Source organism: Vombatus ursinus, unplaced genomic scaffold, assembly GCF_900497805.2.
Source record: "Vombatus ursinus unplaced genomic scaffold, bare-nosed wombat genome assembly UNPS02014797.1, whole genome shotgun sequence".
Taxonomy (NCBI): domain Eukaryota; kingdom Metazoa; phylum Chordata; class Mammalia; order Diprotodontia; family Vombatidae; genus Vombatus; species Vombatus ursinus.
Genome location: NW_020954575.1, coordinates 3,201,280 through 3,774,400, shown reverse-complemented (window position 1 = coordinate 3,774,400; position 573,121 = coordinate 3,201,280). Strand labels below are relative to the sequence as shown.

The 573,121-nt window shown below is 37.3% G+C and overlaps 3 protein-coding genes and 1 pseudogene across 5 annotated transcripts; all 4 read left to right on the top strand.

Moving 5' to 3' along the window:
• Positions 1–54,840: 54,840 nt before the first annotated feature.
• Positions 54,841–55,593, top strand: LOC114049110 (annotated as a pseudogene).
• Positions 55,594–93,717: 38,124 nt separating this feature from the next.
• On the top strand, positions 93,718–186,678 carry MED13 (mediator complex subunit 13). The gene is made up of 30 exons (XM_027870309.1): positions 93,718–93,869; positions 95,890–96,124; positions 106,059–106,227; positions 121,410–121,555; positions 122,137–122,334; positions 125,644–125,838; positions 127,430–127,592; positions 127,762–127,872; positions 131,950–132,630; positions 144,411–144,627; positions 145,921–146,002; positions 149,061–149,182; positions 158,539–158,629; positions 158,745–158,959; positions 159,266–159,462; positions 160,284–161,200; positions 165,486–165,653; positions 165,882–166,105; positions 168,805–168,994; positions 170,220–170,682; positions 173,222–173,438; positions 174,713–174,904; positions 175,130–175,353; positions 177,586–177,728; positions 178,323–178,481; positions 178,674–178,859; positions 179,630–179,778; positions 181,137–181,310; positions 183,553–183,653; positions 184,003–186,678. Exons 1-30 carry the CDS (start codon positions 93,804–93,806, stop codon positions 184,133–184,135), a joined length of 6,528 nt encoding a protein of 2,175 aa, XP_027726110.1. The 5' UTR covers positions 93,718–93,803; the 3' UTR covers positions 184,136–186,678.
• A 22,983-nt stretch (positions 186,679–209,661) lies between these two features.
• Positions 209,662–254,895, top strand: INTS2 (integrator complex subunit 2). 2 transcript variants are annotated; one of them, XM_027870527.1, is made up of 25 exons: positions 209,662–209,771; positions 211,337–211,643; positions 212,196–212,334; positions 213,820–213,922; positions 214,186–214,299; positions 222,146–222,276; positions 222,525–222,698; positions 224,849–225,075; positions 226,366–226,491; positions 227,791–227,862; positions 227,951–228,065; positions 228,367–228,435; positions 229,121–229,255; positions 230,627–230,803; positions 233,150–233,270; positions 239,113–239,217; positions 240,909–241,073; positions 243,170–243,371; positions 243,986–244,111; positions 246,499–246,700; positions 248,437–248,655; positions 249,162–249,269; positions 251,315–251,420; positions 252,519–252,695; positions 252,920–254,895. In XM_027870527.1, exons 1-25 carry the CDS (start codon positions 209,741–209,743, stop codon positions 253,087–253,089), a joined length of 3,621 nt encoding a protein of 1,206 aa, XP_027726328.1. In that variant the 5' UTR covers positions 209,662–209,740; the 3' UTR covers positions 253,090–254,895. The 2 variants fall into 2 exon arrangements, with proteins under 2 accessions (XP_027726328.1, XP_027726329.1); XM_027870528.1 differs by lacking the exon at positions 209,662–209,771 and adding an exon at positions 209,912–210,000.
• A 1,226-nt stretch (positions 254,896–256,121) lies between these two features.
• On the top strand, positions 256,122–473,851 carry BRIP1 (BRCA1 interacting protein C-terminal helicase 1). Of its 2 annotated transcripts, XM_027870564.1 has the most exons (20): positions 256,122–256,160; positions 260,722–260,848; positions 261,558–261,669; positions 263,623–263,802; positions 271,928–272,058; positions 274,861–274,980; positions 333,034–333,324; positions 341,190–341,411; positions 342,909–343,108; positions 348,174–348,306; positions 348,827–348,981; positions 353,746–353,911; positions 354,032–354,172; positions 356,657–356,818; positions 428,916–429,075; positions 433,251–433,372; positions 460,571–460,683; positions 462,852–462,934; positions 469,129–469,452; positions 471,570–473,851. In XM_027870564.1, exons 2-20 carry the CDS (start codon positions 260,756–260,758, stop codon positions 472,367–472,369), a joined length of 3,708 nt encoding a protein of 1,235 aa, XP_027726365.1. In that variant the 5' UTR covers positions 256,122–256,160; positions 260,722–260,755; the 3' UTR covers positions 472,370–473,851. The 2 variants fall into 2 exon arrangements, with proteins under 2 accessions (XP_027726365.1, XP_027726366.1); XM_027870565.1 differs by lacking the exon at positions 341,190–341,411.
• The last annotated feature ends 99,270 nt before the right edge of the window (positions 473,852–573,121 follow it).

Sequence of the window (573,121 nt, the reverse complement as noted above, 5' to 3'; positions counted from 1 at the left end):
AGAGAGAGAGAGAGAGAGAGAGAGAGAGAGAGAGAGAGAGAGAGAGAAGGCACAACACTGACAGCACTCTTTGAAACTTTAATGCCTTTCCTACTTGGTATAAGGCCCACAACATTTGACCGAGGCACAACCAAGAGAACGTTAGAGAGTGGTGAGCTGTTGTCAAGGATGCTACTGTTGATGAACCTGGGAAACACAATCATCTTCACTTGGCCCTTGAGCACCATCTGTGCTCAAAACCTCAGGGAATTTGCTGCAAAGCCCAGTACATAAGACTTCCCTAGGAATGTACATAACACAGGGAAAGACATATATACAGAGAAAGTGAAGAAGGAACAGCTCCCCCAGCCCTAGAGCCTCACAAGCTTTGTGGCTCTCTTGTTTTCTCTCCTTTCAAAGCAGAAAATCACGTAAGGAGTATCATTAAACAGTCATATAGAGCACTGAAAGATTCCAAGAGGCAGAGGTAAGGAGGGAGTGCATTCCAGGAATATGCAACATGGAAGCAGGAGATGAAATGGTGAGTGGGTGGAACACTAAGCAAAATAGTTTGCCTCAAATGTAGTGAATAAAGGGCAGTAATGTGAAATGTCTGGAAAGATATGCTAGAACCAAAGTGTAAATGCCTTTAAATGCCAAACTGAAGAATTTGTATTTGATCCTAGAGGCAATAGAGAATCAAGGAAGATTCTCAGGTCCAGGAGTGAAGTGACCTGTACTTTGGCAGCTGTGTGGAGGACAGGTTGGACTGGGGAGAGACTGGAAACAGAGAGATTAAATAGGAGGCTATGGTCATCGTGTAAGTGAAATAAAGGGGCCAAACATGAAATGTTGTGAAGATAAAATTGAGAAGACTTTTCCACTGACTGGATATGGAGTTGGGAGTAAAGGAAAATGAAAAATCTCTCCCCTCTGCGCTAAATATTGCAAGAGACATCTTTCCTCACAGTACTTGGTACAAAGCCTTGCATAGAGGAGGTACTCAATAAATGTTTTTCATAAATTGATGTGCATCTAGTAGGCATTTAATACTTGTTGAATAAATGAATAAATTAATGAAATATTTGTTGAGTGGGTTGAGATAAATTATCTTATTGAAAAAACAGATAACTGCAGAAACTTGTTTTGGCCAGGGTTGTTGTCAGATCCTTGGCCCTTGTGGAGCAACCCTATGGGGGAATACAGGAATAGTCTCAGATGATGGAATTAGATACACAGCCATTTTCTGAAGCAGAGACACAGAAACATCGTGGACCACTCTCTAGGGTTCAAAAATGCCTGCTACCAAAGGGCACCGAAAACAACACGGTCACAGATTGACAAGATACCCAGGACCTAGACACAATAATCCATTCCCTAATGATTACCAGCTAGTTGCAGAGTATGAGGTAATCAGTGGAACATCACACAAACAAAATGAACATGCCCAGGACCTCCAACCACTGTCATTATACTCCTCGACTCATCCTGAGCATCATGCCTCACTCCTCTTTCCCTCTCTTCTAGTGCATAATCCTTCTGCATAAGCAGAATCATGCCAGCCAGTTGTCTCAAAATATACCTGCGATGTTCACATTTCTTCCTTTCTTTAAATAGCCAGAGGAAAATGCTGGTGCAACCACACAGTGTCTTATCCCAGCTGCTCTCCTCCCACCTGGATGCTCATTCATTCATTCATTCATTTATTTGTTGGCTGCCAGAGGGCAGAGAGGACCAGGACTTTTCCCACACCCCAGTCCATTCCCCACCCAAATTCCATCAGGATTTCCCTTTCCCCTCAACTTTCCTGACAGTATCTCCTTCTCTTTTTCCCCTTTGCAGGGGTAACCAATCTTCTTATACCCACTTCTGAGAGAGGGAACCAGGCTCATCAGAGTCACTCTAACCCTGGACCACTCCATCTCCCCCACTCACCCCTATCCAAGTTGTTGGGCAGATATAATCACTGCTTATACTGCTTTGATGAGCAAGGTGTCACCAATGACCAGACCACGAGGCCCCATTTACTATCTGCCTTGCCACACTGCACCCCTAAGGATCACTGAAGTCTTTTCATCAGCTCTGCAGCTGAAGTTTCTTATCTGTGTTGTCTCCCTTACATAGAATGTGACCTCCTACGAAGCAAGAATTCTAATTTTTCTCGGCTTTATCCCTAGCTTTTAGCATGATGCTTGGCACATAAGTGTTTAACGAAGATTTAATTTATTCCACAATCATTTATTAAATGACTTATTATGTAGCAGGTACTGTGCTAGATGTGGAGAATACAGAGACAAAAATGAATTCCTTAAGGAGCCTATATTACCTTGGGGTGGGGAATGATATGAACACAGATAATTAAATATAAAATATACACAAAGTAAATAAATAAATTTCCAGTAGGGTAGGAACTAACTGAGAGGATCAGGATAGTTTCCTTGAGAAAGGTGATAAACTATGCTCTGAAGGAAGCTAGGAAATCTGCAAGGCAAACGTGAGGAGGGGTTACACACTAGGTATAGAGCACAGCCTGTTCAAAGGCATGGAGAAAGGACACGTACAGTAATATGTTGAACCGTAAGAAGACCAATTTGACTGGACTGTAGAGTATGGGAGGGGGAGTAAAGTTCAGAAAGCCTAGAAAGGTAGGCTAGAACCAGATTGTGAAGGACTTTAAATGCCAAGCAGAGGAGTATGTATTTTATTCCAGAGGTAAGTGAGAGTCACTTGAGTAGGAGAATGATATGGTCAGATATGTTCTTAAAGATGGCTCACCTAATTTATTGACTGTAATAAGGTTGAATTTGAGAGGGGGTTTGAAGCAGGGAGACCAGTTAGGAGGCTATTATAATATTCCCAGGGAGAGGTGGATAACATGTTTCACTGTGAGTTCTTTGGAATTTGTAGTTGGTCATTGTGTTGATCAAAGTTACTAAGTCTTGCAAAGTTGATCATCTTTATCATATTGCTGTTTTGGTTTAAATTATTCTCCTAGTTCTGCTTACTTCACTCTGCATCAGTTCAAACAAGTCTTCCCGGGTTTTTCTGAAACCATCCCTTTTATCATTTCTTACAGCATAATAGTATTCCATCACCTTCATACACTAAAAACTCGATCAACCAATCCTTAACTGATCAGCATCCCCTCAAGTTTCAAATTCTTTTCCACCACAAAAAGAGCTGCTTTATGAATATATTTTTGTACATATGGGGTCTTTTCCCTCTTTCTTTGCTGTCTCTGGGGCATAGCCTAGTAGTAGTATTGCTGAATCAAAGGATATGTATAGTTTAATAGCTTTTTGTATCTAGTTCCAAATTGTTTTCCAGAATGTTTGGACTAATTAACAATTCCATCAACAATGCATTAGTGTTCCTGTTTTTTCCATAGCCCCTCAAGGAGCTTAAATTCTAATAGAGAGAAACAACATATATAAAGGACAACATATATAGAAGGGAGTATTAGTCTGTGGCATCACAGTCTCAGTGAATTGACTTGCCCTTTCAAAAGCCATGATACTGTTGATTCGATTACTAAGCCCAGAACAAGAGGTGGAAAATCAATCAAATGATAAACATTTAATAAGCTAACTTTCCCTCTTGTTATAGAGGGTAATACCATCCTCCGGATCTAATCTCCCAGGCTGGCAATCTAGGTGTCATTCTGGATTCTTCACTATCTCTCGCCCTCATATCCAAGCTGTTGACAGCATCTGTGGATTTCACCTTTGCAACAACTCTCAAATATTTCCCCTTCTCTCCTCTGACACTGCCACCACTCTAATGCAGGTTCTCATCACCTCACACCTGGATTATTGAAACAGCCTGATGGCGGGGTCTGCCTGCCTCGAGTCTCTCCCACTCCAAATCCATCCTCCATTCAGCCATTAAAGTGATTTTCCTAAAACACAGGCCAGATCACATCACACACAAACCCCCACCCCCACCCCACCCCCAACTTAATAAATCTCAGTGGCTTCCTATTGCCTCTAAGAGCAAATACAAAATGCTCTGTTTGGCATTCAAATCTTTCATAACCTAACTCCCTCCTACCTTCCCAGTCTTTTTATACCTTACTCCCCAGCACATACTTTTCTGTCTAGTGATACTGGTCTCCTGGCAATTCCATGAAGATACTACATCCCTTAGCTCCATTTTCTCTGGCTTTCACCCATGCCTAAAACCCTCTCCCTCCTGTACTCCCTCCTGTACTGTAAGCTTACCTGGCTTCCTTTAAGTCCCAAATAAAATCCCACCTTCTACAAGAAGCCTCCCCTAACCCCTCTTAATTCTAGTGCCTTCCCTCTGTTAATTATTTCCTATTTATCTTACATATAGCTTGTTTTGTATATATTTGTTTGCTTGTTGTCTCCGCCATCAGATTGTAAACTCCTTGAGGGCAGAGGCTGTCTTTTGTATCCCCAGCATTTAGCATAATGCCTAGCTCTTAATAAATGTTTGTTGATTGATTGATTGATCACCAAAGTGGTATAGTCAAAAGAACACTGGATTTCAAGTCAGAGAACATAGGTTCAAATGCCAGTTCTTCTTCTCCAGCTCTAGACTAATAATATGTCAATGTTTAGGTTCCAATAATAGGCCCTGTTGTAGAAAAGAGGGTTCAAAGCCTGGTTGGCTCTGCCAATTACCTGTTGGGACCTCATTTCATCTCTCTGGGTCTCATTTTCTCAATTATAAAATGAGAGCATTGACCTAGATGACCTCTGAGGCCCCTATGATCTATCTATGATCCTTTGGTTTGTCAAGGACACCCAGCCCAAAATCAAGAATTCCAAAACTAAGTAGATTAATTTCCCCAGAGTCTGGGATCATGGATTCTAGGGACCCTTAAAAAAGTTGGTTTTCATTTTACTTAAACCATTTTAATGAAAATCCTTCTAAAATATATTTCACAGCCTCCTACCTTATTAACATATACTAGATATGATATGTATCTTTTTCTTGGTAACTGTCTTGGTAACTTGGTAATTTTGATAAGACTATTTTAAAAAATCTGTTTGAAAACACTGAGTCTTGTTTAAATGTGTTTTTTAAAAGTTTATGCTCAGTTACTCTTTAGATTATAACTAGAAAATGATATGGTCCCTTTAAAAGAATGCTTTCTGGATAAGAATAGCTAATTTGTAAAAGAGCATTTGGGTGGGGGCAGGGTTCCAAACCTGTGAATTCATCAGTGTGGGAACTAATGGTATATAGAGACTTCTTTACCCTATGCAGGCTGGCAGCTTGCCTGCAGCTTCCAGCCTCAGAGTCGCCTGAGAACATTAATAGGTTAAGGGATTTGCTCATGTTCACAGAGCCAGTACAACAATAATGACAATGAGCTAACATTTATCTTTACGCGGTGTTGTAATTGTAACCTGAGCCCCAAAGCCCATTGGTGCGGGATCCTCTCCTCATTGGTGGAGATCAATGCCCACACCTGCATGAAGGGCAGGGTGGAGATTTCCAGGGAACCAATCTGTCCGTCTCTTCTGGTTCTGCAGTTGCTCCAGGCACTTCTGGCTTCCAGCTTTGACGCAAACAACGGAGGATGCCAACCCTACTTCACTTGCTGAAGGAAGAATGAGTTGGGGAAGAAGTCAACATGCGGTCTTCAGTCCCAATAAGCTGGGATAGCCCCAGCTTAGCACATTAGAGACTTCAGGGCATTTTCCCCTTTGGGTGAGATCTGGGCCTCTCTCTTGGTTGAACTGAGTTATTTTACTCCCAATGAGAGAGCTCTTTCACATGTTATTGTCTGGCATATGCACTCCTACATAGGCTTTCTCTGATTTCTGTTATTGATTTGGATAAAAAGATTTCTTTACTATTTGCTATGTGTGTGTTCATTGTGGAGCTAGTATTTTGTGGGAAGGGAGTCATGCCTTGGATGTAAAACTTGGAGTCCTCTTTTCCCCATTAAGAAATAGTGACCAGAGGTTTAGCTTGAACCTAAAAGTCTTATCCACTAATCTAATGATATTTAAGCGAGCAGATAGATAAAATTCTATCTTGATATCCCTTTTCTCTGAGGAGAGCAGAATGGTCAGCCTCTGCCCTCTACCTCTTGCTTCCCCTCCTGACTGGAATTAAAGTCTCCCTTGGAGAAGGCTCAGGGGAAAAGAGGCTAGAGATATCTATCATTGTTTCCCTGGGAACCATACATGATGCCCTATGCTACATGTGGGAGATAGCTTTGCTGGTTTATAAAGTGTTTTTCACATTATCTCATTCTATCTTTACAACAACCATGTGAGGCAAATGCTATAATTATCTCAATTTTACAAATGAGAAAACTGAGGCAGACAGAGGCTAAATGACTTGCCCAGGGTCACACAGCTAGTGAGTATCTGAGGTCAGATTTGAACTCATGTCTTCCTGAATCCAAATTGAGCACTCTATCCACTGTGCCACCTAGCTGCCTTAAATTAGCACTTTGAGATTTACTAAGCTCTTTATATACATCATTTCATTTGAGCCTTAAAACAACTCTTTGAGTTAAGTATATGTCAGAATCAAGTATCAAGTCGGAACTTGAACCCTAGTCTTGACTCTCGGGCCATCCCTCTCTCCACTACATCACGGGTCCTCTCAAAAAGAGTATACAAATACTGTACACAATCACTTGAAAAAAAGTTGTCTCACTAATTATCAGAGAAATGCAAATTAGGACAACTTTGTGGCATCACATTGCACTCATCAAAAGTGGCAAAAATAATTAAAAAGGACAAGACTTCCTGCTGAGAGAGTTGCAGCGAAATGGGAACACATACATTGCTGGCAGAATTGCAAATTGGTTGAATCTATCTGGAAAGCAATATGGCAGTACACAAAAGTCACAAAAATAGTCATATCCTTTGACTCAATAATCTCTTCATTATTAGTAATGATAAGTTAGCATTTATATAGAATTTACAAAGCACTTTCCATGTGCTATCTTATTTGATCCTCATAACAACCCTGTGAGGTAAATGCTATCATTTCCAGTTGACAGATGAGGAAACTGAGGTAGACATATGTTAAAGGACTTGCCCAGGGCCATACAGCTGGTTAATGTCTGAGGGAGTTATAGGTTTTGCTCACTTCAAGTCCTACTCACTATGCCACCTACCTTCCCAAATAATTATACTAGGGTACAGTTATTTAAAATATACCAAGTGTCATCAAAAAGGGCTATTTATTCATTTGTTTTATTCATTTATATTAACATTATGTGTCACTGAAAAGAACTAGAAACTTCTGAGTGAGCAAATACACCAAAGCATAGCAATGTAATAGAATGTTATGGTGTCATCAAAATTTATAAATATTTGGATTTAAAGAAATGTAGAAAGATTTCTGTGAAATAATACAAAGAAAAGAAACCAGAGCCAGAGGAAGAGAGTGCATAACAAATTCCACTGTACAAAAGGAACAAAGGATGCACACACACACTCACAAACACACCCACACACAGATGAGTGAACCAATAGAACAAAAGGAGATATAGAGGGCGTAGCTAATAAGCTATTATAGAAAAGGTAAATGTCTTAACAGGGCAGCTAAATGACACAGTGGTCAGAGCACTGGGCCTGGAGTCAGGAGGACCTGAGTTCATATCCAACCTCAGACACTTAATAGCTGTGTGACTCTAGTCACTGACTTTCCCTCAGTTTCCTCATCTGTAAAATGAGCTGGAGAAGGAAATGGCAAACCACTCCAGTATCTTTGCCAAGAAAACCCCAGATGGGGTCATGAAGAGTCAGAAATGACTGAAATGGCTAAACAAGAAATGTCTTAATCCCCGTGGCAATAGCCTCCTAATTGATCTCCTGGCCTCAAGCCTTTCCCCTTTCCTGTTTATCCTCCGTACTCCTGCCAAAGCGATCTTGTTAAGCACAGGTTTGATCATGTCACTCACCAGACCAATAAATTCTAGTTCCTCCTTATTACCTCTAGAACCAAATCCAAACTGTTGGGCATTTAAATCCCTGCACTAACTGGCTCCAACCTACCTTTCCAGTCTTACACTCTCTACAATCTGGCCGCACTGACCTCCTGCCTGTTCCTCACACAAAATAGTCCATTTCCTCTCTCCACGCCTTTGCACAGTCTACCCCTCCCCCTAGGATGCCCTCCCAACTCACCTCCATCTCTTAGAATCCCTAGCTACCTATAAAGCCCTGCTCAGGTGCCATTTTCTACAAGAGATTTTTTCCTAACGTCCTTAGTTAGTAGTAACTTCTTCCCCAAATTACCTTGTGTTTACTTTGTATATCTTTTTTGATATACTCATGGTGTTCAGTAGTTCTTCAGCCATTTCCAACTCCTCATGAGAATTCTCTGTGACCCCATTTGGAGTTTCCTTGGCAAAGATACTGGAGTGGTTTGCCATTTCCTTCTCCAGCTCATTTTACAGTTGAGGAAACTGAGGCAAACAGGGTTAAATGACTTGCCCAGTTCACACAGTTAGTAAATATCTGAGGCTGGATTTGAACTCAGGTCTTCCTGACTTCCAACACAGTGCTTTATCCACTGTGCCACCTAGTCACCCTGATATACTCTACATATTTCTGTTGTTTCTCTCAATATTATTGTTTACTTGAGGGCAGGGATTGTTACATATTTGTATATAACCCCAGGGCCTACCACAGAGCTTGGAACACAGTCAGAGTTTACTAAATGTGTCTTGATTGTTTGATTAACTCTATCCAAATCATTCCTTTGACAGCTAAGTGTACTACAGAAGTTGTTGACTTGTCCAGGGTCACACAGACAGTAAATTTTGTTGTTGTCGAGTCATTCCAGCTGTGTCCAATTCTCCATGACCACATTTTGGGGTTTTCTTGGAAAAGATACTAGAGTACTTCGCCATTTCCTTCTCCAGCTCATTTTACAGATGAGGAAACTGAGACAACAGGGTTAAGAGACTTGCCCAGGGTCACACTGCCAGTAACTGTCTAAGGCTGGATTCGAACTTAGGTTCTCCTGACTCCAGGGACGGCACTCTATCCAGTCTGCCACTTACCTGCCTTGGGCAGTAAATAGCAGAACCAAAATTCAAACCCAGGTCATCTGACTCTAAATCCAGTGCTCTTTCCACCACAATAATATAAAGTAAAGCTAAATGGAAGGAGAGAGATTGGTTTTGGTGGAGGTATAGGAGATTAGTGTGAATTTTGTGGGCCAAATGCTTTCTGAAAGCCATATGCCAGGCTATATATAAACATAGGGTATTGGAATCATGCCATACTAGAAGCAGTTGAAAGGAATTGGGGAGATTTAGCGGAGAAAATAAGACTTGAGGGAAGTGATAACTGTCTTCATGTATCTGAAAAGCTCTCAGATGGACAAGGAATTAGACTTTTTTATTGCTTTGCCCCAGAGGACAAAACTAGTAGCAATGGGTGGGAGTTGCTAAGAAGCTGGTTTTGACTCTATTTAAGAGAAACATCCTGGAAAAATGAGAACTATTCCAAAGTACAATGGGATTCCTCAGGAGGTAGTGAGTTCTCTGTCATTGCAGATAATCAAGGTGAGACTGGAAGACTACTTGTGGATAATTTAAAGAGAATTACTATTTAGGTACATGTAGTACTAGATTAGTAGTTCTTAACCTTTTTTGTGTCATAGACTCCATTGGAAGTCTGGTGAAGCCTATGATTATTCTTGTTGAGTCATTTTTCAGTCATGTCTGTCTCTCTGTGACCCCATTTAGGATTTTCTTGGCCAACATACTGGAGTGGTTTGCCATTTGCTTCTCCAGCTCATTTTATAGATGAGGAAACTGGTGCAAGCAGAGTTAAATGACTTGCCCAGGGTCACATAGCTAGGAAGTGTCTGAGCCCAGAATTGAACTCAGTTCTTCCTGACTCCAGGCCCAGAGCTCTGTCCACTATGCTCTGCCCACTATGCTCTGCCCGGTAATCTATGGACCCCATCTCAAAAATAATTGAGACTATTTGGACTGGAATGGACTATTGTAATAGCCTGCTGGGTAAGTCTGCCTGACTGAAATCTCTCCCCATTTCAATCCATCTTCCATCACCAAAGTGATTTTCCTAAAGTGCAGGTTCAACCATGTCATACACACAACCTCAATAAACTACAGTGGTTCCCTGTTGTTTCCAGGATCAAATACAAAATGCTCTGTTTGGCATTCAAAGCCCTTCATAACCTAATTTCCTACCACCTTTCTAGTCTTCTTGCACCTCATTCCCTGACACATACTCTTCGATCCAATGACATTGGCCTCCTGGCTGTTCCATACACAAGACACTCTATCTCTCATTTCTGAGCATTTTCTCTGGCTGTCCCCATACCCAGAGTGCTCTCCCTACTAATTTCTTCCTCCTAATTTCTTCCTCCCAGCTTCCCCGGCTTCCTTCAAGTCCAAACTAAAATCCTATATCCTACAGGAAGCTTTTTCCAACCCCAATTAATTCTAATGCCCTCCCTCTCTTAATTATTTCCTATTTGTCCTGCATACAGCTTGTTGGTATACATTTGTTTGCTTGTTGCCTCCTCTATTAGATTGTGAGCTCCTTGAGAACTGTCTTTTGCCTCTTTTTGTATCCCCAGTGCTTAGCACAGTGCCTGGCATATATTAGGTACTTGATAAACATTTATTGATTTATTGTTTATTCTTACATGGAAAGGCAAGCTAACCATGGAAGAATCACAGCGGATAGTAACAGAATTCATAGGATTGACAGGATTCTGTAATTTAACTTATAGCTAAAGTCATAATTGGCTGTGAGACTAGTATTTAAACCTCATCATAAAGTAGTTTTTCAAGACTGACATTCAAGCATTTTGTATTCTACCTCAGCACCACAATGTCTAACCATTCTCAGTATTTATCTGCTGGTAACACCAGCCAGGCTTGGATCAATCCTTTTCGTCTTCTCTGACGAAGAAGCTTCCTCTGCAGTCAGCCGGGGCCTCTCTGGGGCCATTGCAGCTGCCACCTCCCGGGCCTCCAAGGACTTCAGATCTTTTCACATGGTCATCTACTCAAGGAAAGGAAATACAAAAGCATCAGGGGCAACCTGGAACCCAGATGTGAGCTTGAGCATTTGCAGCACCTGGAACTAGCTGCCATGTTAAGTGGGATTGCCGTAATATCAGAGCAGAGAAGGACGTTGTCCTTTCCCACCACTCACTGGAGTCACATCTTGCCATCTGGAGAGTCATAGCCAATGGGCCTATTTTTTTCCTTTAAGGAATCCAGGGAAGCCAGTTGGGGAAGTTGAGGAAGAAGAGCATTCCAGAGAAAATGGCTGGAGTTGAGAGATGGAGTATCTTGTTTGTAAAATAGCAAGGAGGCCAGTATCACTGGATCAAGGAATGAGGTGTAAGAAGATTGGAAAGGTAGGAGGGGGCTAGGTTATGAGGGGCTTTGAATGACAAACAGAGCATTTTGCATTTGATCCTGGAGGCAATGGGAAGTCACTGGAGTTTATTGAGTGTGCATCTATGTGGGGGTCTGTGATATGGTCAGGCCTGCAGTTTAAGAATATCACTTTGGTGGCTAATATCACTTTTGGTGGATTGGAGTGGGGAAAAACTTGAAGCAGGAGGAACCACCAGCAGGCTACTGTAGTCGTCTAGAAATGAGGTGATGGGGGCCTGTACTAGAGTGGAAGCAGTGTCAGAGGACAGAAGGGGGTATATTTGAGAGATGTTATAAAGGTGAAATCCACAGGGGAAACTACATGGCCCGTATCTGAGTCACTTTTCTTCATTAAGTGCCTTTGCTACTTTCCCATTTGGGGTGTGGGGACCCCAGACTTGTAAGTCATAACTTTTATTACAATTAGCATCATTCCAAGGATGCCTGGATTGATGAGGGCTGTTAAGCCAATGCATAAGAGAAAAGGTAGCCCCCTTTCCCTCGAAGTCAAGCCTTCCCTCAAGACTGAACCTGATCCACAAAACTTAGTGCTGGATAGGAGACAGATCCTTCAGTTTCAGCTGAGTGGTGAATGTCTATGTTGGAAGAGGAAGAACCCAGCTCCAGAGAGGAAATGGCTTTTCATCCTTTCCTTAGTTGGAAGTGGGGAGAATTTCTTTAACTACACCATATGCAACTACACCATTGTATAGTGGAGAAACTCAACCAGTAGGAGATGCTGCACCCAGCAGAGAGCAGGACCCAAGGAGACCAGCTGTTGTTGAGTTGAGTTGAGTTGAGGGGAAGAGAGCAGGCCCGGCCCAGTTGATTCCTTGTATTCAGGAAAGCTAATGAGGACGCAATGAGAAAAGATTTCGGAGACTTGCAGTTCCAGAGGTGCGAGTTACTTTGATCACACACATTCCTCTATCTGTGCATTTTATGCATGTTCTTTCTCTTTCCAGTGCCATTCTGTGTATTAGTGGGAGACTGTAACCCAGGTTATAGAAGAAATGTTGTATAGCTACTGTTCTTACTATTTCATTTCATTAAATGCCTTTGATTTAAGCTAATTGCGCTTTCTGGCTCACCATCAAAGGTGGGCTTCTGAACTATAGTTTTAGTTGTAAAGACCCACAGAGTATCTTGAAAGAGGGATGGTTGTTCCTTCAGGACTTAATCTACAAGTTTGAGTTGAGGGGGATAATGGGAAAGGGGTGACTACTATAAATGAGGAAACTTGGGCCCAGAGAAGTTGAGTGACTTGTATGAAGTCTCGTAGCACTACTGGGATTTGAACTCAAATATTCAGATTCCAACTCAAGAATTCTTTCCACTGAACCACACATGCTGAAAACTGGCATAGCATTAATGAAATTTAAATAACAAACAAGTGTTGTGGGTTGTTGTTTTTTAACAAAGTCTTAATTTGGCATTCGTCAACTGTTCTAGACTAATGAGAACAACGTAATATATCAGGAGATGCAGAAAACTTCACTCTCACTAGAATTTTAATGAGTTCCCCCTTCATATCTTGTACATTCCCTCATTATTGTTGATCAGGAAGGTAAAGGTCGGGGAACAAAAGAAAAAATAAGCAAACAAATAAAAACCAATAAGGAAACCCAAGTGATAACCTTAAAAATACAATTAAAGAGAAATTTCATTGAAACATTCACCCTTGCATAGTAACAATCAAAAATCTCAAAGAATTGTTTCCCTTAAACATGGTACATTCCTTATTTACCTGATGTTTCTCACCTGCTGTACTGAGCGGATATAAAAAGAGTATTCAGCCTGATGTGTTAACCACAGTAGCAACAAAGAAGGGTTGAGGATGAGGCAGAGATACAGACAGATGGACACTCAGAGACAGACAGGCAGGGAAAGGGGAGAGACAGAGACAAAGACAGAAAGAGACAGAGAAAAAGACAGAGAGAGACAGAGACAGACAGACAGAGACAGAGAGAGAATGAATACAGAGAGCTCTTTTTAAATACCTACTCTCCTTCACTATTTAATTCAATAAAACTTCAGTTTTGGCTGCAGAATACAACAGACATTGTAGCTAGATAGTTACAATAGATAGAACACTGGGTCTGGAGTCAAAAGACCTGAGTTTACATTTGGCCTCAGCCACTAGCTATATGATCCTGGGCAAGTTACTTGCTTTAATCCACTGGAGAAGGAAATGGCAAACCACTCCAGTATATTTGCCAAAAACAAAAAACAAAAAAAACAAAACTTTGGACAGTATAGTCCACAGGGTCATAAAGCGTTGCACACAACTGAATAACTGAACAACAACATAGTGGAAAGAACTGGATTTGGAACCAAAGGCCCTAGGTTCGAATTCCAGTCCTGCTATGTATCTCTCTGGACCTGTTTCCTCCTCCATAAAACGTGAGTGTTAGACTTTTTGTTGGACAGTCGTGCCTGACTCTTTGTGACCTCATGGACCATACTGTCCATGGAGTTTTCTTGGCCAAGATACTGGGGTGGTTTGCCATTTGCTTCTCCAGCTCATTTTACAGATGAGGAAACTAAGGCAAACAGAGTTAAGTGACTAGCCCAGGGTCACACACTAGTATATGTCTGAGGCTGCATTTTAACTCAGATCATCCTGACTTCCATGCCAAGCTCTATCCACTGAGCCATCCAGCTGTCTCCAAGAGGGTTGATCTCTAAAATGTCTTCTAGCTCTCAACCTATGTTCCTACAATCTGGAGGAGGATTATCCTTTTAAACTGGCAAATTGTATCTAAATTGAAAACAAAATATACCATTCCTTGCAATCCAGAAATAAATCCCAGTCCCATTTCATTATATAATGATTTGAAAAAGAAGTGTCTATTCTTGGTGCTTGCCCCTTTCAGAACCAACAAGTTCAGTTAGATACATTTAAGGGGGACGAGGACCTTTGCCATAACTCTAGGGCAACAGTTGCCAGTTCTATCCTACCCCATATAGAGTTTCCAAGTGTCTCCTTGAGGCTTATCAAAGTTTCATGGCCAGGTGCTAGCTTCCAGGGACACAGTAGGGATTGAAAGAGAAATGTAAATTGGTGCATATGTTTACGCATAACCTCAGGAAAACTCAGCAGACTGTATGAGTATTGTATAGTGTACATGGCGGACTGGGAAAAACATAAAAGGAATTCATTAGACCTAACCTGGCTATAAATTAAGACTAGGGGCTTTATTGAGAGATCTTGATTCTTTCAGCGGCAGCTAGGTGGCACAGTAGATAGAGCGCTGGGCCTGGAGTCAGGAAGACTGAGTTCAAATCCAGCCTTAGACACTAGCTGGGTAACCCTAAGCAAGTCACTTACCCCTGTTTGCCTCAGTTTCTTCATCTGTAAAATGAGTTGAAAAAGGAAATAGCAAACCACTCTAGCATCTTTGCCAAGAAAACCTCAAAAAGAGTGATAAAGAGCTGGACAAGACTTAATAACTGAACTTAATTCTTTTATATGTCTACCATCAGTCCTTTGAGAAAGAAGTCAATGCAGACAGCTTCTGCGGATGGCAGCAACAACTCTATGGAGAAACAATGAATAGCATGGCTCTAGAACGTTAGAGCAGTAGTAGCAGCTGAAGCTTTAGTGGATGAAGGCTGAGCAGGTGACAGTGGGTTAGCAACATCAGAGGAACTCCAGGACCACACCAGGGTGCTATGGAAGGTAGAGTCGAGAAACAGGAAGGTTAGTGAACTAAATTTCCAGGAGATAGAACTCAGTCCACACAGGTGTTCTAACCATGATACAACCTTCCTCGCCTTATTTTAGAGGCAATGAGGTGGTGAAATGGATAGAGTACAGGGCCTGGAATCAGGAAGAATTGAGTTCAAGTTCAGTTACAGATGCTTACTAGCTGTGTGACCCTGGGCAAGTCACTTAACCTCTATTTGTCTCAGTTTTGTTAACTGTAAAATGGAGCACTGTTCACTGTAAAACAGCACCTACCTTGAGGGAGTTGTGAAGATCAAAAGAGATAATATCTGTAAGTGCATAGTAAAATACCTGGCAGGAATGCTTATTCCACTTCCCGTTTTTCCTTCTACTGTTAGCAAAAACAGGATTTGAACCCAGGTCTTCTCAACTCCAAGAACAGCATATATTCAACACATGAAGATGCCTCTCTAAAAAGCTACAGTTCCTCTTGGTATGAACTTTTGATAACTTCCCAATGTGAAGTTAACAAATATCTAGCCAAGGGACCCCAAGGTATTATTTGTGCAGCTGGGGAGCTTGAGTCCACTCTCTCTGTCTTCTTTTAAACTCCCTCAGCCTCAGTGTTTATAACTCAGTAAACCACAAATTATTTCCTGTCACCCACTGGACCAAGTTGTCCCCATTCACTGTTTCTCCTACACAAGTTAATAAAATGAAAGGCTCTCTCAAGGCCTGGAGTCTAATTCTGAGGCTGGAAAAATCTGAATTCAAATCTGGCCTCATACTAGCTGTGTGGCCCTGGGCAAGTCACTTAACCTTTGTCTGTCTCAGTTTCCTCAACTGTAAAATGGGGATAATAACAGCATCTACCTCCCCAAGGTTTTGCAAGGATCAGAGATAACAATTGCAAAGCGCTGAGCACAGTGCCTGCATATAGTAAATGCTATATAAATGCTAGCTATTATTACTACCTGTTCCCTTCCCCCCTAGCATGGAAGTTTGTGAGAAATTGATACCGTTCATGTATGATAAGGTGCTAAGAAATATTATTTTGTTTGCTTTTTTCTTTTATTTATACTTTGCTGTTCTGTCTTAGTTAAGTGCTTTGCTATTTGCTGTATGGTTCTTCCCTAGTCTGTTAGTAAAGAACTCAAGGTAAGTATTAGTCCCCAGATTGGACAGAACATTTTATATTTTGTAGGGGCTCATCTAATAAGTTTATGAATTTGTGTGTGTGGGTGGTACTGGTTTATGCTAAAACTATATTCACTAGCTTTTTGGTGATTCATTAAAAGTCTTTGGTTGCGTTTATAGGGAAATCTAGGCTATGCTATTATTTTAAGGTACAAATTGTTTACACCAGTAGGCTTGAACCAGTAAATCGCATTGCTTAAATTGCTTATCCTCGTAGCAAAATCAATTTTTCTTACTTCCCCCTCCCCTTTCCTTCAAGTCCTAGGCTATAATTTAGCAAGTTTTTTTAAAAAATAATCCACCACTGTCACCTCATGCAGACCCTATTAACAATCTGGAATCTTTCATTCAAAGAACTAATTTGTTGTTAGCATCAAATGAGGTAATATTTAGAAAAGTACTTAGTATACTGCCTGGCACATAGTAGGCTGTATAAATGCTTATTTCTCTCCAATGTAACTATGTTTTTAGTTAAATTTTAATTTCTTCAGTCAATGAAAGTTCTTCTCTCCTACTGACCTCTTCCCCTTCCTTCTTCCCACTGAGAAAAAAAAAAGAAAAGACAAAACCCCTGTTACAAACATGTGTAGTCAAGTAAAATACGGCTATATTTTAAAAAAATTTGTCTCAGTCTACATTCTGAGTTCATCACCTTTCTGTCAGGTGGGTAGCATGTTTCATCATGAGTCCTCTAGAATTGTGGTTGGTAATGAGTTAATTAGAGTTTTAAAGTTCTTTCAAACTTGTTTGTCTTTACAATAATGTTATTGTGTAAACCAGTCTCCTGGTTCTACTCACTTTATTCTTCATTAGTTCATACAAGTCTCTTCAGGTTTCTCTGAAGTTGTTGTTTTTATCATTTATTACAGCATGATAGTACTCCATTGTATCTTATACTATAACTCATTCAGCCATCCTTCAATTGATGTGAACCCCCTCAGTTTCTAGTTCTTTGCCAACACAGAAATAGTTGTTATAAATATTTTTGTACATGTACATACAAAGGGTATGCACAGTTTAATAACTTTGGGGGCATAGTTCCAAATTGCTTTCTAGAATGGCTGGACTAGTTCACAGTTACACCAACAGTGCTTCAAATGTATCTGTTTTCCCACAGCCCCTCCAGCATTTGTCATTATGCTTTTTTGTCAATGTGCTCAATCTGATGGCTATGAAGTAGAATCTCAGAGTTGTTTTAATTTGCATTTCTCAAATTATTAGTGTCTTAGAGCATTTTTCATATGGCTACTGATAGTTTGGATTTCTTCCTTTTAAAAGTTCCTTTTCATTGTGTATAATTATGTTAAAGTATCTTTGCATACTTTGTGGAAGTGCCATCGAGTACAATGTTGAAATATATTGTTTATTTTGTTAAACTAACACTGTTAACTGTCATTGTACATTGGATATTTGTGTGCAGAAGCATTCAGCTACCCAAGTACTAGGCAAATGATGCTGAGTGGTAGGGCTGGACCTTCATTGAGTACTATCAGCTTTGAGAATACCTATTAACTGTAATAATGGTGATATTGAAGGTACTTTATACAATGCTATAGCCAGGGGTGGGAAACCTGCCACCTCCAGGGAACGTGTGGCCCTCTAGGTCCTCAAGTGCGGCCCTTTGACTAAATCTGAACTTCACAGAACAAATTCCCTTAATGAAAGGATTTGTTTGGATTTAGTCAAAGGGCCGCACTTGAGGACCTAGTGGGCCACGTGCACCCTCGAGGCTGCAGGTTCCCCACCCTTGGACAAGGGTTATATGTATAGATCTTGGAATCATGGATGCTGAGATCAACAAGTAAGATAGTATGGAGTGAAAAGAAATGAAAAGAGAAGGGAACCCAAGATGAACCTAAGGGAACCTTGGTAACACCCATGGTTAGTAGACATGATAATGGAGATGAAGATCAAGCAAAGGAGACCAAAAAGGAGATCAGACAGGTAGGAAGAGAACCAGAAGACAGCAGTGTCACAAAAACCTAGAGGAGAATGAAGTATCTGGGAAAAGAAGATGATAAACATCCACCAGGAGAAATGCATCCCAGATAAGTGTGGCCAAACTTTCAAAAACTGATCCACCAAAGCAGAAGTATTCTATGTCATGTTTTAGCTTAGGGTCTAGAAGAAGCTGGCTTGTCCTACTATGCTACTTTGCTCCTTGGAGATAAATCTACAGACTAAAGGTGTCAGCTGTAAAGGGGTATAGTTCCTCGAGCTCCTGAAGAAATCCCTCCACATTGATCAATGTGGGATTTTTCAATAAGATAAGGGGTTGACCCAGTAGGCAGCCTCCCCAACAAGGAGGGATATCATGAATGCTTCTTTGGCCTAGGCTATGGAGAATCTTTGGGAGTTGCTATTGTTGTTTATTCATGTCCTACTCTTGGTGACCCCATTTGGGGTTTTCTTGGCGATGATACTACAGTGGTTTGCCATTTCCTTCTCCAGCTCATTTTACAGAAGAGGAACTGAGGCAAATATTAAGAAACTTGCCCATGGTCACACAGCTAGTAAGTGTCTGAGGCCAGATTTGAACTCAGGAAATGAGTCTTCCCTGACTCCAGTCCTAGCACTCTATCCACTGTGCCACTTAGCTGCCCTTCTTTTGTTCCCCACTTAATAATATTTTATTTTTTCCAATTACATGTAAACATAATTTTTGACATTGATTTTTTTATAAGATTTTGAGTTCCAAATTTTTCTCCTTTCCTGCCTCCTCTCTCCCTTCCCTCTCCCTGAGAAAGCTAGCAATCTGATATGGGTTATACATGTATAATCACGTTCAACATATTTCCACATTAGTCATATTGTGAAAGAAGAATCAGAACAAAAGAGAAAAACCATGAGAAAGAAAAAACAAAAAAAAAAACAAAAAAAGTTAAAATAGTGTGCTTCAGTCTGCATTCAGACTCCATAGTTCTTTCTCTGGATGTGGATAGCATTTTCCATCATGAGTCTTTTGGAATTGTTTCATATCATCGTATCATTGAAATGTAACCGCTCTTCTTTGGGGGTAAAGCTCCATAAATAGGGCCAGGAACAATAGGAGTTTCTCTGCTCACTTGCAAAAAACATCCTGGGGGATATAGATGCTGTCTTGGACTATCTAATCCAGGAGTTTGCTTTCTTCTGAATCTCAACTGCCCCTGGAAGCTTTACTATGTGCTCAGAGATCTGAGGCAACTGTTAACAACCCTCTGTGGTTTCTGGTGGGCCTTGTTGTTGGGCTTGTTGCATTTCAGACAGCTGTGCTCTTATCAGCCACACATTTATTTCAATCAATTAATCAACCAAGTAATCAACAAGTACTTTATTAAGCCCTTCCCATATGCTGGCATTTTGCTGAGTGCCAAAGACACAAAATGAGGCAAAAGCACAGTTCTTGGCCTCAAGGAACTCACATTCTAAAAGGAGAGACAACATGTAAATAACTAAGTATATAATAGATACATAAATACCTAAATGGCGAAATAATCTCAGAGGAAAGGCACTTAGTAGTGGGAAGAGGATGGGGAAAGGAATCTCCTTTTGCAGAAAGTAACATTTGAGCTGAACTTTGAAGGGAAGCCACAATACACAGACAAGGAGGGAAAGCATTCCAGTCATTGGGAGACAACTAGAGAAAAAGCACTAAATGGAGAGATGGAGTGTTTTGTAGACAGATCATCAAAGAGGTCAGTGTCATGCTGGGTTCTAGAGTAGGTAGAGAGAAATGAAATGTGTAGCCTAGACTTCTCTGGGTATTTTCTGAGCAAGATCAGTTTGTATAGCATGGAGCCCACTTCATCCCCTACCACCTATCTGCTTCGGGTCTTTAAGTGTTTGAAGACTGGAAAGATAGGGATAAGCCAGGGTATGAAGGGCTTTAAAAGCTCAACAGAGGATCCTAGAAGTAATAGGGAGTCATTGAATAAAAAGGTGCCACGGTCAGACCATACTCTTGCACCAGATAGGCAGTCCTTTATCTAGGGGTCGAAAGGGCAGAACCTAGCTTGGGAGGTTGACAATCATTTTTTTTTTTTGACTACTCAATGGGGTTAAGTGATTTGCCCAGGGTCACATAGCTAGTAAGTGTTATGTGTCTGAGGCCAGATTTGAACTCAGGTCCTCCTGAATCCAGGGCCGGTGCTCTATCACTGTGCCTCCTAGCTGCCCCAGAGATTGACAATCTTAAAAGGCTGAATTGATACCAAACCATCTTCAGAGTACAAATATCCAAGGGATTAAAACAAGTAGGAAAACTAGGTGCAGCAGAGGTTCAGGGCAGGAGGTCAATACAAAATCAGAAGCTAAAATGTAAGGAGTTCAGGGGAGTCGAGCATTTGTCTGGCTCATCTTACTGCCCCAAGCTCCAGCCTTTATAGCAGCTGCTTCTGTTTCCTGTGCTGCCATGCCAATATGGAAAGGAGATAGGTCTACCCTGGCTCCTTCTCATTCAACTATGTCCATCAGGCTATGGGCTCAAATACATATGATATGGATCTGTGAAAAACCAGGGTTAGACTAAGCAGTAGTTATAACAGTAAAGGATTAGTAAAAGGGTTAGATTAACCATTAAGATTAAGTTAAGCTGGCAAACAAATCATGGTACATGAATGTAATGGAATAGTGCTATGCTGTAAGAAATGATGAGCATGATAAATGCAATGAAACATGAAGATTTATAGGAACTGAAGCACAGTGGAGTAAGCAGAGCCACGGGAAAAAAAATACATGTAGTGACTACAACAAAGTACATGGAAAGAACAGCCAGCAAAGAACCAAAACTAAATGTTGTGAAATTATGAAGAACAAACATGGCCCTGAAGAAGAACTATGAGAAGATAACTCCCCCTTCTCACCCCACCCCCACTCCTTTGCACAGCTCTGAGTCCACAGGACATTGTACACGATCTCAGATTTTTTCAATATGTTGATTGTTTTTACTATTCTATTTCTTATTCCTCCTTTTCTTTCCTTTTTTAAAAAATTGTTAGATATGCTAGATATGATCATTCTACGTCAGTTACTGAATGAGAATAGAAAGGAATACACATATTTGTCAGCTATTCACATTTACAAAAAACTGATCATGTGTTAGTATGTGTTAGGTATAGCATACAAATCTCATAAATAAGTTCAGAAAAGCAGAAATGTTTACAACATCTTTTATTGACTACAATGCACTGAAAATTATAATTAGTTTGGTGCATTTGAAGAAATAATTCAAACTTAAATGTAGACTAAATAATTCAGTCCTAAAGAACTGGGGGCTCAAAAAAATCATAAAAGCAATAAATAATTTCATCAAATAAAATGATAATGAAACAACATGTCAAAACTTTGAGATGCAGCCAGAGCAGTCCATGGAGGACCTTTATAACTCTAAACACTTTTATCAACAAAAGAGTATAATAATATAATAAAGAATTGGTCATACAACAAAAACACACAGCAACACAGCAAATGAAAACTCTTAAATAAATACAAAAATTGAAAGTCTAAAAGTTGGAGAACAAAATTAAAAATAAAAAGCTCATTGATTTGATAAATATAGGAACTAAAAAATACTAATAAAAAAAGAGGTAAGCCATTAATTAATCTGATTTTTAATGTGAGGAAAACCAAAATGCTAATATTAAAAGGGAAAAAGGGAAATTCATAACAAATGAAGAAGAAATAAAGAAAGTTATTATGAACTCTTTGATCCAATTATATGCCAACAAAATTGATAACAAATTAAATAGATAAATATTTACCAAGGGTGAAAAACACTCATTAACAGAATAAGAAATAGAGAATTTAAATAATTCAATTTCAGGAAAGAAACTCATCAAGTTACTCATAAAAGGAAAAAAAATCTATAACCATGTATTTATAAATCCGTGGTATATTTATAACTTAATTCTATCAAAGAGGCAAAGAACAATAACTCCCATATTATATAAATTATTTGCAAAAAATAGGGAAAGAAGGACTTCTATCAAATCCCTTCTATGAAAGAAATAAAGTACTGATGCCTAAACTAGGGAGAGATAAAGCAGAGAATGAAAACTATAACATACTATCTCTAATGAATACCAATACAAAAATACTGAATAAGATAATAGCAAAGATGCTACAATAACATATTAGAAGTCTTGTACAATATGACTAGGTTGTATTTATATCAGGAATTCAGGATTGATTCAATATTAAGAAAAATTGATCATATTAATAACAAAATCAATAAAAAACATGACTGTGTCAATGAATGCAGAAAAAGCTTTTTGACAAAATACAATTAATAGGAACAAATAGACCATTCTTTAATGTTAGCAAATCATATCTATCTGAAACCAAGAGCCTTATTTGTAATGGATAAAAACTAGAGACCGTTCCAATAAGAACATGGTAAAGTAAAGATACCCATTGTCACCACTATTATTTGATCTAGTTCTAGAAATGCTATCTACAGCAATAAGATAAAGAAACTGAAGCAATAAACATTGGCAAAAATGGCATACATTAATCACTTTTTACAGATGGTATAGTGTTTTAGTGAGACAATTTTAATGATTCAATCAAAATTAATTGCAATAATAACTTCAACAAAATAGCAAGATATAAAATAAGCCCACAAAAATAATCAGCCTTTTCATATATTATAAACAAAACTAAGTAGGAAGAGAGAGAAAAAGAAATTCCTTTCAAAATAACTAGAGACTGCACAGAGTATCTGGAAATTTACCTACTGAAGTATACACAGGAAATATATGACCACAACTTTAAAATATTCTTTACAGAAATAAAGAAAAACAAATAATTAGAGAGATATTAATTTCCTGTCTCTGGTTCATCCCAATATAATAGAAATGTCAATACTACCTAAACCAACCTACTTATCCAATGCTATACCAATCAAACTACCAAAGTTACTTTATAGAAGTGGGAAAAATAATTTTAAAATAGATTTAGAAGAACAATAGGTCAAGGAACTTAAAGGAAATAATGAAAAAAAAAGTGAGAAGAGACTTCCAAAATCTCACATTCTATCACAAAGTAGTAATTATAAAAACTAATTGGTACTAATTAAAAAAATAGGAAAGTTGATCACTGAAACAGATTAGATACACAAGACCCAGAAGCAATCAAATATAGAAACATAATCTTCAAGAAATACAAGGATTCCAACTACTATGATAAGGACTTTGACAAAAACTGCTGGGAAAATTGTGTAGAGTGGGGTTGAGTGTGGCAGAAATCAGATGCTCTGAAAAACAACATCTTACACCACATATCACAAGCTCCAAATAGATATCTGAACTTAATATCAAAGGTCCTATCATAAACAAATTAGTGGAGCAGGAAAGGAGGCACCTTTCATAACTATGGAGAGGTGAAGAGTCTTTGACTAAACAAGATACATAGAGAATCACAGGAAATAAAATGGACAATTTTGACTGCATAAAGTTGAAAAGGTTTTGCACAAGCAAAGTCAATCCTAGAATTAGAAACAAAATAATCAACTGGGGAAAGGAATCTCAGCATCAAATTTCTTTGATAAAGGTCTTGTAGACACAAATGTAAAAAAAGCTATTCCCTAAGAGATAAATTTATCTGGTCAAAGGATATGAATAGAAAGCTTTCAAAAGAAAATACAAGCTTTTAGCAATCATTTGAAATAATGCTTTGAATCAGCAATAATAAGAAAAATGCAGGGATTAAAGAAACCCCAATATTCTACTTCACTCCTGTCAGATTGGCAAAGTTGATAACAAAGAAAAATGAGATTTTGTTGGAGGGGCTATGGAAAAAACAGACACACTAATGCATTGTCATGGAATTGGTCCAGTTCTTCTGGAAAATAATTTAGAAGTATACCCCAAAGTCACTAAACTGTGCGTATTCTTTGATCCACCAATATCACTACTAGGTACGGACCTCCAAAAAAAGTGAAGAAAGAGCTCATGTGCACAAAAATATTTATAGAACTTTTATTGTAGCAAAGCACTGCAAACAAAATAGATGTCAATTAATCAGAGAAAAGATGAACCAATTATGATATATAAATGTAATGAAATATTATTGTGACAGAAAAAATTATAAAAGGGATAGATTTAGAGAAATTTCTCTGACTTGAAGCAGAATGAAATGAGAGGAACCAGGAGACCAATTTACACAATGACTACAACGTTGTAAAGGAAAACAGTTATGAAAGACTTAAGAACTCTAATTAATGCAATGCCCAACCATGACTCTGAAAAACTGATGATGAAGCATACTTTCTCCCTCTTGGCAGAGAGATGATAGTAGACATGCAGAATGAGATGTTCTTTTTCCAACACGTCCAGCGCATGGTTTTGTTTTGCTTAGCTATATTTATTTCTTATAAGGAAGGGCTTTTAGGGGAGGCAATTATGGAGAAGTGAGGAGATTAGTGATATTGAGGGGAAAGAAGAAGAAAACAATGTGGACACAATGTTAAAAATAAACACGGAAGAAAACAGAAGAAAGTTCAGAAGGGTACACAGACAAGGAGGGCAATGTAAGAAATGCCAAGTTAAATGTAATATACACTTTAAAAAAGAAGAAAAAAATATCCAAACTGTATACTGAATGGCATAGGGAATAGTGTTGTACTTCTCTCTCCCTGCCTCTGACATGTACTAGCTATATGACACTAGCAAGTCACTTAATATCTCTGAACCTCAGTTTCCTCATCTGTAAAATGAGGGGTAGGATTGTATCACATCTAGGGTCCCTTCAGCTCTCAGTCTATAAACCTATGATCCAACAATGTAACAGAGATTCATGTTTTTATATACGTCCAAAAAAAAATCATTGGCTATCTTTAACATATTGTTGTTGTTGAGTTGTTTCAGTCTTGTCCAACTCTCCCTGACCCCATTTGGATTTTTCTTGGCAGATACTGCAGTGGTTTGCCATTTCCTTCTCTAGGTGATGAACGCAACTCCCTAAGGTCACACAACTAGTAAGTGTCTGAGGCTGGATTTGAACTCAGGTCCTCCATACTTCAGGCCCAGCACTCTATCCACTGTGTCACCTAGCTGCCTGAACCTAGTATCACCAGTTCTTTACACTTCATTATTTTCATGGTTACATTTCTTCAGAAGAGAAAGATGCTAATTTCCCTTTATGCCTAGAACACCAAAGTCAGGAATTTGCTACTCACATTCCAATACTGTGTCCTAATGGGAGAAGAAGCAAATCAACAGCCTTTAGAATTCTGCCTTTGAAAATTCAAACCTCTAAAGTGACATCACAATGAACATTGATTACTGTATTGTGCTGTGATAGGTTGATGACCTCACGGGCTATTGAGGCATGTAAAGTTACTTGTCTCCACATTAAATGACTTCTAGCCAGTTTTTGCTTTTGCTCAAGTTGGAGACCGTGTCGCTCCGCTTTGAATTCCAGTTGCTAGTTTCCTATATTTCATACCCTCGGTTTCCCAACATGCTGGGTGTCTGGCATCTCCTATTAAATATTTCTAATGCTATCCTCCTGCTTCCATGGGTCTCCACTGCTTGCCCATTGTTTGGAATTTTACCAATTTCGTGCCCTGACCCCTGCCTAGATTGATGTCCTGGACTTGGTACTCATGCTTTGACTTTGGTTTATAGTTATTTCCTGATGGAGACTTTGTACTTTAGGGATCTGTCAAATCCTTTGAAGTTTAATGTTTTCTCTCCAGAGTGTGAGCTCAGAGTGTGAGTTGTTGCCTGAACTAATGCTGCATTTTGAGATATTTTGATATGAGAATTGAAATTTTAATCAGGCCTTTCTCTTAATGGAATTCAGTGAGAAAGCTTAGATTTACATATCTTTTGAGAGACACCTTTTTTTTCATAACCACTGCCTGGAACACACTGGCCTTAAAATCCAGATATTTTGCTTGATATTTATCCTGTAGGGAAAAAAGCTTTACTGGGGAAAGGAAACAGTCAAGACAAACTGGAATTCTAACAAGGGCAGAGCACTTACTACCTACAAAAATGACAGAAAAGCCTATCTTGCTCTGAAAGGTTATTGTTCTTTGTCCTTTGTTCTCAAAAAGGACCATGATGTCAGGAAGGTGATGCCATGAATTGCAAGTGAACTGGATTTAAGTGAAGGAGGTCTGAACAAAGTCACCAACCCGGAGCCATCTCGGCCCAGTGGCAAATACAGATCAGGATGACTGGAGATGGCCCCAGATACAGTGGAAGACCTTGGCCTTTTTTTAAGTTAAGATCTTTCCCAGGTTAATAATTTCTTTCTGAGACTTGAAAGATGAAATTCTGAAGACCATTGTCCTTGACAGAGAAGATAGAAGTAAAAAGCTGCTGAGTATTTCGAGTAGGAAGAAGTGTACTTGATGTACTGTGTACCAATGAGACAATATCTAAAGTATTATGTCCATTTGTAGTTAACATTTTAAGAGGGACATTAAAAATTGAACCATATCCAGGAGAGGGCAATCAGAATATCGAAGGGGCTTAAAACCATGTCATTCAGAAAATATTTCAAAGAATTAGGGTGTTATCCTAGAGGAGATTTGGTAAAGGGCAAAAGACAGAGTTAGAGAAGGAATACAACTGTGCTGTGGAAGAGGGAAAGAACTAGGATGAATGAATGAGGCAGCATGGTATATTGGATTTTGAGTCAGAGTATGTGGGTTAAAATCCTGGCTCTGAAGAAAAATAATGAAAAAAAGGTATGAATGAAGGGGGAATAGCACTTCCTGACTTCAAACTTCATTACAAAGCAGTTATCATCAAAACTACTTGGTCTTAGTTTAAAATTTTTAAAGTTGATGTATGCAACAGACTAGACAAGGAAGAATCAGAAAAAAATTAATTCAATAACCCAGTGTTTGATAAACTCCAAAACATAAATTGCTTGTGAAAGAACTCCTTATTTGACAGAAATTGTTGGGAAAACTGTAAAACAGTTTGGCAGAAATTAGGTTTAGACCAAAAACTTACACCATATGCCACAATAAATTCAAAATGGATACATGACCTGAATATTAAAGATCAGACAATAACAAATTAGAAGAAAAGCAGATTATTTATGTTTCACAGATATGGCCGGGGGAAATTCTTAACCATTTATAAAAAGTAGAAAAGATCATTTCAGTTACAGAAAACTAAAAAGCTTTTTCATGAACAAAATTAATGCAATGAAGATAAGAATGGAAGTGACGACTGGGAGAAATCTTTGTATAGACAAGTAACATAAATATGTGATCAAAAGCCATTCCTCAATGGGTAAGTAGTCAAAATTATAAACAAAAAGTTCTCAAAAGAATTACATGCTATTAACAACCATATGAAAGAATGTTCCAGATGACTAATAAAAGAAAAACAAAACTGAAGTTTTACTTCAGCTCCGGCATATTGACAAAGAGAGCAAGTGGTGGGAGTAGTCAATTGAGGGCAGCTAGGTAGCATAGCGGATAGAGGCATCAGACCTGGAGTCAGAAAAACCTGAGTTCAAATATGACCTCAGACACTAGCTATGTGACCCTGTGTAACCTAAGGGTCACTTAACCCTGTTGCCTCAGTTCCTCATCTAAAAAATGAACTCAAGAATGAAACAGCAAACCACTTCAATATCTTTGCCAAGAAAATCCCACATGGAGCCACAAAGAGTACAGAATGACTGAAACGACTGAACAGCAACAATAACAAAAGTCAATGTTGAAGGCAATGAAGATAGGCATACTAATGCACTGTTAGTAAAGCTATAAATTTGTTTAATTACTCTGGCAAGCAATTTGGAATTTTGTGAAGAGAGTGATTAAAATGTCTATACTCTTTGACCCACAGATTACTGCTAGGCATTTACCCCAAAGAGGTCAATGACAAAAATTAAAAAACAAAAAAAATAAGACCCCACATACACTCAAATATTTATAGCAGTACTTTTTATGGCAGCAAAGAATTAGAAACAAAGTAGATGCCTCGCAGTTGCAGAATAGGTACCAAATTGTGATACATGAATGTCACAAAACATTTTTGTGCCATAAAAAATAATATATGTGATAAATACAAAGAAGCATGGGAAGTCTTAAGTGAACTGATTCAAAGCACTGCAGAACCAGGAAAACAATATACCCAGTGACCACAACAATGCAAATGGAAAGAACAGCTAAAGAATAAAACTGAATGCTGTGATTATAATAACTGATCTTTGCCCCCACAGAAGAGATATGAGAATGGACCTCCCCTAACTTCTTTGAGAAGGTGAGGAATCATAGATGTAGAACACTATACCTAACATCAATTTTTTTTTCCAGGGTGTTAGTATTATTGGAATTTTTTTATTCCTCTTATTTTTGTTTTTCATGAGGGATGATTTTCTGGGAGGGGTGGAAGAGAGAAAAATAGTGGGATATACAGGTGAGGAAAACAAAAATACTAATACAAACATATTTTTTTTAAATCCCAGCTTCACTACTTAATTGTGTGAACGTGGGCAAGTCACAGGTTTCTTCTTTTGTAAAATGATGGGGTTGGATTGGATGATTTCTAAGGTCTCATCTAGCTTATTTGAGCTCAGCATAAGTGCAATAGGTACACATTCCAGTGTGGTTAATGGGACCTCTTGGCACAACCTCAAGTATCCATATTGATTATGGCAAAGGAACTTCATTGAAAGAAAGTTAATTTGGAAGAAATGAGGCAGCCAGGTGGCAAAGAGGATAGAGTGTTAGAGTTGGCGTCAGGAAGGCCTGAGCTCACATCCTGCCTCAGACACACACATACTAGCCGTGTGACCCTGGACAAGTCATTTCATCTCTCTCAGTCTTAATTCCCTCTTCTGTAAAATGGGGGTAATAATAGTACCCACCTCACAGGGTTGTTGTAATGATTAAATGAAATAGCATATTCCAAGTGCTTTGCCAAGTCTTAAAGTGCAGTACAAATGCTGGCTATAATAGCTATTAAGGGAGCTCCAGGAAATGGGGTTATACTTCAGCAGGTTCAGCAAACGGTCCCTTACTGTGACCTTCAGTCTTGTACACTGTAGGTGCTTTGTAAATGTTCATTTAATTGATTGGAATTCCCAACAGTTCAAAGACTGAATTCTGTAACAGTTATAATGTTCTGTACCAGGACCAGACGTCCCAGAACCCACTAATCAAGTAAAACTAGCAGCTCAGGCTCACTGATTTGAAGCTTGGCTTGAGCCTTTGGCATCTTCATTCAATATTGCTTGTGTAGTGGGTACTCTTCTGCCCTCTCCCCTTGGGGTATACCCAGTCACATTACTAGTTCCAAACGATCATATAGAAGCTTGTTGTTGTTTTGTAATTTCAGTCATGTCCAACTCTTTGTGACTATTTTGGGGGTTTTCTTGGCAAATATACTGGGGTGGTTCGCCATTGCCTTCTCTAGCTCATTTTACAGATGAGGAAACTGAAGCAAATAGGGTTAAGCGACTTGCCCAGGGTCACATAGCTAGTAATCATCTGAGGCTGGATTTGAATTCAGGAAGATGAGTCAGTCTTCCTGAATGCAGGCCCAGCTCTCTATCCACTGTGCCAACTAGTTGCCTCTTGATGTAGTCTACCCTTGAGCAATTAATATTTCTCCAATTATTTAAGTCTTTATTTCTGTAAAGACTTTTGTAGTGTATTCTTTTTGTTGTTGTTGTTGTTATTGTTTATTTTTTTTTTTTGTGGTTGTATTCTTATAGTTCCTCTGTGTGTTAGTGGTCAACTCCCAGATATTTTATACATTCTATAATTATTTTTAATGGGAGTTCTTGTTTTGTCCTCTGAACAGAACAAGCCCAATCCCTTTTCTCCAAGACAAACATTCAGACACTTGAAGACTGCTATGATTTTCTCCCTGAGTCTTCTTCTTTCCAGCATAAATACATCCAGTTCCTTTGACCAATATGTTCTTGACTCCAACCAACTAATAAACATTTATTAAGTACTTATTATGTGCCAGACACTGTTGTAGATGCTGGAGATACAAATGCAAAAGTAAAACCTTGATTGCCCTTAGGGAGCTTCCATTCTACTGGGAGGATACCACCTGTACTAAGGGGTAGAGGCCAAGGAAGAGAGCTTTGGTCTTGGCAGTTACATGGATTGGAAGTGAAGCCACAGAGCAATTGATTGTCACATGCTTTCTAATAGCAACAGTAGCAATAGTAGGCTTGATTATGGTTCACTGGACAAAAGGTGGAAAATATAAGGGTAGCATGCAAGATGCCTGTAGCGACTAGGTGCTAGTGTCCTGGTATCCTAGTGGGTGACTCAATGGGATAACCCATGGATTGGGAATGGCTATTTATAGGTGACTTAGATAAAGATGGACTTACTCTAATACAGGGAACCTCTGGTGCCAACCAAATGAATTAACTCCTTCATGGAATTGGGGGATATAGGGTTCAGCATCTCTAGAAGTGTTGTGGATTCCCACTTATAGGTCCCTAGAACTTGTTCTGAACTTAGCCCATTCTCTTCCTACTGACCAGGTTGCCCCTCCCCTGGGGCCTTACATGATGGGACAAAGGAAATTGTTAGTCCCTAAGAGCTAGGGAGTTTGGGGACCCCTTGACCCATCTTCCCTGACCATTCCTCTATTGGAGAAGGGTTATAGTATGAGGAAATTGCTTCAGCCCCAGCCCTGCTGTTTAAGCCAAATGTTTTGATTTTGTCTTTTGTGAGGTGGGGCTAGGATAAAAGATACATGCCAGCCAGAGCTTCTACCCCTTTTCCTGTTCCCCTCCCCCATTTGCATGGATTTTATTTAATTTCACACATTGGCTCCTTTCCCACAAAGAGATGAAAAGCTGGAATATGACACATCTTTGTCTGAAGACTTTGAACAAAATTTAAAAACTAGGTCAAAAACCTTTTAAGTATCAGCTACGTGAGCAATTTTATAAAAAATAAAGCAATGGGAAATATTCTTTGTTATGTAACCTTTGGAGGGCATAACCCCGTGGTAAGAAAATAAGCATTAAACATTATTTTAACATTAATTGTAAACACATGTAATATCATTTGTAAAGATGCATCCTAGAGAAAGTCCTTGGAACTTGTTGCCTTCACTTTCTCACCTCTGACTCACTTTTCAAACCTCTTGAGATCTGGCTTGTGGTCCCCACCACATCACTGAAATGTTCCTTTTCAGAGTTGCTAAATACAATTATTTTCTCTCAGTGCTGATACTTTTTACCTCTCTGAAGCTTTTGACTCCATTGCCCCTCCTTCCCTCCCTCTTCTCCCTAGCTTTTCATGACACTGATTTTCCCTAGTTCTCCTCCTACCTGCTGGACTGCTTCATCTCAGTCTCCTCTGCATGATCTTCATACCTGTCCTGCCCCTTAAGCAGGAATGTACCCCCAAGACTTTCTCCTGGACCCTCTCCTGTCCTCCCTCAGATGTTCTTAACTTGCTATGCATGAATTTCTTACTATTTTTATATCTTGATGACTATTTCAATATATTTGATTTCTTTGTAATCCTATGTATTTCATTTTATGTGTCTAAATAACATTATTCTGAAGAGTCCATAGACTTCACCAGACTGCCAAAAGGGCCCATGACTCAAAAAAGGTTGATAACTTTTCCACTACATTCTGTGTCTTGATAATCTTTGGTGCAATTATCATCTCTGAAGATGACTCCCAAATCTAGATAACCAGCATTTGTCTCTTTCCTGAACTCCAATTCCCCATCTCTAAATTCCTGCTAATTATTTCAACCTAGTTGACCCATAGGCACCTCAAAGTCACCACAAACAAAACAAAACTCATTATCTTTCCCCCTGAACCTACCTCTCCTTCTAAATTCCCTACTGATATCAAGGGCACCACTCATCCATGTTCATAAGCTCATTCATCTTACTACCTACCCTTGTTCAGGCCCTCCTCACCCTCACCTAAACTATTAAATAACCTCCTGGCTCATCTCCCTTCATCCATTCTTCCCTCTCTCAAATCTATTCTTCATGCAGCTGCCAAATTAATATTCCTAAAGTGTAGGTTTGACCACGGCACCCTACCATCACTAATTAGTATTTTTCCTTACTTCTGCTCATGAATTCTGTGTTCCAGATAAACTGACTGCTCCCTGTTCATGACATTACATGACCAGCCTCCATCCTTTTGTGTAAGTGGTCCCCCATGCCCGTCATGTTCTCCCTCTTCACCTCCAGCTCTTAGAATCCTTAGCTTCCTTTAAAAGTCATCTCAAGGGCCATTTCTCACACAAGGCCATTCCTAATGACCCAGGTTGTTAGTGATTTCCTCTCCCCTTCCCCCAGTTTTTTTTTTGTTTTGTATTTAGTTGTCTGTATATTTTTGCCTTTCCCCCAACTAGAATGTAAACTACTTGAGGGCAGGAACTTTTTTGTCTTTGACTTTGTGTCCCTAGAATCCAGTACAGATTTGCACATGCATAGAAGGCACTTAATTAATGTTTGTTAATTGAATGGAATTATTTTTATATTGAATTTTATTAATGTTTCTCATTCTCTTTATATGATATTCCCTAATATTCTTTGTAAAAATAAGATGCACCACCCTTAGCTGAGAGGGTAGGGGGTGATGGAGGTGTGGGAAACTTGAGGAGAGAAGAAGGTTTGGAACAACTTGTATGGGGAGTGAGATAGGAAATCAGTTCACAAGGAATAAGAAGATTGCCTTGCTTCAGTGAGGACCCATTTGAGATTAGATCTCTAAGTCTGTAGTGTAAACAGTCAGCTAGGTTATGTGACTAATAGCTCTTTGACTTATAATTTCAACATTCAAAAGGTGAAGGAATCAACAAGCAGAAATTTTATTCTGGATCTGATTCTTGTTAAAAGGAACGATTTGGTAGTTCAGTGGAAATGATGGGAGCCCTGAGGAGAGTTTACTCCCTCTAAAGTTTGTGACAGAGGAGAAAAAATCTGGGCAAAATGTGATATTCACACTGGATTTGGGAAAAGCTGATTTCAAAGGATTCAGAGGAAAGATAGGTAGGAATAATGTGCTACAGAGGAAGACAGTCTATGAGGATAAGTAGGTGCTCAAGAATACAATGTAAATACTAAAGATATAAAGTCGGACAATTCCAATGAGGGGGGGAAACGAGGAGAGACTAAGTAGTGCAGTGGTCAGAGCGCCCGCCCTGGAGTCAGAAGGACCTATGTTCAAATCTGGCCTCAGACACTCACTAGCTGTGTAACCCTGGACAAGTCATTTAACCCCATTGCCTACCCCCCCCCAAAGAAAAGAAAAAGTGGAATTTGAATGAAGATTATAAGCCTCTCCATTGGATTGTAAATTCCTTGAGGGCAGGGACTGTCTTTTGCCTCTTTTTGTATCCCCAGCACTTAGCACAGTACCTGGCACATAGTAGGAGCTTAATAAATGTTTACTTAATTAAATTGAAGAGAATGATGTGATTGTATAGAAGACCCATTGGCCCTCTTAAATTTTAAAAAGAAAAATACAGAAGACAGAAATAAAGCCAGATAACAGAGGACAAGTATGAGAACATGGTACAGTCCTGTCATATAGCATTAGGAATACTAAAACTCAAAATGAACTGAAGCTGGTTAGGGAAGCTAAGAATGAACAACAAAATAAGGCTTGGGTTCTTTGGTTTTGGTTTTGTTTTGTTTTTGCTCTATTGGAGAAAATAGGATGGGTTCTTTGCTTGAAGTAGATGGAACTATACTATCTGATAACAGACAGAAGACAGAGATGATCTATTATCTGTTTTCTCTGGCAGGGAGAATGATTTTACACCAAACATTACAGAACAAAAATGACCAACACAGTGTTGGTACCCAAGACAGTAAGAGAGCACCTATTTGCCCCTGATGAATTCAAATGGCTTAGCCAGATGAAATCTATCCTTGAGTACTGAAAAAAAAAAAAAAGCAGATGTGATTACTGAGCTGACATTACTAACAGCGGCAATATTTGACACATCATGGAAAATTAGAAAGGTAGCAAAGATGGGAGAAACCCAAATGCTACCTTGACTAAAAAAAAAAGTCAGAGAATAGTATGCCAAGTATAGGCAAGTAATCTTGACCTGGTAAACTTTTTTGGGAAAAAAAAGAAAAGAAAATTATAGAATAGATTATTAAAGAGATGGTGGGTGAATATCCAAAAAAGGAAACAGTGATTATAAGGAACCCACCTGGCTTCATCAGGAACAAGTTATAAGGCAGAGGCAAGATGGAAGAGTAGAAAGAAGCAATGCAGCTAAGTTCTAGTCCACAACTCCTCCAAACAGATCTATAAAATGTACCAGACTGAATCCTGATAGATAAATCCAGAACAACAATCACAGTGAGTCCTTTGTTTGGCCCAGGTTGGCACAGGGAAACAGAGACATCTATGGACACTGTGGACAAGTTCTGGGCAGAAGCACACAGATATGCAGAACACACCAGCAATCAGAGAGAGGTTGTGCTCCAGAACAAAAGGAGGTGCCATTCTTGGGCCCATACAGGAGCACTGAAATAGGGATAGGTTCAAAGTAGCAGCTTTGTCACCCACTTCCTGAGCCTGGGTCACAGTTCTAGAGTGGAGTGAAAAGGGGATCACCACAAGGCCTTTTCTGGGTAGGAAAGCCCTGGGCAGCAGATTGAGAAAGGAGGAAGTTGAAAAGCCAGAAGCAGTCATAGTGTGGCTCAGACCCACAAGCTCAGAGCAGGGTCTCACTTCCAACATCTAGCCTATCTTCACAGGAATAACTGAGACAGGAAACTCAGATCAAAGGGGAACCTAAAATTCTGCCACTCTGAACGAAGGTTGTTTTCCAACTTGTTGAGAGGGGCAGAGTCTAGCAGAACTTTGCTTGCATAAATCCAAACCCAGATCAGGAACTTGCAATGCTCAGACCAGGGGGCAGCAATCAGACCTTGTCCTCAATCAGACAGACCTTTTTGGAAGTACTGAAAGCTTGCTAAATCCTCAACCTGTCCCTGAGATCCATTCAATACCCCCAAGAAAGCAGCAACAGGACCATCCCAGACCTTCCCTCCAGAAGTGCTGCAGAGCCCAATCCTGACATCATTGAAAAGTCAGGAAACAGGATGAAAGAATGGCCAACTGAAAAAAGAACCATTTCACAATGAATTATGATGGTGGCAGGACACAAATGCAGAAAAAAGAAAATGATTCTGAAATATCTACAAGCAGTGCCTCAGATTAAAACACAGCTTGAGCACAACTCAGAATTCCTGTAAGAGATGAAGCAAGAGTTCAAAAAAGAGTTTAAAATGTTTTTATAAATGGAATGAGAGTGCTTTAGGGAAAAAGTGAAAAGAAATGAGAGTCGTGGAAGAAAGAATTGGAAAGATAAGTAACAGCTTGACACAAGAGGTATCAAACCTTGCCCAAGCAACAGATTCTCTGAAAATTTGAATGGATCAAATAGAAGCCAATGACTTCATGAAGCAACAAGAAATAGTAAAACAAAGTCAAAAGATTGAAAAAATGGAAGAAAATGTTAAATATACCATAGCAAAAACAACTGACCCAAAAAATAGATCAAGGAGGAAAAATTTAAGAATCTTTAGAAGATCTGAACACTTCAACAAAAAAAAAAAGAGCCTAGACATCCTACTTCAAGAAATCTTAAAAGAAAACTGACCAGAGCTTGATAAAATAATAACAAAATTCATTAAAAACAAAAACAAATCTATACTATCAAAGGAAATGATGAATAAAAGGAAAGGTGAAGAGGGAATTAGCACTTCCAGACCTCAAACTATTTTATAAAGCAGCAGCCATCAAACCATATAGTGTTGTTTAAAGAATGGAAACAAATAAACAGAATAGACAAGACAAAGGAGATTAAAAAATAATAGAACTCAATAACCCAGTGTTTGATAAACATTGAGAAAAACACAGGTTACCTAGGGAAAAACTCCCTATTTGATAAAAACTACTGGGAAAACTAGAAAGCAATCTGGTGGAAATTAGGCTTAGACCAACACTTACACCGTACTCTACAATACATTCTAAAATGATATGTAACCTTAATATTAAAGATCATGCTATAAAAAAATTAGAAGAGAAACAGATCATAGACTTCTCATAGCTATGAGTAAAAGACATATTCTTAATGAAACAAGAGATAGAGGCAATTACAAAAGATAAAATAGATAATGATTACTCGAAGCTGAAAAGCTTCTGCACAGACAACATTAATGTATTTAGGATAAGAAGGGAAGTGATTAGATGGAAAAAAATCTTTGTACCAAATTTTTCTCATAAAGGTTTGGTATCCAATATATAGTGAATAATTAATAAGTATGTACAAGACTAATATTCATTCCCCAATAGAAAAATGGTCAAAGGGTATGAACAGTTCTCAAAAGAGCTCCAAGGTATCCACAACCGCATGAAAAAAAATGCTCCAAATCACTAATAATAAGAGAAATGAAAATCAAATCAACCCTGAGGCTTCATTTCACACCTTGCAAATTGGCAAAAATGATGAAAATGGCAATAGCCTGTGTTGGAGGGATGTGAGAAGATAGATACACTACTACATTGTTGGTGGAGTTGTGAAGTGGCACAATAATTTTGGAAAACAATTTGGAATTATGCAAATAAAATGACTAAAATGTCCATACCCTTTGAACTAGAGATTCTATTGCTGGGCTTATATCCCAAAGAAGTTGCTGATAAAAAAAAATTCCCATATACTCCAAAATATTTATAGCAACACTTTGTGATAGCAGTTTCCTCATCTGTGAAATGAACTAGACAAGAAAATGGTAAGCCATTCCAGTATCTTTGCCAAGAAAACTTCAAATGGAGTCACAAAGAGTCAGACATGACTAAAACTACTGAACAACAACAAAGTATTAGAAACTGAGTAGATGCTAATCAATTGTGAAATGGCTAAACAATGAATGTAATAAAATGCTATTGCATTATAGGAAATGATGTGTGTGAACACAGAGAAGCATGGAAAGAACAATATGAACTGATACAGAATGAAGTAAGCAGAGCCAAGAAACCAATATACACGGTAACTACAATAATATAAATGAAAGTGACGACACACCAAAAAATCAAAAGTAAATGAATCAAAATTATAAAGATCATGTGACCCTCAAATGAAGAGGTATGAGAAGACACCTCTAAACTAAACCTTCATGGAGATGGGAGATTCTCAGGTGTTATACATTGCACATATTTTCAGTCTTTTTCAATGTATTGATCAGCTATGCTTACTTTTTTTCCCTCTCTAAAAAAATACTATTTGTCATCTGGGATAGCACTCAAAGAGGGAGAGAGGGAGTGATACATGTGATACTATGGTGATGTGAGAAACAGAAAATATCAATAAAAAATTATTTTTAAAAAAGAACACTGCCCAGATCTCTTAAATCCAGAGAGCAAAGTAGAAATAGAAAGAATCCACTGGTTACCTCCTGAAAAAAAATCCTAAATGAGAACTCCCAGGAATGTGATAGTCAAAATCCTGAACTTCCAGGTCAGAGAAAAATACTGCAAGCAGCCAGAAAAAAAGAATTAAAGCATCAAGGACCCAATCAGGATCACACACATTGTAGCAGCTACCACTGTAAAAGCAGTGCGGAACTTCAAACACAATGTACCAGAAAGCAAAGGATAAGAGCAAGAATAACTTACTCAGCAAAACTGAGCATAATGCTACAGGAAGAAAAAAAAATGGATCCCTAATAAAATAGAAGACTTCCAAGCATTCCTGATTGGGGGGAAAAACTATAGTGACAGAGAAACTTTAAAGTTCAAACACAGGAGTGTAACAATGTTAAAAAAAATAAACAAGGAAAAACTGCTTACATTCAAATATGGGGAGTTGATACATGTGTCCCCTATGAATCCTATCATCATGAGGTTTTATAGAGGATATCCAATTAGACAATGTCTGAGTGGTTCTGTTATATCTTGATGATCTTAAGAAAAGAATGGAAAAGGGGTAGCTAGGTGGTGCAGTGGATAGAGCACTGGCCCTGAAGTCAGGAGGACCTGAGTTCAAATGCAGCCTCAGACCAAACACTTGGCACTTACTAGCTGTGTGACCCTGGGTAAGTCACTTAACCCCAATTGCCTAAAATAATAATAATAATAAAAATTTAAAAAAAGAAAAGAATGGAAGAAAGGGAAGATGAATGCATTAGGGGAGAAAAAGGAAGGTTAGGGGAAATTATCTCATGTAATCAGGACGTATAAGTAGATATTTATACAAACAAGAAGAGGTGGTTGGGGAGCAAATGATATTTGAGCCCCCTCTTATCTGAACTTGTCAAAAGAAGGAAGAATACACACACGCACACACGCACACACGTGGGCGTGCACACAAGATAGATACAAAAATCCATTTCACTCAACAGGAAATACATAAATTTTGCTCATGGGTTGTTTTTTATTTTGTTATGGTCACCATCTTACACTAAAAGAGGCTCAAGTGATGAAGAAGACCAATTAAGGACCTGAAATGCAGTTTAAGTTCCTGGTAGTTTCTGTGTTTATTTCTTAGGAATGTATTTTTAAATATGTCCATATCAATCCCCATCATTGATTTTTTTTTATAGTTTCTATTCAGTCAATCAATCAATAAGCATTTATTAAGTGTACTATGGGTTCGGCATTATGCTAGGCACTAGGGATACAAACTCACAAAAAAAATTTAAATAATTCCTGTTGTCAAGGACCTTATATTTGTGACAGATAAAACTGTCTACTGGGGGAAAGAATGTGTTATATATAAGTACATACAAATAAGTGCAGTATTGATTTCCTTGCCCATGTATTTTTTCATTTGAATTTTTGGTTTATTTAATTATATAAAGTAGTTAATTTGTATTTTGATTCAGTGAATATTGACAGTTTTCTATGTTAGCTAGACCTAACCATGTGTTGTAGCGATCCATCTTCTTGTATAATTTCACCTTAATTTCTGTCAAAATAATTTTAAAAGTTGTCTTTTGTGAATATTTATTGTTTATCTGACAGGTTAATAATGAAATATTTGATATGTTTCATCATTAATATAGATGTTATTTCTCTTTCTATAAGTTTTTCAATATTTTTGTATAAAGAGAAAAATAAAAATGATTTTGTGGGTTTATCTGATATCCTACTCAAATCATTTATTATCTCAATCTTTGTGGAGATACAGGTTTCAAAGATATTAACTCATATCATCTGCAAATAGAAACATTTTTGCTTCTCAGTTGCTAATACATATTCAGCTAATTGTTTTAATGCCTCATCCTTACATTTAACATTTCTTAGCTTATTTCAAATAGAAGTGGTGATGGGAGCAGGCTTGTTTATACATGTAGTTAAAGGAAATTTCTCCAATGTATATAATATTAGCTCTTAGTTTAAAATAGGTACTTTTTATCACAATGAAAAAGATCCTTCAAATACTATATTTTATTAAAGGCCTTTTTTGCATCCAGAGCTATAATCAAATAGTTCTATTATATTTGTTGCTTTCCTAATATTGAAATATCCTTGTATTCTAGGATGGTTTATGTCCTACTTGGCCTTAATAATTTTTGTGTATGTTACTGTATTCACTGTCTTTTAAGAGAAAAAGGCTAGATGACAACTTCTTGGTGATAGAGGGATTTGTGGTCAGATGTGGGTTGGAGTAGATAACCTCTGTCTAAGATCCCTTCCAACCTAAAGTTCCATGATTATGTGATTTGGCAGTTCTTTATTTAATATGTACATTGACATTCACTAATGATATTGGCGTATAATCTCCCCCCCCCCCAGCATCATATTTGTGAGGTATGAGGATCAAAATCATATAAACATCAGAGAAACAATTAGGTCATATGCTTTATTGTTGTCCAGTCATGTCCAACTCTTTGTGATCCTGTGGACCATACTATACATGGAGTTCTCTTGACAGAGATACTGAAGTGATTTGCCATTTCCTTCTCCAGTGGATTAAAGCAAATAGAGGCTGAGTGATTTGCCCAGGGTCATATCGCTAATAAGTGCCTGAGGTGTGGGGGGTGTTAAGGGAGGATTAGCACCTTTGGTGTGAGGGTTTGCCAAGTCTCTTTCAGGGCTGCTCATCGGCCTCTGGTGTTCACCTTCACCCAATTTTCACTAATGGCTCCAAGAAGCTATAGCATGCACAACCACCACACCCCCGTAACACCGTCTCTGCAGATGGGCTAAACCAGTTGAAAGTAACCAAGAGGCCTCAGACCCATTGGTGAGTTAGGGGGACGTCTACTCCAAGCCTGTGAAGACTTCTCCCCACCTCCACCCCACTGTGGAATGAGTGGATGAGAACAATTTGTTCCAATAGTATTGAAGGTGGCTGAACAGGCTCTGTAGAGAGCTTAGAGCTTGGTCAGGCATGGAGGATGCCAAGATCATCCACTGCATGCTGGGTCATCCCAGTCATCCTGACTTTTGTCTTGCCGCTGGACTTCAATGATTCTGGAAGAGGAAGTGAGTCTGATGACTTTGTGCAACTCTGCCTCACTTAAATCCAATTCATGCACAAGTCAAGACATCACCTGGGGATGTCATTGGTCCTCTTCAAAAATGAAGGACAAACAAATATCTGAGGGTGAATTTGAACTCAGGTCTTCCTGATTCCAGACCTAGCACTTTATCCATTAAGCCACCTAGCTGCCTTCTAGGGAAACAGGTTAAGTGACTTATCCAGGGTCACATAGCCAGTAAATGTCTGGGGTCACAGTTGAACTCAGGTCTTCCTGACTCCAGGCCCAGCGTTCTATTCACTGGACCATCTAGCTGCCCCTTGGTCATATTCTGGTTTTACCTATATCTAGAAAAAGTCTATTAAATATAAGAATTATGCATTCTTTTAATGCATGGAAGGAGGCATGTGATTCCATCTTGTTCTAACACCTTTTTGCAACTACAATTGATGCATGGCCTGTTTGATTTCTCCTAAGAGTAGATTAGGTTAGCCACTTCCTGTTTTGTGAGTTTAAACATTTTAGATTTCTGTAGATTCTCATCCATTTCTTTAAAGTTTTACATTTGTTATCACAATGCTGTACATTATAATTTCTGACAATTTTCTTAATTTCTTGTGCACTCATGATCTCTCCTTTCTAATTTAAAATTATAAGTTGAGTTTTCTCTTTCCTTTTTTAAAATTTACTTTATTTGTTCATTTATTGTACTGTTCTTTTTTAAATGATCTCTTGGATTTATAAGCATTTTAATCATTATCTTATTTTCCATTTTATTCATCTCTGCTGTGATCTTGATCATTTTTATGTTCCCATTTTCCTTTTGTTTATTAGTTTGTCTCTTTTGTAAGTTGTTTAAATGTATACTTGATTTAAATGTGTACTTAATTGTTTAAATGTATACTCAATGAACTGAGTCTCTCATTTTCTCTCTTATTGATACAAAAAATAGCTATAAGGGGCAACTGGTGGCACAGTGAATAGAGCTCTAGCCTTGGAGTCAGGAGGACCTGAGGTCAAATTTGACCTCAGACACTTGACACTTATTAACCATGTGACCCTGGGCAAGTCACTTAACCCTTTTGCCTCACCAAAAAGCAAAAACAAAAACAAAAAAAAAAGGCTATAAATCAGGAGCTATAAATTTGTTCCTGAATATTGCTACAGTTACATCTCATAGATTGTTGCCTCTTCCCTTTGGAGAGTTAGAGGGTGAAGCACTAAACTCCCAAAGCCTTCCTTTATCATGGGCTTCCTGGTAACTCCACTCTTCGTCAGCAGCCTGCTTGGCTTCTACTCCATGGAGCAGCATCCTCCCCCACCTCTAAGTATCTCTTCCTGTCCCCTTTTCAGGTTCCTTTTGTATGTTGTCTTCCCCCATTAGATTGTAGGTCTCTCCAGGACAGAAACTGTCATTTTCTCATTCGTATCAGTAACATTCAGCACAGTGCACAGCACATGGTAGGCACTTGAAAGTTTATTGAACTGAATTAAATTATGTAAGATCCATGTATTCTTTATCTGTGTAGAAGTCTGCTAGTTTTAATAATTTTATCTTTCCTTCAGTAAAATAATTTTAAATAGTAAAAAAAATTAATAATTTTGTCATTTCATTCAGCATGCAGTGGATGATCTTGGCATCTCCCATGCCTGACCAAGCTCTAAGCGCTCTACAGAATGAAATAATGTTTCATTAAACTTTGTTTAATATGCCTTTTTTTGTTTCCATTTGGACCTGCATTTTTTGATCACATTACAATTATTTATGTTTAATTTAATTTTATTATCATCTAGTAATATAGCATTCACATTTTTTTGCCTTTCTAAATCTAAACTTCTCTGTGCTCTAACATATGTTTTATTCTTGTGTACTTGGAAAAAATATATAGTCTTTGCTTTCCATGTATCTATGAAATACAAATCTGTAACTCCCTTCTCAATTATCCTTTTAAAAAATGTTCATGCTCTAATAGTAGAATGCTGAAATTCCCTACTATTAGTTTTCTATTTATTTGCTCTTGTAAAACAATAAGCCCTTCTGTTATAAATTTAACTCCCAGATTATATAGTGCACGCATATTTAAAATTGATGTGTTCTAAGTTTGAATGTTACCATTAAACATAATATTTCTTTGTGTATGTAACCTTTAGTTACTATTAGGCTCTTTCATGACTATGAGACAGATTTGTGAAAAATGGTCCAAATCCACAGTAATTCTGCTTTGGGGAATGTAGTTATGAAATGGCTCATGCTTATGCCCTCAGTTAGAAAGCAAAACTACCTAACAATGGGTGGGGGTTGAGAGTCCAGCCCTGCAATTTAGGAAAAATCATTCTCTACTGTGTGGCTCCCAGAGCTGTCCCATCTCCTCATGCCATGAATGAAGGAAAACCAGGCAACGAAAGGACAAGGTCAATCACAGGCATTTATGAGATATAATAGTAAATACATCAAATGTATTAACAGAATTTTTAAAAACCTCAATTAAGTGAAAGCAAGAATGGTGCCAAGTAAGAACCACCCATTCTTTGTATCTGTTTTTCTCTTAGTGCTCTAGTGACTTTAGCAAGCACTCACGATAAAAATAATTACACATATGTCCACTTGTCATTTGGAGATCATCTCTAATTTCTTAAAGACTTGAAAAAGGAAGTTGCAGGTATAATATCCACTGACTACCTTGATTGTGCTTCTATTATGGAACACTCACCACTTCTCCCTTCCCTCCTCCTTTCTCCTCCCCTCCCCTCCCCCTAGCACTTCTTTCTCAGGCTATCACCTCTGTCTGGGCTACATTCTGCTTCCTTCCTCATCTCAATCACTTATAAAACCAGATCCATTGGTTTTAATTAAATTAATTAATTAATTAAACTATCCTCAACACTTTAGTTAGTCTCTTGCTCCTTTATACTACCACATCTCTTGCCCCCTGTATACTAGCACCAATAATTCTTTCCCAAGTTCCAACTGTGGATTACTGCCAGAATCTGCTTCCTTCACTTGAATTCACATGCTACTTGTGATAAACACCATGTTGCTAAATAGAGGTGAAGGAAAATAAATGCACTATGAACTGTGTCCTATACAGATTTACATTACACAACCTCAGCTTCACCTTCAGTGCAGTAAAGCAATCATTTTACGATTCTCTAATCCCAGCTCCAAGGGGCAGCTACAGGGCTCAGTAGATAGACTCTGGGCCTAGAGTCAGGAAGAACTGAGGTCAAATTCAGCCTCAGACACTTACTAGCTATGTGACCCTGTGCAAGTCACTTAACCTCTATTTCCCTTAATCCACTGGAGAAGGAAATGGCAAATCACTCCAGTATCTTTGCCAAGAAAACCCCATGGACAGCATGGTCCAGGAGGTCACTAAGAGTTGGACACAACTGAACAACAACAATCCTGACTCCAGTGCCTCTTCATTGACTGTCCTACCTGCAAGCCACATTTAGACAACCCATGTGGACACATATACACATCTTACATGGGCAACATTTACCTTTGCATGAGTATTGCTCATTCTAGGGGGAAAAAATAATTCTCCAAATACAAAAAATGAGTAATCCACCTTTGTCAGAATTGGTAACAAAGAAGTACTTTCCTTTTTTAATACAGATATAAATAATAGAATTTTAGAGACCGAAGGGACCTGAGAGACTATGTAGTTCAATCCTTTTATCTTAAAAGGATGGAAACTAAATTCCAAAAGGTTAAATGACTCGCCTAAGATCATACATCTAGGGAGGAGCAAAACTGAGACTAGAATGCAAATCTTCTGACTCTCAGGCCAGTGCTTCCTCTACAACGGCAGGGAAAACTCTCATTTTCAATCCTATTAACTAAAGAGCATCATCATGTTGTAAAGGAAAATGATTATCCACATAAAGTGACATCTCCATTTTGTGGCCTTTCAGAGTACTGTTGTTAACGCCTTAGAATTACATTGTATTCTTGCAACCATAGGCACAAACCCTGGACATCTGAAAAATGAGAATGATAGTACTTATAGTACTTACCTCATGGAGTCATCATGAGGTTCAAATGAGATTATGTATGTATACAAAATACTTTGAGAATATTGAGGCATTACATAAATGTCAGCTTTTATCATGATTAAATGATTGTTCCTTGGTATTTAGCCTGAGTCAGATCAACTAACAAGCATTTATTAAGCACCAACTATATGCCAGGTGTTATCCTAGGTATTGATATTGAGTCATTTCAGTTGTATCTGACTCTCCACAACCCCATTTGTGGTTTTCTTGGTAAAGATATGGAAGTGGTTTGCCATTTCCTTTTCCAGCTCATTTTACAGATGAAGAACTAAGGCAAACAGGGTTAAGTGACTTGCCCAGGGTCATATAGCTGGTAAGTGTCTGAGATCAGATTTGAACTGAGGTCCTTCTCCTGATGCTGGGGCTAGTGGCTATCCAGTGAGTCACCTAGCTGCCCCTATTGTGCTAGGTATTGGGAATATAAAGGCAAAAATTAAATAATCCTGACCTTAAGAAGCTTACATTGGATGGGGAGAGAGAATATATGTATATACACACATATGTTTGTATGTATATATAGGCATGCATGTGTGTGTGTGTGTATAAAATAAATACAAGGTAAGTGTGGGGATGGAATTAAAACTAGGACCAACTCTAATCCATCTCCCAGAGTCTTCCTCACCTCTGACTTAAGAGTACAGTACATTCTTTACTTTCAAAATTCTCATGTAGTCTGCATACTCAGCAAATTTGTGTGTATATAAATTTGAATAGATAGAGACAAATATAAACATACATTTTATGTGTGTATATACATCCATCCATCCATCCATACATGTGTATGTTTCCCATTTGCCTTATCCTAATCATAGCTCTGGATTCTAGTTCTAACTTTGTCAATTACTAATAATGAGTGGATAAGTTGTTTAACCTTTCGGTGCCTGTATTTTCCTATCTGCAAAATATATAAGGGGAAAATGCAGATCTTTGGGGGAGCCTTGGTACTGACAGGAGGATCTACAAACTATTACCTTGTATTATTTTGATGCCACAGTATTATGTATTGATATAGACAGTCAATAAGCATCAATTAAGCACCTACTACTTGCCAGGCACTTTGCTAAGTGCTGAAGATACAAAGAAAAGCAAAAGACTTTCCCTGTCCTCAAAAAGCTCTAATGAGAGAGACAACATACAAATACCTATGTACAAACAAGCTGTGTACAGGATAAACAGGAAATAATCAGCAGAAGGAAGGCACTCTAATTAAGAGGGATTGGTAACTTCCTGAAGAAGGTGGGATTTTCACTGGGACTTGGAAGAAGCAAGGGAAGCCAAGAGATCCAAATCTGGTGTCACAAGAAAGCACACACTTGGACCCCAAACCACATGCAGGGCTCCTGTGAATACAAGGGGGACACAGCAATTGAAGTAGATTTAATCACCTCAGTTGGAAATGTAACAAGATCCCAGAGGATTTTTTACTCCCTTTGTGGTGTTTGAGGACTCCAACCTGGTTGGCTCAGGCAATTAAAAGCATAACAATAGATTTTATTTATAGAGGCTTTTACTGTCTCAAAATTCACTGTTCAATAATTATTTTACCCACCCCTTCACCCATCTCCTGTGGTGGAGTTGTGTCTTAAAAAGAGTAGAAAAGTTGTACAAAAACCAAGTGGTTTCTTATACATTCAGTAAACTAAAGAGAAAAAAATAAGAGATCTTTTCCTCAGAGAAGCTACAAGCTATATTTAGAGGCTTCTAACCTGTTAGTAACCATGTTTTCTTTCAACAAGCAGGTTATAAGCGATTTAGAAATGTAATTGGGAGCTATTTCTCTTCTTATTTCAGTTTTCCTAGTGGCTGGTGTCATTGGGGGAAAGGGAATAGGCACTGGGAAGGGATGGGTTCCCCTCCCCCAGGTGGGGTAGTTCCAGTCTAGAGTAATTTGAATATTCCCACCCAGTTGCCTTTGATTCCCTGGAATCTGACCTGCAAGAGAGGAGAAATGGGGGAAGGGGTTACTTTGTCAAGCTCACAGATTAGTGGAAAGTGTTCACTTAAGGGGCTGTGCCTGACTAAGAGAGGACATTGGGCTTTAGACTCAGGGAGTCTGAACCTGGCGTCAGTCAATGACTGAGACCTACTTGGAAAGGATAGGGGACAGGGTGTCACTGATCCCTGGGTAAACTTCTTTGAAGCCAAAGTCCATTAGCAACAGGTAAAACTTTATGAGCAGAAGTGCCTCACAGAGCCCTGTGTTAGAACTATGACACAGGAAGAATTGTGTGTCCTGACAAAACAAGGAAGTTCTGGAGTATTTGCACTCTGTTGGGATGGCACAGTGCCCACAATAATGAAGGATTTCTCTTGCACAGGGACAGTAGCACCTGAAGAGTCATGCCATATACCAATTGTAAGAGGACTTAGGATAATACAATCATATATCTAGGAATAGAAGGGACTTCATAGGCCATCCAACACCCTCATTTTACAGATGAGGAAACTAAGGCCCGGAGATGTTAAGATCACTCAAGAAATAAGTGATAGAGCCTAGGTTCCCTGATGCCAAATCCATTCCTTTTTCCTCTCTACCATACTGATGGGAAATTTTCACATCGTGATTCAGTAGAAAAAAAATGCTACCTCAGGAGTCAGAGGGCCTGGGTTCAAATCTCACCTCTGGTATTTACCACCTTTTTGATTTTGACAAGTCACTACACCTTCCAAGACCTGTTTCATTACCTACTTAAACCAAAGCATTTAGACTGGATGGTCTTTGACTTGGAAGGAGTGGGCTAAAATTTACACTAGCATTTAATCTTAAGATATCCAAGTGTGAATAAGAAAGAGTCTTTCAAGCTGAGGTATAAACATGGCTTCTTGGATGTTAGCTGGAGGAAGGCTATCTCCCAGAAGCCACAGGAATACTAAACTATCAGGGACAAACTGGAGTCACTTGACATACAAACACAATAAAAATATTGCTAAGATGATAGACAGAGGAGTATATTCCCTAAAACTTGAACTGAACATGTATGAGACTATGCCAATATAGGGCAGCTAGGTAGAACAGTGGATAGGGCACCAGGTCTGGAGACAAGAAGACCTGAGTGCAAATCCAGCCTCAGGCACTTACCAGCTGTATAACCCTAAGCAAGTCACTTAACCCTATCTACCTCAGTATCCTCATCTGTAAAATGAGCTGGAGAAGGAAATGGAGAACCACTCTAGTTTCTTTGCCAAGAAAACCCCAAATGGGGTCACAAAGAGTCTGACACAACTGAAATGACTGAACAAATGTCATTGTATCCCAATGATAATATAATGAGGGGTAAATAAGTACAGAGGTAGAACATCTCAGTCTTTTGTTTGAGTGACATTAGGAAAGAGTTAGTAGGAACAAAGCTACAAGCATGATGAGGTTGATAGGAACAAGAAATATGTCTTGTTGATAAGCTCTATGTTTCTGGAAGAAGTTGGAATTTATCTATGCTCCGCACTGAAAACTTTTCCCACATTGCTACTAGCTAGAGCTAGGTGACCCACTCAAGACCCTGCCAGGATCTTGATCACCATTTCCCTGTAGATGCTGATGGAGACAGCCCAAGGCCCTGAGCTCAAGAACCTTGTCCTTGAGGGGAACAACCACTTAGACCTAACATCTTCACTACCTTTTGTACCAACTGTTGACAACTGTCATAAGCTTGAGAGTCACAGGAATAGCAGTTTCCCCATGGACCTGATCACTAGTTCTGTTTCTAGTCCAGCCCCCAAAGCCATAATTAAAGGAATTAATCCTTCTCAAAATGCAACCTGGCAATTTCCTCTGCAGGTGTTACAGCCTCCACTTCCTCAGCAGCCGCAGCTACTAAAGACCCAGAAAAAAAAGTTCTCATCACCAAAGTTCTTGACAGCATCAAATGACTCAATGATGAAAAAAAAAAAAAGATATGGTCTTATCAATGGAAGTGACATTGAAGAAGATGCTTTACCATTTGCTTTGCCACTGCCAACTAAGGACCACTTGGCCTTTCCAACTGCCTGTAGCTGGAATCTCCTATCTGTGTTATCTTCTCTTATTAGAATGTGTGCTCCCTGAGAGTAGGAACTATCTTACTTTTCTGTTTATATTTCTGTCCTTTGCATGGTGCTTTTACATGGCAAGTAATTAAGAAATGCTGTATCATTAATTTCATTCATTCAATAAAGCATTTAGAAAAATTCAGGTTTTTGCAATATTATTACCTTCCTGATCACAACAGAGAGAGAGCACTGGGAACAGCACATTGGAGGAGGACTTACCTCCCCAAGGCTAATAGCTAACATTTAATGGAAGAAACATTCTCTACAGTATATTATTCTTTCATCTGCCATTCAATTTCATTTTTTCTTGAATAATATTTCTTATTATTTCATTTTAGGATACTCTCACTAGGTTATGGTCCTTTGTGTATCATTATTGAGCTGGACAAAGAAGATATATCAAATGGACACAATCAAGTGTTGCTTCATGTTCCCATCTTTGAGACTTAAAAAATAAGACTGCCTACTGCTTTGAAAAGAGTCTTAATTAGTATGGAGATGGGGAAAGCAGACAGAGTTCTGCCACAGGATTCAAGGAATACTTCCTCCCTATGGGATCCTCCATCTCCAAGCCTGGTCTTGAGGTTCTCTACCAATATAACTATGAGATACAGCCGCTACCCTCAGAGGTAGTTCACTCAGGGTTTCTCTCCCAGCCTCATCCCTTTTCACCCTCATCCCTGGGGTTTTGTCCCAGGTAAAAAAAATTATAGTTATGACTCTAGACTAGTGTGTGGAAAAGTAACATATTTTTAGACTGGATTTTTTAAGAGACCTTTTCCTAACAGTGAGCCCATGTATCTTATATGCGAATTTTCAAAATATTATTATTTAACTTTTTTTAACATGTAGATTTTTTTTAAGAAGAAGGAATAAAGCATAAATATATACAAGGCATAAAGCACTGTGATTTTACATTGAAGACTTTCTACTCCATTTACGACTGATTCAGATATGTACATTTTGAGATTCCTGATTATACTTGGTAATTTTCCTCTTTTATCAAGGCTATTCTTCATTTGAATATAAAAGGGCTTTGGGAAGCACTATCTCTTTTTTCTCCTCTTACATCAAGAAATGAGGGGGAAATTTTCTTAACAAAGGTGACTACCCAAGTTCACTCTTTAACTGGACTTCTCAGAAAGGTCCCAAGATCCTAAGTTGTTTTTTTTTTTTTCCTGTCTCTCTAGAGTCCTCAAGGCAGTTTAGAACAAAATGATAACCTAATGACCCTTTTGTCATGCAGCAGTTTCCAGGTCTCTTTGGTTTTTGTTTTGTTTTGGATATTCATTATGTACATGAAAGGGGAAAAGGATCCTTTGGTTTCTATCTCATATTTGAATTCCTAAGTTGATTGGGCCCATTTGCATCCAGCACAAGGTAAAGAGCAAAGGCCTAAACACCCATAAGCTAAATAAATCAGGTTTCTTGGTATTGTTGCTTCTTTTTGTTTACTATTTGAGTCCTGCACGATCAAGTGGGAGCATGAAAGACAGTGTGGTCTAGTCAAGCAATCATTATGCAGCTATTTATTAAGGCCCTACTAAGTGCCAGGCACTGTGTTGGGCACTGGAGATACAAGTACAAAGAATAAAACAATCCCTATGCATAAAGAGTTTAACATTTTAATGAGGGAATCAAAAAGAACATATACATGTTTATATATACATACAGAATAAATATAAAGTGAATAAATGCTAATTAATTATAAGGTATAAGGTTAAATTCAAATTACCTTGGGAGTGCGGACACTAGCAGCTCAGAGTATGAAGAGAGGCTTCATACAGAAGAGAAGGCTGCATCTTAAAGGAACAGAGACAATATTTAAGGGAGGCAAAGAGTTGTAAGATAACTAAATTAGGGGATTCTGGTTTCAGATCCTGCTTTTGACATATATATATATATATGTATGTATGTGTTATGTATGTATGTATGTATGTATATGTATACATATATACGTATAGATAGATAGAAATACATGTGGCTAAATGTCCATAGGCAAGTCACTTAAGTTGACTGTGGCACCAGGCAACTTTCTAAGAATGTAAGTTATGTAAGAATGGTTGATTTTCATCTGTAGAGAGAGTTTCCACAATCAACTTTCCCTATACTGATGAAATCATAGGTCCAGGATAATAAAAACAACAACAACAAAAATGCTGATGTGTTTTAGGATGGTAGAAAGAGCACTGGCAAGGAAACAATATTCACAATGACTACAATATTTTTAAAAGAAAGAACAAAAAAATACAAAGTTAATTATGTATTAATAATATGTAATTATAATTACCAAGCTTGACCTCAAAGAATGAACCTCCCTTCCTTCTTTGTAGAGATAGGGGCCTTTAGGTGTGGAACATTGTATATAATGTCAGACGTGGTTGGTGTGGTGGCTACTTTGGATGAACTATTTTTATTTTTTTTCTCATTTATTCTTTGTCATAAGGGATAGCTCTTTGGCTGGAGAAAGGGGAGAGATATATTGGAAAATGAAGTTGATGTAAATAAATTTTTTTAATTGAAAGAACATTGGATTTGGAGTTAGCTAGTCAGTTGATAAACATTTATTAAGTGTTTCCTGGGCAGCTCAGTGTATCGAGCACTAGGCCTGAAGTCAGGAAGACCTGAGTTCAAATTCGGCCTCAGATACTTATGTAGCCCTGGCCAAGTCACTTAACCTCTGTTTGCTTGGAGCAAATGGAGAAGCAAATAGCAAACCACTCCAATATCTTTGCCAAGAAAACCCTGTGGACAGTATGGTCCATGGAGTCCTATCATGCAATTCAAGACTCGGACGTGAATAACTGAACAAGTGCTTACTATGTGCTAAGTACTGGGTATACAAAGAAAGGCAAAGGATACTGCCTGCCTTCAAGGAGCTCACAATCTAACAGACAAAGACAACACATAAAAAGAAGTGGAAAAGGGAGGAAAGGAAGAGTGAGGTGGGGATGGTGAAGTCCAGAAGACTAAAGCTGAGTAGGAAATGAAGAGGTGCTCTCCTTAAACAGAGGATCTGGGAAGAAGCTTTCTGCTCTCCATCCTTTGCTCTAATTAGAGGAGGGAGGAGCCTCAGGGATGGGGGCGGGTGGTACAGAGGACTTGTGAATTTTAGGGTTGATGCAATATTGCAGGATGATGAGATTCCTATGTAGTCCAGGAGTGCAGTCAGTTGGGAAATGATGATCTCATCATCAGCCATCTGGCTGCCCTGTGCGTCTTCCTGAAGCGGAGTCAGAGGATATGAGGAAAAACTCCCTAATGATAAAGAGTTGCGCAAAAATGCAATGGAAGATCCTGAGAACGACCAAGTATCTAATCATTAGAGATGTTTGAGTAGAAGCTAAATAAGGATTTGATGGTGATGTTATGTAGAGGGTGGGGATTTGAATCTATGTTTCAAGTAGGATTTGGACTAAATGACCTGCAAAGATCCTTCCAAATCTAAAATGAAAGGATTCTGTGGCCTCAACTCAAATCCAATCCCTGACCACTTGCAAGCAGCGTATTTCACCTTCTGGAGTTTTAGTTTCTTCCTCTAAAAATGAAAGGTGTGGGACTAGATGATCTCTAAGTCCCCTGGGAAGCTCTATTATCCAGTTTACAAAGACCCTACTTGCTCTAAGTGGTTTCAATTCCTATGCAACAGCTTACTTTTAAACTAGCCCTGAGCAAGGCATAGGCATTGAGAATCTGCCTCCTCCCAGTTTGAGGCTTTTCTAACGAGCAAGAGGGAATCCACTTTAACAACGATTACTTATCTTACACTTGCCTCAATGCTTTTACTAAATGATACTTAATTAAAGAGGAAAAATGCTTTCCCAATATAAGTAGCTTGGGACTTGTTGAAGAAAAAATACAACCACTGAACTTGAATAGGGTTTTGTTTAAAGAAGGAATGCTTAAAGTGATAGTTTAGGTTTCCTTTCATTGAAGTCAAGCACAAATGAGGTCACTTCTAATACAGGTTTCTTAGCAAGGGAATGGGGGAGGGGCATCAGCTGTTGGATTTCTCTTCAAGAGTGGACTTTGATTTCTCTTCAAGAGTGGACTTTGGTCCCACTGATTAATCTCTGTGAAGCACTCATTCAGGTTGCCAAACATATGCGAATGACTTGCTGGTCAATATGGAAATCTCCCAGCTTTCCTCATTTTTTAATCCTCAGGGAGTTTAACTCTCATGATAACATGGCCCGAACATGCATGGACATGTGATTGACAAGCTCATCCTCAAATCATGAGGAAAAGGATAAGTAGAAGATACAATCCCATGCACCTGACCCAGGAAGCATGGAGTGTTGGTGTATGCTAGATGAGGCAAGGAGACACAAGGCCTGCCCAGGTAGACAGATGGTATTCTCATTGCTGCAATAAGCAGCCTTGTAGAAGAGAAAGCAAGGATGACTCCCTGGGGAGGAGGAGGCAAGTCAATCCACTGCCACCCCACCACACACACCTCCCCCCTCCCGTTCCCTCCCCTACCCCAGGCTCCTGCATCAGGGAAGAGGGGAGCAGGAGAGAAGCTGAGGAGCAGACAAATAATCAATCAATCAATAAACATTAATTAAGCACCTGTTGTGTGCCAGGCACTGTGCCAAGTGCTGGGGAAACAAAGACACTGCTGGAGAGGAACTTCTGCAAAGACACCAAGATAAGGATGGTGTGGCCAGATTATATGCTGGAAGCCCTTGGAGCAGTCTGAGTTGCAGGAATGGTTCAGGCTGCTGAGAACCATTCCTTACTTTCCCAAGCCTTTCCCTTTTACACTCTCCATTCTCTGGAGACACAAATCTTTGCTTTCCAATGTCTATTAAGTATTTGTTTGGTTTCTGTTTTACATCTGTTTTAAAGTCAGTTTTCTAAAATAATGTGGTTGACCATTGCATTACTCCTTTGTATGTGTCCATGCACAAATGCAGCAAAAAGAAAAAGTAATAGAGAGTCTAACACCTCTTTTAAATAGCTTCTCTCTGGGACAGCTAGGTGGTACAGTGGATAGAGCTCTGGCCTTGGAGTCAGGAGGACCTGTGTTCAAATCCAGCCTCAGACACTTGACACTTAACTAGCTGTGTGACCCTGGGCAAATCACTTAATCTTGATTGCCTCACCAAAACAAAAAAAAAAAAACAAAACTAAACAACTTCTCTTGCAAAGATTACAGATACTGTTACTATAGCTTTAAGAGGTAATTGAATCTTGAGAGGACATCAGTTTGATTCTCTTCTCTACAGAAATTGTGAACGTTCATGGCTAAAGAAACATCCTATCCACCTCTAGAGAGCTGAGAACTCAGAGTGAAGATTGAAACATCTTTTCTTTTCCTCTCTCTCTCACTCACTCTCTCCTTCCATTCTTTCCTTCCTTCCTTCCTTCCTTCTTGGCTTCTTGGAATGACTACTGAAGGAATTTGCTTTTTGTGACAATACATACGTATACATATATATGTATATACATACATACACACATATACAGACATATATGTGAAATGGGTTTTGTTTTGCTTGCCTTCTCAATGGATGAAGGAAGGGAAGGGAGAGAATTTGAAACTGAAAATGAAATTAAATAAATTTTTAAAAAGAGAGAGACTGAATGAAGTACACAAAGAGGATGAAAAGAACTTCTTTCCTGAGAGAACTATTTTAACTTTTTTATCTTGCAAAGAAATATCATAAAGAGATTTCTTGAAAGGTTTTTGCTGCTATTTTAAGAAATCTGAATGATAGGACAATATTTCAGAATTGCAGAGAAGTCAGCAATTACTTTAAAGTAATTGCAGCTATGTGGCATAATGGATAAAGTGTTGGATTTAGAGTCAGGAAGACCTGAGTTCAAATTCCTCAGACACTTACTAGTTGTGAAAACCTAGGCAAGTCATTTAACTTTTACATCTAGGTTTTCTCATTTGTAAAATGAAGATAATAATAGAAACTCACTATCTCACGGGGCTATTGGAAGGATCGAATGAAGTAATATATGTACATTTCTGAAGGGAGATAATACATATACAATGCTTTGTAAAATTTAAAGTACCTTATAAATATTAGCTATTTGTTAGGTTGCGGCATAGGCAGGCAGAGACCAGTGCTGGAAGTACTGCAACCTCCACTTTCTCCCCATCTATGAGGGCTGGATCCATCCTATGGCTGGGCCAGGCAATGTTCTTGCAAGTGGATGAGCTCATACCACCAATGTTCACATTATCAGGAGACTCTGGTCTTTCATAGTAAGACCTATAGCAACATCCTGGTGCCAGATAGAGGCTTGCAATACACAGAGGAATAAGTTCTTATATCAGGAGATCATTGCCAACCTGCCCCCTCTTCAGTCATCCTATTCACCTGAAAGGTGATTATCATTGATAGAGGGCACAGGGTGAGTTGAAGATGAAGGGGTAAAACATCTTTCAATGCCGTCAGTGGTCCAATGTGAGATTGATGAGAATGTGATCCACATCTCCAAGAAGTATTTTCTGGGTATAGTAGTAGTGGTAGGCTACTCCACTGCTTGAATGTTCAAAATGGCTTCGAGTTCATGCAGCAGAACAGTTACAATTTAATCATCACCAACTCCTTGGGTTGCATGAATGAATGCCAATACCTAAATCCTAAACTTCTTCATGGAGATGTATCAGTTCTGTTACTCTCTGCTCCCTGTTGTGGAAATTGCCTACTTCACCATTCCCACCTCCCCTAGACATCAGATTAGCTTCATATTATGCAGCAAGATCCTAAGCACTAAGTTCTGAGAGCCAACGCAGGCGTTGATTTAGGAACAAGTTGAGAAGATAAATCTGAAATACTATAGCTCGGATTCCACCATATTTAGCTTTTGTTCTGCCAGAGTTTGCATGCCAGGCATCAAGTGATGTGTGAGGAAGACCAAATGCCCAAAGTAGCCTCTCCTAGGACTTCAAGACACAATGGATGGGGGAAGGGAAGGGAGAGAATTTGAAACTGAAAATAAAATTAAATAAATTTTTAAAAAGAGAGAAACTGTGTGAGGTACACAGAGAAAGAGGATGAAAAGAACTTCTTTCCAGGGTGTTTTTCTCCCCATTTCTGAGGGAATCAAGTGTCAGTCAGCCCTTCTGCTAGCTATTCTGCCCATCAATCAATTGTTACAGAACCCAGGATGTGCTTGAGGTAGAGTTCAGTGTAAGATGTCTATCTCTGTCTTTGTCCAGTCTGTCCAGTAAATATATATTCATGTTGATCATCTGTTTGTGGAAGATACCTTCTCTACTTTAACAGATCTTTCACCAAAGAGTGTATTTATAACTGAAAAAAAAAAGTTAACTAGCATTTTGATTAGAGGCAAGTCTGATCTTTTTCACAGCTAAAACATTGTAATAATTATTTGTCTTTGTTTTATTATTACTATATTAAATTGTATAGCCAGCAATTTTAATGTTTATTAAGCCTGAGTTCAAGGATTTGAATGTAGAAACATGAAGAGCTGCTTGTTGGAAAATAAACTGGAGTGGGGGCTCAGAGCTGATTGAGTAGTTAATGACAGGTCAGTTTGCAAAGGAAAAAACCAAACATATCCCAGCTTACCTAAGAACTTAGGGTAGGGAGAATAAAATACAGTAATGAACCAAATAGCAGGCTGAAAGGTAATCACAAAATAGGCTACATAGGAATGTGCTTGATTCTACAATACAGTAGGGAACACCTGGCAGAAGGGAGAGAGATTTTTACAACTACTGGGATGTTTCTTGGCATATGGACTTAAAACTGATTCATATTTAAAAAAAAAATTAACATTCCAGAGCAAGAATAAGAATATGGACCCAGATGTCTAGACAAGGGTATAAACCATTTGGGTAAGGGGAAAGTGGCAACAAGCTGTAACTGGTATGAAATGGGGGCATCTTGACCACTTTCTCTTCCCATTGTTCTTTCCCACTCCAGTCTTGAAAGGAAAACTAAGTCATGCCCAAGAAGTAGCTAACTAGAACAGTGGTCTCAAAAATGGGAGCCATGGAATCACTGCAGGGAAGGGAGGGGCTGTAGCCTGACCCTCGGAAGTATGTTATCAATCAATTAAATAGCAGGAAAACAGATCACATTCCCTCTTGATATAATAGCTAACTATGGAGCTTGTCTCTAACACAACCATACCTACCAGTATCCCCCAATACTCCCCCACTCTGGTGACTTCCTCTGCTGTAGAAGCTTCTAACCTCCTCCCTTCTAGGCCAAGTGTTGGCTCCTTATAATCTAGACCAGTTTTACCCAAACTAACCACTATCCACAACAGCTGCTCAGGTACCAAAGGGAAAATTCCTCCCCCATCTCCTATCTCTTAGATCACCTCATATGCCTCTCAGAGACTGGGCTCTGTGCTTGGGGGCAGTGACTAGCAAGGGACACCCTCCACCAGTTCAATTCAATAAACATTTATTAAGCACCTATCATGCACCAGGCACTATACTAAGTGCTGGGGATACAAATAAGGTTATTCCATCAGCTGCCAAAATGATTTTCATAACGTACAGTTCTGACCATGTTGCTGTCCTTCTCAATAAACTCTATTAGCTCCTTAATGATTCTAGTATCAAATATTGTGCCTATGGAAGGAGGTATACCACCTATGGAGGCAGTTGCCAAGCCGCATCTGAACAAGAGTTGTTCCTTTGGATGAAGGCTACAGGGGGTCAGGATGATAGCAGGGATAGTGATCTGGGTGACACTACTATTTCCAGGAATCTTTTGCTTACTTACCTACTGGTGGCAGTTGGTTGATGGTGGTGGCAAGGATGGTTGGCCCTTTTTCTACAGGAACTGTTCCCCTTGATGAAGGCTGCAGGAGCCAGGTAGGAAGCAAGTCCAGTGTTCTGGTGGTACACTGCAATTTCTAGGGCTCTGGTACTTGGGCCCTGGGACCTGGGCTATCTCTACTGGGGCCTAAGGAAAGGTGGGTAGTAGTGGTTTGACTGATCTGACACATGCTGCCTCCTATCTGTCCCTCAGGATTCCTTACTACTTCAGTTAAAGTGGTTTTCAAGAAAGTTTAGAGACCATTGGATTAGAGAAAAAAAAATCACACCAGAAGGAAAGAGCTGAAAAAGAGTGACGTAGCACAGCACTGCCCACATGAAGGCAGGGTCCACAAGGAGAGAATGAATAGCCTTCCTCATAAGTACAACACCATTCCTCCCTCACACCACTGCTAGATTTTTTTTTTAACAGAGAAGTCCTCTTCGCTTAACTTTAATGTTAGCAAATGACAATACTGTTTAAAAAAAAAAAGTATGCTCCAATGACTGAACTTCCCCTGGATTTTTAACTTTTGAAAGCTAAGGTAGATAGTTGGGAATATAAAGATAAAAAACCAAAATAGTCTTTCCCTTCACAGAGCTTGCAATGGAGGAGGAGGGATGGGTTCAATTTGTACACAAATAAATAAATAAATACAAAGGCTGCACAAAGTAATCTCACGAATAAAAAAAACCCATGAAGGATTCAAAGCATCAGATAAGGCTTTGTGTTGGACTTAGCCCCTGAGCCTTGCTTTGAATGAAGCTAGAGATTCCAAGACAGAGATGGACAGTGAGTACAGTACAGCCACGAGAGAGCACCAATACAAAAGAAAGCTGGGAAGAATGTACAGCACATCTTATCTATATCCCCAGTGCTTAGCACAGTGCCTGGAACCTCATAGATACTCAATAAATGTTTATTGAATTGAATTGCTGGTTGAACTTTCTTTTCTAGATCTTCAGAAGCTGTGGATTCTAAGGAGGCAGGAACCTATCAATTATGAAGACAGTTGCCAGGTGACATCTCTCCAGTAATGGATGAGATGCCAGGAAAACCAGGTTGATCAGAAAAGAGAGTAGGTAAAGAGACATAATATGAAATAACTGAAAAGGTAGGTAGGAAAAAAATTGTTCAAGGATTTAAATGCCAGGCTGAATATTTTGTTTTTCCTCTGTAAGACAATAGGGAGACACTGAAGATTTTTGAGTAGAGAAATGTTATGCTCAGATTTGTGTTTTAGCATAATCTATTCAGAAAAGTATGGGTATCTGTGGAGATGTTGAATACTTCATCTCTGTAAATTTAATGTTTTACTGGTCAGGATTCAAGGAAATCCACAACCAGTGGTGCAAATGGTTCAGCCTATATTCTGTGACCCCCAGATAAAATTCCAGTGAAATCATTTCTATGTTATTGAAAACTATGCATGTGCAAAATAACTGTCTGAATGGAGGCAGGCTTCCCAGCTCCTCCACACACCTGTTCTAACAAAAACTTGAAATTCACACCAGACCAAAAAAATGAACAAGAAATCCAATGAGAAGCTTCAGTAAATGAATTCTTCCACTCCAGAATTGGGAAAAAAAAAAAAGTCAGCCAGAAACTTATGAATAATAGGAAAGGGAGCCTCCCAGCACGACCAGAAAAAGACCAGAGATACATGTAGCCTACAGGGCTCTGTGTCTGGAGATAATAAGAGCTGAAGGCACCCGGAAGACTCAGGGAGGTCAAAAAGCCCCCTGGTGGGGACCTTGGAAGCCTCAGGGAGTAGCGGTGCTCAGACTGGGATAACCCAGTTTGCCCAGGGGCCCTAAGGTCCCTAGCACTCTGTTTTGAGATGGCACAGAAGGCCTTTGCTTTGAACTCCAAAGATTCAGAAAGGCATAAACCCAGGAAGCGGAGATCAGTGCAGGAAATCAGGACAAGACCAGGCAGGGCCAACCACCGCACCCAAAAGCACGTGGGTAGATTGACTTGGCCATGGCACAAAGCCCCAATTTAGGAACTAAAGCTGAAGAGATAAGTAAACTACAGAAGATAACCAACTAGTATAAAAATATTATTGCAGAAATCTTCAAATTGTTGTTGTTCATTTGTTCCAACGTGTCCTATTCTCCCTGACCCCATGGACCATCGCACACCAGGCCCTTCTCCACTATCTCCCAAAGTCTGCCCAAGCTCATCTTTGTTGCTTCCATGACACTGTCTATCCATCTCATCATCTGCTGTCTCTTTTTTTTTTAAGGCAATTGGGGTTAAGTGACTTGCCGAGGGTCACGCAGCTAGTAAGTATGAAGTGTTTGGTCTGAGGCCAGATTTGAACTCAGGTCCTCCTGACTTCAGGGCCACTGCTCTATCCACTGAGCCACCTAGCTGCACCCACCCCCTGTTTCTTTTTTACTCCTTTTCCTTTTGCCTTCAATCTTTCCCAGTATTAGGGTCTTTTCCAATGAGTCATGTCTTCTCATTATGTGGCCAAAGTATTTAAACTTCAGCTTCAGTGTTTGATCTTCCAGTGAATAATCTGAATTAATTTCTTTTAAGTATTGACTAATTTGATCTCCTTGCTATCCAAGAGACTCTAAAAAGTCTTTTCCAGTACCACAGTTTGAAAGCCTTGATTCTGTAGTGCTCAACTTTGCTTACAAGTTGACTGTCACAACCATACATTGCTACTGGAAAAACCATAATTTTGACTATACATATCTTTGTCAGCAAGATGATGTCTCTGTTTTTTAGTATGCTGTTCAGATTTGCCATAGCTTTCCTTCCAAAGAGCAAGCATCTTTTAATCATGAATACAGTCAAGAGAAACTTTGTAATACTTGCAAGGAGAAACCACAACAAAAAAATATGGATTTTCCACAATACCTAGAAGAAATTAAGCAAGAATTAAAAAGCTATAGAGGAAAAAAAATGGAAGAATAAGTTTAGCTCAGAAAATAGTGGTAAAATTTGCCTAGGTAATGGACTGCCTTAAAACCAGAATAGTGCAAACAGAAATAAATCTATGAGATGTGGAACAAAATCAAAAGATTGAAAAAATAGGAAAAAAACATATCTGCTATATTAAAGAAAAACTGACCTGGAAAACAACTCAAAGAAAGATAACTTAATAATCGTTGGACTTAGGGGCAGCTAGGTGGCGAAGTGGATAGAGCACTGGCCCTGGAGTCAGGAGGACCTGAGTTCAAATCTGGCCTCAGACACTTAACACTAGCTGTGTGACCCTGGGCAAGTTACTTGACCCTTACTAACTGTGTGACCCTGGGCAAGTCACTTAACCCCAATTGCCTAAAAAAAAAAAAGAGTAAGAAGAAGCCTAAACACCATATTTCAAGAAATCACAAATGAAAACTGGGAGAAAATGTGTCCTTCAGAACTTAATGTCTTCCAAGAGTATTGAGAGAGATAAAAAAAAAACAGAGAGCCTGGGGGTGGGAAATGTTGGGGGCTGGGGTCCTGAATTGGTTCTGCTCTGAGGATTTTAACAGGGAAGGGAAGGAAGGATAGAAGGAATACACTATTGTATATTACCTGAGCTTCTTAAACAAACTGGTCGTGCTCAGAGAAGTCTGGATTACATGTAAAAAGAAGTAAGAATAGAGTGGAGCTTGCTATTCTCATATTTGGGGTACACAAGAATAAAAGTATATAAACATGGAAGAAAGGTTGGGCAGAGGGGCATCATATAAATCTTACTCATCTCTGAAACAGATAAAACATCATATAAATCTTACTCATCTCTGAAACAGATAAAAGAGGGTTCCATAGGAAATTCTTCAGATTCAGCAGGACGAGAATATGAAGGGTCAAGAGGGAGGAAAATACTAGGGAGAGAACAGTCAGAAGCAAAACAACCTTCCTGATTCCAAAATGGAGATTAAAAGGGGATTAAAAAGTGGAAGAAAAGAATTGGGATCTAAAGTGATGGCTGAACAAATTGTGGTCTATGAATGTAATAGAATATTTCACTATATGAAATAATGAAAGATGATTTCAGAGAATCCTGGGTAGTTTGAATTGATGCAGAGTGAAATGAGGACCCAGAAAACAATTCTACAAGGATAGCAACAATATAAAGAGAAACAACTCTGAAAAGACTTAGAACTCTAATCAATGGAATGAACAATTTGTACACAAATAAATAAATACAAAGGTTATACAAAATAACACTAAGTAATTTCAAGAAGGAAAAAGCACTAAGGAGTCAAAGTATCAAATAAGGTTTTCTATCGGCCCTAGAAGACTGATAAAGCAGGTTATCCATTTCCTAAAAGAGAGGCAAATGAGCTCCATGTGCAGAAACAGACCTGCATTTTTTGGACATAGCTACTTCTGGATTCCGTTTGTTTAACTGTGCTTATTTGTTACAAGGTCTGTTTGTTTGTTTGTTCTTTCTGGGTTTTTTGGGGGGGATGTTTTTTTTTTTAGGGGCAAGTGGCGATGGGGAAATGGGTAGCAATAGTGATGCCAAAAAAGAAGGCATCTGGGGAGAAAAAAAAAACAAAAAGAAATAAGTGCACTGAAGAGAACAGAAGGAAGAACAGAAAGAGGACAGTTTTGAAAATAATATAGAATTTATCATAGATATTTTAAAAAGCAAATGGGAACTTTCCATTTACTGCGGCAGTGGCAGCGGCAAAGGCGGTAGCAGGAGAGGCAGCTGTGCCTCCAGCTCTGTCTCCTTCAGCACCCCCAGACCAGGTTAATTCAGAGTGGGCTCGAGACCAGCGCTACCGCAGGCCACAGGGCCAGAGACCCAGAGTCTCTCTGCCATAAAAGAAAGAGGCTTGCTGAACGTGACTGACCCTAAGCTTGTGATAGCTGGAGCTGGTGGCATAGGCAAGAGTGCCTTGAAAATACAGCTAATTCAGAATCACTTTGTAGATGAGTGTGATCCTACAATGGGGGATTCCTACAGGGAACAAGTAATAATCAATGAAGAGACCTGTCTCTAGGATAGTCTCTATACAGCGGGTCAAGAGGAATATGGTGCAATAAGGAACCAGTACATCAGGACAGGGGAGGGCTTTCTATGTTTATTTGCCAGATATTTGAAGATATTCACCATCATAGAAAGAGAGTAAAAAGAGTTAAAGATTCTTAAGATGTACACATGGTCCTCATAGGAAATAAATGTGGTTTACCTTCCAGGACAGTAGATACAAAACAACACCAGGAATTAGCAAGAAGTTATGGAATTCCTTTTATTGAAACAGTAGCAAAAATAAGACAGGGTGTCAATGATGACATCTACACATTAGTTTGTGAAATTCAAAAACATAAAGAAAAGATAAAGAGGCTAAAAACAGGAAAAAAGTCAAAGTATATAATTATGTAAATAAAATTTGCACTTTTTTCTCAAAACAAACTTCAGAAAGTTTTTGTGTTATGCTAAATTATTAGGATTTGTTTTACCTTACCTAGTTTTCTTTTTGCTTCTTAGCTTTTATCTGAATGCTTGTTTTAAAATAACAGTGGAAACTCTATTTCTCTAAGTACCAGTTTCCCCTTAGTATTTGGTTCTTTAACTAGCGATACCTGTGAAAAAGAAATTGAATATTTGACATTTTCCCTCTTGGGATTTTTGGTGCTTGCACATTTGCTATAACTTTCTATTTTTTTCTTGCCAGTTATAAACTTAGGTGTTTTAACACATTAATGAATCAATTTATAAATAATCCCTATACTGTATTTTATTTTATCATTTAATGGATTAGGTATTAAACAGTTTAACTTCAGTTGAAACTTAAATAATTTACTTTATTAATTTTGAGGATATAAGAACCTCTTATAGCCTACCCATAGGTTCACTTACAGAAATCAAGTCATGTAGTTTAAGATCATCTTTATTGAAAGTATGTCATTTAGAATTTTTAAAAAATTTCCATTGCTATTACTGTTTGTCACAGTAACTCCTTCAAAAGTATTTTTTTCTATAAAAAGAAATAAAATTTAAAATGTTTGAGGTAGTTGAAAATAGTAGAAAATGTCTTTTTATTTTCTTATTTTAAATTGATTCATTCAGGAAGACTCTCAGGGGCCTTAAAAAATACAATTTATTATTTATTTATTTTTAACATTCTTTTCTTTTTCATTTGAGTTCCAAATTCTCTCCCTCCTTCCTACCCTGCCCACATCCACTCAGAAGGCAGGCAATATGATATCAATTATGCATGTGGAATCATGCAAAACATATTACCATATTAGCTATATTTTTAAAAAAGCTAGAAAAATAGTGAGAAAATTATACTTCAATTTACATGAGTTCATCAGTTCTCTCTCTAGAGATGGATGGCATTAAAAAAAAAATCATGAGTCCTTTGGAATTGCCTTGGATCATTGATGAGAGAAGCCAAGTTTTACAGTTATCATCATTACAACATCGCTGTTACTGTGCACAACAATCTCCCAGTTCTTCTCACTTTGCTTTGCATTGTTTCATATTATAAGTCTTGCCATGTTTTTCTGAAACTATCCCCTTGTTATTTCCCACAGCACAACAGTATTCCATCACAATCATATGCCACAACTTGTTTAGCCATTCCCCAATTGATGAGCATTCCCTCAATTTCCAATTTCTTAGTACTATAAAAAAGTTGGTATATGTCTGTACACATAGGTCTTTTTCTTTTTTCTTTGATCTTTTTGGGATACAGACCTAGCAGTGATATTGCTGAGTCAAGGGGTATGCATAGTTTTATAGACTTTTGAACATAGTTCCAAATTGTTCTCCAGAATGCTTGAACCAGATCACTACTCCCCCAACAGTTCATTAGGGTACCTATTTTTCCCTCATCCCCTCCAGCATTTATCATTTCTGATAGATGTGAGATAGTAACTCAGAATTGTTTTAATTTGCTTTTCTCTAAACAACAATGACTTGGAGCATTTTTTCATTTGATCATAATTAGCTTCTGAAAACTGCCTGTTTATATCCTTTGATCATTTGTTAGTTGGGGAATGGCTCTTGTTTTCATAAATTTGACTCAGTTTTATACTCGATATATTTTTGAGAAATGAGGCCTTTATCAAAGAAACTTGCTGTAGAAAATTTTGATATTACTTCATTGCCTATGGTACCTTTTAATATAATGTAGTTTCCCTAATTATCTCTTTTAATTAGGTCTGTTTTTGCTTTTGCTTTGTCTGAGATCATGATTGCTTTCCCTGCCTTCTTTTATTTCAGCTGAAGTATATTTGATTCTGTTGCAGCCCATTATTTTAACTCTGTGTGTGTCTTTCTGTTTCAGGTATGTCTCTTGTAAACAACATATTGTTGTATTCTGATTTCTAACACATTCTGCTATCTGCTTCAGTTTTATGGGTAAGTTTATCCCATTCACATTCACAGTTATGAATACTGTCTATTTCCCTCCACCACTTTTTTTCTGTTTCTTCCTCTCTCCTTCTCTCTTCCTATCTTGTCCCTCCTCAGAAGTCTATTTTGCTTCTAGCCATTTCCTTCCTTAATTTATCCTCCCTTTTATTATCTCCACCCCCTTCTCTAATCCCTTTCTCCTCCTATTTCCCTACTGGTTAAATTACATTTCTATACACAACTGAATGTGTGTGTGTATCATACATACATACATACATATATTCTTCCATCTTTGAACCAATTCCAATAAGAATGAAGTTCAAGTATTACTTGCCACTCCCCCCTCCATTTTCCCTTCTATTGTAAAATCTCTTCCTTGCATGTCTCTTTTATGTGAGAAAATTTTCTCCATTCTATCTCTCCCTTCTCCTTTCTCCTAATGAATCCCTCTTTCCCACCCCTTCATTTTTTTAGTATCATCCCATCATAGTCAACTCATACCCATGCCCTCTCTCTATGTAAACTCCTTTTAACTACCCCAATAATGATAAAGTTCTTAGGAGTTAAAAGTATCATCTTTCCATATTGGAATGTAAACAGTTTAACTTTATTGAGTCCCTTATGATTACTCTTTCATGTTTACCTTTTTATGATTCTCTTGAGTCTTATGTTTGAAGGTCAAATTTTCTATTCAGCTCTGGTCTTTTCATCAGGAATGCTTGAAATTCCTTTATTTTTATTAAATATCTATTTTTTCCCTTGAAGAATTACACTCAATTTTGCTGGACATATTATTCTTGGATGTAATACAGCTCTTTTGCCTTCTGGAATATCATATTCCAAGCCCTCTGCTCCTTTAACATGGAAGCTGCTAAACCTTTGTATGATCTTGACTGTGGCTCCATGATATTTGAGTTATTTATTTCTGGCTGCTTGAAGTATTTTCTTTTTACCTTAGAACTCTGGAATTTGGCCATAATATTCCTGGGAGTTTTCATTTTCTCTTTCAATCTCTTTCAGGAGGTAATCAGTGGATTCTTTCAATTTCTGTTTTACCTTCTGGATCTAAGATATCAGGATAGTTTTCTTTGATAATTTCTTAAAATATGTTGTCAAGACTCTTTCTTTTATCATGACTTTCAGGTAGTCCAATGATTCTTAATTTATTTCTCCTTGACCTATTTTCCAGGTCAGTTGTTTTTTCAAAGAGATATTTCACATTTTCTTCTATTTTTTTTCCATTTTTTTTATTTTGTTTTGTTTCTTGATCTCTCATGGAATCATTAGCTTCCATCTGCCTGATTCTACATTTCAAGGAATTATTTTCTTCCATGAGATGTTGTATCTCTTCCATTTAGCCAATTCTGCTTTTTTAAGAAGTTCTTTTCTTCAATGGATTTTTGTGCTTTTTTTTTTTTTTACCATTGGGCCAATTTTATTTTTTAAGGTATTCTTTTCTTCAGGATTTTTTGGCATCTCTTTTACTAGGCTGTTAATTCTCTTTTCACAATTTTCTTGCATCACTCTCCTTTCTTTTTCCAATTTTACCTCTATCACTTTTATCTCTTTCTGTAACTCTTCTAGGAATTCTTGTTGACCTTGGGTCCAATTAGCATTTTTCTTTGAAGCTTTTTTTTGGTAGCTGTTTTTACATTGTAGTCTTCTTCTGAGTTTATATCTTGGTCTTCCCTGCCACCATAGTAGCTGGTGAAATTCTTTTTTTGTTGTTGTTGCTGTTTGCTCATTTTTCCAGCCTATTGGTTAAGTTGGCCTCTGCTCACTTGGAAGTGAGAAGGTCCTGTTCCAGGCTTGGGGCTTTTTCATGATGCTATTTTAAGAGCTAGTTCTCAGGGTTGGCAAATTTTTGGTGCTTCCAAGGTGGTGGGATATTGGGAGAGGTATGGTTACTGCTCTCTTGGTCTGTGTTCTGGTCTTTATCCATGAAGGGCCCCTGGTCCCCTGCAGCCAGAAGTAGTAGCCTTCCTCTTTGCTTTGAAACTGTGATCAGGGCCCCTGCTGTTTTGTGACCAATCACCAGTGCTCCTCTCCTTCCTGAAACTGTGACCCAGAATTGTCTATGGGCAATAGAGTTGCCAATCAGCACCAGCTGTATTCAGCGCCAGCAAAAGATACCCTGCAATCTCTTTCTGACCGGTTGTCCAACCCCCTTTCCATCTCTGGGCTGAGACCTTCTGAAGCTGCTGCTGCTGTGGACCCTGTTGCCACTGTAGGGTGGGTGGGCTCACAACAGACTGCACTCTGCCGACATGACTTCTACTGACCTCCTGAACTTTCTTAGGCTGGAAAAATGTCTCACTCTGACTTTTTGTTGGCTCTTCCATGCCAAAATTTGATTTGAGAACTTAATTTAAAGATGTTTGGAGGGGAATGTTGGGAGAGTTCAGCTGGATGGCTACCCCTAATCAACCCCATCTTGGCTCTGGCAGTGGCCCTTACTTTTAAGGCAGACCTAGCATATGGTAGAGCAGAGGTGTCGAACTTGCAGGCCCTGGGCTACTTGTTCCCAAGTGGGACCAGAACTAGACTAAAATGTAATTGGAAATATAAAAATGTAACATAGATAATGCTAATTTGTGATTTTTTTTAAGTCAACAGGACCCATAGGGATCTATTTCTATTTGAGTTTGACACCATTGTGCACTAGAAGGACATTGGAGGTTATATTCAGATACTACTCTTTAGTGATAGAAAAAAATATAAAATGCATACATAGGTCATAATCCTTATTTCTTATTGCCTTTTCTCAGAGTGGCTTTAGATTTTTCATTGAACTTAATTCTTTATAAAGTTTTAACTCAGTTTTCCTTTTGATTCGAATTCATTTGGAATATAGTACAATATTAGCTTTAGTTTAACTGTCAAAAATTAACCAGTAACTAAAAAACATCTCATAGAAATTGAATGTAGCTTGCATTCTGAATAAAATTAAGTATAACTTGTCTCAAAAGTTACTCACTAAATTTAAGATCATGGAGCATTGTCCAGGTTATCAAGATGTATACAGTACTAAGGAAAAGAAATAGCCACTTAAAGAGTTGCAATACATAAAAGAGAGCAGTTAGGTGGAACAATGGATAGAATACCAGGCCTGAAGTCAGGAAGACTCATCTTTGAGTTCAAATCTGTCCTCAGAAACTTACTAGCTGTGTAATCCTGGGCAAATCATTTAATTCTGTTTGCCCCAGTTTCCTCATCTGTAAAATGAGCTAAAGAAGGATCCAGTATCTTTGCTAGGAAAACCCCAAATGAGATCCCAAAGAGTCGGACAATGACTGAATAACAATAATATCTCAGATTTTGTTATGTTGGAAAAAACAAAAAAGTTCACATCTTAAATCACTTTCTATATGAGAGTTCATTATCAATTCTACTTGTCAGAAAGTAATAATGCCTCATGGTAGCTTTATGCAATCTTGATAATCACCTTCTAAAAAAGCAACCAGCAATTAATAATTAAGTTGAATTTTTAGTTTTTAATTAACTGTTAAGTTATAATCTTCGTTGTTAGGAATTCCACGTAGAGAAAATCAAATAGCATGAAACTACTGTGACTAGTTCAGTACAGTAGGGAAAATAATTACAGTTCTGTTTCTCCAAGTAACACACTCAAATTAGTTCCTGGGTTTTGTGTTAATTATGTAGCTTGAGATCTGTGTGTCAGTCTAACAGCTCGAAGTAAGTGCTTATGTGGAATGATGATAGTGAACATACAGATGTACTTAGAGAAATAGAGGTGGCTATCTGGAGAAATGTCAGTTACAGGTTTTTTGGGTAAAGTTTGCTACATAAAGCTACATGGACCACGTGTTCTAAATGTTCCTAATTCCACTGTCTTTTGTTATCATGTTGAAAATAGGTTGGGTTGGTTTTGTTTTTTTTTTTGAGGGCCAACTTCTTACTAGAAACTATTTTTTTTAATGTAACATATTAACCTGGAATGCATTTTTAGCCATTTTGGTATAGTGTAAATGGAAAGATTCACATTTTATACATTGTACTTTTTGTGGGAATGGGGGAAGCATATTCAGTGTGATTCAGTTTTTTCTCCATGCAATAGGAATTTTGGTCATACTAGACATAAAATCTTAAGTTGACCATTACTTTAATTAAAATTAACTTTTAAATTTTTATAGGGTTTTATGTTGTAAAGTGATCTGAAATTGTCATATTTTTGTTATAAACTGTACAGCTCCTAATTATTATAATGTAATAAAGTTTAAAATAATTAAATAACCAAAATCATTGAATAATTAAAATTTTTAAGATGAAAAATTGTCTAATATAATAAAGAAAACAGTAGATTTTTTTTAAAAAGCAAAATTATGTTCTGTGTATATGGAAATATTTTTTCACAGTATTCAGAATAAAAAAAGCAAAAAGAAAAAAAGAAACATGTATATTGGTGGAAGCAGGAGGACCCAAAACTGCATTCTTGTTGGCTTTTGAGGCTACCTCAACACTGTCCTGATCTTCTAAGTTCCCATGAACGTTTCCTTGGGGTAGAGGGGAAAGGGGCACTTAATTGCACTCCGAACAGTTTTATCTCCAGGCAGAAACAATTACCTTTTAAGACTGAAATACTGCTTAAAACTTTTGACTTTCTTTGTTTGCAGACGCCTACCTTGAGCAGTCTGGAGGAGCCGGTTCTGAGCAGGGTTACAAGCCACCTGTCTCTTTCTCCCCCTGCCCCGCCCCGGCCCCAATTTCAGACAGTCTGAAGAAAATCCTCAGCTTCGGACTGTCAGAACCACAGACGTATTTTGCAAAACTGGTTTTCTCTGCTTCCTCACCTTCTACATCGACTTCTTGAAACTGGGAATAGATACCTAACAACAGGGATGTTCTTGAGAGAAGTTCTATTTAGCCAGTGGAAGAAAGTTGGATGGGGGGGGAAAGCATCAGATTTTGATTGTTAAGACTGGCCACCCAGTTTTGGTGTGAGAAAATGCAAAAAGGAAAAATTGAGACATTGAAAACTTGATTTCTAATGCCATGAAAGACTACATATTCAGATGAAAGCTTAGAGTTAATCCTTCCAAAGTGAGGCCAGGTCCACATTAGCATGTAAAATGGAGAACTGAAGCAATTTTCCAGGTAACAGAGGCTTTCATCTGAAATGTGCCTATAATGAAATCAAAAGTGTTTTATGCCCTAAATAATTGCCTCAGTTTTCCATTTTACCATCTTAATTTGCTAATTTACACCTGGTCTTTTTCTTAATGTCCAAAAATTGTAGAGTTCATGCATTCAATAACTGAAAAAGCCTCAAAACTCCTCAACCTTTCAGCTATTAAATTACGTATAGCATTAGACCATTAACAAGGCTTTAAAAATCAATGCCCTATCTAGTCTAACTGCATGCTAAAAGCCACAGTAGTACTCTTGAGGAGTGTAGCTCCTCAAGGGGCCATCATTATAGTTTACCTTACATCTGTATAGTTCTTTTTAGTTTGCAAAGTGTTTAAAAACAAACAAACAACATCCCAAGTGACCTTCACAACAAACCTGTATAGTCAAGGTATTATGATGATGATGACCATTTTGCATATGATTTCCCCAGGGTCACACAGCTAGGAAGTGGTCTAGGCCAAAACTCATCTCAAGTCTTTATTCCTAGTCTAGGTTTGTTGTTGTTGTTATTTTTTTTCTCAGAGACTTTTTCTTGATTTGATACTTCCAACTTCAACCATTTGGGATTTTTCATAAAATCTTAGAATCTCAGAGATGCAAAGCTTATTTCCCTCAAGCCCCTACCTGAAGATTTTTCACTAGAACATCCCCAATAAGTGAGTTATCCAGCCTTGAACTGAAGAGCTCCAGTGATAGGGCTTATTCTTTTCCAAAGAAATCCATTCTACTCTTCCTTCCATTAAGCTAAAATATACCTCTCTGCAACTTCCACCCTAGTTCTACCCTCTAGCACCAAGCATTCTAGTCCATTTTCTATGTAACAGCCCTTCCAAAATTTGAAATTATAACCATGTGCCCCCAAATCTGCTTTTCTCCAAGCTGAACACCTTCATTTCCTTCAGTCTATCTGGCATGTTTTGTAGTTCCATCACTATTTTGATCACCCTTCCCTGGACACACTCCAGCTGGTCAATGTTGTATTAGAATTCAAAAAAATCTATTAAACATAGTATTTCTGATGTGGTCTAATTAGGCAGCTATGTTGTACAGTGGATCGAGCTCTGGGCCTGGAGTCAGAAAGACCTGAGTTCAAATTTGACCTCACTTACTAGCTGCGTGACCCTAGGGAAATCACTTAACTGCTGAATGCCTCAGTTTCCTCAACTATAAAATGAAGATTATACCATCTACTTCTCAGAGTTGTTGTGAGGATCAAATGAAATAATATTTGTAAAGCATTTAGCACAGTGCCTAGCACATAGAAAGTACTTAACCAATGTATGTTTCCCTTCTAACCAAGGCAGAGCACAGCAGAACTCTATCTCTTTTTGGACACTATTAATGCAATCTAAGATCACATGAGAGTTTTTAGCTTCTATATCACACTGTTAACACTTTTTGACTCATAGTCAACTAAAACCCCAGGTCTTATTTACATGAAGTGTTGCTTAGCCATTTTCCCCCTGTCTTATTGAAGTTGATTTTTTGAATCCCAGTGTAAGCATGGTACATTTGTCACCATAAACTTTCATTTCATTTAATTCAATCAATTGTTCCATCCTGTCTAGATCTTTTTGGATATTGATTATCCCACCCAACATATTGGCTGTCACTGTTAGTTCCATGTCATCCAAAAATTTCATAAGTAATCCATCTGTGGTAATGAAAATGTGGATTAGAATAAGGTCAAGGATAAAGCCATATAGTACTCTATCAGAAACCTACATCCAAGATGATATCAATCTCTTAATTACCACCTTTCTGTTTAGTTGTTCCACCAGTTCTGAATGTACCTAACTGTACTATCATTCAAACCTTATCATTTCATCTTGTCCATAAGGATACAGTAAGATTTTATCCAAAAGCCTATCTAAAATTCAGATAGGTCATTTCCCTGATCTACTCATTTGGCAACCCTGTTGAAAAAAAAAATAAGGAAATTAATTGAGTCTGGCATGACTAGGACTTAATGAGTCCTTATAGGTTATAATGATCACCACTTCCTTTTTTTTAACTGCCCACAAATTATACATTTAATAACCTTGTTCTAGAATTTTGCCAAGAATTAATTGTAGTTGAACTCATAGTCTCTTTTTAAAATTTGGACTACATTTTCCTTTCTCCCATCCTATGTCATCTCTTACATTGTCCACAATTTTTTTTCATGATTACCATAGCAATCTTACATTTGCAATGTTTATTTTAGTGCCTTGCAAAGGAATTTATCTGCCCTTAATGACTCATTTAGGGACCCTAGGCGCCCTTCTCACTTATCTTAGACTTTAATTTTTCTCTTAATTATTTTTGTTTCATCCTCCCCATTCTGATGATCATTCTCCTAGACAGAGAAAAAGAAGCAAAATATTACTAAGCCTTTGTGGTTCATATATTCCACCTATACTGAAAAGAGACCTATGGGCTTCATGTTGTCACACAAAGGTTTTTGGGGGTTTTTTTTAAGACCATTTTCTTGTTCTTAGCACTCATTGCAAATCTCATCTAGTTCTAGGCTTTAACATTCCTGATCATCATCTAGCTCTATGCTACTCTTTGGAATTCATACTCAGTCACCTGCCCTTGCTGCTGTCTTTTTGTATGTCTTTTAAAACATTTGAGTTGGTTGGTGAGTTCCCCGTGCAACCACATAGTTCTTTTTAATAGATATTAAGAGATAGCATTTACATAGTGCTTTAAGGTTTGTAAAACATTTTAAAATTATCTTATTTGATCATTTTTGGGCAGTTACTTTCTTTATTCTCATTGAAAACATTTGTGTTTTGCCACGAGAATTTCATTCTGGAGTGTATCATATTTGTCATGACATGCAGTGCACTCAATCAGGCAATTTTCCCTCTGGCTTTTAAGCACTCTATTTCTAAAACAAAAACTAGGAGAAGCTCAGGTGTCCATGATTCATATCCACGATATTGATGGAAATCTGATCTTATAGCCTTCCATCATTGCTCATTCTGATCTGGCATAAGTTGTGGGGAGCAGGAAGCAGGTTAAGGCAACCACGTCAAAGGTCCTAAACTCATGTCACATGAGTGCTCATGATGATGCCCATGCAGGAGGAACAGGGAATGAGCTCCATTGACTGCAAGATTTGGAGCACTGAAGACCCTTCTAAAGTCATACTTACCCACTTACTTTTATCCATTTGGGCACAATCATGCCAAATGCAAAGATGTTGCTGGAGCCAGTTCTGACTGGCTGGGTAGAACCAATTGTTAAATTTCTGTATAAGTATTTACAACTTGGATATTGACAAACACTACAATTCAGGGCTGGGTTTAATGTTTTGTTAATTGTCTAGGCTTAAGAAAGTGATAGAGATAGTTATTAAAGCTTTACCAAAATACTGCTCTACTTGGGCTCTCAAACTAATCCCAAACGTATACTCACAGCACCTACTTTTACTTTGAAAGCCTGTTTTATTCACTCCCTAATCTCACTTGAACATACAAACTCCACATTCACCTTCACCCACTCTGACTTTCTCACAATCTAATCTCATGCATACACACCCAAAACAAGCTTTCACTGAAACTGCTGACTTTTCTTCACAGCTCCCAGACCCAGATCTCCCAAATGACCAATGGATATACACCAGCCCTGAGGCTACTTGTTATATTCTTAAATGTCCACTGTGGGATTACAAACACTTCGCCCCTCCACCTCCACTCCACCCCTACAATAATGGGAGACAGGAAGGAAATCTGTGATAGGACCTGCTTGTATCTCCCTTTTTCTTTCTTTTGCATAGTCAAGTTCCTGACACCATTCCTTTCTAGCTGACTTCCTTTGTTATCCTTCTAAACCATGAATTCCTACCTATCCTTTCTTGGAACTTGTGTGTGTGTGTGTGTGTGTGTGTGTGTGTGTGTGTGAGTCAGGGTTAAGTGACTTGCCTAGGGTCACACAGCTAGGAAGTGTCAAGTGTCTGAGGCCGAATTTGAACTCAGGTCCTCCTGACTCCAATGCCGGTGCTCTATCCACTGTGCCACCTAGCCACCCTTTTTCTTGGAACTTCTTGAAACCCACTCTCTTGAAGTCTGGAGTGTGAGTCAGACTGTGCCTAGATTTTCTTTTTCTTTCTTTCTTTCTATCATGAACTCTAACATGATATAATCACTGTCTTCCAAAGTTACAGTCATTTCTATTTCAATACCCAGTTCCTTCTTATTGGTTAGGAGAAGTTCTAGAATAGCAGTTCCTTTATTAACTACTCTCCTTTCTGATAGAGGAAGTTATTTTTGAGGCAAATCCATAATTTTTCAGCTGCTCTAATTTTAGCAGAAGCCCTTTACGCCTACTTGTGGAACTCATCATACAATTCCTCCATCTAGTCAGGAAGTCTATAGTATACTCCCACCACAATCTCTTCTATCCCCCCTTCCATCTTAACTTCGATGTTCACTAGGTGCTCCCACTATCAACAATGGATTCTACTCATAAATATATTTATTAAAAATAACAATATTCCCTTGTTGGTATTATCTAATCTGTCTCTTCTGAATAAGATACTGCATTCCAATAATGAGTCACATTCTACTAAGTCTCAGTACTTGTGAAGATATAGTTACCTTCTTGCATTAAGATCCTTTATTTATTTCTTATGATCTGTGCATTTCTATATGGATATTCAAAGCTAAGAGTAAGTATCCTCCTTCCCCAACTCATAGGAAAAGTTCCCTAGTGAACAGCTATTCTAGTTTCAAAGTATCAACTATAGGAGTGTGCTGAAGACCCATGAGCCTCCACCGTTGTGCGAACTTTTTAATAGTGAGCCAGAGGACACAATTAGCTCAAAGCAAAGGCATTTGCTGAAATGACATCATGAGAAAAGTGACAACAAAACATCTCCCCCAAAATCAGAGGAATACTCTTCCACAAATATGATTATGAGAGAAAGAGAGAACACTTATAAAGCTCATGAGTACATAAAACATGTGGCCAAGGCATGGGCAAGCAAAGACAATTCAGGTATCTGATGCTGCGGTGCCACTAATATCTGTGCACTGATCTCACTGACCTAAGTTTCTAGTGTCTACTGGAGACTATTCCACTGGTCACTGCCAGATGCTACCCCACTGGATATTGCTTGGTTAGAGTCACTGCTGCCTCTGGCTTATGGTTCAGATAAAATCCTTGACTAGGGTATTTCTATACTCTCTTAGAAAAAAAGAAGGGATTTTAAAATAGTTTTATGCTCTAAGTAGAATGTTTCACAGGAACCATGCAAATGTCCTTTTTCCTTCTCTAAGGAGGAAGCTGCATCAAGAAATCTCTCTCTCTCTCTCTCTCTTTTTTTTGGGGTGAGGCAATTGGGGTTAAATGACTTGTCCAGAGTCACACAGTTAGTAAGTGTTATGTGTCTGAGTTTGTATTTGAACTCAGGTTGTCCTGACTCCAGGGCCAGTGCTCTATCCACGGTACCACCTAGCTGCCCCAAGAAATCTCTTTTTAGAGATCCAGTGCCTGGAAGAACTCTTAAACTCTTGAATTTTAAGTTACTCATGAGACGGCTCTCAAATTTAGGGCTTCCCCATCTTTCTTGTTCTACTAGAAGACTAGATTCTTGGATTATGTTGCCTAGGGAATTCATAACTCCTCCTCTTCTACACAGAAGGTTGGGATTCAGGAAGTAATATTCTTGAATTCCTGACTTGGACCAGAAGCAAGCAAATGACCTCTATGGCTATGTATTCCTTCTACAATTTGCTATTGCTGCTTATTTCTTGAAGGCTTTAGAAGAGAGGTGATCTCCCTTCTTGATGCAGTATGGAAGAGACAGAAGGGAAAAGGGAAAAAGTGAATCCTCAAGAGCTGATAGCACTCTCAAGAGTTAAGTTCCAAAACAGCAAGGCCAGTTTGCCTTTATAAGGCATCAAGGTCATGGTTGATCCTCAACCAGTCAATCACTCAGTTATGTGTATCCCATTAGTCCATTTCATTCAATGACCAGCGTCCTATAGTCTCATAAGGTTGCTTAAGGAAGTTCTTCAATTTCATCAAATATTAACAATGACAAGAACCCTATTGTATTATTAGGTTGTTTAAGAAACTCTGGCACAGTGGACAGAACTAGGGCTCTAGAGTTAGGAGAACCTGATTTCAAATATAGCCTCAGACACTTACTTGCTGTGTGATCCTGGGTAAGTCACTTAACCCTGTTTGCCTCACTTTCCTCATCTGTAAAATGAGCTGGAGAAGGAAATGGCAAACTATTCCAGTAGCTTGCCAAGAAAACCCACAAAATGAGGGAGAGTCAGACTCAACTGAAATGACTCAACAACAAAAAAAAACTAAATTTGATCAGAGATTCCCCAATCTACTACCCCTATGCCATATTATCTGGTTACTTAGGAAAACTCCTAGATTTGATTAGGGACTCCTCTGATCCATTTCTTTTTACAAGTATTATTACTATTCTTCTTCCTAGCTATTGTTTCTTATTAATTAAAAGCAGTGGGTATAACTATTGCTGTTCTTCTGCTCATATAGTACCTGCTACTCTTGGAAGTATCTCACTTAATGGTTATATATGAGCCATTTTCCTTCCCCGTCCACTTTCAGTTTAAAGCCTTCTTTACAAGTATCCAGGCAAATACATTCTTTCTAGCCCTCATTAGATACACTTTATATCTGAACAAGAGTCCATCATTGCTGTATTTTAAAACCTGATCCAAGAATCTAAAACCAATTTCCTGACACCCTCTTCCTAACCAACTAATCACTTTCCATATATTTTTTCTTCTGTGGGCACCATCATCAATTGATAGCAGTAATGAAAATACAACCTGTAGCCCTAAGGTCCTCATTTTCCTACTTAGTACTCTATAATCCCTAGAGATACTTTCTAGGTTTCTTCTGGTAGTATCATTTGTCCCCATATGAATCATCAGAAGTGGGGATTGGTTGTCTGGTCTGGTATGCTTCAGGAGGCTTTTCATCATACCCTGTGTACGGATTATCAAAAAGACAACATGCCTCCAGATTTTTCATTTCAGTTTAATGTATGGCCACCTGCATATGCCTCAGAAAGAGATTACTGAATGCCAGGACTTTTGTTTTCTATTTGTGCCCCAAATTAGATGCCCTCTCTTCTGGCATCTAATGTTCTGCCTATGGAACTTCATCCACCAAGCACAGGAAGCTGCTTCATCCTCAAAGGATCTAGGACCACTCTCCATAGGAAAAGTCTTAACAGATTACATAACTCTAATAATTCAGTAGTCTTTTTTTCTTCTCTTTTTTCTCTGTCACATTCTTTCACTTCCTAACTTTCTGACATAGGTTTGACTCCCTTCTGCCTCCTTGAGTTCTTTTTCTTCCTTGTTTTCTTCTTGAAGCAATGGTAGTAAGGAGGATGTGGTGAACAGTGTCATTCAATCACTTTGATTTGTCCCTCCCTCTTCAGACACTTACTAGCTGTGTGACCCTGGGTAAGTCACTTAACCCTGTTTGCCTCACTTTCCTCATCTGTAAAATGAGCTGGAGAAGGAAATGGATAACCACTCCAATATCTTTGCCAAGAAAACCCCAATGGGGTGCCAAAGAGTCAGACACAACTGAAATGACTGAATGCCATACACCTTACTTCTGACCCTACATAGGTTTCCCTTTGCTCTGAGAAGTTGTATCAAAGGGTCTATAATGCTATTTTTTTTAAGCTCTGAGCCCATAGCCAGAGACAGTGCTTCTGGCACAATTCCACAATGTTAGATCTCTCTCTCTTCTCTGGGGATGATCCCTCTCTTGATTACCTCCTCCCAGATGCATTCCCACTGAGAGCAACCTAGCTAGTGAATGCTTGTGGTTAATGTGATTTATAAAGATGAAGTAAACATTTAAAACAAAGGTTAACAGACTCTCCCCTACCCCCATGCCGTGAAGAAAGCCTTTAGGCTCCCTTGAAGGAGTCCAAGGGAAGGAAGGAGATACAGAATTACCACTGTATCTCTGTAATCTGTAGTGGGGAGGAGAGGTGGGGAGTTATCACTTTAGGACCTGGGAGTTTGGGGTTTGGGAGTGATGTTTCAGAATCCATCCCATATGTATAGCCTATATCAGATTGTGGGCCATCTTGGGGAGGGAGGGGGAGAAAAATTTAAAACTCAAAACCTTATGGAAGTGATTGTTGATAAATCAAAATAAGTTAATAAAAAAAAAAAAGAATCCATCCCAGCACTCCTAGAACATGATCAGCCCAAATAACCTCAGTCCCAGAGTCCTGCCAGGCTCTGTTTGCTTTGGCATGTGCCTCTGCTTGAGCTTCTGCTCTCTCAATTCCATGGGGCTATTGCCCCCCCCCCCCCAATTCCATTCATCCTCTGTGTCTCCTAAAAGCAGAATTCTTCTTTGAGAGTGACTTCTGCCTCAGCTGACTTTTAAAGGTCACCTGGGGGCATAGTCTATCATTATTTGTCTTTTTTTTCATTGCTCCCTTCCTAATTCACTCAAGGGAAACGTCCACGGTGGCTCACCCATTAGATTGTGAGCACCTCCAGGGCAAGGGACTGTCTTTTCCCTTTCTTTATATTCCCAGCCTTAGCACACAATGACTGGCACATAATGGATGCTTAATAAATTTTTATTGACTGGCTACATATTTAGTTTAACACCTTGTTATCAGCTCCTTTTCTATTATTAGCTCCTGGGTTTTGAAGGAACAACTCTTTACATGAAGCATCCTTCTTTCTCTCAGATAAACTAGTCAGAAGAAAGATCCTTTCATCTTTTCCTCTGTCAGGCAGACCAATCTGCATTTTGTACTCACATAGTTGTTATTTGGTTCTGGAAGAAACACAAACAGCACAATCTTTGTCAGTCACTAGAACATTCCCCTTGCTCTCCATACTTGCTGAAACTGAAATTCCTCAGCTCTCCATGGCTCTTGCTGCTAACACATGCTATTAACACATGCTGCTAACTGACACAGCAAACTGTCTGTTCCCCTCACTGAAGGAGAGCTCTGTCATGGGTCCTCCTAAGCCAGGATTTTTTTTATAGCAGATTTTCTCACCTTTTCTCAAGTTATCTGCTTATGCAGGGCATTTGATATGCAATTAGCAGGTTCCTTGCAGCACCCTAACAAAAGCAGTAGCTATATTCTGCAGTTATCTTCAAGACTGACTTTCTGTTCTGTTGAAAGTAAGGTGTGTTGTCTCTTTTTTTTTAAGCTACATTAACAAGTACACAGTTGTTTGCGTATGTTTTTAAGGCTATAAATCATGAAGTAGGGATGAGGATCTTCTAATATGGGGGAAGATCTAATTTTTGATTTGATATCAGCTTACCTACGAGGTGATATTACTCTAGTTACTATCGCTACAGCCCAGGGAATAATTTTCCCTATGGTGAGCTGCTCTGGTTATCCAATTCAGCATGGAACCTCACAAGGTTAGAGTTGAAGATCTATGAACACTAGTTAAGTTAATCATTTGATGTACATTTCAAAGCCTATTTCTAGGCCCTTAGCAGCATAGTAGCAGCTGAGTGAGGAAAAGGTTTGGCTAGCACACCACTGATAAAATGTTATCTCAAGTTGATTGTTTATTGGGCTTCCCCTCGGTGATGTTTCCCTGATTTCTTATTCCTTCTACCTGGTTTTGGATTTTTTTTCCCCTTTCTTCACTTCTTAGACTAGTCTCTTCCTTTAGGTCTGTTAATTGACGCTAATCACCAACACGTATTGGTCACAAATGCATCATTTTCCTTCTTGGGAATTAAGGATCAGACAATCTTGTCTCACATCAAAACAAAAACAAACTCCTACTCCTAATTCAGAAAATTAGAGCCACCAGTTGGTCTAAAGGACATACAGGGGAAAGCTAGGAGGCGCAGTGGATAGAACTCCAGCCTTGGAGTCAGGAGGACCCAACTTCAAATCTGGCCTCAGACACTTGACGCTTACCAGCTGTGTGACCCTGGGCAAGTCACTTAACCCCAATTGCCTCATTAAAAAAAAAAATAAAAATAAAGGGCATACAGCTGGGGCCTCCTAAAGTTCTGGAACACAATGTTCTAACAATTGGGCCAGACCACAGAATTACCTGTGCCCTAGGGGAGTTTTTGAAGTCTTATAAGAAATGACTGCATGGGTCCAGAAATGGGTGGAGTCTGCAGCCCCATCCACCAATAAGCCAACTGAGTCCCCCAAATCAGGTCAGGCAGAGGACCTCCTGGGGTTGTTGGCTCAAAATAATCTATTTATAAACTATCACATATTGGCATTCCCTACATGACAATGTAGTGTCCTTTGCAGTGTTCTTTGTGTCAGAATAGTTTGCAAGCTCAGAGATCATAATAGCCAAATAGGATAGAAGAAGGACTGATGTGGGGAGTAGACCACATTGGTCTACTCCCCACATCAGTCCTTTTTCTATTGCACGACCTGGAGAGGTTCCTTCAGAAGCTTAGGGAGATTTTCTGTGGTCTGAGACTGTCAGATAGATAAAATATTGAGCCATACAAGGGCAAGAGAACAGTTACTTCAGGACTCTAAACCAGGTTTTGTCATATTATACTCCCACTCTGTTCAGTCAATGTTTAAAAGGCATAGTTAGGCCTTTTCATGCTTCATTAGCCCAGGTAGAAGTAGCCACCAACCTACCCACAATAATCTGGCAATGTGCTAGAAAAGAGTTACAGCTTCATTTGTACACAAAGTGGTACCACAGCATCTCTATCATCCTCCCTATCCACCTACCAGTAGAGTGCTACTTAATACAATGGGGCCTATGTAGCTTTGAGGATACCAGATCTCAGCCATCCCCACTATACTAACTTTTGCATGACCAATAAATGAGGTCATTCCCAGACTAACTTAGCCAGTTCCCCGTCCTGAACATTTCTCATGCCAAATGAATCCTATAGCCCTCTCACCTGTCTACTTGCTCCTGACCCTTGAGATCAAACTTCCTAATTAGTGGTGCTGTAGAACCAAGATTTGGTGAATTTGGGGGATATTATGGACATGGTCCTTGCCTTAACAAGAGCAAATGTTCTTAGAACCCCATGTTCCCGCATGATTATCAATGAATGGGTGCTTGTTTCTCTCTAGCCCATTGAGCCAGGAGACTAAGTCCCTAAGGATATGGGAAGGGAGGCACAATGAATTGCTCAACCTGAGTATCAATTCCTACCCTTTCCTTCCCAGGTTCTTGGGGTACACTAATGGGTTTTCATAATCAGGGTATCTCCTAGATCTCAAAGAAAGTTATGTACTACTTCAGATGTTTCAGGAAACATTGGGATTAATGGGGATATGGGAACTGATTGGCATCCTGGGGTTTGTAATTCACAGGGACAAGTATCTCTCTCAGCCTTGAGAGTGATTTGGCTATTATCATCTCTGAGCTTGCAAACTTTAGTCACAGTCTGTGCAGGAACTGTTAAAGGGACATACAGAGTCTTCAAGAAAGCAGACTGAGTGGAAGGAATGGTGACTACATGAGCGGACTAGCGGTATCAGTCTGGAGACATCATTTCTAGTGTTACCTAAATTTTAACAAGCCCAACTGGAAAGAATTGGAAGCACTGGGGCAACAGGCAAAAGGAGAAATTGAAAGGAGGACTGAGCTGTGGCAGAGAAGGGAGAGGTGGACGTGGGCAAACCTGGAACAGAGAAATTCATACTGAATCTGTAAGTTATAAACACCATTTTAAAGACTGAAAGAAGTTGGAAAAAGTCTACTCTTTTCCCCAATCTCCCCTCCCTGTGACTGTTCAATAACAGACACTGTAATATAATCTATTTGCTTCTTTTACCTAAGCACTTCCTATATTCTGACTGTTGCCTCAAATACAAATAAACCAGGGATTAGCTGGAAATTCACACATTTTAAATTAAGGCAGAGACCTAGGCTTCTGTCTGAATATTAGGGATTTTCCTAACTTGGGGGTCTGAGCTATGGTGGAGGTGGAGAAGAGAAGGTAGAGACAAGCAATGCCTCAGTGAGATTCAGCTCCACCCTTTCCAGAAGGGAGGAGGAATCATAAAAGACTGAGTATCTTCCATAGTACCAACCATCGATCTTGTTTCACTTAGATCTCATATATGTCATGTCCAACTCCACTACCTTGACATATGCTAAGTTATGCCCTCATTGGTAAAACTTCCTCCTTAGTACCAGGAATTAGGGATACATTCTGCAGACAAGTAAGACACTATCAACATATTGGCCTTACAACTTAAGTATTAACCTAGTCCCAGAGAAGCAATTCCAGACAGACCAAATACACAAGTATTGGGAGCATCAATTAATGCAAACATTTTTACTTTGGAATAAAAAAATCCATACCACAATCTCTATTTTCTTTGCCTTATGGATAAAAAAAAAATCAGTGTCAATTGATGCAGCTGGTCCTTCAAAGTATTCTTAAATTCTGGTCCTTTTATTAATAAGATTCAATAACCTCAGAAACTCAAATTTGGAAGGGATTCCAGTGGCCATCTATTCCTTCCTTTATTCCCCAAAAGAATCCCCATCACAATGTACCTGATAAGTAGTCATACTTAGCCTCTGAAGATTTCCAAGGAGGAAATTTTATTTTATTTTATTTTATTTTATTTTATTTTATCTATCTATCTATCTATCTATCTATCTATCTATCTATCTATCTATCTATCTGTCTGTCTGTCTATCTATTTTTGCTATTTCCAGAAGCAGTTCATTCCACTTCTGGATAGCACTAATTATCATGAAGTTTTCCTCTTACGTGAAGCCCTAATTTGCCTCATTGTAACTTGTACCATTGCTCCTTATTCTTTTCTCTGGGTCCAAGCTTAATTCTTCTTTCACACAATAACTCTTTACATCCATGAATACTGCTATCAAGTGTCATGACTGTACAGAAAATAATCATCCAAAGGAATTGATCAGTCCTGCTACATCTTCATCTGGGCCCTGGTCTGTTTGTCAAAAGGAAAAAAAAGAGTAGGGAGTTGTGGCTTTACCACGATTTTCTTTACCTGCCCCTGCTCCAATTTTGCCTACTTCTATCAAACAAACAACCATCCTTCCAGTCACCATTTCACAACTCAGTCATCCTTGACCCTTCCCTCTGTCTTACCATCCATATCCAATTAGTTGCCAAGTCATCCAATTCTGCTCCCACAACATCCCTCATATCTTTTCTCTTCACTTTTGCATCCTCTACCCTATGTCAAGCTCTTAACACCTCTTGCCTAGACTTTTAAAACAGCCTCCTAGTTGGTTTCCCTGATTCTAATTTCTTGCTCTTCTCTCCAATCCATTTTCCAAACAAGTGCCCGTGTTTCTAAAACACAAACCTGACCATGTAATTATCATATTCAGATATCTTCAGTGGCCCCTTATTATTGCCTATATAGGATAAAAACATTTTGAAAGAGTGGTAAGGGACAACTGAGAACCTCAGAAGAGGGTAATGGGTACTACCTTCTAGGAATTGTGTGCAATTAAAGGTGTACAATGACTGTACTAATACATATGAACACATACTAGCCTGACTCAACAAATTTAGGGCACGATGATGAACTGTTATCATGATACCTTTAACTGACTCAGACATAGGACCAGTCCTCTGTTTAGTCACAATTGATCAGGTGATCAGGGCAGGGCAAAGCCAGGAACACAAAGTAACTTTCCTCTTCCAAATGGGTCTCCATCCTCAGTACCAGCCTTGGTCAAGAATGAGTTTTACATCACTAGCTGTGTGACTCTGGGCAAGTCACTTAACCCCAATTGCCTCACCAAAAAAAAAAAAGAGTTTTACAGTCTTAAATTCTCTTTTCTCCAGCACCTACATGGCATGCCTCCCTATCATATCACCACCTCTCATGGGTCTAGAGAGTCATGAAAGAGGCTTCATCAAATTCCCACCCCATACCTTAACATGGACATCTGGCCTTACAAATCCTTGTGATGTCTAGTAGGTGGGGTTGTTCAAATGACCATAGTCTACTTCTCATTTTTTTTTAGAAAATTCTTTTTATTTCATTAAATATTTCCCAATTACATGTAAAAAATTTTAACAATAATTTTTTAAAATTTTGAATGGCAAATTTTCTCCCTCTTCCCTGCCTTACCCTCCTCTTTAAGAAGGCAAGCACTTTGATTTTGATTATACATGTGAGGTCATGCAAAACATATTTCCATATTAGTCATGTTACAAAAGAAGACACAAAATAAAATAATAAAAATAAAGAAACAAAAAAAAGGTATGTTTCGATCTGCACTCAGAGTTCAGTTCTTTCTTTGGAGGTGGATAGCATTTTTCATGATAGTCCTTTGGAATTATCTTAGATCATTATTTTTATCAAGGTAGCTAAGTCTTTCACAGTTGATCATCCTTAAAATATTGCTGTTACTATGTACAATGTTCTCCTTGTTTTTTTTTTTGTTCACTTCACTTTGCATGAGTTCATATGTCTTCCCATGTTTCTCTGAAACCATCCTGTTTGTTATTTCTCATAGCACAATAGCATCCCATCACAATCACATACCACAACTTCTTCAGTCATCCTCCAATTGATGGGCATCCCCTCAATCTCCAATTCTTCACCATCACAAAAAGAGCTGTTATAAACATTTTTGTATAAATAGGTCCTTTTCCCTTTCCTTTGATCTCTTTAGGATACAGATCTAGTAGTAATATTGCTGGGTCAAAGAGTTTTATTAGCCCTTTGGGCATAGTTCCAAATTGTTCTCCAGAATAGTTAGACTAGTTCATAACTCCACCAAAAGTGCCTTAATATCCCAATTTTTCCACATCCCCTCCAGTATTTGTCATTTTTCTTTTCTGTCATGTTAGACAATCTGATAGGTAAGAGGTGGGTATCTCAGAGTTGTTTTTATTTCCATTTCTCTAAGCCACAGTCTACTTTCCATGATAGGCAGGTTATGATGCCTATTTGGCTCAAATCTCCCTTAATGATTTCTTAATTGCAAGGAGTGCTGTCCTACCACTAGTGCAAATATAGAATATAGGGTGCATTAATGGACTCCAAATTTGTTTTGCTTGACTATATGCACTTGTTACAAGGGTTTTCTTTTTCTTTTTCTTTTTCTAGTGGGGGAGGGGATGGGGAGTGTAAGAGAGAAAAATAAATGCTTAATAGTTGAAAAAATGAAATTTAATTTTAAAAATCTGCAGAAGTCTGTAGAAGGAAGTTCAGAAGGGAATACAGGCAAGCAGGGCAGTATTGGTATTATCATTCTAACTTTAATAATAGTTTTAAAATAAGCAGAATTTAATGGATTTGTGGTTTTACATACGATCTTTCTGTTCTTCATACATGGAAATATTAATATTTGTTGATGTGTATCAAGATCATACTTTTTTAAAAAAATCTAGTCAGTTAATCTTTATGTCAGAGGCTCTCATGTTACATAAAAGACTCAGGCATATTTTAGGGAATCTCTAGTTCATTTACCTCACTCAAATAATCTGAGTTCTTAGCTATCTGACATGTATTAGTATGTTATCACCAACTCCCCTTACAAATATATGGTTCACAAAACTCTAAGAGGTTTATTTATAGGTCATAGAAAAGCAGCCAACCTCACAAAGGAGACCATGGCAAACAACAATACCTACCTATAAGCCAACTGTCCTTCAAGCATCTGTAGAACTGTAGCCACTTATCATCACACCCTTGCCAATTTTTCTAGCAGTTGTTCCCTCTTCTATGGCTCAGTACCATGTGTTTCCTTCTGAGACTCTGAATCTCCAACAGGTTGAACCTGTGGCTGCTTCTCATCAGTATTCCCCTTTATTGTGTGTCTGGCACCATTCAATGAAACTCTTGCATGCAATGTAGCTGTTCATTCCACCTTGAAGCTCTCTGAAAAGGTTACCCAACATTTACAGCAGCACTCATTCGGGGCTGTCCTCTGCCATTCCTCAGTGGCTCTCCAGGTTTTTCAGAATATGCCAACTGGAGGCCTCTTCTGCAGCTCTTAAATGACTACTTTCCAGTAGTGAAGTACTTCCAGTGAAGCCTCCCATCAGAGGCCTATCCTATAGCTCTGAAGCTGGGGTAGATGTGCAAAAATATTTTGATAAATTATGTATCAAATATTATAAGTAATATCTGATAAATTATTGTTTCCTTTTTTAATCAGATTTATTTTATGCAATCAAAAATATTCAGAGAAGGGGTTCATAGGCTTCACTGCCAAAGGGGGTCCAGGACACAAAAAAGGTAAAGAATTCCTGGTCTAGAAAAATGGAAGAAAGCCACAAATAGAGGCCAAGAACAAAAAAGTACAAAGACAGGGGAAGAGGTCCATATGAAGCACAGTCAGGGAAACACAATGGGGTGTGGGGGGGAAGTATTGGGAATATCCAAGGGAAGGAAGTGAAAAGCATCACTAGTTGACAGTATGTTTTACCTAAGGAGTCAGTCTGAAACATCAACTTTTTACTGGGGTCAGATGGTCACTTTTACCTCAGAGATAGAAGGGAAAGATAAGAGAAGGCGGGAAAGACACAGAAAAGTTTTGAGTCAAGGAGAACTGAGGGATCTCCAAAAGGTTGGATTCCATCTTTTCAATGAAGTAGAAGATGAGGCCATTTCTCATCAGCTATAAATGTGGTAAAATGTTGGTTCAAATAAACAAGCATCTGTTAAGGATCTGCTGTGTGCTAAATGCTGGGAATACAGTGACAAAAAGGAAACAGTTCCTCCCCTAAAGGGGCTTACATTCTCCTGGAAGGATGCACAGGTACACAGAAAAATAAACAAAGGTCTATACAAAGTAATTACAAAGTAATCACTGGTGTTGCTAATCTAATCTAGATAAGACTCTCAGTTCTGAACCTTTAGCTGGAAATATTTCTCTCGGTGGAAAACTATCCATAAGTGTTATGTTAAGAAAATGACTAAAATGTCCATACCCTCAGACCCAGAAATCCCACACTGCTAGGCGAAACCCCCCAGGAGATCAGAGATTGATAGAAAGGTCCTATAGACATTAAAATATTTACAGCAGCAACTTCTGAAGTGGAATCAGGACTAGAAACTAATTTGCAATCTTGGGCAAGTCACTTCACTGCCTGCCTTAGCTCCTCATATGTAAAATAGGCATAATAACAGTCCCTGTCTCTTGTAGTTGTAGGGATAAAATGAGATATTTGTAAAGTGCTCAGAAAATCTTAAAGTGCCATATAAATGTTAGGTATTTGCCAGGTAAAGTAAATAGAACCAGGAAAGCAATATAAACAATGACTACAACAAAGTAAATGGGAAAAAAAATAATAACTAAAAAAGGAACTGAGTGCTGTATAATTGTAATGAACAAGCTTTGGTCCAAAGAAGAGATGAGAAAATGTACTTCCCTCCCTCCTTTGCAGAGGTGGGAGACTATGGGTATGTAATATTGCACACGCTAGCAGACTAAAATGATGTATTGGTTAGTTTTATTGAACCACTTACTTCCTTTTTTCTTTTTCTTTTCTTTTCCTTTTTTTTAGTTGTTGTTGTTGTTGCTGTAAGGAAGGGTTCCCTAGAAAGTAAAAGGGAGTAGGGATGTATTTTTTTTTCTCCAAAATGTTATGTCTTTTCCAACATATTTTCTCCTTATGCCCATTCTCTCACTTATCTTCAATCTCTACTTGTCTACTGGCTGCTTCCCTACTACCTACAACATGCCCAAGTCTCTTCTATCTTGAACAAAACCCTCCATCTATTCATTCTTCCCCAACCCAGCTTTCCGATATGTCTCTTTCCCTTTGTGGTTAAATTCCTTGAGAAGACATCTAGAAGAGTGCCTCCACTTCATTTCCTCTGTGCAGTCTAGTTTCTGACCTCATCATTCAATCAAGACTGCTCTCTCCAAAGTTCCTAAGATCTCTTAGTTGCCAAATCTACTGGCCTTTTCTCACTCCTCATCCTTCTTGACCTCACTGAAGTTTTTGATACTGTGGATCACTCTCTTCTTCTTGATATTCTTTTCTCTCCAGTTTTTTTTTTTTGTGACACTACTCTCTCCTGGTTTTCCTCCCACCTGTCTTACCATTCCTTCTCAGTCTCCTTTGCTGGATCTTCAACCAGGTCATTTCTCCTAACAGGAATGTCCCATAGGGATCTGTCCTGGGTCCTTTTTTCTTTTCCTTCTATACTACTTCACTTGGTGATCTCATCAGTTCCCATGGATTCAACTATCATCCCTTGCTGATGATCCTCAAATCTGCTTATCCAGCTCTGTTAGCTGACCTAAGGCCTCAAATCTCTAAAGGTCTTTCAGACATCTTGAATTGGATATCCTGTAGACATCTGAAACTTAACATGTCCAAAACTGAACTTATTTATCTTTCCTCCCCAAAGCCTCCTCCTTTCCAAACTTCACTATTTCTGTTGAGGGCACTACTATCCTCCTAGTTACCTATGCTCTCAATTTAGGTGCCATCTTTAACTCCTCACTCTTTCACCCTTCATATCCAATCTGTTGCCAAGGCCTCTTAATTCTGCTTTCATAACATCTTTCATATATGTCTCTTTTTCTTCTCTGACACTGCCCACCCCTTTGGTATAGGCTCTCATCGTGTTCTGCTTGGACTACCGAAATAGACTGTTGGTTGTTCTGCTTGCCACAAGTCTCTCTCTATTCCAGTCCATGCTCAACTCAACTATCAGAGTGTGATCTTCATGAAATACAGGTCTTATCATGTCACTCTATCCCTTCTTAACTCAACAAACTCTAGTGACTTCTTATCACTTTAGGATCAATATAAAATCCTTTTTTTTGGTTCAAAACCCTTCATAACCTGGACCCCTCCTATCCTTTCAGTTTTCTTACACCTTACACCTCTGCCCTCCACCCTATAACCTTTAATTCAGTAATACTGATTTCTTTGCAGTTCCTTGAACAAGATACAGGAATACCTTGGAGATATTTCAGGTTCAGTTCCAGACCATTGCAATAAAGTAAATATTAAAATAAAGTGAATTGCACAAATTTTTGGGTTTCCCAGTGCATATAAAAGTTATGTTTATATATGCTATAGTCTATTAAGTGTGTAATAGCATTATGTCTAAAAAATGTACATAACCTTAATTAAAAAATACCTTATTGCTAAAAAAAAAAATGCTAACCATCATCTGATCCTTCAGCAAGTCATAATCTTTTTGCTAGTGGACAATCTTGCCTTAATGTTGATGACTGCTGACTGATCAGGGTGCTTGCTGAAGGTTGGGGTAGCTGTGGCAATTTCTTAAAATAAGACAACAATGAAGTTTGCCTCATTGATTGACTCTTCCTTTCACTTGAACAATTAGAGGCCATTGTAGAGTTATTAATTGAACCAATTTCAATATTGCTGTGTCTCAGAAAATATGGAGACCTGAAAAGAAGGAGAGAGATAGGAATGACAGGTCAATGGAGTTGTCAGAACACCCACAACATTTATTAAGTTTACTGTCTTATATGAGTGGGGTTTCTGGTGCCCCTCAAACAATTACAATAGTAACATCAAAGATCACTGATCCCAGATCACCATAACAGATATGATAATAATTAAAAGCTTGAAATATTGCTAGAATTGCCAAAATGTGACACAGAGACATGATGTGAACACATGCTATTGGAAAAATGGGTGATAGACTTGCTTGATGCAGGGTTGCCACAAATCTTCAAATTGTTAAAAAAAAATTCTGTATCTTTGAAGTGCAATAAAGTGAAACACAATAAAATGAGGTATCTCTGTGCTCCATTTCCTAAGGGCATTTTCATTGACTGTCCCTCATGCCTGGAATGCTCTCTCTCTCTCTCTCTCTCTCCATCTCTGCTTCCTATTTTTCCTGGCTTCCTTTAAGCACCAGTTAAATTCTCATCTACAGGAAGCCTTTCCCGATCTCTCTCAACTCTAGTAACTGCCTTCTGTTGATTATTTCCAGTTTATCCTGTGTGTGTGTGGATATATATATATATAATATATGTATGTATATAGCTTGTTTGCACATAGTTTTTTGCCTATTGTCTTCCCCATTAGATTGTGAGTTCCTCAAGGACAAGGACTGCCTCAGCCTTGACTGTGTTACAAGTTGTATTAGTCAAGTCACTTAACATCTCAACCTCAGTTTTCTTCACCTGTGAAATGAGGATAATAATGGCATCTATGTAAAAGGGTTATTGTGAGAGTCAAATAGATTGCACATCTAGCAATTTGTAAACTTTAAAGCACTATATAAATGCTAGCTACTTTTAGCTGTGTAAAAGAAAAAGATAGAAAAAGAAAAGTTATTTTAAAAAATTCCAACCTTCCAAGCCAATACATATATACATACATATACACACACATACATATATATACACACACATACATATGTATACACATACATATCTATATACACATACACACACACACACACACACACACACACCCCTAAATGTTTAGGATGTCAATGATGAAACTAGTTAGGTTCACCCTCAGAGATCAGAAACAGTTTGTGGCCAGACCAAACTTGAAATACAACCAGCCCAGCTGAACTTCAAGGGACTAAAAACTATTGACAGAACAGGGCCTTTAATAACCCAGGGTTACAACAATCATGGAGATGAAGCATGGAGGGAGGGCTTCTGCATAAGGGTAAGAGTATACATAGTAATTCAATGTATTTGTAGAAAGTCTTTCTTCCAAAGAATTCAAATAGGTCATTGAAACAATTTAACCATTAAGGAAGCTGGGTGGCACAATGCAAAGAGGTCTGTACCTGGAGTCAGGAGAGATCTGCGTTTGAATTCCACCTCTGAACAACCTTATATAAGTCTGGATAAATGACTTCACCTCAAAGGATAGGAATGGTTTTTAGAAGAAGAAAGTCAATTGATCAACAACCAACCATATGAAATAAGTGCTCCAGATATTTAAGTTCATAATAAAAAGAATAAAAATTTAATGACCTCAAAAACACAAATTAAAACAACTTTGAGTTCTCACCTCACAGCCATCAGATTGGCAAAGATGATATAAGACAGAAATTGCCAGTGTTGGTGGAACTGTGAATTGGTCCAACCATTCTGGAAAACAAAGTGCAATGAAGAGAACAGTCACTGAACTGCTCATTCCGTTTGGCCCAACAATCCCAGTTCTGGATTTATACCTTAAGGAAGGCAATGACAGAAAATAAAGTCCCACATAGAACAAAATACTCATAGTAAAGAAAAAAACTGCAAGTAAGCACCCACTTTAATTGAATGAATAAGCTGTAGTATATGAGTGTAATATTATTGTACTGGTAAAAAAAAAAAATTAACAACCACCAAATTTGAGAAATTCAATGGAAAGACCTGCATGTGTTGATGCAAGGAGAGGAAAGAAACCAGAATCTAGAGAACCGTAGACACAATGACTACATTTGCATAACAAAAATGAAAACAACCTTAAAAAGCAGCTGGTCTCAGATCAAATTCAATGAACAGTCCTGGTTCCTGAAAAAGAGAGGATGAAACATATCCTTCTTCTCAGTAGAAAGGTAGGAAAAGTAAGGTGCACAACTGTCTAAAATCTTAAGATGTGCTTGCTGATAGGATCAGAATGTATGTAAAGCCCTTTGCAAGTCTTAAAGCATTTTAAGCTACTACTATTTGTCCATTTGTTTTGCTTAACTGTTTTTCTTTGTTAATCAATCTACCAACAAGCATTTGCCCAATACCTACCGTGTTTTGGGCACTGTTTTAGGTAGGCATTGTGCTAACCACTGAGGATAACAAGCACAAAAATAATATAGTCTGTCCCTGCAAGAAGCTTGCTTTCTATTGGAGAAACCAAGTACACGTACAAGTATATGCAAAATAAATACAAAAAAAATTTTTTTGGGGGGGGCGGGAAGCCATAAGTAGCTGGGTGAGTCTGGAAAGGAAGGCCTCATGTGCCTGAGCTAAGCTTTGAAACTAGGGATTCCAAGAGGTGGAGTTGCTAAGAGAATTCATTCCAGGCGTGGGGAAACAGCTTTTACAAACAGCCTTCATATGGAATTGACAGGTGGAGTACCTGGAATAAGGAATTACAAAAAAGGCAAATTTGATCGACTTTAGAGTGTGTGAAGGGGAGTAATGTATGATGAACCTGAGAAAGCCATTGTGGGGTAGGGTTATGAAGAAGGAGTTTATATTTGCTCCTAGAAATGATAAGCAGTCACTTATTTTATTGAGCATCGGGGAGGCATGATCAGACCTGTGTTACAAAGGACAGTTCAGTAAGCATGAGCGTGGGGGCAAATCAGGAAATGAATGTAATGTTTTTAAAAAAATACTTCAAAGACAGCCTGACATAGCATCAAATTGTTGTTTCTGATACTTATTAGTTGTGTGACTTCACCTCTTCAGACCTCATCTGTAAGATGGGTTGGACTAGACAGATGACCTTTAAGGTCCCTTCTGGTCATTATTCTATGATCAAATTTTTAGAAATTTAGTTTTAAAAAGAAAGTTACTTCATTTCTATGGTCCTCAGTTTCCCCATCTGTAAAATGGGTTTAATAATCATAGCGTTGGTTGAGGAAAGCTATAGAATTCCTAGCTATTTTCCCTTGATCGATTTTCTGCTCAGCGCAATACACAACCCGCAATACTTTGTACACGAAATGAGTTGTAAAGTTAACCTCCAGCTACTGTTGCCATTTTTCGCTTTTTCAGTTCTTCTGCAACTTTCCAGGAAGGTGCCAGACCGGCTAGAAGCGCACTTTCGGTCTCCGACCCAGGGACACTTACTAGGTGGCGCTGTTTCAGCAGCTACCCGCTTCCCAGGCCGCCCCTAGCGGCGAGCAGCCGGGGCTCTCTGGCTTCCCGGCCCCTCAGTCCCTTGGTCCTTTCCTCTCTCTCTCTCCTCCTCCTCCTCCCCCCTCCCCTGGAGCCTGGGCTCACGTGACCTCTCGGCGTCCAATGGGCAGGCGGAGAGGCCGAGCTGGTCCCTGCGGCCGCCATTAAAGCGAAGGGAAAACCCGTGAATTCGGATTAAAGGGGGAAAAACACCGCCCGCCGGGCCCACAAAATGGGGGAGACGACCGCGTCCGGGCGGTGAGGCCGCGGGGGGCGGTGGGGGGGGGAGGAGCGGACGGGCAGGCCGGCCCGGCCCGGTCCGGGGGAGGGAGGGAGAGAAGCGAAACCACCAGCGAAGAATGGTCTCAGCCCGCGGACGCCGCCACCGCCACCACCGCCGCCGCCACCACCACCACCACCACCACCACCACCACCACCGCCGCTGCTGCTGAGGAGACTCCGGGCTTGAGGACGTCGCTGGAGCCGCTGCCGGGCCGGGGTTGGGGCCGGAGCCGCGTCCGCCTGCCCTGCCAGCCCTGCCTGCCCTGCCCCTGCCCTGCCTCCCCGCCCGCCCTTCCCTGCGCCCGAGTCTGGGTCCGGGTGCTGCGGCCTCTGTTTAGATTTTTAATTATTTATTTTGTAATTTATTATTAATTATTCATCTCTTCTCTCGTGCCGCGGGGGTCTGCGTGTGCGTGCCAGTGCGTGTGTGAGTGACTGAGTGTGAGTGAGTGTGAGAAAGAGCGAGCCCCCGTCGGCCTGGGCTGAGCCGGGGGGCGGCGGGTCCCCGGGGCCCGGCAGCGGCGGCGGCAGGTCCCGTCCCCCTCGTCCCCGGGCGGGGCTCGTCTCGAGGCTCGGCCCGGCCTGACCCTCCGCCCCGGGGCCGCGGCCGGGGCAGCCGCCGGGAGTGGGTAGAGAGGGCGGGCGGCTGGCCGGCCCCGCGGCGGCCTCCTCTTCCACCCCCCTTCTCCTGCTCCCTCGCCCGCCCGCTTGCCCGCCTCCCTCCCCGGCGTCTGTGTTTCTCTCTCTGGTCGGAGGCGGCGGTAATGGCGGATGGTGGGTTGTGGCGCCGGCGGCGGCTGTGAGGGACGATGAGTTCCTGCTTCGTGCCGAACGGGGCCAGCCTAGAGGATTGTCACTGTAACCTCTTCTGCCTGGTGAGTGAGCGGGCGAGCGGCGGCCGGAGGGAGCGAGCGAGCGAGCGAGGGAGGGAGGGAGCGAGTGCGTGCCCCCGTCCCGAGGGGCCCCGGTCCCGGCCCCGGCTTAGGCCCTGGCGGCTGGGGCTAGGCCCCCTCCCCGCCCACCGCTGGCGGCCCCGGGCGCCGCCGGCCCTCCCCCCCATCCCAGACTCCAGCCCCCTCCCCGGCTCGTCTTGATTCTTTCCCCCTCCCCAAGATTCCCTCCCCAAACCCTTTTCCTCTCCTCCCCTGCCAGGCCCCGGACCGACCACCCCTTTCTCCTGTTCAGCTTCTGCTTTCTCTCGGTGCCCATCACACTTTTCTACGACTGGCTTGCCCTGCTCTCTTTCACTCCTTACCCTCTTCCCCCCTTTAAATATGCCGTCGTTCAGGGAACCTGACCCAGAACTCCAAACAAAACCCAACAATTGGAGGCCAATTTTAACAGGAAGACTTCTCCCCTCCTTTTATTTTGCTCATCTTTACTTGCTCACCTTTGTAACTAGCACGGAGCGCTCTGAAACATTGCAAGGATGCCATTTCATAGGGTTTTTTTTCTTTTTAATTACTACTTTGAAAACAAAGTTTTTTTTTTTCCCTTTCCATTTTTGACGATTTTCTAGCTATCTTGCTCTCACTGGAACATTGTATGTGAGTAGAGGGCACGAGTGGAGGAGGTGCTGTAGTGTTGCTTCTGAATGTTTCTATATTTGTGTATATTTTGGTATGCATTTTAAAATATTTTGAGCAGACTGCTCCTTGTTTTAACTGGAGTGAGATGCTTGGGAAAGCTAGGCAGCTAAGGAGGAATGCATTGTGCCAGATTGACCAGGCCTGAAAACATCTCAACTGTTGCAAACTTTCTAGTTTCAAATCTGAAACGCTTAGCTTTTGTTTTTATGTGACTAGTTTGACCTTTTTTGTTTGCCTGTGTGTAAGGGAAACATTAAAGGGATATCATAGTCAGAAAAGTGAATTGAGGGGATGAGGACACAACTAGTTGGCAAGTGTAAGCTGCCGGTCATGTATCAGCAGTTTCATTTTTGGCACCTCCAGCTTTGTACCTTGAAGTCAGACTGAAGACATGTTGAAATACCAGCTGTTAATTTTTTCCCCCACATTCCTAAATTTTAAAGTTTAGAGAAATATCTTCTTATAGTTGGGCTACAGTATAGTCATCCTTTTTGAGCACACAGCTTTCTCTTGAAACTAGGTTTTATCTTCTAGTTTTCTCCAACTTCAGTTTATCTTATATTTTAGTTTTTGTTGTTTTTTATGGTGAGTACAGATCTGACAGTTCATTATAAACAAATAATGGAGACTGCCTAAAACTTTGTGAAGAATTGGAAAGATTTTTATTCAGATGCTCATTTTCATAAAATGTTAATAATTTGCAAATATCTAATTACAAGATACTAAAAAAAAAACTCTTAAGGGGTTTGAAGGAGGCAGTGCTGCATTGGCTCTGGAATGGTGGGGGGGCTGGGTTCAGATCCAGTCTGATATATACTTCCTGTGTAACCTTTGGCAAATCACTTAATCTCCTTGTACCTCAGTTTCCTTATCTGTAAAATGAGCAGGATTGGATTAGACAGCTTCTGAGGTCTTTTCAAGTTCTATATCTTCGTATCCTATGACATTTTTTACCCTTGAGTTTTTTCCTCCAACATTTTTGGCTTTATAGGTAGCCATTTATAAATTGGAATATTCATTGAAGAAACATGTGAGTGACTTCTGCTTGCAAGGCATCTTGAGGTTACAAATATAAAGAAGACATGGTCCCTGTCTTTGAGGAGTCAAATACAGCCGAAATGAATTGTTCTCTAAATATGTTAAATGTTGTGACATAAAGTATAATTTGCATGACTCTTTTTCTTATGTCTTATACTTTAAAGCTTTCTTTGGAAAAGCATGACAATCTCTTTAAGAAACTTTAAAAGACATATTTTGGCTCTATAAGTGTAAGATAACGCAATCACACTTTTTTTTTTTACTTTAGGCTGACTTGACGGGGATTAAATGGAAACGATATGTATGGCAAGGCCCAACTTCTGCCCCAATTCTGTTTCCGGTGACTGAAGAAGACCCCATTTTGAGCAGTTTTAGTCGTTGCCTTAAGGCAGATATACTTGGTGTTTGGCGGCGAGATCAGAGACCTGGAAGAAGAGAATTGTGGATATTTTGGTGGGGTGAGGACCCCAACTTTGCTGACCTTATTCACCATGACTTAGCAGGTGAGAATAATTTTCATATATTTGTAACATAATAGAACATTATGAACCTTTTGGACTGCAGTAAAGATGCAGATTTTCTTATATAACACTAAAAAAAGTTATATCTCAAAAAAAGAAAAAAGGGTAAGTGATCCTGGATGAAGCCAGACTAAGTTTTGATAGGATTTCAGTTCTCTGTGAATATTGATCCTGCTGTGCTCCATTTGTTTTTTACATTGTAGAATTTCTGTGGCAAACTGTAGAATCTTGAATATCTTTCTCCCAGTTACTAATCCCTGTAGGCTTCTGCATCTCCACTATTAGTTTATTTCACATCCAGAGAATGCATACTAACCATTAACCTAAACAAAACAATTCAGAATGTAAATCTGGTACAGTACTTCATTGGATGTATTCTGATGACCAATATAAATGACTTGAATTTTATCTTCTACTGCTGTTTTCTATAAAATAATGATTGATTTATAGCTAGCATTTCAGGCTTCTAACCTTATGATAGTTTTTCCTACGCTTAAAATAATTGATAGGCAACATGTGGTATAGATGTCCAGTATGGCTCTGGAGAGGCAGTATGGATAGAAGTCAAGTCTTTCCTCCAACATGTACTGTTGATATGATGTTGGGCTAGTCACTTAACTTCTCAATGCCCCAGGTGACTCTCTAAAAATATAAATAGCAGAAAATTGCTGATATGCATTGGTTGGAGTTTCCTTACTGGGGATTCTCTATATAGGTGAAATCGTAGGTCTGGCTCTCAAAAAAAATTAAGTTTATAGAAAGTGATATAATGTTTCTTTAATTAAAAAAAAAAAAAAGACTATTGTTACTTGATAGTATGTTTTTTCTTACACTCCTGGGGTCAATCTATACTGTATCCACAGGCAATTGCTCCACTGTTAAAAGTAATTGATTACTTACTTATAAGATGGCAATTATTAAATGAGATGTTTTAATATTGGTATATTAGGGTTGAGGAGCAATCCTGAGATATTTGGATAACTGAAGAGCAGACCTCTTCATTTTAAATTTAGATATACAAAGTTTGTTGCTGTAAATTGACTGTTATTTTTATTTATAAAGATAAGTTTATCTTCAGATGAAATGTAATCTAGGTGTGTTATTTTTATCTGAGACTATTGTTTAGTGAAGATCATCATTTATTTATAGGTTATAGTTATCTTACCCAAATAAGCAAGTTACTTTATATTAGGAATTGAGCATGTAATTAGATTTTATTGAAGAATAAGATGTGTCTGTACAGTAGTGAAACTGATTTTTATGTGTGGTGTGTGGAATCTTCATAATGGTACCTTATTTCTAAATGTGTAGGTATCAATTTTGAATAACCAACCTTTCATCAAAACAATTCACTGTTCATTTGGATTAGAGTATCTGTTAACAGCCTAGTGTAGATTATTGTGAAGGCAATCCATTTTTTTTTTATTTCTATGGGCCTTGGATAAGTCACTTCACTTCTGAAGCCCCTTAAAATGGGAATGTTTGCCCTAATTACCTCTTTGGTTTTTTGTAAATGTACTATACAAATAAGGTAGTATTATTACTGTCCTTAGAAACTTAAGGAGTAGTTCTGGTTATGTGAGATGTCCAAATTTAGAATGGTGGAAGTATCGTTTGTCTTAGGTAACTTTTTTTTTTTAAACCTATACTGATAGTTGTTTTTTGTTTTTAATTACTGTTAGAATTATTTCCTGAAAGTAGTTGAGTTGGTTCTAAACCCTCATCATATCCTGTTCAGTGAGTCTGTCAATAAGTCGTAAAATTTATTTTGAGGTTCATGTAAAAAGTAAATTGTGGTGCTTTCTAATGCATAAAGCAAGAAGGTAGAAGTGGTGACTGACTCCTTGTTATTTTTCTGACTGAATATTAATTTGGGTAGATTACTTTAATCATCATTCAAAAGGCTCATCTGCATTTATCACTAAAATAAATTTGAGGTGGAATGCTTTGATGCTAGAACTTGCATTATTCTTAAGAAAACAAGCATTATCTTAACAGACCATTTTCTAGATCTAGACTCATGGTTAATCAGCTGGACAAGCATTTCTCATACCCTCCCTGTGTGTGAGGTACTGTTAATAATCCCTCAGAATACACAGAAAGGTAAAAAATAGCCCCTGAGTTTGGTGTCAGGTATTATCAGAACAGATGAGTAGATAATAGTTTTATTCTACAGTCTAGCACAGTTATAGCATAGATATCTAACTGTATATGAAAAACATGTTCAATAAGTGGATATTGAATGAATTTAGTGTAAAGTAGAATTAGTAGTTAGGAAGTTACATGCCTTAAAGTTAAGCATGCTACTCTTGGGTATGCATTGAAGTTCCTCTGCGGGTATTTTTCTTTTGGTATCAAATTACGTGTTTTTCCCTTGAAGTTTTTAAGGATTGTTGTGTTTTTTCTAGCGTGGTAACTATTTACCCAGGCTTGAGACATTTTCGGAAAAAGGTCAGTTCTTTAATGTAGTTAGCTTTTAGTGTAAATTAAATGAAGATTGAAGTTTTTTTTTAAACTTTAATTTTTCTGAGCTCCATTGTTTTCTACTTGATTCTTTTTTCAGCAGTTAAGATGTCCTTCTGTATTATTATTGCGCCTTGGTTTCCACATCCCACCCTACTTAAAATTAAAGCAGGCATCTTTCTAGTGCTAGATCTTTAGGGTGATTTGGTATGAGTCAATGTATCTCAACAGGTACACATAGCCAGTAGATGTCAGGGGCAGAACTTGAATGAAATTCTTCAGGCTCCTAGGCTCATGATGTTTTACTGCTTCAATAAAGTGAGTCTACTTTAAAAAATATTCCCGATACTGCTTTTAAAGTATCAAAACAAGGAATTTTCCAAGTATACTTTAACAAATAGCAAATAATTTTTGATTTATCAAAGTGGAAATGATTATTGTGAAAGTCTGAAGTACAATTAGTATTAGTGTATGTGTGTACTTGTTTACTCTCGGAAAACTCATGTTTCAGTTAGTGTAGTCTGTGGATTTTATCAAGTATTTCAGTTTATACAGTACCTATTTACCTATAACAAGTTTAAAATGTTTCTTAAATCAGACCCAAATAGAAGAGTAATGGAGCTCTTTTTAGGTAGTCAGTGTCTCCTTTCCCTTCCCCACATCCTTCCCCCTCCCCTCCCCCCAGGCAATCTGCCTCCCTTTTGGAGTAATTAGTCCCTCCTGTCTCTAGCTCAGCTCTCTCTCTCTCTCTCTCTCTCATCTCTTCCCATCTGTGTCACTCCATTGCTTTCTTTTAAGCTCCCCTGAGAAGAGAGCAGCTGGACAGTGGGGGTGGCATCAGCTGCAGGAGGCAATCCAGAGCTCGAGTGGAGGTGTAGCACTGAGGAAAGGGGAACCGGAAGGATCCAGATGGTAGCTGCAAAGCTCCATTAATTTAACCTGAGCCTACTCTGTATGGACAGTATAAGGTGTTTTGGTTTGTTTACTTGTTTTTGGTAGAACATCTGACATCCTGTCACTCAAATATGACTGTGCTTCTACTTTCTCCATTGATTTGGAAGGAACCTTGGCATTCTCCTTTGGAAAAAAAGGGTAGTAATTCTCCACCTTTTTTACTTAGGTCATCATAGTGATTATGTTGTCAGCTTTTCCATTCTTTAAATGATACACATGATATGGAACATATTCACTTCCAGCTGGATAGAACCCATCCTTAATTTTGTAGTACACCCCATTTGATTATTCTGACAATATTTTGCTTTTATATGGTACTTTTAACAGTTTTGTACAAGTGCTTTATTCATGATAAAGCTTAGCTCAAGTATTTTATTCCCATTTTACAGATGAGCCTCAGATTGACTTGACCTAGTCATGTTTCTGATATGTGGTTCTGCTTTGCCTTACATCTTGAAAGAAATATTAAGTTACTGGGAAGAAGCTCTGCTGTCATCCCTTATTGTCATAACTATTTAACAACCACTGAGTCCTAGTTTTAGTGAAGAAGTGCTATAGTTCAAATGGCACCAACATGAGATAGTTAGTTGATTGTATTTTTATAAGAATAGGTTACTGTATACCTTGTATTTTTGAGGCATTCCTGACTTTTCTTTTTTTTTGAATTGTGATATCCCACCATTGTTTAATGATATTCCTTTTCACACAAAATAGAAGACTTACTCTTTGGCTTTTTTTTTTTTTAAGACTTAAAGAATCTATATGTGTATTGATACCCCTTCCAGTAATTTAAATCGTAGCTCTTCTAAAACTTAGACTGGGTGACAGGAAAAACAAAACAAAACAAAAAACTGGTCACTGTATGTCCAAAATGAATATGGAATTTTTTTTAATTAAAATTTTATTTTGAGAATGTTTTATACTTTGAAATAAATTACTCCCCAAGATGTTAAAAGCAGCAGGGTCAGGAATTACTAATTTTTGGTTTCCAACTTCCTTCTGCCTTTTATACAGGATATCCAAAAATTTTGAGATCTGTATTTTTTCATCATACTAAAATTTCATCCTTTCAATTGATTGAAGTTTCTTAACCTGTAAAAGAAAGATTTGGAGGGACATGGTAGCTAACTTTCAGATTTAAAGGGATAATATATTTTGGGTAACCTCTGTAATTTTTAGTCGGTCTCAAGCAATGACTAGGAGGTGAACTTTGTAGAAATGTAGACAAGATTCTGGCATTAGATGGACTAGATTACCTCTAAGGTTCCTTATAATTCTTTGCTTCTGTGAATATTGTTCTAAATGAATGGGTCATGAGTAGGGCTTGATCATCTTTTTATGAAATGTTTTCTCTGGATGGTGTTATAATGTAATAGGATTTGACCTTAAATGGCGTATTTCTTTTTGATTCACAAGTAGGTAAATAGCGGCCAAGAGAAAGGAGTGAGGGATGGTAACATTAAGATTAATCTGAAAATAATTCGTTTATGCCTTTCTTATAATTTGTCATTTCCTTAATTTCTTTTTTCCCCAAAATGTTAACTGGCTACGTAGAATTGGTTTTGTGCTTTTTTCTTTGCTATGCTTTTAATTTTAAGTAGAAATATATTTTTATTGTTAAAACAAAGATAAAGTTCAATATGCTGAGTTTTCTTTGAATCAGATTTTTCCACATTTAGTTGTATATTGCCAACTAAAGCTTTAATACTTAATAAATAAATATTTGTTGAGTGAAAGATTAGATTTCAGTTAGGGAAATTTATTTTCTAAGACAAGTACAGATATGGACAACTTAAACATTTCTCTGTCATCTTAGAAAATTCATGATATTTTCAACAATTTTGAAATTCAGTTTTCACTTTGGCTTTCATTTGCATATCACATTGAATATTTTGACAGCACTGGATAAAATTTTTTTTTCCTTCGTGGCTAGCTAATTACTCTAGAAACAAAAGGAAGATAATCCAAATTAGTAGTCAAAAAATTTAGAGTTATGTGTAATATTAACTTTTTAAGTGGTAAAGTGTTATTATCATGAATCATACTTGAAGGCTCTGTCACCTTGCATACCCATTATTGCTGCGGGCATACTCTGTTTGTGATTTGGTAGATGATCTTTGTGTAGTGCTGTGGCCAAAAACTTCACATTATGGTCAACCTAATAAGGAGGCTCTGTGAAGTGCTAAGGTAGTCTTAGAATGGCAAATGAGTCTGCTAGTTGAACTTTTGTACCATTTGGGCTCTTCAGTACTCAAGTTGTCAAGTTGTAGATTTACAGAATAGTGGAAAATTTATTTCTATCACCACAGCTTTGTGAGGGAGGTATTAGTATTTACTCTTTACAGATAAGAAACTCAGAGAGGTTGTTTGTTAGTGGCAGAGATCCAAGTTTGTATTCTTTCCACAATATTATGTTGCTGCTTAGAATTCTTGTTCTGTCAGGTATTGTAAATACTTGAAAACAGAGAAACTTACCTTTTCTCCTAGAGAGCAAATAAATGGATTTAAGTAGATTTTAAAGAGACATGAAGCTGTTGGATGAGGAAGCTTTTTTTTTAAAGCAAGTCTCTAAAAGAAAGTTATTATGAGCAGTACAAATCAACAAAATTATAGAACCATAAACTCTAAGTTTATTAGCAGTTTGCTAAAAGGAAACCATGGCTGTAAGAAAATTGGATGAAGTAATAGCATCTTACTAGCTCTTTTCCTTTTCTTTTCAGTCTGTATGCTTTACAGATTTTGTTGTAAAGCAAATTCTTTCTCTATGGTTTTTACCATTGAAGTAGAGAAGGCACTGTCTAGTTTGTAATGTGAAATTTTCTGATTTGAATAACACCTTACTTTAAAGCCAGAAAGAAAGGTGATATGAGGGACTGCTTTACAGACAGAAATACAGGGTATCTATGTGGAGATATTGATCTGGGGTACAACTGAATTTGATGTATAGGAAGGCACTTTATATTTCTTTTTGTGGGTTTTTTTTTTTTTTTTTTTTTTGCTGAGGCAGTTGGGGTTAAGTGACTTGTCCAGGGTCACACAGCTAGTAAGGGTCAAGTGTCTGGTCTGAGACCAGATTTGAATTGAGGTCCTCCTGACTCCAGGGTAGGTGCTCTAAGAAAGGCACTTTATAGTGGCTTGTTCTGTGTGTCAGTTTTACATAACAGCACAATGTTTTGGAACTGGGTAGAGTCCCTTAAATGCCCTATTAGAATTTCCAAGATGTTAATTGTTTGGTTCTGGTCTTTTTTTTTTTTCCTCTTCTTTGCAAAGTGGCAGTGCATTTAAGGCATCATTGTGTTTTTAAAAATAGTTTTTAGTGATACATTTTATTGTATCACAACAGGCACTTCCCAACAAAGATACAAACTGACTTAGAAAATACATCTGCCCTCACCAAAAAGGTTAATTTATTATTGATTTTTAACAGGGAAGAATGTATCCTTTAACTTTGTCAGTGTGGACGTAATATTGGGACTAATATTGCCTGTTATAGACATCAATGAATGCAGTTAAGATTTATACTCATTACTTCCTAGAGAAAGTGAATTCACAGTACTTAAGACAATGCCACACTGTAGTTAGTGTTTGCTTAGTCATTACCATGTCCTTGTAGAAATACTTCAGAGACTTGTTGGCCCTCGATTAGCCTAACTGGTGGTCTAGCCTTCCCTTTGTTTTATGCAAAATTCCCATTAGTGTTAATGAGAACTGTGGGCACTTTGGGGCTTAGGGAGACCCCCCACTGAAAGCATCAAGTTCACCTAAAGTCCTTGAGATATAATTAGAATAATGGAAGAGAGATGCTTGGAAATTAATCAAAGATTGGGCGGAAGAGGGGAGAACAAACTTTAAAAAGCAAAACCATAAAAAGGTTCTTTCAGGTAAACTAATTGCATGTAAGATACAAACTATGTAAAAACTTTGGAGTACAGTTTTTACTTAAATCAATAATTATTTTCTATTTACATTTTAACATCAATGTATTTTTCTGATTTGTAATTGGATAGAATAGGGTTTCTTAAGTGGATACATTTCATGGGGTTTCTGAACTTGGAGCTTTTAAAATAGTTTGGCAACTATTTCAATATAATTGGTTTCCTTTGTAATCTTATGTATTTTATGTATTTAAAAACATTGTTCTGAGAATGGGTTCACCAGACTGCCAAAAGGATCCATGACACACACAAAAATGAAAAACCCTTGGCATCGAGTCTAGAATGGCTTAACTATTTTATGTACTGTGGAGTTTAGAATTTTTAATCCTTATTTATATAAATATGTATACATATATTAAAAGCAGTCTTAATTTTAAAAAGTTATCTCTACATTAGAGACATTAAGTATTTGTATAGACAAATAATGAATATAATTAAATAAGTAGTATAGTAGCATGCATCTTCTCAGGAGCTAAGGATTTTTTGAGATAAAGAGAAAGCATGTTAAAAATAGTTTACAATAAGATTAGGAATCGAGAGGTAGTAGGCTAAACACTGGCTAACACTGGCTTATGAGCAAGGAAGAATTTATAAAATTAAGTAGTGTTATAGATAGTTGACGCAGGAATCTGTTAATATGTTTATTCTTAAAATGATCCTGCAGGGAAAATTGGCTGGGCCTCCAAGAATATTGGTATAAATACTTTATTCTTTCAGCTACACCCAAATATGCTTGTAATTTAGATCATTAAATCATTTAGGTAAATTAGTATATACCTTTTTTTATACTGCCTAAGCTAATATTTTTAATTGTGAATGGCTGTCACCATGAGTTTATTTTTAAAATAAAGTGAAACTTAAAAGCATTGTGGTTTTGGATAGAAGGTCATATCCATGTAATTAGTATGGGAAGAAATGTTCCATTTTATGATAAATTTAGACATAAAATATCAGTGGTTAAAAAGAAATGGGGCTCTTAATTTTGACACTCAAGATTTTCAAAATGGTTTTGTTTTTCCATTTGACTTCAAATTCACATTTTAGAGTGACCAGAAATAGTAAGCTTTTAGAAACACCATAGTTGATTTGAAAGACTTCACTGTAATTTAAGGGACATTTTAAAGAACAACATAAAATCAACTGTTTAACCTTTGTAATGGTTCAGAGTTTATAGTGCAGTTAAAGTCCACTATCATTAAGCTTTCTAGTTAATGTTTGTTTTGTTGTATTACCCATGTGTTGTGTAAGCTCTGAATTAGCGAGTGTAAGCTCTGATAGCTGTACCCTTCAATATATACATAGCCAGCTTTATTTTAAAACTTCTTGGGTTTTCCCTTTGTAATAAAAAAAAAATTAGTTATCTGTGTGTAAATAGGTTTTGCAAATTTTAAAGATGCTGGCTATATGCATGTTGCAATCAAAAGATTACTCATACTTAAAATAATTTAAAGGATGTAAATATAAATTCCTGAAGTAGTCTTAAGAGTAACTCTGATAATTTGTAGCAAGATTTAGAGCTTTGCTTTTGATAAGGGGATTGGGGAATGAAAATGTTTGTAATGAATTATACCCAGAATAGTCTCAAGTATTCTTAGGCTTGTATTTATTTTTAACAAGTGGGCAAATACCCTTAGCTCTCAGAATAGTTAATACTGTATTTTAAAAATTAGGATGATTTAATGGAGATAGTTATAAGAATCTATAAATGAATACTTTCTATGAAATTTTATTTTTAAAGATAAGTTTTTGTAAAGATAAATTTTCAATTTAATATTCCTTGGGAATGGGGGATGGGGACTGGACTTATGATTTCATTGGTCTAAGCAGTTCCTGGTTGAAGGAAATTCTTTCTTCTGATGCAGGTTAGCACCTTATCTGCAACTCTTAGGGTTAGAGAGTTGCCTAGAACATTTAAAGATTAAGTGACTTGTTCAGAGTCAGGTCACCCGGCCAATAGTGTCAGAGGTAGGACTTGAACCCAGATCTTCCTGGTACTGATGGGAGTTTTCTATCTGCCATGCTTTTTCTTTATTCCTAAGAATTGCTTAGTTGAAATGGGAACTAATATATTTAAAGATAAAGTTATATATGCTAGTTATGTAGTAGATGAGGATTTTCACCAACTCCCCCAAAAAGTGACTGTTTGAAGTGGAGGGGGGTAGTTTACAGGGGGAACAAGTTGAGTGAGAAAAATTAGGAGAGTAACTAATAAATAAGACAGCTTTTAAAAAACCTGGTATTTTAGGCATAAATATTTCCTTCGGAACTTACACCATCAATTAATGTGATTAAGATACTTAAGGTAGCTTAATGGGACAATCATTTAATAAAGCCACTATTTTATGTTTTAAGTCAAGTTTTCTTGACTTAAGTTTTGCGATCTTATTTGTTAAAAATGTCAGATTATACATGGAAAAATGTAAATGATTATGGTTTTGAGTATCTTGTGGAAGTAGAGCTCATGAATACAGAAATTAGAATGTAACTTTTAGGTTTTTCTGAAAAACCTATTGCATGACTTTTTTTTAAGTAGTGTTTTTTTTTCCTTCTTACTGGCATTGTAGAAGAAGAAGATGGAGTGTGGGAGAATGGACTTTCCTATGAATGCCGTACTCTGCTTTTCAAAGCAGTCCACAATCTTTTGGAGAGGTGTTTAATGAACCGTAACTTTGTACGAATTGGCAAGTGGTTTGTGAAACCTTATGAAAAAGATGAAAAACCTATAAATAAAAGGTAAGACATCTTGCCTTAACTTTCATTTGTTATTTGAGTTTGTTTTTCATTGGGGAAAACAGTTATAAAGAAGATCTGGAATAAGACAAACTCTGAAGTTTAGATTTATGTTCCATTTTACATATTCTAAGAATTTCCCTGTATCCAATGTAATTTTCCCAAAACAGTGGCATAGATTCATTTTGTATAGTATAAATGTAAATTGAAAGGAGTAGTAGGTAAGGAGATTACATCTACTAAAGTGAAATCTTCTTTGATGGTTGGTAATTTAAGAAAATTGGTTTATCAAACTTGTTAGGTACTTGCTGTGTACAAAATACTGAGGATGCAAATATGGAAAAAATTAGTCTTCGCCCTAAAGGAGCTTATAGTCTAATGGGGAATATGACATGTACACAAGTAAGTATGCTATAAGTTGTACTATGACAGGGACAAAAGATACAAAATAGGTTACTTTGTAAGAGATCCAAAGATATTATAAGAAATTGAGAACCGAGAAATAATTTTCAGCTTGGAAGAACATAGTATTTTGTCTGAAAAGGCTTTGTAAAATCATAAATTTAGACATCATTTAGTGTAAGACTCTCATTTTATGGATGAGGAAAATGAGGCCCAGTGAGGTTAAGTAACAGTACCAAGATTACACAAAAGGAATAAGTTGTAAAGCTAGGAAATGAACCCAGGTCCTCTGACTCCAAATCTAACTTTCTGCTGTACCATAATGATCTGAGGTGTAGTACCTGAATTTCGTCAAGAAGGAATAAAAGAATTTCTATAAACAGCTGTGTAGGGAATACGCCCCACATATGGGTAGTTGTGGGCAACTGGGTGGCACAGTGCATAGAGTGCTAGGTCTGGAATCAGGAAGACTCATCTTCCTGGGTGCAAATCCAGCCTAAGACACTTAGTAGCTGTGTGACCCTGAGCAAGTCACTTAACCCTACTTGCCTTGGTTTCTCCATCTATAAAATGAGCTGGAGAAGGAAATGGTAAACCATTCTAGTATCTTTGCCATGGAAACCCCAAATGGGGACACAAGGAATAGGAAATGACTAACAACAAAAAGAACATGGGGAATAGCCTGTGTAAATGAATAGAGGTAGGAGAGCAGAAAATTCAATCAGAGGAAAAAAGCTGCTATTCTAATTTTCCTGGGATGTGTAAAGAGTAGTATGAAATAAGGGTAGGTTGAAGTTCCTAAAACGCATTTAGGACACTGAACTCAATGTTAGGTGGTAGTTGTGGGAATGGTGGGGTGATGTAGCCTGCCTTAAAAAACTTATGGTGATTGGAAAGATTAAGACACATTATACAACTGTAATAGACAGTATTAAGTGCTGTAGGAAGTTATAAATCGAAATACCATGAAATGTTGTCAACATGAAGACCATTGAAAACTTTATGGAAGAGGTGGCATTTGATTTGAACCTTGAAAAATAAAGAAGAAGGAAATAGTATGTGACTTGAGCCTTGAATAATAAGTAGGAATTCACCAGGCAAATAAAGAGTGGCATTCTCCTCACGGGGGAAAGGCAGGAATATGCAATGTGTGCAGTAGAACAGTAGGGGATGAATTGCAAAGGTAGGGCCATACTAGATTGTAGGCTTTGATTGCTAAGTAAAAGATTTGGAATTGTACTCTAAATCACAAAATCTCAACATTGGAAGGGATCTTGGATATCTAGTACAATACATGACTGCTCAAAAATCTCCTTTACAGTATACCAGACAAATAATCTAGCTCCTGCTAGAAGACTTCTAGTGTGTGTTGGGGGAACCCTGTTCCTCTCCAACATAGCTCATTCTTTTGTATAGTTCTGACACATTGGCTTTGTGACCCTAGGAAAGTCGCTTAACCTCTCAGTGCTCTGGGTAGCTCTCTAAAACCTTAAATTGCAGAGAGGCTGCTAAGCTGTAGTGGTAGGAGTTTTTCTTAAACCAGAAGTTTGCAGGGCTAGTCTCTAGTTTTAATTTTTGGAAAGGTTTTCTTTACATTGAAGTAGAATCTGCCCTTATTTGCAACTTTTGATGATCTAGTTTTCCTAAACAGAACAAGTCTAAACTTTCTGCGTAATAGCCCTAATGACCTTAAGCCTCTTCCCTATTCTGATTCTCTTCCTCTGGATTTTCCTTAGCAGGCTCATGTTCAAGTCTGTCAGGAACTTTTTAGGTCTTAATTTTGTCATTCATTATGTTAACTATTCTTCCCAGCTTTGAATCATCTGCAAATTTGATAAGTAGACCAGATTATACCTTAAAAGCATCAGTAAAAAAGTTTGGGGAAAAAAAATAGCAAGAAAAATCCCTGGTGCAGTGTATTAGAGATCTCCTTCCAAGCTGACATTGAGCCATTAATGACAACTTTTTTAGACCTTGGCCATTCAAACTCCAAATCTTGTATTAATTATTATCATCTTACCCACATGTCTGTCTCACATGTCTGTCTCATTGACAAGGGATAGTACATGAGATTTCAGCCATAGGGAGCCATTAAAATTGGTTGAGGAGAAGGGTATGCCAGATCTAAAAACACAATAAGGAAGATTATTCTGACAGTAGAATGAAGGATGGATTGGAGGGCAAAAAGAACAGGAAGGACCTATTGAGAGGCTATTGAGATATTCTAGGCAGGTGTAGTGAAGGTGTATATTATAGTGAAGGCAGTAGGATTAGAAAACCTTTCAGTATTTTATTGTGTAAGTGAAGTTGGACATCTTCATTAGGAAAATTATTCTGGCACTTTGTGAAAGGCATTTTAGAAAATGGAGAGACTAAGGATAGACCAGTTTAGATCATTACAGTAGTCTAGATAATAGATGGGAAGGGCCTGAACCAGTTTGGTAGTTTGGTAGTTTGGAATGTGGAAAGGAAGGGATAGGAAAATTTGGGGAGGTTCAAATAAACAGAACTTGACAACCATTTGACTGAATGTAGTGAAGAAGGAAGAGTCACGAATCCAAGAGAAATAGCAAATTTGGGAGGTGGGTGGATTTTTGTTTTTGGTTGGGGGAGAAGGGGCAGAGAGATGTTCAGTTGTTTAAGCAGGTTTAGGGTTGTGATGGAACTTAACCCGGGGAGATAAAAGTAGACAGTTGTAAATGTGTGACACAGATAAAGGCTGGATGTATAAATTAAATCTTCTGTTCAGGTAAGGCAGTGGGAGTGGATGAGATCTCCAAGAGAGATTGAGAAGAAGGCTGAGGACAGAACCTTGGAGGACATTAATGCTTAGGGTACAAGAAGCAGATGAATAAGCAAAGGGGTAAAAAAGAGCGGTCAGACAAGAGGTGAATTGAGAAAGAACAATATCATGGAAAGAAGAGAAATTATTAATAAATATGGGAATTATCAGTTCTATAGACTAGAAAAAGTCAAAGGGGATGAGAACTGAAGGTTGCTGATTGTGTATGTAGATTGTATATGAAACGGAATCTTATTACATACAACTTGCTTTAAAGTGTATGTGTGTGTATGTATATATATGAATAGAACAAATTCAACAGATGAGTTTCAAAGTTGTCTTGTCCACTGTTTCCTTCTGAACTTCTGTTCTCTTCTTTGCATTTAAAAAAAAAATTGCTTCAAAGACCCCCTCCCTTTGGTTTCACTATTACTTCTCTCTCTCTAAATTTAAAAAAAAAAACAAAAACCAAAAACTTTCCTATATAATAAATAGTCAAGCAAAACGAATATATATGTTATACATGTCTGAAAATGTATGTTTCATTTTGCACCTTAAGTTAGTGGCTGTCATTCTTTCAGCATGGATCCTCTGGAGTTAGTGCTTCAATAATAGTTATTAAATATTTTGAAGTTGGATTTCTTTACAGGATTATAGTCACTGTATAAGTTGTTTTCCTAGTTCTCATTTAACTCTGAATCAAGTATGTAAGTCTTCCCAGGTTTCTCAGAGTCTATCACTTCTGTCATTTCTTACAGTGCCATAATATTCTGTTATATTCATATGCCATAATTTTTTCAGTCATTCCTCAGTTAATGAGTGTCTCCTTAGTTTCCAGTTCTGTATGGCTATTGATAGCGTGGATTTCTTTCTTTGATAATTGTTTGTTCATATCCTTACTTTAAGCCATTTATTCAGAAATGGCTCTTATTTTTACATGTTTGAATCTGTTCCATAGATAACCTAGATAGCAAACCTTTATCTGAGTAGCTTGTTGCAAAGACTTCCTAACTGTTTCCCTTTTAAGTTTAACTGCATTGATTTTTGTCTGTACAGAAGCTTCTGTTTTATGTAATCAGTGTTGTCTATTTTATCTCCTGTTGATCCTCTGTTCCTCCTTTGGTCTAGAAGTCTTTCCCCATCCATGGTTGGAAAAGTTATCTCCATTCTGTGCTTTAATTTATGATGTGACCATAAGGCCTTTGAATTGAGCAATTGTGTGGTCAGTGGAGACCTCATAGGGCATAATTGAAGTAAAAGAGCAGGAAACCAGATTGCTGGAGGTTGACGATTGAGTGGATGGTGAAGTAGAGGCAGCAGGTGTAGATAGTTGAGCACATTTATTGATAATTCATTGTACATGTCTATATGCTTAGCAAGCATCATGGGGAAAACAGTTGAACTTTATTTTTCTGAATAGAAGTAAAACTAACTTGTATCATACTGTACATAGTGTGTTTCTGGGGGCCGTTATTCAACCTAGTGTGTCCAAATTCATGTGAAGAAAAGCTTTTTTATTCTATAAAATTCTTCAGCCTTTAAGGAGTTTATAGTTTTAGTTGAGGTTACAATTTTTTTTTTTAACATTCAGTAGTATTGGGGGCAGCTAGGTGGTGCAGTGGATAAAGCACCAGCCCTGGAGTCAAGAGGACCTGAGTTCAAATCCAGACTCAAGACACTTGACCCTTACTAGCTGTGTGACCCTGGTCAAGTCACTTAACCCCATTGCCTAGCCAAAAAAGAAAAGAAAAAAAAATTCAATTGTATTTTATTTTTTTCCAATTACGTGTAAAGATAGTTTCCAGCATTCATTTTTGTAAGATTTTGAGTTCCACATTCTCCTTCCCTCTCTTCTCTCAAGACAGCAAGCAATCTGATATAGGTTATACATGTACAATCATGTTAAACATTTCTATATTAGTCATGTTGTGAAAGAAGAATCGGAACAAAAGGGAAAAACTACGAGAAAGAAAAAACAAAAAAAAAGAATAGTATGCTTCAATTTACATTCAGACTCAATAGTTCTTTCTCTGGTTGTGGTTAGCATTTATATCATGAGTCTTTTGGAATTGTCTTGGATCATTGTATTGCTAAGAAGATCTAATTCTGTGACAGTCGATCATCACACAATGTTGCTGTTACTATATACAGTGTTTTCTAGTTCTGCTCAGTTCACTCAGCATCAGTTCATGTAAGTCTTTCTAGGTTTTTCTGAAATCTGCCTGCTCATCATTTCTCATAGAACAATAAGAGTACCATTATATTCATGTACCACAACTTGTTCAGCCATTCCCCAATTGATGGGTGTCCCCTCAATTTCCAGTTTTTTGCTAGGTTGTGGTTACAATTAGGTACATTTTACAATACTACTTGGCATGGTAGTTTATGTAGATGGATGTACAGAAAATTTTAAGATAGAAATCCCTTTGGAGTAGCATAGGAAGGATACATGAAGACTTGTTGATATATTTTAACTATGCTATATATTTAACTATTTACTATAGTCATATATCTAACTATATATGCTATATCTTTATATACTACAGTATATAGTGTATATATAGCATGTATTATATATATAATTGTATTCAGCCCATTTTGAGGCAGAAGCATAATGCTCTCTTTTCTAATTTTGACAAAGATTAGTTATTAAAACTGGCTAGGTAGCTTGTGAAAAACTTAATTGACCAAGGAAAAATTATACTCAAAATTATTGGGATTTGAACGTTGTGAGAAGAGAAAAATGTTATACTTTTTGGGTTCCTGTTATTCTTGATGTTGTTGTTCAGTTGTGTCTGACTCTTCATGATCCCATTTGGGGTTTTTTTCTTTTGTTTGTTTTTTGGTGAGGGAATCAGGTTTAAGTGACTTGTCTGTGGTCACATATTAAGTATCATGTGTCTGAGGTCAGATTTGAACTCAGGTCTTCCTGACTCCAAGGCAGGTGCTCTGTCCACTGTACTACCTAGCTGTCCTCTTCTACTCCCTCAAATCCTCTCCCCCCCATTTGGGGTTTTCTTGGCAGTGATAGTGGAATAGTTTGCCATTTGTTTCTCCAGCTCACTTTACAGATGAGGAAACTGAGGCAAACAGGGTTAATTGACTTGCCCAGGATCACACACCTAGTAAGTATCTGAAGCTGGATATGAACTCAGATCTTCCTGACCCTATGCCTGGTGCTGTATTCACTGGATCACCTAGCTGTTCTCATTGGGTTTCCTGTCTCCTACTAATAACTGTCATATGACTAAGTAGGCAGAGAAGTGAGCAGGGGAAAATAGGTTTAAATTTCTGTGACAAATATTTAATGTATACCTTTTTAAAAGATTCAACTTCAGGACATTTAACTTTTAGAATAGCCTACCAAACAGGGTGGTAGAATGCTATCTGAAATGATCTTCAGAAGTCAGTTACAAATAAAAAACAGGCAGCTGGGTGGCGCAGTGGACTAGCCCTGAAGTCAGGAGGACCTGAGTTCAAATCCAGCCTCAGACTAAACACTTGACACTTACTAGTTGTGTGACCCTGGCAAGTCACTTAACCCCAATTGCCTAAAACAAACAAACAAACAAAAAAAGAAATAAAAAACAAATGATAGGTGGCATAGTAGATAAAAGTGCTAGACCTGAAGTCTAAGACTTGCATTCACATCCAACCAGAGACACTATCTTGGGGACTTTGAGTAAATCACTTAACCTTTTGTCTGTCACAGTTTCCTCATCTGTAAAATGGAGTTAAAAACAGCACCTAACTTCAAGGGTTATTGTGAGAGGATAAAAAAAGATATTTGTAAAGTGTTTTGTAAACTTTAAAACACTATATAAATGCTAGCTATTAGTATTATATTTATTATTTTGCCTACTTTTTTAAAGCAAGAGATTAAACAAGATGATAAAGATACTTTTACAATCCACTTAGAACAGTGCCTTGCATATAGTAGGTAATAAATATTCATTGAATTGATTTTCCTGGAGTCTTTGACACTTTTAGTCCAGTGCCTGCAACCATTTTCCTTATTTGCTTACTTCTGACTCCCTGCCCTGCCTTAGGGGTAGATCTCAAAGCATTTCAGTGTCTTCCCACACTGGTCAATTCATGGATCACCAGCCCTAGATCTCTACTCCAACCAACTTTTGGGTGGTCAGGCTTGATGAAATGCTGCACAGCCTTCCATGTGCACAGTGTCCTGTTCTGGTGACCTGTCCCATTCCCTTTTTTCCTTAGTTCTTTGGCCAGGCACAGGCAATTCAGAGCCTGCTCTCCTTGTCACTGGTAGTTCAGAGCATTGGAGCGAGTTTGGTGCTTCCAGGTTGCAGTTCCTAGCAGGCTTTTCTCCAGAAGGACTTTGGTCACACTGTTGTTGAGGCCCAAGGAAACTTCCATATCCTGGAGTCAGGGTGTCTACAGCACTGGAAGGAAGGAGAAGGGACCAGGGTGTAGGAATGGGTTTTGATGTTTGATATAGGCCTGTGTTCTGTCTTTGGTGGCAGAAGTTGGGGGAGAGGGGAGAGTGTTGTGCTGATGTTAGCTCAAGGTAATTGAGCATCAGTTCCTGGATTTTGGGTTGGATTGGGTTTTTTTTGTTTCCAACTTTTTTTGGATTCTTGGTGTCCTAGGCCATGGAAACAACTTTGGTGCATAATTTCTGTTTTGGGGAGGTTTGAGAGGTCACAGGGATTGGAGAAAATGTCTAGTTTGCCATCTTATTGCTCACATGACCCCCATTGAATTAATTTAATAAAGATACATGTTATGTTTGGGAAGGAGGAAGAAACATTAGTAGATGAGGTATTCTTAAGCTATTTTATTAATAACAGTCTTGTTACTTCCAGTGTTATTTTTTAGATGTGGTTCCCATAGAGAATTATTGCAAGTGTTTGTTTAGTTCATTGATATCTATGTGAAACTTATTGCAGAAAAATAGTTGTCTATACTACGTGTTAGCTTGTATACTCATAAATTCCTGATACATCTAGGAAGATATTTATGGTAGAAAAAGATCATTAAGATCAACTTTTAGATACATGCTATCTAGTAGGTTAGTAGTATATATTGATACATGAAGTTTGCATCTTCATCAGCTGTTTAAATTCCCTAGAAGGTATAAAAAACTTTATCTTCTTATGGAAGTTATTTCATTTTACTCTTCTTCCCCAACCAGAGAAGGGAGAATTGTACTCGACTTTTCTACGAAATTAATATAAAAATCTAATGTTCTGTTGTTAAATCTGTTTTTGGAATTTGTACCCTGCAGTAAAAAGCTGTTGATCTTTGACCTCAACTTGAAGAAGCTGTGTAGGTTGGTGACTCATGAAGGATGAGATGAATCCTTGCCAGGTATAAAACAATAGAGACTGGATCAGAGGCACAGTTGCATACAATCTCTAAGTCTGACCCAGGGACTAAGTATCTTTTTAAGAAGGTGACATACTATTCAGTCTAATGAATTATGAGATATTTCAGCATTGTGGGCAAGAGAGAATGGGAACTTCCCCCTCTCCCACTTTTTTTTTTTTAAAGGAGGAAGAGTGTCTCTATGGGATTTTTCCCTACAAAATGAATGTATTATGTTTATGTGTATGAAAACCACTAATTGCCTGGAAAAACTCCTGAAAGCCAGTTACTGAAATGGAGTTTAATTTGCAGACTTTAAGAAATCAAGTTTGACTATAGTCCTAATTATTTCCCCTTTAAATATAGGGCTCTGTTGGAGGTAGCAACACCTGTAGGCAGAATTTCATTCCATTGAACTAACTTGGGTTTTGACGAGTGTAGGGCTATGACAATTACTGCCTTTTGTCGTCCCTTCTCTCATAAGCCAGATGAATCAGTTATTGTGTCTTTTAGACAGCAGTGTGGAGAGGACAGAGTCCCAGCAATGTCCCAGATTGCCTACAAAAGACCTATTTTTATTAGCAATGGACCATTTAGATTGGGATTATAGTTTCTGTAGTTTCTACAGCTTTCTTCTTGCTTCTCGTGTTTATCTGTTCTAGACAAGTAGATCTACTTGTAGCCAGCCCTCTTAGTGCTTGTTATCAAGGGTAGACTTATATGTTAATTTTGTATTCGGTAATTGTTTTTTGATGAACGAAATCTATGCCACAGGAGCATAGTGTCTGGAATTCCAAACTTGGAGTCAGGAATGTTTTACTTCATATTTAGCCTCTATCACTTAATAATTTTATGACCGTGAGCAAATTACTAAGTCGCTCTGAAAAGAGTAGGTCATAAGTTGGTTTGCATTCTTCATCCATAGAATAAGTTCCAACAGTGTCAGAATCACAAATCCTTTTTATATTGACTCAGAATAGCACTCAGTATGTAAATACAGTTTCTAGTTGTCTGTAGTGCTAAATTCTCTAAGATTAGCATGGTTTGAATTCCATGTCTTCAAACTTTCCAGACATTTTCACGAGACAATTTAATTCTTAAAAATTATTCTCCTCTTTCTGATGAGGAAAAAAATGTTTTTGGCTATCCTTTGACAGAACAAAGTTCACTTCTAGTAAATATAAATGAAGTGAGAATGTGTTTAATTTCCCTAAAAACTGAGGTTTACTCATTAATTAAAAAAATAATAAACGGACTATTCAATTAATAGTCTTCAGAATGGGAATTTTTAAGGCATCTAGATAGCTATTACAACACAGGGAATGCTGTAAGGCATGAAAACTTGAAAATAGTTTGCACCCTATCAAAATCACTTGCATTGTGCAGTTTCAAGTGATGGGAGATAATAAAACTCCAGTGCTTGCAATTGTAGGCCAGAATAACAATGTTGTTTCTACATATTCTTCAATGTATTGCTCAGATGTTAAGTTCTAGAAGGTGTACAAAAGGTCCATAGATAATAAAGCTGTTAAGCCTTATCTGGATAGAGGTAGTTTTTATCTTTTCTTGGGAATATATTGCAAATATTTTCATCGAAAAGTGTATTCTTGTTACTTTAATAATAGTATTAGCAATCTGTTCTTGAAAGTTTACAGTAAAGGCAGGGCTGCCTAAGGGAGTAAACCTCCCTTCTCATTCCCCTGCCACCCCAAAAATAGGTTGTAGTTTAGCATTTCTTTAGACTAATTGTGACTTTGAGCACAGAAAAGCTAAGAGGTTTGACGGACTTCCCAGTAGTAATAGGTACTATATAGTATTTTGAGGTTTGCAAAGCACTTTACTATATTATCTCTAGGATAATCTAATAGTAATGCTAAGAATAGGTCAGCTGTGGTAGAATGAATATATGAATGTATATATACACACACACATACATAAATGACTTGGATATTCTGTAGGCATGTTTTCATCTATTTAGTTTGCACAGTTCTAATACTTAAATAGGGAGCATTCCATTCTACACTAGGAAAAATATGGTCTCTCTTTTCTTCGTTTCATAAATGCTATATACCCCATCCATGTTTGTCATATGTATGTTGAGTTCTGAGTTCCTGGAAAGCACGAATTCCTTTTCTTTTCTCTCTCTCTCTCTCTTTTTTTTTTTTTTTTTTGCATACTTGGGTGCCCAAATATTTTGTGAATAAAGTGTTGTAAAGATTAAAATGCTGTGAAGTCCTGAATAGTGTCTCAAAATAAAAGTCGCTCTGAATTCAAGGTTTAGTGCTTTATATTGCTATTTATTGGTTTTATTTTTTGCCATGTGGAATTAAAGGTAATGGTAATGATGATTAATTTTTAAAGTATAATACTTCATTTAATTTACTACAGCAATATTTAATATTCAGAAATTGAAGTAATTTTTCATGTTTTTACATGTAAAAATCTTCCTATACTTTGCACAAAAATGATTTTCTTTTTTAAAACTTTTTTTTTAAACAACAGTGCTAATGAGACTGTATTAAGAACATGTGCTAAGAGTATAACCAGTGATATTTTTCTCCTGTAGACAGCTGGAATTGAAAGCTGCATTGAAAGTAGGACAGTGCAGGATAAACAGCAGGAGTAAGAGCAGTGATCACGTGACTGTCTCTTTGGAATATTGGGTTGCTACAGAGACCTCTAGGAGACAAATTTAGCAGTTTATATCCGAAAGCTATATTCTTATTTCTTCCTTAAAAATACAAATGGGCATTTTAGGAGAGTAAAAGGAGTATCAGAAAAGGGGAATGTACTTTTCATAGAGTAGTAAGACTTAATCTTGTCTTGAATGTTTGACAACTAAGACGTTTAATTTAGTTTTTGTACATTTTGTTTAGGTATTTGTTTCCATTTTCATTGGAGTCAGAAAAGAGCTAAATGATTTAAATTTTTTTCTTTGGAAAATTTATTAACATGTTTTATATGTTAGCTTAGGAAGTATATTTCCTTGGTTGTTAAGGAAGGAATAGTATGTAAAATTCTGGTCTCTTCACCTTTATCTTAAAATTTTCTTTTTCACTTAGCAAGCATTTCCTCTTCCTTCTACCTATTTTCTCCTGAAGAAAAGTAAAAACTAAACCCTTGTAACAAATGTCCGTAGTCAAATAAAATAAATTCATTTATTCCCTTTGTCTTTTAAGATATAAGAACTTGGAGCATTTGTTTTAGGTTGCTTATACTTGCAAATATTTGCTATAATTTGCAATTCAGATTTTAAAAATATTATAGAGAAGATAGTTCTTATTTAGTTGTAGTAGACACTTTTTGATGTTTAAAAATAACCAAACAGGTTCCTGTAGCTGTGATTTTAAAAACTGGTCATTTATGTTTTATCCCTTTTTTTTTTTCTTGATTTCATTTTAACTTAATTATCTCTGTTCTCATTTCTATTGTATTTATTCGGGTTTAAGGAGCTATTAATGGCATTTAAAAGTAAATTTCTTTGATAAATTTATAAGAAGGCTAATGTTTCAGAACAATACAACCATTCAAGATAGTTCTTTATTTTGTTCTCAACACCTCTCCCCACCACAATTGAAGATCAATTTATCATTTGTTGTCATAGTTCTTTATTACTATTTCATCTTGCTCTGAGTTTCCCCTTTAGTTTTCACATAAATATTTTTGAGGAAAAAAAATGTGAGCTTCCATAGATCCTGTCCATTACATACATAACACATTAGAAATATCAGTCTGTTTTGTAAATTTATCTTTAGTGATTAAAGCATTAAAATGTTGATGGTTTTAATTCTACTACCATCTTTCCCTCAGCTAAATAAATAGGTAAATCACTAATATTTATGTAGTGCTTTAAGGTTTGCAGTACTTTTCCTGTGTTATCTTACTTCATCCTTACAACAACCCTGTGAGGTAGGTGCATTTTCCTCAATTTGCAGATGAGGAAACTAATTTCAAGAGAGGTTTAGAGACTTGTATAGGCTCACAGGGTGAGTGCTTGAGGCAGGATTCAAACTTTGCCAGCTTTACTGGCATTCAACTGATCATTTTAGGAAACGAAATGTAATGCATATTACTGTTTTCCTGCCCTACTGAGAAAACAAAACTTATGGTAAAAAAAAGATATGAAGGCTGGGTATATTGATAGTTAATCCAAAGGTATAGGAAAGATAAAAATAAGGTTTGATATATATCCAGGTTTTAACTAGTATAGCTAGTTGTCAAGTATTCTGGATGGTCTTTGACACAACTTTTTCTTTTTCAGGTGTTTGTAGGGGGAAAATGAATACATTGTGCTAAAAAAAATAAAGTAAAAAAAAAGTTCCTATATCCAAATGATGACAGTTGCAAGATTTTTTTTTAAATTCTAAGAATTGCATAGTTATCTTATGTTTAAAGAATTCTAATGACATAGAGATGTTTTATAAGTTGATTATGGTAAAGGTTTTATAGTTTTACCTAATTTTGTAAGTTACACCAACCTTAATTCCCAAGAGTTGACACACAAGAATACTGTTGACTTTTGAGTACAAAAACTTGGAGGGTAATTTAATTATTTTCTCCCTATTAGTGAATCCAATAGGGATGTCAGAATTTGTTTACTGCCAGTGAAATAAGTAATGGAATGAGAAACTTGCCAAACACAAGTTCTGAAATATCTTTACCTCTCTAGGAAAAAGAAATAGTGGAAACTTTGTCTTTTTTTATGTAATTTGGCACTGGATTAAGGTTAATGAAGTATGATTGTCCAGAGCCATATTAAATCATTATAATTTAAAGGTGACCACTCTACTAAATATTGATACCTGGACAAAGTTAGCCCTTCTTTTAAACAAGTAGACAATTAACATTTATTTCGAAATAGCGATTTTTTTTTTTTGTGGCTTAAACATGGGCAGTTCTTTGGCATATTTAGAGTTAACAAGCATTTGTGTACCTACTGTGATCTATTTGATGTTGAGGGAGCTGGGCCAGACGGACAAAAACAAATCAACCCTTACTGGGAAGGCGTTCAAAGCATGAAAGGGAAGTTTACAGAAACACTGGTAGAGAACTTACCCTAGCTTGGAGCTGTGCAGATAGATATGTTCTTGCTGAATCATAGGAACAATCCAAATTTTAAAATCTGCCGTTAGGTTACTGAAGAGACAAATATAAATATGAATCCACAAGCATTTATTTAGTGTTGGTTCTGCAACCAGGCTCTGTGATGGGAATACAAAGACAAAAAATCAAGTAGTCTGCCCCTCCAAGGAGCTTGCATGCTACTAAGTGATACAACATGTACATATTTAAGTATATACAGCTAATTTGGCCAGAGAGGCACTAGCAACTGAATGGATCAGAAAAAGCCTCCTGAGACTGGGTATTAGAATTGAGTGTCAAAGGAATTTGAAGATTCTAAGTCATGGAGATGAGAAGGGAAATTTGTTCCAAGTATATTTGGGGGTAGAGCAGCCTGTGCAAAATCAAAGACAGTAGATGAAATGTTATGTGTGAAGAACATCTAGAAAGCCAGAATGCTGGAAGGGAAGTGAGATATAATAAGCTTGGGGAAAGGTAAGTTGAGGCCAAGTTATAAAGGATGCTAGATGCCAGAGGATTTTGTTTTTGATTTTAAAGGCAATAGGGAGCCACTGGAGTTTATTGATTGGGGGAAAGACATGGTCTAATTAGTACCTTAGGAAAAACATCCTTGTGGAAGATGGGTAGTATAATATTTACTTCTGCCTGAAAAGTGGCAGACTCAATAACTGTTAATGGGTGGGGGATATAATTGGCCTGCCCTGACTCCTCTTGAGTTAGGATTCACTACCACCTAAATCTTATATCAAATTTATAGAGAACAAAAGGCCAGTCCATTCACATTTTTATCTCAGGTGTTATGTAGCATTAGCTTAAGTGAAGTTAAAATAATGTCTGTTTGCTGGTGGAGATTCCTTAGGATCTTTGTGATTGGTAGCCTCTGTACTAATCAATTGATTTTATTATTTCAGTTACACCAGTAGATACTTGAGTAGATACTCAAACAAATATTGTTCACTTCTTTGCTAGCCACCCCTAGGTATTTTGATGAAGTTTAAATTGACTATTTTTGAAACCTTTGCTAATTTTTTTAACCTTGTGGACATGTACAAGAATAACTTATTTTAATATGTATATGATATAGTGACTAAATTGTGATTAGGCAGCTTTCAGAAGAATTGTTTTTAAGAATGAACTCTTAAGGCAGAAGAAGAAAGAATAGTAGAAAACTGAGTGGGTAAAGAAAGTACTTTTCTCCTCTCTCTCTTTTTTTTTTTTAAACCTCATTGTCTTTCCTTCCCCTGTTTCCCCCTTTATTCTTGGATTTGACTCTTCCAGGAATAAGACTGTGGTACAGACTAATTCTAGGGATGTACTTATGTGCATCCTTGGGCATTTTTGCTTGAACACTGTACAACTCTTTGCAACATGCTCACTCAGATAAATGTTTTTAAATGTGCTATTTGATGGCATAATTTCTTGGTAAGGAGCAAGCCTGGCTAGCATCAAATAGAGTAAATGTATCTGTTACACAAACAGGAAATATTTGGTAGTAGTACGAAAATATATTTGGGAAAACAAACCCTAGTCTTTTACTTTAGTCACATCACTTTAAACTTAAACTCTTTTTTCTTTTTTTAATCAGTGAACACTTGTCCTGCTCTTTCACTTTTTTCTTGCACGGGGACAGCAATGTTTGTACCAGCGTGGAAATTAACCAGCACCAGCCTGTATATCTTCTTAGTGAAGAGCACATCACCCTTGCTCAACAATCTAATAACCCTTTTCAAGGTATGTTTCCTTCAATTTTGTTTTCCCTATTTGGACAGTTCTTCTGTTACTTTATGCCCTAGGAATATCCTTACTGAGAACAGAAATTTTTAGTTATGAATTCTAAGGCTTCTCCCCCTGAGCCTCTCAGTAATTCTCTTCTATTACTGATGAATGAAAGCTTGTCATAGCTAAGTATTATCAGGAAGCCCTTGAACATAAATGTTAAGATTTCATATAATGCATGTCAATGAGGTATGAAGTTGTTATTATAAGATGAATCTTATTATAGGATTTTTGAGGTTGTTATTAGATGATTCCTTTTTCTAAAATAATCAAAAGACATTTTCTATACTGTTGACCAAAACAGTCTGGTATGATGTCACTTTTTAAATGCATAAGTGACATGACTATAAATGTTCATATGCTATATTTCACATTCATCTTTCTTCTCTCTCAGTAATAACAACTCCCTGAGAGCAGATTCCATAGTTTGGAGGGACCGTGATGTTTTGTTGTTGTTGTTTTTCTTGTACAATACTGGCATCTAGTAGATGTTTAATAAATGCTTATTGTATTGATGAAACTTTTTGTGTTTCTAGTTATCTTAAGTCCATTTGGATTAAATGGCACTCTAACAGGACAAGCATTCAAGATGTCTGATTCATCCACCAAGAAATTGATTGGTGAATGGAAACAATTTTATCCTATTTCATCATGCTTGAAGGAGGTATCAGAAGAAAAGCAGGAAGATATGGATTGGGAAGATGACTCTCTAGCTGCTGTGGAAGTTCTTGTTGGTATGCATTCTCTGTATATAGATGCTAAAGAAAAAAAAATTTTTTAAGGCAGTTGGGGTTAAGTGATTTGCCCAGGGTCACACAGCTAGTAAGTGTCAAGTGTTTGGTCTGAGGCCGGATTTGAACTCGGGTCCTCCTGACTTCAAGGCTCTCTCCACTGCCCAACCTAGCTGCCCCCAGAAAAATTTTTTTTTAGAGAAACATGGGACACTTTCAGTTATTTCTAACTTCAGTCAATAGAGAAATACTATTTTGAAAGCAGAAACTTCTCAAAGTTTCATTATAACAGTGAAAAAATAGGAGAAACATGAGCATGTCTTCAGAAAAACTATGATAAATATGCTTAGTAATAAAGCCAATATACTTAAAGTAGTAGTTTAACTGATGACTCATCGAGTAACACTTGGATGCAAAATTGGATATATAGAAATAACAAATTATACTAAAGGTAACAATATTGCAATATATGTGAAATTTCCTCAAGGTGTGTACTTCTTCCAGGGGCACAGACATGATCACACCACATCTTTTCTGATTCTGTTTCTTTTGTATAACTTTTTGTACCACTTCTAGTGTAAAAATGATAATTGGTGATGAGCTGAAACCTGCTTTTAAGGGGCCGCTAGGTGGCGCAATGGATAGAGCTCCAGCCTTGGAGTCAGGAGGACTTGAGTTCAAATCCGACCTCAGACACTTGAACTTACTAATTGTGTGACCCTGGGCAAGTACACTTAACCCCCTTGCCTAGCCAAAAATAAAAGAAACCTGCGTTTACCTACCATGCATTGTTATTATTACCTGCAGTTTTGATTCCTTGTGTATAGTAGCATTTACAGCCCTATGTAGCATCACTGAGGGAATAATGGTCTTAATTTGGATTTTGCATTAGGGGGTAAGTTGAAATTAATATGAAAGCACTGCAATTTGTCCAGTGCAGCCCAGCCCCATATCTCCTCTTGCAATATCCACCTAAGATACATGTATTGATAGATTACCCATCCAACTCTATGAATTTGGTCATTTGATTTTTTTTTTTTCCCCCTGAGTAGATTGTTAGTCTCATTCTTTAAGTGACTCTGAGTGACTCCTTGAGGAGACTTGATATTATTCTGGGACTTGATGCAATTATCTCAATGCTATCTACGGTATCTTAGAAGACCTTGCTCTCTTTTCTGTCCACTAGGACAGCTTCTAACAGCACAAATACCTTTTAGGTAGTGTGGATCTTCCTTTTTCATGCCTTGCTTTTGATAACTTGATTCAATGATATTCTGCTGATGTTTTATTTAGCAATGTTGTATGATATGTGCACAGAAAAGAGTCTTTAGGGCTATATTTCATTCTACCAAGTTGAATGCTTTGGAAAAAACAAAACCCAACAAAGTAACAGTGCAGTCTTATATTCTCTTCATATTTCAATCAGTTATGTGATTGAAGATGCGATCTGCTGTAGAAAACTTTGGCAAAAGGCTGCCTCTTGCCCTCTCCTTTTTTATTAAGGATACCCTTAATTCTTGCATAGATTATTTACAAAGGTTTTACAGCAGTTAGAAAGTGAACATACAAGTGTGTTACTGCTACTGCCACAGGTGCCTTTTAGGTGATAATATCATCCATTATTTTCTCCATGCCCTCCACCCTGGCCCCCTAACATTCAATATTTTCTCTTTGAGAGTACTTGGAAAAATTGGTCATTGTTTTTAGAATTCTTCTCACCCTCTACCCCCTCCCCAGCATGAATTTCATCTGTATTGTGTAGTATGTGTTCCATTGGTTCTTCCCAAATTTATCGAGTGCCATTACCAAGTCCTTAGAAGCACATTGAGAACTGAGATAGCTATATGCAGTAGTTTTTAACTGTTCTTGATGATAACGAATCCCTGTAGAAATACTGGCAAATCTTTCTCCCCTCTAGGTATGTTTGTAAACACCTTTCCAGTTTCAATTATAAATTTGCTTGGGAAGGTCCACTGTAGTTGCTTCTGCAAGTTTTCTGCAGATTTTCTCCCTTCACTTTTCTTCATTATTTTGAAGCTAGATAGCTTTTAATATTCTGCCATCTTCTTCTGTAACATTTTGCAAATGAATTTTTAAAAAATTCTAACTGGTGTTGCCATTGGCCATTCCTCTCTGCTTGGCAGAGTGATCAAGAGTTTTGCTGACTGAATCTGTTTCTAGATGCTTGGCTTCCTCATGGAGGCAGCCTTTTTTTTTTTTTTTTTTTTGTTAAACTTCCATAGAAATTGGGTATGGTCCCTGTCAATTTTTCTTCCAGTATCCATTTTGGTGTCAGTACTGTTTTTGAATAGGCCAAGTTGGAACTGTTTTAATCACATGCAGTTATCATTTTCTCAACTTTGTCCTTGTTTTTTTGGTAATGATTTTGACATTTTGCTCTGCATTAGTTGATGGTCTGACTGCACACAGTCAACTGATTATAAAATAATTATCCTATTGTACTTGTATATCCAGCACTTAGCATGATGCTTGGCACATAATAGACATTTAATAAATAATTGTTGGCTGATGGTTGGTAACCAGTCCTCTGCATTCTAGGGATTGTCAACCAGGTTCATTCTTTGTGATATGATTCAATATTTGCCATGTTCAGTGCCTTCTGAATTCTTTTTGTGAAGGTTATAAATAGCTAGACAGCAGTGGTGTGCCCAGTGACTGGAGAAAAGTTAAATAATGATGTGAATGTAAGGGAATGTTATACTATAAGAAATTTTAACTACAAGGAATATAAAGAAATAGAGGAAGACAAGTGATGTAAGGTGAACAAATTAGAACCAAAAGAACAATATGCATCTGTATTGACTACTGCTATGTAAATAATAACAGAGATAGTAATACAATCAAGATAAACATACAGAAAAGTTTGTGAAGGACACTGAAGTTAATGGTTTCCATCAACTTCCATCATGTTATGGTAATTACAATATTTTTTTGTCACGTTTGAATATTTTTGTTTGGATATTGACTATAATTTAAGCTAACAACAATGAAGGGTAAAAGCAGTATGAGGATATGGCCTTTAGTTTTTTTGATTTTTGGATTTTTTTTGCCTTGTCTATCTACATACACATATAAAGAAAACACTCTTGTCTTTTTTAGATCTGTCTATTTATAACTGGATATGTAAATTTTAATTGTCATAGCCAACTTACATTTCACTGTTTAAGTTCTGCTCTTAGCATTTTCATATACTTTCACATGTAGAAAGACACATGATTTTGGTTGCATTAAAAATCATAAAACTTGTCTTTAGCAATTGAGATAAATACTTGACTTTTCCCCCCCCTTCAGCTGGTGTGCGAATGATCTATCCAGCATGCTTTGTGTTAGTCCCTCAGTCAGACATTCCTACTCCTAGCTCCATGGGATCTTCTCATTGTTCAACTACTTGCTTGGGTGTCCACCAAGTGCCTGCCTCTACAAGAGATCCTGCCATGTCTTCAGTAACTCTGACTCCACCTACATCTCCTGAGGAAGTCCAAACAGGTATTATAAATAACTTATTTTCTAACTCTTAATGGATTTGGTTTTTGATTGGTGACTTCATACATATATATTCTTCTTAGGAATATAATAAGTTCTAAAACTGTTTTTGCCTTACTGGTTTCCATTTTAAAAATACAAAAGCATAAGTACTTATTACATTGTTGTTACTGAGATCAAACCACTAACTATGAACATGTTTTGGTAGTTGAGCTATTATAAAATAAGAACAGTGGTCTGTAAATATTAAAAAAACACAATGGAGTAGATGCCACCAACTTTTTTTTGGACATTTACTTTGTGCTTCAGTTTCTTAATTTGCAAAATGGATATACATATTCTCAATTGTAGTGTTGTTCAGAGAAGTCAAAAAGGTGAACATTCTATATACTTTGATTTGTTTTGCAATTAGCCCTAGTTGGAGCACTATTTAGATTTTGTTTTCTGGCGTTCCAGCTAGTGCTATGAGGAGAAATTTAATGAGTTTGAAGGCAAATTAGAGAAAAGTATAAATGACTTTCATTGTTGGTGGTTTAGGCTATGTCTAACATCCTTCTCTAGAAGGATTTACATGTACAGAGTCTTAAAAAAAAAACAAAACAAAACCATGTACAAAGTCTTTCACACCTCCCTTGACAATCTAGGATCATGCCTCGGGCCTCTTAAGACCAACTTTCGTAGTGCTTTTGGGATTGACTTCGGGTGGTTAGCTACAGCATTTCTGAAAATTACTCCCACTGGGTATGGGTCCACCCTCAGACAACTACTAAGAGCCTGTTAATATTCTTAAATATGCTAAGCTCAGGGAGTAAGGACAAGCAATTCAGTTCCTTTAGTTTATAGGCAAGTCTATCAATTTTCAGTCTCCCCCTTCCCAGATACTTTTAAAAAATAACCGTTGTCATGTTGTTTTGAGGGGCACAGTTATGAAGGCAGGTGTATTTTATCTTAAGCTATGCAATACTAACTAGATGAATGAAGAGGTTATTAAAAATGGGAAGAAACCTAGCTTTTATGTTAGTAATACACACCACTGCTTACCACTATGTGTCCTGGTTTGAGAGATATTTTCACTGGAGAGAAATGGTAGTTAATGGGAAATTATAGAGAATGGCTATTTTCAAGTTCCATGCTTTCTGCAAAACAAAGTTGCCTGATTTCTCTGTTGTCTTCCCCTTACTTTGAGGTAATATGGCTTATAGTGGCAGTATTTTTACTATTTTAAGATGCATCTTTTTTTCCCCCTACTTTTTGTAACTAGTTACTGATGTCTACATAAGTACTTGCATATTTCGTTGGTTGTTTAAAATAGTCCTTTCTTAATGGGTACTGAATACTATCTCATTTTTAGAAGATCTGTTTTTTAAGATTTTTTTTCCCCTGAGGCTAATTTTTGTACTTAAACAGTATTTTAAAATAAATTTTTTATCTATTTCTGTATGAATGGATTCATTGAATACCTGGAATCAATTTTGTCAGAGCAATTGATTTAAAAAAAACAAAAACAAAAAACAAAAAACCAGAACGAACCTATTAAAACAGATTTGTTTACTTTACTCTTTCCATCCTGTATTCTGTTTTTTTTTTTCCTCAGTTGATGCCCAGTCTGCTCAAAAATGGGTCAAATTTCCTTCTGTTTCTGATGGATTCAACTCGGATAGTACTAGCCATCATGGTGGGAAAATACCGAGAAAACTAGCCAATCAGGTGGTGGATAGAGTTTGGCAAGAATGCAATATGAACAGAGCACAGAACAAGTATGTATTTCTGTTAAGTTCTGAAATGGTGTGTTGGAAAATTTTTGCTTCTAAGATTTTAAACTTTTTATTGTTTGTTTTTCCTGTATAACTCTTTATTTTTAAAGCATTTATTTAGCTTAAGCTAGAGTACAGAATAATATAATTTCTAAACAATTTCAAATCTTAGGAGGAAGTATTCTGCTTCATCAAGTGGTATATGTGAAGAAGAAACTGCAGACAAAGTTGCATCCTGGGATTTTGTTGAGGCTACACAGAGGACAAGTTGCAGCTGTTCAAGGTAGATTCAAAGTTGCTAAATGGTCTTTTATATTGTTGGATAGAACAAGGAAGTGAGTAAAGAGGCTGTAACTTTAGGAACTTTCAGGTCTAGGACATTTTCCCTTTTTGATTGGAAGATAGCAAATCACAAAATGGTGGTTTATATCTGATGTAGGCAGAGTTTATATCTGTATGATGAGAGTGGTGTGTAAAAATTAACTCTAGTGGCAATGTTAAATATGATTATATCTTCTTTTTCCCATACTAGTGTGATTTAGTATCATTTTCACAATAAATTTCTTTTTAACTTCTAATTTTGTTTCTTGGTAGAATTGTCTGGTGAAAGTTGAAATGGTAATGGGTTGTTGTGAATATCAGGTACTTTAAATTGAGTTTGAGACCCTAAGCAAAAACTTTATTAAGGGATTCCACTTTAATTTTTCTTCCCCCCATAAATACTTTCCCTGTACTGTTCTGTGCCCCTAAGTACCTCTGGAAACGGGTGTTGTGAAGAACCAAGTTGCATTTTGTTCCAAACAACTCTTGGTGTACCTCATTATACAGAAACTTAATATATTGATATTTCCTGTTTGTATAAATCAGCATATCTGAGACTTGTAGAAATTTTCTTCTTCCCTTCCCTTTCCCATTGGATTGTAATTTCCTTGAAGGTAGACCTTATATCCTTTTTATCTTTTTATCTCCAGGACCTAAAACAGTGTCTTTTGTATTGTGAACACTTAATGTTTGAGTTCAGTTTCTATACAAAATTTAAGTTTTATGAACACTGTGGTCTGGTAAATGTATTCTCTTTATTCATATACTCATGTATATGAACTCTTAGTTAACTGTTATGTTTGTTTTTACTCCATTCAGATCACTTAATTTTAAAAATTAAGAAACTTTGAATAACTAAAGAGACTTGATTGTTATCCTGGTATAGAACATTCTCAGAGGATTAATTAGTTGAATACCATCTGTGTATTTCTATTGAATTATATTGTCATTTTTCTTTTGAATTTTAAAGAAGCAACCATAAAAATTATTCTAGGTCAGGAATGTTCCCAGGCTATCTTACTAGAGCCACAGTGGTAATCACCACTAACCGAAAGAGCCACAAGTCTCTTTTCCTGAAGATTCTAATGTAATGTAAAAATAGATGTTATTGGCCTTAGAGTTTCAAGATGAAAAGGACAGAGTCACATTTAACTCTAAAGCTTTTGTTTTAATGTCATGGCTTTCTTAGTGAATCCTATTTTGGGTAGTAGTATTTACTCAAAAATTACCAGTTGCGTCCTTCCCCCTGCATATTTTAAAGTTTAATGAATTTTAAAATATGATTGGCTAAACCCTTAGCTCAGAGCTTTTTTTCCAGAAGAATATATACTTTTCATTTTAAAATGAGTCGGTGATACCATGGTGTTGAAAAATGGACATTAGATAATACCTCTCGTGAGGAAGACTTAATATTGATTTTAAGGCAAAGACCAATTTCTGTAATGAATGTAGTTGTAAAAATACTAAATAAATATTAATTAACCGTAAGAAGAGACTAAAAATTATTTATCACTAGAATTTATTCGAGGCTTGAAAAGATTTTTTTTATGTTCCATAATACAACATGTAAACAAAAATTTTGATAATAAATGCAGAAAAAATTGAACGTTTATTCGTGACTTTAAAACATTAAGAATACAGAACTTTTTCTTCAAGAGAATAAAAAGCCTCAACAATGAAAAGCTAGGAGCCAGTTTGCAGTGGCAACATTAAAAGTGTTCCCACCGTAAAAGAGGGAGGGGGCTGAAATACAGAATAAAAATATCCAATTAAACTACTTTTATTTTATGTAGTATTAGAAATTCTAGCAATTGTAGTTAGACAAATATGACGAACATAAATCTTGAATGATATTTATGAAATGTGAAATGAAGAAAGCAGAACCAGAAAAATAAAATCAGCATTAACTGTGACCATGTATTATGGAAGAAAATGAACTGAGATAATATTGATATGTGTTTAGAATGTTTGAAAAGTTATGATACTTTATGCATTGGCATTTAGTTAAATATATAGTTGCAAAGTTTAATTGGTTCGTTATATTGATAATTATTGCTTTGATATAATTGATTCTATGATCCTGTCATTGGGGATACTCTTTACAGTGGTGCAAATAACAGTCTATCCATGCCTTTTTATTTCTGTGTAATCTACTTCTGTAAATCCTTCACAGAGAATCTATGCAGCATGTCAGTGACCTCTAGATTTCATCATGGTGTAGCTATCAGTGGATCACATTGGCAGTACATTGGATTTCCTGTGCTTTCACTTCATGACTTCTCTTTTTGGGAGATAGAGGGTTCAGTGTCATCTCTCTCCCTCATTTTTTATAGCGCTCCTCCTGTGCTATTCTTTATTGATTATATGTTGTTGTCTACTCATACTTATCTTGTTCCTTTTCATTATCCTTTGGGAAATTCTCCCCTTTAATCCTTCACAAATTGTAGTACTTCATGACTGAACCACAGAGCATCACCAGAAAACTGTTGATGTTAAAAACTTTGCCTTTGTTTTAGGGAGTAACTTGGGATCATTAAAAGCACTTTGTGACTTCCCAAAGCAGTCTAGTTCAACCCAGATGATGATAAGTTTAAATAAATAATTAACAAATAAGCAAAGAAACTTGAATACATTTATATTATAAGCAGTTTTTCAGGTGTGTTTCTCTTCCTTGCTGTGTACATGTAAAATATTCAAGGTAGTATTATCAACATAAAAGGATAAAAAGCTGGACCTTATTTTTTAACTCATTTAGAAGGAAATATATAGAATACATATAATCAGTTAATATGTTTTATAATGTGAATGGTAGCATAATTTTTTTTATTTTTTGGATTTAATCATACCTACATGTAAAATACTATTTATTATTATATGTAATAAAGTTGTACTGTCTCTTAGGTGCTAGCTGAAAAATAATCACAGAATTTCAGATTAGTGACTTCAGCAACCATTTAGTACAAACCCATACATGAAAGACTCCTATCTAATATACCTGACAAGTGGTCATCCAGTTTTCACTTTCCTCCTTTGGTTCCTGGAAAGGGGGGAGGGGCAGGTTCACTCTTTGGCTTTAGGTTGAAATTGTTTTACTTAATTAGCCATCGACTCTGAATTGGTGGTGTCCTGAAACCTGCCAGCAGAATTTCGCTTGAACTAAATTTCCTTTGTTTAGGGCATATAGCATGCTGCTCAGATTTTTTGAGCTCTCTGCTGGGAACTTTTTTACTCTGCAGTTTCTTCATCCTTCTTTCTACTTCTGAACCCACAGTTATAGATATCTTAACAGTTTGTTTTTCTCCGTTTCCATACATCTGTTGTGTTATTAGCATTCTCAAAACAATGGGACCCTTCATCAAGACATATTAATTTGGTTGGGGGGGTGTGTGTGAGAGGGAGGTTGTTTGGGGAAAAAGGAGGATAGTGATTTTGCTGATGAAATACAAGCTAGGGTTGGAACCTAATAGATTAGATATTTTGTGGCCTCTACTCATTTTTAACCCAAGGAAGCTTTGGATTATTGTTTAGGGTAAATCCCCATGGTCACTACTTTAAATTCTAGATTTTATCAGATTTAAATCTAGCATCTCTCTGGGCTCAAGTTCAGAGAGCCTGAAGCTTGAAAGTTGGAATTTTGATAGAGTTGGTCAGAATCATCAATGCATTGTAATTATTGATTTTGCAATATCATTGAGTAATTATAATAAATCTTAAACTTCACCTTAACATTTGCCTGTTTGGAAAAAGTGTTTAAGGAAAACTGTTTTTAATCAGAAGCTCTCAGAGCTGCTAAATAAGAAAATATTATTTTCTATGAACATCTCATTTAACATTCTTTTAAATTGCAGGTCACTGAATAAAGTCCCTCATCTTCCTTTTATTTTAAAGTGAAATTATCCTTATTATCCTACCTCTTAATTTGGAAGGAGCAGTGTTAGAAACCAGATTTATACTGAAAATTATTTTTTAATTTAGCAATAACATTAGGTATAATAGTCCCCTAAGTTCTTTAAACCTTTCTTTGACTTTCCTCCTTTAGGCACAAAAATTTCAAACCAAGAAATTCTGGACAACAGGGGCAGGCACCACCTGTAGGCCAGCAACAACAAGCAGCTCCCAAGCACAAAGCCAATGAGAAGCAAGAAAAAAGTGAAAAGCCACAGAAACGTCCCTTGACTCCTTTTCACCATCGTGCATCTATTAGTGATGATACTATGGAAACAGATACAGCGAGTCAGAGGCTGGTGATCTCTGCTCCAGATAGCCAAGTGAGATTCTCAAACATCCGAACTAATGATGTGGCAAAGACTCCTCAGATGCATAGCACTGAAATTGCAAACTCCCCTCAGCCACCACCTCTTAGTCCTCATCCATGTGATGTGGTTGATGAAGCAGTAACTAAAACCCCTTCAACTCCTCAGAGTCAACATTTCTATCAAATGCCAACACCTGATCCCTTGGTACCTACTAAACCATTGGAAGATAGGATAGATGGTTTGTCTCATTCTTTCCCAGCACAGTTTCCAGAAGTTTTGGAACCTACAGTATATGTTGGTACAGCTGTAAATTTAGAAGAAGATGAAGATCATAGAACCTGGAAGTATTACAAGGTCCCAAAGAAAAAAGATGTGGAGTTTTTACCACCGCAGCTTCCAAATGATAAATTCAAAGATGATCCAGTTGGACCTGCTGGACAGGAAAGTGTGACATCAGTTACGGAGTATGTATTTTTATGTCTATTAATGTAATTTTAACCCAAATGGAAAAATTGTTTAATCCAGCTACTCAAGAGCACAAGCGTTGGTTTCTAGATGAAATTAGCAGCTTGTAAATTTGAAAGATTAAGCACCTTCATTAAATTCTAGTGTCACTAAATGGTATGTGTAGTTGATAAACAGTAATCCCTAGGAATAAGATCCAAATCCTCTTTTCTTTCCATTTCTAATTTCATAGGATCAACCACTTATCTCAAGAGTGTCTTGAAATCCTCAAATTTTAAAGTTAGTTTTAACTATAATTGTGACACACATATTTGACATCAACTCCAGTTTCTAACATATTCTACCCTGTCCCACACACCTTCCCAGCAGCAGGATTCTTGTATTGGAGAGGGCTGAACCTTATAACAAAGAATTATTTAAAAAGAAAAAAAGTTTATTAAAACTAACCATCATATCAGGTACAGTGGAAAGGGTGCAGGATTTGGAGTAAGTGCATGAATTTAATTTTCACCTGCTATTTACTACGTTCATGACCTTAGATAAGTTGCTTTATCTTCTCTTGGCCTCAGTTCTTCATGGCTAAAATGAGGGGGTTGGACTAGATGACCTGTAAGGTCCTTTCTTGCTCTAAATCAATGATCCTGTGTTCCAAATCCCAGTGTTGTATGTGCTGCGTTCCATGCTCATAATACCCTGCCTCTGTAAAGAAGGGGAGGAGGTGATTCTCCTTTCTCCACTTTGAGATGACACGTAGTCATTAGAATTTCATAGCATTCAGTTTTTGTTATGTTTATGTTTTTTCATTACATTGTTAGAGTCATTGTGTATGTTGTTTTTCTGATTTTACTTAGTTATCTTGGTATTAGTTTTTCCAAGTCATGTCATCCTTCTTTGTAGTCATGTCTTAGGGCACAGTAATAATCCATTATGTTTGTGTCTCCCCAGCATTATGTGTTTGGGAGTTCAGTATTTAATCCTGGGTAGCTGATTTAAATCAAATATTTGATTAAATAAAAATTTGAGGATAGAGAAATTATAGGAAAATAAAAATCAGAATGAAGCCCAGAATATTTCATATGATCAGTTAAGTGGTTCCCTATATTTCTTATTTCTGACTTCTTTATCTGTATCCCAGTCTGGTTGGGGGTGGTTGGCTGATTTGTGTTATATAATTAGACAAAATTTTGCTCTTTTATGCTTCAAAAATGTGGGTTATATTTTGATAATTAATCAGTGGAAAAATCAATGGTAAATGTTTAGTTCTGGATATCATCTTTGCTAAGATATCATAATGCCAATTGATTAGAGGTGGTAAAATCCAAGAAGTTAGCCATCACAGATTTGATAAGGGTGATGAGGTTTAATGATAGCTAATGATAGATATTTGTATGTGTGTGTGTGTGTGTATATATATATATATATATATATATATATATATATATATAAATATATGTATACAAATATATGCATACTCTGTGCTCCTCCAGCTCTTTTGGGGGTGAAGCACTTTAAAGCCCATCATCACTGTGAGGTAGGCTATGCAAATATCATTTTACAGCTGAGGAAACTGATACTTAGGTTAAGTAATTTATCTACATACTGAACTAGTACTTCTGAGTTTAGTCCAGTGTTTTTTCTGCTAAGTCAGATAGACTAAGAAATCTGAGGCTTAATTACTACATATACTTTGGTGAGTTAGAAAAAAATTATTTTGATCTTGATCAGCATATTGTCATTTCTGTGTTGGTGGCCCTCCAAGGGCTTGAATATAAGTTTTAATATATATTTGAATCCTAGAATATAATATTAACTTGAGTTTCCCAGTTAGTTTCACTGGGGACACTATCTGAAAACTGTAGAGAGCTACATGTTAACATTTAAAAAAAAAAATGTACCTAGCCTTGTCTCATTAATTACATGGATCTCAAACCAGAATATTGTTCTTCAGCAATGAATAGGCTCTTGCATATGCTGTTTTTGCTTGAAAGGATTTCAAATTGATCAGAGTGGTAACATTCAGGTAATATTCATCTCCCTGAGGGTAACAAAGCTAATTGGAGTGAAAGTCAGACAGTGTCCCTGTGGAATTGGTAATTCAGAAAAATCCAAGTGTTCATTTAATTCCTGAAAAATAACTTCTTGGTATTTTTTTTTTCATTGTATCCTCCTGGTGACATTTAATAATGCTTATGTAATTACTTCACAAAGATAAAATGATCCATCGACTTAAATTTTTCTGGAAGCCTAATTTTATGCTTTTATTTTACATTTAATTTGTATAGATATAACTCTCCTTTCCATGTAGTATTTTAAAAATACATTCCATTCCATTTAATACATTCCAATACATAATACATTTGATACATACTTTTAATACAAAGTAAAGTGAATTTTCCCCAGATTATCATACTTTTTACATCTCTTTAAAACTCATGTCATTTGTTTTGGAGAACTGTATGTCTTTTGTATGTCTCTGAAAAAGTTTTTCAAATTAGCTAAGAATGCAGATCGCAAAGAATGTATTTTATTAAACAGTTTTTGGTAGGGGAGAAATTAGGAGAAATTACTGGTTACTTACATTTAACAGAAACTTTGGGTAGCACAGTGCCTGGCATATAGTACATGCTTAATAAATGTTTACTGATTGATTGGGTAGTGATTTCTGTTTAATCCTGGTGAAGATTATCCTGGACTTTCACAACAAGTGCTGACACTTTGATTAGATACGTGGGCAGACCAGAGAGAACGATTTCTTTTCTTCGTTTCTTCAGCTTCAGATCTGGGTGCTGATAGCTGATCAATGCTTTGAAGGCTCTTGCTTTAGATCTAGTGTATGTTCAATGTTTTATTTATAGTTTTCTACCTTCAGGGTTTCCAGGTAGCTCTGTTTCATTATTACCTTACTTATCTATGATCTTTTATGTTCAGTAATTTTCAACTTTATTTTTGAAGAACAGAATTTCAAAGCTGACTGCTCTTGACTGAAGTTATTCATATTAGTTCTTAGTTTTCTAAGTATCAGCTTTCTCTGAGGATGAATTGTGATTAAAGGATTTTTGGGGTGAGGAGCACTTAGCCTATCAGTTGTAGTTTCTGTGATTTTTTTCATATATTTGAGTATATATGTAGACTCATTCTAAATGCTCCAGCTATTTTCAGAATCATCTTTGGTTTTGTTATTAGGTGTTTTTTTGTTGATATGCTTAATTCTAGTATAAAATCAGATAAAAATGGCAATGCTACTTTTTCCACTTTAAACTGTTCAATTGCATAGTTAAGCCAGAGTGTGTATCCTGCAGTGTTTTCTGGTGTAAATTGAAATGTCCCCAAAAACCTAAACTCAGCGGAATACTGCAGCATACACACACACACAACATACCAACTCCCACCCTTTCTCCTAATCCTTGTGGTTCATTCTTTGACTTCTTTCTCATCCCCATTTACCTCTGCCCTACCATCTCTGAATTTGTTATCTTGCTCTGTCCTCTTCTTCCATTGTGTCCTCTGAAATACTGATTATATCATTAACATATTTCCTTTCATCTTATATTACTTTCATCTTCTTGAATTCACAGAAATCTGTCCTTTTCTCTCCAGAAAACATTCTGTCCCTAGCCTCTCAACCTAGTATAGAGTATATGCTCTAGTAGGGTAGGAAACTTGTGGCCTCGAGGCCACATGTGGCCTTCTGTGTCCTTGGGTGTGGCCTTTTGACTGACTCCAAGTTTTACAGAACAAATCCTTTTATTAAGAGGATTTGTTCTGTAAAATTTGGATTCGGTCAAAGGGCTACACTTGAGGACCTAAAGGGCCACATGTGGCCTCAGGACTGCAGGTTCCCCACCCCTGCATCTAGAATATGTTTCTTCTTTCATGGCCTCTGATGCACTGTATCTGGGGGAAGACCAAACATACTCCTGGTTTCTCACTGCTACTTTAAGATCTTCTTCCCTTTGCTACTGTCACTTAGCCTGTCTACCTTGGGGTTAATTCCGTATGTTTATATCACTCTCTTCAGTTCCTGTTTGCAGTTACTTATGGCTTCTAATTCAGTCTTCCTCTCAAATGAAATCCCTTTCCTTGTGCTTGGAGCCTTCAATATGTATGTTCCTTCAAACTCTCCATGAGCTGCACCTGCATTCCACTTTGGTCCCACACAGAAATGGGTATACTCTTAATCTCACTACCCATTGGTGCTGTACCTCCCTGCTCCAGATATCTGAAGTTCTTTCTTATTACAATCTCTTATCTTTTCTTTTCTCCCTATGCTCCCTCCCAAAAAAATTGTTCTTCATTTTGACTGTGACCTCCCGTCACTCTAACCTTCCTTCATTTCCCAGTCCATCACTTCAATCTCACTTTTCTTCCCTTTGACCCTCTAGTTAACTAGTTCACCCATATACTGTCCTCTACTCTTAAAATCAGTTGCCTTCTTGTGCTATTGCTGCACATGCCTTGCCCAAGTTAGTCCTATTTTCTGCTCTCTCCATTTTTATATACCACCAAAGGAAGTCTCACAGCTCTGTTGTGTCTACTACAAATTTGTTACCTAATCTCAACTGGGCCTTCACTGCTCTACAACAGTTCTGTTATTTATTTTTCCCTAGATAATTCAACCTACTCTCCTTAGCACCTATTCCATACCTCAAGTCTTCATTCACTTCTCCTCAAAAAATCTCACCTCCTACTTAGCCTAAGAAATTTATTTATTCTTCAAAACCCTTTAAATATCATTTCTCATTTTGTCCTTATTTGCTCCAATTTCTGATGGAGGTGACCCTTCTCTTCAAGATCAATTTCTGCTTGTACCTTTGATCCCTTTTTCCTCCATTCTATCTCTCAAATCTTTAAATTCTCCTTCTCTACTGGTTCTTTCTTTACTATCCAGGTCTCTCCTGACCTTCAACAAGAAAAAACCACGAACCTTGACTTGACCTCACCATCTCCTTAAGCTCTTATTCTAGGGCTCTTTTCCTTTCCCTAGCCAAACTTCTGGAAAATGCCTTCTGTGCTCTTTGCCTCTCTTTCTCTTCCCATACACTTCTCAGGCTCTTGCAGTCTCATTTCAAACTCACTACTCAGCTTAAACTTTTCTCCAAAATTACTAACAATCTCTTAATTGCTCAATTTTATGACTTCTTTCTTTTTTTTCTTCCTTCCTTCCTCTTTCTTTTTAGTCCTCATCCTTCTTCACCTCTCTTTATTATTTGACATCATTGACCATCTCATTTGTCCTCTGGTCTTCTTGACACTGCTCTCTCCTTGTTCTTTTCCTACCTATCACATCTCCTAATGATCAGTATCTCTTAAGGCCTTATTCCAGACTTTTCCTCATCTTATACCTTCTCTCTTTTGAGCTTATTGGTTCCTAAGGGTTCAGTGTCTTTTCTCTATGCAGATGACTTCCAGATCTCTAAATACAACTCTAATCTCTCTTCTGAGCTCCAGTCCTGTATTACTACTTGTTGAAGACTTGAACTTGACAGCTCTAAATGGCTGTCTCAAAAACATTTCAAACTTCACGTCTGAAACAGAATCTGTTACCTTTTCCCTAAACCCACTTCTCTAAACTTCCCTGTTCCTTCTGAGGAGTAACCACCATCCTTCCGGTCACCCAGGTTGACAGTCTAGGAGTTATACACCTCTTTTTTTCTCCCTTATCCCTGATTAGACAATTGTTAAAGCTAGTCAATACTACCTCTACGGCATTTTACACACCTTACCTTCTCTTCATTTACATAGCCACCACCTCAATTCAGACTGCTTTCTTCTCTCATCTGAACTATTGCAACAGCCTCCTAATTGGAATGCTGGGTTCTACCCTCTCCCCTGTCCAATCTGTCCTTCATAATCTACCAAAGTAATCTTCCTAAAGCACAAACCTAAAAACCATTTCACTTCCCCACTCCAGAACTTCTGTTGTCTCTTTATTACCTCTAAGATAAACTCCGAACTCTTTATCCTTATGCTTGAAGCTCTTGAAACCAGGCTTCAGCCTGCCTTTCCAGTTTTAGTTCATATTATTCTCCTTTATGTACTGTGTTCCAGGCAAACAGAATTATTTGCTCCCCTCCAGATTCAAAATTTTGTTTCCTATCTACTGTATATGTGCCTTGACACTGGCTCTCTTTCTGTGGAATGTGTTCCTCACCCTTAACCCTATTAGAATTTCTAGCTTCCTTTAAGGCTCGACTTATAAGCCACATCCTATGGGGAACCTTACCTGAGTTCCTTTGCTGTTAGTGTTCTGTCTCTCATCAAATTATTATATATATACTTGTCTGTTTACATGTTTTATATTACACTCTCTCCTCTCTCCCAAATAGACTATAAAGGGGGAGCTCGAGATGTAGTGGATAGTGCACTGGCCCTGGAGTAGGGAAGACCTGGGTTCACATTTGGCCTCAGACACTTATTACCTGTTCGTCCCTGAGCAAGGCACTTAACCCTGATTGCCTCCAGAAAAAAAAAAATACCTCCTTCCAAATAGACTATAAGCTTCCTTGAACTTTTTGTCTTAGTTTTGGCATCTAGCACACTGTTGAGTTGGATTGGTCTCCAGGTGTTATATTTTATAGTTGAGGCATAATTTAACACAACTTTTAAAAACTATAGTGTTTAAAAGGATGAACACCAGATAGAGTATAGCTGTGCTAAAATTCAGTTTAATGAATTTGCCTACTTTGCAAGGTACTACTAAGATGACAGCATCAGCCTTCAAAGCCCTCCATCCTCAGTCTTCTTTACCTCTTTGCCTCCTTTAACACTATTGATCATCTTCTCTCCTTGCTATTCTCTTCTCTCTAGGTTTTTGGGACTCTACTCCCTCTTGGTTCTCCTCTTACCTGTCAAAATGCTCCTTCTGTCTCTTTTTTGGACCCCCATCTAGGTCATTAACTGTTGTCTTAAATGTCCCACAGAACTCTGGCTTGAGACCCCTTTTCTTCTCCCTCTATGCTGATGATTCGCAGTCTGTGTATCCTGCCCTAACCTCTCTGCTGACCTCCAGTCCCACATTTTCAGTTGCCTTTCAGGCAAGTAGGCCAGTGTATTTGGATGGTAGAGTGCATGGAAAGGACTGATGTGTTAAAATCCTGAAAACTAGGAAAAGCCAGATTGTGAAGAGTTTTAAATATCAAACAGAGGTTTATATTTATTCCTAGAGGTGATAGATAGCCATTGGAGTTTGAAGGGAGAGATGACATAATCAGCACATACTTTCAGAAAATCACTTTGACAGCTCTATGGAAGATGGATTGGAGTGGGGGTAAGATTTGAAGCAGGAAGTCCAATTAGACAGTTTTTTCAGTAGTCTAGACAAGAGATGATAAGAGTCAGAAATAGGGTGGTGATGAGTGGAAAGGAGGACTTATATAAGAAATGCCTTAGAGAAAGGAATTAAAAGTGATTGTATTGTGAGATAAGTGGATTTGAGGAGCTGAGAATGACAGGATATTACTGAACTTGGCTGACAGGAAGGATGGTAGCTTTCAACAGTAATAGGGAAGTTTGAAAAAGGGGGTGGGTTTGTGGAGAAATAGACAATGAGTTCTGTGTTTGGACATATTGAGTTTGAGATACCTACAGGACATCCAGTTTGAATAAGTAGTTGGTAACAGAGGGACTAACTCTCAGGAGAGAGACTGGGGCTGGGTATATACAGATCTGGGAGGAATCTGCATAGAAGTGATGATAACCTTATCAACTCCCATTAATTTGAGATTGTAGGGGGAGAAAAGAGTTTATGACAGAGACATGCAGGAGGTTGAGGTTGGGGTGGGGGTGTCAACCACAGTTATTGAATATGTATTGAATGAAGATTCAAGGAGATTGAGGAGATCAAAAAGGAAGACTAGAGAGAACAGTAATTTTACTGTCAATAGATTTTTCCTTATTCATTTTAATTGAACTATTAAGATCTTAAATGTAGATGGCTATGTTAAGTTAATAGAATAGTTAGATGTAGAAAATAGTCATTTCAGAATGAAATGGTGAAGAAATTTAGAATTCTCTTTGCACAGATTTAAATAGATTATGGATTAAATTGTGGCTCCTCCAGTGCAACAACGTATGTACAATAAAGACCTGATAACTGTTACGTGAGTGGCAGCATGGAAGAGTGAACGAAAGGCCAGTCTTAGGGTCATGAATTTTTATTATCTGTATAATGGAGGGAAGAAAGTAAATTTAGTACTGACTTAGATAAAGGCATGGGTTATATTCTTATCATATTTGCTGTTAAAAAGCTGGATATGATATACAACGTTAACAGAATCGGGATCCAAAAATATTTCACTGGGATAAAACAAGTTTAATTATCATTATAAAATTTCAGCCCTATATTTCCTTTGGAAGAAATTCACGGTTAATGTTTAAAAACAAAAATGGTGGTTTATCTTGAACAAGTAAAGTTAAAATTGTACTTTACTGTCTTAAACTGACCCTGAAGTACTGTGTTCAGTTTTGATCATCAGATTTAGGAAGACTACAGGCCAGCTGGATGAGAAGCAGCATGATATATTGACTAGAGAGCAAGTCTTGAAACCAGGATGACTGTAGTCTGGGTTTTACTTTTGACATCTGTTGTCTGGCTGTGTAACGATGGGTGTATACTTAATGCCTCTGCATCATAAAATCCATCTTCCTTTAAGATGCACCTTAAGAACACCTGCAGGAAGCCCTTACTGATTTCTACTCCTCCCCCCAAACTACTGGTGCCTTCCTTCCCTAATTACCTATATTTTGTATATTCTGTGTATTTTGTCTCACTCTTTGTTTATCTATCCCCAGTGTCTGCTGCAAGTTTAGGTGCATTAATGCTTGTGAATGATTAGAATGGAAGCCCAAGCCACACTAGATAATGTCTGTAGCTGAAATTTACTTAGAAGTAGGTAGGTAGTGCAGTGAATAGAGCACTGTACTCTCTGTCAAGATGACCAGAGTCCAAATCCTGCCTCAGGTACTTACTAGCTGTGTTACCTTAGGCAAATTACATAACCTTTGTCTGTCTTAGTTTCCTCTTTTGTTTAAAAAAAAAAAATTAGGGATAATAATAACACCCACCATGAAGGGTTATGAAGAAAAAATGAGGTAATATTTGTTAAAGCACTTTGTAAACTTTAAAAGTGCTGTATGTAAATTCTATCTATTAAAATAGTTATTAGTCATTATTTGACCCTCTATAAAACTTTCTTTCAGGAAGAAGTGAACCTGGCTATCAAGACACACAGTTAGTTGGATACTAAATTGGGAATTTAGTAAATTATAATATTCTGTCTTTTTTAATTGTTCTCTTTAAAAAAACTGGAAATTTTTTGTATGTTTACATCTTTAGAGATGTATTACTATATAGTTTTATGTAATTGATTTCTTAGTTGCAGCATATATAAAGGCATATTATACATGTATGCTTTAATATGAATTTAAGTTAAAGTTGTATTTTGTAACTTGAGGTTGGTGATGTTTCATGGAATATATTTAAATTTCTTGCATGTCCCTGCACCTGTAGGAGTCATTTGCCTGTAACACATAATATTGTGATTATTGTTTCTTTTCACTTTTGAATAAAATGACCAAAAAGTGGTCTCTTTGGGAAATTAATCTAGTTTTTTTGTCCTTAAGTCTTTATTACCCAGTTCAACAGTTACCTGTGTAAATAATGTAACAATTTACCTAACAGAGTAGAGTAAAGGGTTTTTAGTTTTTTTTAATTCTTCTTTCCCCAATTACAGGTACAAACAGTTTTTAATATTTACTTTTAATAACTTTTGAGTTCAAAATTCTCCCCTTCCCTGAACTGGTAAGCAGTTTGCTATAGGTTACACATGTGCAGAGAAAAGGTGTTTTAATCCATTTGCTTTATATTAGTCTAGGGTTCTGGGAAAATACAAAGGAAAGCTTTACACTTGTTACATTGCTTACATACTACATAATCAGACTCTTGTTCATGTGGTTAGTCACTTGTAAATACATAATTGTGAAATGTTTGGGGAATGCAGCATGGTCAAATTGAAATACACATTGAACTAGAAATTAGGAGACTTGGGATTTAGTCCTGGCTCTGCCACTGACTAGCCCATGTGACCTTCAACAGATCATTTCAACTTTTTCTGATCTGTGAAATAGAACTAATAATAATTGTGAGAATTTGAAGAATTAACGTATATCTAAGCATGGGAGGAAAAAATACTGTAAGTGTGTTATCTTGTAAGATCTTTTTTTAGCTAGTCTCTGAGAATAAGATACTTTTGAATTTATCGAATGTATGTGTTCTGACAATGTTGGCCGAATTGCGAACCCTATTTTTCCTTTGGCTTCAGTTATTTTCTTATAAAGAATAAATATGTGATAGTCTGAATTGAAAGCTTTCATTGACAGTGAGGTTTAAGCTAGTAGCCTAGGTCTGTGGCGTGTAGTTTAGTATTATAATACTTCAGTATCATAGTACCGATTCTTTTATAGACTTTAAATCACTTCTTTGGGATCTCCCTTTTGTGCTTCCCATCCTTTCCTAGAATATAAGAACCTCCTCCATATTCATTTCAACAGATGTTAAGCATTTAATATTAAGCCCTGTATTAGGCATAGGGGAGATTACAGGTAAAGCATCAAGTTAAACCAATTTACAGTGTAGTATAAAGTCTTTAAAATGAATCTGACCTCTACTTTACCAATTCTGTAAAATGAGTTTACTTAAAACAAGTACCTTTGGTACTAAAGGAAGAAAAAAGACATCAGAAGTAGCAAAGGCAACAGCTTCTTCTTGGGAGATGGCAAGTGTAAAAAGATTGTCAACTCTGGTTTTCACCCATTAATGTTCCTAGCAGAAGCATTTGAGACCACTAACTATAAAAATGTTCTGAATTCTGATCGTTTGATTATAACTTGAATATGTTATTGTGTAGAAGTGCTTAGGATAGTGGATAGAATGCTGAGCTTAGATGCAGGAAGACCTAGGTTCAAATTTTATCTTTGACACTTTACCTCTTAATGCCTCAAAGAATTCCCTAGTACCTATCTACTAAATTGCCAAAAGGTTTGCTGGAGGGAGTTCCCCCTTATGGGAGTCCCTACACTAGGGAGCTCACAGTTCCTTACCTGATTCTGTAAGAATCAATCAAGTGTGTCCCAAGAGTTCTCTTTGGGTTTCACTTGTTAATCTGTACAGTACAGCTAATTGAAATTTAAAGCTGTGAGTCTCAAACTTAGAGCAAAGTGGAGTACCTTTGCTTATATATTCTCTCTACCTCCACCTCCCATAAAACACCTAGCAGAATTAATTAGAAGGTATACCTCTTTTGATGAGATAATAATGAATTGATACATAGTTCTTATTATAATCAGTTTATGGCATAAAGTGTGGCCATTATTATGTTTAATACTACAAAATTAGCCCATTCTGATTCTTCAGTCACTTTTACTAAAGTAGAATAGGTTCGGGGACACTTTAAGAAAAGGGCCTGAGTACATTGGGCAATGTTTGAATGCTGCTGAATTTCAGCATAAAGGTAGTCTTTCAGGAGACATGTTTTATTTTTAATGGAAAAAAGCTTAAACTAGATCTGTGTTCTGTTCCTCGCCTCTATTACTAATTAGCCATAAAATCTTGGATAAGTTCTCTAGGCCTCAGTTTCCTTGTCTCTAAGACAAGGGCTGGACTCCTTCTAGCTCTTAAATTGAATGATTCCAATTTTGGGGAAGGGGAATTGGGAGGGGAGAGAAAAGCATTCATTGATATAGAGAAACAAAATTTTCTAATTTTATCTTCATTTTTGTTCAGGTTAATGGTGCAATGTAAAAAACCTTTAAAGGTTTCTGATGAACTGGTGCAACGGTATCAGAGTAAAAATCAGTATCTTTCAGCAGTAGTATCCGATATGGAACAAGAACCTGAAATTGATCCATATGCATTTGTTGATGGAGATGTGGAATTTCTTTTTCCTGATAATAAAAAAGATAGGCAAAACAGTGATAGAGAACCTGGAAAAAAACATAAGGTGAGTAGAGAAAATAGTGCTCTGAAAGGTGACCGATAATTTCTTAGAGTATTTTCGTCAACTTTTCTCCTTTGTTTTTATTACTTTTTAAAAAAAAATATTCAGAGCAATTCATTCTATCCCTGCAAAGATTTTGTAAAAAGTGAATACTTTTAGTTATATTTTAAATGATAGCTACTATTGGAAAATAGGTTTTGAGGTACTTTAAAAGGTTGTGGATGAGGAGATTATTCCCTTTTTGGCCCTCTAAAACATATTCATAATATGGTAAGTTTGTCAAGCGTCACAGTTGGAAATCAGGTGTTTTAAGTTGATCAAACCTGTCTCTTCCTCCTTTTCCCTCCCACCCCCAATGCACCCTCTCTACAATAGAGTAAACGAACAAAGAAAAGAACAAGGTTAAGTTCGAGGCAGGTTTTGTACTAAGGTCTTAATGACTCCAAACCCAGCCACTGCCTATCACCCTGCCTCTATTCTGATTAATAATGCTGGAGATAAATTACCAATATTCAGAGTATTAGAAAGAAATAAAATGTATGGACTTAAAGCTATGTTAAACATAACTTTAGTTTATTGTACTGATAAAGGGTAGAGTTGCTGGGTAATAGAACTATTTGGCTTGCAGCCCAGTTTTCAAATTTAGTCACTGTGCCATAGGAAAGAAAATATAAAAACTAAATAAATATTTGAATACCTGCTGTGTGAGACATGTCAGAGAAGAGATAGCATAATGTAATAAAAAGAACAAAGGTTTACAATTCGTAAGACTAGGTCTGTAGATCTGATTCTGTTACTAAGTTGCTATGTGACATTGGGTAAGTCAAGTAACACTTGTGTCTCAGTTTCCTCATCTATAAAATGATCAGATGGAACTAGCCAATCTCTAAATTATTATTCTAAACCAAAATATTTTACATTAAGCACTCCATTGAAAATTGAAATTATTTAGTTTTGATGTAATGTGGTTGTGAAAAGAAAATTTACAGTTAGCATTCATGAAAGTATTTTTCACACTTGATACTTATTAAAAAGAGAACTAACCAGCAACAGTATCAAAAAGCTAATTGATTTTCAAAGTCTGTTTTGGGATCAAGCTTATTGACCTATAATTTTTCATCTATATCTGCAGCCCCAAATATTTGATTTATCAATACTTTCCTATAGTTATGTAATCATTAAATAATGTGTTATTTCTAGAAGAACTAATGTGTTTCCTATAATAAATGTATTGATTGAAATTTGATGGGCTTTTTAAAATGAAGGTGCTAAATGCTTCCTTATTCTCATTTGCAGGCAGAAGATGGGACGTCTAATGCAACAGTGTTATCACATGAGGAAGATGCAATGTCATTATTTAGTCCCTCTGTCAAGCAAGGTAAAAATGACATTTTAGAATATAGTCTTTTTTTGTTTTCAACTTGACAATAGAAGTTTTAATGTAGTTAATAAAAAGGGAGGCCTTCTGAATTAAAACTTAAATACAGGTTTATTAACATCTTTATATATTGTAAGCAGTTTGAGATTATGGCGCTGCATATTGGAAACATCAGAATTTACTCATTTGTAACCATTTAAGAGAATAAAAGATAAATCTTTGAAGCCTTTTTTCCCTTTCCAGAACTAAGTAAATCAAGAGGCAAAATGATGTATAGAGAGCAGGTTCCAGTTATTCTGACCTGTATTTAAGTCCCACCTCTGACACATACTTGCTGTGTGACCCTGGACAAGTCACTTAACCTCTCAGAAAGAAAGCTATCTAAGACTCCTAAGTTGTAGAATGGTTGCTGAACTGTTCTGGTGAAGAGAATTCCTACACTAATGAAATTACAGCTCCTCCCTCCAAATCCGAAATAACCCCTCAGTAAATCAGACTACCTTCACTGTTACATTTTCACCTGATTTATTTAGGGTACAGTTCTTATTTCTTCACATGTATCATCTAGCTGCTTGTTAGGAAAAATGCTTTATTGTAGTAGTGATTAGACTGGTAGGAGAAAGAGGAAAGCTATTTGCTGAGGAACCCCCCTATGGAGTTTTAAGCTCTGTGTCTGAGTGAAGCTACCAATGAGACTAGAAGAGAAAGCTAATCTGAATCAAAAAGTGAATGAGTTCATGTATTGGGTAGGAATCTATGAACCTACATATTAGAGAGCTTGGTGGTATAAGAACATTTAGAGTTGCAGAGTCTAATCCCCTTGGTTATCAGCCCAGTGAACCCTTGAAGGAAATGCAGAACTGTCAGAAGGTGACTCAGGGGATTCTGTTCAATTCTGAAAGGTGAGGCTATCCCACAGTTGCATCTTAAAAGAGGAAGTTTTAATTCGGTCTGCCAATAGACCAGGAACCTTGCAGAACTTGAATGAAGTGTATTGCAGTTGGAATCTTATAAGTTAGAAGAAAAAAATGGTGTTAAACTCTGAGAAATCCAGATTTGAATGTCTTTATTATAAAATGTCTCTGAATTTTTTCTACAACCCAAACTTTACTGGATACGATTTTCAGATTTCCGTTTATGCTTTGTGGTGTGAGCAAATAGACTTTTCAGATTCTTTAAACTTGAATTATAGTAACTTTTATTATCAAAATGAGAAAAGTTGAATTTTTTGGGGTGGGGGCGGCTAGGCAGTGGAGTTAAGTGACTTGCCCAGGGTCACATAGCTAGTGAGTGTTACATGTCTAAGGTCGAATTTGAATTCAGGTCCTCCTGACTCCAGAGCCAGTGTTCGCTTCGCCACTCAGCTGCCCCAGAAAAGTTGAATCTTGATCCCAAAGTTACTAATTTAAAGACTTGTGAATACTTGGTGCCTATGAACAACTGACCTGTTTGCTTCTGTCCTTCTGGCCATCATCCAAGATGTCTTGGTCCAGTAATATCATTGGGGGGATTTCCCTTTGAATGTTTACCACCTGAGATGTGTGACCATTTTCCTTCTATCTTTGGAGATTATCATGGTACCCTACTACCCTCCTTTCTGCTCCATCCTTTTATAGACAGTCTTTCTCATGTACATCACCATCCATTTAAAAATAAAAACACCTGACATTTGCATTTATATAGTTCCTTAAGGTTTGCAAAAGCCCTTTAAATACTTTACTTCACTTGAGTCTCCTGACTCCTACCTAACTACCTTAAGAGGTTAAGGACTATAGCTGTTATTCCCATTTTACTGATGAGGAAGTTGAGCCTTACAGAGTTTTAACTTCCCCATGATCTCACAGGCTAATGTCTGGTAGGATTTGAGCCCATCTCTTTGATTCCAAGCCTAGCACTCTATCCACTATTCCTTACAGCTGTTGTATTCCAGCTAACATACTGGATTTTTCTCTATCTTATGGGGTTGTGACCCACAGTTTAAGAAGCACTGAAAGGGTTGTGAGTGGAAAAAGTTTATGAAGCCCTACTCTAGAGAATGGTGGCCTAGATTATGTGAAATGTTATATGAAGAGTATTTGGAACACCTGAGATACTGATGTAGAATAGAGACGACTTGGTAGAGGAAAATGAGTCAGACCTAGAAACATAGTATTTAGAGTCAGAAGGGAAATTGGAGATCATTTAGACCAATATAATCATTTTAGAATTATTAGACTTATTTTATAGAGCTGTAGTAGTCAAATTTAGAACCATTAGGTGGAACTTAATTAGAAGGGAAAAGGAAGGTTTAAACTAATTTTAAGAAAAAAATCTAACATTTAGGGCAATCTAGAAGTTGAATGTGCTGTTTCATGACATGGTGTGATCTGTTCCTAAAAGTGTGCAAGCAAAGACTGTACCATCTGTCAAGGGTATTGTAGAAGGGGCTCCTATATTGAATGTGAAGTTGGGACTTTAATACTAGAATTCCTTTTCCTTTTTTTTTTTTTTTTTTTCCTGATTCTTACTCTGTTATTTCAGGAAACTTTATTTCCTCTTCATTACATTTATGCTTGCCTACTTCCTATAAGTTACCTGTATCAAAAAAGAAAGATCACGTTAAGTGACTTTTATGTTTCATTCCTAATGTTGGAAAATTATTTTCTATTTTTTTCATTACAAATGTTCAGTATTCTAATTTCATTGCTGATTAAAGTAAGATCACAAAAATTTGACCACAACACCTAATATCAGATGTTTAAGGTTTCAGAGAGCATTTTTAAAAATAAAAACCAAAAAAGGGGCAGCTAGGTGGCACAGTAGAAAGAGCACCGGCCCTGGAGTCGGGAAGACCTGAGTTCAAATTCGGCCTCAGACACTTGACATTTACTAGCCGTGTGACCCTGGGCAAGTCACTTAATCCCAACTGCCTAAGCAAAAAAACAAAACAAAACAAAAAAAATAAAAACAAAAACCAAATTTAAGAATACTACCTCTTTTATAAGTTGGAAGCTTCCTCTAACTGATTTAAGTAGCATGTTATCTTATCGATTACATAATTTTTGCTCATATTTTGTAGATGCACAGCGTCCTGGTGGTCATGCCCGTCCTCCATCAACCAGCCTTATTTATGATTCTGACCTAGCGGTCTCTTATACTGACCTTGACAATCTCTTCAATTCTGATGAAGATGAACTAACAGTGAGTGTTACACTGCCCTTTTGGACCATAATTTAATCTGGGCTTGTCACTAATTTACATGAAATTTGTATTTTTTTTTTTTTATAAAAGATTTTCAGTGGATTGGATTATTGAATGACTGAGATTATTTTTTAAGGGCTTATGTGCCAAGTACTGTGGTAAGCCTGGGGATATAAATGCAAAAGTGACTTATGATTTCTGCATACATAAGGAAGTTGTGGCCAGGGGAGGACACTTAGAAAATTAATGGAATGATGAGAGAGTCATTTGAGAAGTAGATTGACAAACTCCATCCAGGCACTATGGTAGAGTTGATTTGTTCTTGGTTCCAGAACTGAAGAGTGGAGAGGGTGGCAGTGGAGTACTGAAAGAGCTCTGTGGCAAGAAGTTTGGGGAGGCTATAGGGGAAATGAAGCATGATGGCTAGGGCTATCCTGAAATAGTGTTCCAGGATGGGTGACCAATCAAATGGTTACCAGTCAGTTAACCAATCAGTTAACAAGTGTTCATGTATCTTGAAGGTGGAACACCAAATTGTAGAAGTAAGAATCATGCTAATCAATTCCATTTTAATATTATTTAACCTGTCTGATATATTGTTTTTAATATAACAAAATTGTGCTATGTGATTGTGTACTTTTGAATTAGTTTGACTATGCCACAGACATTAGAGAAGGAACTTTAGTATTAACAGCAATGCCCATTAAAAGGCTTTATCTTCTGTTGGTTCCCACATCTTAAAAATGATGCTACGTAGGGCAGAAGGTTGTATACATTGTCAGATGCAGTCTCTGTATCTAATATTGTGGTTTCATTGTCTTTTACAAGGGGAACCTCAATTTCTGTGGGAGTGAGGGAGTTGTATTTACAGACATGACTATGATATGAAAACAAAGGTTCATATATTTAGAGCTGGAAGGAATTTCAGAGAGCAGCTTCCCCTCCAGGAAGAGAGTTGGATTAGCTGGTCTCAGATTCCTGTAGAAGAGGGAAAAGGCCCAGGAAAGTTAAAATGATTTGCCTCCACAAAGTGCACAGGTAGTAATAGAGGCAGGATTTGAACCCAGTTCCTCTTGACACTAAAACCAGTGCTTTTTCAGCTGTGTTAAACTATCTCTTTCATTGAGGCAAGCAGCTAGGTGGCATAATGGATAGAGTACCAGGCCTGGAGTTATGAAGATCTGAGTTCAAATATGACCTCAGACACTTAATAACTGTGTGGCCTAGGGCAAATCACTTCTGCCTCCTTATCTGTTTAAAAAAAATAGAGATAATATTTCTCAGGGTTGTCATGAGGATAAAATATGATATTTGTAAAGTGCTTTGCAAAGTTTAAAATGTTATATAAATGCTAGTTATAGCTAGATAGCCTTATTTTTATATGGAGGGAAATGTATATGTAAGTAGTTAAAATTCATGTTCTCATCAAGCTAATAAATGATAATTATTCTTCCTTTCAAGTTGTGAATCACCATAGTATAGAAAAGTTCATTGTGAATGGACAAAAACTAGTGTTTAAGTTCTGTTTTAATTATTTTTTATTCTGAACATATGTTTCTCAATGTATCTTTACCTGCCCCTCATCTATTACCTGTAACAAAGAAAAAAACTAGTTCAGCAAAGCTAGCCAGTAATATTGTTCGAGTCTGACATTGTATGTATTTCTGTATTTATAGTTTCCTAGCTACCTCCCCATTATACCCTCCATCTCTTTAAAAAAAAAAAAAAAGTCTAGCATTTAACTCTCAACAGCCATTTTAAAAAACAGATTAAGTTTAGATTCCTTATACCAGGGATTGACAAACCAAATCTCACTAAGTTCTGCTCATTCCTGTTTTTGTATGGACTACAAGCTAAGAATGGTTTTTAATTTTTTAAATAAAGCTTTATTGTATTTAAATATTTAAAAATCATTCTTGGGTCACGCTGCCTTAGACTGTTACATCTCTGGAAAATTAGTGAAATATAGACATAAGCAATTGGCATAACAAAAGAAATTATAAAAAGATAACTTGGGAAATTAAGGTAAGGTGCATAGTACCTTTCTTTTTATTTTTGCGCTTTTTTTTTTTTGGTGAGGCGATCGGAGTTAAGTGACTTGCCCAGGGTCACACAGCTAGTAAGCATCTGAGGCCAGTTTTGAGCTCAGGTCCTGAATCCAGGACTGGTGCTCTTTCTACTGTGACACCTAGCTGCCCCTCATGGTACCTTTCTTTCAGTAGAACAGGGAAAATTTTTTTTGTGCATGAAATTAAAAAAAATTTGAATAACTGTTTCAATAAGTTGGTTTCCTTTCTAATCTTATGTATTTATTCGGTGCATTTAAAAACATTATTCTGAGATGGGGCTCATAAGACAAAATAGGTTAAGAACTCCTCCACTAAAGTATATGCTTTTTGCTTTTAGTTATCAAATATTTTCACATTTGTACTAATGGTTTAAACTGTTAAATGAGATGAAGCAGACTTTAGCTTTTCATTCTTTAAAAGATATGGTCCACTTTGGGACACAATTAACTATGGGTTTAGCTCTTAACCATTTCAGTTTAGGCTTATATTAACATCATTTCAGAGTGCTTGACTGTCTGTATATTTCTTGTGATTTTTTTTCTTTAATTTAAAAAAAAATTTTTTGGTTACTCCAGAACAGACAGCAAGGGTATTTACAAAGAAGATTCCTGGCTTTACACTTTGAACAGAGTACTAAAGGGTGATACAGAGGAGTTTTGTGTTGGTTCTTTAAATGACTTGCTACTCTAAGAACATACATAGCAGACCAAGGAGGCTAAGCCAAATACTTGTTTAAAAAAAAGAAAAACGCTCTTGTTTTAAATCCATTGATAATTATTATCATAGGAATGGTGACTCCACTAAAGTTTACATTTTATACTATTTATAGCTAAGAAGAATTGATTAAAATGTATAAATCGGCTCAGGAAATACTTAAATACTACTCAGAATATTTTTATGAAGATTTTAAAAGCATTGTGTTTACAGAAGCAAATATGCTATGTATACATCATTCTCTATTGAGACAATTTCTTTAAATTTTAACTATTAGCAATTTCTATTCTTTGTACTGGAAGGTAACCAGATTGCTCCATAATCAAAATATTTTTTCCTTAATTCAAAGCAACCTCCTTCCTCTCCTCCTCAAATACTGCAAAATAGAAGTTAGCATACTTCTCAGTTTGGGATCAGAGTTGCCACAGATGAGTGTCCTAACCTGAAACACTATTACCACTTAGTTCAAACTTACATCTGAAGCATACATTTAAGATTACTTTAGAGATTACACTCTTTTTCTCATCCTACCTTTATAGAGATTCTTTTCATAATTACTTTGCTTGCTCTTTATCTTCCTGACTAATGTGGATGTTGTCAGAGAGTTTATCCTTGGCCTTCTTTTTTCTCTCCTTTTTGTCTCACTTTATTACCACATGTGCAAATGGCCCCCAAATCTATTTCTGTAGTCCTGGTCTTATTTCCACCTAGTTGTTCCATGAAATTATCTTCCCCTTTAACTTATTCTAATGACATGATTTTTTCTTTCTGTCATTTCTGCACCTTCATTCACCCTTGTCTCCCATGATTGGAACTTTGGATTTATCTTTAACTCTTCTGCTTCCATTACCTCTTATCCAGTAAGTTACCAAGTCCTATTGGCTCTGCCTCAGTAATGTGTCCCACATCTTTCCCTACAAACCTTCTCTATAGTACAGGTCTTTATGTACTATTGCAACAGATTTTCTTTTTAAAGAGGGAAAAGAGAAAGTGTTATTTATATTAGTCATTTCAACACTCTACCCCCATTGAACCTTCTTTTTTAACAAGAAAAAAAATTTATAAAAATACCAAATAGAGTGACTTCGTTTAATAACATAAGAAGTATTCTAATCTAGTAGTCCCCTACCTCTATTCCATGATGGTTAGATTTCATTATCTCTTCTTCAGGCCCTTTATTGCTTTTTTCCATGACAAAGTTCCTCTTTTAGGGGCAGCTTGGTGATGCAGTGGATAGAGCTCTGGGAGTCAGGAGGATGGACCTGAGTTCAAATATGTCCTCAGACACTTGACATTTACTAGCTGTGTGACTCTGGGCAAGTCACTTAACCCCAATTTCCTCCCCCCCCCAAAAAAAACACACACAAAGAAGCTTCCCTTTTAGTGATCTTTTTTACTTACTTTGCTATTGTCATTATGCATATTCTTTTTGTTGTTGTTGTTGGTTGTTTGTTTGTTTGTTTTGTTTTGGTAAGGCAATTGGGGTTGAGTGACTTGCCCACAGTCACACAGCTAGGAAATACTATGTGTTTGAGGCCATATTTGAACTGATCCTCCTGACTCCAGGGTCGGTGCTCTATGCACTGTGTCACCTAGCTGCCTCAATGCATATTCTTTTGACTGATTATTTACTCAATGTGAGTTGGTAAAGATCTTTTGAATTTTCTCTGAATTTTTATTATTTCTTACTATACAGCAATGCTTCATTATGTTAATTAGCTATGTTTTTTTTTTTTTTTCCTGAAATTCCCTAGTGGTGTTGTTCATTTGTTTCAGTTGTGTCCAACTTTTTGAGATCCCATTTGGGGTTTTCTTAGCAAAGATACTGTAGTGGTTTGCCATTTCCTTTTCCAGCTCATTTGACAGATAAGGACCCTGAGGCAAACAGGGTTAAATGATTTGCCCAGGGTCATATAGCTAGTAAATATCTGAGGCCAAATTTGAATTCAGGAAGGTGAGTCTATCTGACTACAAGCCTGGTATCTATCCACTGAGCCACCTAGCTAACTGATTCCCCAGTAGTTGGGCATAGTTGTCGTAGTGCCCATCTACTCTAATCCATACACAAAAGCAATCCTCATTGTAACATAACCAACAAGTTGTCATCCAGCCACTGCTTTAAGACCTTCAAGGAGGGAGATCCCGCCATTGGTTGAGACAGCCCATTCTACCTTTGGATAGCTCTTAATTGTTGGTTAGATTTTCCTGACAATAAGCCTAAATCAACTTCTTTGTAACTTTTACCATTTGTTCCTGGTTCTGGCCTCTGGAGTCAAATAGAAGAAGTTAATCATCTATATGACAGTCCTTTAACTGCAGGAAGATGGCTGTTATGTGTCATCTCTCTCACGCCCTGCCCCTGGGTCTTCCTTTTCTTTTCTAGGCTAAATATGCCCAGTTTCTCCAACTGATTCTCATATAATATGGACTCAAAGTTATTCACTATTCTAGTTGCTCTCCTTCTTCTTATCCATAGTCTTGGTAAACTTTGACACTGAACATAGTACTCTAGATAAGGTCTGACTAGGACAGAATCCAATGGAGACTATGCCTGTCCATACCATCCATTAATATCCCCTCTCTCCTCCCATGTCACACTGCTGATTCATTAACTTTGTAGTCCTCTAAAACCCCCAGATTTTTTTTCAAAACAGCTGCTGTCTAACTATACCTGCCTCATATCATACTTATGAAGTTGATTTTTTTTGTACCTAAGTATAAGATTTTACATTTATCCCTATTGAGTTTTATCTTAGTATTTTTAGCCTAATAACTCTAGCCTGTCAAGATCCTTTTGGTTCCTGCCTCTTGTCTTTCAATATGTTAACTGTGCCTTTTAGATTTGTGTCATCTTCATATATGATGAGAATGTCATCTATTCCTTTGTCCAAATTTTTGATAAAAATGTCAAACAGCACAAGGTAAAGCACAGATCCTTGGAAAACTCCACTTAAGAGACCTCCTGTTACATTGACAGTGAACCATAAACTATTCTTTCAATCTCGCCTACCATCAAGGGCCCTCACTCTCCCTTACCCTTCCAATTATTTGCTAGAAGGTGCTGTTTATACATTGGTAATAGAACATTTATTAAACACTTAATAAATTCTAGGCACTCTTGAGTGCTGGGAATACAAATGCAAGCAAAAAGACAGTTCCTACCCTCAGAGGATTTATATTCTAATGGAAGACAACTTATAAAAGGAAAGTGGAGGGTTATAGGAGGCAGGGAGGAGAAATGTCAATTAGTAAACATTTATTAAGCACCTACTTTAGGCCAGGTACTTTACTAAGCATTAGGAATACAAAGAAAGGTATTTAAGAGTTTTTGTGGGGCTCATAATCTAATGGGGGGAAAAGAACATTCAAATAACTGTGTAAACAAGCTATATATAGGATAAAAGGGAATTAATCAAGAGGGAAAGCACTAGAATTAAGGTAGACCTGAGACTTGTAGATGGTGGGATTCTAGCTGGGAGGGAAAGATAAGGAGAGAATTCCTGGCATGAGGAATGGGTAGTGAAATGCTTTTAGTAAAGAGATGGATTGAGAAAGATCTAGATGGCCAGTGTTGATGGCTTAAAGTGTGAGGTAGGGAAGGCTAAGGTGTTAGAAGATTGGGAATGTGGGAGGGGTGTACTGGTTATGAAGGGCTTTCAACACCAAACAAATGATTTTATATTTAATCCTAGAGGTGATAGGAAGACATGCAGGTAAGGAGGTGGTGTGAAAGGTAAAGGAAGGGGGCAGCTAGCTAGGTGTCGCAGTGGATAGAGTGCCGGCCCTGGAGTCAGGAGGACCTGAGTTTAAATATGGCCTCAGACACATAACGCTCACTAGCTGTGTGACTCTTAACCCCAATTGCCTCATATAAAAAAAAACAAAAAACGGTGAAGAAAGAGATGACATGGTCAGATATGTGCTTTAGGATGCTCACTTTGACAGCTGAGTGAAGGTTAGACTAGAGGGGTAGAGACATAGCAGGGAGACTAGCCAGCAGACCATTTTCATAATCCAGGCTTAAGGTGATGAGATCCTGCACCAGGGTGGTGGCAGTGTCAGAGGACAGAAACGGGAATATACCATAAAAATCCTACAAAGGTAAAATGGACAAGCCTTGCCTTCATATTAGATGTTAAGAGAGGAATTGATGATGCGTGGGTAATGGTGGTGCCTTTAACATTAGTCATAGGGAAGTTTGGAAGAATGAGGGGGGAAGATGAATTCAGTTTTGGACACGTGTTTAAGATGTCTAGGGGATGTCTACTAGGCAATTGGAGGTGGAAGTCAGGGGAGAGGTTAGGGCTAGATATGTAGATTTGTGAATCATCTGTATAGAGATGATAATTGAATTCCTGGTAGCTAATGAGATCAACAAGTAAAATAGTATGAAAGGAGAAGAGAAGAGGTCCCAGGTCAGAATCCTGACCATGGGACATGTCCCATGGTTAATGGTTGTGACAGACTGAGAGTAATGAGATAGGAGAACCAGGAGAGGGTAGTGTTATGAAAATCTAGAGAGAAGAGGGAATTAAGGAAAGATTGATTGACAGTGTCAGAGACCCAAGAGAGTTCAAGAAGGATGAAGACTGAGAAAAGGCCATTGGATTTGACAATTAAGAGATCATGTCAGACACGAGAGCAGTTTTGGTGGAACAATGTGGTGGAATCATACTGTAGACAGTTAAGAGAGTATGAGGAAAGGAAGCACTTGGCCTTTTTCAAGGAGCTAAGCCACAAAAGGCAAGAAAGATGGGAAAATAGTGGAGATGAAATCAAGTAAGTTTCTTGAGGATGGGGAGAAATGTATATGTTTGTAGGCAATAGTGAAGCAGCTAATATACTTGGAGAGATTGAAGATAATTGAGAGAGTGGGGATGATAGAGGGGACGATATGCTGGAGAAGCCAGATAGAATGGATTCGCTTATGCAAATTAGAGGAGTTAACCTTGGTAAGAAGGGCCACCTGCCACCTCTTCATGTGAGATGGGTGAAGGAGGAAATGGTGGCAGAAAGCATGGTGAGTACAATAGTGAATTAATTAAGGAGGTATAAAAGGATTATCTTGTAGCAGTGAGGGCCCTAGATTTGTCCAGAGTCAGGAGTGGAACCAAGAGAGAAATGAGCATAGATGGCCTACACACTTCATGAAATGGTGATTCTATCCCAGGGCCCCACCAATCAGAGACAAGAACTCAAGAGTGGAGGCATCTTCAGGGTGAGAAAGCTGCTGATGATTGAGGGGAAAGCCTCCAGTCAGGAGAGAACTAAACATGGATGGTCTAGGCCCTTCATGAAATGATGGTTTCAGCTATGAATATTGGTATATATTAGGCTTTTCTTTCTTTCTTTTTTTTTTTTAAACTTCCTTAAGGTATTTGCTTAGAAGTAGAATTGCCGGAATAAAGACAGTTTAGTGGTTTTTCTTACATGATTCTAAATTGAAATCCAGAACAATTGAACCATTTCATAGCTCCATCAGCAGTATATTCTTGTTCTTGTTGGCTCAGGGTCCCTCCAATATTCTCAATTTTTGTAATCTTTCTCAGTTTGGATGTGGGAGGTAATTTGCATTTCTCTTATTAGTGATTTGGGGTATGTTTTAATGTTGTTTGTAGTTTGTAATTTTTTTAAATGATCATACTCCTTAGCCTCTTATTAATTAGAGACTGGATTTTGTGGAAATAGCTTCTTTTGTGGGGGGGGGGGGCAAGGAGTTTGGGGTTAAGTGACTTATCCAGGCTCACACAGCTAGTAAAGTGTTAAGTGTCTGGTCTGACACCAGAGATGAATTCAGGTCTTCCTGACTTCAGGGCCGGTGCTCTATCCACTGCGCCACCTAGCTGCCCCTTGGAAATAGCTTTTTGATAGTCTTTCTACCTCCACACTCTTCCCCTATCCAGTGTAGCCTACATGTGTATGCTAGAATAATTGCTTTTAATGCATTGATTTGATTTATGTGGCTCCCTGTTGCCTATCAAGTTGAAATTCCTCCGTCTGTCATTCAAGACCTTCCTACTTTGTCACCACCCTATAGTTCAAGACTATATTTTCCCCCCTCCAAGTACTCAGTGCTTCAACTACATTGTATTGCTAATTTGCTCTTTGTTTTCCTACCTTCATGCATTTGTTTATGCTGAATTCTATTAGAATGTCCTCTATCCCACACTTATTAAATCCCTACCAACCCTATAAAAACCCTATTCAAATTCTACCCTCCTCCATGTAGTCTTCCTTATTACTTCCTTTGATAAAAGATTTCCTCCTCATACCTCATAAAAATAGTCTTTTGCTTTCTAACTCTCTAATGTACTGGCCATGTAATTTTATAGTGTGTTAGTTATTTATATTTGTGTCAATCTCATCCATTTGGACTATAAGCCACATGAAAACAGGGAATGCATCCTATTTAAAGTTTGTGTCTTCACTGTCACCTCACAGACTATACTGGTTAGGTGCTTAGTAAATGTTTAACAAATAAAACAAACATTTTGTGTTGAGCAGGCTTTCATTTTGAATTATTACTGACCTGAAATCGCACTGAATAAAACTTTCATGTAAATTTTTTAATAGCCTGGCTCTAAAAAAACACTGAATGGCTCAGACGAGAAATCTAATTGCAAGGAGTCAAAGGCAGGAAATTTGGATCCACTATCATGCATAAGTAAGTTTCCTAAATAATTTGTTGTATTTTTAAGTACATGAAATCTCAAGTTGGTACTTTTAATTTTAAACATTCTCTTGATGTCTATTTTATATCAAATATGTGTTTCTGATAGGCACTGCAGATCTTCATAAGATGTATCCAACGCCACCGTCATTGGAACAACATATTATGGGATTTTCCCCAATGAATATGAACAGCAAAGAATATGGTAGTATGGATACTACACCTGGAGGAACTATCTTAGATGGGAATAGTTCCAGTATAGGAGCCCAATTCAAAATTGAGGTTGATGAAGGATTCTGCAGTCCCAAACCTTCTGAAATTAAGGTAAATTTATAAATGAGTTTATGCAAGAGAAATTTTCATAAATACTTACAGTCTTATAGTTAACAGTATTAACTTTTGGCATTGATTGTACTTTTTTCCTCCCAAATTTATTGTTAATAGAATTGTAATTGTAGAATTTCTTTGTTAGAAAATGACTGGATTGAGATTAATAAACCATTATTTGTGATTTTTTAAAATTTAATTTAAAAAATTTTTAATTTCTACTTAAAATTTACTGAGTACTTGACTACCTCTCTTTGAAGTTAGGAAATTAAGACATTGTAAGTTTGAATTTTTATCTTATAGGATTTTTCATATGTCTATAAACTGGAAAATTGTCAAGCTCTGGTGGGATGTTCCATGTTTGCGCCTCTAAAAACACTCCCTAGCCAGTGTTTGCCTCCTATCAAGCTTCCAGAAGAGTGCATTTATCGGCAAAGTTGGACTGTTGGGAAGTTAGAGTTGCTTCCTCCAGGGCCCACCATGCCTTTCATCAAAGAGGGGTATGATTTATATCCATGTGTTGTCTAAAATTGAGTTTTGAGAGAAATGCTTTGTGTGTGACTTTAAAAGGACTCTAACTCCTCCCAAGTCTTTCAAGTTTTGAATTTCTGTTTGCAGTAGCAAAAATTGATGATGTATTAAAACACTGAAAAAACAGTATGACATAGGGCATTTATTTCTTCCAAAACATCTTTCTCAGCATGCCCAAATTAATGGTGTATTTTGATTCACTGCCTTATATCTTTAGTGATGAGAATCATCTAATATTTTTTTTAATAGTAATCGTTATTGCTTCTTGAATCATACAGTCCTATTATAACTGTACAAGTTTCATATTTGAGACATTTGTAGGTGTTTTGGATAGGATTGTATGTAAGACAGCTAGATGGTGCAATTCTTGGGTTCAGATCATGCCTTAGATACTTATTAGTTGTGTGACTTTGGGTGAGTCACTTAATCTCTTTCACTTGTTGCTTCATATTTAAAATGAGGGGTCTAGACTTAATGCCATCATAAATCTACAATTCTGTGAATGCTACTACTCATTACATTACAGTTGTGTATGCTTCAAGTATTTTGACCAGTCCTTTCCAAATATTTTGTGTGAGGGTGAAATGTTAACCTTTTTTCCGAAACGAGTGTTAACAATTTTTATAACTGTGTAGACTGGGTACTATAGGGTACTATATAGTACAATTTGTACTAGTTAATCCATGTTTTTCAAATAATTATGAAATATTTTGCTATTCTAATTTCATTTTCTTTTTTTTCTTTTTTTTTTGCATATTTCTGTATGAATTTCTCATCTGGGGAATGTTAGTGATGGAAGTACATTGGATCAGGAATATGGCCCTGCTTATACTCCTCAAACTCATACTCCTTTTGGGATGCCCCCAAGCAGTGCACCTCCTAGTAATAGTGGAGCAGGGATTCTTCCTTCTCCCTCCACCCCTAGATTTCCAACTCCACGAACACCAAGGACACCTCGTACACCTCGTGGAGCTGGTGGGCCTGCCAGTGCTCAAGGCTCAGTCAAATATGAGAATTCAGACTTGTATTCACCAGCTTCCACCCCATCAACATGTAGACCCCTAAATTCTGTTGAGCCTGCAACTGTTCCATCCATCCCTGAAGCACATAGTCTTTATGTAAACCTCATTCTTTCAGAGTCAGTAATGAATTTATACAAAGACTGTAATTTTGACAGTTGCTGTATCTGTGTCTGCAACATGAACATCAAAGGTGCTGATGTTGGAGTTTACATTCCAGATCCAACACAGGAAGCACAGTATAGGTGTACCTGTGGCTTCAGTGCTGTCATGAACAGAAAATTTGGAAACAGCTCTGGATTGTTTCTTGAAGATGAACTAGATATCATAGGACGTAACACTGAATGTGGTAAAGAAGCAGAGAAACGTTTTGAAGCTCTCAGGGCTACCTCTGTTGAACATGTCAATGGAGGACTGAAAGAACCTGAAAAATTACCTGATGAGTTAATATTATTGCTACAAGATCAGTGCACTAATTTATTTTCACCATTTGGAGCAGCAGACCAAGATCCTATTCCCAAAATTGGTGTAATTAGCAGCTCGGTACGTGTTGAAGAACGGGATTGTTGCAATGACTGCTACCTTGCATTAGAACATGGACGTCAGTTCATGGATAATATGTCAGGAGGAAAAGTTGATGAAACCCTTGTGAAAACTACATGTTTACATCCCTGGGCCAAAAGAAATGGTAAGTGTGCTAACTTAATATTTTATTTGTTTTTGTTTTTTTTAACTTTTTTCCTTCCATATATCTGTTTATTGTTCCCAGTATTTATTTACTAAGAAATGTAGAGTTTCCTATATAGCTAGCACATCTCTCTAAATGAGAAATTATGGTGTGTACTACTTTAAAATTTTCAGGGAAATTCAGACTGGCTTTTATTATTAGGTACCTCTTACAAGACAAGTCCAGTGCCTTGAGTTCCTCGTCATATGAAGAAGGAATTGGGAATGATCAGCCTGATAGCTGATAACATTTCAAGTATTTGAAAGGCTGTTGGGTAGGGAAAGGATTAAACTTGTTCTGTAGGGGCAGAACTGGAAACAATTGGTGGAAGCTGCAATTAGGCCAATTTATGCAATATGTCAGGGAATACTTCTAGTGGTGAGAGCTGCCCCACAGTGGAATGAGCTGCTTCAAGAGGTGGTAGGTTTTGTCCTCCTAGGAAGTCTCTGATCATAAAGCTGGATGACCACATGTTGGGTATGTTGTGATGGGGATTCCTTTTGCATATGAATTGCTCTAGATGAACACTAAGGTCCCACTACTTAAATAATGTGATTCTGTGCTTATTATTAGCAGTCAATCCATCTGTAGCTGCATGTTACCAATTTTCACAAAATCATGAAGGAAATAATTCTGTCCATAGGCTGGTACACTTGGCTCAGGGTAGATTACTTTATGATATTTTCAGTAGAAATAAAGATATTCAGAAGAGTGAATTTGGAGGCTGGGGGGGGGAGGGGAGATGGGTTCTGTTTTAAATATATAATGTCCAATCAACAGTTTTTAATGCTGAAGTGAGGCTCAGGAAAGAAACTTTTTCAATCAGTCATTATGCCCTAATTATGTGCCAGGCACTGTGCTAAGCATTGGAGAAAAGAAACAGGCAGAGACCAAAAAAAAAAAAGGAAAAGGAAAAAACAACCCCTATCCTCTGGGTAGGAGCTCACAGTCTAATGAGGAAGACAATAAACAAATAAATGTGTGTAGACAAATTATATACAGGAAATATATACAAAATAATTAATTGAGGGGGAGACATTCGAATTGAGAGGGTTGAAAGGCTTCCCGTAGAAGATAGGATGTTGGCTGGGAATGATTGAGCAGTAAGTAGAGATGAGGAAGGAAAACATTCCAAGCATGGGGGACAACCAGAAAAAATCCGTGGAGCGGAGAGATGGAGTATCTTTTTTGTGGAAAATACCCAGGAGACCAGTGTCACTGGATTAAAGAATATATGGTGGGTGTAAAGTGTAAGAAGACTGGAAAGATGGAGAGGGAAGAGTAGGTTATAAAGGGCTTTGCATACCAGAATATTTTATATTTGATCCTAGAGATCATAGAAGCTACTGGATTTTTAGGATGTGGATGGCATGGTTCACTGTGCTTTAGGAAAATCACTTTGGTGGTTGAATGAAGGATGGATTAGAGTGGGCAGAGACTTGAGGTAAACAGACCCACCAGCAGGGCTTTTGTAGTAGTTTAGGTCTAAGATGATGAAGTACCAGAATGGAGGCAGCGTCAGAGGGGGAGAAACGTGTTCAAGAGATGTTGCAAAGGTGAGATCGATGGGCTTTGACAGCAGATTGAATTGGGGGTGGTAGTGAGAGGCAGTGAGGAGTCAAGAATGACACCTAGGGGGTCTAGGGGACTGGGAGGATGGTGTTGCCTTCTGTAGTAATAGGCAAGGTAGAGTGGGGGAGGACTTGGGAGGAAAGATAATGAGTTCAGTTTTGGATATGTTGAATATAAAGTGCCTGCTGGACATCTAGTTTGAGATGTCTGAAAGGAAGTTGGAGATTTGGGCCTGGAGGTCTGCAGAGAGATTAGGGCAGGATAGCTAGATTTGAGAAATTATTAGCATAGAGATGATAATGAAATATATAGGAGCTGATGAGATCACAGAGTAAAGTAGTGGGGAGAGAGAGAGAGAGAAGAACAACCCCTCGAATAGAGCCTTGTGGTTCATCCCCAATTTAGTGGGTGTGACCTGATTCTTTTCCAGCAAAGGAGACTGAGAAGAGGAGCAGTCTTTGACTGGATATATAGATCATTAAACTCATGAAAGCTTATGAGATAACTGAGAAGAAAATAGGGTCCCAGGACAGACTTTTTGGTATGTCCATAAGTAGGGATCATGTTGGGTATGATCATCCTGTAAAAGAGATTAAGGAGCAATGAAGACAGGCAGGAGGAGAACCACGAGAAAGTTGTGTCATCGATAGCAAATGTGGAGAGATTGTCTAGGACAAGAGGGTGGGCAACAGGGTTACATCCTCAGATCAATAAGGGTAAGGATTGAGGGTGGAGGGAGGAGTTTGATTTGATAATTAAGGCATCATTAGTAACTTTGGAGAAAGCATTTTTCATTTGAGCAATAGCTTACTGTTAAAATATGTTTCAGTAATTACTTTCAGGAATCACTTGTGATTAAGAGCTAGCATTTATTAAAAAAAAAAGACAGAAAAAGAAACTATTTCAAAATGTGGACCTTGAATTGTTTTGTCTTAAGTTGTTTTAGTTTTGCTAATTCAATGATTCCGAAGTCTTTATTTTTTAACAGTCTATTTTAAGTTGTTATGAAACTGTACATTTTAATTATAGTAATTTGCATTTGTAATTTCATTTGGAAGAGAGGTGTTGGCTTGCCATAGAGATTTAATCTCAGAAACATAATGACCTCCTGGAGGCCCCTGACACATGCCAGCTCTGTGACTTGAACTAGTCAGTCACTTACCCTCTCAGTGCTCTAGGCAACTCTCTAAAACCATAAATTGCAGAGAAGGTGTTGATCTGTATTGGTAGCGGGAATTTCCTTGACAGGCATTCCCTGCACCAAAGAAATCACAGATCTGGGCTCCCGCTCCCATCTTGCCAGGGCCCCCCCCCCCGAAAAAAGGATATATCATGAAATCAAAACAGAAGTAATATTGGAATTCATTGAGATAGGTAACTATTTTATGAGTCAGGTAATAAAAAATAGTTATTTTGTAGTTTTATTGTAAAGCATTTACTTAAAAACATAAATAGGACATGATAGGGAGGTCCTGGAATATTTTGGTAGGTAACAGATTTAAGTCGGAGTACCAGTGATACTGCTTTGAATGAGGGGATATTAAAACTAAAATGTGTGAGTGAAGGTAATATTAGGACAAAATCAGAAGGCAATTAACTGAGTTATGTAGGGGAGAAGAAGAATACAAGGGGAAGAATTGATTATATCATGGTTATGGAGGTGGGGAACTGAAATGGTATGGCAATGGTGGTGGAAATTTGCATTCTACAACTTCCTTGTAGCTAATGATTTTCGTATTTTATTCTTCCCTAACCATTGTTTTTTAAATAGTTGGGCAGGAGAGAAAGGGAACTGGGCAAAAGTATCGTTTCTTAATAGCTGACATAAAACTCTTTAAAATTTACAAAGCATACATTCTCATTTGATCCTAAATAGCTCTGGGAAAATAGTACCTTTGCCAGTTTTGCAGATGGGGAAACCGAGACTCAGGGATTTAGGAATTAAGTGACTTTCCCATAATTACATAGTTTGAGAGGTGGAATTCAAGACCATGTCTCTTCTAACTCCAAGTTAGCAACCTTTCCTTCTTAACGCATGTGATCAAAGTAATGAAATACTGACGGGCAGGTCACAAAAAGAGAAAAAGAAACAAGAGCATGGTAAGCCTATAGATAAACTAATCAGTAACTAAATAGCTGAATAAAAAATTTTTGACTTGAATGTTAGTAGTTTGAACAGGTCTATGAGGTATGTAGCTCTTTACCAGAGTTTCTAGAGTTAGCTATTTTTCATGATGATAGTGTAGAAAAATTACATCATAAGAGAATTCCAGATTCCAGGTTAGAGTTAATGTCTCTACCCTTGCCATATAGACCTTTTTTCACTAGAACTGTTTTATGAACAAGATTAATATAGAAATTCTGTGAGCAGTTTAATGTGTCTAAAAGACAGAGGAAAAGAAATTAATTTGATCAACAATTATGAAGTCGAAGAACAACTTGTTACAGTTCAATTTTATCAAATATCAGAATTACAGGAGTTGCTTTTTTGTTGTAGGTTCCTAGAAGAATTATCAGTCCAAATTTTTCCAGATAGTTCTATGCAGAAGCAGGCTCTCTATAAGTAGAAATTTACATATTCATGATAATGAATGATTCTTCTGGATTTAGCAACTTCATATTTTATTGATATCAAAGAGCTGAGATAGTTCTTATTTTTGTATCCTTCTTACAGCTGTAGATGTAAGCATGCAGTGTTCACAGGATATCCTTCGAATGCTCCTGTCCCTTCAGCCAGTACTTCAAGATGCCATTCAGAAAAAACGAACAGTGAGATCTTGGGGAGTCCAAGGTCCTCTTACTTGGCAACAGTTTCATAAAATGGCTGGCCGAGGCTCATATGGTAAATAACATGTATGGAATTATTGATTGACTAAGTGTCCTTAAATTACTGTGATCTTTTGTGAATGCCTTTATTTAAATTATTAATAAATTTTTAAAAATCTGTAGTGGCCACAGGTAAGTAACTTTACTTAATTTTTAGTTTTGTACACTGCTTCGTATTAATCTAAGTACAGAGTCAGATACACTTAGGTGTATGCTCTTAATGTACTTTTTTTTTTTTTTAAAGGAACTGACGAGTCCCCAGAACCACTGCCAATTCCCACGTTTTTGTTGGGATATGATTATGATTTTCTGGTGCTCTCTCCATTTGCCTTGCCTTATTGGGAGAGGCTGATGCTAGAACCCTATGGATCTCAAAGAGACATAGCATATGTTGTACTTTGTCCAGAGAATGAAGCCCTTCTGAATGGAGCAAAAACCTTTTTTAGAGATCTTACTGCAGTATATGAGGTATGTGTTCAAAGTGAGAGGTATGGGATTTTAAAATATCTTATATCTTTGTGCTATCTAAACCTCACCTACAAGGCAGGTGGCTCAGTTAAGATGTGGTGCTACTGGTGCCAAGGTGACCAGGTGTTCAATTTCTCACATGGGCCTCATCACACTCTGTGATCTAGTTTACTAGCCTACTTGCCATTTTGTACACATGACACTACATGTCCCACCTTCACATCTTTGCTCTGGCTAAACTGTGTGTTTAGAATACACTGTCATCTCATCTTTGCATCTTATAATTCCTGGTTTCGTTTAATAATTAGCTTAGTGAATTCCCTTCCTTTGTCCTCTCCTTCCATGCCCACCATCCCCTCCCCCACCCCCATTGCTAGTGCCCTCCCTGCTAAAACTGTTTTGCATTTATTCCTTATATTCATTTTGTTTATAGTATCTATATACTCATATGTATGTTATCTTTCCATTTAGACTGTACATTCTTTGAAGGAAAGAACTTGTTTCACCTTTGTCATTCCAACATTATCATGATGCCTGGTACTGTGCTTAACTGATTTCACACACTATACATTCCAACTAAACTGGCCTTCTTGCTGTTACCTGGACTTGATATTCTGTCTTCTGCTTCTTAGCAGTATTTAACTTTAAGCTTAAATTCAGGTTTCATGTCCTTGGGGAAATCTTTCATTCTCCTTTTAGTTATTAGTGTTCTCTCCTTAAGGTCGTCTTACATTAATCTGTGTAAATGTATCTCATGGTAGAAACTCCTTGAAATCAAGGACTGTTTTTCATTTATCTTTATGTCTGTAACATCTATCACAGTGCTTTTGTACTTTTTTGGGTTTTTTTTTTTTTTTTTTTTTTTGGTCAAGAACTGTGATATCATCAATATAGGATTGTTCTGCTAATGCACATTGACAACTCATTTGTAATTTATAGTCTTAGAGAATTGGCATGGTATACTCAAGTTAAGGAATTTATCTAAGTTCAAAATTCTAGTATGTGTCAGAGGTAAAAGGACTTGCAGCCTGATCTTCTAACTCCAAGGTCACTTTTCCATTCACTATTCTATTCCACCTTGTACATAATAGATATTTAATAAATTTTTGTTAAATTGAAAGAAACTGATCCATTGCACTCATAAACTTGAGCAGTTGACTTCAGATGTTTCATAGTTTACACAAAGTCTTCAGGGTAGAGTGGAATAGGTTTAATTATGACCTGCCATCATAACAGCTTGTAGCATATGTTGTATATGAAGAATAATAGTATATTACTTTATAACTGACAAATTGGCCTTATGTTTATATTTGGGAAAGGGATGAAGGTAATGTATATGAGAAAATACAGCCCTTAGTATTGTATTGTTATGGTTCTGGCCCTGGCTTGCTCTGTGGCCATAGGTAAGTCGCTGTGTCTCTTTGGACTCCAGGTTCCTAATTTGTAAAATAAAGGATATGTTTCAACCCTTAAATTAGAATTCTTTATTTTTCCTGACTTGCTTCTTTACCAATTATTTCAGGTATGCATCTTGTCACAGTTTGTGTGGATGAAGTTAAAGTTGGGGCAGGGAGGAGGGGAGTATTTGTGTACACATACATACAATACTAAAGGGCTGTATTTTCCTTATTTTAGTATATTTTTATTTACCTTAAATATACAGGGAATTTTTAAAAAAGACAATTTTTTAAAGAGCTTAAGCAAGATCTTCCAACTGATCATAAATTTCAAATGTACATGTAATGACCTGTATAGAGACAGTAAGAATTTCATTTATTTCAGTATCGATTTTTGTTCTTGATGTTATTTTGGCATTTTAGGATAATTTGGGGGAAGGGAGTCAATATCTGTGATTTTATCTGTGTAGAGAATTCTCTGTATAGAAAGTTTCCTCCAATCACGTGGATCAACAACTCTCCCACCATTTAGTTTCAGTTACCTAAGGCACTGGGAAGTTAAATGATTTTTCCATTGTCATGCAGCTAGTGTATGTTAGAGGGATGACTTAAAAACACTAGACTTCCTGACTCCAGGACCAGCCTTTTTATCTGCTGTATATCACATTGCCTCTCATATTAAGGTTAAATGTTCATTTTTGATGTCTAAATTTTTTTATTGCTCATCTATTTCTACACCTTACAGTTTTTTAATTATTATCAAATAATGTAGTATTGCAGGGTGGCTAGGTAGCACAGTGGCAAGAGTGCTGGGCCTGGAATTGGGATGACTCATCTTCCTGAGTTCAAATCTAGCCTCATAAACTTACTAGCTGTGTGATTCTGGGCCAGTCTGTTTGCCTCAGTTTCCTCATCTGTCAAATGTGCTGGAGAAGGAAATGGCAAACCACTCCAATATCTTTGCTGAGAAAATTCCAAGTGGCATCATGAAGAGTCAGACACAACTGAAATGACTGAACAACAAGTAGTATTGCTGTAATTAATTCCTTGCTGTTTCACTTTAATCAGTAATGTGTGGTATTTTAATTCTGAGTGAGAGAAAATATGAGTGTATCTAAAATTCCCAAGCTAGACCTCTAACAGCATGTATCATTTATTGCTAATCTTGGTGCCAAAGGCCTTTGGCTTCTCTTTAAAAGGTTCTAAGGGGATGGCTTTTCCTTATTTTTAACAAATGCTTTCAAAAAAACATGTATCTGTATATACTATGATGAATTCACTAGTTTTGTTCTCTTTGTGTAGTCTTGTCGATTAGGACAACATAGACCCATTTCACGATTGTTGACTGATGGGATTATGAGAGTTGGATCTACTGCTTCAAAGAAACTTTCAGAAAAGTTGGTAACTGAATGGTTTTCTCAGGCAGCTGATGGCAACAATGAAGCATTTTCTAAACTCAAGCTGTATGCACAAGTCTGCAGATACGACCTGGGTACTGAATTTATATTACTGCACAGGGGATAGTGGAAAGGGAATTATTTGGGAATTACAAACTATTCAAATATGTGACATGCATTCTTTGATTATTGGGCCTGAAAAACATGAAGGATTTTTACTTATAACTCAAGGTTAGTAACTTTATGAATGCATTGAAATCAGAGACTTGAGCTTGTACAACATCCTACAATTCATTGTTCACTCTAAGGATAGTACAAACTACATTAGTATCTTCTTATAGACTTCATCAACATAAAAATGAATTTTTTGTTTTTTTTCTTTCTTTAGTTTAGTAGCATTTTATTTTTCCAATTACATGTAAAGATAGTTTTTCAGCATTCACTTTTATAAGATTTTGAGTTCCAATCCCCCCTCCCCCCAAGACAGCAAGCATAAAAATGAATTTTTTAAAGGTGGCATGTTTACCTGACAGATATCCAAGAGACTTTAGAACTGAAACACGAAAGGACTTCATTAAAGGTGCTTTCGTTTATGAAGTTTTTATCAGTGACCTTAACCAGCCTTAAAGTGAGGCTACAGTTTAGTTATGTTACTCATGTGGCAAGCCTTGCTGAAAATTTGCTAGAAATTACTATGTATCTCTTAACATATTTCACCTAATGTTTGGTTCATCAGATCTTAGATTTAGACCTGGAAGGTCTTTGGAAACCATTGAGCCCAAGGTCAGACAGCTAATCACAGAATTTGAACGTAGGTCTCCCTGATTCCTCTCTCTCTGCTTTGCCACCTAGCTGCCCCAAGAAAAGTGCAGAAATACTGTATGTTACAGAAGGCAGTTGATTTGTTTTATCACCCATTAATGACTTCAGAGGGGTAGGATTGTGGTTAAGTAATAAATTACTTCTTTGCAGTGATGTTTACACAGTGTTAAATACACAGCATAATTTTAACCTTTTAAGTTGATAACCCTCTTCTCAGAAGAAAAAAGGAAAGTTTCTTATTCTTTGGAAATATAATTTTTTTTAACTTGAATGATCATTTACATGATGAATGCCAGTTTACATCTTCACTTTTAACCACAGTGTCTTAATTTTTTTTATTATGTAAATACCAGCAAATGTTATGTTGCTTATTATAGATGCTTAATATTTATTACAAAAAAAGATTGATTAGAATTTTCTTGTTAACATATTAAATGGAGACCAAACTGGTCAGTGAAAATTAAGAATTAAATATACCATGTGTTCTGTTGCCTTTAGGTCCTTATCTTGCTTCCCAGCCATTGGATAGCTCTTTACTTTCCCAGCCAAATTTGGTTGTCCCCACAAGTCAGTCTCTCAGTACTCCACCTCAGCTGACAAATACTGGGAATTCAAACACTCCATCTGCCACCCCAGCAACCACAACTAGCAGCACTATGACCATGACTTCAGGTAGCTCCGTGTCTTCTGCAGTCTCCACAACTAATTCTACTTTGACTACAACTTCATCATCATCCTCCTCCACCAACATAAGCAGTGGAATGTCAGCCAATAAACAAACTTCATTTCCACCTTTTGGAAGCATGAATAATGCTGCTGCTGGTTCTATGTCTACACAAGCAGCTACTGTTCAGAGTGCCCAGTTAGGGGGGCAACAGCCTCCAACTCTACAGACTGCCGGGGCTTCTTCTGCAGAGGCATCCTCTGGTCCAACTCATCCTCATCCAGAAGTGTCTGAAAGGTAAAAACATTTATTGTAAATGAGAAGTAACCTGTTTGGAATAAATTTTAGACTTAATTTTCCCATGGGAATTTAGTTTTAATGGAAATTTAACCTGTAGTAGTTTACATATACAAAACTTTAAAACTTGAGGAGGAGTTTGTGTATTTCACCAATTTTTTTTTAAGGAACTGAGTTCTAATCCTTCAGATCAGTTTACCGTATACTTGGTTAGAACTCTGAATGCATGAGTGATCCCATTCCATCCCATCTTCTCAATGAAATTGCCCACTCTGTCATCCTCACTCTCTCATTAAACTTCAGTCTCTTCTTGTCTACTGGTTGTTTCCCTACCACATACAAATGGCCTTATTCTTTTTTTTTTTTTTTTTTTTAGGCAGTTGGGGTTAAGTGACTTGCCTACAGTCACACAGCTAGTACGTGTCAAGTGTTTGGTCTGAGGCTGGATTTGAACTCAGGTCCTCCTGACTTCAGGGCCGGTGCTCTATCCACTGTGCTACCTAGCTGCCCCAACACCCTTATTCTTTAAAAAACAAAAACAAAAACCCAGCAACACAAAACCTCTTACTTGACTGGCCAACTCCATTAGCTATTCAAATATCTCTTGTTTTTTATTCCTAAACTCCTTGAGAAGGCCATCTACATAATTGGTGCCTCTACTTCCTTTCTTTTCACTCTTTTTGCAGCTTTCAGCTTCATTTATGTCTTCAGATTTACTGACAATCTCTTAATTGTTCAATCTAATGTCCCCTTTTTTCAGTCCTCCTTTTTCTTGACCTTTCTGCAGCCTTTGACACTGTCAGACACTCTTCTCTCTAAGTTTTTGTGCACTACTCTGTCCTGATTCTCTTCCTACCTGTCTGATTGCTCCTTCTCGGTCTCCTATGCTGGATCTTAATCTAGGTCATGCCCATTAACCTTGGGAGTCCCCCAAGATTCTGCCTTAGACCCCTTTCTCTCCTATACAATTTCCTACGGTGATCTCATCAACTCTCATGAATTCAATTATCTCTTTGATGATGATTCCCTAATCTGCTTATTTACCCTTAAGTTTTCTTCTTAACTCTAGTATCCCATATCCTGTCCCCCCCCAAGGCACCTCCCAATTTCAAATTTGTGGCCAGGTCCTTTAATTCTACTTTTATAACATCTCTTTTATAGTTCCTCTTCTGTCTTTTAACACTGTTACCACCCCAGTACAGGAACTTGTCGCCTCAGGCCTGGATTATTTCCGTAGCTTCCTCGCCAGTTTTGCTGCCACAAGTCTCTCCCCAGACTAGTCCATCCACTCAGCTGCCATAGTGATCTACCTAAAGCACAGGTCTGACTAGGTCATTCTCCTACTTAAACTCCAGTGGTTCCCTATCACCTCGAGGATCAAATATAAAATCTTCTGTTTGGCACTGAAAGTCCTTCATAAGGGGATAAGAGCAGGGGGATGATAGAGGGAAGGGCAGATTGGAGGAAGGGGGTAATCAGAAGCAAACACTTCTAAGGAGAGGCAGGGTCAAAAGAGAGAATAGAATAAACAGGCCGGGATAAGATGAAGGGAAATATAGTTAGTTTTTTACAACATGACTACTATGGAAGTGTTTTGCATGACTACACAGGTACAGCCTGTATTGAGTTGCTTGCCTTCTCAATGAGGGTGGGTGGGGAGGGAGGAAGAGAGAAAATTTGGAACCAAAGTTTTAAAAACATGTTAAAAATTGTTTTCACATGCAACTGGGAAATAAGATATACAGGCAATGGACTATAGAAATCTATCCTGCCCTATAGGAAAGTAGAAAGGGAAGGGAATAAGAGGTGGGGAGATAGAAGGGAAAGCAGATTAGGGGAAGGGGTATTCAGAATGCACACCATCTTGGGGTGGGGAGAGGGACGAGATGGGGAGAAAATTTGGAACTCAGAATCTTGTGGAGGGGCAGCTAGGTGGCGCAGTGGATAGAGTTCTGACCTTGAAGTCAGGAAGATATGAGTTCAAATCCAGTCTCAGACATACGACACTTGACTTGCCCAGGGTCACACAGCTAGTTACTGAACCCCAATTGCCTTGGGAAAAAAAAAAAACAAAAGAAAAAATCTTGTGGAAAGTCCTTCATAGCTTTCCTCTGACCTTTGTAGTCTTTTATCCATCTGCAATTCAGTGACACTAGCTATTAACTTCCTTGTTGTTCTTCAAATGAGGCACTCCATCTCCAGACTTTTGGTATTTTCTCAGGCTGTCCCCCATGCCTAAAATGTTCTTTCTCTTCATCTTCACTTCCTGGTTTCCTTTAAGTTCTTATAAAATCTTACCTTCTGAAGGATTAATGCTAATCCCCCCCATTATCTCCAATTTATCCTGTATATAGTTTATTTATACATAGCTGTTTGCACATTGTCTCCCATCATACTGTTAGCTCTTTGAAAGTATGGACTATATTTTGCCTTTTTTTTTTGTATCCCCATAACATAGTATAGTGCAGTACTTGGCACAGTAATAGGCATTTAATAAATGCTTATTGACTGACTATTAAATTTTCTTTTTAAATTGTAGCACTATGGATCGTGAGAAGGTGGGAATCCCAACTGATGGTGATTCACATGCAATCACTTATCCGCCCGCAATTGTTGTTTACATAATTGATCCTTTTACATATGAAAATAAAGATGAGAGCTCTAATTCTAATGTATGGACCTTGGGTCTACTTAGATGCTTCTTGGAAATGGTCCAAACTCTTCCACCTAATCTCAAGAGTACTGTTTCTGTACAGGTAAGGGTGATGTATCCTACGTCATTTAAGATTGTGTGAAATAGCTTGGTGTTTAGGTAAAATTGAGCTTAACAAGGCATTTTAAAGGATATTCTTTACTTTTCTGGATTTAAGTCAGTTTTCTAAAATGTCTAGTAGCAACAGCAACTTGTTGCTTTTGTGGGATGGGACAGGAAGAGAGAGGAATAAAAGATATGTGTATGTGTGTGAGATAATGATATGTAGGAGAGTGTATTTGTATATTTTAATATTTTCCATCTGATAACTTTCTGGACAAAAAAATTGACATGGTAATCTGGTTAGGTTTCAAAAATGTTTCATTTACCTTGTCCACTTGTTTACATTCCCCATCAGAAACAAGGAAAAATATTTATATGGAAGTAATTGAAGTCTGTGGTGCTAAAGGGTGGGGGATTGGGGATGACAGGGGGAAAAATATTTGACTTCTCTGTCATACATAACAGGGTTTGCACAAGTTTAAAGGAGATTTTGACACGTCTCTGTTGTCTGTTACAGACTATACCAGAAGTAGCTAAAAGTTGGGGTGAGCTAATACTACTAAGTTGTTGAAATTTTTTCACTCAGAACCTATCTCTTTTTAAAGCATTTAGGTAGTTCTTAAACTCAGCCTTTGATTTTTATCCAGGTTGACTGTTTATCAAAATCCATTTAACTAGAAAAAAATATTAGGAAGCTTCATTTTTTTTTTGGCTGTATTTTATAGCCACATTTCCTAAATTTGGTTCCATGGAATCCTGGTTTTGTACATGTGAATGTGAATAAGGTTCCATGAGAAAATCAATGCTAGCTCCAAATGGTCACTGACATCTTCAATGTGTAGCCTTGTTCCTGAGACCGGTTGGAGCCAGGGGGAGGACAGAACAATTTGTTGTACCTGGAATAGGGGAAGAAGTAGAGGAACCTGAGAGTGGTGAGCACTCATGGTGGTGGGGCATCACCACTCCTTCCTTCATTGTGACAAACCTTAGATTTTTCTTTCACCTGCATTGTGATTTTTTTCTCTCCACATTCCTTTGTCTTCTCCCAGCAATTACCATCATTTATGGGTTTCATCAGTATATTTCCAAGACTAAGAGTGTTCTATGGCCAAGTAGTTTGGGAAAACACTGCCTTATTATTTACTTTGGTTCTCTATCAGTGATTGAGTTCAACATTCTTCCAGAATATCAGTTGCATATATTTGACCTAGAACATAATCTGATCTCTGGATTACAAATTCAGCATTTGTAACATTATTTGTCTGCAATTTCTAGATTGTCCCATGTCAATACCTGCTACAACCTGTGAAACATGAAGATAGACAGATCTATACGCAGCATTTAAAATCTTTGGCTTTTTCGGTCTTTACCCAGTGTCGGAGACCACTTCCAACATCAACCAATGTAAAAACGTTAACTGGCTTTGGGCCAGGTTTAGCGATGGAAACTGCCCTTAAAAGTCCTGATGTGAGTATTTTTCCTGAACAAGCTCACTCTTAAATGTTTGTAGGTTTAATTATTTTTGTCTGTGGTTAAGTACAAGAAAAATCGTTTATTATCTTTTATCATTTTCATTTCCTGATTATCTTGTGGGTTGTTTGTTGTTGTTGTTTTTAAATAGGATCTCAGATTGTCATCATTACAGTTATTCCTTATGATGGCATTTTAGTACCTCAATTTCCTGTTTTACAGAGACCAGAGTGTATTCGGCTTTATACTCCTCCTTTTATTCTGGCCCCTGTGAAGGACAAACAGACAGAACTAGGAGAAACATTTGGAGAAGCTGGACAGAAATACAATGTACTTTTCGTGGGCTACTGTTTATCTCATGATCAAAGGTGGCTTCTTGCATCATGCACAGATCTATATGGAGAATTATTAGAAACTTGCATCATTAATATTGATGTTCCAAACAGGTAATAAAATTTCACTGTGTGGGCATTTGTGAACTTTTATTTTAAAGAAGGGATTGTAATAGTCCTTAAATATTCTCATTAGATTACTTTCTATGAGTAGGTTTAAATAGCATCTTCCAAGTTTGTTTATTTTAGTCTAAGAGAAGCTAAAGGGAAAACCCATATTTTAGGGTTTTCACTTAACCTTTTTTTCTTTTTTGTTAGTTTATTTTGAACATCTGCTTTCTTTTTGAGTTCCAGAGTTACTTCTTTTAGTTCTGTATGTATATTTAGCTAATAAGTCTGTAAGCATTTCTTGATTGCTTAATACTGTACTCACACCACTTTGCTAGGCTTTATAGGAAGACAAAACACAGCTAACTTCATTGGGAGGCAAATCTAACACCGGAAATAGTTTATTTTGAGTCAGCTTTAATTAAAGGCCTCATGGCATTAGAATAGAATGATGGATCTGGAATCAAATTCTGCCTCCAGTGCCTATTAGCTATATGACTGTGGGCAAAGCCACTTAATTTCTCTGAGACTCAGTTTCAACATCTATACAATGGGGATAGTATCTGTAAGTTTACCTAATTCAGGGTTGTAGTGAAGCTCAAATAAGAAGGTAGGTAAAGCATCTTGTAACACAATTCAGAGTGTTATGTGAATAGTAGTCGTTTTAAAAATTACGATTATTTAAAAATTTTATTATGATTAAAAAAATTATTATAGGTTTGGTCATGATAGGATGGTTGTGATATAGAGCAAGTACTGGGCCTAGAGTCAGATCTGGGTTCAAATCCTGGCTTAACTACTAGGTAGTTGCACGACTATGAACAAGTCTCTTATGAGATTCAATTAAAATAGGGATATTTGTAGTTCTTACCACTTATAGTTCTGAGAAGAGGACTTCAAAAACCTTTTTAAAGTGCTCTGTAAATGTCAATTATTGCCACAAAAAATATGACACAAGGAGGTCAATAAGGAATACTGTATTCAAATGAATGTTTTTTTTTTTAAATCTGGTTAGTTGGAAATGCTATTTTTGTTTTACACTTAATAGTTATATTTTCTTATGGTGTGAGTTTGGACATGAGGATGGTACTTTATAACTTGAAATTAGAAGACTTGGGTTCAAGTCCGAGCTTTAGGAATTAGTAGTGTGATCATGGGCAAAATCATTTGACCTCTCTGAGTCAGTGTCCTTATCTGTAGAGTGGTATTATGAGGAAAGCACTTTAGTTATATATAAAATCTACCTATTGGTTTGTTTTTTTTTTTTCCTTTCCTTGGCAGATTTGTAACTTGACATTTTTTATATTTGGTCCCAGAACTAGTAAGTTGCAAAGGTGAGATTTAAACCCAGGTCTTTTGACTCTACATCCTTTGCTGTATGGACACTGGGCCAAACTGTGTCTCTGCCCTGATTGGGAATCACAGTTTTAGTTATTGTCTCTATTGTATAAATGGAATGGAATATTTATTAAGTGTTACTGTGTACAAAGAACAGAGCTAAGCTCTAGAGGTACAAATAAAATATCAAAACCCCCCTCTTAAGGTGCTCTCATTTATTGCAATCGATTTGTAAGCTTTCAAAATTAATAACCTCAGAGTTTATACAACTTACCCTTGACACTCAAATAAAATGTTGACATATGTTCTTGTCACTGTGAGCATTAGAGTGATTGTTTAGAGGGTTATTGTAGATGAGAATACTATCATTCAAAAGGAATATCAGTACAGTTTACAAAAACTGTACTGATATCCCCCTGAAGTTTGTGTTAAAGGAATTTGGCATGTAGTTTTTAAACATTAATAATGAAATTGAATTTTAATATCTTGAGGTCTATAGGTATGCATTCATTACATAATAGGCATGTTCCTATTACATTGTTTTTACTAAGTAAAATAAAACAAAACAATGGCATGACAGCCATACTGGATGCAAGTTTGTGTCAATTCTAGATAAAAGTTTTTCTGAGCTAATTTGACCATCTGAGCCAACCATAATTAAGAGAGCATCTGTAGATAAAGTTTTAAATCTAAAACATGATCAATTTTGTGAGCTAGACATACACTTAGTTTTTGACATGCCTTCCTTGCCATCTTTTCCTGTACATAACTGTCTTTAACTCAAGTAGTTGTACATACTTTGAAAGGGGTTTTTGAATAAGAGTAAATATAGAAGGTTTTCCCCCCTTTGTTAGCTTCCTTGGATATCAACAATTATTTCTTTTCATTTGTTCTTCATAGAGCTCGTAGGAAAAAAGGTTCTGCTCGAAGACTTGGGCTCCAGAAACTGTGGGAATGGTGTTTAGGACTTGTACAGATGAGTTCTTTACCATGGAGAGTTGTAATTGGTCGCTTAGGAAGAATAGGGCATGGAGAATTAAAAGGTAAAAACTTGATTTCATTATTTAAATTGCTTTTATGTATGAACCACATGAGCATGCATACAAACTTCAGAATCAGGTTGTAATTAGGTTTGATTTATTTTTTTCTAATCATTTTCAAAAACTCCAAATTAAAGTGACCGATCAGCTTTACATAATGCGTATCATTGGTTGCTACTAGGATAATTTTTTTTAAGAGCTATATCCCAAAATATAAGATGGAAAGGCTCCCCCCCCTTATAATATGCTCATGGGTAATATTCTACTTTTGGCCTTATTGTTGCGTTCCTTGAGGTTGTTGCTCCCTGTTGTTATTATTGTTTAACTTCTAGCTGACCCACCATCATTTGTGCAGGTTTCTATTTAGAAACATCCCTTAGAAATTGGGTAGACACTCTAAGTTAAGGGAATAAAGAATTACAAGAGACTATAGCAAGTAATTCAGGTGGTTGTTATTAGCCCCAGCATTTTAGAGAATGCTGAATTAAACCATTAAATGTTTCTTTTCTCTTGTGTTGTAAACTTTATTCCTCAAGTTAATATTATCATCATTGATACATTGCTTGCATGCTATTTCTTGAATGTTATTACCCACAGATTGGAGCTGTTTGCTGAGTCGCCGCAATCTGCAGTCTCTTAGTAAAAGACTAAAAGATATGTGTAGGATGTGTGGTATATCTGCTGCTGACTCTCCAAGCATTCTTAGTGCTTGTCTGGTAGCAATGGAGCCCCAAGGATCTTTTGTTATTATGCCAGGTTAGATATCTTGCTTATATTTGAATTACTCTTTACTTCTTTCCTGCCCTTAAGTTTGTAAATGTAGGGTATCCAAAAAGTCTTAAAACAAAGCTTAAAATTGCATGAAGACTTTTAGAATATCTCATATTACATGAGACTCTGTTTATCCCGATTTTTGCTAAAGGAAAAAATTTTCTGGTTCTTTTTTAGATTCTGTGTCAACAGGGTCTGTATTTGGACGAAGTACCACTCTAAATATGCAGACATCTCAGCTCAATACCCCACAGGATACATCATGTACTCATATACTTGTATTCCCTACTTCTGCTTCTGTGCAAGTAGCTTCAGCCACTTACACCTCTGAGAATTTGGATTTGGCTTTCAATACAAACAATGGTAAGAGATTGTGCAGGCTTATATAAAAATCAATAAAGGAACAAAATTTAAAATGTATTTTGCATTCCCTTTCATGTTGAGATTCTCACATGCTAGAATGTTAATAACCAAGCATCACAAAATAATTGTAGACACCTTTGAGTAATAATTGTATCTCCATTCAAACTTCTATCAAAAAAAAAAAGAATAAAATTTCAGGGTTACTGGTAATTCTCTTGCACAATTCCAAATGACTTCTCAAATCACTTGATACAAGTATTCTCTCAGTATTTTATGGTTTTGTACTACAATTTGAATATTTCTTTCATAGTGAAGAAGACTTGGATCTGCTTTAAAAAAAAATTGTTCCATATCAAGGTATATGATAATAATAGTCAACATTTATATAACGCTTTAAGGTTTGCATATATTTTTACATATATTATTTCATTTGATCCTCACAAGAATCTAGTGAGGTAGGTGCTGTTATTGTCCTTATTTTCCAGAATTGGGAAAACTTGAGAAAGAAAGATTAAGTATCTTGCCCAGGATCAAATAGTCAGGAGATGTCTGAGGCAGGATTTGAATTCAGGCCTTCTTGACTTAAAGGCCAATACTTAGACCAGTATGTTAGCTGGGGAAATAGGGTATGTATCCATACCTCCCATCTCCATATCTGTGAAGGTCTGTTTTAGTATACTAAATCATATATTTTCTAGAATTTCTCAAAAAAATATTCTATGGAATTTGGAAAATATTATGATTTTTCCACTTTTTTTTTTTCTGTACAGATGGAGCAGATGGAATAGGTATTTTTGATCTGTTAGACACAGGAGATGATCTTGACCCTGACATCATTAATATCCTTCCTGCATCCCCAACTGGATCCCCTGTACATTCTCCAGGATCTCATTATCCTCATGGAGGTGATGCTGGCAAGGTAACTACTGTAATAAAAATAGTTGGTCATCCATGTGGCAGACATGTTCTTTACTCATTCACCTAATAGTCCTTTATGCATACACTATATACATAATATATATATGCGTAATATAGATAAATATACTTATGCATAAAATAGAACCTCTTTTGTCTCCTGGACATCGACAATAATTGTTTGGCACTTGTCCCTTACTCTTCTACTGTAGATATCTCAAATTACATGTCATGGAGTGGATCCTATAAGGCTTGATAAGTACTCTTATAATTATGGCCTCCATTGTCTGTTTTATTTAGCTTTTTTTTTTTTGACGAAGTGCTGAGAAAAAAGCCACAAGCCTTTGTTTATAATTTGTCTTCTATCCTTACCATTGCCCCTGTTGATCTACATAAACTTCGATGAAGTTCTAATTTCAAATTGTTGCTGCTATCGTCAGGGTTTTGGCAAGAAAAGCAATAGTGCCACGAATATTTTTGTAGTCTCGCTTATTAGGAAGCAACTTAAATAGCTTCTGCAAATAACTGAGTTGTACTTTTAAAATGCAAGTTTTAAAAAATGAAAATTAATCATTCTTTTCATGTTAATACTAATTGTATGGTAGACTTTCCCAGATATCCTGAAGTAGTCTTTCAAATTTCCTTTACTACCCATTACTGCAACTATTTTGTAAATGAAGGATTGGGCTTAAAAGCCTGTCAGTTATAACTGGTAATATCTATCAGGGATTAAAAGAAATTTACTTGAACCATAAGCGAAAATTGGTCTTTATTTAATAATCACACCAAATATTTTCAGTGTGTCAATAGATCTGTCGTTTCATGAATATTGCGACACCATCTTGGGATTCTTGCTTATGTTTTCCCATAGACTCTGCACAAAGAATCCACCCAAGATGCTTAGAAGCATGGTTCTTTTACATTCTCTGTGTCTCCGAACAGCACTCAGGATGTTTATATGTTATCCTTCATTCTTGTCACATAATATTCCACCTCCTTTTCCAGTTATATGTTTCCTTAGTGATTATTCTTTCTGCTATTTCTCATATGCCATAAGCAAAACAATGTATGGCTTCCATGTGCTCATCCAGCATTTCATTGCCTTTTGGCACTTTGATTCCTCAGAGGTTGTATTAGTCTAAGATTCCCAGCCATCCAGCATCAACAGGAAAATGTTTAAAAAAAAAAAAAAAGGTTGGAGTTTATGGTGAGGAGTGGTTTCATAACATTACATTGTACTACAGTTTCCCAAATACAATCCAAAGAGTCACACCAAACGTGATAAATCATATTATGTTTTTATGTGGATGTCCCTTTGTTACTCTTATAAGAACTCAATTTTATCTCTTGTCCATTCTAAAGGGTCAAGGTACAGATCGGCTGCTTTCAACAGAATCTCATGATGAAGTAACATATATTCTTCAGCAACCATTGGCCCTTGGTTACTTTGTATCAACTGCCAAAGCGGGTCCGTTACCTGACTGGTTTTGGTCAGCATGCCCTCAAGCACAACATCAGTGTCCCCTCTTTCTTAAGGTATTACTATTTCTATGCCTTTTATGGAGTGCCAATTAATAAATTTGGGATATAGGGGCAGAGGTATGCTGGACCCCAGATTGGCAGGTGATGTTAAACTTTTATTGTGAGCATTTATAGTTCTACAAATCAAAACTTGAGCAAAGGGATAGAGAAAATGTTAATAATGCAGATTAAATTTAAAAGTGTATACTGTATTCATTTTGGGAATAAGACCCCAGTTAAACATTTACTAGCACATTCTTGGATGGGGTTAACCATGTTTTGCAATGTAAAATTTTAAAATTATTTGTTTTGTTTTGTTTTTTTTGACACTGGATCTTGGGGCTAAGCATATTGGTGGCAGACTTAGTGCAGACCACTGATCAGCATAGCTCACTACAACCCCTAACTCTTGTGCTCAAGCAAACTTCAGATTCTTCATTATTAGGGTTATTGGCACATGCCACCATACCCAGTCATAGCAAAGATTTTTAAAGGAGAGTTTCTAGGAATGTTTAGATGCAACATGAGCCTTTAAATGGGAAAAAGTAGGTGTAAGAATAGCATTGTTGTTTTTTAATTTTTTTCAGTTCTTAAGTATTAAAGTGACCATCAGGGCTGTATTAATAATAACTAACATTTACATAGCACTTACTATGTGCTTGGCACAATTGTTTTATTCTCACAACAGTCCTCAGAGCTAGGCAGTATTAGTGTCCTTATTTTACAGTTGAGGAAATTGGGGCAAACTGAGGTGAAATGCCTTGCCCAGGTCCATACTGCTAGTAAGTGTCTGAGGTCTTCTTTGAACTCAAGATTTCTGACTCCAGGCCTGGCACTCTACCCACAGCACTGTCAGCTGCCTTATACATTTCCAAACATATACGTTGTAAACATGAGATTCTGGAGTGGGAAAGGACCATAAAAATCATCTAGTCCTGCCTTCTTTGTCAGATGAAAAAACTAATGTGCAGAGAGGTTGAGAGGCTGCCCTGAATCTTGCATGGAGTTGGTGCAGAATGAGGTCAGAGCCCCAGTTACCCCTCACTGCCAGTGGAATGTTCTTTCTCCTGGACTGTGCGGTATCACTTTAGAAAGTGATGGCTGCACCATCTTCCCAACAAAGCCCCTGACAGCTTCAACATTATTTTAGCAGCACACTTTTTAAAAAGAGTCAATAATAGTTACTATTAAGCTTTGTGTGGTGATACCTATGTGAAAATGTCAAAATCAGACAATGGACTCTTATAATTCATGCTTTCTAGAAAGATCATGAAAGTCTGAAGTTGTTAAAGTCAATACTAATTGACTGTGCTAATGAGATTGTCATACTTTAGATATACTACCTTGATGGAAGCTATAGTTTCATTATGAACCATTTCCCTCCCCTGCCTCCTACCCCCCCAATTAATTAGTTTTCATTACATCTAGTACCAGGATTTTAAGAAATACATTATGATAACTATAGTTAATACAGTTGGTCTCATTCATAATCCTTTGTATTTTGTTTTACACATTTCAAAACGTTATACTGAGAAGGCTTTACCAGAGGGGTTCATGACACAAAAAAAGGTTAAGAATCCTTGATCCTAGTGGATTTGAGCTCTAGAATGCAATGCAGCAACCACCAGAAACTATTCAGATTCTTTTGGTATGCTGAAATTTGTTTATGCTGAACATTACTTGTAGAACTATAACCTTAGGGGTAGGATAGGCATATTTTCTATCCTCTTCTGGTAATCCTTAGCTAGTAACGATGTCATCACTCTTGTTTCTGAATAATCAAATAAATTAGAGCTTTACTTTCAATGTTAGTTTTCTTAGGTTGTACCCTTTTTTCCCTGCCCCCTTCCAGGTTCAGGGCCCTGGGCAATAAATATATCTACATAATATGGCATTATTGACTTGAAAACAAAAGTGGGTCATCTCCTGGAAGATTAAAAGTAATGTATTTGAGATTTGATCTCTAGTGATCATTACAGTACATTTTGAAGCTAAAGATCTAGGCAAGTTGATAATTATAAAATTATGGAAATCTTTGTTCAAACTGGTTGCCTTATGATTGTAAAAACGGAAATAAAAAGACATCTCAGAATTTTGTCATGCCACATAAGGAAACCAGCCATTTTTTTAATGACTCTAGTTAATTGTACATGATGAAAAACATTCGCATTTTTAATAATCTAGTTCAGTAACACAAGAATAAACACAAAACCAATTAATTTTCTTCAAGGCAGTTTTGTTTCATTTTCTTTCCTAGGCCTCTTTGCACCTCCATGTGCCTTCAGTGCAATCAGACGAGCTGCTTCACAGTAAACACTCCCACCCACTTGACTCAAATCAGACTTCAGATGTCCTCAGGTATTTGCCTTCTTTACCATTAAGGTAGAAATTTGACTTTCTTCTAGTGACTTTATGCGTTTAAGGGAGTTTTGGTTTTGGTTGGAACTCGTATAGAAGACCCTTTCCAAAAGCAACTTTTGGATAACTCTGATTAAGTATTTCCTTTCCCCACCCCCACCCCACCCCCCAGCTCTGCCCTCTATCCCCCCCCCACTAATATGCTTTTGAATACTTCTTTTACCTCCCTTCTCCCTCTTGCTTTTTTTTAAAGTAACTTCAGTTGAAAGAGATGGAATTTAGCACAAAAATGATTCTAAATACTACATTCTAAATAAAACATGACTCATGAAGTTGATTTGTTTTTCAGGTTTGTTTTGGAACAGTACAATGCACTCTCCTGGCTTACCTGTGACCCTGCAACCCAGGACAGACGGTCATGTCTCCCAATTCATTTTGTGGTGCTGAATCAGTTATATAACTTTATCATGAATATGCTGTGATCTTCTGAACTGTGCAAGAAAAGAACAAGGAAAAGGGATTTTATTTCATTGCAGGACTAAGTTATAATCTTCTCAGTGCAAGTCATTTGTGATGGGGTATCATTCTTCTTACTTCAACAAATATTGTTTTGACCCGGGGGGAGGGGGCTGTAACCCTACTGTTTTTCACTGATCATATACCGAACTCTTTAGGATTAAGATGATTGATCATACAAAATGTATTATAACATTTTAGTAGCAAAAATTAACCTTTTTTTTTTCCAGTCACAGTATTTGTGAAAGTAATGAGCCATAGTGCCCAGTCATGTTAAATGAATATTAAAAGCATGGAGAAGAGACACAAGGAACAATGAGTTTAGCATATGGCTTCAGAACATCAAGATGTTCTTGTATTGGATTATAGTACCTAGTATTCAAAAATGCCTGCATCTTATTTATTGTAAGTTTTTAAATGTATAAATTGTCTTATATTTCTTAACCTCTTTTATAAAAATTTTCCTAGAAGGTTTATACTGCCTTCTTGCTTTAAAGCAATTGGTCTAAAATATATGTAATCGTCTTAATTAAAAGTTGCAGTAGGGTTGCTTTTAGAGTATTATTTTTTTGTAAGGGGGTGGGTGGGACAGTAAATTTGTATTGTCTTGATGTACAGTTTAATGGGGATAGAGGGGGGTTAATGTCCATGCCATTGTGTGTGGAAGATTTACAGCTAAGCTGTAGTTGCAGAGTACATGTACAGTAATGAAGCTCACTGTGTTTATAAATTGAAAAGGTACCGGGTCTTACAGCATTTTATATATCACACCTTTACAGAGTAACATGATGGCAATATACAAGTGATATTGTTAGGTGGTTTAACTTGTAGTGAGAATAAAATTAATTCTTCAGTTATATTTTGTACTATGGTTTAGGGCTATGACTAATATTTCAGGTCTTTTCCATTAATAGAAATTTAGTGTTTATGAAATATTTGCTACCAGATACTGACATCCTGATGTTAATATGTAATTTTTTAACATCATGCTGAAAAGATTCTCAGTTTCAATGCCAAGATCTAGGCATTATTTCCAGGGTCTTTACTATAAGGTTGAAATTTAGTCCAGCTCTAGCCATTTTACAAATATTTTTAAAAGCAGTCACTCTTTTTTTTTTTTTTTTTTTTTTTTTGGAAGATCAGGTATGCGTGGGTGTGTGGGTGTGTGAATGGGGGGGGGTGTGCAAGCAAACTGTGGTGTAAATAGATTCTCAGTGAATTCTGGTATTCAGACTCTATTCCACTAGTGAAATAACCATTTTCTAAACTTCTTAAGCCTGATTCCCTTTGCCTTTTTTATTTATTTAATTTCCTTGGTTTGGAGGTGGCAGTCCCAAACACTAGAGTCCATACTTTTCATCATACAGCTCAGATAAGGTGCATGCCAAGGAGGTTCTCACCTCCCTAAAGAAGGGACTTGAATTTGAGGGACTTTAATTCACCCCTTCCTTCATCACAACTCCCCTCACCCCTTCCCCCTTCCCGTCCTTTTTGCACATGCCAAGATGATGGCTGCAGTTATGCAGTTTCTACTCCCTTGAAAATCCCTTCTACAGTGCTGTTCACATGAGAGCCCATTAGCCTCCTATTTGGAGGTAGGACTGACTTGATTCTGTAAAATGCCGCCTAGTCTACCTATTTCTCGGAAGCAGTCTGGCAAAACTCCTATTAGTGCACTCACTAATCCTCTACAAGGACAAAATCACTTGTATTTACAAAACTCCAATTTGATTTGTTTTTTTTTCCCTGAAACTTCTGTTTCATAAATACAAAATAACTATCTGAATTATCACTTTCATATGAACAACCTAACTTCTTTGAATTGTGTATATAAAAATAATAGCAACTCCTGTTTTTGTACAAAGAAAATGTTCCATTGATGACAAAGGTTTTCAGTCATTTCTTCAAAATAATAGTGCAATCCAGATGGTCAGCTTATTTTGATATTGAAGTGTAAAGATCATATCTCTGCATTAATTTTTAAATTATGCTAACACAATACAGAGTCAGTTGGCATGTTTTGTTCTATAGCTTTTTAAAAACTTGGCTGGGAATTGAGAGAAAAGAGGCTAATTTGGGATTTCCAGAAGTACCCCCTTTTATATTTTAAACTCAGCAATGACTGTCCTTATTTCCATTGTTGAAATTTATTAGCCTGAAGTGAACACACCTCCAGTTTGAAACCAGGTAGAAGTAAAATTTTAAACTCTTGACAGTGATTTTTCTACTTGTAGCCATAAGAAGGAACCGGGTTCCTAGATATAGACATCCAGGATCGTATTATACAGTTCAATTTTTGTGGGCTAAATATTCCTCAAACATAGGATTTGCTGATAGGATTTCTTCTCTTCACCTCTCTCCTTCCCAATGTTATCCCTTTCCCCCCCACATGTCAACTGAAAGTCAAACTGAAAATTATCTAATAGCCATTAGGAAAGGTCAGGAGACCCACTTCAGAAAAAAAAAAAAAAAAGAATCTAAGACTTTTATGCAGGATGATGGATCTGCTTGACATGATGACATGATATCCATTGCAGGCAATGGAAACATTCAAACCAGCAGCGGCAAGAAGCATGCTAAAGTTAACCTATTTGGCTTACTTTTAAATAAAATATTTCTTACCTGTTGAATCAGTTTTCTCAATAGTGATTAACATTCTACCCCTAGGGTGGTAATGACTAATTTATTGTACTGACTTATCTACAAAACTGTCACAGAAGGGTAAGAGCAGTTTTTTAAATGTGCAAGCTCAATATTACAGTTTGTACCAATGGATCATCAACAACTTGAATCCTTGTTCATTACAGTGCTCATATCTGTGTTCTGTGCAGTTGTCCATTAGGAAGCAGAGTGGAAGTTCCGTATTTGGGGATTTGAAGTGATAGTTATGTAATGTCTGCTTCCAGCCAGTCAGAAACATCTAGCCATACTTTTCTTATGCAAGCCATTCAGTTATCAGGACTGTGAATTAACACTGTATGAATAAATTTCTGTACACCTTATTGTTTGGCCAGATGGCCACCAAGTGTACTTATGTGTAATCCTTAAATTTTAAAGTAGCTGTAATTTTTAAAATCTTTCTAAACTTTTCTGAAACCACTAAAATTAAGCTCTTACTACTTAGTCAAATATCCTCAGCTGTATTCGTACTCAATTGTCAGTATGGCACAGATTACTGTATTAAAATATTCTCCTTTCGTCTTCATATTTACCTTCTGAGGTAATTTTTTAACTTAATGTGTTACTACAAAGATTTGCAGATCTTTAATCAAGCACTATGTTAATACTGTAATATCAAAATACTATGTCTCATTATTTAAAATGTTCAAATTGAATAGATTAAAAGGAAGTTTTTAAATGCTGTTGCATCATATAATTTGCTACACAACCACCTATGGCATCGCATATCAGTCTGATACATTTAATGTTACACAGAAGTAATGCTTTGGTCTGGGTTTCCTCTAAAGAATTTAGTTTGTCTAAATTAAGTAAAAATGTTCTTGACTTACTTTTGTTTGCCAAGACAAAATATCATCAGCTGGATTTGCTCTTTGGTTTTTTTTTTTTTTGTGTGTGTGTGTGTGTGTGGGCCCAGAACTGTGGTTCAGATTTTTATTTATGTGTTTTCTCTTTCAGCGGAGTATTAACTAGCAAAACTGGATTTGGGACCTAAGATACTCCTCATGTTAACTTTTTAATGAAATTTTAAAATAGCTTTAGATTTCAAGGTAAACTGGATTTGCGGACCTTAAAGTTATGGGTTTAAATTGCAGATTGTGACATCATTACTGGACATGTCAGCAGCATCATAAACCCTCTCAAAACAGCTGGGTCACTTTAATAAGGGGAGTTTTTAAGTTCTTATTTAGCAATGACATTTAATATGGTCCAATTGTGTTTTTTTTAACATGATAAAAAAGAGAATAAGGAACAAACACTATTGCTGCCGAATGCCATAAACACTGAGTTGTACAAATTGTGATTGAGGAAATGAAAAAAAGTTTATACTTTTTAAAAAAAAAAAAGAAAAAGAAAAAAACTTCAAATGGAATAAATTATTCATGAAGCCTTCATTGTGGTGTCTCATTCTATTGATCATATTTCTATCTCAAGTTTATGCAAATATATATTAGGAAGCAGCTATTCTTAACACGTCGTCATATAAATGGGAGGAACATTCTAGAAAGCAATTTATAAGTTCTTCAAAACATCCTTTTAGCTCATCCATCTCTGAAGTATTCATTTAAAAACAACTTATTTGTTTGTATATGCATACATTCAAATAGGTTCGAGACCATTTACCTTAAAGTACTGATTTAGTTGAAGAAGGTAAAACTGTCATTTAGAAGCAACACATACAGCCTTCTTCTAGCTTCTAGTTTCAATGAATTGGCCCAATGTGTTTTGCATACATGAAGTGGGGCATAAGAAAATGCATTTGTTTCTAACTCATGCTGCAAATTAGCCATGTTCTATCAATTCTGATGGAACCAATCGTTGGAATCTGTCTTCTTTTAAGTCTTTTTTTTAAAAAGCTGATCAAATGACCATAGCTGGAATTTGTCGCTGTCATTTTGAGGTAGTTACTATGAATAAGTGAATTTTTTTAAAATTGATAATTCTTTAAAACAAAAGGTACGTATTGTTGAAATTGGAAAGTATACAGTGGATAATGCTGCCTCCTACATTTTACATCATTTTTTGATCACTGACAATTTGCATTGCTTCTGATTAATTCTGCACTTCTACTGCAGTACCATATATTTAAATAAAAATGACTGAATGCAATATGAAGCTTCTTTTTTGTATTCACTTATAGTTGCAAACAACCTTTCTTTACTGTTTTTAATTTTCACTTGAAAACTGAGTAACTTTTTGCTACTAAGGGATTATTTATCCAAATAAAAATATTTTTTGTGACTATAACCCAATTAAACATTCCTTTATTTAAGAGATTACATATGCTTTTACTTTAAGGACTTGAGACTACAGTGTTCAAGGAAATCATATTAAGTTAGCACTGTTCACACACTTTGATAAAGGATATTGTTAATTCCCTACCAAACTGCTTAAATTATGACATATTTCTACCAAAGTTAGGACTTGTTGAACCATTTATTAAGTATTGCCAGTTTGCAAAATACTTACCTCTTTTACCCTTTGAGCTGGGAGTTTTAATCTTTTTTGTGTCATAGATCAATAGGACAATCTGGTAAAACCTATTGATTCCTTGGATCAATATTTTTAAATACATAAAACACAATACATAGGAAGCCAATTATATTGAACAGTTAACAAATGAATTTTTTTTTAAACACACATACAGACCCTGGGTTAAGAACTTCTGCCACAGAGGATCAGAGTCACAGAAATTAAAAAATGAATAAATGTAATTTAGTAAATTTATGATTTATTGTTCCAGAAGATGTATAATGCTTATGGAAATATTTAGTAATTAGTCTATGCCACTATAGATGTAATGGGAGCTCAATAATACAGGCTGATTTAATCAATAGACTGGTGAAATAACTAGAAAGTGGTAGAATTTAGTTATGCAATAGTGAGAGAAATATGTATGGGACGTTTTGGAATGAAAGTGATTGAACACTGAATCCTAGAAATATTAATTGTGGAAGGTAAATAAGATGGTGAACTTCATGTTAAAAGTCCTACCAGTTGAAGCACACAGCAGGTTGTGGCATGTATTTCAATCTCTCACCCAAATTTATTTAAATTTACCAGTGTATTATTTAAGTTCATTTTGTGGGTGTGACTACTGACCCCACTAACCCACATCATAATTGCAGTCTGCCTAAGTAAACCATTTTTTTGGGTTGCCAAAAAATTAATTGCTGTAGGTGCTGTAATACTGGGTTCAATCTGTTAGACTGTGTACTCTGTTGGACAATTTATGAACCTGAATTCAACTCCACTAATATATCTGAAGGGGACTCTGATGAAAGTTATTATACTTGGATTTTGTTGTTGATTTGATGATAATTTCATAGCTGAATTTATAGTTCTCCTTCGGCAGAAGTTGTAGTCTTTGAAAATTGCTATGATTTAAGTTGTTTAAATTTAGATAATAGTATAAGGAAGTTAAAGTAGATTTAACAATTAAGTGAAACAAGATTTGAAAAAAGTCAATGTAAGAAATCAACTGTAAACAAGTTACATCTTTCCTGGTTGAACAAAATTTGGCTAGTTCTGATTAGGCAAAGTGAATTTTTTTTCCTAAAAATTATAGACAAAGAGTAGATCTTCCCTGGAGATCACATGTATACAATAACCAAAATTAAGATAACCAATTTTTCAATTCATAATGGGGTAAATGCTAATGTATCCTATGTTATGTCAGTTTGTACTGTATTGCTGAAGCTTTTACTCATTTTTTTATTTTCCAAATCATTTTGAATTCATCATTTGTGTGCTCTAGAAAGTGTTTGAACCTAGACATTCTTAAGGCAACAAATCCAGTACCCTTTCCATAAGAGGATTTTTTCCTCAATATAATGTAAAAATGTATACAGACAAGTCTACACTTAAAATGAAAGCAGAATTTGAAATGAACTTAAAAGGGACCACAAAGCAAATAAGTTTTAGATGTTCATTTACTTGTACTTTATTGTACAGTAAGCCTTTAGGTAAGAATGTTATGTAGTCATTTGATTAGTCTATGTGGATGGTTAAGTTTATAATAGTATTGAGTTTGGGTGACTTTACTACTTAAACTCTAATGGATCCTAAGCAGATCTTTTTCAGTTCTCTGGGTCTTAGTTCTATATTCTGTAAAATAAAGGGGTTAGACTACAGATGACTTCTTTGGTCCTTTCAGAAGCATTGTTCCTTTTAAAAATCTTGCCTTTAAATCACTAATCTTTTTGGTTATGGGTTAAATCTTACTAGACGTTTTCTTTTTCCTTGTAATGGCTTATATCATCATTTTCAACTAGGTTTTGGGAAAAGACCAATCCAAACATTTAAGCAACTAATATGTGCATAATTAGTGATCTACTCCGATACCTTTTCTGGGGCCTGACTCTTCAGAGGTGGGGAACCTGGGGCCTCAAAGACTACATGTGGCCTTTTAGTTTCTTGGGTGTGGCCTTTTGACTGAGTCCAAGTTTTGCAGAACAAATCATTTTATTAAGGGGATTTGTCCTGTGAAGTTTGGATTCAGTCAAAGGGCCATACTTGAAGACCTAAGTTCTTGAAGGCTATTCCAAAAGAGCATAAGCTTGTGTAGGTTCTACCATATTGGAAAGGGTGTAGAGAACAGTCCTGGCAACCAACTACTTTATGCTGGTTTGCCTAACTAAATAGAGAAAGACTTACCACCATTAGCCATCTACTTGTTGATGAAGTCTTTAGCCATGACACAAATACAAAATGATTTTCAGTTGGGTAAAGTCCCCTGTGCTCCAGGAATGAGTAGTGGAAAAGCAGGGAGACACTGCTACCAATAAGCATTAACTTAACTGTTGGTACTCTAAATGTTAGATCTTTGTCCTTTTAATGAATAAGTAGATATTTGATTGGAGAAACTAAACCATCAGTCTTGATATTTTTTCCATTAACACAACCTGAAAAAAGGAAGTTACAACTGAATGCAATGATGGCTCACAGGCTCTTTATTGAGCGCAATAAAGAAGTGTGCAGAGTTGGTCTTCCTGTGTTTTAAAAAATATTTTAGTTTTATTAGCACTTATGCATAACCATTTTAGAATAAATATATTTCTTCCCCTTTTCAGCTCAACCATCCTAATAACAAAGAATCCTAAAGGGGGAGAAGAGGAAGCAGTTTTGCAAAACCAACCAATTCAACTTTCTCAACAGCACATGTAACATTGTACACCCATATAATACCCCCAATTATACATAAGGGAGGGTCAGTCAATATTAAGTGCCTATTATGCCAGGCACTGCTCAGTGCTGGGGATATAAAGAAGGCAAAAGAGAGTGCCTACTCGCTTTTGAAAAAGCAATGTACAAACCATTTTTGACATGTTCCAAATTCTACCCCTTCCTTTTTCCCCCTTCCCTGAGACAGTAAGGAATATGATATAGGTTATAAATATGCAATCATGTAAAACATTTCTATGATAGTTATTTTGTGCAAGAAAATTTGAACAAAAAAGAAAGAAAGTGAAAAATAGCATGCTTCAGTCTATTCAGACATCAGTTCTTTCTCTGGAGGCAAATAGCATTTTTCATCACAGATCCTTTGGGATTGTCTTAGATCATTGTATTGCTGAGAATAGCTAAGCCATTCACAGTTCTTCATCATACAATATTGCTATTACTGTGTAAAATGTTCTGGTTCTGCTTACTTCACTTTGCATCAGTTCATGGATGTCTTTCCAGGTTTTTCTAAAATCGTCGTGCTTGTCATTTCTTATAGCACAATAATATTTCATTGCAATCATATACCATAATTTGTTCAGCCATTCTCTAATTGATGGGCATCCCCTCAATTTCTAGTTCCTAGCCATCGAAAAAAGAGCTACTATAAATATTTTTGTATAAATAGGTCCTTTTCCCTTTTTTTTAAAAATATGTCTTTGGGATGTAGACCTAGAAGTGGTATTGCTACATCAAAGGAGTATGCACAATTTTATAGCCCTTTGGGCATAGTTACAAATTGCTCTCCTAAATGGTTGGATCAGTTCACAACTCCACCAACAGTCCGTTAGTATCCCAGTTTTCCACATTCCCTCCAACATTTATCATTTTCCTTTTTTGTCTTTTAGCCAATCTGATAGGTGTGAGGTGGTACTTCAGAATTGTTTTATTTTGCATTTCTCTGATCAATAGTGATTTAGAGCATTTTTTCATATGACTACAGGTAGCTTTGATTTCTTTTTCTGAAAACTGCTCATATCCTTTGACTATCAATTCAGGAGTGGCTTATGTTATAAATTTGGAGAGTCCCTATTGTCAAGGAGCTCCGAAGTCTGCTGGAGACAATATGCCAAGAACCACGTACCAAATAAATTATGTGCAGGATAAACTAGAAATATCAACAGAGGTAAGGTGCTGGAATAAAAGGGATAAAAATCAGAAATGGTTTCCCTTCTTTAGAAGGTAGTTAAAATTTGAAAGAAGTCAGGAGACAGAGATGAGAAGGGAGAATACATTCCAGGGATGGGGGACAGTCAGTGAAAAGGCAGGAGTTGGAATGAGTATCTTAGAGGAACCTCAAGGAAGTCACTGTGCCTGCATTGAAGAGTACTCGATGGAGAGTGGGTGTATGGGAAGGATGTAAGTTGTAAGATGATTGGAAAGGCAGAGGACAGCTGGTTACAATGGGCCTTTAAAGAGAAACAAGATTTTCTATTTGATACTGGAGTTTGGGAGTGGTGGAGACATAGACCTTTGCTTTGGGAGGATCACTGGCAGCTGAGTGGATGAAGGCCTGGGGTACTGATAGATGTGGCAGGGAAACTAACCAGCAAGCTATTACAGTAGTCCTTAGTGTGAGGAGATGTTCTGCACCAAGGTGATGGCAGTATCAAAGGTCAGAAGGGAGAGTAGATAAGAAATGTTACAATGTCCATGCAAACAGATGAGATCAAGTTAAATAGTATAAGGAAGATGAGTCAAATATACCTCAACTGGTGCCAAGATTGATCATTATAACATAGTATTTAACTTTGGCATTTTGTTTTATTTATATTGTGCATATTGATTGGTTCCCTAGTTCTATTTACTCCATATTAGTTCATATGGGTTTTGCCAAGCTTCTCTGAATTCTACATATTTGTCATTTTTTGTGGTCTAAGAATCAGTTATGTTCATGTTCCACAATTTGTTTAGTCATTCCTCAATCACTGGGCATCAATACCATTTCCATGGGGCACTTAGTTTTATGTTTTACCCTTCTTGATGAACTTTCTGTAATCAACAAACACCTCTATTAAGCTTTACTAAGTGCCCAAGTGCTAGAGATATGAAGGAAAAGCCAAAAAAAGAAGCAATTGTCGTCAAGGAGCTTTCATTCTAATGAAAACAAAATATAGGTGCAATACAGAAGAGATGGAAGGTAACTTTAGGGAAGGGAAGCATTTATTAAGCACCTGCTCAGTGTCTGGCACTGTGCTAAGTGCTTTTACAAAATCACCTCATTTGATCTTCATAACTGTGAGGTAGTTACTGTTATCCCCATTTTATGATGGAGGAAATGGAGACAGATAAAGTGGCTTGCCCAGGCTTACATAACTAGTGTCTAAGGCCATATTTGAACTGGGATTTTCCAGAATCCAAGCCCAGTGCTCTATCCAATGCTCCACCTAGCTGTAGCTACAACTTGGGGGAACAGGCAAGGACTTTACAATTTGAGCTGTCTTAAAAGGAAAGCCAAGGATTCTAAGATGGAGAGCAATCCAGGCATGGTGAAACCCTGTGTAAAGGCACAGAAATAGATGGAACATTTCTGGGGAACAGTTAGTAGGCCAGTATGGCTGGAACATAGAGTGTATGGAGGAGAATAATTTAAGGGTGGAAATATAGGTAGGAGACAGGTTAAAAAGAGAACTAGAGTGGTGCAGTGGAAATGGACAGAGAAGGACAGATCCAAGAGATGATGTAGAGCTAGATTTAACAAAATTTGACAACTGATTGGATATGTGAGTTGAAAGTAAGGACTCAAAAATGACACCAAGGTATTATACCTGGGAGTTCCAAAATGGGGTATGTTTGAAAGGAAATACAGGAATAAAATGTCAGAAGAGCAATAGTGTTCAGGATAGTTCAGCCCAGGGTAATCTACCTTGCAAATCTGAGCTTAACCATATGTGACAAAGATAAATATTCAAGAGGTTTTTTTGTTTTGTTTTTGTTTTTGCTTCTTCAGTACCTCAAACAAGAGAAAGGTAAGAGGAGTGAGTAAATGTAGCAGTCAAGGACAAGCAATAGCAAGAGTGACAACAGAGAGACCAATAAATTTCTTTCTAAATGTACACAAGGAGATAGAAGGTGGAAGTCTGCTGGAGGTAACAAGGAAGAGGCAGGGCATGGGTCATTATGGAACATAACAAAATAAGCAGAGAAATTGGTTCAGGTACCACAAACACAAGATACAGACCCAAATAGAGACTTTATAATGAGTGGGTCAAAGAACAAATCATAGAAACAATAATTAAGTAAAAGAAAATTTTTGGGCGGGGCCAAGATGGCAGAGTAAAAGCAGTGACTTGCTTGAGTTCTCCCCCAAACCCCTCCAAATACATGTAAAAAATGGCTGTAAACAAATTCTAATGCAGCAGAACCCACAAAAAGACAGTGAAACAAATTTCCAGCCCAAGACAACTTGGATGGTTCATAGGAAAAGTATATTGCATCGGGCTGGTAGAGGTGTGCAGTTCAGTGTGGGCGCCCAGGCCTCAGCCAACCTGGAGCAGGCCTCAGAGGACTGAATCACAGGCAGCTGTGGTGATTTCCAGACTCCTCAACCCACCAACAACAAAGAGAAGTTAGGTCAGTAGGAAAAGTCTGTGTCTGCAGTGAGAGGGAAGCATGGAGTCCCAGTTCCAGTCCCCAAGCTCTGCCCCAGGGTCACGGCTGCCTCCAGAGCTTCTGGCCCACAGACTGAGGGGTAATCGGGTAGCTGATCAGAAGGGGATTACAGGGATCTCTTTGCGGATGCAGGATTCTCTTGCTTTGCCTGTGCTTGGATCTGGGTCACAGTTCTGGGTGGCAGTCCTGTGGTGAGGAGGAGTGCTAGCGTGGTAGTGCTTGTAGTGGTGGAGGAGAGGAAATCCTCCTCACAATTCCAGAAAAGAGTGCTTGTGGTCACTCATAGACCACAGCACAGGCCAGGAGAGGACTAAACACCTCACCCTTGATCATAGCACCTTGGAAGAACTGAAAATTTATAGGTCCCTAGAAGGATCTCTGAAAACAGCTGCACAAAACCCCCAAAGCTTGGGACAGTACATTCTCCACACTGGAAGCACACTCCTACCTTAACAAAGAGTTATAACTCAAGTAATTGGCTGGGATCATGAGCAAGCAGTGCAAAAAGAGTCAGACCACAGAATCTTATTTTGGTGACAAAGATCAAAACATACAACCAGAAGAAGACAACAAAGTCAAAGCTCGTACATCCAAAGCCTCCAAGAAAGATAGGAATTGGTCCCAGGCCATGGAAGAGCTCAAAAAGGATTTTAAGAAGCAAGTAAGAGAAGTAGAAGAAAAACTGAGAGTGATGCAAGAAAATCATAAAAAACAAGTCAACGCTTGCCAAAGGAGACCCAAAAAAACACTGAAGAAAATAACACCTTAAAAAATAGCCTAACCCAAATGGCAAAAGAGGTCCAAAAAGCCAATGAGGAGAAGAATGCCTTCAAAAGAAAAATGGCCAAATGGAAAAGGAAGTCCAAAAGCTTATTGAAGAAAATACTTCCTTAAAAATTAGAATGGAGCAATTGGAAGCTAGTGAGTTTATGAGAAATCAAGACACTGTAAAACAAAGCCAAAAGAATGAAAAAATAGAAAATAATGTGAAATATCTGATTGGAAAAACAACTGACCTGGCAAATAGATTCAGGAGAGATAATTTTAAAATTATTGGACTATCTGAAAGCCATGATCAAAAAAAAGAGCCTGGACATCATCTTTCAAGAAATTATCCAGGAAAACTGACCTGATACTCTAGAACCAGAGGGCACAATAGAAATTGAAAGAATCCACTGATCACCTCCTGAAAGAGATCCACAAAGGAAAACTCCTAGGAATATTGTAGCCAACTTTCAGAGTTCCCAGGTCAAGGAGAAGATATTGCAAGCAGCCAGAAAGAAACAATTCAAGTATTGTGGAAACACACTCAGGATAACACAGGATTTAGCAGCTTCTACATTAAGGGACTGCAGGGCTTGGAATGTGATATTCTGGAGGACAAAGGAGATAGGAATACAACTAAGAATCACCTACCCAGCAAAACTGAGCATAATCCTTCAGGGGGGAAAATGGACATTCAGTGAAATAGAGGACTTTCAAGCATTCTTGATGAAAAGACTAGAGCTGAATAGAAAATCTGACTTTAAAATTTAAAAAGACTCAACAGAAGCATGAAGAGGTAAACAGGAAAGAGAAATCATAAGGGACTTATTAAGGTTGAACTATTTACATTCTGCATGGAAAGATGATATTTGTAACTCATGAGTCCTTTGTCAGTATTAGAGTAGTTGGAGGGAAATAAATTTATATGTGTGTATACATAGGTAGATAGAGGACATACGGTGAGTTGAAGATGAAGGGATGATATATGGAGAATAAAATTAAGGGGTGAGAGAGGATTATACAGAGAGAAGGAGAAAGGGAAAGGTAGAATGGGGTAAATTATCTCACATAAAAGACAAGAAAAGACAGTGGAGGGGAAATGGGGGAAGGTGAGAGGGAATGAGTGAATCTTATTCTCATTGGATTTGGCTTAAGGAGAGAGTAACATAGACACTCAATTGGGTATGGAAATTTATCTTACCTTACAGGTAAATAGGGAGGAAGGGGACAAGAGAGGGAGGTGATGATAGAGGGGAGGGCTGATTGCGGGAGGGGGTAATCAGAAGCAAATACTTCTGAGGAGGGACAAGATCAAAAGAGAGAATAGAATAAATGGGGGGCGGGATAGGATGAAGGGAAATATACTTAATTTTCCACAGCATGATTACTATGGAAGTGTTTTGCATGACTACACAGGTATAATCTGTATCGAGTTGCTTGCCTTCTTAATGAGGGTGGATGGGGAGGGAGGAAGGGAGAAAATTTGGAACCCAAAGTTTTAAAAACAAAAATTAAAAAAAAAATTGTTTTCACATGCAACTGGAAAATAAGATATACAGGAAATGGGGTATAGAAATCTATCCTGCCCTACAGGAAAATTGAAGGGGAAGGGGATAAGAGAAGGGGAGAAGAGATAGAAGGGAGGGCAGATTAGGAGAAGGGGTATTCAGAATGCATGCCATCTTGGGGTGGAGGGAGGGATGAGATGGGGAGAAAATCTGGAACTCAAAATCTTGTGCAAGTGAATGTTGAAAACTAAAAGTAAATAAATTAATTAAAAAATAAAAAATAATAGAAAATGTTTGTCCTTTCTCAAAGAGGACCAATGATATCAGGAGGGTGATGTCTTGATTTGCAAGCGAATTGGATTTAAGTAAGGCAGAGCTATGTCATTAGGGTCCAGTGGCAAGACTTAGGTCAAGACTATTGGCTGTAGCCGGATGCAGTAGGAGACCTTGGTCTTTTTAAGCTAAGGTCTTTCCCAAGTCTCTAGTCTGAGGCAATGCCCATTCAATAATTAATGACTACATAAGAATTGAAGCAATGTGGGAGGCAGAGCATAGGCAGAAGGCCCTGCTCCCCTAGGAGGCAAAGGCAGTTAGCCAGATTAAAGGTATGGTTTACATATAATTCAATGGAATAGGGGGAAGTGGCAAGAGAATGGGAGAAGCAAGCATGGCTCCAAAATACCTGGGGTATCAGGTAGTCTGGAGGTGATAACCAAAGACAGCAGGAAAAAGGAGGGGAAGAATTATTCTGGAATTGAGGGTGCTTTGTGAAAGCACAAAGATAAGTCCCCTGGAGGGGCTTTGATGCATAGTCTTCTTTGATCACTTTTCTGGCTGGGCACATGAGGCATCTTATTTCCTAGCTTGTTCCATCTGCCTCAAGCACTCTTTTCTACCTCATCAAAAGTACTAATCTTACCCCCATTAAATTGTGCAGATTCCCTAACAATCTTGCCTGCTCCTATTGGCATCACAATAGCAGATTTACTAGCAATCTGCTTGCCATGCCATTGTTACAATAAAACTAACTACTCTGACTGAAAGAAGGCTTGAGTGGTGGAATTCTTTCAAGGCAGATCACCTATACCCTTACATTTCAGGGTTCCCAGCACCCCAAACTGCAACGGAATTGGCTGATTGGGTCCCTAGGGGGCAACTCCTCCTCCCCACAGATTGTTTATCCTTCATTCTCGAAGAGAACCAATGACATTAGGATAGTGAGGTCTTGACTTGTAAATTAATTGGATTTAAGTGAGGTAGAGCTGTGCAAAGGCATCAACTTCACTCTCTCCTACATAGTCATCAGGGTCCAGTGGTATAAACAGAAACCAAAAAGAAAATGATAATGATGAAACATACCAAAATTTCTGGTATGGAGCTAAAGCAATCCTCAGTGGAAAAATATATTTATATAAACATACATTAACAAAATCGAAACAGAGGATTAATTAACTAAATAATGCATTTTTTAAAGTAGCCAACAAATAAACCTCAAGTTAATTCAAAACTGGAGGGGAAATGGATAAACTAGAAACAAACAAAAAAAAAACCACAAAGGATAAATAAGACCAAAAGCTGGTTCTTTGAAAAGACTAACAAAATTGATAAATGTTTACCTAATCTGATTAAAAAGAGAGCAGAAAATCAAATTAATAAAATAGTAAATAAGCAAGGTGAAATCACAGCAAAACTAGAAGAAATAAAAAGAATAATGAGAACATATTATTCATGGTAATAAACTAACAAAACTGAGAATACAAAAGAAATAGGGGAATATCTTTTTAAAAATATAAAATACCCAAATTAGCAGATGACCAGAAAGAGATCTTTTTCTTTAAGGTATACTTCTTTCACTTTTCCTTATTTTTCTGTTTTTTTTTTTTCTTGGTCTGTTTCTTCTTTCATAACATGACTAACATGGAAATATGTTTTACATGATTGCACATATATAACCCATATCAAACTGCTTAGAGAGGGAGGTGGTGAGGGAGGAAGCGAAAAAACTTGGAATTCAAATTTAAAAAATGTATTAAAATTTGTCTTTACATGTAATTGGAAAAAATAAAATGCTGTGGGAAAAGTAGTATAGTATCATTATCTTCATATTATAGATGTGGAAACTAAGTTTCAGAGAGGAAGTGATTTGCCCAGGGTCATACATTTAGTAAGTTTCAGAGTCATGTCTCCTAACTCCAACATGGTTCAGTGGAAAATGTGCTGGATTTGGGGTCAGGGGACCTGGGTTGAAGACCATCTCTACTGGTTACTAACCCTGTGACCTTGGGCAACTCACTTAACTTTTTTGAGCCTCAGTTTCCTAATTTGTAATATTAAGCAATTGGATTAGTTGTCCTCTGAGGTCTCACTCATCTACCTATAAATCTATGATTCTATGACCCTTTGATTTCTCATGGGCATGGTTAACTATAAAAGATGTGAGTTTTTCTCTACTTAATTAGCTTTTTAAAATTTGCATTTATTTATTTTTACTTTTTTATTTTAATAAAATTCCATAAGATTTTGAGTTCCAAATTTTCTCTTCATCTCCTCTCTCCCCCCACCCCAGGATATTATGCATTCTGAATACTCTTTCCCCTAACCTTCCCTCCCTTCTATCTCCTCCACCCCTTCTCTTATCCCCTTCCTCTTCTATTTTCCTGTAGGGCAGGATAGATTTCTATACCCCATTGCCTGTACATTTTATTTCCCAGTTGCATGTGAAAACAATTTTTTAACATTTGTTTTTAAAATTTTGGTTCCAAATTTTCTCCCTTCCTCCCTCCACCCACCCTCATTGAGAAGGCAAGCAACTCGACACAGATTATACCTGTGTAGTCATGCAAAACACTTTCATAGTAGTCATGCTGTGGAAAACTAAGTTTATTTCTGTTCATCCTATCCTGCCCCCTGTTTATTCTATTCTCTCTTTTGATCTTGCCCCTCCTCAGAAGTGTTTGCTTCTGATTACCCCCTCCCCCAATCTGCCCTCCCCTCTATCATCACCTCCCTCTCTTATCTCCTCCCTCCCCATTTTCCTGTAGGGTAAGATAGCTTTCCTCACCCAGTTGAGTGTGTATGTTATTCCCTCCTTAAGCCAAATTCAATAAGAATAAGATTCACTCATTCCCTCTTACCTTCCCCCACTTCCCTTCCACTGTAAAAGCCTTTTCTTGTCTGTTTTATGTGAGATAATTTACCCCATTCTACCCCTCCTTTTTTCCTTCTCCCAGTATAATCCTCTCTCAGCCATTAATTTTATTCTCCAGGTATCACCCATTCATCTTCAACTCACCCTATGCCCTCTATCTATCAATCTATCTATATATATAATTTTTTTCCCCTCCAACTACCCTAATACTGACAAAGGTCTTATGAGTTACAAATATCATCTTTCCATGTAGGAATGTAAACAGTTCAACCTTAACAAGTCCCTTATGATTTCTTTTTCCTCTTTACCTCTTCCATGTTTCCCTTGAGTCTTGTATTTTAAAGTCGGATTTTCTATTCAGCTCTGGTCTTTTCATCAAGAATGCTTGAAAGTCCTCTATTTCACTGAATGTCCATTTTTCCCCCTGAAGGATTTTACTTGGTTTTGCTGGGTAGGTGATTCTTAGTTGTATTCCTATCTCCTTTGTCCTCCAGAATATCACATTCCAAGCCCTGCAGTCCCTTAATGTAGAAGCTGCTAAATCCTGTGTTATCCTGAGTGTGTTTCCACAATACTTGAATTGTTTCTTTCTGGATGCTTGCAATATCTTCTCCTTGACCTGGGAACTCTGGAATTTGGCTACAATATTCCTAGGAGTTTTCCTTTGTGGATCTCTTTCAAGAGGTGATCAGTGGATTCTTTCAATTTCTACTGTGCCCTCTGGTTCTAGAATGTCAGGTCAATTTTCCTGGATAATTTCTTGAAAAATGATATCTAGGCTCTTTTTTTGATCATGGCTTTCAGATAGTCGAATAATTTTAAAATTATCTCTCCTGGAGCTATTTTCCAGGTCAGTTGTTTTTCCAATCAGATATTTCACATTGTCTTCTATTTTTTCATTCTTTTGACTTTGTTTTACAATGTCTTGATTTCTCATAAAGTCACTAGCTTCCAATTGCTCCATTCTAATTTTTAAGGAAGTATTTTCTTCAGCAAGCTTTTGGACTTCCTTTTCCATTTGGCCAATTTTGCTTTTGAAGGCATTCTTCTCCTCACTGGCTTTTTGGACCTCTTTTGCCATTTGGGTTAGGCTTTTTTTTTTTTTTTTTTTTTTTTTTAGCGCCAAGGTGCCCTTTTTATTTTTTTTTTTAATTTTTAAAAAATTTTTAACATATGTTTTTAAAACTTTGGGTTACAAATTTTCTCCCTTCCTCTCTCCCACTCACCCTCATTGAAGAGGCAAGCATCTCGATACAGGTTATAGATGTGTAGTCATGCAAAACACTTCCACAGTAGTCCTGTTGTGAAAAACTAAGTATGTTTCCCTTCATCCTATCCACCCCCTCATTTATTCTATTCTCTTTTGACCCTGTCCCTCCTCAGAAGTGTTTGCTTTCTATTATCCCCTCCCTCAATCTGCCCTCCCCTCTATCAACCCCCTGCTCTCTTGTCCTCTTCCCCCCTTATTTTCCTGTAGAGCAAGATAGATTTCCATACCCTATTCCTTCCTTAAGCCAAATCCTATGAGAATAAGATTCATTCATTTCTTCTCACCTTCCTCCATTTCTCTTCCACTGTAAAAGCCTTTTCTTGTCTGTTTCATGTGAGATATTTTACCTCATTCTACTTCTCCCTTTCTCCTTCTCCCAGTATAATCTTCTCCCATCCCTTAATTTTATTTTCCAGATATCACCCCTTCATCTTCAACTCACCCTGTGTCCTCTATCTATACAAACATAATTTTTTCCCTCCCACTACCCTAATACTGACAAAGGACTCATGAGTTACAAATATCATCTTTCCCTGCAGGAATGTAAACAGTTCAACCTTAATAAGTCTCTTATGATTTCTCTTTCCTGTTTACCTCTTCCATGTTTCACTTGAGTCTTGTATTTGAAGGTCAAATTTTCTATTCAGCTCTGGTCTTTTCCATAGGAATGCTTGAAAGTCCTCTATTTCATTGAATGACCATTTTTAACCCTGAAGGATTATACTCAGTTATGCTGGGTAGGTGATTCTAGGTTGTAGTCCTAATTCCTTTGCCCTCTGGAATATCATACTCCATGCCCTCCGGACCCTTAATGTAGAAGCTGCTAAATATTGTGTTATCCTGATTGTGTTTCCACAGTACTTGAATTGTTTCCTTCTGGCTGCTTGCAATATCTTCCCCTTGACCTGGGAATTCTGGAATTTGGCTACAACATTCCTAGTAGTTTTCCTTTGGGGATCTCTTTCAGGAGGTGATCAGTGGATTCTTTCAATTTCTATTGTGCCCTCTGGTGGTTCTAGAGTATCAGGTCAGTTTTCCTGGATAATTTCTTGAAAGATGATGTCTAGGCTTTTTTTTTGATCATGGCTTTCAGATAGTCCAATAATTTTAAAATTATCTCTCCTGGAGCTATTTTCCAGGTCAGTTGTTTTCCAATCAGATATTTCACATTGTTTTCTATTTTTTCATTCTTTTGGCTTTGTTTTACAGTGTCTTGATTTCTCATAAACTCACTAGCTTCCAATTGCTACATTCTAATTTTTAAGGAAATATTTCCTTCAGTAAGCTTTTGGACTTCCTTTTCCATTTGGCCAATTTTGTTTTTGAAGGCATTCTTCTCCTCATTGGCTTTTTGGACCTGTTTTGCCATTTGAGTTAGGCTATTTTTTAAGGTGTTATTTTCTTCAGTGTTTTTTTGGGTCTCCTTTGGTAAGCGTTGACTTGTTTTTTATGATTTTCTTGTATCACTCTCAGTTTTTCTTCTGCTTCTCTTACTTGCTTCTTAAAATCCTTTTTGAGCTCTTCCATGGCCTGGGACCAATTCCTATCTTTCTTGGAGGCTTTGGATGTACAAGCTTTGACTTTGTTGTCTTCTTCTGGTTGTATGTTTTGATCTTCTTTGTCACTAAAGAAAGATTCTATGGTCAGACTCTTTTTGCACTGCTTGCTCATGATCCCAGCCAATTACTTGAGTTATAAACTCTTTGTTAAGGTAGGAGTGTGCTTCCAGTGTGGAGAATGTACTGTCCCAAGCTTTGGGGGTTTTGTGTAGCTGTTTTCAGAGATGCTTCTAGGGACCTGTAAGTTTTCAGTTTCCAAGGTGGTGTGATCAAGGGCGATATGATTACTCCTTTCCTGGCCTGTGCTCTCGTCTATGAGTGACCACAAGTATTCTTTTCTGCCTTGGAACTGGGAGAGTGAATCCTCTCCACCAAGGCACAAGCTCCACCACACCAGCACTCCTTCTCGCCCCAGAATCGACTCCCAGAACTGTGACCCAGATCTAAGCACAGGCAAAGCAAGAGAATCCTGCCTCAGCACCAGCAAAGAGATCCCTGCAATCCCCTTCTGATCAGCCACTGGACTCCCCCTCAGTCTGTGGGCTGGAAGCTCCAGAAGCAGTCACCACCCCAGGGCTGTGCCAGGACTGGGGCTGGGAACCTGCACTTCTCTCACACTGCAGACACAGACTTTTCCTACTGACCTTCTAACTTCTCTTTGTTGTTGGTGGGTTGAGGGGTCTGGAAACTGCCACAGCTGCCCATGATTCAGTCCCCTGAGGTCTGCTCCAGGTTCACTGACACCTGTTTTGCCTGTGTGCCCATGCTGAACTTTGTTTCTCTCCCAGCCTGGTGAGATAGACCTTTCTAATCAACCATCTACCTGTCTTAGGCTGGAAATTTGTTTCACTTTGTCTTTTTGTGGGTTCTGCTGCTCTAGAACTTGTTTAGAGCCATTTTTTTACACGTAATTGGAAGGGTTTGGGGAAGAGCTCAAGCAAATCACTCCTTTTACTCTGTCATCTTGGCTATGGGCTCCCCCCCAAAGAGATCTTAATCCAGTCTCAGTAAAGGACCAGACGTAGTTATAAAGGAATTACCACAGGAAAAAATTGGTCCTGATGAATTTCTGATGAGAATTTGAGCAAACTTTTAAATAACAATACCCATACTTCACAAATATTTTCAAAAATTGAGAAAGGAAATACCCTATCAGAGTCCTTTTTTAAGTCAAATACAGTTTTGATACCTAAAGCAGGGAAAGCTAATATAGAAAAAGAAAACTGTAGGCTAATATCATTAATGAACATTGACTCAAAAATTTTAAAGAAAACCTGTCAGATAACAGAGAATTATCTAAGAAATTACTCATTATGACCAAGTGGGATTTATACCAGACATGTAAGGATGGTTCAACATTAGGAAAGCAATCAACATAATGATATTAGAAACCAAAATATCCAAAACCACAGGATTATCTCAAAAGATGCAGAAAAAGCCTTTTACTAAGTAAAATATTCTTTTATGCTACACACCCTACAACGTATGAGATTCAAATAGACAGGTCATAGAGTAGCCTATTATTACCATTTAAAGTCCACTTTAGGAGATAACAAGATTCAAGTAGGCTGGTCAATGAAATACTGAAACTAACAGGGGCCCCTGGGCCCCTCTGTCCTGGGCTGAATGATGGAATAATGAAGCTCCAAGATAAGCTCAAAACTCTGAACTACCCTGCCCCCTTGCCTACTTGACCCTGGTTACATCTCCCTGCACACTGCAGGTTTTCCTCTATAAGAAATCCTAACTTCTCCTGGCTTTGGCTCGCCTCCCTTAAGCTGTGTCTCCCTTGGGGGGGCCCCTTCTCCCTTGGGGGGCTGCCTCCCAAAGGGCTGCCAATCCCCCCCATAAGCTAGGGTCTCCCTTCAGCTTCATCTCCTTTAAGGGGTAGAGGAGCCTGCCTGGTGCATTCTGTTACCCAGAATAAATGCCTTTACTTGATTCGGAGATGGCCTGAGAGACTTCTTTCAAGATGGACCCAGACACACATACACCATGCACCTCAACATTTTGGGATGCCCTTGAACCTCAATAGTATAGGCATAAAGAGACTTTTTTTCAGTATCAAAAAACACTCATCTGAAACCAAAAGCAAGCATCACATGCAATGATGATACATTAGAATCTTTTTTTATGAAAACAGTGATAAAATAAGGATGTCCCCCTTCCCCACTATTTTTTGATATACTTTTGAAAATGCTAACAATAGCAATAACACAAGAAAAAGAAATAAGACAAAGATAGTTAAAGAGATAAAATGATTCCCATTTACTTATGTTATGGCAATTTATTTGGAAAATCCTAGGGAATCAGCAAAGGTACTAATTGGGACAATAAGTTTAAGCAAAGGTGAAGGCTACATTAAGATTATATCAATAAGATACTTTTGAAAAAATTCAACCCTGTAGAAATAAATAGACCTTTCCTAAATATGGTGAATGACTTGGTTTGGGATTGCTGAGAATCCTGAAATGTCAGGGTACAAGATGGAGTCTGCCTGGAATGAATTCAGGCACTCAAATGATTTTCTAGTCAAGGGAAAAGGCTTATTATAATTCGAATAGAAGTGGGCAGGGTTCCTGGGGAACCTGAAACTTCATGGGGATGAGACCGACACTTATACACAAAAGTGACAGTGAAAGGATCTGGATGGGATTAGGGAGTGATGAAAGGAATGTCAAGTAAGCTAATTAGATGATCTAGGTGGGCTGGGGTAGGCCAGGTGCCTTGGGCAGAGGTGCCAGTGATCTGGGCTGCTGTCAAAGACATGGTCTTTTCCTTTTAGGGTCCAGGTCCCATCACCCCATCAGTAAGAATCTGTCTAAAACCAAGAGTCTACATTAAATGTAATAGAGAAATGCTAAAAGCCTTTTTTCCCCCCAGTCGAAGACAAGGTTTATTAAAAATTCGCCATATTGGCCGGACTCTTAAGAAATCTGAACATTTATGATCTATTGGCTAGACTGTAAAAATCTGAGCCCTTGGCTAGGTTTGTAAGGAATCTGAGCACCTTAATGGAGACAAGATGAATGCTAAAAGCCTTTCAAATAAGATCAGGGGTAAAGAAGACTATTATTGCCAGTATTATTTGATTACATAGTTCTAGAAATACTAGCTATAGTGATACAACAAAAATAAAGGAAAAAAGGTGTTGATGGAACAGGCATAGCCAAAGAAGAAAAAAACTACTGATGGTAAAATGTTCTATCTAGAGAAACATAAAGAGTTAAATGAAATTAATTGAAATAATAACTTCAGCATTTCTGAATATTGCCAATAAAACCCAGTAGAAAGAGAAATTTCATTAAAAATAATTACAGAATGTATAAAATATCTGGGAGTTGACCTACCAAGAAATACAGGAACTATAAGAATACAACTGCAAAACAGTTTTTACAGAAATAAAGACCTAAATAATCAGAGAAAAATTAATTGCTTAGGGGTAGACCAGCTAGGTGGCACAGTGAATAGAGTGTCAGGCCTGGAATTAGGAAGACTCATCTTCCTCAGTTCCAATCTGCCCTCAGACATTAGCTGTGCGAGCCTGGGCAAATCACTTAACCCTGTCTGCCTTCATTTCCTCATCTGTAAAATGAGCTGCAGAAGGAAATGGCAAACTACTCCAGTATCTTTGTCAAGAAAACCCCAAATGGCATCACAAAGTCAGACAGGACTGAGCAACAACAAGGTCTATGTCAATGTAATACAAAAGAGAAACTACCTAAAGGATTATCTTATAGAGCTAGGAAAAAAAATCACAACAATGAAATCCACCTGGAGGAACAGAAGGTCTAGAATCTTAAGGGAAATAATGAAAAAAAAAATGAGAAGAAAGGAGGCCTAGAAGTACCAGATCTCAAACTATACTACAAAGCAATATTACTACAATATACTACAAAGCAAATATTATCAATATTTGATACTGGCTAAAAAATATTGAAGTCAAGCAGTGGAACAAATTAGGTATACAATATACAAATGCAAAAAAATCCCACAAGTAACAGTGTTTGATAAACCAAAAGACCCCAGCTACTGGAGTAAGTACTCACTATTCAACCAAAACTGCTGGAAAAATTGGAAAGTAGTGTGTCCTTATATACACCAAAGAGATCAAAGAAGTAAAACAACCCGTGTGTGTGTATGTGTGTGTGTGTGTACACGCCCGCGTGTGTGTATACATATATAGATACAGATATATATTTATAGCAGGTCTCCTTATATGAACAAACTGGAAAGTGAGTGTGATCATCAATTAGAGAATGATAAAGCAAATTAACACACATGAATGTAATGAAATATTTTTGTGCTATAAGAAATGATGAAAGAGAGATTCAGAGAAACCTGGGAAGACTTGTATGAAGTGATGTAGAGTGAAGTGAGCAGAACAAGGAGAACAATTTATACAATAGTAATGATGTTGTAAAGAAAAACACTAATTAATGCAGTGAGTGACCACCGTTCCAGGAAGCATGCCATCCACCTCATTAAAGAAAGGTGATGTAAAGGCTATGCATATATTAAAAGGATTTTGTATTTCTTTCCTCCCTTCCCCAATTTTGGAAAGAGAAGTGAGAGGAAGAAAAGGCTATCCATAGGGTTATCAGATGAGAAAGTTAAAAAAAAAAATCACTGAAGCTTTTTTTTTTAAATGCACAGAAAACGACAGAAGATCAGAAGAAACAGAAACAACACAACTTTTAAAGTTACATTTTAAACTTACTATGTAATTAAATGGGAAAGTAAGCTATATAGTAATAAGATGCAGTTTCATATTTAATCCTCTTTCTATTCTGCTTTGTATATGGAAGAGTGAATTTTATTTGGTATTTAAGAATAAATAAAATACTTAGCTCATGCACCACTTTCCATAAGAATCCTTTCTTAATTTTCCCCAACTGCTAGTGAGGACCCCCCAAACTACGTTTTAATTTTGTATTTATTCTGTATAGACTTTTATATACGTACTAGTCTCTCACGTTAAAATATACTTGACTGGGTTTGGTGGTGGGAAGCCTGAAATCCCCGATACTCAGGAGGCTGAGGCTGGTGCATAACTTGAACTCGGGAGTTCTGGGTTGGGTGTCGGTACTAAATCTGCCAATCAGGAATAGAATAGCAACTGCGGCATCCACCCCCGGTCCCAGAGGTGTACTTTCAGAAGGAAGCTGATAGGCGCCTTGAGAGAGGGAAAAGGGAGAGAGGATGGAAAGGAGGATGGAGGGACAGGGGCAGTGAGGAGAAGAAGAGGAAGAGTAGGATGAAGGGAAGTCAGTAGGAGGGAAAGCAGAGTAAAGGGGAAGGGGGAATTTGAGGAAGAGGTGGGAAAAGGGGGAGAGGAGGGACAAGAGCGAGGAAGACGAAGGGAGGGAGGTGGACGGAGAAGGAGGGGAAGGAAGGAGGAGGGAAGAGAGAAGGGAAAGGAGAAAGTGGAGAGAGGAAGGAGAAAAGGGGGGAGTAAAGAAAGAGGAGGGAGGAGAGGGGGAGAGAGAAAGGGAAGGAAGAAGGAGGAAGGGGAGAGAGGAGCAGAGGAAGAGAAAGAGAAGGGGGAGTGTAAGGAGGAGGGAAAAGACGAAGGAGGGACAGACGTAAAGAGAAGAGGGAAGGGATGGAGGGGAAGAGGAGGGAGAGAGGTGAAGGACGGCTACCAAAAAGAAGAGAAGGTAGAAGAATACCAGGGAGGAAGAAAGAGGGAGGAGCGAGCATCATCCCACTTCCTCTCGATCGCCACCATCCCCTCTTCCCCTCCCCCGCGCCTTCTTGCCCTTAACCTCCTACGGTGGCCGAGAACAGTCATTTCCCAGGGATGAATGAAGGTGCTGGGGGACGCGCGCTGCCTAGGTCGCTTCCACATTCCCCTCCCTCTTTTCCTCCCCCCTCCCTGGGTCTCCTCCCCACTTCTCCCTACCCTTTCCCCACCTAGGCCCGGTCTCCTTCTGGCGCCTGCGCCCCTGGGAGCGTGGGAGCGGCTGCGCGCGGCTCGGGCTCGAGGCTCGGGGATTCCGGACGCTGCTTAGGCTGGGCCCCGGCCCCGGGCCGCGCTCCTGATTGCGGCCGCGCTCTGCCTTAGGTAGCAGGGGTTCGGCGCGGGAGGCCGGTGGGGAGCACAGGGCCTCGGGCGCTTCTTGTCTTTAGATGGGGCGCCTCTGCAGGGCTCGGGCGAGGTCCTGGCCCGGGCCCACGGGAGCCCGGGGCGAGGATAGGAGAGGGGGAGGAGGAGGACGGTGGAGAGGGCGCGGGCCCAGCTCAGCGGCCCGGGCGGGGAGGGGGCGGGGCGGGCCAAGGGGAGGGCGAGTGCAGCAGCGCGGCGGCCTCGGGCCGGCCCCGAGCCTTCCCTTCCCTGCCTCGAGCTGGAGTCCCGGGAGGCTCCGGGAGGAGGGCGCCTGGAGCCTGGAGCCTCGCTCCCACAGCCTCCTGGAGGAGCCCAACCCCCTTCTTTACAGATGAGGAAAGTGAGGCCCAGGGTCGCTTCAAGCAGCAAAATACATGAGCTGCAATTCCAGTCCGGGGCTTCTGGCTCCAAATCCAATGTTCTTTCCATTTCCCCCGTGGAAATGAGGCGAAATGTAGAACATTAATGTATCGGCATTTATTTTTTATTTAGATGCCTTTTCTGAAAGGAGTGAACATTTGACTAGGATTAGAGCCCACTGCACTGTGGCAGTAATGTAAGGGGTGCGATAGAGTCCAGAAATTCTGAGTTCTGTTGCTGGGTTTTGATACTTAACTGCACTCAGGTGCCACTCAGCTTGAGGTCGTTGTTTGTGGATAGAATGCTGGACTGGGAATCTGAATTCTGCACCAGGCACTTAATTGCTCTGAGACGGTAGGCTGGTCGCATAACCCAACTAAGCCTTCTCTGTAAGGTGTTGGACCTGATGGCCTCCTAGGTTCCTTCAAATTCTATATTTAAGATCCTATGAGTTCTTCAAGCAGAACTTGGGTGTAGTGAAAAGAATTGGGTTCAAGTTCTACTTCTGAGGTTTATTCCTTCTGTGATCTTGGCCAAGTCACTTAACTTCTCTGATCCTCAGTTTCCTCAACTGTTAAATGAGGGGGTTGAACTGGATGGCCTCTGAGGGCCCTTCCAGCTCAAGACCTGCGACACTGTGACAAGGTGACACCTGTAGGTATAGAAAATGCAAGGCATTGTTCCTGTCTTAAAGCTTATATGGTATTCATTTTAATGATTTGGTACATTTACTTGACATATGTCGTATGTACTACGATTTCTTAACAGTTTTTTAGGTAGATAAATTGTTGTACCCAGTTACCCAGTGAAGCTCATGTCCCCTGTTCCCTTAGATTGTAGGTTACATTATCTCAGGCCTTTATGGAATTGCAGAATTATTTGGAACCATATAAATGGAGGTATCCACCAACTTATACTTCTTTTTCTTTATTAGGGTTAAGAGTGACGATGGCAGAGTGTACAAATCTTCAGTTTGTCAGCCCGTTTGCCTTTGAGGCAATGCAGAAGGTTGATGTTGTTCGTTTGGCCTCCCTCGGTGATCCAGAATTAAGACTTCTCCTGCCTTGTTTGGTGCGGATGGCACTATGTGCTCCAGCTGACCAGAGCCAAAGCTGGGCTCAGGATAAAAAACTTATTCTACGCCTTCTTTCAGGGGTGGAAGCTGTCAATTCCATTGTTGCATTGCTCTCTGTGGACTTCCATGCTTTGAAAGAAGATGCCAGTAAAGAGCAGCAGCTTAGGTAATGAATCCTTTGTCATGACTTGGGCTGTAGAACTTAGCTTGAAAAGGCCAAGGTCCTCCACTGTATCCTGGGCCATCTCCAGTTGTCCTGATCCATATCTGTCCACTGGACCCAGATGGCTCCAGAGGACAAAATGAGGCTTGTGACTTTGCACAGTGTTCCCTCACTTAAATCCAATTCACTTGCACGTCATGGCATCACCTCCCTGATGTCATGGTTCTCTTAGAGAAGGAAGGACAAAATAGCAAGTACCTTAGAGCTTTTTAAGATTTTAACAGGATGTAATTTTCAGAAAAGAGGAATACAGGGATTGAAACTATGCTGCTCTAATCCTGGGGTTTATGAAATAAATATATGGGTGATAATATGCAGTTTTTACCATAGATTTGTATTTGTTTTGAATTAGTGAAATGAGATTGGAGCTCAGAATTACTAGTAAAATTTAGATTTTCTTACTTTCTCTAGTTGCTTTTTAAAAACAAAATCTTTTCTTTGTTCTAATTTCCACAACATTGTTTGCTTAAAATTTTTTTTTGTATTCTTTACTAGGCATAAGTTTGGTGGAGGCAGTGGAGAGAGCATCTTGGTATCGCAGCTTCAACATGGACTGACATTGGAATTTGAACATAGTGATTCACCTCGTCGCTTGCGTCTTGTGCTTAGTGAACTTTTAGCAATAATGAACAAGGTGAATTTCTTCTGCTGGCAGCTAGAGACCCACTTGACATGATATTTCATTGATTTAGAGCTGAAAGGGAACACAGAGACCATTCAGTCCAATCCCCTCATTTTACAGATAAGGATACTGGGGCCCAGGGAGTTCAAATGACTTGCCCAAGGTCAGTTATTGATTTGAATGCAGATTCTCTGACTATGAAGACTGTGCTTTTTCCACTGTACCACACTGATGTGTAAGGTCAGTGATAACAGTGCTAGGCAGACTACCATTCTTTACTGTGTATTGTTCTGTTTTAAATCCACCAGGGCTTTTATCTCAGAGGCTAACAGTACTTCAAAATATTGTCTTACAACTTGTTCTTTCTTGCCTACTATCTTGCCTCATTTGTATCTATCTTTCTTCCTCCAATGCAGAGGATTATCAGACAATATTATTACTTTTCTGAAAAATCAACTGCTGTTTAGTGAGTGTGATGCTAATGTAAAATGTATGGGAAAGTCCATTATTTTAGGAACTGGCTACTTTGTTAAATTGTTACTTCATAATCACTTACATCAGTTTTGGTCCTGATTGCCAGAGGTAAAAATTGGTGAAGGCTGTTTTGTTAATCTGGGACCAAAATGACCAAATTCTACTAATTTCTTATTTTTCCCAAAGAAAATATTTTTAATTGTTGTATGTAGTCCGATTTAAGTGGTAGTTTTGTGTCATGATTTAAAACACGTTAATCTTTATAACACTTCTCAGTAGGAGCAGGTTGGTTTTCTGTTTTACTTAATTTTTAGTACTGCAGCAATATAAAGCTTTTTCTCCTTACATATTTTTCTTTTTGAATTCAGTTTATGATGCTGATCAAATAAAGTAATCTATCCTCCATTAATTGTAGTATTTAGATGGAAGGTTTGTTTTCTCACTTCTCTTTACGTGAAATATGATAACAAAACTGAATCGGAAGAATATTGAATTCATTTTAAAATAATCATTTGTTATTGTTAAGTTCTAGTTCTTAAGTAAATGTATATCCTTTGTGTCATTTTATAAGGGAATTTGAATTTGGATTTGTTCTCTTTATGTGTCACTTTAAAGCTTTTAAGTTGTTAGTCTAAAATTGAAACATGCTACTTCAGGTAGCGTTCTTGGTCCATGGATGTGTCTCATCAGTTTGCAGAGGGTTCCTGTTCTTTTCAGTTTTTTTTTGCGCTACCCAGTAGGTAGTTACTTGAAATACAGTTGTTGAGTTTGATACTGACATGCATAAACAGTTATTCCTGTTTTCTTCAGGTGACTTTTTAATTGTTTTCATGTGGTTGAAATTTATCATATTCTGATTAATATCAGTGAACAGATATTTATTTGGAGGGCACATAACGATCTTTTGAGTATTTAGGATACATATTAATGGATAGAAACAATCCTCAGTCTTAAGGAACTTAATTCCTTAGCTACAATTTATAGACTTATTAGCTTACTTGGAATTTTGTATCTTTTTTGTAGGTTTCTGAGTCCAGTGGAGAGTTCTTCTTTAAATCTTCTGAGCTTTTCGAGAGTCCAGTCTATTTGGAGGAAGCTGCAGATGTGCTTTGTATTTTACAAGCAGGTACTGTGCTAAGATACGTTTCAGAAATAGTTTATTTTTCAGTGATACAGTGTAACATTTCAACCTTGAACATTATATTATTTTCAAATTGCCACCCATAATATTTATTTTAAATGACCAAAATAGGAAAGTTTATGAGATGATAAACTTTCTAAGTCTATCTAAATTTAGGTCACATCAGCTGAAGGTGTTCACTGTCTAATTTATTGAAATATTACGTATCGCTCATTTTATTAACTGAAACACACCTTGTTTACCCACAGAGCTTCCTTCTCTACTTCCCATAGTTGATGTAGCTGAAGCCTTGCTACATGTTCGAAATGGATCCTGGTTCCTGTGTCTCTTAGTGGCCAATGTCCCTGATAGTTTTAATGGAGGTAGGTAGATCTTATAAAATGGGATATTAAATTTTTTTCATTGGATAACTCAAAGGCTTGATTTTTTTTTTTAGTTACAGAAAAACATTAATGGAGATTTCATTTGAGTATTCTTAGAAATTACGGCCATTTTAGATACTGGGCTATAAGCCCAGTAATGGATTCTCTAGTTCAAAAGGTATGGTCATTTAGGAAATTTAGACAGTTGCAATTTTGAAATTTTAGAAAGGTATTTTTAGGTCAACTGAAGAGTAGCCTGAGACAGCATGTAATCAGAAATACCGGGAAATATATATTTTCTGTAAATTCTCTTTTTCATCATTGCTGCTGCCTTGCAGTCAAAGCAAGTTTAGAATAGAAAATGAGGGAGACCAGCTTTCTTGATATCTCTATTTTAGATTAATAATGACTGGAAGCTATTCTTTATTGAGTTATTTACTTCATGCAAGGTGATAAGTACTCTGAATTGGTTTTCTTAAGGCTTTATTTCAGAATCAATATTGCAACAAATTGTTGGTAGTTTTAGCTAAAAGGTCAGGGACTGGGTGAACCTTTTTGAGATTGACCAGTCTCCCAAGCCAGTCAAATCAACCTTCGGTCAAATGATTGAAGGCATTTATGTTGAATGTTATCAGGGAAAGAGTTCCTTTTGCTATGAATTGTTTTTGTCAGAGAAATCTGATACAAAGATTTTTTTTTCCTATTCTGTTGCTCCTTTCTTATCCTAGGTTTATTAATTTTGTCTGTGCAGAAGTTTTTCAGTTTCATGTAATCAAACTTATCTATTTTATCTTTTGCAATTTCCTCTAATTCTTGTTTTGTTAAGAATGTATCTCCTACCCATAGCTGTGGGAGGTATGGATAATTATTTGACAAACAGTCCTGTGTAGTGTATTTGCAGATAGAAAGATGAAACAAGATAGATTTGATCTTTAAAGACTTACAGTTAGTAGTAGGAGTAAGAAATATATACTGATAACTTTAATATGTTAGAATCTAAGTGAATAGTAATTAGAGTGCTATGTAGGAGTGAGTGATCATGACTTCCGGTTTCATCCCTCTTCAAACTTTGCATTAATTTTTTTTTTTGCATGACTCTTGACCCCCTGCTTTCAGCTGAAAATCTTGCCTCATATTTTTTTTTTCCCCGAGGCAATGAGGCAGTTGGGGTTAAGTGACTTGTCTAGGGTCATACAGCTAGTGTCAAGTGTCTGCTCTGAGACTGGATTTGAACTCAGGTCCTTCTGACTCTAGGGCTGGTGCTCTATGTACTGCGCCAACTACCTGTGCTGTTGCCTCATATTTTAATGAAAAAATTGAGGCCAGTTCTCTGAGAGCTGCTTCTTCTCCTTTCTTCCTCTTCTCACATCACCCATAGGTACCTTCTGCCATTATTTCCTTCTTCACTCTGTCTCGTGAAGAGGTAGCACTTCTTGCCAAATCTTATCTACATGTACAAGCGATCTCATTCCAGCCTGTCTTCACCAGCAAATTGCCTTTATCATATTTATTCTCTCACTTGTTTTGACTCTCTCCCTGTCTACTGGCTGCTTTCCTACTGCCTGCAAATATGTCTATGTCTCGCTTATTTTCAAAAAACCTTCACTTGACCTATCCATCCTTAATAACTATTGTCCTAAATCTCCTGCCTTTTTGTAACTAGCTTTCTTGAGAAGGCCTTCTATCTATAATAGATGCCTCCATGTCCTTTCTTCTCAATTTCTTCTTAATTTTCCACAGTCTAGTTTCCCACCTCATCATTCAACCAAAATTATTTTCTCCATAGCTACCAAGGATTTTTTCTTTTTTTTCTTTTTTCAACTTATTATTTTATATAACATTCTTTTCTTTTTAAATTTAGAGTTCCAAATTCTCTCTCTCCCTCCCACCCCATTCCCCACCTACTGACAATGTAAGCAATATGATATCAATTATACATGAGAAATCATGCAAAACATTTCCAAATTAACCACATTAAAAAAAAAACCAAGAAAAATAAAGAAAGTGAGAAAATTATACTTCAGTTTATATTCATAGTTCATCAGTTCTATCTGAAAGTAGATAGCATTTTTTCACCATGAATCTTTTGGAATTGTCTTGGATTGTTTTGATCAGAGTAACCAAGTCTTTCACAGTTGATCATTATTACAACATTGGTATTACTGTGCACAATAATCTCTTGGTTCTTCTCCCTTTACCTCTGTTCGTATAGGCCTCGCCATGTTTTTCCTGAAACTACCCCCCTTATCATTTCCCACAACATAATAGTACTCCATCATAATCACATGCTGCAATTTGTTCAACCATTCCCCAGTTGATGAGCATCTCTTAGATTTCCAGTTCTTTGGCACTACAACAATTGCTGCTATAAATATTTTTGTGCGTATCGGTCCTTTTCCTTTTTCTTTAGTCCCTTTGGTATACAGACCTAGTAGTGGTCTTACTGGGTCAAAGGGCATGCAAAGTTTTATAGCTCTTTGGGCCTAGTTCCAAATTGTTCTCAAGAATGCTTGAACCAGATCACTACTTCCCCCAACAGTTCATTACTGTACCTATTTTTCCTTCTTCCCCTCCAGCATTTATCATTTCTGATAGGTGTGAGGTGGTACCTCAGAGTTGTTCTAATTTGCCTCTTTCTAAACAATAGTGACTTAGAGCATTTTTTTCATGTAACTACAAATAGCTTTGATTTCTTCTTCTGAAAACTGCCTGTTTATATCCTTTGACCATTTGTCAATTGGGGAATGGCTCTTATTTTTATAAATTTGACCTAGTTCTATTCTCACTATATATTTGAAAAATGAGAACTTTATCAGAGAAACTTGCTATAAAAATTCTTGTCTTTGGTATCTTTTAGCAAAATGTAGTTTCTCTGATTATCTCTTTTAATTAGGTCTGTTTTTGCTTTTGCTTTGTCTGAGATCATGGTTGTTACCCTTGCCCTTGAAGCATATTAGATTCTGCTGCAGCCCTTTATTTTAACTCTGTGTGTCTTTCTATTTCAAGTGTGTCTCTTGTAAACAACATATTGTTGGATTATGGTTTCTAATCCATTCTGCTGTTTCCATTTTATGAGTGAATTCATCCCATTTGTAATCACAATTATGATTACTAACAGTATATTTCTTTCCATCCCATTTTCTTCTGTTTGTTTTTTTCTTTGTCTCTTGTCCATCCTCTAAAGTCTATTTTGTTTCTAACCACTGCCTCCCTTAATCTGCCCTCCCTTTTATCGTAACTCCACCAACCCTTTTTCTATACACATCTGAGTGTGTGTGTGTGTGTGTGTGTGTGTGTGTATATATACACAATATATTCTTCCTTCTTTGAACCAATTCTGATGGGAATGAAATTCAAGCATAGCCCATCCACTCTTAACCCCACCCATTTTCCTCTTCACTGTATAAGCTTTTCCTTGCATGCCTCTTTTAATGTGAGAAAATTTTCCCCATTCTACCTCTCTCTTCCCACTTCTCCCAGTGTATCCCCTTCATTTTTTTTTGGAGATCATTTCAACATAATTGACTCACATCTATGCCCTCTCTCTATGTAAACTCCTTTTAACTGCTCTAATAATGATAAAGTCTTGGGAGTTACATGTATCATCTTCCCATATAGGAATGTAAATAGTTTAACTTTATTGATTCACTTACTCTTTCATGTTTCCATTTGTATGCTTCTCTTGAGTCTTATGTTTTAATGTCAGTTTTTCTATTTAGTTTTGGTCTTTTTATCAGGAATGCTTGAAAATATTCTGTTTGATTAAATGTCCATTTTGTTCCCCTGAAGGATTATATTCAGTTTTGCTGGGGGAGGTTATTCTTGGTTGTAATCCTAGCTCCTTTGCCATCTGAAATATCATATTCTAAGCCCTGTGCTCCTTTAATGTGGAAGCTGCTTGTGTGATCCTGACTGTGGCACTATGATATTTGAATTATTTGTTTCTGGTTACTTGAAGTATTTTCTTCACCTTGGAGCTCTGGAATTTGTTTGTAATATTCCTGGAAGTTTTCATTTTCTCTTTCAGTCTCTTTCAGGTGGTAATCCATGGATTCTTTCCATTTCTGTTTTATCCTCTGGATCTAAGATATCAGGGCAGTTTCCCTTGATAATTTCTTGAAATATGATGTCCAGGCTCTCTCTTTGGTCATGACTTTCTGGTAGTGCAATAATTCTTAAATTAACTCTCTTTTTTCTGTTTTCCAGGTCATTTGGTTTTCCTGTGAAATATTTCACATTTTCTTCTATTTTTGTGTTCTCTTGACTTTGTTCTATTGTCTCTTGATATCTCATGGAATCACTAGTTAGCTTCCACTTTCTCAATTCTAATTTTTAAGGAATTCTTTTTTTTTTTCTTTTTTGGCTAGGCAGTGGGGTTAAGTGACTTGCTCAGGGTCACACAGCTAGTAAGTGTCAGGTGTCTGAGGTCAGATTTGAACTCAGGTCCTTCTGACTCTGGGGCCAGTGTTCTATCAACTGTGCCACCTGCCTGCCCCAGGAATTATTTTCTTTAGTGAGATTTTGTACCTTTTCTTCTACTTGACCAATTCTGTTCTTTAAGGAGTTCTTTTCTTCGGTGAATTTTTATGCCTCTTTTACCATTAGGCCAATTCTTTTCTTTTTAAGGTGTTATTTTTTTCAGTTTTTTTTTGTGCCTCTTTTACCAAATTGTTAATTCTTTTTTCATAATTTTCTTATATCACTCTCATTTCTTTTCCCAATTTTTCCTTTACCACTCATCTCTTTCTTTAACTCTTCCAGGAATTCTTGTTGGGTTTTGAGTTCATTTAGCACTTTTTTCTTTGAGGCTTTTTTTTTGTAGCTGTTTTTACATTGTTGTCTTCTTATAAGTTTATGTCTTGGTCTTCCTTGCTACTATAGTAGCTTTTTATCGTCAAATTCCCTTTTTGTTGTTTGCTCATTTTCCCTGTGTATTTCTGTACTTTAAATTTTATGTTATAGTTGGTTTCTGCTCTCCTGGGGATGGGGAGGCACTGTACTAAGCTTCAGGCTTTCTTGTGCTGCTGTTTTTAGAACTAGGCCCCTGGTCGCCTGCACCTGAAAGCACTAGTGCTCTCTTTGCCTCGGAATTGCAACTAGAACCCCTATTCCCTTGTGACCGGCCGCCAGTGTTTCTCTTCACCCTGGAACTGCATCCCAGAATGTGTATGGACAGTAGACTTGCCAATCAATGCCAGTTCTATCCAGTGCCAGCAGGGGTTTCCCTGTAATTTCTTTCTGACCAGTTTTCTAATCCCCTTAGTGTCTCTGGGCTAAAAACTCCTGAAGCTGCTGTTGATGTGACCTTGTGTGGGCTCCAGACAAATTTCTACCCTGATGTCACAAATTCTTCCTGCTCACCTAAGTTTTCTTAGGCTGGAAAAATGTCTCACCCTGCTGCTCCAAAATTTGTTTTGAGGCATTATTTTTAATTTGTTTGGAAAGGAATATTGAGAGAATTCATCTAGGTTGCCTCTAACCTGTCATCTTGTCTCCACCCCCAGTGATTTCTTAATTGCCAGATCTGATGGCCTTTTCTTCTCATCATTCTTGACCTCCAAAGCCTTTGACACTGTTGATCACCCTCTTCTTGAAATTCTCTTCCATCCAAGTTTTCAGGATGTTACAGTCTTCTGATTCTCTCGCATATCTAATTGCTCCTTCTCAATGTTATTTGATGGATCTTCATCCAGGTCATGATAATCATATGTATCCTGATGGGCCCTCTTCTCCCTCTATACTGTTTTACTTGTTGATCTCATTAGATCCCACTGATTCAGTTGTCATCTCTATGCTGCTGGATTCTCAAATCTAGCCCTAACCTGTTTGCTGACCTCCAGTGTTTTTTTTTTTAATTTTTAATTAATTTATTTTGAATTATCAACAATCGCTTCCATAACCTTTTGAGTTTTAAATTTTTCTCCCTCCCCACCTCCCTCCCCAAGATGGTGCGCAATCTGATATAGGCTATACATACATATTCCTATTAAACATATTTTCACATTAGTGATGTTATAAGTAAGAATTAGAACCAATAGGAGGAACCACCAGAAAGAGGAAACAAAGCACAACAGAAGAAAAAGAAATAGCAAATAGTATGCTTCGATCTGCATTCTAACTTCATAGTTCTTTCTTTGGATGTGGATTGCATTTTCCAACATGAGGCCTTTGGAGATGTCTTAGATCCTTGTATTGCTGAGTAGAGTTAAGTCTATCGATATTAGTCATCGTACAGTGTGGCTGTTACTGTGTACAATGTTCCCCTGGTTCTGCTCATTTCACTCAGCATTAGACCATGCAAGTCTTTGTGGGTTTTTCTGAAGTCAGCCTGTTCATCATTTCTTACTGCACATTAGTATTCCATTACATTCATATACCACAACTTGTTCAGCCATTCCCCAATTGATGGGCATCCTCTCAATTTCCAATTCTTTGTCACCACTAAAAGAGCTGCCATAAATATTTTTGTACATGACCTCCAGTCTTGTATTTCCAGCTGCCTACCAGATATCTCAAACTGAATATCCTTTAGATGTATTAAACTCAGCATGTCCAGAATTGAATTTATCTTTCCAAACCCTGTCCCATTCTTAACTTGCTTATTGATGTGAGGGTGCCATAATCCTCCTAGTCATCGCTCAACTTAGACGTTATCCTTGATTCCTCACTCTTAGTTCCTATTTGTAATTTCTTTCTAAGACCTGTCAATTTTACCTTTGTAACGTCATTAGCATGTGACACTTTCTCCTCTGACACTTCATTTCCCTGGTTCAGAAACTGATCACTTTAGTACATTGACTTTAGCAATGGCTTGTCAGTAGGTTTTCCTGCTACAAGTCTCTCCCCCCTGTAATCCATTCTCCACACACTTGTGATAATGATCTCCTAAAGTCCAATGACTCCCTGTCATCTCTGGGATCAATGATAAAATCCACTTTTTGGCATTGAAAGACTTTGATAACTTTGTCTCCCCTCCTCCTTACTTTTCTAGTCTTCTTATACCTTAGAACCCTCATCCCCAGTACTGTTACGCTTAGTGATATTGGCCTTTTTGCTGTTCCCCATGTAAGACTGAATTTCCCATCTCCAGTCATTTCACTTAGCTTTTCACCATGCTCTCCCACCTCATTTCTACCTCCTGGCTTTCTTCATGTCCTAGCTAAAATCCCGCCTACAAGAAGCCTTTCCCATTTCCCCTTTATTCTAGTGTCTTACCTTTGTTGATTGTTCCCAATTTGTTTTGTATATTGCTTATTTGTACATAGCTGTTTTCATGTTGTTTCCCCTTTTTAGACTGTGAGCTTCTTGAGAGCAGGGCTTGTCTTTTACCTTTCTTTGTATCCCCAATGCTTTGCACAGTGCCTCGCACAAAGTAGGTGTTTTATTAAATGTTTATTGACAGACTGAGGAAAGGCTTTATGAAGGAGGTTGCATCTGAGCTGAGATAGAGATAGTAGGAAGAGTTGGGAATGAGTATTCCATTCAGGCTTGGGTGACTATGGGCAAAAGCACAAAGATAGGAAAGGGCAAGAAGTCAGGAAACAGCAAGTAATCCATTTTGTCTTGAATAATGTGTGAGAGGAATAGAGTACAATAAGACTGGAAAAAGTAGGTTGAAGCCAGATTTCAGAGAACTGTGAATGTTAGGCTAAGGAGTTTTTAATTTCATAAGCATTAGGGAGCTTCTTAAGGCAGCCTTCAAAGATTGCTGATGCTTGGGGCTATTTTTGCTTTTCTTTGTATCTCATGAGCTTACTATGCCTTGTACATAGTAAGCCCTTAAATACCTGTTGGCTATGTTAAATAGCTTATGAAGTTGAACTGATTGAGTCTTCTTAATGTTCAGTTTGTAGAGGATTGATTAAGAATGGTGAACGGCAAGATGAGGAAAGCCTGGGTGGACGGCGTAGGACAGATGCCCTACGTTTCTTATGTAAAATGAACCCTTCTCAGGCTCTGAAGGTCCGAGGCATGGTGGTAAGAGACATGATTTTTGATGGGATAAAGGGAATGAAACAGGTCTTTAAATAGGTAGTATTCTGCCATTGGTGAGAGCAAAGACTTTTCTCCAGGTAGTCTGAGTGCTCATCTTTGGAATTGGGTGCGATTTCCTTTGTATTCATTTCACCTTTCTCTCTGAACCTTTGTTTTTTGGGAAATCTAACCCCAGGCTTGCCAGTCCTAGTTGCCATACATTGACCTTGGTTTGTTTTTTGTGCTTTTAGGTAGAGGAATGCCACCTGCCAGGCCTTGGAGTAGCTTTAACATTGGATCATACTAAGAATGAAGCTTCTGAAGATGGAGTGAGTGACCTGGTTTGTTTTATTAGTGGTTTGTTGCTTGGCACAAATGCAAGAGTTCGGACTTGGTTTGGAACTTTTATTCGAAATGGACAGCAGGTAAGAAACACTGGGAAGTGAGAATTAAGAGCTCAGAATTTATTAGGGGCTGCTGAAAGGGAAAAAACATATCTACTTTGAAAGTGGTGATTTTTTTCAAAATAAATTATTATGGTGCATTTGCTTAAGACTTTAATACTTCTAAAATGCATTATAGTGTTTAAAGTTTTTCTCCAACAGTTCTTATACAACTCTCTCCAAACCCAATAATGGCTAGTTGTCATAGATCAGTCTTCAGTATAATAGCTGCTCATTAACTCGGTGTAATGGTAAAAAGTTAAACTTATTAATTATGATTCCACTAATTGGATATTGTAATAATTTAATGGAGCCTGGGCTGATGCAAACTGGGCAATGCAGATGTTCACATTTTGATACTACCATTTTTAAAATTTTTTATTTTATTTATTTCTTTTTTGGTGAGGCAGTTGGGGTTAAGTGACTTACCCAGAGTCACACAGTTAGTAAGTGTTATGTGTCTAAGGCTGGATTTGAACTCAGGTCCTTCTGACTCTAGGGCCGGAGCTCTATCCACTTTGCCACCTTGCTGCCACCCTACCATTTTTTTTTTTAAATAAGAAAAGGTTTCATAGAAAGTTGCATTGGAACACACACTTTTGTTGTGTATTTTCTTTTTAAAAATTTAGTTTTGGGGCAGCTAGGTGGCGCAGTGGATGGAGCACTGGCCCTGAAGTCAGGAGGACCTGTGTTCAAATCCGGCCTCAGACCAAACACTTGACACTTGCTAGCTGTGTGACCCTGGGTAAGACACTTAACCCCAATGCCTAAAAAAGAAAAAAAAATGTAAAAAAAAAATTAATTTTATTGTTTATTTTATTCCTGCCTTTCCCTACCACCACTGGGGCGAACAAAAAAGAAAGAAAGAAAAACAATATCCTTAAAACAAGTATGTGTAATCAAACTAAACAGCAAATTCCTATATTGGCTATGTCCAAAAACCATATGTCTTTTTCTGTCCTTCAGGAGGTGGATAGCTTGCTTCATCAAAATTGGTCCTTTGGAATTGTGGCTGGTCATTGCATTGGTCAGAATTCTTAAGTCTTTCATTAACATTGTCATTTTATCATTTGTACTCCTGGTTCTGCTTATTCAACTCTTCATCAGTTCATTTAAGTCTTCCCAGGTTTCTCTGAACTCATCTCTTTTCATCATTTCTTATGGCACAATAGTATTCCATAATTGTTCATCCATTCTCCCATTGATGTGTATCCTCTTAATTTCTCATTATTTACTATGACAAAAAAATGCTTCTATAAATATTTTTGTACATATGAGTTCTTTTCCTCTTGCTCTGGTCTCTTTGGAGGGTATATTCCTATTAGTAGTGGTTTTGGGTTAAAGAGCATGTATACATGTATGGCTTAGTGACTTTGCTTTCCAGAATCTTTCCCAATCTGATGAGTGTAAGTTGTTGTAATTTGCATTTCTCTTAGTAGTGATATAGAGCATTTTAAAATATGGTTATTGATAGCTTGTATCTTTTGAGAACTGCTTTTTCTATATCTCTTGGCCATTTATTTATCATAGAAGGGTTCTTGTTATATATTTGGTTTATTCTCTATATGTCTTGGATAGCAGACTTTTTAAAGAGAAACCTGCTAGAATGATTTTTTTTCCTCCAGTTACCTGTTTCCCTTCTGATTTTAGCTGCTTTGATTTTTGCCAAACTTTTAAAAATTTTACACAATAAAATTTGTCCTTTTTAGTCTCCTGTGTTCTTCTGTTCCTTGTTTGGTCAAGAGGTCTTCCCCTATTCATAATTGTGAAAGGTAGCTCCTTCTTTGCTCCTCTGATTTATTAATACGACCATTTACACATAGGTTATATATCTATTTGGAGCTTATTGTAATATGTGGTATGAATACTGGTTTAAACCTAATTTCTGACAGACTGCTTTCCATTTTTTCCCTGCAGATTCCCTTACATTTTATACCACAGTTTGTCCAGCCATTCCTTAATCAGAGGATTTACTTTACTTCCTCTTCTTTGTATTACAAAAAATGACCAGTCCATTTTTCCAATGAATAATATGAGTCAATTTCAAGTGTTAAGTGGGGTGCTTTGTTTAAACTTCCTTTTGACTCAATAAGTGCTTAATGCTTCCCTCCTGTGGCCCATATTCCTTGCAGAAAAAAAGAGAGACCAGCAGTTCTGTGCTTTGGCAAATGAGAAGGCAGCTTCTCTTGGAGTTGATGGGCATCCTTCCCACAGTAAGAAGTACACGCATCGTGGAAGAAGCTGATGTAGAGATGGAGCCTAACGTGTCTGTGTATTCAGGGCTGAAAGAAGAGCATGTTGTGAAAGCCAGTGCATTGTTACGTCTTTATTGCGCTTTGATGGGAATTGCTGGACTCAAGTATATATTATTTTGATATTTCATCCTATAAAAATTTTATCTTCTTATTTTTACTTCTAAAGAAGTGAATGAAAAGTCTCTTATTTAGAGAGTTCCCAAGTTTCATACTAGACTAAGCTTAGATCATTCTAATTCATTGTAATAAATCTTTATTAAGCACCTACTATGTGGAGGCACGACAGTCAACCATGTCTTGCCCTCAGGGAACTTACATTCTAAGTGTAGACAAATGTAGCATGGACATAAGTAAGTACAAAATACGTACAAAGCAATTTCTGGTTCAGAGAAGGGGCTAACAACCCGGGGGATCAGGAGAGTCCTAGTGCAGTAGGTGGCCCTTGAGCAGAGCCTTGAAAGGAGTGGAGCTAGGTATTCTAGTAGGGAAAAATGTAGAGAAAGAGATCCTAGGCACTGGGGGATAGCCAATGCTAAGGCACACATGTATGAAATGAAGCATCCTGGAAAAGAAGTCAACCGGATGGAAATGTTGAGTTCTTCAAGAGGAATATTTCATAAAAGTGGGAAAAGAATGCATGTGGAAGTGCTTTCTAAACTCTAAAGTACTGTATAAATGTAAGGCATTATTGTTTTAGAGTTTGAAGGTATTAAAACTTCAAACTGTATCAAAACTTTTGGGACAACCTGTGTTATATTCTCAGACCACACCTTACAAGCCAAGTTTGTGTACACCAGAAAGGAATCCTTCCTTTCTGTGTGATCATGTTTATTAGGGACTTACTTATTTTTGTTTGCCTATAAAAGTCATAGTGTAGATACAGGTAGAACCAGAACAGTCTATCTTCCTTTAATTGCTTTGTTAGATTATCTATATCTTAACCCTGTTAGAGTGACTTGGGTGAAACTCTGATGGACGAGAAACTGTTCAGCATAAACAGAATTAAGATAAATCTGTCTTCTTTCCTCCTACTTCTGAATAACTTTCTTTTTCAGATGTTTTCTTCCTGAGAGGGACTAGCAAACTAGATGACCTCTCAGCTGCCTTACAGCTCTGGATTTATGAGCCAGCTGGTTATAAATTGTTTATGTGGTTGTAAGGTACACAAACACAGAATTGTTCTTTGACCACCGCCCTTTTTTGAATCTTTTTTATTAATTGTTTACTTTAGTCTGTTTCAGAAAGAACATATTTTAGATTTAAAATCTCTCAGGGTTTTACATATGGCAAGTTTGGATATTAATCATTGTGTAAAGTTGTTTTTTTTTTTTTCATGAAAACAGAGGTCATATTACTTGGAACATCTTTGACTTCAAAAAATTGACTTCTTTTAGGCCAACTGATGAAGAAGCTGAGCAGCTATTGCAGCTTATGACAAGTCGTCCTCCTGCAACACCAGCTGGGGTTCGCTTTGTTTCACTTTCCTTTTGTATGCTACTCGCCTTTTCCACGCTTGTCAGGTATCTTTATGGAAATGTTGCTCTGTCTTTATTAACCTTTTTGAAGATATTTCTTTCACTTGTTAAATGCACAACTAGCAGGAGATTAGAGATTTCCAGCAGATTCAAGTTTGGATCAAAAGTGTTATGCGTAGGCTTTTTTTAATGATATCACTCAAGATCCATTCGTAGCCCTATTGCTTGCCTCCATTTCTTTCCCAGTCAGTGGCATATAGCAGGGGAAGTACATTTTTCAGCTGCTTTTGTTCATCTTGTCATCACTGCTGTAAGGCGGAAAGACAATTGGAAACTGTCTTGGTAGGTCAGGCTTTCTCTGTATCTTTCAGGGGTTTAAGTCCCAGATCATTAATAAAATGAAATTCTGGCAATTAAAAATATCCAAAACAGTGTTAATAATATAACCTCATACTCTGGTCTGTGTCTCTTGCTCTTCTTGCTCTACCTTATCTGACCTTATTTTCCTTTGCTACTGACGCCTGGACTCATTTGGTTGGCTTGAGTAGGCTGAATTTGATGTATAGGTTTTTAGAGCCTGCAGCTGTGGATATAAAATACAAGTTTAACATATAACATGTAAACTAAGTCCAGAGGCTAGACATCCCTTTTTTAAAAAAGCCACAGATATAATTCTTTACCACTCCTTGGACATTCGGTCACCCTTCTGTGTGGAGTCTGATCATGATTTTCTTTGGTTTTCACTTCTGTAAAATGGGGGAGTTGGTTTAGATATCCTCTTAGATCCTTTGCAGTTCTACATCTGTGACCCTGTGGTCCTCAGGTGTTTATATTTTTTATTGTGCCCCAAACAAGTAGTTGAAATGACATTTGCCTGGTTGTTTGCAGATCCTGATGAAATGAATTTTGCCATTGTGCTGGTACTCAGTCATTGTCTACTTAGGATGTGGATGTTAACTTGGTAGAGACTCTTCACGTCAGCTAGTCAACTAGGAGACGTTACTGTGGCCTTCCCACCGTTTCAGTCCCAACAGTACTGTGTGATCAGTTCAAATATCTGCTCTGCTGATAAAAGAGGCCAAACTTGAGAACGTCTGATTTGATCAGGTCCCTGTAAAAAGGCAGTGGCAGGGCCAGGCCTGGTCCTCCTTTCTTGGTCTCCTGGGTCATTTACTAGTTCTGTTGAAAAAAATTAAATTTAATACTTTGTTTATCTTCTTGTTAATACTTTAAATGAAGGGAAAAATAATTTTACTGAAGCATATACTTTTCCATAATACTTTGTTTAGAGTGGTTATTCTGTATCTGAATTAAACTATTAATGTTCTGACATGTTTTATTCAGTACACCTGAACAGGAGCAGCTAATGGTGATGTGGCTAAGTTGGATGATAAAAGAAGAAGCTTATTTTGAAAGGTAAGACTGCTTAATATCTTTTTTTATTAGGTGACAGAACTTTTATTATCCTCTCTTATCATTTTTCATTTCTATTCTGTTACAACAGTACTTCTGGAGTGTCAGCCTCCTTTGGGGAGATGCTGTTACTGGTGGCCATGTATTTCCATAGCAACCAACTGAGTGCTATCATAGATTTGGTCTGTTCAACATTGGGGATGAAGGTATTTTCCCTCCTTCCTAAAGAAGAGTACACTTCAATTCAAGTTGTTTTTCTAGAACATTAATATAAGTTGATTTGGTTCCATTGTTAACCTTATTTTAATTGAATATTTTTAATATTAGAAAATTTTGAAAAGGATATTTCTTTTATGTTTGAAAAATCAATGAGGCAAACTTCTCGAAACAAGTGTTTTTACCTAGAGCTAATTTAGATCATGTGGACCTTTTCTCATTTTGTACTACACATGTCATCTCTTTCATACTATAATTAATATTCATTACCTATTTATGCCATTATTTCAGATTGTGATTAAACCAAGCTCTTTGAGTAGGATGAAGACCATCTTCACTCAGGAAATTTTTACTGAGCAGGTATTTTCCTTTAACCCTAGGTACTTACTTAACTTACCTCTAAAGCACGCTGTGATGTAAACTTGTTGAATATCTGACTTTAATAGCCAAATATCTGAGATTATGATCCATATTCTTCTTAAAAGTCTCTCAGTGGTTTATTTCCTTGTTGGAACACTTGTAGAGATTAATACAGTTTTTGGAGCCATGTGTTACTCAATACATGTTTTAAATTGGATCTCTTCATATCACTTTTATTAAGGGGTATTTGAATGACTAGTCACTGTTAATAATTGTTCTGCTAGTTAGGTGATTTCACAGAGGATGGTAGTAACTTTCATTTGCCAGAAAGAAACAGAACTCTACATATTTTAATTTAAATTTCTGTCAGTGTGTAAGATTAGACATTGAGAATTACTTGATTTTATTTGACAATTTCTTGTTTGGCCCTTGGCTACCTAAGATCAACCCATGGATCAATCAATCAATCAATCAATCTAAATCATACTGAATCTTAAATTCTAAGTCTAATGGATGGTAGGATTCACTGGACTGTTAAAGTTTAATTCCTTACTTTAAGTATCTTTGAATACTGGAAATAGGTATATGTGATTAATCAGGACAACCTGCTATTCATAGATAACACTTTTTTCAGTGAAGCCTTATTTATTAGTATAATAAAAGTATTTTTTTTTTTAACCCTTAGGTTGTCACAGCTCATGCTGTTCGGGTTCCTGTAACCAGTAGCCTCAGTGCCAACATTGCTGGGTTTTTGCCTATCCACTGTATTTATCAGCTTCTCAGGAGTAGATCCTTTACCAAGCACAAAGTGTCAATAAAAGTAAAATTCCATTTCTGTTTCAAAGCATTACATTGCAGTTAAACATTTCCTATTACTTTTTTCTGCAGTTTTGCAATCCAGATACTATTATGGTGTTTACTTTTGGTTGTTTGAATGTAAAATATTGAACTAAGTGTATTGTTTAATGATTCACACAGAATATAAGCCACTGTATAATTAATATTTTAAAATTATATAATTTGCAAAATTATTGTGTACATTTTACAATAGTGCTAGCTAATCTAGATCCTGAATTAGTAATACAAATTATTTATCTTATGTAAGATGATGTTTATCCATATTTTGAGTTAACCAATTTTTGTCACAGTTGGCCATTTCTGTCCAAAGCAGACTTCTGAAATAGTATTTAAATATCAGGAAAAAAAATTTATCAAAAGACCAGTTCTGGAAGATTTTTCCAAATAGAAGACTGAAAACTAGGATTTTTTTTTCTTGGTATTCTAGAGCCCCACTTCTAGTAGCAATGGGCATTTTATTTGCCAGTAGTTGTGTGCATGTACATATGACACAGCATTCTTCTCTGTTTTCTGTTTCTGTGTAAAGATCATAGACTTGATGGTCTGTAGGACTGGATGAGACCTTATGGTTCAAGTAGTCCAATCTCATGGTTGTACAGCTAAGGACACTGAAACTCATGGGCCTACCATTATCCCAGCCCTGAGAGTCAGAGCCAGGACTAGAACCAAGAATTTCTAGTCCTGTGTTCCTTCGCTATCTCTTCAGATTACCTTCTACCTAGGGATTGCTGTTATGAAACACATACTATCCTCCCTTGAACCTGCTGCTTCTCAACTCTCCAACTATCAGATATGATTTTAAAATTAAGTTGCATTTTTGATTTGAAGGGGTACACAGTAATGTGGTCCCATGTTTTACCTCAATTTTGAAAGGATTATATGGGTTTTTTTAATCCTCTTAAGGCAGATCAATAAGAATTTATTAAGTGCTTATAATGTACTCATTGTATATTTGAGACTGAGTAAATGAGATTTTTGGAAATGCCTTCCAAAACAATTGTCTTAGTCAATCCATGCAATTAATGTCAAGAACCTCCCCACTATATATTGCAGTCATTTGGCACTTGATAAAGTCTTCACTTTCAAACATATGAAAACCCAAGTTTTTTGTTTTAGTACCTATACTCCATCATTGAGAGTCAATTGTAGAAATAGCCCAAAGCCAAGTTATTGGATTTAATATTAGAACTAAATATGTTTTGAAATTGCTACAAATTAAATTTAGATTTATTACCAATTTATAAGTCATGCACAAATATATTTGCTATATTGAAATTTTCACTTGAATTTTCTTGCTGCTGTAATTGATTCTACCTCTAACCTGCTTCTTCAGGACTGGATTTATAGACAGCTGTGTGAAACCTCCATTCCACTCCACCCTCAGTTACTTCCGCTTATTGACGTGTACATAAATTCTGTTCTTACTCCTGCTTCTAAATCAAATCCAGAAGCCACAAACCAACCAATCACAGAACAAGAGATACTCAGTGTTTTTAAAGGACTCATTGGGGTAAGACTTTTTTTTAGTGCTTCCAATTCAGGCTTTTCTCTTTTGGTTCAATCATCTGATTAAGTCCATTTGTTTTCTCTTTTGGACTAATGGTAGATGATCTTAGATGATTTCTATATAGTCCAGAATTTCGTAACCAGGGGTGAATTTTTTTTTTCAGACGTTTCTAAAGCTAAAATGAATGATAATTAAAAAGTAGTTTGGCAGATGGAAACTTTATGAGGAAATCCTGTTTTCTCTTCTTCTCTTTAGTGGAGGAAACCCGAGGACTTTTGCTTAGGTCTGAGGATTTCCTTGTGAACTTGGGGGTTGGAGAAAGCTTTTTGAGAAAGTGCAGCATATTCACGTGCTCTGGCCAAGTCCATGAGCATCCACGATGCACCTGGACTCACTTATGGAGGACTGAAGAAAGGTGGTTTTTTTTCTTGGACAAAACAGTACAGCATTGTTCACTAGCATTGTTTAATACATAATTGTCCAAGAGTTGCTTTCTCTGTGGTAATTAAAAAAATTTTTTAAAAATATTTTTATTTAAAGTTTTGAGTTTCAATTTCTATCCCTCCCTCTCTGAGATAGTAAGCAGTCAGATACAGGCTATATATGTGCAATTATGTAGAACATTTCCATATTAGCCATTTTGTAAAAGAAGACTTGGATAAAAGAAAAAAATGAAAGAAAGTGAAAAATAGCATGCTTTAGTCTGTATTCAGTCAATATCACTTCTTTCTTTGGAGGCAGATAGTATGCTTCGTTGTTAGTGCTTTGGGCTTGTCTTGGATCATTGTATTTCTGAGAATAGCTAAGTCATTCACAGTTCTTCATCAAATAATATTACTGTTACTGTGTTGTTCTGTTCACTTCACTATGCATTAGTTCATGTAAGTCTTTACAGGTTTTTCTGAAATCATCCTGTTTGTCATTTCTTATAGCACAATAATATTCCATTACAGTCATATACCACAGTTTGTTTAGCCATTCCTCAATTGATGGGCATTCCTTTGATTTCCAGTTCTTAGCCACCACAAAAAGGGCTGCTATAAATATTTTTGTCCTATTTTTTTTTTTAATGTCTTTGGGATATAGACTTAGCATTGGTATTGCTGGATCAAAGGGTATGCACAGTTTTATAGTTCTTTGAGCAGAGTTCGAAATTGATCTCCAGAGTGGTTGAATCAGTTCACAAGTGTATCAACAGTGTGTTAATATTCCAGTTTTCCCACATCCCCTCCAACATCTAACATTTTCCTTTTTTGTCATTTTAACCACTCTGATAGGTGTGAGGTGGTACCTCAGAGTTGTTTTATTTTGCATTTTTATGATCAGTAGTAATTTAGAGCATTTTTTCATATGACTATAGGTAGTTTTGATTTCTTTGTCTGAAAGCTACCTGTTCATATTCTTTGACCATTTATCAACTGGGGAATGACTTGTATTTCTATAAATTTTACTCAATTCTCTATATATTTGAGAAATGAAGCCTTTATCAGAGATAACTGTTGCAAAATTTGTTCCCCAGCTTTCTGTTTTCCTTATAATTTTGGTTGCATTGGTTTTGTTTGTGCAAAAACTTTTAAATTTTATATAATCAAAATTATTTATCTTACATTTTGTAATGCTCTTTATATCTTCTTTGGTCCTAAATTCTTCCCTTATCCATAAATCTGACATAAACTATTCCATACTCTCTTAATTTGTTTATTGTTTCCCCCTTTATGTGTAAATCATGTACCCATTTTGACTTTATCTTGGTATACAGTGTGAAATGTTGGTCTATACCTAGTTTCTGCCATACTGTTTTCCAGTTTTCACAGCAGTTTTTGTCAAACAGTGAGTTTTTATTCCAAAAGTTTGGATCTTTGGGTTCATCATACACTAAATTACTGTGGTCATTTACTATAATGTAATTTGTACTCCTGTGGCAATTTATGAGCACACCTTCTTGGGGATTAATAAACAAGATGCATATTAGTGCCCTTCAGAAATATTTCCTTAATCTTTGTGAAGTGTTGCTATTGCAAAAAATGGACTGTCTGTCCACCCTGTTCAGCATTTGAAAAGAGTAGTTGAGTTTGCTGTCTCTCAACCTTCATGCTTCCTAAAATAGGATATAAAAATTAGATTAGAATTTTGAATTGAGACAGTCATACTGCCTAGATTTCTCCTATACTTTGTTTGGCCTTTAGTGGCAAATTGAATTTTATATTTTGATTCCAGTACTAAAAGTGTCAAGTGAATATTACCTTGTCAAAGATCAGATATGTCTTATAAAAAATATAGTGAAGTGAAATTTATCAAGAGGTCTTGTCATGGTGTTTTTAATGAAGGAGGACTGATTTTTATCTGCAGGCTGACAGCACTAGAATTATACAGCATAACGGACAGTGTCACAGTATCACGGCCCAGCTCCTGATGTTGTACTACATACTGTCTTATGAAGAAGCCCTTCTTGCCAACACTAAGACTCTCGGTAGGTGGTTGTGTGCCTGGGAGCCCTGCAGGGGGTTGAAGGATTTTTTTTAGGTGTTGTTTCTTGTCAGTTCTTCGGATGAGTGGATGGTAGAATATATTCACGTAACTTAAAACAATAGATAAAGCCCACATCGTTTCCATTTGAGTTTGGAATGTTAACAAAATATGTATATACATACATATACTCTTAACTAACTGACATTGATCTTGTAGCTTTGCTTTACTTTAAGTATTCTGGCTTCTGGTTGTATAGTGATAGAATTTTGGAAATAATTGAGTTGACTATTTGAACCTTTAAAAATAATTTGTTTTCAGGAAATATGGTAATTGTTGAAGTCTCTTTGGAAGAGCTGTCACAAGATTTTTGAATCATTATCCCTTTGTTAGTATAAATGGTATAGACTTGAATATGTCTTAGGTATTATATATACACATATGTATATATGTCAACATATATGTATATTTCAACTATTAACAGTCTAAAAAATTACCATTATAGTCATTGAATTGGGCTTTTTAACTTTGCTTTTTTAGATAACATAATATGTCATATTAGAACAGGTGGAGTGCCTTTTTCTGTAACCAAGAAGGAAAGAAAGAAATTTCACATCTCTTTTAAGTCTGAATGGTCTTATATGTTATTTGAGATGTTTTTTGTTTTGTTTTGTTTTTGGCTAGGCGGTGGGGTTAAGTGACTTGCGCAGGGTCATACAGCTAGTTAAGTATTATGTGTCTGAGGCCAGATTTTAACTCAGGTCCTCCTGAATCCAGGGCCAGTGCTCTATCCACTGTGCCATCTAGCTGCCACACATTTTATGTTTGTTTTAAACTAAAAAGTCATCAGTAGAGTTGTAATGAATTTTTACTCTAGGGACAGTTCTTTGGCATTATCAGAAGGATAAGGGCATAGTTTTTTTTTTGTTTTTTTTTTGTTTTTTTAATCTTGCAAATTTAAATCACTTAGTGTTAGGCCCATCAGCTGTCCTTAATTTTTTTGAGAAATTTTGTTTTAAACATAATGTGAGTTTTTCCTCTGTTTCTTCCCTTTACTTTGAGGATTCTCTAGATGATGTCCCAATACCTAGCTATTATGTCAGGGAAAATTGGATTAATTGGTCTTACTACTTGTGTTGTCTCAAACCTTTGTCTAAGCATTGAGTTCTGAGAAAGAATACTGTTTGTTAAAAAAGGAAAATAAACCAACTCCCCCCCCCCCAAAAGAGTACTGTTTGTTATTTAATAATAGGTATTTGAATAAAAAAAAACTTTAAAAACCCCATCCTTTTGAGATTTTCCATTTGGAAAAGTTGGGCAGGATTTGAATAGCAGTCCTATCTGCAAATCCAAATGGTAAAAGTTTTAGGAAGATTCTTTTATTTGTGCTTTCATGCAGTTTTTGTGGCGTGAGTAGGAGGTACTTTTTGGGTTGTCACTGTGAAGTGAATGGGCACTATGAATCTCATCCTCTAAACGTTAATCATTTGAAACTTCTGTTTCTGTTCATGGCTGTGTTTACTTAGTGTCAAGATTTAATGGGTAACCATTAGGTGTCAGTTAGGAGAGAAAGAAGTCTAGATGTGTAGCTGACACTTAACACATAAGCAAAAGCCAGGCTTTGGGTGGGAAGCAAAAGGTAACTAAGGAGAGAGAGGATCAAGTTAATGAAGAGGTTGAGTTAATGGAAGGAGTTCTGTGTGAACTGGGGCCTGATATCGATCTCAGAGTTAGGGAAATTGGGTGAGAGGTTCTGATGTTAGGGGAAACTCCACTTCTACTTGGAGGTGGGGGAAAGTAGAAGCTGGACAGAACTTAAGAAGGAGTACAGACTTTTTTGGCAGACTTGTTTAGACCGATAAATCTGAAAAATCTCTAAGGCCTTTCTTGATCCCATTAATTTTTAGTGCTCCCACCCTCCCTTCAAGTTACTTTATATATTATATTATCTGTGTACTTGTTCTCCCCACTCCCCTACTCACACATGGAATGTAAATCTTTTCAAGGCAAGAATTGTTTTTTCTTTGTATCCTTAGTCCCTGATACAGAGTAGGCACTTAATAAATAAATGCTTGTTGGATTGAATTAAGTAAAATTGATCTCCTAAACTGGAAAGGCTAGATTTTAGCTGCTTTTTATACCTGTAATTGGCTAATGTTTCTAGTTTGTGCTGTTATAAATTTTGATGCCTGCGGGGGAAAGGAAGTACTCAAGGTGCCTGGCCTGAATGTGTTGCTGTTGATAACGACTTACTTCAGGGAGAAAGTTTAGAGTCTATAGCCATAGGTGGTCAAAAAGGTAGGCAATTATTTTTATCCTGTTGATGACTTTTTCTTCTGTACAGGCATGAAGTTGAGGGGCACAGTTGTATATTCACTATCTTAAAGATGAGTCATAAACTGAGTGCTTAGACTTATCATTCCTAAAGATCCTGTGCTATTAGTTTCTATAGTGGAGCATAGCATCAGAGGCAAAATCCATTTGGGTAATCAGTATTCTGTCTTGTCTATCTCCTGACATTTAGACGAAGTTGCTCTTTTCATTCAAAGGCACAGAAACACAGTTTTTTTTTTGCCATAATAGTCATGCATGCTTATTGGAGAAGATTGACATGCTACAGAAGTCCTCTACAATATTCGGAAATTCTTTGGAAAATTTGAGTGTTTCTGCCCAGAAATTTTGTCTCTAAAAATTTGTTCATGAGAATGGGCTAGAGGAGAATTACTTCATGTTTGAGGATTTTCCTGATTCTTTTCTCTTCGGAAAGTGGAGCTGGTCTGCATGGAGGGAAGTTTGATTCCACAAACATTAAATGTCCAGTGTGTGCAAAGCACTGTGCTAGGCACTGAGCTAGAGACAAGAGTTTAGCTAACTTAGGGTCCTTGCCCTCAGAATTTGTGGTCTAATAAGGTTAATGTACACACATAACTGTATTATGGGATACAGACACAGTGATATGTGATAAATGCATTAGAGAGGTATAAAACAGTGCTCCAGGACAAAGATGAGGGAAGATCTCAGAGGAGACATTTAAGTAGCACTCCAAAAGCTGGGTAAGAATTCAGAAGTGAAGAGGACATTTTAGGTACATGAGCGAAGACAGGGAAGTGGACAAGTGCAGGATGTGTTGGAGACAGTCATCTAGTTTGGCTGCACTGTGGAGTACACAGATTGGGTTAGGATAGGCAGCATTTGAGAAGGTTGCCTGGTTGTTGTTAATGCCTGCCACAAGTTTTACTACCTACTGCTTGTCACACTGTTATAACTTCAGCATCTTGGTAACCTCTTTGGTAAAAACAACTGCTTGTGTATTCACTGTTGTCTTGAGAGGAATATTAAACCACTGTATTGCGAACTTTTCAGATATCCTGTTGCTTAAAATATCCCAAAACCAGAATAAGTAAAACACTGTTAAAGATAACTTCAAAGCACTCAAAAATAATTTACTTGACCTATATAGGTATCTTTATACCTTGTTTGTACCAGGCACCATCAAGCAGACTTGAACAGACCCATTTTCTCAGATGAGCTACAAAGGTTTTCTGTGCACCTTGGTCTCAGAGCCATTGTCTTTATCTCTCTTTGTTTCAGTCCTCTGCTGTCCATGAACTTTTTTTCTGGAAAAAATCAACTTACTCTCTCGAGTAGGAGAACTTAAGTTCAAATCCTAGCTCTGCCTCTTCTTACCTGTGTGACCTTGGGCAAGTCTTCTTGTTCATCTTCTCTCTGAGCAAGTCCCTTAACCTCAGTTTTCTCATTTGCAAAATGAACTTTGTTAGTCAGTGAGCATTTTTAAGTGCCTGCTGTGTGCCAGGTGTTGTGCTAAGTGTTGGGGATACAAAGACAAAGTGGAAACAAAAGTCCAAGTCCCTGCCTTTGGGAAGCTTACCTTCTACCAGGAAGGACAAGATGTACACACTTATAGATATGGACAGAATAAAATAGGGATAGGGACTAGACCTGTGAGTGCCTGGCAGGATAATCCCTCTACTTAGCAAATTAGCCCTGTCTCTACAACTTCTTGTTGTATGTCCTTAGTTCTTGAAGAGGACCATGACATCATGGAGGTAATGCCATGAAATGCAGGTGAATTGGATTTAAGTGAGGGAGGGCTGTGCAAAGTCACCAGCCTCACTTTCTCTTCTGGAGCCATCTGGGTCTAGCGGCCAGATATACATCAGGATGACTGGAGATGGCCCCAGATGTGGTGGAAGACCTTCGTCTTTTAAAGCTAAGGTCTATATCAGGTCTCAGTTTGACTGAGGCAACACACATTCAGTGATTAAGGCTAGGTGAAAAAATGAAGCAAAGAATGGCTTATTTAACCTAGTCCAGAAAAAAGAAAAATCAAAGTGGGAGGTGAAGACCCCAGAAACAAATCCTATTTACATTGTCTAAGCCAGTCAGAGCCCAAACAATGACCAAGTGGGGTTTGGCCTGGGACCTATTGCAGGTCAATTAATGAGAGCCAGAGTGATTTGGGTTTAAGGTATTTTCCTTAAGAAAAAAATCTAGCCCATAAACCCCAAGATATCTTGCAGTGTTTCAGTGATCAAAATTTACATTTCTTTGGGCAGAGCACCATCAGGTAAGGGTCTAGTCTAGAAAAAAAAAATCAAACTGGGAGGGGAGGACCCTCAGGGTTTTTGGCCAAAACATAAAACTGTTTCTATTTACAATCACTTTGAATCTAGCTAGGCGAAAACAGCGACCAAGTAGGGTTTGACTGATGCAATGTGCATTCAGTGATTAAGGCTGGAGGGTTACACAGCCACCAAGTGTGAGACGGAGGCCTTGAACCTATGTCTTACTGGCACCAGTGGCAGCTCTCTAGTGATTAGTCCACACTACCTCTCAACACACAGAATAGTCATTCTCTCTGTCTCTGTCTCTCTCAATATAAGGTAATTTTTGGAGAGAGGACCTTTAGGAAAGGCCTCTTACAGAAGATGGTGCTCAAGTTGAGACTTGTTTGGATAGCTTCAGTGGTCCATTTGAGCTCCAAATCTATTTTACTATGAACTATAAAACAAGGAGGTTGGACTGTATGATTTCTTTCAGCTCTAAATCTGTAATTTCAAATGTCTGTGATCCTTTCTGTGTCAAGAGTGGGGACATAGGCACATCATGTTGCTTTATGGGGAAATATAAAGCTGTCTTGTCTTTTAAGTTTCCCAGTCAACTTGAAGTTTTCCTTTTTCCTTTACTATCTTTTCCCTTAAAGAAAGTAGCCCTCCTATCTTAAACTTTTTAGCATGTAATAGGTTGAAATTTCATATCTATATAAATTACAGCTAAATTAAGTCACAGCAGGAAAGGAATTTTGTTAGCGAAACAGGATTTTAAACATGTTTCATCTCAGTACCCTTTAAGTTTTGCCCCATAGTCAATATAGATGGTGTGCTATAAATATTTCTTGTCTGACTGTGTTGTAGGATGAAAAATGAGAAAGTACTATTTTTAGTGTTTAAAATATTTTGGGGGCTGGGATCCAGAGTGGGAAGGTATTTGGAGGAATGTAATTGTATGAATCTTAAAAGCTAGATTTCGAACACTTGAAAGCCATGAATTGGACAGTAATTAGAAATCTTTGCTGTCAAATATACCAATCTTTTGAATCTAATTTATCCTTCTTCAAATGGTATTATACTGAAGGACTTATAACTTTTGAACTAAATCAAGGTGTACAGATGATTCTATAGCTTTTATGAGCTGTAAAGTTGAAAGCAAAATGAATTAAAAATAGGTAGGCATCCTTGAATTTTCACTCATATTTGGGTTGAAACTTTAGATTTCAGATCAGTTAAAATATATTTATTGATTTTTATTTATCTTTTTCTGACCAGCTGCCATGCAAAGAAAGCCTAAATCTTACTCTTCTTCTTTGATGGATCAGATTCCAATCAAGTTCCTCATACGGCAGGCTCAAGGACTACAGCAGGAATTGGGAGGTACATTCATTGTTTTTATTAGTCTGTTAATCTGTTTCTAAAGAGATGCTAGGTTATATTTGATAGCTTTTATATCTGTATTTTTTAATTTTGTAGAAAAAATATGTAGCAGTGATTTTTTTTTGGGTGTGGTTAGAACATATAGTTTAGAAGTGTTTTTATGTGTTGTGCATTCATCCTTTAGCTGTCCCTATCAGGTAAGATACAAATATTGTCATTCATAATTGACAGATAAAGAAATATGGACAGAGAGAGATGTGAATGGGGCAGCGTAGTATACTGGGAAGGATGCTAGTCTTGGAGTCAGGAAAATATCTAGGCCCCCGATACCTGTTTCGCCACTAGCTAACTGTGACTGTGGGCAAGTCATTTAAATTCCCTAAGCTCTAGTTTAGTTTCCTCAGTCATCAAATGATGGGGTTGGACTAGATCTGTTAGATCACTTCCATCTCTAAAGTGCTATGAATGCTAAAGTGCAATAAATTTGATTTGCCTTGAAATGGCCCATAATAACCTTTCAACTCATGTTGTGTTGGATGATATTATTTATGTGTATTTTTGTCTAAAAGTTGAGTTTTCATTGAAAAAATTTAACAAATTTCTGAACATGGGGTTTTAGAATGGAATAAAAAATTTCTTGTCCAGACAAGAAATGTTTGGGGGCAGCTAGCCCTGGAGTCAGGAAGACCTGAGTTCAAATCTGGCCTCAGACACATAACATTCACTCACTTAGCTGTGTGACTATGGGCAAGTCACTTAACCCCAATTACCTCACCAAAAAAAAAAAAAGAAGATAAGAAATGTTTGAACTAACTTTTGTTAACTATATAGTTTTTGGGAAAAAAAATTTCTTTAGTCAACAGCAGTGGCAAAATTCTTTTAATATTTAATAATGTTTTATTTTTCATATGTAAGAATTGAGAGAGATCAGGTATCTCTTTTACTTAAGGGGAATCTAAAACCCTGTAAATTTTCCTAGCATACGTTGAAATATTTTAGTTTTCATTTTATATTACATCACCATTACATGTTTAGGTTAAAAATTCACAAGATTTCTGCTGTGTATACTTAAGCATTATTTTAAAGGACTTAAAAATTAATGTCTAGTAAATTTTGATTATGGTGTTTATCATTAGGATGGTTATTATTATTGTTAATATTCATTAACACTGTAACAATGACTATTAGAAACTGAAGTTTTAATTTTTTGAGAACAAAGGATCTCGATGCTTTATATTTACTTTTTCTTATTGGGAAGATCATAATGTAGCATGATATGGTAGAAAGTTTCCTGGTTTTGGAGTAGAGGACTGGAGTCCAAATCTTGACTCTTGTTTCTTATTACCTGTGTGACCTTGGGTCATTTATCTTCTCTGGGCCTTTTTCTTCTTTGTAAACTGAGGGGTTAAATTAGATGGTTTGTCACTAAGGTTCTTTTCATCTCTAAATCATCCACTAAGTGTGTGATGCTAAGCAGTCCCTTGTGATTCTCCTTCAGAGGGACTTCGTTGGCTGGCCCACTGGGGCAAAGTTTAATTGAAACCATTATTATGAAAGTGCCAGTGTGTAATCATCCATTGTGGTTGGATATTAAACTGCTAAACATTCATTTATTAAAATCAGAAACTGAGGAAGGGGGAAAAGTCTGAGTATTTAACAGAAGCATTCTAACTTAACTACAATTTTTTAAGGGTTACACTCTGCTTTGTTGCGTCTTCTTGCAACTAACTACCCACATTTATGTATTGTGGATGATTGGATTTGTGAAGAAGAAATTACAGGGACAGATGCCTTGCTACGGCGAATGCTTTTGACCAACACTGCCAAAAACCACTCTCCTAAACAGCTTCAAGAAGGTGCAGTAAAGTTTACTTATTTTTTGTACAGTCCCTGTTGATCTTCTGCTAACTTAGTGATACTAAACGTTTAAATATAATGGAATGTTTTTCTTTGAAAGATGTTAATATTTTGTCGAACAGTTTTTCAAGTAAGCAATTCTAAGTCCATAGCCTCTGAGGACCTTTTTTGTTTCCCTTTGAATTGCATTCTTTTTTTTTTCCCTTGTGGATTCTTTGTCATATGACTAGGTACTGTATTTCTTGAAAGGTCCTGAAGATTGTTACTGAATGGACTAGAATGACTGTGTTAGAGGAGCTTGGTTTGTGGCAGTGGGCAGGGTGCTGCAACTTTTTGTAAGAGACTGTCTAGTATGTGTCCAAATACTGAAAAAGACAAATTTAGGACAAGGTCTGCAGGATTGAATTGACATAATGCATTGCAATTAATAGATGCTTAATGTGTGTTAAGTTAATGAATTATTGGACCAGACAGTTTTCTGAATACAAACCTCTGTCAGGATGCAGGTGGTAGTTCTTAATGCTTGAGTTAATTCTTGCAATACAAGTGGAATTAGAGATAGCGATATTAGTTTTTGAACTACTTGTTCTTGCTCATATTAAGGTATTTCTTTAAAAAAAAATCAGCATTACCTGGCATCCTTCAACAAAGATAAATATTCTGTTTGGAATAAAGCTGAAATAATATAGAAAAACCTCTGAACTACAATTTATTTTTTAAAAATTATGCATATTAGTGCTAGTCCTGGAATCAAGAAGACCTGAGTTCAAATTTGGCCTCATTCACTTAATAGCTGTGTGACCCTGGGCAAATCACTTAACTTCTGTTTTCCTTAGTTTCCTCATCTTTAAAATAGGGACCATAATAACATCTACCTTCCTGGTTGTTGCAAGGATCAAATAAGATGGTAATTGTAAAGCACTTAACACAGTTCCTGGCACATAGTAAATGCTGTATAAATGTTAGTTATAATTATTACATTGACTGTAACAATTTACACTAGTGTCTTTATTTTTGTATTCTCTTCTGATTTCTTTTTTCTTCTTGGTACATATTTGAGTTTTGTGGTGTAGAGAACAGAGAGCCAGTCTCCAAAGCCAGCTAGAGCAGGGTTCTGGTTCCACTTCTGATCCCACTTCTGATACTTTTGGCTGTGTGACCCTAAGCAAGTCATTTAACTTCTCAATACTCTAAGCAACTCTCAGTGTAAATTGCAGAGAAGGTACTGATCTACATTAGTAAAGGGTTGTACCCATACTTGTTTTATATTATTGTATATTTTTGGTCCACATATTATATGATTCATTCTTCACTTTGCATCTCTTTATGTCAATCTTTGATCTTTCTTTTTATTCACAGTTGTCTTAATGTAAAATATTTTTTATGTTGACTTGCCGCAGTTTATTCAGTGATTCCTGTAGCACTGGACATATGCATTACTTAGTTTTGTGCTATTGCAAATAAAGCCAATTAAAGCTTTTATACAAATAGATCTTCTTTACCTTTTAAATATATCCGTAGGGAATAGTCATTGTGGTAGGATAACTGGATTAAAGGGTACATTCAGTTTTGAAATTCATTGTGTACTAGCAGATTGTTTTCAGAAAGATTGAACCAGTTCACAGCTCTAACATGTGTAATTGTATCTGTTTCCACACAGCCTTAATATTACATTTTGTTGTTTTAACTATCTTTGTTGTATTAATAGATATAATGAAAAAATTTATTATGTGCCTACTTTGGAGTTCTTTTTAATTTGAATTTCTCTGATCATTACAGCTTGAATAGTTTTTCAGATGTTATTAACAATTTGTGTTTATTTGAAAACTGCTCATTCCTATCCTTTGACCACTTATTTATTGGGCAATGTGGATATTCCTTAAGCTCCTAATTTGTAAGGTTAGCCAAAACCGTAAAATGACTATGACAGAGTGTAATGTGTTTCTGTTTTACTTTTTAGCCACATCTTTTTCGTGAGTTATTGGAAACATTGAACCAGGGTGATTGCACAAGGCTTAACATTCTAAGAGCATAATGTTCCTGCCAGCAGCTTTGGAAGGTTTTAGCTTGTCTGAATTCTGACTTTTCTTTTTAGCATTTTCAGTGCTCCAAGTAAGTCACACACAAGTGATGCAGATTCTGGAACATTTGACTCTGGTCTCTGCTAGTGAACTTATACCATATGCAGAAGTTTTAACATCAAATATGAACCAGCTGTTGAATTTGGGAGTTCCACGAAGAATTCTTCAAACAGTCAATAAACTCTGGATGGTTCTTAATACTGTGATGCCCAGAAGGTAATTTCTTTTTATTGTTTCATTGGCATAAACCACTTAAATTGCCAGTAGGGACAATGTGTTTTATGCTGATCTTTGAAAGGTCTTTTCATCAGTCATATCAATAATTAATGGAACATATATCTTATAAAGAGATAGCACGCTTCATTTTAAAAGCGTTAATAAACTTTAAAGATAGGCAAGAATGACATGAGTTTTATCACAGGAGAAGCAGAAACAGTGTTTCTTACTTCCTTTTTTTGGTGAAGTGAGTAAAAAGTGAATTGCTAGTTTTTTACAGCTAATTTCAGTGATTTGAATTTTTTGCTTGCTGTTTGACATACTAGAGTCTAATCATAGAGTGAACACCTTTTGCTGTAGCAAATAGATTTTGAGATGTTTAAAAATGCAAGTTTTGATTCTATGTTGGCTTCATTTCTCTACCTTTTATTTTGATGAAATAATAGTAATTTACATTTATATAGTATCTATCTATTTAAAGTGTATCCACATCTGTCTCATTTTACCCTCTCACATCCTTTCTGACATAGGTAGGACTGTTTAATATATTGAATGGATAGGTGTTTCAGATAGGTTGAAATAATTTTTGAATGTTTGATTTATTTTCTCATTAGGCTATGGGTCATGACAGTTAATGCACTGCAGCCATCAGTGAAGTTGGTTAGACAGCAGAAGTACACACAGAATGACCTGATGATTGATCCTCTCATTGTCCTAAGGTGTGATCAGAGGGTTCATAGGTAAATGTCACATGGTGTTCCATAATCCTATGCTTTGGAGGTTCCCAAGAGAATACAACATTTAATTAAGTTCCATATCATCACCTAGTGTTGGCAGAGAAGCTAACTTGCAGCTTGACCAGTTTTTTTTTTCAGGTGTTATTGTTAATGAATTTTGTAATCCATTGCTAAATATTTAGTATATGATTTACTAAACCCTAGGGAAATGTAATATTAGGGAGATCAGATACTCCCAAGCAAAAAAAGAAAAAAGTTCTGTGGACAAGCACAAGCATATTATTCAATGAGGTAAATAAGAACAAGAGGAAAAGAAAATACGAATAAACTAGAGAACAAAACTTTAAAAGTGATTATAAATTATTGTACATATAAGTTTCTTTCTTTGGATCAAGACTAGGGGAAAAGGAGGACTAGTTCTGCTGGGCTTTCTGGCAATAAGAGAGGAGATAGTTGCGTTGTTAAAACCAGCATATTGTACAATTGGGTCCATTTCTAGTATAGTGTGACTCACAAGATACTTTAAATGAATTAGTAAACTTTAAAACAATTCTTCCTGTCATCCTCAGGAAATTAGTTTCATTATTTCCACATTTACCTGTAAAGATCATGCAGAATTATTAATTTTAACTATGAAATGTATTGCATTCATTCAAAAATACTTCTTTATTATATTCCTTCTGTGTGTAGAGCACTTTAGGGGGACATAAAGAAGCATGACAAAGCCTGCCTTTGAGGTCTCATTGAGGATACAAAACAAATATAGGAAAAATTAAATAGCAATGCAAATCAGGATATGATTAAAGTGAAAAGTTGAATGTAGCGACAATAAGTGAAATCAGCAGGCATTCAGAAGAGGTAGACTCAATGTGTGTTGCTGCAGTCAGAGAAAGTTTCCAGGAAGAGGCGAAGTTAAATTGGATCTTGATGGGGCAGCCAGGTGGCTCAGTGGATAGTCCTGGAGTCAGGAGGACCTGAGTTCAAATGCAGGCTCAGACACATAACACTTACTAGCTGTGTGACCCCTGGCAAGCCACTTAACCCCCTTGCCTACCAAAAAAAAAAATTGGATTTTGAACTATGGGTAGCCGTTAGAAAGGGAATCACTTTTCAAGTAGAGGAGACAGTGAGCAAAGAGTAAAAAGAAATAATAATAATTAAAGAGGCTGATTGGTAGTAATATTGAATAGGACATCAAGACCAGATTGATAGAGGGCTTACTTTAAGGAATACTGAGTTTGAAAAAAGTAAGTTGGGTCCTTATTGTAGAAGTCTTTTGAGAAGTAGGCTAAAGATTTTTGGACTTGGTATCTTATAGGAAGTAATGTTTTGTTGTTGTTTTTGAAGCAGGAATGACTTGATGATCAAGACATTTTAGTTAGGGTTGTATAGAATGGATTGGAAGGTGTTGAGACTATCAGAGGCAATGAGACTAGTTGGGAAGATGTTTCCTTATTTCAGGTATGAGGTGATAAGGGCCTGGATAGTTTAGGGCAGTAATAATGAAAGTAGAAAGGAAAGGAAAAAGAAAGAAAATGTTAAAAAGAAAGGGTTTGGGAACTAGTTGTGGTGGGACAAGGGAAGAGAAGTCAAGCTATGGCCCCTGACTTAAAGCCTAATTTACTATGATAATGATGATGCCATTGAAAGAATTAGTGAAGTTCAGGATGGGGTGGACACTTTTGAGGGGAAGATGATTAAGTTTGGTTTAAAAGTTTAAAGTGTTGGGAGATCAGTGTGCAAATGTAGCAGGCAGTTAAAGAAAGGATCCTGGATTCCTGGATTGGGTGTGAAGATACTTAAGTTTTGAGCATAGAAGTGTCAGGTGTCCATGAGTTTTTTATGGGAGAAAAAAAAGCAGAAAATTGAATTTTGAACCTTGGGAGATGCCTGTGCTTCGTGGGTAGTAGGTGGAAGAAGAACTAAGAGAAAACAGAAGAAACAAAGGGTTAAAGAGGATGAATTTGGACTGGTTCCATCATTTTTCCTCTTCATTGTATCAGTCAGTTATCACAATTTTTGGGGTAAGGTTTTTTTTTTTCCTTTTTTAAGGAAAGGTATCACAGGCAGTGAGTCTAGATACAGATTTGCAGGTTGTGCCAAGTGGCTTTAAACAGCTGCAGTAAATCATTACTGAAAACTTGTTATGTATCAATCAAAGATTGATTCATTCACAAATAGATTATAGTCTTTATTTGTTAACATCATCTTGAAATACAAAGGAGAATGAGAAAAAATACATTATATTTTCATTTCTCCTAGAGTTAGGAAATCTCAATAGGGAAAGCATTGTTACTGTCAAATGTCAGCTTTCTTTAATTGTTCAACCTGAAATGTGCTGTAGCTAATTTGTACATGTTTTCATGTTTTTCTGTTTCTTGGTGTGTTAGATGTCCCCCTCTGATGGATATTACTCTGCACATGTTGAATGGGTATCTTCTTGCTTCCAAAGCCTACCTTAGTTCTCACTTGAAGGAAACAGCAGAGCAGGATATTAGACCTGCCCCAAATAATACGCTAGGCTTAGTGGGACAGGCTGATGCTCCAGAGGTTACCAGAGAAGAATTAAAAAATGCATTGCTGGCTGCTCAGGTAATATGGTAAAAACCCAATTATAAAACACCTCCCTGTTGAGTGAATTTGGTTCTGATATGGGTCAAATTATATGCCCTTTGTAAAGACTGATGTATGGCACGTTCTTTCTATTATTACAAGCCTTATTGCAAAAGTTTGTATTTGTCCCCAGCACTAGTCATATGGAAAAGTTCTGCTGTATTGATAAAATAATCAGGGATCTTGATAATCTAATTTTATGATCCATCATAATAAGGAATGCTTTAACCCTTCCAGTAAAGTCATACTCTGATAATTTATTGCATTGTGGCAAGTGATCACAGGCTATATGGATGGACCCTAAGCACTGGTAGATCCTACCAAACTGGTAAGGCTTTGAGTATGAGTCTGGCAGTGGTCTCTGTGCCTATTGTCCAAGGACCACTCTAGTTAAATTATGAAAGTATTATTACTCAGAGGTTGGCTACTAGCTAATTAATATTTTGGCCTCATAATTCATGAAGATTGTCTACTAAGATATAGAGAGCTTGTGATATGCATTGGTAGAGCAAGTATCCATTTGGATTAAATTACAGGTCCTTTCAAATGCTGAAGTAACTATGTTTGGACCAGAGACATGAATTTCCCTTCCTTGGTTTATGTTTTTTTTTTTTTTAAATTGACAAAGTAATAGTTCAGTTTTGTTGTTTAATGTATAAACTAAATTAGGGTGAAACAAATATTTACCTGATCCTTCAGTAGGCCATGACTTTTATATCCTTGAAGGAATGTTGTAAAGAGTTATGAGATAATAAAACAAAAAGTGCTTTTAGAACTTCAAAATGAAAATCTTTGCTGGAGCAACAATTCTTAACCTGGGGTGGGGCTGTGAATTTTTTTTTAGTATTTTGGTAACTGCATTTCAATATAATTGGCTTCCTTTGTAATCTTATGCATTGTATTTTATGCATTTAAAAACATTCTGCAGAGACCATCAACTTCAGTAGACAAAATAGGCTAAGAAAACCTGAGTTATGGTTATTAACCTGAAATTTTCCGACTGGAAAAAAGAGGAAATAATTAGAATAAGTCTAAATAGTGCAGATTATATGGTGAGGCCATCCTGGATATAATATTTGTAGTTCCTGAATAGTCAGAAGTTTGCTTTTAACATGTTGGTCAATAACAAATCATGATAGAGGTGTTACAGTAAGTTTTCATCTGTGGAGACAGGGTTGTTGGTAGTGGTAGTGACTAAGAGCAAATTACCTCCCAAGAAATTAATTCTTTGTTACAAGCCTATTATCATGGTAAGATAATGGACTATCCTTCCTATGCCTCCCAATTTAAGGCCTTAAGTAGAGCTATGCATTACAATCCCCTTGGATTCGTTCTGTGAAGTTTGGATTCAGTCAAAGGGCTATACTTGAGGACCTGGAGAGACTTGTGGACTTGAGGCCACAGGTTTCCCCACCCCTGCATCTTGCTTTGCTATTAACACCTTATGAGGAATTAGTTGGCAGTCAGATGAGAGCAAGAATACCTACTTCACCATTGTACCTAAGGTTGGTCCAATTGCTGCTCAGAATCTCTACATCTGACATAAATTGCCAACTCCTCTCCTTGCTTGTTTGTCTTTTTTGAAGTCGGTGTAAATTATAAAGAATTAGATTATATATATAGTCATATAGAATCAAATCATGTAGTACCATATAGAATCAAATTTAGTTTAAAAATAAGATTTCTTACATTCATTGTGTTTCATTTCTTTGTAGGACAGTGCTGCTGTCCAGATTCTTTTAGAAATTTGCCTTCCTACCGAAGAGGAGAAAACTAAGGGTATTATTCAGAGCGCTGTTGCTACTAACAATATGGGAGTAGAAGAAGAAGACAATTTGCTTTGTAACCTTCGAGAAGTTCAGTGCCTTATTTGCTGTTTATTACACCAAATGTACATTGCTGATCCCAACATTGCTAAACTTGTTCATTTTCAGGTTTGTTTTTCAAGAATTATGCTTTGTTTTTATTTTATTTTTTTGGGGTAGCAAAGGATAACTAAAGTGGGTAATGTCACTGGGATTTCATCTGCTGTTATGTTCATTTATAGAACTGGAGAAATTTATTTTATTATATTTTTATATAGAAATTTATTATGTTATTTTAGTAGTAGCATTTTTCACTATGGCATTTCATTAAAAAGTAAAAAATAAGTCTACAAGGAGGACAGTTATCCTGAACTGTCCCTTCTGTGCGTCCCCTCCACCCCATGTAGCATTAAGAAATCTTATCGGCCATTGGGTCTGCAGTTGGGTTGTATGTTGACTATGAGTTCACAGGATCTGAGATTGACAAGTCTCAGCTTTGTTAAGACTTAGCCTTGATTCCCATGTGTATGAAATGAGGATCTTAGTCTGTTCAAATATGATGACTTTGTAGCTAGAAAATACTATTAGTTAATAATATGCATCTAACCAGTGTTTTTTCCTTCATATTGGAATAGGGTTATCCATGTGAACTTTTGCCACTGACAGTGGCAGGTATTCCTTCTATGCACATCTGCCTGGATTTCATTCCTGAGCTAATAGCTCAGCCAGAACTTGAAAAACAGGTAATGAATTCATTGAGGCTTTCTGGTAATTTTTGTTCAGTTTTGAGTCTTGATAACAAATTTACATATTCACCTCAAAAACATTTTTTAGCATTCCCATTTACTATCTAAACTAAGTACTAGCCTCTTACAGGTCTCCTAGCTTCCAACCTTTTCTTTACTCCATATCATACCATATATAACTGTGAGACTAATTTTCTTGATGTATTGCTCTTATTATTTACCAGGCCCCAAACTTTCCCCACTATCTACTGAATTAAATCCAAATTGCTTAGCCTTACAAAGACCTCTGTACTTGTCAGCTATTGTTTCCCATTACCCTTCTCCTTGACCATCAGCTATTAGGCCTTAGGCTATTTGTCATTTCCCAAATAGGGCTTGATCTTTTCTTTCTTAATTAACAATATAATTATAAACTTAGTAATCTTAGCAGATATTAGTAATTTATGTTGAAGAACCCTGAAATTTCTTTATCTTATAGTAATCTTCTAGCAGGCTGTCTCTCCCTATGCCTTACTGCTACTAAACCTATTCCTGCTTACTGTGACCTCCTAATCCTTCCACCTTTTTGTACATTTCTGGGCTGTCACCTCTGTTCTGGCTATACTCTACTTCTTCCCATTTTTAACCCTTTGGAGAAGCAGTTCAAGTCTATAACTGTCTTCTACACTTGAATCCATTGTTTGTTTATCCCATTGCTACTCATGCTTTGCCAAACCCCGACTTGGATTACTCTTACTATTCCCCTTTTCAGTTGCATTCAGCTAATGCTGATGTGAGCTGAAGGGAAGTCAACCTAATCTCACCTGGGCTCTTACTAAAACAAAACAATCCTTCTACTCTTCCTTGACTGGTTTCCTTTCATATTTAACATAGTGTCTTTTCAAATCTCTGCTCTTCTTGTACTTCTCACAGTATTCCTTTCCCCACCCTCAGCTGAGGAAGTCTGTTGTACTTTACTAAGGAAATTGAGGCTATTTGCCTTGATTCTCTTTTCACTTTATCTCCTTATCTCATATTCCCTTGACCTCATCCACCAGTATCTTTTTCTCCAGGTGCTGATGAAGGGTGGACCTTTTCATCAAAGCCAAGCACTTCACATGTACTTTTGATCTATCCCCTCTTATCTTCTCTAGCAGATTGCCTCCACTATCATCCCTCCCATTTTCTAATCTTTAATTTCTCCCCATCTACTATTTCATTCTCTACTATTCACAAACATGCCCATTTCTCCATAATCTTTTAAAAAACTTTAAAAAGTTCTTACCAACTCCCATTAGCTATCATCCCATGTTTCTTTTTCCCTTCTCCTCCAAATACCTTGGAAAGGCTTTCTACATTTGGTGCCTTCACTTCCTGTCTTCATTCTGTTCTTAAAACCCTTTATTGTCTGCCAAATTTAATGGCCTCTTCTCCAACTTTTTCTTTTTTAAACCTCTCTGTAGCATTTGACCCTACTGACCACCCTCTCCTCCTGGACATACTTTCCTCTTTTTGGTTTTCGTGATATTCATTTTCCTCCTTCCTGTCTTAGTACTCCTTCTCAGTCCAGTTGGCTGGATTTTCTCAATGTGGGTATCTTCTGAGGCTGTCCTGGGCTCTTCTGAATTGTGTCACACTCTTCACTTGGTGACCTTATTTGCTTCCAAGGGTTCAGTTCTCATCTCTTTGCACATGACTCCCAGGCATATCTACTGAGCCCTAGTGTCTTTGCTCAATTCCAATCTTGCATCATAAACTGCCTGTTGGATATTTTGAACTGGATGCTGCATAGGCTCCCCCACTCTGCCAAAGCGTTCATGATACATACAAGGTTTAAGCACTCCGTACTATAGATCCTGTGTTTGTTTTCCGAATGTCTTATTTGTTTACATCGATCGCACTTGAACACAAATCAGACAAAACACATCTGCCTTAGAACTCTCTCCTTTGCTAGATTATAATAAAATCCTTTTGGACAGAGATGATCTTCATTTTTTTTAACAGTGCATATTTGTTGACTGAATACCTTTGAGACATTTTAACCTTTCACTTTTGCTTTTCAGGTATTTGCTATCCAGTTGCTTTCTTACTTATGTATCCAATATGCATTACCAAAATCATTGAGTGTAGCTCGGTTAGCTATCAATGTCATGGGAACAATGCTGACAGGTATGTTACTGGACTACCAAGAGGCAGTTTGATTTGTACATTTCAATAATTTTAGTAAGATGACTTGAGTTGTTGTAATTGTTACAAATTCATCATTTTACATATTTTTAAATGATAGATACATGATCCTAAAATAATAAAAACACATATAGTATGTTTATAAAACATTTTGTTCACAATAACCCTTTGAGGTAAATAATATCCTATTTAACAGGTGAAGAAACTAAAGACTCAGTGAAGTGCAATGATTTTATTCAGGGTCAAATAGATATTGTCAGAGCCAGGAATTTGTACCAGAATCTTGATTTTAGTGCTTTTTCTACCACACCATCCTAAATATGATTTATGGTTAGTTTAAAGTTGCTGAGCTGATAAGCCATCACACTATACCTTGTAATTTGTGAATTAATTTCTATTATTGATAATGACTGCTTATACATAAAATAAGTTTTTTTAAGTCATTGTATAATTATCTTGTCTATGATATGATGGATTTACAGTGACTTAAAAAAAACTTGTCATATTTTTAAGTGAAGATAATGGCTAACTTACCTTCCATCTGTAGCTCTTACAATATATGAATATCAGTAGAAACTGAGAACTTAAAAATAATAGCTAATGTCATCTCTAATTCATGCCACTTTCTGTAGAGAAATTCCAATAAAATGTCACATGCAAAATTAAAGGTTAAAAGTATATTAAATGCATCCATAGATTTCATGGAATGTTGTACTGTACCATTACTTTTAATTTGTTAATTAAAATGATAAAACACATTTTTGTTTTTTATATCACCTTCACTTCTGAATATATTCCTCCTTCTTTTCTCTGCCTAGCAAGCATTTCCTGGTAACAAAGGTGAAAAAAGGGAGAGTAAATAAAACACTTTAACAAAACCAATCAACATAATCTTATCTGAAATTATATGCAGTATTCAGTACTCATGGTCTTCCACCTTTTCAGGGACAGAGTGGTGTATTTTTTCCATTCTTCTTTAAGGCAAACATTTTAAACACATGAATTATGAGGTACTTAAAGCCATGGTTTGGATATTAGTATTCACATTTACATCTCTTCAAATCTGCTTTCTTTCAACAGTTTTAACTCAGACTAAGCGTTATGCTTTTTTCATGCCAACCCTGCCGAGTTTGGTGTCTTTTTGTCAAGCATTTCCACCACTGTATGAGGACATTATGTCTTTGTTGATCCAGATAGGACAAGTTTGTGCCTCTGATGTTGCCACGCAGACGAGAGATATAGATCCAATCATTACACGTAAGTAATTATCTAGGTCTCTTAATATTTTCTTAAACACACACATACACACACAGTCTTGAGGTCTTTAAGCAAAGACCAGTTATGTGGTAGAGGGGATTATTTTTTGGCATAGCTTAGAATAGCCACTGAGGTTTTTTTCCAACTCTTGAAGTTCTGTGATTCTTTGAACACAAGACCAGCTTCTTTGTCTTGATTTTAATTTCTTCTCATTTTACTTTTAGGTCTTCAGCAGCTGAAAGAGAAACGAAGTGGATGGTCTGGAATATGCAAAGATCTAGCTTATAAAAATGGAGCCAGGGATATAGGAAGCATGGACCCTGATGTGCAGCTATGCCAGTGTATTGAAAGCACAATAATTGAAATAATAAACATGAGTGTTAGTGGAGTTTAAAAAAGAAATGAGTGAAATTGAAGCTGTGCACAGCATAAACCCACCATGATTCTGCATTTGATAACAACTGTTATATTGAATGAAAACAGTAGTGTCTTGGAATCCCAAAAAGAGACAACATACAACTGAACTCAAACTTGACCTTGCTGACAATTATGCTTTATTATCTTGCCTATTTTTGGATGAAAGTATATGGATCTAGTTTGCTGGTATGTTTGTCTAGTAGCAGTTGTTAATTGAGCTTCTTTCCAGTGATTTCGGCATCATGTTTAGCTTCTGAAGTAAGAAAAGCATATACTATGCTTTTAATTTTCTTTGAAGTCTGTAAGTAGCCTTAATGTTCATTTTGGCTTTCAGCTTGGGACTGAGTGCTGCAGTGATGACAGAGAAAGAAGAATCAAAGGAAGGGAGAATTCAGGGAAAATCAGGGGTTAGATACCCAAATAGAAACCTCAAGGACTTGCAATACAAATAATGCAAGATGAATTCTCATTCTCAAGGATTAGTGTTAAGAAGACTAAGAAAGGCAAAAATGCTTTTCTAAATGATTTTCATGGAATTGCAGATGAGGACTTCAAAAATTCTACATATATGCTTCAATTATTGCTATTATGTGAAGCCATATGTCAGAGGTACTTGAATAATTTGGAATTTTATGATACTGGTTTAAAAGTGTTTACAGAAACACCTTTTTGCAAAGCAGATCCTGAAAGGTCTAAGTTAGTTTTTAAAAAATTTTTATTTTTATAATGTTAATTAACTTATCTAATGTTTAGAGGGGTAAAGTTCAAAGATACCTAATTAAACAAAAATTACAGCAATAAAACCCACTGAGTTAGAGATCTCTTGGTTTGTCATTGAGAATTCTGCATTTCAGGAAGTCTTTGGCAAAAAAACTTGTGTGTTTGTGCACATGCGCACATGTGTGCACATATGTGTGCATGTACTCATAATTGTGATCCTCAGGAAAATTGGGTGGTGAGGAATGTCATCGTAGTAAGTCATATTATAGTCCTATGTGGGTAATTTTCCTTTAAGTTAGATATTATTATGTGAAGTCAGGGCCCTTCATCTTCATTTTGTATGCTGAAGAAGTCAGTGTCCAAACTAGATATATTTTCCTGTGGTTTCTTTGGTGCACATAGATGATAAATTCTTGCACTCTGAACTGTGCTTGTACATGAAAGTAAATAGAGTGAAAAGAAAATATCACATTGCAGTAAAGGAATTTAAGTTTCCTCTTGGTGTATAGTTGTATTCCATTTCTTTCCTTTGTAAAATGGGATTATATTGTCCTTACCTCTTTAGGAGAGTCAAATAAGAATTTTTTTTAGATCCATTAAGTGTACAATATCACATTTCATAATATATTTATAACTTTTCTTATATGTAACTTTTCGTTAACAATCCTAGGGTAAAATGAAACTTAATAGCATTGCAGGAATTTTCATATTTTTAATTAAACCAGTTTTATATTCCCATAAAGAAACAACTGTTGCTGCTTTCTTTTAAAAACTTCAACCTTGGAATAGTTTAGGTGCATAGGCTGTCTTTTTCCTTGGAGTTCAGAAAAGGTTGAAGTATATTTTCTAACCAAATGAACAATACACATTCCAGTCTATTTTTTTTCAGAGACTACTAGTCAGAACTTGCTGTTACTAATTTGTTGATCTGTAAATAAAAGGTGTAAATACATTAGAAAATTTTATTATTCATGTATTTTATGTTAAAGTAAAATTTGTCACGATGCAATATAATATTTTTGATTTAAGGAAAATGTGTGCAACTTTTGAATATTTGTTTATAAACATTCATACTCTTGGTATCAAATGGACTTGAATTTTTCTTTTGTGCATTACTTCAAATTACTTTTGAACCAAGAACTGCACTTTCTAGTATATCTGCTAACTTTTATTTATGTCAGCTAGTCAGTCAGTAAGAATTTATTAAGTACCTCCTATGTGCTAGGCACTGTGAAGTGCTGGAAATACAGAAAGAGGCAAAAGACAGCCCCTACCCTCAAGGAGCTCACAAGCAAATGGGGAAGATAACAAATAAAACAATATCTACAAACACGCTATGTACAGGATAAATAGGAAATAATTGAAAGAGGGAAAGCACTAGAATTCAATATTTATTTTGAGTACTTGAGGTACACGATGTATATAACCCAAACCCAATTTTAACGAGACCTATACAGGGGAAAAGTAATGCAGCTACGAATTAGGAGAAACAACTAATTTCAGAGAGCGACGTTAGATTGTTTTAAGAACTATTTTCGTGCTGAATGTAGTAAAAAAACAAACTGAATTTCTGAGATAGAAAAGTGTACCCTGTTGCTCTTGAAATTACTAGGACTTTAAAAATGCTAACGGAATCAGTTGTAGGTCAGTAAACTGAGGCTCAAAAGGAAAGCAGCTTGGTGGGTTTGGGTCTCTGGCTCCGCTTATCACTTGCTTTTAAAGGATACGGGCAGGGGAGCGTCTGGAGTTCTTCCAATACCCGGGGCCTCCACTTCTGAGCCTTTTCTCAGAAAGACGAGTCTTAACCACGCTCGGATGACGCACTGTCGCAAACAGGGTTGAGCATCCTCTGACCTTCTTGGTTACCGCCAGCCACCGTAGAGCTGGCAGAGTCGCCCAGGCTGACCTAGCCAAACTACCTTTGCTCAAGCGCCTTCAGGTGAGTCACCTGGTTTCCAAAGACATGGAAGCCACCCGCATGTATTGATTTCTTTGAAAAAAATCGAAGACATTTTCCTCTTTGCCCCACCAAGATTGGCTGCCGAGGGTCAGTCAGCCTTCTATTCATTCGTTGCGTTTGGTTTGCGGGCAGCACGGTTCATCTTCTCGCAGTGATTGGCTGTATGAGGCCAGCCCCCCAATCTCCGCGATTCCATTGGTTGACCAACTTCGGATACCCACCCGACGATTGGCTATTGCCAATTCTCGCCTCGGATTGGCTGCGGGAAGCGCTGGGGGCGGGAGGCGGGAAGTATCCAGGAAGATTCGCTTTCGAGGGTGTCAGGGCGAGCTGCGGAGCGGCAACCGCGGAGTGCTGGCGGAGCGGAGGTAACGGGGCGGGTTTGGGGCAGACCGGGCGCCCGAGTCAGCCTTCCCGCAGGGCACAGAGGGGCTCCCCTCTTAGAGGCCGCCTTCCCTTTCTCTCCTCATTCTCTCCCGCGACGTGCGCCGATCAGACGCGGCGAACCCTCGCTCGGTGTCACCAAGCCGGGGTCTCATCTGCCTCGAATTTCCTCTGAGCCCCCAGAGGACGGAGCCGCGCGCATCTCCGCGCACATCCCCATGGGCCTCCGCAGCTCCACGCGTGACGCGGCGGGGATTTGAACCCTGGTGTAGGGAGAGCTGCGCGAGCGCGCTCCCGAGCCCTAGCCCCGGGAGAAGGAGGCCAGGCCGCAGAGGGGAAGAACCAGAGCGTGAAAAAAAGTGGGGGGGGAGTGGAGAAAGTGAAAAGAGTGAGGGAGGGGGTGGGAAATGGAAGGAGAGGTTCTGGAGGTGGAGGGAAGGGCGGCTGGCTTGGCCCTGGGACCTCCCTCTTAATCTGTTTTATTCAATTCAACCCACTTTTCTGAAGCCCTTTTATGCGGGCTTAGCCTTAGGGCGAGGTCACTTTGGAGGCAGGAAAACCTGATACTGTCACCAGTGTGGACAAGGCTCCTGATACCCAGAACATGAGTTTACACCAGTTAGCTGCTGATACAAATCAGTGGAGGACGTTCCCATCCCTGGGCATGAAATAACAAAGGTGGGCCCACCTCCCTGTAAAAAAAAATCGCCAGTCAACAAGCATTTCATTAAAACACCTTCTTGTTTGGAAGGGCTGGTACTATGCTAGGACCTGGACTAGAGAGAGAAGTGAGAGAGTTTTGTCTTTAAGGAACTTGTAGTCTACTGGGAGGATACTACATGTTCACAGATAAGTAAATACAAAAATAAATACATTGTGGGGAAGACAGTATGCCGCTAACAGCTGTGGCAATCAGGAAAAAAAAAAACAAAACAACCTCTTGAAGGATTAGGACTTGATCTAAGTCTAGAAGAGAGCTAGGGATTCCAAGAAATGCAGTTGAAGAAGGAAATCATTCCAGGCATAGGGTAAAGGCGGGATGCCACATGGAATGGCTTTTATGGAGGAACAGCAAGTAGACCAGTGTGGATGATATCTACAATGGTTGGGGGAGAACAGTTTGAAACAAGGCTGGAAAACATAGGCCAGAGGCGGATTGTGAAGGGCTCCAAATGTCAGCATTTTATCCTAGATGCATTGGAGAGATGCTAAAACTTTTCAAGCAGGGAATGAGGTGACCAAACCTGCACTTTAGAGATACTGATTTGGCAGCGTTATAGATGATGGATTAGTTTGGGGAGAGAATGAAGGCAGGGAGACCCATCAGGGAATTATAGCAGTATGGACAGGAGGTGATGAACTCCTGATTAGGATAGCTGTGGTGTGCTTAGAAGAGGGTGGAATTAATGGACACTGAAAATCTGGAGAGGAAGGCCACCAGAGTGATGAAGGGCCTTGAGTCCCTGTCATAGGAGTATTGATTGAGGAAATATTTACCCTGGAGAAGAGAATACTTGAGGGAACATAATAGCCATCTCAGGACTCTCATGTGGAAGAGATGAGATTGTTCTTTTGGCTCCAGATTGAAGAACCAGAAACAAGGGGTAGAAGTTCCAAAAAGCAAATCAAGGCTTCATGTCAGGAAAAACTGGCTAACAATTAGAGCTGTCCAGAAGTGGAATGAATGGGCTGCATTAGGAGGTGATGGTTTCCCCCGTTGTTGGAAATCTTCAAGCAAAGGTTAGATGACCATTTCAAGGATCTCAGATTTCTGACTGCTTTTTCCATTGATGTAGATCAGTAAGTCTGTCAGTAAAACATTTCTTAAGCCCCTGCTGTTTTCCAGACTCTGTGCTAAGCATTGGAGATACAAAGGAAGGTTTAAAAAAAAAAAAAAAAGACAGCCCCTATCCTCAAGGAGCTTACCGACTAATTGGGGAGACAACAAGCAAGTAAACATGTACCAGCAAGATCTATATAGGATAGAAAGGAAGTAATCCACAGAAGGAAGACACTAGAATGAAGAGCGATTGGGAAAGACTGCACGTAGAAGGTGGGATTTTAGCTGGAACTTGAAGAAAGCTCGAAGAACTTGAAGACAGTAGGTTGAGTTAAGGAAGACAGCAAGGAGGTCAGCATCACTGAATTTAAGAGTACCTGTTGGGGGAGTCATATAAATTCTGGAAAGGCGAGGAAGAGGCAAGTTATAAAGGGCTTTAAACACCAAAAAGAAGATTTTAAGTTTGATCCTATAGGTGATAGGGAACCACAAGAGTTTATTATAGACTAGGGTAGCAGGGCTTCCATGGTCAGACCTGTGCTTTAGGGCTCGCTTTGACAACTGAGTGGAGGATAGACTGATGTGGAGAGAGATTTGTGGCAGTTAGACCAACCAGCAGGTTTTTGCAATAGCCCAGGCACGTGGTGATGAAGTCTTGCACCAGGGCAATGAGTAGTATCAGAGGAGAAAAGGAGGCATATATTAAAGAGGTAAAATTGACAGGTGTTGGCAGCAGAGTAAAAATGGGTTGGGGGGAGCGGTGAGACAGAGAATAATTGAAGATCAGCTTGTATTTATTAATCAGTAAACATTTATTAAGCACCTGCCATATCCCAGGCTCTGTATTAGACTTGGGGATACAAATCTAAAATGAAATAGTTCCTCAAAGAACTTACATTCTGTTGGGGGAAACAACATATACTGGGAGGCAAGGATATTACTGTAATAATATGGAAAAGTAAAAGAATTCTGTATATTAATTAAAAAGAACAAAGATTTTCATTGGATTTATTGATCCTTTTTTTTAAACTAAATATTTAAACACTCTAAAGCTAATTATTTTGTATTTCATTGTTGTCTAAAATCTAGCATCATTGAAATAATATAAGTAGCGCCTTAAGAAATATTTTCCAGGATTCGGTCTTTCAATAGTAGAGAATCTGCCTAATTTGTAGGATAGATTCCCCTGGAGCAACCCCAGTCTCAAGGTACTCAATCCATCCTCACCCCTTAAACTATATAAGTCATGAATACCTACTACTATGTTTACCTTTTTGTATTTAACCAGGTGACACAATTAATTAAAAGCAAATGTACTTGCAGAAATGTCGTAGTGTTACAACAAAAGACCTGCCACTGGTCCACATTTTCCCATAAATGCTCCTAGCATCAGTAGGGAGAGTAGACATATAGAGATCGTGAGGAGAAGTGCACACACATAGGGAAAATGTGCAGCTAAATTGACGCAGTGGGGTATACTCATACGCGACTGGTAGCCAGAGCTGTGTGAGGAGGATTAACTCATATGTCTGATATTGGTGTGGTGCAGGGCCTCTGAAAGCTCTGTACTGTTCTTGCTGACTTTGGGCTCTGATGCAATTCTGCTGGATGTTGTCAGATGTTGTAATCTCCACTGCCTCTGCCTTTTGGCTCAGTGATAATCCTTTGTGAGGAATCTTCTCCAAGGAGCAGGATGCTTTAGGACATTTCTCTAGAATTTTTTTTTTTTTTTTGGAATGGACTCTGGTAGTATGGTAATACCTATGGATCCCTTATGATTTTTAAGTGTATAAAATAGAATTCCAAAGGAAACTAATTATGTTGAAATACAGTTATCAAAATATTTAAGAAAACGAATGTTTAGACGTCAGGTTAAGAACCCCTGCTTTAGAGACGATCCAGTGTTTAGAACTCAGAAACCGTTGAACTTGGGTTACTCGTGGAGGAACTCTCATGGCTGGCATTGTCTTGGAAATCTCCTTTCCCTGATAGAAGGCTAGAGTCCAAGAGCATGGTGTGAAGGGAATTCAGAATCCCCTCTCCTTTCCATGGAAGGTTGAGGTTCAGGAAGTAGTATCTTTGAATTCTCCTCTCTGGCTGCATGCAGGCAATATATTGTTTGACCATAGGCATCAGCTACCCATTGCTATTACTGCTTCTAGAAGAGGTGCCAGGAAAAAGGTGAAAAGTAAGTTTTCAAAAACTAAGGATATCTTCAGGAGCTGAGTTTCATACATTTTAGGGCTAGAAGGGAACTTAAAGATACCCTTTTGTGATTTGGCAGAGGTCTTTGAGAATTACTCTACTGAAAAATTCAGCCCTCTGAGGCTGACCTGGCAATTAAGCTCTCTGAATTTTACCACGTCATTCTCTTTTCCACTCTCTACAAAATACTTTGCCAGTTATTACGAAGTGTGTGTGACCTACGTTTTAAGAACCTAGGGTTACTGAATCAGATGAAGGAGCAGGACTTCAGTGGAGGCAGACCAGCAAATTGGAGAGGCAGCATTGTAGAGTATATGAAGAGCTGGGTTTGGTGTCAGAGAACCTGGTTTCAAATATCAGCCCTATCACTTAATATCTGTGTGACCCTGGATAAATCACTTAGCCTTTCTGGGCCTCAGTTCCTCATCTGTCAAATGAGTATTCTGAGATTCATTTTGTGATGCTGTGAAATTCCCATCTTTTCTTTTTGCTTAGGTCAGTGCCTTTTAAAGTCTTGGAGTTTTGTTTTAGTGTTTTAATATTTAAATTTTGTGTTGCAGGAAGGAATCTGAAACAAGCAAAAAAAAAATCACAATGTCTTCAACACTATCTGAATATGTTATTGGTGGAGTGAAGATTCACTTCCCTTGTAAAGCTTACCCATCACAGCTTGCTATGATGAATTCTGTAAGTAGTTTCCAGAAGACCATTTACATTGTTATTAGCGTAAAAGACAATCAGAATACACACTGCACATGAGGATTCTGTTAAAATATTCTACTTCAGTTCTACATAGAAAATAATCAGATCAAGAATGGTCCCTAAATTATTAGGAAGAATATGGAAAAAAAAAAGTCAGTCAAACAGTAAATATTTCTTAAGTGCCTCCTGTGTGCCAGGCACTGTGCTAAGCATTAATCATTGAGGAAAACAATTTTGATCACCCATAAGCTATAACTGTGATGGTACCAGATCTAGGACCTTAAAAGTGCTTTTTGTAAAAAATGGTTTTTGAATAAGGGCTTCTGTTTGTTTTATGGAATATGTTGCTTTCAACAATCTACCCTGCCATTTATTACGAAGAGTATAATTTTCTACTATCAGTTTTTATTGGAAGCACATCCATGTATATACTGTGGGGCTAAATGGTTTTTTGAAAATGCATGTCCTTGCAAAACAAATATTGCTTTTATTCTTCCTCTTCCAATACATAGTATAAGCATAGATCCTTCAGAACCTTTGGCAAGGTAAAAGGTGATCGAACTTCTTCCTACTGCACACGTGACTTTCCCACCTGGTTCTTCACTTCTTACTGGCTGTTCAGTTCCCATTTTTGTTTAAGGCAGATTCCGGTGAGCTAACGTAAGTTGATTATGTCATTTTTTTGTATCCGTAGATTGTTAGAGGATTAAACAGTAAGCAACACTGTTTGTTGGAGAGCCCCACAGGAAGTGGGAAAAGCTTAGCCTTACTTTGCTCTGCCTTGGCATGGCAGCAGTCTCTCAGTGGTGAGTAGCTTACAGATATCTTCCAGTCTCCTTATCAGCTTCTGAATGACAATATGGAGGCAGAATGCTGGAGTGGAAACAGCTGTGGTGCTTGGATTCAGAAGACCTGCCTACAAGTTGTGCTTCTAACATTTACTTGTGACTTTGGGCAAGTTCCTCAACCTTAGGTTCTTGACATGTACGGTATAAAACAGAAGGTTATGGAAGAGAGTTGTCATTATTAATATCATTATTATTATTCGTGATGATGATAATGAGGATCCTCTCCAGAAGCCCTACACTTAGAATTCTGTGTGACATGGAGGTGACCCTGGTTTCTCAAACATTAGCGTTAAATTTGGAGCTAGTGCTACCATGCTGAAAGACTTCGGATACCAACATAGCAGTAGTCTCTTTTTCACTAGAAGGCCAGCTCAGTTAACCTCAGAAGCTCATCACTGGAGGATTGGCCACCAGGTAATGAATTTTTTTGGCCAGAGTAACTCAAAGGACTGTGTAGTAGGGTGTGGAGGAGTTGTAGTCTTTATTGGCAGAAGGAGACACCCATATGGATGAAATTGTAGATCCTTGGAAGTATTGAAGGAATAAGAATAAAGAACTACTTTTTATCTAGAGTGATCTGGGAATCAGGTGATCTGATTAACTTTTGTTTACAAAAAGTTATAGCATTTGAGATGTACATGATGTGCATTATGTACTGTTTGTAGATTATCATTGTACAGATAGAAAACTATTACTGAAATCATCTTTTTCATTACTTAGAGGGTATAGTGTCTTTCAGTGTTTCCAAGTTACCATTACGAAGATGAATTATCACTGAATGCTAATATAGATGGAGAAGGTATAGGAGATTGAATCAGTACTGACCCTAAGATATATGTCACACCCTGGAAATGTTTTTTTGGAAATAAGTCCCCAAACCGCTTATTTATAATCTTCCTCTTTCTCATAAAAGTAAGGTGTGTATATGATCCCAAATCTTCTCCACTCCAATAAATAAATAATTCTAGTTGAGCTTCCTGATTGTAGTATTCCAAAGTGGGAAAAAAATTTAGTAATACTTATTGTCTATGGGTAACTTCAGAAAACTGGTTTCAAGAATGGATTAATGTCTCTTCTCATATCAAAGTTAGAAGATTTTGGCTCAAGTCCTAGCTCTGTCACATTCACTGATAACTTTGGGCAAGTGACTCTCTGGGCTGAAGTTTTCTCATTTAACTAAATTTAGAAAACATTTATTAAATTCTTAGTATGTGCAATATACAGTGGTAGCCACTGGGTATACAGAGATGAAGCAATTCATTTTTTCTACTTTTATAATCTTAAAATCACATAGAGGAGATAATCTGTAAGTGGTGTCTTTTGGCATAAAAATATCAATGGCTTTATTGAATTTAAATAGTGATTAAAATATGTTTTGGTTTACCTGAGATCTTTTTTTTTAAGATTCAAATGACTGCTGATTATAATATATAATGTATTAATGAAAATTCCAATGTGTGGTTCAGAATACCACATCTGAAATGCTAGCATGTTAAAACTTTTATGCAGAAGGAAGAGTGTAATGTGTAGGGACGATTTTACTTTCCTGTGGCTTACATTATTATTTAATCTTTATCAAGCGTTCATAGATGAGTTAGCTGCTGCTATCAAAATCACATTCTTATTTGGTGGTAGAAATACCAGTTAAGAAAGTACTTTTTTAAATATTTGCTCAAATCTCTGTTCTTGCTTCCATTTTCATGTAAGTGGTAAATCTGATTGTATATTTTAACTGATCATGTGCCAACTCTTGACTTATTGGATTACATTGGATTTAGTAAATAGAACAGACCTTTTTTGCAGAAATTTTTATTTATTTGTGAATTCTTTTCTTTTCTCCATTGATGTGTAGAATCATTGGCAGGTATCGTGTGTGTTTTTTTAAAATCCAAATATTATTTTTATTTTTAGAAAAGCCAGGAGAGGAGAACTTGAATAAAAAGACTGAAGTGCCCTTACCATGTTGTTGTACATGCCATTTGCACAATTCCACTAATGATTTCAGTATTAATGTGAACCAGGGAGCTTCATGTTCTTTCACCAGTCCAATTGTGACATCTTCCATGAAAAATGAAGTCTCAACTTGCCAAGGTAACCTTTTGTCTAGGACCATTAGTATCTGTTTTGGGGGCTTCATTTAGCTAATATGGCTTTTTAAAAGTCCAAATAACTTCTAGAGTGGCAGGGAAGGGAAAGAAAGAATTCTTCACAATGGGATCATGGAAGGCAATTGTGGGTTCATATGCTGCCATGATAAGTTTTGGTCTGCCACCATTTTCCATGAGTAGCTCATTCTTCAACAGTCTTTCTCTCCTTCCCAATTCCTGCTCTCATAGCAGGGGACCTCAATATATATACTGAGACTGCCTCAAACAACCTAATTTCCCAGTACCTCAACTTATTCATTTCCCATGACCTACTCCATCTCATCTACACACAGATGGTCATCCCTTGATCTTGCCATCTTCCATAAGTTTTCTACTTCCCATGTTTATGAACTCTCAGATTCCTTTATCTGATCATAATTTTTTTGTTATTCCATTTTCTCCTCTTTCTTATAACTTCTAATACTATTCTTCATCTTTACCATGACCTCCAGTCCCTGTCCCCCTCAGTTCTTTTTCAGATCATTACTTCTATACTGTTTAAACTTTCTTCCCTTTCCTCATCTTGACCCCTTGGTGAACCAGTTCAACTCTGTGCCGTCTTCTTCTCTCAAGCCCCTTTCCCACCTTATCCAGTCACCAGTCTTCCCCGTTAGTCCCCAGCCTTGTTTTACTCTTACCATCTGCTGCCTCCACTCCTATTCGTGTGATACTGAACAAAGCCAAGAGGTCTCTCTTTTCCCCTGCCTCCACTATCTTCTGCTTTACCCTCGTTTCACATGAAGAGATGACTCTTCTTCTTACCAAGGCTAGCCAATCTACATGTACCTCATCATTTGATTAAAACTATTCTCTCCAGAGTTACCAATGATCTCTTAATTGCCAAATCTAATGACCTTTTCTCAGTCCCCATCATTCTTGACTTCTTTATAGCCTTTGATACTCTTGATCACTCTCTGCTCTAGGATACCGTGTTTTCTCTTAGCTTTGCTAACATTGATCTCTCTTGGTTCTCCTGCCTTAGTCTGCTTTGCTGGATCTTAATATAGGTTGCTCCTGCTAACTATGAGTGTCTCTCAGGGCTGTCTTCCGGAGCCTTTTTCTCTTCTCCTTTTTTTTTTGTTTTGTTTTGTTTTGTTTTGGGTTTTTGTTGTTGTTGAGTTTTTTGTTTGTTTGTTTGTTTTGGATAGGCAGTGGGGTTAAGTGACTTGCCCAGGACCACACAACTAGTAAGTATTATGTGTCTGAGGCCAGATTTGAACTCAGGTCCTCCTGATTCCAGGCCGGGTACTCTATCCACTGCGCCACCTAGCTGCCCCCCTTCTTCTTTAATACTGTTTCTCTGGATGATCACATCAGCTCCCATGAATTCAGTTATCATCTCTATTCAGATGATTCTTAGATCTATTTATCCCCAGCCCTAACCACTCTCCCGACTTCCAGTATTGCATCTCTAACTTCCTATTAGATATCTTGAAGTGGATGTTCTATAGATATCTTCAACTCAACATATCCAAAATTGAACTTATTATATTTTCCTCCAAACCTTTCCCTTTTCCTAATTTCCCTATTACTGTCAAGGACACAGCTATTCTCCTGGTTACCCATGCTCAAAACCCAAGTGTCATCCTCCACATTTCACTTTCTCTTACTCCTTGGCTTTGAGGATACTTTATTATGTCATCTTTTTCTCATCTCCAACATTATTCCTTTTCTATCAGCATCAGTGTCTCCTTTTCTTACTTCCTAAATATTCTCAGTTTTTTTCCTCTTCTCTCCCAAGATTATGGCCTTGACACTCTCATTTATTCCCAAATCTTTAACCCAGCAGGGTTCTTAACCTGAGGGCCCATGAATTTTTGAAAAAGAAAGTTTAATAACTGCATTTTAATATAATTAATAAAATTGTAACACGAAGGAAAAAATATTTTACTTTAAACATTTAAAACATAAGCCTGAGAAGGGGTAGATAAACTTCCCTAGACTGCCCAAGGAATTCATGACACATAGAAGTTTAAGAGACCTTGAAATAACCTCTGTTTCTAGCACCTAACCCTCAGGCTTCATGCTTATATTTCAGACTATTTGCTGGACTAGGTTGAAAGACTGTTATCAACTCATGTCCAAAACTGAACTAATCATATTCCTCTCATGGCTCCCATACTTGTTTGTCTTCCTGACTTCTTTCTTTCTTTTAATGACATCATCAGTCTTATTACTTAGGTTTGAAACCTTGGTATCATCTTTGTTTCTTCCTTGGCATATTTTATCAGTCTTCAAATTTAGTCATTTTTAATTCCATGATATTATTACCACCTCTTATTCTCTGTTGCTGCTATTATTACCCTTGTTTAGGCACTCATAGCTCACTGAGAATTTTGCAGTTGTCTTTTATCTAATCTTGGCTTCCATTCTCTACCCCTCTAATCCATCCTGTATCCTGCTACTAAATTTGTCTTAAATCACTGCTCTGATCATGTTACTGATCACTACTGACAATCTAATCCAGTCTTCTAGTTCAACCACAAATCTTTTCTAGGCACCCATTATATGTTATCCCTAAGGGGCTTCCACCATGATAGTTGGGAACGCCTTCTTTTCACAGAGGAAACTGAGACCCAGATGGTTGTGACAGAATGTCCAATGTGCCTGGCTCAGTCTGTTGAAAAATATCTGCATGTGTTAATGGATAGCAGACTCAGTATGATTCAGCAGTAGGATATAGAAGCCAAAAGAGCTAATGTGAACCTAAGCCATATTAGAAGAGTTCCAGGATCTGATTTATGCTCTGGTCCTGCTGTTCTCTGTCCTGGACAGACCACACATGGAGAATTGTGTTCAGTTCTGGTTGCTGTATTTTAAGAAGAATATTGACAACGAACTGAAATATGTCTAGAGGAGGGAAACCAGGGTAGTAAGAAAGCTGGAGACCATGTCATATGAGAATTTGTTGAAGGATCTAGGGATGTTAGCCTAAGAGAAGATTTGGAATGAACAATATGATGGCAACCTTTAAGTATGTGGAGGACACGTGAAAGTGGGATTAGACTTATTTTGCTTGACCTTAGAGAAGTTAACCAGGAGTAAAGGGTAGAAGCTGCAGAGAGGCAGAATTCAGTTCAGTTCATGTACTTTTTTTTTTCTTTGCTAGGCAGTGGGGTTAAGTGACTTGCCTAGGGTCACATAGCTAGTAAGTGTTATGTGTCTGAGGCCGAATTTGACTCCTGACTATCCACTGTGTCACCTGGCTGCCCCCAGTTCATGTACTTCTTAACAATCAGAGCTGCCCTGAAGTGAAATAGCCTTCCTCAGAAGTTAGTGGGCTCCTGATCGTTGGAGGTTTTTGATAAAAAATTGAGTGAACACTTGACTAGGATGTTGTATTTTATGGAATTTCTGATTAGGCAAACGTGCCAATGTCATCCAACATCCCAGAGGTGCCTTCAAGCTGTGATTCTGTGGTTCTAGTTCTGTGAGGTGGCTGTTGACACAGCTACAGAACTCAGGCCTTCTGGTTTCTAAGCCAGTGATCCTTCTATTCATTGCATCATCACCTTCTGGGATAGGAGTTCTTAAGCTTTTTTTTGTCACTGGCCCTTTCGGCAGTCTGCTGAAACCTATGGTCTTCTTTGCAGAATCATGTAAAGAAACCAGTTATATTGAAACAGTTATTGAAATATTAAAAACAAATAAACAAATTCAAGTAGCCCAATTAAGAACTCCTTTTCTGGTCTGGCAGCAATGGGAATAGAAAGCAAGGGGTGGATATGAGGGTTGTTACAAAGGAAGAGTTTTCATGGACATGGTAACTGACTGGATGTGAAAGGAGAGGGATGAGGCCTGGGTGGATGGGATGAATAGGGAAGTCAGGAAGAAGAGCTAGTTTAGGGGTAAGATGATGAATTTGGTTTTAAATAGGTGAAGATGATAATGAGAAGTGGAAATGTTCATTAGGTAGTTGGAAAACTGGGACTGAAACTTGGGATAGAGACTTAAAGATTTGAGAGCTGGCTTCATAAAAGAATAGTTGAAGACATGAAAGTATATGAGGGAGGAAGGCTGAGAGAGGAAGAGCAAGAGGACTGAAGACAGAACCGTAGGGAAGGCACAGATTTAAAAGAAGGAAGAAAAAAATTGCACATGAATGAGCCAGAAGGATCTGTCAGAGAAGTGGGAGAGCTATTGTGGTGAGGTGTCAGAGAAGCCAAGGAGGAAAGGCATTTCAAGAAAGGAAGTGTTAATACTGTCAAGAAAATAACAAAGTCAAGAAAAATAAGGGCCCAAGAAAAAAGTCAGCTAGGCTTTGGTGATTAGAGGGTCATTGATTTTTAAGAGAGACTTTTCTATAAAGTGAGGGCAAAAGACAGATTGCAGAGGGTTTGTTTACACTAGGATGTTAGCAAAATGGACACTGAAAAGCCTAGTTGGAAGGAAACAGGGAAATACTGGAAAGGGTTATATTTATGTATGTTTGTAAAAAAGACTGGGGTTTTTTTGTCTGCAAGCTTAGTGTGAGACAAAATGGAATATGGCTATCAAAAAAGTTAGTGCAATGTTAGGCAGCATTAGTTAGATGTATAGTATCTAGGACAAGCAGGTAGCAGACCCATTATACTCTGCTTTGCTTAAACCAGGAGTGGGGAACCACATGTGGCCTTCTAGGGTCCTTGGGTGTGGTCTTTTGACTGAGTCCAAGTTTTACAGAACAAATCCTTTTATCTAAGCCTTAGACCATACACATGTGGAGTATTGTTTTTGGTTCTGGGTCTCACATTTTAAAAGCTGGCAACCTGGAAAGCCTTCAGAAGAAGGTGACCAAGAGGGCATGGAGCCTCTAAATTGTGTCACATAAGAACTAAATGAAATAACTTGAATTGCTTAGCCTTCAGAGAAGATTCAGCAGGGAACATGCTAGCTGAGTTACAGTATTTGAAGGGTTATCATGTGGAACAGAAATTAGGACTTATTTTGTGTGGTTCCAAAAGACAAATCTAGGATCAGAACATTGAAAGTAAATAAAGGCAGATTTTGACTTAATATAAGAAGAAATTTCCTAATAATTTGAGTTGTTTAAAGATAGAATGCACTACCCTGTGAGGTGTACTGGGTTTCCTGTCAATTGAGGTTTTGAAATAGAGCCTGGAATAAACCTTCGTTGGTATTGAAGAAGGGGTTCATGTGTCATATAGGAACTTGGACTGTAGAATCATACAGCTGATACTGGGAGGGACCACAGGGGCCAGTTTGTACAGCCCCTCATTTTATAGATGAAGAAACTGAGGTGTGGAGATACAGGGACTTGCCCAAGGCCACAGAGGTAGTAAGTGTGAGAGGTAGGATTTGAACACAGGTTCTCTGACTCTAGAGTCAGAGCTTTTCCCAATGTAACAGGCAGCCTTCTAGATGACTTTCAGGTCTTTCGCTCCAAGATTCCTAGTAGACACTTAAAAGAGTTTCCTGAGAAGCTTTCAGTGACAATTCTTATATGATATGTTGGTGGTTTTGGTGCCACAGTGTACAACGGGCCACTTGTCTCAGCAGTCTCTTACTTATTTCTTCTGGCATGACCAGCTCTTGACTGCCTGATGCTCAATTCAGGTTTCATTCTGTTGCTACTTTTGTGTGCTGTATGGGTGGTTAGGGAGGACCAGCACCTCTGGTGTGAGGGCTTGCTGAGCCCTTTTCAGGGCTGCTCATCCACCCTTGGGGTCCACTTTCACCTAACTGTCATCTGTGGCTACTAGAAACTGTAGCATGTGTAGTGGCCATAGCCAAGTAAAACTGTCTCAGCAGATGGGCTAAACCAGGTGGAGGGTAACTGATAGGCCTCAAACCCATCAGTAAGTTAGGGGGATGTCTACCCCCAGCATGTAAAGACTTTCCCTGGAGGAATGGGCAGATGAGAACAATTTGTTGCAATGGTCATGAAGGCGGCAGAAGCAGGCACTGTGGAGTGCTTAGACCTTGGTCAGACATGGAAGACACCAAGGTCATCCACTGCATCCCAGGTTATTGCCAGTGGTTCTGATTTTGGTGCTGCCACTGGACTTCGATGACTCTGAGAGAGTGAGGCTGATGATTTTGTGCAACCTTGCCTCACTTAAATCTAATTCACATGCAAGTCAAGACATCACCCTATGAAAAACAAGAGATGAAAACCACTTTTGCTTTCTTACTGAGGTCTCCAAAGTCTATGTCACTTTTCAGGGACAAGGCCAGAGGCTGTTGCTCCACCTCTTTTTCTGTTTCTGATAGCAGCAATTATTCTCTTTTAAGTATTTAAAAGGAATTTGCTATGAAGCATTATGGGAGAACATCCAAGGTAGGAGTGGGTGTGGAGATTGACAGATGAAAAAGCTGAACAGTGCAGTATACAAAGGTCTTTATAGTTTAATCCTGGTCATCTATCAGATATAGGACATTTGTCCCTCCTGCCTAAAGCTCTTGCTCACCATGGGCTGTGATGGTAACTCAGTTCTTGATCCATTGCTATGGAATTAGTTGGTCAGATGTTCCTTCCCATCTCTCTGAATCTGCTTCCCAGGTTTTCAAGCAAGGACTGTAGCAGAGACTTGCTTTCTACTGTTCCCCTTGCCCTTTCATTTTAGGTCACTTTAACCTTAATCCATGAGCCAAGCTTTTTAAAAACATATTCTTCTCTCCTATATGCCTGTTAAATAACTGTTTCCTATCTGAGCCCTAGAGCTACTTCTTTCAGGTTTCCAACCTTGGTGACTCCCTTACCTTGTCTTGGAGATCTGTACGCTTTGGCCCCTTTAGAAGCTGCATCCTTTCTACTTTGCCTGTCTCTCTGTTCTTTAAAGCAGATTATATGAGCAAACTCTTTTTGCTAGTTTAACTCTTGTTGTACAAGCCTCCATTTCCACTTTCTTCATGAGGTGCAGTATCTATTGAGGTAGACAGGCCAGGCCCTCCCTAAGTCTAGGTTTCTTTACTTCCCCATGACTAACTTGCAGTTGTATCCTGACCTTGAGTTTCCAGATTTTGGTTTGATATTTGAACTTTTTAATAATCAGAGCTATTTAAAGTAGAATGGTCAGCTTCAGGAGAATGATTTCCCCTTACTTGGCAGGGATGTGATAGAGTAGATTTCTGGTTAAGTGTTGTATAGGCTAGATGACTTAGAGGCCCTTCTGTCTCTAGATTCTATGATTTCCGTGGGTCTTCCTGGCTGAGCTCAGGTGACAACTAAAGTTGAGAAACAGTAGGTAAGGATGTGTTTGCCTTGGCCCCTGGTCACAGGGATCCGGTCACTTCCCCATCTCAGGGTCATGAGTTACTTGGTCTGTTTTGGCCCATCTTTCCTGGAAGTATTGCTTTTTGCCATAATTGCAAATAAGAACTCATAGGTCTCATTGAAATATCAACATATATTCTCACTACCATATTCCTCCTCCTCTCCCCCACAGTGATTTGATAAAGCCATTCTGCCATTGTAGTAGTGGTTTAAAGTTACTCAACTAAATTATAAAATGTCTTAAATATTTTAAAAAAAAGAGCACTTTGACTGTTAGAACTGTTAGCTAGAGTGGTTATAAGTATCTTAGTTCAGCCTTTCTGTTGAAGGATGTATCTCAGTGTCTTCATATCCTTGTTAAATTTATTATCAAATAAATGACTTTAAACATTTTATCTTTCCGTCTAAAATATCTTAAAAATATTCTATCGTAGGGGCAGCTAGGTGGCACAGTGAATAGAGCACCGGCCCTGAAGTCAGGAGGACCTGAGTTCAAATCCAGCCTCAGACCAAACACTTGATACTTACTAGCTGTGTGACCCTGGACAAGTCGCTTAACCCCAATTGCTTAAAAAGAAAAAAAAAATTCTATCGTATGTTGCATCTTGATGCAAATTTTATTTTGAAAATTCCAGTAGCCAGTATTTGTGAATGACTTTGGGCAGTTTTTTGTATAAATGTCCCATTACAGAAAATTGCTGTTCAAAAAATACAATGGTTGTGCAATTATCTTCCAAGAACAGGCATCTTTTTTAAGAATGGAGTTGGAACCAAGGTGTAATGTGCAGTAATATAGTTGAATTATATTTGAAAAAGGCTTGTGGCAATTAATTGTTTGTATGTCCCATTACAGAACACTCTACTCCAAAAATCACACTAGCTGCAAAATTATCTGCCAAGAAACAGGCATCTTTGCTTAGCGATGAAAAGGATGATTTTCAAGTAGACAAGAAAAGGATTCGTCCCTTAGAAACCAAGCAGCAGGTGAGCAAAGCTTATTGGCAGTGAAATAATCCAGATATAGCTGAACATTGTTGTCAAGAATCAATCAACATTTCAGTGGAAGTCAGAGAGATTAGTTGGGTCATATCACAGCCATAAATTAGACTATTTCTTTTAGCTTCATTTTTACTGTTATAAAAGAGTCCATTGTTGTGTCAGATTATTCATAATAATATGTCATTAAGATAAATTGCACTGTGCATAGTTGTGCATGAGGAATTTATGCATTTTATGTCTGTGGAGCCTACTCATTAATAGTGGCAGTCCAGTGTTCCATCAAGGAAAAGAATTCCAGTGGAAGAATGGGCCTTATACATCAGTTTTTTAAATACATGAATTGGTGATATATGCCCTGAATTTCATCTGTTGTCAACTTTTTTTTTTAGCTAGAAATGGAATTATTTTCTTGGCTATTGTTGTGAACCTTGGAATATATTGTTATTAGCATTATTGCTGAGTTAAAATATTGGTGTGTGATAGAACTATTTAGCTTTTCTAAGAAGAAACAGATGCAAAAATAAATGCTTACATGCTAGCTTGTATGTATATTTTATTAGTTTTATTTCCACTATTTGGTACTCCCTATGGTAACACCTTAGTAAAGTAATTTGGACCATTTGTGAGGAAGGCCATTCTAAATCAGGGAAAGGTCTGAATTTTCCAAATATTTAAAAGAAGTACACTTGTATTACATAGAACCTTACATAGAGTAGGGCTATGTGTTACTTGATAGAATTTCTTAGGGAATTGCCTTTTTAAGGAATAAAGCCTTCAGATGATTTATAATTAATTTAATATAAATCAAGAAACATACAGCACCTACCATGTACAAGGCTCTTTGCTAATATTGAGGATAAAATGAATTTCTATCCTTGAAGAGTTCACATTCTAATATATAATTCTCTCAGCTTGTCATTTGTTGATATATAAAGTACAGGAGACTTTCTAAAGCAATTTAAAATTAAAAAAAAATTAAGTCAATGATATCTTACCATAATTTCCCCCAGTGTTGTTCCCCCTCACCTTTTCAGAGAGCCATATCACATTATAAATAGTATTTTTTTTTAAGGCATAAAGAAAGAAAAAGAAGAAAAAATCAGCACAAGTCATCGATATGTTAAAAAAGTCTGAAAACACATGCAATGTGCAACGTCTGAACCTTCCCACTGCTATAAAGGGGTGTGTCCTCTGGATCTTTTCTTTTAAGCTGTACTTATTATTTTAATATATCTTTTGCAACGTTAGCTTTTTTTCGTGTTTTTTTCTGTTTACATTGTATAGTCACTGTGTATGTTGTTTGGCTCTGTTTGTTCACTCTGCATCAGTTCATGTGTATCTTTCCATGTGTCTGTATTAATCACACTCATATATCACCTATCACATTAACGTTCCATTACATTCATGTACCATAGTTTGTTTAGCTATACCCCCAGTCAATGAGTATCTACTTGTTTCCAAGTCATTGCTATTACAGAAAGTGAGCAGTTTGTTTTCTTAAGTAGTTTAAAAAAAATTCCTCCCTAGAGTTTTTGTTAATGCTATAAATTTGCTTAACAAAACTCTTAGGGAAAAAAAAACATCAAACAGGTAAACCGGTCTGATCCATCCCTGAATTGTCATATGTTCCAATTTATTGGAGTCCAAATTTATGTAGTTTTATTTTATGTAAATTTTACTTTTAAGAAGTAATAATTTGTGAAATATAAGTATTTGAATCAAATAGCTCATCATTGTCATGAGTCCTTTACTTTTTCCAGTTTATTTCTAACATGTAATTTGTAAAAGGCATAAAATTAATAATGAAAATGAAGAACTGTTTTGTATTTGTGAGAAAATGTGGGTGGGGGTTGGGCATATCATAAAGTATTGGCTTCTTGTCTACCTACTTTGACCCTACTTTCTCTTTTAGTGCTTAGTAACGTACTGGAAGAGTGTCGTGTTAGCATCATCTTCCCTTTTCTCCCTTGCTTCATTTCTGCAACAGTGCAGAAAATAGGAAGAGGCATGGCTTGCTGCTGTGAAACACAGATAATAGAAACATGATTCAAGAAGGGGATTAAAGCAGCAGACAACAAAGCCATATTTTTCAGAAATGTGTGATGGACCTTTCAACTTTAATTTCAGTTCCCCCTAATAAGAAATTGTAGTTATTTAAATTAAAAAAAATCAAATCTATTCCTTAAAAGTTTTTTTTCCACTAAAATTGAAGAAAAAATGGAGTAGTGCCTTAAAACTTTACTTTCCAAAGTTGTTTGATTTCTATTATGTACACTAGGACCTTGCTGTAACACTGTCCTTGTGGTTTTATTGGTGGTACCATATTACAATGTGATTTTTTTTCCGTTATCAGTAACTAACCTCTTTTATTTAGTCTAAGATGAACCACTATTTTGTATGTTATTCAGTAAAGAAGTGTTGTGGTCGTGTGGTAATGTAGTTTGTTTGGCAAGAACATGTACATTTTTGCTTGTCACAGATGCCATATAAATTTGAATATGGGCCATCTCTGAATATAGAGATATCTGTAAAATGATGTCTCTTCAAAAGGAGAGAAGAAAATGTATGTATTCACTGAAGACTTACACAGATTACAGGTCACACTCAGATTTTTTACAAGCCAGACTTGGGGGAAAAAAGTGTGGCCTGTCTTCTGACCAATAGCTGTTATTCATGATTATTTTTCCTGGAATAGAAATTATTGATAGGACTCTACTGAGCTCTGAAAACTGACCCATTTAAGCATCTTCAGTTTATTTTGGCTTCTGGATTGGTGTGTTTTTGCAGGTTAGAAAGCGTCATTGCTTTGCAAAGGATATACAGGATTTAGATGTGAAAATTGCACCAGAAAGGATTGTGAAGCCAAACTCTCCACTGGGAAAAAAGATAACGTCTTCTCCACAAAAGGTATATATTATAATTCCTGTGTTTATGTTCAGTTAAAGGAGAGATTCTATGGAATTTCCAAACTCCATGTTATAAGCAAATGTCTTACTTAAACTGTTTCCTATAAGCTCCCTCAGTGCCTTTTCATGGGTTCTGAAGGAGTAAGTCCTTTTCATAGGATGACTTGTTAGAGGAAAGGCCTTTATTTGTCTCCTTGTTGACTCACTCACAATTGCAGACTTTTTGCAGTTTTTTGGCAGTTTCCATTTGAGATGTGGAAGACTTTTGAAGTACATGTAGAATAAAATGTACTGTTCTTTAGACAGTTCCTTACCAGATGGACAATGTTTTTAGTTGTGTTTTGACTTGAGTTCCTCTTTAAAGGTTGGAGTGTATTGATTACATAGTAAGTCCTAAGCATATCCAATAGTAAAATTATTTTAACGAATGACTCTTTCTCATAATTCTCTTTCTCTTAGAAGAGAAAGTATTACTGTGTTTCTTCCCTGGACTATGACTCTACAGTCCTATAAGAAAAAAATAGTTATTTTTCATAAGTTGAATGATTTATTACTCATCATAATGTTAAAGCTATGGGTATGTGGCCATTTCTCTTAAAGTTGCAGATTTATTGAACAAATTAAATCTCTCAGCTAAACACAGTAAGTCAGATGATAAACTTTCAATAACATGACACTAAATTTCTATTTGTTCAGAGACATAAGTGATATATACCATGTTAATTAAACAGCTATATAATAAATTCATTTGATTATGAAACGGTGACAAAAGGAATATAGATTTGAAATGTGGTATCTTGAAAAGTTGTGGTGTTCTTTCTTCTTTCTTGGCTGCATAGTACTAAAAAAACTCCCATTATTCATTATCTCATAAATACTTTTGTAAAAAAAAAAAAAAGAAAGAAAAGAAAACAGCCTGGTTTTAGTCAATTGAAAGCCAGTACCTAGATTGGTAAGGTAATCCATATTTTAAATATGAAAATTTTCCCTGGCATCGAACAGACTAGAGTAGATAACAGTTAGAAGTGAAATGTAATCTCTGCAAAAATGTACTTGGAATGAATGTGAGATGGCATTATAAATATCTGCCCTTTTGAATAAGTGCTTTGGTAAGCTTGGTAAGAAATAAATATAAGACATATCTTCCTCTTTATCCATGACTTTAATTAAAAAGAGGAAAATGATGATATCATAAATGTGGCAGATATCATAAATGATTAGATTGGCAATAGCAAAGCCTAAATCTTCAGGTTGCTAAACCCCAGGCTGCTATTAAGCTGATCCCTTGGTATGGTAAAAATAAGTATCAGAAACTAGGGTAGAAATAATATACTAAAACATATTTGAGTAAAACATATTTACATTTTTTTCATTAAAACAATTCTTTTAGAAACATTTAGTTTTTTGCTAGCCTATCATTTAGTCAACAAACATTTATTAAGCATTAAGCACTTACTATTTGCCAGTCTTTGTGCTAAGTATAGGTGAAACGAAGAAAAAAGTGAAACAGTTCCTGTCCTCAAGGAATTTATATTCCAATGAGGAGAGGACTTGGGTCCAAATAAGTATATATACTAAATGAAAAAAGGTAGATTTGAGGAGGGGGTGCCCTAGCAGCTGGAGAGACAAAGGAAGGCTTCATTAAGAAGGTAATATTTGAGCTGATTATTTTTCTATTTTTTAGCTTAAATTTTTTTTCAATGATTTCTTTCTTTCTCTTTTCCACCTTCCCTCCCACCTCCTTCACCCATCCCCCTCCAAAAAAACCCCAAAATAAAACTTTTGTAACAAGTAAGCATAGTCAAGCAAAATAAATCCCCATATTGGCCATGCCCATTTGCACATTAGTCTATCACTTCTCAGGTAGGAGATGGATAACATTGTTCATCTCCTCTAGAACAGAGGCCAGTGGGCCCAGATTAAAGTGTAATTGAGATATGTTTACCAAAATAAATAAAAATACAGTACGACATAGATATGATTCATTTGTAGTTTTTTTTTTTTTTTTAGGCAATTGGAGTTAAGTGACTTGCCCAGGGTCACACAGCTAGTAAGGGTCAAGTGTTTGGTCTGAGGCCAGATTCAGGTCCTCCTGACTTCAGGGCCAGTGCTTTATCCATTGCGCCACCTAGCTGCCCCAATTTGTAGTTTTCTAAGTCGATATATTGCCTACAAGTTTGACACCACTGCTCTAGGACGGTGGTGTCAAACTCAAAAAGAAACAGAGACCACTGAATCATGAATATATGGGGACCACATACTGGCTTAGAAAATCACATATTAACATTATCTGTGCTCTATTGTATTTTTGTTTTTTGAATATTTCTTACTTACATTTTAATCTGGTTTTGGCAGTTGTGGGGAGCATTGCAGGCCTTCAGGGCTGGGCTTTTGACACCTTTGCTTTAGAAACTTGGTAGATCATTGCGTTGATCAAAGTTCTTAAATCTTTCAGAAATGTCTATTTTTACAACATTGTTTTTATTGTATAAATTGTTCTCCTGGTTCTGCTCACTTCACTCTCCATCAGTTCATACAAATCCTTCCTATTTTTTCTGAAACTATGCCCTCAGTTTTGTCTTATAACACAGTGGTATTTCATTACATGTTTATACCACAATTTATTTAGCCATTCCCAATTGATGGGCATCCCTTTAGTTTCCAGTTCTTTGCCACTGTAAAAAGAGCTGCTATACATATTTTTGTACACATGGGTTTTTTTCTTCTTTCTTATATCTTGTTGGGGTGTAGGCCTAGGTAGTGGTATTGTTGGATCAAAGGGAATGCACAGTTTAGTAACTTTTGGAACATTGTTCCAGATTGCTTTCCAGAATGACTGCACCAGTTTATAGCATCATCAACGTTCCTGTTTTCCCACAGCCCCTCAAACATTTGGCATTTTCTTTTTTTGTCAACTCTGCCAATTTTCTGGGTGTGATGTGGAACCTAAGGCTTGCCTCAATTTGCATTTCTTTAATTATTAGTTAAGTTGGAGAATTTTTAAAAAATGGATATTGGTAGCTTGGATTTCCTTTGAAAATCGCTGGTTTATATCCTTTGACCATTTATCAACTGGGGAATGGTTTTGAGATGAGTCTTTAGGGAAAACAGGGATTCCAAGAGGTAGAGATGGGGAAGGAGTATATTCTAAGCTCAGGCACAGCCACAGCAGAAAGGCAAGGAGGTGGGAGACAGTGTCCTATGTGCTGAACAGTGAGTAGACTAGTATATTTATAATAATGAGTGTGAGGAAGAAAGTTTTAGAAGACTGGGAAAGTTGTAAGGACATTTAAATGTAAAACAGAGGAGTTAATATTTGATCCTGGAGGCCATAGATGGCTTGTATATCCTAAAAAGACATTTTTCTCCCTACAAGGTTATTCTGATTTCCAGTAGAATTGCTTTTTCATTTTAGTTTTTTAATTAACAAGCATTTAATTTTTCTCTCCCCTTCACCCCACACCCACTGGAAAAAAATAGAAAAACAAACTCTTGTAACAAATATGCATAATTAGGCAAAAAAAAATCCAACATTGACTATGTCCAAAAATATATATCTCATTTTGCCTCTTGAATCAATCACCTCTGTGTCAGGAGATGGAAAGCATAGATCATCATCAGTCTCTTGGAATCATGATTAGTTGTTCTTACAGCTTTCAAAGTTGTTTGCTTTTTACAGTGTTGTTATTGCATAAATTATTCTCTTAGTTCTGCTTACCTCATTCTATATCAATTCATATATGTCTTCCCAGGTTTCCCTTTCATCAAGTATTACAGCACAGATATTCCATTATATTCATATAGCATAATAGGTTACTCTAATTGCTGGGCACCCCTGTAGTTTCCAATTCTTTTCCACTACAAAAAAACTTGCCATTAATATTTTTGTACTTAGGGGTTCTTTTCCTCTTTGGTCTAGTGGAGGTATTGCTGGGTTAAGTAGTGACTTTTGGGGCATAGATCGAAATTCCTTTCTAGAATGGCTATACCAGTTCACAGTTCCACGAGTAGTACATACATGTGCCTTTTCCCCCACAGCATTACCAGTAGAATTTCACCAACTATTTGCAGACTGATTTATCATAATTCTCATTAGCTATACTAGATTTTACAAGAAAATATTTTGTTGAAAGGCAGAAGAAATACAAATGGTTCTGGGTATGTCTTCATAAAATTTAGTGTGGCATATTTTGCTCAGCCTCTGAAATTAATTCAACTTCAAATACAGCTCAAAGTAAAGCAGTTGATTAGGTGTACTTTAACACAGGACCATCCTTCTTAGGCTGAAAAATGACTCTGACATTCTCAGTACCATCTAAAAGATGTAAAAAATTCTAGTCTTCTACTTCATTCAAATTGGGTGGGATTAAAAGAAAAAAAATTTTAGGGAAAAATTATTCAGGCCCATAAATTAATTATATTACCTTATACATAAACCACATTTTTTTATCCTAAAAAAAGCTACGGCAGAGACATTTTCCTCATTTTCAGATGTCCCCAGTTCTGCTGATTCTTCACATACTTGCTTTATGCATATGAGAAAGTTTGATTATTTAGGACAGTGATTTTGTAGGCTTTTCACTCACCCCTTGCTTTGGGCACTGGGCTAGACTTACTGAATCCTCTTCCAGACTTTACCTAAAGGTCGTCTTTCAACCTGTGAGTTTTTTCTTTTGCCTTTTATTTCCAGGATTCTGACACTCTCTCACAGCATCGACTCTTGGTGTTTTTAAAAATAAATATTATTTGTCATTTAACTGTACAATTTATTAATGTTCTTTCATCATTTTGAGCATTATTTTTAATAAAGCATGTTCTTAATAAAATAAAAACCATACTTTTGGGTTTAGTTTTATAGCAAATTTTTGTTAGTGGGGTATTTTCACTGAGGGAAAACATTTGAAAGTTCAGGCTTTCAACTTTTGGTTGGTATAATAGAGACTCAAGGCCAGTAGAGTGTGCTGTTGATGTTCAGATAGAGTCTTTTTTCACTTGACTGACTTGGAGAAAGGTTTCTTCCTCTTTCCTCATTGATGAAATGAAAGCACTGGAAGGGGCCTTAGAGATCATCAGGTTCTGGGTGGGAGGCCAGAGTGAGTTTAAACATTAATTCTGGAATTCCAGAAAAAAAACCAAAACAGTTGAGCTGAATCTCACAAGTAATTTTTTAGTAATTCTGAATCAAGTCCTCTAAAAATGTTAGTTCCTGGATAAAAGATATGTTGATTTTTGAACTGGCGCAGGACACAACTATGGAGTAGGGTCCTTTTTTCAAAAAAATCAACTGTGTTTAAGGAACACTTAAACTCCTATTTTTATTATTATCATTATGTCTTTCAACCTGCTTTGTCAGTTAAATGAGGAATGATAGTAGTAGTAATATGGGTGCCATAGCAAGGCAATATTACGTGTATTTTTACCCCCACTTCATAAAACAAATTATTTTTAACACTTTTCAATGTTACTTTGCTTGCTTACACAAATCGATCACTCTGACTAGAGGCCAAAAAAGTTATTGCTTTGTTTAAAACCAGTTTCAGACATAGCTTCTGAATTCATCCTTCCTCTTTGGAATTAGAGTCATTTACGTGGGGAAACATAAAGTCTGTTGTTTTGGTGGTGGTTAATAATATTGTTACTAGTATCACAAGTGGTTTATATTGCCAATTGGCCCAAGTATTATGTGAATAAAGGTACATATTAGCTTAAATGATCAATTAAAATAAGTTTAAAGAAATTGCTGACACTTTTTTATAAGGCCTTGTAAGGGAAATATAAAGTGTTATTGTTCTTTAGAATATATATGAATATTAAAAATATATAGCATGGAAATTTAGCTCATTGAAAAATCTGTCTCCATCTGGAGATCTGTGACTTCAGATGTTTTGTGTATTTTATCTGTCTAAAAAGATAAAAGGAAACCCCCTTTGAGCTATTCAGCTTATTTTTAGTTACTTTGCTTAATGTTATTACATCTCAAGCAGGAAGGCCAGATTTAGTTATTCTGAATGGCTAACTAACCTTTGAATGTAAGCCGTTTTACAATTGCCTAATTTTTTTTGATGTTATTGTTTTCGTTTACTAGAAGGCCGGAAAAGAAAATCAGAGGTTGGGTTGCATGGTAGATTGATACAAAAATTTAGAGACTATTGTAGCATAGTTATTATAAGTGAAATTGATGATTTAGAAAAGATGAATCCAAATAATATAAGTAGTACTGATGGACAGAGGCAGAAACAATTTTGAAATGACCATATACCATAGTTCCCTCAAAAATGTGCTTTCTTACCACATGTTTCTTAGAAAAATCAAATGATTTTTTTCATTGAATGTTTCATATTTTTTTTAAGCAAGAGGAACAGGATTCAAAAGTAGTGATAATACAGATAGATGCCTTTTTATTTCATGAAGTACATTTTTATAGCTTTATATTAGAATGTTGCAAGATAGGCATGATCCATTTTAGCACACCTCTATCTGCCATTCATACTTTACAGTGGAATGTTAGGTGATCATTGCATTTGCTAATTAATTCCCCACAACCACATTGTGAGAAGTCTACCATACTGAATCTTAAATTTCAATGTCTTTGGCCCACTAGGCCCTGTGTATTTCTGAGTGATTTTCAGGCACTTAATAAATACTGGTTGACTGGTTTGATGGACAATCAATTCCAGTGAATGAGAAAGGGAAAACTTGCTAAAAAAAGGAGTAGTCTTGTGATGTGACTTCAATTATTAGTTCAGTTATTTTCAGTTGCTGCTAGCTAGCCTCGGTGGGTCTTATGTAGACCATAGAGCTTGAAGAGGGATCTTTGAAGTCATAGGAGAAGATCTGTTGTAGAGACCTTCACCCCTGCACTTGATGAGTGGAACCTTCCTATTTGTATTGTAGATTGGACAAGCAATAAACCAGTGTGTATTTAGACTGTCTAATTCATTCTGACTTGACTTTATTATTATTTTTTAGTATTGATGCATAAAGAATTTAATACCTTTAAGTATATTTACTATTTAATTTTTGAATAATATGCTTGTATGTGACTTTGTAAATTTATTTCATTGGTGTAGGTATTTACTCTACCAATACAGATTGCAACCTCTCCATATTTCATAATTTACTTAAGCTGAAAAAGTGATCATCAGGGGCCAAACTTCTGGTAATGAGTCTCTACATTTGGCCTGGCAAGTCCTTGGACAACAAACACACAGCTGTTGCTGGGCCCACCCTTAACAGCATCACAAGATCTACCAGAGCTGCTTGTGTGCTGCTGGCATAACCTTTGAGAACTCAGGATCGTTTCCACTCATCAGGTTGAGACATCAGACTAGGATTTTAGTGGTGCTAATACATTTAGTGTATTTATAAGTTAATCATTTGTTCAGAGACAAGTATCAAGAAACACCTAATACTTTAAGACATCTATGAAACTATTGTGGCCCAAATCAGGCAACTGACTTGAAACACCTTTTCTATCTTTATGAATTTTAAACTAAATAGGATGGTTCATTATAAGTGGAAGTTAAATGCTTTTGGCTTCTTTGGCAGCCCTTGATATTACTGTCATTTATAATACCTTCTAGGGATGTTATTTATGGTACCTTGGGGAGTCAGGTGGTGCCAGTAGTACAGAGTGCTTGGCCTGGAGTCAGGAAGATCCGAGTTCAAATCCAGCCTCATAATACGTTTCGTATTAGCTGTGTGACCCTGAACAAGTCGTTTTTTTTTTTTCATGTTTGCTTGTTTCCTCATCTCTAAAAATGGGGATAATAACAGTACCTCCCTTCCAAGGGTTGTTGTGATGATCAAATGAAATCATATTTGCAAAGTGCTTAGTTCAGTGCCTGGGACACTGAAGGTGCTATAAATGCTTATTCCCTGCCCCTTCCCTTTTCCTGCCTTCCTTGGGAAGGAATCCACCTCATGCTGTTGGAGGTGGAGATGTCCTTTTTTTCTGGCTGAACTATTTTGATCCAGACTTTTTAGCAGTCCTATTTTCTGTATTATTTTTAACACTAGCAGGAAAGGCAAAAAGTTGCAGTATTAATTATCTACTAAAAACAGTTCTTTCCTCTACTGTGGAGATGGAAGAATACTTACTTTGAAAGATCTGAGATGCTATCATATTGGTGCTTCCTTCACGGACACAGATTACCTCCCCTCTGTGCTTTCTAATCACATTAATCATATGTGGCTATAGTCCATGTTTTTTATAATGTTTCTTGGAGATTCTGCCACACACACTGGAGGCCTTCCTGTTTTTCTTTCAATATTTTCCTGTTGATTTCATCTTTGCAGTATCTCTCTCATAGGCCCCTTTCTCTCCTCTGACACTGCCACTGCTTTGGTGCAGGCCCTCATCACCTTCTCCCCGGACTATCGCAGTAGCCTGCTAATGGGTCTGCCTGCCTCAAGCCTGTCTTCACTCCAGTCCATCTTCCATTCAGCCACTAAAGTGATTTTCCTGAAGTGCAGGTCCAACCATGTCAGCAAATTCCAGTGGCTCCCTGTCACCTCCAGAATCAGATACACAATGATTATTTTGTTGATTGCCAGGTCGATGGGCATTCAAAGCCCTTTATAACCGAGCCTCCTCCTACCAGTCTTCTTACACCTTACTCCCTGCCAGGTGTGCTTTGAACCGGTGACAATGGCCTTCTGGCTGTTCCACATATAAGACCTTCCATCTCTTGACTCTGGGTATTTTCTCTCGCTGTCCCCCATGCCTGAAAGGCTCTCTCTCATCTACTCCACCTTTTGACTTTCCTGGCTTCCTTTAAGTTCTGACTAAAATCCCATTTTTGACACAAAGCCTTTCTCAGCCCCTTCTAATTCTAGTGCCTTCCTTCTGCTAACTTCTTTCCATTTATCCTGTATTTAGTTTGCTTTGTGTTTGTTTGTTTGTTGCCCCCCCCCCCCATTAGATTGTGAGCTCTTCAAGGGCAGGGACTGTCTTTTGGTTCTTTTTACATTTATAGTGTTTAGTGTCTTGCCTGGCACATAGTAGGCGCTTAATAATTGTTTATTGGTTGATTGATTGTCAGGGGGCAATCATTGTTGAAACCTGATCATTGGAATTGGAATTGTGGTTGGTCATTGCATTGATCAGAGTTTTTAAGTCTTTCAGAGTTTTTTTTTTGCTTTTACAAGGTTATTGTACAAATTGTTCTTCTGGTTCTGCTCACTTTACTCTGCATTAATTCATACAAATTTCAAATTTCTCTGGACCCATCCTTTTTATCATATTTTAGGGCACAATAGTATTTCATTATATTAACATACCATAATTTGTTCAGCCAGTCTCCAATTGATGGGCATCCCCTTTGATTCCAATTCTTTGCTACTACAGAAAGAGATGCTATAAATATTTTTATCCTTGTGGGTCCTTTTCCTTCTTCTTTTACCTCTTTATTCTAGTAGTAGTATTGTTGGGTCAAACAGTTAAGTAACTTTTGAAGCATAGTTTTCCAAATTACTTTCCAAAATGACTGAGCAAGTTCACAGTTCCACTAGCTGAAAGAAAATGATTCAAATTTATAAGAATAAGAGCTGTTCTCCAGTTGGTCAAAGGATATGAATAGGCAGTTTTCTGAGGAAGTATTTATCCAAACTGTCAATAGCCAGTTGAAAAAATTCTTAAATCATAATAATTAGAGAAATGCAAATTAAGGCAAGTCTTTGGTTCCGTCTAACAGTCATCAAATTGACAAAAAGGACAATTATCCCAGGCAGGCTCTAGCTGTTACAGCTTTTCTGGCTTTGATCGAACTTAGAAGAAGAGGTCCAAAGGTAGACGCCATAGTAGAGTTAGTTGACTGTACTGGTTTTTATGTTTTCTAGTGACATAAGCCAGTGTTGAATAAGTCAGTTCTTTTTTACCATTTTAATTTTGTTCCTAAGCCAAGACTTATAGAGCATGCTAATAAGTAGGCAAGTATTATAGAATTCTTTATCGGTGTCTCTTAGACGAGGGCATATTCTTGCATCGTGTGATATACAATCCAGACACATGAGGTAAGATAGGTATTATATCAAATAACATTCGCCTTAGAGTTGGAAGGTTTATCTAGATCAAATGAGAGATGCAATTCTAGAAAGAAGCAATTCCATGAAGTAGTAGGCTGGGTGTCTATGAGTAGAGGGCATAATGAGTCAAGAAATAGTCTATGGAATATATGTTACAGAGGCCTCTAGTGGCCATGTCCCGTGTCACTATTGCTTGGTAATCATTTTAGTTATACATAATTGACATTCCCTTTCCCCCCGTCCTATTAGTAGTAACATAATGTTTCAGATTTTTTGTATAAAATAAGTATAATGTTATCTGTGGTTCTAATAACAACTGTGCCACTAACTAACTAGCTGTGTGATTTGATACAGCTCACTGATCCTCTCAGAATCTTATTTTCTTTCTACTGAACCACAGTGCTTTTCAAACCCAATCACTTTGCAAATAAAGAATGCTAGATTTTGAGTCAGCAGACCTGGATTTGAGTTCTGACCGCCACTCTGTGACCCTGGACAAGTCACTTAACATGTCAGGATGTCAGTTTCCTCACCTATAAAATGAAGGTGTTGAGCTTAGGGATCTCCAACATCTCTTCCAACTCCAAATTTATGATCCTGTGATCTAGTCATTTAGCTGATCTTCAAGTACCCTCTAGCTTTAAAATTTCATGATATTAAGCACCTTGGGATATATATATATATATATATATTCTTCTTCCTCCTCTTATTCTCAGGAGATGACTGTACTTTCTACTTTATTGAAATCAAGACTATCTCAAATGAATTCTTCCAACTTCATGCTGTTTCAAAATTTATCAGGTTTATTGTTTCTCCTCCATTCCTGTCTCAAGATTTTCCCCCTAACTCTGGCCATTCTTTAGACTTCCTATTTCTGTTGAGAGTATTTCAAGTCACATAGGTACGCAGCCTTAGAATGATACCCAACTCTTCATTCTTCCTCACCTCCCAAATCCAGTTGCCATTTGTCATTGCTATTTCAATGGCATTTCTCTCCATCTGTCTCCATCTTTCCACTCACGTGACCATCATTCTAGTACAGGTCCTCATTACCTTTCACTCAGAATTTGCAGTAGTCTCCTAATTGGTCTCTGTATTGCCACTCTTCTCCCTTGCCATTCTCCAAATCGTTGCCGACCTAATCTTCCTTTTTTTTTTTTAAGGCAATTGGGGTTAAGTGACTTGCCCAGGGTCACACAGCTAGTAAGTGTCAAGTGTTTGATCTGAGGCCGGATTTGAACTCAGATACTCCTGACTTCAGGGCTGGTGCTCTTTCTACTGCGCAACCTAGCTGTCCCTCCAGTCTTCCTAAAGCATAGGATTAGCCATGTCACTTTTCATGCTTAGGAATCTTTAGTCACTTTCTATTTGTTGTTTCAGTCATGTCTGATTCTTTATGAACCCATTTAGAGTTTTCATGGCAAAGATACTAGAATGGTTTGCCATTTCCTTCTCCAGCTCATTTAACAGATGAGGGAACTGAGGCAAAAAAGGTTAAGTGACTTGTCCAGGGTCATACAGCTAGTAAGTGTCTAAGGCCACATTTGAACTCAGGAGGATGAGTGTTCCTGATTCCAAGCCCAGTGCTCTATCCACTGTACCATCTAGCTGCCCCACTCTCTGTTACCTCTAGATAAAATACAAACTCCTCAGCCTCTTCCTCTTTTTCCTTAGGTATTAGAGTAAAGAAAGAGAGAGGGGGAGATAATGTAAAGGAGTTTGAAGTGGGAAAGTAGGAGAAAAGGAGAGCTCATGATGGATGGCTTCTTTTTTCAGTAAAGTTCCTCTGCAAAGAGAGTAGAGAGCCTGGTGTAGGAGGCTTGAAGAGAGAAGAGATTTGAAATTGCTGTAGTGGAGAACATGGAAGAATCAATCAGGGAAGAATAAAAAGATTGTCACGGAGCATTGAGGGCACTGTTGGAGATTAGATAGCGTATATTTTTACTGGTCCCAGGCAGCTTGGTTGTATGACTTTGTTTAGTGCTTTGCAAGTAAGGAGCAGTGAGGGCAGATGTTGGGGATAACTAGGCTTGGGGTTTTGGCAGCTTTGAGATAAGTTTGAATATTTTTTCTTTTGTAACTGGTTAAAGTTTTTATTCTTGTTCTCTTCTTGTACTTGTTATTTTTTATTTATTTATTTTTTTACATTGCCATCAATGCCCAGATAGTTGCTTTCTAGGAAAATGCCTTGAAATTACCTTGGATTTCTAGATGATTATGCTGAAAGTCTTTTATTTATATAATAATGTTGTAAATAAATAAAATTATTTTTTTTATTTAGCATTTTATTTTTCCCCAGTTACATGTGAAAACAATTTTTAACACTTGTTTTAAAAACTTTGAGTTCTAAATTTTCTCCCTTCCTCCCTCCCCCTCCCCCCTTATTAAGAAGGCAAGCAATTCAGTATAGGTTGTACATGTGTAGTCATGCAAAACATATCAATATTAGTCATGTTGTAAGAGAAAAGAGAAAAAAAACCTAAAAAATAAAGTTAAAAAAAGTATGTTTTAATCTGTACTCAGATACCATCAATTCTTTCTCTGGGATAGATAACATTTTTCATCGTAGTTCAGAATTATATTGTATCATTGTATTACTAAGAATTGCTAAGTCATTCACAGCTGATCATCTTACAGCATTGCTGTTACTTTGTACATAGTACATTCGCTTTGCCATCAGCCCATGCAAATCTCTGCAGGTTTTTCTGAGAGCATCCTGTTCATCATTTCTTATACTACAATAGTATTCCATCGTAATCACATACCACTACTTGTTCAGCCATTCCCTGTTTGATGGGCATCCACTCAATTTCTAATTCTTTGCCCCCACAAAAGAGCTGCTAACAATATTTTTGTACATACAGGTGCTTTTCCTTTTTGTTTTTTATCTCTTTTGGGATGTATATCTAGTAGTGGTATTACCAGGTCAAAGGGTCTGTCTGATTTTATAGCCCTTTGAGCATACTTCCAAATTCCAAATCCAGTTACAGAATGGTTCAACCAGTTCACGACTCCACCAACAGTGTGTTAATGTCTCATTTTTCCCACATCCCCACCACCGTTTGTCATTTACCTTTTTTTTTTCCTATTAGCTAATCTAATAGGTATCAGGCAGTACCTCAGAATTGTTTTAATTTACATTTCTCCAGTTAATAGTGAGAGTATTTTTTTATATGACTATAGATAGCTTTGATTACTTTATCTGAAAACTGATCATATCTTTTGATCATTTATCAATTGGGGAATGGCTCTTTTTTTATAAATTTGACTCAGTTCTCTATATGTTTGAGAAATGAGGCCTTAATCAGAGAAACTTCCTTCAAAATTTTTTTCACAGTTATTATTACTAACTGTATTTCCCTCCATCCTATTCCCTGTCCCCATTTATTCTATTCTTTCTCTCCCTTCACCCTGCTCCTCAAAAATGCTGTGCTTATGACTGCCCCCTCCCCCAATCTGCCCTCCCTTCTATTAACCCCCCTCCCTTTTCTTATCCCCTTCCCCTCCTACTTTCCTGTAGGGTAACATACTTTTCTATACCAAATTGAGTGTGTATGTTATTCCCTCTTTGAGCCAGTTTTGATGAGGGTAAGGTTCATTCACTCCTTCTCACTTCCTTCCTCTTCCCCTCCACTGAAAAAGTTTTTTCTTGCCTTTTTTTTTTTTTTTTGGCAGTTGGGGTTAAGTGACTTGCCCAGGGTCACACAGCTAGTAAGTGTCAAGTGTTTGGTGTGAGGCCGGATTTGAACTCAGGTCCTCCTGACTTCAGGGACAGTGCTCTATCCACTGTGCCACCTAGCTGCCCCTTCTTGCCTCTTTTATGTGAAATAATTTACCTCATTCTATGTCTGCCTTTCCCTTTCTCCTAATACATTCCTCTCTCACCCCTTAATTTTATTTTTTAGATATCATCCCTTCATATTCAACTCATACTCCTTCAGGTTGCCCTAATAGTGAGAAAGTTTTTATGAGTTACAAATAGCATCTTCCCATGTAGGAATGTAAACAGTTTCAAACTTATTAAGTCTCTTATGATTTCCGTTTTCTGTTTACCTTTTTATGCTTCTCTTGAATCTTGTACTTGAAAGTCAGATTTTCTAGTCAACTCTGGTCTTTTCATCAAGAATGCTTGAAAGTACTCTATCTCATTGAATGTTCATTTTCCCCCCTGACAGATTTTACTCAGTTTTGCTAGGTGGATGATTTTTGGTTGTAATTCTGGTTCTTTTGCTTTCCAGAATATCATATTCTAAGCCCTCTGATCCTTTAATGTAGAAGCTGCTAAATCTTGTGTTACCTTCTCTTTTTTTTTCTTTTTTCTTTTTTTTTTTTTTGGTCTAGGCAGTGGGGTTAAGTGACTTGCCCAGGGTTACACAGCTAGTAAGTATTATGTGTCTGAGGCCACATTTGAACTCAGTTCCTCCTGAATCCAGGGCTGCTGCTATATCCACTGTGCCACCTAGCTGCCCCAGTCTTGTGTTATCTTGACTATGGCTCCACTATACTTGAATTGTGTCTTTCTGGCTGCTTATAATATTTTCTCCTTGACCTGGCAAATCTGGAATTTGGCCATAATATTCCTGGGAGTTTTCCTTTTGGGATCTCTCTCAGGAGGTGATTGGTGGATTGTTTCAATTTCTATTTTACTCTGGTTCTAGACTATCAGGGAAATTTAACCTGATAATTTCTTGAAAGATGATGTTTAGGGTGTTTTGTTGATCATGGCTTTTAGGTACTCCAAATAATTTTTCAATTATCTCTCCTGGATCTATTTTCCAGGTCATTTTTTTTTCCAGTGAGACATTTCATGTTATCTTCTATTTTTTCATTCTTTTGGTTTTGTTTTATTGTTTCTTGATTTATCATAAAGTTATTAGCTTCCATTTGCTCCATTCTGATTTTTAAGGAATTATTTTCTTCAGTGTGTTTTGGACCTCCTTTTCCATTTGGCCAATTCTGCTTTTTAAGGCATTCTTCTCCTCATTGACTTTTTGGACCTCTTTTTGCATTTGGTCTAGTCTGTTTTTTAAGGTGTTATTTTCTTGAGTATTTTTTTGTGTCTCCTTTACTAAGCTGTTGATTCATTTTTCATTATTTTCTTGCAACACTCTCATTTCTCTTCCCAAATTTTTTCTCTACCTCTCTTACTTGATTTCAAAATCCTTTTTGAGTTCTTCCATGGCCTGACACCAATTCATATTTTTCTTGGAGGCTTTAGATGTAGGAGCTTTGACTTTGTTGTCTTCTGAGTGTGTGTTTTGATCTTCCTTGTCACCATAGTAACTTTCAATAGTCGGGTTTTTTTTTTCCTGTTGTTTGCTCATTTTCCCAGTATTACTTGACTTTTAAATCTTTATTAAAGTAGGGCTCTGTTTCCAGGTTCGAGAGCGTACTGTCCCAAGCTTCAGAGGTTTTGTGCAGCAGTTTCCAGAGATACTTCTAGGGACCTGTAAGTTTTTAGTTCTTCCAAGGTGGTATGATCTAAGGAGAGATTTTTACTCCTCTCCTGGCCTGTGCTCTGGTCTGTGAGCGACCACAAGCACTTTTTTCTGCCCTGGAACGGTGAGGAGGATCACTTCTCCATACGTAAGCTCTGCTGTGCTACTACTCCTCCTCACCCTGGGACTGCCATCCAGAAATACAACCCAGAACCGAGTATGGGCAAAGCAACAGAATCTTGCCTCAGTGCTGGCAAAAAGACCACTGTATCTCCTTCTGACCAGTTGTTCGACCTCCTTACTGTCTGTTTGCTGAGAGCTCCAGAAACAGTTGATTCAGTCATGCCCAAGGCCTGCTCCTGGTTTGCTGGGGCTGGAGCTGTGTTGGTAGGGCTGGGATTGTGCTGGCCCTGTCTGTGTTGAACTGCGCTCCTCTCTCACCCTAGTGCAACAGACCTTTCCTGCTGACCTTCTAAGTTGTCTTTGGCATCTATAGGCTGAGAAGTCTGGAAACTGCCACTGCTGCAAGTAATTGTCACCCCAAGGCCTGCTCCGGGTTTGCCGAAGTCCGGTCTGCACTGGTATGGCCTGTGCTAGACTGCACTTCTCTCTTACCTTGGTGCAGCAGACCTTTCCTGCTGACCTTCCAAGTTGTCTTGGGCTGGAAATTTGTTTCACTCTATCTTTTTGTGGGTTCTGCTGCTCTGGAATTTGTTTAGAGTCATTTTTTAAAGGTATTTGGAGGGGTTTGGGGGAGAGCTCAGGAAGTCCCTGCCTTTACTCCGATATTTTCGGTCAGCCCACCTGTAAATAAATAAATTAACAAAAGCACATCAACCAGCAGCTAACATACTCTTGATGATACAATGAAACAAATACTGGTGTTTTAATTTTTAAAGGAAGTATTTAAATCAATACCACATAGACTCAATTTATAATAGTTATAACTGTTGAGCTCCTGCACATTGCAAAATATGGAGAAACATTACTAACATAAAACTCTAGGATACCAACCTGATCTCATTTTCATTATTTTGCTGAGATACATTGTTTATCAACCTGTAGTACAGTGTGTTGTTTTTTAATAGGAACACAAGAGTAAAAGCCACTGTCCTAGTTTAATTCAGTATGTTTAGGACCCATTATGAGAATATATTCATGCCCTTGTATATAGTGGGTAACAAAAGGGGAGGGAACAAGTATTTATTGAATGCCTACTATGTGCCAGGAACTGTGCTCAGTTCTTTATAGATATTATCTTATTTTATCCTTCATAGCAACTCTAGGAGGTAGGTGCTACTGTTATCTTCGTTTTACAGTTGAGGAAATTGAGGCAGACAGGTTAAGTGACTTGCCAAGACTCAGTAAATATTGAGCTAAGTTCTTGGTACATATCATATATAACTATAGATTTAATATTTAATATATTTTAAATAATATGCCTCTGCAGCCTTAGAGATCAGTTAGGAGGCAGTTGCAATAGGTTAAGTGAAAGGGGATGAGGACCTCAATAAGGTTTGGCCATCTGAGTAGAGAGAATGGGATGGATGTGAGATAAGATGTGAAGGTAACTTGGTACCTAATTAGATGCAATGGATGAGGGATAGTGAAGAGTCAAGGATGACTCCAAAGTTGGAAACCCAGATGACTGTAAGAGTGGTATCTTTCTCAGCAGAAGGAGTGAAATTTCAGAAAATGTCTAAGTTTGAAGGGAAAGTTCATGGGAGTTTCAGATATTTGACTGCTGTAGGTCTATGCCAGTAGAGCACAAGTTCTGGCAGATACTGCGAAGATGGAAGTACTTTGAATATGAGCCCAGTGATGACCTGTAAGTCTTTTGTCTTAGGCCCAGTTTAGGTACAGATTAGCAGGGTAAATTAGTAGGGTAATGTGTTTTTCGGCCACAACTCTCAAAAAGTACTAACTAAATTGTAGAACGAGAGACAACAATCTGCTGGTATTTGATGATGAATTGTGGATTTTTAAAGTGTTGAAGTGTGACCCAGGGCTATCTATGTCTTGATATGTGGAAAATTAACCTGGTTTTTATTTGGATTACTACTGGAAACAGATATTTTAGTTATCTTTTCAGATTACTCTATGTATTTAGGATTTGGAGAGGTAGATACAATAAATCTATAAATACTCATTTATAGTATTAAACTTGAGAGATATGCAAATAATAATTGGTGTAGTATATTCTATATATTCTAGGATTAGAAGTAAGCAATGGTAGAATGATAAACTGGAATTTGGTGGAATGAATATGTAAGGTGTATATTTATATTTGGTAATATCCACTCCCATTTATATAGTGCCATAAGATTTACAAAACACTTTCCTTGCAATTATCAGTTCCATTCTTTCATATCCCACTCTTTTTGGTGTATGGAAAGAACACTTGACAATTAGGAGACCAACACCGGTCTCCTAATTGTCAAGTGTTCTTTCCATGTACCAGAAATACACTTTTCCCTTTCTGGGTCTCGGTTTCCTAATTTGTGGAGTAAGGGCTTGGACAAGATTTTCTCTAATTCCTTCAGGTTCTGACATTGTTTGACATTGTCTGAGTGTTGACTGTAAGGAAGGGGTTTGCCCATGTAAAAATCCATTAAAGTAGCAAATCTTATTTCCGTAAAGAGTGTACTGTTTGAAGTTATGCATTTCCAGTCTTGTCAATAAAAACAATTTCATTCTGTCTGAATACTTGCCCCATGTACATTTTCAAGTTAACAAATGGCGATTTTTGTTTTTTTTTTCTCTGTGGAGAGAGGAGGTTCGTTCTGTTGTCCTTTTTATCATCTTGCCAGAAGGAAATGGACTAATTGGTATATGGTGTGCTTGAGATAGTTAATTAGCATTTCTGTTCCAAGGCTTTTGAAAGTTGAAAACTATTACTATCAGTAAAGGACTAAAGTATGTATTGCGTGCTGGAGAAAGCACATACATGGGACATTATGTTCTCAGCTTGCAAAATAAGTGGAAACTAGACAGAAACCAAACTAAATCAGAATACAGACACATACATACATACATACATACATACATATACATATGCATACCTTATGGTGGCCTCGGGCAGAAAGGGGTGAATGCAAGAAAAAGCAAAAGCCTTTTTTTCCCTCTTGGCAGGAGATATCTGAATATGTCTTCAGAGACTATTAATGGAAAAGTGCCTGTGTGTAGATGGACCCCGTATTCTGACATTTCTTTTTTTGGCTGTTGCTAGTCAGTTGGAAAATCTCTGGCAGAAAAGACTGGAGAGAGCAGAGAGTGCCTGGAAGACTGGGCTTCCTCTCATCACCTTTCATCATCACCTTTCTGAGAGCTAGGTATTGTTTTATTTTCTGTGTGGGGAAATGTTCTCTCCAGATATTACTGTGTATGCAGTGTAGTGTGAACAGGACCACAGAAGAAGGTACCACTTCTGTTTTGTAACCACATAAGGAATTTTTAAAAGCACCTACTATTCCATAATATTCTTAATAAGTGGACAGGATTTTAATATGCTTCCATTTTATTTGGATCTGGTTTTTGACACAAAGAGGACTACTCCCATCTTGGGGCTCTGACAAATATAAACATAAACACTGTCTGTGTTTTCATGAACAGGAGTATTGCACAAGTTGTATATTATGTATTTTAAAATCTTCATAATCCATGAAAACAAATCAGTTAGTATGACTTTTGCCAGTCTCCTACTAATATTCACCAGCCTCTAAGATGAGTTAATACCAGAAAAGCAGATTGGTATATTAGGAAGAGCCATACTTTTTTTTGGAAGACCCGAGTTTAAATAAGTTCAATACTTATTAGCTATGTACCATGGACAGATTGTTTCCTCTTTCTGTGCCTTAGTTTCCCTCTTTTAAATGGGGCTAATAATGTAATTGTATAACTTACTTCTGGTGGTGGTTGTGAAGAAAATGTTTTTCAATCCTTAAGATGTTGTATAGATGTGAGTTAGTGATATCTTTTGTCGTTAGTTATGAAGCTAATATATAGTATTTTAACTAAGCTCAGTTTGTAGCATTTGGGTCAGTGTGTAGAGGGAGAGGTAGCAGGATTTTGCAGCAGTTTTAAATGTGTGGAGAAAGAAAAAAATCTTTTACTGGAGCAAACTCTACAAAGCAGTCTTAAGTTAGCAGTACAAATAATAACTCACATTTATATGGTGCATACTTACTGTGTGCCAGGCACTGTGCTAAATATTTTACAAATATTATCTCATTTGATCTCACAATACTCCTGAGAGATGTAGGTGCTATTATTATCCCTGTTTTACAGTTGGGGAAACTGAGGTAAATAGAAACTAAGTGACGTGCCCAGGGTCACACAGCTAGTAATTATCTGAGGTCAGATTTGAACTCAGTTCTTTCTGACTCCAGGCTTGGTGCTCTATCCACTGCGCCACCCAGTAGCCAGTTGTGGGTATTACAAAAAGAAAAAGGTTCACCCGATATTTTCTTCAAAAATAACAAATCACAAGAGAGATTATATAGAAATTCTTAGTAAACTGTAGGGTGCCATTATTATATGTTATATTTATTGTTATTGTCATAATCATCATCATTAATATTAACAAAGGAAGATGAATATCAATATGGAAAAGTGGTTAGGAGCTGCAGAGTATTTTGTTTTACCTCATTTTAAGAAAATAGGGTCATAGATTTCAAGTTGGAAGGGACCTTAAGGGTTGTCTAGTTCAACTCCTTAATTATATAAATGAGAAAACTTTGGGTTTTCTAAATGAGAAAATGTTTTGGGTATCTTCACAGGTAGCCTCTAAGTATTTTATACTTTCCATACTTATTGTAAATGGAATTTCTCTTCCTAGCACTTTCTACAGGATTTCCTTGGTAATATATAGAAATGCAGATGATTTGTGTGGGTTTTATTTTATAGTCTGCAACTTTGCTGAAGTTAATTGTTTCATTTAGTTTTTTTAAGTGACTCTTTAGGGTCATCTAAGTAAAATATCCTATCTTCAAAAAATGGTAATTTTGTTTCCTCTTTGCCAGTTCTCAATTTCTTTTTCTTGTCTTACCACTATAGCGAGCATTATATTGAATAGTGAATGGTGAAAATAGACATGGTGAAAATTATAATGAAATAGACATTCTTGCTTTACCCCTGATCTTACTGGAAAAAACTCTAGTTTATCCCGATTATAGATAATGCTGGCTCTTGGTTTTAGATAGATACTACTTATTATTTTAAGGAAATATTTATTTTAATGCTTACTAGTGTTTTAAACAGGAATGGGTGTTGTATCCTGTCAAATGCTTTTTTGGCATCTATTAACATAGATGATTTTGTTTATATGTGATTTTTATTGTTCTAATAATATTGTCAATTATGTTTATGGTTTCCCTAATGAACCAACTTAGGTTCCTGGTATGTATGACCCTAGCCTGGTCATAGTGTGATACACAGCTGTAGTCTCCTTGCTAATTGTGCCATGCTATCTATACCATAAAAAATGTCTATAGAAAATTGAGTTATATCTCGGGTATACCCTTAGCATAAATGGAATAAGTACATCAAAGTCAGTGCAAATGAGAGAGAAAAAACCAACCAAACTAACAAACCCCTGAAGTTTATCCAGTGCTTAGTTCAATGCCCTACACTCAGCAAGTGTCAATTGTTGAGGGAAATGCTGTAGTAAAATGAATAGCAAAGCCAAATGTATTTGTAATTAGTTATTGCCTAGCAGTTGCTTAAGCTGGAACCTCTTAGGAGAATGGGAAGACAGACCCAGGGGACAAAAGCTCACTATGGGGAGTTGGTCAGATTGCCCCCAAACAAGTATCAGTAATATGATCCCCTTTTCCTTAGCAAAAGGAACACATGGTATTTGGGATGATTAAAACAGGTGTTAGATGTTGAAAGAATTGTCTAATTGATGATTCATATTTAAAATATGCAGACATGTTTACATGGTAAAACAAATGCTGTATTGCAATAAATCTACCTACCTCTATAGATATTAAAATAAAATATTGAAATAAATAAGTGGAACTTCACCCTTTGCCAGGGTTTTGAAACTGCAGCCGTCTTGCACCTGTGTTATTATGTAACTTAGAAAATCCAAGATGAGAGCCGCTGAAAGCACAGGCATTCTTGAGTAGCAAGAGCCACTAACCTTCCATCACCACCGCTGTACTTGATGTTCCTGGCTAGAGAACAGGGATTTCATTGTGTCCTAGTGCAATCTAGGGCATCTCCTACAGCCTTACCAGCCTTTAAAGAGGGCAGAGCGTAAACCTGCCAGCTCTCTGCTCAGTCTAACTTCAGCCCCAGGAAGCCATTAATAGAATGTCTGCAGATGAAATAACATCATGAACAGTGTCATTTTGATTTTGATAATGAACACATTTTTAGGAATTGGAGCTATTTTGATAGAATTTACAGGATTAAAAGGAATGTATCTCAGTAATGGCAAAGACACATTAAAGGCACATAGATTTGAGTCTTAGGAAGAAGGAAAGTAGTCAGTTTGTTTCATTATGGTATACATTGAGGTAAAATGGTTTTTATAAGAATTTATATTAAATTTGGACTTAACATCTTAAAGAGTGTTTTCCTAGTTCATTATAGAGCTAAGTGTTTAGCAAAATGGCGTGCGCTCCATTTTTGGACCTGGAAGGAAAAGAGTAGTTATCTTAGCATCTTAAATATCTTAAAATATTCTAATAAGTTTTCCTTTTCATTTTCTAAGACGTTAGTAGAAAGAATGAATCATATAAGGAGGTAACTTGAAAAATAGAAATATCTTAGATTTCAATAATAACCATTTCCTCAGCATTGTGTGAATTTTTCATTTAAAAAAAGATTCCTTTAGCCATTTTGGTTGATTACTTTTTCTTAGGAGATGGATTTCTTACTTTTTTTTCTTTTCTTTTCTTTTTTTTTGAGGCAGTTGAGGTTAAGTGACTTGCCCAGAGTCACACAGCTAGGAAGTATTATGTGTCAGAGGCCAGATTTGAACTCAGGTCCTCCTAGACTCCAGGGCCAGTGCTCTATCCACTGTGCCACCTAGCTTCCCCGATTTCTTGTGATAGTAAGGAATATAATCTTCTCTTAAAGACCATTAATTGTAATATATATATATCTTAAATCACAGAAAGGCAATGTATATAATGTTTTAAGTTTACAAAGTATTTTATATACATTATCTTATATGGGTCTTTGCTATGACTAGTACAAATACTTTTGTTTTTTGTTGTTCATTCATTTTAGTTGTGTCATGACCCCATTTGTGGTTTTCTTGGCAAAGGTATTGGAGTGGTTTCCCATTTCCTTCTCCGGCTCATTTTACAGATGAGGAAACTGAGGCAAACTGAGTTAAGTGAATTGCCCAGGCTTAAACAGGTAGCAAATGTCGGAGGCCAGATTTGAATTTAGGGAGATGAGTCTTCCTGACTCCAGGGCCAGAACTCTATCCATGGCTCTACCTCGCTGCCCAGTACAAATACTATCATTTCCATTTTACAGATGGGGAGGCTGAAGCTATAGCTATCTATGTATCTAGTTTTTTTTTTTAATAGGTTCGTGTATATACATATATCTATGTATTCATACATCTTTCTAGAGGAAAAAAAAGTAGTAATGTCAACAAAAGATAATTTACAAGTATTTATTAAGTACCTATTATGTGTCTAATATATTCAGGGTCCTTTTATGTTCTATTACTACCCTTTCCTTGCTCCCTTCTGGCTGACATATTATTTTTGAATTAAGTATTATTATGATCCTTAGAAAAAATTTTGCTTTCTGGGGTTATTGTGGGAATTTTAAAACCCAGAAGACTCTGCTAAGGATCAGTAATTTTGGATTGGATTGGATACACCATCTTTGAGCAAAATATTTATAATAGTCTATCAAAGAAAAAATATATTTTAAATTGGTGTAATTCCCCACAAATTTTCTATAAATTTCACCATATGCTACGTTTTCATAAATGTCTATTTTACTTCTGCTTCCCTCTTTCTGTTATGTTCATATCTCTTCTTGTTTGCTTTGGAGAGTTAGTGTAGACTATAAGATTGAGTAACAGGATATAAGATCAGAAGATCTACTTTTGAATCCTGCCTTAGACACTTAATAGCTGTGTGTTTCTGGCCAAGTTCTTTAACCTCTGTCGGCCTCAGTTTCTTCATCTTTAAAATGGGGATAATAATAGAACTTAGAACATTCACAGGGATGCTGTAAGGATCAAATTAGGTAATGTTTGTAAAGTGTTTTTCAAACCTTGTAGTAATAACTGTAATATTAATAATTTTTTATTTATTAATAATATAATAATTTTATTATAGATGATGGTTTAAAAACTGGGCTAGTCATTTCTTAATTTTTTTTTAGAGACAAGCATACTACATTTATTCACAAACTTCTTTATTTTTTCTGGCAAATGTTTTTTGAGTTCCAAATTCTCTCCCTCCCTCCAGTCCTTCTGCCATCCCTTGAGAAGGCAAGCAATATGATACCCATCATACATGTATTCTTAATTTTTGGTTTTATCATTGAAAATAATAATAAACACAAAATTGGAAGGCTAGTGTCTCATCTGTGTGAGCTTTGGCTAGCTGGAAGGCAGTGAAAGCCTGAGATGTGTGAAAGTGTGGTTATCTGTACTTCAAAGATACCAGCAGGAGGTTATTACTCCTTTCATAATAAATGAAAGCACATCAGACTCAGCTCATGCCTCACCCTCTTGCAGGAGGCCTTTCCTGGTACACCCAACTGCTGTGGCCTTTCTTGCTTTGAAAGTATCCTGTATACAGTTTTCCCTTACTGTAAGTTGACTATTCTGCAGACCTGCCCCCTGCCCCTCCCCTAGGGAACTCCATGTTGTCCAGCCCCCTCTGAGGCTCTTTGACCAGCAGTCCCTGTGGCTTCAATTCTTGGGCCCCCCCCCCCCCCCCCCCCCCCCCCTTAACCCCTATAGATGCCTACATCCTTGCCTCCATTCAAATATAAGTCCCCTGAGGGCAGAAATTGTTTTGCTTTTCTTTTATCTTCAGTCCTGGAGTTGGTACATAGTAAATGCTTAATAAGTACTTGTTGATTGATTGATTCTCAATTCAGTTTTATAATTTAATAACAAATACTGAGGATGCCTATATCTAAAGTGTCTATGTGAGGAAAAAGAAAGGGAGAAAGTATGTTTGCACATAGCAGGAACAATAGGCTGGGAAGTTAAACAGTAGTTTGTAGTCTAGTGATTGGAATGTTACCATATTTTCTATGACTTATCACTAGGTGAATAGTATTGTCCCAAAAGTGTGTCTTTTAAGATCAGTACTTTTAAGTAAGAATCTGCTCTTTCGCAGATCGATTGGATCTGCCCAGGCCAAATAAACAGAGCCATTTTGAGTGTCATGAAAGTCATTCAGATTGTTAGCTCTGACTTGAGATGAGTAAAATGAACAAAGCCTAGCACCAATGGGAACAAGTTCTACTGTCTCTTCCTATGAAAAATGTCATTTAGAATCTTAACATCTCACAATGGCTTCTTTTTCTTTGCCATTCATATTTCTTAAATGTTTTGTTTCTTTTTTTATACTGTCACTTCCCAATGACTTGTCCACCCTGTTCCCTGCCCTCCATAGAACCCCACCTTATAACCAATAAGTATAATCAAACAAAACAAATCAACACATTGAGTCTAACAATGTTTGCCTCCTTCTGCAAAATGTGTTCATTTTTTACAGACATCTTGATTAAAGAAACATTGCTAGTCAGCAGAGATCTGGATTACTGGTCAATTTTGTCATTTCTATCTCTGTAACATCTCTCCCACACCATTCCACTCCCCCATTCACTTACACAGCCCTCTATGTTCAGCCTCTCACTCAGTCTCTGTGTCTAGGGGCTCTTGTTACCCAATTATAAAACTAAACTGAGAGCTCAGAGGCTGAACTCTAGAGCTTCAGCCACTTATCATTTCTCCTCTAGATGACAACAACAGCCTCCTTTTTGGTCTCCCTACTTCTCTTTCTACTCCAGTCCATTCTCCACACAGCTGCCAAAGTGATTTACTTAAAGTACAGGCCTAATCCTGTCAATCCCAGTCTTCAGCAAACTGTAGTAACTCCCTATTCAACTTCTTAAGTTGAAATTTAAAGCCTCAGTTTGACAGTGAAGGATCCTCACAATGTGGCCCCTTGTCCCCTAAGTCATCTTGCCCCTTACTTCAACTCCTCATGCTCCACATCCTGGCCCACTCACTGTTCCATGCACAGCACACTCCATCTCTGGTCTCTGTGCCTCTGTCTGTGTTGGTCATCCCCTGTGCCTGGAATGCGCTCCTTTCTCACCTCTATCTCTTAAAGGCTTTTCTCAAGACTCAGCTCAAGTGCCATTTTCTTCATGAAGCCTTTCTTGGTCCCTCCTTCTTCTCTCCAAACAGTATTTGTTCATTTTGTATATATCTTGCATATATTTATATATGTGCATAAATTCTCCTTCAGAATGGAAGCTCTTTATTAAGGCAGAGACTTTCCCATTTATCTTTGTATCTCCAAGTCAGCCCAGGACCTGGCACTAGTAAGTGCTTAATAGATGCTTATTAATTGATTGATGAGATTAAAGTGCTTGGATGTCCATAGGAAGCAGCCAGCATAAAGTGTCACTCAGAAAATAGCCTGCAAACTTGTAATGTGTTATGAAATTATGTCGGAATTACAAAGAAGGGTAAAATGATGACAAATGACCACAGAAGAACAGCTCCCATTTTATAGTGCTTTAGGGTTGTAAAATTTTTTTTTGTGCCGTGTGGAATAGTGTGCTTACTAGTTGTGTGATTCTGGCAGGTCACTCAGGTCCTCTAGGCCTCAGGATCCCTAACTGCAAATTGAAGGAATCAGCCATAATGATTTTTAAGATCTCTTCCCACTCTAAATCTGTGATCCTTCTTGATCCTATGAGAAAGCTAGTGCAAGTATTCACATTTTAATAAAAACATTCTGTAAGGAACATCAGATTCCTTTTTTGCTTTAATTCCTTATTCTCCAAACAGCATTTTGATAATTGATCAAGCTTTTTAGGTACCTTAATTTTTTAAATAGGTTTTAATGAGTCTTGTTTTTTACATCCCAATCATTTCCTAATATAACCCCTCCATTGAACCCCTTCTAACACATAACAATTCAAGCAAACTGGCTGACCAACAAAACAACTTCATCTAACATTATATATGATATTTTGCTCTTGTCATCTTTCATATCTCTTCTAAGAAACTCTTTCATATCTCTTCTAAGAAACGTGAAGTGTGGATGCCACCATCCCTGGAATGCATTGTGTCAGTTCTTTGCTATTGCCAGAATTAGTCTACTGCTTGGTGTCTAAAGTTTGTACTCTGTATTGGATGTCCTGATAAGTTTCTGTTTTTGGTCAGAGAATAGATCTCATCTCATTTGCAGGGCAGAGTTGACCAACATATGTACTGTATACCTAATGAATAATGATCTCTTTCCTGGGCTCTACCTACCTCCCCAGTAGTCTCACTCAGGTACCCTTAGGAAGAGTGATGTCTTTTCTAGAACAGTTGTGTCAAACTCAAATGGAAATAGGAGCCACTAATCCATACATAAGGATCCTAGCAGGTTATATATTGACTTAGTTTTTAATTGTAATGTTATCTCTGTTTTATTCTATTTGTATATGTTTTGTTAAATATTTCCCAATTACATTTTCATCTAGAATCTTATCATTGAATTTTGTAATGTAAAAATACTTTAAACATATAGTAATAAGTTTCTGCTAATGATTAGAAGAAACTTATTCCGTCAACAGATACCAGGAAGAAAGTGCCTCACTTTGTTAGTTATTTGAAATTTTGATTTTTAATAAATTATTTGTGAATTTGCCTAGCATGAGCCAGCTTACCAGGTCAAAATGAGAAAATCACATATCTAAATCTGCAAATCTGGGAATATGGCCCCTGAATCATTGTTACCTTGCCTATGAACAGACACCTTATGAGCCCCAGCTTGCAATAGCCAGATTCACATTTAAAAACAGCAGCTATAAGCTGTAGCATCCATTCCTTTGATTTCCCTTATCCAGTAAGTCACAAAGTCTTGTTTGTTCCAACAGCCATGAAGGTGGCTGAAGCAGGTACTATGGAGTGCTTAGATCGTGGTCAGACATTGAAGATGCTAACATTATATACTGCATCCCAGGCCATTGCCAGTCATCTTGAGTTTTGTCTTGACACTGGGCTTTGATGACTGTGGAAGAGAAAGTATGGCTGATGACTTTGTGCAACTCTGCCTCACTTAAATCCAATTCCCATGCAAGTCAAGACATCACCCTACGAAGTCATTGGTCCTCTTCAAAAATAAAGGAGGAACAATAACAAGTTGCCTTCGCTGATTCTAGTAGTGAAACAACATGGTGTACTGTGGAGTGTTGGACTTGGAGTCAGAACTCAGAGTTGGGAAATCTGAATTTTGAATTCCTTCTCTGGTAGGTACTAGGTGTGTGACCGTGTGCAAGTCACTTAATTTCTATGAATTTCAGTTCCCTCATCTTTAAAATGGTGGTGACATTTTCACTCTCTGCATCAAAGGATTGTTTTTGAAACCTAAAAAAGCTATAAATGCGAGTTGTTTTTACTTTAGAAGAGGGCTCCCTACCAACCTTTAAATTTCTGTCATGGTATTCCATGATTTTTAAGACCTTCCATAAGGACACCTCCTCTGCCTATTCAACTTTATTCCCACACCTCCCTAATTTGCCCTGTCTGCTTCAAGTCAGGCCATTCTTCTTGATGTCATAGAAAAAGGATGTATTCATTCCTGCCTCTAAAGTCTTGCTAGTTCTCTTGTGGAATGGCCTCCTTTTGTCTATTCAAGTCTTTCCCACTCTCAAGGCCCAGTTTAAGTCTTACTTTGTCCACTAAAGCTTTTTTTTTCTTAACTCTTATCATACCTCTTTTTCCGTACTAAATAATTTAGCCCTTAATTATTTTTCTGCATTGTGCTGTTTGCTGTTTCCTAGTTTTTAGTCTCCTCTAAAGTGCCTTGCTTTATAAATGTTTATGGAATTGAACTGAATCCCTCCAGCCATATTATTGCATCTGTGTTCCCTTCCTCCCCTCCCCCTTATTGAGTGATAAATCCTTGTTGATTGATTGATTTTATCTTGGCCTTTATAGGCTATTATTTCTTTGCTAAAGTCATTTGGATGAAAGATCAGGTAGTGCTAGAGCTTTGTAACCATGATGAACACTATGTGAATAATCTGCTATTTTTTCACTCTTAATTTATTCCCATAATATTTTATGCAGACACTAATAGTTATTCTTGGTGAACCTCATGTGTTAGAAGGGTGTACAGAGTGCTACTTTGCCAGGAGGACTTGCCTTCCAAAGCAGGTTGAGCATCTTCCTGACCTGCTTAGTTTCCTTTAGCCTAACTTCTGTGAAGCTGTGTTTGTTCTTGAATTGAAGCTTCCTACAAAATAAGTCCAGTCTCAATCTGGATGAAAGTTACACCCTTGTTGTTAAATTCTACTGAAATGCAGACTTTCCGAAACTGGGGCAACTATGTTAAGGAATCCCCATTTACACTTGGTAGGAAAGTAAACAGTAAATGGAGAGTAGGGTAACAAACACTTGGGGTATCAAAAAACGACTGTGAAAAGAATCTGTCTTAATGTGCTAGCCCATTGCAGTTTAACATATTGCTTACAACCTTCACAATAGAATTTGAGTGACTTCAGTTACACATTCCAGGAGACTGGCAGTCTGTTACAATCAGAGTCCCAGCTCTAGAGTGGGCTAACTTACAGTGATGGGATGAAGAAAGTTGTGGATTTGTATTACACACTCTCACCTGACACTGTATCTGATCCCTTACTTGCTGATTGACATCTTGAATGAGCTCTTTGAAGCAAGTTCCAGCTTAATTAAAACGTTTGCTTGGTTAGCAGTGATCTGTGAAAGCCTGTGATAAATATTGAATTGGGTTCACCTGCTGGTTACTGTGAGTGGATAAACAGCTGCTTTGTGCAGCTTAATCATGAGACTGTGGCAGCTGAGCACTACTCCTGTTTAAAGAGTTTTTTTTTTATAAAGAATAGTTGAAAAGCTATAGTTATGTCACTTTTGATATCTTACCAGAGTGTGCTTGTGTGAGATTTCACACAATTGGCATTCAGCACTCTATCATTTAGATGGCTTGGTAACCAGCAGAAGGGAGATAAAGATAACAATAAGCCCTTTTCTTATATGCTTCAAAGATCATGGTGTAGGTGTGTGTTTATTGTCTTTTACCCTAAGCTCTTTGTGCCTTTTTTGGGGGGAGGGGATCAGGGAGAGGGCATTTTATACCTTTGCCAAGTGAAATGAGAAGGGAAAGACGTGACTGGAGCATGACCTAGAAGATATTAGGTTAGACATTTTAACTTCATTTGCTATAGTTTTGAGGGTAAATCACTTCACTCATCCATGTTTTACTTCTTCTACCTGTAAAATGAAGTTTGAAACATAGACTCACATCATGTTTGGATATAAGCTACATAGACACTATCATTAAATACCTTGACAATTTACTGGTTTGATGTAAATGTTAGAATCACTAAACTATTAATGAGATTAGATTGAATGAGAATCATGTGATTTCTTTTTTTTTTTAATCTTTAAAGGAATATCTCTAATAAAGTCTTTGTTTTGATTTGGAGAAATATAGAAAGAAACGAATTAATTCGCAGCGGTTTCTCCCCTTATATCCCTTATTTTACAGAAGAGATGTGTTCTGTCCAAGTTGGCTACAAAACATATTATTTTTCCATTGACTTGAGTTATAAAACCAGAGATGTGGGACCAGGAATAGTTTCTTAAGATTGCCTTCAGTTCTCAATCCTATGATCCTGTGAATTCTCATGAGGAAAAGACCCTGATCAGGGGGTTAATATGGTTACTCCATAGTTTGCCAGGGGAAGATAGGGAAACCAGAGCATAGCAAGTTCGACAACTCTATTAGGTTGAACAGTGGTATCCCTACAAACCAGTAAAGTTTTTCTTTGTAGCTCCACCATCTTTTATATTTGGCAATCCCCAAATTTTATATTCAGAGTTTCCAGAATTTTGCTTTTGCTCACATTTTATTTGGGCAATTAATGTCAAATGAACTTGATGATATCCTATTTTAATAGTAAATACCAGTAGCTAAAATGAGATGTATTTCAGTCCAAAAAGTCCTGCAGTTAGAGGCTTCAGATTATGTAAAGAAAATTAGCTACCTGTTTTATCAATTGTATGAATTTGAATTCCACATATTGTTTTATCAATTTACTTAAAATGAAAGATACCTATCCTTCCACATAACGAAGTTATATTTTATTTGGTTGAGTAAAATGTGTTGTTACAGTACCATTTTAATGTTAACCAGTTCACATTTCGTTCCCTGAAGCCTCAAAGCAGTATTTTAAGTAATTTCAAATTGAAAATATGGCACAGAACTCTGCTTCTGCTGACTAAGAAGCACAGGGTATTTGACACCATATGAAACAACTCCTTAATATAGGAACAGAGATTCTATTCATGTTCCTTATTTACAGCTAATGTAAGCTTTACAAATGTTAATTGGTATTAATCTGAAGAATCTCATTTGTGGCATAGGATTTTTTGTTTTTTGGCACATGATATTTTAAAGAATGTGTTTTGAATCTTGTTAGAGTTCCTTTTGGAGATCTGCTGTATAGAGTGGAAAGACCACTGGATCTATAATCTGAAGACCCAGGTTTAGGTCTGACATGCAAGATCTCTGAACCTCAATTTTCTCATCTATATAATGGAGATAACAGTAACCACTATGCCTATCCTATAGAGTTGTTGTGAAGATTAAAGGAAATAATGGATATAAAAATATTCCAGTGGATCTATGTGGTCAATCAATAAGGATTTCCTTCTGTGATGCCGATTGTACCCTGCTTGTCTTTCTATGTGACTTTCATTCATTTTTTTTTATCCATTTTCCTCTGTAAGGTCACTACTGTTCTAGGCACTTTTTTCATCTTGACTTTGGGAAGAAACTGTTGGAGTATGCATACTGTCTGTTGGTTATTCCTTGCTTTTGTTATGTGACAACTGTACAAATGTAAGAACTTTAGATACTAATATTTATGAGAAATGTTATATAATAATAAATAAGATTATAGTTGTGAAATAAAGTTTATAGCATACTTTAAGGATTTTTGTTGTAATTTATAATGTGATGTACTTATGATTATGTAATTATACAAATAATTAAAAATTATTCAGTATATGAATAAAACATGGTGCTCTGACATTAAAAACTACATCTACATGAACCTGTGTATCCTTGGATAATCTACTTAATCTTCCAGAGTCTGTTCCCTCATCTGTAAAATGAGGGGGTGGTTCTGGAGTCAGAGGATGTGGGATCCAATTCTACCTCTGAAAGTACCTTATATGTTAAAATGTGTGTGTGTGTGTGTGTTATATAGAACAAGTTTCAGCTAAAATCCTACTTTCTGCAAGAAGCCTTTCTCACTTTCCCTTGATGCCAGGTGCCTGATCTTTGAGACTACCTCTAATTTTTCTTGTATTACCGATTACTGTGTGTGCACATAGATTTTTGTGTGTTGTCTCCTTCATTAGAATGTGAGTTCCTTTAGGGTAAGAACTGTTGTTGCTTTTCTTCATATCCCTAGTGCTTGGCATGGTGCCCAGCACATACCAAGACCAAATAAATGCTTGTTGACTAACATTACATTAAACCATGAATTTTCTTTACATGTAGCTTGTTATTTTATTTTTAACATTTTTAGTAAAAGTTTTGAGTCCAAAATTCTATCCCTGCCTCCCTACCCCCTCCATGAGATGGTAAGCAGATATAGTTTATACATGTGCAATTATGTAAAATATTTCCGTATTAGTCGTTTTGTATAAGAAGACTTAAAAGAAAAAAAAGAAAGAAAGAAAGTGAAAATAGCATGCTTCAGTCTGTATTCAATCAATATTAGTTCTTTCTCTGAAGGCAGATAGTATGCTTCATCATTGGTCCTTTGTATTGTCTTGGATCATTGTATTGCTGAGCATAGCTAAGTCATTCACAGTTTTTCATCAAACAATATTGCTGTTACTGTGTACAACTTTCTTCTGTTTCCGTTCACTTTGCTGTGCATCAATTCATGTAAGTCTTTACAGGTTTTTCTGAAATCCACCTGCTCATCATTTCACAATAATGTTCCATTACAATCGTATACCACAGCTTGTTTGGCCATTCCCTAATTAATGGACAGCCCCTTCGATTTCCAATTCTTAGCCACCACAAAAAAGCTACTATAAACATTTTTGTACAAATAGGTCCTTTTCCCTTTTTGGGGGATGTTTTTGGGTTGTTGTTGTTTTTTTCTTTTCAATTACCAAGCATCCATTTATTTTCTCTCCCTCACATTTTCTTTGTCTCCCTCAATTGGGAAAAAAAATCCCTTTTGTAACAAGTATGTATAATAATGTAAATTAAAATTATGCAAAAAGGATAGAAACTGTAATGCCTCAAGGTAAGCTTCAGAAATATATCATCTTCAGAATATTTGGCAAGACATGAGCTGGTGGCTGGAATTTTACTTTAGAAGCTCATTATCTTTCAAGGAGTGATAGAAAACAGATCCTTATAGTACAAATACAAACCTCACTTAAGTCATTTTAGAATCTAGTTACGTTGAATCAGCTCTCTCCTGGAATTTATATCAGTAAAAAGAGGAAGGAAAGAGACTCATCAAGCTACTCCAGGAGAATCTTTCTACATGTTCTTATCCTTTATCATTCCTCCTCACTGGGGACATTCTATGGTTCCTGGAGCAAGGTAAATAGATAATGGTCAGAAATCAGTAGTGATTCCTCAAAGAAAGAAATCCATTAAAGTTGGTTGAATGAACAACTTCTTTGTGGAGTCCTAGATGTAGATTAAGGTGGTGTGATGAGTCTTTCCAATTATGTGGTTACTTCACAAGAGTTTGTTGAGCTATTTCTAAAGATAGTCTCAGAAGTTTGTTGTTGGTTTTTTTTGTTTTTTGTAAATAACATTTTATTTTTTCCAATTACATGTAAAGATAGTTTTCAACATTAACTTTTATAAGATTTTGAGTTCCAATTTTTTCTGCTTCCTTCACTTCCCTCCTCCCTCTGCAAGATGGCAAGCAATCTGATGTAGGTTATGCCTGTGCAGTCATGGAAACATGTTTCCACATTAGTCATATTGTGAAAGAAGAAACAGAACAAAAGGAAAAAACCACAAAAAAAATTAAAATATTGTACTTTGATCTGCATTTAGACTCCATAGTTATTTCTCTGGATGTGGGTAGCATTTTCCATCATGAATCTTTCATAATTGTCTTGGATCGTTGTATTACTGAGAAGAGCTAAATCAATCATAATTGATCATCATACAGTGTTACTGTTACTGTGTACAGTGTTCTCCTGGTTTTGTTCACTTCACTCAGCATCAATTCATGTAAGTGTTTACAAGTTTTTCTGAAATCCACCTGCTCATCGTTTCTAATAGCACAATAGTATTCCATTACATACATATACCATGACTTGTTTAGCCATTCCCCAATTGACAGGTATTCCTTCAATTTCCAATTCTTTGCCACCACAAAAAAGATCTACTATAAATATTTTTGTACATATGGGTTCTTTTCCTTTTTTTATGATGTCTTTGAGATACAGACCTAGCAGTGGTATTGCTGGATCAAAGGGTATGCAGAAATTGATTGCCCTTTGGGCATAGTTAGAAATTGCTCTCTAGAATGGTTAGATCAGTTCATAACTCCACCAAAAGTCCATTAGTGTCCTAATTTTCCCACATCTTCTCCAACACTTATCATTTTCCTTTTCTGTCATGTTAACCAATCTGATAGGTGTGAGGTGGTACCTCAGAGTTGTTTTAATTTGCATTTCTCTAATCAGTAGTAATTTAGAGCATTTTTTCATGTGATTATAGATAGCTTTGATTTCTTTGTCTGAAAACTGCCTGTTGGGGCAGCTAGGTGGCACAGTGGATAGAGCACCAGCCCTGAAGTCAGGAGGACCTGAGTTCCAATATGGCCTCAGACGAAAACACTTGACATGTACTAGCTGTGTGATCTTGGGCAAGTCACTTAACCCTGATTGCCTAGCAAAAATAAAAAATAAAAAAAAATGCTTATTAAACACCTGCTGTGAACAAGGTCTTGTCTTCAACGCTAGGAACTTGGCACTCAACTCAGATAAAGTAAACCCTGTTCCTATTTGGGGCAGCTAGGTGGCAAAGTGGATAGAGCACCGGCCCTGAAGTCAGGAGGACCTGCGTTCAAATCCGGCCTCAGACCAAACACTTGACGCTTACTAGCCGTGTGACCCTGGGCAAGTCATTTAATCCCAATTGCCTAATCAATAAAACAAAACAAAACAAAACAAAAAAAACCCTGCCTGTTCATATCCTTTGACCATTTATCATTTGGAGAATGACTTGTGTTTTTTTATAAATTTAATTTAATTCTTTATATAGTTGAGAAATGAGGCCTTTATCAGAAATACTTGTTAGAGAATTTTTTTCTCCAGTTTTCTGCTTTCCTTTTAATTTTGGTTACATTGGTTTTGCTTATGCAAACACTTCTAAATTTTATATAATCAAAATTATGTATCTTTTACATTTTGTAATACTCTCAGTATCTTCTTTGGTCCTAAATTCTTCCCTTATTCATAAATCTGACAGATAAACTATTCCATGTTCTCTTAATTTTCTTATGGTATCACCCTTTCTGTATAAATCATATATCCATTTTGACCATATTTTGGTATACGTTGATGTTGATCTGTACCTAGTTTCTGCCATATTGTTTTCCAGTTTTCCAAACAGTTTTTGTCAAACAATGAGTTTTTGTTCCAAAAGCTTGGATCTTTGGATTTATCATATATTAGATTACTATGGTCATTTACCATAATGTAATTTGTGCCTAATCTATTCCACTGATCCACCACTTTATTTCTTAGCCAGTACCAAATTGTTTTGATAATTACTGCTTTATAATAGTTTGAGATTTAGACCACCTTCTTTCACATTTTTTTATTGATTCCCTTGATATCTTTGAGCTTTTGTTCTTCCAGATGAGTTTTGTTATTATTTTTTCTAGCTCTGTAAAATAATTTTTTGGTTGTTTGATTGGTATGGCACTGAATAAGTAAATTGATTTAGGTAGAATTGTCATTTTTATTATATTGGTTCAGACTACCCATGAACAATTAATATTTTTGCAATTGTTTAGATTTGACTTTATTTGTGTAAAAAGTGTTTTATAGTTGTGTTCATATAGTACCTGGGTTTATCTTGGCAAGTAGACTCCCAACTATTTTATATTGTCTATAAATGGAATTTCTCTATTTCTTGTGGCTGAACTTTGTTGCTAATATATAGAAATGCTGATGATTTATGTGGGTTTATTTTGTATCCTGCAACTTTGCCAAAGTTGCTAATAATTTCAAGTGGTTTTTTAGTTGATTCTCTAGGATTTTCTTTTTCTTTTTTTTCTGTTAAAATTTATTTAGTATTTTATTTTTCCCCAATCACATGTAAAAATCATTTTTAACATTTGTTTTTAAAACTTTTGAGTTTCAAATTCTCCCCCTTCTTCCCTCCCTACCCCCCTCATTGATAAGGCAATTCAATATCGATTATACATGTGTAGCGATGTAAAACACATTTTCATATTAGTCATGTTATAAAAGAAAACGTAGACCAAAAAAAAAAAAAACCAAACCTCAAGAAAAATAAAGAAAGTAAAAAAAAAAAGTATACTTCAGTCTGTATTCAGACACCATCAGTTCGTTATCTGGTGATGGATAGCATTTTTCATCATAAGTCCTTCAAAATTGTCTGGGATCCTTGTATTGCTGAGAATAGCTAAGCCATTCACGGCTGATCATCTTACAATATTCTTGTTACTTTGATACAGTACATTTCACTTTGCATCAGCTCATGTAAGTCTTTCCAGGTTTTTCTGAGAACATCCTGCTCATCATTTCTTTTCCTTCCCTTCCCTTCCCTTCCCTTCCCTTCCCTTCCCTTTCCATCCCTTTCCATCCCAAACATATACCACTATTTGTTCAGCCATTCTCCAATCGATGGACATCCTCCCAATTTCCAATTCCCTGTCACCAGAAAAGAGCTGTTATAAAAATTTTTGTACATACAGGTCCTTTTCCCTTTTGTTTTTTATCTCTTTTTGCATACAGATGTAGTAGTGGCACAGTTAGGTCAAAGGGTATGCATGGTTTTATAACCCTTAGAGCATAGTTCCAAATTGCTATACAGAATGGTTGACTCTGTTCACAATTCCGCCAACAGTGCATTAATGTCTCATTTTTCCCACATGCCCTCTAACTTTTATCATTCTCCTTTTCTGTCCTATTAGCTAATCTAATAGATATGAGGTAGTACCTCAGAATTCTTTCAATTTGCATTCCTCCAATCAATAGCATATTAGAGCACCTTCTCATACAGCTATAGATAGCTTTGATTACTTTATCTCAAACCTGTTCATCAATTGAGGAATGGGTCCTATTTTTTATAAATTTGACTCAGTTCTCTATATATTTGAGAAATGAGACCTTTATCAGAGAAACTTGCTTCAAAATTTTTTGTCACAGTTATGGTATTTCCCTCTATCCTATTCCCCCCCGCCCTGGCCATGTATTCTATTTTCTCTCTTCTTTGACCCTGTTCCTTCTCAAAAGTGTTTTGCTTCTGACCACCCCCTCCCCAATCTGCCCTCCCTTTTGTCACCACCCCTTCTTTTCTCATCCCTTTCCCCTCCTACTTTCCGGTAGGGTAAGATACATTTTTATACCCAATTGAGTGTGTATGTCATTCCCTCTTTGAGCCAGTTTTGATGAGAGTGAGGTTTACTCTCTCCCTCTCACCTCTCCCATTTTCCCCTCCACTGTAAAAGTTTTTTCTTGCCTCTTTTATGTGGAATAATTTACCCCATTCTGCCCTTCCTTTCCCCTTTCTCCCAGTGCATTCCTCTTTCTCACTTCTTAATTTTATCTTTTTTAGATATTATCCCTTCATAGTCAACTCACAGTTGTGCCCTCTGTCTATATTTACTCCTAACTATCCTAATAAATGAGAAAGTTTTTATGTTACAAGTACCATCTTCCCATATAGGAATATAAACAGTTTAACTTTATTAAGTCCCTTATGGTTTCCCTTTCCTGTTTACCTTCTTATACTTGAGTCTTGTATTTGAAAGTCAAATTTTCTAGTCAACTCTGGTCTTTTCATCAAGAATGCTTGAAGGTCCTCTATCTCATTGAATGTCCATTTTTCCCCCTGAAGGATTATATTCAGTTTTGCCATGTAGGTGATTCTTGGCTGTAATCCTAACTCCTTTGCCCTGCAGAATATCATATTCCAAGCCCTCTGATCCTTTAATGTAGAAAGAAGCCGCTAAATCTTGTGTTATCTTGACTGTGACTCCACGATACTTGAATTGTTTCTTTCTAACTGCTTGCAATATTCTCTCCTTTACTTGGGAACTCTGAAATTTGGGTGTAATATTCCTTATAGTTTTCATTTTGGGATCTCTCTCAGGAGGTGGTTGGTAGATTGTTTCAATTTCTATTTTACCTACTGATTCTAGAACATCAGGGCAGTTTTCCTTGACAATTTCTTGAAAGATGATGTCTAGGTTCTTTTTTTGATCATGACTTTCAGGAAGTCCAATAATTTTTAAATTATCTCTCCTGGATCTATTTTCCAGGTCAGTTTTTTTTTTTCCAATGAGACATTTCACATTATCTTCTATTATTTCATTCTTTTGGTTTTGTTTTATTATTTCTTGATTTTTCATAAAGTTATTAGCTTCCATTTGCTCCATTCTAATTTTAAGTAATTATTTTCTTCAGTGAGCTTTTGTACCACCTTTTCCATTTGACCAATTCTAATTTTTAAGGAATTTTTTTCATCAGTGAATTTTTGTGTCTCTTTTTCTATTTGTCCAATTCTGCTTTTCAAGGCATTCTTTTCCTCATTGGCTTTTTGTGCCTCTTTTGCCATTTGGCCTAGTCTGTTTTTTAAGGTATCATTTTCTTCAGTACATTTTTGTGTCTCCTTTACCAAGCTGTTAACTCTTTTCACAATTTTCTTGCCTCCCAGTTATTCCTCTACCTCTTTTACTTGATTTTCAAAATCCTTTTTGAACTCTTCCATGGTCTGAGATTCATATTTTTCTTGGAGGTTTAGGTGTTGCAGTTTTGACTTTGTTATCTTCTTCTAAGTGTGTGTTTTAGATCTTCCTTGTCACCATAGTAACTTTCTACAGTCAGATTTTTTTCCCACGCTTCACGGATTTTGTGCAGCTGGCACTAGGGGAAGAACTGTGTTGCTTTGCCCATACATAAATCTGGGTCATAGTCCTAGGTGGCAGTCGCAGGGTGAGGAAGAGCACTAGCACACCGGAGCTTGTAGCCACAGTGGAGCAGGGACACTTGTCAAAGTTCCAGGCCAGAAAAAAGTGCTTATGGTCACTCACAGACAAGAGCACAGGTCAGAAGAGTAGTAAACATGCCTCTATTTGGATCATACCACCATGGAAGAACTGAAAACTTGCAGGTCCTTAGAAATATCTCTGAAAACAGCTGCACAAAATCCGTGAAGCGTGGGAGCGCACACCCTCCACCCTAGAAGCAGTGTAACAAAGTTAAAAGTCAAGAAACAGACCAGAAAAATGAGTAAACAACAGGTAGGTGCTGTGTACTGCTAAGAAAAAGGTATATTCCTTCCTATTCTCATTCATTTTTCCCCAGAGATCTATCATATCTAACTTAGCCAGAATTTTATTCACTTCCTTAACTTCTTTTTTTTTTATTTTTTGGTTAGATTTATCTAGCTCTGAAAAGGGAAAGTTGAGGTCCCCTACTGGTATAGTTTTGTTATCTATTTTCTCCTGCAACTCATTCAACTTTTTTGAAAATTTGGATGCTATGCCATTTGGTGTATATATGTTTAGTACTGATATGACTTCATTGTCTATGGTACCTTTCAGCAAGATATAATTTCCTTCTTTATCTCTTTTAATTAAATCTATTTTTGCTTTTGCTTTGTCTGAGATAATGATTGCTACCCTTGCTTTTTTTGCTTCTGCTGAAGCATAATAGATTCTACCCCAGCCCTTTACCTAAATTTACTCTGTGTGTGACTCTCTGCTTCAAATGTGTTTCTTGTATGCAACATATTGTAGGATTCTGGTGTTTAATCCATTCTGCTGTCTGTGTCCATTTTATGGGTGAGTTCATCCTATTCACATTCACAATTATGATTACTGTGTATTTCCCTGCATGCTATTTTTCGCTTGTTTATCCCTCCCCCCTCCTGTCTCTTACCCTTTCCCAACTCACAAGTATTTTACTTCTGATCACTACCTTCCCTAATATATTTATCCTCCCTTTTATCAGTTCCCCCTCCCCCTTCTATTATCCTTGTCCCTTTATATTGCCTTATATGGTAAGATAGATTTCTATATTTAACTGAATGTGTGGTTTTTCCTTCTTTGAGCCAATTTTGATGAGAGTAAAATTTAAGCTTTGACCCCATCTTCCCCTCCATTATAATAACTCTTTCATGCCTCTTTTATGTGAAATAGTTTGCCCCATTCAATGTCCCCCCTCTTCTTCCAGTGCAATTTTCTTTCTCACCCATTTATTTATTTTGTATCATCCCTTCAAAGTCCCCTCATATCCATACCCTCTGTCTACATATACTCCTTCTAATTGCTCTTATAGTAATAAAGTTGTTGAGTTACAAATATTATCTTGCCATATAGAAATATAAACAGTTTAACCTTATTGAATTTCTTATGTTTTCTCTTTCTTGTTTCTTTTTTTATCATTTTATATTTCTCTTGAGTCTTGTATTTGGAGGTCAAATTTTTTATTCACCTCTGGTCTTTTAAATAGAAATGCTTGAAAGTCCTTTATTTTGTGTCCATTTTTTTCTCCTGAATGATTATATTCAGTTTTGCTGGGTAGGTGATTCTTGGTTGCAATCCTAACTTCTTTGCCTTCTAGTATATCATATTCCAAGCCCTCTGGTTCTTTAATGTGGAAGCTGCCAAATCCTGTGTAATCCTGACTAGCTCCATGATATTTGAATTTTTTTTTTTTTGCTACTTGCAATACTTTCTCCTTGATCTGTGGCCTTGGAATTTGACTGTGATGTTCCTGGGAGTTTTCATTTCGGGATCTCTTTCAGGAGGTGATCAGTGGATTCTTTCAATTTCTATTTTGCCCTTTGGTTCTAATATCTTAGGGCAGTTTTCTTTGATAATTTCTTGAAAGATGTTGTCCAAGCTTTTTTTTTTTTTTAAATCATGGCTTTCAGGTAGTCCAATAATTCTTATATTATCTCTCCTGGACCTATTTTCTAGATCAGTTGTTTTTCCAATGAGAAATTTCACATATTCTTCTATTTTTTAACTTTTTTGATTTTGTTTTATCACATTGTGATGTTTCATAGAGTCATTAGTTTTCACTTGTTCAATTCTAATTTTTAAGGAATTATTTTCTTCAGTGAGTTTTTGTAATTCCTTTTCCATTTGGCCAGTTCTATTTTTTAAGGAGTTATTTTCCTTGCTAAATTTTTGTATATCTTTTCCTATGCTATTGATTCCTTTTCATGATTCTCTTGCATTACTCTTATTTCTTTTCCCAATTTTTCTTCTCTAATTTTCTTTTTAAAATTCTTTTTAAGCTCTTCTAGAAATTCTTTTTGGGCCTGAGACCAAATTACATTTTTCTTTGAGGCTTCACGTGTAGCCAATTTGACACTATTGTCCTCTTCTAAGTTTATGCCTTGATCCCACCATCACCACAGTAACTTTCTATAGTCAAGCTCTTTTTTCTGTCTTTTTTTGTGACTTGGCATTTTTAACATTCTTTTCTTTTTTGTTTGTTTTGTTTTTGCTAGGCAGTGGGGTTAAGTGACTTGCCCAGGGTCACACAGCTAGTAAGTGTTATGTGTCTGAGGCCAGATTTGAACTCAGGTCCTCCTGAATCCAGGGCCGGTGCTCTATCCACTGAGACTCTTAGCTCCCTTGTGACTTGGCATTTTTATGTGAGACTTGGGCTTTGGTCCTATACTGCTCCAAGCTTTTTTCGTTGGAACTCTGGGTCCTACTGCTGGTTTTCACTGGGCTTTAGGGCTTAGCTGCTTGCTTTCTCTGGAGGGTAGCCTTTCTGGCTTGTACTGGTGGGGTGAGGCCTTCCTGTTGGCCTCCTCTGGCTGTGGGGTTTAGCTGCTGACCTGCTCCAGGGGTAGGGTCTTGCTGCTGTGTTGTTATGGTAACAGTCTTTCTGGGGTTTGGCCTGCCCCTGGGGTGGGTCCCTGCTGCTGTGTTCCTATGGAAACAGGCTCTCTTTGCTGCTAGGCTCTAGGGACGTCATCTACTGGCCAGCCCCAGGGCAGGGCTTCACTAGGGTCAACAATGGAGTCAGGGTCTCACTGGTGGCTTGTGCTGGGAATGGGGCCTGTCTGTGTTGCACACACTGCCCACTTGCATAGGAGGCTGCTGTTTTGTAGGAGGGTGAGGCCTCATTGATGGATTGCCCTTGGCTTGAAGCCTTGCTGCAGGCCCCCTGCTGTGATGCTGGCTGCTGTGGCTGCTGCTGCTGCTGCTGCTGCTGCTGCTGCTCTTGGACCTCACTCCCCTCCCACAGCAGTAATACAGACCTTTCCTGCTGGGCTGGTAAGCAGCTTCCTTGCTCCTAGATCAATTCTGAGGCAGTTTTCTAGTTAGTTAGAGGGTGATTTGGCAGGACTTCACAGGGTTCCTTCCTTACTCCGCCATCTTGGCACCAGAAGTTCTTGTTATTTTTTAAAATTAAATTCAATATGTAATAAATTCAGACTATTAGTTCTAAGGGTGTCCCATTTGTCTCTTTCTCCTTTTGATCCTCCTCTTGTTTTCTTCTCTGCATTTTTAAGTACTTGTTTGCTGTTGCTATTTTTTCCTTTTTTCTTTTCGTACATTGCTATTGCTACGTCCCACTCCCTTATTTTATTAGGTTGTGAACCTTAAATTGTGAACTCTTTGAGGACTGGAACTGTCTTTTTTGTTTCTTACAGCTCAGTAACATTCCTTTATATTAATATACCTTTTATAATTTTGATAATGAAAGAATATAATTTTTTAAGCCATTCTTTAATTGATGAGAATACACTTAGTTTCCAGTCTTTTGCTGCAATATAAAATATTAAATGGAATATTTTGTACACCAGGGTCTTTTCCTTCTTATTTTGTTTTGTTTGACATATAAGCCAGTAGTGGTATCACTAGGTTGAAGTGTATATACATGCTTTAGTAACAACCCAAATTGTTTTCCAGAATGGGTGGACCAATTTACAACTCCACTTTCAGCATGTTAGGGTGCCTGTCCTCCCAAATCTCCTCTAATAATTGCCATTTTCCATTTATTTAAAAAAAGTATTATTTTTCAATTCTAATGAGTTTGAATTAGAATTTCAGAGTTCTTTTAATTTTCAGTTTGGAGCATTTTTTTCATAGCTTCATTATCTTTTGAGAACGATGTATCAAAACTATCATTTGATCATTTATTAGGGAAGACCTCTTGTTCTTGTTTATTTTAACCAATTCTTTATATACCTTGGATGTCAGACTTTTATAGAGAAACATACTACAAAGATTTTTTTCCCCAGTTAAATTTCTTTCTGATTCTAACTGCATTGGTTTTGTTTGTACAAAAAAGTTTTTCCATTTTTTCTCATCAAATTGTCTGTTTTATCTTTTGTAAACCTCTCAGTTCCTTATTTAGTCAAGAACTCTTCCTATGCATTTTATTTTATTTTATTTTATTTTTTTTGATGAGGCAGTTGGGGTTAAGTGACTTGCCCAGAGTCACACAGCTACGGAGTATTATGTGTTTTAGGCTGGATTTGAAATCAGGTCCTCCTGACTCCAGGGCTGGTGCTCTATCCACTCTGCCACCTAGCAGCCCCCCATGCATTTTTCTAAAAGGTAACTTCTTCCTTGCTCTTCTCCTTTGTTTATGATGTGACCTTTTATAACTAGTTGGAACTTATTGTTGTAAATGGTGTGAGACGTTAGTCTAAACTTAATTTCTGCCAGACTGCTTTTTGTTTTGTTTTGTTTTGTTTTTTAATAAAGAGGCCTTTTCCATAGTAATTGGAGTCTCTTGGTTTGTTGAACACCATGATTTACTTTCGAATCTTATGTGCCTAATCTGTCTACCAAATTGCTTAACTTTTCTATTTTTAATCTAATCTATCTCACTGATCAGCTTTTCTACTTTGGACCCAGAACCAAACAGTTTTGATGATTACTGCTTTGTATTATAGTTTGAGATCTGGTACTACTAAGCCCTCTTCCTTCTTTTCTTTCATTATTTCCCCTGAGAATCTTGACCTTTTGTTCTTCCAGATGAATTATGTTATTATTTTTTGCTTTCTCCATAAAGCAGCTCTTTGGTAGTTTGTTTGTTAATGGCATTGAATTAATTAATAAATTAATTTAGGTTGTATGGTATTACTATTTATTTTTTATTAGATTGGCAGAAAATATGACCAATTAGTATCTCTCAATTGTTTAGACCTATCTTTATTTTGGCAAAGAGTGTTTTATAGTTGTATTCCTGTGTCTTTCTTGGTAAGTGGACTGTCAAATATTTTATATATTATGTAGTTATGTTGAGTGGACTTTCTCTTTATATTCCTGCTGGGCTTTATTGGTAATGTGCAATGATCGTTATATGTGTGGGGTTTTTTTATATCCTCCTCCTTTACTGATTATTTCTATTAAGTTTTAGTTGACTTTCTGGGGCTCTCTAAGCAGATGCAAAAGATGATCATTTTTTTCCTCTTTACCTGTGATTAATTTTCTTTTCTTATATTTCTATAGTGAGCATTTCTTGAAGTATATAAAATAATTTATATTATCATATTTATTATTAATTAACAGTAATACAAAAATGAAAGATATAAGTAAAATTTGTATTTATATCATTGAGGCAGCTAGGTGGCACAATGGATAGTGTTGAGCCTGGAATCAGGAAGACTCATCTTCCTGGGTTCACATCCGGCCTCAGATACTTACCAGCTTTGCAACCCTGGGCAAGTCATTTAACCCTGTGTGCCTCAGTTTTCTCATCTGTAAAATGAGTGGGAGAAAGAAATGGGAAACCACTGTAGTATCTTTGCCAAGAAAACCCCAACAAGGGTCATGAAGAATTGGACATGAGTGAAACAACTGAACAACAGAAAATATTGGAAGATATTTGTCATTTTCTTCTCCAACTCATGTTACAGATGAGGAAACTGAGGCAAACAGGGTTAAGTGATTGCTCAGGGTCACAAAGCTAGTAAGTGTCTGAAGTTGGATTTGAACTCCACTCTTCCTGACTCCAGGCCTGGCACTCCATCCACTGCACCATCTAGCTACCCTTTTAAATAGATAACTATTTATCATATTAAGGAAAGGTCTATTTGTTCCTATGCTTTTTATGGCTTTTTAAAAACAGGCATGAGCATTATATTTTTCTTTGTTTTTAATTTTTTTTTATTTTTAACATGTGTTTTTAAAACTTTGGGTTACAAATTTTCTCCCTTCCTCCCTCCCCACCCACCCTCATTTGAAAAGGCAAGCATCTCGATACAGGATATAGATGTGTAGTCATGCAAAACACTTCCATAGTAGTCCTGTTGTGAAAAACTAAGTAAATTTCCCTTCATCTTGTCCTACCCCCCATTTATTCTATTCTCTCTTTAGACCCTCTCCCTCCTCAGAAGTGTTGAGCATTATATTTTTCAAAAGCCCTTTTCTGTATTTATTAATATAATCATGCGATTTTTATTGTTTTTGATATTGATATAGTCTATCATGTTTATAGTTTTCTTAATATTGAAGCAACCCTGCATTCCTGATATACAGCCAACTTGATCATATTATAAAGTTCTTTTAAAATTTTTCTCTAGCCTCTTTCTTAATAATTTATCCAAAAATTTTGATTGATATTCATCAGGGAGTTTGAGCTGTAGCTTTCTTTCTTTGTTTTGCCTCTCCTTGGCTTGGGAATCAAAACCATATTTGTATTGTTGAAGGAATTTGGTGGTATCTGATAATTTCCTTTATTGCTTCTTCACGTGTTGTCAGTTCTCCTGTTTTGTTTTTTTATATTGATTTATGTTGATTCACCTGAAAAGATTATCTAATGATCAGTTTTTTCAAAAAAATAATTCCTAGTATTACTTTAAAATTTTTTTTCAAGATTTTTTTTGCTTTATTTGAATTTTTTTATTTTGAGGATTTAAAAAAATTTCTTTCAGTTGCATGACTAATTGATTCTTATGTTCTGTTTCCCTTTTGTTGATGAAAATATTTAGATATATACATTTTCCCCAGTGGACTGCTTTGGCTACATCTCAAAAATTTTGTCATGTTGTTTTGTTGTTATCATTCTCTTGGCTGAAAACATCTGTTTCTATATTTTATTCTTTGACTAACAAATTCTTTAGGATTAAGTTATTTCGTTTCCATTTAAATATTAATCCTTTCTTTAAAGGTCCTTTATTGATTATAATTTTTATTGTGTTATGGTAAGTAGAGAATAAGCTTACTATTTCCACTTAACTGCATTTCTTTATGAGGTTTAATGCTCTAGCACATAGTCAATTTTTGTAAAGGTGCTATGCATCGCTAAGATTTATCTCTCTATCTAGATACATCCATATATCTATGCAAACACACATATATTATTTCTACTTTCTATTTAGTAATCACTTGTGATCTGTCATTGCGAACTAAAAATATTCTATTCAGGTCCTTAGCTTTTTTCTTAGTTACCTTTTTGTTAGACATATCAGTCCAAAAGGGGACCATTGAGGTCCCCAACTATTATAATTTTGTTTTTTATTTCCCTGATATTCAAATAACTTTCCCTTTAAAAAATTAAATGCAATTTCACTTGGTACATATATATTAAATATTGCTGTTTTTTCATGGTCTATTGTGCTTTTAAGCATAATGTAATTTATTTTTTCTGTCTTCTGTGTATTTTTACAACTTTTTTTCTGAGATCATGATTGCTCTCTTTCCTTTTTTGAGTCCACCTAAATATTCACATAAATATTCCTCTATCCTCTAATTTTAAGTCTTTGAATCATTGTTTCAAGTGTGTTTCTTATAAACATACTGTTATATTCTGCTTTGTAATCCATTTGGTTATCCTTTCCTGTTTTATGGGTGAAGTCATCTTTGCTAAATATGATTGCTAATTATGCATTTTCTCCATCATTTACTTTTATACCCTTTCTTCTTTTTGCCCCACTTCCTTTACCTTCTCTTTACAGAGAAGAAAGTTGTAGAAGAATGAATGTGATCAACATTAGTGATCTATAGTTGAAGCAATATGCTTTGATTCCACTTCTCTTTCTCTTGCCTAAAACCTGAATACTGGTTTTTACTTTTTTTATTCTTTTTAGTTCTCCTTTAACAATATAGCCTGGTAAGCTGAACTTGGGACTGTTCCATCCCCCTTGAGCATCTCTCTCATCTTTCCCTTTCGATGCCTATTTTCATGTGGAGTTTAACCTAAAAGTTTAAAAGTTTAACAGCAAACTTTTTGTGTAGTGTTTATGTATGTATGTGTGTTCAACCTGTCTTTAGTTCAGATGAGACCACACCTTCACTTTTGTGTTCTTCTTTGTCTGCCTCCTAGGTTTGAGAAATAATAGCTTTGATCTTCTTCCTCAGCTAGGTGGCACAGTAGATAGAGAATGGTCATGGAACTGGGAAGACTTGAATTCAGATCTAGCCTCAGACACTTACTAGCTGTGTGACCCTAGGTAATTCACTCAACTTTTGTTTGCCTCAGTTTCCTCATCTGTAAAATGGGAATAATAACAGCACGTAACTTTTTCAGGATTATTGTGAGGATCAAATGAGATAATAATTGTAAAACATCTAGCATAATGTCTAGTACATAGTAAGTGCTGTATAAATGTTAGCTATTATTATTATTATTGTTATATCCCTTTGTCCTTCCTTTAAGACCATCAAAACCCAGTCCCTTAATCTTATTTAATCATTTTGTTATCCTTGAAATTATTTTGATTCTCAAGATACTTGTCTTTTCTGCCCCATTAGAAAGTAAGCCCTTCATTCTCATTTAGCCTCTTTCAATTACTCAAATATACTTTTTTTTTTTAGTTTGTCTTTGACTACTATATTTGCATTCCACGTTTTCTATTCAGCTACTGATTTTTCATCTTTAATACTCGAAAATTCTGTATTCCGGTAAAGGTTCATTTTTTCCTCCTGTATGCGTACTCAGTCTTGAGGGTAAGTTGTCCTTGGTTGTAAGCCATTATATTTTGCCTTTTGGAATGTGTTACAGAAATATATTCCAAGATTTTCTCTTTTATCATAGTAGCTGTCAGGTATTGTGTGATCTTATCTGTGGTTCCTTGGTATTTGAATTTTTTTAAAAAATAAGTTTTTGTTTATATTTTCTGTTTCTTACATAACCATAGTGTCCTGTGTATCCCTCTCCCTCCACCTTCTGAAGAGCCTTCCTGTATGACAAATAGTATTTTTTGGAGAAGAAAAAAAACGTCAACAGAATTGATTGATAACATTGAAAAAGCCTGAAAACATGTATAATGTATAAGACTTAGGCCCTCCCATGTCCATGAAGGAGTAGGTTGGGAGTATCTTTTCGTATCTCCTAATTTGAGTCCCACCTGATCTTTATAATTTTGTTAATTTACGTTTGATTTTTTGATGTGTCATTATTCTTTCCATTTATATAGCTTATATTGTGTATATTGTTTTGTTGTCTCTCCTTCTCCTGTTTCAGTTCATATAGATCTTTTCATGTTTCTATGTATTCATCATACACATCATTCTTACAACATAGTGATATTACATTACATTCATGTACCACAATTTGTTTAGCCATTCCTGGGAATTTTGTTTTCAATTCTTAGCCATCACAAAAAGTGTTGCTGTAAATATTTTGGAGAATATGGAGATTTTTTTTTCTTCCTTGGGGTATAAGCTCAGTATATATTACACACACACACACATACACACACACACACACACGTATGTATGTATATATGTATGTATTATATATACATACATATATACACACACACACATATATATAATACTCAGGTTATATTATATATTTTATATATATATGTAATACTCAGGTATAATGGAGTCTCTGGTTCAAAGAGGATGGACATGTTAATCAATTTATCTGCATAATTCCAAATTGCTTTCCAAAAAGATTATACTATTTCACAGTTCTGCCAACAATGTATTAGTATTCCTGTCTTTCCATAACCTCTTTGACACTGACTATTGCTTTTATTTTTTTTGTCATTGTTGCCATTTCACAGGGTATGAGGTAAAACCTTGGAGTTGTTTTTCTTTGAATTTCTCTTTTTAAGTGATTTGGAGCATTTTTTCATGTTGTGATGAATACTTTGCAGTTCTTTTGAGAGCTCTTTGTTCATATACTAGACAATTTATCTATTGGGGAATGGCTATGTTATATATGTGTGTGTATGTATATGTGTATATATATGTGTGTGTGTATACATATATATACATACACACATTATATATAGTTTTATATCTTGAATACCAAACCCTTATCAGATAAATTTAATACAGATTTTTTTCCTATTTGACCACTTTCTTTCTTAATCCTAGATGCATTGATGTTGTCTGCAAAATTTTTCAGTTTTAAGTTCCCCCTTCTGCTGTAGGCACAGTATTATGTTTTTCAATTAATCTTTTTTTTTTTTAAGATTTCCCTGCTCTAAATCACTATTGATTAGAGAAATGCAAATTAAATCACCTCACAGCTATCAAATTAGCTGATGTGACAGAAAATGAAAATGACAAATGTTGGAGGGAATGTGGAAAAATTGGGACACTGATGCATTGTTGGTAAAATTGTGAACTGAGCCAGCCATTCTGGAGAGCAATTTGAAACTATGCCCAAAGGGCTATAAATCTGTACATACCCTTTCACCAGTAATACCACTACTAGGTCTGTATCTCAGAGATCAAAGAAAAAGTAAAGGAGCTTATATGTACAAAAATATTTATAGCAATTCTTTTTGTGGTGGCAAAGAATTGGAAATTGAGGGCATGTCCGTCAATTAGTGAATGGCTGAACAAATTTGGGTATATGATTGTGATAGAATACTATTGTCCTATAAGAAATGACAAGCAGGATGCTTTCAGAAAAACCTAGGAAGACTTACATGAACTAATGCAAAGTGAAATGAGCAGAACCAGGAGAACATTGTACACAGTAACAGCAGTGTTGTACAATGATCAGCTGTTAGCTGTTCTCAGCAATACAGTGATCCAAGACAATTCTGAAGGACTTATGGTGAAAAATGCTATCCACTTGCAGAGAAAGAACTGATGGAATTTGAATGCAGATGGAAGCATACTTTTTAAAACTTTCTTTATTATTCTTGTTTTTTTTTTTTGGTCTGTGTTTTCTTTTGCAACATGGCTAATAAGGAAATGTTTTGCATGACTAAACATGTATATTCTATATCAAACTGCTTGCCTTTTTAAGAAAGGGAGAGGGGAAGGAGGAAGGAGAGAGAATATGTTACTCAAAATTTAAAAAACAAGAAGTGTTAAAAATTTTTGTTTACATGTAATTGAGGAAGAAAAATTAATTGCAAAAAAACTCCACCTTCCTACCCCATAAAAAATAAAAAAGATGGCCCTGTTTCCACTATCTCTCTTTCCTTTCCCCCAATTCCCTCTACTCATTTCATATCTTCCCTTCTTCTTCTCTCCTCCAGATAGTACTGTTCCTTAGTTTTTAAATTTCATTTTTTGTGTCCCTTTCCAAAAAGGATTTCTCTCACTCTCTTCAGTATCCATCTTCTTTTTCTTTTTACCTTCAAGACCCTCAATCTTTGATTCATGACCCCAGTAATCATCTAGTCTCTCTTTTCTCTGTATTCTTCTTGCAGTCAAAGCCCCTAACGTATCCATTCTAGGCTCTCCCCTCTACTTTTTGCCTCTGCCTTATAGGGCATGCCCAATGGGTTCTCCTTTTCTATTGTGCCTCACTTCCAGAACAGTGCCAGTTATCACAGGTGTCAGCAAAGACACTGCCTCATAGTGCCTGCTTAACCACCATGTCCCTGGTTATGCAGCCCACCACTGATCTATGCTCTTGTGTTGACCCTTTTTTCTGCATTTGCCTGGAAATCTCCCTGTATCCATGCTCTCTCACTCCTCCTTGTACCAGTTGTCCCCAGGGGTTCCAACTCCCTCTCTCCTCAAAGTAGATTTTTACGTGGAACTCTTTCTGTTTGCTGGAAGTATTTTTTTCCTTTCACTTAGAAGCTCTGGATTTTGACTATTATTTCTGGAAGTTTTCCTTTTCTAGCTTCTTCTAGGAAGTGTGTTAGATTCCTTCTATTATCTCATTGCTTTCTTAGTTTTAATAAATTTGTGAAGTTTTCCTTTCTGATTTCTTCAAATATAATGTCTAGGCTTTTTTGAATCATTTTTAGGGAATCTGATGACTCAGATTTTCTTCCTTTGACCTGTTTGCCAGGTCAGTTGTTTTTGATAATTGATACCTTACATTTTCTTCTCTTCTTTCATTTTAAAATTTTTGCTCTAACATTTCTTGTTATTTCATAGAGTCTGCTTGGTTTATTCTAATTTTCAGGGAAACCGATATTTGGGTAAAGAAACACTTTCAATTCTAAGGCATTTATTCTCCATTTAATTCTTTACTTAAGAGTTTCTGTTTCACTTGTAATAATAATTTTTTGTTTGTTTTGGCTAAGCAATGGGGTTAAAGACTTGCCCAGGTTCACACAACTAGTGTCAAGTGTCTAAGGCCACATTTGAACTCAGGCCCTCCTGACTCTAGGGCCAGTACTCTGTCTACTGTGCTACCTAGCTGCTCCTGTAATAATATATACATATATATATATATATATATATATATATATATGTAATAATATTTTAAAAAAAAATTTTGAAAAAAATTTTTTGCCTCATTTCTTCAAGGTATAATTGCAGTCCTTGTGGCCAACCCATTTTTTCCCTCTCTCTCTGAGGCTCTGCTTGTGGTTGTTGTAGAGATAGTTACTCTTTTCCGCATTTATCTTTTGGCCAGCTATTGGTCCATAATATTTCTACATATTGCTCTGTCTTTTTATCTCTACCCTTATCTCCATTCTCAGTTTCTGATTTGAGATGCCATGCCACATCCGCGCTCTGCCTGTTTTTGAATGTGGTGGTCAGCACTGGAATTCTCTGACCTTGACTTCATGGACTTCTGCCATTGGCTTCCACTTCCCTTTATGTGCCATTGTTCAGAGTGCTTGGTAGGCTTCAGTGTGCCTGATCAGGGTGTGGCCAAGGTGTTTGATCCCCTCAGGGGCTTCCTTAGTAGAGGGGCTGCTGTGTCCTGGCTTAGGGTGCTAACATGAACTTCCAGCCTATTTATTTGTGAGCTTGCTGGCATTCTTGGTATGATTACTCTTCTAGCATCTACAGCCTTTGGCTGTCTTTTTGTGCAGTCTTGGGCTTTATGATATTTCTATGCTTCCATTTGTTCTCTTCACATTTTTTGATTGGTAGGGAAGGACCCTATACCTAGTCCCTATCTCCCTCCCACTCCCCTCAAATTGAAAAAAAGAAGAAAAAAACTCCAAACCTACATAACAAATATATATAGTCAAACAAAATAAAATCTCACATTGGCTATTTCCAAAAATATCTGTCTCGTGCATCTTGAGTACATCACCTTTCTGTCAGGAGAGGGGTAACATGCTTTCTCATTGGTCCTCTTGAATTGTAGTTTTCCATTTCATTGATCAGAGTTCTGAAGTCTTTCAAATTTATTTGGATTTATAATGTTATTGTATAAATTGTTTTTCTAGTTTATTCTCTTCATTCTGTATCAGTTCATACAAGTTTTCCCAGGTTTTTCTGAAATTGTTTTGTCATTTCTTGCAGCATAGTAATATCCTATTATGTTAATATACCTTAATTTGTTCAGCCTTTGCCTAGTTGATCTAACACTTTACTTTCAAGGATCTACTCAGGTTTAATGAGATGACTTCTTTCTTCGTGGTTAGTGAAATTGATTTATAATTGTTCCTTCATCATTCATTTTTCAAAAATACTTCATTATATTTGAGTAGGTTGATTATATTTAAGGGACATAAATTTGTGGTCATTGACCTGTTACCTGTTTAAGCTTCTTTCTAATCACAGCTATGTAAAAGGAATAGTGGCAAGAACTTAGAAGTTGGATTCCTTTGAAGAGCAGAATTATGGTGATCCTTCTTTATCGCCTCACATAGTTACCATGTATCATGTAGTAGTAGCAGTGTTAGTAGTAGTTGTTGTTATAGTAGTAGTAATAGTAGTTGTTATAGTGGTGGTGGTGGTGGTGGTAGTAGTAATGTACACTTATATAGACTTTTAATTTTATTTTTATTTTCGGTTCCAGATTTTTGCCTCCCTTCACTCTCTCCTCCTGCCATTGAGAAGGCAAGAAAAATTTGATACCTGTTATACATATGAAGTCATGCAAAACATATTTCTATATTACGTAGGGTTTTAAGGTTTGCAAAACATTTAATACTCATCTCATTTGATCTTTATGAGAAACCTGTGAAGAGGGAGGTACACGTGTAATTGTCTCCATTTTGTAGATTAGAAAAGTAGGGTTTAAAGAGATTAGTTGACATGCCCAACTTCACATGGGTGAGGAAAGGGTTTGAATCCAGGTTATTTTTGTAGCAAGTGAAGTATTCTTCCATTATACCATTATGCTTCCATGGTACTGTGAAGGTAAGAGATCAAAATAATCATTTAAGTGAAGGAAATTGTATTTGAATCTTTTTTGGCTGCTGAAGATTTGTTTGAACCGTGATTTTAAATCATTGGTTCCTGCCTATTTAAGTCAACACAACAGTCATACTCATAGGCACCTCTTTTGCTGACTCACTTTAAAAGAGCAGCTTGAATTTCCTTGCCTTTGATTGAAATAAAAAGGCTCTAGAAATTCTTTGGTTGTGAGAAAAAAAGGAGTCTTCCAGAGTAAAGTCAGATTCTGCCACCCAGTGCAGCCACATGTGGCTCCTGGAAATTATAAGTTATTGGGAGGCCCTTGTGTTTATCTGACTTGACCTAGAGCTAAATTTGCTGTGAATGAATAATTTCAGTATCTTTAGCTGCCTCATATAGTAACAGTATGTTTATCAGAAGAAGGCTGGTTGAGAATTTTGCCCCCTTAGAACAGACAAACCAGCTTACATGTTAATTTACCTCTGTGCCAATGGCTAAGAAAAATAGTAACTTAGTGTAGTGTTATTAAATTTGTAAGTGCTTATTGGTGTCAGACTCCTGGACCAGAGGCAGTCTATATAGAAGTCTTAGCCTCTTGAATGGATTGGGGGATTCCTACTAACTACTATTTTTCACCAAGGCCCCTGCCCACTTTTCTGCAATCTTGAAAGTCACTGATTTTTGTACTGCCTTTTGCAGCAATTAATAACAGTTTCTGATACCTCTGTATTACCTGAAACACTCATTTCTTTCCATGTTCCATCTCACATTAATAATTGCCATGTTTGTCCAATTATAAGCCATACTTTCTCTTTAAGTCTTGCTTATGCAAAAACTAAGTGCAGATCACTCTTAGTAAGAGAATGGCAACAAAAATGACAGAACTATGATGATACAAATTATTTTGACTCAAGAGATGTAAAGAAAAGCAGTAAATATGTATTTAAACAGTAATTTATATATTTTAAAGTGTATATTTGCATATATTTGTCTATATGTGTGTGTTTGCATATACATAAATGGAAAAAGGAAATAAATACACACAAAAAATAAGATATATACATGTATAATGTATATATGTATGTGTATACATGTATATATGCACATATATGCCATATAACAGCACATGTATCTTCTCCCTGTGTGTGTATATATACACACACACACATATACATATGTATACATTCCTATCAGTACATACATGTGTGTGTATAACTTTTCTTTTTAAAAAAAAATTACATTTTTAGCTGGTGGCCTAATTTTGAGCTGGTATGATATAGAGTACTATAAAGTACTACCTAAATATATATAGCCATATCTCATATGTATTTATTTGTTTAAATATTTATCACAATTCTAGATATACTCTACCATTCTTCCCCCACCCTCCCAACTCAAATGAATCTTTCCCTTGTAACAATGGAAAAAAATAGGTTAAGCAAAATCATTAGAGACATTGACCATGTCTGATAATACATGTAACATTACATAGCCAGAACCTTCCCTACCCCACCTCTCAAGAAAAGGTGGTAGGTGTTATTTATGATCTCCCTGGGGCTAGGATTGGTTGTTATAATTACATGGCATTCTGTTTCATTATGTTATTCTTTTAATTTATGTTATAATCATTGTGTATTTTAGTCCTCTGTATACAACACTCTATCAATTCATAAATGTCCTTCCATGTTTTTCTGAATTCCTCATATTCATCATTTTTTACAGTGCATGTAATATTGCATTACATTCATATGTCACTGTTTGTTTAGTCATTCCTCAGTAATGGCCAACCACTCTATTTCCAATTCATTGCTACTACAAAAAGTGCTGCCAGGACTATTTTAGTAAATGTGATATCTTTCTTTTTGTCTTTGACCTCTTTGAGGTATGTGCTGCAGAGTGGATATCTTGGTCAAGGGGTACATTGAATCACTTTTTTCACATAATTCTAATTTGGTTCTAGATTGGTTCACATGATTCCAGAATGGTTGGACCAATATGTAGCTCCATCAATATTGTGGTAGTGTTACCAAAGAGTTTAAGTGTAGTCTTTAGTAGGAATGTATGTGTTGAGAAGGGAATTGTTCTTTAATAATGTAAACGAGTAAACTCTCATGCTTTCTCTGTTTCCACTTCTCACTCACTGTACCGTTCTAAGGAATTTCCCCTATTGTTCTAACATGTTAAACTGCGGCAGAGCCCCTGTAAAGAACACCTTTTTGCTGAGAGGTGTAAAACTAGCCATTTTTATAACATCCTCTATGATGCAGGATATGTTTAAAAAAAACCACAACAAAATATCAAACCCTTAAAATTAAAAACTACTGTAGTGAGGGTAGTTCTTTTTGAAGTTGGTTCTAAACTTTGAGTCTTTTGAAACCTTCAGCAGCTAAACACTTAACCAACCACCAAAGTATAACCTCACCACTGTGAGTGCCAAGACTTACCTTTAAAAAAAAGTTAAATTGAAATAAAAGTTGAAATGCAAAGTATGTGGCAAGAAAATTACAAAAAGTTTAGCTGTTGAAAGAATTATATCAAATAGCTAATATCTGTATGCCCTGGGAAAGCACTGCTGTACTAGATTACCTTTGTGTTCGATGTAATATTTACTCTTTGCATTTAATGAAACATTGAGGCCTATGCCTCTTCTCCCACGAAGGATGAATTTTGCTATAGTGTGAACAGGGAAAAGCTAAATTAAGTGAAAAGATTGAGTGTACACTTGAAAGTCTGCTGTATGAAAAAGTAAACTGATTCTACTGCTTAAAGTTACATTAATTCTTTTAGTATGTTAATTAGTGTGATCATTTCAAAGAGAGAAAAAGAATTTGGTCAGAAATATCATGATATAATTTGCATTCCAGTTTTCTGTGTGACCATAAACTGAGTCGGATATTGCCACATATGTAACATACACCACATGTCAGCTGTTTCCTGCCTCACTGCTGACAAGAGCCCCATTCATAACTCCTCTTTTTATCCTTTCAGTGAATAGGTAATTATTCAATATAGAAGGCAGGATATTTGGAACTGGCTATTTAATGTGGCAGCACACCGTAATGAAATCTGCTGTTACTGGCAACCTGATAGGAGAGTGTAACAATTCCAGCATGGCTGTAACTTTATCTGCTTTGACGGGGCTGTTTATTTGGCACATCCGTGAACCTTTTATCCCTGTGAGTGACAGATCCAGAAGGGTCACATTTACATCCATTCTATCATGTATTGTCATATTTAATGGCGGACAAGGTTGAGTGGGATTGGGGGTAATTTGAACTTGCTTTTCCACAGAGTAGAGGCTAAAAGACAGCTTGATCTCCCATATTGTGGTGTAACACATGCCATGACTTAGCATTTGTTTATGAAGGATAATCTTACTGATTACAATTAAAAAAATCTTTGAGCTGTCAAATATAGCATATTGCTCTCTGTCCTATTAAACTAAAACCTTACAGTATAAACTCTCTTAGGCTTATATGCTGTTTAGCTTTTTCACTCCAGTGAAAAATTCTACAAACAATCAGGCTTTTCACAGACTTTATACCATTTCACTTTATTTCTCTCACATGAAGCTTTAGTCTGCTACTTTTGTCACAGTGACTGAGGGAGGAAAGGGAGCTATTCTTAAGGACCAAGAAGTGGGAAAAGCCAGTTGGGTTCTATTATACAGTGTTGGAATTTTCTTTTTTCGGGTTTCAATTCCTTATAACTATGAACCATGACATACTTGGTAAGAAGTAGGATGATTACTAGGCTGTATAACTGATGTTGCATTTTGGTGCGTTTATGAAGAAATAGGCTATGAATAGACTATTTCAGTGGAATAGAAGTTTCATCTGAAATAGATTAAAAAAACTTTCAGAACAATAATTTGGTATGCTTAGGAATTTTTAAAACTATTCTGAATGATAATGATAATGGCAAAGAACTTACATGAAGGGTAATTGAATTTCAGCTATATTAGCATCAAATAAACAATCTTTATTCCTTGTCAAATGTTAATATTATTTCATTAATCTTTCTACTTTTGCTAGAAATGGATCTTACAATATTTTCTAAGTTTGTCTTCTTTTTTTCCCAAAGGCTAAAATTGTCCAATATGAGATTTCTGTGGCAACTTGACATTAAGCTGTTCTTTTGTAAATTGCATAAAGAAAGCTTTGTTTTTGTTTTATTGGAAAATTATAGAATATTTGTCCTGCCTGCTGCTTGGTTGGAATCTCTTCTGTTGGGCCATGGTATAAATGTAAAATAACAAAATGATAGTAAAAGAAGATTCACATGAATTAAGTAGATGCTCTTAGAATTAATACTTTTTTTCTTAATGCATTTCTCATAGGAAAGATATGAATGAATACTTGGTTGTTAAAATTAAAATTTAATTTTATGCAGATTTGTATTATATTTTTAGAGTCCAGTATAATTATAAGTTCTTTTTAGATTGGTGAAGGACCAATCATAAATATAGTTTGTTTTATTTTCAATACATACTTACCATATATATATTATTTTTTTACCTTTCATTCATTTTAGAAGTAATTTTAGATCTTTTTAAAAACTTATTTTTACTTGACAGCTGTGATTCATTTTTTGATCATTTTGTAGTAGATTTTATGAGTACATTGTAGGGGGTAATATCATAAACAAAATTTTTTTTGTTGTTGTTACAGCTTCCTGGTCCTTGTACTCGGTGTTCCTGTTCCATTAAAAGTGAAAAAAGTCAAGATGACGATAATATAACAAAGAAAGAACATGGGGGAAAATGCAAGACACCTAAAATATTTTTTGGGACTCGTACACATAAACAGATAGCTCAGATTACTAGAGAACTGCGAAGGACAGCATACTCTGGGGTCCGAATGACTATTCTTTCTAGCAGGGATCATACTTGTGTTCATCCTGAAGTAATCGGTAATTTCAACAGGAATGAAAAATGTATGGAGTTGATGGATGGAAAAAATGTGAGTAAAACAGTTTTGTTTTGGGAAAGAATTAGACGTGAAATTTTCAAGATGTGTACGTTTATATTTAGAATGATAATTCAGTCTTTAACTTATTAAATCCTTGTGACCAAAGTGAGTGTCTGCTAGGACTAATTCTTTTTGAAAAAAGGTTTATTTCAGTAAATCTTGATTATCAACACAGTAGGTTAAAATTGGAAGACTTAGGACCAAAGCTTATATTATAGTTTAATTCCTAAGTTACATGTTCACTTGCAAAAATTCTGATTCTTCTTTCTTTCTGCTCCCAAGTAAATGTCTTCAGTTCTTAGGTTAGTAGAAGGTGCAAAATCTAACACTTTCAAATGGTATTGTTCTGAGTACATGCAATTAGTTTATCTTGAGAATGAAAAAAAATTAGATTTTATCTTTAATTCTACCAAACATAAAAATCATCATTTTAGTTGAAAGGGAAATGTCACTATTAGATTTTGTCTTTAAATTGTGTTTATTGCAGGCTTTTGTCTCTGAAAACTTTTTATGGTACAAAAGGATGAAATAATTTTTTTAAAAATTATGAGAGGTATTGAGATTTCCTTGAGAAATTTAGAAAAACCTGTATTCAGCTTGGGTGGATTATAAAAGAAAACCTAACTAGTTTATATGAGATTTTGTAAGTTGGTTGCTAAATTCATTTGGGAATCTATGCTCTAGTACAGTTACTAGTTAGCTATAATGCTTACTATTTCACATCTGGAATTATATCCAGCAATCAGCAGAGAGGTACCTTGGACGAAAGAGCATTAGTAACATATGCAGAATGTCTAATATCTTATGGAAGTAATGTTATCTTTCATCTAACCTTTTAATAAAATCAAGGTAATGTTGGTAATACCCAGAAGCCTTTGAGTGAAGGTCTCTAAAGTTTAATTTCGTCTATTACATTTTTTTGCTGTATAACTTGAGTACCCTACTTTTCTTTCTCAATATTTTTATTTGTTAGATAGGGATGAATGAGTGAATCTACCTAATCCTCAAAATAATCTTCAGTGATTTAAAAAAATTTTGAGAATATAAAATAAAGTCCTAAATAGTTACTTATTCAGAAACATAAAACAAATGAATAAAAGAAACATGAATGAGAGTCTAAGGCTCTTTTCTTCAATCCGTTGTGGAAACCAGTTGGCTATTAATTTGTCGTAAGTTCTTTCTTAACATTTAAGGAATTCTGAAATTCCCTACTCACAGTTTCTTTTGAGTAAATTCCTCTCCATTTTTGAAAGAAAGACATTCTGTGTGTCTGTATACATATGTATTTTATACAGAGAAAGAGAAATGACCAAGTAGAGACAGAACTCGCCTACTCATTCAGACCCAGAAATTCTGTTTTAGATAGCCTTCTACCAATTCTGGATATGTAGTTGATCTGTAGACTTCCCTAAATGTTTAAAATTTAGTTTTTACTACAAAAGCTGAATAAAAGCATCAAATTATCAATATTGCTTTGCTTTTACTTGTGGAAATGTTATGTTATTAATTTTGGCTTCAATATTGTCCCATCAATTAAATTAAACTTTAAAAATTTGGGAGTATATGACATTGTTTAAGACTTTAATCACCTTTCCCTCAAAACTTAGAAGTCAGCAGACTTAGTCATGGATGGTTGACTTGGTTCTTATTGGTGAAGAATATTCATTAATTGGTAATGAATAATGGAAATTACCTGTAAAATAAGTAATTAAAGGCAGTATTCAGAATTTTGCTGCTCTTTCACAGCCCATAATTTGAACTGGTGATAGTTGTTCTTAAATAACAAAAATATAAGTAGCTGAAGACATTTTGTCATTATTATGGACATTAGTAAATATGTCAGTGTTATTTTGTCAGGTACTAGCATGTAATTTAAATTCATTTCAAGCATTTACCAATTTCCAAGGTATTTTTGTCTAGTAGTTAATTGACTCTCACAGTGCCTGCCTACCTAACCTGATGGGTGTGAATACAGTGAACAGTTTGCTTTTTTTGCTCCTGGGCCCTCAGGGTAATTTGGTATTGTAATAAGGGCCAATTACACTGTCACCATAGGTGTCTGTGTTTACTGAACTTGTTTCACCAAAGTGGGAAGATAAATAGATATCTGACAGTTTGAGTAAAAAGAGCTTAAAGTGTGATAACACTTCAGCCACAGCCTTCCCTCAGGGTTGTGTTACACTTAAAATGGATGAGCTTTTCTGCTTTTGCTATCAGTCTTCATGTGGGTGTTGGTCTAAATGCCCTTAAAGTGTAAACTTTCTGATTTTTGGCTTGATCAGAGAGGACATGTGTTTTTGTTCACTGTTTCCTTTGCTAACGTGCTCTTCAGGAAAAAGAAGTCAATTGGCTATATGAAATTAGTCTTTGTTTAGTTTAAGAAAACAAATTTAATTAGATCCAGATATATAAACACTAAAAAATTAAATATGTAGAAGTGGTTGCCCTTTGCCAATCAAGATGAGACTTCCCATAGTGCTACTTTGAGGGGTGAGAATCCTCAAGGTATAGAGGCTTAGAGCTGGAAGGGACCTTAGAACCTAACATGTATTACATAGTCACCTGGTATATGGAACTTTCCAGGTACACTTCTAGTCCATGGATTAGTTTTCAAGAGCAGTGGAGAGGAGGCTGTGAAGATGGTTAAAAGGTAGATTAGATGAATGTCACTTTGTTAAGTGTACTTTGGATAGCAAGTCTTTCTTGTCTGACTTTTTTTTTTTTTATTAATCACACAGTAACCATATAGAATGTCAGTGCTAGGGGAAGGGGCCTTGGAAATCGTCCAGTCCAATCTCCTCATTTTACAGTGGGAAACAGGCTTAGAGAAGGAAAATGACCTGCCCAAAGTTGCCAGCTATATAGTGGCAGAACTAGTACCAGACCTCAGGTATCCTAAGTCCCAGTTAAATGCTTTTAATTTGAGGACTAGGTGGTACAATGGTGCAAAGAGGCACCATTGTAAGGAATGTCTATCTTGATGAGATTATAGATCCATGAAGTATGAATTAATCAACGAACCTTACCCACATCATTGAGGCAGCTAAGTGGTGCAGAGGATAGGGCATCAGATCTAGAGTCAGGAAGACCTGAGTTCAAATCTGACCTGACACACTTACTAGCTGTGTGACCCTGAACAAGTTACGTAACCTCTGTTTGCCTCAGTTTCCTCAAATGTAAATTGGGGATACTAATAACACCTACTTCCCAGAGTTCTTATGAGGATCAAGTGAGATGATTTATGTAGTACTTAGCACAGTGCCTGGCATACAGTAGGTTCGTTTTCCTCCTTTCCTTAATACTACAGCACAGAAGTGGACTACTAAATCAAGGGTACCTATGAGGCCTGTGATTGTTTTTTGCCATTTGTATATACAGGGAAGAGTGAAAGCTCATATATGCCGCTGCCATTGTAGGAGCTAGTCTAACCATTCATTCCTGCACAAGAAAGAGAAGTTTATAAAGGATGATAGAAAAGGTAATTAAAAACAAAAAACATATTTTTATAGGAGAATCTGACATAGTAGGAAAAAAAGAGCAGGAGTATAGAGGAATGAACATTTTGTAGAAAATGAGTCAAACAAAGAGGACTGCATAATTCCATGTGTTCTGGCATTTTTCTGGAATGAGTACCGAAGAGATAGCTTCCCAATCAGTGCAGCTTTGGATGGATTATTGGTCCAATTCTTTACATTTTACTCTTTTTTTGTGTGTGTAGCTCATGTACTTTTATTAGATCTTCCTTCCTCTGGTTATAAATAACTAGATATACAGATCTGACATAGTGACAATATTAGGTAAACCACGTATGTCTTCTCTGTAGAAAATATTTCAGGCCACTTTTCATTATTTTCAGCTGTAGTTCAATATCAACTACCTGCAGCAACCTCTTCTGATATGAAAGGTAATTATAATAGTACTAATAGCAAAATTTGTATAGCACCTTCTTTGTGCCATGTACTCTGCTAAGCACTTTATAAATATTATCTCATTTAATCCTTACAACAACCCTGAGGGATAGGTGCTATTATTATCCCCATTTTTTGCAGTTGAGGAAACTGAGGTAAATAGAAATTAAGTTACTTGCCTAAAGTCATATAGCTAGGAAGTAGCTGTGGCTGGATTTGAGCTCAGATCTTACAGACTCCAGGCCTGGTGCTTTATCCCCTATACCACCTACCAGCCTCAATGATGTGGGTAAAGTTAGTTGATTAATTCATACTTCATGGATCTGTCATCTTACCAAGGTAGACATTCCTGACAATGGTGCTTCTTTCATTCTTTGTTTTTTTTCATATATTTAAAATTAAAAATTTTTTTTATTCAACTAATAAGTATTTATTTTCTCTCCAGCCCCACTCCCCAAGGCGGGGGGAGAGGAGAAAGAAAAACAAAACTCTTGTGATAAATATGTATAGTCCTTGCGTATCTTCTCATTCTTAAAATCTTTGATTGTGTTTTCTTGTAGATACATCACCTAAGATCCACCCAAAGTGTTTAGGGGCCCTTTTTTATATCTCTTTTTTTAAATTAAATTAAATTTTTTTTTTTTGGCAGTTGGGGTTAAGTGACTTGCCCAGGGTCACACAGCTAGTAAGTGTCAAGTGTTTGGTCTGAGGCCGGATTTGAACTCAGGTCATCCTGACTCCAAGGCCGGTTCTCTATCCACTGTGCCACCTAGCTGCCCCACCTATTTTATATCTCTTGAGGTGGGCATATGACTCATCCATCCTTTATCTCTCTATCTTGCTATATAATTGGTCCATTCCTTTTTTTAATCTTATGTTTCTCAAATGACATGCTTTATTTCATATCTCCTGTGCTATTCTTTGTTGTGCTATGTGGCAGCCTATTCGTATATTGTTACATGTTCTCTTTTTCTTCAGGGATACCCACAATAGATGTGTTAGCTTATTTTCATCCCACGTTATCATCTGCTGTACCACTGCTACCCTATTTCTTCCCACCTGGACTAACTTCCTTTATATCATGGACCCTCTAGAATCCATGCCTCAGTCCCTGGGAAAGTTAATTCACTTAATTTTGGAGCCAGTTGTTATGATTATGGATTGAATGAGTGCAGACTTACTTAGCCCTTTGTATTTAGCCAGCCCTTTGACCATACTTTTGCTTCCAATCGCATTCAGCAGTCTACTCACATGAGCACATTGCCACCTCACGTATAGACCTATCTTCTTGCTGTGGGCACAGTGACTAAATTCAAATTAGTAGTACTGTTGCTTCTGGGAAGGGCAAAGTATGTCATTTGACTGCCTTGAGGTTCTTCTAATCATCTCTGGGACTCCCCTGACCAAAGTGCCCCTTGACTATCACCTGTCCATATTTGTGGTCTCCTATTAAATGTAAGTTCCTGGAGAACGTGGACTTTCTAGTTGTTGGGTTTTTTTTTTTTTAATTTGTATCCGCAGTGTTTAGCACAGTGCACATAGCGAGCCCTTAATATGTGCTCTTCCATGTATTCATAAAGATTTTGTAGAAATGGAAATGTAGTCTTATGGGTTGGTAGTTACTGTTGTTTTCTCGATTTCTTTTTTCTTTTTTTTTAAGAAGTAGCATTACTATCTGTACTTTTTACCAAGCCTCCTGTTTCAGGAGGCCGTACACACTCCCAAATTGCTTTGCCTCCACCATAGATCTCCTCAGTGTATATCTGGTATTTTCTAACTCTTTTTCACATCTTTATTTTCTTTAATGTCCTTTCTGTGTCCTAGTGTGGTAGTTCTTCTGTCAGTGACAATAGGTATTTGTTATAGCAATCCTAACAAGTCTTTTTCATTTTTCATCAGTTCCTTGTCTTTTAGTGTTGTCTTTTTATTGTCTTGGTTTGATCTAGCTCCATTTATCTCACCACAAACTTTCTGTGGACTTGCTTTTCCTACTTCTTGTTCTCTTATACTTCTCATAATCTTCCACCTTTCCCTCTGTAATATTTTACAACCAAGTTTATATTCTAAACTATTGTTGCCCATGACTGCTATATCTCTGCTTGGCAAGATGAATATGTAGCGGAAGTGCTCACAGAACTATTTTGGTCTCCTTTTTGTGGTGATTGATTTATATCAGTTAAAGTTTCTTAGGAAATGTTCATAGCTTCCGTGTTTGTTCTTTTATCCATTTTTCATTTTCCAATGGCAATAACTTACTTAAATGGATCAGATACAAATTGTTTTAATTGAATGCTGTATCTTCTCATTTGCATTTTAGTTTGGCATTTATTTGGATATCTATTAAGTTGGTGGTCTGATTGTACACAGAAAGCTGATTCATAATGGGCTCCTATTGGGAACCAGTTGTTTCCTGTGTGTTAAGATGTAGCCATTTAAAATTTTTTTTTAGTAACACTCTTTGCCTAATTCTTTTTTATGAAGAAAGTTCACAATATATAAGCATGAGGTTTCTGTCCAGACTGCAAACTTTTGGCTTCTTTCATTTCCTATTTCTGAGCCCTATACTGCTTCCTTCCTTCCATTGCTGTATTCAAGTATACATGACTTAATTTGAAGGCTTTTACTGAGCTCTTTGTAGAATTTTTCTATTTCTTCATCCTCGGCAATAGATGTTAGTTTGTAAGTAGCAGTTATTTTTGTGATGGTCTTCTTCTAAATGTTCTTCATGTGCACTACAATACAAGATGATCAAGTGTTCCATGAAATGATGTTTCCTATCTTATTTGGAGACATAGTAAATCCAATTCCATAAATCCTTTTATTTGCTTCTCTGAGGAGAATCTGTGAACTAGCTTTCCCTTTAGCTACAACTTCCTTTTGTCTTCTGTCTTCATTTATAGTAAGAGCATCAATAACGATTTACTAGATAAAATCCTCACATTTAGAGTACCCAGAGTTTTTACTATTTATGGATAGTATAACAACTGTTCATAGAACCTTCTGACTCTTCCCACTGTTCTGCCACTGCTATCACAAAGGGGCCACAAAGAATTGAGGGCAGTTTTGTGGTTTGGTTTTTTTTTTTTTGTTTCACAGGTTGCCTTGCCCGGAAAAATCCCTGACATAATGTCTGATTTGTTGGCAATGAGGCTCTTTGTACCTAATTAGGCTGGATCTTGGAAAACAGACACAGCCTGTTTCTGGTATTATATTTGAATACTTTCTAACCAGATAAAATCTGACAGAGCTCATGCTCCACTGACACATCTCTTAAAGACCCAGGGTCTCTTCCACACCCCAATGAGGCAATAGACTGTGACTTTATTCTACATATAGTAGATGCCATTGGGTGAGTAGCAAAGAACATAGAAGATAGGATCTTGCCTTTGAGTGGCTCATACAGATTATACCTAGACAAAGACAAATTTAGCTGATTTCGACTGATCATTATTAAGTGAAGTATGTGGGAAGAGAAGCACCATGACATACTGGTACATAGAAAGCAGTTCTTGAGGCAGGGAGACTGGATTCAAGTCTTGCCCTGACACATATTGGCTTTGTGACTATAAGAAATCAGTCTCTTAACATCTCAATGCCCTGGGCAGCTCTCTCTGATGTGAATTGGGGATAAATTTTTGATCAATTGTAGAGAGCTCCCCACAAAGATAAATAAACTAGAAGCTCCCCACAAAGATAAAATTGTAGGTCTGGGAAAATGTATTTTGATTATGGATTCATAGGTATTAGACTCTTAGCTAATTTGAGAGCTCAAAAATGAGTCACTTTAAAATTATTATTGTTAATTTAATGCTATAACTTCTATGTGACACCTTTGCTTTGTGGCCATTTGCTAATATTATATACTCCTAATGTAAGGGTTTTGATTTTTTTTTTTTAATTGCTACTACAATATTGGCTAACTTTTCAATGATATGTATTTACTTTTAGGGTAGATCCTGTTATTTCAATCATGGTGTCCATAAGATTAGTGAGCAATGTGCTCTACAGACTTTCCCAGGAATGGGCAGGGCCTGGGATATAGAAGATCTTGTAAGCCTGGGGAAAAGGTTAAAGGCATGTCCATATTATGCAGCTCGAGAACTGATGCTTGATGCTGACATTGTGTTCTGTCCCTACAACTACCTCCTGGATTCACAGATAAGGGAAAGTGTAAGTATGAATGTAACGATTGTGAAGACCATTTCTTTATTAATTGGAATTGAAGTGATCAGACAAAGTAATATCTTCATTGTTTTTTATTTTAATTTCCCTTTTTATGCCCATTGTTCTGTTTGGTTTTTAATTTAAGTAAGTATATGAGCACATTAGGAGAACCAGTAATTACTGCTTAGTAGTAATTAATTCCTGAAATTAGATAAAAACTACTTATTTAAATATAAAGATGGCATTTTAAACTTAAGTGACAAGGAATCTTATTAATCTAGTGTCTGCAGTGAGAATACAGCTAAGGTACTGTAGGTATAAAATTAAATATTTTATAAAAGCCGCTTAGTGTGCTGAATGGAAAATTCATGTACATGTTGATATACTTTGTGAACTTTTGAATAATGATGTTTTTATGCAGCACGTATGCTTATGCCATCTAGTTCTCCTCATCGAGTGACATAGCCATTGATTATAGCATGATGGAGCATGAGAAATTTGGCCTTCCTTGTTGCTGCTATCGACTTTTGATGTGTGCAAGTTGTTTTTGTTATCAGTTTTGCTGTTCTTTCAGGCTTAAAATGAAGATAGTGTATATTTATCATTTATATTACCTAGTTTTCAGCTCTTTTTATTCTCACTTCTATCTCAAAAACCTTTTGCTGTTTGCCTACTTTGTATAAAGTAGAATTTCCTTAGCTTGGCATTTTAGGTCTTTTTTAGTCTAGTTACAACGTACCTTTCCAGCCTTATCTCCCTACCTGAAGCCTCAACTTTGACAGACTAGTCCTCTGATCATGCCTTGTTCTTTCTTTTCACTTTGCCTTGCTCAAGACATTTTCTATATTGTATTCTCTTCTCTCTCCTCCTCTCTGCTTGTCTTTTTTGAGGGTGAGTTTAAGTGTCTCCTGGAAACCTTCCCAAACTCCTCTTGGCCACAGGGCTCTTTTCTTCCTCTGAACACATTTATTGTCTCTGCCCCTCATTTGACAGTTAATCATGTGTTGCCTTGTGATTGTTGTCCAGCGTTTTGTCTTGTATGGTTGTTTTACATCTCACATGTTTATTTTACTTTTCCTCTATTTGTGCCCCAATTTAATGGTAAACTTCTTAAAAGAAATAGGGTCTCTGCCCTCAAGGAGCTTAGAAGACTTTATATATTCCCTGCAGCTTTTAATAGGGTATCTTCTGCACAAGAGGTTCTCCATAAATAGTTGTCAGTTTCATATATTTGCAAGAGGTTTTGAGGCCCCTAGATGAGAGTCTGTTGTGCTGATGTAAATGCTGTGATGATGTTAGGTTGAAGAATTCAATAAAGAAAAGTTGGTTGCCTTCAATAATGCAGAAGTTATACAAGCCCCAGAAAAATCAATTTTTTACACAATTGTGCATGCTTGTGTTGGCTGAAAGCTGGGTGAAGTAAAAAGAGAGTCTTCCGACTGCTGATTAAATTGAAGAGTCAATTTCATAATGTTTTACAGGAAAATCGTTTTTTTGTTGTAGATGGATATCAATTTGAAAGAGCAGATCATCATTTTAGATGAAGCCCATAATATTGAGGACTGTGCACGTGAGTCAGCCAGTTACAGTCTTACAGAAATCCAACTTAGGTTTGCTCGAGATGAACTAGATGTCATGGTCAGCAACAATATAAGGAAGAAAAACCATGAACCCCTGCGAGCTGTGTGCTATAGCCTCATAAAGTAAGAAAATTGTTTTTACCAGCAGAAGTTGATGTTTCCTTTAAAAAAATTTACTTTATGCTTTACTTTATGTTTATGCTGCATTTTTATTTAGTTTGTGCTGAATTTTTATTTTTAAAATACATTTTTATTGATATCTCTCGTATGTCAGTGGGGTGGATGACAGTGGTGGGGGTCTGTGGCAGGGTGCAGAAGCAGGACAAATAGAAGGCCTGGAGGACCTTAGAAGGTAATCATATGGCAGATAGCAAGGCTTAGCCCTCTTTCATCATGCCCAAAGGAATGGAATTGGTGACTCCCATCTCACCATGCTCTGCAAGCAGGCACACAGCCCAGATGGATTCTGGGTGATCTTGGCTTTGGGAGAGCATGAGGCATAAAGGTATGGAAGGAAAATGCCCCCAGTGGTGGTAGGTGGGATATCAGTTGCCTGAATGGATTCTGGGATACCTGGAGCCACTAGAGACAATGAGAGGAGAACAGAACGGGAAAAAAGAGCGTGAGGGGGAGTAATGGATAGTGAGGCTAGAAAGACGGGTTGGGAACAGAGTTTAAATGGCTTTCGATGCTAAATGGAAATTTATATTTGATCCTAGAGGCAAAAGAGAGCCACTGTAGTTGATTGAGTAGGAGAGTCACATGGTCAGACATGTATTTGGAAAAAACTACATTGGTAACTTTGGAACTAGATTAGAGTGAGGAGAGACTTGAGACAGAGTGACCAAGTACTAGGCTACTACAACTTACTGGATATGTGGGAAGAAGTGAGGGTAAAACCAAGGTTGTGAGCCTGGAACTGGAAGAATGGCGGTGCCCTTGACAGAAACAGGGAACTGTGAAGAAGTGACTTTTGGGGGTAAGCTGGTCCCCAGCTGCTAACACAGTTCCTTCCCCAAAGGTTCCCTTGTATCTACTTTGTATGTGTTTTGCCTATACCTCTATATGTACATGTTATCTGCTCTGTGACAGGTAAGCCTTCTAAAGGGCAGGACATGTATCACTTTTGCCTTTTTATCTCTAGTGCCTCACACAGTACTTGGCACACAGTAGAGATACTTCATAAAGATCTGCTGATTGATTGATTGCAGCCAGCCCTGCAGTGAGCCTCTCTGTATTTAGCCATACTGGTCCTTGTCTAACATTGCCAGGGGTGTGCTCAAAGCTTTTCCATTGTGGTATAGGACCTGCCTCCAGGGCCTGCCAGTCCCTGGGCTCCATTGTTGGAGCCTTCAGCAACCTTGAGTATCTCTGTGCCACTGTGAGGCATTGGAGTCAAACTTTAGCGGAGTGGTGCTTTATTGTTAAAGCTTTCTAAGATAAATTAGTCCCCTTTCTTGCTTTGGCAAATAGTGTAATGAGCATAATTTAATTTATTTGGATGTTTTGGGATCTTGCAGTGCATCAGCATCATCATTATGAACATCTACTCATCGTGAGTTGAACACAATTGAATAGTCCTTCAGGGATTCCTAAGTCATGGATAGATTTCAGGACATCTGTGAACTTAAATGGGAAAAAAAAAATTATACTTTTCTTTTATCTTCCTTTGGCTTTCTTTTCAATCCTATGTACTTTATTTTATACATTTAAAAACACTATTCTGAGAAGTGCATAGTTTTTACCAGATTGTGAAAGGGATCTATGGCCCAAAAAAGGCTAAGAAACCCTTCTAAAGATAGAATATGAGACTGAATCTGGATACTGACCATAGTTCATCATCTGGAAGGTTTTTTTTTTAATACATTTCTGATATGTTATGATTTTCCATTTTTCTTCAAAGTGTAATGGAAAGGAAAAAAAAGTTTCCAATTAATGGAGGGTTGTGGTTTTTTGGATTTTAGTTCAGGAGATTAAAATACTGGAGCTAGTGCAATTTAGTTCAATTCAACAGATATTAAATACATTTTGTGTGACAGATACTGTACTAAATGTTAGGGAAATACTAAGTCACACTAAACATCTCAGTCCCTGCTTTATTACGTTCTAATTGGGGTGGGGATGGGGAAATGACCATAATATGTACACAAATAAGTAAATACAAAATGTATTAACAACTTCTACCAGTTGGGAAGATCAGGAAGGGCCTCCATGTAGAAGCTAGCACTCAAGCTAAGCCTTAAATGAAACTAGGAACTCTAAGAGGCAGCCTTGTAGGGTGTAGGGTGATGAATTTTTCATCCACAGACTGAATAGTACTGGTATTAACAGAATACCATTTACCAATTAAAGACCGTCTATCAAGTGGTGGAGGAATGGCAGTCTGGGTCCGTCTTAGGAAATCATGACCCTGGAAGCATTGAGGTACAACTGAAACATTGGTAATTGAGAAGAAATCATTGGATTATATTGAAAGGCCTAGAGTTTTTAAAAATAAAGTGGTAGTGAATTAGCTTTGGCTTTTGTTTGTTACTCTTTAGTATGTCTCTTTAGTATGTTGGTAAAGAAATCCTACATATTTGACAGGCAGATGCCTATAAAAATCAAGGGACTTCTCTTTTCAACATCTTTTGCTCTTGCTGAAGTTAAAAACTTGTGTGTGTACCACTTTTGCAATATTTTCCCTCTGTTCTCAGTTCTCCCAGTTGTGGTTAAAATTTTAAGCTTCTCCAGAATTATAAATTATTTTAGCAGAAGTCAACTGCTTTGACACTGGAGTTCAAAAAGCTTCCCCTGCCTCCATAAAGGTCTTAATTATTCATGTTATTGAAAGAGCTCAATATGATATTATCCGCTTAGTAGACATTGGATGAGTTAATATCAATTAGCCCAAACAGATTCTTGTACAAATAAAAGCTATTGTGTTGGTTTTTAAGACATGCCTCAAAATAGATAGATAGATAGACAGACAGGCAGATGTATGGGTATATAGTAATTTAATTTTATAAATAAATCACTCTCCCCCTGTTTTTCCCCTTGGACAATAAACATTTTCAAAAATATATTTCTTCAAACATTTTTGCTTTTTTTTTGTATGGGGAAATTTTTATTTGGCTGTTGATGTCAAATAAAATGTTTTGATTTTATGCAATACTATAACTAATGCTTGTATTGATAATATAGACCACATGTACTTTTATTTCAAAGGGTCACTTTTGGAATTCCACTTGGAATGCATTTCCTGATGCATGAAAAATTAGGAATATTTAACATTGTGTATTCTTGGATGGTTTGCTTACATTTTTTTTTTTTTTTTTTGCTTTAAAGAGCTTGTAAGATAAACGAAACTAATCAGTCATCTGGAATTAGATAATAAAGCTGTTAGTTGTGTAGTAAACTTCTTAGTAATGGTTTTTGACCATTAAAATGCCCCAAGAGCAGGAACTGTGACACCTAAAATACAGCCCATATACTTCAAAACTATTCTTTAGTATAAACTAAATGTTCTTTAGTTTAAGATTTTCCTTTAGAAGTCTTTGATAGTAGGGAGAGGAAAAAGCACACACAAGATTTCTAGTTAGTTACTTTTTATTCTAAAAGGTAACATTTCAGGTTGCTTTGCAGTGCTGCCTTGAGATTTGTATTTGGTATGTTCCAAATCCTTATTCTTTGGACAGTGGCCTGTCCTGAGCCCCCATCTCTTCTCTTTCTATACTGCTTCATTTGGTGAGCTCATCAGCTCTCATGGATTTAACTACCGTCTTTGTGCAGATGTTTCTCAAGGCTGCCTTGCCTATCTCAACCTTTCTGCCAACCTCTAATCCTGCATCTCTAATTTCCTTTCAGACATCTCATACTGGATGTCCAGTAGACATCTTAAACTCAACATATCCAAAATAGAACTTACTATCTTAGAACTTCTCACTACTACCTTCCCTGATGGAAGGTGAAACCATCCTCCTGGTCCTCAGGCTTGCAACCTAGAAGTTATCTGCTCTTCACAATATTGATTTCACTTTTGCAACATCTCTCAAGTACATCTCCTTCTCTCCTCTGACTCTGCCACCACTTAGGTGCAGGCCCTCATCACCTCACACCAGGGTTATTGCAATAGCCTGTTGTTAGGTCTGCCTGCCTCGTTTCTCTAGACTCCAATCTATCCTCCATTCAGCCACTAAAGTGATTTTCCTAAAGCACAGTTCTGACCATGTCACTCCCTTACTCAATAAAGTCCATTGGCTTCCTGTTGCCTCCAGGCTTAAATACAAAATGCTCTACATTGAAAGGCCTTTATAACTTAGTCTCTTCCTACCTTATTCCCCCACACATTCTCCAATCCAATGACACTATCCTCCTAGCCATTCCACGAGCAACACACTCCGTCTTTTGGGTGTTCCCTCTGGCTGTCCCCTATGCCTGGAATGCTCTCTCTACTTTGCTCTAATTGCTGACCTCTGTGATTTCCTTTCAAGGCGCAACTAAAATCCCACCTTCTACAGGAAGCCTTCCCTAATCCCCTCTTAATTCTAGTGTCTTCTCTACTTGGGGGGCCAGTTAATTATTTCATATTTATCCTGTTTATAGTTTGTTTGCTTTGTATTTTTTGTTTGCATGTTGTTTTCCCTGTTATACTGTAAGCTCCTTGAAGGCAGGCACTGACTTTTGCCTCTTTTTGTATCACCAGTGTTTAGCACCTTGTCCAGCACATAGTAGGTGCTTAATAAATGTTTACTGATTGATTATTTGCTGTAAACAAGAGCAAGTAATCTGCCTGCTTGATCTATCTGTGCCCCCACCAAGGAATTAAAAAAGAAACATTGCCATTTATGTGAATATCTCTCCTGAGTAGGAAAAACATTGTAGTTGGTATCTGTTTTGGCTTAAAGCTGTATGAGGTGTTCAAGAACAAGTAGAATCACATGCATGCTTCTTTTTCTAAAATAAAATCATGACATCGGTTCTGTGTGTTTATTTTGCTGTGTGTGTGGCAAAGCCGCTAAACTGGTGGTCACTAGCATACCTTCTCCAAGGTATTGTAGTTTCTGATTAAACTTTCTTGGCCAGTTACTAGAAGCATTGAATGGTGTGTGACTGTGGTGAAAATCCATTTTCTCCATAGCTTTTTGCCAAAGTAACATGTAAAAAGGCTGATATTGTCTGTTAGAGTTATTTTTTTTTCTTATTCTAGTTGGTTACAGGAAAACGCTAAACATCTTGAAGAAAGAGATTATGAATCATCCTGTAAAGTCTGGAGTGGAAATGAAATGATCTCTCACTTCTATAAAATGGGCATAACTGTTGCTACCTTTCCAATATTACAGGTAAGATATTTTCTGGTTAGTGAAAGTCATCTTGTAGATACAAAGTTAATGTTATTATTGTGTAGTGTTTTGCCCCAGTAATGTGTTCTCTGCGTAGCGTGTATTATTTATTTAATACTATACTTATGCATCACCCTTCATTGAGTCAAGATCTTTTCAGTGCGTAAGTGTTCTCTGGAAGTTGACAAAGCACTTTAACCCATTCAAGCCACTGGAGAACCATTTAGTACATATCTGTTTACTGTATTACTTTGGGACTCTACCTGATACCCCAACAGCCTGAAGAATTAATGAGCCTCCTAAAGGCCTAACTTACTCTTAGGGAGTGACTGACTCTGGGGAGTATTTAGCTGATCATATGTAACCAGACTGTGGTGCCATTGTTGGCACTTAGCCTCATCATTCAGTAAACAGTTCATAGTATTGTTTTCAGATAGCCATTGCATGTTTCCATATGGAATATGATTGGTGTTGAATTTTTTTTCTAAGATATTGTTTACGTCCCGTTTTTCTGTTGTAGGGACATTTTACTGCTGTCCTTCAAAAAGAAGAAAAAATTACGACACTTAATGGTAAAGAGCAAATCAGAGAAATACCTATTGTTAGTTCCTCGACTCAGATTATGCTCAAAGGACTGTTTATGGTACTGGACTATCTTTTTAGGCAGAAGAGCAGGTCAGTGGAGATCATTTCTGTTTTTCTCCTTAGAAACAGTAGTATGTAATAACATTCTATGAGTCTTGGGTATGTCTCATAAATGCTTTAAAATTTTTTTCCTTTTCATTTTCATGAACTTAAAAAACATCAACAAATGTGAACATTTCCTTATGTGAGGAATAGAAAAGGAGGACCCTCAATGAAACTGAATTTCTATATACAGCTTTTTTTTTTAAATCATAGTAATTATAACATTGTCCTGCTTGTTGTTGCTCCTTCTGAACACCCTTCTGCTTTCTTCTTTGTTTTTTTTAAATACTTCATTGAGTCTTCTTTCTTTTTTCCTTTTTTTAATGTAAATATCATTGCCTCCAAAACTCTTATTCACTAAAAAACTCTGCCCTCCCTTGTAACATATAAGTGTAGCCATGAAAACAAGTCCACATTTTCTGTATCTGATACAACAAAATATTGATTAAATGCCTACTATGTGCCAGCCACTGTGCTAAGTGCTGGGGTTACAAATAAGAAAAGGAAAGTCTGCCCTCAAGGAGCTTACGATCTAATAGAAGAAGACAACAACAACAGTAATCGCTAACACTTATATAGCATTCCATATGTGTCAGGCACTGTGTTAAACATTTTGCAAATATCATCTCATTTGATCCTCACAACGACCCTGGGAGATAGATGCTGTTGTTATCTTCATTTTATAGAAGGGGAAACTGAGGCAGACAGAAATTAAATGACTTTCTCATGGTCACACAGCTAGTAAGTGTCTGAGGCTAGATTTGAACTCAGGTCTTCATGATTCTAGGTGTGGCACTTTATCTATTGTGCCACCTAGCTGAAAGGGGGAAGGGATAGTGGCAGAGAATAGCCAGTCCAGGGGCTTGATGAAATTAATGGTGAAGGCTAAACCAAGCAGAGGAGCTGGTGACAAATGAAGAGATGCCTGGAATGTTGAGCCCTCTATGAAGGGAGGCTATGGAATTTGGTTTTTGCTCCGCCTTCCAGCCTTCCATTCATAGGGGCAGAAGCAACTGAGAGGACTGATGGTCTGAGTAGCAAAGCTGAAACAATTTTCACGATGGTGATGTCTAAAAACGTGTGCCTTATTCTGCACCTCTAGTCCATCATCTCTCTGCCAAAATGTTTCATCTTCATGACTTCTGGAGTTGTGATTGGTCATTGCATTGATCAGAGTTCTTAAAACTTTCACAGTTGTTTTCCTTCTCAGTGATGTAGTCATTGTATAAATCGTTTTCTTAGTTCTGGTCACTTCACTTTGTCAGTTCATAGAAGTCCTCCTAGGTTTCTCTGAATCAAGCTCTTTTAAAATTTCTTATGATGAAATAATATTCCATGACATTCTTATGCCATAATTTATTCAACCATTTACCAACTTAATGGGTATCCACCTTATTTCTAGTTCTTTGCTACACCAAAAGTTCTGCTAGAAATATTTTGGTACAAATGGACACCATTCCCTCTTTCTCTGATCTCTTTGTGTTATAAGCTTAGTGGTGTTTATTACTTGGTCAAAGCAAGTAACAGTTTAGTAATTTTTTTTTTACTAAATTGCTAAATTTAGTTCCAAATTGCTTTACAGAATGGTTGGACCACCTTACAACACCATCAATGGCACAATAATGTGCCAGTCCTTTCACAGCCCCCCAACAGTTGTCAGTTTCCTTTTTTGTCATCTTAGCCAATTTGATGCCTGATAATGTGAATAAGTAGAAGAAAGCACCATACAAAATTATGGCTTACTCAGGGTTGAGACATTCAAGAAATAAACCCAGAAGAGGAGAGTTAACTCCACAAAATCTACAAGTAGAACCTCCGAGAAAAATATTGTGTGGCTATAAAGACTAATAGAAGAAGAAGGGAAATAAGATATAAAAAATGAAATTATGAATGAAATCAGAACTCTGGGGGGAAAATTAGAAAGAGAATTAACTTGAAAAAGAAAATGAAAAGCTTTTACTGAGTAGTTTAACAGCCCTTTTCATTTTTGATGTTGGCAATTTAATTTTCTTCTCTTTTTTTATCAGTTGTTTTTCCAAAGAGTTCCTAATTTAATAATCCATTTAAGTTTTTTGTTTTTAATTTCTTTTATCTTTTCTTTGATTTTTCATAATATCTGTCATAGTGTTTAATTGGGAATATTTTTGATTTGTTGCTTTTCTAATTAAAGTTACATGATCAATTCATTGATTTTTCTTTTCTTTCTCTCTTGTTGTTGAAAGTATTTAGCGATACAAATTTTCCCCAAAGGACTGCATTGGCTTCATCCTAAAGTTTTGGTATATTGTCTCATTGTTGTTATTTTCTGTAATTAAAAGATTTATTGTTTCTATGATTTGTTTTTTTATGCACCAGTTCTTTAAGATTAAATTATTTGTTCTCTTGAAGTTTGGATTCCTGCTGCAAATGTCCTGCATTCCCCCCCCCCCCCGTTTACTCACATTTTCATTTTTAGTTTATACATTAGGATTTTGTGCTTAGGCTATTCTCCTCTGATACTCTTGGTTGGTTTGGGCAATCTTTGATCCTGTGCCCTGCTGTGGCTGTTAACCTGGATGGTGTGAAGGATGCTAGGCCCCAATTTTGCCTTAATCCCTGGCTTTTATCTCAGTCTCATGGTGGTCCACTGCAGGATCTTGCCTTATCTGACATCACTTTCTTTTTCCTTGAACGATCCCCGTTTGGGAGTTGGTTCTGTTTCTTGCTGTGCTTCTGACAGGCCACGGTGGGATGCTAGAGATCACGCTGGTCTCGGCCTCCTTCACAGTCCCCCAGCACTGGCTCCCAGGTGCTGAGTTGCCTTTCTCTTCTGGTTTATCTCCCGCTACACTGAGTAGTACACAGCTTGGCCTCGTCCACCTTTACAATCACAGAGGCTGGCTCTTTTCCTGGCTTCTGTCCTGATAGACCAAGATCGGAATATGACTTCTGACCCCCAGTTACCAGAGTTTACCCTGGCTTGGGGTGCCCCTGTTTAGAATGCAAGAGTATTATTATGCCTTAAGAAATGATGAAAGATACTTTTGGACAAAGCTGGGAAAACTTGTGTGAGTTGATACGAGAGTGAAGTGAGCAGAACCAGGAGAACAATTTATACAGTAATAACAACATTGTCAATAAAAGCAACTCTGAAACATTTAAGATCATTGATGAAGCATGCCACCCACCTCCTGACAGAATGGTAATGGACTCAAGGTGCAGAAAGAAATGTGTATTTTTGGATTGACAGATGGGTGGATTTGTTTTCCTTTGACTAGGATTATTTGTTTCGAGAATTTTTTTCTTTTTTTTTTTTCTCCATTCGGGGAGGAATTTGTTAGGGAGAGAACAAATGATAGTGTTACTGAAAAGAAAGAAAAGATCAATGAAGCATTTTTTAAAAAACAGAAGAAAACAGAAAAATAGGACAGCTTTGAAAGTAACAAGCTAAGTATACTACTAATGAAGCATTAATAATGTTAGTGTAAGTGGCTTAGTGGATAGAGTGCTGGACTTGACGTCAGGAAGAATTGAGTTCAAATGTTGCCTCAGATACTAGCAGGGCCACCTCAGGCAAGTCACTTAACCCTTCTCAATCTTAGTTTTGACATATGTAAAAGTGGTAGTAATAACACATCAGAAGGATGTTGTGAGGTTCTGAAATAATGTGTTATGTGCTTTGTAAACCATAAAGCACTATAGAAGAGCTAGCTATTGTCATGTGCTTTTTAAAAAAGAGCTGTATGTACTAGGGTCATGGTTTCACATATTCACTCTTCCCATTCTGTTTTGTGTATAGAAATGTTCCTCTCTCTTTTTTTTTTGGTGTTTGTGAAATTCAGAATTTTTAAAATTTATTTTATTTTTAATTTATGAAATAAAATGAGCATTTCTGTAACACGGTACAACAAAAAAGATGATTGCATATGAAACTGCAAATCTGTTAGGTACAACTTGCTATTCCTTTAAAATATACAACAAAATTATTATGTGAATTTCTTTTTTTTCTCTCCCTCCACCTCACCCTAGAGATGGCCACCATTAGAAACAAATACATATATATGTATGTATTTATATATAAATACATATGTACAATTATTCTATACATACTTATATTTATCAGTTCTATCATGGACCTCTTTTTTTGGCAGTCTGATGAAGCCTGGGGACCCTTAATGTTTTTAAAAGTCAAAAGAAATGCTAGATTTTAAATAATGCTTAGTGAAAATAATGATGTTTTTTATTTCTTCTCCAAGTTCAGAGACTCCCCGAAATTTATCCATGGACCTAGTTGGGGGGGTCTGTGGGCCCTAGGTAAAGAACCCTTGGATTAGATAATTTCTGAGACCTTTCCTAATTCTAAAATTCTGTGATTCTATGATATGTGGCCAGAGTTATAAACTCTTTTGTTGGTAATGTGGAAAATTATAAGATTAAGATTTTTGAATGAGATATAGTATAGTATGCTAGAAAAAGTACCGTATTTGGAGTGAATAGGTCTAGCAGCTCTCATCCCCATTAGCTTTGTGACCATGGAGAATCATTTACCCTCTTTTAGTTTTCTCTTTTGTAAAATGGGAATAATATTTATCCTACCTAATTTATAGGGCAGTTGTGAAAAAATACTTTGCAAACTTTAAACCCCTATATAAATGTGACTTATAACTGACTTTAAATGTAATTGATTCTTACAATCTGTTCAGATATGGGTGATAAATATTGTAAATGTTTTTTAAAAATGAACAATTTGATTATTGGTTGCTTTTCATTTAGGTTTGCAGATGATTACAAAGTCGCTTTACAGCAAACTTACTCTTGGACAAGCCAGATTGATATTCCAGACAAAAATGGTTTCTTTGCTTTACCTAAAAATAAGAAACGTTCTAGACAAAAAATGGCAGTAAATGTGCTAAACTTTTGGTGCTTGAATCCAGCTGTGGTAAGCTTGTTCTGACAGTGGGAAATTTTTAGCTAGTATAATTGCTCAAAGAATTAGATGATAATATTTGACCCATTTGATCACAGTTTTGTATAACTAATATTTTTTCCTCCTTTATAGGCCTTTTCAGATATTAGTAGTAACGTACGGACGATTGTTCTGTCATCTGGTACTCTGTCACCAATGAAATCTTTTTCATCTGAACTTGGTGTGACATTTTCTATCCAACTAGAGGCTAATCATGTCATTCAGAACTCACAGGTTAGTATTTTCTTTTTTAGGTTTATGAAGTTTCTAAGACTTTTAATATAAATTGAATTCCTTGTTAACCAATTTGGGTGGCAAATGGAGAAGTTATATGAGAAGAAATTTTACATTTTAATTTAGGAATAAAAAGAATGCTAGTTATCTATATCCAGATAAAGAACTGATGGACTCTGAATGCAGATCAAAGCATACTTTTTCCCCTTTTTTTTCATGGTTTTTTTCCTTTTGATCTGTTTCTTCTTTCACAACTGTGACTAATATGGAAATATGTGTTGCCTAATTGCACATACATAACCTATATCAAATTGCCTACCATTTTAGGAAGAGGAAAGGGGAGGGAGGGAGGGAGAAAAATCTGGAAAATCTTGTACAAGTCAATGCTAAAAATTGTCGACATTCAATTGGGAAAAAATAAAATACTGTTAAAAATTCTAGAGACAACAAAAGGTGATAAATTCTGTTCCCTAAAGCAAAAACATAAAACTAGACTTCTTATTTTTTAGAGATAACAAAAAGTGATAAATTCTATTCCCTAAGGCAAAAACATAAAACTAGAATTCTTATGAGGAGGACATAATGGGCTGAAATTCTTTATGTTTTAATTCTTTGTCTAAGACAGTAGCAATAGACCAGGATTTAAAAAAAAAATCTAACAACTTCTCAAATTTTTATGTCATAGTAAAGCCTTGGAATAAGACCTTTAGCATAGTTAAACTTTCTTATACTAAGAGTTCTCTTTCAATTATTTTCTACCAAACTATCATTCTTTCAGGTATTGTTTTTGTGGGAATGTTCATTCTCATAAATATTCTGTTCTCTGATTGGAACTTGGCCTCTGAGGGAAATTCCTCCATTGAGGCAGCCTTGCCCTCTAGCTGGCCAGTAGTTGTTCAACCCCTAGGGAAAAGGAAATTTGACAGCCCTGGGGACATGTTCCCCTGTATAGGGGAACATGTCTTCCCAAGTCCTCCATCCCACTCCCCCTCACCCCACTCCCTGCCCAGTCCTTTCCCCCCCAGAACCTGATATGAAGCAAGAAGGTAATGTCGGCTATTCATATTATATCCATGGGTATTTATAAAGTATGAGTCCTCAGGTATATGTAAACAGATGTACCTTAACTCTAGAAATACAGATACTCTTAAGTAGAGCTGTACTTACAAGTATATTCAGATAAGTGGTAAGAACAAAACCCTGTGATGGTTACTGAAATGACCTGACTGCAGCTTTGTGGAGCATCAACTTTTACATGTCTAGCATAAAAATCATTTAGGTTTAAGCTGTCCTTGAAAAGACTTTCAAAATATTTTCACGACCATTAAGATTTTCAATAAACTGCAAATTTGCCTTATTTCTGCTCACATTGGCTCTCAATACCATCCCTTCTTTCTGTTTTAGAAGGCTAAGACTAGGTATATGTGACCACAGTAGACTTGGAAGGGACTTAGAATGTGTCGTGGTGCTAATTCCTCATGACTGGTCAGCACAGATTTTCTGGTGTGAGGGAAGTGGAAGTAATAGTACCTGTCATTTGGAATCATGTAAACCAATTGTAGCAAATCATACTCACCAAGTAATCTGGTTTCATCTAATTCTCCTGCTGTCAGGTAGACAGAATGGACAGCCTCTTATTGGATATGTTATAGTGGAAAGTCTTTTTGGGGTCTGTATTGGACTGGCAGTCTGATGGAGTTCATGGACCCCTTCACAGAAAAATGTTTTTAAATACATAAAATAACATGCATAGGATTACAAAGGAAACCAATTATATTAAGATATTGAGAAAACAAGTTCATGGGCCCCAGATGGAGAACTTCTGAATTGGCTAGTCTCAGAAGGCTCTTCCAAACTCTAAATTTTATGATGCTATGACCCAGCCTATGATTCATTCATTCATTATAATTTGTATGTCAGATATTTGTTAAACATCTACTATATTCAAGGTATTGCAAAGTCTTAGGCAATAAATAAGAAGTTATGTAGCTTCTGTGCTCAGGGAGGTAACATCCATAAGATTATAAACATTGCCTAAAGCTACACAAACTCAGAAAACTTCCATAAACTCAATTTCTTCCGTGGAGAGCAAATAAACTAAGCATATTTTAAGAAAATTTCTTGTAGAGGTACTGCTTGATTTCCTTTCGGCCCACTGGTCATACCTTAAGGTATCTTAATAAGTGCTTTTACATATATTATATCTATATATCTATACATATATATATGCACATATTTGTATCTAATGGTAGCCATCTCTAGGATTGGTGAGGGGGGAGGGAAAAATTTACTTGATAACTTTATTATATATTTAGAAAGAATAGCAATTTGTACATAATAGATTTGCAGTTTCATGTGCAGTCATCTTTTTTTGATTATGGAAATGCTTGTGTTATTCCATAGATTAAAAATAGAATTTTAAAAAATGCTTATTTGCCTGTCTGGTTTAAGCATACTTCTAATGCTGAATTTTTCACATAACAGGTTTGGGTTGGCACTATTGGGTCAGGCCCCAAGGGTCGGAATCTCTGTGCCACCTTCCAGCACACAGAGACCTTTGCATTCCAGGATGAAGTTGGAGCACTTCTCTTGTCTGTGTGCCAAACAGTGAGCCAAGGGATTTTGTGCTTCTTGCCATCTTACAAGGTAAGGAAATACTCATTTGTGCTTTTGACTTTTCAAAATCATATGAAATTCTCATCTTAGCTTTCTTGGGACCAGAAGCAATGAAAGTAACCCAAAATCTTTGCCAAATACACAATTTTATTGTCTGTTTTGGGAGTAGAAGGATGGGGGTGGGAAGGAGAGGAGAAAAGAGGATTCGTAATCATGAAATGATGTCTGATTAAACACGTCAGATTTCATTTGCCTTGAGAGGTTCTACTCAGACAAGAGCACAGGCTTACAGGCAGCAGCTTTTCAGCATCTGTCTAAATAGTTTCACACTCAAAAGGAAAAAGAACAAAGTTATACTTTTGAATGGCCTAATAATTTGACTCTAATATAGTGGTTGGGGCAGCTAGGGGGTGCAGTGGATAGAGTGCTGGTCCTAGACTCAGGAAGACTCATCTTCCTAAGTTCAAATATGGCCTTAGACACTTATTAGCTGTGGGGCCAGGGCATGTCACTTTTGGGGGGGGGGGGCAGTTGGAGTTAAGTCACTTGCCCAGGGTTACACAGCTAGTAAGTGTCAAGTGTTTGGTCTGAGGTCGGATTTGAACTCAGGTCCTCCTGACTTCAGGGCTGGTGCTCTATCCACTGCGCCACCTAGCTGCCCCTCTGGGCAAGTCACTTAACCTAGTTTGCCTCAGTTTCCTCATCACTCTAGTACCTTTGCCAAGAAAACCCCAAATGGAGTCATGAAGAGTTGACACTGCTGAACAACACCAATAATACCACAGTGGTTATTAATTGGTTTTGTATTAACTCCTTTTGCAGTCTGATAAAACCTGTGAACCTGTCCTCAGAATAATATTTTTAAATGCACAAAATAAAATACATAGAATTACAAAGGAAACCAATTTTATTGTAATATAGTTATCAAACTATCAAACTATATATTATAACTATTGTAATATAGTTATCAAAATAATTTCACAAACTGCAGAGTAAGCACCCCTCTAGGCTTTGCCATATTGTATTTGGTTGTATATCAAAAGGGTCAGTTTCTTACTTCCTGAAAAAAGGCTGGATTATACACTATGTCATTTTTTTTCTGGTAGTTTTTAGGCTTACTGTGATGTTTGGCAGTGTTTACTCAAATAAACATTTTGTAATGTCCTCTCCTTCTATTTAAGGTATTAACAACATAGATAGCCCCCCTCCTAAGAGAAGCAATATTGGTAGCGTTGCTCTCCATGCAGAAAGTGCTGTCTGTTTTAACCCCAACTATTTGGAATCCCTAGCTCCATTCCAGTTTCAAATCAAATGCCACCTCCAAGAGGAAGTCTTTTCTGTTCCCTAGTTGTTAGTGCCATCCTCACTTTTCTGAAAATACTCTGTATTTACTTTGTAATTACTTCCATTTGTACATGTTGTTTCCATCCAGTAGACTGTAAGCTTCTTGAGAAGCACCTGACACAATGCCTGACGTAGGAAACATTTAATACATGCTTGTTGAATCGAATTGAATTATATTTTAGTTGTGTTTCAAGCCTGGTTCTAATGCAGGCAGATATAATTATTTTTGTATAATAAGTTATACTTGTAAGAATAAGAACATAAATGATATTTTATTTCAGTAGAGATGTTTGACTTGGGATCTCTTTACAGACTTTCTATAAATTTTATGGACAAGAACCACATTCAATCAATTCTAGATGTAGATAAGGGTAGGACTAGGGTTCTGAACCTATGATTTTATTGGTATAGGGGATTCTGAGTCGAGGAAACTCTAACAATGCAGGCCAACACCTTCTCTGCCATTTATGTCTAAGCACACTGAATATAAAATAAACATAAGCATCTAAGAACCATCTTTTAAGAAAAGTTTTTATTAAATTTTTTTGTTTTTTGCATCACCATGGTTTCCCCCAGCATCCTTCCCCCTTCCACAGTGCCATCCTATATAGGATGGCTCTCTATATAGGATCCTTTGTATATTATAAATAGTATTTTTAAAGACAAAAAAGAAAAAGAAGAGAAAAAAATCAGCATAACTGATCAGTACATAGAAAAATGTAAATATGCACGCTTTACAATCTGGGTAAAGGAGTCAGATGTCTTCTCATATTTCTTCTTTCAAGCCATGCTTATTTCCAGGACTACTACTAACAGAAGTTAGGATTTTTTCCACAGTGAAGTATCTAAGCTAAGCGTGTTTGTTCAAAAGACTAGTAATTAAGGCTAGATTCAAAGTCATAGGGTAATTTTTTTCCTTTTATCAAAGGAAGTAATTGGCCTTACATAAAATCAGTGGAACTTTTAAAGTTTAAAATATGGAAACTTCCTTCCCCAAGGAAGTTATTTGCAGTAGCATTGGAACTCAGATTATCCCAAAGCAATCTGAAAGAAAACAAAAAACAAAAAAAAACCCAAAACCACAAGCAGGTTGGAAAAAACCTTTTACTAAAACCACATTCCAACCAAGATCAGAAGCACGGAGTCGCGAAGTGAGGAAATAATCCTGATAGTGTAGACAGCATGAGCAAATTGGAAACCATTTGCCAAACCCCTATAGATATGGTACCAAATAGCAGTTCTTTATGTGCATGGCAGCAACCTAATTGAACATGTTTCTCAGCACACATGGAGCTGTGCCAGCTCTAATGTAAACCTACTTCACAAGACTGTAATTACTGACGAAAAAACCCACAGTATGAAAAACAGCCAGAGCATGGAAGAACTTCAGCACATCATCTAAGACCAATTTTCTTGTTTAAGATTTCTCTCATTATAATGTATTCAGCAATAAAAAAAGTGTTCTATAGAGACCCAGGTGGAATTCAATACTAATACAGAAGGAAAGTAGCTATTTAGGCCAAATAGAGGAAGAGAATGCCACCTTGGGAGCCCAGTCTCCTGGGATTTTATGTTTCTGACAGCACTATTTACTGCAGTTACTGAAATTGGCCATTAGGTGACTACATAGACCATAAAATGTAGGCTTGCCTAACTAAACAAGTTGTCTAGCTTAGTGAATGAATTGAAATATACTCCTTTTAGATGAGCACATCCCACCCCTCACATGAATAAGATAAGTAAACAGAAAATGAAACTCTCAAATAAAGTTTGTTATCATTTAGTATTGAGTTTGAGATTTTAATTTATGTTCAGCTCCTCAATGCTGAGCAGGCTGCATGCCACGTAAATACACTTTAAGAAGGAGCGTTGGTATTTTCGTTCCAGATTTTAAATGCTCAATGGATTTGAGCTAATTATGGTTGGCAGTACATGTAATCAAATAACACTAACCTTTAAATCATAAAGCTTCATCTTTTGACCCACTATTATTTCACAGGATGATGAAACTAGTTAGCTTAATAGCTTCAAAAAGCTTTTTTGCTTCATCTTTTGACCCACTATTATTTCACAGGATGATGAAACTAGTTAGCTTAATAGCTTCAAAAAGCTTTTTTGTTTCAGGGAGAAGGGACATGAATCTAAGTCTGAACCTTTTGTTGTTGTTCACTCATTCAGTTGTGTCTAAGTCTGGTTTTCTTGGCAAAGATAGTGGAGTGGTTTGTCTCATTTCCTTTTCCAGTGTGTCCCCATTTTACAGTTGAGGAATGGAGGCAGGTAGGGGTTAAGTGACTTGCCCAGAATCATACAGATACTAAGTGTCTGAGATCATATTTGGATTTAGGTCTTCCTGACTCTAGGCCCAGTATTCTACCACCTAGCTGCCAAGTCTGAATCTTAGATGTAAGTAATTGATTTAAATTGTTCTACTTCTCCCATTGTTTCTGTGCTTCTACTGCTACTAGGTTTGTTGAGGGGATTATTCTTAGTGAAGAACACATTATTACAGTTTACTAATAAAAATATTGATGAGTTAGTTTTAATTTAAATGTGTCCCTTTTTATTTTAGTAATAGAAGGTGACTGACACCATACTTCTCTTGGCAGATTGTCTTTTTTTCCTCTAGAATATATTGATTCTAGAGATTATATTGAGAAACAAATTTATGTTCTTGTCACTGCATAGGTAAATCACTTCACCTTTTTGGCCTCAGTTCCCTCCTCTGTGAAACAAGAAGGTTGCGCTAGATAGATGGTCTCTGTAGTCCCTCCCAGCTATAAATCTATGTGATTTTCCAAGTCACAGATAGCTTGTAATCCGTGTTAGGAGAAGCAATTCCCATACCAGGAATGCCCTACACTGATAAAACTAAAGATCATTTGGTTCTTTACCTATGGAAATTCTCATTCTGTTTCTCATATTTGAAAATTTTAATTATGTTTTATTTGGATATCTTATGAATTATATTTGTATAGGAAAATTTTGTTTTCTTGCTATGTATGTATCTACATATTTTCATGTATTTATTGAGTGGGGGTAAATACTCAGTCCATTTGTTAATTGCCATGAATGAATGAAAAGGAAAGCATTTATTGAACACTTACTATGTGCCAGGAACTATGCTAAACACTAAGGTTACAGATGCAAAAGTGAAATAGTCTCTTCCCTTCTATTAGTGGGGAGACCACCCTATAGGAGGGTACAGCTTCAGGCCAAATGACAACATGAAATTCTATCCCTGTAGACTGTAAGAAACTCTCTACCCATTTGCTGCAAGACACACTGGCTATCATCTTCTTGTTTGACCTGAATCTGCAACTAAGGAACTCTGCTATAGTGATTCTACTCAGTGGCCATAGATTTAGTGGAGATCATCAGATGCTTAATTTCTTTAAAAAAATTGTATCTTTTTAGTTTCATATTACCTCTATTAAAATATATATTTTGATTGATGTCTTTTGATTTTATATTATTTACATTTCCTAATATATCGCTTCCCTCTCTCAGAGAGCATCCCCCCCCCCTTTTTTTTGGCAGTTGGGGTTAAGTGACTTGCCCAGGGTCACACAGCTAGTAAGTGTCAAGTGTTTGGTCTGAGGCTGGATTTGAACTCAGGTCCTCCTGACTTCAGGCCCAGTGCTCTATCTACTGTGCCACCTAGCTGCCCCTTGAGAGCGTCCCTTTTAACAAAAAATAAAAATGAGAAAAAAAATAGTTGAACAAAACTAACCAAAACTCTGAAAGAGTCCCATTTTATCTGCAGTGTTCCACACTCATAGACCTGCAATAGGTAGAGGGAGACAAAGCAGCTTGGTTCCACCTGTCCCTGAAGCAGGGCCCTGGAATGGGTCTGAGGTACCTTTTTCTGGGCTTGGGATGTCCTCTTTGACCTGATGCATACCTCTTCCTGGGTGTTATAGTGCTCTGCTCATTGTGTGAACCTGTTCTGGCCTGACCCCAGTGTCCACAGACCCCTCTGTCTGTCTTGCTATGTCAGGCAGGGCTCGGCAAATGATTCACTGTAACCTTTTCTGGATTTTCCTGTAAGGATTCAGTCTGGTACATTTTTTAGATCTATTTGGAGGAGTTTGTGGAGGAGAGCCCACTGCACTGTTTCTTATCACTTCCATCTTAGTTCTGCTTCTGCATTAATTTTGTTCATGCAAAAGTTTTTCAATTCATTTAATTGAAATTATCTCTTTTATCTTTTATAAACCTGTTTCACTTTGCATTTTTTATGGTATGATGTTTAGATGATATATCCATTTTGAGTTTGTTGCTGCATCTGTTGTAAGATGTTGGTCTATGCTTTAAAGCACAGTTCTGACTGTGTTATCCTTTTATTCACTGAACTCCAGTGGCCCTCTATCACCTCCAGGATCAAATATAAAATCTTATGGCATTCAAAGCTATTTATAACTTGGCCTCCCCCTGTCTTTCCAGTCTTCTTATGTCTTTTACCTCCTCCCTTCACTCCCCCTTCTCTGTTCTTCCCCCTCACCCCCATACTCTTAGATCCAGTGAGACTGGCGTCCTTGATGTTCCTTGCACATGACACTCTATGTCCTGACTCTGGGCATTTTTGCTGGCTATCCCCCATGCCTGGAATGTTCTCCCTCTTCCTCCCTCCCTCCTGACTTCTCTGGCTTCCTTCAGATCCCAGCTAAAATCCCAACTTCTACAGGAAGTCTTTTATGATTTCCCTTAATTCTTTTATTTTTTAATGTTTTAAAATTTATTTCATTAAATATCTCAATGACATATATAATTGTTTTAACATTCTATTTTTTCCTGATTTCTCTTGATTCTAATGCCTTCCTTCTACTGATCTTCGATATATCCTGTATGCAGCTTATTTGTACGTAATTGTTTGCATATTGTCTCTCACTTTAGACTGTAAACTCTTTGAGAGAAGGATCTGCTTTTGCCTTTCTTTATATCCAAAATGCTTAGCACAATGCCTTTAACATAGTAGGCACTTAATAAATGTTTATCGACTACCTGATTGACTAACCCTAATTTCTGCCAGACTGTTTTCCAGTTTTACTAGCAATTCTGGTTAAATGGGGAGTTGCTTCCTAGGTAATTAATGTTTCCAAGTTTATTGAACTATTGAATTAAATTGTTTCTGATTTTTCCTTGTCTATTCTGTTCTGTTGAATTAATTGAAAACATTTTTTAACCAATACCAAGTAGTTTTGACAGTTACTATTTTGTAATATAGTTTGAAGCCTGGAAGATCTAGCCTTCCTTCAAGTCCTACTCTTTTTCCTTTTTTTCCCCCTCATCAAATACTTTTAAAGGCCATGTAGGTAATTTTCCTTTCCCTGCCATGGTGTCAGCTACTCCCACATCTTCTCTGCCAGTCCATGACTATTATTTCCTTCAAGATTAAGCTCAACATTTGCTTCCTTCTTGAAACCTATTTTGGTTACCTCTAACTCACCTGAATCACTTTGGTGTACTCTGTTTTTCCATAGCACAATTGATGTGTGTGTGTGTGTGTGTGTGTGTGTGTGTGTGTGTGTGTGTGTGTGTGTGTGTGTGTGTTTTATACTGTTCATCAGTTACTCATATGTGTTTGGCTTTTGCTTTTTTAATTATTTCATGTGTATATTACCTATTTGTCCTTTTTAGGTGTTTTGTGTGTATTACCTATTTGTCTTCTATATTTGGGTTATGTTGAATCTGAAGGGAGAAATTGTACCACCTTTTTATAGCTCAATTGTACTAAGTGCAAAGGAGGCCCACACATATTATCATACCTCAAGAATTTATTATTTTATCAGTGGTAAGCAGATCATGACACTTCTAGGCTTAGTATACAGCAAAAGAATTCATCACCTGTTGACCAGCCTTCTTGTTTTATTTTTAGAGGCAGTTGGGGTTGTGACTTGTCCAGGATCACACACTTATTAAGTGTCTGAGGCAGATTTGAACTCAGGTCTTCCTGACTCCACGGCCAGTGCTCTATCTACTGTACCACCTATCTGTTCTTCAGTCTTCTTGTGATAAACCTTTTGAAGCTAGGTTTGGCCTCAGATGATGGAGTCATCACAGCGTACACATGAAGCTTTCTAGTTTGTTAGGAGATGCCAGAATTTATGATTTGAAGGTGCACCCTTTGAGAATCCAGTGTCATTTCTCTACCACAGTGAGTTATCTGAGTCAGCCTCTTGTAGTGGAGCCATGAAAAAGATAGTCAATAAGTATTTTGAATGAATGGCTTAAAACTAATTTAGATGTAGCCAAATGGACATTCTGATTTCAATTTTAGATATTCCTGGTAATTTTGTGAAAATTAAAATACAATCATCTCTCAATCACATAATTTTAACTAGATTATTACCATATTCAACTTTCTACCACCAAAATGAATTGCCAACTGCCCTGAGTAGGGCTTGGTTGAAATTAGATTAGGACTTAAAATCCTACAAAATAGGGATAGTTGAATTACATATTTATAATGCAACTATACAGATATATATGTTAGAGTTTAAGATATCTTTAAACACTTTAAATGCTTTTTAGAAATGATACAAATAAGATTTTAGAATAGGGTTAGCTTTGAGCTTCAAGAATACTAAGCATCACAATTTCCTAATGTTTGGTGTTACGGTATGGCATGGTTTCTTGTTGATAATGCTGCACTTAGACTTGTCTCTATGAAGCTACAGTAGAGATAGGTCAAGTATCAGCTTTCTTTCCTTTTTGAATTATTTAAAAGGCTTTAAAAACATTTTATGCAAAAGTAGTACCTATGCTTTGTTCTTATTACAGATTTGTTTTGTTTTTGTTCAAGGAAGAAATCCAATAAAACTTCACTAATTTGGACATGTGGGGAGTAGAGCTATAACTAGGAGTTCTGGTACCTTGAGCAAATTCATTTGGAGGGTAGTAGTGGTATGTCTAAGGTGTGACTATTCCTGTGCACATTTTTTAAACTTAGTTTTTAATTTGTGAAATAAAATGAGCATTTCCATGACATAGTAGAATAATCAAAAAGATGATTGCTTATGAAACTGCAAATCTATTATGTACAACTTGCTATTCCTTTTAAATGTATAATAAATTTAACATGTAAATATCTTTTTTTCTTCACAGCAGTTGGGGAATGGCTAAACAAGTTGTGGTATATAATCATGATGGAATGCTATTGTATTATATGAAATGATGAGCCTATTAATTTTAGAAAAGCATGGATAGACCTGTGCATGTTTCAAGTTAGCTGGAAAGAGGTCATAGAGGTTCAGATACTGGGAAGCCAAGGTATTTGAAGGAGGTAGGAATTAGGGTGGAGGAAAGAGTGACCTGGAAGTCATGGATTTCAGTAATAAAGATCTATATAACATGGAATGAACTTTATAGAAGAAAAGTGGTTGCCATGTGAAAATAGTAAAGATGATGGTGTTAGGAGCAAGTAGCATGCCAACTCTCTCTCTTGTCCCTATGTATTAGGGAGTGTGAAAGAAGGAGTTGCTAGCCTTGGGGAGAATGCCAGAGGAAGTGCTACCTAGAAAAAAACTAGGTTTTTTTTTAAGCATCAGAAGTTAAAAACTGACATTTATATTGGGCTTTAGGATTTTAAAAAAACTTCACATGTTATTTGGCCATAATAACCTTAAGAGGAAGGTGTTATTATTATCTCTATTTTACATATGAAGAAACTGAGTCCAGGAGAGGTTAAGTGACTTGCTCCACTGAGGAGGAATTTGAATTCAAGTCCGTCATGTAAAATTCTGTCCATTATTCTGTGCAGCCTCCATCAGTGGAAGGTGGGAGGAATGTGAAGGGGGAAAAATCTATAATTTTTCCAACGTCACACTTACCACTTGATTTGTATGGGCCTTAGTTTCCTCATTTGTAAAATGTTAAATTTGGGCTAAATGATCTAAGAGGACCCTTCCCACTTTTTTTTTGGTTGTTATTTGCTTTTTGGTGAGGCAGTCTGGTTAAATGACTTGTCCAGGGTCACGCAGTTATTAAATGTCAAGTGTCTGAGGCTGGATTTGAACTCAGGTCCTCTTGACTTCGAGGGTCAGAGCTCTATCCACTGTGCCACCTCCCTGCCCCAACCCTTTGTACTTTAAAGCTATGATCCTAAAATCTAAAAACTTGACAACTGATTGGATAAGAATGATTTGTGACTAATATATCCAATTATTTGTATTTAAATTGATACTCCCAAGTGTCAGAAGGTGTTTAAAACAATTAATTTGCTTAAGTAGCTTTTAAACATCCCTGTAAATCTTTTTGGTAGTACTGAATTACTTTCCAACCATTTCTTTGTTGATAGTGAAAGGCAAACTTCATTTTAGCTCCTTCATAATCTCCAAATTCCAAATTAAGGGGATCCCAATGAATTGTTACTGGGGTTTTGAAATCTAAACTTTATCGTAATAATTTCAGTTTCCATAAATTAGTTTATTGATTTTTTTTTTAATTATTTAAAAATAAAAGCTGTGTGACCCTGGGCAAGTCACTTAACCTGGTTTGCCTCAGTTTCCTCATCTATAAAATGAGCTGGAGAAGAAAATGGCAAACCACTCCAGTGTCTTTGCCAAGAAAACCTCAAGTGGGGTCATGAAGAGTCAGACATGACTGAAAAATGATTGAGCAACAACAGTAAGTGGAAAGATTGGAGTGTGTTATACATAGATATATATGTATATATAATTTTTTTTTTTTGCATACTTACCTTATTTTAAATTCTAATGTTGATACCAAGATTTCTCAAAGTCATCAAATGAATTGGTTAGCCTGAGAACCTCCCTTCCCTACTGGAGAATTTTACCCCTTTTTTTATCTTGGAGGCACAGCTGTATTAGAATCCATAGGGGGATCTTATTCTGCTCCTGTGATTAGCAGATTAGAATCTTTAGTTTGTTTGTGTATGATTGCTTTAATTAGCATTACCTTTGATTCTGTTCTTCACATATAAAGATCATATGATTACAGATTTAGAATTGAAAGAGGCCTTAGGAGGTTTCTACTCCCACCTCTCTCATGGGCCCAGAAAAGTTAAACCACTTATCCACCGTCACAGGTGTAAAATAAAAGAGCCTGGATTTGCCTTTTTCCCATGGGGACATTGCCTGTCCTATGAGCCTTCTCATACTCCCTGTCCTGTGAGCCTTCTCACTGTTGTCTGAGTTGATTTCTCCACAGCTGTAGAAAATTGTGTTCACCCCTTCTCTTTGGAGTGAAGGTAATGGTTCAAATCATAAAATATCTCCTTGAGAAGATGTGGGTAAAGAATGATGTTGATGAAATTTAAGTTACTGGTATCTGTACCAGTATCTAACAGGTGGATATAATGGGTAACCATTTTGTGCTAGTCACCAGTCTTCTTTCCACAGCAATGTTCTAACTTTCTCCAATAATTCTTCTCTATTCAAAACTAAAAGACCCCATACCTCCTGTTTCAGATGCTCTAACTAGAGATCTTAAACCTGGATTGGGTCTGCTTGCAGTCCCTTTTTTCAAAGGAAGGGCATTGACAGCTTTTGTGAAAAGGAGCCAAGTTTAGATGTGGATATAGATGAGTGCTGTAAGATGACCATAGACATGAAATTTGCTTTTGAGACCACTTCTAAACATACTGACCAGTCACTGGTACTGGCTGTTTTTAGAGAGACCTTAACATTTACAGTCTTCTAAGATAGAAATAATTTTACAGCCCCAAATAATTTACTTTTGTGTCTTGAAAGAGTTAATAGGCCTATCTAATTGTAGCTGAGACTCTGTTAATCCTTAGCTAGTATTAATGGGGCATTTACATGTGCTGTGTTGAGTAGCATGAAGAATGAACAAAACAGATAAGGTTCCTACTTTCCAACACATTTCTTAATTGTACAGAATAAAAACGATTTTATTTCTTAATTTGCAATAATTGTAGAGTAAAGGAATAATGTTTGGTAATGATATCTTATAGTAGCTGGTTAAAATTTTTGATAGAAAGTGAGGAATAAAGTATAAGTCAAACTTTGCAAATGCTTTTGATACTCTATAGGGCAATAATCTTCAGAGTGATGACAAAATAGTTGAAAATAATAGAACTTCTTGAGAAAATAGAATTTAAAAATTGCCTCAGGGCAGTTAGCCATTGGTATCTTCATCAGTGTCTAACAAGTGGATATAGTGATTTCTAAGGCCAATTCCTTTGTTTTCCTTGTTAGTATTAATTGTCACTCATGTCCCCTTGGTCATGTTTGATGGATTTTTTTACTTATAACTTCTAAAAATATTTCATTTATTATGTATGTCAGTGCTCACAACAAGCACTTGTAACAAGATTACTGGGAAAATAATTGCAGGTTTTGTGCCAACAACTGTTGCTGAAGATGAGGAGGTAGAGTAATTCTATGAAAAATCCAGTAAGACCTTCCAAATTAAGTCAAAATATACCTTTGTAGAACCAAGAGAGATCAGTGTCACAAAAACCCAGAGATGAAAGTGTAACCAGGACCAGAGATTGTCGTCAGTGTCAAATGCTTTAGAGAGGTCAAAGAATATGAAAATTGTGGAGTGGCTATTAAATTTAGTAATTAGAAGATTGTTAGTAACGTTGGTGAGAACAGTTTCAGTTGAGTCATGAGCTTAGTGGCCATTATGCATACCAATACCTGGTAACTTCAGTGTAAAGGCAAACACAAGGAATGCTAGTGAAAAGTGTTGGAAAACACTAAGGGACTATATAAAAGCCTTGGGTTTATATATTATGAATATTTTTATTGAGAAGAGAGTTAGGAAGGACTGGACATGTTGAGAACAAAATAACATTAAAAGAATGAAATTATTATATTTTAGCCAACAATAAACAACAGGTTTCCAACGTGAGAGTCATTTCTAATTTAGCTTTGTGAATATGGTCAGATCAACTTGTTAAAGCAGTAATCAAAATCAGCATCTTTTTGAGACTGTGTTGTGCAGTTCAGGCAACTCCAACCTGCCCTGTTTGAACAAGCTGTTGATCCTGAAAAATCAGAGAACAGACTTAAACACACACCAGAAAATTTAGTCTATGCAAATCAGTTACTGCCATAACCTTTGAAATCTCTTCAGCCAGCAAACATTTGATCTATTTGCCAAGCAGAGGTATATTTTTTCAATTAAAAAAATCCGTTTTTTCTGCCTCTCATTTTGTCTCCTCTATTGGAGAAAAAACTCCCAAAACCTTTGTAATGAATATTTGTGGTTAAACAAAAGAAATTCCTACAGCTATGTTAAAAAAAAATGTCTTGTTCTGTACTCCAAGTTCATTGCTTCTCTGTCAGGAGGTAGGTAACATACGTCATCAGTCATTCTTCTGGAATTGTGAATTGATCTTTGTGTTGATCAAAGTTCTTAAGCCTTTCAAACTTGTTTGTCTTTAAAATGCTGTTATTGTGTATTGTTCTCTTGGTTTTATTCCCGTCACTCTGCATTAGTTCAAACAAGTCTTCCCAGGATTCTCTGAAACTTTTTATAATTTATTATAGCACAATAGTATTCTATTATATTCATTTATCATATTTTGTCCTGTTATTCTCTAATTCACCGACAACCCTTTAGTTTCCAGTTCTTTGCCACCACCAAAAGAGCTCCTCTAAATTTTTTTTTACATATGGATCATTTTCTTCTTTCTTTAATCCCTTTGGAGAATAGTAGTAGTTTCACAGGGTTAAGGTAATGTACAGTTTAAGTAACTTTTGGGGCATAATTCTAAATTGCTTTCCAAAAGAGCTTTAATTATCTGGAGCATTTTTTTTCATATGACTCTTAATAGCTTGGATTTCTTCCTTAGCAAACTTCTTGTTCATATCCTTTGACCATTTGTTAACTGGAGAATGGCTCTTATTCTTATAAATTTGAACCCATTTCTTATTTATCTTGAAAATGAGAACTTTATCAGAGAAATTCACTGTAAAGATTTTTTCCCAGTTGCCTGCTGAAGAAAAACAATTTTAAAGAAAGTATGGAGAAGGACCCAACTAATCAAGCTAATTGTAAGATAAAAATAAAAAATAATTCTTTCCTTCAAGGAATTTAAATTCTATCAGGAAACATAACAACTAAACAAGTAAAAACTAAGTAATTTGAGGCTAGAGAGAGCACTTGATAACTTGATGGATCAGGAAAAACTCCTGGGTAGGAGGTGTCATCAGAATCCAACTTTGAAGGAAACTAGGGTTCTAAGAGGTAGATGTGAAAAGAGAATGTATTTCTGGGTGGGGGCATAGTCTGTGCCTAGGCACTTTCTCTTGGGTTTTTTCTTTTCCCCCAAGCATTTTACTTACCTTCTCTCACTGGAGAACATGGCTTAGTGTTGCTAATTTCTATTACACTGCTTGTTAAACTTGGCTCCCTTACCAGTATCATTTTTCCTTGAATGTGCTTCTAAGATCTCATTGACAAATACTTTGTCCTTTTTTGTTTGTTAGGCATCTTGTATGAATAATTTATTTTGATTCAAGTTGTCTATCATCAGTTTTCCCCTTGAGTGTGGTGCTCACTTTCTCAGATAACTGGTTTGCTTCTGATTGTGCTGCTTCATAGACAAATGAGTTGACACATGGAAAAGAAAATACTTCAATTCTTGGATGGATTTGTGATCTTGTTGACATGGGTACTTCTTCCAGTTATGCGGATCTCAGATCATCTGTGCTTTCTTATTCTGTGTGACTTTTGTCCATGTCCTCCCCTAAATCCTCCATTGGAGGAAGATTTAGAGCTACCTTAACATGCTCAGGTTCTAGTTTTCTACTTCTCTTGATATCTTATATATACCAGTTGAGGACATTGGATGTCCACTGGTTATTTCTCATTCTTGTCACATGACTTAGCCACCTTCTTTTTAATCTTTATACTGTTTCTCTTGTACATTTACTACTCATATCCATCATGTGCCTCCACATTAGCCTTTTCTTGAACCCTAACACTCATCCCTCAGAAACTTTGATATTCCAAGTCTCAGAGACATATGGCATCACTGTGATAATACTGTTGTTAAAAACATAGGCCTTATAAATATCAAAATAGCAACACTTTTTATATTCATGGCCCTGTTCCTGACTTCCTGGCCTTCAAAACTATGCCTTCTCTACTGCTGGGTCATCCTGAAACTTCCCTCAGTGCCTGGGGCTTCCTCGCTCCAGAACAGCCTACACCCATATACCTTGTTCACTCTGTTATATCCCTCTGCAAGACTGCCCCTCTTCTCTCACTGGTGAGTTCCTCCCTTTGGTGGACTGGCCCAGGATGACCTGCCTGCATTCCCCTCAAGGACAGGGACTGTCTTTCTTTTTGCTTGTATTTATATACCCAAGACTTAGCACAATTCCTGGTTTGTAAGCAGTAATGAGTCCTTCCTTCCTTCCTTCCTTCTCTTTTTCTTCCCCCCCCGCCCCGTTTCTCCCTTTCTTTAGGCAAAAATGAAAACAAAATGGGTATACATTGGTTGGATAATGACTGAACAAATTGTGGTATATGAATGCAATTGAATGTTATTATGCCATAAAAAAGACAAATATAAGGAATTCAGAGGGGCATGAGTAAACCTATATAAACTGATGCACAGTGAAATAAAGAGAAATAGAAGAAGGATATTTGCAACGACTACAGTAATATAAACAAAAACACCACCAAAAGGCAGCCAAACTGATTTATTGTAATGACCAATCTCAGCTTCCTAGAACTGATGATGGAACATATTTCATCTCAGTAGAGAGGCAGAGGCATCAGGTACAGAATGTTGCATAAGCTGTCAGATGCAATTGTTTTGCTAGTCTTATATAGCATTTTTTTTTCTGTATTAAAGGAATATTTAGTGGAGAAGGCAGTATTCAGAGAATTGATTGTGTTGCAATAGATAGAGTGTAGGGCCTGAAGTTAAGAAGATCTGAGTTCAAATCAAGCCTTTGACACTTACTAACTGTGTGACTTTGGGAAGTCACTTAACTTCTGCATACTTGGTTTCCTCATCTGTAAAGTAGGAATAATAATAGCACCTACCTTGCACGATTGTTGTGAAGAACAAATAAGATAATATTTGTGAAGTGCTTAGCATGGTTCCTGGCACATGGGTTTCTGACACTATATAAATGCTAGCTATAATGATGTGAAAACAAAAGCTGCACATAAAACTTTAAAAGAAAAAGAAAAAAATAACATAAGCCTTTGTTTCAGGGATAAGTTTGAGGTAATGAAAAAATAATACTGCACAATTTTTGGAAGACAATCCAGCCTACTTCCCTTCTTTTGTTCAATTTTCAGCCCTAGGGTGCATTATCCATCTGCCATAGCTTGCAATTGCATTGGGAAAATAGGGTGTTTAGAACGGAGAAGAGATTTTGGTGATGAAGAAAATTTTAATGCTTTTGATTAGTCCATATAATAGGTGATGATGATGGCCTAGATTAGGATGGTGGCATTGGAATAACAGAAAGAAAGAACTGGATGGATGAGGCATAATGAAGGCAGAACTTACAGGATTTGGTGACTGATTTCCCCTATCTGTGACCTTCCATATTTTAAAGTTTTTGAGCCTGAATGATAGGATGGAGGTAAAAGAATTAGAACTGTTTGGAGGGAGAGCTAGTTTTGCAAGGGCTCACTGATCAGTCAAAAACATTTATTTAGAGCCTACTGTGTACTGATACAAAGAAAAAGTAAAGCTGTCTCTGACCTCAAGAAACTTAAGTTCAAAGAGAGGGAACAATATGTACCTATAGATGTAAATACAAAACACATAAGAAGCAGATGTAAGGTAACCTGAGTGGAGGGTGGGGGGAGTGCAAAACGGCGGTGTGTAGAAGAGATTTTTCCTTGGGTATGTATTGAACTCGTGTACTTCTGAAGCCTCTTCCAATATGAGATTCTGTGATAAAGCAGAGTTTGAAATTAATTTTTTTTAAATAAAAGAGATCTCTATATCTCAAAAATGAACAAATTAAAATACCGTATATATTCAGGCTTAGAGTCAGAAAATACTCGTAGTTTCATTTCTTTACAAACTGTCTTTCACCAGCTGCCAAAATAATCTTTTTAAGGTAATGATTTGACCATGTCTCTCAGCTCTAACACCTTTAGCATTTCTTTGTTGTTTTTAAAATATCAAATTCCATTGTTAGCGTTTAAGGCTTTCTATCATCTGACTCTCATCTAGCTTTCCAACTTTTATTTGACATTACTGTCCATTGCGTTCTCTGTTCTAGCCATAGTAACACAGTAAATCCACAGGCCATCCCTTAACTTCATGCAGCAGGCCATCTCCAATGCCTGAAATTCATGCCTTCCTCAGAATCCTTGTCTTCCCAGCATGGGAACCACTTCCCTTTTCCAGTCTCCTCAGCTAAAAATGTTCTCTCCTCTATCAAATTTTCCTAGAGCATCATTTCTCTACTTTCCCTTTTCTCCTTGTCTGATATTATGCTTCTCTGTGTACTGTTATTTCTCTTCCCTCATCTCATGTACCTTCCCTTTTCCTGCCCTCCTGGAGAATTTAAGCTCCTTGAAGGCAGAAGCTATGATTTTTTTCATCTTTGTATCCGTAGTGCTAAACATGGTACATTGCACACAGTAGGCACTTACTACTTATTTGTAGATGAAAACATTGGGGCAATTGAGGCTCCAGCCACTATTAAATAAGTTTCATCTTAAAAGATTTTTTTTACTCTAGTTGACAAAGAGGATTCAATTTATCACAAATTTCATTGCTAGAGTTAGAAATAATATAGGGGTAGATATGTTTCAGACCATGAGTTTGTTTTTTCACTTCAACACATCACTCCTTCTTTCCTTTTTTTCTTTCCCAGGCGTAGGATATAGGTTGTGGCTTCCCTATACATTTCAAAATTGGGCATTCTCACTGTTCTTTGGAATAGTCCTTCACATAGTGGTACAGAGATTATATACAAAACCATTTCCCAGGCATCCTTTCTCTTACTCCGAGGTTACTGGAACATGTCTTCCCTAAGCACGTAGCCATCTCCTCAGCTCAAACCAGATGTTGACTTGTCCTTAAGAGCCCTCTGCTCAAAACTGCCATTACTATTTTTCCTCCTTAGTTGACTTTGCCATCAATTCTAGGCTGAGGAAATCGGAACTTTCTCCATACTTTTCTGGGTCCTTGGCTGACATAATTTGATGATAAAGGCTAACTGTGTCTAATCTGACTTTCATTTTTCTTGTCCTCCAGTGGATCTGTTGATCTGTAGTCTTTTCTTTGATCTCAATAAACCTGGAAAATTTTATTGTGTGGTTTCTTGAAATATGGTGGTCAAGCACTTTCTTTACATTTTTCAGGGAGTTCCTTGAATTTTAAATTTTCTCTCTGAGTTCTGTCCTCTAGTTCTGTCTGTCATCTTTGCTTGTAAAATTATCAAGCTGTCTTCCACTTGGGTCAACCTTTAATCTTGTTCTGCCCTTCCTAGCATTTTGTCTTCTACCCGAACAGTTCTATTTCTCATTGATTCCATATTTTATTTAAAATTTTCACAGATCTTTTTAAGTTCTTAAGTTTTTGTTTAACATTCATTTTATTTCGTTCTTTTTTGTTTAAGTAACATCTCTTTACCATTGTCTTCTTCTTTATAGCTACTCATTCCTCTTTATTTTTATTAGGATTCATTATCCAATTTAATGTGTCTTGTGGCAGTTTTAGCATCATTTCTGTGTCTGTTATTGATGCTAATTCAGTAATTTTTCCTACTGGTGTCTTCTCTTCAGAATCTTTGACTTCCAATATTTTTTTATAGCATTATAGTAGGTTTTTTTTTCTTGCTTCTGTGTTTCCACAACTGTTACTTTTCCTTTTCTGAGAGGCTATTCTCTTTTGAGCCTTTCTGGTTACTTCTCTTCTCCTGTTGCATTAAAAAATATATTTGGAGTCATTTGAACCTGTTCTTGTGGTGGGTGTTGGGAAAGCTGAGCTTTCTTATTATTTCTCGTTTCTAATCTTGCTAAAGCCTCTGACTGTTACAAAGAGTTTTGTTCCCAGAGGGTTTCTTAATCATCTTTTAGTAGATATCAACACTCAAACCTGGAAAAAAAAAATAAGATTTTTAAATGTCAGAACCATTTTTTCCTTAAAAAATGCTAAAACTTTTATGCTTTCATCTGAAATTGGTAAGAACATAAGGTTAATATCAAAGAAAGAATATAGATTTCATGCAGATCAATTGGTTAATCTAGGTTTTAATGTTAAAAAAAAAAGTCCTTTCCCCTCACTGCAAAACCCCATCAATTGACAAATTAGATAATCCTGCCACACCAGCTGATAGTGCCCTCCTCTTCCAATATCTGCCCCCTCACCTCCACCCCCACCACCAGCACAGATTAAACTTAGCCAGGAAAGGAAGAAGGGGCATACACAAAGGTTTTTTGATATGATAATCTGTGAGAGCCAACCTGTTGTAAAAAGAGCAGTTATGATGATTGTTTATACAAACTATTATACAAACTACGTTTAATTACCAGATGTTCTATAATACTTCATGTTGAAAATAGTGAAGCAAGGATAAAAAAAAAAGCAACTTTGTTAGCAAAGTTGAAATTTTTAAGAATGTTTCTGCATTTTATTTGAGGGCAAAGATGACAAAAGTTGCAATCAATGGAGGCAGATTACCTTTCAGGACAGTAAGACTTTAAAAAAATTGTGAAATAGAAAAAGAATTAAATACTTTAGCATAACAATTTTTAAAATAATAATTGTGACATAACAAAGAGAATAAGTTCTTCCATCCCTCCTTGTAGAAATAATATTGCAGTAATAATGCCTAGAGCTTATAACTTATTGTAAACAGCTACCAAAGAAAGGTCAGTAATTCAGTATGATGGATCGTCACTAAAATTTATAAGCATTAGCATTTTTCTCCTCTTTGGATACTTTGACTTTGATATGACACATATTGAATGAATCATCCGAGTTGCAGGCACCAGGCTAGATACATCTTAATGCAGACAGGTCGGCGACATGAACTCTAATGGTTCTTATCTTAATCTTGTTTAAAAGCATCTTAGATTTCTGAGTAATCTTTTTGCTTTCTGATATTCTCTTTTATAGGATACTTTTGCTAGAGTTGCTACTGATTTTACTCTAAATGCATTTTTGTACTATAATCTTTTCAGTTTATTCCCCAGGAATTTAAATACTCTAAAAAATGGGAGTTTTAACCTCACTTTAGAGTAAATGTCTGTATTTTTAAATGAAAAAAAATTGAAGCAAAACACATCAAAACACTATATGATTATGAAAACAATGTAAAGTTAAATTTTCTTTTGGTGCTGTGGTGAGCAGATTGGAGTGTGTGTTTTAAGTATTATTGTTTTGTTTTTTTAAAAAAGCATTTGAAAATATGAAGATATGAACAAAACAATCTATATCTATATTTTTAGTCTCCTAAGACCTCTCCTTTTCCTAATGTATACATTTGCTGGTGAATGTGAAGTGTATTGTACTAAAAAATAACTTTGTATTAATGAAGCATATAAATGAAAAGCATGCAAATAACCTTGATTTTGAAAATAGGAATTTTGCACAGTTCTAAAAAGCATATTTAAAGCTCAGAGCTAAAGTGTCTGAATATTTTATTTTTTCAACACAGAGACTTGGCTCCTACTCTTATATTTGTAGGTATGGACAAGCGTCTGGTCACAATTTCTCTGAGCCTCAGTTTTCTCATCTAAAAAACGGGGATGATAATATTTGTACTATGTGCCACACTGATTGTTGTGAGAAAAGTTTTTTGTAAACCTTAAGAATGAATTAGATGATGGGGGCAGTTAGGTGGTGTAGTGGATAGAGCTCAGGCCTTGGAGTCAGGAGGACTTGAGTTCAAATCAGACCTCAGACACTTGACACTTACTACCTGTGTGACCCTGGGCAAGTCACTCAATCCCAATTGCCTCACACCCCCCCTCCCCAAAAAAAGAGTGAATTAGATGCTAATCATTCTTGTAAATATTAATCAAAATGCATTAATTTTCTTCTAAATATTCTTTCTGACTTTTGGTAAGTATTCCTTTCATAATCTTCCTGAAATTTGACATTTCAGGAACATTCTTAAGAGTTCATTTTATTGCTTTATCCTTCATTTAATGTTAACACCCATTTTGCTTCTTCACATGCTTCTTGCTGGCAATGCTATCCTGGATATCTTTGATAGTATGTCAAGAGCAGAGGGCTAAGGATAGATGTGGGTGGTACCTCACCAAGTCTGTCCCACCTACAGATTGAATCTTTCTAAGAATTATCACATGGGCAGCTTTGGAGTAGAAAGTGACTATATCTCCCAATTACTACCTGTGACTACAGTACACTGACTCTCTCCTCTTTTTGGGCTGTATTCCAGATTCCTATGATGAATTATCCCCTGTAGTTACACTACTCCTTTCCTTATATACCTGAAAAGTTCAATTCGGTTCAGTTTTAAGAAGCACTTGCTGCATCAGAGCAAGATTCTATACACCTGAATTCTGACCGTTTGATATAAGTCTCTTGTAATCTGATTTAAAATTTCACTTTTTAAGTGTATGCCAAATTGTACCCTTTCAAGTAGACTGTGGGTACAGTGTATCTGAAATATAGGCCCATGTTGACAGCCCTTTTTGCAATACCACTTGTGTCTTCTACCGCCCCCAAGATGGTGCCACTGGATTAATGCCAACCATCAAAAACGTGTTTGTCTTATTTTTCCTAATGGGCCATGCTAGAAATGGGATCGGAAACTACTGCTAGAAGAAATTAGGGACTAGGATTGAAGACTATAAATAATATATAATAATAAAGAATATAAGAGAGTTAAATTCTTGGGCAGGGCTTTGAATATAGACTATGTATGATACATGAGGGGAAATGAAATACCTAAAAATATGAAAGAAGATTCATGATATTTTAGTTAGATGGCAAAGGTGTTTGTGCCACCTACTCCTCAATGTTACGTCTGTGAGTTCCTCCGACATCAGAAAAATGTTAATGTTAAATTCCAGAAAGTTGAGCCTTCCTGTGATTTTCCTTATTGTACAGTGCTTGCTAGTAGTGAATATTAGTCTTCAGTCTTTACTAATAGAGAACATCTGATATCTTTCATTTAATTAGCTGAGGACCGATAGTGATCAAAGTGATTTATGCTGGGAACCTTGATTATGTTGTGGTTAAGAATTCCTTATGGTGACATCTAATAATTTTATTCTCCTTCATTTCTCTCTATTTCCTTCTCATTCATCCATTACATATTTATTACGTATTCACTTTGTGAAAGGCATTGTAGAAGAAATAAGAATGAATAAGCCATACACTGTCTCTGCTTTCAGGAAGCTTGTGAGTTAGAAAAGCGAAACAAGGCAAGTATATTGGTTTATTTGAACATAGTCATAAACTATGTACACATATTTAATGAAAAATTCCTCCTTGATATTTAATAATAACAATAACGACAATAATAATGTTTAGACAGCATCTACTATGTTTCAGGCACTGTGCTAAGGAAGAGCTTTATAAATAGTATCTCATTTGATCCTCACAACCACCCTGGGAGGCAAGTGATGTTATTATCCCCATTTTACAGATGGGGAAACTGTGGCAGACAGTGATTAAATGATTTGCCCAGGATCACACAGCTTAGTAAATGTCCAAGTCTAGATTTGACCTCAGTCTTCCTGACTCCAGGCCCAGTGCTGAATCCACTGTGCCACCTAGCTGTTCTACTTTTACAAGGAAAAATCAAGATGTGTACCATAAAAAGGTAAAAAGCAAAATGTAAAAAGGGATCAGATGAGGATGAGATTGCATTCACTGGGTAGAATTGGATCAGGGAAAGGTTCTTGGAGGAAATGACATTTTAATTAGACCTTAAATTATAAAGTAGGGTTCCAAGAGGAGAGAATTGGTAGTGAGGATATTCCAGGCAGAGAAAACAGCGTGATCAAAGACTTAGTAAGGGGAATGTTCAAAGAATTGCATCTAGAACATTTATTACTGGAATGTTGGGTATTGTTTGTAGGAAAGAAAGCTAGGAAGGTAGACTGGAGTTAGATCAACAAAGAACATTAAGTTTTCCATAATGACAGTGAAGAATAAAAACAAAAACATCAAGACACAACAATGAGAAGAAACAAACAAACAAAAAAATCCAAGGCTTTTCAATTCAGAACTTTTATTTTAGAATTTTAATAATTTTAGTTGTTTTCTCATTTTTTTCCAGGATAATTCATACTTATTTCTTTAGAATAATTAATTCAGTAGGCTGTAATGGAAAAAAAAAACAAAAACCCTTTCTCCTTTTCCTGAAGAAACACTGAATACTTCCTGATGATATATTTTTTTAGCCACCTTTTTGTGTAGTATTAAAATCAAGATGAATATCTATAAACATCTTTTAAAAAAAAACAAACCATAATTTCTTGTACAGCTTTCTAGTGTTGAGATTAAGCCAATGCCAGTTTAAAATTAAAATCTTTCATTAAGATAAATTTGATTTCCATTGTTTCTTGTTGCTGGAAAAATTACATTGTTGCTTCAGAGTTATGCAGGCAATCATTCAAATAAGTAGGAGAAAGTTCCCCACCTTGTCCTTGTGCATAGAAAGGTCTCCACTAAATCATTTTGAAAAGGAGACTTTCTGTCTGGTGCCAAAGCACAAACTTGGATCCTTTTCTATATCCAATGCAGACTCTGCTTGATTGCTTTTTACACCTTTATGAGTCTGATGCATAAACTACTTCCCTGGAGGGAACATTTTGCATTCACTGATGGATTTCAGATAATAAACAAAATGCAAACTGGTGTGTGTCTGTGTGTGTGTGTGTCTGTGTGTGCATGTGTGTGTTGTCCAGTCATAATTTTTATAAGAGCAGTAGTATTCAATGCAAAACTTGCTTGTTGAGAAATTTCTCATCTTAGCTCTTGAGAATGTACCTCTTGGATTCTATTCTGTTTACTTAAAGAGAGCAAACACATGGCTATGGTAAACTTGCTTTCATACATCTTATTCTTTACAGAATCACTTTGATTTCTACAACTGTAGGTCTGGTAGGTTGAATGCATACAAGCTACTAAGTCAAATCAACAAGCATTTATTAAGTGCCTACTTTGTACCAAGTACTGTGCTAAGTGCTGGGGAGACATAGACAAAACAAAAACCAAAGAAACAAAAACAGTCCCTCCCCTTGAGGAGCTTACAGTCCAATTGAGAGACAATAGGACAAAAATTGTGAACAAACAAGATGTATACAGGATAAATTGGAGATAATCAGCAGAGAGAAGGCTTTAATACAATACAATAAATATTTATTTAGTACCTGTTGTGTGCCAAGTACTGTCCTAAGTGTTGGAGATACAAAAAGAGGCAAAAGACAGTTTATAATCAAGGAGTTTATAATCTAATGAAGGGGAAATGTATATAAAGAAAGCTATATATAGGATAAATAGGAAATAACAGAAGAAAGGCACTGGAATTAAGAGGGGCTGGGGAAGGCTTCCTGTAGGAGGTAGGATTTTATTTGGGACTTAAAGGAAGCCAGGGAGGTAAGTAGTTGGAAGGAGGAGAAAGAGTGTTCCGGGCATGGGGGACAGCCAGAGAGAATGCCTTAACATTAAGAAGGATTGGAAAAGGCTTCTTATAGAAGATAGGGTTTTCACTGGAACTTGAAGGAAGCCAGGGCAGCCAGCATATAGAGATGAAGAGGAAGAGAATTCTAGGCATGGGGGACAGCCGGTGGAAATAACTGGAGTTGGAGATGGAATGTCTTGTTGGAGGAACAGCAAGGCAGCCAGTGTCAATAGATATGATCTTCATTAATTTTTAGGAATTTTTAATTAATGTTCACCCCTAAGTAACTTATGCTATGAAAGCAAAATTTCCACACATATGTACATAAGCCTCAAAATTCAGTTTAATAAGCGTTTATTACATGCCTACTGTATGCAAAGCACCATGTTGTATGTGTATGTTGATATTAACATAAGGCATATGTATGAATATAGTGGCAAGTCCTCCCTTATGCTTTTCTTGAGATGGGATGTTGTTGTTATTGTTCAGTTGTTTTCAATCGTGTCCAACTTTTTGTGACCCCATTTTGGAGTTTTCTTGACAGAGATACTAGATTCTTTGCAGTTCTTTTCTCCAGTTCATTTTACAGATGAGGAAAGTGAACCAGACGGGGTTAAGTGACTTGCCCAGGGTCACACAGCTAGTAACTGTCTGAGGCCAGGTTTGAACTCAGGAAGATGAGTCTTCTGGACACCAGGCCCAGCATTCTATCCACTCTACCACCCAGCTGCCCTGAGATGGGTAGGAAGTGTTTAAATAATAAGAAAGCATAAATTGAGGGGGACAGCTAGGTGACAAAGTGGATAGAGTGCTGGGCCGAGAGTCAGGAAGATTCATCTTCCTGAGTTCAAATCTGGCCTTGGACTCTTACTAACTATGTGACCCTGGGTAAGTCACTTAATAACCCTGTTTGCCTCACTTTGCGCATCTCTAAAATGAGCTGGAGAAGGAAATGGCAAATCACTCCAGTATGTTTGCCACGAAAACCCCAAATGGGGTCATGAAGAGTCAGATATGAATGAAACAACTAAACGACAACAAAATAAATTGGGAAAAATGAAAAATTAACTAGAATATTTCGCCTTCAATTTGACCTTTACCATGTGCAGGGTGCTCCATTTGTATTGTGTTACCAACAGCTATAACAAAGCATGTTGCAAAAACCGAGTAAAGTTCCTTGTTGGCTTTCACCAAGCAAACCTATTTAAGACAAAGAAAAATTGGGATCTTTGAACCTTTAAGGAAGACTTCAAACAGCACATGTTAGAAAATTTCTATTCTGTACAGCTAGTTTTACTGTAGCCAATGCGGGTACAGCCAAACCTCACAATTCACCTTAAAGGCAGGGTGTCTGAATTGGAGGATATTTTAAAAGAACTATAGTTGTATTACTCTGAAGTAATAGAGCAACTCAAGTTAAGCCAATTCATTTATTTACTTATTACATTGTTATTTGTTCATATGTCTTAGGTCTTACTTCAGTTACCTATATATACTTGGCATATAACAGGTGTGTAATACATGTTTGTTGAATTGAATCTGTTAATTCAAGCATTTCCTTCAGTAAACTGTTTTAATGACTAAGACTTGAAATATGCAATACAGCGACTGTACTAAAATTAACCTTCATTTCACAAACCCTCATTCATTGTATAGATTGACAATATCAATATAAATGTGCCTATAAAAATGTTTAATTTTAAATGATTTTGAATAAATCATTTGTGGACAATGAATATGCTTCTTAAAATTAGTGTTATAATGTTTATTGAACATCCAAATAGTTCAATAAAGGCTGTAGTTTGAATGAACAAATTAATTGTTTTAAACAAATTTACTTTAATAATTATTAACGTATTTTGGCCATACCAAATCCTCAAAGAGTAAATACTAAGTTGTAGAAGGGTTTGCAGTCTGCATGGTGGAAGGAGTACCTGGCCAGAAAAAAATCATAAATCCTTAAAGTAATATGTGTGTGTATGTTGCGTGTGTGTGTGTGCTCACACGCACACACGTCTATCAATCAGTTAACAAACATTTATTAAGCACCTCTGTGGTGCTAGGTGCTGGAGATATAACAACAAAACTGAAACCATTCCTGTACCCTTTATTACTCCAAATGGCCTGTGATTTCATCTGCTGATGCAAATCCTAACCCGTCTGTGCCTTAGCAGACAGTTTCATGAGTTGCTGTGACCAAAACCAAATTCATTACATCGTAGCTAAGTCATAGCTCTGTTACTTAGGAAACCCAGAGGCAATTTGAAATTTACATTTTTTATCCTCTTTAAACTTTTACTTTAACAATTTTTCAATTGCCTTAATGGTTTATTGTGTTTCTAATAAAACTTTATTCTTGACCTACCTGACATTTTTTATGATGAACATAGGAGTAGGATAGTGGAACGAGTAGTGGGTCTGGGAGTTTTTGAGAGATGCTGTGGTCAAACCCATTGATAAATATTTACTAAATTGGATTTGGAATCCAAGGAATCTGAGTTCAAATCCCAGCTCTGCCACTTATTCTGGTGATGAGCCTTTGGAATGTATTTGGACTTGTGCTTAGTTAGACTTGCCCCTACTCACTCATCTTTTCGGTTAAGTAGGACCTGCCCAAAGTATATGTTCTGTGGGAAAAGTACAGGGTCATATATACCTGCTGTGATGAAGTATTTGAGTGAGAATTTAGTAGCAGAGCTATGTGTATATTTATATTGTATAATATCTAACATTTATATACATAAATCTATTTATATATGTAGAGATAAATCTATATCTGTCTTTTACAAATATCTAATATATTACATCTGAAAGTTTTTGAGAGAATATCAGTCAGTCATATCAGTGCCTTAATTTCAACTGAGCTAAATGTCTTTAGTGCAAAAAGCTAATAATTTGTTCATTTTTTTCTTTGTCATTTCAGAATTTTGCAGTTTAACTTTTCCTGGGGTTTTGATAGCATGAAAAATGTTTATTTTTATATTTTAAGTAGTTTAACACTGTCATCAAAAATGTTAATTTTTGTGGGCTGTCATTATCTAAAACAGTTAATGAAATGATATAATTTATATTATTTACATGTTTTGGATTTAAAAGTTATACTCTCTTTTTTCATTCACTTTATTATGTTTACCTAGAACAAATGTGTTTGGATTTAAATCCTTCAATGAATAATCTTATTTTTTCCTGTTCATATTGTATTGTGGCTAGGAATAGTATACTAAATTGAAATATTTCATCCTAGTAAGTCAAAAAGAAAGCTGTGAAGAGGTACAATGATTATACTTTATAGAATACTTTTAAGAAATGTATGGAATAATGTTTTCACCCTGGCAAAAGGAAGTTTTTTACATTTGCATAATGGGTTAATTCAGATCTATAAAATGTTTAGATTATATTAATGTTAATTCACTTGTGAAACTGCCAAGGGTAAGGTAGCTCCTGCATGGGATATAAGTGCAGGATGTTGCAATGGGGAAAAAAAAATCTGGATTTGGAATCAGAGTTCTTTCCCAGAGGTTGCCTCATTTCTGAAATTTAGGGGTTGAACCAGATGGCTTCTGAAGTCCCTTCCAGTGATCTATACTTCCTGAATTCCTTCAGGGGTGCATAATTATATTGGTTTGGTTTTTTAATTACATATATATGTGTACACATACATACATATACACATATATGTATATGCACATATACATACATACACATACATATGTATATGTATATATAAATTCAGCACTTTACCAAGCACACATCTTTAATCAAGTAGCTATATTATCAATCATTATTGATAATCTTTTGATAAACATACTTTTCCAAAATGGACTTGATAAAAATTTTAAAGAACACTTTTGATGACTTTAAATAAGTAGAATAACGTAGGGGGCAGAGGAGTGGAAAGTATAAGTAAAATTTTACTCAAAAACTTAGGGATTACAGAATTATAGATTGAGAAATGGAAGGGACTTCAGAGGGCATCTCGGCCAGTCTACTAATTTTGCAGATAAAGAAATTGAGGCCACAGAGAAGTTATTTGTCCAAGGTCACCCAGGGAGTAAATGGCTAGAGCTGGAATTTGAACCCAGGATCTTTAACTTCAAATCCAGTGTTCTTGCAGATCCCTCATAAATAAAGTTTTATTAGAAATACAGTAAACTAGAAAGGCAATTGAAAAGTAGCCATTAAAGTAATGCTTTAAAGAGGTTGACGTTAAGAAAAAAATGTAGCTTGCCTGTGGATCTCCTAGCAAAGAGAATTAATTAAGTGAGATTGGACACTCCATGTATTTCTTCCCACATCCATTTAAGAAAGTAGTTTTTGTAGGTTTAAAGAAGAGATGAAAATTGTTAGAACTTCTTGAGAAATTGCAGGTGAATGTGTTAATTAGGACTCTTAATTAATTTAAACCAACCCTTTCAGAGTATAGGTTCCTCCTGCTTGGGGCCTTATTGTGCTTACAGTTCACATACGTCATAGCTCTCAAAATAGTTTCTGAATAATTTTTCTTTTTCTGAAGACTTTGGATGGGAAACTGTTGAGTACAGATATTCTAGGCCTAGTGCCTCCTTGGAATTCTACCTTTCACTTCTAGATGCCAGCTACTGAGGGCTACTGCATTTGTAAGAACTTGAGAGAATACAGTGTTTTTTACATGGTAAGTTACTTGTGAGAACTTAGGTCAATGCACTGGCATTTTTGGAAACAGTCTATTGTACTTGTTAAGGAAAACACCATATTCTGAGGCGTTTTTACACATAGGGCAGTATGCTTTTTTTTGGCCATTTAGAAAGACTATCAGCTGTCAGTTGCTTTGTAGCAACTGATGCCAACAGCTTAGTGGATCACACTGTTCTGTAGCTATCAGAAATATAGTTATTAGATCTGAATGCCCTAAGAACTGTAGACCTCAAATGTTGTTGGAAGTAACAGGTCCATGATTTCTCAGTGAAGGTATAACTATAGATCACATGTTAGTAATTTTAGTCACATTCTCCTCCCTGAAGGTCTTAATACTGGTACTTTGAGATAATAAACGTCTGGCTCAGTCATGATCCCATTTTAAATCTAATGCTTTTAAGATATCTCTGGCCTCAAGAAATAAGCGAGATCTCTAGTGTTATCATTTATAAGTAATAATATGTAGAAGCACTGTGGCCTTGGAGTCAGGAAACTCTGTGTTCAAAACCCGTCTCCGAGACTTAATACTCTGATACTCCATTGTCCTTGAGCAAATCAGTCAGTCAGTAACCATTTATTTAGCACTTATGTGCCAGGCACTGGGCAAGCCTGGGGATACAAAAAAAGGCAAAATGCAGACAGTCTCTCCCTGCCCTTGAAGATCTCACAACCAAATTTATTGAACCTCTTTGCACCTTCCTAGGCAATTCCATAGGACTTCACAAAACAGATTGTAATCTGTTTTAGTGAAGTTAAGTTTACAAACTGGGAGTTCTCCATACTGACAAAAGGCATTATTTCATGTATTTCCCTATGAATTAATACTTTACATTAAAGAGAGGTAGCATGGTACAATAGAAAGAGCACTTGATTTTGAGTTAAAGGACACAGATTCAAATCCCAGGGGCTCCAAAACTTATTGTGAGACCTTGAAAGTCATTTCATGCTTTTGTGCCTGACTCAGACAGGGCCTCTTGTTTATGTCTGATACAGGAACAAAACAAGACAATTTCAGGCCATTCAGCAGTTGAGGTAAAGGAAGTTTACTTCGCCATAGAGTAGAAAGGTTAATCATGAAGGCAGCATAGACGCAGCACTCATTTTGGGTGGGTGGGTGTGGCCCTCACTTCCACAGGGAATTGTTTCTAGTCAGCAAAGTAGCATGTGGTGACTCTTGGGACCTGAGGACATCAGCCAAGTCTGAAGGGCCCCAACTCCCTATGGGATAGGCCTTATTTATACACTTTGGTGACTAAGAATGATGATAGTAATAAAAAGAATAACTGGCCTTTACATAGCACTTTAAGGTTTGCAAAGCACTTTACAAATAACACCCCATTTGGTCTTCACAACCCTGGGAGGTAGGTGCTAGTATTATTCTCATTTTATAGATGAAAGAACCGAGGCAGACAGAGGTTAAGTGACCAAGCCAAGGTCATACATATTTGAACTCAGGTCTTCCTTACTCCAGGACCAGTACTCTACTGTGCCACAAAATAATAATAGCTAAGATTTATTTAATGCTTTAAAATTTGAGAAATGCTTTACAAATATTATTTCATTTGATCCTTATGACAACTTTGGGAGGTAGGTGGTATTATTATCCACATTTTACAGATGAAGAAATTGAGGCAATCAGCAGTTAAGTGACTTGCCCAGGGTCACATAGTGTCTGAGGCTGGATTTCATCTCAGGTATTCCTGACTCCAGGCCCAGCCCACTATCCACTAGGCCACGGAACTGTTTCTACATGGCCTGAGGCTAGCAGGAAGCTACATCAACAGTTCCGTGACTTGAACCTTAGTCTTCTGGGCCAGTCAAAAGAACTAGACTTAGGGTAGGGAAGGAGGGAGAGAGGGAGGAAGGAGACACTTGGGTCTCTCACCCTCTGATCAGTATGCCTTCCCACCCCCTGCTCCCCATTCCCATGAAACCAACAAAAAGTACCTTATATGTCTGCTGGCCCAGGCTCTGCCTATCTACCACTAGGAGATTGAGGGGATACAGGCAGACCATGAATCTTAGCCTCAGTGGGAAAAAAAAAAGATTAAAAACTCTTTCCTGGGAACCCCACTTCACCTCCATGAGAACAGGGGCACTGCTCAGATCCCTGGGTGTGTATGTGGAGGGGAGAAGGTGCAGATAGACTCCACTTCCCTAGGAACCCTTAGGGAAAGCTACTGGGAAAGACCATGGCCACACTACACTAAATCCCAGCATGGACAGGGGAGGGGGGCAGAGGGGAGAGGCCTTTATGGACACAAGTGGCAGGCTGACCAAGAAGTGGGGGTAGTACATTGGTACATTATATAATTTATGAATAAATACACATATATTGATAGTGCATTCATAAAAAAAAATTTTCTGATGGGGGGCATGATCAAAAAAGTTTAGAAACTGCTGCTCCAGGCAGTAGGGATCCACTAACGAGATGAGTTTAGAGAACTGATGAGTTTTTTAGAACACTTTAGTCTTACAGTCACTGGTGGAAGCAGGTTCAGGTTGGCATTGCTTAAACATTATAACCTGGGATGGGGAAATCCTAGATTGTTTCAGCCCATGTCCTAATGAAGCAGGTGCTCTGATCACCTTTAATCTGAGTTGAAAATGGTAGAGTCTTCTTTTGTCTTTGATTAACTGAGGCTGACATTCCCCTAGAACTTTGGGTTTTACAAAAATCTTTCCTTATAACAGATAAGATAGTTACAAGTGTTATTATGTGCTTTGATGTAGTTACAAGTGTAATTATCCCCATTTTTATAGGTGGGAAAATTGATGCTAATAGGTATCTGAGGTGAGATTCAAGCTGATGTATTTTGACTCCAGCTCCCTTTCCACTGTGCAATCCATCTCATATGTGTATATGTATGTATGTGTATGTATGTGTGTATCTATGTGCCAACAGAGACATATGGTTAGATTTATTTATCCAATATTTTAGTGAATTATATTTTTTCTAAGATTACTTTTCTTAACTTTAAAATAGCAAAGTCAAATGTGTACATTTTAACCAAATGGTTGTTTATAGGTAGATATTTATTAAGTCAGTGAGATTTCCCAAATTCATAGTGTTTAGAAGGCTACTCTGAATTTCAGTTATAGTATTCCAATATTTTTCTTTAAGAGACTTAAAAAAGTGTATGGTTGCGAGCAACCTGTGGTTTATAATATTTAGAATCCAATTTTATTGGAACCTTTGTTTTTTAGTATTATTGTGTATTTTTTAAGAATGTGACAATGAGTGGCTAGTTAGGTAAAAGTGGCAATAGGTGCTTCTAGAATTATTTCAGAATACTTGGATAGTTTAGCTTATTTTATTGTGAGGGAATATGCTTTTTTAAAAGGACTACGGAAGCTTTCATTTCCACTTATATGACCACTGGCAAGTAGAAGGGAGCTCACTTTCACTTCTCTTTGGAGAGAGTGGCTGCAATCTGGATTGGTTGGAAGCGTCCTGAGGTGGCTGTGCTACCAGCTGAGTCAGACCTCATACAAGAAGGTGAATTTGGTATTTAGTTTCAGTAGAAACTCATATTTCTGAGAGGTTTTTTTCTTCAGTTTAAGCATGACCCATAATTTTATTTTTGACATAATGTTTTATGCGTATAAGAATAAAAAGTCTATCAGTTTTCTAGCATGAATTCTTTTACATAAGTTGTAAAAAGCACTACATTTTAAATTTTCATTATTGTTTAAAAGGAAATGTATTAGGTTTCTAACATATGCCACCTGTAGTTACATGTATGTTAACTGATTTTTAAGAAAACCTACATTACTTAAATGTATTAATCTAATTTTTGATGATTAGGAAAAGAACAATGAAGAGTCATCTTTATTAAAATGTGACAGTTTTTACTTGAGGAATGAATTATGTGAATAAAATTACGAAAGATGGTAGTCTGTTTAGGCTGTCCTATTAAAAGCATTAAGATTTGAACACTGGCTGTTAAAGTGAGTAAATGGCAATATTGTAAAGTTAAACACATGCCAAAAAACATTTTCCAGAGGGCTGGGATTGTAACAATACATTAATGAGGGCAAAGAGGTCTTAATGCAATTTGCACATTCTAAAGTTTCAAAAAGAGATTTTTGAGTTAGTGCATTATTAATGTACTGAACATCTGGAACTGTGTAAAAGCTATAGACATTGAGCAAATGCAGGGTTTCCCCACTAGGTTGCATTCTAACCGATTTCCTCCCCAGTGAGAAGCTGGTTTTAAGAAGTTTGAACCACTAAAGTGACAGTATCCAGATAGGATGTAAACATTCCAAAGTGTCTCTCTGTTTGTGAGATGCAACTCAAATTTTAAGTCACAAAGGTTAAGAAGTCCAAGGAATATGAAAGCTAAATAGTAAATTAAATTGTTCACATCTTGATACTGTGGTACAGTTGTTCTAGATGAAAATCAAACAAAGTAAAACCTTCTTTTAAAAGAATTAAAATTTTTAATCAGTGAATGTTAAATCCTAGCAGATCACTCTGTTAATATACTCTACTTTTAGGTATTTAATTTCTAAATTTTTCTACCCAGCGGGACCCTTCTTAGGGAAAGTTTTTAATTAATCAGTTTAGTTATGTGTATGTTTAGGAAACATGTGGTTGATTTCTCTAGTGAAGTGGTAATAATTAAGATCTGTAAATGTATAATTTATGTGTCAACTGCAATGAGAATGGAAATGATACAGACCTAAAGATTTTGACCTGAAGATTTCTTTATGTAAAATTGGAAAGTTGCTACAGACAATTTTCATTGAACTAATTCAGTAGCTGTTTTTCCCAAGATAAAAGCATCAAACTCAAATATAACCTATAGAAAAGTACCACCTTCTTAATGAAGAATCTAGAGGGTTTGGTTTTTTGTTTTGTTTTTTTAGATTTTCTGGCTAATTAAGATATTGAAATGAAAACAGAAGAATCTAGCTTCTATGTTAAGAAAAAATAAAACAAACCCATACACTCAATTGGTCTCAGCCAGAAGTCCTCAACAGGCTGATTAAGCTCTACCACTTTTGAAGCTTTATTTTACTTTGATGGATCTCTAAGGTACCTATCTATGGCTGGTGCCACCATGACAACTCTCTCTCCTCCCCACTCTCCTCCCTATTCTCGTATAAGCTGTCAGGGATTCACTTGGCTAAGAACTACTGCTCCCCACTGTCCCCAAGTAACTTGTGTTGTTAACAGCACACCTCTTCAGCCCCCATGCTGTGGGAATTATAACTCCACAAGCAAATCTAAAATAGCTTTTCATCAGAAGAAAGTTTTGACTAGAGGTCACAACTATGGTGCTATAGATTCACGAATATAATAGAATTCCTAAAATAAAGCCAAAAGAAAAAAAGGTACAATGAGGAGTAGCATTATATTTCTGTGAAAAGTTTTGTTTCAGATTTTCAACAGAAGCTTCTTAGTTTTGAAATTCGGGGGTAGAAGTGGACAAATGGCTTTAGGAGCTCACTGCTGGTTAAGCTTAAAGTTGGTTTCATCTAGACTTCATGAACTACTGCCATTTAGTTCTGTGATACAAACAAATCTATAAGAAGAAAGAATGCCTGCTGTAAAATGGGAAATGTGGATCTACCTATATATCATGTCTACTCATGCATTTCCTCCCTTGAGAATTTTCCCTCCTGGTCTACTTTCCCCTCCCCTCCCCCTCAAATTTGAGAAGAAAATGAGGAAAAATATTTTCTCCACATAATTCACCCACCTGCACATTTTTTCCTTTGCTTTGAAACTGTTTCTGGCAATTGCAGGAACCTTTGGAAGGCTGCCACAGCTGCCAACAGCAGAAGCCTCATAGTGAACTGCTGGCAGCTAGAGCCACAGCAGCCCCAGATCCCTGGGACCCTATTATGAAAATAGAATCATTTCTTTCTGGAATTCAGAGGAAAGAGCATGCATACATAATTATCACAAGCATCACACTTTGGAATATAACTACCGCAGTTAAAAATGAAGTGTGTTTTATCTGTATCCCTCAACCCTTCTCCCCTCCATCATGTGCCCTTCAAAGAACAGAAATCAATTTTTCTGTAAAAGACAGAGTGACCTAAGTATGAGTTCTTGATTAGGCAAAAAGAAGGGAAGATGTTGATTGTAATTCATTCGGTCACTGACTGCTGTCCAACTTTGAGTGAGTCACTGTTTTTAGGGAATAATGTTTGATAAAAAAGGTCTTAACGACTGGCAGTGGTATTTCTTTGTCCATCTCTGTTAGTTATATTATTTGCATAATTCTCCTTCCTCACTATGTGTTGTAGTATTTCCCTTAATAGGAGGGGAATTATGTAAGTAGTCACACTAAGATGTCTAGAACTATTGCTAATACTTGAATATAATTTGGGATCTACTTGTGTTGCTGTGCCTGAAATGGTTTAGTTGGTTAAAGCATGCTGCTGATGAAACCAAGGCCATGCAGTTGGTCCAGTACCCAATAAGAGTTCCATAGCCTAATTCACATGCTAGGTTCCTGATTTATAAAATAGGAAAATAATCTTTTATGTTCAGTTAGTTGACATGCAGTTATATTAACTAAAGTCCAGTTAGTTTTTCCAAGAGAAAAATTAACAAAGACCCAAACTAACCATTTCACAAATGTAAGCTTTTGATTATGAGAGAGATTAGGTGAGAAACATAGCCCTCACTGCTACTGGGAAAATAACTTAAATCCCCTTGCATCTTATTGAAGTTGAGCATGTTCATTCATACCTATTGGAGTTTGAGTATCATCTCCTTTTCTCCTCCTTGGTTATGATTGACATACTTTTAAATAAAAGACTGTGAACAGTGATATCTTTAGAATTTTAAAGTATTAGCCTTGTGAGGCTAAAAAAATTTACCTATCCTTTTTCCATAATATTAGATCATTTTGAAATCTGTCACCTTGATTGGGGGGGATGGTGATTACTACTGATTTTTAGTGTCAATGGAAAATTGAACCCAATCAAGTGACTATATCAGGTATTTTATTTTACTCTTTTCTTCATCTCAACAAATACTTGAGGGATAAAGTGATTTAAAAAAATTTTTTTTTATCAAACTAAACTTATAACATTCATCTGTAGTGTGCTGGCAGCAATGATACAAGAGGAAAGGCCTTGACCACGGAGTCCAAGGAACTGAGTTGAAATCTTGGCTGTGTTACCTTGGGCATTTAACCTCCTTGGGCCTCAGGTCCTTTACCTGCAAAATAAGAGGTTGGATCAGATAGAGCCTGAAGTTCCTTCCAGCTCTCAGGATCCTGTGTATGAGAAGTTAAAGTAAGATCAACAACACCAAGAGTGGTAGTTTCTGAGCAGGTGGGAGACAAGTGAGCTGCAGAGGTAGAATGTTTGATAGAAAATGAATTTATGTAATTTTTTGAAACCTTTCACATCATGCAAGAGCATGTGCCCTATCATTGTGCCACTCTTTGCTCCCCTAAAAGGAGACCCTGTTTACATTTAGTGACATATGCAAACAACCCCATATGTTAAAATTATATCTTATTCTGGTCTCCCTGCCCACCACCACCACCACCACCACCACCACCACCACTACCACTACCACCACTTCTAGTCAGTAGACTAAGTTTTATAGGTAGCCAGTATAAAGAAGCAATAGCAAGAAATAAGATTGCAAAGGGGAACCTGGAAGTCACATACAAACTGAATCAAAGATCAAAGGAGCATAATTTACAAATTGTATCATATTAATTAAAATGTACATGCTGGTAATATGTGCCAAAACAAGGAAAACCATCTTAAGCACTGCTGCTTGTTAAGGTTTCTGGTCCCATGATATGTAAATCCCAGACAATTCTAGATTTCCACAGTTCCATCCCAGCAGAACATCAAAAAGGTGCTGATAACTTTGGGATAACAACTTTGAAGTTTTACCGATTACTCTAGATGATTTGGATATGTTAATGAACTAATTCCAAGGTGGCACAGAAAGAAGTGAGTCTATTTCCCCAAAAAACCCTATAAAATAAGACCTCAAACTCCTGTCCCTTGAGGATTCTTCCATGTGCCTCAGATCCATGCTGCCTAGTCCTCCCAATTCTAATTCATGGTTATGTGAGTGTTATTCTCTGCTCTTTCCCTTTCCTGTCCTCTCCCCCATACTTCTTCTCCTCACCATCCCATTCCCTGCTCCCACTCTGCTATCTGCCTTTGTACCACTTCTTGCCTCTGGTCTCTACCTTTCTGGGCTTTTTGCCCCTATACCCTCTGTGTTTAATTAAAGTATGATTACTGCCCTGTTTCCCTCTGCCAATTGTAATCTTTCCTGGTGAGTACCCAAAGAGCTGGGCATGCCTGTCCCTATTTCATAATTTCATAAATTATCAATTCACTATACCACCTAGTGTTTCTGCCAAGGTTATGTACTCTTATCCCTGATCATCATAAATGTAATTAATAGGTTATGTAGGATTAGGGGATGGGATGCCCCCCAATTCAGTGGTAGTCAAAGGATTTAGTTACAGGTGTAGGAATTTTAATGTTGTAATAAGGTATTAATATAATTGTAAAATTATCCTCAGGGGCTGCCCCCCCCCCCCCCCCACAGATCCTTTTATGAAATCTGAACCTCTTTCTCTGACAAAATTAAAGGAAACAACCATATAGGACAAGCAAAAATCAGGCACACCTTTGCAGAATTTTAAATATCTGAGCCCTATATGAATTTGGGCAGTTAGATTTTGAGGGGGTCCAGGCTTGGAAACACTTTGTGGAGAAGACCCTTGCAGGAGAGTGAGGAGGCAGGAATTTTTCTGTCCCTTTCCTTCCACTGGCCATAGCAGAACAAGGAGATATACAATCTAGCAGTTTGAGAATGTGTTGTCAGCTCGAGAGACAATTCAAGACACAATTGAACAGAGATATAATTTCTAGCAGGCATGGATATAGACAGGCTGTCACTTGAGGAAGGTAGCAACTTCAAGGAACGATACCTCTGGAAGCAGAAAAGGAGAGCAAGCCATGGATTTAAGAGGGCTAACTCTAGTAATTGAGAGTCACTCTCCAGAGCAACCCTCTCAACCAGGGATGCTGAACCCAAGGGGAGCAGGATGAAAACTGTGAAGAGAGAAAGCACTTCCAGGCGCTAGGTATTAGGGTTGACTCGACCACATGTACATCCTCGATGTGCACCTCAGTATCATTGAACCCACTGTACCCATTCTGAGCCTGTTCTTCCTGTGGATGCTGTGTATATTTGTGATAAAAGTGTGTCTTTGATTTATGAGGGAAAATGTTTTGTAACTACTCTTTTTACGGTCCCATTTTAGTAAATGCTTTTGCTTTGCTCTAATTATGTCCATTGTTGACTGTTAATGGGAAGCCCATTGGTGGGGACTTGTGAACTGTAGTTTTAAGAGTATAGCCCCACAGAATATACTAGAACTCAAAATAGCAGCTGCCCATGGCAAACCCAATCTGTGAGGGCTAGTCCAGAGTTTTGGAGCAGGTAGACTTAAAAGGGTGTTACTTCTCTCCAGATAGTATAGATTATAGGAGAGCAGAGGCTGGGTGCCTGATTTACAAAAGAGGAGAATAATTTTATATGTTAGGCAAACTAAGACATGTATTGAATACCTGCTGTATGTGAAGCACACAGGAGTCTCTGGTTTAGAGACTATATAATCTAGCTCAGATGCCAAAATATATTAAGTGGAGCAATTTGAGCACCATAATTACTAGGTAAATACAAAATCATACAACGTGGAATAAAGGCATAACTATGGACACATGTTAAATTTATACTGGCTGTACAAACCAGAGCCCCAGACACAAAGTGCCTTGGGAGTTTGGGGGAAGCACAGAAATGCTGACCACCCTCTACCTCCTACTTTACCACCCAGATAATAATAGTAATTATAATTAAGTTCACATTTATACACTTTAAGGTTTATAAATAGCACTCTTACAGAGGATGAAAAGATGGAGAAATAGTAAAAGAACTTGATGAACCCCTACAGATTAGACCAATACATACTTTCATATTTGTGGACTTCAGTGCAATGATGAACATAGCCAAGGACAGTGAAAAATATGATCCAAATGTAATGAATGAAAAAAAAAAAACAACCTTAGACTACACAGAATCTTTATGCCTACCCCATGGGCACTTTTTTTTTTTTTTTTTTTGAGAAAATTAGAAGGTTCTAGGCATGGGAGTACCAAACAGCGTCACGGAAAAATGGAATTGATTATATTTTAACAAACATGAGATGACTGCTAGTGATGTCATTTCCAAATTAACTGTGACTTCCGATTTGTTAGAGCAAAAGTCAAAATCAGTATCAAAGGAGGAGAACAAAAATGAGAGGAGACAGTGTGCAATTAAAATGAACTCCAACTTGACATTTTTTAAAAACAAGTTGACTTTGAAAAATGTGAAATGGATAGAAGAAAGAACATTGGTCCCAATTATAACAATTTCATACATAAATTTAACTGGCATAAATCAGTTGCCACTACAAGTAGAGCAGAAGAACTGAGCCATTGAACATTTATATCTTTTTACCTGGCAGAAAGGTTTGGTAACCAAGGGTACCATCACTTTAGACTATAAATTCATTCAAAAAAATATTAAGAAGAAAGATTGTGGAAAATTATGAGCAGTATTCTCTCATAAAATGGTGAAAAGCTATGGGGAAAAAAATAAGGACCCAACTGGACATTTAAGAATGAAACTGGAAGGACAGCAAACAGATGAACAGTGGAGAACATCTGCAAAAATTTTTATGACAAAAAAATTTTATGACAAACCCTTCTGACCATCAAGGAGATTGAAGCTACCACATTTATATTCTAACATCACTGTCCTAACTTTTTGAAGGAGTGAGGTCATTGAAGAAATAACAATGGTAAAAGCTCTGCTAGATCAAGTATATGCAGAAGAGGTGCGGGGGAAGTGACACAGTTTTGAAAACAATGAGGGGGTCAGTTCTTATGGTATTTTAAGGAAGAAAGCAAAATACTAACAAGATGGAAAAAAATGTTGGGCCTTGTTAGTACCTTAAAAAAGTAACTGAGAAAGCATTAATAATTACCAACCCATAAGCCTCTTTTCTAACAATATAAAATTTTTTAAAAATCTGCATGTGAAGCCAGTTCTGATTAGGGTATTGGAATGAAACAGTCAGGCTTTTACAATCACTAGAGATATAGATTGTTGTCCAGTGAAGTGACTCCCTTGCTTGTGTCAAGTGATTCCTCAAAAACTGTACCAAAAAGGATAACTTTATTTGACAATCCTATTTTATTATTCACATAAAGCAAGGCATAAAACCAAGAGGATATTTACAGATCAAAGATGTTCACCACTCTTGGACGATATGTAAACCCTTTTGATTAAAATTTTTTTTAACTCCAGGTCATATGCAGTAACTCACCCTTTACAATGCCAACAAGACCAGAAACAAAGACTTAACCTTCTCATGCCTACCATTCCCAACTCATAATCTCATTGATTTTCTGAGTCAGCTACTTCATCTCCACCTGGCTCTGGACATACTTTATTTCACTCCTTGGTCATCTCACCAGCTGCCGTATTTCAGCACAAGTATCCCTGTCCCATCCCTCCTCCTTCCCCCCTCCATCCCCCACTCCTATAGCCTTCCAATTCTGAAACCATAATCAAACCAACTCTGTAATTGTTCCGGGAAAGGGTGTGCCATTATACTCCCTTATTGCTCCATCACCATCCCTGTAACCTACCAAACCAAATTATCCTTTCCTGGACACTGCTCTTTTATATGTATTATCTTTCCTAATAGATTGCTAGCTCTTTGAGGATGAGGACTCTCTTTGCTTTTATATTTGTATCCCCTGTGCTTAGCATAGTATTGACCCCTTTGTTAGTGCTTAATAAATGCTTTTTATTTATTCATTCATATGATCCTGTTCCTCTTTGAACAAGAAAGTAGACTATCATGTCATTTGCTCCAGTGGTGTGTTCTGTCACATTACAAAAAATTTTCAATATATACTTGGGTTTATTTAGTCTGAGAAAAGAAAGTTGACAGAGGAAGCCTTAATAGTAGCTATAAAGCAGGGGCACTCAGTTGGTAGATGGTAATGGATTGATTGATTGTAGTCCACTATAGCACTAGCAGCTGCTTTGGTCCTCTCCTAATGGGTTTTTAAGACAGGGGTCATGAATAGATACTATCCCCTCCCCAGGGCCAGCCAAATCCGTGGAGAAGGGAACATAATACTGACCTGAGCAGGACACAAAGATGAAGGGTCATATATCCCCCTTTTCCCTCACCTCCCTCATTTTACCTGCAGTCTTACTGTGTTAACTGTTTTCTTTACGAAACTTTTCACTTTGGGATATAAAAAATAGATCCTCTTATTGAGAAAACTGGGGACCTCCCATTTTCTTCTCATTATATATTCAGTAGAAATCATAATCAATTGTAATAGAAGATTAGGCTTCAGAAGAATTTTTCTTCTGGGGATGATGATAGAACACCAAAAGATGTTAATAGGAGAAGATATGGAGGCAGGAAAATTATAATATTGAATGACTTCTAGATTATTTCTGTGTTTTCAGAAAATCTTTAGAATGATGAAAAAAAGAGACATGATTTTTTTTCTTTAGGATTTTCAATTGATAACTACTTTTGAGTCCTCTTTCTTTTCTCTGTTTCTCTATTTCTATATCTCCCTATCTCTATCTCGCTTTCAATTTGTGTAAAGAAATAGCTTGACATAGTGAAAAGATGGCGGACTTGGAGACATAAATACTAGGGTTCAAGTCCTGACATATGTTGTCTGTGTGAACTAGGGAAGTTATTTAACTTCTCTGTAGCCTAAGCAAGTCTTGAGGACAATTAGGTGCCAGGAGTTGCCTATTTGCAGTTTACTTAATTAGTATTAATTAGTCTAGGCCTCTTGTCCTTTGAGTTTCCGAATAATATTCACTTTCATAAAATCTTTTGATGAAGCTATATTAGCTAATTTGAGTTCAAGTTTATAATAAATAGCTAACCCTTTAAGAACTCCAAAACATTTTATATCCATTATCTAATTTTATACTCACAGTAATTCTTTGAGGTAGGTATTACAGGTATTGTTATCCTCATTTTATAGATGAAGAAACTGAAGCTCAGATAAATAATTTGCCTGGAGTCACAATTGAGTTTGTGGCAAAATCAGGAGTCTGGCCTGACTTCAAATATAGCACTTTGCCTATCACACCAAATCACACCATGACATGCCATGACATGCTCTAAAAGTTGTTAGTCTATAGTACTACAGTGGGGAAAATGGGGAAAATACTGGCTTTGGTGTTAGAGAATCTGGGTTTGAATAATGGCTCTTGTATTTACTAGCTAATATGAGTTTAGGCAAGTCACTTAACATCCCTTATCAGATCAGTTTCCGTATCTATAAAAGAAATCAAAGGCCATTATCATTGCATCCCATCTGTTTGCCTGTAAAAGGAAAGTGTTCCTGGAGGTTAAGTTTGTAAAGAATTGGGGACGCTTGGGCGTGTTTTTCAGCATCAGGGTTGTTGTTTTGTTCTTCTTTCTGGAAGAGGACCATGACATCGTGGAGGTGATGCCATGACATGTAAGTGAGAGCCAGAGTGATTTGGGTTTAAGGTATGGTCCTTAAGGAAGAAATCTAGCTTGTAAACCCCAAGATAGCTTGCAGTGTTTCCAAAGGGAAGGAAGGAAGGAAAGAAAGAAAGAAAGAACGAAAGAGCTGTGTTGACCATCTGGCCAGTTTCATTTGGGTCCCCAGTGAGGCAGCTACTACTACTCACAGGATTGTTGTTTGTCCTTTGTTTTCAAAGAGGGCCATGACATCATGGAGGTAATGCCATGACATGCAAGTGAATTGGATTTAAGTGAGGCAGGCTTTGCAGAGTCATCAGCCTCACTTTCTTCTCCAGAGCCATCTGGGTCCAGTGGCCAGATACACATCAGGACAACTGGAGATGACTCCAGATGCAATAGAAGACCTTGGCCTTTTAAAGCTGAGGTCTTTAGCAGGTCTCAGTTTGACTGAGGCATCAGGAAAGGAACTAGTAGAGAGAAAAGTTGAAAAATAGAAAGATATGATTGTTGAGTCAAATAACTGGAGGAGGTGGGACAAATGAGATCAAAGGCACAAGTAAAGGGAGTGAGTTTGGTGAAGGGAAGAGCTTCCTTTTCTTCAGATCTTATGTAAAGTGTCTTTTCTTTGAGTTACTTTTTCCCTCTTTATTAACTACTTATTTGATTTCACTTATTATTAAGGTACTGGTTTCATTATAGATTTCTATTAATGTTAATTTTAGTAGAAATGTGTTTCCTTCACTTTATTTTTTTCTGTGAATAATATTTTTCCCAATTATATGTAAAAACAGTTTTTAACATTCCTTTTTTAAAATGTTGAGTTCCTATTTCTCTTTCTCCCTCCCTTCTCCCCCCCACCAATTTGGTAAGCAATTTGATATAGGTTCTACATGTGCAATCATGCAAAATTTCCATATTTTGCTTTTATTTTTAAAAATAATTTTAATTGATTCACAATCAAACAAAAGATAGAGGGCATTATGGGATGTAAAATGGATAATTTTGATTACATTAAATTTCAAAAGTTTTTGCACAAACAAAACTAATTCAGCAAACAGAAAACTGGGGAGAAATTTTTTTACAGCAAGTTTCTTTGATAAAGACTTCACCTCTCAAATATATAGAGGACTGAGTCAAATTTATAAAAATATAAGCCTTTCCCCAATTGATAAATGGTCAAAGGACATGAATGGGTAGTTTTTAGACAAAGAAATCAAAGCTATCTGTACTCATGTGAAAAAAATGCACTAAATCACTATTGAGAAATGCAAAATAAAACAACTCTGAGGTACCACCTCACACCTGTCACACTGGCTAATATGACAGAAAAGGAAAATAACAAATGTTAGAGGGCATGTGGGAAAATTGGGACACTAAAGCTCTATTGGTGGACTTGGGAACTGATCCAGCCATTCTGGAGAGCAATTGGGAACTATGCCCAAAGGACTATCAGATTGTGCATATCCTTTGACCCAGAAATACCACTACTAGGTAAAAGACATAACTGAAAAAGACATAATTGAAATGAGTTTGAAAATGGGTGCACTGTACCACACCCATGGGCCACCCATCTCTCAGAAGGCATAGAATGGGTATTTTTATCTTTTCTTTGGAACCATGCTTGTTCTTTGTAAATTTGCTTTCTTTGCCTCACATGACTTCTGAGGGATCAGAATTTACCTCAGCTGGATGCCAGTCCCTTTTTCTTTTGGTGGAACCCCACATGTGCTAGCACCCTTCCCTGTTTCCCCTCTCTTCCTTAGTTCTCTGACTGAGCACTACAGAAGGGGAAAGAGGGAGGAAACTATGGAGCCTGGGGACTTGGTAGGGAAGAGGTTGCTAGCAAGGGTGCTGGAATTAAGAAATGAACTTTCTCTGCTTTTAGGTTACTTTAGTAGGCTTGTTGGTGTCTTAGACTTTGGAAACAGCTACAATTGCTTTAACTCTTGTGCATAATTCTTATTTTGGAGAATTTTGCAAGATTGTGTCTAGTTCTTTATCTTGTTACTCATGTGACCCAAAAGTTATTTTCTTAACTTTAAATGTTGCTTTCTAATATCTTAAGTAGTCTTTAATATTAAATAATTTATTCCTCCTTTCCATAAGAAAAGCTTTTCATCGATTTTGAGGAATGATACTTTGTATTCCCTTTATATTCTAATATTTCCTATATTCTACTTATTCTAAATGACTGTATGTTGAAGTATGAACTGTGATTTCATGGAAGGAAACCCCCTCTACCACATACAAACCAGAAGTGATTGTGCAGTTTGCTCCTTAATTCATTGTCTCAGGACACTTAGAGTAGGTACCTTGTCCAGGTCTTACTGCCATTATCTGTCACAGGCTGGATTTGAACTCAGGTGATCCTTACATTGACTTCGTCATGGATTTATAGATAGACAAAACAAGATTTAGGAAAATTACACCACATGTAATTTTCTTTTCTTTTAGTACTGTTGATCATCATCATACTTAGATACTTGCTCAGGTTTTTAGATAGATTTCTAAAAGCTCCAATTCCTCCTAATGTTCAGATAATTTATTTCTCAACAGTGTATGCTTCTCTGCCTGACCCGATGGAAAGAATAGGTTGAGATACCAGGATCCCTTGGACCTGAATTCTTAGATCTTATTCTTATGTGAAATATGAAAAAATAATATGAGGTTACAATTTTCACTTTATCACCTTTGGTATATTTTTTAATTTGAGGAGCAAAGAAAATGTTGCTTTTATCTGGGATATGTGGGACTATAACTCCAAACTTTTACTATCTTTTTAAAAACCAGTCATTTGAACACTAAATATTGGTTTGAATCATGAATGAATTCATAGGATTGTAGAGACAGAGCTGAGGGGGCTTTATAGGTCTTCTAATCCAACCTCATTTTACAGATGAGGAGACTGAGACCCAGTGAGTTTAAGCAACTTAACCAAGGTCCTATAATGGTGTCACATAGGAGCAAGTGGCAAAGTCAGGTTTTGAAGCCAGCAGTTTTCCTCTTGCCTCCATGGTTCTTTGGGTTAGGAGCACATAGATTCTGATTCATCTCAATTGTTTTTGCAACCGAGTACAAAACCATAGGACAGAAAAAATAATATCTTAAATTTTAAAACAATAGGATAATTCATTTTCCTCAGCTAACCCTCTGGAAAATATATTTAGTTGAGACCAAACTGTTTTTGAAATTGGACTTTTTACAAGGTCTTTTTAAATAAGGTCTTTTAAACAATATGGCGAGATTGTTTAATGTCATATTTTTATCCAAATTGCCACATTTATTACAGAAGTGCTATTAACCATTTTATTCTGGAAGCTTTGGTGAGCAAAACATTTCATTTTCCATTACTGTTGTCACCATTCACATTTTCCATTATTTAAGGGAGTTATTGAAAATTTGATGGTATGTTGATACCAGAGAGACATCCTTTAGGCTTCAGTGTCGATTCCTGGCACAAGAAATATAGTTCAGTGCTTCGGTGTCCTGCTGGCAAGCAGCACTTTGTCTCTGTCCCTAAAGAAAAATCATACCATTGAAATCCCTAATGTTTCTCAAAAGTTGAACGATGCATACTATTTATTCCAAAATGAATATGAATTATTCACCTTCTATTTTGCTAGTGTATGCCTAGTGGTGATCATAATCTAGTTTATAAGATCAAGTGTTCACCATGCTCAGGGTTTCATTTTTGGAGTTGTATGTATACAGCCAGTGGTGTGTTATTAAATGTTTAACAGCCAGCTTGTGGTAGGGATCGGGGTGGGAGTGGGATGTGCCATAATGTATGAAGACTGTGTAGTTTAATCTTTATTATTAGCATTTCCTCCATCACTTTCTTAAATATAGACAAGTCAGCAAAACATTAAATTGAGTCCTCATTTGTAGCCTTCTCCGATTTCCAAGGTGTAAGTGCTCATGCTGAAAATGTAATGGTCTACTCTAAGGCACCAGTTACAGCTGATTCCAGCATACCACTATGACGTTGCTTCCAGTCTTCCTCACCCCTTTGAACATGTTCAGAACTGGCGCTGTGTGCTAAGGCTGTGTGAAGTAAGTATGCCCATCCCACCCCCAATATCTTCTTGCACGTTGGTATCTTCCCAATTGCCCCTGGCTGTTGTTCATTAGAGAAACAATATGTGGTACCTTAACATTGCTTGCCAAAAATTATATGTGGTGGAAAGCAGAACAATATATAGTAATAAGGAAAACACTCAGGCCATAAAAACATAGTAGCAAATACAAAATTTATCAAGGTATCAAGTCAATCAGTCAGTATACATTTATACACTGTACTGAGCACTGGAGATACAAAAAGAAGCAAAAGACAAGTACTTGCCCTTGAAGAGCTCACAATCTAATGGAGGCAATAAGCAAACAAATACATACAAAGAAGATATGTGTAGCATAAATAGGAAATAATTAGGGGGAGGGCACTAGAATTAAGAGGGGTTGGGAAGCTTCCTGTAGAAGGTGGGATTTAAGTTGGGACTTACAGGAGACCAGGGAAGCCAGTAGGTGGAGATGACTAGGGAGAGCGGTCTAGGCATGGGGGGCAGCCAAAGAAAGTTCCCAGAGCCAAGAGATGAAATCCAGAGTCAAGAGATGGAATGTCTTGTTTATAGAACATCCAGATCAGTGTCACTACATCTAAGAGTACATGATGGGTAGTCAGGTATAAGAAGACTGGAAAGGTAGTGGGCAGCTAGGTGGCACAGTGGATAGAGCACCGTCCCTGAAGTCAGGAGGACCTGAGTTCAAATCCGGCCTCAGACCAGACAGTTGATACTTACTAGCTGTGTGACACTGGGCAAGTCACTTAACCCCAATTGCCTAAAAAAAAAAAAGAAGAAGACTGGAAAGGTAGGAGAGGGGTAGGTTATGAAGGACTTTGAATGAGAAGCAGAACATTTTTTATTTGATTCTAGAGGTAACAGGGAGCCAGTGGAGTTTATTGATTAGCAGGGGTGGGGAACCTGCGACCTCAAGGCCACGTGTGGCCTTCTAGACCCTTGGGTACAGCCTTTTGACTGAGTCCAAGTTTTACAAACCAAATCCTTTAATTAAGGGGACTTGTTCTGTGAAGTTTGGGTTTAGTGAAATGACGGCACTTGAGGACCTAGAAGGCCACATGGGGCCTGGAGGCCACTGGTTACCCACTCCTGGATTAGGGAGATGACATAGTTGGACCTGTGCTTTAGGAAAATAACTTGGGTGGCTTAATAGAGGTTGAATTGGAGTCAGGAGAGACTTGGGGCAGGCAGATCCACTAAAGGGCTATTGTAGTAGTCCAGACAGCAGGAGGTAATGAGGGCCTGTACTAGAGTGGTGGCAGTATCAGAGGAGAGAAGGAGGCATATTTGAAAGATGTTGAAAAGGTGAAATAAGCCTTGGCAACAGATGGGATATGGGTGGGGTGAAAGATAATGAGAATGACATCTAGGTTGTGAGCCTAAGGGACTGGGAGAGTGGTGTTGCCTTCCACAGTAATAGGGGAGTTAGGAATGGGGGAATATCTGGGGGAAAGACAGTGAGTTCTGTTTTGGACATGTTGAGTTTAAGATGTCTACTGGACATCCAGTTTGAGATGTCTTAAAGGCAGTTAGAGATGCAAGACTGGAGGCTAGAAGAGATGGCAAGATAGGTAGAATTGAGAGTCATCAGCATCGAAATGGTAATTAAATCCATGGGAGCTGATGAGATCATCATGTGATAAAGTATAAAGGAAGGCTCAGGACAGAACCCAGAGAGGCACCTATGATTAGAGGGCATGATCTGGATGAGGATCCAGCAAACCAGACTTAGAAGCGGTAGTCAGATAGGTAGGAGGAGAAGCAGAGAAGAATGGTGCCCCCAAAACCTAGAGAGAATCAGGGAGGAGAGGGTGATCAATAGTGTCAGAAGCTACAAAGAAGCTGAAGATAATAAGGACTGGAAAAAAGGCCTTTGGATTTCGCAACTAAGATCATTGGTAACTTTGAAGAGAAGATAGTTTTGGCAGAATTAAAAGGTTGGCAGCCAGATTATAAATGGTTAAGAAGACAGTGAGAGGAGAGAAAGTTGAGGCACCTATTGTAGATGGCCTTTTCAAGGAGTTTTGCTGCAAAGAGCTGAAGAGACATGGGATGATAGAGGGGATAGAAGGATCAAGTGAGTTTTTGGTTTGTTTTCTTTTTTTTCCAGAATGGGAGACATATGCATGTTTGTAGACAGAAAAAAATGAGCCAGTAGACAGGGAGAAATTGAAATTAAGTGATAGATTGGGAAAATGGCAGAGGATGGAATGGGATCACTTAAATGAATAGACATTTTAGCGTTTGTAAGGAGTAAGGCCCGTCATGTGAGATGATGGGGTGAAGGTGGAGATAAGGGCAGAAGACATCTGAGTCATGCAACATTAGGAAGATGGGAGAATAGTATGATGGACTCTGCCTTAAAAAAAAAAAAAAGCTGCTTCCCTGCTTTAGTGAGTCTTTTTAAAAAAATAAAAAAGACCATGGGACCACCATATTTCAATTCCAGCTTTTCTTCTTAATTTCTCAACAAGTCACTTGACTCCTCTGTACTTTAGTTTCCTCCTCTGTAAAATGGGGCTGATTAATGCCCTACATAAAGTTATTTTTAAAAGTTTTTTTTAAATGTTACTATATTTTAAAAATAGAAACTTGGAACACAAAACTTTCTTAAATAGAATATTTAAAATATACTTCAACTTTATATTATCATGTTTGGTTAAGGGAGAAAGGTAAAGAAAAGTGAGGGGAAACAGAAGGAAAGACAGAAGAAGAGGAAGAAGAAAGAAAGATTTCCCTACCCCCAAAAGGGGCAAAAATAGGGAAAGGCAAAAAGACAACCAGAGGAGAAACAGAGAGGGAGGAATGGTAGGGAAACATAGGAGAGAAAACTTAGCTTCTGTAGATTCTAAAGATTTTTTTCCCTTAAGATGAAGTTTATTATTTTTTTTCAAGTTCTATAAAATAAGTCTTTGGTATGGCACTGAATCTATAAAGTAGATAGTAATGCCATTTTACTTATATTAAGATACCTCAACCATGAGCAATTGATGTCTCTACAATTACTTATCTTCCGTTATTTCTGCAAAAAATATATGTAGTTCTATGCATATAATTCCTGCATATCTTGGAATTTGGGTGTATTTTATGCAGTCTGTAAAATTATTTTTCTATCTGTTGGGTTTTGTTTCTGTCCATCAAAAACTTTTTTTTTTTTTTGGAAAAACATTTTTTCTGGAAACTTCTGTATGTTTGTTGGCTTTTCATATATAAATGTTTCCATTGATTTTTGTGATTTTGGGATATGGCATCTAATTCTTTTTTTTTTTGATAATGACTCTTAGGGAATCCAAAGATTCTCAGATCATCTCTTTTCAACCTGTTTTTCCAGGTCAGTTTGTGTGTGTGTGTGTGTGTGTGTGTGTGTGTGTGTGTGTGTGTGTGTGTGTGTGTGTGTGTGTGCTTCTAATTTTTTTACATTTAAAAAAAATTGTTCTTATTTTATAATATAAATATTTTTATATATTATAAATATTTGTTTTATATATAATATAAATTTATTATTAAATATACATTTATTCTTATATTTCTTGTGTTTCTTTGTATCGTTGAGTTCTGCTTACTCCATTACATTTTGTAGGGAACTCATTCCTGCATTTGGGTTTTTCAATTTCTTTAAGCTCTTTATTCTCTCTAATTTTCCCCCAAGAACTCTTATTTCATTTTTTATCTCTTTTATCATTCTTTTGCTCTTTTTTGTCTTTAAAAAATTTAAGTTAATTGATTATCAATTCAGAATTTAAAAATTAAGATAATTAAATTTTTTACTTCTGAATTTAAACACCAAAAAGAATTCTCATACAAGCAGTAGGTCACAAAAAGAGCATTCCAAATGAAACCATGAATCTCTGTTCCTTCTGCTTACTTTTTAAGACATAATAAAATCTACATTTTTTTTTCATGATGGTCTTATTTGTTCTTCCTTTGGAACTTCCTTTTGTTCTCTTCTGTGCATTTAAAAAATGTTTCATTGGCCTTTTTTTGGTGTTACTATTGCTACTCTCTTCCCCACTAAAAACAAAGAAAGGAGGGAAAACCCTTGTGACAAATAAACATAGTCAAGCAATACAAATCACATTGGCCACATCCAATACTTCTCTTTTTGCGCCTTGTGTTCCTTACCTCTCTGTCAAGAAGTGGATGATGTGTTTCATCATTTATTTATTTTGTTAAATATTTCCCAATTACATTTTAATCTGCTCCCTTCTGCACATGTTTAATGCCTCTGGCTTAGACAGCTGGGAAATGGCTGAACAAATTGGGGGATATGAATATAATGGAATATTATTGAACTTTGAAAAACCTAAGAATTCTAATCAACATAATAACTAATCATGATTCCAGAGCACTCATGATGAAATATGCTACCCATCTCCTGACGGAGAAAGGAACTTGGTGCAGAATGAAACATACAGTTCTTTTGGACACGGCCCATGTAGTTACTTGTTTTGCTTGGTTATACATGTTTATAAGGGTTTTTTTTGTTCTTTCTCAAGGAGAAAGATGTTGGGGGGGAAGGGGTGGGAGAAAAGGCAGATTGTCATTAATTGAAAAAAAATTTAAAGCTGGAAGGAGCAAGAACGTAAGTGGTGTAAAATGAGAGGAAGTTTGTCTATTAAGGAGCAGGTGTTCCCGGTAGCACAGTGGAAGGTGTGGGCCAGTTTGGAATGGGACATTCGGGAGTAGCATTTAGGTGGATGGGAATAAGTGAGTGGGCTGCTGGGTTTGAGGAAAGAGAATTTGTTCTTCAGCAGTCAGGGGTTAAGTATCACAGAGGTGAGAAGTAACCATTGTGGAATGAATCCAGACAAAATAAGAGTGACATCTGCTGATGAAGGCAGATGATTAGAAAATTCCAGATCAACTCTCTCTCAACTGCCGAACTTGTGTTCCTTTGCCCCAGAAGATGTTTTAAAGTCTGTCTTGTCGTGGGCGTGAATGTGGTATGGTGTGGTGTGCTCCCAGCTAGTGGACTGCTATGTCCTAAAGACTGATTGGAGCACACCTGGTATTGTTGTGGCTGTTGGGACATTCTGAAACGTAGGGGTAGTAATTAATATAGGTAATGTTGTTCCCTCAAAAGCCTAGAGAGAAGGGAAAAGATAGTATGTCCTGTTTTCCTCCCCGCATAGATCCTATTAAATACTTGCTTTGAGCATAATGTCGTGCTAGGCCAATATTAATTCTGCATCTGACAGTGATATCATGGGATATTTTGTTGAGAGAGCATGGTTGTTCTCCTTGACATCAATCCTCTTCACTCATCTTTTCTTAACTCATTATGGATCTAAAACATATTTTCCACCTGTACTACCTCTTGGAGTGAGGGCATTCTATAAGTTTGTTACTTGTTCAATGAAGCAGTGCTTTAAAAAACTATGTCAAAATTATTTGAAGGGATTCTCCTTTAGCTTTGTTCTTAAAGGGTTTTATGGATAAAACTATATTTGTTGTATCTATCCTTGCATAATTTTAGAGCCTCATCATACTCCCACTTGTCCTTTGTTTCTGAAGAGTATACTTTAAAAAATCTCTTCGTATCTAAAAATGTCTCCATCTCTGTAATAAAACATAGCGAAATGAATAAATAAGTGATCACTTATTAAGGATTTACTGTGTGCAAAGGACTGGGGATATAACAACAAAAGAGAATACCTGCCTTCCAGGACCTTATGTTGTTTGTGTTTGTTATTTTTATTTTCAGTTCAAAATTCTCTCCCTCCATCCACCCCTTGTTCACCCAGTGAGAAAGCAAGAAATACTATACTTGTTATACAGATGAGGTCATGCAAAACATATTTCCACATTAGCTATGTTGCCACAAAAAAAAAGCAAGAAAAATAAAGAAAATGAAAGAGAATATGCTTCATTTTGCACTCAGAATTCATCAGTTCTCTCCTTAGAGGTAAATAGCATTTTTCATTATGAGTTCTTTAGAATTATCAGTGGATCACTGAATTGATCAGAATATCTAAGTCTTTCACAGTTTATCATCATTACAATATTGCTGTTCCTGTGTACAGTGTTTTCCTAGTTCTGCTCATTTCACTTTGCATCAGATCATAAAAGTCTTTCCAGATTTTTCTGAAACCATCCCTTTCATTATTCTTTATAGCATAAAAGTATTGTATTACAATTATAATACCACAATTTGTTCAGCCATTCCCCACTTGAGGGGCATCCTTTCAATTTCCAATTCTTTGCTACCACAAAAAGAGCTGCTGTAGTTCTGTATATGTTATTTCCTTTTATCTCTTTGAGGTACAGACCTAATAGTGGTATTTTTCGGTGAAAGGGTTTACACAGTTTTATATCCCTTTGGGAATAGTTCCTCCACAAAAAAAGACAGAATATTGCCTCAGTGGCAGAAAGGTAGAGTGGCAGAAATAAATAAGATTCAGGGTAAAGCAGTTGTCCTCCTAAGACAATTTGAGAGGACTTCAGGAAAGACTTGGACCTCCAGGGTTGGAGGTTTGACCTCATCAACAAACAACAAGCTGGGGGGAGGTGGAGAGTGGGGCAGTTAGGTCTGAGACAGCCTTGGACTTCAGGAGTTTTCACCTCATGGACAGTGTGGGGGTCTGACAGCTGAGTAGGGGAAGATTGAAGGACCCCTCTGCTGTCACAGAGCACCAGGCCCAAGTGTGCTGACCAGATGCAGTTCCAGGCTGCAGCCATGGGCAAGAGGGGGCAAGCATAGGCCTGTGAGTGCAGTGCCAGGGGGTGGGGACCCTCTTGGTTGTGAGGACTTGCAAGAGAGCAGAGTCTCTCACTGGTTTCAGTTCTAGAGCAGAGGGGAGAACTGAAGTTTGTAGCTGTGCGAGGGTCCACAGGGAACAAGAGCTTTTGTGGGACCACGTGGCTAAGGGCGGAAAAGAATATCTGAGACTGAGCCCCTCAGACAAAGCTCAGAAAATAACAGTAAGAAGGACTTGAGGTCTGAGGCACAATTCCCCACACCTCAGGACCGGAACCTGATTATAATAAGCTGTTAAAAATAAAATAAAAATAAAAATGAGTAAGTAAAAGAGAAAAAAGCTCAACCATAGTTACTATGAGGATAGAGAAGATCTGGGCTCTCAAAGGAAGATAGTGAAGTTAAAAAAAGCCACTCCTTTTTCAAAGACAAATGTCAAATGATCACAAACCCCAAAAAGAGTTCTTGGAAGAACTTAAAAGGGACTACACAAATCAAATAAGAGAGAGAAAGGAAAAATTAGGGAAAAAAATTAGAGCAATCCAAGAAAATCAAGAAAATTATGAAAAGAAAGTCAACCAACTGGAAAAAGAGATCCAAAAACTTCAGGAAGAAAATAACTCCTTGAAAACTAAAATTGCCCAAGGGGAAGCTAATGATGTTATAAGACACCAAGAAATAATAAAATAAAAAGAATGAAAAAATAGAAGAGAATGTGAAACATCTCATTAAACTGATCTGGCGAACAGATCAAGAAGAAACAGCATAAGAATTTTTAACTACCTGAAAGTTCCGATCAAAAAAAGAATCTTGATATAGTATTACAAGAAATAACAAGGAAAATTGCCTTGAAGTTCTAGAACAAGAAGGTAAAGTAGAAATAGAACAAAATCCACTGGTCATCACCTGAAATACATTCCAGGAGGTATATACAGTAATGTCATAGCCAAGTTTCAAAGCCCCAAAGTTAAGGGGAAAATATAATAAACAGCAAGAAAAAAATTTTTTTAAATACTGCAGAGATACAATCAGGATCACATAGAAGCTAGCAGCTTCTACATTAAAATTCTATCGCATTTGGAACGCTATATTTCAAAAAGCAGGAGTGCTGGGGTTGTGACCAAAAACAACTTACCCAGCAAAATTGAATTAATCCTGAATGGGGGGAAAAAAAGACATTTAACAAACTGAAGGACTTTCAGGTGTTTGTGACAAAAAGACCAGAACTTAATGAAAAATTTGACACATAAGATCTGGGAGAAATATAAGGTTTATTAAAGACCAATTATAATGGACTCAATAAGGTCAAACTTACTTTTTACTTCTTATATGTGAAAATGTTATCAGTACTCTTAAGACTCATCATTACTTGGGTAGTTTGAAAGAAAGACTTGGGCTGAACTGAGTATGATGGGGTGATTCTAAAAAATAAAACTGGGTAGGGAGAGGTAAAAAAGAGCAATTATGTCATATAAATGAGGTAGGAAAGGAAGAACTGTTACAGAGGAAGCAAGTGGGGGTGGAGGACTGGTAGTTCTGGAACCTTATTCTCTTCAGAAGTGGGTCAAAGAGGGAACAACATGTACATCTAGACGGGTATAAAAGTCTTCTAAATTTATAAAGAAATCAGAGGGTGAGGGGATAGGATAAGGGAGGGACTTTTAAAAGGATGTGTAGGTTAAGACTTAGGAGGGTGGAGGAGCTAGGAGAGGGACTCTTAGTGGAGTAGGTAGATTAAGATGGAGGGTGGGGGGAGAAAAAAGGAGGGACTATTAGAGGGGTTGGTAGGTTAAGGAATAGGAGGGCAAGACAGTGGTTAGAAGTAAATTAGATGCCTGAATAGGGATAGGGTATAGGGCCAAAAGGGTAGTGAGGAAAAATAGGATGGAGAAATATACACAACTAATAATAATAACTTTGAATGTGAATGGGATTAATTCACCCATACAACAGAAATGGCTAACAGAATGGATTAAAAATCTGAATAGAAACATCTCATTAGATTCTTGTAATATTGTATCAACATTCTTTTTTTTTTATTGAAACTTTCAGGTAGTTAACAATTCTTGTTTCTCCTCCATCAGTTCTCCAGATCAGTTGTTTTTCTAATGAGATGTTTCATATTGAATAACAATGTTATTCAACAATGTTGCTTACAAGAAACTAATAAAAAATAAGAGATATACACAGAGATAAGCTAAAGGGCTAGAGTAGTAACTATACTATGTGTCACCAATATTAATCAATATTGTTTTAGATAATTTAAAACAACTATAGGCAGTATAAAATGCTTGAGAATGTACTTGCCAAAATAGACCCAGGAACTACATGAACATAATTATCAAACACTTTTTATACAACTAAAGTCAGATTTAAATAATTGGAGAAATATTAATTGTTCCTGGGTAGGCAAAGCCAATATAATAAAAGTGACACATTTACTTAACTAATCTATTTATTTAATGACATTCCGATTAAATTACTAAAAAATTATTTTACTGAGTCAGAATGGGTGGAACTATATCACAGTGCATTAGTAAACCTATTTTACCACATCCCTTCTAGCATTTGTAATTTTCTTTTTCTGTCTTATTAGTCAATCTGATAGGTGTGAGGTGGTACCTCAGAGTTGTTTTAATTTGTATTTCTCTAAATATTAGTTACTTAGAGCATTTTTATATGACTATTGATAGCTTTGATTTCTTCTGAAAACTACTATATTCATATTCTTTGACCATTTATCAATTGGGGAGTAGTTCTTATTTTTATAAAGTTGACTCAGTTCCCTATTTATTTGAGAAATGAAACCTTTATCAAAAAAAAACTTATTGTTAAGATTTTCCAGGGTGGGGGGGGCGGGCACAGCTAGGTGGCATAGTAGATAGAACACTGGCCCTGGAGTCAGGAGAACCTGAATTCAAATCCAGTTTCAGATGCATAACACTAACTAGCTGTGTGACTCTGGGCAAGTCACTTAACCCCAATTGCCTCACCAAAAAAAAAAAAAAGTTTTGGTTTCTTACTTTCATTCTAATTTTGACTGCATTGGTTTTGTTTGTGCAAAATCTTTTTAATTTCATGTAATCAAAATTATCTATTTTACCTCTCTATCTCATTTAGTTATGAACTTTTTCTTATCTCTAGATTTGACAGGTATTTTTTTCTATGCTCCCCTAATTTGCTTATACATCCATTATGTCTAAATCATATACCTACTTTGAGCTTATTTTGGTATATAGTGTGAGATACAAGTCTATGCCTAATTTCTTCTAGACTCTTTTCCAGTTTTCCCATCAGTTTTTGTTGAATAGTGAGTTCTTGCCCCAATGATTTGGATCTTTAGGTTTATCAGCTAGGTTATCATGGTCATTTACTTCTATATATTGTGTACCTAATCTATTCCATTGATCAACTGCTCTATTTTTTAGCTGATTGTTTTGATGATTACCACTTTGTAGTGTAGTTTGAGATCTGGTACTTCTGTGCTACATTCCTTCACTTTTTTTTTGTTGATTCTCTTGATATTCTTCACCTTTTGTTCTTCCAGATAAGTTTTGTTATTATTTTTTCTAGCTCTATAAAATAATTCTTTAGTAGTTTTATTGGTATGGCATTGAATAAATTAATTTAGGTAGTATTGTCAGCTTTATTATATTGGCTTATCTTACCCATGAACAATTAATATTTCTCCAATTGTTTAGATCTGTCATTATTTGTGTTTTGTGATTGTGTTCATTTAGTTCCTGGGTATGTCTTGCCTAGTCATCCAGGAGCTTACATTCTAATAGGAGTAAACATATGTAGAGTAGTGGTGAAGTCACAGAGATGGTGTGCCATAGGGCAATTGATTATTGACCTGCTTTTTCTATAAGCCTCCCAGGAATGGCAAGAGGATGGTGTGATTGCGGGGCTGAGGCTGGCTAGATATAGTGAGTTCTCACCAGTTAGCAAGGTGGGAACTGGAGATCTGATTTTTGGGTTAATTAGAAGGAAAATTACCATATTGTCCTTGTCTGGACCTTTTTCAGTGCTTTGATATTTGTTCTGAGGTACAAGAAGCATAGCCACACATCCTGGTGCAGATATAGTATACTTTAGTATAATGTCTATTTTGTTTATAAAAATAACTGCAATTAGAATTTCTCCCTCCCCTATAGAAATATCAGACTCAACTGCTTTGCTGAAACAGTCTATAAAAGTACTTTTTACCAAAATTAGCACAAAGCAATTTTATTTTAAAATGTATTCAAAACAGGTTCTAATCATGTAGGGACAGAATCAGAAGTCATAGCATTTTAAGGATACCACCCTAGTTGTCAGTGAATCAATAAGCATTTATTTAGCAATTAATCCTATGTGGGACTAAGCACTGGGGATACAAAGAAAGGCTACCCCCAATCTCCCAAAATTTGGATTACCCAGGCCTTAAGCAAGTAGTCTTTTTTATTTTTCACCTCTGACCTCTCAATTTTACATATACTTCTATGTGTCCACCAACCATTTTGAGGGATCAATTAGTATCAAGTTCTTACATTTAACCCTGGCTAGTTTGTTCCTTAGAGATCTGGTCCAGGGATATTTAATCTAGAGCCTGTGAACTTATTTTTTTTTTAAATTATCTTGATAACAATTTCAATATAATTGGCTTCCTTTGTAATCCTATGTATTTTAATTTATGCATTTAAAAGCATTCTGAGGAATCCATGATACAAAAAAAGGTTAACGAACCTCTGATTTTTCCATCTTCTTGAGTAAGTCACAACCCCTGTCAGCCTCAGTTTCTTCATATGTAAAATTAGAGTTTGGATGTTGATGGCCTTGAAGGTCCATTTCAGCTCTAAATTTCTAATACTGTGAACTGACCCATTTTACAAATAGTGACAGTTTCACTGTTTTACACAAGACTGCACAGCTCCAGGACAGGGCTCTCAGTATACTACTTGTGTGGCCTCTTAATAACTAGAAGGATTTGAATATTAATTTTAAAGCTCACAGCTCTTTCATGGAAAAAAAGCATTTTCAGAATAAAATCAAAGCATGTTTAAAGGACCATGATGTGCAAAAATTACTCAAAATATAAAATTTTTTTTAAAAAATAGCTTTTCCAATTTTCTAATTCAAAGTTGTCAAAAATAAATGGAGTATTTTCTCTTTTTCCTCTTCATTTCCTTTTGTCATCTGCCTAAACTGAAACATCTTACACTAAAAATTAATTTTAAATAATTGAATAGTCTTAGAACTATGAGGCTAACTGGAACTTAGCAGTCTTGACTTAAGCCCTTTGTTTCAGAGATATGTTTAATTGCCTTTTCAAAATCAAAGACAGTAACATCTGTTATGAGTGATGACTTGTGATAGTATTAAAAATTTCATTTTATATTTATGTCATAAGCTTTCTAAATAATATTTTCTATTTGTGCTTTCTTTATTTGGACACTTGTGGTTGATTTGTGAATCTGTAGGATTTATAACCATTTCAGCATGTTCAACTTGTAAAATGGGCTAGAGAGCAGAAATTCAATTTGACATCTTTTGTCTTCCCTGAAATCTCATATTGGGAAAATAGTTGTGTATCCTATACATTAGAAATATATTTACATTTTGCTATAATTATGAGGAATGCTTTCTGGTCTCATGAAAGAAATTGAGTACACTCATAAAAATTGAGGGTGAATGTCAAAAAATCCATTTTTTGCACACAGAATAAAACATTCTGAGACTATTTGATATTTTAAGTTCTTGTCTGGGCTGTGCATACACCCAACAGCTCAGCATTTCTCTTCTGGGTATCTTCAGTGTTAGACTGATTTCCCTGTTGTTTTTTAAACATTCCTAGTTAGAAAACTGGATTTTTCCAACTGGGTGTGGTATCCAGTTTGGAAATTATCAGGTCATCACTGAGAAACCTGAGTCCTACTTCCCCCAGGTGTTGAGCATGCTACCCTTACAAAATTCTAAGTCCTCACCACCTTAGGCAGTAAGAATCAGAGCTGAACTGAAATGTGATCTGGGTTTCTGGCAGGGGAGAATAGCATGATACCACTAGACCAGTTTCTATCAAGTGTCAATAATTAGGCAGATTTCTAGCACATTTTGTCTGGGTTTACCTACTTCTCCTGAGACTTTTTGATTGCTTCTTTTATATCTGGCAAGCCAATACAGAGTTGATAATTTAACTCATTTTAGATGACTTTTTTTTTTCTTCCATATCTAGACCTATGTATGACTTTACTGGCCAGAGGAACAACACTCCTGGGAGGAAACTTTCTCCACCCATGCAAATTTGGCAGCTGTTTGTAACTAATAGTCTTAAGGGAGGTGGGGCATTGAAAGGTTAAATGACTTGCCTAGAGTCAGGTAGTCAAATGTGTGTCAATGTCCAACGCAGGTCTCCCTGACTATGAGACCACATCTCTATCCACTTTGTCAAGCTGCCTCTTACTTAGATGATTATAGTTTTTATTATTTATTCAGGGGTGTGCTGGAGCCAACTCCAACTGGCTTGAGAGAACTAATTGTTAAACTTACATTTCGTGCATTTATACCTTGAATAACTGGCAAATGCTACAAATTAGGGCTTGCCTTGTTTTGTTTAATTGTCTAGACTTAAGAAAGTAATAGAGAAAATGTTAATAATGCAGATTAAAGTTAAAGTCTATCTGGTGTACTTTTTCCCCCCGAAGTGCCAGTTGTTAAATATATTCCAGTGCATCACTGAATATTCATGATTTTTTAAAAATGATGGTTCTGACCTTTCATAGTCATTCTCCATGTGAAATACCCCCTGATGTGTTGGAGTTCCGAATATCACCTATTGAAGCAGACATCACCCCATTGGAGAATGGGTTTGGTGCTTACTGTGCAGAACTTCTCTTCGACCCTTCCCACACATTTCCAGCCTGTTAGAGATTCAGAAGCAGTGCTAATTCAAAAAGAAAATTCTAGTAGCAAATATATGAACTACTCAAGAGAGAAAAGGCTTTTAGATCAATGTTAGCCCCCTTGGGAACCTCTCACTTTTTGCACTAACAGCAGCACTGATACTGTAATAGTTATTAAAGGGAGCCTAATGATTGATATACTTGTTTTTTTGTCCAAGTAGCAGTGAAGTACTTTAATATACCAAGCTAATAAATTTGATAAAATTTGCGGTATGGCCTTACCATGAAGCTTGTTACTATTAAAAAAAATAGGGTGAAGATGCTGAGGAGGTAAACCATCTTATAAAATTGATTAGTTTCAGTTCTCTGGGGAATTTTTTGGATTTTTTTTAGCACTTACCTGTTTTCATTTTATAATGGCTGTTTCACTTCGCGTATAGATTTTAAACATGTAGCTAAAACAAAGTCTGACTTTAAACCATAACTGGGAAAATACTGCTTTGTGTAATTTTCCAATTTCTAAAATTTATGATGAAAAATGATCTTTGCTTTTCAGTTCTTATGCAGTGTTTGTTTTATGTGCCAGATGTCATTGCATTGTGACTAGGGGGTTTATATAGTGGTTTCCTAGCTGGAAACTTGTAAGACTAATGAACCACATCTATTCTCTTCTACCTGCAAGTAATAACAAATTAGAAAACTTGTCATCAGTATTTGCTTTTAGTGGTCTGTAATGGTATCCATGATTTCTGTTTGTCTTATGTTTTTTATTTAGCACAGTTTCTTGGTGAAGAAATCTTAAATAGTCAGTATCGGGCAATTTAACTTAATAGGTACTAATAAAAAAACTTCCTGAATTTTCTGAATTAATCTACCTAAGGTTTTTGTTACTTCTTTGAAATTAAATATAGTTTTTAAAGATTCAAATCTGACTTTGAAAAGTACATACTTTACTCATAAATGGAATGGAGATTTCGATCTATACATTAAGTAGACATGATGTTTTCTTTTAATTTTTGAGAAAATGGCTATTTAAAATCCATTTGCTTCCATGGTCTTAAATACATATATGTAATAATGGTGTATAAAATGGTGTTAGTGGCCAACTTTATACATGGCTGTGAGACTGGGACTACCATAGAGGTCACATCCTGCTTTTTTTTAGCATATTTCATCAATATCACTCAGCAGTCTTTGTAGAGAAAACTATACTTTTATATCTATTTTTACAGTTTGCTTTATTATATTTTGTACAGAGTATTTTAAATTAGTCACAAGAAGTTTAAGGTTTTTAAAAAAAAACAAACCAACAGCCAGATTTAGTCAACAAAGGACCCAACCATATTGGTAGTATGCAAAAACAGAAAACTCAAATAGAAAAGGGGATGGGGTGGGGAGGCGGCACTAATCAGTGCATAAGGATCTCTGCTGGCCCCATATTGACTTAGTTTTAAAATGTGATGTTATCTATGTTTTATTGTATTTTCATTTTGTTTAATATTTTCTAGTTACATTTTAATCTGGTTCAGGACATGCAAAGGATCAGCATGTTTGACATATTTGTGCTAAAACACAGTAGACATAAAATATAGAAATCATAAAATATATAGATGTCTTTTTAGTTAGGAGGAAGTTCTTTGAAGTCATGTAGCGGTAGTTGATTTCCACAGCAATGGAGATACACAGTTATTCTGTTTGTGTAGCAAACAATGGTGGGACAGTATGTAGGACAGATATAATCTAACCTCAAGTTCAGGTTATCATATTGCTCTTAATCTTCATCATTAGAACTGACTAAGGGGAGCCAAAATGGCGGAGTAAAAGCAGTGACTTGCTTCAGCTCTCCCCCAAACCCCTCCAAATACCTGGAAAAAATGTCTCTAAACAAATTCTGAAGCAGCAGAACCCACAAAAAGACAGAGTGAAACAAATTTCCAGCCCAAGATAGCCTGGATGGTTGATAGGAAAGGTATATCGCGCGGGGCGGGGAGAGGAGCGCAGTTCGATGTGGGCATGCAGGCCTCAGCCAACCTGGAGCAGGCCTCAGAGGTTTGAATCCCAGGCAGCTGTGGTGGTTTCCATACTTCTCAACCCATGAATACGAAAGACAACTTAGAAAGTCAGTAGGAAAAGTCTGTGTCTGCGGTGAGAGAGAAGCCTGGAGTCCCAGGCCCAGTCCCCAGCTCTGCCCCAGGGCCATGGCTGCCTCCAGAGCTTTAGAATTTGTTTAGAATCGAGTGGCTGATTAGAGGGGGATTGTAGGGATCTCTTTGCTGGTGCGGGATTCTTTTGCTTTGCCTGTGTTTGGATCTGGGTCACAGTTCTGGGTGGCGGTCCTGGGGCAAGGAGGAGCATTGGCGTGGTGGAGCTTGTAGTGGCGGTGGAGAGGAAATCCTCCTCACAGTTCCAAGACAGAAAAGAGTGCTTGTGGTCACTCATAGACCAGAGCACAGGCCAGGAAAGGAGTAAACACTCACCCTTGATCATAGCACCTTGGAAGAACTGAAAATTTACAGGTCCCTAGAAGTATCTCTGAAAACAGCTGCACAAAACCCCCGAAACTTAGGATGGTACATTCTCCACATTGGAAGCACACTCCTACCTTAACAAAGAGTTTATAACTCAAGTAATTGGCTGGGATCATGAGCAAGCAGTGCAAAAAGAGTCAGACCATAGAATCTTTCTTTGGTAACAAAGAAGATCAAAACATACAACCAGAAGAAGACAACACAGTCAAAGCTGCTACATCCAAAGCCTCCAAGAAAAATATGAATTGGTCCCAGGCCATGGAAGAGCTCAAAAAGGCTTTTGAGAAGCAAGTGAGAGAGGTGGAGGAAAAACTGAGAGTGATGCAAGAAAACCATGAAAAACAAGTCAACAGCTTGCTAAAGCAGACCCAAAAAAATACTGAAGAAAATAACACCTTAAAAAATAGACTAACCCAAATGGCAAAAGAGGTCCAAAAAGCCAATGGGGAGAAGAATGCCTTAAAAAGCAAAATTGGCCAAATGGAAAAGAAAGTCCAAAAACTTACTGAAGAAAATACTTCCTTAAAAATTAGAATGGAGCAGTTGGAAGTTAGTGACTTTATGAGACATCAAGACACTGTAAAACAAATTCAAAAGAATGAAAAAATAGAAAACAATGTGAAATATCTGATTGGAAAAACAACTGACTTGGAAAATAGATCCAGGAGAGATAATTTAAAAATTATTGGACTGTCTGAAAGCCATGATCAAAAAAAGAGCCTAGACATCATCTTTGAAGAAATTATCAAGGAAAACTGCCCTGATATTCTAGAACCAGAGGGCACAATAGAAATTGAAAGAATCCACTGATCACCTCCTGAAAGAGATCCCCAAAGGAAAACTCTTAGGAATATTGTAGCCAAATTCCAGAGTTCCCAGGTCAAGGAGAAAATATTGCAAGCAGCCAGAAAGAGACAATTCAAGTATTGTGGAAACACACTCAGGATACCACAAGATTTAGCTGCTTCTACATTAAGGGACTGCAGGGCATGGAGTATAATATTCCGGAGGGCAAAGGAGATAGGATTACAACCAAGAATCACCTACCCAGCAAAACTGAGTATAATCTTGCAGGGTTAAAAATGGACATGCAGTGAAATAGAGGACTTTCAAGCATTCTTGATGAAAAGACCAGAGCTAAATAGAAAATTTGACTTTCAGATACAAGACTCAAGAGAAACATGAAGAGGTAAACAGGAAAGAGAAATCATAAGAAACTTATTAAGGATGAACTGTTTATATTCTGCATGGAAAGATGATATTTGTAACTCATGAGTCCTTTGTCTGTATTAGAGTAGTTGGAGGGAAAAAATTATATGTATGTATGTATGTATGTATATAGATAGATAGATAGAGGGCACAGGGTGAGATGAAGATATAGGGGTGATATCTGGAGAATAAAATTAAGGGGTGAGAGAGGGTTATACTGGGAGAAGGAGAAAGGGAGAGGTAGAATGGGGTAAATTATCTCACATAAAACAGACCAGAAAAGGCTTTTACAGTGGAGGGGAAATGGGAGAAGGTGAGAGAGATTGAGTGAATCTTACTCTCATCGGATTTGGCTTAAAGAGAGAATAATATACATTCAATTGGGTATGAAAATCTATCTTATCCTACAAAAAATAGGGGGAGAAGGGGACAAGAGAGCAGGAGGATGATAGAGGGGAGGGCAGATTGGGGGAGGGGATAATCAGAAGCAAACACTTAAGGAGGGACAGAGTCAAAAGAGAATAGAATAAATGGGGGGCAGGATAGGATGAACAGAAATATACTTAGTTTTTCACAACATGACTACTATGAAAGTGTTTTGCATGACTACACATGTATAACCTGTATTGAGTTGCTTGCCTTCTTAATGAGGGTGGGTGGGGAGGGAGGAAGGGAGAAAATTTGGAACCCAAAATTTTAAAAACAGAAGTGCAGTTTTATCTAGTCAAGTGAACGATTAGAGGTCTTGGGGCGGAAACGATCTCAACGTATTCTCAAACTTTAAATGGGTAAGAAGCCTGGCTCACTGGCTTGGAGCCGGGCGTGGACTGCGAGTGCCTAGGGGGCCACTTTTGGTAAGCAGAATTGGTGCTGCGAGATGAACTTAACACTAGGTTAAGGTTCCTGATGCTGCCGCTCATCAGACCCCAAAATAACAACACGCGGGTCCTGCCCGAATGAATTCGATCCAAGCCTTCTTTCAGCCAAAGACAAGGTTTATTAGAACATTGTCATATTTGGTAGACTCTTAAGGAGTCTGAACATGAGTAAGCAGTGGCTAGATTATAAGAATCCCAGCCATGTCTAGATTTTAAGAATCTGAGCTGTGGTTAGATTATAAGAATCCCAGCTGTGGCTAGATTTTAAGAATCTGAGCTGTGGCTAGGTTATAAGAATCTGAGCAGTGGCTTGATTTTAAGAATCTAAGCATCTTAATGGAGACAAGATGGACCTTATATACAGAAAGACTGTGGGAGGGATCGAGGAGTGGCCAAGTAGTCTATGAGGTAATAGAAGGCCAGTTGATGGGATTATAGCCTCAGGCTAACGCCAGAGATTTGGCCATTTGGGAAAGTCCAGGGTTTTTCCTTTCTGGGTCCCAGATCCCAACCCCATCAGGCCCTCTTCTCTTTTCCCTGTACACTATTTCACTTGGTGACCTCATTATCTCCCATGGATTTAATTAACACATCCATGTAGATGATTCTCAATTGTACCTTGCCTGCCCCAACCTTTCTTCTGACCTCCAGTCTTGCATCTCCAACTACCTTTCAGACATCTCAAACTGAATGTCCAGTAGACATCTTAAATTCAACATGTCCAAAATAGAATTCATTATCTTTCTCCCTAAACCCTCCTCCACTCATACCTTCCCTATTACTGTAAAGGGCAATACCATCCTTCTAGTCCCTCAGGCTCACAACACAGGAGTTATCCTGGACTCCTTACTGTCTCTCACTTCCCTATATCCAAGCTGTTACCAAGGTCTTTTGATTTCTCATTTGTAACAATCTTTTGAAAACACCCCCTTCTTGATATTGCCACAATTCTAGTGCGAGTTGTTATCACCTTACACTTTGATTATTATTAATTTTTTTTTCTTTTTAGGCAATTGGGTTAAGTGACTTGCCCAGGGTCACACAGCTAGTAAGTGTCAAGTGTTTGATCTGATGCCAGATTTGAACTCAGATCCTCCTGACTTCAGAGCAGGTGCTCTATCCACTGCACCACCTAGCTGTGCCCCACACTTTGATTATTACAGTAGCCTGCAGGTGGGTCTGCCTGTTTCAAGTATCTCCCTACTCCAATTCATCTTCCATTCAGCCACTAAAGTAATTTTCCTAAAGCATAGATCTGTCATTCCCCTATTCATTAAACTCCCTGTTGCCTCCAGAATCAAGCCCCAACCTATATTTCCAGTCTTCTTACACCTTACTCCTCACCATGTATTCTCCAATCCAGGGACACTGGTCTCCTGGCTGTTGCATGAGCATGACGCTCCATCTCTCTGTTCCAGACATTTTCTCTGACTCTCTCCCATGCTTGTAATGCTCTACCTCCTTAACTTCACCTTCTGACATACCAGATTTACTCTGAGTGCCACTAAAATCCCACCTTCTACAGGAAATGTTTCCCAACACCTCTTAATTCTAGTGCATTCCTTCTGTTAATTATTTATTCTTTATCCTGTATATAGCTTGCTTTGTATATGTCTGTTTGAATGTTGTCTCCCCCATTAGATTGTAAGCTCCTTTGGGGCAGGGCCTGTCTTTTGCCTCTTTTTGTATCCTCAGCACTTAGCAAAATTCATAGCACATAGTAGCTACTTAATTAAATGTTTATTGATCAGTTGATTGAGCACAGTGTTTAATTTGGTTGAGAAAAGTGGTTAAAATGTCTGGATTTCTGTATCCTCCAGAAGAAAAATAGGATGACGGTCTGTGATACCATACACAAAAACTGTCTATTTATTAACTCATTCAGACATCAAATACATAGTCATTAGAACTTAGGAAAAGTAATAAGGCATAGTGCAGCTTCACTTCATTTAAGCAGGATTACTAAATCATTGAATGTCAGAGCTGGAATAGAACTGAAAAATCATTTGATGATTCACCTCTAATATTACAAATGAGAAAGCTGTCCAGAGACAGCACATTTCATAACCATCTTAAATCATTAACAGCAAGTTTTAGGGACATAGTAGTCTAGAATACTTGAAGCATACTTGCTGCAATGGGATGGATACCTGTAGTGAAGGGATGACACCAGGAAACCCAAGTAGTAGTGAAGAGGCCACGAGCCTCTTCATAGGAGGGCTGCTATGTCCTCTACTCAGACACAACCTCCATGTCTAACAAGTGCTCACCACTTCTTTCTCTCCCAGTCCTTGTGGTGATACATCATAGAGTAAGTCACCCTTAATCTCCACCTCTTGTTATCTCAAATCCATTCACTTCTAGCCTACATCTTTCATGTCCCAATCCAGCCTAGTCTACCCTCTAGAAATTTTGTTCAATAGTTAACAAACTTCCCCTTTATTTTAGGCCCCTTCTTCTTGGGTTCCTTGTATCTTATCAAACTCATAGACACCTGAGTTTCCCCATATAACTGTATCCCTAGCCACCTTCTCCAGTACAGACTCCACTTTCTACATGATGGTCAGAATGTATATTTGCTCCCCACTGCCACATTTAGACTCCCTTTTCCAAAATCATTCAGTAATCTTTCCTCCTTTGAGATTCTCTGTTCAAATTGTGATCCAGTCTATATCCTAGTTACAGTTATCTATCTGCCTCTAGCTCATTCCTTTCTCAAGGAATTCAGTACCTGGTTACTAGTCTTTCTCTCTACTCAAATTCTAGTCTTTCTGCCAGGAGTTATCAGTATACATGTTGATGTTCCCTCAAACACCTTAACCTCCCAGTTCTTCAAGGAATTCAGTAGCTGGTTCACAATCACAGGACTGGAGAGGAATCTCCAGTCCAAATTTTACTCTTCTAGTAGGGCATATTAGTATACATGATTGATTTTCTCCTCAAACACTTTAACCTCCAAATTCTTCAATCTCCTCAGCTCCTGTGACCTATTCCTAGACTCTCCCATAACCATATATAGAGATAGTAGCACTCTTTATCTTGCCATCACTCACAAATGTTCCATATCAATTATTCAAAACTCCATTTTTTTGTCAGATCCTAGTGGTCTATTGTTCCATCTCTCTCTAAGTTTTATACCTCCCAAATCTATGCTTGTCTTTACTAGAACCTCCAGAACCTCTCATCCCTCAGTATTCTCTTATATTATTACCCATTTGCTCTAACCTCACTTTCCTCCTTTCTCAGTTTCGATCTGTAGTTAACCCGTTCAACTCTACACTATCTCAACCTTCAAATTCCTTATGCCCCTGTCCTGTTAAAGCTTACCTCTTGCCAAAATCTAACCCTACGTTACTCCTACCATCCTGCTCTTCTGCTTCTATTCATGTAGTGTTGAATAGAGCTGGAAGAAATCATACCAACAGGCTGATTAAATGTTTATATATTTAATCTAAAGTGAGCTGTCATGACAGGAAGGCATTCCTTTTACTCCTCCCTAATTGACTCACGACCTATTCCTCACAGAGGTTATTCCAAACCTTCTCTTCTTTCATCTCCTCAAGCCTCCTACCTCTCACTTCCCTCCCAGCTGAGAACCTCATCGCATACTTTACTAAGAAAATAGAGCTAACTTCCCCCCAACCTAAAGTCTACCATTTTCCAGCAAACTTCTTACCCTGGAAGATCCTTCTGCCCCTGCTTCTGAATTTTCAGTTCCTCCTGGAACTTCCATTTTTAAGGAAAGGCCAAAGCTTAGGGACCACCCCACCCTCTACTTTTCACCTTCCTTTTATGTGTTGTCTTACCTATTAGAATATAAGTTCCTTGAAGGCAGAGAATCTTTTTTGCTTCTGTTTGTATTACTAACACTTAGCATAATATGTGGCATTTAGTAAATGCTTACAAAGATTTGTTGACTTTTTGACATTTGCCATGAGCTCTCTTCTTTACATCTTAAATGCAATTTGGCATCTTCCCTTATTTGTCTCTTTTATTGCAGCCTCCAATTGAGAGGTAACACTTTTGCTCCCCAAGATCAATCCTTTTGCGTGTACCTTTGATCCCATTCCTTCCCATCTTTTGTAGTAAATTGTCCTCCCACGATGTCTCCTTTCACTAGTTTATCCTTATCTTTTTCATCCTTCCTTGCTGCCTACAAATATCTCCAAGTTTCCTCTATCTTGAAAAAAAAAAAAACAACCTTGCTAAACCTTACCATTCTCTTAATGTATCTTTTATATCTATTCCTTTTCACAACCAAACCCCTAGAAGAAATTGTCTTCACCCATTGTCTCTACTTTCTTTCCTCTCACTCCTCAACCTTTTATAAAATGGCTTTTGAGCTCATTACTCAACTGAAACTACTCCCTTCAAATCACCAGTGATCTTTTAATGGCCAAATCTGATGGCCTTTTCTCATTCTTCATCCTTTTCTGATCATTGAACACTGTTAACTATCCTCTCCTCAGTGCTCTCATCTTTGAGTTTTCATGGCATTGCTCTCTTGGTTCTCTCTCTACCTGTCTGATCACTCTTCTAAAGTCTCTTTTTCTGATTCATCATCCAAATTATATTCCCTAGCTATGGCTGTTTGCCAAGGCTCTGTCCTGGGACCACTTCTTTTTCTAACCCATTCTCTTTACTCATATGCCACTACTGTCAATCAAGCTCTTGTTAACCTTTTGCCTAGAGTGGTGCCTGAAGTCTCTCCCCTCTCCAGCCTCTATTGCATAGAGCTGTCCAAGTCATTTTCTTGAAATACAAGTCTGAAGAGAACAATTTACAGGATGACTATAATAGGGTATAGGGATAGTGGTTGTTTTTGTGATTCCTTTGATATAGGAAACTCTCTCTACTAAGGCAAAGCAGCACCTACTCTGCAGCTTTAGAGCCTTAGTGATTTGCACAGAGTAAAGGAGTTGCCCAGGGTCACATGGCCAGTATGTGCATCAGAGGCTAGACTTGAACCCAGGTCTTCCTGGCTTTGAGGCCACCTCTCAATCTGTTATGCTACTCTGTTTCTCAAATAACAAAACTGATCAATATGGTGACCAATCATGACTTCAAAAGAGGTTTAAAAAAAAAAAAGGGAGAGGGGATGGCAGCAATAACAAAAAAAAAAAAAAAAAAAAGGAAAAAATTTTGCTGAAGAGTCCAAAACTCATAAAGATATAAAGAGATGAGATTCTTCTAAGACTGAAGGTAGATTTATCCATGTTAGGCATCTTAATTAAATACTGTTCTGCCAGTCCATTAAATCTCTCTCCTCCCAGAGAAATGCTGTTACGTATAGAATATGCAATAGTTAACTAACCAGTTACATTTTAGAGTTATATGTGGTTGCATAGAAGGAGTTTATCAGGTACAAGCTTTCCTAACTCTCCCACCTTATCCTATGTAATTTTATCCAAGTTTTCCTCATTTTAATTTTTTATGAGGATACTTTGGTATTTTCCCAGTGAACTACAGTATGAAAATAAGAGATCAGGTTCTGGGAGAAGGCTCATATGTGAAGGATCTGTTCAGGAAATCAAGTAAAAGGCACTCCCTGCTCCTTTGCCCCATTCTCTTTGAACATTGTGCTTCTCAAAAGAAGCTCCTATCACACAGCCAGTGCTACCCAAGTGTGATTGCAGCAATTAAACTTTTCAGGTCTCTTGTATTGGAGATGTTGGGAGACCCAGACAAGTAGCCTTAGGATAAAATATGTTAAACAAAGATAGAAAACTCTTTGTCTTGTCACTGAAGCAAGAGAAATTGAAGCAGCAGAATCAAAAGTCACTGCTTTTTTTTCTCTTCTTCTCCCTTTATAGATTGTGGGTATGAGGACAAAATCTTTGGGGGCAGGGAAAGGGTGATAAAAAATCTTGAAGAAATGACCCCTTTTTACCCTTATCTCCCCTTTTTTTTCTCTACGCAGATAGTAAAAGGTTCAGAGACACCCTAAAACAAAACAAAAAACCACCTATAGATACAAATAGTTTCAAATGTTAGATTTGTAGCTTTTAGAAGTGAATACCTCAAGATATTATGTGTAACTTGCTAAAAATCTGAAAAGATTAATTGTATGCATGTCATAACTTAGGTCAGGACAAAACTCATTCTTTTAGGTAGATCAATTGCGTAGCACAGATAATAGTTGTTTTATTTTCCAAGGCTGTACTCTAGTTCATATTTTAGCCATTTTAATTTTTGTCGTTTAAAACATTCAAAAGTACCTGTGATACTTTCATTATACATGCTCCTAACAGACAGTTTTTTGGTTTTTCTCCTGTTATGTATCATGTGAATTACTTCTTTTGGTGGATGATATATTGCCACCCTTACCCTAGTTACCTTTAGCTACTTCTGTTCCCTCGTTCTCCTCTACATATTTTTATTTTTATTTTTTTAATCAATGGCAGCATTACTGACCCTGAAGCAAAGTCTTTTTAGATTGCTGGTGATAAATCCCTGAATCACATGTGCAAACGACAGAATGCAGTGATAATAATAATAGATAGAATCAAGCTATATCACTTTTAAGTTCCAGAATTAATAGGAATTCTGAAAGCATTCAAATCTGATTGCTTTTTCCGTGAGAGTAGTAGGTTAAGAGGTGATTAGGAATGAAGACATATTAATTATTTGTGCTTTTAACTATCAAAACCCTAGTTCTTATTCCAGCTCCCTAATAGTTTTATTATTTAACAAGACTTCTTAACCATTTTGTGTTATGGACTTCTTTGACAGCAGTCTAGTGAAGCCTATGTATCTCTTCTCAAAATAAATGTTTTTAAATGTATAAAACAAAACACTTAGGATTACAAAGGAAACTAATTATATTGAAATGGAGTACCAAACTATATATTTTTTAAACACAAGTTCGTGGACCCCAAGTTAAGAACCTCAAATTTAACTCATGTGAAATGAACTGAGTATATTAATTTCACTTTATCAAGGCTTCTGAAAAAGGAGAGAAGGGTGCCTAATATAAACATAACTTTTAAGTGCTGGGTATTTGTACCATTTTTCCAGTGTTGTTTTTGAGGAATATGTAGATTTTTAATGTGCAAATGAAAGTATTTCAGATAGAATATATGACTTTAAGAAGGGTCTTGAGCTTCAGCTTAGGGGTATTGAAGTGGTATTTGGATTAAGAGTTTAGAGATGGTACAACCACCAAACTTGTATGTTTGGGTGATATAGAATTCCCCTCCTTTCCTCTCACCCCTCAAAAAAAGAAAAAAGAACAGACAAAGGGGGGAGGGAGAAAGAGACAGAGACAGTTTTCCAAGCTGAGGCAGAGTACTAAAACATTCACTCTCAGTGAAAGGATCTGAGGTAAGTTAATAAGCAGCCCCCCCATAAGAGGCCAGTGTTCAAATTTTAAGTAGTACTAAACTGTAACAGTGAATTTCAAATCTGATTCTCTGTACTACTTCCTACTGTAATCATTTCATTTCAGTGACCATTTATTAAATACTATGTGGCAAGCACAAGGTACTGAAAGCAGGCAGCTTTTGCCCTGAAGCAGTACATATTCTACTGGGATATTTGCTATTCAAGAAGATCGATAATTATTGGAATTACCTTACCTCCACTCACTGGAGGAAATGTCATATCTATATTTTGCCATTTTGATAGCCTAATTCCTCAAGTTAAGTTTCCATTTCTTGTTGTTTCAGATTGTAAATGTGGGAAGAAGAGAGCAATTTATTTAGTTAGGTATCTAAATTTCTTTTTTTTTCTTTCATTTTCCCTCTTTAGTTATTGGACAAATTAAAAGAACGATGGATACACACTGGTTTATGGCATAACCTTGAGCTAGTGAAGACAGTCATCACGGAACCACAAGGGGGAGAGAAAGCTGCATTTGATGAAATGTTACAAGTGTACTACGATGCGATCAAGTGTAAAGGAGACCGAGGTACATATGTTCGTTGGCCACTGAATAAATACTGTCATTAATAAAATTAGTGCAGATTTGTGCTGTCAGTATTTACTTTAAGTTATATATTTAAATGTATTATATGTATTTAAATTTTAATCTCTTGGTCCTAGGTGAATGGAATAATTGTTTCAGTTGTCATTGCCTCACATGAATGCTATCGTGTGTATATTTATAATACGTGTAGGCATTCTCTTATCTTCTTTATTAGTCACTTAAGATACGAGTTCTGAAAGTTATGAACCTCACATTCATGGTCCGTGTAACCCTTGTTCAAAAACAGAACTGAAGAATGCACTCCCTAAATACAGATAACTCGTGTAAATATGGTATAAGTTGCCTAATAGTAATATCCTATGAATAATAGAGCAGGGTGGCAGGTGGTGTGGCATAAAGCCTTAGGCTTGGAGACAGGAAGACCTGTATTCAAGTCCTGCTTCTGGTCTATACTAACTGTGACCTTTGCATTGGTAAAAGGTGTTGTATTAGGTGTTCCCTATGAACCAATGAAAACACAGATCTGGAATTCACCACCACCACCACCAAAAAAAAAAAGACAGAAAGAAATCCATATGTATATACACACACTATGACAAAATCTTTAAATGGCTGAGTTCTTTTACATGCTTTGTGTTTGGAGTTATAGAGAATTAGGGACTGGGTTAAAGTTATTTAAAATTGTTCAGGCAACTAATGTAGTAAGTAAAAGTAGTGATTGTAATTTAAAATTTGATTGCTAAGTCAGAATTATAATTAGTTCAGGCTTAAGGTTGCTCTTACAGTATTGTTCCATTGTGCATGTGATACAAGAGATTTCATGTCTGAATATGTTCACTACCATGTTGTAGTTGTAATTTTTTTTCCAGCTGAGTTTCTTTGAAGACTTGATAATTTAGTGGATCTGTGATTTCTTTAGTATAAATATTCCCTCCACTGATACAGATCAGAAACTCTTTGCATCTACTTGTCCAGTGTAATTATTATCCATATTTTACTATAAATCCTCAGTAGAGGGACCATCAAATCGAAGGGATGCCCGTCAATTGGGCAATGGCTAAACAAGCTGTTGGATATGATTGTAATGGAGTATTATTGTACTCTAAGAAATGACAAGCGGTATGATTTCAGAAAAATCTAGAAAGACTTACATGACCTGATGCATAATGAAGTGAACAGAACCAGGAGAACATTGTACACAGTAATAGCAATATTGTTCGATGAAAAACTGTGAATGGCATAGCCATTCTCAGCAATATAGTGATCCAAGACAATCCCAAAGGACTAATGATGAAGCATATTATCCACCTACAGGGAAAGAACTGATATTTGAATACAGACTGAAGCATGCTATTTTTTACTTTATTCTTTTTTTTTCATTTTTCCCCCTTTTATTTGAGTTTTCTTGTATAAAATGACTAATATGGAAATGTTTTACATAAAAAAATAGAGGGTCCATCAAAGCTCTGGAAGTCTTCCTTTTCTTTAGCATTTCGTACTGTTCATTTATTGTCTTTCAGTTTCACTATGTGACCAGCCTACCTCGTTTTCTGACTATACTATATCCTTGATAATGTCTTTATGCCACTTTTGTGTAACATATCTTTATCTGTGAAAATTCTGCAGCCTTTTTCCCATTGTCCTTTGTATTACTTGTAATTTTAATTTTTCCTAGATCATGGTGTTCTTGACTCACAGCCATATATAGCATCTCTGTGAGAACATCAGTATGAGAGATGGGCTTTTGTAGAAGCAAGCAGTGATGAGCTAATTTGATGTATTATTCATTTAGTTAATATGTCATAGTTTGTGCAATGAATATTTTTCATTCTCTTTATTTTTCCAATGTGTATGATCATGCCAATGTCTTTTGTATTGCTATGCATTTCACGAAGGGGGTTTGTGGCATTCTAGGGTTCTAATTAATTAATATATTATCTGTGATTAGGAGTGTTTAGAGAACCTTGCCATCAATACAGAATCTTTTGCCTTGAAATTTACATAAGACATCTTTTATAATATTGATGATCTTCTTATTTGAACACATCTCCCTTTTTAATGCTTCACTTATTAACCAAAGCTATCCCCACAATCTCAACTATTATAGAGCTTTGTCTGGCAAAACTATCATAGAGTTTTGTATGATTTTGACATTCATGTGGGAAGTATTTTTTATAAGTAGAGCCTTTAAGACTTTGTTTTGTACGCAAATCAGTAAACATATTGGACTTTATATTTTCTCATCTCTCAGTAAATTGAATGATTATAAAAATGTGTTCCGCTATGGAAAATCATCTGTAAAAGCCCATCTGTTCTCTTCTCATATTTTCATAAAATCTTAGAACATTATAACACATTCTAAGTGAAATCTCTAATCCCGCAAAAGAGTTGGTGTAACACTCCACATGGGAAAAGACGAAGTGTGTGGGAAATACATGTTTTCCATACTGTGATATACAATAGGATAGAGGGCCCCATAGAGTCTATCATAGGTCTATCAACACATTTATCTTAGGCACTATAAATGGACAGTGAATTAGGCCCAGAATTGGATGAAAATCACATCAGAGTTGGAAAGGACTACTTCAGAGGTGTATCAAATCCAGTCCATACATGAATAATATTACCCTTCACAACATTCCCAACAAGTGGTCATCTAACTTTGCTTAAAAACCTCCCATGAGTGGGGAACCTGTAACTTCCCAAACTAGCCCATTCCATTTTGGATAATTTTGTCAGGAAGTTTTTCCTTACATTTACATATGAGAACATGCTTTATTGTATTGGAGGAATGGTGAAGTGCATTCATTGACCCCAGGCTGAAATAAAGGCCCATTTAACAAATATCAGTCATCTCCTGGTAACCTGGTATGGTTGTGTGGCTGTGAATCATGAAATTCTTTAGAAGAAGTAAAGCAGCAGGTCATTTAAAGGACAGTGGAGGTTTATGTTGGGTGTGAGTAGTCTGCAGCATTTTAACAGGGAATTCTATACCAAAAAAAAAATATGTAAAAGATATCTGGGAGTTGTACAGATGGAAAAAGAGGTAGGTTGGTTGTAATGTAAAAGTAGAGAATAACATGTCTAAATACTCCGCCGGTAGTCAACAATAACAAACATTTATTAAATCAGTGAGCATTTATTATGTCCTTACCATGTGCCAGGTGCTGTGCTAAGTACTGGGAAGACAAATAGAAGCAGAAAGAAAAACAGTCCTTATCTTCGGGGAAGATAATGGGGAAGACAAAACATAAGAGGAATCTGGAAAAGACAGAGGGAAGAGTGGGAGAAAATGTTTGTATATACAGTAGAGGGAGTCAAAGACTCAGGAGTGGATCTCAGGGAGGACTGAAGACATAACTGGCCTAGATGCCTTCCTTAAAATGGAGGTTCTAGGAGAAACTGCCCCTTCAAAGGAAGGGGCACAATCCAGGGAGAGAAGTTGAGGGACAGGAGGCTACTGTGGCAAGATAGAGACAGTCCAGAGAGTCAGGAGTGGAACGCAAAGAGGAATGAGTCCCCACGGGAAGACACCCATTGGAATACCAGAAAATCTCACTGAAGACCTTCAGCCAATCAGGAGAACTCCCTCTGGTGTTGATTTGTTGTCCATTCCACTGTAGACAGTACATAGGTCAGTGAGTCCACAAATCCATCCAAGGAGAGTAGTTAGGTGGTACTGCTTCATAAATGTTCTAGCTTCATAAATTTGATAGATCATCTTCCACTCTAAGCCAGTGTTGTCTTTGGCTGCTGTAGCTCTCCACTTGGCAAATAGGGTGACTGTTTGTTGGCTGAGGTGGTTACTGTGCTCTTTTGTCCTTTCTGAGGGTAACTCTTTTGCACTGGTTAGATTTTTCAAGAAAATAGTCATGGAGTCACACTCTTTACTTTTGTCCATTTTCCTTCTCCACCCCCCCACCCCACCCCAAAGTTGATAACTTGTTAAATAGGTCCAGGTAGAGCTGTTATGCAAGTTTAAAGACAGAATACTTTAAATACTTTAAAACTCTGCAGTACATTGTTATAATAGCCTATTATTTTACTTTAAAAATTTTTTACTACTCTAATTCTGAAGAGAACTGGTTTTAGAAGTTACAGGAATGGGAAAATCCTACATGTATTTCTTTTAAATAATTATTCTCTTTTGCTTTAAGATGGTGCCCTCCTTGTGGCAGTTTGCCGAGGTAAAGTGAGTGAAGGTTTGGATTTCTCAGATGAAAATGCCCGTGCTGTCATAACAATAGGGATCCCATTTCCAAATATGAAAAATCTTCAGGTAAGCTATCAAAACTGTTATGTTTTATTTGCTATAAAAATAGTTACCCTCCTTTAAAGCAAATTATAGATTTTGTTTATAATCTTTCCCTCTCGTTTCTGTTCAATGATGAACTTGCCCAAGTGAGTAGTGTTTAAGTAGCCTTAATTTTTAAAAATGTTAAATTTATGTAAATTTCTCTGGGGCAGCTGGTAGCACTGTGGACAGAATACCGGATCAGGAGTCAGGAAGACTCATCTTCCTGTGTTCAAATGTAGCCTCAGATACTCACTAGCTGTGTGACCCAGGGCAAGTCACTTAACCCTGTTTGCCTCCATTTCCTCATCTGTAAAATGAACTGAAGAAGGAATCGGCAGAGTCAGTTTGTCAAGAAAACCCCAGTGAGGTCATGAAGAGTCAGACACATCTAAAATGACTCAACAACCACAAAAACAATAAATTTCTTTGTCATGTAATGATTTTAGAAACCTGTTCTATTTGGAAGTGATTTTTCATTCACAATTTAGGATAGGGAAACCACTATTTTGTTAGTAATCTATATAGCTTTCATTAATAATTATTAAAAGCCAGTCATACATTATGAGTGGAAGTTAGTGTGTATTTTTATTTGATCCTATTTTGTTTCCTAGTTGGGCTTAAATCAAGAAATCATCTCATGTATATACCATCCATTCAAGTGGCTAATGGGGAAAGGCATAATATATTTTTGCTTAACCACTGATGAACTATAAAGAGAACATATAAATATATGAACATATATTTTTTTCTATACACATCCTTTACTTTGTTCATTTATTTTACATGATGGTGGGGGGTAGGTGAAATCAGATCAATAATTTCAAGTCAAACTTTGGATTGGTAGCCTTGAAAAATCATCTAGATGGGGAGGATCATTTTTCTTCCTAGAGGCTTCTCTTTATATTTTTCTTTATGAGTATTTGTTTTTCTCTTATGTATGTTCTATCTCCCCATTTGAGTTGTGAGCTCCAAAATGTTAAACATTTCTTTTGAAATTCCCAACAATGGAAGTTTGTGGTTTATTCGATATATGTTGTTACCTGCTTGAACTGGGTCATGTGGAGGTATAGACTAATATTATGGGTGGCTCTTAGTCCAGATAGGGATAAGGCTTTAAGCTGTGCAAACAATCATAGATTCCTCTACACTTGGAACAGGACTGGGAAGCCATAGTAAGCCTGAGGAAAATAGAGGGGCTATATGCTCCTCTGTACCAAGGAAGTCTTAAAGAGCCAGGGATTTTCACCAAAGCATAAAAGGGAAAGATGTCATAGGCAGCATGCTGATTGACAACGTAGGGCACCATAAGAGACAGCACTTCCAGTGTGCATTTGAGTTACAGACCTAGACTGTTCCTCATTCCTCTGCATGTATGTGTATGAGCCCACATACGTGCATACACACATACACACATGTCCCCTCCAACTTAGTAGACAGCTAACTTACCAACATCACTGTAAGCTCCATGGAGTCAGGGATCATGTTTTATCTAAACTTTTTATCTCCACAGGCTCATAGCAGAGTTCTCTCTGCATGCTGTAATAGCAACAACAGCCTTCATTTCTATAGCACTATGAAGTTTGCAAAATGCTGTAAACATGGTATTTCATTTGATCCTTCATGATAGGTGCTATGATAATTATCCCCATTTTATAGATGAGAAAACAAGTGACAGTGTGGATATTTCATACAAGTTTGTTATAAACATTGAATTAAGCTTTATAGTAAGGAGTTACTGCTGTTGCTGCTGCTAGCAGCATGGGGTGGGCCATGGTGAGGAGAGATGTTTTAATGGCTTTTTAACTTTAAGTTGGGACTGAGAAATTGATTGTTCTGTTGTTCACAGTCCTCTGCAGTCCAGTTCCCACCTACCTTCATTTTGTACAACTCTCTTTCATGAGCTTCATGCTTCAGGTAAATAGGCCTTCTTATCCCCCCATCTCTTATTGCCCTCTCCTAGATCTCTGCACCCAGCAAATTCCTCCCTTGGAGGAGTAGACTCTCTCCAAATCCCTACCCTTGAAATTCTTCCTTTCCTTCAGGGACCTCAGGAACCATTTCCTTTATTAGGTCTTCCCTAATTCCTCTAATTAAAGGTTCCCCTCCTATCTCAGACCTCTTATGGAGTTTTTCTTGATCTTTCCCATGTATTTGATTATGTTTTTTCAATTCACTAAACATTTATTAAGTTCCTACTATGTGCCAGGCACTGTGCTGAGGACTGGGTATACAAATACATGGGAGTGGGTGGGGTAGGGGTACAGGAAATGAAGAGATGGCTGGCCTTCGCCTCCCTCCTTAAATGGAAGTTTTGGAGGTCAGGGCTCCTCCTTCCAATCAGAGGGTACTGATGAGGTAACTTTTCTTTCTAGACTTATCTCACATTACTCCCTTTCATAAATCCTACTTTCCAGCCAGACAGGCCTGCTAGATGCTCCTGAAATCATTATACCATTTCCCCACTACATTCAAACAAGCCAGCCTCTGTGCCCAAAATGCACTCCTTCCTTATCTTCTTCACTTCTTAGACTCCTTACTTTTCTTTAAGGCTTAGCTCTCTTGTCACTTCTTCTCAAAAGCCTTTACTGATGCTTACCTTTCCCACCTTCTTCCCTAGTTATCCCTTCCTCAAATTACTTTTTATTTACTTTTCTCTATACATGTGACAACCAATAGCACAGGAACACTCTTGAGTGCTTCCAAACCAAATTAAAATGTAATTGGGAAGTGTTTAACAAAATAAGTAAGAATACAATAAAGCACAGATAATATTACATTTTAAAACTAAACCAGCATGTGGCCTGCAGGGATCCAGATTAGTGGCTCCCATTACTATTTGAGTTTCATACCTCTATTCTAGGCAACTCTCTAATACTATAAGTTTCAGAGAAGGTGTCAGCCTGAATTGGTAGAGGGAATTTTCATACCCAGGAGTTCCCTTTCCCAATGAAATCACAGGTCTAGTCCCTATCCCAAGTGCCTAGCATAATACTTTGCACGTAGTAGATAATAAATGTTTGTGGAATTGAAAAAGGGTCTCTGAACAGGCCAGGAAAATTGTTCTTGTTTTCTCATCTATAAACATTAACTTGCAGGAGAGGAATAGGCCCACTCTTGGGTCAGAGCCTATTAATTTTTGATTGTATAGAAAATTAAGATTATTTATTTAATAAGTTTAGTTCTCTGGTTCCCTTTGGTAAACTTTAGTTCTTCCTAGATTACACTGTACAGCTGATTAGAAATTGTGAGATAATGGAGGAGGAAAGGTGGGATTTCCTAAAAGGAAGAGATTCTAGTGGCAACAGATAAAATGAATGAAACTGCCCAGGGACATTTAGTGCTAAAAAGAACTGGTGTATAATCTATTTCAGAAAAATTTCCATCAAAAAAGATAGTTTAAATAGTGGTTCTAGTAATACTGAGTAAATGAGGTGTCGTACATGATACAAAGGGATAGTTTCCTTACTTCTAACTGGTTTGCCAACATGATACATTCTCCCATCTCATAAACCTTATTACAAACCAGCTTATAAGTAGAGCCATGAAATGTGTATATGGAACTGATTTATTTCTGAGTGCTCCTGTTGAATATACCGATATGACCCTGTAATGAGAAATCCAGCTTCTAGATTTATCAGAAGAGGCATAATTGCTATCTTTAGACAAGGGCAGTTTTTTTCGGTTGTCGATATTTTTGTGAAACAAAACACCCCCTTTGGGGTCAAGTGTTGTTTAAAGGTATTAAAGGTTTAATTCATATTTTTCCTCACTGGAAATTTATATGCACTTAAAACTGTCTAATAATTTTGTTTGGGTTTTGGGATTTCCTGATGTGATATGTTGTCTACTACCCAAAAGAACAGAGACAAATAGAACGCTACTTGATACTTCCAGCCATTTGACATTATATCAGTGGCAAATCACCCCCTCATTCTTTTTTATTGTTATTTCCAGACTATCTTTTTCTATGAATGAATAAGCTAACAGTTAGTAATACCTACACAAAAGAGGAATAATTTCTGTCCTCAAGGAGCTTATATTTTACTGGAAAGAAAGACTATGTAATGTCTAGGGAAGGATGCTTTCATCTGGGAAGTCATAAGGATAGTGAATGGAGCCATAGGGCAGCCAACTGATACCTCTTTTCCTCTTTTTCCTTTCTCTTTCTTGTTCTCTTTCTCCTTTCATTGTTGTTCATTTCTTTCAACTCTTCTTTCCTTCTTCTTTTCTTCTTTAGTCTTCCTGTCTTTCCCAGACTGGAAGTGCAACAGCTACACATAGGCCTAATCTCGTTACTTATTAGCCCGTAAGCTTTGACCTGACCCATTTCCGAACTGAGTAGGTTTATCCCTCTGAGGGCAGCCTAGTGCCCCTCTTCCCACCCTTGGGAGCTCACTATAACTAAGAATTCCTTAGCTTGAGCAATCCATCAGCCTTGATCTCCCCAGTAGCAGAGATGACAGTCATGTGCCTCCACACCTGGCCTGATATCTGTTTTAGAGAAATAATACTAATTTGCACCTGCAGCCATGAAACATAAGAGGCATTGGTTGCCCCTCCTTGGACCTTCGCTGGCTATATTTTTACGTATCTGTTTGTGACCTCTATTTGTTTCTGCTGTCCTGACTGATGCTGGGTATACTTATTCACCCCAGGTTAATGGGAGAGATGTTTTGTTAATAACTTTTCTTACCATGCTAGTTTAGTAGATGTCTTTGCTTTGGGTTAATTGTCTTCTCTCTGATTCCAATTAGATAAATGTGACAGTGGGGGCTCATGAGCTATAGTTTTAGGAACGTGGACTCACAAAGTACCTTGGACCTAGGGAAGTACTCCCTCCCGCCTGTGAGTAAATTGAGGGAATACCCTATAGTCTGGCACTGTACTTCTGCTGACCTTGATCTCATGGTCCTCAGCAAACTTAGTTCCACTGGATGCTGCCAGATAGTTTTGGCTTGACACTGCTCAAGTGGTCTACTGGTTGCTGCTGAAACCAGTGCATGACCACTCTCACCACCACCTCTCCCTTCTGGTTTAGCTGAAATCTTTGACTAATCTACTGCTATGCCATTTCAGAAAGTCTGTCGGTAACTGTGTTGCATAAGATAGTATCAAGAGACTTGCTAAATTAAGGTTTTCTATGTATACCTCATCCTTCTCTATTTGACTACCTTAGTAAACTTCCATTAATCCATAATGAATTAGAGTGTTCTGTTTATGCTGTTTTACAGGAATGACTGAATATAATTTTTAAATTTTTGAAGAATTAAAAAGTAATAATTCAGTGCCTTTTTAATTTCAAAGAAACTTTAGGGTCCTTTAATCCCTCTTGGTCAATAAGTCATTTAATATTTATTAAACAGCTACTGTATTCCAGGCACCATGCTAAGTGCTTAGGGATTCAAAGAAAGGCAAAAGCAAGTTCTTGCTGTCAAGGAGCTTACAGTCTAATGGGGGAGACAGCAAGAAAATAACTATGTACAAACAAAAGACATACAAGATAAATTGGGGATAGTCTTAGAAAGAAGCCTTTAAAATAAAGGAGGACTAGGAAAGGCCTTGACCAAAAGGTGAGACTGCAGCTGAGACTTGAAGGAAGCCACGGAAGCTCGGAGGTGGAGTTGAGGAGGGATGGTGTTCCAGTCCTGGGGTCAGCCAGGGAAAACGCTCAGAGGTGGGAGACAGATTGCTGTGTGTAAAGAATGACCAGGAGGCCAGTCTTCCCAGAGCAGCCCAGAGGCCAATCTTCGCAGAGCAGCCCAGAGGCCAGCCTTCCCAGAACAGCCAGGAGGCCAGTCTTCCCAGAACAGCCAGGAGGCCAGCCTTCCCAGAACAGCCAGGAGGCCAGTCTTCCCAGAACAGCCCAGAGGCCAATCTTCGCAGAGCAGCCCAGAGGCCAGCCTTCCTAGAACAGCCAGGAGGAAGGCCAGTCTTACTGGATCAAAGAGCATGTGGAGAGGAGTAAAGAGTGGGAAGACTGGCAAGGTAGGAAGGGGCCAGGTTAGGAAAGGATTTGAAAACCAAACGGAAGATTTTATATTTGATCCAAGATAATAGGGAGTCACTGGATAGAGAGATGCTATGGGTCAAGTATGAATTTTAGGAAGATCAGTCTGGCAGTTGAGTAGAGGATGGACTGGAGTAGAGAGAGGCTTAAGGAGGGAGGACCTGTAGTAGTCTAGGCACGAGGTGACAAGAGCCTGCACCAGGATGGTGGCAGTAACAGAGGACAAATACTCCAAAGGTAGAAATGACATGACTTGACTACTGATTGGATGTGCACGATGCAAGAGAATGAAGAGTAGAGCACAACATCTGGGTTGAAGTCTAGGTGACTGGAAGCATGGTGGTGTCCTCAGGTTAGGGTGGCTGAGGGATAGGGGACAAGATGAGTTCAATTTTAGATTTGAGATTTAGTTCGAGCTATCTCAAAGGCAGCTGGAGATGTGAGACTAGAAATAAGGAGAGAGGTTTGGACTGGACAAGTAGATGTTAGGGTCATGTGCAAAGATGATCATTGAAATCACCAAAGGAAACAGTCTAGAGGGAGAAGAGAAGATAGCCTAGGAGAGAGTCTTCGGGGGCATCCACAGTTACTGGACTTGACCTCAATGAAGAACTGGCAAAGGAGACGGAGGAGTCAGATAGAATGAAGAATGAAATAGAATGAAGTAGTCAGGAGAATGAAGAGAGAACAGCATCATGAAAACCGAGAGGGAAGAGAATATCAAAAAGAAAAGGGCGATCAACAGTGGGAAAGGCTTCATAGAGGTCAAAAAGGATAAGGATTGAGGAAAAGGTTTCAGATTTGGCAATTAAGAGATAATTAATAACTTTGGAGAGAGCAGTTTCAGCTGAATAGTAAGGTTAGGTGGCATTATTATGAATGTCAGTTATCACTGTGTCCCTAACCCTTTTGATCATTTGAGTTTCTTCTTGTTTGGATTTTGGATACATTGTTTTGTTTTGTTTTGTTTTGTTTTTTAAGCAGGTAATGCAATGTGGAAAGGCCCCAGGATTTGGAGTCAGATTGCTCAGATACTAATCTTGGATTTGTCACTGATAGCTGTGTGACTTTGAGTACATTGCCTCTCTGGGTCTTAGTTGCCTCATCTCTAAAATGAGGATAATATTTACGTTTTCCTCCCAAGATTATTATGAGGCTTAAGTGAGATATTAGGTGCTATAGGCTACAAAGAGGCAAGGGAGTAATAGCAGATGAGCTGTGGGAAGACATTTCAGAATGCCTGCCTGCACATAATAGATATTCAGTAAAAATTGAGTTGGAAAGACCTTGCAAATTTGATAGGAAGATCAGCATCATTTACTTTAAACTGGGGAAAAGTATTTTAAAGAATTTTTTTGTTCTCTTTTTAATACATCTGACATTATTCCTTGAAGTTTTATTTATTGAAATTCATATGTATAAGACACAGCTCCTAATCACAAGAAACTTAAAGATTATTTGGGAGGACAGAGCACACACGAAAACAAACTGTGACTGAGACAGTATTGTGTATTTAATCAGTATCACATGGTGATAGACTTTTTCAGTGATCCGTTACGTCATCAATGTATTTGATCCATCGTTTCGGATCACAACTCCTCTCTCTACCCTTAGTAGATGATTCTTTTAAGTTATTGTCGCTGAAAAAGTTCATCTGGTAGCCAACTCCCTGGTGATGAACTTTTCAGAACTTGCATAGGTTCATCTTCAGACAGCAGACATACATACAGTCCATTGTTTGGCCTGTACTTGAAGACTTTCCAGTTTGGTGCCCAACCTTTCCGGTAGTAGGATTTCTTTTATTTAGTTCTTTTTCCTCATCTCCCGTTCATTTCTGGGCCCCTTGATATCTGGTTTCTGACACTGCCATTTGACTGACCCTGTTATCTCTAAGATTATTGGTGATTAAATGTTAAACTCATCAGCATTTTCTCAGTTCTCATTCTGCTTAATCTTTCTGCAGCTCTTGATGCTGTCACCCCCTCTTCCTTTTGGATATTCTCTCCTCCCCTGGTTTCCATGACATTGTTATTTCTTGGTTCTTTTTCTGCCTGTCTGACCTTTTCTTCTCAGTCTTCTCTGCTAGATCATCATCCTGTTTTCATCCTCTAAACCAGGGGTAGGGAACCTGCGGCCTCGAGGCCACATGTGGCCCTTTAGGTCCTCAGGTGTGGCCCTTTGACTAAATCCAAACTTCACAGAAAAAAAATCCCCTTAATAAAAGGATTTGTTCTATAAAACTTGGACTCAGTCAAAAGGCCGAGCTGAAAGACCTATAGAAGGTCACCTGTGGCCTTGAGGCTGCAGGTTCCCCCCCTCTGCTCTAAATTGTGTGCTTCCCCCAAAGGATCTGTCTTAAGGCCTTCTATCTTACTCCTCTCTACTCTTTCTTGATGATCATATCAGTGCCCATGGGTTTAATTGTCATCTCTGTAGAGAGGTCACAATTTTGCATCAAATCCATATATTCAGTCCTAATTTCTCTCCTGTGGTCGCATCCCATATTATCTACATTTCTGGTTGTCTCCAGCTGAATATCCTATAGGCTTCTTAAACTTGACATGTCCAGAAGAAAATTCTTTGTATTTTCATCACACCACCACCCCTATTTCTGTTAATGATACCATTCTCCATCCATTGAAAGAGATTTTCAGCCTTAGAATCTTCTGTGACTCTTGCTCCTTCCTCTTCCCATAAGCAGTTTCCAAGTCCTGTCACTTCTACCTCCACAAAATCTTGCATATGTCCTTTTCTTCTCAGGCCCAAGGACACCACTGTATGTCAGACTGGCCTCACCTCTTGCTTCACTATTGCCATAGTCTTCTAATTGGTCTTCCTCTCCTATCTCTTCTCTAATCCCTCCTCCACTCAGCAGCCAGATTGATGCTCTTAAAACACATGTTACTCTCCTACTCAAAAGCTTCAGGGGTTTGTTATTGTCTCCACGGTAAAATACAAAATCTTCATCCTGGCACTTAAAGTCCACCATGATCTGACTCCCACCTTCCTGTACAGGCCTATTTCATATTAGTCCCCTTCATACACTCTCTATTCTAGCCAAGCTGGCCAACAGTCAAGCTATTCCCTGTATGTGACTTTCCATTTCCTAACCATGCAGCATCATACCTCCAGCTTGCAGGGCACCTATGTCTCTCAGAAGCCCTAGCCTATAGGAGGTGATATCTCCTCCAGAAGGCCTTTCTGGAGCCTCACATTTCCAAGTACTCTGTCCTGATTGAAATGATTATTTTCAGCTATGTATAGGGCTAGGCACTGGATCTGTGATTTCATTGGTATAAGGAACTCCCAGGTGAGGAAACTCCTAGTAATGTTAAATGTACACTTTCCCTGAGCCTAGTGATTTGGGCAATTGGCTGTTTTTTTTATTTTTTAATTGAATTAGGTTGTTCCTTGGGCACAGATATATATATGTATACACACACACACACACACACATACATATATACATACATACATATACTTCATTGCCCTCTCTGTATTCACAGGCTTTCTAGCAAGTCCAGGTAAGCACTGTCAGAGCTTTCATTCTCTTGGCATAGCCTTTGAGACTTCAGGGTTATCACTATGCCATAATGAAGAATTAAAATAGGGTTTCTGTAGAGAATGTCTTAATGAGTTGCTAATTTGTATATTTCAAGACTGTAAATATAAATGGAGTTGGATAAGGGTGTGAAACCTCCCTCCTCCATGCCTTCATATCATGTTTTTTGTAAGGTATTTCAAATAAATATTTGTAAAGCATTTAAAATACCCACAGTCTTGGATTCATAAAATGAGGAACTAGAGTAGATGATCTCTCATTCTGTGAATCTAAAATTCTATGATTTCAGATAAAACCAAACTCAAATCATTATAGCTGAGTGATTTGCACGATATTTTATTTTTCCCCTAAATTAAAGCTGTGGTATTATAATGCATAGAATTTATTTTCACATAAATATTTTAATTGTGTATTTATAGTAAAGAATAAGTTGACCTTGAAGTCAGGAGGACCCAAGTTCAAGTTTCTTCTCTAATACATAACCTGCTCTATGACTCTAGACAAGTCACTTAACCTTTCAATTCTCTGAGACTATAAGTCACAGAAAAGGTTCATTGGGTAGGGGGAATTTCCTTTCCTGAGAGTTCCCTGTACTACTGAAATCCCAGTTCTAGATCCTATCCCTATTGATAGTAGAAATCAAAAAGACCATCAATGCATCAGTTTCTTCTCCCTAATTGTAATTCATAGTAAAGACATCTACTGTTGGCTACTAAACATGTTAGAAAAATTAGACATGTAGAAACTAAGGGGGCAGTAGTACCAATTTTATGGTCCAAAAAAAAATCTCTTCCTAACTTTGAAAAATCAGGAGGTAGAAGCAAAAATGAAAAGAAAATTTTAAAGCACTAACAGAAGGCTTTGGTATTCTCAGTAGTAGGACTTGGCTATTAGAGAAGCAGGAAAATGTATTTGAGAGCCAAAAATATGACTTCTTTGGCTGTGACCAGGATTTCCTCTGCCCACCTTGGGGACCAGAAAATAGAGGTCGGAAAATTTGATTTTGGAGCCAAGTGTGACTTGTTTAGTTCAAGTCATAATTTACTGCTCTTACCTCAGGGACCTGAAAAGAAAGAAACTCACTATGAAATGTTGATAATGGGCAGCTCTGAAGTGCAGGCATTAAGCGAACTTTCCCAGAGAGGATTTTTTCACTTCCACCTTTCCCAGATGCTTCTGATCATTCTATAGTAGAACATACTTAATCGTATAAGAGTTAAAAAGAAAACTTTGCACTAACCCAAAGTTGTGTCTGTGTGTGTGTCTGTGTGTGTGCGTGCTGTTTTTTCTCTCTCCCCTCAGAGGTAGAGGGGGCAATGGCAAAAAAAGGAGTAGAAGTGAACCCTTTTATGTGAATAAATATGAGAAGAAAAGCAAAACCTTAAAAAACTAGATTTTTCTAAGCAATTAAGATTATAGTAGTAACAAAGCTGCCCTTTTAATGAACATCTAAAATAAATCCCTTAGCCAGTCAGTATGATCTAACTATTAACTACAAAAGCCTTCACCTTCATATTTCAGGCAGGCACCTCTCAAATTGGTGCCATGTACATGATTTGTGAGCCATGACGGGACACATCATTTTATGTTTTCAATTTGCTTTTCATCTCTTGGCCGTAGCATAGTTTAGTGGTCTATATAAATATTTCAGCTCCTAGGCTGATGTTCCTTTACCCCTCTGATGAGAAAATTGCAAAAATCAAGACATGTGGCTGACACAATATAAACCCCAAACATGTTGAACTTGTATGTTCAATTTATTATATAACTTGGTGGTTGTACTGAGAGGCTAGAAGGATTCTTGCAATAATTAAAACTTAGGCAGGGAAAAAATAACACTGAATCTTTAGCTTTGCATCTCATTTTTCCTTTAGGAGAATATCATGTTTATAGTTCTGTGGATACTAGTAACTTGCAAAACTACCTTTCTCTTGACTTCTACTTGTAAAAATCAGTGAAATGGGAATTCAAGTAGCAGATTAGCTCTATTGCTGCTGAAGAAAATATCCACATTTAGATTTCTTTTTCGAATTTATTATCTTTTTACATTTAAAAACTTTTCATACTTCAGAAAATGCTTGACTGTTTGACTTTGTTGCTTCTCCCAAATTGTTTCTTTTAGTTTTCTCATGGTTGAAAAACACAGGCCTCTATTTCAGCTTTGTTGAATTAGCTTCTGGCTTTATAGAAAGCCAGACTTTCCTAGAAAAAGGACACTTATGTAAATTTATTGAGCTCTGTAGGTGGTGTGCCATTTTACAAACTACCTAAACAAGGCCCCTACCCCAAAGGGCTTACAGTGCTAATAAGATGCAATACAGATGAAACCTGGGCCTCAGAGTGTCAAAATATTGTCAGATGATGGTTTTGGTAGCATTTGAATTCCCAGGTCAATTAGGCTGAGATTTCTTTTTAAGGGAAACCAAATTGTTCTTTCATTACTCTTGCTGCTTTGACAGCACTTGCTAATGTGAATATTCATGAGAAAATGAATGAGAACTGAAATACAGGGCATTATTACATCAAGACAACATTAATAAGTATGTACTAGTAGTAGTCCCATAAAAAACCTAATAAAACAACTTCTCTTATTAAGTTAGAGTAGATTCGAACATTCTTTTTGGTTGTATTTCCATCATTAACATCCTAGTGATCTTAAATCTTTTAAAATTTACTTTTAATATTGAAATATTAAAAATCTTGATTAATTTTGAGAATGTCAATATTTTCTATATGGTAGATATATGTAAGCAAGCTGCAACTTAGTACTAACAAATGGTACCATTAAGTACAATATATGTAGGACTGGAAGAAGGTAAGGATAGCACAAGTGTTGTCCTGGTATTAATGAAACATAAAATGATCCAGAAAAAGTCCTGTATAGCTTTAGGTTGGTTCTCTATGGGAGATTATCAGAAAGACATGGAAAAGAATCGGTGCAATGAAAAGATGCAGATGGATTATGATTTGCACACAGTGCCCATGCCTGGGAGATCACATATCTAGTGAAATATAAACATGTAAGTCACAGTCCTACAGAAGTCAGATCTGGCTTTTGTTATCAGTTGAATGCCCTAATTTGTTGGGTCTCAACAAGTAGTTAGAGATTAATGAGACATTTTTGTCAAATTATAGGTGTAATTGGAAGATGGAGAAAACATTCCATCTCTTTATTTCCTAAAAAGTCTGGAGTGATGTTTTCCCTGTTAAAGCATGATGAATAAGATGGAAAGACCTCTGAAGACATAACTTCTCTTCTTGCTCTACTCTTTACTAGCTGGATGAATTCAGGGAAGTCACTAAACCCCTCTAAGCCTCTGTTTCTTCAGTTGGGTGCTTAGGGGCAGAGAGTAAGGAGAGAATAAACATATTTGTCATTTGTGAAGTCCAAAATTATCCAATCTGCAAGAAAAACCTCTGAGGCAGAGCTCTGAACCATTAGCACTTTATTAAAGGGGCCATGGCCCCCTCTAATGACATGGACCTCATATCTTCCTCACAATCTGAGCTGCCCCCTTTCCCCAGGGCCTTACTTTTATAGGGCTTGATACTCAGACACTCAGAAAAGACAAAGTAAAGTACAGGATCTCATTGGTTGATAGACCTTGCTTTTGACCCTCCAGGAGGGCCAGAAATGATGCATCAGCATGGGTGGTCACAGGGTGGGCAAGACAAGGGTCTTCTCTGCTGACTAAATGGTTGTAAAATGAGCTCCTCCTCATGTTGGGCAAAAGAGCATGGTCAGGAGATACAAAAATAAGTTGAGGGACTCTCCATATGTCAAGACATTCCACCCATACTGGGTTTGGTTATTAGCATTCTTGTGGTTAGGCAAGTGAATTTCATCACTGGTAAATAAGTGGTGAACAGTGAATTCATCGGTTTTAAAGTCTGAGGCCTACTGTAAAAAGAATCTTTCTCATCTGATTATACCTATGTGATATAAGTAAAATGTGCACTAATACATGTTATTCTTATTTTAGTATTAGTTGACTAAACTGACTAAATGTATATTACTAGATGGGTGTATCCTTAATAATTGCTAACAATCATTACCCCTCTGGAATCACACTGAACTGATTAATATTGATTGGGGCAAAATAGGGCCTTAATTAAAATCATCTTTGTCACCTTCCTGACTCACAGGTTTTAATTAGGGCACTGTTCTCTAAACTTTTTTATTGTGTACCCCTATCAGTAAAAGAATTTTCAAGCACCTACTTCTCAATATATGTATGTTTATAAGTCATGTATAGTACTACTGTACAAATTAATTTATTATATATATTATGAAACACACAACAAATAGAAATTTTAAAAGAATGAGATAAAGTGAAACAATATTTAAACAACATTTTATTTTATTAATGATACAAAACCCTTTTTGTTCTCATTAAAATTTTCGCTAATGATAATTTTTAGTAAGTGATGTTACTGAATTACTTCATTAGTTTCAAAAATCTTGGTTTAATGCTTTGTCATGCAGTGATTAGAAGGTCTGGTTCTTAGTTGAGTTTATTTTGATACTGTCAGAGATGAATAAGATTTCACAAAGATGCTTTGATTAAAGTGGAAGAAGTACATTATTGGCTGCACATACTACATCATGATACTTATTTTTCAGTTCCATCCACCAATTCTGCAAAGGTTTTGTTGAAATTCACTTCATTAATTTCCATCTTTCCTAATATCAAATAGTTGTTCTTACAAAGTACTGAGATGTTCATTTTTATATCTTTTAATCATTGAGTTCAAAACCCACTAAAGCTCTTTGGAATTTTTTTAAGCAGGAATGAAAATTCTGTTTCCATGTATTTTAAGTATGCAGATGAAAATTAATAGACATAAATGTTTCACCATGTTCTTCCCTCATCCCACGGGATCATCTTGCACATACGCTAGGGTACATGTACGAGATCATTGGTTCAGAAGATCTAATGAAATAATGTATATGAAAGTACTTTGTAAGCTATAAAGTGGTGTTATACATAGGCGAATTATTATTATTATCGTTTAAGCCTTTTTTATCTCCTCAGAGCACCAAAGTTATTTTTTTAACTGGACCACTTTTTTATGAACAGTTTTGCTATGAATATTATTAAAAATGGGTTCCAAGCACATTTTGTGACTTTAAAATTTTTAAAGTAGCTTAAATTTTGTTAAACTAGGCTAACAAGGTATATATTGACCTTGGACAGTGAAAAATAACAGCTACAAAAGCACTGGTCCCAGCTTCTTGTTCCCCTTAGTCAAGAATCCATAGACAATGCTTTAGTAATTCATCTTCTACCTTCCTGTACTAATTATTCTCCTGAAATATAAATCTTCAGACTTGTAGACAGTGACTGGGGAGGGGAGAGGAACATATAGAGAGGGAATACCTGCCAGTGCTCTAAGTTCAAAAAAACCAAATCTTTAAAAACGAATGTACATTTTGACTTTTGTTTGTTGTTGACATAAGACTGTTACCGTGTTAGACTAGCTTTAGAGAGCTGTATCTTTTGGCATTTATTATTTAGTTAAGTCTTTAAATGAATATTGCAATGAACCAAAACTACTACTTTTCCTTTTGCTGGATTGCTTTTCTGTTTTAGAAGGATTTCCAAAGCAATTTTCTTGCATTTATCTTGTCCTTAGCAAGTAATGGTGACCTTTAGGTTTTTACTTTCCTGTCAAAATAAGTTGAAGGCTTTAAAAGTGAAGCTATCACCCTGAGAACTTGTAAGGATGACTGACACTCACCACTTTACCTTAGACATTGTCACACTGAGCAGATGCAGCAGCTTTGTACCTCAAGGGAAATGGTTTGATTTTTTTAAAAATTTATTTCTGCTTCACTGGAAAGAGATTGAATGTTTTCTTCTGAGGAAGGTTTTGGTTGCATTAGATTTTAATCAAGCCACTTGTTCAGAGTTCCTTGAAGCCTGCAAGGCTGAGATGAGTAGATGGGCCTGGGGTGAATGTGCTGCATGATTTGTCAAACTATAAAGCTTCAAGTTGTCCAAGATACCACAAGCTATAGTTGACATCACTGAAAGTGTTCAGGGGTTGTGACTTATATAAGTCTTTTCTTACTCTTTGTCATTGGGACTAAGGGTTGGATTGCTTTGGGGGTGAATTAAGTGCTCTGCAACAGTAATGCTCAGAGACTACATAGTTGAGGGGAAAAGATGTTCTTGTATGAGGTATTTTTTAACTGCTGTTGGAAAGATGCTTTCGGAAATAACAGAAATCTAAATGGCAGGGGACACATAATCTCATTTGGTGATTTATGAAAAAACAGTGTTTCCAGTGGCTATTTCATATTCCCAAATTGGGCACCCTGTCCTTTCTCCCTTGTTGTACTTTCTCCTAAAAGTCCCTACTTCTACTAATTCTCCATGACTTCATCATAGTTTTGCCAGTCTTTCTCCTTTGAGATGGTTTCATTTTGGTTATTTGACTGTGTGGAAAAGTCCATTCAAGAGCTGGTACACATGCTTAGCAAATGGAGGTCCAGAGGGGAGATATTTGAACAGAATGATATTGAAGCTCCTACTGGGTGATAGATTCAGTTCACTACCTGAGATAATTATACTTACTCTTCTAACTCGTATTTATATGCCTCTGTGGAAGGAGCAATAAATATGCTAAGGCTATATCCCATGTAGGTTAGGCTAGTTTTTCCTTCCTAGATATTGAAACCATCCTTGAGACTTAGATGGTCCAGGGCACTAAGGCTCAGTCCATTGCTCTGGCTTCCTGGGGGTGAAGGTGCAAAAGCCAGAGCACAAGGAGTCAGAGGTTCCTCTCTTATGGCTAACACACCCACATGGCCAACACAAAGATAGGAAGGCTGCACCGAAATCAATCAATACAGGAAGTATGCTTGCAGAGAGTGTCCTTTTCAGGCTACTGCTCAGTAAACTTCTTTTTGTTAACCATGAAATGGTCTGGTAGTGCCTTCTTTTGTTCCAGTCTTTATCCTGACCTACCAGAGTGATCTGAGTCAGTCCTGGATCACAACAGCATCTGTGCTTTAAAAGCAAAACACAACCCTTAGGAGGTAGCGAGTTGAGAGGCAGCCACTACTAGAGAGAAGTGATTGTAATGCTGGTATTTTTGAAGGCAAGTGTACTTAAGAATGCACATGCCAAGAGTGTAGAGTCATAAATATACTAGTCAGTCAATAAATAGTCAGTAAACATTTATTAAGTGCCTATCATAGGCCAGGTACTGTGCTAAGCACTGGGGAGACAAGAAGAAGCAAAAGATAGTCCTTGCCCTCAAGGAGATCACAATCTAACAGATACTAATAATGCTAACACAGAAAGGATTTTGAAAAACTTTATTAAATCCTGACCTCTTTGAGGTATGGACCTCTTATATTGCTCAATAAATGTAAGATCACTGTATGAAAGTCATATAGAAAAAGTCAGGTTTCAAAATGATTAAAACAAGGTTCTCTGGGTAGACTTCCAGCATACAGATTTTTATTGGTATCATAAAAAGCAACCACTGCATGAAATATATTGAAGCTGATTTTATAAGTTATTCAATGTCCCATATACATATTGATCAGCATGGCAAAACCACTTTCTGAAAGGGTTTTTTTTCTTCGTTCTAGCAATGCTATTTATTAGATGAGCTGCCCTAACTAGCTGATCTCCTTCAGGTCTGTAGACCTTAACTGCCCAAACACAGAGCTCAGTCTGAAAGGATGTTAAGTATTGTGGCCCACCTCTAAGTAGCCACTGACACTCACATAGGATGGATTGGATTCAGAAATGTAGAGGGGAAATTACCATCACCCGAATTCAGTGAATATTAAGTGTTTGCTATAAAAATGAAAATCGTTCTTGCCCTCGAGCAGCTTATGTTTTATGGGGAAAACTACGTACACAAATTAGTAAGTGCAAAATATACACATAGAAAATACAAAGTAATTTTGGGAGGAGGGGGAATCACTAATGACTGGGGGAATTAAGTAAGGCCTTGTGCAGAAGATGGCATTTGAGCTGACCCTTGAATAGCTCTACACAGTCTAAGGAGCCGTGGTGAGGAGGAAGAACCTCCCAGGCCTGGGGCAAAAGGCCATGGAAAGGTAAAGAGGGAAGAGACAGAATGTTTTGTGTGGTGAACAGCAGGTAGTTCAGTTTGGATGGAGCTTAGAATCTGTAAGGGGGAGTTATGTGGACAAAGTCTGGAAAGATAGGTTCAAGCCAGATTGTGAAGGGCTTTAAATACCAAACAGAAAAGTTTGTATTTTATCCTAAAAGAAATAGAGAGTAACTGAAACTTCATAAGTGAGAGAGTGGCAGAGTCAGATCTGTGCTTTTAGGAATAGCAATTTGGCAGCCGTGTGAAGATGAGTTGGAGATAGGAAGACCAATGAGAAATTTTAAGAGAATAAGATAAAGATGAATTAATATTTTAAATGTTTTTTGTATTGATGTTATGAAAACTCTTGCCTTAAAGTCTTGCTTATGAGTTTAAAACAATAGCATTCTACTGCTTATGTAGCTTCTTTACAGAAAGGCATTTATTACTGAAATCATATTTCATAGTTACATGAAGATATATATATATATATATTTTTTTTTTGTGAAAGCAGTGTGATTTGAGTATGGCAACAGATAATTAGGACCTGAACTAGGTTGGTAACTTTGTAAGTAGAGATAATAAGGGAACAAATGTGAGAGATGTTCTGAGGACCAGCCAGCCCACACAGACTATATATAGTGTGAATAACAACGTGTGTTTGAAGATTGAGTTATGGGAATATATTAAAGTTCATCTGCATCTGGACCATCCCTATTTTATCCTGGATAACTTGATTGAATTACCACAGTGTGTTTACAGGTGCTTTTTACTTGACACTCTGCAGAATGAGCATGCTGAAAACAGTCAGTGTTTAATGCATGTCTTATAGTATCAACTTCCTATCACATTTTCTTCCTTTGATTTGAAATCTTAATTTTTTTTTTCAGATTTTAATGAGTTTTTTCCTATCTACCTCATCAAATGAGTTAATGTATATGAAGTGCTTTGTCACCAGAGTTCTGTATAAATAAACTATTTTTAATATTAACAAAAACAGTACTAATAAAGAAAATAAGAGCAGAGAGGAGCTTTTCTACCAATATAATAAAAAACGTATTTATTCTGAAACTTTTTGTTTCTTGGCAACAAGAAATCATATTGGACAGCAGCTGTTACAAATAACTATAATTGCATGTTTTTGGGATTGACCATGTTCAGAATTGGAGATGCTTCTTTTGAGGGGATGGTGTTTTATTGTAGCCCTTGAACTTGATTTTTTTTTTTTTTTTGCTAACTCAACACCATAGAGATACAGAATAAAGTTTATTCTGCTAGTTTTTCTATTAGAGGCTGCTTTTCATCCAAAGTAGCCTGTGTACACATGAGCTGTGTAGTAGTGTCACTCCTTCTTGGCCTACAATACTCTGCTGCAATATGCTGGTCATAGTATCCTAAGTGAAGGCCTAATCTAACAGAGAAAGTAAGTAACAATTGAAAAACCGTTCCTGAAGTGCTTTTTTATTTAAAAGGGAGCCTGGCTTGTTAACTCTTGGCAGAAACCCAAGGGATTTTTTTTTTCCATTTTAGCAAAATATTGTACTGTATTTGGTTAAAGTGGTGCCTGAGAAATCTTGAAAATATGCCAGATGAAATAAAACCAGTCATATTCTTTTTATCTATTTAAATTATTCCACATATAAGCTCTTGTACTGAGTTATGCCTCTAACCATTGGAATTTATATTGTGATAGTTGCACTGATAAATGTGTTTACACTATGGCGATATGGAGCAGTAAATGCTCCTAATGCACGTTCTCTGCCTTGCAGTTTGGGATTGCTATAAATGTTTGGGTTTCAGGCCCTGTACTTTGGCGAAAGATAAAACTGTTCTTCTTGAGTGTCTGCTAGACAATGTGTTTATTTTTACTGAAGCAAAGTTTTCTTAATACTTTTAATTGGTAGGTTTAACTGATTTGTTTTGTGTCTTATTTGGAGCATTGAACTCTTGTCTTAAAGTCCTGCTTATGATTAAAGAATGATAGCATTCTGCTGCTTATGTGGCAGTTTTACAGGAAGACATTTATTACTGAAATCATATTGCATATTTATATGAATGAGGACAAAAATCTATTGTTTTTCATGATGAGGTGGCTCATAAAATGAAGTGATGGGTTTATAGTTCTAGCCTGTATTTGTTACACCATTTGTTTCTCTTTAGAAGCTATGAATTAAATGTGTAAGAGACTGCTCTTGTATACAGCTACTATTAGGCATAAAACTATTGGTTGTGAACAAGTTAAAAAGGTCCAGTGTAGGAATTGTGATATTAGTGAAATTTGTTGACATTATATCCATCCTAGCCCATTAGAGTTATTTCTCTCATTCCACTCATTACAGCTATGATGTTGGTTACTATGATTGCTCCCAGTTCTTACATGATACATTTTTGGATTAGAAAATTTTTTTTATGACATCAACAATATTATACGCTAAATTATGCTTCATACATTTATAGCTGGAAGGGACTTTAAATGTCATAAAGAAACTGAGGTCTAGAGTAATGAAGGGACTTGCCTGAGATCTCACTGATAGTACCTGCCAGCGGTAGGACTTGAATCTCGATCTTTTAACTTTAGATTTGGTGTTCTTCCTACTCAACTACATGGAACTGAAAATCTCTTAATTTTTATTTTGACAACTTTGCCCTCTGTTTTGCTGTCTCTTACATAATTTTGTAAATACTCTCTACCCTGACTTGCCCGACTTTTGCTGTTCTCAGGGGCTTCACTTCTGCTCATGTAAATCATGTGGACTTTAGATGTGGACACGTTTTCACTGCTGTCTAGAGGCCACCAAATTCTGTTTCCTTTTCACCTCTCATCAACGTCAAAATGGTCATCAGAAGGAAAACAATTGTATGGAAGAATGCATCACCTAATCCTCATTCCTCCTGGGCTGTTCCAACACCCTTCCAAAAATCCTCACTTAGTAGTTTTATTTTGGGGTTAAGCCCTTCTCTGGAGTTATAATTAAAAATAACCCTTTTTTTTAGATAGGACTTATCAATTATATTTGCAATGTAGTATTAACTGTTCTAAAAGGTCATCTTTCCAAACTGCAGTCAGGTAAAGTCTGTGGTGTTTACTTTCTGTCAAAACGTAGGAAAAACATTCACAGTTAACTTCCCATAATAGAGAATGTCTGTCTCATTAAGCATTAAAAGAAGCGGTGGTTAACAGGTACAATGTTGTTAGACTATGTGGCTAATGTAAATGTGACTGTGACCTCCCAGCCAGATCAAAGACTAATTTCAGTGACAGCTACAAGATGGCAGAGCTTGCCATGGGCCTTCTGCTTCTGCCTACTAAAGGTATTTGTCTGGAAAGCATGCCTGATAGCTAAGAATATGTTTTTAAGGATGAGCAGGTAAAAGTAAAAGGCTGTCTTTTGACATTTTAATAATCCCTTATAGCCTATGGTTTACTGCACATTGAAAAGATTTGCTAGCAGGAGAAACTGACTTTTTCACATATGCAACTTGCCATTTTGAATTGGGTGTGGATTTTGATGTCTGATATAGCATAGTTAGACTGTGAAATGGATTCTGTTTCCATTAAAATGAGATGCACTGGCCTTTCACCTTACCTAGTCTAACGATGAGGCTTCTGTTTAACCTTCAAGTGGCTCAACTCATCAGTCACCTCCAGTGGAAACATGACCCTTAAGTATAGCTATTTTTTTATGCTTTATTTTAAATTGTTCTGTTGTTTTCGTAACAATGAAAAATTATATAGTAATCACTTTAAAAGATTTCTTTTTGAAGACAAGATAGTCTTCATGAGTTGCTATAGCAAAAAAAAACAAAAAAAACAAAAAACCAAAAAACCAACCACCACCAAAAACTCCCCCAAAAAACCACCTCTTGGCCAGTCTACTGATAATGTACCTCTTGCACCTTAGCTAGGCTGCTCTGTCACTAACCCCATCACTAAACCTTTTCTAAATTCATGGACCTGTTAGAGCATGTGAACTACTGACATAGCCTTTGAGAACCCAGGCAGAGTTCACTGCACTAAGACGAGGTTTAGTGGAGTTTGATTTACAGAAGGTAGTTGAAAACATTCAAGAAACAAAATATAGTCAGTTGGGGACAGGAGATTATAGTCTAATGTAAAAGGAAAGACTGGGAAAAAGTAAATTCCCTTATTTGTTTCGCAACTGCTATATAATCTCTGGCTACTTCATAATCATATACTTCAAGCAGGAACTGTTATCAAAGGGAAAGTGAGTCTTATCATGTGTAGTAGTGCCATATCTAGTCCATCAGAATGGCAGGACACTTTGAAAACCCTTAAGCTATTGCTGTTGGCAAAAGACCTATTGATATCAAACTTCTTCAAGGAAACGTTTGAGAAACCACCTAAATTATATTGTGAGAGGAAGTCAGGGACTGTCTCCGAAACAACTGTAGTTCAACATATGAGATTTTTGCAAATGCAATAGAATAGTTCTAAACATATACACATACACACACACGTACACACACTCTCTCTCTCTGTCTCTCTCTCTCTCTCTCCCTTTCTCTCTCTCTAATCTTTTAACATTCCCTCATTGTTCTTATTGCTGAATACTCATTTATGTACATTCTCTAATGTGTAGTTAGAGTTTTTTGTTTTCTAAAGCACCATATCATTTAGCATTTGCACGGTATTACATGGAAGCTCCTCTTTAGCTCTTAAGGGGACATGTTTCTTCATTGAACAGTTGACTTGTGACTAAACAAATTTTAGATCTATGAAATCAAAGTAAATTTATTTTCTGGTTACAAAGTTTGAATCGGTAAATTTGACAGGCTGTTTTTAAAGGGCATAAGAACATAATATAAAATTTCTTACCCAAATTCAAGTTGAAAGTTATCTGTCAGAAGCAGTTAGGAGTCTTCTGTTTTCTCTCTTGAAGCATGTTCTTTTGGTTGTCAGTTTAAAAAGGTTAACACCCTACCAAAGAACATTGACATGCCTTTCTATTTTTCTTGTGTAGTTTTTGTGTCTTGTTAAAAACAATTGATTCCAGTGATCCACATCAAAACTGGAAACATTTTGCAAGGAAGTAGTTGTTTTGCATCTGTAATTAGTCTTATATTCTGGAATGATCCAGTGTGATTAGCAAGGGAGGCTCTTGTATAGCTGACCATAACAAAAAAGAGACTCTTCTTGGGGCCCATGTTTGCGGGGGTCAGAACAATGGCCAAGAAACTGAAGTCTGAATCTTCAGGCAGCCAGAGTGGTTTTACTCGGAGGTTGCTTGTGATAGGTAAACATAGTTGAGTTGTCATTTGTTATTATTAATTAATATTTTATGTGGCATTTTGAAATTGGAAATTTTCTGATTAAACTTTGCCACCTTTATGATTCTTATTTGCAGGAATAATAATTCTTGCTATTTTGCAAATAGGGAAAGTAAGGCACATCATTGTTCACTGACTTGCCCTGGATTTAATACCTTCACTCCTTGACCTTCCCATATATAACAATAATAATTATAATTATACCTAGCACTTATATAGCATTTTAAGGTTTGCAAAGTGCTTTACATATGCTTTCTCACTTGATCCTCACAATAGCCGGTTGTGATAGGTGCTATTATTGTCACCATTTTACAGATGGAGAGGAAACTGAGACACATGAAGGTTAAGTGACTTGCCCAGGGACACACAACTAGTAAGTGGCTGAGACCAGATTTGAACTCAGGTCTGCCTGACTCCAGGTTCAGCACTCTCTGTACTATGCACCACCTAGTTATGACAGTCCACTTAGCCACACAATCACTTCTCTCAGTTCCACTTAACAAACATTTATTAAGCACCTTCTTTTGCCACTGAAAACTAACTTTGTGAGACACGATGTCTTTGTTTACTTCAACAGTACTTATCACCATATTTGTAGTAACATGTGACAATGTTTTGTGTACCATTTGTGGATGTCAACTTGTCTAGTTATAATCTGAATCCCTTGCTGTCACTGACTTAACAGATGTTCTTTTATTCCTGCTACTTCATATCCATCCCTACTCTAAGACCCAGCAAATTTGATCCCCTCCAGGAACAGACCAATCCCATGACCACTCAGAATATTTTTTTAATAAGTCTATATAAGTACTCCCTTGGCACCTACATATTTAGTCTTCATTGCTATTTTGCTCACTGATTTCATGTATTTTTTATCTCACCAGTAGACTGTAAGTTTTTTGCAGGTAAAGTAGCTTACATCTTAATTTTCTTGCTCATTGATAGAATCCTGGGAACTATTTCATACCTCTCTGGTGGTTCATTTAAAACAAATTCTATTGAATGGAGTTTAAATGAGCACCCCTGCCTTGCAAATTTTGTCACTTGGGTTTGATCCATCCAAACATTTTTTTTAAATGTTGAGAGTACTAGATAGATTTGGAGCAGCTAGGTGCTGCAGTAGATAGGCTACTGGGTCTGGAGTCAGAAGACAGGAGTTCAGATGTGGCTTCAGACACTTACTAGCTGTGTGACCCTGGGCAACTCACCATTTTGCCTCATTTTCCTCATCTGTAAAATGAGCTGGGGAAGGAAATGGCAAACCACTCCAGTATCTTTGCCAAGAAAACTCCAGTGGGCTCATGGAGAGTGAGACATGGCTGAAATCAACTTAACAACACCAAACAACAACGAGATAGGTTACTCCTTACATTACTAATTTTGTCTGTTAATATTTAAATTCTAACTACAAATTAATCATATTTGTGTTTGATCTTGCATCTTAAAAAGTTTGGTTTTGCTATTTTATTTAAGTAAGGAAAACAGTTATAGTAACCTGTTCTGTAACTTTCCCCTAGAGTTCAGTACTATATTGCATGGATAACATGTGAAAACTGAATGAATTTATTTTATAAAATTATTTCAATTTGTAATTCAGACATTATATTTGATGACTTTCCAAATATGCCATGAAGACCTGAATTAAATTATCACTCCTGCAAATCCAACACAGGCTCATAGATTGTGACTTACTATAATGTACTGTGAATTACTACTTACTACTAACAGTTAAATCAATATTGTATTGAGGTTTCTTAATGTATATAGAATTTTTCATCAGTTTAAATGGAATGGTCTGTAAGTCAGGTGGAAAAGCCACAATTCTGTATTTCTTTATGACTATGGCTATGTATGTTTCATAGTCCACAAAACCCTCTATCACAAGTTATTTTGGTAGCTGAGAGTCATACCTTTCTGGAAGGAACACAGTACTTGGCACATAGTAAGTGCTTAATAAATGTTTGTTGAATTGAAAATTGAAGTAGAGTGCTGTGCAATATTTAGATGATGCCTGTGTCCATTTCAGAAATGTAGCATGCCATATGTTCTGACCAGGTATTACTTTTCCTCCCAGTAGTGAAACCAATTCTGCTTGAATTTCATAGTGTCTTTGTTTAAATCACTTCTCCTTCCCTCAAAGCATTCAGTGTATATATTACCAATGATTTATTGCAGTTGCATTCTTTGCCTTTTTCTTATTAGATTGCCTTGTTATTCTAGTGTGGAAAAACACATCTCTCTAAAATGTGGTTGATTTTTCATCTGGGTTCAGTCTGCCTGGGTGCCACAGTGACCCCACAATGTTTACAGACCAAGCAGATATTTGTTATGGAGGCTTATAATTGGCATCTTGCTGGTCTTGCTGAAGGTCAGGGCAGCTTGCAGAGCAAGCTTGGAAAACCCATCTTCTGTAGCCAATAAAAATTGAGAGAAAAAGTTGCATAATATCTTACGCCTTGTAAAAAGTTCAGCTCCTGTTTTCTTGGGGTTGTAAGAATCTAATGATTTAGTTTAATTTTAATTTACATGATCTTCCCCCATTGGGGGCTAATAAGCCCCTGAAATGAACAGTTTATATCTCCTAGCTTGACCTTGAGGACTGGGCCCAATTGAAGCCTGCACATCATTCTTTCCCCACTGCTGCTATGAGGTCATTCTAGACCAGTCCTGGCAGCTATGTCAAGTGTTTGGAGCCGCGCCTGACTCAGGCCAGTCTCGTTATTCTCACTAGGGATTTGAATGAGATGAGATACTTGTAGCCCATATAATTAGCAAGGGAAGTTTACTCAGCAATAGCATGCAAAAGATACTCAGCAAGAGTACAGAACAGGTTCATTTGTACAGAGTTCCCTTTCCCTCCCTCTTGGTCCAGTTCCTCACAGGGGAGCATCCTGCCTGAAGGGTGTGTTGATACTCACAGCAGGAGGGAATCCATCAAGTTTGATATGATTACTCAACGTGCTGGGTTTTAGATAACAGGGAAATTATGTCATTGTGCTGTTGTTCAAACTTAATTTCCCTGGACTAATCTAGTCTTGAGGACAGTTCCATTTGCCTTTTAAGGAAATTTATGGCACAAATGGTAAATTTCCAAATGCTTCTGAAACCTAATGTCATGATTATTACTCCTACCACTGGGTTGTAACCAAAGTTTAGTAAATTTGAGGAGAGAGACCTCCATGTTATTCTTATTTATTTATTTGTCTGTCTGTCTGTCTATCTATCTATCGATCTATTTATAGACAGTTGGGGTTAAGTGACTTGCCTGGGGTCACACAGCTAGTAAGTGTCAAATGTTTTGTCTGAGGCCGAATTTGAACTTAGGTCCTCCTGACTTCAAGGCCGGTGCTCTATCCACTGCGCCACCTAGCTGCCCCTATTCTTATTTAAAATTAAGGAAAAAACCCTCCAATTTTCAGAAAGCATAGTTATGTCACTGTTTTTAGATACAACTGAAGAGAATATTTAGAGATAACATTGTTAAAATAGAAATGTTTCATGTTTTTTTTTAAGGGCACCTTTTATTTGCTTATATCAGAATTCATGAAAGGATACATGATTTATTGGTTTTAAAAGTACTGCCACGGGGCAGCTCGGTGGCACGGTGGATAGAGCTCTGGCCTTGGATTCAGGAGGACTTGAGTTCAAATCTGGCCCCAGACACTTGACACTTACTAGCTGTGTGACTCTGGGCAAGTCACTTAACCCTGATTGCCTCACCAAAAAAAAAAAAAAAAGTACTGCCAGTCACAATTTCACAGTTAGAATGCAATCCAACAAACTCTGAGCACGTACTCGTGCAAAATGTTTTGTGATAAGAGCAAAAAGAATAAGATATTGTTTTTGACTACTGAGAACATATAATCTCTTTATAGAGGCAAAATATGCATATATAAAACAAAAATATCATTTAGAATGGTATATTTGTAACAAGGGATTTGTGAAGTTCACTTTTAAGGGGTTGATATATTTTTAGGGCAGATGAACTGGGAGACTTTGGAATCCCTGAGATATAGTGCAGTGTTTAATATATTACTTTTCACTGATTGACATTTATAAGTGATTCAAAAAAGATAACTGGATCTAAATTATGAGATACACACCCATAATAACATCCTGAGAAAGCTCAAAATTATACTTAGGTAATTTAAAGACTAACTTGTTTATTTTTCTGTTTTATCCTTTTTTTTTTGACAAATTAATAATAATATAATAACAACAACATATGCCATCCTACCTTTAGGTTGAATTAAAGAGAAAATACAATGACCAACATTCAAAACTAAGAGGTCTTTTACCTGGCCACCAGTGGTATGAAATTCAAGCTTATAGGGCCCTGAACCAGGCACTCGGCAGGTAAGTGGGGTTATGGAATGTAAGGTATATAATGATGAGCTCTCTGTCACTAAGACTATTTTGAAGATTAGTCATATTGCTCCATACCTTGTAATATATAGATGCAATAAAACCTTAATATCTCAGAACCCAATTAATACATATTTTGCAGAGGAAAAGTTTTAGAAAGCTGATATTACTGGAAAAACCCAAAGCCAATCAGTCAACAAATATTAATTAAGCATTTCATATGTGCCAGGCCCCATACTCAACAGTGAGGATACAAAGAAAGGTAAAACCATAGTCTCTGCCCTCAAGGAACTCACATTCTAATGGGAAGAGCAATATACAAAGCTTCCATAAATGGAAGCTAAACTCAGCAGGGAAGGCATTGGCCTTGGTGGGAGTGGTGGTAAGGGAGATGGGGATCAAAAAAAGCTTTGCACAGAAGTTAGCATTGGAGTAGAGTCTTGAAGGAAACCAGGAGACAGAAATGAGAAGGTAGAGAGTTTAAGGCAGGGAGGATAGCTAGTGAAAATGTATAGAGCTGGGAAATGGAAGGTTATTGTGAGAAGAATAGCAAGAAGGCCACTATCAGTGGATCATTAGAGTACATGGAGAAAACTAAAGTGTAAGATTAGAAAGCTAGGAAGGAGCCAATTTCTGAAAGGCTTTAAATAGAACATTTTATATTTAATTTGGGAGGTGACAGGGACCCACTGAAATTTGAATCAGAGAAAGGGGGAGGTGCCATGGTCAGATGTGTGTTCTAGGAAACTCACCTTGCCAGTTAAGTAGAGAATGACTTAGGGTAGGGAGAGACTTGAGGGAGAAACCAACTAACAGGCTAGGCACTGAAGAGTCCAGGGGTAAGGTGATGAGGTCCTGCATCAGGGTGGTGGCTGAATGAACTAGAGAAAAGGGAGTATATTTGAAATAGATTGTAAAGGCAGAAACAATAAGACTTCACATCAGATTAGTTATGTAGAGTGAGTTCAAGTAAGGAATGAGCATGACACTGATTTTGAGACTCTGGGTGACTAGGAGGGATGATCTTTTCTTTGACAGTAATAGGAAGTCTGTTAACATGTAGCATTTGAAGGGCAAGTTCAAAAAACATTCAGTGAAGCTGCAGGAAATACACTGGTTGGTCAGACCAAGCAAGAAACCATAAGAGGTGAATCCTGACAGTACTAGATCGCAGGAGATAGCTATAGAGAGGGGAAGAAGAGTGGCAGGTAGAGAAGGAAGATTGTGGCAGGATTGTATAGAAAAGCCACAAGGGAGAAACAAGTATTAAGGAGAGAAGAAAAGTAACCAAGGGAAAATCTTAGGATAGATAGAAGAAATCCTTTGATTCAATAATTATTTTTATATAAAAGGAACAATATGATATAGTCTACAAAGTTAAATCAGTTATGCATTTTTTAAAAAGTATACTTAAACGGATGAAGATATTTCTTTATTAAAAATATACATTAAAATACAACAAACATACACATATATAAAAAAATCTTCTGAAATATATCTTGGGATCAGTTCAGATGCAACCCAGTCTTCTACACCATCTACATCTATATGTGTAGCATTAGTGCTACATAATGAGAATTGAAGTTCACGAGCATAACTTTGAGACCTTGTGTTTAGCAAAATGCTGAATCATCAGAAAAGAAAGATCAATTAATGTTCAGTGCACATTTTTTAAGGCAGGAAAATATACTAGTATATTTTACCATAATCTTTTAGAGAAGGTTAAAATTAAAAAAAAAAGATTTGTAGTGATTAAAGGATTAACCAATATTAAATCATAAGATTCCTTTAGATTATTCCTTTGCTGGAACGTTCTGGTCAATCAAAATTTCACTTAACATAAAACTAGTCTAAACTTCATGTTTCTATTAGAGGTTAAAATAAAACTAATTTAAATACAATAATAATTAGAAATTATTAAAAAATTATATTTTATATTCCATACAAATGATAGTAATTGAAGAAAAAAAACCAGGAACCAGTATAACTATCTTTCTGGGTAACTTTTACGTTCCTCTCCTATCATCCAGTTTCCATTATAGGGATGTGTAACTGACATGTTTGGACCATCTCCATGCTTCTAGCTATCCAACTAAAATTTTTATTTTGTTTCATCACGTAATTTAACTCAAAATTTTTTTTTCATTGTTTTCTTGTAGGTGTATTCGGCATAAAAATGATTGGGGAGCTCTTATTTTAGTTGATGACCGCTTCAGGAGCAACCCAGATCGATATATATCTGGTAAAATGCTTAGTTAACAGTATAATGGAATTAATAATAACCTTTGTTATTTAATGGTGTCTATTTAAAGAAACATTTCTTGAGGTTGGAATACCCAGATCAAATATGAAAATGTTTATTTTGTTTTAAAATCCAGTCTTTTCATGAAGGTTGATATTATAAGCAAATTAGAGGAGAATAGAAAATTTTGCCTGTAAGATCTATGAATAAAGGAAGAGTTTATGCCTAAACAAAAGATAGAGAGGATCACATGAAATAAAATAGATAAATTATATGAAATTTAAAGGGTTTTGCACAAACAAAACTAATGCAGCCAGAACTAGAAGGAAATCAAAAAACTGGGGAAGGGGGGAATATACAGCAAGTTTCTCTGATAAAGGTCTCATTTCTCAAAAATATATGAAACTGAGCCAAATTTATAAAAATAAGAGCCATTCCCCAGTTGACAAATGATAAAAGGATATGAGCAGGCAGTTTTCTGAAGAAGAAATTAAAGCTTTCAATAGTTACATAAAAAATGCTTTAAATCACTTTTGATTAGAGAAATGCAAATTAAAACAACTCTGAGTTAGCACTTCACACCGATCAGATTGACCAACATGACAGAAAAGGAAAATGATAAAAGGATAAAGGGTTGTGGAAAAATAAGGACACTAATACACTGTTCATGGAGTTGTGAACTGGTCCAATCATTCTGGAGAACAATTTGGAACTATGCCCAAAGGGCTATAAAACGTTGCATGCTGTTTGACCCAACAATACTACCACTAGGTCTGTATCCCAAAAAGAACAAAGAAAAGGGAAAGGGTCCTATATGTACAAAAATGTTTATGGCATCTCCTTTGTGGTGGCAAAAAATTGGAAATTGAGGGAATGCCCATAAATTGAGGAATGGCCAAACAAATTGTGGCATATGATTATAATGGAATACTATTATGTTATAAGAAATGAAGAGCAGGATGGTTTTAGAAAAACTTGGGAAGATTTATATTAACTGATGCAAAGTGAAGCAAGCAAACAGGAAAACATTTTATATAATAACAGCAATCTTGTAAAAATAATCAACTTTGAAATTCTTAACTATTCTGATCAAGACAATGATCAAAGACAGTTCCAAAGGATCCATAATGAAAACTTTTATCCACCTCCAGAGAGAGAACTGATGAACTGTGAGTGCAGATTAAAGCATGCTCTTTTCTGTTACATTATGTTTCTTGCTTTTTGTTTTTTTTTTTTTTGTAGCATGGCTAATATGGAAATATGTTTTCCATGAAAAAGAAAAAGAAAACCCCGTCTTTTAAACATCATCTATTTCTGAAAACATCTTTGTTTGAAAACATCTTACTTGTCAGCATACCTTAAATCAGGTCATCTCTTTAGAGCTTTTCAGGATCTGAGATATGATAAACTTAATTTCTTTCTTTCTTTCCTTCGTTCCTTCCTTCCTTTCTATATGAGGCCATTGGGGTTAAGTGACTTGTCCAAAGTCACACAGCCAATGAGTGTTATGTGTCTGAGGCCAGATTTGAACTCTGGTCCTCCTGACTCCAGGGCCGGTGCTGTATCCACTGCGCCACCTAGCTGCCCCAATATGATAAACTTATAGGGGATTGATAGGTCCCAGATAGGTCCCAGCTTTCCCTCTAACTGAGCCTTGCTTCTTTAAGTGACAAAACATTTTCTATTTTAAGTATTTTTTATGGAAATGTTTCTCAGATAGATTACATACTTTGCTTCCTTCTTAAACACAATATACTAAACATAATTTAACCTTTTTTTTAGTGAGTCAGGGTCATAATTGTTATTCTGGATCAAGCCTAACCTCAGCCAGTCCAGTAATTTAGACTCAAGGGTTAAAATGCAACGAGGCACATTCATGGACCATAAAATGCAACAAAAACAACTTTAGTAATCACAAACAATTAAAAGCATACAACTTCTAATTAAAAAGGATATAGAAATGCTATTCTCCTCAGTCTACACAGTCACCAGGTCAGGAACCCAGGAAGAAGATCCCCTCGAAGAGTTGGAGCTCAGGAATAACCTCTGAAACAATTCTTCCCTGGACTTGGCCTCTTCTAAGTCAGGAAGTAAAAAAACCTGTTGAGTAGCCCCCTCAAGTTACCAGCCCAAAGCCATGCCCTAGATAGGGCATCAATGGGTCGGGGCATCCAGAGCGGAAGGGGGTAAGATTGAAGAGGACAAAGGGAAAAGTAGGGAAAGAGACCTGGATTGAATGAAGGCAGAAACCTCAGAGGCCCCTCTCCTGCCATAGCCCCCAGTGTCTTATACTTGGGGCCCTCACAAAAAAAAAAACAAAAACACAGTTCCTACCACAATTGTAAACATCAATTATTATGCTTTGCTGGGATACTGGAGGCCCTCTGAGGTTGCTGAGAGGTGCTGGGCAAAACTGCTATATGAAATGACCCCAGGCTGCTCTGATTTCTTTTAGTTCTTGTATGTGCTTATGTACTGTCAAGCTGTCAGCTGTTACATCTTATTGTTGATAGTGTACTTGCTTCTAGCACCTTCTCCTCCTAATTTGCCTAATCTGCTTATGGGATAGGAAACAGATAAAAGGATCTGTTAAAATTGTGTATAAAACAAGTGATGAGCTGAGGGGTCTGTGGATGAAGTACACAGGAACAAACTGTGACATTTTATTTACTCAACGATTTGTACTCCTTTTCTGTGATTTACAGTACATTCTGGGCAATAAAGTTGCTGAGAAAGTGGCCTTTGCTTAAGTGAGGTGTAACTGTACTTTAAAAAGAAAAAAGGTACTATATGTGTCCAGGAGGAGGGATGTAGTTGAATGGAAGACAAGGGTTTTTTTTTGAGAGTAGAGCTGTACAGGGGCAGCTAGGTGGCCCAGTGGATAGAGCACTAGCCCTGGAGTCAGGAGGACCTGAGTTCAAATCCGGCCTCAGACCAAACACTTCACACTTACTAGCTGTGTGACCCTGGGCAAGTCACTTAACTCCTATTGCCTCCAAAAAAAAGAGAGAGAGAGAGAGAAAGAATGAGAGTAGAGCTACGCAGTAGAGAAAGTAGATACTTGCGTTTTTGCTTTAGTTCATTATTAAATTCATCTTCCCAGTGTGTCACCAACACAATCTCATTCAACTTCATGCTGAGAAGATGCAAGTTGAGTTTAAGCAAGAAATGAGGGAAATACTTTGTCCTTTTTTATTGCCATTAAAGCTTAACATTCTACTTTAGACTTAATCTATATCATCAGGATACCTAGTTTTGAGCTTATTTCACATATGGCATTGTAACTGTAGGTTTAAATTTTGCTTTTCCTATACAGTTGTCGTCGTTGTTGTTGAGTCATCTAGTCATGTCCAACTCTACATTTTCTTGGCAAAGATACTGGAGTAGCACAAAAGTGCTACAATGAATATTTTGGTAAATAAGAGGTTTTTATTTCTGTTTGACCTCCTTGGAGGTAAATGCCTAGCTATGGAATGTCTGGGTCAGAAAACATTCAAATTTCCCTCTCCAGTTCATTTTGCATATGAGGAAACTGAGGCGAACAGGGTTAAGTGATGTGCCCATGGTTGCACAACTAGTAAGTGTCTGAGGCTGGATTTGAACTCAGATCTTCCTGACCCCAGGCCTGATGTTCTATTTACTGCACCACCTAGCTGCCCAACCTTAGTCACATAGTTCAGTTGTTTTTTTCAGTCATGTCTGATTCTTTGTGACCCCATTTGGGGTTTTCTTGGCAGAGATACTGGAGTGACTTTCCATTTTCTTCTCCAGCTCATTTTCCAGATGACGGAACTGAGGCAAACAGGGTTAAGTGACTTGCCCAGGGTTATAGCTAGTAAGCTAGTCTGAGGCCAGGATTTGAACTCACCAAGTTGAATCTTCCTCACTTCAGGCCCAGCATGCTACACAGTGTGCCATTTAGCTGCCTCCAAACGTCAATCATGGCATGTTAAAAAAAATTTTATTGTTACTTCTTTTCACATCATTCATTTTCAAATATAACCCTTTCCAAATATAATCCATTTCTAGTATAATTCCCAATATAACATCCTCTACCCGTGCCTCCCCTTGTAACAAAGATTTGAAAAAGAAAAAGGGAAAAAGTTCAACATAATCAGTCAGCACATTGACCTCATCTGATAGTATGCACAGAATATTCCACCCCCATAGTCCTGTCCCCCACCTCTGCAGGGAAGAGATGGAGGTACCTTTTCTCAGCTCTTCCATGGGTCCAAGTATGGTCATTTAATTGCACATCTTTCAATTTAATTTTATTAGTCTTTTTGCTTACATTGTCATAGTTGTGTTTTCCTCATTTTGCTTACTTCAACTGTGTCCGTTTAAAGAAGTCTTAACATCTTTCTCTGAATTTTTCATATTCATTGCTTCTCACAGTAAAGTAATAATTCATTAGTTTGTTCAGCCAGTCCCCCATCAGTGGAGACCTACTTTATTTCCAGTTCTTCGTTATCACAAAAGTGCTACAATGAATATTTTGGTAAATGAGAGGCTTTTATTTTTGTTTGACCTCCTTGGAGGTACATGCCTAGCTGTGGAGTGTCTGGGTCAAAGAACATCCAAATCACTTTTTTTTTAAAGCATAATTCTAATTGCTTTCCAATATGATTGGACAGGCTTACAGGTCTACCAACAGTATTTTTAATTAACATTCAGATTGATACAAAAATTTAACTATCAGTATTAATGTTGAATTTATTTCTTTTATGAGGTTGTTGCCCATGATGTTTTAAAAAGTAACCACTTTTAATTTCAGGCTGAGAAATAGATAACTAAAGATAAATAGCTGTTAAATGCCAATATCTCATCAGCAGGTGGAGCTCAGATTCCTTTATATTTCTAATAGTAAACAAGAGCTTTATACAAGGCAGAAGACCAGCTCTGCTTGCAGAAAGCTAGAACTGAAGAAACAACTATATAATTTTCAAATGCATTTAAGTTGGAAGAATTTAAAATTTCTCCACAATGCTATTCTTTCTATAAATAAAAACATAAAAGATACAGAAAGGAAACTTCCCAATTTAGTCTTACAGATTTCTTTATTCAAAATATAAGATCAACTTAAATTTTTAGCATATGGCTTAGGTTTATCATAAGGAAAATTGAATTGCATCATTTTATATTATTTCTGAGAGTATTTTTTTTACCTTTCTCAGACACCGAAAGCCTGTTGAAAAACTGTCAGATGTACAAAGGGTCATACATGCACAGATTGAGAGCTGTCAGGGACCTGAGAGGTCATTTAATCCAACATCCCCTAATCCCACTGCCTTTCATAGATGAGGAAACTGATGCTAAAAGGTTATTATTTACTCAAGGCAACACAGATTGCACTAGCGGATGACCAAATTATAGATTTTTAGAGTAGTTATGGCAGAACTAGAGATTTACTTTTCTACTGTGTCACACCATCTTTGTTTTCTTTTCATGTCTCAGGAATGCCAATACAGTGATAATAATAATAATATTAATACTAGCATTTATATAGTGCTGACTTTGTGCTAGGGGCAGCTAGGTGGTGCAGTGTTAATTTTGACACTCCTACAGAACTGTGAAGGTATCCAGTTGTATTTGGAAGAAAATTAGTGATGAAACTAATGAAAATATGGAATCTTGATTTGATCTCTGTGAATAGGATAAGTGCTGCAATGGATATAATGTTGAACTTGGAGATAGCAAATCCTGAGTTCAAATGCTGCTCAGACACTTAGTAACTGTATAATCCTGTATAATTCACAATTTCTCCCAGCCTGAGTTTCCTTGTGTATACAATGAAGATCATAATACCGCTTGTCTTACAGGGTTTTAATAAAGATAAAATGAAGTAGTATATGTAAAATGTTTCTCAAACATTAAAGCATTGTGTAAGTGTTAGTTATCCTGAACAACAACAATAATAATAATGAATTCAATTTAGTTACTTGGTGTGGGAGACATTGTTGGTCTCCTTCCTCCCTCTTCCCACCCCCAGTTTCTCCAAATAATAAGAGGCAACTTTGTCTGTGTAATAGTTTTTCTTTCCTGAAATAAAACGTTCTGAACTCCTGTAAAGCAAAACATGCTACTTTAAAAGAATCAAAAAGTTCATTTTGTGTTTCTTCTGAAAGTATAATCAAGTCATCTAAACAATTTGATGTTTTAACATGGTTATTCTTTCTGGGTTTGCTTTTTCCTAGGACTTTGCAAATGGGTTCGGCAACAGATTAAGCACCATGCAACTTTTGAGAGTGCATTGGAGTCCTTGGCTGCATTTTCTAAAAAGCATCAAAAAGTCATTGATGTGTCATCCCCAAGTAGTAACAAGTCTGCACAAGAAGTGGCCTGTTCAAAGGATGAGTCCTCAACATCTTTATTAGAATCAACAATTCACCTATCACCAAATGTTCTTGAAGAAGATGAAAGGAAACCTTTTGTCCAGGAATTTCAGGCTTCTGCAGTGATGGCTATGGAGCTCAAAATACACAGTCACCCAAGTAACATCCTCACAGCCCGGAATACAAGTATGTGTCAGGGAATCACAGCATTAGAGCTTGGAGGTCAGCCAGTCCAACACTTTCATTTTGTAAATCAAGAAACTGAGGCCCTGAGAGATTGTGCCTTAAGGTCACACATCTTCTGACCCCTAGTCCATTAGTCTTTCCACACTCTAGGACATTGCTAATTCTAAAGAGAAACATCTATTTCATCTTAATAAAGGAGGGGCTGATTAGACAACAGCTTATCTAAAAATGATTCAAGGATTTTAATGGAGTGCAAGTTTATTTTGAATCATTATTGTAAAATGACAGCCAAGAAAACAAATGTGATCTAGGGCCTCATAGCTTCTAGGAGTAAAGAGATGATCATTTCATTGTCCTGTGCTCTGGTTAGACCATAACTGGAGTATTATGTTCAGTTCTCAGTGTCACAATGTAGGAAGGATATTAGATAAACTAGAGAGTGTTTAGAGGAGGGTAACCAGGAGAGTAAAGGGCCTTGAGTGCCCTTATTATGTAAGAATCCATTGAAGGCACTGGAGATGCTTAACCTGGAGAGAGAAGACTCAGAGAGAATTTGAGAGCTATCTTCAGTATCTCAAGGGCTCTCATGTGGAAAAGGGATTGGACTTACTCCATTCGATCCCAGAGTTCAGAACCAGGGACAAGAGGTAGATGTTGCAAAGAAACAAATTTAGGCTTGATATCAGGAAAAAACTTCCTAGGAATTAGAGTTACCCAAAAGTGGAGTGGCCTGCCAAAGGAGGTAGTGGGTACTCCTTCGTTAGAGGTCATCAGACAAAGGCTGAATGACTGCTTGTGGAGTATGGTCTGGGGGAGTGGAAGGTGGGGAGGATTCAGTTCTGGATATAGGCTAAACTAGATAGCCACTGAGATCCCTACCGGCTCTGAGATGCGTGATGCACGGATTCAGAGTTGTGATTCATCCCCTTTGCCAAAAGTCCTGCCTTACAGACGGTGAGTCAGAAAAACGACGGGACTTCTCATGGCAACCATTTTCTGTAACTGGTATTGCCGAGTCCTTCCCACCTGTCCTTCCTTTTCATTGCCACTACAACTATCCCATTTTGGGCCCTCATCACGCCTTTCCTAGACTGTAGCAGTAGCCTGCTGACCGGTCTCTTATCCATCCTTTCCACCGGACCCAAGTAATCTTCCTACTGCACTACTCTGATCACATAACTCTCTTTTGAGAAACCCTCAGAAGCTACTTATCACCTACCAAATAAAGCTTATTACCCTTCCCAACATTCAAAGCCTTCTACAATTTGGCTCCAACCTGCTTTTCCAGCTTGAATTTACACCATTCCCCTTCATGTATTCTGTATTTCAGCCAAACTATACTGTTTGTCCACCTGCCTTCTGCTGTCTTTGTGCCTTTACTCTGTACCCTCCCACATGGAGAAGTGCTTCTTCTCCCTATTCCCCACCCTCTCTGCCTGTTGAAGCACCTCTCTTCCTTTAGGATTTTTCCTCCTCCTTGAAGCTTTCCCTGATCTTTTCCCTCTTCACACTTCTCATGACACTATATGTGGTGAACAGTGTGGCATATGGGAAGTTTGTAGTCATAGGACCTAGATTTAAATCTCAGCTTTGCCACTTACTATCCATATGACCTTGGAAATGTCATCTAGCCTCTGAGCGTCTGTTTCCTAATCTGGAAAGTGAAAGGGTTGTGCTAAATCATCTTTAAGGTGCTTTCTAGCTTAAATTTTATGATTCTATTTACCTCTGCTTTGGACATTCCAAATTCTGCCTTGTATTATAGTTATTTGTATAATCTTTATTGTTGTTAATATAGCCTACTCACTAAACTTAGTAAATTAGGATATTTATTTCATATATTTTACTTCTATCCTAAATAGAAAACACTGGATTGCCAGTCAGGAGACAGCCCTGACTCTTACAGTGATAAACGGTGAAATTAGACAGGACACGTCCTTTCTCTGGACCTCTGTAGGATAAATAGCTGGTCTTTAATGTTATCTGCCTTTGATTCTACCTTTACTATGTAGCTTTTAATTGTTTATTTATAAAATGTGATCATCTTACTATAGTAATGGTCAGGATAAGCAGAGGGAAGAAATTAAAATGATCTTTTTTTCCCTTAATGTTCACAGATGATTCATTGTTGTTGGAATATTCTCCACAGAAAATAAAGAGGGAAAATTTTTTAATATCAAGATCCACAAGTCCAATCTTCAGTAAACAAATAGAAAGCAATAGCTGTCCCAAATCTGACTCTGTGAAGAGAGATTTTACCCCTAAGTCACTGACTTCCGTACTTGTGCACACATTTTCAGAGAACCATGACATCAATATTGTCCCTTCCAGAAAGGAGAAGAGGGAAAGTACAGTCGGTCTGTCTCTCACCAATAGAGGCCAGTCTTCGTCCCTGTCAGGAAACATACCATTTGGCCCAGGCCCACAGTCAGAAACCATTTCTTCATCAATTAAAAGGACCAATGCTGTTAGTAAAAAAGATCCTGCTGAACAGCTTCTGTACCCTGAAGAAGCCCTGGATCGAGACATTGATCTTAGTCCTGTATGTGGAGAAGCTGAATTTTCCAATGTGAATGTAGATATTGAAACAACAGAAGAAGATGAATCTGTCTATTTCACACCGGAACTTTATGATGCTATAGAATCAGATGTAGAAGAAAATGAAGAGCTACTTGAAACTGGTGGAATAAATCAGAAGACTGAAAATTCAGATTACATTATAGCAAAAAATCTTTTGGAAATTGGATGTGCCAAAGGAATGGGTTCAGATCACACAGACATGAGGTTGAATAGAATCATGCAAAATGAAGAACATGAAGTTGACAACATTAGTAATAATGTAAAGGCAGCTAATATACATGAACATGAGCTGGAAAGAACTCAGGAAATGGATACCATAGGTAACATCAGCACATGACCACCATGCTGTTTAAGGTTTCTGGACCAAACTTCAGTTTAAATGATTGCTCTACCTCTGATAAATGATATAGATGCTTCCAAAAAACAGCAGGCAGCCTCATTTTCAAGCTAAGTTTTTAATCACTGTTTAAAATGGCACCTGATTTTATAAACTCTTATTTTCTAGTTGAAAGGGCATATTATGCTATTTTCCAGTTTGTTTTTTGAGGTGATACACACAAAAATAGTTTCTTCTAGAAAATCTTTCTTGTCAAAACAGATTCCACATTTAACATGGTAAAGAATATGTGGGTTTTCTTAGCCTGCCTCCAATTTTACTTTAGCACTGAAATCTTGTAATCCCCTCCTTCTCTTATTTCATATTTACATACAAAGTTCAGAGATTACCTCTTTTGGGGATGTCAGTCCTGATTCACTTGTTAATTTTACCACACACCACGTAATAGTCCTCTGGTATGCCCTTAATCAGCTTCTCTCTTTAAAGTTCATATCAGATTCTTTTGCCAGCTTGTGATAAATTTAAAATAGCAGTTAAGGTAATGCATGTATTTTTAATTAAAACTTATTTTACCCTCTTTGCATGATAAGCTGAAACCAGTAGAATTTGTAAACAAACTTTTATAGTGTCACATCAAGCTTCAAACGACCAACCCTGACATGTTCAGGCAGGCTGAAAAATGAGCCGAAAGATAAGAGTACAATTAAAATGTGCCCCCTTGTGGCCACATCAACGTCGAGCCTGTTATTTATTGCTGCCCTCATTTCCAGTAGTCCAAAAATATAGTCCAAAAACGTCTGTGAATGAACATTTATTCCTCATCAAAAACAGTTATTGAAAAATATGCTTTGCTGTATCATCACTTTGAAAACATACTGACTTTTTTATAGGAAGTATTCTTTCATTGGATAGATAGTTATCATAGAATTTAGATTGTATCAGGACCCTAAAGAACATCTGGTCTAGACCCTCTCATTTTAAAGATAAGGAACTGAGGACTAGCGACCTTAAGTGATCAACCCAAGACCACACAAGTTTTAAGTACCAGAGCTGGGATTCAGACCCAGTTCTTTTGGCTCCAAATCCACTGTTGTTTTTCCCACCATACTATATCATGTCACTCTTCCTCTCATCGTTGAAATTGAAAGTGCCTTTCAGATTATGTTTGTGTTTTCTGATATCTTACAGAGCAAGAAACCAGTAGATTTCTTATCAAGAAATGGGAAGTTATACATAACAACTTTAAACACAGTTCAAAGAGATTTAGTTTTATTGTTCACCAGTTAAAGGTTTTGGATTCCCAAAATAATTCCTCTTGATACCTTGTCTTTTCCTTTTATTTACCATTGGTAATTGACTGTAAACAATAGATTGAAAGTAATTTTTGTAATCATAGGATCATGATTTTTAGATCTGGAAGGATCCTCAGACCTAATCTAATCCCATCATTTTACAGTTGAGGACCCTGAGATACAGAGAAGTTAAGTGACTTGCCTAGGTCATATAGGAAATAAATAGCAGAGATGAGATTTGAACACAGGTCCACTCACTCAAAATCCTGTAACCTTTCCATTCTACTGAATAAGTTAATATATGTTAAGCTTTGAAAAACTTAAAGCACAAGTCACTTCTCTTTAAGCCCTTTTCACACATTTGTAAAATTAGGAATTTGAACTTAGTTATCTCTAGGGTTTTTTCTAGCTGTCATATTCAATTCAACAGACACAAGTGCTTGCTGGGTACAAAGTACTTTGTTGATATTCTACTAGGAATGAATTTAAATTGGATTTTGACAGATTCTTAAAAAACAAATATACTCAGACTTATAATACACATTAATCCTGTCTCAGTCAGAACAGACCCTAAGGTAAGCTGTCCTTTATCCCAATAATTCTGCCTTTGCTCAAAGTTTACTTGGATCTCCTGTTTAGGAATTGCCTTGGAGCTGATTTATGAGATCCACAAAATCAATTCCATTATGTTATAAGCAGTGCTCATTCTTGACCCCAAGCAAAAAGTTAATCACTGATTTCCTTTAATAGACGATTGAGTGATTTGAGGCTGTTTCCCCCCAAAATGAAAATTTTCCATTTTAGAGAATATTCAGATGTGTGTTCCCATAGGCTATTAAGGCAGTTCCAAAAGAGGAATTCTGACTACTTCTGGAGCAATGACAGCCTTCTGAGAACCAGTGTATGTACTGGCCCCTAAGGTGACATCACTCTTTTGGAAGTATATTGCAGGTGTCTTTATTGAAAAGCAGTCACATTGCTTTGTAGCAATGCCTTATAGTGATCATTAAGTCATAGAAATTAGAGAAAGAAGGGACTCTGAAAGTCAACTAGTGGCAACTCTTCACCTTACAGAGGAAGAAAGGCCCAGGGATATGATCCAGGGTCAGTTCCTAGCTGAGCTGGGATGAGAACCCAAGCCTCCTGACTGAGTCCAGTGTTCTTGTACTGCCCCATGCTGCATGGAGATCATGGTGAGGGCATTTGTAGCATGCTTGTAAAAATGTCATCACCATTCATAGAGTCCTAGAACTTAGACTTGGAAGAGGCCTTCCTACTGATTGCATGCCCTCACTTATCTAAAACTTAGTATATGAAATATATGGACTTTGAAGACTGCTTAATTATTCTCAGATTATTTGCCATTCTAAAGGACTCTCAACTCTCAAATAGAATTACACAGTGTTCCTTTAAAAGTGAACATTTAAAACATGATTTAAATAACAAGAATTTGACTTGCATGCAACTGTAACAATAAATATTGGGAAAAGTGAAATAGACTTTTTACAGTGGAAAGAGCACTAAATTTGAAAGTCTCAGTTCCTAAGTCCAAATCCCAGTTCTGCTACATAATACCTATGTGTCAGTTACCTTCAGCTAGTTACCTATCATCTCTAGGTCTTACCTTCATCTGTAAAATGAGTGGATTGGACAAATTCCAGCACAGATCTAGATCTCTGATTATCCTGGCTTTGCTTAAAGACCTGCATCTATTTCTTAATAACCAGCCTGTTATTTGGTGTTCCATGCCAAATAAAAGCAGCAGTCATGAATCTCACTTGGTCCTTATGTATTATTCATTGCTCTACAATCTCGCAGGTTGTAATGGTTTTTGTGAAATGTGATTAACAAAAAAATTCCAAATGTTGGTAAACCATGGAACTCCTTTATCATGATAGCTCTTGGAGCTATTTTTACTGTTTAGGTTGCTGCCCTTGGCTGGCGAGGGGGGGGGAGCGGGGGAGAGATAGGGGATGGGAAAGTTAGTTTTTGTAGTATGAGGTACAATTTTTAGGTCCCCAAATGCTTAAATAAGATATTGTTATTTTACATGTATGTTACACATAGATAACAATATCTTATATAAGCATTGTTATCAGGGATATACAGTTTATACTGGTGAACATAGGCCTTATTTTGCATGGTCCTGAGGATCCTTCTTGTCATCTTCTATAGAGTTGAAAGATTAAGACTGAAAAATTCACTGGTTGAAATAAAGCAGTTAACCAAGTATACTAGAAAAGGGTGTTCTTTTACTCTTTTAATAGCACTAAGAAAGCAAATGCTGCCTAACTTATAGTAATAGAAAGAGTAGCTTATATTGAGGATAACTAATTGCTTTGTAAAGTACATGCAAATTATAGCCATTGTAAGACAGGCTAATTTATTTTAGAGTGATATAGGGTGTATATATAAGATAAAATAGTTGTTTTTCAGATAACTTGCACTCTATATACTCATTATATGTAAAGTAACTATCTGATCCTGAATTTATTCAAGGCCTGAAAGTATTTAGAACATACAGACAAAGAACTCGGAAAGCTGTCCACTGGAGAAAGGGCTTCATTCATGGAAGGAAGGTACAATTGTAGAGTAAAGGTTAGATGTCTTAGTATTGTAATCTTAGGGTAAAATATTATACCAAATTTCTTAGGATGTGTGTCTAAAATAAATAACTGCTCTTTTCCTTTTGTTCCTACTGAATATATTTGATTATCATGGGTTGGTTTGTTTGTTGTTTTTAATTGTCATCAGAATGAAGCTTTATTTTTAAATCTTCCTGAAGAATTTTATTCTACACTTGCCCATTAATTCATAAGACATTATTATTATTATAAGGCCTCTCTAACAGCATGGTTCTTACGTGGTATTTTCCTGCAATAAAACACACTCAAAATATTTAGTCTTTGAGAAAATGTTATAAAGATATTTCATCAAGCTGAAATTGTTTAGTATGTGATGACTTAAAAAAGTTATTTTGTCTTTTGCCCATTTAATCCATCGGAGTGATGGCTTTCTTCTTATACTTGATTACTACACTTTTGTTTTCCAGTTCTGTTCAGCCACCCAGCTACTTCAAATATCTTTTGTTTAAGCAGAAAGTTTACCTAAACCTGCATGAATTTCTGCTTTTTATTTCCTGTCCTCTAATCATATTTAACTATGATAATTTACTAAGTGTGGTTAAATGTATGTCTCTATAGGAAAGCACTATCAGAAGATAAGTCCTTAAAAGGATCCCAAAATGTGAATCAAAAGAGAGCTGAACAGTCAGAAAACCAATGAAGAACAGTGCTATGGGGAATGGATATTTAGGCAAAGGATTCAGGCACATGATCCTTTATCACATAAGATTTTTCTCTATCTACAAAAAAATTTGCTTCTTAAGATTTCTTTTGATAGAACCATTAGCTGTTTGGCTTCCTGTGTTAACTACAATGGAGCCTTGTTATAACATCCATGGGGTTTATGCCAGTAGATCACCTTATTGGTGAGACCACCTAATAATGAGGTACTTTCAGTAACTAAACCCTCTTGGATGGAGTCCAAGACAATCTACCTTATACCGAATTCCTCTCCATAACAAACTCCTCTCCGTAGTCAGATTCCAGTGTATTTTGGGAAGGGAAAGAACTGAGAGAAACTTGTGGTTCCCAGAATCTTGAAGTGAATATTGACCTAGATTGGTTTCTCAGAAAGCTGTTGCATGACACTGAGTCTTCCCAAAGGCTTCCACAAAGATGCCTGTCAAAGACTACTCAAAGACCTTCTGAATTCTATTTTCCTCATGATCATTGTCCTTTATCTGTTTACTTATTTTTTGTTATTAAAAATAAGAAATCATGAAGCAAGTAGGACATTTGCAAACTGTGGTTGGATTAATAAAAAAGGTGAACATTTATCTGAGTAAATGTTCTTGTCGGTAAGGTATAATTGGACAGAATGTCCTTTACAATAAAGTGCTAAAATGTATTTGTGGCCCTCGGTCTTCATTTTTAAAAAGTGTTTCATCAGAACACCGGCCCTAGAGTCAGGAGGACTTGAGTTCAAATATGGCCTCAGACACATAACACTTACTAGCCGTGTGACTCTGGGCAAGTCACTTAACCCCAATTGCCTCACCAAAAACAAAAACAAAACAAAAAAAAAAAGATGTTTCATCAGATTTTGGTAAGATTTTAATCTAGCCAAATGTTACTTTTTGCTCAAATGGGAAATAATTTCACATTGAAATTAATATGAATTCAAATGCCAGTCGTATTGGTCATAGATAGAATAAAGTATTCAACCAGGTAGACATGCATTTGGAATGATGATGATGATGATGCTGTTGCTGCTGCTGCTGCCACCACCACCACCATGGAATTCATAGAAAGTGCTGGGATTAAGGAGACTTAAGTTCTGCCACTAACTAGCTATGTGGCCTTGGGTAAGACATTTCTCCATCATGGGCATCAGTTTCATCAGTTATAAAATGAGAAAATTGGGCTAGGTAAAGTCTGGCACTAAAAGTTTATAATAATTATAATAGTTGACATTTTGCTTTCTCAGATGATATAGTACATGTAATCATGTTGCAGAGTTTAACAGTCACTCCAGTCACGTCTGATTCTTCATTGACCCTATTTGGGGTTTTCTTGGCAAAGATACTGAAGTGGTTTACCATTTCCTTCTCCAGCTCATTTTACAGATGAGGAAATGACAGGGTTAAGTGACTTGCCCAGGATTACACAGCTAGTAAGTGTTTGAGGCCAGATTTTTGCTCAAGAATATGAATCTTTCTGACTCCAGGTCCAGCACTCTATCCACTGTACTACCTAACTGCCCTGCAAAGCTTAGAGCCTTATATATATGTTAGTTATTATTACTACTTATTAGTACTATTATTATTATTATTAAATATTAGTACTATTATTACTTTTGAACATAACTATATATGATACATAATCTTACATATTATATATATTATATTACATATTATATATATTATCATTTGATAACAGCTTATATTTATGTATGACTTGACAGTTATAAAACACTCCATTTAATCTTCAGGACAACTCTGTGAGGTAAAAAGGACACTTATTCCCATTTTATGGATGAGGAAGCTAAAGGTCATAGAAGAAAGCATAACTTGCCAAAGGCTACCACCATTCACGGGCAACAGAGCTTGGCTTCAGACCAGGCCTCCTGATGCCACATCCTTTGCTTTTTCCACTCTACCTACATTGGTAGAGGGAGTTCTCTTTACCTTTGACATCAGAAGTTCAATTCCTGTCCCTATTAATTTTTGTCTCTGTCTTTCTTTTTTATTTTAAATTTTAAATAGAGATAGGGACTGCACCTTTGATTTCATTAGAAATGGGGACGCCACATACCAATGTAGGTCAGCACCTTCTCTGCAGTTTATATTCTTAGAAAGTTTCCTAAGGCACTGAGAGACTAAGTGATTTGCATAGGGTTACCCAACCAGTCTGTGTCAAAAGCAGAATTTGAACCCAGACCTTCATGACTCTATGGCTAGCTCAGTGTGACCATAATGTAATGAGAAGGATTTCTTATGTAGAGATCCGTCTGTTTACTTTTCAGTCATTCAGTCATAGTATTCAAAGCTCACGTTCTGCAGTTAAAATTTTAGACCTTCCTTCATAAAGTATTAAATTGTACAATTGGCCTATAATTAGCAAATTAAGATAGATAGCTGCTTGCCCCTTCTAGGTGCAATTAGTATTTTAAATCAACATGAGTTTTAAAGGCATTAAAATCAGGGGTTCGTAACTGTCTTTGTGTTATGGACTTTTTTGTCAGTCTGGTGAAATCTGTGTTTCTCAGAATAATGTTATGAAATGCATAAAATAAAGTACATAGTATGATAAAAGAAACTATTCATATTGAAATGTAGTTATCAAAATGTGTTTTAAAAGTTAACAGAATCCAGCTTAAGAACCCCTGCATTAAATATTGATTCAGATTTGTTACTGCTTCCAGCAGGATGAACCCCTTAAATTTCCATATTAAATTTTAACATTAATTTCGGTTAGAGTAGCACTCTGATGGAGCTTATTTTTTCATGAATGTTATCATCTTTATATTTAGATGTTAAGCATCACCTCTGAAGTTAACATATTACTCTTGTCTGTTGTGAAAGGACACAAGTAACCCTTGCAAATCAGGACTTTGCTGTATTGCTTGTGGAGCAGAATTATTACCCAAAGTGAAAGGTAGGATCTGTGCAAAAGCTTGTTTCATGCTATCCTAATTAACATTCAGGACCTGCTTTCCTTACTGCCTTTAAGTACCTACTCCCTGCTAGGCACTGGGCATACAGAGACAAAAAAATGAAACAACCCCAGCTTTTGGGGAGTTTGTCAGAGGAGAGATGTATACATATAAGTATATATGGAATAGATAAAAATAAATACAAGGTAATTAAATAAAAGGTAGCTAGGGAGGGAGGAGTGAGTCTGGGGATTTGCAGGTGTTGCAGCTCAGGCCTTCTCCACAGTCACAGCTATTGAACACAAGAAAAGTACATTCTCTCCACCAAAGTACTTGGCACCAGTAGATGGCTCAACATCACAAACAGATATGGTTCTTTTTATGGAAATGAGACATTAAAGTACATGCATTGCCTTCTACTTTGCCATTGAACACTAAAGGCCTTTCTATTCTACTTGTAGCTAAAACCTCCACTATGTGTGGCCTCTCCCTATTCGAATGTGAGTCTCTTGTGAGCAGGGAGAGTTTTGCTCAGCTCATCCAAGCACTTAGCACTGTGTTAAGTGCTTAATTATTCTTTTTTCATTCTTCAGGAAAGGCTTTGTGTAGAAGGTGAATCAGCTGAATCCTGAAGGAAGTAAGAGATACTGTGAGGCAGCAGAGGTGAGGAGGGAGGAACGTGTGTGAGGAAATGAGAAAATGCCAATTTGTCTGGACCATAGATTGCAGGAAAAAGAGAAATGTATAATGAGGCTGGAATGGGGCCAGGTTGTGAAAGGCTATAAAAGCTAAACAGAGGAGTTTATATTTTATCCTAGAGACATTTGATTCAGGCCACTGGAGTTTATTGAGTAAGGGAGTGATATGGTTGGATTCACACATAGGGAAAATTACTAGCAACATACAAAGAAGTTTTTAGTCTAGTATGGAGAGACAACATGTACAGAGATAACTAGCATGAAGGGAAGGCTTCATGGAGAAAGTGCCATTTCACTTGGTGATTGAAGAATAGTTAGAGACAGGCAAGAAATCAGTAGCTTATATGGAATAGAACTTGTGGGAACACCCTTACCAAGACCAAAGAGGAAGAAGAGCAGCTATGTAAAGATGCCACCATAGAGGCCAAGGGAGAAGGGCTTGAAGAATATAGGCAGTGGAATAGCAGAAATGGAAGAGGAGGAGAACTGAGGAAAGGCCCTTGGCTTTGGCTGTGGATAAGAGCAATTTCAATAGAGTGGTGTAGTAAAGTTATAGCACATTAAAGAGTATGTGGATGATAAGGAAATGAAGACAGTAAAGTAGACTTCTTTCAAGGATGGAGAATGATAGGACAATAGCTTAAGGGGAAGCAGTAGCCAGGTATAAAGGAGGTTGGGGAAATTTTTCAGAATCCATTTATTTTTCTAATAAAGCATCTTTAAACTTGCTTTGAAGCTAAAATATAAATAACTATCATCAAAGTAAGAGATGAAGTTGGAATAGAGAAGAGAGAAGGTCTCTTTCAAGACCACAAATAAGTAAAGCAATTCAAATTCAGCATTATTAAGTTCCTACTATGTGCAAAGTACTATGGTTTGCCTAAGGTAACATGACTAATAAGTAGCAAAGCTAGAACCAGGACCAAGTTCTGACAAGTGACTTCATGCTCTTTTCATTACATGGCTACTAAAATAATAGTGACCATTATTCAGATGCTATTTTGGCATATTCATTCCTGTTAAAATAATCCTTAAGCTTTGGAACTGGAAAGGATCTTAGAAATTCTCATCCAGCCCAACTTCTCATTTTACAGATGAAGAAACTGGCCTAGTAAGGTGAAATATATTACATTAGGTTATACAGCTGCAAAAGTAGGAGCCAAACCCAGGTCTTTTGACTCCCCAATCCAAGGCTCTTTCCACTCTACTGCATCGCTTGTTTTAATATACTTTAATATTGCAGTTCAGATTAATCTTGTTTCTCTGCATACTGTGTGCCTCCACTAATGGAATGGGAGGGAGGAAAGGGTAATTAAGAGAGGCTACATTTGAAATAACGCATGGTTGGTTGCCCTAAGTTGTGGTCTTAGGTAGATTTAGTCCAATCTTGAGAGTCTCCCCCCAAAAATCCTTCTCTCTTTGACTTCTTTTACCCCTACCCAAAGTTGCCTTATATACAGATTTCCACAGACATAGGCAAAAGGTTCTCCAGCTTCCATACCAACACTTAAGATAACAGTGTTCAGAACTGCCTCTCTTTCTTCCATGCCATAGAATATGCAGAAAACACATAAAGGACTCAAAGTAACATTTAGATAATCAATACCACCTTTCCCCCTGGGCCCTCTGATCCTCCACACTCATAGCACCATCTGGTGGTTTTGACTCTTCAGAGGGAAGAGAAACTTGGAGTACTTGGAGGGGTAACTCTCTAACATTCTGTTGTGTTTCTCATTCTACAGACCCTTTCAGACCTCAGGCCTTACAGTATTGCCATGAGGACTTGGACTTTCCCAGAAGGGAAATTAACAAAAATATGACAGGAGTTAGGGGCAGAGTCTCCGTCTTTTGTTTCCCCATATTGTAACTTTAGTTCTTTGTGCCTAACCTAACTAGTGGGTAGGGGGATGGAGTGATAGGAGTGCTAGACATATGTACTTCTTTCTCCAAGACGCTGGCACCTCCCAGGAATGTCATTTATATAGGAGGCTGGATCCTAAGATCATATTGCCCAGGAAATGCCTTCCCCCCTCCCCCGCCTCCCTTTTCAATCTAGGAGGGTGGGATTATCCCATCCCACCACTTGAACCATGTGGTTCCCCTCTCCACAGCTGCCTTCTCTCAGGCTGAGAGGTTATGCTACTGCCTCTCCAAGGGCACAGGGATGAGAGCGTATGCAATTCCCACATTCCTTTCATGGGAGAGTGGAAAGAGAACTGGATTTTGAGTCAAAGGAACTGGCTTTGAATATACAAAATAATGAAGTCTATTAATAGCCCTTAGTACTACTGAATTTTTCCTAGACATCTGACAGGCAGCTCAACCTGTCACTCATCTAAGAGGCTTGAAGGTAGATGTTACCAGTAGTGACAGAGTCTCATTATCATAAATTTAACGTTGGGTCAGGTTCATTACATGACACAAGTCTGTACCTCCTTTGCAGAGAGACATCTCAGGAAGTAATGTTTCAGCTTGTTTACATCAAGGTGTAAGGCAAAATAATAACCCCCAAGAAATAAGTCAATCAATTTGAATGAGTTGTATTTACATAAATGGATGTGACAGGAATAAATGTTAGATTCCAAATGCAGAGAGAAAAACTGATTACCAGGGAATCTTTCTGTTAGACTGTTTCTAGTTAAATTTGCCATTTGCTTACACCCTCCCCAACATAGATCAGAACCCTTCTGTGCCGTGATAGGGTTGCTTCAGGAACTACTGGCCTGGTGGTCAATCTTCTGGAGATGAAGCTTTCCTAGTGTAGATACTCCATATGTGCAAGTTGCAGCCCCTCCATATCTTCTTATCTTCTGTGATTCTCATTCATCTTTCTTCATAAATCCTTCATAAAAGATCTACCTAATACCCTGGAATGGCCTTCATCTAATTATTTTAATATCTAAGGGCCCCAAATATGCCACTTAGGATGAGGTTAGTTACTATTTTATATATGAAGAAACTGGGATGCAGAGAGATTGGATGACTGGGGGATACAAAGAAAAAGCAAAAGATAGCTGTGCTCTTAAGGAGCTCACAATCTAATGGCAGAGACAACATGCAAACAACTGTGTCGGAACAAGGTGTACAGAATAAGTTGGGAATAATCACCAGGTGGAAGACACCAGCATGGAGACTAGGAAAGGCTTTCTGTGTATAGAAGATGGCATTTTAGCTGGGACTTGAAGGAGGCCAGGAGATGGAGACAAAAGAGAGCATTCTGGGCCCCCCAAAATGCAATCAGGAAATGGAGTGTCTTGTTTGAGGCACAGAGAGGAAACCGCTGCCACTGCATGGCAGAATATGTGAAGGGGAATAAGGACTGGAGAGGTCATAAGGGATTAGGTTATGGTTGACTTTAAAAGCCAACTAGAGAATTTTATATTTGATTTTGGAGGTTCTAGGGAGCCAGTGAATGGGGAGGCCAGGGGTGATGGGAAGGATGACTGTGACAGGGTCAGACCTGTAAAACCCATGTGAGTTACTTACTGGCACTCCTTCCATCATCTGTAGCACATGGTTACAGTGATAAACTATAACATTTTTATCAAACACTTGGATAATCCTATTATATATATTATAATCCCATTCACTTGGATGAAGGCGTAGATGATAGGATTATCAATTTTGCAAATAACACAAAGCTGGGAGGGATATCCAACATGCCAGATAACAGGAGATAAAGAGATCTTGATGGACCAGAACACAGAACTGGACTGACTAAGATCAAACTCAGTAGGTATAAATGGCTGACATATGTGCAGAAATTTAACGTCATAAGTACCAAATGAGGGAGTTTTTGTAGACTTGAAGCCTGATAGGAGTCAGCATTTGATATTGCAGCCAAGAAAGCTGCTGCAGTCTTTGACCTCACTCCAAGAGGTATCATTTCCACAATAGACAGGCCCTCCATACTTTGTCCTCTTCCGATCACATCTGTAGTATTTACTGTGTTACATTTTAGGAAAGACGTCTATCTGCTGGAGCATGCCCCAGAGGCAAGCAACAAATATGGTGAAGGTCCTGGAACCCATGCCATCTGAGATTCAGTTGAAAGGAATTGGGTATTCAGTCCTAGGAAGAGTTAGGAGGGACATGATTACTGTCCTAAGGTTTTTGAAGAACTCCCAAGTGGAAGAATAGGTTGGTTCTCTCTGATCCCAGAGAGGAGAACTAAGGGCACTGAGAAGTTGCAAATGGTCAGGTTTAAGCTTGATATAAGGGGAAGCTCAAAGAATTAGGGCTCTCCAGAAGTGGACTGAGCTGCCTCAGGAGGTAATAAATTCACAGGAGGGCTTCAAGGAAAGGCTGAATGACTCCCCATCAGCTATGTCTTAGAGGGAGTTCTTGTTCACCTAGAAGTTAGTCTAGCATGACTCTAAGGGTCCCTCCCAGCGCTTAAATCCTATGATTCTGTAAAAAGTTGGTTTATAAGTAAAAAAGGGGGAAAAAATCATGTTACTCAGGTTTTGTAAATTTAGAAACAATGTGATCGCTTTTTTTTCCATCTCTTTAAATTTGTTTTATTCTTAGGAATTCTAAAAAAAGCTTTCTCCAGAAATGCTGAACTGACAAAAGTCCAGAGACTCTTCCTAAATGTTAAAGTCAGTGTCATAGAATCCATTTGTCAGTGCCCAGATGAAGTAGATGGCAGGAAGGAAGAAGAAAATATGCTGTATGTCATCAGTGATAGTGCTGCTGTCTGCCACTTAAAAACTACTCTAACAGTTTTTCAGGCTACAGTGAAGAATGGAGGTAACATTATTGAATGGCCACATAGCTCTGTTGATGTGGTTTTTGACCTTTCCTATTTAAGTAAGATGTATTTTTCATCACCTTTTTTTTCATGTCAGTAGTCTAAAAAATCTTCTTTTGGTCACATTTTCCTATCCAAGACCTGAAAAGTAGAGGAATAAAGCTAATGGGCAGCTAGGTGGTGCGGTGGATAGAGCGCCAGGTCTGGAGTCAGGAAACATCATCTCCCTGAGTCCAAATCTGGCCTCAGTCACTTACTAGCTGTGTGAGCCTGGGCAAGTCACTTAACCCTGTTTACCTCAGTCTCCTCATCAGTCAAATGAACTGGAGAAGGAAATGGCAAACCACTCCAGTATCTTTGTCAAGAAAACCCCAAATGGGGTCATGAAAAGTTGGAAATGACTGAACAACAACAATAACGGACTAGAAAACCTTTCTGAGTACAGGGGCATAGACTTTCTTACTTTAAGTTACCTCTGCTCTAGATAATCTCCCATTCCCTGCCTATAACTTCTTTCCTATCTAGCACTTTTAAAAATCACATCTTGCTATCTGTCATCACACACAGTAAAAACTATCCTTTGGACTTAAAAATAGTTTGACCCTATAGGAAGTGAGGGAAAGAGAGAGTTACAAGAGGCTAACTTGGACACAAAACATTTTGTTCAGGCCTATGATTTCATTGGTGTGGAGAGCTCCCAGTATAAAAATTCCCTCCACCAGTACAGATTGGGAACTTTTCTGTAACTTGCACAGATTGCCTGGGACTCTGAAATTTAAAAAAAAAACAAAAAACCTGTCCATGGCAGTCATGAGCTAGTGTGTAGCAGAGTCAGGGACTGAACCCAGGTATTCCTAGTTCCAAGGCTGCCCATATCCATCCTGGGGAACTGAGGACCAGAGAGGTTAACTGACTTGTTTAAGGTCACACAGCAAGTCAATGGCTGAGCCAGAACTCTAACCCAGGCCTCCAGTCTTCTTTCTATAGGTCTGCAGTTGCCCTCTGCCACCTGTTGTGCCTGTCTTAGAAGTTTTTTCATATTGTGTTTTTTCATATTTTGTATTACACACTTCTTTGGATATCATTCCTCTGAGTTATTCACTGATAGTTGCTTCTACTTCCCCCACTGGAGAAGCTGAGAACTGCTTACTTTTGGCAATGACAAAACAAAGATGGTCATCCTCACCAACTTGGGATTAGAGAGTTGGCACATTTTCATATTTAAAAGACATAGTAGCGCTTTCCGGCCTTCAAGTAGCATATTTGTAATCTGCTTTGGACAAGACTTTATGCTTTGGTCCACGTAGAAATCTCCTAATGAGAAACTGCCTTCCCTGATGTAGATCAGGGCCTGCTCTGCAATTCAGAGCCTCAGAGAGTTGCCTGGGTTACTGAGAGTTTTAAGTGCCTTGTCTAGGGACACACAGCTAGTGTGTCTCAGAGGCAGATCTCAAACTCAGGTCTTCCTGACTTCCAGGCCAGCTTTCTGTCATCTATGACTCATTGTCTCTTATTTGAAGTAATAACGCTTATTATTACTAATTTGCATGTGATTGAAAGGAGGTAATGTCCTTCCCATAGATCTCTTTTGAGAGAGGAAATTTTACCAAGTCATTTTGCTATTTCGGTACCCTGAAGGAAAGGTTAGTGATATTTAAAGTCTTTTTCTTTGAAAAACATCTTCCTGGGAATAGACGGGTGCTGAAGGATTGTGGTCTATGGAAGCAAATCCAAACTAGAGCAAAAAAGAAGTTAGTCTGTTTTATAGCCACTTTTTACAATGGAATTTCTTCACATTTAATTGATATAAACTTAGAATAAAGAGGTGGGTTTTCGTAATAATGGAAAATGGAAAATTTTCACAATAGTGTTCATAATTTTATGTAGGATTTTTTTTTAAAACATGAAACAATTGGTTTTGATTATTTCTTGATTAAAGTTGTTTTAAAATCTCCATTTTATCCACTAACACATTACTTAGTGATAATATTTTAAAGGCTTTACAACTAGAGTTTTAAGTTGTGAAACTAAGATGTTGATTCTGGTATTTTAAAGGCAGCCCAGCATTTCTGAAAGGTTTTTTTTTTTAACCTTTTATAGGAATGGAGACAGGTTTATCTTTAAATGCCATCTGGAATATGAAGGAATGTTCCTTAACCAGTTACTTACAGTGTAGAAACTGTATCAACCAGTCTCTTTTCCCGTGTCCTTTAATAGGGGCTGAGATAACTGACCCTAGAAACGGTGCTGAGTCAAAGGTAAGTTTATGCTGCATATCAGCTGTCTTTGGAAGTCAGTAGGGTACACATGCATAGCTACATGATTCATAATCAAAGATATGAAACAGTACACTTTTTGGAATATGAATAGGTCTAAAAAAGGCCTAGCTTCTATTACGAGCAATAATCTGATACATCGTACAATATATAGTTAGGAATTAGTGAGTCTTGGCTAGCACTTACATTTTTGTCACTTTTGTAAACTTGCTCTGAAACTTTTAAAGTTATTTTCAAAGAGGGAATTGAAAGGGCATTTATGAACATTGACATGCCTAGGGATATGACATCATAGAGAAAAGATACACGTATTTGGATTTTGGACTTTCATACTACAGTTAAATCACAGTGTTCCAAATTGCATCTGGATAGTCTTGTTTCTATTTGAACACAATTGGGGCTGAATCATTGAACGCTGGGAAAAAAAAGATTTGACCAAAAGTTTTTCTAACTCAGTGCAAATGGTCAGCCTACTTCCACACATCAGGCTACCAAGAGGTTCAGGCTTAGAATAGTTGTTTAAGCCATTTGGTTGTGACTGCAGTGACAGCAGACTCTTGTCTGTTGAAGGTAATTTGGGGGTGAGAAATATGAATTAAAAAGCATTTATTAAACACTTACTGATCGCTGAAGATGAAAAGAGAAAAAGCTGGACAGTCCCTGCTCTCAAGGAGGTCACACACTCTCGCTGATGGAGACAGGAAGTAAAAGAACAGCTTCTGGGCAGATGGATAGTTAGCAGTGGGGTGGATGGCAAGGCTTAGAGATCCTTAGGTTACTTAAGTAGTTAAAAAGACAGTGCCAGGAGACTGCAGAGCATAGATACAGGGAAGATGGTAAGGCACAGTGATCTTCCATTTTAACAAAATGAATAGGGTTGGGGGCAGCTAGGTGGCACAGTGGATAGAGCACCAGCCCTGGAGTTAGGAGGACCTGAGTTCAAATTTGGCTTCAGACACATAACAGTCACAGCGTGTGACTCTAGGCAAGTCACTTAACCCCAATTGCCTCACAAAAAAAAAAAAAAGGAACAGGGTTGTGACTTCCATCTCATTCAAACCCTGTGGACAGTCAAGAAGCCCAGGCAAGGATGAAGGCACAAAAAGTAGGGCCTAACACATCCTTCCCAATTGTCCTAGATGAGTTCTGAGGTGGCCCAGGGCTAGGGGACAGAGGGAATATGTTACCTGAAGTGCTCTGTGATTAATTTTATCTTATATGAAATGACTAAGCTTTCACTCAGTTGATGAGTTGTTATGTGATTTATTTAATGTTTCATTGATGCCCCCTTCAGACCAAGCTAGTGGCTATAAAGAAAAATGCTAAGGTTTCTGCCTTCAGCATAGTGGGTAACGTAGAATTGTTTGCTCTTAAGATTTTTAAATTCTGACCTTCGCTGAGCATATGGACAGGTTATATAATGCTCCTGTTTTTGCATCATGGAATAATGCATAGCCCCTTAGCAACAAGGAATACTCTACAGCCGAGGATTTTATAAGGTGAGTTTCAATGTCCATTCAGTAGAATGCTATTTATAAGTATACAGTTAATCGACTGCATGCAGGAAGGGTGTAGTTAAGGCCTGTTCCTTTATGGGGTGATGAATTATACTCTGTAATTAAGGTTTCATTGTGGGAAGAAGTAAATTTTTTTTGTCCTTTCAAGTAGGGAGAATTGGCAGTGGAGAAATACTGAATAGTTTTGCCTGCATTGTATTTTTCATTATTAAAATTTGAAAATATAATCATGAGTAGATTTGGTTCCAGTGGTTGAATTGAATAAACAATCCAAACATCAGAAGTTTCTCTACGCTGTAACCTTGGTAACATAAGTCTAAAACAAGGGCAAACTAGTGGAGCATTACCTTTTGGATATGTCTTTCCCTTTTATAACTCCCCACATATGATATTCAGCTGCCTTCATACTGATAGAAATACAACTACTCTTTATGAAGGAGGCAGCTAGGTGGCTCAGTGGATAGAGCTCTGGGCCTGGAGTCAGGAAGATCTGAGTTCAAATCCAGCCTCAGACACTTACTAACTGTGTGACCCTGGGCAAGTCACTTAACCTCTGTTTGCCTTCATCCACCGGAGGAGGAAATGACAAACTACTCCAGTATTTTTGCCAAGAAAACCCCATGGATAGTACGGTCCACAGGGTCACAAAGAGGCAAACACAACTAAAAAGTAACTGAATAATAACATTATGTGTGAACTGTGAATTGAGATGATTACTCCTCGCATGTAGTAAGTGAAAATAACTCTTATCTACATTAGTAAGAAATAGAAGATTACATTAGAAATATGGTCTTATTCCTATGTTCTACCTTGTTAAGGCTGTACCAAAATGCAAATAATGGAGTTTGGTTTATTTTCAAAGTAATGATTATTTTAATTGATGCAGATGTCCAGAAATCTAGAACGTGCAAATGAAAGAGACTTTTTCTGCATTTTCTATTTTTCCTGGGCTCAGTTCAGCTAATGTCAGCATTCCCATTGATACAGTACAGAAAAACATGTGTTCAGAAGGTGTTGATTTTTTTAAACCCAGGTGCATCATGTATTCCTGTATAATCAGCTGCTCCAAGATTTACATACTTTGTGTTTTTATTATGGTGTAGAGTAAACAATATACATTTTTTTCACCCAATTGCAGGTCTTAACTACTCCCCTTTTTTTTTCTTTTGACTGCAAACACACCCATTAAATGATATTTTAGGATTTTCACATAATATGGGCCAATTTCTTTCCTGATGTTGCATCTGTCTCATCATTTCTGTTCAAAATTATTTTTTGCCACTGTTCATACTAAAAATAAGTGCTTGCTTACTCTCATTCCTTAATATTAGGTCATGAGAACATTAACAAAAATATGGTTACTTGGTTGGGAAATTTTTGTCTTTTTTGCAACCAGCATACTGAAGTTTCATATGTATATTTGATGTGAAGCCTGTACTTGAAAGAAGTGAGTGGTGAATGAAGAATCACTATGTCACAACAAGGATGACATTATTTGAAAAGAAGGGAATGGAAGGAAATAAGTGAGAAAGGAGGGAAGATCAAGGCTGGGGTAGAGATCAGAACAAGTTGGTCTTGAGATCTGAGGAAATTTTTCAGAAAAAACAGTACTGTCAGGCAGGGGGTAACACCCAGCCTGGCAGCTAATAAGAGAATCTTTGGTTTGTGTGGGTTTGTACAGAGAACAAAAGTGTTGACCACAAACATACAAATACTTTTTAGTTGGAGCAACTCTTCTGTTTAAGAAGCTGAAAATACCCTGGGATCCTTTGTGACTGCCACAGCAGTATCTTTGAAGCAGCATGATGAGTGAGCTAAGAGTCCTGGGGCACATCCAAGCCTAGTGTTCCATCAGGAAGCAGGAATGCTTTCTCCTCCCATTTTCTGAGAGAGAGACGGAGACAGAGAGACAGGGAAACAGACAGAGAGAGAGGGAAAGGAGTGAAAAGGAGGAAGAGAGAGAGGGAAAGAGAGAGAGAGAGAATATGAATATGTTATCTCTAAAAGGTTTTTTTTAAAGGATTATTTTCATTCATTCTCCATTCTTAGTGCCTCTTATGCCTCCAGAAAAGGGTTTTTTGCCCCTCATTTCTTTCTATTAACTTGTTACGTTTTTTAAAATAACACAATTAAGAAAAAGAGTTATATATTTCATAAGACCATGTCATAGACTGAGAAATAATTTCATACTGAAAATAAAAGCATATAGTGTGGGCCACATATATGTATTGAACAATGCAACCCACTTTTTTGTTTTCATATTCATTGTCAATTTAAATATTATATGCCATCTTGAATCACATCATGGCCCCATTACCCTCTATATATGAATCTGAGGAGATTTCACAGAATCTCAGAGATAGACAGGATCATAAGGCATCTATTCTAACTCCCTCATTTCACAGATGAGGGAAACTGAGGAGGAGAAAGTAAGCAATTTGTCCAAGATCACACACAGCCAGGATTTAAACCCAGGTACTCTAGCTCCTAAACTAGTGCTCTTGCCCCTGCCTCACAGGGAAGGAGTTTATAAAAGATCATGTAATTATGTATTTTTTTTCTAATGGTTCATCCGTATGAGAAACTGTGACTGTAAGCACTGTTAGCAGCTAATGCGTTCAGTAGTTCTTTAAAATAACTTTTTCAGCACCTCTTCATGCTTCTTTGCAGAGGTGGAGGATCAGGGGTATTGAACAATGTTTATAATATCCAACTTTTCCAGTATTTTAGTTAGTTTTGCTAAACTGATTTTCCCCTCTTTTTTAGTCTTTGTTATAAGCAATCTCTCTGTAGGAGGAAGAGTAGGGAGGAATACATTGTGAAATGCAGGCGATATAAAAACAGAAGATATCAACAAAAAATTATTTTAAAAAACCCACCAAACTCAGTTTTTTATTGTTTTCTTCAGCAAATTCATTTTTAGAACATTTATCACTCTGTAGTCATCTCTTTAGGATACCTCTCAGTCAGGCTCAAATACTAGCTCTATAGTATTATCCTTTCAGATTTTAGATCTGTATAATACTTCTTATTAGTATTGCTACTTATTTTTTCAGCACACTTATAAAGCCCTTTCAGATTTCTTAGTAAAATCTACCACTTTCTCCATGGAGCCTTCCCTAATTCCCCCAGCTAGATGTATTGTTTCTTTGTTTTGAACTCTCATAGTATTGTATCTCTTGTGCCACAATCTAACTTATAAGTTTTTGTGTGGGTTTTTTTTAATACATACCAGATTATATTCAATTAGTCAGTAAGCATTTAAGTACCTACTATGTGTCAGGTACTGTGCTAAATGCTGATGATACAAAGAAAGGCAAAAGACAGCCCCAGCCCTCAAGAACCTCACATTGCTCTCCAGGAGATAATATGCAAACAACTTTGTGCAAACGAGCTGTAAACAAGATAAGTTGGACATAACCGATAGAGGGAAGGAAACTAGAAGTAAGGGGGTAATCATGAAAGGCTTCCTGTAAAAGGTAGAATCTTAGCTGGAACTTGAAGGAAGACATTGAGCGGCATTCTGACATAGTCCATAGAGTTCTAGACTTGGAGTCACAAAGACTGGTTCAGACTCCACCTTTGACCCTTACCAGTTGTGTGTCCATGGTCAGGGCACTTAACTTCTCTTGTTAAGAAAGAGATTAATAGGGGCAGCTAGGTAGCACAGTGGATAGAGCACTGGCCCTGGAGTCAGGAGAACCTGAGTTCAAATGCAGCCTCAGACACATCACATTTACTAGCTGTGTGACTCTGGGCAAGTCACTGAACCCCAAATGCCTTACCAAAGGAAAAAAAAAAGAAAGAGGTTAATAGTAGCACTTACCTCACATGGTTGTTGTGAAGACCAGATGAGATAATGTATTCAGAGCATTTTGCAAACTTAAAGCATCATATAAATAAATATCAACTATCATCATCATCATTTCTAATGCCTTATAAGCAGGATCATTTCTTATTCATCTTTGAATGAATAGGATGCCTAGCATACACATAGTAAGCTTTCAGTAAATGTTTTTTTGAATGAGTAAGAAATAAATTGAGAACAAATGGTCAATGTTTAAGACAAATGCCACTTGTATAATAATAAATAGGTGCTTAACAGATCTGTTGAATTGATAAGGATATTAAGAAGGTGGTGTATCTTATGTAGAATTTTTTAAAACTGAGGGAAATGACACAATTCTTCATCTCAAATCACTAGGGAGCTTTAAATATTTTCAGTAACAGGGTCACATGTTAATAGTATCACATTGTTGAAGGGGTTTATCAACCCTATTATTGTATTATTGTAGTAGACAATGTGACCTACTCTTTTGTTTTTGTGTATATAGTCAATTTGAAATATCATATCTTATAGTGAATTATATCACATTACTATATATGTATATGTACATACACATACACGGACATGTATATATATAATATTAACATATAAATCGGAAGAAGTTTCACAGAGTCTCAGAGTTGGAAGGTTCTCAGAAGTCATCTAGTCCAACTCATAACTGAATAAATAGACTGGAGTATATGGGAGCTTTCCCCCCCCACCCCCCCACTGCCTTCTTCTGAAACAGCCCTTTCTACTTTGGGATAGCTCTGATTATTACCTTTTTCCTGACCTCGGGCCTAACTTTGCCCTTTGGCAACTTCTACCTGTCACTCCTGGTGATCAGAGCCAGCATGTTGTCGTCTTGAATATCCTGTGCACGTTTTAAACTCATCATGTCCAGAACATAAATTATTCTGTTCCAACCCTGTTCCTCTTCCTACTTCTATTAAGAACACCATCATGCTTGCAATCACAAAGGTTCACAACCCCAAAGTCATCCTTGACTCTTTTCTCTCCCTCAGCCCCCATAACTAATCAGTTATTTAAACATCTTGCATCCACCCCTCCTCTCCATTCCACAGTTCCCACAGCCTTTCAGGTGGAATATTGCAATAGCCTTGTCTCTCCCCTCTCCTCTCTATCTTATACAACTACCAAATCGTTATTCTTAAAACCTAGATCTGACCTTGTCATTACCTTAATCAGAAATCTTCATTAGCTTCCCATTACCTGTAGGATCAATCAGTCTGGCATTTAAAGCTTTGCATAATCTACCTTCCATCCCCTTTTCTAGTCTGATTTCATGTTACTCCGCTTGAGGCACTCTCATTTCCAGTCAAACTGCTTTACTAGCTGTTCTTCATAGACAAAATTCCATCCTTTGCTGCTATGCTTTTGCATGGCTGACCCCTCATGCCTGGAATGCATGCTATCCTCATCTCCACCTCTGGAATCCTTGGTGGCCCAAGCATCACCTTCTACACGAAACCTCTCTTGAAGGCAACACCTCTCTCCTTACTTTATAATTAATTTTGTATATATTATGTATAAATGATATATATGTGTATCTATTTATTATGTGTGTATGTATATATATGTATGTATAAATAAAATAGTCTCCACTGCTACCATCTGTCCTACCGCCCCTCCCCCTCACTTAGAATGTAAGCTCTTTGAGGATAGGGACTGTTTGTTTCACTTTTGTGTTTGGATCCTCCCACTCTTAGCTAGTACTTGGCCCATGGCAGATGTTTAATTAATGCCTGCTGGTTGATGTGCTAGTTATCTTTCCCATCCTTGCATCATCTACAACTTTGCTTATCAAATTTGATATTGAAAACTAAAGAATTTTTAAATCATGCCAGTATTTTTTTCAAATTGAAATTTTTCAAGAGACTTGAGATCTTAAAATGTTTGTATATGTCTTTTAACAACGAAAGGGACCTCTAGTTTGCAGCTTTTATTGAATTTAATTTGATTTTATAGTTAAAGTGAAAATTCCATTATCTAAACTTAGTATCTTCAAAGTGTTCTATAGATAGAGCCCAATTAGCAAATTTTATGGGATATCTAAGCCACAAAATTAGGGTTATGGATGGGTGAAGTATGATGGATTTCCAAAATAGGATTGTAACTCAGTCCTGAATCTGATTTTCTCCACAGTTTATAATCAAACTCAGAAGTAGCAGTTTGACTTTTTTAAGCACATAGGAAGAAACAAAAAGACATGCCACAGTGCGTACAAAGAGAGTAATTTTGCTAATGTCTCCAAAATTGATACATACATGAAGAAACTATATAGACCAGTTCATAGTTTCTTATGTAATCTTTTTTGTTCTTTCTACATCAAAAGGGTTGTGTTTGTTGATTGTTAAATTCATAATAATGAAGTTTTTTTGTTAAAAAAAAGCAGTAGTTTTATTCAAAATATAGTATATGCCATCCTGATGTAATTTTTTTTAATATCCCATTCATTGGTATTTGAATGAATGAGTAAAATATTCATTCATTGCACATGTGAATACTATCTTTGTATAAGGCACTGTGCTAGATGCTGTGGGGAAGACAAAAATGTAGAAGACTCTCTGCCTTCCAGGAGTTTACAATCTATTTATTGCTTATCTAGGATGATATCAATATTTGTAGTAATTATTTTACTCCTGAAAGAGAGCCAGAGAATTTTATGTCCTAATGACAGCTTGTGCCAGGATCAGATTCTAAGATTCTAATAGACTTCTTCTGTAACTATATAATACTATAGGTGCTTGCAAATAAAGCACAGTTGATTTTTTAAATCTTCACTAGAATGTTAAATCCTTTAAATACCCTTTGAAAAACTTATTAGGCTCTTATTTTCATAACCTATTAGACAGTCTGCTGTTAAGAAATGGGATTTTGCATAATAGGATGTTGTTTTTCTCGAGGTTGCCACATTTGGCAAACTTTTATCTTAATGCGCCTTTTGAGAATACCAGTCTGACCTCAATCTGAGTAAAGCCTTAATAGTAGAGATGAGAGAGATGCTTGCAGGAGGTGACATGGTAATTTTTGCAGACTGGATGTTTGTTGTCACATGTTAATCAGATTCATCATTAAAGATTTCATCTGCCATGCGAATGCGTAATTGGCTATGTCTGAGAGACTACCTTTTGTCTTGAGCAGATTGCTAAAACTGTATTAAGCATCATTAGACAAAAATGGCAACCTTATTAATTTGTCCTTTATTTGTTTTCCAGCAGATTGGACCTCATTATTATGCAAACATAGCCTAGAAAGCAGTCTTAGAAGTAGCTCATTATGGCTTCTTCCCCTTAGTTCATAGCAGACTTTTTTTTCCCTGAAGGTACATGAAATAATTGCTAATTGAATGTACCAAATTGTACAAAGCTCTCCTTCCTGTTTCTTTTCAATGTATTTTAAGCATATTGTAAAACCCTATTTAGAGGCTAAAGGTTAAAGTAGTATTTAAAGCCAAAAAAAGTGGACATTAAGCATGTCTTCTTCCTAGGTACATTTTATCATCTCTTTTCCTAACCAAATTATACAAGATATAGAGTAGTTAAACCAAACTTACCTGTTAGTTTCGTCTTTAAAATTTAGCAATAGGCAGAAAGTAAAGTACCTGAAAACAGATTTCAGAAGCAATCTATTTTTTCCTTACATTATTCTTTTTCTTGAAATACTCAGTAAACTTCTTCAGTTATGTATACTCAAACATATTGTTTTTTAAATACCAGTTTTAAATGTTGATTTCACTTGGAAGTGATTTTAATGATTAGACTTTTTTTTTTCCAATTTACAGTATCATTCTTTATATGTAAGTACAGTAGATAATGAAATTCATGTATTTGGCCTTCATCTGTGGTTCAGCAATTTGGCCATAAGTGTATAATTGGTTTAAGCTGGTTGTGCTTCCCACTGATCCACAGCACATCTTATGTAATCTGTCTGCCACTGGAGCTGATAAGACTTGGCCACAAATGAAGTTTTTGCAGTCCTAGAATTGAAATCCTCATCCATTAAGGGTTTGAGTGGATTTAGCTTTATAATCTGGTTTAGAAGTTTTCAGTACATGCACACGGAGAGAGACAAACATTGTTTTTAAAAAGATAAACTCAGAATATTTCAGTCAGCTTAAATTTTCTGGGCTTCTACCAAGAGTTTCATTGTGTTTTACATAATTTTTCCTTTCATTTAAAAATTTTAAAATATTTGTGATATCATGTACTGCTCAGTAGTTTTAAGGAAAGGAATTTGTGTTGTTGTTTTTAGCTTATCAGAAGATTGGATTCTCACTTAGGGTACATCAAAACTAGCAAGCTTCTTCTAAATAAAGCATTTGCTACCAGCGATATAAATGGTTTATAGTGTGCTATTTTAACCCAAATATTTGTATCTAAAGGAGAAAATTTTCAACAGTACTTACACCAGAACCTTCTTATAACTTTATTTACTCTGGAACAGAATTTGGCATTAATCAGGCCCAACTTGTACCCCATCCAAGAGGGTTTCATTACTAAAATGCCAAGAGAAGTCATTTTAAGGTGATTTTGTTTATCACTTCATCGTTCCCTCACTCTATTATATCCTACTACCATCCCTCCTAGTTCGCCAGAGGGCAGAAAAGAAAAACCTCCTAACAGTTAGACCTATGCAAAAAGAGTATACTGCCCTTGGAGTTAGTGAATTACCCCCTCACTGGAGATAAGCAAAGGTAGGTAACCATTGGTGAAAGAATATTGTACAGAATTCCTACTCAGTGGGTTATAATATATGACTTCTAAAATCCCTTCTAATTCTGAGACTCCATGAACTTTCATTACCTAAAATTGTAGGAATCTAGAGATAAAAGGAACTTTAGTGATTATCAAATTCAACCTCCTTCCTTTTATGTCCTCTGCTTATACACATCCTTCAAAGCCCAACTGATGTACTACCTCCTCCAGATAGCCTTCCTAACTATTCTGGTCTACGTTAATCTCTCCTTTCTCTGACAATACTTACCATCTCTACCACGTTTTGGTTTTGTTTTAGTTTGTTTTCTTGTTTTAAAAAATTGTATTGCTATATTTTGTTTTTATGCTATCTTCATTTCCAAATATATCCCTTTCTCCTCCTCTACCCATACAGCAATTCCTTGTGACAAAGAATGAATAAGAAAGAGAAAATAAGACAATTTAGCAAAGCTAACCATCATGATAACTGATTTTAACAGAATATGCAGTGTTCCATACCCAGTCTCCCACCTGTATAAGAAAAAGAGGTAGGTGTATTCTCTTGTCTCTTCTCAGGGGGCCATACTTGATCATTATAATTATACATTTACTTTCCTTTTGTTCATTATTACAGTTCTTTGTATACCTTCCTGAATTCTTCACATTCATCATTTCTTATAGAATAATATACTACACCTACTGCCTTATATTCTCTAATTTCTTAATGTGTATAGGTCTTACATCTCTAATGAGATATCACTTCCTTGAGGACAAACATTATAGCCTAGATTTCTCTCTCCCTTTTGATTCCCCACATGGAATACCACAGATTCCAAAAAAATGTTAGAAACAAGGGCCAACCAAAGTTGAAGATCACTCAAACATAGTAAAGAGTTGTATAGTGTGTATGAGTAGACTGTAGCAGTAGAGGATTGTGCATGGAAAAAATGGCATAAAGAATCTAACATAGTAACATATTATTCAGTAAGCCCAAGGATGCTAACTACTAGGGTAAATTATGACTCTCTATTTGGCAAAAACTTGTGGGAAAACTGGAAAAGAGTATGGTAGAGATTCAATACTTTAATTCAGAAATGAGCAACCTGCGACCTTGAGGCCATATGTGGTCCTCTAGGTCTTCAAGTGCATCCCTTTGACTGAATCCAAACTTTGAAGAACAAATCCCCTTAATAAAAGGATTGTCAGAAGAGACATTTTGGAGCTCACAAGTTCATTCAGATTCTAATCATTCTTTACCTAAGAACAGAAAGGCCCCTCCTCCCTCCCACCCACAAGAGACTTAAAGCAGTGCTTGCCTTATCTGCTTCAGAGGAAGAGAACTTGATTTGGTTGGTTAGTATCTTTTTATGCACATTCAGTTCTGCCTCAGCCAATTAAAAGGCTGTTTTTTTTTTTTTCAGTAAGCAGACAGGAAACAGCTCCAAAATACCTGAAGCAGCCCCCCGTCCCCCACTCCCCAAGAGCTCTGGAGGCTGGACTCTCAATAGTCAACTCTCTGTTAAAGCCCAATAAGCTCCAAATGGATATATGACCTAAATATAAAAGCTCATATGATAGATTATGGGAGATTAGAAGGAAGCACTCTTCATAACAATGGCTAGAGCAGGCCTGCACAACATACGGCCAGTGAGCCACTTGGGACTACCAAAGGATTTCTGGTGGCCTGTAGAAAAATGTAGGGTTGCCACTGCACATGGTGTCCTGTTTGTCACATGACCTGTGTCAACCAACCACGGTCAGTCTGTCTCTAGTCTAACCTATCTGAGGGCCTATTTTAATTTTGGCCCCTACCTACTGCCAAGTTGTTCAGGTCTGGGCTGGAGGGAAAGTTTTTGACTAAATAAAGGAAAGATATGAGAAGACACTCTACCAACCCACTCCTTCGTGGAGGTGAGAGGTCCACAGGTGTTACACATTGCACATATTTTTGGACTTTTTCAATGTATTGATCAGTTGAGCTGGTTTTTTTTTCCCCTCTCTAAAAATACTAATTGTCGTATGGGATGGCTGTCTGGAAGGAGGAGGAATACTTGAGATAACTATGATGATGTTTTAAAAAAAAACCAGAAAATCAATTTTAAAAAACTTACTTAAAAAAAGGGATAATGATGATCATAAAAAATAAAATGGAAAATTTTGATTACATAAAATTGGTATATGCCCAGTAATAGGATTATTAGATCACAAGATTTGGAAAAATTTAGAGACTTTTCTTGCATAATTTCAAATTCTTTTCTAGAATCATCAGACCAGTTCATACCTCTACCAACAGTGTATTAATGTGCTTGTCTTCCTTTAGCTCTGATATGTTAGCTTTTAGGAATATCCTTATTTTAAAAAAAAGTTCAAGTAAAAAAAACTTTAAATATCTAAAAAATAATAACATTCAATTTCTAAATTTCTAAATAAATTTAGTTATTCAGAAATCTCCATTTCCTATCCAGGCCAAAGAATTATGATGTTGCTATATTAGCTTTGTTTTTTGAATGATAATGTCAAATTTTTCCACATCTAAATAAATTGAAAATATTTATAAATCTTCATTAATTAAATGATATTTGCTAATAATACTGAAATTAAAATGTTGACATTCATGATAGAAATATTAATGATTTAAAATGAGCAAACTCGCAAAGTGAGCAGAACTAGAACATTGTACATAGTAACAGCAACCTTGTAACAATAATCAACTGTGCAAGACTTAGCTACTCTGATAGCTACAATGATCCATAATAATTCCAAAGGACTCATAAATGCTATTCACCTCCAGAGAGAGAACTGATGAATTTAGAGTACAGATCAAAACTTTTCACTTCAGTTTTCTTGCGCTTTTTTTTTTTTGTAAAATGGCTAATATGGAAATATGTTTTGCATGACTTTATATGTATAATAGGCATAATATTTCTTGCCTTCCTAATGGTGGGGGAGGGAAAGAATTTGGAACTGAAAATAAACATTTTTTGAATTAAAAAAAAGAAATATACAAACTCTACAATAGAAACATAAGCAATAGTGTAACACTATCCTTCAGATGGAGTCCTGACGAGATGTTCTAAGCTTCTTTAAATCGTTTAAGGATATGATTATATACACTTAATTTCTTTGGGACTGCCAGTCAAATGAGATTGCAGGTTCATAGATTTAGAGTTGAAAGGGAACTTCAGAATTATTTAGTTCAGATTTCTAATTTTGCAGATGACAAAACTGAGGCCTACAGAAAGGTTTTAGCCCAAACTCATCAGTGTCCGTAGAGTTTTTGTTTTACCATTGTGTTATATATTGAATAAATGTCCTAGAGGACTATACATAATTATATGAAGAGGTATTTATCTTTGGACTACCATAAAGCTTTCCCCATCACAAATTAGCATTTTCCATGCAACAGTGAGGCTACCATAATCTGCCTTGTAATAATTACCAGTCAAGATAAAGTATGATGCATGTTATTTTTTTTAATAGTTTCAAAATATTGTCACTTATGTGAGATTTAAGTAATCAAGTGTGCATTTGGTATGGCCTGTCATCATTTAATGTTTCCTTGCCTTAGTGAATTAAAACATGCAGGGCTCATCAGAAAATAGTCTTGAAAAGGAAAAGAAGAAAAGATAGCCCTGAACAGGTTGCTTTGAAAGCCTGAAAAAGAAAAAAACAAAACAGCAGCTGCTGAAACTAAGAATTAAACATTGCAATTGTTTTATCTCCTAATGAGCAGTCATTGTAATGGCCAGTACTTTATGTTGATTGTCATGCATGCAGGATACAGCTGCCTCTGGCCTCAATACAAAATAACAAAACTGCTCTTTGTAAACAGTATGGGAAATATCTTGGCCGTTTTGGGTGTGAATTCAAAACAAGTCAACATTCAGTAGAAGAAAACTCAGAGGCCTATTTGTTTCCCACATTGGAACTTGTATAAGTATTAAATTGAGTTGTTTGATTTAATAATAATGGCTAATGTTTACATAGAGACTTGCAGAAAATATTACACATTATCTAATATGTTTTTAGTACATTTAAATATAGCTGTTGAACTATTTAAATATCACTGATTAAGTGTTTGATAGTCTTAAAGGTTATAAATTAATTAAAAAAACAAGTTCAGGGTCTGTGTCATCCACTTACTAGAAAAAAAAATGGCAGGTACTAACAATAATTTGGATTTCTTAATAAGTAAAACCAACATTAACCATGAGAGATTTTTGTGGTTCATCAAAAACTCCCTAAGGATAAGGAAACTTGATAGCTAATACATCAACAAAAATTGATTATCAAATAATAATCTAGGGATAGGGTTTTGCTGACATAGAGAATTCCCAGATGAGGAAATTCTCTCTACTAATGAGGTTTATAGTCTTCAAGAGTTATCTAAGGCATTGAGATGTTAAGTGACTTGCCTCACAATCAGTATGTTTAATAAGAGTATTAAATAATTCAAATAAGTGTAAATTGGGATTTACCATATTCTACAGATCATGTTAGTTAAGAGTAAAATAGCTCAAAAAATCTAGCTGAAAATCAAATTTAAAATTTTAGTAAATTGCAAATGCCAACCCTGACTCATAAAAATTTTAAACATATGATCAGATGGCAAACTTTAAAGCCAATGTGGTTTAGTTAATAGAAGGTTGGGATTAGAAATTCAATAAAAAGGGGCAGCTAGGTGGCACAGTGGATTGAGCACCGGACCTGGATTCAGAAGGACCTGAGTTCAAATCTGACCCCAGACACATAACACTTACTAGCTATGTGACCCTGGGCAAGTCACTTAACCCCATTGCCTAGACCAAAAAAAAAAAAATTCATTAAGACCTGAGTTCAAATCCCACCTATGACTTTTGCTAGCCGTGTGCCCCTGGGCAAGTCACTTAAGCTCTTTTTGCCTCAGTCAGTTGCCTAGGACTTATCTACTGAGTCATGATCCATATTTGTGGAGAGAGTCCCCCATAATATGAAATTGCAGGTCCTTTGTATATTTGCATAAATACAAAACTACTTCATTTTTCATTGAATTCCACTTTACTTCTTGCTCAGAGAAGATTGCATTTCTGCATAGCTTTTTACTAAATATTTTACTAAATTTACTAAAAAATTCACTAAATAAGTGAAATTTTCAGATAACTGAAGGTAATCCAACAAATCTTTTCATAGCTTCTCTAATCTTCACATCTTTGACTTGACTCTGCTGTTTTTTAATCCATGTAATACATTTACTCCCTTTGCCAAAAGAGAATACTTATGCACAGACAGGTTTAGTGATTTTCTCAAGGATACCCAGTGATTCAGACTAAGATTAAAGAGACAAATTATTGCATATGTTGGGCACTATTGGAAAGTGTGTTAACCTTTGAGGCCCCTGTGGTACCATTTATACGTTATTATTCCAGCATGCATGGGAGAAAAAAAAAGCTGATGCTTTGGGAAACACATATTTAGAAACAAATATGCATACTCCCATTAGAATAGTACTTTAGTGGACTCAGAAAGCTGATACATCACCCCAAGTGATATATTTCCAGTAGGTAGCTCTCTGAAAAGATATGGTCTAAGATGCTCAAAACTTTCATTATCACAACTTTCCAAGGCTGCTATGCTGTGAACCTATCTTATCACATAGAAGAAAGAAAAAAATTCTTTTAAGGCACAAACATTTTTTGAGGAGTGGGTAATAATTTACTTTATTTCAGAACTTATTCTGTTATTGACTTGCTTTTGGAGGAGTAAATACTATATTTCTTTCTTTGTTTTACTCCTTGTGAATTAAACAGATGCTTATACTCTTAAAAAGGAAGCACAGATCTCAAATGCTGCTTTGACACTTAAACTATGTCTTATAAACATCAGCTCCCATTCACTCATGCTTATGGAAACCGTCTGCGGCTTTCATTTCTGCTCACAGCCAGGGAGAGCATGGTAGATGCATATTTCTGTTTCAGCTTTTGTTTGAGCCGCTTCCAAAACATTGTCCTATAGATCTTTTTGGAATCTGTGCCAGGTTCAGCTCGGATTAAGTTTCTTTGTTAGACTTGCTCTTTTAAGCATCTGGATCAGAAACTGTATACTCGTGCTGCATAGCAAAGAAACATTTGGAAATCATCAGAGAAATCATAATAGGGAATGATAGTGTTGTGTGTTCTTTCTAGGTGTAGGTAAAGGTTGGAACGAAGGTGGGAGTATTGGAGTTATTGAAAAAAGGACAAGTTGGTATTGTTAAACATTTTTAGATTTTGAGCAAGCCCAGTGTGAAGTTTGTTCTTTGGAAATGTGAACAACTGTGTATAGCAATGTTCGAAGATTTTGCTTCACTATGCATTATAGTATTGCAATGCATCCATACTTTGGCGAATCCATGATGGCAGTCCATCCATGAATTCTAATCCTGTGCAGTCCTTGCACATGTTTTTCCACATTTAAAATCCTTCATAATCTGACTCCAGCCTACCTTTCTGGGCTTATTCCTAATACGAAATGTTTTTGAACGTAGCAATTCACAGTTGTTCACATTTCCTACACTACCTATAGGACTTGATCTCTCACTGTTAGTAATCTTCCTAACCCAACCTCAAGTTTACTTATTTACTTTTTTATATTTTGTATTTACTTTTCCTGTGTATATGTTTTTTCCTCCAGTAGAATGCAGGCTTCTTTGATCTTTGTATCCTTAGCATTTAGCCCAGTACCTTGTACATAGTAGGTGCTTAATAAATACTTACTGAATGAATGAATGAATGAATGAATGAAAAACTGTTGGATCTACTCATTGAACTTGGAAACAGACCTGTTGTTTTTTTTTCTTCATTATGTCATTGATATCAGCACAACACTTGATTTATCCATCTATGAGACATCACTAAAGTAAATTAAAAGTTTCTGCCTTACTCCAAATTTCATTCTTATATTGTAACTATTATATGCAAGATTTTCAAGATGTAGAGATCGGTTTAACTTGTTTCTTTCCAATTCATTTTCATTCTAAGTTGGAAATTCTTTACATAACCACATTATCTTTGTTTTATTATTGAGAATATTGCAGCAGAAACAAATGTTGGCTTTCTGGGATAAAGATGTAGATAAGAGGATGATTCTTTTGTTATAGCCAAACTTTCCATTGTCCAATTCCTTCAGCGTCCTTGTTGCATGAATAGTTTGCTTTCAACTCACTGATGAGTAGCTCTATAATAGGTTTTACTTTTTACTGAGCCGTACATTCCAATGGCTTCTGGCTTCTGTATCCTTTGGGATTCATATGAAGGACTTTTCCTTCTTTTTGCTCTTTTTATCAACTTTTTGACTAACTGATGACTATCTGAGAGATGACTTGTCTCTTTCAAATGGATTTTAAAAAGCCATTCCTTGCCATGAATATTATTACCTGCATTGGTCTGGTGTAAAGTGGGAGTGAGGAGAGGACTTCCACATTATTCTTTTTATTGTAATAATTATAGCTCATATTTCTAAAATATTGTAAGACTTGCCAAGGGCTTGCCTCAAAAAAACTCTATGAAGTTATATTATTATCATCATTTTACAAATGAAGAAATATTGCAGAGGTGAAGTGACTTGCTAAAAGTCAAACAGCTGATTTGAGGTAGACTTGAACTCTTATCTTCTGCCTACAAGACCAGTGCTTTCCCCACTATGACACAATACTTTTCAATAATAACAATAACATCTGAGGTAATAATGGCATGATACAGTCCATAGAGAGCTGGCCTTCAGGTCAGAACAATGTGGGTTTAAGACCTACCTTTGATGTATCCTGGCTGTGTGACCCTAGAACAGTCACTTAACTTCTCAGTGCTTCCAGACAACTTTCTAACATGATAGGTTTCAGAACAGTTGCTGATCGATGTTGGTAAAGTGAGTTTTTTAGCTTCCTACACTAATCACCATAGGGTCAAGACCCATCCCAGCCCTATACATGCAGAAAGTCTAAAACCACTTTCCATTTCATCGTGTACAAAACCCTTTATATACATTACTCCATTTCATCCTTATAAATTATGAGACAGGTAATAAAGGCACTATTTCCCTTATATGAGGAAATTAAGTTAATTGACTTGTTGAAAATCACAAGGTTATTAAGTGGCAGATTTGGATCTCAAAATCATGTTTCCTGACTTGAAATCCAGGCTCTTTGTGGTCCATATCTTTTCATTAGACAGCCTCTCTGATTATAGAAGTTATTCTAGATCTAGTCTAGAATTGACGAGGCCACAATAGTCCTAACTACTCTTCTGGAAAGGAAGGACAATATAGTACAATGGATAATTTTCATAATCGCAGAGTCTGTCAGATTTTGTATAACTTGGAAATGTAGCTATGGCCCTTCAGGCCTTCAGCCTGTCCTGAAGTTTATTAGAGTAAGAATACATATAACAGATCTAAACAGGACTTTAAAGGGCAGTGGGGGGAAAGAGAGAGAAAAAGAGAAAGAGAAACACACATGTGGTCCTACTTCCTGCCTTCAGATAGGTGAATGTCTTAAGCCATTCAGAATAAAGCCCACATCCACAAATGCAATCATTTCAGATGTAGCCTAGAAAGACCATATGAGTTGGTAGATAGATATCTATGTTGTGGATTCAGGGGAGCTAAGGTTTGTTTTTATTTTTCTCCAGTGGAGTTATGGCCTTGAGTGTGACTTTGTCCCTCATTATCTGTTTTGTTATTATGCCTGTGAATCCCTATTCTTAAAATGGACCACTGATCTTCCTACCTGGCTCACGGAGTCGTTGTGGGTCCTTTAAGGCCGAGCACAATGTATGCTTCTTGAAGGCAGGAACTATTTTGTCTTTGTATCTCCAGTGACTTGTGTAGAAAAGACTCTCGATGTTTATTGAATTGAAATTCGATCATGGGGTGTTCACAGTGCTTTGAGCTTTTTATTGCTCAGTGACATTTCTATAGTTCTTACTTTTATAATCAGCACCTTCTTGTTGATATTCCTACATTCCCAATATTTCAAGCACAAATTTACTTTTTTTCATTAGGCAAGAAGGTCTTAAAAAAATAGACTAGATAGATCCCCGCAGGAACTAAAGAAATGATCTTCCACTCCTTTGTTATAGCCTTCCCACCTTAATAATCTCCACCTTAAGGACATTGCTTTAAAATACAATGTCTGAAGTGTATGCAGCCAATGAAGGTTTTTATTGATTGATATAAATATGTATGGCTTTGTTCAGCAAAATACTGCAAGTAGGAATTACTGGAGTATGTAATACATTATCTTATTACACTCATTTTATGGAAGCTGAGCCTGATGGGACAGTGCTGGGAGAACTCATTCCAGCTTTCTGGAAAAGCGATTAATTCTGCCGCATATGTAACAGCCATGCCTTGGATCGCACTGGAGTGAGGGTTGGCACCCCTTCCCCTTTTATTAAAACAAAAATGCAGCTGCCGACCAGAAGTGCAGCTCAACAAGTGGGGCTTTCATCATGTCGCTAAGAGATTCATATCCAAGGTTGACATCATTTCACTTAGGGCCCTTTCCTTATTAGAGTTTGGAATTTCAAGCTTGTTTATTGAATAGCTGAGGCCGGGGGCTCAATCGCCAAACTCAAATCCACTTATTTTCCTATACTGTGATGATAAGTGGATGAGGTGTGCTGGAAAATGTATTTTAAGATTTTACTGCTGAAGGAATTATTTTAATTGTCAAGTACATTTTGTCTTAAAGAAAATGACCTTGGGGTTTTTTTTTCCTTTCTGTCCTGCAATTTCATCATTTCTTTGCTCTCTGTCCCTCTCTAATCTCTATCTCTGTTTCTCTCTGTCTCTTTCTTTCTTTGTCTCTCTCACTCTCTCCCCACTTTGTTTTCTCCTACCCTTTTCCTCCCTCATCTCCCCCATCTCTCTTTTTCATCTTCTGTACCCCTCCAAATCTGAGCAGCACAAACTGCAAATGTTTCATTTCTGCTGGCTCTGGAGGATTTGTGAAACTAGTGGCCCAGGCTTTTGCCTGGTCCTTGTGGCAGTTCTCCTGTGGATCTAGTCTGCTTGTTGTCAGCCTCGAAAGGGAGTAATTCCTTGGGACACGGGGCATTCAGCAGTGTTTACAAAAATTCTAACTCTCAGTGTAGCCTGTGTGTTAAAGGGCCCTCTTAATCGGTAATCCAATCTTTTTTATTGCCGTGCATCTTTTATTGTAAAAACGAAAATTAGCAGAATGCTTTTTATCTAGAATTTAACGTAAATTCTATAAAAAGCAGAATTGACATTTTATAGTTAAACAAAGACACTTTACAAAGACGTTCATGAAACAAAAAGGTCCAACTGCAATATATTTTATATTTTTAATTTCTCGTGTTTCAGGTTGGGGGCATTTTATCTCTTCCTTTTCCATTATATCATAGTCTATTGGCCTTCACTTTTGACCTCAGTAAAAATCACTGTAATAAAGACCATTGAATCGGCACACTGTAGCCTTTCTTCCCATGTTCTCTATGTTCTATGCAATCTGCGTGCTTACTAGTAGGCAATTTTTTATTATTAGTCTATGTTGGGGCTCATTTTATGATTTAGGATGAAAGTAAAATCATAAATCAACCAGAGAAATGACTGGGATACCACTCTCAGACTGCTTTTCTTTAAAGGCAGTTTCAATTGTGTTTACAGTAACACTTGGGGGAAGTGGGGGGAACAAATTCCAAAGATAAAAGCCCTTGTTATTCCATCCAATAGATACAGTTACAGATACATGCTGTGGGAGGGATAAAATGCAAATAGATCTATAAACAAATCATTTTGATAAAATGTTACATATGGCAATGATACTAAATTAACATCAATCATATTGCAATATTTTCCTAATTGTGGTAAGTTGAAATATTTTCCCATTCTACATTCACATGTAAATAAAAAGTGATTGATGTCCCCTTTAGAGAAATAGCATCGCAAATGCTAATATTCCTTGCTATGTGTATATAACATCTTATGTTTTTCATCATCATTAACAACAACAGCAACAACAACAAAAAATTGCATAGAGGACCAAGTGAATGTACTAGGTCAGATATCAGATAGTTAAAATAGAATCCCTGCCTGTTGAAGAATTTGACTCTAAGTTCTTTACAGACGTAATTGACTAGTAATATCACTTGAAGTCAGTAAGATGCTTCCCACTAACAGATGAAGTGAACATACAGAAAAAGTAGCTTTGATTCTTCTTAGTATCCATGACCAAAGAATGAATTCAAACCCAGAATTCTGCTGACCATTACACATACAACATGCTGTATCCTTGCTATGTGCTGGTACTGAAATATTTTTTAAAAATACTTATGTGTATTGAGCATATAACACATTAACAACTGTGTTTCTTGAATGGATTACTATCATCAACATTAATATAATTATTATAGATGATATAAGCATCAGCTAACATTTATATTATACTTTAAAGTTTATAAAGCATTTTCCCCTTAGAATAACCCAATAAGGTAGATATTGAAAACTTAATTATACTCATTTTGTAGGCGAGGAAATTTACTGTAATGGGTTAAATGACTTGCCCAAGGTCACAAAGCATGAATGTATTAGATCTGAGATTCAAACCCTGACCCCTGATAGCAAGTCCAATGCGCTTTCCACTATACCACACTATTTTTCAGAGTAAAAGTGAAAACATTTTTACATAATGCTTTAAAGTTCACAAAATGCTTCCTTCTCAGCAACCATATGAGATAGTTTAACTATGATAGGAAATTATGAAGAAAAAGAAGAATATATAACTTTGAAGTTTGCAAAGCATTTTACATAAATTATCTTATTTGATCCCCATAACAATCCCATTAGGTAGATTATTATTATCCCCATTTTACATATGAGGAAACTGAAGGCCAGAGAAATGAGGCAACTTGACTGTGGCCACATAGGTAGTAAAGAGACATACCAGATTTTGAACCCAGATCTCCTGGGTCTAAACCTTGGGTACTTGCAGCTGCACCACAGCTGCCACTATTTTGATAGCTTTTGAAGAGGTAGCAGCTGTCCTCCCAGGGAAGAGGGCTCATAGTTAGTTAGATTTGCAAATGACCCCTGCCCTCATATTGGTAATTGGTAAAAAGAAAAAAAAGAAATAGGCCAGCTAAGAAGCAGTCCCTAAATAAAAGTTACCATACATTGTCCCATACCTGGTATGCTCTCCCTTGTCATCCATCTCTTCTTCTCAGAATCCTTATCTTCATTCAAGTTCTATTCAAGTGCAGCCTTCCTACAGAAAGATTTTCCTGTTCCCCCCACCTGCCCACCCATCCCCGGTTATTAATACTGCCTCTTTCCTCAAATTACCTTTTATTTGCTTATCTATGTACATGTGGTATCCTTCCCTTCCCCCCAGTAGAATGTCAGGGACTTTTTCATATTTGCCTGGTATACTGTGGTGCCTTTCATGTAGTACTCCCTTAGTAAGTGCTTATTGAATAAAACTGAATAGTAGAGTGGAGTTTGAAAGTACAGAAGATGGAGAGTTAGTGTTAAATTTGAGTAGCTGTGGAAGGTTGTTGTTGTGTTTGTCCTTCATTCTTGAAGAGGACCATGACATCAGGGAGATGACTTGCAAAGTGTTTTACAGCTATCTCATTTGATGCTCACAACAATCCCGGGAGGTAGGTGCTGTTATTATTCTTATTTTACAGATGAAGAAATGGAGGCTGACAGGTTAAATGACTTGCCCAGAGTCATACTGTTAGTAAGTGTCTGAGGCTGTGTTGGAACTCAGGTCTTCCTAAGCTTCCTAAAGTGCTTCCCAGGTTAAGTTAAGGAAGAAAGGTAAATTTTGATGGCCGAAAGCTGCCTACTTAACTTGAGGTTTACTGGCTAGATTTCTCTCTCAAAGACCAACCCTTAAATCCAGTTTACTCTTCATAGATTGGACAACAACATGTCCCTGCCCAAGCACCACTTAATGGTTATTTTTCCCCCAACCTTCTTCCAAATTTTTTGTAGTTCTTTTGATAGCACCCACTGTCAATTCCAATCTCAAAAGTTTATAACCTCAGCATTGTCCTCGATTTCTGTCTTTTACTCCCACATATACAATCAGTTGTCAGGTTTTGCTTTTTCTAGTTTGAACTTTCTTGCATATGACCACTTACTGTACATAGCCACAACCTTAGTTCAGGCCCTCATCACCTCTGTTGTGGTTATTATAACTGCTTCCTATTTGGTCTCCCTGCCAGAAGTCCATCCCCATGTCAATAATCCTCCATACTGGTGCCAAAGTGATTTTCCTTAAGTATGGGTCTGACTATATCATTCCCTTACTCAACAAGCCTCTGGAATTGCCTCTGGAATAAAATACAACCTGTCTTTTAAAGCTCTTCACACACTGACCTCTATCTTTCTATTCCTATTATGCATTGATTACCTTCCTGCACCCCATGATCCAGCAAAAGTGACCTTTTCTCTGCTTCATACACGAAATTCCACTTCTCACCATCATGTCTTTTTACTGGTTGTCCCCCGTTCTTGGAATGCCCGCTTCCCTCACCTCCACCTCATCTGATCCCTCTTTTCCTTCAAGAGATAGTTCAGGGGCAGCTAGGTGGCGCAGTGGATAGAGCACTGGCCCTGGATTCAAGAGGACCTGGATTCAAATGCGGCCTCAGACACATAACACTTACTAGCTGTGTGACCCTTGGCAAGTCACTTAACCCCATTGCCTAGCTGAAAAAAAAAAAAGGATAGTTCAAGAATCACCTTCTATGTAAAACCTTTCCACTAGTGCCTTCTCTCCTAAACTACCTTGTAGTTAACTCCTTTGTATTTATCTATATTTATTCTGTATATACTTATATATGTACATGTCTCCCTCTAGAATGTCACAGAGATCATCTCATTCTTTGTATTCATGGCCCCAGTGCCCAGCAAAATGTCTCACACACAATAAGGAAATGCCTGCTGATTGGTTGACTGGTGTGGCATAGGCCCACAGTAGTTTAGCTCCCCAGGGCTCACCCAGATGTGTATGTGCACATGTGGGTCTCCATGCTATTCGTTATATAGGAAAAGCTGGAATTAGATCTCAGACCTCTAAACTCCTATTAGATACTCCCAAGTTTCAAGAACCTATGAAGACCAGCAATGTAGAAGGTGTGAAGTTGGGCAGTTGCTCAGGTTCTCCACTAACTGAAAGATACAAGAGTGACTTAAAAGGATTTCCTCTTCTTAGGTACCATCACCCTCTTTCAGTGGTATAGCAATACAGGGAAATTTACTTTTAAATTTTTTCAAGAAATTAATAAAATAAATACTTGACATAGAAAAAATAAAAATATGAATATATTCTGAGATAATGTAATATTGAAGAAGCTATCATATGAAGGGGAGAAAATAATTTTTAATGAAGAGGTACACACAGGGGAAAAAAATCAGTTGGAGGCCATATAAGCGAAAGGCAATGTACAGTAATCTAGTTTTCTGGATATTTAAAATGTAGACAAGAGAGAAACACAAAATGTCCTCAACCATTTTTAAAATTAGTAATGTAGAATCTAAAACTCCTCAATAAATGCAGCAAATAATTTCAAAATACTTCATGACATATCATATTATGTTAGGGAACCTCAAATAATGACTACAAGGGTCCTGCAACCTTTGACACAGGTACATGTGAGGGAGTAGAGAAGGGCAAAGATGTCAAGGGCATGGCTGTCATTGACCTTATGTGACAGAGTCATCATCATCTAGGCTTTTGGCATAATCTATGCCTCAGACTTCAGCTTACAGCCCAGTCCAATGTACAAGATTTCCCCAGGGACACATAACACCAGAGGGAAACACAAATACAGATATACCAGAAGAACTGCTCAGTTATCTGGACATCCTAAGGTTGTACTCTTTAGCAACAATGAGGTCTCACCAAACTCTCTTGTTCCCACCCCTGTCACACTCAGCTCTATAGCCACAGTCTAAGGATCAGTTTTTAAAATTGCTGCCCTGGGAGCTGGGTGCTTTCTATTTTTATATGCAATCCACAGGCAATCCCAGTGTAGGAGAAGAGCTTATGTCTTGTTACTTCTATTCAACAAGTATTTATTGATCTGCTTTATTCAAGGCACTGTGTCTGACCCTAAGGATACCAAGAACAAAACAAAACAAAAACCCTAGTGTCTGCCTCAAGACTGTTACAGTCCACTGAAGATACATTGTACTCTCTCTCTCTCTCTCTCTCTCTCTCCATATATATATATACAGATATGTAAATACAAGATAATTTGGGCAAAGAGAGGGCATTAACAATAGAGGAGGATCATGAAAAGTTTCCTATAGGAGGTGGCATCGAATTGAACCTCAAAAGAAGCTAGGGATTCTAAGAGAGATAAGTAAAAGGAGAGCATTTCAAACACGGAGATAGGAGATGGAATGCTAAGTAATATAATAGGCTGGTTTGGCTAGACTGCATCATGGGGAGTTGTGTGAAACAGGGTTGTAAGGGTAAGTGGGACCCAGACTGTAGGAAGCTTTAAATAGAGCCCAAGGATTTTGTATCTAATCCTAAACACAAGAGCAATTGAAGATTTTTTAAAGCATAAAACAGAGCTATATTCGAATGGATATAAATAATATAAGCAAAAGTTTTTCATTATAAAGCATGTATTGGATATATCTTCTCCCAAGCAACCTCCTCTGACTTATATATCCTTTTCTTATCCTAAAACTGACCCTTTGTGCCCAAAATAACTTTATCTTCAGAATCTCCATCTTCTTTCCTTTTGAGTTTCCTCCTCTAAAACATCTTTCCTAAATCTCTTTCATGCCCCTTGTATTTTCACTAGGGAGGAAAAAAAAAAGTTTTAATATATTACACAATGAATCAAGTGTGACATAGGATCATACATAGATTCAGAGCTAGAAGAAACCTTAAGGGGATGAATGTAACATGGAAGTCCTCCAAATTAATTCAGTCTTATGTTGCATTAAGAGAAACAGAAGGTCCAGGAGTAACCAGGCATGTGAGAAGGAGCCCCCAATAGAGAAAATGTCTAGAGATGCAGTGTCTTCTCAAGGGAGCCAGGTTTCTGTGAGTGCAAGAAGATGGAAAAAGTGTGAGTTGAAGGAGAGTTTAACAGGGTAGCAGTAATTCCAAAGGGCTCAATGGGATAACATGATAGCAAAGACTGTAGACTGGAGGGATCGATGTGAGCATAGGAGGGGAGGTAGCAGGGGGAAGAGACTTTTTGCCTCAGCCTACAGATTCTGAATCAGAGAGTTTGCTAGTCAGTGAACTAGTGGATTGAGGACCCCAAGCCCCAGGACCCTAGGATGACTAAGTTCAGCAAATGTGTGGGGACAGTGACGTCAACTTCTACGACTTGTCACTCCAAACATTAGGGTATGGATGTTGAATGGAAGTAGGGAGTTTTTTTTCCTAGGTGTCTGGGTCAGTAAATGCATGGCATTTGGAGAACCTACTTAGAATTGAACACATACTTGGTGCGAGCTCCATATCCTCTTCCCAAGATGGAGGGGGTTGAAGTACCCCCAGAAAGTTTATAGAGAAAGCACTCACCTCCTAATCTCTGAGTTCCTGGAAGCAGAGACTCTCCAACACCCTTGGCATCTTGAAGCTCAGAATCTAATCAATCTGCTGGTGGGCATTACAGTTGTCAGTATGACTGGCCAGTTACCTTTCCCCCAGTCAGCTGTTCAGCCATCACGCTCCTCCCATGTATATAGCCTAGGTCTCGTAGTTTCTTCCTGTATGTCATCTCAAAGGACTTGCTTGTCTTAACCACCATTTCAGTTATTCCCAATGTCTTTTTTACCTTCAGTGTTCTGCCAGGAGAGAGAAACAGTCAGCACGAGGCCTCTCAATCTGGACCAAAGCCTTGAATTTAAAAGTTAGATTCCTAAGGAGCCTCTCCTTACTCCTGTAAACAAGGTTCTCTTGGTTGATGTCCTTGTAATGAATAATATAGTCAGGCTCTTTCCTTAGGTTATCTTAACTCAAGAATTCAGCTGCTGCAGTGGAATCTTGGAAAAGGCAGAGATATATGCCCATTAGACAGGTTCAGGTAAAATTCTCCAGTCAAAAGCAGGGCTTGTGCTGCCTGAGACACAGTACCCCAACACTGTCCTTGCCAAAGCTCTATTGACCATCCCTAAAAATACCCAACCTATACCAGTTCAGCAGAATGGTTTCCTAAAATACCCATTCCTGCTCCCCAGGATTTCTCTTTTCAGTCATGACAACTCTGTATCAGAGATATCTTCTTCTGGCATATAGTACATTCTGAGGTCTTAGAATCAATCAGCATTTACAACTGTTTGATTTACCTAGCCCCTGACAGACACTTCTTGGAACATGTAGGGGGAGGGGAATGCCTTCTCTATTACTCCCCATATTTCTTTCCCTGCCTCTGGTAGTCTCCTTCCCCTTACTGGATACTGTTTGCACCACAGAGCAAGGTAATTGGGTCCTCCACACCAGAAGTACCAATTCTAGTAAACCTAGTCTGTGAATAAATTCTGAGAGATCGTTCTTTGGCAAGCCTCTCCTAACCTCTTCAGTCTCAGGGTTCCCCTGCCTTAAGTTTCCTCCATGGTCCTAATCCAGAACCCACTTGCTCTGACAGGCTAGATGATTAGAGGGGGCCAGACTGGGAGTACAGACTGTGATAAACTATGCACTGCTACTGGTGTACTGCACTTGCTATCTGACCCCTAGCTGTATGGGTTCAGAGCTCTCCTGCCACTCTTGTGACTCCATACACCCTGCTTGGTATTAGGGCAACCCCCTCTTCCCAAATCACAGACAGTAATCTCTCCAGGATAAAAGTTATCCAGTTTCTCAAGATTCTGTTAGCTGTTATAAATGCAGTAACAGTATCTGTAATCTCTATGAGAGAAGCTTTTGATGCCATTGTTACACTAGATGGTCATCTAGCTCGTTGGTCTCTCAGTTGTTGTTATTCAGTAGTTTCAGTCATATTGATTCTTTGTGACCTTAAAGCAGCCAATTACCTAGGTACGGGATGCCTTGTAAGTAGTACTTTAAGTTCTCATTCAAGTTATTTTTAAGTACAGTTATCCCTTCCACATCTGGGGTGCAGGTAAGGGTATGGTGCCCCTGTGATCTGGAAAATCTACTTAAAAATTTTTGGCCCGCCCTTCGTACCAGAAAGAAGTATGAATTATTATGGTATTAAAAGATAAAATATGTTGATGTTATACAATACCATACGTATATTTTATGCATTTCTGAGTTTCTAAACTTTTTCTGTGTCATCTGTTAGCCTTCAAGTGTCATCTGCAGCTTCCGCAAAACTCCCCCAAAATTCCCGTTTAATTTCTTATGCTGACCCATGATATATAGAAAGCTACTTTGGAGAAAGTTGCAATGTGGAATGTGTATTTTCTTCAATAGTCCCTCTACCTAGCGGATAAATGGCTCTCAATGGATGGAATCCCTTCATATGTGTTATCAAAGCATGTCCTCTTTGTAGAAGTGCTGCTGTCGGCTGCATACCATCTGCAATAGTGATGGTACTTCCAAATGTCCAGAAATCCCACCTTGAACTAACAGGACTTCCCTAATGAACAATTCGCCAAGAGGAATGGCCTAATCCAGAGAGTACCACCCCACTCCCCAAAGAAATCTGCATAAAATATAAGCCAACTTTGGGAGGTCTTTTGAAAATATTCACGATTGTATCTAAAACTCCATCTTCCCGTGAGTATGCTGCCCCTCAAAACACTGGTAGGGAAACAAAGGAAGACTTAAGTAGCAGAAATGCTTACACAGCTGATGTATTGGTGGAGCTGCCATATTCACCTGTATGGGACACTCCTGCTACACCACAACATGAATTACTAATAATTTTCATCAGACCCTCCATGATTAAATGGTCAGGATAGAATATATAATGTTGGTGTTACTGTCATGGTCCCACAATTGCTGATTAAAAGAATCTTTAGACTTCTGATACAGAAATACTTGAAATAATAGGGAAAGGTTCAGAAAATGTCTAGAAGACAATTACAATTGACCTAGTGGTGAAGAGTCATTATCACCCAGACTTTTGGTATATTCCATGCATAAAGACTTCAGGCAGCTCAAAGCACAGACCAGTACATTACAATTCAACAAACATTTATTAGCCATCTACTATGTATAAAGCACTGGCTTAGTAGTTTACTGGCTTAGTTGTTTTCTGGGTACACAAAAACAAAAAACAAAAATAGTCCCAGTCCTCGAGGAGCTTACATTTTTAGGAGAACATGTATGACATTTATATAAGTAAGTACAATGAAAGGAAAATTGAGGAGGGAGAGGACACTGACAGTAGGAAATGATCAAGTACGCAAGAGTTTTCCCAGGGACATACACAATAGAGAAATACAAATACGAGGTATGCTGTCTACATAACCCAATACCCCAGAGCTTCACTGCTCTGTTTTAAGTATCTCCTGGCTCCCTTTTCTCCCTCTTTTCAATGTATTCAGCTCTACAACCACAGTACAGCATAAGGGCCAGTTTAGGGAACACCAACCTAGTGTCCTGGTCACTATATATTTTAGTGTCCTGCCTTTAGGCAGTCTTAGTTCAGAAATATCAACTAAGCACTTCCTGGGACTCAGTGTAAGGAAAGAAATATCTTCAATAAACAGAATTTCCAAGAATCACCATTAATTGACTGAGCATCTTCTAGAACAGTGAGGTGAGGATGGAGTTTGACTTTTAGTTAGTCTTCCCGTGGGTGTATGGCACAAAATTCTCTCCAATGGATGGAGGTATCATAGTCTGTGAGATCTTAACCTTTACCCATATACTATACTAGGGAGTTCTGTAAGATCCATAAGCAAGAGAAATTTAAGATTCAAAAAATTTTGGGATTTGAAATAAAATGGGTGCTCTTATCAGAGGAGAATGGCATGGAGAGCCCATAAGGAAGAATGATTTGTTTAAGAGAAGAGCTCTGATCGGAGCTGCCACTTTGTCAGACTTAACTGGACTATGAAGCCATAGCCTAAATAAGTATCAATTGCAGTTGCTATTTGCCCTGAAAAAGGGGAAAATAAAAAATATAATCATTTTGCCACTTGAACGCAGGTCAAGAACCACACAAGATTATATAATTATGACCTATTAAGATGGATATTCCAATTGGCACGAGGAAAGCCTTAGAAGAAAAGTAGCACCTCATCTTTAATTAAGATGATTGTATGGGCCATGCCCACAGTAATATAGTATCACATTCCCCATGTCCATATTGATGATAAAATCAGTCCCCAATTTCTGCTCTTAATAGCTATCATCTATATTAGGCTGTAAGGTTTTCAAAGTGTTTTACAAATACTATTTTATTTTATCATCACAACAACCTTTGGGAGGTAGATACTACTATTATTTTCATCTTATAGATGAGGAAACTGAGGCAGACAGAAATTAAGTGATTTGTCCAAGGTCACACAGCTAGTAAGTATCTGAGGTGGGATTTTTAAGTTAGATTGTCCTTTTGCTTTTTGTAGAAGAATGTTGATGTGATGGTTCAATTTATCAGAAGAAATATGACTAGTAGAACAGGCATAGCACTGGGGCTAAGACTAGCAAAGTCCCTGGCAAAGTCAACATGTTCAAAAAAAGCACTGAGACACCTGAGATTTGGCCTACCCATGAGCAATTCATATTTCTACAATTGTTTGAGCATGTTTTTATTTCCATAGTGTTTTGTAGTTGTATTCATGTAGCTCCTATATGTATTTTAGTAGGTAAGCTCTGAAATATTTTGTACATTTTGAAGTTATTTTTAAATGGAATTTTTCTTTCTAGCTCTTCTTGCCAGGTTTTGTTGATAACATAAGAAATGATTATTTATGTGAATTTATTTTATATTCTGCAGCTTTACTGAAGTTGTTATTTTAATTAATTTTATTCATGTCTCTTGTTTATTTTTTGGTTAAATTTGTTTGGCTCAAAAAGAGTTTTATTGAGGTCCTCCAGTGTTATAATTTTACTGTCAATTCCCCTATAACTCATTAGCTTTTCCTTTAATCAAGTCTGGTTTTGCTATTGCCTTGTCTAAAATCATGATTGCTACCCCTGCTTTTTTTAGTTCACCTGAGGCATGACAGATTTTGCTCCAGCCCTTTATTTTAACTCTGCATGTTTTAAGTGAGTTTCATATAAATAGCATATTGATGGATTCTGTTGTCTAATCCATCCTGTTATCCCCTTCTATTTGTGTGTGTATGTGTGTGTGCGCGCACACACACACACGTACAGGCACACATGTGTATGATTTATATAGCAGTTTAAAACATAAACTGCATAGGACATTTCAGGCAACTCCAAGAGTTTCCACTTAATTGTACCCACAATAACTGGCATAAAAGTTACCATAAACTACCCATACACATACCAATTCCCAAAAATATGCATCCTGCCAAAAACAATCATTCTGACTAACTACCAAAACTGTGACCCAGACAGCAGTGCTTTTATCTATCTTTACCTGAGCAAGGGTATACCTTCCCTTGGTGGCCTTTCCCACAAAGCTCATGATGGAACCTGAGGTGCCTCTATGGATTTGTTGAAGGTCCCCTGGTATAATTGTTACCTGGCTACTGTTATCTAGCATCCCTTTGTGTATTTGCTAGCCCACTCCTTTTCCGAGCCACTGGGACTTGGGCATATGGCTTCAAGTCACCTTGGGCTTAGGGAACCTTGGCCCTCCCCTAGGAGAATTCATCCCAAGAGCACCTCAAATCTTGATACAAATATTTGGGCAATTTAGAATGGTTAAATGGAATGGGGATTTTGGGGGATGTCCTACTTTTGGGTAAAGCATAAGGCCAGTAACTGTCCCAATCCCAGATACCTTGATATAGTTTTACCAATCCATGGGCTGATAATCAATCATCTTTTTTGATCCCATATTTTAAGAACAACACCCAAAACTCCTTGAGAGAGAGGGCATTGGCACCCTCTACCCACTTAACATGGCAGCAGGCACAGTACCTATTCCCGTCACCCCCAGAGCATCTGTTTATTTGGGAAACTGTATTTTGCTGGGCAGCTGCTGGAGCTGATGTTCCAATCTCCCTCTCAAATTTAATGAGCTGATCTGTCCAGGTGTATATGGTAATGTGATGGGGGAGGCCCATACTAAAACCAGATACCACTCAGGTAGGGTTCTACCCAAAAGGTAGGATTTAATTGCTCCTGACAGGCTAGTCATAGCAGTTGGGTGGTAGAGGAGGTGACATAGATCCAGTTCACTAAATCCCTTTTAAGAATTTTGCCCTCTCCTTTGCTGACTTCCACTGGGAAAAGGGCTGCAGAGGGAATTCATCTTTATGGGCCCGAACATACAGATCTCTTCATCTTATAAAAGGGGATAAAAGTCAGTCACTATCTGGGACTTCTCACTGATTTAACTGGTATTCAAATCTTTAGAGAACTCCCCAAGTTGATGGAACTCTGTAGCCAGAAGGTGCTTACTGCTCCATCAGACACCACCCTCACTAACCATTATTCTGTTGTTTATTCAGTCATCTCAGTTGTGACCTACTCTTTGCGACTACATTTGAGGTTTACTTGGCAAAGATACTGGAGTGGTTGGCCATTTCCTTCTCCAGCTCATTTTATAGATGAGGAAACTGCAGCAAATGGGGTGAAGTGTCTTGCTCAGTGTTACACAGCTAGTATCTGAGGCTGGATTTGAACTTAAGTCTTCCTGAGTCTAGGCACTGTGCCACCTAGCTGCTCTAACCATTACTTTAATGACTCAGTAAGTTGTTTAAACTTCTCCCAGCTTCCAGCCTCACTGTGAAGAAAATGGGGAATGAGCGGGTAGAAATAGTTAAAACCTGAGGTTCTTCTATTACATGTGATGGTTCCCAGCTTTCATCTTCTGCTCTCCTTCTATTATAGTTCTCAAACTAGCAGGATTCAACATGTTCTCCAGTTAAGACTCTGGCTTAGAGGTCATGCTTCTCACCTGTAGCCTCTAAGTCCCTATCCCTATCAGCATTGCCTTTTTCACCTGTGCTATTACTGTGCGTACGTTACCCCCTCTATCTTTAAGGCAAGGTCCTTAAAAACCCAAAGTACATTCATATGTTTAAATTACTAAATGCACAAAGACAATTTATTTTCATTTTCCTTATGTTGGCATCCCAGCTTTTCTAAAACATTAATAAAAGCCAGCAGATACTAGTTTCACAATACTTTTAATCTGTCAAGTATCCATCAGTCTAATCTTACAGGGTAGAGGGAGTTTTCCTTATCCTGTTGGGAAGGTTTCCCTTATGGGGCTAGAAGAGCAATAGGCACAGAGTGGTAGAATCCCCAGTCTGGCCCTCCAATCCGTCTTTTCCTTATTTCCCTTCTCTCACTTCAATCATGGGAACCATGCAGTCATTGCACCCCAGTCCTGCCAACTTTACCAAATGTTCTGGGCCAAGCTAGTTCAGGCTCAGGATTATAACACAATGAATTACTTATGGACAATAAAATGCAATAAAATTTATTAACTCAAAATAGGACTTCCAGCACTAAATCTAAAAATATTATGATCTCTAAGTTTCTTTCTTATTTTGAGACTGATGCTCTTGTTGGGGCTATTGGCAGCAGGTGCCCTCCTGCTGTTCAACTGCCCTCCTTCTCTGACTGCAGATTGCAAGCTAAATGAGAGACATAGGGACAAGGCAAAAAGGATCTGGGGAGGGACGTTGAAAGGTGAGGAAAGAAGTGGGAGAAAGAATAGAGACAGCTGGCCAATTGAGAGAAAGACAGGGAGACAGGGAAAGAGGAAGGAAACAAAGACACCTAATAATGTTCTTGGTGAAAAGACAGCCTTCTAGATTAAAACAAGCAAAAAACCCAACTTTATTGAACAAAACATTTATTAAATACCTCCTACTACTGAGACGCAGCGTAATGTAATGGGAAAAGTGTTGGATGTGTGGAATTTATTAGATACTTTTTTTTAAAAGCAAGTGGTATGAAATAGAGATTTACAATTTTATATACAAGTATTACCCCATTTTACAGATGACAAGAAAGAGGCTTATAGAGGTTAAATGACTTGCTCGAGTTCACATGTCTAAGTGTCAGAGGTAGAATTTGAACATAGGTCTTAGCTTGGTGCCTGGTATATAGTAGGCACTTAACAAATGCTTGTTGATTGATTGACTGATGATTGATTGATTTCTGGTTCCAAGTCCAGCACACTCCATTTACTGTGCCATGGTTCCTCTCCCTTAACTTACGGTTTTGAGAAGCATGGAACAAACAGCTCATTTTACAGAGAAACGTGTAGTTCATATTATTAGTTCATATTGCTTGAGGGTCCAGACAGTATTAAACTAAAGTCCTTGTTCAGCCTGCAGGCTAGAGGTTGCCAAATCTGTTGTTAATTGAATGAATGATATAAACTGATTTCAGAGCATTCAGATTTTTTTGTTTGTTTGTTTTTTGTTTTTTTGCCAGGTAATGGGATTAAGTGACTTGCCCAGGGTCACAGAGCTAGAGTGTTTTGTGTCTGAAGCTGGATTTGAACTCAGGTCCTCCTGAGTCCAGGGCTGGTGCTCTATCTACTGTACCACCTAGCTACCCCTGTACTCAGATTTTTTTAAACAAAAATGTATGTTGTTGGTAGAGCTGTGAATTAATATAACCATTCTGGGAAATTATTTGGAATTATGCAGAAGTGGCTAAAATGTCTATATTCTTTGATGCAAAGATTCTTCTGTTTGATATATGCTCCAAGGAGGTCGTTGATAAAAAAGAAATTCCCATATATACCAAAATATTTTTGTGTCCATTGATTGGGGAATAGCTAAACATATTCTTTGTTGTTCAGTCATGTCTAACTCTTCACAACGCCATTTGAGGTTTTCCTGGCAAATATACTGTAGTGGTTTGCCATTTCTTTCTCCAGCTCATTTTACAGATGAGGAAACTGAGGCAAAGAGGGTTAAGTGATTTGTCCAGGGTCACACAACTAGGAAGTGTCTGGGGTTGGATTTGAACTCAGGTATTCCTAACCCCAGGCCTGGTGCTTTATCTACTGCGCCACCTCGCTGCCTAAACATATTCATGTAATTATAATTATAACATACATTTCTTAAATGTTCATAACTGAAAAAATATTTTCCTTGACCACAGAACAGATGCTTATCTCCTACACATTTACCAGTGTCAATTCCACAAATGACTCTGAAACAATTACAGTAAGGGCCAAATCTCCTAGAAGTCTTTTATCCAGTCCCTTATCTCATAGGAGGATCTCCCAATATGGCTCAGATAGATGAGTGAAGTGCCTCTTTTAAAAATCTCTCAAAATTTTTATCTCCTCAAAGAATGGAGTCATAAAAAGCCCTGAATTATCAATATAAGAGATTTGGGTTTTCATCAGTCTGTCTATACCCTCCATCAATGCATATAGCAATCCCTTCTCATCTTAGTAAACAGTCTTCATGTGTTGCTATTATTGGGGGAAAAAAATTCATCACTTTGTAGCCAACTTCTTGGTTATTACGCTTCTCCAAACTTAGGCAGGTGCTTGGATGGTCTACGCACAGTCCATTGTTAGACCCATACTCAAAGCCTTTCCCAGTATTAAGGGAACTGCCAGATTTTGCACCTTTCTGAGAACCTAAGGTGACCTCCAATCCATAATGAGGCATCAGAGGATTATCAAAGAAGATAAAATTTTTAAAAAATCAGACATCCGGATAGAACATGAAGAATTTACATCTATTGAATACCTATGTGGGCAAATGACATTGACCTCTGAGATCATGTAAATCAAGATTGTATTGTAATAAAGAAGCCATTCTTGCTTAGTTTAGAGGCATAAGGACCTAAAAGATGTGATGAAATAAAATTTATACCACTGTATTCTTACTCTCTGTGCAATGAGCTAATCATGAATCTACTTTGTCACTTGAGTTTATTTAACAGCTGGTGTTGATGAAAAGATACTGGCCTCAATTTATAGTATGAACAGTTTTAGCAAACCCAATACAATACGCTGAAACTTTTTATGAGCCAATTCATAACATACAAGTGAGCTTGTCAAAAAGAATCAATATCAGAGTGGAGAAAAAGCAGTTGGGTCTTCAAGGTCAGAGTTTTGAGATTATATCCCCTCTTGTTTAAAAATCTCAAGTGGTGGCTGAATTAGCTATTTTTAATTACCTGGGTTATATTCGCAAGTTATTGTATATTTTCAGTTACACATTTTGCCATGGTAAATTAATGTAACAAATCAAATATTCCTTGCTAAGAATACGTATGGATCCTTTTTTCCATTCCAGTATTTTCTAGATGTGAAGAAAAATTGGGTCTGATGATATTAATTTGCTGTTAACTAATGTAGTACAACATTGGTAAATGACAGTCCATCTATCAAATGGATGTCATGACATCTTACTTGTTATTTTAATATGTTATGAGGATGAAATGTGTTTTTCAGATATGTTTTATGTTTGCACCAAGTAATGGAAAGTACAATATATTATGTGCCTGTGCCCTAGAGGAAAGTTTTAACAAAAATAATTGAATGTAATAAATCTTGGCCCCTTCCATTCTATTACCTCCACCCAAGTATGCTTTCTGCATTTTATCTCTTTACATTGCAAGCCTGCTCGCTAGGGACATAGGTAGAGGACTGATGCAAGTATGTTACCAGAATACATCCAGCCAAAGTCAACCAAAAGATTGTTTCACATGATAATTCAGGCTTAGTTCAAATCTTTGGTTGTGTTTACATCTACAATGATTTGACTATTTTTTCTTGAGACTAAAACTTGCTCTCAATGTCTACTGCCATTGGACATGGCGAGTTTTTCAAATAATTAGGAACATCCACTGACTAATAAATCTCCCTTAGAGTTTCCATTTGCTTGTGTACCTGGTATGTGTTTATGTTCAAGTGTGTTCATGGGTCTATGATTTATCAGGTATTTGACTTTAGAAAGTTTTCATCATAGACAGCAGTGACACGATTTGGTGCAGAGTTAAATTGACCCTTTTTAGAGTTAGTATATAACTTATTTCTTCCCTTATTGTGCCCTGATTCCCTTAATTTAATTTTTTAAAAAAAATTTTAATTTTTAATTTTTAAAATTTAAATTTTTAAATTTAAGGAGGATATAAAGATTCTCCTGAAGTTAAATGCCCAAAAAAGTTTTCACAGAGTAACTTATTTTAGCATAAAAATATACAGTGCACATAAATATTATAAAAGATTCAGTCTCATTTAAAAAAATCACTAGTGTTTGATGACTTTTAGGTAGTATGATCCAGAGCATTCATACTGTGTGTTAAAATGTGGCAATATGTTGTGTAAAGGGCTTTGAAAATATTTAAATGGAATACTTTTCAACAAGAAATAATACTAATCCAAAACTAATCCAGTAAATATGAACGTAGCCCAGGCTTGCAGTCTCTGTTCATCTAGTCATTCTTGTAGTCCAATTGTTTGTTTAGTGGGAACCTATCTCAGAAAGTGATGAGAGATGTATTTCACCCCGTGCCACTTATACAAGCCCAATATCATGTATTTCCCATGCTTGAAGCTACTTTGTTATGAAGCATTGCCTATAAATGCCTTAAGTCATGATGTGAGGCAATTATTGGTACTCTTTTAACAGAAGCACTGAAACACAGCTTAACATAAACAATCAAAGCATTAATAATTCTGGGTGGGATTGCATTTTCTCAATGATTATATGTTCTATAAAACTCTGGCAAAAGTTTCCAAATTTTGCCTTTTTCTGCTCAACACGAGGCTATTTAGGCTATTTCAAATGTCAAACCATAGGCTATCTAGTGCCAAACTCCAGCTAAAAGTGAAAAAATTCAATTTATCTAAATGGTTCATACATTTGTGACAAAAGGCATTTCAGATACTTGAAAACATATAGATAGTTAGCTGAATTTTAAACTTTTCATCCAGATACAATGTGGTATAATGAATATGGTGGTGGCTCAAAGTACATGGGTTCAGATCCTAGCGCTGCTGTTTGCCACTTGGGGGACGTCAGGTCAATCACTTTACCTTTCATGGCCTTGGCTGTCTCATTTGTAAAATGGAGGGGTGGCTAAAGATGGTCTCGAAGTTTCCCTCCAGCTCCTAACCTAGAATTCCATGTCTTTTCTATTACAGGCATGGTCCTAGTATAAGACTCTTAAGTATTACTTGAAGAATAGAAAAGACATGTGACATAGCTTTTTTGCCTTTAAGCAGGTGAAAATCTATTATGGCAAAAGACTAACATGTATAACATATTTCAAAGCAATACAAGTTAATATAATTAGGTGCTATTTCGAGGAGTGCGGGCTGTAAGTATAAAGAAGAAAGAGGCCAGTGTGGTCTAGAGTATTTGGGAAAGGCTTCATGGAGGAGAGGAGCTGGGTGCTGGGTCTTGCAGGATGGTTATAACTTAGATGAGTAAAGGGAGAGGGAGTGGGGATTTGACATTTTTTGTCTGATTCAGTCAGTAGAGGCTGCTAGGTGGTGCAGGGAGGAGCTGCACCTGGAGTCAGGACCTGAGCTAGCCTCCTACTAGCTGTGTTACCCTGGCAAGTCACTGAGTGTCTTCATCTATAAAATGGAAAATAACCTACCTGCCAGGGTTGCTGTGAGCATAATATTCATAAAACGCTTTACAAATCTTAAAACGAGTGCACGCTATTATTATTCAGTATCTACGTCTTATTCTTGGGACAGCTAGATAGTACAGTAGGTAGTGGAGTCAGGAAGATCTGAGTTCAGATATGGCCTCAGATGCTTACTAATGTCCCTGGGCAAGTCACTTAACCCCTAGTTGCCTCAGTTCCTCATCTGTAAAATAAGGACACACTGGAGAAGGAAATGGCATACCACTCCAGTATCTTTGCCAAGAAATCCTCACAGATGAAGTCCATAGGGCCACATAGAGTTGGACAATAACCATAATCTCTTATTTTTAGGGCCCTTCCAACTTAAGTCAAGATTTGCATTTATCTGCAGTTCTAAGTAGAGTGAGAGCTTTAGATAGTCTTTTGTTTATTTTTTTAGAAGGGAATTGTGATTTTATCATTATAGGGAACTCCACTTGTAAAAACTTACAGTTATCGATGCAGATCAACCCCTGTTCAGCAATGAACTGTCCTAGTCTTAGAGATTTGCCTGAGGCACTGAGGGATTAAGTCAGTTGCCCATGGATTGTCCTGCCAGTTTGTGGACAGCAGAACTCAAGTCCAAGGACTTCCCAGGTTTTCCTGACTCTTGCGCTACTAGACCAGTGGATAATCGATTTTTGTTAAGGTAGTCCTATATACATAGAGAAGGTCAGTCAGACTAAATCAGAACTTTTAGCCCCAAGATAATCCAGTAATCCCATGAAGAAATATCCAGAAAATCAAAATTTCTCCTTAAGGGACATGCAGTAATTAAAAGGACTTAAAGTCTGCTATTGTTCTTTATGCCTTTTAAAAATACGTAGTTAAACAAAGTTCAGGTTTTTGTTCTGCAAAAATATTACCATAGGACTCAAACATCATTGAAACCAGCTGCAAAAAAAAAAAGATAAAAAGATCTTATTCTAATTAGTAAGAGTAAAAATAGAATAATCATAAGTAAACACAATTGATTTGGCCATAATGATCTAGCATGCTCTCGACTTTTATGTTACCTTTTTGGTTAAGCAACCTATCACCTATGTCCTGTTACAATACCTTGATTTAACTACTCTCAATCTCTAGTTTGTCTTGCATTTTACTGGTGCATTCATTCATCACTGCCTAAAGTATATCATCCTCTCCACTTTTACCTGCCCTTTTGCTGGTTTCCAAAGCACCCTAGATGCCTTGAAGGATCCAACCTTGGTCATTAAGCCTTGCTGATCTTAGGCAGCTTCCTGAGGACCCCAACACCTCATTTGGAACCAATTTTAAGGCCTTATCCAAAGGTTTTTACTTTTCACTGATCTGATCTTCACCGATCACCGAATCATTTTTTAAGACACTGAGCTTCCTGAATTTTTTGGCTTCTTAACCTGGATTGGTTCCATGCTTTTAGAGATCTGGTATACCAGATACCTAAATACCTTTTCCTGAGTCTGGCATGATCATGCCCATTCAGCTCTCTCCTACCTTATTTTATCATCTCTGTCTGCCACACACTCCAGACCCCAAGATATGTTTTGAGAGATTTGTTCACAAGAAAAGAATAGGGGCAGCTTGGTGGTGCAGTGGATAGAGCACCGGTGTTGGAGTCAGGAGGACCTGAGTTCAAATCAGGCCTCAGACCAAACACTTGACACGTACTAGCTATGTGACCTTGGGCAAGTCACTTAACCCCGATTGCCTCACTAAAAAAAACCAAACGCAAGAGAAGAGTATATTTATATACACAAAATATAGATAGATAGATAAAGGATTTAGAAAGTGCATATAAAAGCAAACGATGGTCTCCTTTGTCCCCATCCCTGGGCCTGTGATTTCACTGGTGGAGAGGACTCCCAGGGAGGAAATCTCCTCTTCCAAAGCAGGTCAGCAATTGTTCTGGAACTTAGAGGCCTGGAGGGTTGCCTGGGAAGTTAAATGTCACATTGTGTCACACATGGCTAGTACGTGTCCCAGGCAGGCCTGGAGCCCATGGATTCAGTCTCTGAAGTTGGTTCTCTATCCTCACTGTCTCTCATGGTGCACTTGTAGTAGGTGTGTAATAAATGTTTGTTTGACTGAATAGTACCTAAGGCTTCTGATCTAATCTTTAACTACAGTTTCCTAGGCCTGTTTAGCCTTGAGGAAAATGTCTACTTCCACCCCAGACCACCTTGTGCTAGTTTGGGATTCCCTCTCTCCTGGGTGCTCTCAAGATCATTTGCCCCTTCTGTAATCCCAGGCTTCCTCTAAACCAGTCAGTGAGCCTTCTGATTACAAGATACGATTTTTTTGTTCCACCCACATCCCTAGCTAAACTAAGGAGCTCCCTTCCCTCTTGCCCCAAATAGGGCAGAGATAAAAAGAACTATCCCAAACATTTCAAGTCTTTCCCATAACCTCTGAAATAAGGCACACCACCACACAGAAAGTGCATAAAGACAAACTCAACTGTATCAGGTACTAAACACATCTGAATGGCTCAGGCATAGTCAGCATTTTGCATTTAGATGTCAAACTCCAAAGCCTGCCCTGCCTTCATTGCATCTAAAAACGGGAACAAGATGTAGCATCTTCCTGGAAGCAATGCTCCCCAGTGAGGCCTTCCTCCTCTCCTTCTCTCTTACCTTTCCATCCTCCCCCTCAAATGCTAGAGCTTTTCAGGTATTTCTATCATGTAGATCTGTAAGAACGGAAGGTCAACCTTCAGAAGTCTAAGATGTGCCATGAAAATTGATTTCTGCTTCATAGAAATGAATAATAGCTGTAGGAATCTGAACAGTGTAAATCATATTTGCCCTTGGAAAGCTCCCTAAAAACAAACATATTTTATTCCTAATATACTAGGAAGTTTGTGGCTTTAAAAAGTTCAGTATTGTGCAACATATTTGAACATAGTTCCTACATGCCTCTTTCATTTTGTGGTCACCCACAAATTCCCATGTCATAGCTCTGATTTGGGGGCAAAGGGAGGTATGAATTGAAAATGTGCTGCCCTCGTGGTGTGTGTGCCTAGCCATGGTATTCCCTGCTATAGCCTTCCCTGCCTGTCTTGTTTAAAGTTGGAAGCTGTAACACTTGTCACAAGACAAAAGTCATCTCTTGGCAAATACATTTAACCTCAGTTTTAAATACACTCTTCCCAACATTTTAACACCTATTGTACCTTGGGGCTGATCCCAACAGATTTTATGTGGATTAATAGCAGAACATGCAAAGTTAGTTGACAGTAAAACTTTTATTTGTGTTTGGCCAGGACTATGTAAATATAATACTGATGAAATGTGACACAATCCCAAGTTTAAATCTTAGATGCTTCTGTGTGTGTGTGTGTGTGTGTGTGTGTGTGTGTGTGTGTATGTGTGTGTGTGCACATTTAGGACTCTTCTGTCATTATGCATGAAAAAAATAACTGAGCTGAGGGGTTTGTATCCCCTAAGCCCAGGGGATTATATCCGTGGAACTATTTGTGGTCATATAATTCACCACTAAGAATGGTACCCAAAGTATCACTCAGTGAATATGGCCTGGCCTTTCAGTATCTTTCGATATTTTCTGTCAAAGTGAATAATTTCTAAAAAGAGAATAATTTGAAAGCTGAAAATGAAGGGTTTTTCCCAAACTGCAGAAATCATCAAATGTAAAAAGATAACCAGCTTTCAATAAATTCTTCTTCCAAATCAAGCCATCTTCCTTGTCATATACCAATCAATCCTTTTTTTCTTTTAAATAGACTTGTATAGTTCAAGATAGTGTGGTATAGTAAGTAGAATGTTGGTCTTGGGGTTAGAAAAGCTAGAATTCAAATCCTGCCTGTAATAGTTATTGGTTCTATAACTCCAGGCAAGTCATGTAGTCTAAGTGTACCTCTGACAACTCTCTAGGATTTACCTCCTAAGTGTTAGTTGCAATCCATAAGTACAGTTCTCTCATTTAGTTCTACAAAGTAACAGGGTTCATCTATACCAATGAAATCACAGATGCTTGGTGTCCTTGTTTGCAAAGACCTTAGAATTCATTGAATCCAGCCCCTTCATTTTAATGAAGAATTTGAGGCCCAGAGAGGTTAAGCTACTTACCTAAGGCCACACAGCTAGTTAATAGAAGATTAAGACTAGAATTCAAGTCAAGAGCTCTTTACTATACGTTACACAAATTGTATGAAAACTCAGCCTCCTCATTCTCTGTTGAGGTGCAGGTGTTCTTGGGATCGCTGATCTGGAGCCCCAGTTCTGACCCCATGGGTGCCCTAGAATAAATGGAGCTAACCCCAAGGGCTCAGGCCTCAGTGGCTGGCATTATAGGGACAGACATCCATTCCTGTTCTCCTGTCCAAGCAGATCAAGGCAGCCCTAGTAGCTTTCCTATTCCTCAATGCTGTAGCCAAACTAGAGATCCTCTTTTTCTGGATTCTAACCTAGATTCTCCATATATGGGCCACTCTCATGCTATCTGTCCAGCTATAGTTAATGGACAGAGTCTTTGTAGGGTCCTCTTCCTAGACTCTAGTGCTTTTGCCGTCTTGCTCACTGAGAAGTCTATTTAGGTCCCCTGTTGGCAAAACAATATTGCAATGCATTGTCTTCATAGGGCCCCAGCCATTCTCTGTAGCTAGACACTTTGTGCCAAAGAATAAGAATTACAAAATCAGGGAAGATTCAAATGAAAATCCAGATGGAAAGGAAGCTTAGTCTGAATTGTATCCATACCTCCTGTAGAAGGGAAGTCTAGGAGTTGGATGTAGTATGTAGACTTAAAATGAGACAAACCTAAATTCTTACAAGGGCAAATGTGTAAGAGAAGCCAACATTTATTGATGCATTATCATAGTTTGAGGGAGAGGGGAATTTTCTCCAAAATACCCCCAGGAGGAAGGGGCTAGAATATGACCAAGGCATATGGGAAGCAATAATGTAACTGCCTCCCGATTATAAGCAAAATATAATCTAATCATCAGAATAATGACTGATATCTACACACTGCTTCAAGTTTTGAAAAGCATTGTATGTGTATTATTTCATTAAACCTCACAAAAATCATACATATAATTAATATCCTCATTTGACAGTTAAGGAAACTGAGGCTTAGAGAGGCTAAGTAATTTGAAGGAATGACAATGTAGCAGATACACACAGGAATTGGGTAAATCTTCTCTCCATGCATGGGAGACCCCTGGGGCAAGAGGGGAGCTGCTGCGTATAAGAGGCTCAGGGAGGAAGCTGGGCTCTGCCCATGCTCATACAACTAGCATGCATTAGAGATAGGATAGTTCAGAAATCTTTCCACTATACTTTGTGGCCTATTCTGGAACCCTACTTATCAATAAAATGTGTGCCTTTATTCACTTAGTTAATTCAAAACTACTGTATTTTGCCTGTAACTGGTCAAGCGGTCATTGAAGCCCATCCATAACAGTCTTGTGAATCCCCATGGTGCATAAATTAAAGCTGGCCTCTTATGGGGATCGCTTTGGGACTCCTGCTGTGAGATAAATAATAGAGTTGAATTAAAAAACAACACTCAAAAAATCCAGAGTGGTTTCCCAGAAGTTCTGAATAAACCATCATTAGGCACATCTTTCATTTTGAATTCTTATGGATAGCAGCCAGAATCACTGTGAATCCAGCATCTCCATATAGTATCGTCTGCTCCACACTTAAATGCTTAGCCTTTTTGCCTTCCACATTTTCTGGCCAGATGTAATCATGAGTCTTAGAAGGGAAGCATTCAAGCTGAATGAGAATGATGAAAGAGATGAAGGGGTGGAAGTACCCATTATAATAACTGTTCGATTCAGAGTACGGAAATTGTGTGATATGCTGCATCCTCCTGACACCTGTCCCCAACTTTGAACTGTACAGAATATGTATTTAGCTAGGGTGGCTCCAAGGGAGGGCATAGATCCAATTTAATCTTCAGAGCTAAACTGATTATAATGTTGAGATGGAATATTAATACATATTTACAAGAGCTAAAAGGCCAATTCAGAAAAGCCATAATAAAAATTGGAGTGACAGAAGCCTGACACTGCACTTTTCCCTGATGCTTTGCTTTCTTTCTCCTTGGAAAATTGATGCTTCCATAACATCTTTGGAAGGCTGATGAAAGGAGAAAATTGGTCTACTGGAGAGTTTCTAAGTCCCAATGCAATCACAGTCTGTTACAAGGATAGAAGACAAAAATAGGCTTTTCATCTGCAACCATTCCAGAGAACCAAAACTTAACCAAGAATAGAGAAACTGGCATTTTCTTAGATCGTAATCCAGTTAGAAACAGGCAAGGAGTGCTGCAAATGAGACATTTCTAGATACAAGCCATCCTTGGTTAGTATTTATTCCTTGTCTTTCTCAGTTGGTTAATAAGAAAGGAAAAAGATGGTGCAATGCAGGGGATGGGGTAGGGAGACTTCTTTAGATGTTAATAAACTCAAGTTTTATAAACTAGGGTTGAGGGTTCCAAAGTAATGACATGAGTTTTAATAAAGGAAAATAAAATCCTTTACCAGGAAGTTTCAATTTGAAAGAGTTCTGCAAAGGCTGATGAAGGTATGGTAATGGGACCATAAGAAGTGAAGGGCATGGTCCATTGGGAAATCATAGAGGTTTTAGAGACTCCAGGAATCATTCCTTGTTCAATGCTCATGTTGAATAAGCATTCCATATTTTCCCTGACCCTCAAGTCTTAAGGGCCTCATACACTTCTTTACTTGGCACACAAAATTAATCATCCTTTATTGCTCAATGAAGTTAGCATGCTTCATTTCATTTGCAAAACTCATTTATATTTTATCCAGAATTACTGTGTTTCTGATATGGGCCAACCTGAAATCATTAAGTCTAAATGAAAAGAAACTCACCTATACCTATCAACTGTGTGATTTTCTGTTAAAACTGAAATTCCAGCAAAAGAAATGACCATATCTCAAAGTTGATGATGCCAGACGGTTCTTGGCTGCTGTAATTCATGAAAAGAGTTGATGGAGTCTAAGTGGAAAATTCGTTTGATCTAGATATCTCTAACTGGAAAAGTGCTGCAAATATAGTTTTAGATTCATTTATTGTTTCTTTACCTTCATGTTTATCATATATATGTAGCTGTATATATAAATATAATTTTATACATATATGTGTGTACATATATATGGAGAAAGAATATATGTGTTTATGCTTTAATACTTTAATGGAGTGTCTGTATATATAAATATAATTTTATACATGTATATGTGTGTGCATACATATATATATGTATATATATGGAGAGAGAATGTGTATGTGTATATGCTGTTATCTTGCTGTTACTAAAATCCTAGTGCATTTGATATTTTAATCACCAGTCATAAGATCATAGATACAGAGAAGCCATCCAGCCCAACCCCCTCATTTTACAGATGACAAAACTGACGCCCTGGGAGGTTAAATTACTAATCTAAGGTCACACAAATAATGCTTCTCAGAAGTAGGATTTGAACCCTGGTTCTTTTACCTCCAAAGCCAATGGTGTTTCCACAGTGTGATCTCATTGATATGAGTACTCCTTCCAACACTGCAGATTGTAACCCATGCGTGCATTCTTATCTTGTATGTTTCTTGTCCATGTTACCCCATAAATCCTCCATAGAGGTTCTACTCAACATGTTGGAGACTTTCCTCTGGACTTTTTTTTTTTTTCGTCCATATGCTGTAGTTGAACCACTTCCTTTCTGACTATCTCTTGAATAATAACTTTTATGCCATTTTTTGCATACGGAAGTCATTGCTGATAATTTGCTGGAGTCTTCTTACACCATCATGCATCTATCCATTGCTCGTTCTTTGATGGCTTTCATGATTATCAACCATATCATAATCACCAGAAAGAGACCAATGTTTTTGTGTCAGGGAAATTCTTGGGATTGTTGAAACTGCTACACAATTTTCCATATATAATCCAGCCTGTTCTCTTCCTTCAGTTCACTATATGTACGTATGTGTGTATGCATGCATGTATGCAATGACATACACATTAATGATAACCATATAAGATGTGTATATACACACACACACATATATATATACATGCACCATATATATAGTCTATACACACACACACATATATATATATAGTGTATGTATACTATGTGATCATAAATTTATGAAATAGATTTTGGAGAGTGGGCTAGTCAGTGGGGTTAAGTGACTTGCCCAGGGTCACACAGCTAGTGTCAAGTGTCTGAGGTCAGATTTGAACTCAGGTCCTCCTGACACCGGGGCTGGTGCTTTATCTACTGTGCCACTTAGCTGCCCCAATGAAATAGATTTTTAAAAGATACGTAACAATTTAGATGCATATGCATGGACTGTTTTTATCTTCTTATTCCTAGTGCCTCCCATAGTGCCTGGAACAAGTAAATACTTAATAAGCAGTTGTTTAATTGAATTGAATTCTCATGGTATTGATGCCTGGAAAGTAATAGTTTTGGGAACTGATACATTTATTCCACTAATTTTTGCCATTGCTCAAAATAGGTTTCAAACTAACTCCTCAACTCCAAATCTATGATTTTATGATCTTCTTTGATCATACTCACTCTTAAATATCACCAGTCATGATAATCTTTGTCTTTGGAGAGTGGCTTTGATTTTTTGGAAACTACCCAAAGTCATTTGAATCCAAATTCATTTCAATTCAACAAACATTTATTGATCACCTACTATTGTACAAGACATTGTGCTAAATGTTGGGGCTGTAGAGAAGAAAAAGAAGCCCCTCCCCTGCCCTCAGGGAATTTACTAAGGGGATATAATGAATACACTAGGAAATAAATACAAAGTATGTACAAAGTAGTGCAATGTAAGTTCAAGAGGGAGAGAATGCTAATGTAGTGCCTGCCCTCTCTGGGCTCTCTCTCCCATCTCTCACTCAAACTGGCAGGTTGAGTTTCCAGAGAGCAATGACCACTTATCCCCTCCAGGGCTCTAGGCATAACCCTAGGGGCAGGGTGTAGCTTCTGATGTGATAGCTCAAACACCCCAATCTAATGTGCTCCCCCTAGTGTCAGTCAGTTGACATCAATTAGCTTTTACAAGAGGGTATTTACTGAGAGGGCATATCAAAGGCAAGTTATAAAACATTACCCTAAGTGGGAAGGAGGGATACACTCTCCCATCATCACACTTCATCCTTAGAGAGAGTGAGCTCAATCTTAAGGCGCAAAGAAAGATTGTAAGACGCACCTGTAGGGAACATGTGGGGCCAAGTGACACCTCTCAACCTCTGGCCTAGGAGTGCTTTTCTCTCTTTACAGAATTCCCACCAAATGTGCTTCAGGGAATTAGAGTAGCAATGGACAAGTTGTACCCTTGCTCAGCTGAGCTGGCTCCTTCCAGGATATGGTGTCTTGGCTGATGGGTAGATCCACAGCATGGTTAGGTCAAGCTGGTCACTTGGCTGCTGCACTGGGACCTCACCAGACTTGGCTGTTGCTGCTACCAGCTCCAGTGATGTCTGCTACTGATTTTGGTAGCTGAGGGAACCTCCAATGGCTCTTCCAATCTTTCGAAGCTCACGATGTCATGACATGGTTGATTCTCTCCTCTGATATTCATTCACCTAAGATCAGTAAAGATTAACATGAAAGAAATAAGCTCCATGTGCTAAGGGATACCTGGTGACTCACAGCAAATCATAAGGAAGAGAATCAGAGATCATACACTCAAACCTTTGTATACACTCTCAGTTCTGACTACTTAGTCAATTAGAAGATTCTTCACCACCATTCCAGCCTTTCATGTGCCATGGCCAATAATAGGTTCATGTAGCCTTCTTGGATTGGAAACAGGCAGGGAATGTTGAGTGCACATACTCTGCATAACCCATCAAGAAGGGCAAATCCACATAGACCTTAAAGACTGGATCCTCTTTAGCCCCATTACATTGACAACTGGGATGATCAGAAAAGGCCTTATGTAAGTGCAACCTGGCTTATGTTTTGAGGTAAGTTAGGGATTCTGCAAAGTGAAGGTGAGGAGTACATTCCAGGCATGGGAGGCCATATGCACATGCAAATGGAGGTTGGAAGTGGAATGCTATGTATGGGAAATAACTTCTAGGCCTGTTTGACTAGATTGGAGAGTATGTGAATCATGTAACATGAAATAAGAGGGGAAGTGAATACAAATCTCAGGTATTAAGTGGGTGGTCAAACTGGACATTCTATTTTGGGGGGTTAAAAACTAGGAGTGACTATAAGGTAAAGAAACTGATTTTTCTGGTGTAATTCATGGTTAAAAAATGTTAACAGTACTTGACATAGCATTGAAATGAATATGGTCTTCCAAGATAACTATTTTGCAGGGAACAATACTTGTTTGTATTGGGATATATAGATTGTATTGTAAGCTCCTTAACAGGTACATTGTGTTTCTTCATTTTTGTATCCCTTGTACCTATCATAATGCCTTGCACATAGTAGATGTTTAGTAAAATAATATTTAATTTAAGTATCTTGAAGTACTCAATACTTGTATATTAATCATGGTAATAATTTATACTCACAAATTAAGTTTTAGTACAGTTCCTTTTATTACTTCCCTCTGCCACCCCTCCCCCTGCAAAGGAAAGCATAGAATATGAAAAATAATCCATTGCCAACAAAGACGCTATCCCTGACAGGTTCCAACCTTGTAAAGTAGGGTTTACTCAGGTGGCTGAAGCATGGTGTTCATGAGATCAGGCTCTGCTGCCACAGGATACACCTCTAATTGGGGCATACATCTCAAGAGCACATACTGTCATTTGACACCAGAGTGTATCTGGAAGGGAGTAAATCCATCCCTACACTTCCATAGCCAAGATCCTACTGATGACAAGTTTCTTCATATTTTAGGTGTGGCCATCTAGTAGGAACAATATCTTTCATGTAGGTCAGGCTAGTTTTTCCTTCTTGTTGTTCAGTTATTTCAGTCATTTCTGACTCTCCATGACCATTTGAGGTTTTCTTGGCAAAGATTTCCTTCTCCAGCTCATTTTACAGATGAGGAAACTGAGGCAAACAGTTAAGTGACTTTCCCAGGGTCACACCGCTAGTAAGTGTCTGAGGCCAGGTTTGAACTCACAAAGATGAGTCTTCCTGGACTCTATCCACTGTACCACCTAACTGCTCAGTTTTTCCTTAAAAGGCCTCAAAACCATCCTTGGGACTCAATTGACCCAGAGGGACTAAGGCTCGGGCTATTGATGTAGCTTTCTGGTGGCCTAAGTACAAAAGCCAGCTTAACAGGAAGCAGGAGGTGCTTCTGCTCCAGCCCTACTGGTATAGCCAACACAGAAATAAGGAGGCTGCTGATCAACTGAATCAGCACTATTTCCTTGCCAAGCATCTATTCTGTTTCATGGCTAAGTAAACCTTCTTTTGTCTGCAAATCGTTAGACGATCTGCAAGTGCCTCATTCTCTTCCAGTTCTGAACCAGGAGCGCCAGACCACCCCGAAGCAGGCCTGTCCACAACAATCCCCAAAATCCACCTCTACCAACTGGGAGTGCCCACTGCCTTACCCTGAAAGGACCATTCTCTTCCTTGGGCACTTTTTTCAGCAGTCACTTCCTTCCAGTACATTGGAGTTCCCTGTGGGAATACTGTTGTTTCCCAAGTATGTGGTTTCTGGCTGGGGGGTCCAGTCAATCAGTAAGCATTTATTAAATATCTGCCATATGACAGGCACAGTGTGAGGTGCTAGCTAGGGATAAAAAGGCAAAAAATGACACATTGACACTCCTTGCCCTCAAGGAACTTACATGGGGGAAGGGCAACATCTCTCTCTCTCTCTCTGAATATATATATACATATATATATATATATACACACATACACATATATGGATATACATATACAAATACACACACACATATACATATACATGTATATATGTGTGTATATGTATATATATATATGTTGTTTAGTTGTTTTTCAGTCATTTCCAGTTGGGATTTTCTTGGCAGAGATACTGGTTTGCCATTTCCTTCTCCAGCTGATTTTACATATGAGGCAACTGAGGCAGAATGGGTTAAGTGACTTGCCCAGGCTTACACAGCTATCTGAGGCCATATTTGAACTCAGGAAGATGAGTCTTCCTAACTGCAGGCCCAGCACTCTATTTACTGCACACCTAACTGCGTAGATAGTTAGAGTGTGTGTATAAATGGAGAATAGATTCTATTCAATAGAGTTTGGGGTCACCAGTTTGGTGACATGGGACTTGTTGAGAGAGATAATTCTGGGAAGAAGAGGAAGATGAGAGGGTTTCTCCATCTTGGGACCACTCAGAAGGAAGTGAGGTTGTGAGGGTGGAGTGGACCAATGGGTGACTATTCCCCTGTTTTCCTCCTCCAAGATTTTCATGAACTACTGTTGCTAGATAGTAGTAATTGGAACTGCTTTCTGTCCTGCCTTGAGGGAACAGCAAGTCTGGACAAGATAAGCTTCACATGGAGTAGGAGCAGTGGGGTCTTTGAGAGTAGCTTCACCTGAGACATTCTCCCCCTCTCCCTACCTTCAACATTGTGTGTGAGGATAGCAAGGCTAGTTTGACTGGATCATAGAGTTTGTGAAAGGAAATTATATGGGATAAGGCTGGAAAGAGACTGTGAAATGGTTTAAATGCTAAACAGAGGAATCCTGCTATCCTGTCAAATCCTTTTAAGAACAGCTACCTTCCTTCAGGTCACCATATACCTATTACTAGAGTTCAGGTGTTACTTACTGACTACCAACTGTTCTCTTTTGATTTGCCCCACATAGTGATTTCCCATGATCTCTTCAACTCCTAAGGGATGACTTTGCTTGTCTATGGGGAATTTTTCATGCTTAATGTGGCCTCTGGTACACATAGAGTGTTGATGGAATTTGTCAGATACACAGATGAGGTAGCTGTCACTTCTTCAGGTACAGACTCCAAATTTGGGTCTGGAGTTTGCTGTCAGATTCAGCTCATCAGTCCACCAGCTTTCATAAGGTTCTCTGTTATCTTTCCATCTCCACAGTGTCATTATATAGGGTGCTTCTGACAGATACAATGTGGCCAGGTTTGCTTTTAACTCTTAGTTCTTAAGATCCAAGTGTAGTTTGCCTTGGGTAGGTCAGTTGATAAATTATCCAGCAAGAGTTTGTAATTAGCCTATTATAAAACAGGAACATAGTTATAAAAACATACATATTGCCCCAAAGACAAAGAATTTGGGGAAATTAAGCAAGTTAATATAGCCTAGGACTCTCAAATCAGCTACACCTACAGATATTAGTAACCAAAATATAAGACCATTTTCTATACCTAAAGTTAAGATATCAACTTTACCCTTCCCTCAATACTTCTGGGCACTCTTCTTGCCTGTACTTTAGATGGATCTTATAAAGTTTTATTTTAAGATCAGAAGAATCTGTTTCCAATCTTAATCACAAATTTTAGTACTCTTTTCTTTTTTCAATTCTGCGATCATTTATTAAGCACAGTGCTAGGCACTTGGGACACAAAGACAAAAAAAACTACCCTGAAGGAACCTCTTTTTTTTTTTTTAAACTTATTATTTATTTTTAGTTTTCATCATTCACTTCATAAGATTTTGAGTTCCATATTTTCTCCCCATCTCTCCCCTCCCCCCACCCTAAGACGGCATGTAATTTGAAATAGCTCTACATATACATTCATATTAAACCTATTTTCACAGTAGTCGTGTTGTAAAGAAGAATTAGAACCAATGGGAGAAACCACAAGAAAGAAGAAACAAAGAAAAAAAGAAAAAAAAAGAGCAAATAATATTCTTTGATCTGCATTCAGACTCCATAGTTCTTTCTCTGGATGTGGACAGCATTTTCCATCTTCGTCTTTTGGAGTTGTCTTAGATCCTTGCATTGCTGAAAAGAGCTAAGTCTATCAAAGTCATCTCACAATGTGGCTATTACTATGTACAATGTTATTGTTTCTGCTCACTTCACTCAGCATCAGTTCATGTAAGTCTTTCCAGGTTTTTCTGAAGTCTGCCTGCTCATCATTTCTTATAGGACAATAGTATTCCATTACATTCATATACCACAACTTGTTCAGCCATTTCCCAGTTGATGGGCATCTCCTCAATTTCCAATTCTTTGCCACCACAGAAAGAGCTGCTATAAATATTTTTGTACACGTGAATCCTTTCCCCATTTGTATGATCTCTTTGGGATACAGACCTAGAAGTTGTATTGCTGGGTCAAAGGGTATGCACATTTTTATTGCCCTTTGGGTATAGAGGAACCTATTTTCTAATTAGGGGCTGCAACATGTACACAGAAAAGTAAATACAGAATAATTTCAAGAAGGAGAGTGCACAAACAACTAGTTACTGGAGGGATCAGGAAAGACTTCCTGCAGAAAAGTGGCTCCTAAGCTGTGAAGGAAATTTAACTGTACAGTTCACATGATATGCTCTCTAATGTCAAAGAGTTCCCTACATTGCAATAGGGACATGCTACACATAGGGGACACACACACACACACACACACACACACACACACACACCCCTTGCCAATAAGAAAAAATTCATGGATATAACAGCAGTTAGGAAGAAAATGTCCAGTGTGGAGATGGACTGAATAAGGCTTAAAATAGCTGCACTGCTGCCCTCTTCCTATCCCTATATTTATTTGCCTAAATTTTTTTTATTGTGATGGGTCTCAAGGTGTTATACATTTAATTTTTCAGGCTACTTGGGAAACAGTTTGAAATCAAGGATTATTATCTCACTTGTGTTCATGGGGAAACTTTCCCAAGGTTGCAAAGCATTCCAAGAATAGAATCTGGATCCCCTGGTCATGTCGTGAGATCAAGGACTGTCTTTTGCTTTTCCTTATATTCCCAGTGCTTAGTAGAGTACCTGGCACGTTGTAGGTGCCTGTCAAACACTTATTAATTAATGGACTGATTGACTGGTTGGTGAAGAGGATTTTGGCCACATCTTCCTTCCCAAGTTGTTTTGTCTGTACGCTTCTTCCACCCATGAGGCTTCATGTATGAAAAAGATATTATGGAAGGAGACACCGGCTAGAGCCAAACGTTAATCATGAGAAATCAAAAAAAAAGCACAAATGTTCCCAAAGCTAAAGAGAAATAGCAGTGATTTCCTTACTTCTTACTTTAAATTGCCCCCAAACTATAAAAGGGGTATAAAAAAGGAAAAAAATCAGTAAATAATAAATTCCAAGCTGAGCTTAGTAGTAGAGCTATCTAGTGAGGAGGAGGTAGGAAGAAGGGGAACCCCATTCTAATGAAATGCTACTTTTTTTTCCTATAAAAGTGCACATTTTCTTTGAAAACAACCTAGTGGGCTTGCTTCCATATTTTATTATAAGGCTCATCTGGGAACTCAGAGCCCTTTGCTTCCTGGAGCTTTGAACCACACATGACACATATTTTTTGAATGTCTTATAAGATTTTTTTAACAGAGGAAATGGTAACAAATGGCATTCAGATTCCATTTTTTAAAAGACTATTGAAAGAATTTGGTGAAAGAATCCAGATCGAGAAGCACTGCTCTTAAGAGTTGGAAAGATTTTACTTGGGTTTGCTTTTGCTATTGTTTGTTTCAGCATGTGGGTGCAAAAGCAGGAATTCCTTTGCCTTTGCAAAATGTATTTGCCCAGTGTGAATTTAAACTAGCAGTTTTCAACCCCTTCCACCACCTCCCCACCCCCTGAAAACTTTGCAGCTCTGTCATCTGTTCCTCTTCACATGGTAGATCAGAAGTTCTTGTGGGTTGCAGCTGGCGGCTTTACAAACTGGAGTTTGGATTCAATTTACAGCTCCAGTGGAAGATTCCTCTCCTGGATCTGGGCTTCTTCATTGTTACATACACAGAACATGGCTTCAACACAATTACTTAAATCTTCGTCAATTAGAAATTTCAAGATAGCTGTCATCGAACTGATGTAATGTGGCCTAGCAAGGCATCTGGCCAAATCCATTTGTGCATCAGATTAAATCCTGACATTGTTTTCTCGTCTTGAAGTAAAAAACATTGCTTTTGCAGCTATCAGAGGAAATGGAGGTGTGCTTCTATCTTCGTTTTTTTTTAAATAACACAAAAAAGCCTCAAAGTATGAAACACATGGCACCAGGGTGGTCTGCAAGCAAACAAAATAACTTCATTTTCATCAGCGTGAAACTTTGCCATCACTTTTAAGACACACAGTATAAAAATCACATGGAATGTTACCTCCTAGAATAAGTTGCACAGTTGCTAAGTGCTATGATTTTTACCACCTGGCAAGAATTTCCAAAACTCAGGCTCATTCCAGTTCTAAGTAAGGCAGCATGTCATAGTGAAAGGAGTACAGGACTGAGAGTCAGGAGATCTGAATTAGAAGCCTTAACTCTGCAACTAAATAATGATATTAATTAATATCTATATAGTACTTATGTGCCAGACACTGTGCTAAGTGCTTTACAATTATTATCTCATTTGATCCCCATTTTATAGATGAGGAAACTGAGGTTAAGAGACTGTCTAGTTGCACAAGCTAGTAAGAGTCTGAGGCTGGATTTGAACTCAGGTTTTCCTGACTCTAGACCCTGCACCACCTCACTGCCCACAACTGATGTGCTGTGTAACTTTGGGCACATTTCTCTGAGCCAGAGTCACCTCCTTTATCAAATGAGGGGCTTGGACTGGATGGTCTATGGTGCTTTCCAGCTATGACATTCTATAATTCTATAATGCCTAAAAGAAAGCAATGTTTTAAACATTTTTCTAGCGTGCACATTTTAAGCACATGAGCATATTTTCTGGCACACACACTAGACTGATGGATTCTTCAACTTGTAATAGGTAGAGAAAAAACAGTGGAACGACTCAACCAAATGTACAATAAGAATGTAATGAAATCCAATTGCAGCATAAGAAGAGAAAGATATGAGGAGTTTAGAAAGGCATGGGAAGGATGATCTGAAGTAGCATGAAATAAGCAGAACCAGGAAAACCATTTACATATGACAAAATTATTTAATGAAAACAACACTGAAAAGCATCTGAACTTTGATTATTTGTAATGACTGATTTGGGTCCAGGAGAAAAGATGTTGAGAAACAAACTTCCTCTCTGTAAAAGGGCAGAAAATTGTGGATACAAAATGTTGTATACGCTATTGGAAGTAATTGCGGTTTTTGCTTAACTGGACTTCTTTGTTAAAAGTGAGGGATTCATCGTTGGGGAGGTAGAACATATTAGGAAATAACTGTGGTGTAAAATCGAAAGTCATCAATAAAACTGAAAAAAAGAACACTGTCCCCAACCTCAATTCAACAAGTATTTATTAGGCATGTCTTAAGTACAAGTCACTGTGTTAGATGCTGGGGATTCAACAACAAAACGCTTCCTACCGTCGAGGGGCATACATTTCTCCTAGGGGAATATACAACATATACACAGCTAAGTAAATATAAGGAAATCTGAGCAGGGTAAACAGAAGGTAGCAACATATCCTGTTTTGATTACCCAAATAAATCAACTGATCAATTTACTGAAAGCAGAAATCCTAAGACAAATACATTGACAGGTAGAGAGTAGCAAGACAAAGCAGAGGTTTCATCTGCCTGATATAATGATAAAAGGCACTGTTCTGATACAATCAAATAGAACAGGAGAACTACTGATCTGTGAATCCTGGGGCTACCAGAGAGCAGGAATGGTGACCATCTGGATCTAAGAAATTTCTTGTTCATGTAATTACAGTGATGACATCATTCACAAGTGGCAGAACATAGTCCAGCATTTATCCTTTATTCCACAAGGTGGTGTGTTTTATGTATAAACTAGTTAAGAGTGGTGGTTTTCAGGATTCAATGGATTTTTAAAGCTGCCTTCTGGTTTATTGTTGTTGTTGTTGTTGTTTTGGTCCTATTTGTATACCACTTAGAACCCTAGTACTGAGCTGTAACAAATTGCCTGATGCCACTGCAAACACATATACTTGTTCCCAAATTGATAACATATGCCAAACTTTTCTTTATCATTCTCAACAAGCGCCTTTCTAGGTTCATACTTGACCCTAACCCCAGTGAGACCTGGTAGTTTCTAAGGTATCCAAATCTGTTTCCCCATCAGTTCGATGAGGCAGCACAGGTTAGTGAGAAGAGTTGGAATTGAGAGACCTAAGTTTGTGTCTCTGTTCTGGTCCTTACTGATAGTGTGACAAGCCATCTCTACTTCTCAATCCCTTCATCAGCAAAATTAGGATAATAGCAATTTGCACTACTTGCCTCGAAGTGTTATTATGAGAAAATCATCCACAGAGCATGATACAAATGTAAATTATTGCTATTCCCATATCAAATGGATGAAGAAAGGAAGTAGAGAAAAGAAGAAAGAAAAGAAAGGAGGAAGGAAGAAAGAAAAAGAGTAATTATTAAGCACTTACTATGTGCCAAGCACTGAGCTAAGAACTTTACAGATATTATCTCATTTGATCCTCACAACAATCCTGTGAGGTAGGTGCTGTTATTATCCCCATTTTATAGTTGAGAACACTGGGGCAGACAGTAATTACTTCCTCTTTATCCTGTATGTCTTGCTCTGTATATATTTGTTTGCATGTTCTCTCCTTCATTTGGATATAAACTCCTTGAGGGCAGAAACTGTCTTTTGCCTCTTTTTATATGTCCAGCACTTAGCACAATGCCTGATGTCATAGGTGCTTAATAGATGTTTATTGATTGATTGCCGAGGGTCATGTAGCTAGGAAGTGTCTGAGACCAGAGATGAAATCAGGTCTTCCTAATTCTAGACCCAGTGCTCTGTCTACTACACTACTATCTGGATAATAGAAAGAGTACTGAGTTAGGGACAATAGGACTAGAATTTTATTCCTAATTCTGCCACTGAGCAGTGAAATAATTTTACCTTTTTGGACCTCATTTTCCACCTCTGTCAAATGATAGTATTGGAATAGATGATTTTTGAAGTCCCTCCCAGCAGCAACATCATGTGATCTATGAATATTACCTACTCTCTTCTGCCTGGAGACTTCCAGTTCTGTCCCCACCTTCCTTGTCCGTAATACACTTCTTTCATAGGCTGTCCTCTACGAGAATTGGATTCTAAACCTTGTTTCAAGGATTCTGAGTAGGAAGTGCTTGACATGACTCCGTGTGTTTATCTAAATCTTGGTTCCATACATGCTTGTGTCCTGACCTCAGTACTGGGACCCAAACTTATTTAGAAACCATGTTTTATATTTAAGGATCAAATGCACATTTCAAGGTAGTAGCATTGAACGTCCGATATTCAATACCAAAGCCAATACAGATTGATCCTCTAAGAAACCTTTACTTCTAATGATTGTTTCTGTTGCTGTTTTAAAAGTATCATTCCAGCAGAACCAGGAGAACATTGTTTATTGTGACAGTAACATTGTGTGATGACCAACATTGATATACTTAGCTCTCCTCAGCAATGCAAGGATCTAAGACAATTCCAAGAGACTCATGATGTGCTATCCATATGATATATAGCACATATATCATGGTGCTATCCAGAGAAAGAACTATGGAGTCTGAATGGAGGTTGAAGCACACTATTTTCTCTCTCTTTTTTTTCCATTCTTTCTCATGGTTTTTCCCTTTGATTCTAATTCTTCTTTACAACACGACTAATGTGGAAATATGTTTAATGTGGTTGTACACGTATGGCTTATATCAGATTGCATGCCGTATTGGGGAGGTGGGAGAGAAAAGAGGGGGAGAAAATTTAAAACTCAAAATCTTATAAAAGTGAATGTTGAAAACTAATAATAAATAAATAAATAATTACAAAAAGTACCATTCCATTTATTTTCTTCTTTGCTGTTTTTTTAACTTGGTTTTTAGCACTTTGCGTCTTGTGGGCAAAGGTTAGATTTAATCCAGCCAACTACTGTGTACAGAACACTGTGCTAGGCTGGGGGAGGTACAAAGTTTAGGTAAAAACACCTTTCCCTGCCCTCATGAAGCTTACAGTCTAGCAGGGGCATAGAACACATGCATAGAATTAGAACACAAAGTACTACAGGAAGAAGGCATAAGTACAATCAAAGTACCATGTGAAGGCATTATGCTAGAGAATTCAGAGGCTTTCTAATGGAGGCAGTATTTGAACTGGGATTTCCTTTTAAATGGTAGGGATTCAATAGATAGGGCTAGCAGATGAAATAGGTAGAACACTGTCCCTGAATTTCAGGTCATAGTTCTGCTAGGTACTCTGTCTCAGCCAGCAGTAGCAGTAAAAACATGGAAGAACAGTTGTAAGAAGTCTTACCAAATAACTGGATTTAGTATCCACTAAATCGTAGATTTAGAGCTCAAAGGACCCCACAAAAGTCATCCAGGCCAACCACCTCACTTCACAGATGAAGATGTTGAAGCCCAGAGATATAGTGGCTTGCCAGTCACACAGGTAGTAAGCAGCAGAGGCAGTATTTAAAGCCAGGTCCTCTGATTCCTGGGTCAGTGCTTTTTCCCTGGTCCACTTTGCCCTGTAAAAGCCCCAGAAATATAGAGTTAGAAAGGACCTCAATATCCATCTAGTCTAACTCATACCTAACACCTAATGTTACTGTCAATCCTTAGCTATTCCAGGTTTCTAGTTTTTATTCTGAAATCTATTTTGGAATCTTTCTTGTCCTAGAGGGAGAAGAAATGGTAAAATAAATAAATAGTTAAATAAAGCTCATGGCAAGATTCATGGTAAGGGAACTTGAGTGTGGAGGTGACTATGAGCTCCCAAACCAGGAGCTAGTCCATAAGATAAAAGCAAATATAATTATTGATAGGACACACAATGAGAGATTTAAGTGTATATGCCCTGGCAACAGGGATGGGTGGTGCTATCCCACCCTGGGAGGGGCCAGCTGACTTGTAAAAGTGTGTCCCAGTTCAAATGCAGAACAGAGCTAGTGATCAAATGCCTTCCTACCTAGAGATTAGCTCAGGTGTTTACCTTACTCAGTCTGTCTACTCAGCTCATAATGAGTGTTGAGTTAAAATGAAAAAGCATGTGAACTATGAAAAAAAAAACTTGATGCCACTAAATAAGATAATTCTTATCCAAACTAAAAATGCATCTCTTTCTTTCACCAAAATTGAGTCATCTGTGTTTTCGGTATTACACTTAAGCCAGTAAAAGGAAGAAAGAGTAAGAGATTCAGAAGCAAAACATGTCCGGACTTATAATGACTGAACTTAAAAAATGGTTAGTTAATTACCTTATTAAATTACTCCCCATAATGATGCTTTGGATCTCTGGAGTGCTATATAAATGTTGACTAATTGATCCTCACTCCCATAAGGCATGTTGGTATTATCATCCCTGTTTTATCCTTGAGCTTCCTGGGGCAAAGAAAAGTTGAAGGCTTTGCCCAAAGCAAATCTATTGGATGAGTCCTTACTGTGTGTCTAGTCCTGCGTCAGATGCTAGGGTGAAAGTAGATGGGAAGACATAAAATAGAAGCTTGAGATTTGCCCCTAACAAGTTTAAAATCTTAGTGGAGAGGCAAGACATAAAAGAATTAGCAAACAATAAAAGATGAGTCATGATTAAATAAATGCCAAGGTGTGTGTGCTGCAGGAGATGCATACTATAGGAACTCAGTGTAGGGAAATGGGAGAACAAGACTTTTTATTCAACCTCCAACCAAAAAGCCCTTCTGGCTACTAAGGTGTGGGAGGCATTACTGTACTATCTTCTACACTGACTGGTTCGTAATTTCCTTCGAGCCAATGACTAAGAGACCAGGGCCAGCAATCACCATTCTCCTGGAGCCAAGTCTGGCCCTGGGGATAGCCTGCTGCTCTTTGCACTTGCAGGACTGAATTCACCATCTAGGCTGGGTACAGAATTGCTTGTCAGGTCCTTAAAACCCAATAATCATCTGCAAAGACTATAAACTGTCCATTCCCCCAGAGACAGTCCAAGCAATCAAAGAAATGACCCAGAAACCGAAAATCAAAAAATACCAACCAGCCGTTCTGTGGTTTTTGGAATCTTTTTTTTTCTTTTAAAGAACACTAGGGAGCCTGTGCATGAGACAATCCAAATGCATTCTTTTGGCATGTGGTTAGAGTGTAAACATACTGAATTTATTTCAGGAGAAGAAGTAACCTGATTGATTCAAACAGTACCCAGAATTTATTTGGTAATGTCAAAAGTCACAACTTCTTTTTATCACTTTGGCTTCTCAAAATTGCATCAGAGAAAGATATATGCCTAAGTGTGATTGCTCCCAGACATGCATTTTTCTTCCATCAAGAATCTGAAATAAAAATAATAATAATATAAAAAGCCAACCTGAATCTGTGTGGGTTTCAGTGGCACTGGGCCAGAATGATTTCCCACCAAATGCAATGCCAAATCTATGAAACAATAAGGATGTATCCTGACACCAAGAATTTTCTCCCTAGCATCTAAAATTCAAGTCTTTCTGTTGATACAATTGTTCTGCAAGGTTCCTCTAACAATCTTGGGAACTGGAGAAGGGAAGAGAGGAAGGGAACATACAAAGAGCCAAAAGACACAGAAGCTGCTTAATGATAGAACAATCCTAATGACAATTCCAGGGATAGTGATGTTCTCACATGTTCAGAGGAGCAACGAGAAATTCATATACAGCTTGAAAGACCATAAAGGCAAAGCCTGCCTGGAAAAACAAAGGTCCAGCAGAAAATGAAATCTTCATTGTCTTTCATTAAGAAGAGGTCCTCCATGTGCGCTTGTCACCACTCTCATGCATAGCATGAGCACCTGATTATTATAGGTCATATTCTTCCCAATGTGAGAGGCCAGGGGATGAAATCAGAGCTGATCATCTGCTTGTGAGTATGGGAAAGAGATTCCATTTTTACTATCAAGGATTTAATTTGATGTTGATGCTAAGTGACATGAGTACCAGAAACAGATGCCAGATGGATTCTCACTGATTGACATGCAAATCTCTTGACAGCAGAAAACCAGGTTGTCATTTTGCTCATATGGCTGTATCTTTGAGATCTGACCAGGAGAGGATCCCTAGCCTCTCAGATGTTAGCAAAGGAGTCACATTGACAGGGAAATAAAAAAAAATATCCTACCTGAAATATTCCTAGTACTCAAATTAAGGAAGATAAAAGCATGAACAGGACTTAAAAGAGGACTCTCAGGAGTTTTGAAATCTTTCTTTTTTTCAATCACAGAACATTTTTACATAGTAACCCTTACCATACTAAGATCCTAGAGATCAAGGGCAATATGTTATTTCTCTTACAGTGCCTAGCATAGCACTCTCTGGAATACTTCCCCACCTTGCCCTAAGGTTCATTCCCCAGGGAGCAGCTGTTACCTTGGGCTCTGGGGTGCATATCTAACAGGATAATTCAATAGCCCTAACCAATGTGCTTCCCATTAATCATCAGCCATTAAATCCAAGCTCTTAGTAAAGGTATAATAAAAATAGTACTTGCAAAAAATTCCCAAGTAATCTGGGGTACGGTCTCCCACTAATATACGCAACATCTGTGGGAAGAGTGGGCAAAATTTAGAGTATGATGGTAGTGAGGCACACATATAGGGAATACCTGTGGCCAGAGCTTCCTCTAGTACTACCTTAAAGTCCTTTATTTCATGTGGAATCTTTATAATGCTCTCCCCAGGGTACAACCTCCAGGGTGAGTTGCTTAGCTGGGCTTCCAGGGTCTGGTCCTCACAGGGCACAGAGACTCTTCTGAGTCCAAAGCTGTCTTTCTTCTGTGAGCTGGGGATGAAGAACCAAATTTCTCATCTACGTACTTTGATGCTATACTTTAAAGAATTCTTCATTTAATCTGTGAATAATTAAATGAATGAATTGATGAATGAAAAAACATTTATTAGGAATTGTGCTAAGTTCTAAGACTACAAATACAAAAAGTGACACTGTCTCTGTCCCCAAGGTTTAATAGGGGAAAATGACACATACGGGACAGTTGTAGCCAGGGCAGGGAATTTTGGCTTGGGATTTAATAGGGATAGCAAGTTGATCCATAGGTCAGTCAATTGAACAACCTTTTCCACAACTAGTGGTACTATTTATTTAATTACTATGCCCAGAACAAGAGATAGAAGGAGCAGGGCTTTGTGCGCAGTGGCAGGGCAGATGGCAAGATGGCCTGGGTGGGTAGCTAGATAGTATGTGAAACTCAGTCTGGGCTGATCTAGGGTTGGCCAGATGTAGTGGGCCAATCAAGTTTGTATTCACTCAGTCACCAATGAAGACAGCTCATACACAGAATGTAAATTCCAAAGCCCCAGGGACTGGAGGCATGGATCCTGGGATGGCCAGGGTACTGGTCTGGGTAGGTAGAAGTGGGGCAGCAATGAAGGTAGAGCAGATGGCAAGATGATCTCGGTGAAATGTGGAAGCATAATTCATCTTAAGAAGTGTTGTTGGAGAGTCTTCATGGGCTTTTGTTGTTTAGTCATTCAGTCATGTTTGAATCTTTGTGACCCCATGGACCATAGCACACAAGGCCCTTCTATCCTCTACTATCTCACAAAGTCTGTCCAAGTTCATGTTTGTTGTTTCCATGATACTATCTATCCATCTGCCATCCCTCTTTCCTTTTGTCTTCAGTCTTTCCCAATATCAGGGTCTTTTCCAATGAGTCACGTCTTCTCATTATGTGGCCTAAATAAGCTTCAGCTTCAGTATTTGACCTTCTAGTGAATAGCCTGAATTAAATTCTTTAAGTATTGATTTGACTGACCTCCTTGCTGTCCAAGGGACTCTCAAAAGTCTTCTCCAGCCCCACAATTCAAAAACATTGATTCTGTGTTGCTCAGCTTTCCTTATGGTCCAACTCTCACAGCTATATATTGCTACTGGAAAACCATAGCTTTGACTATACAGACCTATGTTGGCAAGATGTTGTCTCTGCTTTTTAGTATGCTATTCATATTGGCCATAGCTTTCCTTCCAAGGAGCAAGTGTCTTTTAATTTTAATTTAATGACAATTGCCATCCGCAGTGATCTTTGAGCCCAAGAATATAAAATCTGACACTGCTTCCATTTCTTCTCCCTCTTTTTGCCAGGAAGTGATGAGACTAGTTGCCAAGATCTTGTTTTGTTTTGTTTTTTTTTGTTTTGTTTTATTTATTTATTTATTTATTTATTAATTAATTATGTTAAGCTTCAAGCCAAATTTTACATTCTCCTTTTACACCCTCATCCAGAACCTTCTTAATTCCTCTCTGCATATCTGAGATTGTTGATATTTCTCCCGGCAACCTTAATTCCAGCTTTTGATTAATCCAGCCTGGCATTTTGCATGATGTACTTTGCATATAAGTTAAATAAATGAGGTAACAATATACAACCTTGTCATACTCCTTTTCCAATCTTAGACCAATCAGTTGTTCCATGTTCAGTTTTGATGGTTGCGTCTTGGCCCACATACAGGTTCCTTAGGAAACAAGATGATCGGGTATTCTCATTTCTTTAAGAACTTGCCACATTTTGTTGTGATCCACACAGTCAAAGGCTTTGGTGTAATCAATGAAGTAGAAATAGACTTTTTTTCTGGAACTCCCTTGCTTTCTTCATAATCTAGCCAATGTTGGCAATTTGGTCTTAAAGAGAAACTAAGTTCCTCTGTCTCTTCAAAAACCAGTCCTATCTTCTGGTAATTCTTGGTTCATATATTACTGAAGCCTCACTTGCAGAATCTTAAGCATAAGCTTGCTGGTGTGTGAAATGAATATAGTTACTTGATAATTTGAATATTCCTTGGCATTACCCTTCTTTAGGATTGGGACATAAACAGATCTTTTCCAATCCAGCAGCCACTGTTGTGTTTTCCAAATTTGCTGGCATATTGAGTGCAGCACTTTAACAGCATCATCTTTTAGGGTTTTAAAATCACTCAGCTGGAATCCCATCACCTCCACTAGTCTTATTGTTAGCCATGCTTCCTAAGGCCCACTTGACTTCATTCTCCAGGATATCTGGCTCTAGATCAGTAACCACACCATTATGGTTATCAGTGATAAGATCTTTTTTGTATAGTTCTTTTGTGTATTCTTGCCACATCTTCCTAGTATACTTATGTTTAATTTTAAAATGTTAAATACCATTTTTGTCTTTTGTCACCCCATTTTTGCACAAAACTTTGCTTTCTCTAATGTTCTTAAAAAGATCGCTTGTTGGGGCAACTAGGTGGCACAGTGGATAGAGCACTGGCCCTGGAGTAAGGAGGACCTGAGTTCAAATCTGGCCTCAGACACACAACACTCACTAGCTGTGTGACTGGGCAAGTCACTTAATCCCAGTTCCCCTCACAAAAAAAAAAGACCTCTTGTCTTTCCCATTCTATTGTTTACTTGTATTTCTTTGCATTGCTTATTTGAGAAATCCTTATCTCTCCTTGCTATGCTCTGGAATTCTGCAACAACTAGGAAGTGGTCTAGGAGAGCTTCATGGGTTACTGGGGCTGAAAGCATTCATCAACTGGTGGTTGTCTTGTGATAAACCTCTCCTAACTTAACTAAGATGGTTTTGGAGGAACAGATAGATGCACAGTCCACTGGCAGGCCCATACTCAAAGGCTTTTCCACTTTGGTAGGACCTGCTAGTCCACTGGTATAGACTGAGAAACTAAGATTATCTCGGTGACTCAGTGAGGCATCAGGAGACTTCAGCAAACGTCTTGCATATCTTACACACTTAATAAATGTTTGTTGAATGAATAAATGATTGAGTGAATGTATATTGGTTTAGTTTTCTTGTCTAGAATGGTGCTTCATGAAGCAGCTGGGGTAGTTTCTCAAGAGGACAATCTTAGGAGTCATGAAATTTCTTTTTTTCTTATTCACAGAACATTTTCACTTAGTAACTAAGCTCTTACAAGACAGGAAGAGTGCCTTAAGTCCTTCTGTGTCCTCTTATTGTATGCATTATGGTACATTTGCCTCCCTCCCAGACTCAAATGTGACAGCTTTGGTTCACTTCAGTGCTTTGGTTCAGGGAATAAGGTCACAGTGAAGTTGGGGAACTGTGGCCCTGTTGTTTTTTTTTTTAACTCAATTGAGGATGTTGCTATAGAATAGAGAGTGAACATGACTCCACCATGTGCAGAGAATGACCAGGCTGAATTGAATTAGGAAAGCCAGAGAAGTCCTTTCCACTTGTCCTAACTTTGGGAGGTATGTGCAGTTTTGGTTCAGACTGGTACAATTTGATCAAGCAGAGGAAAAAGAGTGAAGTATTTTTAAGCTTTGGAGTGAGTGATATTCTTTAGTATCCCCACAAGCTATAGATTATGTTGGATGTTAAACACAGGAAAAGTTCTTGGCAGCAACATAAGAAGCCAAGCAGCTTGACAGTGTGATGTAGTGTAGAAAGGCATCCAAACTCATCTTTATTCCAATGAAGAACAAAAATTCTGAGGTTTGGGGGTTTTTGACTTTTTTTAAAGCTTCCTCAGAGCATTTGGGAAAGAGTAGAACATGGGAATTAGAGCTGGAAAGGATCACCATCTAGTCCAATTTATTCATTTTACAGATGAGGAAACTGAGACCCAGAGGAGTCGAGTGACTTTCCTGAGGGTCCCACCAATAGTAAGCAGTAGAACTAAGATGTGAATCCATGTCCTCAGACCCTAATCCTGTGATCCTTCCAGTATACTGTACTTCAATAGTGGGATTATTTGATTCTGTTCTTAATCTCTCCATGCCTAACCTTCCCCATCATGGTAAGAGGTAACAGAATCACTGCACAGGACTATTTTGAAGAGTAATTTGTAACAATAACTATAAAAATCATTTAAAGCCTTTATTAACCATCTATTTGTACATGACCTGAAGTTCAGTACAAATATACTTCCAAGGTGTACGTTCCCTCCACAACTTCAGCATGAAACTCAATATTTTCATGAGTTATTGTGGCCTCAAAAATTCATCCTCTGGTAGCCATAATCTTCTGGTTATAAATCCCTATGAATTTAGGCAGCCTAATCCTGGGACAATAGGCCCACACTCCGTCTCTGGGCCTAAACTCAAAACCTCTCCAACTTGGCCCTTGTGAAAGCCTACCTCCAACTGTCATCTCTTTCAAGAATCCTGTGTCACCTCCATGCCATGATAAGGCATTAGACTAGGACTTTTATAAAAGACCAAAATATAGTGTGAAGGGGGAAAAAAGCTTAATAGTAGTTTTCTTTCCCCAGGTGATAGCACTCTTGGAAAAGAGAAGAAAAACTGAACTGGGAGCCTAGATTAGACCTTGAGCCCCTGTTGGGATATGCCACTTACTAACTAGCTCTGTGCCCTGAAGCAAGTCACTGAGCTTTTCGGGGTCTCTTTTTTTTTCATTGGAAGAATAAGGGGACTCAACTAAATTATTTGTTTCCTTTAAGCTTATAATTCGATGATTCTAAATAAGAGAGTCATTTTTCCCAAAAGAGAGCTATCCCTAGACCCACATTTCTTAACCACAATTCAAAATAATCCCCAGCATTTATTTCTGTACTCTTTTTGTGAATCTCTCTGTATTGCTACATTAGGGTGATATCAATACATTTTTAAGGTATTTTATCTATATCTGGTTTTAAAGAAACTTCGTGGCAGTAAGAGTATCTTCACCCACCTCTTTCAACAATAAAATAGAAGCAGATAGAATTTTAAGTAAGGCAGGATTCAGCTCTAACATTCTATGATTCTATGTAAGGAATTCTTTACAAGTTATAAATATATGCAGGCTGGGCCAGATTCTGCCCTCAGCTATGTCCCATGACCCCCACTGGCTTCAGTGGGGGAGTTTCACACAAGCCAGTGAGCTTAGAACTTGGCCCAGTAACATAAGAAATAGCCCACCCTAAATAACATCCCCTTATCTGGGCTGCAAATAACATGTAGCTTGTTTATTTCATTGTGTGTATATACTCACAAATATGGGTACTGGCAAAAGAGGGAGGAAGAAGGGCCAATAAATCAGTTGTTAGTTCCCAAGAAGCTTTTCCTACTTGGACAAAAGTCCAAGTCAGCTGTGTTTCAAAACATAAAAATAAAATGTCTAGATAATATGCCAACTGCTTGCTTCTGTTTGTTAGATTTCACTGTGCATTAAACTAGTTTCTTAAACCTTGTTTAGTTGTAAACATTTAAATCCTCCATAGGAATGGAGGATTGAAATTAAATTTTTTGTTATCCTGTTGCAGAAAGATTCCCAGTTTAATTTGGAAGTCCACCATGTACCGATCCCTCCCAGGCAATCTTTATTTATACAGTGTAGATTAATTAGGAACGTTTCACCTTTCAGTGATATATGAGAGGTTGGGAAGAGTTCATATACTCAGTGTGAGTATTTGTTTTGAATATGTAGGGTCATTAAAAAATTTGTTCTACTTCCATTGATTCTAGCGGGTGTTTCAAAACATGTCCAGAGAATAATAACTGAAGTGATATTGCAGTGTGTCTTATCTTTTCTCTTAAATCTGGGAAATATTATCTATCTGTGGCCTTGAGAAAGTATAGGCATAGTCCATGGTGACAAATAACCATTAATGATGGCAGCATTTACCTTTTACTGGAAATATATCAAAAGATTTATCATGGAAAAGTTAACTAGCTCTTTTCCAAGTTGGCCCACGTAATAAAGCAGCTAGTAAATGCTTTTCAAAATCATTTTTGATAATATCAAGTTGTGTAGGGTTTGGGTTTAGCTTTGGGGGCAGAAGGGTGGTAGGCATCAGGACTATTGTTTTTAGCAGATAAAATAGTTTGCCACTTTTACTAAATGCACAGAAATGTCTGCTGTTAGAAGTATAACAGCAAAATAACAAAATACATTTTTGTAAATTTTTTTCTTCAAAAATTAGTCAATAATGTAGAAATGTTTTGCACGGCTCCACATGTATAATCAATATCAAATTATTTACCTTCTCAAGGAAGTCGTAGAGGAGAGAGGGAGGGAGAAAATTTGGAACTCAAAATTTTAAAAAACGAATATTAAAAATGTTTGTCTATATGTTATTGAGGGGAAGATAAAATAGCAAAGTCATTTATGATTTAAAATAAGTTATTAGGATCAGAAAATGAGGCATATTATGGGGTAGAGGGAAGGCTAGACAAAAAAACCCTCACCCAGATTTCTACTGTAACCTTCAATAAGACATCCTTTATTTGCCTTATTTTCTTCATCTTGTTGTATGGGGTTAAGAGGCAGGTTAGCTCAGTGGTATTTCAAATAGGAGGAAATCCAGAAGTGCTACATATAGAAATACTACGTAGGCGTACACAGCCTGTCACTCACTAGGACGTGGCCCACACAAGCTGTAAATTGACCACAGCACGTTTGACTATAGAGTGGTCATCAGTGTCTCAGAGTAACAAGGTAAGACTCCTCTAAAGAAGATGTTGATCTTAAATGCCAAATTGGTTAGATTCTCCTAAGGGAGCAAATCAGAAAAGAGAGTGTGACCTCATTTGATGTGGACAGATGGGTGATTGTATTCATGTGGGTACCCTTCCACTGATGCAGATGGCTGCTCCTCCAGGCCTTCTCCTCCTTGTGTGAGTCTCACCCTCACCGCCCCATAAATCACAGGATCATAAATCTAGAACCAGCGGACATCCAAGAGGGTCAAGAGACTTGGCCAAGGTCACAAAGGTGACAGTAATGGTAACCACTAACTTGATGCAATGCTTTAAGATTTGCAAAGCTCTTTACGTATATGATCTCATTTGATCCCCAGGATAACTGTGAGGTAGGTAGCACAAGTATTATTATCCCTATTTTATAGAGAAGGAAACTGGGACTCAGACTCAAAGTGACCTGCCTTGATGATATAGCTACTATGTGTTATAGATGGAATTTCTACCCCGTTCCTTCCTGAATCCATCTAATACCATTTCAGTTACACTGTGTTGCCTCCAGGTAAACTAACTTAAGGAAAATGATAGTTCTTCTCCCAGGCCTCACATAGCACTTTGAACTTCTCCTATGTACACCTCTGGTACATAGTTTTATAATAGTTATTTGTGCATATTTTCTATCCCCTACTATCCTGGAGGCTGTTTGATGGTAGTGACAATGTCCTGTTTAAACCTTGTTATCTCCCTCGTTCTACATACAATGGGCACTTAGTAAAAAGAAAAAAAATTTAAATTTGAAAATGAGATAGCTGAATGAAATTGGAAGAGTCAAAATAATTGTACAGGGATACAATTCCAACTAAATAAGGAGAGAATACCAACAAAACAAAGAGATGACAGACACTGACAAAATTGTTTGCAGCTGAAAAAGTTTATGAGCACTATCTGCATTTTGTATTTGATCAAAAGTTGGTTATTACTGGAAATTTCCTGGTGTTTACAAATCTTATTTTAAAGTATTCACTTATGGTGACTGGAGTAACCTTAGAGAAAACCTTTGCCTTCTGCCACCATCCAGGTTCTGCCCAGTGCCAGGGCAGAAGCACAGAGACTAACAAAACAAATCCATCAAAGAAAACATTCTGTAGGATTCTGGTCTTACTGCTATCCCAGTGGCTAAAATATGGCCACTGATAGAGACAGAAAGAGTCAAGAGAAATCAAGGATCTGTCATTGGCCATCAAGCCACTCACTGTCGTATCCAAAATGGAAATCATTATTTCCCCCTCCTTTTCCCAAACCCTCCTCTCCTCCCAACTGTCCTATTTCTGTCAAGGGTACCACTATTCTTCCAGTCGCCCACACTTGCAACCTTGGCATCATTCTCAACTCTTCATTCTCCCTCACCTTCCATATCCAATCAGTTTTCAAGTCTTATCAATTTTACTTCTACAACATCTCTCATATCCACCTTCTTCCCACCACTCACATGATCACCCTCATTCAGGACCTCTTGCTTAGACTATTGCTTCATTATTGTTATTGTTCTTCAGTCATTTCAGTTGTACCTGACTCTTTGTGACCCCATTTAGGGTTTTCTCAGCAAAGATACTGGAGTGGTTTGCCATTTCCTTCTCCATCTCATTTGATGGATGAAGAAACTGAGGCAAACAGAGTTAAGTGACTTGCCCAGGGTCACACAGCTAATGGCCGAGGCCAGATTTGAACTCAAGAAAACAGTCTTCCTGACTTCAGGCCTGGCACTCTATCCATTGTGCCCCTGGACTCTTTCAGTAAGCTCTTAATTGATCTCCTTGCCTCCAGTGTCTTCTCTTTCCCATACACCCTCCAATAGTCGCCAGAATAATCTTCCTAAAGCACAGATCTGATCATGCAACTCAAGAATCCTAAGTGGCTCCCTATTACTGTTAGGAAAAATATAAACTTCTCATTTAAACGCTTTCACAACCTGGCTCCAGGTTGCTATTTTTCTTTTTTCTCCCCTTTATCTACTTCATGTTACAGCCACACTATCCTCCTTTATGCTCCCTGCCCTCAGCTTTCCCTCTCCTGCCTCTCTGCCCTTACTGCCTAGAATTCACTCTCTTCTCACTTTCACTTCTTAGAATCCTTAGCTTCTTCCAGGCCTGAATTCAGGTGCTATATCCAACAGGAAGCCTTTCTCAATTTCTCTAGTTGATCATGCATTCTACCACCTCAAATTGACTTATATTTTCTTATAGCATCATAGATTTAGAGGCCACTAAATACAGCCCTCCCATTTTACAGATAAGGAAACTGAGGTATGGTAATTAAATGACTTGCCTAAGGTCACACAGCTAATAAAGTGTCTGAAGCAGAATATAAATCCAGGTCTTCCATACTCCTCTATCCACTTCTCCACATTACCTCTACATATCTACTGACATGTCCCAGGAGAATATAAACTGCCTCAGGGCAGGAACTGGTTTTTAAATTTTTGTCTTTTTATGCCCTGCACCTTGCAGTCAGTAGGTACTTAATGTTTATTGAATTGAATTGTCGAAAATAAGCCTCTGCATTTGTTAACCCTTCTGTATTTCAAAATCCATGATTTACCTATCAGTGTGGGCACCAGCCCTCTACAGCTGGATAAATGGCCTTTGAGAGCTGCAGTTGCTGGAAAATGTATCATTCTTTGGACAACCTGGTGATGAGTTTCTCCTAACTTGATTAACCTGGGTTCCAGATGACAGCTTTACATACAGGGAATAGACATATGCCCAAATCATGATTACCTGTATCATAGAAAGTATGATAAAGAAGCATGAGAGACAAATCTAGGCAAAGTGCTCTGATGCTAATTTCGTGAAGGAAGATCATTTTCATCTGGAGATAGGGAGTGTCAAGGAAGACATCACAGAGGAGGTGGCTCTTGAATTGAGCCTTGAAAAAAAGGAGGGACATCAACAGGCAGAGATTGATTATTGGGGGTGAGGATGGGGACTGCAGTCTATTTTATAAACAAAAACAACCAAGAATACATGCTCAACACTTAGGCCTAGGATTGCCACTTCTTCCTAATTATATCAAAGGAAATGGCAGCTTTTGGCTGTAGATGGCAGTATCACACTAGCTCATCCTATCCAGAGCCTCCAATTGTTTGTATGTGAAAAGCTGTGAAATCTAACAAATTGTCTTTCCAAATCTGGGAAAACAGCTCAACCATAGCAATTAGTTCATTACAGAAGTAGCCACATTTTGTGCTTATGGAGGGAGAAAATTCCCTCCAAATAAATCTCCAAGGCCAGAAATGTCATGAAGACATCCAGTGTCAAATGAAATGTCACTGCTGAACTGGATTAGTCAGATTCATTATCATCCGAACCCTTTATATTGGTGTGGTTGATGGTATGGTTTTTGGGCCTCCACCTTTATTCTGAGGTTTGAGAAAAACAAATGCTCTGGATATTTATGAGGGCTGAGGAGTGTTTCCGGTTACAGGCCCTTTGAAGACACCCAGCAAGATGTCAGTATTTCCCATTTATAGGCCTTGGATTTGTTTGCTTTCCTTTTCTTCCCAATTTATGGAGAGCACCCCATTATAGAAGTCATATGTTACCATCTAAAGAACCTCTGGGTTATTTATGACTGACAAATACACTGAGGCTAGGCTATATGGCTTTGTCTTATTTATGTTAACAAGTTTATTCTGAAGCTGGTGATCACTCTGGTAGCTAAAGGAAGTGACTTGAGCCTAGAATAAGAAAGATCTTGTTCCTAGAACAAGTCTTCCTCTGACTCCATTGCAGGACAAACTTGAATTTTTCCTGAAAAGCTCCTCTTCATTTTTGGTCATATTCTGTCTTCATTCTTTATTTTTTTTTAAAAAAAAATTGTAATTAATTTATCTCTAATTTTCAACATTCACTTTTATAAGATTTTGAGTTCTAAATTTTCCACTTGCCCTCCACTTCTTCCTCCCCAAGACGTCATGCAATCTGATGTAGGCTATACATGTATGATCACATTAAACATATTTCCACATTAGTCATGTGAAAGAAGAATCAGAACAAAAGGGAAAAACCATGAGAAAGAAAACACAAAAAACAACAACAAAAAAAGAGAAAATAGTATGCTTCAATCTATGCATTCAGACTCCTAGTTCTTTCTCTGGATGTGTATAGCATTTTCCATCATGATTCTTTTGGAATTGTCTTAGATCATTGCATTGCTGAGAAGAGCTAAGTCTAACAAAGTTGGTCATCGTACAATGCTGCTGTTACTATGCAAAGCGTTCACCTGGTTCTGCTCACTTCACTCAGCGTCTGTTCATGCAAATCTTTCCAGGTTTTTCTGAAATTCGCTTGCTCATCATTTCTTATAGCACAATAGTATTCCATTACATTCATATACCACAACTTGTTCAGCCATTCCCGAATTGATTCCTTCAATTTCCAATTCTTTGACACCACAAAAAGAGCTGCTATAAATATTTTTGTACATGTGGGTCCTTTTCCCTTTTTTAAAGAGATCACTCTTTCGGATACAGACCTAGTAGTGGTATTGCTGGATCAAAGGGTATGAACAGTCTTGTAGCCTTTTGGGCATAGTTCCAAATTGTTCTCCAGAATGGTTGGATCAATTCACAACTCCACCAACAATGCATTAGTGTTCCAATTTTCCCACATCTTCTCCAACACTTATCATTTTCATATTTTGTTAGCCAGTCTGATAGGTGTGATATGGTACCTCAGAGTTGTTTTAATTTGCATTTCTCTGATCAGTAGTGGTTCAGAGCATTTCTTCATATGATTATAGATAGCTTTAATTTCTTCATCTGAAAACTGTCTGTTCATATCCTTTGACCATTTATCAATTGGGGAATGACTTGTATTTTATAGATTTGACTCAGTTCTCTATATATTTTAGGAATGACTGCCTTCATTCTTTAAACATATTTTAATCCTTTCAAGTCCACAAAAATGTATTAAGCTGCTGAGGGAAGAGCGCTGTTCTAGGTGCTGGGAGAGGTACAAAGATAAATAACCTGCAGTCCCTACCCTAATGGAGCTTACAACATGGTAGAGGAATCTAACACAGACCCTCATCACCTCTTGCCTGGGCAACTGCAGTGACCTCCTCGTTGATCTGCCAGCCACCGGTCTCTCCTTTCTCCAATGCATCCTCCACACAGCTGCCAAAGTAATATTCCTAAAGCACAGATATCACTCTTCCTCATTCCTACGCACCCCCAACCTCTTACCCATCCACACACACACTTAGAAATCCAAAACCCCTTGTTGCCTTTAGTATAAGGTACAAAATTCTCAGCCTGTCATTTAAAGCCCTCCACAGTCTGATTCCCAGCTACATGTTTCATGGAACTCCCCTCCATATAGTCTACAATCAAGTGAAGGTGGCCTGCTAGCTTTCCATCATTCCATCGTCTCACTTCCACCCCTTTGAGCAGGTGGTTCCCATGTCTAGAGTGCATTCACTTCTCACCTCAGTCTCACTGATTTCCTTCAAAGCATAGCTTCATGCAAGACTTCCCTGGTGTCCTGAGAACTCGATTCCTCTTGAAGTCATTTTGCATTACTATATGCGTTCTTTGTATTTCTTATGTGTATCCGTATCTTATCCTTTTGGTAGAATGTAAGCTTCTTCAGGGCAGGGGCTGGTTTTGTTTTGTTTTGTATTTGTATTTGTATGTACAGTACCTTTTCCAGAGTAGGTACTTATTAAATATTTGCTGAATTGAATTAATCACACATACCAATAACTAAAATTTCAAATAGAACATAGTAAGAGCATAAGAGAGATACCAAGTGCCCTTTATAGAATCAGGGAAGTTTTTACAGAGGAGGCTGCATCCTACCCCATTCCCCAAAGTTAAAGTGCTGTAGTTGGGTATTTGGGGCAGCATGAGAACATGATACACCTTGATAAAAAGCCCTTTCTAGCCAGTTAAGATGGCACAGGGAAAGGTCATAGAAAAGTTCAGCTGTTCCACATAAGCCCCAGAAAACATCTGAAAAGGATTCCAGAAACACCAATGATAAAGAACACTGAAGGGAAACAAATAAGCACCTCCATCCAGTCTAGAACTGCATAACAAGACAGCCAGACGCTGTCAGAGATTGGCCGAGGTGGGGGGGGGGCACTAAGGAAACTAGCAGAGTTTGAGTATATGGGCCAGAACCCTGTGGAGATGGGCAGAAGAGTCATGCCAGGGAAGCCAGCATGAACTCTGATCATGGATAGGAAGCAAGCAGAGGTAGGAAGAAAAGCTGTCAGGGAAATCAGCATGAGTGTTGACAAATAGACCTACAGACAGCCAGTGCTCTGAATAGGGGGATTGCAAGCCAACATCAGCTCCAGTAAATGGGAACTTAAAACCAGGACCCAGTCTTGATCAGAGGACAGAGGAGAAGGATAGAGCCAGTCTCCATAGGTCACTGTTCAGGGAGGCAGGGCCTGGCTCTGCACTCTGCCAAGCACTGAGAGCTGTGGGAGACAAGGCCAACTCAGTTGTTTGGGCATCTGTGTGGGAGGGAGAGGAAGGCTGTGCCTGAGGCCTGAGACCAATGTGATCTCCAGTGTCTAAATGAGGCTAACTGAGGTCTGTCAGTGAGGCAGGCGAGAATAGAACAAATTCATGATTGGAGATCATTCAAGGAGAAGGAAACAGACACCAACCAAGGCAGGAACCTGCCGTAGACAAGTAGAAGACTGATGAGGCAAAGATGGAGGCAGAGAGCTAGGCCTAGTACAAGCTACCCCGGGCAGATCAGTAGTGACACTATAGAAGAGACAGGATCAAACAAACCCTACCCAGCCCATTCCAGAGTGCTTAGCCCAATCCAAGAACTGAGGCTGAAAAGATGAATAAAAGAAGACAACACTAAACATGAAGAGTGAATATAATGGTTTAAGAAAAGCCCAAGAGGTGAACCCAGAAGAATAGAAGAATGCCACAACTACAAGCAGAGCCTCAAGAAAAAAAATTGCTTGGCCACACACACCACAAAAGTGGTGCAGGAGATTTAAAAAATGAAATTTTAGATGAAATTAGAACTTGGTAGGAAAAATGAAAAGGATAATAAATAGCTTAGAACAGAAGATAGAAAACCCCACCCAAGTAATCACTTCCTTGAAATGGAATGCAGCAAACAGAACTCAGTGATTCCATGAAATAATAAGAAATATTAGACAAAATCAAAATATCAAAACAATAGAAGACAATGTAAGATTTCTACTTTCAAAAACAACTGGTCTAGAAAATAGGTTGAAGAGAGATAATTTGAAAATCATTAGACTCCTGGGAAACATAATTTTCTTTCTTTTTTTTTTTTGTTGGGGGGAGAAGAGGGAAGCAATCAGGGCTAAGTGACTTGCCCAGGGTCACAGAGCTAGTGTCTGTGGCCGAATTTGAGTTCAGATCCTCCTGACTCCAGGGTCAGTGCTGTGATGGACACCATATTTCAAGAAAGCATGATGAAAACTGCCCAGATCTACTAGAGTCAGAGGAAAATGTAAAAAAAAAAAATAAAATAGAAAGAATCTACCAGTCGCCTCTTGGAAAAAAAAAAAAAAACCTTAAACTGGAAATACTCTGGATTGTCATAACTAAAATCCAGGGTTTCCAAGTTAAAGGAAAAATACTATAAGCAACTAGAGAGATTTCAAATACTAAAGAACCACAGTCAGAATTACTGTAAGCTACGCTACAACTACTTTAAAGGAGAGAAATAATGGAATACAGTACCCCAAAAAGCAAAAGATAAAGATTTATAACTAAGAATAACTTACCTGGAAAATTGAGTATAATCCTACAGGGGGGAAATGCATTTTTAATAGAATAGATTTTCAAGGACTTTTGTTTGAGACCAAAGCTAAGTAGAAACTTTGGAATGAAAACACCAGAATCAAGAGAAAGCTAGAAAGGTAAATATGTTTAAGCAATTGGAAAGAGCTACAGGATGGTGAAATGCTTATATTCTCTTAGCAGGAGAAAAGACAAGTGTTCTCTCAGCAATCATCTATCTTCAAGAGTCATGGATGGAGTTAAGTAAGACAACTCTGGGACCAGGGTGTAGTTTTGTTCAGTTATGTTGATTTTAAGAGAAAAAAAAAAAAGAATAATAAGGAAAGGAAAACACTGGGGGAAAATGAGAAAGAAAGAGAGGTGCTTACTCTTTCACATAAATGAAATGCACAAGAAGAATATGCAAACATAGAGGAAGAAGTAGGAGCATGTATCTCATGACCTCACTTTTATCTGAGCTGGATAACAGAGAGTTATACATACACAAAGAGTTTTAGAAATGCATTACACTCAACTGATAAATAGGCAGGGACAGGGAAAAGTAAGAGGGTAGAATCAGAGGAAGAGGGAAGGGGGGATGGAATAGTCATAAGAAAAACAAACTTCAACCTTTGACAGTTGATTGTAAAGGCTAGATTAAAAAGGCTAGAGTGTAAGAGTCAGAGCTTGAGATCTGTGCGTGGTGAAAAAAAGGATGGGCAGGGGAGGAAGAAAAAACCACTTCAATTATAGATTACCAGTTTTGATCAAGTGCTTTCCCTTTATCTCCTTCTTTGTAAATGGATGGAGGAAGGGGGAAGGGAGGGAAGGTGGGAGTAAAAGTATAGAGGGAGATAACACTGTTACTCTCAAGGGTACCACCATTCTCTCAGCCCCCTGGGATTTCAACCTAGCTGACATCCTTGGTTCCTCACTCTTACCTCCCCATATCTAATCTGATGCCAAGTCCTGTCAATCTCATCTTTGTGACATCTCTCAAATAAGGCTCCTTCTTTCCTCTGATACTGCCATCACCCAGGTACAGGCCCTCATCACCTCATGCTTGAACTGTGAAAATAGCCTGCTGATGGGTCTGCCTGCTCCACTTCAGTCCTTCCTCTATTCAGTGACCGAAGTGATTTTCCTAAAGTACAGGCCCAACCACATCACAGCCCTTACACACACACACACACACACACACACACACACACACACACACACACTCAGTAAATTCCAGTGGCTCCCTATCACCTCCAGGATTAAATACAAAAGCCTCTGTTTGACATTCAAAGCCCTCCATAACCTAGTCACCACCTCCTCTTTCCAGAATTCTTACTCTCCAGTAACATATATTTCCAGAATATCTTACTCTCCACATGTACTCTTCAATCCAGTGATACTGGCTTCCTTGCTATTCCACAAACAAAACACTCCATCTCTTGGCTGTGGGCATTTTCTCTGCCTATCCCCAATACCTGGAATGCTCTCCCTCCTTACATCTACCTATTGGCTTCCCTCGGCTTCCTTCAAGTCCCAACTAAAATCCTACCTTCTTCAGAAAACCTTTTCTAGCCCCTCTTAATTCTAGTGCCTTCCCTCTGTTAATTATTCCCTATTTATCTTATACATAGCATGTTTGTAAATATTTGTTTCCTTGTTGTCTCCCCAATTAAATTGTGAGCTCCTTGAGGTCAGGGACTGTCTTGCCTCTTTTTGTATTTCTTGGATATTAGCAAAGAAAGCACCTGGCCCATAGGAGGCACTTAATCAATGCTTATTGACTTACTGACTTACTGTTAGTTATAACTGTGAACTCAAATGGGATGAACACACTCATAAAATGAAGGGAAAAATGGATTTGAAAGTAGAATCCAACAATATGTTATTTATAAGAAGCACACTTGAAACATAAAGACTCACACAGTTAAAATGAGGGGCTAGAGCAGAATTTACTGTGCTTCAGGCAAATTTAAAGAAGTAGGGTAGCAATCATGATTTTAAGTGAGGCAGCATTAAAAATGGACATGGTTAAAAGAGATAATCAGGGAAAATGTGTTATGCTGAAAGGCACCATAGATAATGAAATGATGAAAGGAAGAAAAGAAAGAAAAGAGCATTAATGACTCATTTTTTAAAACTACATAGAACACAGCAGATGGAAGTTCAGAAGTGGATCCAGACAAGCAGGGCAATGTTAGAACCATCATTTTTAAAGTGAAATATGTGAAAATAAAACTGTATGTGGTAGAGCTTCAAGGTTTCATATACAGTCCTCTTTTTCTTTTTCTTTGTTTAGGGACATGTTCTTATTTCTTGATATTTGTCAAATTCATAGAAACAAAATTAAATTTCTTTTAAAATAGCATTGTCTAAATCCATGCAAAAGGAGTTCTATCTTAACAAAATCTCAGTGAAAAATGGATAAGAAATCAAACCAGCCTGATGAGTTTATGTTTATGTGCATCAAAATGAGCTTCACATTTTATTTTATTTTTTTATTTATTTTGATTTATCAATAATCACTTCCATATGCTTGTGAGTTTAAAATTTTTCTCCTCTTTCCTCCCCACCACCCTCCCCAAGATGGCGTACAATCTGATATAAGCTATACGTATACATTCCTATTAAACATTAAACATATTTTCATATTAGTGATGTTGTAAGTAAAAATTAGAACCAATAGGAGGAACCACCAGAAAGAGGAAACAAAACTCAACATAAGAGAAAAAAAATAGCAATTCAACTTCCATAGTTCTTTCTTTGGCTGTGGATAGCATTTTCCCTCACGAGGCCTTTGGAGATGTCTTAGATCCTTGTATTGCTGGGAAGGGTTAAGTTTATCAATATTAGTCATTGCACAATGTGGCTGTTATTGTGTACATCGTTCTCTTGGTTTTGCTCACTTCACTCAGCATCAGACCATACAAGTCTTTCCAGGTTTTTCTGAAGTCAGCCTGTTCATCATTTCTGATAGCGCAATAGCATTCCATTACATTCATGTACCACAACTTGTTCAGCCATTCCCCAACTGATGGGCATCCTCTCAATTTCCAATTTTTTGCCACCACATGTGTGAGTATTTTTGTACATGTGGGTCCTTTTCCCATTTGTTTCATCTCTTTGGGATACAGCCCTAGGAATGCATTTTTATAGCCCTTTGGGCATAGTTCCAAATTTGAGCTTCACATTTTAAATCCAGAGTCCACAGTGCCCCTCACCACTGCAATCCTGAGGTTCTACCAGAGACCTGAAACATCAGTGCTTTAGATCATGTTCTGAAGACTGCCACAGTCCTAAGGCACCATTGTCCACATTAGGTAACAATAATTGGTACCCAATGGCCTGTACACAAATACAGTCTTATTACAGGAGAAAGTACCTGCTACCCAGGGTTGGTCACAGCACCCCTTTGAGAAGGAGTATTTACTTGTATGATTAAGTTTTGCTAATGTGAAAATATGTTTAATAGGAATGTATATGTATAGCCTATATCAGATTGTGCGCCATCTTGGGGAGGGTGGTGGGGAAGAAGGGGAGAAAAATTTTAAACTCAAAAGCATATGGAAGTGATTGTTGATAAATCAAAATAAATTAATTTTTTAAAAAAGTTTTGCCTGTTGTGTCTTATAAATGAAAGTACATATATGATCCCTGTTTCTAGTGAGAAAGGCTCTATTCTAACAGATATGGTCGCAGAGAACAAAATAGCATCAGGACGGAGATAGTTAACAGAATCTAGCAGTACTTTAAAAATTGGGGAGGCATTTTTCATTCCAAAGGATGCACGATTTGTTGAAGTTCAGGCTTACTTTTTTCCCCTGTCATCCCCTTAACTACATACTAGAATCTATGACAATAGATTCATTGATAATAATTGATCACTTACCTGGTAGCCTGGACTAGCTGCATTATCACTGGGTAACTGGAAGTAAGCCCCGAATGTCTCTGAATATACAAGATGTGGTGTGGCACAGAGGATAGCGCACTAGATTTGGTAGTGGGTAGATTTCTAGGCTGTGCTCAGCGCTTGCTAGGCCATGTGACTCTGAGCACGTCACATGGAACCTCCAGGTTTCTCATGGTCCTTAAGATGGGTAGAGGTAAGATGAAATGATCTCGAAAGGTTCTTCCAGGTGCAGTATTCTATAATTGTATGTGTTTCTAAGATAGATTTCATAGAATTTATGGGCCAAAATTCATGTACTTTACTAATCAAAGAGCCCATAAAACCTTTCTTCCAACTTTATTTGTGTCTACCCTGATTTTAAACATAATTTTAAGAAGCCTACTTATGTGGATTTCAACTGGGCAGCATATGAGTAGAGTGAGGACAGTTGCTAGAGACATATGTATAACAGCGGCAAGAAGTAACAATTGGTGATAAAGAAGACAGATAAGCATCCAGGAAAAGACATGAGAACTTGAAAAAATACACTACCACCTGGGGCCATTAGTGTGAAAACAATCATAATAATAATAACTAACATTTATATAGTGCTTACTCTGTGCTAGGCACTATGCTAAGCACTTATAATTATTATCGCATTTGATCTTTCCAACAACTCTGGGAGGTAGGTACAATTATTATTCCCATTTTACAGATGAGGAGACTGAGGCAAACAGAGGATAATTAACTTGCCCACAGTCACACAATTTAGTAACTATCTGAAGCTGGATTTGAATTCAGGTCTTCTTGACTCCATACCACTATCTATCCGTAGCATCACCTAGCTGCCCTATGATTCCATAGAAGGACATTATTGTACTGTAATACAATTGATATTCGTTAAGTCATCACAAAAAGCTTAAATTGTACTCAGCATTCTCTGTGTCAAAGTATCATAATACTTTGCTGCCATTTTGGAAAAATCTCCATCAAAAGGAGTTAAAACAAACAAACCAAAAATCATTAAGCTTCAATTACGCAGAAAACGCTTGTATGAAGTACCTCATTCCTCAACCTTGTAAGATAAATGAAGTGATAATGTATTGATACTGATGTTATAAACTCTTAAAGTTATAAAAATAAATTATTCTGAGCAAGTGGTATAGATGTTATTTATATTCATTAAATTGTTATTGCATCAATATAGAGCGTAGACAGACTGATAGATCAAGGGATTAGTTAATAGCCTTCCTTATCTAAGTCAACAAAAAGTACTGTTTCCAGCTGGTATCCAGTGACCTTTTCTCAGCCCTCATTCCTCTTGACTGTGCTGCAAAACTTGACACAAATTCCTCCTAGACACTCTCTCATCCCTGGGTTTCCATGACGTCGCTCTCTCCTGATTCTTCTTCCACTCAGTCTCCTTTGTAGTAGTATCATCCAAGACCTTCCCCTTATATGGACTAGTCTCTTCTTTCTCTTTACTCTCTTGGTGATCCTATCTGCTTCCATGAGTTCAGTTATCTTTATGCAAATGACCCCAGGTCTACACATCCAGCCATCATCTCTTCACTGGGCTCCAATCCCATGTATCTGCCAACTGCCTGATGGCCATCTGTCCTGGACATGGCATAGCTCTCCGTCATGTAGGTCCCAACCCTGAGAGTCATCTTCTTCATTCTCTACACTTCACTCTCCCTTAATCAGTCTCCAACTCTTATCACTTCCATCTCCATATCTCTTTCATCCATCTTCTTCTCTCCACCCAATTACAATCACCCAAATTCAGACCCACATCTGCATCTATGTGGATAGAGCATTGTGGACAGTGTGCACAGTGGATAGAACAATAGGCCTGAACCATGGAAGATGAGTTCAAATCTAAACTCAGGCCAGCTATATAACCTTGGGCAAGTCACAACCTTTGTCTGCCTCAATTTCCTCAACTGTAAAATGGGGATGATAATGGCACCTGCCTCCTGGGGTTGGTGTAGTATCAAATTAAATAGTATTTGTAATGTGCTTAGCACAGTGTAGCACATAATAGGCATTTAATAAATGCTTATTACCTTCCTCCATCTTACCTGGGCTATTCTAATGAACTCTTAATTGGTATCCTTAACTCCAGTCTTTTCCCTCTCCAAGTCATTCTCCCCAATTGCTGCTAAACTGATATTCCTTTCTTTTCTTTCTTTCTTTTTTTTTAGGCAATTGAGGTTAAGTGACTTGCTTAGGGTCACACAGCTAGTAAGTGTCAAGTGTTTGGTCTGAGGCCAGATTTGAACTCAGGTCCTCCTGACTTCAGGGACGGTGCTCTATCCACTGTGCTACCTAGCTGCCCCCTAAACTGATATTCCTAAAGCACATCACTCTTCTGTTTAAGATCCAAATTCTTCAGCTTAGTATCTAAAGCCCTTTAAATATGTCTCAGAGTATCCTTCCAGCCTTATTTCATATTGTTCTCCTTCATACACTTTACATTCCAACCAACCAATCCTACTGGCTGTTCCCCAGAGACAACATGCCATCCCCCAGCCTCAGTGTCTTTGCATAGCCTATTCCTAGCATGTCTCCCTCATGCCTGCCTCTTCCTGCACTCCTACCTCTCAGTGACGTTGCTTACAAGAGACCTTTTCTGATTCTCTCAGCAGTTAGTACTCCCTTCTCCCCTGCCGCCTATTACCTGGTTTTCATTTTGTATACATTTCATATATACGTATTTGTCACATGTTGTTTCTCCCCAATAGGATGTAAGCCTCTTGAGGATAGAGACTGTTCTATTATTGTCTTTGTACGTCTAGCACCTAACATAGTTACTAAGTGCCACCAGCCTGGCACCTAGTAAGTGCTAAATTAATGCTTGTTAAATGGAATTGATTTGAACTGATATCTATTTGGAGACACTCACACAACAAAATAGTGACATGGGTCTGGTCCCAGGGTCTGTTCCACAGCAGTGTTGTAGAGTGAAGAGTTAGACTTTGGATTCAGGAATTCAGATCATAGATTAAAGCTGGAAAGGGACTTTCGCTATTGTTGTTCAGTTGTGTCTGACTCTTTGTGATCCCATCTGAGCTTTTCTTGGCAAAGACACTGGAGTGGTTTGCATTTCCTTCTCCATGTTATTTTGTAGATGAGGAAACTGAGGCAACTGAGGTTAAGTGACTTGTTCAGAGTCACACAGCTAGTACATGTCTGAAACTAGATTTGAACTCAGGAAGATGAGTCTTTCTAACTCCAGGCCTGGTACTCTGTGCACTGTGGCACCACCTTGCTGCTCGGAAAGAGACTTTAGAGGTCTTCTATCCAACTTTCACAACTGGCATATGAGGAACTAAGGCCCAAAGAGAGTCAGTGATTTGCTGGAAAGTCACCCAAGTAACAAATGGCAGTGAATTCGAACCCAGGTCTTCTCATTTCAATCCCTGTCCTCTTTTCCTTGGTACCATTCTGCTCTCTCAGTTTAGTAGCTGTGCGATAATGAGCAAGTCCTTTTCCTTTTCTGAGCTTCAGAATAGTTCTCTGCAAAGTGGAGGTCGTGATCATTGTACTGCTGACTTTGCAGGATGGGGAAGAACACGTTTTCTCAAATTTAAGAAGCTATATAAATGTGAAATATTATTATTGAGAATGATAATTCCCAGAATAAAATCAGTCATATGGGATAAGTATAACATCTCTCCTATGCCCCTGCGGAAAAGCAGGCAGGCCTTGGGACACATTGTCCATTTATGGTTGCAGAGATGAGGGAGAGGAGGCACAGTCCTTTAACTTCCTCTTCTGTCCTGCAACCCCATTCTGTCACCCTCTCCTAAGATCTACCTCCCCTCCAGCCACCAACGAGGAACAAGCCAGCATGGCTCTGAACCACAATGGGTAGGAATTTCCCCCATATCTTGTTGTCTGGAACAAAACTCTGGCTACCACACCCTAGCAAAGGCTTTAAATAATCTATTATTCTCATATATTATCTTTATATAATAATGTCTTTACTCTATCCTCTGCTTGGATTACCTGGGGTTAAATAACCCAACTGGACAGAAGAAGCCTCCTAACTCTTTGTTCACCTAACCCAAATCAACAAATCCAGTATGATAGAAAGAGACTACAAATCAAGAAACATAGGATTTAATCCCAACTATGCCACTAAATCACTGGATGACTTTAGACAAATCACTTCATTTCCCAGGGCCTGAGTGTCCTCATCTCTAAAATAAGAGGTTTGTCCTTAATATTCAAGGCCCCTTCCAACTCTCAAATGATCTATTTCTATGATTCTGTGAAATATTTCTGGAAAATTTCCATAGGTGATCCAGCCTAGAGCATTTATTTGGCTGGTATGGGAAACCTGGACCTCACTATTAGAAAGTCTGTTCCATCCAGGACAATAAGAACACAGTTCCCTGAGTTATTACACAGTGCCCTGCCCTCCCACAAACGTGCAGGGTGGTATGCAAAAGCCAAAACATACATAGAAGAAAACACTTGTATGATTTTATAATATAATAAAATCTTTTCATGAAAGGCATGAATTATAATGATTGGATAATGTGATTGTAAGCATTAAAGAAGGCAGCATGGCATAGTATAACGAGCACTTGCTAGATGTGGAGTCAGAGGAGCTAGGTTTGAACCCTGTGCTGATTATTACCCATAAGTCTCAGACACGACATGTAATTCATTAGCTCATTAGCACAACTTCAGCTCTGGAGGGGATCTTGAGGTCTCCTAGTATAAGCCCCTCATTTTATAGATGAAGAACTGAGTCACAGAGAAGCTAAGTGACTTGCAC

Bases quoted from the DNA above. Each gene is read 5' to 3' on its own strand.
- MED13 (XM_027870309.1), top strand. From the start codon at position 93,804: ATGAGTTCCTGCTTCGTGCCGAACGGGGCCAGCCTAGAGGATTGTCAC. The intron at 161,201-165,485 runs GTAAGTGTGCTA...TCCTTCTTACAG, and splicing joins TCCCTGGGCCAAAAGAAATG to CTGTAGATGTAAGCATGCAG. The intron at 166,106-168,804 runs GTATGTGTTCAA...CTCTTTGTGTAG, and splicing joins ATCTTACTGCAGTATATGAG to TCTTGTCGATTAGGACAACA.
- INTS2 (XM_027870527.1), top strand. From the start codon at position 209,741: ATGAAGGTGCTGGGGGACGCGCGCTGCCTAG. The intron at 213,923-214,185 runs GTACTGTGCTAA...GTTTACCCACAG, and splicing joins GCTTTGTATTTTACAAGCAG to AGCTTCCTTCTCTACTTCCC. The intron at 222,699-224,848 runs GTAAGAAACACT...TATTCCTTGCAG, and splicing joins TTATTCGAAATGGACAGCAG to AAAAAAAGAGAGACCAGCAG.
- BRIP1 (XM_027870564.1), top strand. From the start codon at position 260,756: ATGTCTTCAACACTATCTGAATATGTTATTGGTGGAGTGAAGATTCAC. The intron at 348,307-348,826 runs GTAAGATATTTT...TTTCTGTTGTAG, and splicing joins CTACCTTTCCAATATTACAG to GGACATTTTACTGCTGTCCT. The intron at 460,684-462,851 runs GTAAGTGGGGTT...GTTTTCTTGTAG, and splicing joins CTGAACCAGGCACTCGGCAG to GTGTATTCGGCATAAAAATG.